The sequence below is a fragment of the Xenopus laevis genome, chromosome 9_10L (assembly GCF_017654675.1).
Source record: "Xenopus laevis strain J_2021 chromosome 9_10L, Xenopus_laevis_v10.1, whole genome shotgun sequence".
NCBI lineage: Eukaryota > Metazoa > Chordata > Amphibia > Anura > Pipidae > Xenopus > Xenopus laevis.
Genome location: NC_054387.1, coordinates 119,259,688 through 119,836,403, shown reverse-complemented (window position 1 = coordinate 119,836,403; position 576,716 = coordinate 119,259,688). Strand labels below are relative to the sequence as shown.

Sequence of the window (576,716 nt, the reverse complement as noted above, 5' to 3'; positions counted from 1 at the left end):
CAATACACAGCACACAAGTGATATTATCTATTGCTTATACACAGCTAGGGTTGCCAACCTTTTCTGGAATAAAACACCGGCCTTCCTATATATTTTTTTTTTTCCCTATTAATAACATTGGGATCAATCATTTTTACCGGCCGGGCCGGTAAAATACCGGCCAGGTGGCAACCCTACCTGGCCGATATTTTACTTGCCTGGCTGGTAAAAATGATGGTTGATCCCAATGTTATTAATAGGGAAAAAAGATTAAGATATAGGAAGGCCCGTATTTTTTTCCAGGAAAGGTGTCAACTCTAGTTACACCACATCATTCACAGTGCAGTAGCAAAAGGGCCCAAAAGCTGTAGGGAACCCCCACTCCTCCTTGTAACTTTATAAATAGTAAATTCTTAGCAGTGTCAGACTGGGGGTCCAGGGGCCCCCAACAGTCCCCTGCCCCAGCCGCTACTCCCCTCCACCAGCCCATCCCACCCCACATACTTATTTTTTCTTGAAGCAACATGATAGAGGCCAGTCAGGGAGTCTGGATTGGCGGGGCCCACAATGCCAGGGCCCACCATTGTTTTTTCCAGGTTTTACTCCAACCAACCCTAGAACTACTCACATCCATGTGGATGTAATTCTTATTCTGCATCAAACAAGGAGGCCAGGGCCAGACTGGGGCACCTGGGACCCACCAGAGAACTGGAACTCAAGGTGTCCCATGTATACCCATCATGCCCACTAGAAAGATCATAGGCATATTGTAGTGTACAGTAATAGTTGGGTAAACTAGAAGCAGACCTACCTCCTGCCAACTAGGCATGGGGCCCACAAGGATTTTCCCAGATATTCCAAAATGATGTTGGCAAATCAGGTATTTCAATATATTAAACTGCCAGGAGTGATGAAATACATTGTTTCAGGGTCAGACTGGCACCCAACATGACTGCAAAGTGAAGGGTCCTCCTGGCAGTCATGGGGGCCCCCTCCTGACCTCCAAACTCCCTCCCCCGATAAAACGCATAAGACGTGCCATGCGCATGTGCAAACATGCAGAAGACGCACCGAACGCATCCGCAAACATGCATAAGACGCCAGATCCACCCAGACGCCGATCGAGGAGCAGGTCTGTGCCGGCAGGGGCCCATGAGGGCTGGGGCCCACCGGGTTTTCTCCCGGTGTTCCACCTGCCCAGTCCAACCCTGCGTTGTTTCTATAGCTTTAAGGAGTCAAGTCATTTTTGCAGGACCAAGCAGAAGAGCAAAAGTATTTGGAACTGTATACACAATAAAGCACAGAGTTCTGATTGATGGACCGTATATAGAGTTTAGGCAATCCATCCCTAGCTCATTACACATTCTTCATCATTTAAACAAGAAGCTTCAGCATACAGTCTCATGTATACCCTCACTGAACGCCCCTCTGCCTACATTTATAAGTTGATTTATATTTGAGAACGCCCATACACTTGCAATTCCCTGCTGCGAGCCGGCACGCTCATATCAACTGCTCTTCGCTAAATTAAAATCTGATCATAAATCAGGGGAAGGAATACACCAATCACAGAGCTGCAAAATTGCCTGCCTATCCCTAAAATACTCTGCCGGCAAATTCAGTGTATATAAAGTAAGGGGTCAATAACATTTACTGAAACAGGAATACTTTGTATTATAAAGCAGACATATTTGGGGAAACTAAAGGATGTATTAATATGCATTAATTTACTTTGTGGCCTGAAATAAAGTTTTCAGTTCTTTTACAAGACTGTTTTGTGGGATCTGTGAGTCCCTGCTGTCTTCTGTTTGGTTGGATACCTTCACCTTGAGCTGTAGGTAGGTCTGAGGCATGTGCACCCAGACCCCATGTACTACTGGTGAGATTACAAATTTATTGTCTTTGGATTGGGAATTTCCTTCTTTGAAACTGGTGGATCCCCAGAATGAGGTTGGGGACCAACCATAGAATTCTAAATTACAAGTGGCTTGAAAGAATTGGGCTGCTGAGAATTCCAGGGCTATGAATAGTGTTTCATTGCTGCCTTTGGGTTTATGGAGAGTATAGGCATAAACAGAAAGTATTATGTAACAGTGAGAGAAGCCTGAAATTATCCTCCAGGACCTTTATTCCAAGCTGTGAGCAATGCTATTGCCACCTTCTGCTAACAAAGCTAACTGCAACTATGATTGGAAAACTGCACAAGCTTTGGGGCAGAGAAAGAATGGGACAGAGAAAGAGTAGGGCAAATCGGAGATCCCAGAAGCAGGGTTGCCAGGTTGGCTGTTTTCCAGCCAAATTGGGCTACTAATTTAAAGCCCAGGCGGGTTTACAAACTAGCCAAGGTACGGATATGGGCTACTTTTTTTGGGCCTTTGGCTGGTTGGTACTTTGGAAACCAGCCAAGATTTTTCTTGCCCTAATGTGCCAAGCCTGTGTTTTCCAATGCACTTTGGGTAATGTAGTTTTTGTTAAGCAATTTGCCAACTTCCAAGTTTAATAGACGACTACAATACCCAGCATGCAATGGGACTGACTTGTGTAGAAGTCGCGAGTTACCAGATCTGTACCCCAGTCTCCCATGCCTCTTAAGCATTCTCACGTTTTCCAGTGACTTTCCTCAATTTTAGACAATTTTGGGACAACAATCTGCTGTCCACCAAAATGTCTAGAGGTTGACATGTTATACCAATATTTATTGGAACTGTATATGTATTGGGGCCTCATGGGGCACTTACACCCCCTGGGCCCCCGTCTGTAGTTACACCCCTGGTGATGGGCTAATCTGTGTCATTTTGCTTCATGGGAAAATTTGTGAAACAGGGAAAAAAGGTGTATTTTAACATAAATTTTTTTTTCACTGCACAAATTGTTTTGAAGTGCCTCTTGGCTAGTTTTGGGCTGTTTTTGTAGCTGACTTTGGCTGGTTTTGAAAATTAGACCTGGCAACCCTGCCCAGAAGATTTCAGATCTCAGATACCCAGCCAGATAATGCTTAAAAAACAGCACCAAGAAAAACCCTCAACAGGGCTGTGCTGAATAAACCTACAACTGAATGCGGTATAGGGCTTCTAACCATGGCTCTGTATCAGAAATGCCTATATATAGCTAGAAGTTTACTTGGCCTTTATGAGCAATCAAAAGTTTGGTGGCTCACTTATGTACAGAGCACACGTCAAGGCTAAAAGTAAAAAAGCAAATGTCTCAGAGAGTGGAGTTTTATTTGCATGTAAATTATACAGCGCAGGAGAGATTTATGCAGATTCCTCTCCCCGTTCCCAGCACTGTAATTACAAAGTCAACACAGTAAATAGATGATACTTTAACGAGCCCAACACACAGATATGTATTTGCACTCATAAATATTAAGGTGTAGCCCGGGCACAATCAGGACTGCCCTAGAGCAAAAGGGCAACTGACAAAGGTCATCCGATTGCCGTCCTCCATTCCACACTTACCATTTTTAATTGCCGTGGCAAAGATCCACTTGCACTGGGCGATACAGCTTGCAAAAATAGACTCATTTGTCTAGATTTCACCTCTGTGTTAATAGAATGCTGGAATAAATTGAAATTTTACATTTCAAACATAGGGAGATTAAGGTGCCATTTTTGGCTTTAACTGTGCCACCAGATATAAGAAGGGCAAATGTAGTGTTGTTGATGCTTAAAAAAATGTATTTAATGTTTCCAGCTCAGATTACATGAACAAAGAACAAGGAGTCGGTTGTACAAAAAGCAATCAGGAGTCTTATTGGAGGTTTCTCTTGCATTGATTATGAGGCCAGAACTGGAGAGCTGGGAAAGAGTTTAGTACTGAATACTAGTGATGTGCGGGCCGGCCTGATACCCTCGGGACCCGCGGGTCGGTCGGGTTCGGGCTGACCCCGCAACCCCCTGCAACCCCACCTTCAACTGCTGGCTTCTGGCTTTATAGCTGCGTTCCTGCTCGCCCCGCCCCTTTTGTGACATCATCTGCGGGCGGTTTGGCGCGGGTCTATAAAGGGAATTCGGGCTCGGATGGAGGGAGGGAAGATGCGGTGTGGGTGGGGGTCGGGAAAAACCCAACCAACATCACTACTGAATATGATTGAAAGGGTAGTAAACCCTGCTGCTCTGCGCTGCTCAACCAAACTTTACTCAAAAATGAGAAAAAAATTCTCAAAACAGCAAAAAATTTGCAAAACGCATTGGTCAATAGGCATCAAAAAACATTTTATGTGCCACAATTTTTTTACGCGCACAATAATTTTTCTCACTTCAAATGCATTAAAAATTTTGTTGCTGCAAATTTTTGCTGCAGTTTCGCAAAAAAAATTCACAGATGGTGAAATGCCGAATCCATGGCTGACAAAAAAAATTGCATCACTACTGGACTTCAAATCCCAGAATAATGTAACATATAGTAAATGTTTAGGCATTCTGGGAGTTGTAGTCAGGGCCGGACTGGCAATCTGTGGGTTCTGGCAAATGCCAGAGGGGCTGCTATAAGGTGCCATAGAAAGTCAGTATTTAGTGGGCTGATGGGGGCTTTTTGGGCCTCTCTGTGGTCTGATTGGGCTTCTGAGTACCTGAAATACCAGGGCCTATTTTAATTCTCAGTCCGGACCTGGTTGTAGTCCAGTAATATCAGGGTTGTATTCTTAAAGCAATATTACACAATAAAATTTTTCAAAACTTTCCCCCAAATCTCCACAGCCAGCGACTGCTTTAAAATGCAAAAAAATCCTCCAATGAGAATCCCAGCTGATCTGTATCAATCTGGCTCCATGTTCTTTGTTCCTGCAACTGGAGTTGGAAGCTTAAAGCAGAGTTTCCCAGCACTGAACAAGTCTGTCCTTTATCCCCATGTTTGATTCCAGTATCATATACTGAAGAAATAAATGACATAATTATAAGTGAGGGGAGAATTTGCGCCATTTCACTTTGCCAAAAAATTAGCGAATTTTGCGCGAAATTCATGAAACGGCGAAAAATTCGCAAAACGGCACTGGCGCCTCATTTTTCGCAGGCGCTTCGCAAATTCGCCGCGAATTCGCGCCTGGCAATAAATTCGCCCATCACTAATAATTATCTCTATATGTAAGATAACAGCAAGATGCCTGACATGGTGCTGGGAATCAGCATTTTCATTGGTCACTTCTTTTGCATTTATAATGAAGTTTCTGATCAGTAGAATTCTCATTGGTGAATTTTCTTGCATCTATTATTATGATTTTGGCAACTTTTATAGAAAACTAGGGGACATTGTAGGGTGGCGTTACGGATGGGTTTACATCCCCTTTAAAGGGAAACTAAACCTAAGCACATTGCCGTCCCACTGCCCCCCCCCCAGTATTCAACAGAAGTTGTTAAAAAAATTTGAATGAAAACAATTCATCAATGAGAATTCTACTGATGAAAAACGTCATTATAAATGCAAAAGAAGTGACCAATGAGAATGCTGATTCCCAGCACCATGTCAGGCATCTTGCTGTTATCTTACATAAAGAGATAATGATTTTGATGTCATTATATGACACTGGAATCAGACAAAGGGATAAAGGACAGACTTGTTAAGCTCTGGGAAAGTTCCAATTCCTATCGCAGGAACAAAAAACACGAAGCCAGATTTACAAAGATCAGCTGGGATCTCATTGATTTTTTATGCCAGTTCCACTTCTGTCAAACAAAATCAATATTTAACATTGTCTGAGCCTTTCAGAGATTCCCTATCTCAGATCTCCTAAAGAATGACTGGTCTGAGATACTGATTTCCATAAAAAGCCTCTGGAGTTTCGGTGTGGTTCAATATCCGAATTGATTGATTTCTAGTGGAGACATGCTTTCCAAACTGATCATTCTGAAGTCAATTGATTCAGAACTAGAGATGTCGCGAACTGTTCGCCGGCGAACTTGTTCGCGCGAACATCGGGTGTTCGCGCTCGCCGGAAGTTCGCGAACGTCGCGCGACGTTCGCCATTTTGGGTTCGCCATTGTTGGCGCTTTTTTTTGCCCTCTCACCCCAGACCAGCAGGTACATGGCAGCCAATCAGGAAGCTCTCCCCTGGACCACTCCCCTTCCCTATAAAAACCGAAGCCCTGCAGCGTTTTTTCACTCTGCCTGTGTGTGCTGAAGAGATAGTGTAGGGAGAGAGCTGCTGCCTGTTAGTGATTTCAGGGACAGTTGAAAGTTTGCTGGCTAGTAATCGTTTTGATACTGCTCTGTTATTGGAGGGACAGAAGTCTGCAGGGGTTTGAGGGACATTTAAGCTTAGGTAGCTTTGCTGGCTAGTAATCTACCTTCTACTGCAGTGCTCTGTATGTAGCTGCAGTGGGCAGCTGTCCTGCTTCTGATCTCATCTGCTGACTGCTGCAATAACAGTAGTCCTTGTAAGGACTGCTTTTATTTATTTTTTTGTTGTTTTACTACTACTACTACTACTACTACTATAAGAGCCCAGTGCTATTAGTCTAGCAGTGTTGGGGAGTGGGACTGGTGTGCTAATCTGCTGCTCCTAGTAGTTCAGCAGCACCAACTTTAATTTTTTTTTTTTAATATTCATTTTTTTTTATTTTACTTTTTTTATTTTACTACCGCTGTAGTAGTGTATAAGTTGACCTTTTAGGCATTATTTGCCCTGTAGGCATTATTTGCACACTGTTTTCTTCAACCCGCCATCGAGCTGTGTGACCTTGTTCCCATTCTGTCTAAATATCCATAATATTACCGTCTCCAGAAAAAACACCGGAGTCACTTTTTTCAAGCAGCCATAATATATTTTACGTAATCCGTATCCACCGCTGTAGTAGTGTATACGTTGGCCTTGTAGGCATTATTTGCACACTGTTTTCTTCAACCCGCCATCGAGCTGTGTGACCTTGTTCCCATTCTGTCTAAATATCCATAATATTACCGTCTCCAGAAAAAACACCGGAGTCACTTTTTTCAAGCAGCATTCATATATTTTACGTAATCCGTATCCACCGCTGTAGTAGTGTATACGTTGACCTTGTAGGCATTGTTTGCCCAGTTTTTTTGGCCACAGCCACTGAAGCACAGAGGCCAGAAAAAATATGCCATATAAATGCTGAAAATAGTCATTTTTTGCCATACGTTGACTCAACGTATATGGCAAAAAATGACTATTTTCAGCATTTATGTGGCATATTTTTTCTGGCAACTGTGCTTCAGTGGCTGCAACCAAAAAAACTGGGCAAACAATGTCTACAAGGTCAACGTATGGCGAAAAATTACTATTTTCAGCATTTATATGGCATATTTTTTCTGGCAACTGTGCTTCAGTGGCTGCGTCCAAAAAAACTGGGCAAACAATGTCTACAAGGTCAACGTATGGCGAAAAATGACTATTTTCAGCATTTATATGGCATATTTTTTCTGGCAACTGTGCTTCAGTGGCTGCGTCCAAAAAAACTGGGCAAACAATGCCTACAAGGTCAACGTATGGCAGTTGTTTAAAGAGAACAGTAGATTACTAGCCAGCAAAGCTACCTAAGCTAAAATGTCCCTCAAATCCCTGCAGACTTCTGTCCCTCCAATACAGAGCAGTATCAAGCAGATTACTAGCCAGCAAACTTACTATCATCTGTCCCTGAAATCACTAACAGCTCTCCCCCTACACTATCTCTTCCAAGCACACACAGGCAGATTTTTCAGATACATTTTTGCCCTTGATCCCCCTCTGGCATGCCACTGTCCAGGTCGTTGCACCCTTTAAACAACTTTAAAATCATTTTTCTGGCCAGAAATGTCTTTTCTAGATGTTAAAGTTCGCCTTCCCATTGAAGTCTATGGGGTTCGCGAACCGTTCGCGAACCGCTCGCATTTTTGCGCAAGTTCGCGAATATGTTCGCGAACTTTTTTTCCGACGTTCGCTACATCCCTATTCAGAACATCCGTTATTGACAATAATAAATCCCCCAAATAGCTTTAAATTGTTCAACCTAGCCATCTAGCGTAGGGATACCAAATTAGTTAATGTTCTCATCTAATATACCGAGAGTACTGTTCAATATATGCTTGCAATTATTACACAGTATTTGTTTGAAAGCCCAAGTACGTGCTTTCTTCTTAAAGGAGAAGGAAAGGCTTTGTACACTTGGGGTTACCAAATTACGGAAAGGCCGTCTCCCATCGACTCCATTATAATAAAATAATCAAAAATTTTAAAAATGATTTCCTTTTTCTCTATAATAATAAAACAGTTGCTTGTACTTGATATAATTAATCCTTGTTAGAAACAGAACCAGCCTATTGGGTATATTTTTTTTAAAAGGTTTTTATTTATTGCTTTGTACAACAAGGTATTTTGCCGATGGGCACAATACAACATTCCTTCTTTATACTTGAGATTAAACCATCTTTTTTGCATTATTCCAACAAAGCAGAGTTTATGAATGAACAAACCTTTTTCTATTGTGTATAGTTAATGTTTACAAGATTTTCTAGTAGTCTCAAGATGTGAAGATCCAAATTACGGAAAGACCCATTATCCGGAGAGCCCCAGGTCCCAAGCATTCTGGATAATAGGTCCCATACCTGTATTAAGATAAAATGGAGTCTAGGGGAGACGGCCTTTCCGTAATTCGGAGCTTTCTGGATAACCGGTTTCCGGATAACGGATCCCATACCTGTAATGGAATGCATTATATAACAAAGTAATATTCAAACTGTGACAAGGACCAAAACAGTGGTGGAACTACCGGGGGAGCAGAGGGTGCAATTGGTCCAGGGCCCGCACCCCCTCAGGGCCCCCCCGCAGCTTGCGCGCTGCTGATTTCCGGCGGATCGGCCGATTTAGGATAAAAAAATCTGGTATGGAGGGGGCGGGGCCCGGCGGCACGTCCCACACCAGGGGCCGCCCCCCTCCAGTTACATTACTGGACCAAAATATGGAAATCTTCTATATTATAGGGTCTCTTAGTAGTACAATGGTTACTCACCACATCAAAGAAGTGGCCCAGGTGCACCGCCCTGGGCCCTCAGCCCAAGGGGCGGATAAACCGAAATCTCGAATGGAAGCAGGCACTCAAGGGCAAAAACTTCCACCAGGCAGATGTTCAAAAAGTGAAAACGTTTATTGTGTCAAAACAGCCTGACGCGTTTCGTGTTCCAAACACTTAATCATAGGCTAAAATCCTAGAGCCATGCCTCAAATATTTATACATCAGAGATCCAATCAAAACAACACCCCAATTACCAGTCCACCCAATCCCACGAAACTCTACCCAGGTGCATCAAATGAGACTCCAACACAGTCAAATTGAATAAAGGTCAGAACAGGGGTCAAAAGGAAAGGGTCATCAGTGGCCATATTTGTACACCCTTTAACATATGGAGTAATATCTTGGTGCACCCGAGAAAAGCTTCAATCTATAGTGTTTATAAATATACAGATTGGACTGTACTGTTAGCTTAGAGATATCTTTTATTCGTCTCCCGGGGTGTTCCAGTATTTATTTTAAATAAATGGAAATAATCTCTGTCCTTCTCTGTTTATTTCTGACACATCTTCTGGCTTTTTGTGTTTTTTCATTTTGGTGTTTCTGTTTGTTAATAATCCTTGAACATCAGCATTTTGTTTTTTGAAAATGAACGGGAAGATAAAAGGGAAAAAGCAATAGAATGACAGATAATGGCAGGAACGGCCTTGGTGCTGAACAGAGAACAAGTCCATCCATGTGCGGCTGGAAAGTAAAGAATCTCTTAGCTTGTTTGCTGTAACCCTGAGCTCACAATAATGACGGCTTTTACATTCCATAAAGAAGGGTTTACATGAACATCTAATTTCAAGAGTATATAAACGCTGTTTCCCAGACATATGTTGCACTAAGGTTGCTGAGCTAAAACTCCATCATCTTCTTGGTTTCAAGGAATCATAAATATATAATTGTTCTGCAGCCACAGCATGGAGGACCTGGAAATCTTTAATTGTATTGTTCCCTATGGTTGCCAAGGCAATACTACTTGACCCCATACCCTGCCTGCACGTTCCCACCCCCTTGGGCACATCCCTTATAAAGCGCTGCATGATGAACTTTTTCTGTCTTCCAGGGTCAACAGCTCAACTGATATAAGAGGATTCTCCAATAGAAATCCTCTGTTTTGCATTGTTTATACATTAAATATTTTTTCTGGTTCTGAACCCCAAAACAGCACTATATTCCCCTTTTTTAATATCTGATTACAGTGTAATATCAAAATTGCCAAGTAAACTCCCTTTATTAGTCAATGACAAGATGATTGATATAGGGCTGGTAGGGATGATTAATGCATATGAGTCCATCCTACAAGCAATGTGACAGCCATCTTGGTCTTATCTAACAATAAAATGGGCACTTGTGGGCCAAACGTAGTCCTCAAAGAGATTTTTATTGACCCAAAAATGTCCTCCTCCAACTCACACTTACATGCCCCAACATCTATAGCAGGGATCCCCAACCTTTTGAAACCGTGAGCAACATTCAGAAGTAAAAGGAGGTGGGGAGCAACACTAGCATGAAAATAGTTCATGGGGAGCCAAATAAGGACTGTGATTGGCTATTTGGTAGCCCCTATGAGGACTGACAGCCTATAGGAGACTCTGTTTGGCAGTACAACTGGTTTTTATACAACCAAAACTTGTCTCAAACCAGGAATTTAAAAAATAATCACCTGCTTTTAGGCCACTGGGAGCAACATCCAAGGGGTTGGAGAGCAACATGTTGCTCACGAGCTACTGGTTGGGGATCACTGATCTATAGTATAAAGGGAAATAAGTGTGTTTATAAGGCTAAGGGTTTTGTACAATTTAACCTGCAGCATCTGGCTGCTGTGTTCCTTTATAAGAGTCTTGTTTGCCCACCCGCTGGCTGTCAGCATTACATTCTGGCTTTAATAGGATTTCATGTCCAATAACAGCATTGTGTATGCTTGCATGTTAGTTGGAAAAAATGATAGAGACTGTTTCTAAGTAAGTACACAGATTAGATAACTGAAAAACTATGACTATGAAAAAATAAAACATATCACAAAATATGGTTAGCTCATAACAAGGTTACAGATATATAGAAACGTTGGGGTAACAGTCACCCTGCTATAGTTCCAGGGGTACCCAGGGCACAAATAAGCTCTCACCCCAAATCTCCCCCTAACTGACCTTCAGACTGTGCCCCCTTAGCTCATAACAAGGTTACAGAAACACTTCTTATTTGTCTATCCATTGCAGTGTCTTCAAGCTGACCAGTTACATCAAAGCCATTCTTACACTTAATCTCATCTCATTCATTAAGGATTTTATCATTCATTTTACGTAGGAGCTACGTTTCACCTGCAACATGTCTCTCTTTCTCTCTGACGTTCCTATGTCTCACAGCAACCTCTGGCAGACATATATTGCTTTCCGTTAGACAGGAACATCTAGCTGAGGTGAAAGTGATGTGCCCACTTTAACATAACATGCGACAATTCTCAGAAACCCCCTCCAGACACACTTCTGTTATCAGCTCTGCTCTCCTAAATCAGAAGGACCTTTCATGAGTTGACTTCTACTCTGTAGGATGCACTAAACAGATTACTGTTCTACTATAATTAGAGCTCAGTTAACTGCTGTCCATTGTTATCATAGTAATGGGCCTGTTGTTCACACTACCACAAGCTCGGGGGTCATACAAAGAAGTCAGGCGCGACTTTAGGCGCGGCTTTAGGTGGGGCGACTTTAGGTGGGTTCAAAGAAAACAGGGCCAGGTCTTGGGTGGAAAACAACATTTAATCATCAAGTAAGTTTCTTTACAGGAATCAAGTTCCTATAGCAATGTTGCACCACCCATATCTTCCTGCGAGTAAAAAACTGAGAGTTTTCTAGTATGATATCAAGGGTTAGAGTATAAAGAGCACTGTACGATGACTGCCATCCTGATAGGACACTGCTGAAGATGGCTTCTACCAACCCTCTTGTGCAGGTCTTCATGTAGAGAAAACGTACCAGGGACCATTAAGCTTTTTAAAGTGACAGCAATTTGGTTGGGTAGGGGTGCAATACAAGGGTGCCTACACTGGGCCCCATGCAGTAGATTTCTACTCTTGATCAGAGCCTGCCTCTTTAAAATTCTTGCAGCTTGACCAACATTTTTCCTTTCTGCCTGTGGCATTCCTGCTGAATCTAGTGGCAATTCTATATTTTTATAAAGCTATGCATCCAATGACCTGATAAATATAATATCCCCCTTTACTTGAAATGCCAGCTCCTCCTAGAAGCGACACAGACCCCCGGGATTTCATTTGGGTTCTATTCTCCCTTTCTTTTCTTTTTTTTTTTTTTTCAACTGCAAAAATATTTAAATGCGCCAAAGAAAATAGACTCCAACAGTTTGCAAATACCAGCAGCTCAATTATAGTAAAGTTCCCTTCCTCCTTGCAGACATTAACATTTTAAACACTCCCCCAGGAGACATAAGGAATCAGAGCTTTACGCTACGGAGTTTCTGTTTGCTGCTTATCATTTTCCCGCATTCATGTTTTCTCTCCCAAAATAGCCATTTTGCATCTCCCGTGTCATTTATACAGCTCTGTTATCTGCCACTCTTCAAATATCCTCTTGCCTGCGGCCTTGGATGCGTCTTTGTTAAAACCGCTTTTATTCAACAAAACCCTTTAAACTCATTCTCTGGCAATGGGTTATTCAAAGTAGAATCCTGGGAGAGGGAAGTAGACGCAAACTTCAACTTAGAATGGAAACAAACAAAAGAAGTGTGAGATTTCATGATTGGGAACAGATACTAGAGACCTTCCTGCAGTGGCGTAACTAGAAATTAATTGTCTCCACAGCAAATAATTTTTCAGTCCTCCAAAATGTCTGGATGTTGACCTATTTGAGCAATATTCATTGACATTGAATATTACATTGCAGTTTCTTCAAGATTGAAATAAGGGCTTCCGCAGGGTCTGCTTCCTCTGTAGTTACGCCCCTGCCTTCCTGGGTCTAGCTAGTTGGACCTGACCTGTGACCAGCTGCTGAACCCACAACCAAGGCCGCCATTAGAAATCATGGGGGGCCCATACAACAAACTTTGGCCCTTGCCCACACTGGTGCCCAAGCCCCACCCCAGATCCCGCCCACTCCACATGGCAAAAATCAGCGCTAAAAAAATAACCCCCCCTCACACACACAAGTTATAAAAAGCTATTGATGGTCAGGGCCCCCTTATAAGTGAAAAAAAAAATTGGCACCAGGGCTCCTTAATTAAGTTTTTTTTAAAAAAGCATTGGTGCCAGGACCCCCCTTACAAGTAAAAAATAATTGGGGCCCCAAAGAATATTTTTTAAAAAAAAATTGGCACTAGGGCCCCCCTTTACAAGTTAAAAAAAATTGGGGCCCCAAAGAATATTTAAAAAAAATATATGAATAAATAAAAAAATTGGTGTCAGGGGCCTATAGAGTATTAAAATAATACATTGGTGGCCAGGGGATTAAATAAAAAAAACACTTTGGGTCTTTTCACCGCCTCAGGACTTACATTTCGGCTGTTTTTGTGACTTCTGGTCTTTTTACCGCTTCAGGACTTAAATTTTGGCTGTTTTTGTGACTTTGGGTCTTTCGTGACTTCCACTTCGGCTATTTTCGTAGCTTCGGGTCTTTTCGCCGCTTCGGGAGTTCGGCTTCGGCTGTTATCGGGGCTGGCTTCGGGTCCTTCGGCTGTTTGGCCATCCGCATTTCGGCTGTTCAGGACTTCAAAAATCGCTGCACAGCTTTGGCGCTCTCAAGGGGGGCCCGGCTCTTTCAAAAGTGCTGCACTGCCAGGCCCCCCTTCATGCCCAGGCCCGGGACACTTGTCCCCCCTGTCCCCCCCGATGGTGGCTTTGCCCAGAACACATGTTTTTATTCACTTAGGGCCATATTTGACCCAGCAACTCAGCAAACTTATCTGCAACCTAACCTACTACTAGCAATTCACCCTAAATCACAAAAATAACATCTTCGTAAAAACAAAAGAGTCATATGAGGATGGGTATAAGGCCGGAAGAGAAGAAAAAAAGCTTGAGTGAAGCAGAATAAAACTCTTTTCCAGACCCCACCAACAACCCACAGGACCATTGACCCACCAAACCAGCAGCCTAACTCTCCAAAGTAGGTATTCCAGTCTTAATAAGAAGTGAATTCTTCAATGGGAATCATAACTACCAGAGCTATGTCAACTATGTTTTGGTTAATGCCCACAAAGATGTTTTCCTGAAAAAAGAACCAGCAGCTAGGACTATCTACAGATGGTTTCAACCTTCAGGATCTTCTTGCACTGGGCTTCAGGGTTTTTTTGAGTAATGTTCCTTAATGTTTCTTAACCACAGTGTGCTGGGATTGGTAGTATTTGGGCAGATTTTAGATTTAGCTGAGATTAAGAATACTATTTTCAGAAAGACATGGGCAAAGATGACAAATAAAGAAGGGGCAACGTTGCAGTCAAAAAGTTAGGAAGAGGATCTACAAGTCCTGCAGTACTTAATGTACCTACCTTGATTGCTACAAATGGTTGCAAAGTGCTTTGAGTCCTGCAAATTGCCATGGGTGAAAACACTATATTGGTACACCAACAGAGGATGGAAAACAGTATCTATGGTAACTGAAAGGTCAAGGGGAAGAAGCAAGCTTTGAGAAATGTCCTTTCCATATCGGCCATTAAAATGCCATCTCTGATTTGAATTAAAGTATTTTCCAGTGATTGAAAGTGACATATGCAGGTCTCATGGCGAGAAGACTAATGCAAGTAAATGGCTGGTACATAAATCAGTCATGGAGTATGAAGTTGATACACGGTAAGGAAACGAGGTGTTAACTTCCAGATTAAGAAGTGGGAAAAAACAATCAAACCTAGCATGTGGGAAATAAGAAAGCTTAAGCATAGATGAAATAGAATCCATAATCTTGCCAACAAAAAAAAAGCTTGTCTGCTCTCTCTCTGCTCCCATTTATGGAGTGAAACAAGCTGATAAAAATACCTTGATTCGGTTGGAGAGCGTTTGGAGATGCCTCCTAAGACGTTGTTTTCAGGAATGAATTAGTGTGGATAAGTACAGTATATTTTGTGACATTTCTGTAGGACTTAATCTTCCCATAAAGCTTCCCATACATGGCTTGACAACAAATTATTGGCCCATGTATAGGACCTTCTTCTCCCCATTCTGCATGGTATGATACCTGGCCATAAATTGTGTAGGTGGCTAAATGGAGCAAAGATCTGCTCGTCAGACGTGTATGCCCAGCTTCTGACATTATAAATAAATGCAATATGTGGTGGGTTCATGGATTTATCTGAGTTTAAGAAATACAGGCTTGGTCATAACTTTCAAGGCTCAAGCCTGGAAGCATACAGTATATGACTAATATGTTAATTGCAAGTCAATAAATACTATTGATTTTAATGGTAAAATATTCATGTATTAGATTGACCTTAATTGTAGTTTAAAATGGAAGTGGTTTGGCAAAGTGTTTCACTGTATTATAAACTGACAGGAATGGGAGCGAGTTATGGGTGAGAGAGGTGTGAGAGCATGGTCACTAGAGATATAATACAGCAATTTAACAAAGTGTAATTCTAAGTAATTTCCTGAATAAACACATTTGCAACTTGGTGGTTGCATTTTACGATCTTGCAGTCCCAAAGGATCTTCATTTTTATTGGTCAATAGACAGTATATGAGTCTATTATCACATATTAAAGATTGAGTTGTGCTTTATCATGAAAGGGCTGCCTGTACAACCATTTTGCTGTCCTTGATCAGTGGGATTTTTCCTCTGTCTCAATCAAAATCAAAAAAATGTTGCTAAGATAGCTGTCGGGCAGCCCATTATCTTTGCTTCATGCATGGACCAAAAAGTTTCCACCTTGGCCAGGAATGGATGTACTTAGTCAACAGCCAGTGTCAACCAATAGCAAAGTGAAGTATATAGAAAGACCTCCATGACCTGCTTCTCTGAATACATGATAAATATTTACCTTGGTCTATTAAGAGCAGAGCAAAATTTATCAGATGCTCCACCAAGTCCTTATACAGGGTCAGTATCAAGACCTCAATAGCTCAAACTCTTGTGTCAGAAGTCATTTGGAGGTCAGGGGGAGTTTGGGGCAATATATAGGTGGGTTGATGAAGCTAAATGCTTGGTTGAGCATGGATTCCATATTCTAATTGCAGTTGTAAACACAAGTAGGTGGCAGGGGCGTAACTATAGAGGAAGGAGACCCTGCAGCTGCAGGGGGCCCCATTATATATTGGTAATACACGTCAACCTCTGGATATATTGGGGGCCCTAAAATGAATTTGCTGTGAGGCACAGTATCATAGAACACTATAAATGAGGGCGTCATCCTGGGTCTGGAAGGATTTGGAAGGATGTAAAGGCATGATTAGGCACAGGGTTATTGTTGTTTATTTGATGGCCATAAGCACAATTCCTTCTTATATTGAACAGATAAAATTATTTATCTTTTACTCTGAGTACAGGAGTTCCAAACAAGAGAATGCGAGTCATGGAAGTAGTCAGAACGTCAATCACCTTCAATTCTATTGTTCCAAGGAACATACTCTGATACGGTTGATCTTTATCATCAAGGACTTGTTATCTTTCGAAAAGGAACTTGGTGACAACCTAGAAATGTGGCTGTCTGATCTACTGCCTTCTAGGAGATTACTTTATCCAAGATGCTCTTGAAGAATATACAATCCTTGTATTAACAATCCCTATGGTTTTCTTTCAACAACTTGTGAATGATGAGCGAACCTTGGTAAGAGGTTTAAGTTGACGTGACAATGCCTTTATACATTATAGGAATTTTAATGTTCCTCGCTTAAGGTATTCATGTAGCATCTTCGGTATTGTTTTGTCACAAATTCTCATGATCGATTTTGACATGTTTTGTCCAAAACCTGTGAGGGTTTCATCACACAAGGGTAACATGTATGAATATGGGTACCAGTAAGATGTGAAAGATGGATACTCTTGGTTTAATTTCCTATTTTTCCCATTAATGTAACGATCTTTCTCACTGTAATACACAGACCGAACTTTGGGGCCACCATCAGAAATCTTGGGAACTTATACAACTACATGGGTCCAGGTTCTTGAGTTCCTTTCCTTGATTGCCCAGGAGTTGAAGGGCCCCTTCTGAAAAATGTGTTGTTGTCATGGCACCATACAGCAGTTCTGGCTGTTCCCCATGGTAGTCATTTTAGTAAGTTTCCATGCACAACTCAACTCCCTCTATAGTTTGTGATTTATCCCAATCATTAGACTTTTTTCTCATCTAGCTCTGCTTACTTTGAGGGATTTTGGAGCTTTCACTACCATGGATGAACCACTACTTTATTAGTCAATTTCTGCACTTAATGTAGATGACAAACCAATATGGTCATGCCCACTTCTTGGGAACACACAAACCATAGTGGTGAGAAAATTACAAATGGAGCATTGAATTATATACAGCTTCTACAAGAAAGATGATAATGATAGCCATCACATATTATACATACATTTTTTATAACTATACATGTTATTTGGTATTATGGTTTTGTTATTTACTCTTGTTGGTTACTTCCTGTTCCATTTAGTACTAGTGAAGAGAATAAAGGGAGGCTCTAGAGTTGGCAGCATTGAGCTCTGGGGTGTATGGTGAGGCTTCCTCCACCAATAAGGTTTTCCTGTGGCACATTGTACTCTGATGCACCTTTGGCACTTCCAACCCTTTGGAAGTCTTACACCTCAACCCAAATGCATCAATGACATATTTGTGAAAGAGATTTAGTACACATGCACCACAGTTTAGTAAATTTATTTGTAGTTGCAACAGTTGCCCTTTAAGAACTGGAAAGGCAAGGCTCATAAAACCCTGACACTGTGCCATGTGTTACTGCTCTGCGTTTAACCTGAAGGAATGTTCATTCAGTCTGAGGAATTGCTTGAGCATAAACTGCTAATGCTTGTGTTTTCTTACTAAAGACAGTAATAACTGCCCTGAGTCTATTGAGAAGAGTTGAGAACTTTTCCTAAACTGGTAAAGAAGACAAATTCTTTACGGTTTGAGCTACACCAGATTTTTTTGTTGGACTTCCTCATATTGACAGATGAGATTGACATATCACTTCCTACAAGTCAGGTGTAGTTGCACATGTCAAAAAATAATGTAACTGGTATTAAAATGACAAGTAGCATTTGCTGTCACGCATGATATGACTCTTGGAAGGGAATGCTTCATGCCATATTTTCCTCCAACCACATAAAGTGTGTTTTCATGAAAAATACATCTGCTGTCCAATGTAGGCTCATAATTTCCATGATTTATAGAATCAGACTGTACATTTCAGCATAGAGGATCAACAGGGACTGGATGAGAACCTTGTTCCAGGTGGCTCTTTACTAGGGGTGGCAAATAAACTTCTCATTATAGCATAACTGGATGAAAGAAGATCTTATTGTTGCCCGACCATCCTGGTGTTCGGTGTTATTGCATCAATTTCTCTCCACTTCATTCATTCACTGGAATTTCTGTCATTATAAAAAGGGACATAAACCTTCCATAAAAATACATTGCCAGATGACAACTCCCTAATGACTCCAACATGATAAAGTGTTACCACACGCTAGAACCTGTGGTCAAGCAACATCATGGTTTAATAAAACTTTCCATAACTCCCCAAGGTCAGTGGAGGATCCATCAAGACAATATTGCCTGGGTGCCCAGGTCATTGTTCATTTCATTGTTATTGGAGGCATAAAAGCAGATGTTTCCTAGCACCAAACATCTAAGCAGCACAATACCTAACCATGAGTAGTTGGATTACAGTGTAATATGGGCAAGCCAAAGTTGCAAGGTTACCTTTTTTGTGTTAGATAAGACAGTCCTAACCTTTAAAATACTAACAAGATATCGATATAGGCTTACTTTCTCTTGGGTTCGGACATCTCTGTTTCATATTGCATTGCCAGTCATTCTCTTATGGGCCTTGAGGAGGCTCAGCCAGAAAGTTAATGACGGAATGATTTAAGAAAAATGCCTATTTGGTCACCAAGAACGCCCAGCTTAAAGGTCAGTGAGGGTTAGATTTTGGTTGAACACTTCTTCGCATCCTTGGAACTATGGTTGAATTACTGATACCCAAATGTTTTTGGTTGATTACCTTGTTACAACCTAATGGAGTCCCTTACCAAAGGTTGGACCTCTAAAGGGCTTGATCTGTAGCAGTTTTACAACAATTACTGCCCTTGCCACATACCAGGCACTATACATGACCAATGAATGCAGCCTACACCAGAGCCCTTGCCACTTGGCTACAATTCAAACTGTTACATTTTTTAAACTTGGCTAAAATATAAGATAATACACAATAACAGCATCCCTGTAAACTTTATCCAATTTCTAGAATGCACTTGGCTGGATAGGACAATACCCATTTCCCAAGCCAAGTTATAAATCTAACACTGTATCAGTGTGGTGCTGATATTATAAGGTTTGGCATGCAGTATAAAAATTTGCAAGATTATAATTCTTTGATGCAATGTGACACGCGATGCAATAATGATCCCGGCACCGTGGGTTTCCATCTATACTTATTTAATTTTCCGCAGTCTCCTTTTTCTTGCAAGCCTTGGCCATTCTAGGTGACTCGGATCCAGGTTTATTTATAGATTTAATAAGCTGGTAGTCAGCCCTTGATCTGACCTCCCACGAGCATCTTGTTTTCCATCCACCATCACGGAGAGGAGACGAAAGCAGAAAATGCTGAACTTGATAATAGCAAAAAATAGCAAAAGTGATAAAGAGCGAGTGAGAAATATGGCAGGAAAGAAGGAATGGAACAGCGGTAGGAAAGCGGGGGAGGTGAAGATTAGCTGGTGGCAGGGGATGGCTGGGGACAGAAAGATAGAGATAGTAAAGGCAGCCAGATATTGGCCCCATAACTGGGACAACTAACTTATAACCAACAATCTTCCTATTCTCCCAACCTCTCCAAATGTGTAGTGCCCCGTGTTGGTTGTAGGGGTCGGCACCTCTCCCAAAGTACTGCAATAAGGAATTACTGAACACTTCAGGCAGGTGTAATGTAATGGGGGAGATCCCCTGCTATTTTATTAAAGTCACGTGATGTAACATTTCTGGGGCCAGCCCCTTCGTCAGATGTGACTTTAATACAATTGCAAGGGATCTCCCCACTACACCTGCCTGAAGTGTTCGGTAATTCCTTATTGCACAACTTACAGCCAGTCATTTATGGAAACATCTAATACTGGGAAGGAAAGTATGGCTGCCAGATTTTAGCCTCAAACTGGGACAAATTACTTATAGTGACTTGTTTATGAGAACATCTAATATTGGGAAGGAAAGTATTGCTGCCAAATATTTGTCCCATAACTGGGACAGCTTACTTATAGCAACTCGTTTATGAAAACATCTAATATTGGGAAGGAAAGTATGGCTCCCAGAGATTGGGCCCATAACTAGGACAACTTACTTATAGCGACTTGTTTATGGCAACATCTAATACTGGGAAGGAAAGTATGGCTGCCAGATATTGGCCCCGAACTGGGACAACTTACTTATAGCAACTCGTTTTTGAAAACATCTAATATTGGGAAGGAAAGTATGGCTCCCAGATATTGGCCCCATACCTAGGACAACTCACTTATAGCGACTTGTTCGCTAATCTAATAATGGGAAAGAAAGTATAAGTTCAAGGAGATGTTTGATGGGATCTTTACTATCTCTCTCAGTTGGTGAGGTCCTCTCCTGAGGGGTCTACAGAGGTTTGAAGAGCTTTATACGGGTTTCAGTTGGGGCAACTTCCATGCATTCTATTATTCATAGGCACATAGGGACGCATAGGAAAAGAGACAACTGTTGCATATTTTAAGCCAAGATGAAAGATGAAGGTGCCATAACTTTCACATAGTGTTTATAGTTTGACCAGATGGTGTCAGTAACATTTGAGATCAGGGCTTTTCAACCTGTCCCCTCAAGAGAGAGTGGGTGCCATTTAACCCATCATTTATAACCCATAGCAACCAAGCAGCAATAACTCTGGTTGGTTGTGGTAAGACAAATAAAAGTAAAATTATGGTGAGTTGCTATTTCGGCAATATGTGTTGCCCCCTGCCATTTGATAAATCGACCTCTGTTTTGAATAGGAAATGTAAAATATTATTAGACACCTTAACAACATTCATAGCCTTGAACTATGTCCAGCAGTTGCACAGAACCAGCTAAACCGGACCTTCACATGGAAACAGGCCTTGCCTCCTATTCTCTCATCCCTCGGCCTTCTGGGAAATCAGGTCAGGTTCGCCAAACAGGCGATTCACTTTGGTTGCTAAGCAACTGTCTCTTTGGGTTTATCTCATTTTTTTTTCTATTACATCCTCAGGAATAAAGGAAATCCTTATGTTAACATGGCTTTTTTTTTTCCTGGTGGTCTATCAACCCTTATCTGCTGGTGAAACCGTCTGGGGTCAAAGTGTTGCCTCTAGAGGATCCAGCAGAGACAGGATATTTGTTAATGATTGTATGATGTTCTGTAGGACTATACAACAGATACATATACTGATAGTAACATAATGGTGGGATAATAACCATATTAATCAGAATATATTAATTCTTTATGCACAATTTTCTGTATCACAAGTGCAGATTTCACAGACGGTCTTGGATGAGTTTCATTTGCCAAGTGACACTTTAAATAATTGCACAGGGTCCAAAAATGTTTATCCCGCAGCCTCCTGGGAATGCCGTCAAAAGTGCCATAAATAATACTCTGAGCCGTCCAGGGCATTAACTAAATAATTATCAAATAGACAGGTTTTCATCATTGTTTTAACTTAATGATATCCTCGGTCAATTGGCGCAAATGTAACTTGCATTCCTCAAATAAAATCCATAAAATATATAAATAGGGTTAAAAGAGCTGACCAGAATATAACGTAGAGGGGGTAAGAGACAAAGGTGACATTTTGCTTTAAATAATGCATTTAAAAAAATGACACGGAGAGAAAAGAATAAATAAAATGTTTTTATTCCCGCTTATAATATCACAGGGGACGTGCATTATCGTATGAAAAAAATGATATAGCTCCCGAAAGTGCGCATAATCAATAAAATTACACAAAATGTCAATATTAAGTAGAGGGTAACATAAAATACCTTTATTTTCTTTCTGGCGAGGTCATGTTTAATAAATCTATGACACAAGGGTTATATATAAATATATAATAATAATAATAATGCTTTATTTTATTATATATTTTGATCATGTTTTATAATACAGTGTATATATTTTTTAAATTCTATTTTGTATTAGACGTGTATTATTTGGATGCAATGGAAACGACGGGAGATGGCCTTACCGTAATACGGAGCTTTTTGGATACCGGGTTTCTGGAGAACAGATCCCATACCTGTATACTTTTTATTACTTTTTTGTATCATTTTTTCACAGAATTTTAAATAAAGCTCACCCTAGGTAGGATTCTGCGGTGGGATGAAAACTTCAAGTCATCAGTAAGTTTTTTAATTTTTGTATACCAAGAATATTATTTTTTTTATACAGGTATTATTATTATTATTATCATATTTAATGTTAGTATTAACATGAATAGCTCAAACTTTGAGTGCAATAACCTCTAGTAGGCACTGAGCAAAGTTGCCACCTAACTCCTTTAACACAATATACATCCAGAATCCCCATGCTGCAGAACTAATAATCACTGCTTTCATTGCCAAACTGCCATGCAGCGTACCTAGTCTCATTATTTATTACGCTGCATTCAGCTAGGCTGATAACTGTGACAAGTGTGTAATACAGTAACATGTTAATGGTTTAAAGGGGAACTATTGTGAAAATGAAAATTTAATATAAACTTCATCACACTGAAATAAGAAACTTTTAAATTAAAAATTCTGCATTGTTTCTGAAATAATCAAGTTTATCTTCACTATTCCTCTCTCAGCATCTGTTTCTCTTCATTCTGTCTTCATGCAGCAGTTGGGTGTCAGATATTCATTGACAGTTAGATCCAATATATAGGGGGGCTCAGGGCACCCCTAGGCCCACTGCTGTTCATCGCCCCTGTCCTCTCCAGGGGGACAGGAGCAATGGGGATTGGTGCAGTGGAAATTTAAAAAATGATTGTATCCCCAGTGTTTTTGAACCAATGTGGGTGTGGTTGGACAGCATGCTGTCCCCCTAAAATCCTGACGCCTTAGGCCCGAGCCTAGGTGGCCTGGAGGGGCTCCATTTGCCTAGAAGATGCAAAAAAGTGGCCATAAGAAAAACGCTCATTGACTTTAATGCATGTGGACAAAAAAGTGGCAGAGACAAAAAAGGTTGGCACAAGAAAAACCCTCATTGACTGTAATGCATTTGGAGTGAAAAAAGTTGTCGCACATGGGAAAAAAACGTTTTTGGCGCCCATTGACTTCAATGAGTTTCACAAATTTTTTCGCAGTTTTGCACATTTTTCAGAGAAGGGACAGATTTGCTCATCACTTGATGAACAACTGTCATGCAAGAATATACAGCCATCTTTTACTGGCAGCGAGACCGAGCAAGGGGCGGGTCCTGACATCAGGGGCAGATTGTGTGTCTTTAGGGGCGGGCAGATGATGTCAGAAACCAAAAAATTTGTGAATTTCCCGCGAAATTCGTGAAACGGTGGAAAATTTGTGAAACTCTTATTTTGACGCCCCCATCAATTCTAATGCCGGCGTTAAAGTCAATGGGTGTTTGAATAATGTCGATGTACGACGGTTTTGACGCAAATGACTTTTCTGAAGCGCGTCCAAAATTTTTGGTGAATTTTCTCGGCAGTTTCACAAATTTATTCGACACCGGCGAAACGCAGAGATTCACAGCGAATTCCGACTGGCGAATTTATTAGATCATCACTACACGCCATTCATTTAAAGTGATGCTGACACTAAAGAAATTATTTTCGATCTTATATAATCTATCTACATGAAAAGTTAACTATACTATAGGTCATGTTGATTGTTTCTACCTGAATGTGCTGCTTTTGTAAGTAATTGTCACTTGAATTCCTAAACTTACAGGGACTGATGGGTGCAGGGACCACCAGGGCTGTTACCCCAGTGGCCACGCACCTCCAAGGGTCCCCCTATGTGCCCCAACACCCACAAGGGGTAACCGCCACCCCCCCCACCTTGAGCACGTTGGGGGAGATCAGCGGCCTGGGGGAGCACCGGCAGAGTTTGGTCCTGGGCCAGCCGGCCCACCAGGTTTTTTCCCGGTGTCCCGTCGGCCCAGTCCGACCCTGCTGACATAGCACTGGTAGGATTCTGATTGGATAACAGTAGTGATGGACGATTTTGTCCCGTTTCGCAAAACACAAATTTTGACAACGGCATCAATTTGCGGGCGTCAAAATAGACGCCGGCGACAATTCCACTGCCGGGTGACAATTTAAGGTGCATTAAAGTCAATGGGCGTCTGTTTAATTGTTGCAGGCGTCAACAAACGCAAATGTATTTGCCGTCGGTGAAACGTTTGCCGCAAATTTGCACCTGGCAAATAAATTTGCCCATTACTAGATAACTACAACATAAAGGTAGTAAATAATCCAAAGTTTTTTGCGAAATTGTGCCGGCGTCTAAAAAAACGGACGGATTTTCACTGGTGAATTTTCTCAGCGGTTTCGCAAATTTATTCGCCTGTGGCGAATCGCGGGAATTCGCAGGGAATTCTTGCCTGGCAAATAAATTTAAAAATTCAGAAATATATTCCCAGTAGGCATACAGACCAATTGATGCTCCGCCTTACGCGTTTCGCACCCACAGGCACTTATTCATAGGCATTACTATGCCTATGAATAAGTGCCTGTGGGTGCGAAACGCGTAAGGCGGAGCATCAAATGGTCTGTATGCCTACTTTTTAATATTTATGATGAATAAAAAGTGATTTTTTAACTTTGAGAATTGACTGGGAATATATTTCTGAATTTTTGATTTGAGTGCCCTTTGGAGTTGGGGGCTATATTCCAGCATTTTTGGCCCTTTTTGACAGGCCTGTATAGACTGCAGCAGTTGAGTAGTAAGTTTTTTTTTGGCAAATAAATTTGCCCATCACTACTCCCAAACTCTTTTTACATTTGAATGTGGCTCACGGGTTTTTGAGTTATTTAGTTATTTGTGGTTTTTGAGTTATTTAGCTTTTTATTCAGCAGCTCTCCAGTTTGCAATTTCAGCCATGTAGTTGCATATCTCCCAACATTTTGGAAATAAAAAGAGGGACGAAAAAATTTTCCACAGCAAATTTTTTTGACCATGACCATTTTTGTGGCCTCACACCCTAATTACCATGTTCATTTTACAAAATTTGGCAAGTTATGAAAGTTTGAACTAGGGATGCACCTAAACCACTATTGGATTTGGCCGAACCCCCGAATCCTTTGTGAAAGATTCGGCTGAATACCGACCTGAATCTGAATACTAATTTGCGTATGCAAATTAGCTGCTGGAAGGGACAAACATTTTTTACTTCCTTGTTTTTTGTCAATAAGTCATGCGATTTCCCTCCCCTCCCATAATTTGCATATACAAATTAGGCTTCCGATTCAGGTCGGCTGGGCAGAAGGATTCAGCCGCATCCAAATTCTGCTGAAAAAAGCCTAATCCTGGCCGAATCCCGAACCGAATACTGGATTCGGTGCATCCCTAGTTTGAACATATTTCTGTGTTTTTCTTCAATTATAACAGTTTTGCTAATGAAGGTGAATTGCCCTTTAAGCTGTGAGTCTAACTTTTCCTAAAGGACCTGTTATCTTATATTGTTACAATTACTTATTTGCTTATCTCAAAATTGTTACAAATTATCTAATCTGCACCTGGAGGCTGTTCTGGGCTCTCTGCCAAAAGCCAATTAAGTTAGAAACATTGTTTCTTTTTCTGGATGTTCAGTGCAGAGAAAGTCAGGAATTTTCAGTACAAACGCGGGACTGCTGGTAGAGCTGTCAATAGCGGGACTGTCCAGCTGAAAACGGGGCAGTTGGGAGGTATGTAGTTGCTAGCGGCTGAATTCCCCTAGCAACCATGCACTAATTAGAATAAGAGACTGAAATATGAATAGGAGAGGCCTGAATAGAAAGATGAGTAATAAAAAGTAGCAATAGCAATACATTTGTAGCCTTACAGAGCATTTGTTTTTAGATGGGGTCAGTGACCCCCATTTGAAAGTTGCAAAAAGTCAGTAGAAGAAGGGAAATGATCCAAAAACTATTAAAAAAGAAAAAAAAGAAAAAATGAAGGCCAATTAAAAAGTTGCTTACAATTAGCTATTCTATTACTTATTAAAAGTTAACTTAACCTCTTCCATGGCAAACTTTGTCCAAAAACTGTTTTTATGCACAGGGAAAGAAAAGACAACTTTCCAGTGAACATTCTGTAACGTTATTAGTACGTCATTGCTTTTGAATGCAGTTATTTGTTTCTGACTGGTTCTGACTCTGACGCAAATATAGAATATAATTAGGTAAAGAGACACATTAAGCCTGTTTTACTTTTCACATTAAATGTGTGTCATTCCTTTAGGATTCCAGAATTTTTTTTTAGTAATAATGCAGCCTGCGCAGGGAAGCCGCTTGTGAGTGCTTTAAAGTCCTGCTTAATAATTAAGAAAGAAGACAAATGCAATATATATTGTTTTTGCTGTAGGAAAGTTGCCCTAGTTTTTCACAGATATCTCCCCTAAATCCATTAATCCTGAGGGGATTGGAACAAGGTTTGTTGCTGCCACTTTTCTGCTGAACTCGGTTGTTCTATGGACTCAGGGCTGTCTTAAATGGTTAAAAGGGCCCGTAGCAAACTTTAGTATCCCCACTGTTACTATAGGCACCATCTCTCCCTACTATACCTGCTACCCCACAGTCACTTCCCAGAAACTATTATCCCCACTGCTACTATAGGCACCATCTCTCTGTACTATACCTGCTATCCTACAGTCACACTCCCTTCCCAGAGACTATTATCCCACTGTTACTATAGGCACCATCTCTCCCTACTATACCTGCTATCCCACAGCCACACTCCCTTCCCAGAGACTATTATCCACTGTTACTATAGACACCATCTCTCCCTACTATACCTGCTATCCCACAGCCACACTCCCTTCCCAGAGACTATTATCCACTGTTACTATAGACACCATCTCTCCCTACTATACCTGCTATCCCACAGCCACACTCCCTTCCCAGAGACTATTATCCACTGTTACTATAGACACCATCTCTCCCTACTATACCTGCTATCCCACAGTCACACTCCCTTCCCAGAGACTATTATCCCACTGTTACTATAGGCACCATCTCTCCCTACTATACCTGCTATCCCACAGTCACACTCCCTTCCCAGAGACTATTATCCCACTGTTACTATAGGCACCATCTCTCCCTACTATACCTGCTATCCCACAGTCACACTCCCTTCCCAGAGACTATTATCCCACTGTTACTATAGGTACCATCTCTCCCTACTATACCTGCTATCCCACAGTCACACTCCCTTCCCAGAGACTATTATCTACTGTTACTATAGGCATCATCTCTCCCTACTATACCTGCTATCCCACAGTCACACTCCCTTCCCAGAGACTATTATCCACTGTTACTATAGACACCATCTCTCCCTACTATACCTGCTATCCCACAGTCACACTCCCTTCCCAGAGACTATTATCCACTGTTACTATAGACACCATCTCTCCCTACTATACCTGCTATACCACAATCTCAGGTTCAATTGTGGTACATTACTGAACTTTCCCACAATGCCTTAACCCAGGGCGTCCAAACTTTTTGCAATGAGGGCCAGATTTGGTGAGGTGAAAATCTGTGGGGGCCGACCATTCAGCCTGACATTCTTTGAACTATTAACATCATTTTACCATTTAAACGAGGAATCACGTAGCCGTAGCAGTAATATTTGGGCACATTAGTGAAATGATCTGCCACTTGGTCTATACTGCTGCCTGTGTGCTGAAGGTGTTAGTAATAGACACGTACTGGTACATAATGACGCGCTGCTCTCACATACGTCTTCAGTTCACTGTACTGGCACGTCACTACGTCTATTGCACCTTCAGCCCTAAACAAGTATGTGAGAGCAGCGCGTCATTATGTACCAGTACGTGTCTATTACTAACACCTTCAGTACACAGGCAGCAGTATAGACTAAGTGGCAGATCATTTCACTAATGTGCCTAAATATTACTGCTACGGCTACGTGATTCCTGATCACACTGTGCTGGGAGGCCACATTAATATTAATTTCATGATGGAGGCTGAGGGCCGCTGAAAATTTGAAAACGGGCCGCAATTGGCCCCCGGGCCTGACTTTGGACATGCCTGCCTTAACCTTTCTATTAGTAGCTGCTGTTCTGTCTCATCCATTTATGTACTTCTACCAAGACACTCACTGCTGTATGAACTTTTATAAAGACCATATAGTTTAAAATGTCACAAATTGAAGAGGATAAATGAAATTCTGAAATCTGGCCGAAGGAAAAAAGTTCATTGCTATCACTCTCCTGGACATTATTAAATCTGGCATACTACCAAAGTCACATAATTAGATTTGACTTAAGGTTCGGGTTATATTATACACTGTAGAAATTAATTTCAGATTCTCTAAGCAGTGATCTCCAAAAGGAAATTAATTTCACCAAGTTGCCAGATTTGCCCAGAATATTATACTGTGTTATTGGGGGATGCCAAATATCCTCTGTGCCATAGAAAGGGTATGTTATAGCTGAGACTGAGACTTATTATAATAGAAAATTAGATCATATTATTATTATTATTTTATTGGGATTGTTTATGAATATTTTAAATATAATATTTATTATCATATGGGAGTGTTATGAATATTCTAAAGATAAATGACACCATTTACCCAGTATATGTCATCACTGGGTATCACATTTAAGCTAAATCGTTGGGAATTCACATGAATTAAGAAAGCATAAAACCTTAGAAAATGTTTTTAATCTATTCAAAATGTCATTTTATTTAAATTTACAATATACGTTAAAGGGATCCTGTCATCGGAAAACATGTTTTTTTTCCAAACACATCAGTTAATAGTGCTGCTCCAGCAGAATTCTGCACTGAAATCCATTTATCAAAAGACCAAACAGATTTTTTTTATATTCAATTTAGAAATCTGACATGGGGCTAGACATTTTGTCAATTTCCCAGCTGCCCCTGGTCATGTGACTTGTGCCTGCACTTAAGGAGAGAAATGCTTTCTGGCAGGCTGCTGTTTTTCCTTCTCAATGTAACTGAATGTGTCTCAGTGGGACATGGGTTTTTACTATTGAGTGTTGTTCTTAGATCTACCAGGCAGCTGTTATCTTGTGTTAGGGAGCTGTTGCAGAAAGCTGGTTTTGGGAAGAGTTCCCCTTTAATTTCATTGTTCTTTTTTACTCATTAGCTTAGAGCAGAGAAGCAAAGCTTTTTAATAATGTTCTACACTGTCTTAACATGAATTTGCATGACCCGCATCCCATATGTGAGCTACAGAATTAAGATAAGGGTTAGAATTTGCTAAAAGTATTTACTATTTGTTAATCAACAGAAGATGGGTAAGGGATGTCCCTACTGCTCTTGCTATTTTAAGACACAGTTTTACCACATTTTGCGGGTGTAGAATAAAGCATAGAACTGGCTAAACTGGAGCAGGACTGAGCTAGCCCATAACAACCAGACTGGATGTAGAACAGTTGTAGGATGGGGCATGGAACATTAGAGTAGGATCAAGTGGAAGTGGAACAGAACAGACTAGAGTAGGACCAAATGGATGTAGAACAGGACAGACTGAAGTAGGATATAATGGGCATAGAACAGGACAGATCGGAAAAGGACAGAGTGGGCATAGAACATTGGAGTAGGATCAATTAGACATAGAACAGGACAGACTGGATTAGGACACAGTGGGCATACAACAATTCAGGCTGGAGTAGGACCAAGTGGTCAAAGAACAGACTTGAGTCAGACCAAGTGAGCGTACAACAGAACAGACTGGAGTAGGACAATGTGGGCATAGAACAGGACAGGCTAGAGTAGGGCAAAGTGGACATGGAACAGGACAGATCAGAAAAGGACAGTGGGGGGATGGAACATTGGAGTAGGATCAAGTGGACGTGGATGTCAGGGAGCCGGGAGCTCCCTCCAGGGAGGTAGTCAGGATCAAGGAGGAAGCCCTCTTGAGGGAGCAAGGTTGCGGTATCCGAAGGGTTAAGCAGAATCAGTAGTAGTGGTCACAGGCAGGAGTTAACGAGGGCAGGCAGATCAGAATCAAATATCAAGAGTTCAGGCAGGGGGTCAGAACCAAGGCAGGAGCTAGAAACAGACTGGGAGCTGGAAACAGGCTGGAAACAGGCTGGGATCAAGCTGGAATCAGGAAACAAACAGGAACCCAGGATCAATGGCAGCAAATCCTATTCTTGGGCGCCGTCACAGTGTTTTGGGCGCGATTCCGGCACCAGTGATGACATCATCATGCAGCGACGCTGCAGCCATGTGTTCAGCATGGGCGCCGCCATCTTGGATCTTCACTGTGACCGCCGGGAATGTAAACAGCGCCGTCGAGTACTTCTGGGTCGGGTACTTCTGGCAGTCCTGACAGTGGAACAGGACAGGCTGGAGGCTGGAGAAGGACAGAGTGGTTTTAGAACAGGATCAACTGGAGCAGGAATTCACATAGAATAGACAGAAGCTTCACAGACAAAGCAAAGATTCTCTCAGTTGCAGTCCTGGCACAGTAGTTAGAAAAAAGGCAGTCAGAAGCTTGGAGGTCCCTGGTTAGATCCCTTCAGATCCTCAAATTGATTTCAGAGATTTTGCTAAGTCGTGTCTGTAGCCAAGTCTCACATTTCTGTACAATTGGCAAAGAAACCGAGCTAATCCTTACCCTTCTCAATCCAGTGAAAGCAGAATGTTCCTGTTTCTGACCTTTCTGTTGTTTCAATAGTTCTCATTTGTACGTATAAATATTATGCGTCCCCCTCTGAGTGCCCTTTGTTTTTATTATGCTCTATAATACCATCCTGTGGGTATGCCGTGTGACTTTCCCTGGAAACCGCACATCGTATTTGACATTATACAGCCGGCATCTAAACACAACTAAAATGATTGTGACATTGTTTATGTGAATGACTTGCTGAGTGCCTGAGAAAGGGAAAACATTGCCTCCCGTCTCCTATAAATGATTCAAACGCACATCAAAAATGAGATCTGCTGGGGAATTCGGGTGGCATTTTTTAAAAAGCAAAGTGTTACTAAGCAGAGTAGGAAGAATATATTAATGTGTGTGTAGTAACTTAGAGGACCCTGCAAGCTCTTGTGTCAAATGACCATCTCTGGGTGTGGATGTATATACGGAGGGTGATGGGTAGTGAAGGGCGAATAAATTCGACAGATGTGAGTCCGCCACGTCAAAAGAATTTGGGCACATGTCAGAATAGTCGTGCGCATAAGAATTGTCGCCGATTGACTTCACAACAAATTCGGCCATCACTAGTGGTGGGTCTAGGGTAGTGACACTCAAACTTTATCAGTTGAAGTCCTACTTGAAGGTCCAACCTGCCGTCTGGGACCCCCTTGGTTCATGCAATGAGTACAGTAGTTAAAGGATAATATTGGTGTACCAGTAATTTAGCCATAACTTCAAGAATATCGAGGACAGCAAATACATTATCACAAAAACTCAACCTTCAATTTGGACTTTGAAGAGTATCTAGAAGAACAAATGGCAATTTTCCCCAATTCTAACCATAACTACGCTTCAGGTCAAACCCCGCAGCCACTACTCCAAGATCCACCCTTAGAATGTCAGTCCCACGTTTTGGGAATAACCTGTCTAGGGGCCTCTCAATAACTGTGATGTCTGAATTTAAGGGTTGAGGCAGCAAGCAGATAGGGATCTAGTGCTTTCCTTCTTAGAATAATAGTATGGACTTGTAACCAGGGCATGGAGTAATGAGCCAATTCGTAAAGACCAAATTAGATAAGGGACCCCATAGGTTAGGCTTAGAATAGATGATGAGTTGCCATAACTATAGCCAAAATATGTAGAAATGGCTCAGACACTAAGCAGTTCTAGGTCCACCAAGAAGACTGGACCTACTAAAGCTCTTTCTTGTGTTTCTTGTTGCTTCCTTTTCCATTCTGTTAAGTATGCCACTTGCCCTTGAGTATTTGCCTGTTCTACATGTTTCCAGGCCTGGATTTGTGGGGAGGCCACAAAGGCCCGGGCCCCCTCTGATATGTTGTTGCACTCCCTTCTATGTTCACAGTTCCTTCTCTGTATATTTTCAAGGGAGAGTCCCCTTGACAGCACCCAGTAGGAGCATTTAAAGGGAGACAAAAGACTCCCATTCCAATTGATTTAAAAGAATCCTCCAATGAGAATCTTGCCAAACTTGCTTTCAAACCATTGCCAGAGGCACTCTGAACGCCATCTCTATATCCCCCTCTATATCTAAAGGCTGTGTATATGATGGAACAAATATTCCATGGTAAGCTCAGTATGTTAGAAAGCTATAAGAACACTGAAGTGGTGTGAATAGGAATACATTTCATTGGAGAATCTGTTTTGCATCTGTAATTACATTTGGGATGCCAACATTAGAAAGCTGGGTGGAGCAAAAGAGTCAAGTTTGTAGAATTTCTACGTTCCCATTCTGGATAACAGGTTTTCGGATATTAAAAGTTGAACTATTTTAGTCCATGCCCATAGCCACCTTAACCACACCCAGTTATGCCAAGATGTGTCCCTTATTTACCTAAACCCCCCATTCCCATTCTCCATATCCCCATCAATTTGGGGGTCTGTGATTCAGGACTTTCCCATCAAAGTTAGGGACACATGGAGTTATTAAAGGGGTTGTTCACATTTAAATTAACTTTTAGTATGATATTGAGACTAATATTCTGAGACAATTTGCAGTTGGGTTTAATTTTTCTATTATTTGTGGTTTTTGATTCATCTTTTTACTCAGTACCTCTACAGTTTGCAATTATAGCGAACTGGTTGCTAGGTCCAAATTACCCTAGCAACCATGCATTGATTTAAATAAGAGAGCGGAATATGAAAAGGAGAGGCCGGAATAGAAAGATAAGCAATAATAGCAAAACGATAGATTTGTAGCCTTACAGAGCATTTGTTTTTAGATGGGGTCAGTGACCCCCATTTAAAAGCTGGAAAGAGTCAGAAGAAGAAGGCAAATAGCTCCAAAACTATAAATAATGAAGACCAATTGAAAAGTTGCTTAGAACTGGCCATTCTCTAACATACTAAAGGTTAACTTAAAGGTGAACCATCCCTTTAAAATGCCTGATATATTGATTTCTTCTCTGTAATTCTGTGTTTATATGAATGACTAATTGCTGCCATGTTGCATTCTTCATACACAGATTATTGGCCCATAGATTATACAGATATAGACATTGCTTTGCCTGTATCAGCCTGGGCATTCTCCATAGCTGTCCACAAGAAGGGGTGATCTATTTATAATCATTGGAGGTTCTGCTTCATTTCTCATTGATAAAGAGGAAAAGACAAAGCAACAACATGCTAACAGTTTTATCTTTGACTTAATTCCATAACAGAACACTCTAAGCTCTGTGACACGGTGGAAAACCCATATTGATGTATCTGGGGCACAATGCCTCATTTTTCCTTTGAAACATCACAGCTTATTTGAATGAGTGAAAGTAAAACTATTGAGAAAAGCTGTTTTATCCCCAGCGCCCCCTTCCGAGCAAAGGTCAGTAGCTTATATTGGCTGACGACTGACTCTCAGCTCACTATCCCATATATAGAGGCCAAAATGATGGTCCCCAATTGATGGGGACACTGAGATATGAATCATGAGACTGAAAAGTCCTATTGGGTGAGGACCACAGCAGGTGTGGAAGATAGGTCCACTTATATAGGATCAGCACAGGCCCCATGATGGGAAATTAATGAGGATGATCTGGAAATAATGGGGCATAACAGAGCCATAGCCAAACTACCTTATGCACCATAATTCACAGATCATCCTCAGTTATACTACCATGCTCCAATTTGGTGTATAGGTTCAGGTGATTCCTCAAAAATCTGGGTGGGTTCACAGATATGCGAAAAAACAGATCTACTGGTTATAGGCTGGTTTTTTTGTAACAACGTTATTTATACTAATATATCATATTTTTGGCACTGAAACATAAGCCATCGTTTGTGCAATATCCCTTCCCCCAGGCATCGGCCAGGACTCTGATTAGAATGAAAATATGGAATCAGGTCACAGTGTCTGTATCTCCAAGCAGGGCAGCTGTTTTTAAGAACAAGGTTCAGACTTGTATTGATCAGGTTTAAAGGACAAACCATCTCAGACACGTGGAGAGACTTCACCATCCTCTTTCTTTCGTCACTGTGAGACTCATGAATTTCAAATTGAACTAAAATGGGAAAAATTAAACATTCAGCCGATCTGTGGCTAACCTCAACCGGGGCTCAGGCCAGAGGTTAAAAGGCAGATTAGAGTGTTGAAATGCTTGAATATTAAATTCATATGTACTGCTCGGAGACAATAGAGCAGCTGCTACTAATCTCCCAGTCTTTCATGGATTTGGTCATCTCAGTGATATTGAGTCTTTAGTAATAATATACAGTATGTTTTATGAACCCTGTTTGTAATATCCTTAGAATTGTCTTCTTGCTGGATAAAAACATTTTCTCAAGGAACATGGTAAACAGTCTTTACTATGTTTATTTTATTAACCACAATTAAATACATTTGAATGATCATAAATACTTAATTCAGTATCTGCATGTGATTATTTTATGCAATTTGGGTGCCTCTCAGTCACCTGTTGAACTAGAGCAGCTGCTCGGAAGAGTAGTGAAATGTCTTCACTGCGCTAGATTTACTTCTACTAGATATACCATGACCTGGACTAATGAAAACCTTCATAGACATGTTCTAAATATACGTAGTAGTATAATTCAGCTCTCATTGATAGCAGTCTGATTTCAGAAGAACAGTTGGTTTCAACCAAATGCCAGTAGTAGTTGCCATTGCACAAGGTTACATCAATGGTTGGCCTGGCTCAAAGTCATATCCAATGTGGCAATGTCCCATCCATGTCCCTGCTGAAGGCATCACAGTACCAGGATTTCTCTAAACCAACAGTAATCTGATACAGGACAGTCTCTCAAAAACTGCCACTCTATAATGCCATTGGACTATATTTTATAGAGCCACAGGTCCAGATAACATGACATAAAGGGCCCACACTCAACAACAATCAGATGTAGATTGTGCTACATTCAAAAGATGTTATATTGTCCTCTTCAGAATTGGAAAATGCTCATGGGAATTGTTATTAGTTGGGACCAACTAGGTCCTAGGACCACAGGGAGTCTAGTCATGGGTCCTTTGGCAGAAGTGGCAGAAGTGGCCCCAATAGATTTGAAGAACGATTTATGAGTCATGAAGGGGGCAAGGTTTGCAGGTGAGCAAGTTGAAATTGAACAGATAATGGGGTGTGGCTAGGCAGGCCAGAGCAGTACCCATTTTTTTGATATATGGGCCATGTACTACAACAAACCAGACAGTACAGGTAACCAATGGGCTAATAATTGCTGCCCATGGAAGGGGTAGAACGGCCCTACTAAATTAGCAGTATAAGGACCCCATGATGATTGATGGCAACCCTCTTACTTTATTCCCCCTGATAATATATTGCACTAAGATGGGATCCCTAGTCCTATGACTGTGTGTTTGCATTGCCAAGTGTTTTTAATTAACACCTTTTCAGCTTTATTGGATTCACGACGATCGTAGATGCAATGCCACTTTATTGCATATTAATGGAGTGACATATGTTTTTTCAGTATGTCGGAAATAACCCATGATATATTCTGCTGGGCCAAGATAACAGCATGTGTGTGTCTGTGGATATTGATATGTGCAGATTTTAATTTCTCCCTGCAGTATCGATCTGGTCCAAGAAATACTGCTGGAGGCCGCCCCGGACCCTCCACAAAACTGAAAATTTCAGTAGGGATAGTATTGAATAATATATTGGAATGGAGCATTGCATGCGTGACACCCCCCTCATCTGATACACGCTATGAAATCATCTCGCTTTCTGCTGGATTTTTTTCTTCTCCCGACTGCTAATTTTTACAGAAAGACATATGGAATGAATCCTGAATGTTGGCGTTTCAGGAAACTACACTGATGCCAAACACAGAAGAGTGGCGATGTAAGGGGGAAAAATAAAGTGAAAAACACTCCCACGCAGTTCCTTGTTGTCGACTTCATTGCTTTTTAAATCAATGTTTGGAGGGGCATTTTTGGGTAGGTTTCCACCATCGAGTCACAGTGTAGTTTAGAGAAGATGACAATCGAAAGGGAGAGGGGGGTAAAAAAAACAGCATATGGTTTGTGTGGGATCAAGATACTGAAAGAGGCGTTTGACTGAGAACAACAAAAATGTGTTAAAATAGGATTAGTACACTGTATATCTTTTAGGGATGCACCGAATCCAGGATTGGCCACTAAAGGTTCACACTAAGCTATTAGCACTGAGAGTCACCCTTGTTGCACCAAGCAAGCCAACAAAAATGGCACTGTTGACTCCATAAATCATGGGCATTTGTAGAAGACATCAGATAAGTCATAAACAAACTGGAAGACAGGGTGCAAAGCAGACCAAAACAGTGCCCTGTACTTACCACCTGCCTTATGGTAACCAGTAAGGATAGGCCTGTCCTTAACCCACCACCGGGGTCCACATGCCAGAGAGTGATTTTGTTAAGACTGATTTCTATAAAGGTCTTTTTTGATTCAACATTTGTTTAGGATCCCCATTAATCAAGGATACAAATATATGAAAACAATATCCTATGATAGGAGTGCCCATCCTTTACTCATGCGAGGTCTTCTTTTAGTGATGTTCTCCATTTATGATCTACATATAGCATTGTTAGAATTCTGTTCCATGGAAAATAATACTTAAATATTGATTTATGAAAACATTTATATTTTTATATTTAACAAAAAACTATTCCTTATGTTACCGTAATAATAATAATAATAATAATAGATATCTGAATGAAAAGTATGAAATAGGCTAATTTAGTAAAGCTGTTTGTTGACAGTGTCTTGAGATCTACTGATCACCAGCTAAAGGTCTACTGATTGATCCCAATCTACCTTTTGGGCACCCCTGTCCTATTGTAAGAAACTTACCTATGCGGCGGGGTCGCCCACCGCACCATCGGCGGGGACGCCCGCCGCATGGTTTTCGAGCCGGCGCTGGCGCCATCTTGGAATCTAGGGCGCGCCTCTTAAAGGCACAGGCACGCCGGCGCATTTGCGCCAGCACGTTTTTGACGCCCGTTTGGCGCGAAATTTGTACCTATTTAAGGCTCATTCTGTTTCCCAGCCGGTGCCCGTGATAGAACTTTGTTTCTAAGTGGTTTCTGAGCCTAGTGCATCTGTTCCGGTTATTCTGTATCCTGTTTATCCGTGTTTGACCCTGCCTGTATCCTGATTATTCTGAACTCTGTATCCTGACCCTTGCCTGCCTACGACAACTCTTCCTGCTTAACCCCTTGATTGACAACCCGGTTTGACCCTTGCCTGCCTGACGATTCTGATATCCGCCTGCCTCGACTCTGCCTGTCTGACGATTCTCTTGCCTGCTCCATTTGTACCGTGACCTTCGGCCCAAAAGACTCTGCTAACAGCCGTGCCCCTTTGCCAGCCAGAACACCTCGCCTTGCACCCCTCGTTAAGTCCAGGTGGCACCCAAGTAAGCTGAGGGCTCCTCCCGAAGCCCAACCGTGGTCACACTACTGGTGAAGCCGAGCCGAGACCAGGGTGCTTGGCATTTGTTCTGGTATCGGGTGCCGGTCGTGACACCTATGAGATCAGTTCAGCCATAGTTCTAATAAAAATGACAGTGAATAAGTCTTTACCCCTAAATGTCACCCTAATTAAACTTATGGCTGGGCTTCTATGGGTATCTAGCTGAGCAAATAGACATTGTCCCAAAATTTTACCGTAACTGACTCTCAGGTTAGCCACTGCTCCAGGTTTACCCAGGATGAGCCAGTCCCACAGTTTGGGAACCACTGGCCAAATGACTTGTGCATGGCAACAATGTGGCAGTTAGGTTAAGGAAGGGCAGTGTCATGAGTGAAGAGTAATGGTACCTCACTTTGCTTTGGGGAGTTTATTTCTTTATGTGCATGACCCATGTCTCCCTTTATTTCCATAACTGTGAGGTCCTCTTAAGAATCTTCTTGACTGGTACCTCACAAGGTTCTTCAGTGTCAAAAGTGGAGGTTAGAGGTACCTCACTTTCCTTTGGGGAGTTTATTTCCTTATATGCATGACCCATATCTCCATTTATTTCCTCTTAAGAATCTTCTTGACTGGTACCCAACAAGGTTCTTCTCTCACTCTCTAGTTAATGCTGCACACTGATGTAGTTATTACCATAAGGTATCGTTGGTTATGAGCAAAAACAACGTTTTTTTGGTTTGTTTTGGTTACCATGTTGCTCTACTGCTGCCATATTGCCTTGCAAAGGATGCTTCCTCACCATCTCCTCTGCATTACACTAGAATGTGCAAAGTCTACGGCAGTTGCTCCTATTCTCAGCTCCCTAGAGAGAGTGAGAAAGAGAAAAAAAGTAGCTTCCATATGTCAATTGCAATATCAATTGACTGTGCCTCCCAGTCAACTTAAAAGAGGAGGACAAAGAGCGCTCATCGGCAACAACAGACGGCAAAGCATTCAATCTTCATGAAGTGCCAGTTTCCCCCTACTATAGACAAGCAGTCAGCCAAAGACCTTGAGACAATGCACCACTATAATACCCATAAGAATTGCTAAAGGTAGTAGCCAATTAAGGTATAATTAATCATACTTCTCAACCTCCATTGTTTTGTAACGAGCCCGCCCCCGTTCATTATTAGCTCATCCACAAGCAACACTGTGATGACAAGTCCTCTGTGATGGCTTCATGCTTGTGAATGAAGCACCCGCTCAAGGATCGTCATTGACGGAGGAACCAAGTGAGGTAATGTCATTGGCTGACAGAATGTCAGGGAGAACAAACATCCCAAAGAGGCAGTTGTAACTTTACTATCAGTTCTCTATGTATGTTTGCTTTAGATTGTTAGTTCCCAACACTGTGATGACATGTCCTCTATGATGGCTTCATGCTTGTGAATGAAGCACCCGCTCAAGGGTCGTCATTTATGGAGGAACCAAGAGCGGTAATGTCATTGGCTGACAGAATGTCAGGGAGAACAAACATCCCAAAGAGGCAGTTGTAACTTTACTATCAGTTCTCTAGGTATGTTTGCTTTAGATTGCTATTTCCCATGAGGATTGGTCTTGGTGATCATTTGTGGCCAATAATTATGTGTCATCCAATAGAATTTATTATACAAATAAACATAGCTCAGAAGCACACATTTGAGAGCTTTATTATGATTAAGGGAATTCCCTATGCTGGCTGTGTTTTTTCTGCACGGGCAATGAACAAACATAGAGGTTGTTTCCCCAGTGGCTTAAGATGGTAAGCCCAAAATTAATACTTAAAACTTGCCCCATAGATGATGACCCCTTCTCACTGTGTAAGATCTTTATTACCCAGCTGATGAGTTGGTTCAGGAGACTCAGTAGGGAGATGCTATAGCACGACACTATAACAACTGCAGCCCCCCCCCCCATCCCAGAAGGCAGAAATAATAATGAATTGCACTATTATGCATAGTTCAGTTCTTATGCCTCCTGAGAGGTGAGCAGCATTCATACAATAGCCCGGCAGAGGGGGGTAGATAGATATTGCAGAAGTCGACCCTCTAATATTGACTCCACTCCATTCTGAGTTATCTTACCTATATAGAAGCTGTTGCCTTATAACTTGTAACAGTCAAACTTTTTCAGTAACTTCTAGGGCCACCAATGGGGGACTCAAGTGGACTAATGTTGGATGCTTGGCAAACTTTTGATCCTGGAGGACCAACAGCATCTTCAGAACTTCAGAGAACTGGGATGTTCTGTGAATCTCCAAGATTTGAATAGTGGGCTGGGGCTGAGCTGCTGACATGGGTCAGAATGGCAGAGGTACAGTATAATGGGCAAAAAAAATAAGGAATGTATTATTCTATTATATTTGGCATTGCACTAGGATACCTAGGGCACACCAGAGAACTTGATCCCTAGGGGCCACCACTACACACTACGAATGCTCCATACTCATTAAGGGAAAACGGCTCATTAAAGTGAATTGGCGGCTGGAAGCCTAAGGCACCATGGGCCCACCAAGGGCTGACCAGTCCTACCTTTACATTTATATTGAATCTCTTGTTGCAAAGATTTTCTCCATAACTCTTTGCTTGATTGTTCCGGGGGTTGATATAGAGTTAATACTGTAGGATGTGTGACTGCTACGGAAGCGTCCCTCCTGTTTCACCAACCAATGTAATTGCCTCTTCACTAGTATCTTCAATTTATTCTCGTTTCCTGCCTTTCACAATAAATGAGCCAGTAAATTTTATGTATTTATGTAAAATTATTTCAGCGGGGAGGCACTCCTGAGATGAGGTCTTATTTGAATTGTTCCACAGTAAATTTTACATTTGCATTGTAATCTGTGTGTAACACCAAACATCTCACTGCAGTGTCAGGCCAGGTTTCTCTTTAGAGGTGCTGGTGCCTGGGGCAATGTAGACTGTGCACTGCCCGTTAGTATTATTATTATCATTATTATTAAGTAGCACCTTCTAACCAATAGGCCCACTGAAATGCATATCTCAAAATCCAACAAAGGATCCCACAGCCTCACTCCGTTCCCAGAGACTATTATCCCTCTATTACTATAGGCACCATCTCTCCCTACTATACCTGCTATACCACAGTCACACTCCCTTCCCAGAGACTATTATCCACTGTTACTATAGGCACCATCTCTCCCTACTATACCTGCTATCCCACAGTCACACTCCCTTCCCAGAGACTATTATCCACTGTTACTATAGGCACCATCTCTCCCTACTATACCTGCTATCCCACAGTCACACTCCCTTCCCAGAGGACTATTATCCACTGTTACTATAGACACCATCTCTCCCTACTATACCTGCTATCCCACAGTCACACTCCCTTCCCAGAGACTATTATCCCACTGTTACTATAGGCACCATCTCTCCCTACTATACCTGTTATCCCACAGTCACACTCTCTTCCCAGAGACTATTATCCACTGTTACTATAGACACCATCTCTCCCTACTATACCTGCTATCCCACAGTCACACTCCCTTCCCAGAGACTATTATCCACTGTTACTATAGGCACCATCTCTCCCTACTATACCTGCTATCCCACTGTCACACTCCCTTCCCAGAGACTATTATCCCACTGTTACTATAGGCACCATCTCTCCCTACTATACCTGCTATCCCACAGTCACACTCTCTTCCCAGAGACTATTATCCACTTTTACTATAGGCACCATCTCTCCCTACTATACCTGCTATCCCACAGTCACACTCCCTTCCCAGAGGCTATTATCCACTGTTACTATAGGCTCCATCTCTCCCGACTATACCTGCTATCCCACAGTCACACTCCCTTCCCAGAGACTATTACCCACTGTTACTATAGGCACCATCTCTCCCTACTATACCTGCTATTACACAATCACACTCCCTTCCCAGAGACTATTATGCCACTGTTACTATAGGCACCATCTCTCCCTACTATACCTGCTATCCCACAGTCACACTCCCTTCCCAGAGACTATTATCCACTGTTACTATAGGCACCATCTCTCCCTACTATACCTGCTATCCCACAGTCACAATCCCTTCCCAGAGACTATTATCCCACTGTTACTATAGGCACCATCTCTCCCTACTATACCTGCTATCCCACAGTCACACTCCCTTCCCAGAGACTATTATCCACTGTTACTATAGGCACCATCTCTCCCTACTATACCTGCTATCCCACAGTCACACTCCCTTCCCAGAGACTATTATCCACTTTTACTATAGGCACCATCTCTCCCTACTATACCTGCTATCCCACAGTCACAATCCCTTCCCAGAGACTATTATCCCACTGTTACTATAGGCACCATCTCTCCCTACTATACCTGCTATCCCACAGTCACACTCCCTTCCCAGAGACTATTATCCACTTTTACTATAGGCACCATCTCTCCCTACTATACCTGCTATCCCACAGTCACACTCCCTTCCCAGAGACTATTATCCCACTGTTACTATAGGCACCATCTCTCCCTACTATACCTGCTATCCCACAATCACACTCCCTTCCCAAAGACTATTATCCCACTGTTACTATAGGCACCATCTCTCCCTACTATACCTGCTATCCCACTTTTATTTGATGACAGACTCCCTTCAAGCACAAATACCCTAATGAAGCCCAAATCTGACTGTCCCATTTGTTTCTAACTCTATCATGTTGAAGGGATCCAGTTCTACTACTTTCCCACATGTCTCAAGGATTTTTTTGATTAGTTGAGGTGAACAATCCACAGAGTTGAATTAGTTCCTTTTCTCAATCTACTAAAGGAAGAGGTGGGGGGTAACTGTATATAAAGTAGCTCTCCATCTGTGCTACTGTGTGAAATACTATTATAAAAACAAATACACATTTTTAATTAAACCTGCAGTTGAAGCAGCTTGTGAAGTATGGCCCAGTTGGTTAGTGCTGAACTAAATATATGTATATTGCCTCATTACTGTGACACAGTCAGGTATGTTGAAGGTTATAAACAACTCCCAGCATCCTTCTACTTGCCCTGGGAGTGGAACAGCCGCAACTGCAGAAGATTCTCTTAGTCTTAGTCAATTTTGGGTCTCCAGTGGGAGGCTGTTTAGTATAAATGGAGCAATCAGTACTGCAACAAGAGCTAATCAAGCCAAAAAGCTGCAGACAAAACCCTGTGTAAACTGATCTGGTTATATAAGGGAAAATTGGCCTATATTATGTAAGCACGGGAGCGCCATTAGTGCTCATACACGGGGATATGTTTCACTGCTAGCTGCAGCACTCACAGGGGACACATCTGGAGTAATGAAACTCAATAGAGGTTGGTAAGTAAGTTCCATTGGGGCAGGGACTGATCTGAATGATGGATAATCCCTGCATAGCTCTATGGAATATACATAATGTATATATAATCCTCAATATCACTCTGTTTTGATAGATCATTATCACACATGGATCACTGAATTTAATGCTGTTCTATGGTGAATCATGTCCTGATAAATGCAAGGTGGTTCCATTAGAAGCAGTAGTTCCCAAGCTGTTGGGCCGGGAGAGGCAATGGGAAGAAGGTTCTTCCATAAAGACCAGTCATGGTGAGATATAGGAATAAATGGTTATTTCATGTTTTGGATACAATACATGGCCAAAGTTTCCTGGCACCTACCTGTCCAACATCTCATGCCCGAACCAAGGGGCTTTATATGAAGTTCTTCTCTTCTCTTGGTTGCTAAAATGGCCTCTACTCTTCTGGAAGGCTTTCCACTATGGAACATTGTTTGTTTGAATTGCTACCATTCAGCCACAAGAGTATTAGTGAGGTTGGGCACTGATTTTAGGGATCAGGTTTGGCTCACAGATGGTGTTCCAGTTCTTTCATGGCCATTCAGTTGGGATCAGTCAGGGCTCTGTGCTCTATTATCAGCAAACTCATTCTATACAGACCTCAGGATTGTGGTGTGTAATCCCTACTGGGGCCACCACATCACCTCTGGGGACCCACCCGCTCATCCACCGCCCACCCACTCACCCACTGCCAATCCCTTACCCCATTCCTGCATGCATCTTAACTTACTTTTTTCTGCCATTGGGGGAAGGAGGGGAGTGGGGAGCTAGGCAAAGAGGAGAAAGGGATCAGATCTGGATCGACTGTTTTTTTTTCTGGTGTTTCACCAGCCCAGTCTGACCCTGATGGACCTGGCTTTGTGCAATGGGGCTATTATGCTTTTGAGACAGGACAGAACCTTCCTCAAACTATCACCACATAGTAGGAAGCGCAGAATCATCACTATACACTGTAGCCTTAAGATTTTTTTTACAAATGAACCAGGGGCCCTAGCCCAAATCATGAAAAACAGCCCCAAATCATTATATACATATTCGGCCTTAAAACACAACATGGAAACAACAAATGCTCACTAGAGCACTTTTGGCTAGAAAAGCATCATTCCTTATACTGTCTGGCATTTCACATTTAAAGGGGATGTAAACCCAGCCGTAACGCTGTGCCGCAGCTCCCCCTAGTTTTCTATAGAAGTTGCAGAAAACTGTAATTATGGATGCAAGAAAATTAACCAATGAGAATTCTGCAGATCAAAAACTTCATTATAAATGCAAAAGAAGTGACCAATGAGAATGCTGATTCCCAGCACCATGTCAGGCATCTTGCTGTTATCTTACATATAGAGATAATTATGTCATTTATTTCTTCATTATATGACACTGGAATCAAACATGGGGATAAAGGACAGACTTGTTCAGTGCTGGGAAACTCTGCTTTAAGCTTCCAACTCCAGTTGCAGGAACAAAGAACATGGAGCCAGATTGATACAGATCAGCTGGGATTCTCATTGGAGCATTTTTTGCATTTTAAGGTTCACACAGGGTACATTTTTAGCCGGCGGGAAGACAGGGGAGGATCAGGGAGATTAGTGCCCCGAAGACAAGGAGATTTGATTTAGCTCCCCGAATCTGCCTGTGTGCCCTGACCCTAAAGCAGTTGCTAGCTGTGGAGATTTGGGAGAAAGTTTTGGGAAAGTTTTATTGTGCAATATTGCTTTAATAATACCACTCTAATGTTGCTGGACTACAGCTCCCAGCATGCCTTAACCTTGATAATATCTTACATTATTCTGGGATGTGTAGTCCAGCAACAACTGGTTTGGTTCAAGGGCTGCAGGGCTGCTGGGTTTACTTCCCCTTTAAATCAGCGGGTTTCAGAGATGTCTGGAGGCTTTACAGCAATGCCATATTCAAAGGATTTTCACTATGTGCTCCACCTACTGGCAGAATCTATTTCTAGATTATAAAATCATTAAATGATAAAAGACCCTATAAGTATTATAAAGACAAATAATCAGTGAAAAAACAAAACAAATCAAAAGTGGGAAGTATATGCTAATAAATATAGATGTGAATTTGTCAGTGTCAGTATACCTGGCCCTATTCTTATTTTTTAAAGATAAATATCTTCATTTCAATTTTTCAGATAGAATATAAATTCTACAGAGGAGTGAACTTTGTGTCCTTTGATAGATCACAGTTGTGCCCATTAACCTGTATAAGGGGGAAGTAGCCAGTTATTGGGATTCTGAGTCCTCTGGGCTCCTTGGGGCAAATTCACTAAGCGCCGGAGCGCCGAACGCTAGCGTTACTTCGCTAGCGTTTGTCATTTTCGTTACTGCGCAAATTCACTAACGAACGCTGGCGTAGTTTCGCTAGTGTTACTTCGCACCCTTACGCCTGGCGAAGTTTCGCTAGCGACGTAACTACGCAAATCCACTAACGCGCGCAGTGTACTGAACGCTACCTTTTACGCTAGACTTCCTTCGCCACCTCAGACCTGGCGAAGCGCAATAGAGTAGATAGGGATTGTTTCAAAAAAAGTCAAAAATTTTTCTAAGTCCCAAAAAACGCTGGCGTGTTTTCTACATTATGGGTGATAGGCTGAAAAAGATCGAAATTTTTTTTGGGGCTCCCCTCCTTCCCCCCTACATTTCCTGACTCATGGCAACTTACCTAGACAGTGGGCACATGTGTAGGGCAAAATAAAATTTTTATTTGCTGATTTGAAGGTTTTCTAGGCATTTGTAGTGCTGATACGTATTCCTCCATTGAAATTTGAATTTGGCGCCGTATGCAAATTAGCCTTCGCTAGCGTAACTTCGCTTTACATAGCGAATCAACGCTAGCGCAACTTCGCAACCTTACGCTACCCCTGAGCGCAACTTCGGATTTTAGTGAATTTGCGAAGCGCTGGCGAAACTACGCCTGGCGAAGTGCGGCGAAGTGCGGCGAAGTTACACCTGGCGCAACTACGAATCTTAGTGAATTTGTCCCCTTGTGTTTAATAGTGGCCCATGTGGAAGCTCAGGAGATGTCATTAGGTAAAACTTGCTCCTCGCTAGTCTCGCTGATAAAGGGAATTGTTTCTTATACGGAATGTAATATTTCTCAGCGACTCCTGTGCATTGGGCCTGTCACCTATATACACATTATATTTCCATCAGCAAGAGTTCACTTGCAGTGCAGATTTGGGTAAAAAGCAAATATATCCCTATTTATTTATCACCGAAATTATCTCAGTTATCTAAAGGGCAGGTGCATACAATTCCATGTATTTGCCCTACTTTTGTGTCTTTAGATGGTCCCTGATAAGGTGGGACAGACCAGATAAGGCAAGTGTGTGAGTTGGGGATCAGAAATTGGTGTTCGAGTCTGGTTGCAGGCTGTGACTTTCCAATCAGAAATCATAGGAGCTTGCAATTCAATAAGAATCTTTAGGCATCAATCAAGCTGCTGGTTATGAAGAGCGGTGAAAAAGTTTGAAGGAGCAATATTGCTTTAAGAACCTGATGGCATTACAGCTCCCAGCATGCTTTAACAATTCATACTTTGCTGGAGAATGCTGGGAGTTGTAGTCTGTGAGACTTAGTTGAGCAACATCACTGGAATGAGAGGAATGCTCGGTACCCATTTACCGTTTCTGCAAATGATTTTATGATGACTGGGATACAACCTATTATACAATCTAATTGCAGATTTTGCAATTCATTATTTTGTCACTAAATTACAACGTCAGTACATGAGCCGCAAAATGGTCTTTTTTGTGACTAAATTATTCACCATATTAATCATTACTGACTGCAGCTTAGAACACTTTTTCATTTCACTTACTGAAAATTTGATGTAGGAGAGAACAGGGCTTTATTTTGGGGCAACTTCTGCTGTAATATTAGCCTCTGCTAAGGGAATGTGACTGTGGGACAGCAGGTATAGTAGGGAGAGATGGTGCCTATAGTAACAGTGGATAATAGTCTCTGGGAAGGGAGTGTGACTGTGGGATAGCAGGTATAGTAGGGAGAGATGGTGCCTATAGTAACAGTGGATAATAGTCTCTGGGAAGGGAGTGTGACTGTGGGACAGCAGTATAGTAGGGAGGAGATGGTGCCTATAGTAACAGTGGGATAATAGTCTCTGGGAAGGAGTGTGACTGTGGGATAGCAGGTATAGTTAGGGAGAGGGTGTCTATAGTAACAGTGGATAATAGTCTCTGGGAAGGAGTGTGACTGTGGGATAGCAGTATAGTAGGAAGAGATGGTGCCTATAGTAACAGTGGGATAATAGTCTCTGGGAAGGGGTGTGGATGTGGGATAGCAGGTATAGTGGGAAAGATGTGCCTATAGTAACAGTGGGATGCAAGACTATGGGAAGGGAGTTGTGACTGTGGGATAGCAGGTATAGTAGGAGAGATGGTGTCTATTAGTAACAGTGGCATTAATAGGTCTCTGGGAAGGGAAGTGTGATCGGTGGGATAGCAGGCTATAGTAGGGAGAGATTGGTGCCTATAGTAACAGTGGCGATAATAGTCTCTGGGGCAGGGAGGGAGTTGTGGAAAAACTTTGGTGAGATGGCAGGTATAGTAGGGAGAGGATGGTGTCTATAGTAGCAAGTGGGGATAATAGTCTCTGGAACAGGAAGTGTGACTGTGGGATAGCAGGTATAGTAGGGAGAGATGGGCTGCCTATAGCAACAGTGGGATAATGTCTTCTGGGAAGGGAGTGTGACTGTGGTAATAGCAGGTATAGTAGGGAGAGATGAGTGCCTATAACAGTGGATACTAGTCTCTGGGAAGGGAGTGTGGACTTGGGGATAGCAGGTATATTAAGGAGAGATGGTGCCTATAGTAACAGTGGATAATAGTCTCTGGGAAAGGGGAGTGTGACTGTGGGAATAGCAGTATAGTAGGGAGAAGATGGTGCCTATAGTAAACAGCTGGATACTAGTCTCTGGGAAGGGAGGTACTATGGGATAGCAGGTAAGTAGTAAACGGAGCACGATGGTTGCCTATCTAGTAACAGTGGGATGTCAGATGAAAGGAATGTTCGTGTGACTGTGGCTGACAGCAATGTATGTAGGGAGAGATGGTGCCATAGTAACAGTGGATTAAAGTTATGGGAAAGAGGTGTGAATGTGGATAGCAGGTAGTTAGGGAGAGATGGTGCCTATGTATAACAGTGATAATCAGTCTCTAGAAAGGGAGTGTGCTGTGGGATAGCAGGTATAGTAGGGGAGGATGGGCCTATAGTAACAGTGGATAATAGTCTCTGGGAAGGGAAGTGTGACTGTGGGATAGCAGGTATAGAGGAGGAGATGGTGCTATAGTAACAGTGGATAATAGTCTCTGGGAAGGGAGTGTTGACTGTGGGATAGCAGGTTATAGTAGGGAGAGATGGTGCCTATAGTAACAGTGGATAATTAGTCTCTGGGTAAGGGAGTGTGAACTGTGAAGATGCAGTTATTAGGGAATATGGTGACCTATTTAGTAACAGTGGGTACTAGTCTTTGGGGAAGGAGTGTGACTTGTGGGATAGCAGTATATAGGAGAGATGGTGCCTATTAGTAACTGGGATAATGTCTCTGGGAAGGAGTGTGGCGGTGGGATAGGCAAGTATAGTAAGGGAGAGTAGGTGGCCTATAGTAACAGTGGATGCAAGACTATGGAAGGGAGTGTGACCTGTTGGGATAGCAGGTATCAGTGGAGGAGATCGGCTGCCTATAGTACGTGGAGAAATTCTCTAGAAACAGGAGGTGGCTGTGGATAGCAGGTATAGTAGGGAGAGGATAGTGCCTATAGTAACAGTGAGATAATTAGTCCTGAAGGGAGTGGACTGTGGATACAGGTAAGTAGGAGAGATGGTTGCCTATAGTAACAGTGGATAATTTGTCTATGGGAAGGGAGTGTGACTGTGGGATAGCAGCTTAGTAGAGAGATGGTTGCCTATAGTAACAGTGATAATAGTCTTGGGAAGGGGAGTGTGACTGTGGATAGCAGTATAGTAGGGAGAGTGGTGGCCTATAGTAACGATGGGATAATAGTCTCTTGGAAGACTGTGACTGTGGATAGCAAGGTATAGTAGGGAGAAGATGGTGCCTATAGTAACAGTGATTAATAGTCTCTGGGAAGGAGTGTGATGTGGGATAGAGGTATAGTACGGGAGATGTATGGTTGCTTTATGACAGTGGATAATTAGTCTCTGGGAAGGAGTGTGACTGTGAGCAGGTATAGTAGGGAGAAGGGTGCCTATAGAACAGTGGGTATAGTCTCTGGGAAGGGGAGGTGACTTGGATAGCAGTTAGTAGGAGAGATGGTGCCTATAGAAACAGTGGATAATAGTCTCGGAAGGGGTGTTGACTGTGAGAGCAGGTATGTAGGAGAGATGGTGCTATAGTAACGTGGGTAATAGTCTCGGGAAGGAGAGTGTGACTGTGATAGCAGTATGTAGGAAAGATGGTGCCTATAGTAACAGTGACCAATAGTCTCTGGGAAGGGAGTGTGACTGTGGATTGGGATAGCAGGTATAGTAGGGAGAGATGGTGATAGTAACATTGGAATAATAGTCTCTGGGAAGGGAGTGTGATGTGGAAGCAGGTATAAGTGGAAGATGGTGTTCTATTATAACAGTGGCATAATGTTCTGGAAGGGGAGTGTGGACTGTGGGATAGCAGCTATTCAGTAGGGAGAGATGGTGCCTATAGTAACAGTGGGATAATAATCTCGGAAAGGGTAGGTGACTGTGATGATATGGAGTATAGTAGGGGAATGGTTGTCTATAGTAGCAGTGGGATAAATAGTCTCTGGAAAGGAGTTGACTGTGAATAGCAGGTATAGTAGGAGAGATGTGCCCTTATAGCAACAGTGGAAATAGTCTCTGGTAAGGGAGTGTGACTGTGGAGGTAGCAGATATAGGGAGAGATGTGCCTATGTAACAGTGGGATACTAGTCTCTGGGAGGGAGTGTGACTGGTGGGATAGCAAGGGCTATCAGTAAGGAAGAGATGTGCTATAGTAAACACAGTGGATAATAGTCTCTGGGAAGGGTGTGACTGTGGATAGCAGTATAGTAGGAGAGATGTGCTATAGTAACATGGATCGAGTCTCCTGCGAAGGAGTGTGACTGTGGGATAGCACTTTATCCCGCAGTAAGGCAAGAGATGGTCCATCAGCGTAAGCAGTGGCATATAGGTCTCGGGACGATGATGTGACCTGGTGGGATAGCTCAGGTATTAGTAGGGAGAAGATGCTGCCAGTAACTGTAACAGTGGGATGCAAGTCTTATTGGGAAAGGAGGTGGAACTGATGGCCGATAGCAGGCTATAGTAGGACACGAGAGATGATCCTATAGTAACAGGGATAATAGCTCTCTGGAAGGGGTGTGACTATGGATAGCAGTAATAGTAGGGAGAGATGAGTGCCTATAGAAACAGTGGGATACTAGTCTCTGGGAGAGTGATGGAATGCTGGTCGGATAGCACGGTTATAGTAAGGAGAGATGGTGCCCACATATCTAGTAACAGTGACAGGATAATAGGTCTCTGGTAAGAGGTGACTGCTGGGATAGCAGGCCTTATAGTAGGGAGATGCATGTGGCACATCCTTAGTAAACAAGTGGGATAATTAGTCTCTCTAGGTTAGAAGGGGGTGGGCTGTGGGATAGCAGGTATAGTAGGAGAGTATGGTATGGCCTTATTTAGTAACAGTGGGATACTAGTCTCTGGGAATGGAGATGTGACTCATGCTATTATTTTATGATAGCAGTTTAGGTAAGGAGTAGGATGTGCCTATTTAGCTAGATCAGTAGGGATTAATAGTCTTGGGAAGGAGGTGTGACTGTGGAGATAGCAGGTTTTATAGTAGAGAGTATGCTGCTTTATATTTAAATCTTACAGTGGATACTAGTCTCTGGGAATGGTGTGTGTGACTGTGTAGATAGACATGGTTAGTAAGGAGTGCGTGGTGCATTTATAGTAACAGTGAAATAGTCTCTGGGAAGGATGTGTGAATCTGTGGAAGCAGTTTGTAGTGAGAAGAGATGTGCCTTATTAGTAACAGTGGATTGCAAGCTATTGTGAATAAGTGAGTGGACTTGATACAGGTATAGTTAGGGGAATGATGCCTATTAGTAACAGTTGGATAATAGGTCTCTTAAGGGAAGGGAGTGTGGACTATGGGATAGCGTTATAGTATGGACGAGTGGGTCCATTAGTATACAGTGATACTAGTCTTCTGGAAGGGAGCTTTTGGATGTGGTGATAGCAGTATAGTTAAGGTAGAGATGGCCTATTACAGTCGATAATAGTCTCTGGGAAGGATGTGTGACTGTGGTTGATTAGGCCGTTTTATAAGGGAATGATGGTCCTATCAGTAACTGTGGCGATAATAGTCTCATAGAAAGGGAGTGTGGCTGTGGATAGCAGGTTATAGTAGGGATAGATGGTGCCTATTGTAACAGTGGATAATAGTCATCTGTGAAGGGAGTTTGACTGTGGTTGAATAAGCAGGTTTATTGTAGGGAGGATGTGCCTATGTAACATGTGGATAATGTCTCTGTGAAGGAGTGTGACTGTGGTTGATGCATATCTTAGTAGGAGATTGGTTGTTCTATAGTAACAGGGATAATAGTTCTCTGGGCAGTGAGTGTGACTGGTGATAGCAGTTATAGTAGGGAGAGATGGTGTCTTTATGAACTAAGTGGGGATATCTCTGGAGCGTAGTTGACTGTGGATATGCATGAATTATAGTGGGAGAGATTGTTGCCGTTATAGGTAACAGTGGATTAATAGTTCTCTTGGTATAGGAAGTGTGAGCTGTGTGATATGCAGTTATAGTAGGGAGGTAGAATTGTGTTTTTTGCATGTGTGTCCTTATTAGTAAATGTTATAATAGTTTCTGGAAGGGATTGACTGTGTTTAGCGTAATTGGGAGAGATTTTGTGCCTATTATAGGAACAGTGAATATAGTCTTGCGGAAGGGTGTGACTGTGGTGATAGCAGGTTTATAGTAGGGAAGAGATTGGTGGACTATAGGAACAGTGCATAATTAGTCTCTGGGAAGGGGTACTGTGGGATAGCAGTGTTTTATGTATGGGAGAGAGGTGCCTATAGTAACAGGGGATTATAGTCTGCTGGGTATGGAAGTGTGACTGTGGGATAGAGTATAGTAGGGAAAATGTTGTGCCTATTAGTAACAGTGGACAATAGTCTCTGGTAAAGGAGAGTATGACTTGTGGTGATAGCAGGTATTAGTAGGGAGAGTATTGGTGCCTAGGAGTACATGGATAATAGTCTCTGGAAGGGAGTTGTACTTGGAGATAGCAGGTTCTAGGTAGTATGGGAGAGATGGTTGTCTTATATTAACAGTAGCATAATAGTTCTTGGAAGGGAGTGTGACTGTTGAATAGATCAGACGTATAGTTAGGAGAGATGGTGCCTATGGTTAACAGTGGCTAGAAATAGTCTCTGGGAAGGAGTTGACTGGTGAGATGGCAGGGTTATATTAGGGAGATATGTTGGTGCCTATAGTTAACAGTGGATACTAGTCTCTGGAAGGAGTGTGACCTGTGTAGACTAGCAGGTATTTGTAGGCGAGATGATGGTGCCTATATAATAGATGGATAATAGTCTCTGGAAGGGGTGTGACTGTGGGATAGTCAAGTTTATAGTTAGGGAAAGATGGTGCATTAGTATACGTGGATGCACAGTCTATTGGAAGGGGTGTGAAGTACTGTGGGATAGCAGGATAGTGGAGAGATTTCGGGCTCTATTCAGTAACAGTTGGTGATTAATAGTCTCTAGGAAAGGGAGTATTTGGCTGTTTTGGATTATGCAGGTTATAGTTAGGGAGATGAGTGTCACTATTAGTAACAGCTGTTAATTGCTTGGAAGGGAGGTGTTGGACTTGGGGATAGAGTTTTTAGTGGTGAGAGATGGTGCCTATAGTAACAGTGGATAATAGTCTCTGGGAGGAGTGTGACTGTGGGATTAGCAGGTATAGTAGGAGAGATTATGCTTAGAGTAACAGTGTGATAATAGTTCGTCTGTGGTATAGAGAGTGTGACTGTGGAATTAGTCAGGTTTTCTAAGTAGGAGTAATTTCGTGCTCTATAGTAACAGTCTGGGATTAATAGTCTCTGGAAGGAGTAGTGACTGTGGATTAGTAGTCTATAGTAGGAGAGATGGTGCCTATTAACAGTGGTAATAGTCTCTGGAAGGAGTGTGACTGTGCATAGCAGGTTATAGTAGGGAGGATGGTGCCTTATTTGTAACTAAATGGATAATAGTCTCTGGGAAGGGTGTTGTGGATCTGTGTATAGCCATATAGTAGGGAGAGATGGTTGCTTAGTTAACAGTGGAAATAGTCTCTGGGAAGGGAGTGTGACTTGGATACAGGCTTTGAGGGAGAGATTGGTGCCTATAGAACAGTGGATAATATCTCTGGAAGGAGTGTGATTGGGATAGCATGGTTATAGTAGAGGAGAGATGGTGTCCATTAGTAACAGTTGGGATAATAGTCTCGGAAGGAGTGTGACTGTGGTTGTGTAGCAGGTTTTTAGTGGGAGAGATTGTCCTATTTGTAACATGCGACATTAGTCTTCTGGAAGTGGAGTGTGAACTGGGTAGCATGTATAGATAGGGAGAGGATGAGTGCCTATGTAACATTGGTCGATAATAGTCTCTGGAACGGAGTGTGACTGTGGGAAGCAGTATATAGTTAGAAGTGATGGTGTCTATAGTACCAATGTGAAATTAGTCTCTAGGAAAGGGAGTGTGACTGTGGTAGCAGGATTTTTATAGTAGGGAGATGTGTGCTCTATAGTAACAGTGTGGATATTAGTCTCTGGGCAAGGAGTGTGACTGTGAATGGACAGTCATATTAGGGAAGACATATCAAGGTGCCTTATAACAGTGGATACTAGTCTCTGGAAGGGTGTGGACTGTGAGATAGCAGTTATAGTAGGGGAATGGTGCCTATAGTAACAGTGGTGATAATAGTCTCCTGGAAGGGAGTGTGACTGTGGATTGCAGTATAGTAGGAAAGATGGCTATGCCTATTTAGTTAAACGTGGGATTTGCAAGACGATGGGAAGGAGTGTGACTTGGGATAGCCAGGTTTTAGTGGTGAGTGGGGTTATTAGAATCAGTCGACATAATAGCTCTGGGAAGGGATGTGTGACTGTTGGGTAGAGGATATTAATGTGGAGAAGATGTGCCTAATTCAGTTACAGTGGATATAGTCTCTGGGAAGGTAGTGTGATGTGGAGATAGCAGGTTTTAAGTTAGTGGAAGATGGTGGCCTATAGAACAGTGATAATAGTTCTGGGAAGGAGTAGTGACTGTGGATGCAGTTTTTATAGTGTGAGAGATGGTGCCTTATAGGAACATGATAATGGTACTTGCTGAAGGGAGTTGTGATCTGTTGGATAGCAGGGAATAGTAGAGGATGGTGGCTATAGGAACAGTGAATAATAGTCTCTGTGGGTAAGGAGTTAGACTGTGGTGATAGGCAGGTTATATAGGGAGATATGTTGTGCTTTTATAGTAACAGTGGGTAATAGCTCTGGAAAGGGATGTGACTGTGTGATTAGCGTATAGTGTAGAGGCTAAAAAGTGGTGCCTATGGAACATGGAAATAGTCATTCTGGGACAGGGAGTCTTGTGGACTCTGGGATAGCTAGGTATAGTAGGAGAATGGTTGCTCTATAGTAACATGATTATAGTCTCTGGGAAGGAGTGTGAGTGGTATGCCAGTTATAGTTAGGGAAGATGGTGTCTTTAGTAACCAGTGGCATTATAGTCTTAGAAGGTGAGTGTGCTGGGGAAGCAGCTAGTAGGAGAGATGTGGCCTTAGTACAGTGGATTAATAGTCTTGGGAAGGGAGTTGACTGTAGATGGTGCGGTATGTAAGGGAGAATGTGCCTATTAAGTAACAGTGGAACTAGTCTCTAGGAAGGTTGAACTGTGGGATAGCATGTAGTAGGTGAGAGATTGGTGCCTATGTAACAGTGGAATAATAGTCTCTGGGAAGGGGTGTGTATCTGTGGTGAGATAGCAGTATTAGTTAGGAAAGATGGTGCCATTTGTAACATAGTGGATGCAATGACATGGGAAGGATTGGGGACTGTGGGGATAGGCAGGTTATAGTAGGGAGAGATGGTGTTCTATAGTACAGGCATAATAGTCTCTGGGTAAGGATGTGTGACTGATGTAGCAGGGTTAAGTAGGGAAGATGGTGCCCCTTATAGCAACAGTGGTATATAGGTCTCTGGGGAAGGGAGTGTGGACGTGGATAGGCAGGTATAGTAGGTAGAGATGGTTGTCCTATAGTAACAGTGGTACTAGTCTTTGGAAGGGAGTGTGTGACTGTAAGGGTAGTAGCAGGTATGTAAGGAGAAGATGGTGCCTATAGTAACTGTGGATTACTAGTCTCTGGGAAAGGGAGTGTGACCTGTGGGATCGCAGGTTATAGTAAGGAGAGATGGAATGCCTATATAACAGTGTGTTCTGGGAAAGTTGTGTGACGTGGTGGATAGCAGAGTTAAGTAGGGAGAATGTGCCTATAAGTTAACAGTGGATTAATAGTCTCTGGGAGGTGTTGACTGTTGAGATAGCAGTATAGTAGGGAGAGATGGTGCCTATAGTAACAGTGATGAGTCTATGAGAAAGAAGTGTTGACTGTGTGATGCAGTTATAGTAGGGAGAATGGTGCTCTATAGTAACAGTGTGGATAATAGTCTCTGGCGAAGGATTGGTGACTTGTGATAGTCAGTATATTAGTAGGGAGAGATGGTGCCTATAGTTTAACAGTGGGATAATATCTCTAGAAGGAGTGTGGCTGTTGGATAGCAGTTATAGTAGAGAGATTGGTCCTATAGTAACAGGGATAATAGCCTCTGGGAAAAGGATGTATGTGAAGCAGGGTATAGTAGGGAGAGATTGGTGTCTATTTAGTAACAGTTGATAATAGTCTCTGGAAGGGGAGTGTGACTGTGGATAGCAGGTTTATAGTTTAGGGAAGACGATGGTGCCTATGAGTACAGTGGATAATAGGTTCTTGGAAGGAGATTTAATTTTGTGTACTGATAGCAGGTTAGTAGGGAGAGATCTGGTGTCTTCTATATACAGTGATAAGTCTCTGGGAAGGTAGTGTGACTTGGTGATAGCATGTTATAGATAGGAGTGAGAGATTGTGCCTATAGTAACTCAGTGGATAATAGTCTCTGGATGAGTGTGACTGTGGGTAGCAGGCTTTAGTAGGGAGAGATGTTGCCCTATAACAGTGGATACTAGTCTCTGGGGAAGGGATGCATTCTTGTTACTGTGGATAGCAGGTATTAGTAGGTGAGAGATGTGCCTTATAGTAACAGTGGATAATAGTCTCTTGGAAGGTAGAGTGTGACTGTGGGGATAGGAGACTCATTAGTAGGGAGAGATTGGTGCCTATGAGTAACGCGAAGAATGTGATAATAGCATCTGGAGAAGAGTAGTGACTGTGGATATGATGCAGTTTTTAGTAGGGGAAGATGGTGCCTAATAGTAACAGGGGAAATAGTCCTCATGGAAGGGAGTGTGACTTTGGATTAGTCAGTTATAGTATGGAGAGATGGTGACTATAGTACGTGTGATAATGTCTCTGGAAGAGGTACGTGGGATAGCAGGTTAGTAGGGAGAGATGGTGCCTATTAGTAACTAGTGTGATAATAGTCTTCTGGGGAAGGGAATGTGACTGTGGGATAGCAGGTGTATGTAGGAGAGATAGGTGTCTATAGTAAGAGTGGGATAATAGTCTCTGGGAAGGGAGTGTGACTGTGGGATAGCAGGTATAGTAGGGAGAGATGGTGTCCATAGTAACAGTGAGGATAATGGTATCCTGTACCTCTTTGGATGTGATTGAGTTAAAATTCAAGACCTTGCTGGAATACACAGTACAATAATATTTTAGCTATATAATGATAACCCCAGTATCTTTGGCAAAGGTCCTTACCTCTGTAAAGACAGCACAGACCATAAAGTATACGTAGCCCTACCATAATCACACCTGGAATATTGCATCACATGGAGTGAGAGGGGTGAGTGAATTTATTGAACAAGATCACAGAACAGAATTCCCATTATACCAGGTCACTGTTAGGAATATGCAAATGGTTCAGTCTCAATCTGAAATTGATGTGACCTTATGTTGACATTTCTCTAAAATCCCCTTCCAATTAATTTCAGATTTCATCAGATCCTTAATTGCTGTCAGATACTTAATAATAATGAACACAGACAAATCAATTGCACACACACATAACCCCCATATACAAACACAAGCTCTCTGGTTACTAATGTAGGGATGTGTAAAATAGCCACCCCTAGTATTATTGTCAGGCAGTCCCTCCATGTTATGGACACCTAACTGGGTCCTAAAATACAGTTGGGAGGGGTACTGTTTGCTCTTTCTGCTCTAAGCTTTCTGCTGCTTCTCACAGTGACCAGCAGATGGCACTGTGCTGGGATATAAAAGGCTCTGAAGCCATGCTTTCAGTGTCCATTTTGTGTTAGCTCTGACCTGAACAGGCAGGCAGAGCTCTGTAGAACCTAGACAGGTCAGGTCTAGTAAGAATAGGCTACTCACCATTATAGGTCACTCTAGGAGTGACAGACAGACAGGTTATTTAGCTGAGCAGCTCAAGGATCTGACGAGGAGAGTTAGAGGGATTAAGATCCCGGGTACTAATAGCCCAGAAGTAGGGACTAAGTGTATAGGAACAGGGTAGATAGATTCCCCTCAGGTTCCACTTAGGGAAAAGGCTGAAAGCTGGGTGTACCTTTATTGCTGCTGAGCACGTCCTCTTGCCTGTGGGGACTGATACTGACTATATGGTGCTGTGAGTATTGCCTATTCAATGTGATGCCAAATCCTGTCATGCTCTATTGTATACTCCACTGAGGATTGTGTATGTTCAATAAACCAGTTCATCTTTCAGTAATAAGAACCACTGGCGCCCAATTATTATACCCTGAATCCAGTTACAGTTGCACTACACCCTGCCTCCACATCGTTGCGAGGGCTCACTCCCTAAGATTACAGGTCTCATCTGGAGCACATTTATTGGGAGTGGAGCTCAATAATGGTGTACAATACACACAATTTACTATAGCGCTACACTTACAATCAATTCTGCATTGATCCCCATGGACACAATGTTCTATCTGAAGCCTGAAATTGAATAAGTGGAGCCAATGGGGAACTTTGCAGTTGGGAACTTCATGGACTTATTTGCCAGGTTTGGTAGGAAGTGTTATTTCCTGCTCTGCTTTTATTTCAACTGCAGAGATAAGGATTGGTATAATAAGATTATAAGCCTAATATACAGTGACACAGACAAGGGGATAGTGTTGGAAGGGTTACTAGTTGCTCTGCTTTTATTTTCCCTACTCATAGACGGGAGCCTAATATATAGGGACAGAGACAAGGGTAATATATTGGAATAGCTATTGCCTGCTCTGTTTTCATTTCCCCTGCAGACATAGTGATTGGTTGTACTAAATAGATGCTTAATATGTAGGGACAGATGCAACTGGTTACTGCCTGCTCTTAAAGGATAGCACTCATTATTTAACTGATATGATATTGAAGCTACCCAAAGTAATGTGTTCACTTGATATATTCCCAGTTCTGTTGAGCCTAGTAGCTATATAAAGGCGTATGCTGCCCATAAAAGACTCATTGTACAGGTATCACTGGGGAGAGATAGAGGAGAAGGTTCGGCTGTGGAACAATAATGGACTTGGAGATGTATTGTGACTGCAAAACAAAGTTGGTTCCAGCTGCATGAATTTCCTCTTGGGATACAAACCCTATGGAATATTTCGAATTCCCCTCCCTAAACGTGGTTATAAACCCATTCCGCTTATTGAACACGCAGTAAAGCTTCTAATTAGTGACGGGCGAATAAATTTGCAAATTTCCACATTTTGCTGCAGGCGAATAAATTAGAGAAACTCCCGCAACAATTTGCCAGCGTCAAAAAAAATTTGGACACGCATCAGAAAACCGCGGTGTGTCAACACTATTCGGATGCCCATTGACTTTAACGTCAGCGTAAAAATTGACGCAAATTGCCGCCAGAGTTTTGTAATTTTTAGCTTCTGATTAGTGATGGGCGAATAAATTTGCCAGGCATGAATTTGCGTAGAATTTACACATTTCGCCGCCGGCGAATAAATTAGAGAAACTCCCACGAAAATTTGGCGGCGTCAAAAAAATTTGGACATGCGTCAGAAAAGTCACTCGCGTCAAACCCGACACAAATTGACTTTAACGTCGGTGGAAAGATTTACGAGAATTGCCACAGGAGTTTCGCTATTTTTTCGCTGTTTCACGAATTCCATGGGAAATTCACAAATTTTTCAACGAAGCAAAACGGGAAAAATTCGCCCATCGCTACTACTGATTGATAACATATCTTTATATGTGTGAGCACATATACTGTATGTTGTTCCCAGGGTCGGACTGGGGGGCCCGGGGCCCACCGGGACTAATGTCCAGGGCCCCCTCCGACCCCCCCTGCCTCCCTACTATGACGCGCCGAGCACGATTGCACGAAGGCGCTGCTCGGCGCGCCTGCGTGTAGGCGCCGTTCCTCAGTAAAAGGTGCCGCGCGCATGCGCAAATGGCGCTGCGCGGCACGTAAAAAAAACTTCTTTTAAGGACGATCGGGACGGGGGACTGGCCCGGCGGGGGCCCATTAGGGGTCGGGGCCCACCGGGTTTTTTCCCGGTATCCCGCCGGGCCAGTCCGACACTGGTTGTTCCCCTTTAACTTAACTTTAAGGGGTTATTTACTAAATCTCAAATTTTTATGGTCAAGGTATTTTGGGCAAAAACTAAATTTTTAGTGGGAAAAAAATTGAACTTTTCAAGATTTATTATACCCCAACGCTGCAAAAAGCCTGAATCCAAAGATCCACCATGTCAGACCAGTCGAGGTCATGTATAAATCAGTGGGAGATGTCCCTATCTCAATTTGAAGATATCATGGTTTGAGTTGGATAATCCAACGAATTTGTTTGGTTTTCGAGCTGAAAATCAAGTGATTCGAGAGAAAAATCTGAAATTTTTTCGTTTAATTTTATCGGGTTTACCGATCCAAGTTATTTTATTAATAAATAAGGCAAAAATCGGGGATGGGAGTTTGTTCAAGCTTTTTTATTGACGTAAGATAAAATCGCATTTTAGTAAATAACCCCCTTAGTATGACGTAGAAAGATATATCTGAGATGGTTTTTGAGTTGTTTAGCTTTTTATTCAGCAGCTCTCCAGTTTGCAATATCAGCAATCTGGTTGCTAAGGTCCAAATTCTCCTAGCAACCATGCATTGATTTGAATAAGAGACTGGAATATAAATAGGAGAGGCATAGAAGGATGAGTAATAAAAAATAGCGATAACAATACATTTGTAGCCTTACAGAGCATTTGTTTTTAGATGGGGTCAGTGACCCCCATTTACAAGCTGCAAAGAGTCAGAAGAAGAAGGCAAATAATTCAAAATAGTGATGTGCGGGTCAGGCTTTTCCCGACACGCACCTGCTCGCAACCCAACCTCCCACTACCCGCGACTGCCCGGGTCTCTTACGGTCACTTTTATAGACCTGCACCGACCCGCCCATGTCACAAAAGGGGCAGGGCGAGAGGCATGCATCTATAAAAACTGAACCCGGAAGCCGGCATTTGGAAGGTGGCTGCCCGCGACCCCGAAAAGAGCAGCACAAACCCACCTGTCCCACGGGTATCAGGGCGGTCCGCACATCACTAAGTTAAAAGTGAGAAAAAATTGAGACCAAATGAAAAGTTGCTTAGAACTGACAATTATATAATATACTAAAAGTTAAGTAAAAAGTGAATCACCCCTGTAATAGATTTAGCATGTGGTATTTAGGATCAATTAAAGGAAAATAAAATGCTATAATGTTGGGGGCACCCATTATATAGGCAGCTCCCAATGAACCAATGAAAATTGGTATAGAAGTTCTAGACATCACATTCAGGAGGAACAAATGATACCAGGGAAACAGAAAAAAACATGGTGGTGTGGTCCCAGTAAAGTAGAGCATTGAGTTGGATGCCCATTGGTTACTACAGAATACTCACAAAGCAGCCAAATGACCATGGTGTCGGTCCCCTGGTACCCAGCAGAGGGAGCCGTGAAGGCTGTGGGCTTCTATAAAGTATTGTTGAAAAAATAAAAGATTGAGGTCCCTGGTGATGTCACTTTTAGTTTAGCGAGAGAGTCAGCTGTAGGAACTGTAGGAAGCTTCAGGGAAAATGTGGGTGTGCAGGTCTAGATTGGATTCTGAACATGCAGGTCCAGGGGGTGTTGCGAGGCTTCTAAAACAGACTTGCAGAGGACTCTTGGTCAAGGGTTGTACAAGAGATAATTATACTGTTATAAGAATGTATCTACTTGTTCTGAGCACCCTGACTGGCTCCAGAAATCAAAAACAAACCAAATTACCATTGGATAATACATTTGCTTTCAGTGCACCCAACGTATTGCTCAACCCTGCCCCACACCCATGAGCCAAACCCTGTTATATTGGAAAATATTCACCTTTGTGCACATTACTGGGCTATAATGGGGCAAGGTGAGCAGAGACGTCAACCAACCCCATGTCATGAGCGAGATAATGATCCAGTTTTGCCCATGTTTTTATTCAGGCTAAGAGAAACACACAGGACTGGATCATTATCTCCTTCATGACATGAAGCTGGTTGAAATCTTGGGGTGAGTGCACCAGGTCTAATTACCTATAGACATAAATTAGATGTTTCCTTTTCAACCGTTGATTAGTTAATACTACCCGCTGATTGGTTGCTATGAGCCGCTAACCTTGTGCATTACTTCATTTGTGTCCTTGGATCTGATCTAAAAGCAATACTGTGTCATAAAGCAGCAAATGCCCTTAAAGAAGAAGGGAAAGCTGATGAGGATGAGATGTTTGGAAGGCCAGTAGTGCTCCATCTGTAGGTGTAATAACAAGAATACCTTCTTGTCTATCACCAGTCTCATTTATACAGGTCATGATATACAGTACATAGTAGAATTAAAGGGGTTGGTCAATTTTGGATTAACTTTTAGTATAATGTAGAGCAGGGATCCCCAACCTTTTGAACCTGTGAGCAACATTCAGAAGTAAAAGGAGTTGGGGAGCAACACTAGCATGAAAAATTTTCTTGGGGTGCCACATAAGTGCTGTGATTGGCCATTTGGTAGCCCCTATGTGGGTTATTAACCTACATTGAGGCTCTGTTTGGCAATGTACCTGGTTTTTATACAACCAAAACTTACCTCCAAGTCAGGAATTCAAAAATAAGCTCCTGCTTTGAGGCCACTGAGAGCAACATCCAAGGGGTTGGAGAGCAACATGTTGCTCACGAGCTACTGGTTGGGGATCACTGATGTAGAGAGTGATATTCTGATACAATTTGCAGTTGGTTCTCATTGGTTATATTTTTTTTGCGTTGTTTAGCTTCTTATATATCAGCCCTCCAGTTTGCAATGTCAGCAATCTGGTTGCTAGGGTCCAGATTACCCTAGCAACCATGCATTGATTTGAATAAGAGACTGGTATATGAATAGGAGAGGCCTGGATATAGAGATGAGTAATAAAAAATAGCAATAACAGGCAGATTTTCTAAATTTCAAGTGAATTTTCGAAGTACAAAAAGTTCGATTTTGGAAGTAATTTTTTGGATACTTCGACCATCGAATAGGCTACTACGATTCGAATGATTCGAAGTAAAAATCGTTCGACTATTCGACCATTCGATAATCAAAATACTGTCTCTTTAAAAAAACTTCGCCAAATTAAACCTGCCGAATTGCTATGTTAGCCTATGGGGACCTTCTACAAACTTTTTCTATGTCTTTACACATCGAATAAAAATCTTTTGATCGTACGTTATTCAATCGTAGGATTGCCGAATTTGGTGAAAAAACTTCGAATTCGAATTTTTTCAATTCGATGGTCGAATTTCGAAGTTTTTGGTACTCGAAATTCGACCCTTGATAAATCTGCCCCTAAATGTGTAGCCTTAAAGAGCATTTGGTTTTTAGATGGGGTCACTGAAAACCCTTTGAAAGTTGGAAATAATCAGACGAAGTAGAAGGCAAATCATTCAACTATAAGAGAGAAAAAATGAAGGTGGATTCAAAAGTTGCTTAAAATTAGCTATTCTGAGAGTAACTTAAAGTTGAAAGACAACTGGACGTTTAGAATTTTCTTGAAAACGTTTCACCTCTCATCCGAGCAGCTTATTCAGCTTTGAAATGAAGAAGCCGTTTTGGATGAGCGGTGAAATGTTTTCAAGAAAGCTCTAAATGTCCAGTTGCCTTATGACTTAATTCTAAGATAAGGATACTTCTTGTCTCTTTTTAACAGCAAACGGACACTTTTTACCCTTTTCAAAAAAATTCTAATGAACCTGAAATTCCATTAAGGGCAGAGACACAGGGAGATTAGTTGTGTCATATGAATTCAGTGGTCCCCAGGAAAATAATTTCTGTATTTTGTTTTTTTTGGAATAATTGGCACTTCCAGTGCAGTAAATATTCCCTTGGGCACCATCACTACCAATTGGAAAGCCTAGAATGTATCTATAATTTCCCTAATTTTCCCAATCAATTTAATGATGATAGCACATGTCTTTCTCCCTCTCCTCCACCTTCTTGGAGAGTATTCATTACTTTGGTTACATCTAAACCACTAACAATCACGCCAGGCTGATGCTTAAGCGCGCCACTACGCAACCGTTTTCCAATATATTTGTGGTAACCTCATTATTTCTGTTTTTTAATGTATTTATGCAATAGAGCCTTGTTCCCTGTACGCTGTGGCTTTTAAATTATGAATACGAGTCATGCATACAACTCCTTCTACGTTATTAAGTGGATTTACAGAGTCTCTAGAGCATCCCGGAGAATCAAACGGTGCAGTATCAAAGATGGGGGAGACTTTCTGATCAGCAAGTGAAGGAACAGAAAACTCTAGTACAGGTATAGGATCCCTTATCCGGAAACCCGATATCCAGAAAGCTCCAAATTACGGACAGACTGTCTCCCATAGACTCCATTTTATCCAAATAATCAAAATTTTTAAAAATAATTTCCTTTCTCTGTGTAATAATAAAACAGTCGCTTGTACTTGATCCCAACTAAGATATAATTAATCCTTATTGGAAGCAAAACCAGCCTATTGGGGTTATCTAATGTTTAAATGGATTTCTAGTAGACTTAAGGCATGAAGACGCTATATAAATAAATGATGATGATGATGATGAAGACCCAAATTAAGGAAAGATCCATTATCCAGAAAACCCCAGGTCCCGAGCATTCTGGATAACAGGTCCCATACCTGTAATGTGAGAGGCATTAACCTGATAAACATACAGGAAGTCTTGGAAGTTGAAATGAAGTGATTATAATGTAATGGAACAGACCTTAGTGATGTGGTTGCACCAGCGCGGCCTGTAAAAACCTTAAAAGGGAGTAGAAACCCCCCAAAAAATGTTGCCAAGGAAAGAAAATATCATTCTAAGCGACTTTAATATACATTCATTACTAATTTTCCCTGGATTTATAGTTGTTTGTAATTATAGCTGTTATTAAAAGCAGTATTTGTCTTATGCATTCGTGATCTTGCAAATAGGGTACATTTTTGTATATCTGCACTAAAATTTTGCCATTTATTTTGTTTTGCTGGAAAAAAATGCCCATTGACTTGGCGGGAGAAAAAAAAAAAGAAAAACACCCATTGACTCTGATGCATTTGAGTGAGACAAAAAAAAACCCATTGATTCCAATGCATTTGGCATGAGAAACAAAAAAAACATCCATTGGCACCAATGCATTTGGTGTGAGAAACACCCATTGGATAAAAAAGTTAGCATATATTTAGTTCTTAAAAACAGAAATTAGGGATGCACCGAATCCAGGATTCGGTTCAGGATTCGGCCTTTTTCAGCAGAATTCGGATTCGGCTGAATCCTTCTGCCCGGCCGAACTGAATCCTAATTTGAATATGCAAATAAGGGGTGGGGAGGGAAATCATGTGACTTTTCGTCACAAAACAAGGAAGTAAAAAATGTTTCCCCTTCCCACCCCTAATTTGCATATGCAAATTAGGGTTCAGATTCGGTTTGGTATTCGGCGGAATCTTTCACAAAGGATTCGGGGGTTCGGCCAAATCCAAAATAGTGGATTCGGTGCATCCCTAACAGAAATATAATTGTATACATACATTTTTTGGATTTAAAAAACAAATTCTGATTATTAATTGGATAACAAAGAAATATATATCTAAACTGTACTTAAAACACCGAATGAATAAAATTCAGGTTCTTAAAATTAAATATTTGATTTGATGGTATACGTTTAGGGGCCGATTCACTAACTTCGAGTGAAGGATTCGAAGGAAAAAAACTTCGAATTTCGAAGTGTTTTTTGGGCTACTTCGACCATCGAATGGGCTACTACGACCTTCGACTACGACTTCGACTTTGAATCGAAGGATTCGAACTAAAAATCGTTCGACTATTCGACCATTCGATAGTCGAAGTACTGTCTCTTTAAGAAAAAACTTCGACCCCCTAGTTCGCCATCTAAAAGCTACCGAAGTCAATGTTAGCCTATGGGGAAGGTCCCCATAGGCTTGCCTAAGTTTTTTTGATCGAAGGATATTCCTTCGATCGTTGGATTAAAATCCTTCGAATCGTTTGATCGAAGGAATAATCCTTCGATCGTTCGATCGCACTATTTGTACTAAAATCCTTCGACTTCGATATTCGAAGTCGAAGGATTTTAATTCCCAGTTGAATATCGAGGGTTAATTAACCCTCGATATTCGACCCTTTGTGAATCGGCCCCTTACTTTTTAGGGGTTCTATTTCTATTCTATTAGTTCTGTTAATTTATTAGGCAAAGGAGTCACACACGCACACCTGGCCTCTCCCAATAATTACGTACGGTGCCTGGGGTATAGGAGGACGGCCCCTCCAACATTAATGAGCATAAAATAACTCCAGCACACGTAGCATGCTCAAGGGATTGCTCCCGTGTTTAATGTCAATCCAACAATACAACGTTTCGGGGGCGTGACGAAGGGGCACGCCCCCGAAACGTTGTATTGTTGGATTGACATTAAACACGGGAGCAATCCCTTGAGCATGCTACGTGTGCTGGAGTTATTTTATTCTGTTAATTTATTGCATAAAAAGGGAAAGTATTTATTTATAAAGAACTTAAAACACAACATGTGTTTATTTATTTAACAAATTTTTACAAAACAGATCAAGTGACAGAAATATAAATAGAAACATGATAAAAAGTAGATAAAAAGTAGATAGAAATATCACAAAGTAGATTAAGAATATTGAGAGTACATATACCAGCGCTATTTCATTACCGTACACTTCCAATGTTCACAAACTTGACCCGCGAACCATCTCTTTAACAATCAAGCTACAAACAACAGTTACACTTTTATTATTCCATCTGGATCACTTTGCCAAATCCCCAGATAAATCATGTTTATACACAGAAAGATCTTCCCTTTGCTCCTCTTTCGACCTACCCTACCGTTTTATACTTATTTGTTTAAAAACCTGACCCATGGTTCCCAAATTTCCCAATATTTATTACTCTTATTGTGGATGATATGTGTTATTTCTTCCATCTTCCTAGTATCCTCTACAACCTGTTGCCACTCCGTATAACTAGGAGGCGCTGACTCCTTCCAGTGTTTTGGGATTACTGACCTAGCAGCGTCAAGCAAATGCAAGGTAAGTGGGTCCCTTAATAAACCATTTTTAACCGTATCCAAGCTTAACAGTATCAAGGGAACATCTTCCACCCTCATATTAATATTCGTTACTTCTTTTATTGCTTTCAAAATATTACCCCAATAACCGTGCAAATCCTTGCACTTACACCAAATATGAGCATGTGTCCCCTTCTCCATACCACATCTCCAGCATAACTCTGTATGTTCAGGATACATCCTGTTCAACTCAGCTGGTGTAAGATGCCATCTAGTAACTATTTTGAAATTCATTTCCCTCACTCTAGCTGCCCTCGATGATTTGTGGGCTAGTAACTGGATCTTATTCCATATTACGGGGGAGATCTTGATGTTTAATTCCTTTTCCCATTCCCTACGTGCTGTGTCTTTCACCAGAGAAATATTTGATAATAAGAGTTTATATATATTGGAGATTACTTTGTTAAGGAACTCATTACTTTCCAGTAATTTTTCCCATTTCGTCAGTTCTCTATCCCATTCTTCCTCTTTAAATTTATGGATATAGTGTTGCAATTGACAGAAGTTGCATGCATCTCTAGCATGGTTTCCCCATTTCTTTTGAATTTCTTTTAATGGTATTATTTTATTATTGTTCAGAAAATCCTTAATCCTTGTAGGTCTCCCCTCTAGTTCTCGCCATTCCTTGAACGCTCCTTGCTCCAAACTAGGTACAAAAGCGCTGTTATGCACTAAAGGTTGTAGAATATAGGGAGTTCTAGTCAGGTTCATCTTTAATCTGTTGCTATACCATGTCTTAAGTGTAGGAGCTATTAGTGGGTGAGCCTTCACCCTTTCCGATAAACATTTAGGATCACCCCAAAGAAGATTTAATAATGGTGTATTTAGAATTTAAGTGAAACCTACTACCTGTAATGTACTATGATATAATATAATTACATCTTATAATTCATTCTTTTATTTTATGATTGTATACATTTTTTGGGTTCAATATACCAATTATGTTTATAAATTGTATAAAAAAATATATATATTTGTTATGTTCTTAAAACACAACAAATTCATGTTTTAAATGAATTTATTGGAATAAATAATGGTATATATTTATTTTTGGGGTTGAAGAAACAAATTGCAATTATTAATTTCATATACAAAGGGAAAGAATGTATTTATAATGTACTTTACAGACCATAAATAAAATTATATTTCTTGAACGAACGATTCTATTTTATAATTGCATACATTTAGGGGGTTATTTATCAAAGGTCAAGTTTGTGAGGTTTTTTCTTCCTCCAATAAACTCAAATGTTTGCTTATTTATGTAAAAACCCAAATTTAAAAAGTGCAATCGGGGTTAAAAAATGAAATACTTGAATTGCTCGAGTTGTCAACAAAAAAACCTTGAATACCTCAAATTGATCAAGTTTTTGAGTGCAAACCACAGGAAAAAAATAACAAAAATCGTGAAGGCTAAAAACATCTTCAAATGGTTCAAGGGGCCTCTGCCATCGACTTCAAGGTTTTAAAAGGTGTATTTTTAGATTCAGGCTTTTTGCAGCTTCGGGGTCTAATAAATCTCGAAAAAATCAAGTTTTTTTTTATCCCTAAAAAATGTAGTTTTTACTGAAACTACCCTCGAAAAACTTGAATTTTTTTGTGAAAAACGCAACTCGACCTTTAATAAATAGAATAGGTGGCACTCCAGATAAAAAAAAAGGGTGGTTTATTGCAACAGGTCACAGACCAACATCACCTGACGCGTTTCGGGAACAACCCCCTTAGGCTTACAGGTACAGGTACTCCAATTTCACTTCCTTAAATAATAAATAATAATAAATAATATATATATATATATATGTATATAAGGCCTATTTAAGGAAGTTGGAGTACCTGTAAGCCTATGATTAAGGGAGTTGCTCCTGAAACGCATCAGGTGATGTTAGTCTGTGACCTGTTGCAATAAACCACCCTTTTTTTATCCGGAGTGCCGCCTATTCTATCCTTTTGAGTACAGTGAATTCCCGGAAGCACCTGGGACATCAAGTGGAGCTTTTTGAGGAGCACAAATGTGAGGTGAGTTTAGATTGGTCTTATTTTTCTGACATTTAATAAATAATCCCCTTATTGTTGAGGGTGAAGAAACAGATTATTATTTTTAATTGGATAAAACTTGCAGCTCAGATATATATCTACCTATATATATAGTGTTGTGCCTCTTTAATAAATCAAGGTGGGCGATACCTTCAATGTGTCCCAGGACGTGGCAAGACCAGTGGGCAGAGTGGGCACATGTCCTAACTTTCAGCACACAGAAGATATGAAAACCCATATAACAAAGATTCAGCGGAGTCAGTGGAAGCTCCCACTCTGCTCAGGAGCCAGTGCAATGACCTTTAGATTCCATAAGTTACAAACCTAGGGGGAAATATGCCTGTCCTGAAATATTTTCCCAGCTTCCATTTCACAATATATTTTAATTATGTTTTGTAATATTAAAGGGGAGAAAAGGCCTGGAGCAATACAGTGAGAAGAAAAGGGCAGCACTGGGCAGAAAAGGTAAAGCTGAACAGTCTATGAGAAATATTTGACTTTGATATGTTTTCACCTCAAGTATATTTATGGCTTCACTGGGGCTCAGAATCATTCTGTCCCAGACTAAGGAAAATTTAAGATCATGATGTGCAAATAACTGGAGTATCTGCCTAGAAAACCGGCCTATTTTTTTTTTTGCATAGAAAATCTCAAAGGATTGAAGGCACTTCTCTGTCAGTTAAAGTCAACCATACACACTTTTAGCCTTCCATATGGTTTCTCATTGGTACAAGGTGGCTTAAAGGACAAAGAAACAATCACTGTGGGAGGCAATTAGTTAGTGTGTATAAATGCTCTAAGTCATTGTGCCACTTTAAAAAAAAAATGCAGAAGCCTGGGGTATTTAGCTGGGAAGTACAGAGCTGCCATCTTTCTTTAGCTAGTAGGTATGCCTTCCACAGGCTTGAGCACATGCATATCGGTGATGTGCAGGTTGAAAATCATGTGACGTATGCCTGACCCAACCTGTACCCCGACCAAACTGTCCCGTGACATATATTTTATATACCTGTCTTTGTCCCACCCCTTATCTGACATCATTGGAGGGGATGGGGAGGGGCAACAGCAAGTATGTAAACAAGCATTCCTTACAATAACAATTATAATACGTCCTAGCATTCTGCACATGCTCCCAGCTCAATCATGGTTTTAAAGTTGATGGGATTGCTTTGGTCTCATACAACTTTAGCATGATACATGGCTAGTAGCACCTATAGCCTATTATAGTACTAGCAAAAGGGTAGACAACATGTAGCCAATAAAAGCATTAGAACCTCCTCAGGATTAGACCAACTTGTATTGAATCAGAGCATTAGAACCTCTCAGAACATGTAGGCAATTAGAACAATTAACAGAATTAATACCTCATTAGCGTTAGACCAACATGTTGGCAGTCATATCATTAGAACCCTATCAAGGTTCGACCAACATGTAGATAACCAAAGCATTAGAATCCCCAAAGAAAGAGGGTTTGACCAACATGTAGGCAACAAAAGCATTATAACCTCCCTGGGGTTAGACCAAACGTAGACAACAGAGCATTAGATAACATGCATGTCTAGATCAACAAATCATCAGCCAGAGCATTAGAAACACTTTAGGGTAGACCAACATGAAGACAACAAGAGCATTAGAAACTCATCAACGTAGACAACCTGAGCATTAGAAAACATACATGTCCAGATCAAATAATCAGCCAGATCATAAGAACCTTCTTAGGGTTAAACCAACAAGAGCATTAGATCCTCCTCATAGTTAGACCAAACATAGACAACCAGAGCATTAGAAAACCTGCAGATCAAGATCAACAAATTGTCAGGAAGATCATTAGAACCACCTCAGGATTAGACCAACATGTAGGCAACAAGAGCGTTAGAAACTCCTCATTATTAGACCGAATGTAGACAGCTAGAGCATTAGAAAACATACATGTCTAGATCAACAATTTGTCAGACAGATCATTAGAATCTCCCCAGGGTTAGAGCTACGTGTATGAAAAAAGAACATTAGAAACTCCTCATGGTTAGACCAAATGTAGACAACCAGAGCATTAGAAAACACACAACAAATAGCCAGCCAACAAACAGCCAGCCAGATCATAAGATACTCCCTAGGGTTAGACCAACATGTAGCCAACAAGAACATAAGAACCTCCTCAGGGTTCGATCAAACGTAGACAACCAGAGGATTAGAAAACATTCATGTCTAGATCAACAAATTCTCAGCCAGATCACAAGAACCTCCTTAGGATTAGAGCAACATATAGGCAATAAGAACTTTAAAACTCTGCTTATGGTTAGACCAAACGTAGACAACCAGAGCATTAGTAAGCATGCATGTGTCAATTAACAAATAGCCAGCCGGAGCATTAGAACCTCCTTGGGGCAGACCAACATGTAGACAATCAGGGTATTATAACAATCTCAAGCTAAGATAGGCATTTAGCCAATAAGAGCGTTAGAATTCACTGCTATAGGGTCAGACCATTGCAAGTTATAAGTCTACATGAAAGTAAGTCCTTAAATCCAACTTGTTTCACCTGTTTTTCATGTGGAATGGATAAAGCCAACAGAAAGTCACAAAACCATGAATGGGAATAAATAACCCCCCCCCCCCTTCCAAATAAGGGAGTTCTTCTAACCCTCTGTTGGTTTATTGATCTGTACAACAGCAAAGGTCTAATGCATTTATCAAAATCTCCAATTTGAGCTTCAGCGCCCAATGTTTCCTCTTATAAAGATTTTATTGGAAGAATAATGAATAAACCATTACTTACTGCATCTGTTATGAAATTGCTTTTTTATTTTCTCCCCTTTGATACACTGCATGTCGTTTTTTCCCCCCTTCATTAATAACCCGAGAACGTTGCACAGGCAGATATGGAAATGTGTGTTATTAACATGTGTAGTGTCAGGTGTGACGACAGAGGGAAGCCGTGTCACCGGGAAATCTGCTGCTTTCAGATAAAAAAGGCTACAAAATCAAGGACTTCTGAATTGGACCATTCCAGCTTTTCAAAAAAACTACAACTCCCATCATCCCACCAACAGATGGAGGCTGCCATTGGGTCCTGGGAGTGGTAGATCTGCAAGAAACGTTATATATGACATTAAAACTGGAGATTGGGGCCTTGGCACTATTGTGCACCCCAAACATGCCCTTAAAAAAGGAGGAAAAAAACCCAGTCTGTTTTGGAATTTTGTGTAATTTTGGAATTCATCGTATAAGTTTTTCTTTCTTCCTCTAACATCTCAATGCGCTTCACTACGGCTCTGAATGTAATAAAATATTCAAGTCCAAGCTGCAGCTCTCTTTAACTATGCACGGCGTGCTGTCTGATTTGTTCTAATGCACATGCAAATTTTTTGGCAAATAAATTATTTGTGATGAGAGCCGTTAGGTTGCAGTGATTCATGCATGTGAAGGGGATGTAGTGCACCAGATGTAGCTGTAGCTGCCTTAGGGTGACGGAATGTCCTTGGTGCTGCCATACCCATAAGTCAAGGAAGTAACTCACGGGGAATTAAAAGTCAGGACAAGGGGTTGCCATGCAGAAGGTGGATCTGCCATCGTCTTGTAATTCTGCCTCACAGGGCTGCCTTTGGTCATGGCAAGGCCTGAAGGACCCCCATTTTTTATATAACACCCAATAGCACCATCTCTTACTACTGCTATCCCACAGTCACAGTCCCTTCCCAGAGACTATTATCCCACTGTTACTATAGAAACCATCTCTTCCTACTATACCTGCTATCCCACAGTCACACTCCCTTCCCATAGACTATTATCCCACTGTTACTATAGGCACCATCTCTCCCTACTATACCTGCTATCCCACAGTCACACGCCCTTCCCAGAGACTATTATCCACTGTTACTATAGGCACCATCTCTCCCTACTATACCTGCTATCCCACAGTCACACTCCCTTCCCAGAGACTATTATCCCACTGTTACTATAGGCACCATCTCTTCCTACTATACCTGCTATCCCACAGTCTCACTCCCTTCCCAGAGACTATTATCCCACTGTTACTATAGGCACCATCTCTTCCTACTATACCTGCTATCCCACAGTCTCACTCCCTTCCCAGAAACTATTATCCCACTGTTACTATAGGCACCATCTCTCCCTACTATACCTGCTATCCCACAGTCACACTCCCTTCCCAGAGACTATTATCCCACTGTTACTATAGACACCATCTCTCCCTACTATACCTGCTATCCCACAGTCACACTCCCTTCCCAGAGACTATTATCCCACTGTTACTATAGGCACCATCTCTCCCTACTATACCTGCTATCCCACAGTCACACTCCCTTCCCAGAGACTATTATCCACTGTTACTATAAGCACCATCTCTCTCTACTATATCTGCTATCCCACAGTCACACTCCCTTCTCAGAGACTATTATCCCACTGTTACTATAGGCACCATCTCTCCCTACTATACCTGCTATCCCACAGTCACACTCCCTTCCCAGAGACTATTATCCACTGTTACTATAGGCACCATCTCTACCTACTATACATGCTATCCCACAGTCACACTCCCTTCCCAGAGACTATTATCCCACTGTTACTATAGGCACCATCTCTCCCTACTATACCTGCTATCCCACAGTCACACTCCCTTCCGAGAGACTATTATCCACTGTTACTATAGGCACCATCTCTCCCTACTATACCTGCTATCCCACAGTCACACTCCCTTCCGAGAGACTATTATCCACTGTTACTATAGACACCATCTCTCCCTACTATACCTGCTATCCCACAGTCACACTACCTTCCCAGAGACTATTATCCCACTGTTACTATAGACACCATCTCTCCCTACTATACCTGCTATCCCACAGTCACACTACCTTCCCAGAGACTATTATCCCACTGTTACTATAGACACCATCTCTCCCTACTATACCTGCTATCCCACAGTCACACTCCCTTCCCAGAGACTATTATCCCACTGTTACTATAGGCACCATCTCTCCCTACTATACCTGCTATCCCACAGTCACACTCCCTTCCCAGAGACTATTATCCACTGTTACTATAGGCACCATCTCTCCCTACTATACATATTATCCCACAACCAAACACTCTCTAGTACATAGGAGTCCAATCGGGTGAAAAAGGAAAAGCTTCCTTCCAAAGGGATTTTTGGTATATTAGGGGAGGGTTAGGCATATCAGGTACATGGTCATGCAAGCAGATGGGGCCACACAATTACTGTGTGCAATTACTGAGATGAAGCTGCAGCAAGCCTTTACTCTTCAATTCTTACTTTGTGTGTAAAAGTCATAATGATTTGTGTCTGATAATTGCAGTTAGTCCAAGAAGACACTGGCACACAGAGGCTAGTAACAGCAGGGTTATACCCTTGCGTGTTAACCCTGCTGTTACTAGCCTCTGTGTGCCAGTGTCTTCTTGGACTATTTGCTGAGGGGGGTGCCGATCCCTCCGACACCGTGCACCAGGCGTCGAATTGCTGAAGGCCAGGGTTGTGCGAGCGGGCTACACTACATTGATAATTGCAGTTGTCACTGTGTTGTTAAATGAGCCCCATTCTGTATCACTTTGGGAAAGGACAGAAAGTGTATGGTTTTCGCTGGCATAACTTAGAACATAAGAGAGAAATTGCTCCAAGAGACTAAATGACAAGTGCTAGACCATAATGACACAATTCCTCTCTGACACGGGAAGGTGCCGGTGTATCATGAAGTGTTACTTGGGTTTGTTAGAGGAGTCATATACTGCCACGTGCCGCCACGAGGAGGTGAGAAGAGACACAGTGAAGATGTGACAGGTTTGTGACACTAGTGACTTGTTAGGTCGATGACACCCAAATATGAAGTCAGAGGAAAGTCTTATAAGCAGTGCAGTGGGGAGTTTACTAGAAATTATTACACCCCCTTAAAGGAACAGTAAAACCAAAAAAAGAAAAAGTTTTAAAGTGATGAAAATATAATTTACTGCTGTGCTGCACTGGTAAAACTGGTGTCTTTGCTACAGAAACACTACTATAGTTTATATAAATAAGCTGCTGTGTAGCAATGGTGGCAGCCATTCAAGCGCAGGATACACAGCAGAGATAAGAGATAAGCTCTGAAGTATACAATGGGGCTTATCTGTTATCTACTGTGTATCCTGTGCTTGGACGTCTGCCCCCATGGCTACACAATTATTGTCTCAGAATATCACTATCTACATCATACCAAAAGCTAATTTAAAGGTGACGGACCCCTTTAAAGTCTACATTGCAAACATGTGCCTGGCATCATCAGCAAAATGACTTAGTGCCCCACCTCTAAACTCCCCAAATTTTAAAATTTCAAAGCTCTACTTTATTAAACGAGCAAATACACAAAATCAAATATTCGTTTGTTCAGCCGTATGTTAGGTTTGGGAGCGCTACTTTGTATCATTGCTGCCTGTTTAGTAATAGCAATATACTGAAAATGGATCCATTGTTACACGCTCACTGATTGTGACATCGCCTTTAACTGCTTCATTGCACAACAGGACAGAGAAGGATTGATTGTGGTTCACACAGACTTCCCACTTGCTCCTTCCCACACCGATCAACCCCCCAATTGGGCTGTTAATACATTGGCTTCTGCTACATTGGTTCAGGAGTCAGAGTCAGCAGTGCAGAGACTATAAACAGACAGACAGATACAGCTTTCATTTGCAGATTGTTGTTAGATTATTCAGGTGGAAATGAACACAATACATCAAGCTGCTAAGTAATGATCTTATTCTAATTTAGTCTTTAAGGGGCAGTAAAGTTTAAAGGTCAGTGGGTTAAATGTGAAGGGCAACAGTGACACATGTGGGCTTCTACATTTATTACTGATTGGTTTTTGTTTGATCCTTTCATATTGTTCATTATGCTAATGTCACAGACTGATCCATTTACAGGATGGAAAGTGAGTCTGATGTGCATTATGGGAAAAACTCTGCGATACATCTCTATTATTCCTTCCTTCCTTTTTCTCTTTCTTCTTTCTTTCTTTCTTTCTTTCTTTCTTTCTTTCTTTCTTTCTTTCTTTCTTTCTTTCTTTCTTTCTTTCTTTCTTTCTTTCTTTCTTTCTTTCTTCCTTCCTTCCTTCCTGTGGGCTTCTACATTTATTACTGAATGGTTCTTGTTTGATTCTTTCATATTGTCCATTATCTAAGTCATGTCACAGACTGATCCATTTACAGGATGGAAAGTGAGCCTGCTGTGCATTATGGGAAAAACTCTGCAATACATCTCTATTCTTCTTTCTTTCCTTTCTTTCTTTCTTTCTTTCTTTCTTTCTTTCTTTCTTTCTTTCTTTCTTCCTTCCTTCCTTCCTTCCTTCCTTCCTTCCTCCCTCCCTCCCTCCCTCCCTCCCTCCCTCCCTCCCTCCTTTCTTTCTTTCTTTCTTTCTTTCTTTCTTTCTTTCTTTCTTTCTTTCTTTCTCTTTCTTTCTTTCTTTCTTCTTTCTTTCTTTCTTCTTTCTTTCTTTCTTTTTCTTTCTTTCTTCCTTCCTTCCTCCCTCCCTTCTTCCTTCCTTCCTTCCTTCCTTCCTTCCTTCTTTCTTTCTTTCTTTCTTTCTTTCTTTCTTTCTTTCTTTCTTTCTTTCTTTCTTTCTTTCTTTCTATTTTTAGATAGTGAACTTCCTATACCAGCCAGTTGTGCTCCCTGTCTTGGATTTTGTTATGCCATCATTTGTCAGTGGCACCGCACATGCTTAGTGTGCTCTGAGCTGCTGCTGAGAAGATAAGTTTAGAGTTTCTCAGAAATCATCAGAAACAGACAATAAATTTCATCTCACATAGAAGTTGATGCTAAAGGGCTGGTTGTTCCATTGCAGAATGCACTGGTTTCTATACTGACTTGTAATGTGAACCTAAATAAATTACTAATTAGCCTTGTCACTTACTGTGAATGTATATTGTGGGTCTCTAAGCTCAGGTAAGTGATAGCAGCCCAGAGCATGTGCTGGGAATCAGTAGAAAAGACGATGGTGAGCTACTGGGGCATCTTCAGAGGCACAAATCTTCCCTGCTAAAGGGCATTTAGCCCTTTCGATACTGGCACCAGCAACTGAACCTTTTTTAAATAAAATTGACTTTGCATGATTCTAATAATTTTGCCGTAAAGTATTTGCCCAATACATTTACATTACTTGTCTGATGCCCCATGTTCCTCTATGAGGGGGCTGCCATATTTGTGCAGCAGGAGTCCGTCAGCATTAGAAACTTTAACTGACAGGCTGAGATGGGACAGTCAGGTTTGCAAAACAGTCAGGTTTAGGAACTTCAACTAACAATTACTTACAAAAACAGACCTCTCAGCAAAAAAGCATGACTTATAGGTAACTTTTAATGTATATTCATATTTTAAAAAGTAGTTTTTTTTAGTGTCATTATCACTTTAATATCCTACTTCTATGTCAAATTTTTTTATTTTCTTTAACGACACGTTGTTGATACAGGGTGACATCACAAGAGAGTCTTTGACATAAGCCTTTTAGTAAACAGGCCCCATAGAGTTCTAGATTTCGCCAACAGGGGTTTTCTTTTTGGGGAGAGGTTTTAACTTGATGGATGTGTCTGTGTCTTTTTACAACTATGTTACTATGTATGGTGCGTTCTGGGACAAAACCGAGTTCTGGGATAGTTAGATCAGCGCCGGGTGCTTTATAGATTTCTCACGTACCACAGTAAGAACGGCATGGAGACTCGCCGCTGTGGAGGTCCTAATGAGGGAATGAAATATGTATTTATACGAGGTGTATTTATAGTAGTTATGCCAGCAGCTCCAGCAGGAGGAGTGTCTGAATCTGTCCTGGCAAGTGTATATAATACTGTGCTATGTCAATGCACAAGCCTATAAATGTAACTATAAAACACAGGTAGTAAATGTAGGCCAGGCCCTCCAGCGCTGTAACATACTGTACTGATACCCGGGTACCAATAAACTGGACTAGGAGTTGCATGTAAAAGTGATCATACACTAGAAGATCTGCTGGTTTGCCGATTTTGACTTGTGAACCCCCAGCCCGGCCCTCAGCCCCTTATCTCTGTTCCCAGCCTGGCCAGGTATTGGGGCCCAGGTGTGGGTTCAGGCAGTATAGGACTAGGGGGATCCGGAATCACATCGGTTGGCACATCAAGGGATGGCACACCTGCCCGAGCCCCGGAGCCCCTGATCCTCCCTTTGCCAACTCCACACCCTCTGCACCAAACACAACCCCCTCCACGTGCCCCCTGTACGTACCTGGTTTTCTTCGGTCAATCAGGGCAGGAGGAGGTCAGGAAGAATATCATTTTAGGCAGGCGGCGGTAGCAGTTCTGGGCCGGCGAGGCCCATAGGGTTTTTTCCCGGTGTCCCACCTGCCCAGTCTGACCCTGGATTCAGACAGCTTGTACCTGATTCTCATAAATGGGCATTTAATGAGTTATTATGTAGAGATGCAACAAATCCACTATTTTGGAATTCGGCGGAATAATTCGTGAAAGATTTGAATATCAAACCGTATCTTAATCCTAATTTGCATATGCAAATCAGGACTGGGAAGGGATAAAGTGAACCATATGTGTACTTTCTCGTTTTGTGATGAAAAGTCACATGATTTTTAGGATTCAGGGTTGCCACCTGTCCAATTTTTCAAATTAGGAAAACCTGGCAGGATTTCCTATGACTGACGTGGTGATTGGGCAATCGCTGATCGCCATGTCGGCATGATCAACTTTTTTCACTGCACATATTGTGCTGTTTTTGGGCTACTTTTCAAGTGCTTCTTGGCTAGTTTTGGGCTGGTTTTGTAGCTGAATTTGTCTGGTTTTGAAAATTAGACCTGGCAACCCTGGATGTGACGTCAGGGGCATCAATCTCAGGGAATCCTGCCCGGTTTTCCTAATTTGGAAAACTGGGCAGGGAGTTTTGACCTGGACAACCCTTCAAAGAACTGGGTCAAAACCGGACAGGTGACAACCCTACTGTGTGGGTTAATGACAGAGTGTATGTGTGATAGAGGTTTGTTTTTTAAACTCTACTGGGTCAGTAACTTCTGCAGCGGCCTAACTTCTGTCAGCCAGGCCCAGAATGTGCATCCAGGCCTCCATCCCCCTGGACTCGTGCCCCTTGCACTCTGCATAAGCTCAGGCACAATAACCAGGCCCTTCCACCCATGATATACCTTTTTTACTGCCCCAGCCATGCCCAAAGTGAGTTATGCCACTGGACTGCTGTGAACGACTTTGTACAGCTCTGGGGAATACGTCAGCACCAGGTAAATAAATAACACATAATAATAATAATGTATAGGTGATAGGACTGGACTCTTGAAATGTTATTATCTGTCCTTCACCCGAAACAATAAAGAGGAAAGCATTGGAGTGTGAAGCTGCGAGAATATCACTGACTGGGAATGGAACGGCCTTGGGCACAATAATCAGATATTAAGTGAAATCAATAGCCACTCGTGATGCTGGAGTAACTCACACCTGATTATTACAAATAAATCAAATTCTCCCCATTCTATGCAGGGCTCCCATAGGCTCAGAAGGTAAAATCAGCCTAAGCCCAGCCCTGTGCACTGCAGAAGGGCAGGGGTGCAGGCAGTTTAGGTGTGAGTGACGGCCATAATTATTCTCCTATATGGGATCTATTATCTGGAAACCTGATACCCAAGATGTTTTTTTTCTCCTATGGCTATAAGACCCCTTGTCCAGAAACCAACAGGCCAATGCATTCTAGATAATATATCCCTTACCTTGGTTAATAAATAAATGACTTTAGACTGTAAGCTCTAATGACCAGGGTCCCCTTTACCTCTTATATCAGTATTTGTATGTTTGATATATACATCTTTCTATTATACAGCGCTGCTGAGTAGTAATAATATCAATCATCATAATAATTCCCTATTGTAGCAACTACAAACGGACTTGTAGAGGGTCTTCTGTTCTGTTTATCCTCCCCGGCAAATCTGTCTTCCATCAACTGGACCAACGGCCCTCGCCTGTTACACTATAGCCAACTATACACACACACATAATGATATCCAGGCACTAAACGGAGCTCATTTGTGTACAAGCCAATAAATGTTTTCCAGCTGAAATAAGAGCGATGAGTGGAAAGGCGACGGTGCCTTATTAGCCTTCGGCAAAAATTTTACTGTGAGGCTTCCTATTGATCTCTGTCTCTCTGAGAACTGACTGGACAGTAAAAGTGTCTGCAATGTACATAACACATCTCCTGTGAGTAAGGCTATTAGGCACCATTTCTCCCTTCTATACCTATTATACCACAGCCACACTCCCTTCCCAGAGACTACTATCCCACTGTTACTATAGGCACCATCTCTCCCTACTATACCTGCTATCCCACAGTCACACTCCCTTCCCAGAGACTATTGTCCACTGTTACTATAGACACCATCTCTCCCTACTATACCTGCTATCCCACAGTCACACTCCCTTCCCAGAGACTATTATCCCACTGTTACTATAGGCACCATCTCTCCCTACTATACCTGCTATCCCACAGTCACACTCCCTTCCCAGAGACTATTATCCACTGTTACTATAGACACCATCTCTCCCTACTATACCTGCTATCCCACAGTCACACTCCCTTCCCAGAGACTATTATCCCCACTGTTACTATAGGCACCATCTCTCCCTACTATACCTGCTATCCCACAGTCACACTCCCTTCCCAGAGACTATTATCCCACTGTTACTATATGCACCATCTCTCCCTACTATACCTGCTATCCCACAGTCACACTCCCTTCCCAGAGACTATTATCCCACTGTTACTATAGGCACCATCTCTCCCTACTATACCTGCTATCCCACAGTCACACTCCCTTCCCAGAGACTATTATCCACTGTTACTATAGACACCATCTCTCCCTACTATACCTGCTATCCCACAGTCACACTCCCTTCCCAGAGACTATTATCCCCACTGTTACTATAGGAACCATCTCTCCCTACTATACCTGCTATCCCACAGTCACACTCCCTTCCCAGAGACTATTATCCCACTGTTACTATATGCACCATCTCTCCCTACTATACCTGCTATCCCACAGTCACACTCCCTTCCCAGAGACTATTATCCCACTGTTACTATAGGCACCATCTCTCCCTACTATACCTGTTATCCCACAGTCACACTCCCTTCCCAGAGACTATTATCCACTGTTACTATAGGCACCATCCCTCCCTACTATACCTGCTATCCCACAGTCACACTCCATTCCCAGAGACTATTATCCCACTGTTACTATAGGAACCATCTCTCCCTACTATACCTGCTATCCCACAGTTATACTCCCTTCCCAGAGACTATTATCCACTGTTACTATAGGCACCATCTCTCCCTACTATACCTGCTATCCCACAGTCACACTCCCTTCCCAGAGACTATTATCCACTGTTACTATAGACACCATCTCTCCCTACTATACCTGCTATCCCACAGTCACACTCCCTTCCCAGAGACTATTATCCCCACTGTTACTATAGGCACCATCTCTCCCTACTATACCTGCTATCCCACAGTCACACTCCCTTCCCAGAGACTATTATCCCACTGTTACTATATGCACCATCTCTCCCTACTATACCTGCTATCCCACAGTCACACTCCCTTCCCAGAGACTATTATCCCACTGTTACTATAGGCACCATCTCTCCCTACTATACCTGTTATCCCACAGTCACACTCCCTTCCCAGAGACTATTATCCACTGTTACTATAGGCACCATCCCTCCCTACTATACCTGCTATCCCACAGTCACACTCCATTCCCAGAGACTATTATCCCACTGTTACTATAGGAACCATCTCTCCCTACTATACCTGCTATCCCACAGTTATACTCCCTTCCCAGAGACTATTATCCACTGTTACTATAGGCACCATCTCTCCCTACTATACCTGCTATCCCACAGTCACACTCCCTTCCCAGAGACTATTATCCACTGTTACTATAGGCACCATCTCTCCCTACTATACCTACTATCCCACAGTCACACTCCCTTCCCAGAGACTATTATCCACTGTTACTATAGGCACCATCTCTTCCTACTATACCTGCTATCCCACAGTCACACTCCCTTCCCAGAGACTATTATCCACTGTTACTATAGGCACCATCTTTCCCTACTATACCTGCTATCCCACAGTCACACTCCCTTCCCAGAGACTATTATCCACTGTTACTATAGGCACCATCTCTCCCTACTATACCTGCTATCCCACAGTCACACTCCCTTCCCAGAGACTATTATCCACTGTTACTATAGGCACCATCTCTCCCTACTATACCTGCTATCCCACAGTCACACTCCCTTCCCAGAGACTATTATCCACTGTTACTATAGGCACCATCTCTTCCTACTATACCTGCTATCCCACAGTCACACTCCCTTCCCAGAGACTATTATCCCACTGTTACTATAGGCACCATCTCTCCCTACTATAGCTGCTATCCACAGTCACACTCCCTTCCCAGAGATTATTATTCCACTGTTACTATAGACACCATCTCTCCCTACTATACCTGCTATCCCACAGTCACACTCCCTTCCCAGAGGACTATTATCCACTGTTACTATAGGCACCATCTCTTCCTACTATACCTGCTATCCCACAGTCACACTCCCTTCCCAGAGACTATTATCCACTGTTACTATAGGCACCATCTCTCCCTACTATAGCTGCTATCCCACAGTCACACTCCCTTCCCAGAGATTATTATCCACTGTTACTATAGACACCATCTCTCCCTACTATACCTGCTATCCCACAGTCACACTCCCTTCCCAGAGACTATTATCCCACTGTTACTATAGGCACCATCTCTCCCTACTATACCTGCTATCCCACAGTCACACTCCCTTCCCAGAGACTATTATCCACTGTTACTATAGACACCATCTCTCCCTACTATACCTGCTATCCCACAGTCACACTCCCTTCCCAGAGACTATTATCCCACTGTTACTATAGACACCATCTCTCCCTACTATACCTGTTATCCCACAGTCACACTCCCTTCCCAGAGACTATTATCCACTGTTACTATAGACACCATCTCTCCCTACTATACCTGCTATCCCACAGTCACACTCCCTTCCCAGATGCTACTAAAACTGCTGACACCAAATCATGTGAAATGCCCCAATAGAAAGAAACGTGGTTCCACTGCTTATTTTTTATTTCAATGACCCCTTGTTTGTTCCTTCTAATTTATTGTTTTGCTGTACAGTGCTTTGCCCTCAAGGAGTGCTATACAAATAAAAACATACACACACACATACATACACACATACATACATACACTGCTACACTGCTACACTGCTTTCCTCCCCCCCCCCCATGGCAGCTTTGAGTGCTGTATATATAGTGTGTGTTTTACCTGCAGGTCACAGCGGCTCAGTGTGAAATAACAAGTTGGAAAGACAAAGAGCCACGTGGATCTCAGACAGATGCCAAGTGATTCACAGTGACTGTGTTGTATTACATTTTAGGTTCATCGTGGTTTACTGCCGCAGCTCTTTCCAGATTATTATACCATAATATTGTATTTATCTTGATTTAATGCAGCAGACTTTATGGCTCTTCATAAAGAGAATTCTTGGTGCTTCCTATCCCTTTCCCATGAATGTACAGTCAAATCTGCCATGTATTAAAAACAGATAAGATGCTTCTTTCTTGTGATATTTCTTAAACTGGCCAGTCTGAACTGCCATCATGGCTGAAAAGACTGGGTCAGTATCGTATTGGCCTATATATGGGACCTTTGCAACAGCCTCACTGATGATATCTGACCCATAATTGGCCAAATATTGATCATGCAGGTTAGAAAAATCCTGGTGGGTTTCCATTATGATCCAATCATTGGCCAATAGGACAACCCTTCTCAATGTCCTATCTGACCAACATTTGACCCAAAATTGGCCATATATCTGTCATACAGGTTAGAAAAATCTCGGTGGCTTTCCACTGGTTTCCATTATGATCTAATAATTGGCCCATAGTACAAAGATCAGCTTGATTTGGGCCAGCATATGTATGGTTTTGAACAGTCCTACCTCTGATCCAATTGGATGTCATTTGGTTTGACCTAAATAAAAATTTAATGTTCCTTCTTGGTGGGTCAATGGAATATTGAAAGGTTAATCACAGCTTGTCTTCTTTTCTTAGATTGGCTCGTTAAAGCTGTGTGGCTATTTGTTGAGGATGTGGTGTAGACTGTTAGAGCACCCTACAGGTTGCCATACAAGGGTCAATAAAACCTTCCGGGCTAAATCAGCAGCTTATTGGGGTTTTCTGAGGGCCTGTCCAATTTATATCTGGCCAAATATTGGGCTGATATTTATAGGGCAGGTTTAAAAATCCCATCAGGGCAGGGACCACATTTATTATCAATGTGGTCCTTACCCCGCCAATTGTTTGGCAAGATCAAGGTGAGTATAATGGGGGAATGATCTGCTCATTGGGTGACACCACCAAACAAGAGATCTTTAAATGTATGGACAGTTTACGGTTGGCTTGTGCATGACGGCATTTCGTCTGGGGAATCATCCCATTCAAATAACCTGCTGGTTTACTTTGCACAAAATGCCATTGTGGTGACATCATGAAGGCTACATGTGTGCAGTGATGTCACCAAGCAGCAATTTGTTTAATGACTTCAGCAATGGTTTATTTGGTCTGATTGGATACTCTCAGCTATAGACTTCTGTATTCCCCATACTGTACATATACAGCATATCCTGTTATCCCAGTCATCATCATTTAACATGCAGATTCCCAGGGGACATTAAATATTGGGAAGCTGTGATGCCATTAAGAATTGCCCACCAGCCCATGCTGGACCAAACCATCACCCAGCAAACAAGAACCAGTCCAAAAAAGATCTGCATCCATTGCCCAATCTGGCACAGCTCAGTGCAATATGGCAGATAGAATCCAGCTCCAGAGGAACCTTCCCTAATATCTCTTTTAATTAAAAAGCAAGACAAGCAGCTCATATATCATATGCACAATCTGGATCTTTCCTGTACATGATGAATTAACATGCACTCATCAGCCTATTAGAAATCTCCCAGATACCCTGTATGTTGGAGGAGGTGGAGAATTTGTCTTTGAGAATTCAACAGAGGTTGAGCCGTAGGCACAGGTCATTATTGCCCCCATGAAGGAATTGGTTTGACATTGGCTAGTATTTCTAGGGCTGTCACTTCTTAGTTATCAAGGACCTCCCCTCAGCTAATAGCCCACTGTCTGCCCATGTTTCCTGGGTCGTGGGCCCTACCAACTAATTTGTATTTGGCACCATGATTTTCAATGGCAGTCCTGAAAAGTCCACCCATGCAAAATAGATATTGCACTTCATTTGCCCTGATCTGTTCTGGCCAATCCCCATTGCTCCCAAACACAGCCACAACCACTTGTTCCAAACCCATTTTTTCAGTCCATGAACTGGACGATTTCTTAAAGGGGTGGTTCACCTTTAAGTTAACTTTCCATATATTATAAAATGACCAATTCTAAGTAACTTTTCAATTGGTCTTCAATATTTATTTTTCATCATTTTGACATTACTTGCCTTTTTTTTCTGACTCTTTCCGGCTTTCAAATGGGGGTCACTGACCCAATCTAAAAATCAAATGCTCTGTAAGGCTACACATTTAGTGTTATTGCTACTTATTACTCATCTTTATATTCAGGCCTCTCCTATTCATAGTCCAGTCTCTTATTCAAATCAGTCCATGGTTGCTAGGGTAATTTGAACCATGGCAACCAGGTTTTTGAAATTGCAAACTGCCGAAAAAAGCTAAATAACTCAAAACCATAAATACTAAAACATGAAATTCAATTGCAAATTGTTTCAGATTATCACTCTCTACATCATACTAAAAGTCAAAGTTAAGTTAAAAGGGGTAGTAAATCCCACTGCACTGCTCAACCAAACGTTACTCAGTTCATGCTGGACTACAAATCCCACAATAATGTAACATATAATGGATATAATGGAGGTTGTGGCATGTTGGGAGCTGTAGTTCAGCAACTCGGTTGTATTCTTAAAGCAATATTGCACAATAAAATGTTTCCCCAAATCTCCACAGCCAGCAACTGCTTTAAAATGCAAACAATCCTCCAATGAGAATCCCAGCTGATCTGTATCAATCTGGCTCCATGTTCTTTGTTCCTGCAACTGGAGTTGGAAGCTTAAAGCAGAGTTTCCCAGCACTGAACAAGTCTGTCCTTTATCCCCATGTTTGATTCCAGTGTCATATAATGAAGAAATAAATGACATAATTATCTCTATATGTAAGATAACAGCAAGATGCCTGACATGGTGCTGGGAATCAGCATTCTCATTGGTCACTTCTTTTGCATTTATAATGAGGCTTTTGATCAGCAGAATTCTCATTGGTGAATTTTCTTTCATCTATAATTTTGGTACCTTCTATAGAAAACTAGGGGGCGCTGTGGGACGGCATTATGGCTGGGATTTCATCCCATTTAAGGTGCAGTGTTGCTTAAAACAAACTGGCATGAAAGGATATGGATTTTTGTGCACATGGAACACTGTCTATATGTGAAACGTTATACTTAATACATAGGAGCTGACTGCAAGCTGCAAGGGCACAATTTATAAATTACATTGTACCCATCGTCATTTTCCCGATCAAAGCAATATGGCAGCTTCCACTACATCTGAGGAATGGGAGTGACTGGCTTCATTTACAGCAAATAACAGGCTCTGAGTGATCCCATGCGCAGTGCCGACCCCCTGGTGGCACATCACAAAGATGAGAAATTGGAGGGGCAAGAGACAAGTCGTCCATCACTAAATCTCATTGCACTGTTGAATAATGCTTCCCCTTGAACGAGAGAATTCTGGCACCCAATGGGTTATTGTGACTGCCGGTGCCGTGATAGGGAGTTTAATGATGTTCCCAGTGCTGTGGCCCCTATGCTGCTCCGCTCAGCCTCTTTGGCACGTGGGATTGTTTTAATGAGTCCTGCGGCACAGAATGTGAAGGAACCTGCTCCTGACAAAGCTCTTTCCCTGCACAAAGAGGCGTCTTGTCATTGCAAAGAAAGTCACTCTCCTCTCATTATCCATGGGGAGAAAGAAAGAAATTGTGGTCTCGTTCTGAAGTCCACGTCTGTATGACAACAAGCTGCTCCGAGCGGCTTCCAATGTTGCCCCTTTGGCCCACTGCTCACTTTATTACGGCTGAACGGTGACATTGTGTCCTTATTTATCAACCACTAAATTGGGGCGTCTACTCCTACAGTGCGTTTTGGCTGTCGCTGGTTTTTACAGGATTGACTGGGCCATTTGTGGTGCACTGGAACTGTGACTGAAGGGCCCTTTTTCCAGTGCCGTGCGTTCAGGGCTGCCATCAGAAATCATGGGGCCCCATACAACTACATTTTCTGGGGCCTTGGTCCCCGCCCCAGCCCAAGGCCCCATACCAGATCCCACACACCCCACGCCTTGGGTTGCCACCTGGCCGGAATTTTACCAGCCTGGCCGGTAAAAACATTGGTTGATCCCAATGTTAATAATAGGGAAAAAAGATAAATATATAGGAAGGCTGTTATTTTTTTCCAGAAAAGGTGGCAACCCTACCCACGCCACAGTAAAAAAGCCTCACATTCATCAGAGCTAAAACAGTAACCCTCCCCATAAGTTATAAATAGCCATCAGTGGTCAGGGCATTCCTACAAGTTAAAATAAAATTAATTAGTGGCCAGCCCCCCTTCCACAAGTTATAAAAAATCATTGGTGTCCTGGGCCCCCCCCACAAGTTAAATACTATTGGTGGCCAAACGCCCCCCCCCCACACACACAAGTTATAATAAGTCATTGGTGGCTAGGGCCCCCCTTAACTTAAAAAAAAACATTGCTGGCCAGGGTCCACCTTAAAAGTTAAATGAAAAACATTTGTGGTCAGGGGTTTAAACAAACAAAAAAAAACATTGCTGTTCAATGGAACTAACCATTAAAGGTCTTCTTCATTCTCCATTTCTTTGGCTCAATTCATCAGCTTTGGTTCCTTTCAGCTGCTTTCGGTGGTTTCGGGTCTTTTATGCGGCTTCAGTTTTTTCTAGGGATGCACCGAATCCAGGATTCGGTTCAGGATTCGGCCAGGATTTGTCCTTTTTCAGCAGGATTCGGATTCGAATTCTTCTGCCCGGCTGAACCGAATCCAAATCCTAATTTGCATATGCAAATTAGGGACGGGGAGGGAAATCTCATGACTTTTTGTCACAAAACAAGGAAGTAAAAAATGTTTTCCCCTTCCCATCCCTAATTTGCATATGCAAATTAGGATTCGGATCGGTATTCTGCCGAATCTTTTGTGGAGGATTCAGGGGTTTGGCCGAATCCAAGATCCTAGTTTTTTTGGCGTTTTTGGGCCCTTTCGCCGGCCTTCAGATCCTTTCCTCAGCTTCAGGTCCTTCGGGGGCGGATTGCTTCTTTGCGATCCATTCAAGCTTAAAAACCGGGCCCAGTACAGCTGTACCCGCTGTGCCCTGCCCTGCCTGTGTCCAACCTATTTTATGTCCTCCAAAATTTGCTGCCACTGGGTCCAGGGCCGGATTTATGTAGCAGCCACCCCAAGGCCATTTGCTGTTCCTCACCCCTGTCCCCTCCCCTTCATTCATGCACAAATTTTCATCATCAGTTCAGGAGCAGTGGAGATTGGCCCATGGGAAACTTAAAAAAACTATTTTTTGCCCTGAACCCATCATTTTTTTGATTTGGCCAAATACAGAAGCCCCTTTATGCTGTTATTCAGGCAGCACTTCCGTAACTTGCATTCACTTTTGGGTATGATTGAGTCTAATGCAACTCCGTCTGCAGCCAAAACCATGGGGGGGGGGGGGAACAGCATTGTGGGTAAAAAAAAAAAAAATCATGGCGATTTGCTTCAGAAATGGCACTTTTTGCACAATGTACTTGTGTTTGTAAATGGCCTCTACCAGGTGATTCATAAACAAAATGAGTTGGAACATGTCCAGAATGTGTTGACATCAAAAATGCAGTTTTTTAAAACACTTTAGACAAAGAGGGGGCAAGAAGTAGGGTTGCCATCTGGTTTTGACCTAGACACCCCGGTTTTTGAAGGGCTGTCTGGCTCAAAACTGTCTTCCCAGTTTTCCCAATTAGGAAAACCAGGCAGGATTCCCTATTATTAATGTGGTGATCGGCCAATCATCAGTCGCCATGTCATAGCCCCGCCCCTGATGTCATAACCCTGCCCTAATGTGTCACGGCCCCATCCCCTGCCCGGGGTTAGACGGGCCAAAAGGTGGCAACCCCAGTAAAAAGAATAGTGGTACCCTTAGTTCAGGGGCGTAACGCCAGAGGAAGCAGACCCTGCGGCTGCAGGTTGGCCCAGGAGATATTGCAGTAGGGTTGCCTCCTGTTTGGTTTGGACCTGGACAGCCGGATTTTGGAAGAGCTTCCTGGGTCAAAACTGCCTGGTTTTCCTAATTAGGAAAAACAGGCAGGATGACGTTACATTGGCGTGGCCATCGACCAATCGCCATGTCATAACCTCGCCCCTAGAATGGCAACACCCACCGTCTCCACAGACGCTACGCCACAGACCAGCCCTTCGATGACACAGGCCTACCCCCCGCCTGGAGTCAGCGATAGCTAAAGGTGGCAACCCTATATAGGGGCCCATGAGGAGCTAATTCATATACAATTTCAATAAATATTGGCAAAACAGACCAACCTCTAGACATTTTGGGGGCCTGAAAAACAATTAAATGTGTGGGGCCCAGTAATATCTAGTTACACCTACACCACTGCCTTAGTGATATGGGGGTGATTAGCTTTACCCACTTAAAACAACCCATATGACTCTGATATTTGCAGGTAAATCTCCTGGATGTGATTGACTGGGGGTTGGCAGGCAGTTATGAGCTGGAAAATAAATCCAGCAGGCGACGTCTGCAAATGCCTCTGTGTGTCACAAGCCACAGGCTACGGAATACAGGTATGGGACCTGTTATCCAGAATGCTCGGAACCCCATACCTGTAGTATGTTCTTGATGACCACTTTGGCCAACAGAGGCCACAAGTAGCAGACACTCCCCTCCCCCCACCACTGTGGAGGTTTTGCTTGTCATGTCACTGGATTATAAGTGCAGATCAAATGACTTCAGGTCAATGAGGAGATAAAAGGTCCAACCCTGGCATGTGCCGGTGTCTGTGAGAGCTCTTGAGTCCCAGATAAGGAATAGACACTGGCATTCCTGAGTCATTTGGTGAGCGTGCAACTTCACATTCACTTCATACTGAAGAAAGCCACCATCATAGAGGATTACATGGGGATTTGGGTTCTGCACAATAATGTTCCATATAGTTCTAAGCACAGTGTTGCACTTCAATCTGTATGTCACCCAACATGTAGAATGGAAGGTTATTGGGAGCATTAAGTTCTGTGAAGGCCCTGGATGCTGACCTGTCCCCCTAATGCACTTAAGTCTGTAACAGGTCTAAATATACAGTAATTGTATGCACAATATTTCCCCCAACATCATGTATGATACCCTCTGAATCCCATCAGCCTCATCTCCCAAACTCACATCTTCCATGGGTGAAAAATAATGTGTCACAATCAGAAAATTCTGGACATTTTTTAAAAAACATGTGAACTTTTCCAGCCAACTTCACTACACTGTGCCGTTGTGTGACAGGCTCGAGAAGCATCTCTGGGATTGATTTCAGCGGATCAATAATGAAGGTGAGACGATCAATGCTTCTGAATATTGATGCCTTAGGGATTGGTGGATTAGCGCTGTGAGAAGAGGCTTGGAGTTGATTTGCTGCCAATTTGCACTGCAAAATGTTCCTGGAATTGGTACAATGAGGTGTCCATGCAACCCACCCACTGTACTACTGTGCTATCGATTCCCACAGAGATATAAGGTGTCATCATCTTGCTGAGCGTTGGCTACCTTGTCCTACTGACGTCATGTTGTCCTAATGTTGACCATTTGGTCCTACAATTGCCACATAGTTGCCATCCAGCCCAACATCTGCCTTCTTGTCCTACTGCTCTCATCATCTTGCCATATTGTCCTATAGTCACCATTTTGCCCAACTATAACTTCTATCAGTGGTGCAATTTGACTTTCCTAGACCCCCTTTTTAGGTGGCCAACTCCAAACACATTTGGGCCCCCTTGTACGTGGAAATACAAGGAATGGATGGCACAGGAAATTTGGCTCTTCGAGCGCAGAGAGCGCAATTGCTAGTATCCTGGACTCCCTCCACCAGCATTGGATTGGGGCGCAACACAAGCATAACAAAATGAATGGGGTGCAATATAAGGGCTGTGATTGGCTATTTATTAGCCCCTATGTGGACTGGCAGCTACAGGAGACTCTGTTTGGCAGTACATTTGGTTTTTATACAACCAAAACTTGCCTCCAAGCCTTGAATTCAAAAATAAGCTCCTGCTTTGAGGCCACTGGGAGCAACATCCAAGGGGTTGGTGAGTAACATGTTACTCTTGAGCCACTAGTTGGCAATCACTGGTTTAAGCATTTTTATACTATCAGGGCCAGGGTTAAGCAGCTGGGTGCCCAACCCACTGGCTTTGTCACTCCCCCCTCCTCGGCACCCTGCTGCACGTGTGCTAATCAGTGCATTTGCCCACGGCTAGGGGTAGACTACAGAAGCCTGGCCCCCCCACTTTTACACTCAAGGCACGTGCCTTTTCTGCATACCCCTAGTTACAGCCCTGTACTGTATATACAGTATATATATTTTGCTGACTGGTTCTAAAGGAAATTGTTGGGGTGCACGCACACCCTACTAAAATAAATAGATAATAGTTGCACCCATTAAAAGCACAGGTTTTTTTCCTTGAAGCTCGAGCGTGCTTCAAATCACCCAGTGCAAGTGTCACACCCAATGTGCACACATAAGTGCAAGGGGTGCAAAGGTGTTAGCCTTAAAATAGACTAAAACCCCCCCCAATAAAAACTCTGGGTTATCCGGCCCAAAAGGTGCCAAGACAAATCGGGTTCTTCAGAACCACCGTTGCCTGAAGGCTAAGGTGGAACTCTTTATCCCCGGTCTTCAGTGGGGTCTTCAGGCCCCCTTCGCTGCAAGGCTAGGGGGACCCCCTTTCTCCGATCCCAGGGGGGAAAGGAACGATTGACCTTCGAAGAGGTCCATTTGTGCCTATCGTGGGCCAGGGTTCAGGGGGAGGAGGAACCACCAAATGGCCACACATCTCCCCCCTAGACAAGTGAACACCCGGAAGTATTGCACACAAGCCCGGACTGGCAACCTGTGGGTTCTGGCAAATGGCAGAGGGGCTGCTATAAGGTTGCATAGAAAGTCAGCATTTAGTGGGCTGGTGGGGCCTCTGTTTGGGCTGATTGGGCCTTTGTACCTTATTGACAGTGCCTATTTTTTTTCACAGTCTGAACCTGATTGCATCCATCCAAAAAAAAGTGCAAATAAATAGAGGTTAAAAGCACAGGTTAAAAGAGGTGCTTAGATTGCCACGTGGGGTAAGATTTGAAGACAACTGCTCCAAATCTCATAGACACCCTAGAAAGCCCAGCTATACCACTTATGGTGAGAATCAGGGGTGAAGCAGTTCTTGGAACTGTGAATGAACTGAACGTCTGACTCCCTGATATTCCCTTACAGTTCTGTTGTTATGAGTTTAGGGGTGTCTGACCAGTGGTTGGGTCTGAACTGATAAAATCGGACAGGCAGTGCAAATAATAAGGATAGGGAGATTATTACCTATCCAGAATCCTGTCTCCTCCCTTCTAGTCTGTACTCCTCCTCTCCGACCCCCTCCCTCCTCCTCCAATCCTCCCCCTCTCGCCTAGTTTTGCTCTCTCCTCCCTTCTGGTACAGGAGAAGTTTCCAGCTGGGCACAGTTATAGTCCCTGATCCAGTGCGCACCGTGCGCTCCCTTCTCCTCTGGTCTCTGCGCTTCTCTCTGCGCAATTCTCTCCGCTAATCTCTTTGCACATTCGCACTGGCACCGGCTGACTGTTCCAACTCGGATACCAGGAGGGGCACTAGAGTGACTGATAAAGCCGGGATTGTACAACAGACACACAAGGAGCATCTTACAACAAACTCATCCTCTTCACTTGGCACCTACACATCGCTGGACTTGGGGAGCAAGAGGGCTGGTGGGAGGGGGTCCCTCTGGATATATATATATTTATATCTATATTAACTTGCTCATTTGTCTGCAACCTGCTGCCACCCTCCCTATTATTACTGTGGAGTTTCATGTAAACTGGAGCTGAGCTATGCTTTTGGGAAGCCGGGAATCCGTTAAATTAAGGTAAGTGGGGGGCACAGGTCACCCCCCTAAACATTTTGTTTTCAGTGGGTCCTGTATTTGCAACCTGGGATTGTTGAGGGGGAGGGGGGTGGGTGGGTGCCTTCTTATTTTATCTTAGCTATATGTAATGAGCTCAAAATCCCCAAAATTTAAACTGAAAATCAAATTAGAAGCGTTTGGAAGATACTTTTGTACTTAAGGGTTAACTGACCTTTTCTATTCTACCATCTTATATTTACATATAAAAAAAAAGTTTACGTTTATTATAATAATCTGCAGTGTGACTTGCTCCATAGAGAAGAATGTGTTACATCAACGATGGAGGTTCGGCTGAGAAGTTCCCCCTGTCCCTTTATAATACAGTTAATTCTAATAGAAGAATGATGGGTTCACCCTCTCCCCGCTTTGTCATTTTATTTTATCAACGCGGTGTTAGAATATTTTTTTCGTGGCGGGGGGGATGTTTGTTACACAAATGCCTCGCTGTTTCCAAATTTGGGCACGAGGAATTATTTAAGTTAGAAGAAAAAAAAAGAGAGCCATGCCAAGGCTGAGGGTAGAATCCAGTGTATGCATAACATGTGTCTGCTGTATGTAAACTGTATATACTGGATGCTCAGCCAATGTGGATGGTGTGTGTTTTATACAATCCCTGCGGGACCTGCCGTGGGGTAAATTTGTCTGAGCTGTGTGTGTGTGTGTGCTGACCAGATGTTTGTATCATTGTGTGCTTTGTAGGCACTCCATTTGTATCAGACATGCATAGGAAACATGTGTGTAGCCGAGCACTTTATAAAGTAAAGAGTACAGAGTAGATTGCAAGCTTTGTGATACAGGGACCTTATTTGTCCTGTATCTTTATGTTTGTGACAGTGTATATGTATTGATCACTGTGTTTGCCTTTTGTCTGCACTACTTAAAGAGTTAACACCTATCCATCCAAGGAAGGAGTGAGCTACTTGCCCTGTAGAGTTTACAATCTAAATAAATCTCTCACGTCCTACATAGTTTAGAAAATTAGATCTTTGGTATTTACTGAACACCGGGATGTCAAACTCCAACTGCCAGTGTGAACTACAACTCCCAGCATTCCCCAACAGCCAGGGGGTAAGAGTTTTAGTTTTGCACAGCTGGAGGATCCTATGTTGTACCCTGCATGCTTTATACCCTGTGCGTGGATAGACAATTGTACGTATGTGCCTCTCTATATACTATACATACTGTATATGTGGTGCTCTGTGCTCATATGCACCACTGTCTGTGTATTGTATATGTATGTGCTGCTCTCTACATACTGTAAATGTGCAACCCCTTGCATGTGCTACTCCCTGCAAACAGTATGGACAATTGTTTGTATACTATACATGTATTACTCTATTACTCTCTGCAAACTGTACATGTATGTGCCATTCCCTTTATACTGTACATGTAAGTGCCATTCCCTTTATACTGTACATGTAAGTGCCATTCCCTTTATACTGTATATGTAAGTGCCATTCCCTTTATACTGTACATGTCAGTGCCATTCCTTTTATACTGTATATGTAAGTGCCATTACCTTTATACTGTACATGTAAGTGCCTTTCCCTTTATACTGTAGATGTAGATGCCATTCCCTTTATACTGTACATGTAGGTGCCATTCCCTTTATACTGTACATGTAGGTGTCATTCCCTTAATACTGTACATGTAGATGCCATTCCCTTTATACTGTACACATAGGTGTCATTCCCTTTATACTGTATATGTATGTGTGACTTTCTGCAAACTGTACATGTATGTGCCATTCCCTTTATACTGTACATGTAGGTGCCATTCCCTTTATACTGTACACATAGGTGTCATTCCCTTTATACTGTATATGTATGTGTGACTTTCTGCAAACTGTACATGTATGTGCCATTCCCTTTATACTGTACACATAGGTGCCAGTCCCTTTATACTGTACATGTAGGTGCCATTCCCTTTATACTGTACACGTAGGTGCCTTTCCCTTTATACTGTACATGTAAGTGCCATTCCCTTTATACTGTACATGAAGGTTCCATTCCCTTTATACTGTACATGAATGTGCCATTCCCTTTATACTGTACATGAATGTGCCATTCCCTTTATACTGTACATGTAGGTGCCTTTCCCCTCATACTGTACATGTAGGTGCCATTCCCTTTTTACTGTACACGTAGGTGCCTTTCCCTTTATACTGTACATGTAAATGCCTTTCCCTTTATACTGTACATGTAGGTGCCTTTCCCTTTATACTGTACATGTGGGTGCCATTCCCTTTATTCTGTACATGTAGGTGCCTTTCCCTTTAAACTGTACATGTAGGTTTCATTCCCTTTATACTGTACATGTAGGTTCCATTTTCTTTAAACTGCACAACAGTCTCTGCAAACTGCACATGTATGAGACACTAACTGTATGTGCTCTCTCCATGCTGTACATGCATGTGCCACTTACTGTGTGTGCATGTGCCATTCCCAGTGTTTGTGATATTTGCCATTCTCTGCATACTGTACATATATATGTGTGTGTGTATTATCTTTATACTGTACATGTATATGTCCCTCTGTGCATTCTGTCCCGGCACTCCATGTGTCTCCATGCACCGGGCACATATGTGTTTGTTCCACTTTCAGGTGGAGAAGCGTGAATCTACCTTTCCCATGTGGAACAGGGGGGCTTATTAATGCATGGGGATGTATATTAGGGAGTGCCGATCGCAGACAAAAGAGCCCAATTGACTTTTCTCTTTTATGAGAGAACACTGTCATCTTCTCGCAGAAAGGGGAAACACACTCTGTTCTGGGATTGCTGATAATTAATGGTGGAGGTGTTGCTCCAGTTACTAATACAATACCTTTATTACTACAGGCCCTTAGATACAGCATTGGATCCCATTCCTATTTATTCCATGCTGAGAATTTCCATGCTGTAATGTATTTCTCTCTCGATATGGGTTCCATTTTCTTTCCCGGCTGCTCAATCTTCTCATTGTGCCTTTATTACTTTAATTATAAGTCTCTTTCTGTCTCTGTCTACTTCTTTCCACCCCTCTCATTCCACCCATCTCACGCCTCTCATTATTGGGACTGGGTGCTCTTGCCTCCAAGGGTGATTGAAACAAAGTTAGGGCTGGGTTTTTATCTAAAGTTTTCCTACGGGGGCTGGTTTAGGATAGATGGAGTCTGGGCCCCTGACTGAGAGGGGTCCCTTGGCTTAAAATGTCACCTATAAAGGTAAAACACCCGCACAACTCCCAGCTGAAACCAGGGGCCCAATCTTCGCTTTCTAACACTGGGGACCAACCAGCGTAGGGATAATTGAAGTCCACATTTAGTACAATTAATACAATCTAGCCCACTTTTATGATGGATCTGTGACTATACAGTATTTCCACTACTTTGGCACTGTCATTGGTTTGTTGCTTCATGTTCCAAAATCACATGGTCTTCTCTGTTACTCCACAGGTGCCGTTTGCTATCATGACTGATGGCGAGAGGAAAGAGCCCTTCCAGCCACTGGCCGGAGATGAGATCCGGGTGCCCATACCCCCTACGTCCCAAGCAGGGGACCCTAGTGAAGAAGAGGATGGGGGAAATGCAGAGAAGTCAGCTCTGGGCAGCTTGGGCTCTGGAGGTTCTTCTGGAAGAGGTCGTGAACAAGGCATGGGCTCAGAGGAAGGAGAACAGGTTCCATACCCAGCCCTGGCGCCCACCGTCTTCTTCTGTCTCAGCCAAACCACGCGTCCACGGAGTTGGTGCCTCAGACTGGTCTGTAATCCATATCCTTTACATAGGTACAGAGTACCAATCAGTCATCTGGAAGGGTCCTTGTCCTCTCATGCAGGATAGGATCCTGGAAAGATGGAAAACATTCTTGGTGTACTGCTTCAAGGTTGATGCAGATGTTTAAGAGAAAGCTCTTGTGTTTTTGGTGGTCGTTGGAATTTGGTCTTTGCTGTGGTGGACATGTCCTGTTGCTCTTTCGGACATCTTCTTGCCTTGATATTAATGATGAATTGTACCTTGAGTGCACCAGTAGGACAGTGGTTTCTTCTTCTTGGTTTCTCTTTAATGGTGACTCTTTATCATCAAGGAGAGGTGGTATCTGTATCACCGTAGGTAAACAAGCATGCTTGACAAAGGGGATTTTTGTTCCCCGAAACGTTGCATTTGCAATCCCTAAATAAATAATTTTTGGAAGAATTCCTGTAGACCTGTGTGCCTTTGGATGTCGCTGACTTGTATCTGTATGACCGTGCCAGAGCCTTATCTTTAACCTGTCATACAGGCTGTGATTGTCCACCTGCCCAAAAATTCATAAAAAGCCAATTGATGGTAGAATCTCAAGCAGGTTCCCTTTTACGCTTGGCTTTATTTATTTATAATGCATGTCGTTTCTTGTTGTTTTTATTGCCTGTTTTAATGATTTTTCACAAGTACTGAATCTGATTTTCTATCGTTCTGTTCTAGAACGTGGTTGGCGTGTTCCATAGAATCTCTTAGCAGAGGCTGATTTATTGATGTAGTGATCGAGGCAGTTGCTCTGTAACCCTAGAAGGTTCTCCACGGTGCACAGGTAATTGTTACATACAGTTCACTGGTCACGTGGTCCAGTAAGAGCACTGAGCTTCCTAGGGCCCACCAGAGAACCTGACACCCAGGAAACAATTTAAGATGGAGGCATTTCCACATGGCATAAAGCTTATAGGCTTATAGGATAATTGGAATTTTGGGTCTTCTGGTTCCTTTGTAGGCAAGTCTGACCCAGCCCTGATGGGGTTCAATGTAGTGGACTCCTGGTCTAATCTATTTCTGCAATGGAAGCAGTGGATTGTTATTACCATATTTTCATTTATTTGTAATGTTTTTTGGCTTCGGGGGTGGACCTGACCCAGTGGGTTATTGAAACCAGAATGTCTGCAATGTGCTGCATTGTGCTTTTATGCTACATTTCCACTGAAAGGCTTTGATCAAGAAATTAGGCTCTGACCTTACTGCACAAATCCCCGGCTGAACTACCACTCCCAGCTTCCTCTGCCAGCGAGCAGGTGTAATAGTTCTGCAACTAGGCTGCTTTTAGGGAATCCAATCACTACCTGCACAGATATATATATATATATATATATATATATATATATATATACTGTATATCCTTTGTGTTCTGATTCAGCTATAAATATTAACATATATATATATATATATATATATATATATATATATATATATATATATATATATATATATATATATATATATATATATATATATATATTATATATATATATAAATGAGTTCAGAACTTGTTTATTGTGCTTATTATGCTTTGCTTTCTGGCACTGAAAGTGTTATCCAGTTCAGGGGTTTAGCCCAGTCGTCTTTATATGAGATCTGGATTTCTGAGCATTTTCTGAGAATTTTCTGAGCCTCCGCATGAGAAAAATCCTCCTTGGATCGCCAGCTTAACCCCATAACTGCTGGGGAGGAAGGTTTGCCCGGAGCCTGCGAGATGTGCCAGGCCTTACAGGCTGCTCGTTTTAATTGCTGATTATATAAAGAGTAGAAAGCCTTTTCCTGCTGGGAATATAAAAGCTGTTTAACCTACTCTGTTTATTTGAGCTGTGTCAGCCGTATATTTTATTTTCAGTAATGTAGACAAGGGCAGAGTTACTCCTGCAAATTATACCGGCAGCCAGGACTGTGACAGATTGTTTAGAACATGCGCCATGAGTTAACATCTTCCCTGCTGGTGGCGACGCAGCAGAGGTAGGGGATGATGGGGGGGGGTTGAATACAGACAAAACCAACTTTGCTTTTACCATGGCTGAAAGGGTTAAACTTTATTTTCATTTGACACTTTTTATTTTTTTGCTAACAAAAGAACTGGGTTGCAGAATGCTCAGCGCAGCCGACAGTAAGCGAAACGCGTCGTAAGCAGTAACTTTGATTTTTAGGTTGCTATTGCCCTGGTTACTGCTGGGAACAATGTCAGCTCCACGCCATTATGATATTAAGTAAGGATGTGTCTGTTATTACAACAAGGGGAGAGGGGGAAGGGGCCGTCATGTTTGGTAATAATGAAAAAAACAGAATGCTAAGGGCTTCATCACAGGGGCCCCTGGGGGGTTGGACATATTGTATAATCATTATTGGCCTCTCTGTGTGCTCCATGTATTACTGGTGCTGTGCTGCAAACATCCCAACCACTGATTGCTGAAATGGTTTGGATATTGTTTATGGAGGAACAATGGAAAGCAATGCAAAATGAACAAGGTCTACATTATGATTCATTTATACTCGGTAATGGTTTTTTTGAGCTACACGTTTGCACCCATATTTAAATTCAGCATCCAAGAGTTTTTATGCAGCTCCGTAGACATTATCATTATATCATATCATGGAAGTCCAATCCAAAATCGCACCCTTAAAGGAGAACAAAAGCCTACAAAATAATAATGGCTGGAAGCGTTCATTTTTATATTGTTATCTTATGTTACCAGTCCAGAGATTGAGCAGCCCTAAAACAGTGATGATGGTTGACTTTCAACGTTGTTCACAGGAGCTCCGCCATCTTGGTTCTAGTTAGGACATCTTTTAAGAGCCGGTGGCATTACCCATGCTCTGTTTGCTCTGAGAAGCTGTAGGGGTTGTCAGAATTCATCAAAATCATAGATGAAAGTGAATTCATGGAAGCTGATGCTACAGGGCTGATTATTGATGCTGATGCAGGCTACACTGATTTTTATGCTATTATTTTGTAGATATACTGAATAGTGTGAGTGGGTAAGTGACAGCAGCCCGGAACAGCAGAAAAAATTGTGACATCATTAGCTGTAAAGTTTTGAGGCAACCCCCCAGAGAAAAACAACATCAATTGTGAGTCCCTCCAAAAAATCAATCAAAGGTAGTAAAAAGTACAAAATATTTATTAGGACATAGTAGACAGCTGCCTAACGCGTTTTGTGCCAGATTGTAATGTATTGTGTCAGATGCAGAATGAGGAGTGATAAGGGGTAGAGAGTGATTTGCTGGCAGGAGTCAACGAGGGCGTTAGAAAATAAAGTCGCAAAATGTTGTCAGGAAGGTTGGGCGACAGGGCGGTGGTGGAAGTGTGTGGGGGGGGAGAGTGCGGCTTTTGATGGGTGAACAGCGCTCGCGGTGATTGTATATAAACCCTGTCTCTCTGAGAATCTTTTTTATACACACGGATAGACCGTCTGCTTGTCTGTTTCAAGAAGCCCAGGAAACATTCCTTGTGATTGATGGAGCATTGTGAGCCCAGCTTTGCATGCAAAGATCCCATTCTTCCCCGGGACATGTGAAATCCTGTTTCACCCCCCCACCCCAGTCCCTTGCTCTTCCTACACTACGTGTGAAAGCAAAAGTGTCAACCACAGCCTGGGGAATGGACACCGAAACTATTGCCCCAGGACAGTGAAGCCCAGTTGACCTATAGCCGGAAACTCACATGAATCTTGAAGTGAATCGAGTGATGTCACACATCTGTGAAGTTGCTTGGCCGGTCGTTTTAAGTGCTGACCTGCAGCGAAAATACACAGCGTATTGCACTTTCTTAGTAAACAACATGTTTTCTGGCAATTATGTTTTGTGTAGCCCCTTTCCGAACAACTCTGCTCTTGTGCAGTCATCAATAAGGCGGGCAGAAATGTAAAGGGCACGTTTTTCCAAAGCCAGGGGCTCACCCCAAATTGACTGAATCACCCACATTTGCGTAGCTACCCCGAGACTGGAGGTGTGACTGCTTATAGGCTTATATCCTCATGGGGCCCACTGGGATACGGCCATCTTTACATAAATGAGGTATCAGGACTCCTGGAAGACTTCTGACTATCATGACTACTGGGGTTGTTCAACTTTTAGTATGACGTAGAGACAGACATTCTGAGGCCATTTATATTGGTTTTCATTTTTTATTATTCAAGGCTTTTTAAGTTATTTCACTTTTTATTCAGCAGCTCTCCAGTTTGCAGTTTCACCAATCTGGTTGGTAGGGTCCAAATGACCCTAGCAACCCTGCATTGACTGGAATATGAATAGGAGAGGGGCTGAATAGAAAGAGGAGTAATAAAAAATAGCAACAACAATACATTTGTAGCCTTACAGAGCATTTGTTTTTTTAGATGGGGTCAGTCAACCCCATTGAAAAACTGGATGATGAAGAAGGCAAATAATTCAAAAACTATTAAAAAAATGGAGGCCAGTTGAAAAGTTGGCCATTCTATAACATACTAAAAGTTAACTAAAAGGTGAACCGCCCCTTTAACTACAGAGGAAGCAGACCCTGTGGCTGCAGAGGGGTCAAGTTAAGTAGAAGGCTCTGACTTATGAGCAATTTCAGTGTATCTTGGTAGAATAGGTCAATTTATCAATATTTTGGGGCCCTAAATTGAATTTGTTGTGGGGCCCAGTAACATCTAGTTACATCGCTAGTACAGAAGACTATTAGAGTTGACTCTCTGCACACAGTGTGCTATATCCGTGCATTCTCCACTCTGTATAAGGGGAATAAGGACTAAAGGTGGCCATAGACGTTACAATTACGATCTTTCCTGGAAAAGATGTTTAGTTTAGTTTCAACCAGTAAACCCCCGATTCTCTAAAGAATCGTTAATGAAAGAATGGTAACAACAGTGAGGCAGCAAAATGCGATGGCATTTTCACTCTGCATCCCCAGGCAGCAACTGGCGACGCTAATTTGTGGGGATGTAGAGTGAATCTGTGCCTATTGCTTGTTATTACCTATCTGCTATTAGAATTCTTAAATTTTGAGTTTATTGGTAGTAAAGTGTTACTGAAAAATTTCTTTATAAACAACATTTTTTGTGAAAATGTTCTCCTGTCCTTGAATGAGTTCTCCCTGGTGAGCTGTACTTAAAATCTTGACTTTAACATCAGATGAACGCTGCACTCTTGAAAATGCAACATAAAGTTGACCATGACCAAACACAGGCTCAGATAGGTAAATGCCGACTTTATCCAATGTTTGTCCTTGTGATTTGTTGATTGTCATGGCAAATGCAGCCTTAATGGGGAATTGTCGTCGTTTAAGTTTAAAAGGTAATTCCTGGTCAGAACTGGTAAGGTCAATTCTGGGAATCAAAACAGTATCACCGCTATGGGATCCTGTAAGCACTTCTGCCTTGATAACATTTTGTCTCATGCTCTTCACAACCAACCGTGTACCGTTACATAAACCTTGCTTAGTGTTAGGGTAGGGGCACACGGCGCGATTTCGCCGCGATTCTGCGCTGGGCGAGTTGTCGCTGCGTTTTTTAAGCCGAAATAGCTTTGCTAACTTTGGCGCTGGCGTCAATGCAAATCGCGGCGAAATCGCTGCGCTAATTCACACGCGGCGATTCTTTTTCTACTGTCGCCCGGAAACGCTCAGCGAGGCAACTTCGGACAACAATAGAAAACGAATCGCCGCGTGTGAATTAGTGCAGCGATTTCGCCACGATTTGCATTGACGCCAGCGCCAAAGTTAGCAAAGCTATTTCGGCTTAAAAAACGCAGCGACAACTCGCTTAGCGCAGAATCGCGGCGAAATCGCGCCGTGTGCCCCTACCCTTAAGGTTTCTTAACAGCATGACTATTGTTCCTACTTTGAGTATAAGATTGTGTTGTGGTAATCCAGCATTGTTGATAGTGTTTAAATATTCTAATGGGAAGTTAAGTTTCTCACTTTCGTCTTCAGAATCAATACAGTCAGTACTCAGAAAGACACAGCTTTGTCCAGGAAGTAATGCAATCACTTGGTTGTTTATCATGTCAACATCAATATTTTTTGGAGATAATATAGCCCGTTTTGCTAAAAATGGCCACCCACGCAGGTACGCAACCGGTTCCCCTCCTAGAGTGACGCTAGCGCCGCCATTAGACAAACTTGCAAAGGAGTAGCAAGATGGCCGACGCTTATACAGACTTTAGTGGGCGGATGACAAACTCGCAGAGGAGTAGCAAGATGGCCGACGCTTATACAGACTTTAGTGGGCGGATTTGGCAGTGGGCGGATGACAAAGTCGCAGAGGAGTAGCAAGATGGCCGACGCTTATACAGACTTTCGTGCAGGTACGCAACCGGTTCCCCTAGTGTGACGGTGAGCGCATCTGCCTCCCTAGATCCTAACCTTCCAGCGGTCGCCGCCTGAGTGAGCAGGAAAGAAGAGGCGGCGGGAGGCAGAAGGAGACGGTGAGCGCATCTGCCTCCCTAGATCCTAACCTTCCAGCGCATCTGCCTCCCCGATCCTAACCTGTTCTGATCCTAACCTTCCAGCACATCTGCTAATCGAAGGCCGCATCTATGTCTTTCGGCTGAAGTTGCGCGCGCATCTCATAGATCCTAACCGAAGTTGCGTGCGCATCTGCCTCCCCTCCACTCGGGACATAGATAGGCCTTCGGTTAGTATATAGGATACACACGTGTAGAGCTGAATCGTCAGATTTACAGGTAGAAACAATAGAACTGGACGATGGGTGATCAAAAATTTCTGGCCAGCCTGATCCATGAGATATCCAAGTCTTCTGCTGATATCCATCGGCTCCCACCGTACACCGAATATCGTATGAAAATTAGTTTAATGCTATATTATAGGTGCGTCTGTGGCCACCTTTAAGAGAATATTTCCCCTTTAATAGGTGCTGGGTTCAGTAACAAAATGAGGTCAGTCTGTTAATATGAGTGCTAGAAATTCCTTTTATTTTAATTGGGGGGGGGGTAGAATGGACTATAGGGGGGTGTGGAGAGGGATTCTTGGCACTTAAGGAAATGGGGAAGCATTTGGCTGATGGATCCCCTGTCAGCGACACAAAGGAAAATCTGACAGTTAATGGGATTGAATGGGAGGAATACAATGGTGAGGGGTAGGTCCCACGGCACTGTCCAAAGCACAAACCTTATGGTCAGGGATCATATCTGTGATTAAAAAGGTAGGAGGTATGTAGGGGTCAGATCCAGGGAAGAAAAAGGATTCTGGGATCACCATATCTATAAAGGGTAACTAAACCTAAACTGCATGTTTCATCTCACCTTTTGTGAATCGTGTCTTGCAGCGCATAAAACGACCAGTAACGTCAACATTTTTTTTTTAGAAAAAATTTGTTTGTATATAACGGAAAAAACACCAAGACATATTACTTTAAAAATTAACTTTAAAATCTCTTAAAAATCTTTATTAAAAAATAACTTTGCTTGCGCTCCTCTTCAGAAAAGGCGACAGGGCGACGATCCATCGTGCGGCGCTTGATTTCTCCTCCCTGGCAATCTCCTACAGAAGGCAGGGAGGAGAAATCAAGCGCCGCGCGATGGATCGTCGGCATGCCACCTTTTCAGTCCGAGTTTCGGTAAGTTATTTTTTTTAATAAAGATTTTAAAGTTAAATATGTCTTGGTGTTTTTTTTTTTTTCGTTATATACAAACAAATTTTTTTTTAAAAAAAATGTTGACGTGACTGGTCCTTTAAGTAGTCCTATGATACAAAGTCAGGGATGGCCTTCTGATTTGCTAAACAGACAGACAGATGGGTGGTCGTCCGTTTTGTTTGTCCTATGCAAACAATATTACATTTAACCATCGTGGAGCTCTTGATCTTGCTGCACCGCATTCTGCCAGTAAACTAGCTTTGGGCACAGATCTAAGACGGACCTGAAAAAGTTGAAACAGCCACGTTGGCAGTCAGATCCCTAACTGCCAGCACTGTTGAATTTACAGTGTGGGGGGGATGGTAAACTCTTAAAGGGTATGTGCGTTTTATATATATATATATATATACAGGAATTGGACCTGTTATCCAGAATGCTCGGGACATTGGGTTTTCCAGATAACGGATCTTTCCGTAATTTGGATCTTCATACCTTAAGTCTACTAGAAAATCATATAAACATTAAATAAACCCAATAGCCTGGTTTTGCTTCCAATAAGGATTTATTATATCTTAGTTGGGATCAAGTACAGGCTACTGACTGTTTTATTATTACAGAGAAAAAGGAAATCATTTTTAAAAAGTTGGATTATTTGATTATAATGGAATCTATGGGAGACTGCCTTCCCATAATTCGGAGCGTTTCTGGATAACGGATTTTCCAGATAACGGACCCCAAACCTATACAAGCAGTCCTCTGCACTCAACCCATAACCTTGTTTATCATATATATATATGTGTGTGTGTGTGTGTTTTTGTGGGCTCAGAGCTGCTGTCCCACTGAAGAGGACCCACTTGATACTGCACTGGCGGTTTTTATCCTGTAAGAGCATAAGAAGAATGTATTGGTCTAGCGAATATCCAGTTGGTTGCTATGGGCTACTAGACCCGGTTACTAGAAACTTTGCAACTCTTCTTACATTACCCCTAAGTCATCTGGCAGTCATGGAGGCTCTCTGGCTTTTATCATGCTAACGTTCCCAGCACCTGCCATCTGCTGTTGGCTTGCAGAGCATGCTGGGAGGGGGTTTTCAGCGGCAGCTGGACAGGCACATATACTGTTTAATCACTTGGGGCTCGTTAGTTTTGTATAAGAATTGGTGGTTGCTGTTCTCCTAACAGTTACTCTAGGGCTAGGCAGTGGAGTAAACTAGATTATATTGGGCCCCACAGCAAATTGATTTTAGGGCTCCCCAACATATCCAGAGATTGTCCTGTTTTACCAATATATGTTGATACTACTCATTAATTAGGGCCTCATGTGGCCCCTATACGTCCTGGGCCCCCTGCAGCTGAAGGGTCTGCTTCCTCTGTAGTTACACCCCTGACTCCAGACTAATGGTGCCATCTTGATTATCTACCCACAGGAACACAGTTGAATGGCGAGTGGGTGGGTCATTGAGACGGATCCACCTGGGCCGCTGACTGAGGCTTGGCAATGGGCCATAAGCACCGCTCCATCCCCCACATCAATTTCCAGAACTGGGGAGGAAAATTCTGGGGGGCAATGGGGCACATAGTACAACCTTACCGACCTTTTCATCTGCTCAGTTGCACAGCGGGATTGGTGGGCAGGATCTTTGCCCAGATCATGCCTAGTGTCTGCGTTAGTGATGTGCGGAGCGGCCTTTTCCCCCGACCCACACCCGTCCGAGCCAGACTTCCGGGTTCCTTTTATAGAAAGGAGTGTGCAAGGCCGGCCCGAACCCGCCCGATCCGCGGGTAAAACCGTGGGTATTGGGCTGTCCCGCACATCACTAGCAGTGATCATGCACACCGGCCTAACTGCTATACAGCAGACCCAGCGGCTGCGGGGGAGGGGGTCCTGGGGAACAGGGGAGCGGGGTCACTGTATGGAATTACTTTCTTCCAGCCCCTTCTGCTTCCTAATTTTCGCAAGCTCAGACAGCTGACGGGAGGGAGGCACTGACACAGAGTCCTGGGCCCTCCAAAGTTTTTTTTCTCACTGTGGGGCCCGGTTCTTGGTAGTTATTTACACCCAGTGGAAACTGGACTTAAGTGAGCATGCTGTAGTTAACTGATGGCGGCCAAGGAAACAAAGATGGCGGCCACCAACCCGCTGCTGCACAACTGCAGATACAAACCAGGAAACAGCAGCGCAACTGCTCCATTCAGACTGTATAGTGCAACTGCCATCTATCTATACAGTATTTCCCAGTACTTGTATTTGTCCCTCAGAGCCCAAATAAAGGCACATGGTGTCACCTGCTCCTTTCACACGTTCAGCCTGAGATGGTGACGCTCAGCTGGGCATACAAGAAACAGAGGCTGTAAAATCTCTCCCTGTGATACTTGTCTAATCCCAGTTTATGTACAAGTCCTCCTCCTGTGAGACGGAAATATCCAATTTCAAAGCCAGGAGACACAGCTGCCCGGGGGACTCTGGGAGTTTTAATGCCGTTTTAAAGGGACCACATTCGCTGCACACGGGTGTTTTGGATGCAGTTTATTCTGCAATTGAAAGCCACAAACAATGGGGGATAAAAGGGACCAACTGCAAACTGTCCTGAGGGTATCAGAGTCATAGTAAGAGTTAGTTCTCATACTGTATAATTAGATTCTTAGGAAATATATGCTATATTAGGCAGAAGGCCATATTATATTGTATTTCATTATGTACATAATGTCTCAACATTCTGCAAATTTTGGAATGGGACCTTCTCCACCCCCGCCTCTTTAAGTTACATTACACCCCTCCCATTTAAGGCAAGGGCAAACTGGAAGTCTCCTGTCTACGTAGCCTTAACTATCAAATATGAGACATCAGAGAGGTCCAAACTGTGGCCCTTTTGGCTGTTGTTAAACTATAACTCTCAGACTCAGAGATGCGGGAAGATATATTAACTTTCCCTTTAATATTATGACATATAGGCTGCTGTTAGGGTTACCCTGTTTTAAAGGGGGTGTCCAGTTTAAAACCTCCTGTTCAGTTTTAACCAGGAAATTTCTGCGTTGTACTTTACATTGTAGCCCTGGTGTTAGAGTTCTGCCCCTGAATATCACTAGCCTACCCCCTAACAGCACAGTTACACCCCCCAACATCACCAGCCACCTCCCACATCATTGTCCCACCCTCTTTTTCCAGCTTTGGATGGTTATGGCAACATTAGCCGCCATCAAAAATTCATACCTCCCAACATTTTGGAAATAGAAGGAGGGACAAATAGATTTGCTGCATGGAGTGCATTTTTGAGCACGTCCATTTTTTGACCACACCTTCTAATTACCATGTCCATTTTACAAAGTTTGGAAATTGTCTGAACACATTTTTTGTGGGTTTTATGTGTTATTACAGGTTTGCTAATAAACATGAATTGCCCTTTAAACTGTGAGTATAAGTTCTCCCAAGAGACCTGCTTATCTTAACTTGTAAAAGTATCTAAGTATCTATCCTGGGCTCCCTGCCAAAAGCCTATTAAGTTAGAAACTTTGTATCTTTTTCTGGCTGTTCAGTGCAGGAGATCAAAGAGAAACTCTGGACATTTCAGTAACAAACCCAGAACTGCGGGTTAAGCTTTCAAAACCCGGACTGTCCTGCGAAAACAGGAGATATAGACAGTTGGGAGATATAGAAATGAGATCCTGCAAATTAGGCTAAATAGTGTCAGCTAGGGATGTCCAACCTCTCATGGCCACACTCTCATCTCTGTAATTGTAAATATTCACCATTTTTTTTAAAGATTATTTATTGTTATTCCCTGCGGGCCCCATAGCCGTGCCTTTTAGCTGCTGTTGATTCAGTGCAGGGATTCGGTCCTAGCTTACATCATCATAATGAAAAGTAAGGTAACTTCCCCTTTAATTTCATGACACAGATGTCTTTTTGTGACCAGTTCAGCAGGAGATGGAGCAGGAGGGCCCCCATATTGTTACATACAGTGCCGATTTTCACCCCCTGCTGATACCAGCCCTGATCTGACACAGTAGTCGGCTGACTCCATTGGCCTCTTGGTGATATGGTGTGTATGTGCTGAATGTGGTGTCTCTCTCACCTCTGTATCTGGTTTCCTAGCACTGAACCTTTTGTTCGGCACTGATTGCCTGAGCCTTTGTTTGCCTGCTGCCATCTCTCTCTCTCTCGCTTCCCTCCCCGGCCGGGCAATTAGGGTGATTTATCGATGCAGATAAAGCCCTCTAAACAACTTGCAATAAGCATTTAAACTTTATATCAGTGATGGATGCTCCCGTCTGGGCAAACACACCACGAGGGCTGTAACCGGACTCCGAGACTGATGGCGACGGTAAAAGGTGCCGCAGGCGCTGAATGAAAGCAGAGGGAGATTCCTGCTCTGGGTGACGATGGAGCCAATAAATCCCTGGTACAAATGTTTTGAGTTGGTGCGTTTTATTGGCTATCATTTGAGATTGCTTACCCCTAGAAGGAGCCATGTAAAAGCCCGTCATTAGCCGGGCGCTGGGAGCAACATAAACTGATTTCTAACAAAGATTTTATGTGCAGATTGCAGGGGTACAGTCCCAATGGATTGGCCCAGCGGGGCTCCTGATACACCAATACACCAAAACAAGTCCGGACTGAGAATTAAAATAGGCACTGGCATTTCAGGTACATAGAGGCCCAATCAGCCCCCACCAGCCCACCAAATACTGACTTTCTATGGCAACTTATAGCAGCCCCTCTGGCATTTGCCAGAACTCGCAGATTGCCAGTCCGGGCCTGCACCAAAATACCAGTATTATAGTGAGACATATAGTAAGAGGAAGGTGAGTATTCATTTAAACAGGCTCTCTTAAAGGTTATATATACACCAGCTCCCAGCATTCTCCAGCATATTTGCTCCAATTATTATTTATTAATACAAAAGAATCAGAGTTTAAAAAAAAATCATTAGGGAATAAACAGTGCTAGTTGGGAGAAATGATGCCGATAGTACAGTGGGATAATAGTCTCTGAGAAGGGAGTGTGACTGTGGGATAGCAGGTATAGTAGGGAGAGATGGTGCCTATAGTAACAGTGGGATAATAGTCTCTGGGAAGGGAGTGTGACTATGGGATAGCAGGTATAGTAGGGAGAGATGGTGCCTATAGTAACAGTGGATAATAGTCTCTGGGAAGGGACTGTGACTGTGGGATAGCAGGTATAGTAGGGAGAGATGGTGTCTATAGTAACAGTGGGATAATAGTCTCTGGGAAGGGAGTGTGACTGTGGGATAGCAGGTATAGTAGGGAGAGATGGTGCCTATAGTAACAGTGGATAATAGTCTCTGAGAAGGGAGTGTGACTGTGGGATAGCAGGTATAGTAGGGAGAGATGGTGCCTATAGTAACAGTGGGATAATAGTCTCTGGGAAGGGAGTGTGACTGTGGGATAGCAGGTATAGTAGGGAGAGATGGTGCCTATAGTAACAGTGGGATAATAGTCTCTGGGAAGGGACTGTGACTGTGGGATAGCAGGTATAGTAGGGAGAGATGGTGTCTATAGTAACAGTGGGATAATAGTCTCTGGGAAGGGAGTGTGACTGTGGGATAGCAGGTATAGTAGGGAGAGATGGTGCCTATAGTAACAGTGGATAATAGTCTCTGAGAAGGGAGTGTGACTGTGGGATAGCAGGTATAGTAGGGAGAGATGGTGCCTATAGTAACAGTGGGATAATAGTCTCTGGGAAGGGAGTGTGACTGTGGGATAGCAGGTATAGTAGGGAGAGATGGTGCCTATAGTAACAGTGGGATAATAGTCTCTGGGAAGGGAGTGTGACTGTGGGATAGCAGGTATAGTAGGGAGAGATGGTGCCTATAGTAACAGTGGGATAATAGTCTCTGGGAAGGGAGTGTGACTGTGGGATAGCAGGTAAAGTAGGGAGAGATGGTGCCTATAGTAACAGTGGGATAATAGTCTCTGGGAAGGGAGTGTGACTGTGGGATAGCAGGTATAGTAGGGAGAGATGGTGCCTATAGTAACAGTGGGGATAATAGTCTCTGGGAAGGGAGTGTGACTGTGGGATAGCAGGTATAGTAGGGAGAGATGGTGCCTATAGTAACAGTGGATAATAGTCTCTGGGAAGGGAGTGTGGCTGTGGGATAGCAGGTATAGTAGGGAGAGATGGTGCCTATAGTAACAGTGGATAATAGTCTCTGGGAAGGGAGTGTGACTGTGGGATAGCAGGTATAGTAGGGAGAGATGGTGCCTATAGTAACAGTGGGATAATAGTCTCTGGGAAGGGAGTGTGACTGTGGGATAGCAGGTATAGTAGGGAGAGATGGTGCCTATAGTAACAGTGGGATAATGGTCTCTGGGAAGGGAGTGTGACTGTGGGATAGCAGGTATAGTAGGGAGAGATGATGCCTATAGTAACAGTGGATAATAGTCTCTGGGAAGGGAGTGTGACTGTGGGATAGCAGGTATAGTAGGGAGAGATGGTGTCTATAGTAACAGTGGATAATAGTCTCTGGGAAGAGAGTGTGACTGTGGGATAGCAGTAATAGTAGGGAGAGATGGTGTCTATAGTAACAGTGGGATAATAGTCTCTGGGAAGGGAGTGTGACTGTGGGATAGCAGTCATAGTAGGGAGAGATGGTGCCAGGGGAGTAACTATAGAGGAATTAGACCCTGCAAATGCAGGGGGGCCAAGTAGGTATAGGGCCCGCATGAGTCCCTAATTCATATATATTTTTGATTAATCTTGTTAAGTCAACCTCTATACATTTTTGGGTCAATAGTATCTCTTATGTTCAAATAAATGATAAAAGTCATGAAGTAGACATATTTTGTAGTGTTGAGGTTGAGCCAGTTTCTGTAGAGGGACAGAGTGTATGTGCCATTGTCTGGTAGTTGGAGTTTAGACACCTGGTTGTTTGTCTCTGTTTATAATTCACTATAGTCCTCTTCACTTGGAGAGCATTATTTTGGAGATGAGAGGGTTTAGATCGGCTTCATACATAAATAAGATGGAGAGAAAGTCCAGCTCTTCGTGTGGTGATTTAATCTGCTTCTCCTTGGACTTAAAACGAGTTAATCCTCCTTTAATTGCGGCGTAGGGAGACGGAGGATTCGCAGGATTTTTCATCAGGTGCGTGGAACTTTCCATGTCCTTATAAGATAATTAGCTCTCCGCATGGCGGCCCTTGCATTCATCAGTGCCAAATTATTGGAGATTTCTGCACATCATTAATAACCCCTGAATATACAGCAGTGTCAGCTTATTATGGCGCCCGCAGAAGTGGGGCTGACAACTGCATTCTGCTCATAAAGATACTTGCTACAAAACCCCCCGCTCTGCTTCCAAATAAAAAGGGTTCCCTTCCGTTTATTTCATGCACCTCTATTGACCAATATTGAGCACTTTTCTCTTTAAAGGGATACTGTCATGGAAAAAAAAATGTTTTTTTCAAAATGAATCGGTGAATAGTGCTGTTCCAGTAGAATTCTGCACTGAAATCCATTTCTCAAAAGAGCAAACAGATTTTTTTTATATTCAATTTTGAAATCTGACATGGGGCTAGACATATTGTCAATTTCCCAGCTGCCCCAAGTCATGTGACTTGTGCTGCCTGGTAGATCTAAGAACAACACTCAATAGTAAAAACCCATGTCCCACTGAGACACATTCAGTTACATTGAGAGGGAAAAACAGCAGCCTGCCAGAAAGCATTTCTCTCCTAAAGTGCAGGCACAAGTCACATGACCAGGGGCAGCTGGGAAATTGACAAAATGTCTAGCCCCATGTCAGATTTCAAAATTGAATATAAAAAAATCTGTTTGCTCTTTTGAGAATTGGATTTCAGTGCAGAATTCTGCTGGAGCAGCACTATTAACTGATTCATTTTGAAATTTTCCCCATGACAATATTCTTTTAAACAAAAACGTCACATCCTAGAAATCTGAGACAACCTTTTTTTTTAAGGTGTGAGTATCCCTTTAAACGAGCTTTATTATCTTACATTTTTTGATGTGCCTCAGCCAAGTGTTTTTCTGTCTCTCTCCCACGCTCACAATCAGCCACAGGCATCTATGGTGCAGTAAACAGAAATGACCCTTCAGATAAAGAATAATTGGCCCCCGACTCCTGTCTTGTGAGACATTTGCTCTCACCCTTCCCTGGATCTCTTGCCCTAAATCCACTCCGTCTTTTATTTATTTTTGCCAGAAAGGGATGGGACCCTTGGTTGTAGAAAGAAAAACACGAGCAATTGACCAAAACCAAGTGTCAGTTTTAGTAAAGCACAGCTCTTAAAGGGCAATGAAATGTAAAATCACTTTGGGGGGGCTTATTTGTACCCTCCAGTGACTCTGGCTAGTGATTGGCGAATTTGTCCCGTTTTGACGCCCGCGAATTGACGGTGGCATCAAAATTTGCGTTTTGCGAATCTTTCACCATTTTGTGAATTTCGCGGGAAATTCTCAAAACTCGATTTGTGATGCTGGCGTCAATACGTGGGCATCAAAATCACCACAGGTGACAATTCCGACGCCGGCGACAATTTGATTCGCGCATACTTTGTTTAATTTCATTCAAGTGAATGGGCTTGCTTCAAATTGTCGCCGGTGAATTTTCACAATAATTTCGCAAATTTATTCACCAGTAGCAATGTAAATTCGCCGTGAATTTGCGTCTGCCGAATAAATTCGCCCATCAATAACTGGCTAATCTTCTGTCCAAGGTTAGCAATCCTCCCTCTTATCCCTCTTATCCACCCCTCTGCCAAACCCAATTGCTTACATCATCACTACATACCTCCCAACTGTCCCGTTTTCTGAGGCACAGTCCCGATTTTGACATCTCAATCTGCAGTCCCGGGTTTCTTACTTAAATGTCATGACTTTCTCTTTGATCTCCTGCACTGGCCTGAAAAAGATACAAAGTTTCTGAAACTTAATTAAAATAAGAGACCTTTTTGGAAGAGAGCCCCAGAATACTCAGCAGCTGCACTTGGATACTTTTATAACAATTTAAGATAAGCAAATATACAATTGTAACTGTTTAAGATAAGCAGGTCTCTGTCTCTGTTATAACACATAAAACAATACACAGGCGTAAGCAGACCCTGCGGCTGCAGGGGGGCCAGGACGTATAGGGGCCCCATGAGGCCCTAAATCATATACAATTTTAATAAATATTGGTAAAACAGGTCAACCTCTAGACATTTTGGGGCCTGAAAAATTATTTGTTCTAGGGCCCTGTAATATCTAGTTAAAGGGCATGTAAAGTCTAAAATAGAATAAGGCTAGAAATGCTGAATTTTCTATACTAAATATAAACATGAACTTACTGCACCACAAGCCTAATCAAACAAATAATTTATGCTTTCAAAGTTGGCTACAGGGGGTCACCATCTTGTAACTTTGTTAAACATCTTTGCAAGACTAAGACTCTGCACATGCTCAGTGTGGTCTGGGCTGCTTAGGGATCGTCATAAACAAAGCTGCTTGAGTTCTGCATGGCTGGGAAGTAAGGCGGCGGCTCCCCCTGCTGTTCATAAGTATGATTGTTTCCCTGCTCAGCAGTTAGGGACTGTCTGACAATTCCTATCCACAGCAGTAAATGAAGGGAGAGTTTCACTGCATACAGTCAGGTTTCTTATAAAAACGGTACACATTTTTTAATCAAAGTATATTGGAGATAGGTTTCTTTTTCAAGTAAAAATGGGATTTTTTTTTTTTGCCTTTACATGCCCTTTAAACCACTGACATTGCACTAAAACTGCCAGACATGCAGTCAAACTTTCATAACCTGCCACATTTTGTAAAATGGACATGGTAATTAGGGGGTGTGGCCATAAAATGGAATGTGGTCAAAAATGTTCATAGTGCTGCCAGCGACACAACTTTTTGTTCCTCTTTCTAGTTTTTTGAATGTTGGGAGGTGTCACCATGCTCCCCCCCCTTATGTATAGGGAAAGAAATGTTGTTTTCAGGTGGTAAACCCCTAGTACAGAGATTTCAGCACTGTGTTCTTTCCCAGCTAGAATCAATACAAGGGGATACATGGAAGCCTGGAACAATATGGCGGCACACACTGCACAGAAGGACCTAAGGCCATTGTATGTTTTTAAAGAAGGGGTGAGTCGACCCAGGGTGGGAGTATAGTGATTAGAGTCAAATGGGGATGTCTAACAAATTGACAACCCCAGTAATTTTACTTTTCATTGCCCTTTAAGGCCTCGATTATATTAACATCATTAAACTCCCACAAAACTACAAATAAAGGCGGTTAAAGTTAACCTTTAGTGTGTTATAGAATGGACAATTCTAAGCAACTTTTCAACTGACCTTCATTTTTGTTTTTATTATTATTTTTGAATTATTTGCCTTCTTCATCTTACTCTTTCCAGTTTTAAAAATGGGGGTCACTGACCCCATCTAAAAAAACAAATTCTCTGTAAGGCTACACATATTATTGTTATTGCTACTTTTTTATTACTCATCTTTCTATTCAGGTCCTCTCCTATTCATATTCCAGTCTCTTATTCAAATCAATGCATGGTTGCTAGGGGAATTTGCACACTAGCAACAAGATTGCTGAAATTGCAAACACGAGAGCTGCTGAATAAAAAGCTAAATCCACAAATAATAGACAATGAAAAGCAATTGCAAATTGTCTCAGAATATTACTCTCTACATCATACTAAAAGTTAATTCAAAGGAGAACTAAACCCTACAAATGAATATGGCTAAAAATTTCATATTTTCTATACTGAACTTATTGCACCAGCCTAAAGTTTCAGCTTGTCAATAGCAGCAATGATCCAGGACTTCAAACTTGTCACAGGGGGTCACCATCTTGGAAAGTGTCTGTGACACTCACATGCTCAGTGGGCTCTGAGCAGCTGTTGAGAAGCTAAGCTTAGGGCTCGTCACTAATTATCCAGCAGAAAATGAGGTTGGTCTGTAATATAAGCTGATGCTACAGGTTTGCTGATTATTAAATTCTGATGCTAGTTGCACTGGTTTCTGTGCTGCCATGTAGTAATTATCTGTATTAATTACTAATCAGACTTATATTGTGACATTTCTATTCTATGTGTACTGTATATTGTGAGTGGGTCCCTAAGCTCAGTAAGTGACAGCAGCACAGAGCATGTGCAGTGAATCAGCAGAAAAGAAGATGGGGAGCTACTGGGGCATCTTATTAGTTGTTTTAGAAAGCTAGGGGTGCAGGGCCAAGAATACTGGGCTGTATGAGAGCCCTAAGCAATAGCTGGAGACAGGCATGAGTACAAGGAAATAAACCCATATAAAAAGTGACTTCAGTATGCAGTTTCCCCAAACTATGACTCTATTTGCACATCCTTTTCATGAATTAGTATACACGTTGTATTTAGATGACTCTGTTTCAAGGAAGTCAACATCCCACCTAGCGGCTCCTAATATTTTAGTGTAGTTTATATACGAGCATGACCAATATCTCTGGCTTCCAGGAAACGAAATCTCCTTGGCTTCTATATGAGACTCCTTTTGTTTAGACTGCATGTGTGTGTTTACTGCAGCCTCTGAGTAATCCGTTTCAGCCTGCAAAGTGATACAGTATTGTATGTACAGTATATGTGCGTGTGTTTCAAAGGGGACTCAGTGTTCATTAACACACATTAACACACCTCCCAACTGTCCCTATTTTGGTGGGACAGTCCCGATTTTGACACTCAACCTGCAGTCCCGGATTGTTACTGATATGTCCTGACTTTCTCTTTGATCTCCTGCACTGAACCCCCAGAAAAAGATACAAAGTTTCTAACGTAATTGGCTTTTTGCCCAGAATATGTGGTACTTAGATACTTTTGTAACAATTTAAGATAAGCAAAGAAACAATTGTAACCATTTAAGATAAACAAGTCTCTTGTGGAAACTGTGACTTGCAGCTTAAAGGGCAATTCACCTTTATTGGCAAAACTGTAATAACACATAAAAACCACAGAAATGTGTTCAAACTTTTATAACCTGACACATTTTGTAAAATGAATATGGTAATTAGGGGGTGTGGCCACAAATGTGGGCATGGCAAATCATTTTGTCCCTCTTTCTATTTCCAAAATATTGGGAGGTATGCAATAATAGTAAGGCACAGTGGTGTCAGGTTAAGGGTTGTAAGGGTGAAAAAATGTGTGAAATAAGGTAAGATGGGACCTTGTATCCAGAAACCTGGGGTTTTCTGGATAATGGATCTTTATGTAATTGTGATCTTCATATCTTAAGTCTACTAGAAAATCATGTAAACATTAAATAAACTCAATAGGGTTAATTATAATAAGGATTAATTATATCTTAGTTGGGATAAAGTACAAGGTACTGTTTTATTATTACTGAGAAAAAGGAAATAATTTTTAAAAATTTGGATTATTTGGATAAAATGGAGTCTTTGGGAGTCGGCCTTTCCGTAATTCGGAGCTGGATAAAAGGATCCCCTACCTGTATTAGTAATTCCTTATACCAGCCTGGGTCAAGTAGTATTACGATATTGCATTGATATTAAAGGGGAAGTAAACCCTGTCATAACACTATCCTACAGCGTTTTCTATAGATGTTCTGGAAAACAGTAATTATAGATGCAAGAACATTCACCAATGAGAATTCTACTGATCAGACACTTCATTATAAGAAGTGACCAATGAGAATGCTAATTCCCAGCACCATGTCAGGCATCTTGCTGTTATCTTACATATAGAGATAATGATGTCATTTATTTCTTCATTATATGACACTGGAATCAAACATGGGGATAAAGGACAGACTTGTTCAGTGCTGGGAAACTCTGCTTTAAGCTTCCAACTCCAGTTGCAGGAACAAAGAACATGGAGCCAGATTGATACAGATCAGCTGGGATTCACGTTGGAGGATTTTTTTGCATTTTAAAGCAATCGCTGGACTACAACTTCCAGCATGCTTCTGTTGCATTATTCTGGGATTTGTAGTCCAGCAAGAACTGAGTAAAGTTTGGTTGAGCTGTGCAATGCAGCAAGGTTTACTACCCCTTTGCTGAGTAGAATTCCCATAGGCGAATTGGTTTCCATGTGCAATTACATTTTTCTCAACTTTTTTAGAGAACAAGGGGGCACAGTGGGACACCTTTATGGTTGGGTTTAGTGTCCCTTTAATTTTCCTTGTAGAAGTGGGTGTTGTATAAAAGTAAATCCCTACAGGCCTACGTTTCCCTTTAATTAATCAGAGCTTGGGACCAAGCTTTTCTCCAACCTGTGACTTCCCTGCCTTCCCTTCCCTTGTCGCCAAAAGAAGGCAAAGAATCAAATTTATTACGCTCTTCTTATGCTAAACAGATGTATAAACCCAAATGTAAACTTCCTTTTTATTCTGTTCTCCGGGGCCGCTCCCCCCCGGCGCTCCATTAAGGCACAATTTTCACGGGGAATGAAGTCTAGTCTGTATTCAGATTCACTGTGGAAACAGGCAGAACAAGTGACATATTCAGGCTGCGCTGAGTAGATTTCCTCTACATTAGTCACCCCTTCAAAGCCGACTCGTGCCATTTCACAAAAGACCCTGTTGTTGTACATTATACAGGCGTTCCGTTCCTTTCTTCTAGATCTGCTCCAGGTCAATCAATGAGGCCTCCTGGCAGTCAGAGGTCAGGTCTTTGTCCATCCTTTTCACACCAATCTGCTGTGTCCTGGCAACATCCACTGTTCTTTCATATGGACTTTGCTGCTGGTGGGACCCAAGCAAATCAGGTGATTTATATACAATAGGATTAGCCAATAGCTGAAGGACCGCAAGTTGGTCATTGATATTCAAAGGTTGAGAGCTGAAGGTTGTTGAACTGTATAGGTTTTTATAAGGGCCACAGAGAAAATAAAGAGAGGCTTATGGGAATCATCCTATAGAGACTGAGCCCTCCAGGAGACCTTCTGATACTCTAGTAGGCCAGTTCAACCCTGCATGTGGTCTAAAACTGAGTATGTTGAGCAAGAAGTTGCATGGTGGGAACCATGGCTTTGTTTTTAAACCTATGGACTTGCAAAACCTTTTGCAGAGCAATTCGACATGACTACGTTGCAGAGCACAAATGACAATGACCCAGGAGTCATCAGTACTGATGTTTCATGGCCTCAGCTTCTGCTGCCTACAGCTCTGCTTAACTAAACTCCTTGTGTGAGTCTAGCCTAAGGAAATGCTGGGCCACCAACCCTGTTTGACTTTTTTTGGGCTCTGTACAAGTAGGGGTCATATGACACGAGGAAGAGCATTTAATATCAGAGCCCTAGTAGCCAATGACTAGCTGTGTGGCAAGTCTAGGAGGGGCAGCAAGGTCATGGGTCTATAGAACCCAGTGTTGTTATCAGTTACTCCATAAAGTAGAGGTTCCAGAACTTTAGAACTCTCGTAAGACTTGGAGCTGTGGCAGGGTGGTAAGAATCCTTATTTGCTCTCCTAGCTACACCTAGAAGGCAGTCTGAAGGTCAATTATAGTGAGGTTTGGCATGAAACCCTATTTGCTACCCTTGATAACCCTTGGAACTATGGCTGAATGACTGATTTACCAATGTCCCACATCTGTAACCTTGTTATCAGCTAAGAGGGGCCTTCACCAAAGGTTCAGTCTTCAAGAGGGCCTTGAATTGAAAGAGTCCAACCAGTCCATTGACACAGAGGCACCCCAGGTGAACCACCACAAAAGTGATATAAATGACTCTTCATCTGTCTCTAACCCTTTGGCATTCCTAGGGTACCAGATTTTAGCTTAGCAGCAGCTGTTCACAAGTTATGCCTTATTAAAAAAAAAAAGTCTTGAATTTGGGGTGCTAATCCTCCTTTAAACATGTTTAATATTGGAGGAAAATAATTGTTTCACAGAGTTAGAATTTAAAATAAAACAGCGACAGGTGGCACAATACCCAGAGTTCTGGGCAGCAACTGGTATCAGAACCGGACCTTTCATCTCCCCAGATATTCGCCTATTCCCGGCTCATAGATGTGCAAGATCCTTTGACAGGAACCATCAAAAGATTGACATCTTTCAGCCCTAAATCTCCGAACCCATGGCTACCGATGCAAAGTGGAGAATGAGTGAAAGACGTATCAAGCCTGGCTTTGAAGCCCGCTAAAAGACATTGAGGCAGGGGGAAAGCAGGGAGAGCTGGTTAAAGAGGAATTTATTAAATGTTCCTCCTGCTTCGTGGCACTTTGTAGCATGCGGCTTTCAGCAAATAGCTTGGCTCAATTAAACACACACAAAAAAAAAGGGTTTACAAAGGGAGAGCGGAATTCGAATAAATGCTTCCAACTGTTCTCCATCCTGCAGGAGTCCAAGATCGAGGTCGGAGGCAGAATAGAATGTTGTCGTGCTTTGGTTTTTGCCATTACAGTGGCCAGGATATTGTTGGATATTGTTGGGAGTCATGCGGCAGACAAGGCATGAGATGTTGTTTTGTTTTGCTTGCCATGTTGTAGAGCGCTCTGAAGGTTTATTTTTATGTTCAGCAGCTAAATGTGGGCGTGTTTTGAAAGAGGAGGCCAAATCTAGACATTCGAATATCTGGCCCTTGCTGACAGTTAGAATACTTGATGGGGGGGCTCATGTTAGACCTTCGGGTTTTATCAGTTCACCCAATTTTGTATTAAAGTGAGCCGCATTCATATAGTGATCAAGGTGGCAGTTGTTTGGTCCCAAAAACAGAACTGCAGGTTGGTTAACCCTGTTCTTGGTGTGTCTTCAGCTGTTTGGCCTCTACATCGCGCTTGTGCATGCGTGCTAAGGGGAGAGACACACACTCAGATTCGGGGAGATTAGTCGCCAAATCTCCTCTTCTTCAGGTGACTAATCTCCCTGAATTGCCTTCCCCCTGCCTTCCCACCGGCTAGAATTTAAATTGCAGACGGGATGGCACATGGAGCGGTTCGTTTTCCTCACTAAGGAAATTGTAATTTGGATCTTCAAACCATAAATCTACTAGAAAATCATATAAAAATTAAATAAACCCAAAAGACTGGTTTTGCCTCCAATAAGGATTAATTATATATTAGTTGGGATCAAGTACAAGCGACTGTTTTATTATTACTGAGAAAAAGGAAATCATTTTTAAAAATGAGGATTATTTGGATAAAATGGAGTCTATGGGAGACGGGCTTTCCATAATTCGGATCTTTCTGTATAACGTTTTTCCGGAGCAACGGATCAGTTTAAAGAATTGCCACAGGATCTGCGGCCACCCCCATAATTACAGTCTGTGTTTATTGAGGGGTGGTTGGAGGGAGGCAGGAAAAGGACCCCCCTTAATGTTGCCCTATCTGCCTAGCACCTCTTAGTGTTCTTGCACTTGATTCCTCAGTTGTTATAATAATCCCTTAATTTAAATTCCCCACCCTCCCATAGAGGTTGCCGGCACAGGAGATTTTCAGGGGATGCACTTGGTATCGCAAAAGAACGGCATAAAAAAAGACAGATTTTTGGTGTTTGAGGAGATTCCAAGAAACAGCCAGAGGAATACATTTAGTTGGCAGAAGTCCCCAAAGTGCTCGGCGTGGCACATCCGTAGCGCTGATTCACCTTGATGGAGGACACACAGCTCATTAGCCAGTGACAGGTTACAACTTCATTTTACTCTTAACAACTTCGCTTGCGGTTTTTTTGTCGTCGCTGCTCCTCTCGTGACCCGGCTCTGTCTCTTGTAGGTCTTTGCTGCCTTCATTGTCGGCTGCAGCCACAGCCCCTCGGTGGGGAGCAGAGAGCCGCATTAAGATTAGTTTGGAAGGGGCAAGAGCAGAGCAAAATGACAGCGTTCCCAGGCCTCCTGTTAGCAAAAGAACACAATTTACTTGCCAGGCAGATTTTGGACTTTAACATTTACATCTCAATATCTAAGTAGGCACCCCCAGAAGCCAGCCGACAGCTCCGAGCCCAAATAATCACATTGTCACTTGGCAACCGCTTCCATTACAAAAATAAATAGAAATATGCAAGCAAAATTGTGTTTCTATGGGAAGAGTAGACTTGTAGTTGCTTCCCTTATTACTGAAATGATTCTACTTGACATAATTAGAGGGTTGTGGGCCTCTGGTATTAGAAGCTGATACGTTTTAAGTGCCGCAATAGCTGGGCAGGCTCTATATTTCTCGCCCAGAATGCTCTATGACACAGAGCAAATTTCGAAAATAACAGGGACTGTGTTCACTGAAGCTGGAAAAGCCAGTATTGGGATTGATGAGTCATGACCTGTAGAAAAGGGACGGGGCTGTGAGTGAGGTCTTTGTCCAGAATATAGGAACCAGGAGCGAAGGAGAAAAGCACAAAAACATAACTTTTTGACAAGTAAATATAATTTCAAGCAACTACATATGCAGACTTTTCATGATTTTTAATGGTTTCTGACAGTTCCCTAAGCCTAGCCCCCTGCTCTCATGCTGATCTGTCTGACTACTTTGCTGAGCTGTCTGACTACTGTTACTTTGTATTAACAGCCATCTGTCCTCAGCCTGCATCCTCCAAACCTCACAATTCCCTGCACACGTGATTTCAATAAGGAACAGAACATCCCAGTGCAATGCATTGTGGGTTATGTAGTTCCTGCATGTTGTCTGTAAGCTGTGGAGAAGTTGTTACAATTTGTAACATCAGTGTTTAGTCCCTCCTTCCCTGAAAGGATTTCAAATGATGCAGAAAGAGAAGAACTGTTACACAGCTGGATTTCAGCACAGAAAATGGCATTTATTCATACTTTTTGAAGAAACAGGTAACTGTGATGGGTATATTAGGGGTTTCTGTGTTATGTGGCCTCTTTATCAAATTTTGATTTGGAAGCCGGAGTTCCCCTTTTACATATGTGAATGCTCTGTACTGTTCCTGGATTTATTTGTCGATGGGTAGGCAATATGCAACAGTAGCTTTACTATAAATATACAGACTGTTAGTGCTGCCAGTGGACCAGCCTATTCTGGTTTCTTTTTGTGAAATATGTGCCTTGTTTTGTTGGAAGACCCTGCTGTGAATCAAACACTGGCAACTACCTTCTTGAAGTTACACTGGATGTCACTGCTGGGATTTGACCTGTAGTTCCCCTTTAAACCAAACCCAGAGCAGTGAAAAGGTTTGGGTGGCATGGGCAGACACAGCAAATTTCCATGACATGGGAAATATGGAGAAGAGCTCTCCATTGTAAGTAGCCAGAGTCACGGAGCTAGGACTACCCGGGATGCTGTGTGTCTTGTTTAAATGGCATTCCTGTGACATTTCGGAATCTGAATAATGATAAAATGGCAGAAAAGGTCAGAATTCAGCATTCGTGAGGCTCTTAGATTGTTTTGCAACAAGGCAATTAGGTTTTGCTTCTCCCCCTCCCCGAATAGAAGGGGAATCCCAGAAGGCATGGGGGGGGGGGGAAGGGACTGATATTAAAATGTTGAAGTTTTAAAGGGTAAACAAACCTTCCTTAGTAGATTAGTTCTACCCATATACTTCTTGACTTCTACTCCCAGTATTTTCTAACATAGTGTCACAGCACATGGTGCATATTCCTCAATCCTAAATGGGATCAAGATAGAGTGCTACCACTTATTTGTGGCTTTTCCTCTGTAGTGAATCTTTTACTCTGGAGCCACTAGGGTTGCCACTTGTCCAGTTTTGACCAGGACAGCCTGGTCAAAACTGCCTCCCCGGTTTTCCAAATTCAGACTGCAGATGATTGACACGTCGATTTCCCGATCGCCAAGTCATAGCCCCACCCCTGATGTCACGGCTTTCCCCGCTGCTAGGCGCATCCTATTTTTAATTGTTAGGCAGGGACGATCACTAGCTGGGACTGGCGTATTGGTGGAAGGGTGGAAGGGATGGAGAGGGGTACTACGGCTCGCCGATATCCACTCAATGGCACTTTGCCGACCGGCTATTCATGTCCAAATACTGGACTAACCTCAAAGGAAGGGTGGTGTGGGAGGGAACGAGGTGTGCTCTCGATATCGGAAGTCCGCTTCCGCCTCACATTACCTCGCTACCTCTTCTTTGATACGAGGGGCGATGGTGATGTGAATGTACATTTACAATTAACTTTAGGCCTCTCAGGTGGAAGGTGCTGGTGACGGCATTTGGGCTTTACGGTGTTCGCATTGGGCTTGCTGTTTATGTGCCCACACAACTCCAAACGCCACCCATCCCTCACATGTACTGAGGCACGCCAGCATTACAGCAGTTGGGATTGATGCTGGGTAACAGTTGTTACTGTAGTGCAAAACCCACACCATAGTCTCAATCTTATGTATCGTTTACTAGCTGATGACCTTGTGTCTAAACAGCTACCCTACCTAACCTTGTTTTTAAGATATATTTTTCTTGCGTTAATTTTGGATTATTTAATAAAAGTTAAGTTTTACTTTATTTAGTTGGGATCTCGGATAAGATAATGGGATGGTGCAATGACATGGGACACACTTTTCTTCTCCTGCTTTAATTACATATATCATGTGACCCTGCACACCATTAATTTGCTATATTTTTATCAATGGATGGTGCTACCTACTACCTTCTTGATGTAACTTTCCCCGCTGCTGCATCTCTGTCCTGCCCCCATTGCATCCCACCCCCTGCACTTAAACTGGGCCAAAAGGGGGCAACTAGTGATGTGCGGGTCGGGTTTTTCACGAACCGCACCCGCCCGATATCTGTCCTCCCACCAACCGCACCTGCCCGAGCCCAACTTCCGGGTTCCTTTTATAAACCCCGAGTCCGCTGACGATGTCATTAAAGGGCCGGGGCGAGCAGGCACGCCACTATAAACCCGGAAGTCGGAAGCTGGCAGTGTAAGGTGGTGGGCGGGGAGAGCAGGAAGAAGAGCTCGACCCGGAGCAGCCCGCCACACTCAAATGGGGGTCCCGCGGGTATCAGACCGGCCCGCACATCACTAGTGGCAACCCTAGTTCCCACACAACCTGGTGTCGTGATGCTAAACCGTTTGGGGAGCTTTGCTGGGAGCGTATTCTTGTTACACACGGTATAAAAACACCTTTCCCAACATAGTAAGCGGTGCTTGTTTGTCCCTTTCTGTTCTCTGGTTCTGACTCTGGAAACAATATAGACAAAACCAGCTCATGTCCAAATGTATCTATTCAGTGACTTCTACAACATTGTTCAAGGAGTCAGAACCAGCAGTGCAGAGACGATAAACATAAAGGCACATTGCGTATTCTTTCATTAAACATTCAACAGTTTTTGGGTAAAATTCCCCTTTAATGGCAGGGAAAATAAAGAAAGAAAGCCAGTATATTCTGCATACAGTATATTTTAGTTGGCAGAGAATTCTGGGAGTTGTAGTCTGGGCCCAGGCTAAAATACACATAAATGACCAAGATTTTGCCTTAATTGGAAGTTGAATGGACTGTCAGACGTGACAAACGCCATAGCCCCAGCATTGCATGCCTGTGTGATTAGGGAACTTCTAGCATGTTGTTTTCCTTTATTTCAATATAAATCTCATGTTCTGATGGGGGGGTGGGGGCGACCCAGTTGTTTACATGGTGATCCATTAATGCAATTAAGCAGCTATAAGACTGCATTTATCAGGGAGGGATATGGCCGCCTTGGGCCCATGCACAGGGGGATTTAGGAACTCGGAAATCCAAGGAATTTGTTTTGTTTTAAACGTACAATTCTGTCCCAAAATATTAACCCTTTCAGTGATGTAGATTGTAGGGGGAGAAAAAAGACTTGAGTTCTCGAAAAGGCAAATTAAAGCCTAACAATGGCTTAATAGGATGTGTTTTATATACTGACTTCACAGGCAGAACCCCGAGGTTCAGCCGTCCTATAACAGTAATGATTTAAGCTTTTAAACTTGTGCACAGTATTTGCCCATCTTGGATCATGTTAGGCCATCTTTTGTGTGTCAGTGGCACTGCACATGCTCAGTGCGCTCTGGGCTGCTGCTGCTCAGCTTAGTAGTGTTGGGAAATCTTCAATCCTTAAAAAACCTGCTCATATAAGTATTTATATTATGGTAAATAAGAGCCAGAGTTCAAGCCCCGAGCTCTCTTACCTGCACATCCTTGTTTAAATATTCTGTCCCCGGCACTTCCATTCCCAGCTGGATTCTGTACAGCTTCGCGTTGAATTGAGGGAAAAAAAAGTTCCCTATTAATAGGTTTCCCTTCTAATCCCCGCTAAACCCCATATTGATGAATGATGAGAGTGTTTTTTCGCTTGACTCCTGCCCTTCCCTTCTTAAGTCCCACATTTCACATTCAAACCCCCCCTACTCCCCAATTAAGTGCATGAGATAAATCAACCCTAATATGGAGGCTAGAAGGGCTTCTTAGAACTGAGACTATGGGGGCTGTATTTACAGGAAAGGAAATGTGTCTTGTCATGGAGTCTAAAATAGAACTGCACACCAGTCACCATTCTATAGAAGTAAATCTAGTCCAGATCTCTCAGAGTGACCTTAACTGATGTAGCTGTTGTTGTAAGATCCTTCATGATATACTTGGCCTTAACTCTATGTGAAAATATTTTGTCTGATCTTAGTCCTTAGTAGCTGAAATAAGAAAGCTAGGCAAAGGCAGACTGAGTGCCCTGCAAGTAACCTACACTGTGTCCCCTGCAAAAAACTAACATTGAGTCCCCCGCAAATAACTCGGTGTCCCCTGCAGGTAACTAACACAGTGTCCCCTCCAAATTACTAACTCTGTGTCCCTTGCAAATAACTAATACTGAGTCTCTTGCAAATAACTAGCATGGTGTCCCCTGCAAATAACTACCACTGTGTCCTCTCACTGTGCCCCTGCAAGCAGCTACCACTGTGTCCCCTGCAAATAACTGTGTCCCCTGCAAATAACTCTGTGTCTCCTGCAAATAACTAAAAACGTGTCCCTTGCAAGTAACTAAAACAGTGTCCCCTGCAAATAATAAACACGGTGTCCCCTGCAAATACCTACCACTGTGTCCTCTCCAAATAACTAACACTGTGCCCTGCAAGCAACTACCACTGTGCCCCCTGCAAATAACTAATACTGTGTCCCCTGCAAATAACTAACATTGTGTCCCCTGTAAATAACTCTTTGTCCCCTGCAAGTAACTAACACTGTGTCCCCTGCAAGTAGGGTTGCCACTTTTCATGGAAAAAAATACTGGCCTTCCTATATTCTTGCCGTTTTTTTTCCTATTAATTACATTGGCAAAAGCATAATTTTTATCAGCCAGGCCAGTAAAATACCAGCCAGGTGGCAACCCTACCTGCAAGTAACTAACACTGTGTCCCCTGCAAGTAATTAACACAGTGTCCCCTGTAATTAACTGTGTCCCCTGCAAATAACTCTGTGTCCCCTGCAAATAACGAACACGGTGTCCTCTCCAAATAACTGACACTGTGCCCCTGCAAGCAACTACCATTGTGCCCCCTGCAAAAAACTAACACTGTGTCCCCTGCAAGCAACCACCACTATGTCCCTTGCAAATAACTAAAATTGTGTCCCCTGCAAATAACTCTGTGTCCCCTGCAAATAACTCTTTGTCCCCTGCAAATAACTAATACTGTGTCCCCTGCAAATCACTAAAATTGTGTCCCCTGCAAATAACTCTGTGTCCCCTGCAAATAACTCTTTGTCCCCTGCAAATAACTAATACTGTGTCCCCTGCAAATCACTAAAATTGTGTCCCCTGCAAATAACTCTGTCTCCAGAAAGTAACTACCTCTGCAAATATCTAACACTGTATCCCCGTGTCCTCTGCAAATACGAACAGATAAACCTGCAAGTTACTAACATTATGCCCCTTGCACATAACTCTGTGTTTCCTGCAAAAAACTAATACTGGTGGGTCCCCTGGTAATAACTACCACTATGTCCCCTGCAAATAGCTCTCTGTTTTCTGCAGAAAACGAACACTGGTGTCCCCTGCAAATAACTAACACTGTATCCCCTGCAAATAACTAACACCAAGTCCCCTGTGAATAACTAAAGGGGGGTAAAAGGGAGATTTTTACAGGTTAACTCTTTTGTTGCTGGAAGTAACATACTCCATCTGTATGCTATCAGTTATATTGTCTTGTATGACCTTACTTCCACGTGAGCCACTAACCGCTGCTTGCCCATATGTTGGAGTTGCCATATTGTTATATTGCTTTAAATTCGACAGTATTTTTTTCCCTTTTGCTGCAGTTGAAATGCAAATACCAGCATCAAAGGACTGAACTGAAACAGCAGTTAAAGGACTATGTGTTGGGCATCATGGATTTAAAGGGCAGATATCCCCATCTTGCCCTTCTGTGATCATTTTGCCCTGCAATAGTTTCTCCTGCAATCCAGTATTGGATTGCTGGCTTTGTCGCCACTAAGAGAACATGCATCCTTTGAGGATGATCATGCTTGATACATTGATGTGCTCCCGATGTTCCCATGCGCTTCTAATGAGTCATTTTTTTTTTATTTAAAGGGGATCTTTCCCCTCTGTCATCGCACAAAATGCAGTATATTGAGTTGTGAGTATTGACCGGTTACCAGGGGAACCTCTTAATGAATCTCTGGAGTTTCCCCTCATGCCTTGTCGGAGATCCAGAATCCGAGCAGGAGTTGATCAGAAACAGAGTTACCATGGCAACCCATCACTAATACCCTGGCGCTTCCCACGTACAGACGAGGGAAGGTTCCTGTTATACGGCTTTTTTGTTATTGCTGGGGGATACAAATGGGGGATTATCTTTTTAACCCTTCCTTTATTGTTTTTTTTTTTTTGTATTTGCAATGGGGAAGTGGCCTTAACCCCTCCCTAAAACGATGTACAGAAAAGTTGTGTAATGCCCTCCTAGTATCCATGGCTTTTCTATATGTTATGTTGCACAATAATAATTGGAAAATTTAGAACCGACCATAAAAGAAAAGTCAATCATAATATTGTGTTTAAGTTACTCTTATGATTTAAATCAGTGATGTCCAACTTCTGTGGTACGAGGGCTGTTGTTCTGGTCTCCTTGGTGAAGGGCCGATAATGGAAGTCAGTGTTGGGTCTTCTTTTTTAAACCACACACAGGGAAGGGAAGAGTAGGGAAGGTAGAGTATGTTACACAAAAGAAACATATAGTGGACAGAGTAAAGCACACATAGGGAGCATATGGCAGGCAGAGTATGGCACACATAGGGAACATAGGGAAGGCAGAGTATGGCACACAGGGAACATTTGTCAGGCAAAGTATGGCAAACACAAGGAGCATAGGGAAGGCAGAGTATGGCACACACATTGAGCATAGGGCAGACAGAGTATGGCACACACAGGGAGCATAGGGCAGGCAGAGTATGGCACACACAGGGAGCATAGGGAAGGCAGAGTATGGCACACACAGGGAGCATAGGGAAGGCAGAGTATGGCATACACATGGAGCATTGGGCAGGCAGAGTATGACACACACAAGGAGCATAGGGAAGGCAGAGTATGACACACACAGGGAGCATAGGGCAGGCAGAGTATGACACACACAGGGAGCATAGGGAAGGCAGAGTATGACACACACAGGGAGCATAGGGAAGGCAGAGTATGACACACACAGGGAGCATAGGGAAGGCAGAGTATGGCACACACAGGGAGCATAGGGAAGGCAGAGTATGACACACACACAGGGAGCATAGGGCAGGCAGAGTATGGCACACATGGAGCATAGGGCAGGCAGAGTATGGCAAACACAAGGAGCATAGGGAAGGCAGAGTATGACACACACACAGGGAGCATTGGGCAGGCAGAGTATGGCACACATGGAGCATAGGGCAGGCAGAGTATGGCACATGGAGGTTTTGCTCCTGTGTTTTAGCCCCCAGCAGACTGCGCTGTGTCTCTGCATGTTTTACTTTTATTATCAAATTACAGTCACCACATTATGATTTATAGCTACCAGGTACCCCCAGATTGCTTAGAAACACCATTTTTTCCTCCTTTAAACAGAAAGGAACCTGTTATGCCAAATCTCATTGACTGCTGAAATCACTTGTGTTGATACAAATGTATTGGTGTTATGAATGAGAGCTGCCATATAGCTTGTAGAAGAACACCGACAGAAGTAGCTACAGCTACACACTGTATATCTGACCACTAGAGGTGTTTATTTTGGCAGCAGTTTATTCCTAGAAAGTCTTAAGAAGACCCAGCCAAAATAAATGACCGGTTTAAATTCAGACTCCTGAGTCCTTAAAGGAACAGTAACACCAAAAATTGAAAGTGTAATAACTGGTAAAACTGATGCGTTTGCTTCACAAACACTGCTATAGTTCATATAAACAAGCTGCTGTGTAGCAATGATGGCAATTGAAAAAAGACTATGTGAGTCTTTTCTCCTTTGAATGTCTGCCCCCATTGCTACACAGCAGCTTATTTATATGAACTATAGTAGTGTTCCTGAAACAGACACATCAGTTTTACCAGTGCAGGGCAACACTGCTTTATATTTGTAATACTTTAAAACAATTTCATTTTTGATGTTAGTGTTCCTTTAAAGAGTTACAACTTAGTATCAGCTGGATGGTCTCTCCCTGCCTGGCACCCGCACACACATCAATAAACTGCTCACAACGGTCGCCCTTCTCATCTCATTGTTTCCTGAGGGCAATCAATAAAAATAATCCCATAGGAAACCTTTCATCCCGGCAGTGCCGCACTACAGGTAACATCAGTCGTATCACAGAACAGCTCTCGTGTTTTTCTCTTTATGGGGTGTCCTTATTAAAGAGGTGGTTCACCTTTAAGTTAACTTTTAGTATGTTATAGAATGGCTAATTCTAAGCAGCTTTTCAATTGGTCTTCATTATTTAGTTTTTATATATTTTTTTAAATTATTTGCTTTCTTCTTCTGACTTTCCAGCTCTCAAATGGGGGTCACTGACCCCATCTAAAAAATAAATACTCTGTAAGGCTAAAAATGTATTGTTATTGCTACTTTTTATTACTGATCTTTCTACTCAGGCTTCTCCTATTCAGATTCCAGTCTCTTATTCAAATCAGTGCATGTTGCTAGGGTAATTTGGGCCCTAGCAACCTGATTCCTGGAATTACAAACTGGAGAGCCGCTGAATAAAAAGCTAAATAACTCAAAAGCCACTACAAATTAAAAATAAAAACCAATTGCAAATGGTCTCAGAATATCACTCTCTACATCATACTAAAAATTAATTTAAAGATGACCAAGCCCTTTAATTTACCAGTAATGCAGCTCCCGGGTCCTTACAACTAGGGATGCACCGAATCCACTATTTTAGATTCAGCCGAACCCCGGAATCCTTTGCGAAAGATTCAGCCGAATGCTGAACCAAATCCGAATCCTAATTTGCATATGCAAATGAGGGGTGGGAAGGGGAAACATTTTTTATTTCCTTGTTTTGTGACAAAAAGTCATGCAATTTCTCTCCCTGCCACTAATTTGCATATGCAAATCAGGATTCGGATCGTCTGGGCAGAAGGATTCGGCCAAATCGGAATCCTGCTAAAAAAGAACGAATCCTGGCCGAACCCTGGATTCAGTGCATCCCTACTTACAACACTTACAATCTTATTTTCACCACTGCCCTCCATATCGACGGTGTTTTCAGTAACGTGATGCAGAATGCCATAAAGGGGATGCGAAGCCAAACTTTTAGGTTATTTATAAATGTAACTGCAATTGAAAGCAATATCTGTTCTGCCATTTTCTCACTGCTGGTTCTCTCTCCTGGAACAATGTTGCAGAAGTCATCCTTGCATGCTTCTTCCCAGCTGGCTTCTGCTACATAGTTACATATAAACAGAGTAGGACTGCTTAGCCTCCCATAGCAGCTCATGGAAGAATCCCCCAAAGAGCGAGGGCAGCGTGTTAGCGCAGGAAGCATTGAGTCTCACAATGAATCACTGGGCTCAGCCCCGGAGAGGAGGAAATGTTCCCTAAATCCAGGAAATCCCACTGTTTGATTGTGTGCAGGGTTATTGTGGGGGGATTCATTAGAGCTGTCAGATCTGGAGCAAGATACATGCACAGACCCAAATCCCCCGAGCCATAAAGTTGCAAATGCAGGGAAAGGAATTATTTGGGGGGAAAGTCTCTAATAGGGTCTTAAAGGAGAAGGAAAGGCTAAAATTAAGTAAGTTTTATCAGAAAGGTCTATATAAATACACAAGTAAACCCTCAAAGTAATGCTGCTCTGAGTCCTCATAGCATTTCTTTCCTTCTATTGTGTACTCATGGGCTTCTCTATCAGACTTCCTGTTTTCAGCTTAAACCTCCAGGGCTAGGGCTTGAGCATGCTCAGTTTGCTCCTCTCTCCCTCTCCCTTTCCCCCCACCCTTCTGTAATCTGAGCCCAGAGCTATGAGTGAGCAGGGAGAGACTCAGGCAGGAAGTGATATCTCTCCAAACTAATATGGCAGCTGCTATCCTAAGCAAACAGAGTGAGCTGTTTACTCGGGTATGGTAAAGCATTCTGTAGACTAAATATAGTGTTATAGCTTGCACTATTGTGGCTAATTTATTAGCAATAAAACTGCTTTGGAAGCTTTATTTCTTCTTTAAATCATAGAGGTAGCCTTGGCAGACAGTTCTGACTCGTGAAACAATGTAGCAGATACCAGCTGATTCCCAGGTTTGGAGATAAACTGTCCTTCATAGCAATGTTTCTGAAGCCGCTCAGAGAGCAACAGCAGGAGTAGGGGAGAATTGACATCTTCAACATCATTTCAAGAGTCAGAACCGACAGTGCAGAAAGCGGCAGACAGAGATACTTGCCATTTAAAACAGCAATAGTTGCCAGGCAAAAGGACAAAAGGAACACTGGCACTAGTCTCATTTAATAAATGCATTATTTTAATAACATATTCCCTCTGTCGTAAGGGATGTTGGCCAGTTTAGTGTCATACTGTAATATAACCTATTGGCACAGAGTTTTTCTCAGCCATGCCAACACTTTGCACAGCGCGTCTATCTGTGGACAAGCAGGGGTTAAAATAAAGCCTACAAATAAGGCAGAAAGCGCTGATGTCACAGAGGGGCCAGAATTTCCCAGCGCTCTCTGCAGGAATGTCATTGCATTGGTCTGGGAAGCTCTCCCAAGAAAAGGCGAGGGCACCCGTCGGCCATTCAGAAAAGCTTTGCTGGGACTTTGTGTCGTTGGGGAGTGTGGGAAAGTCGGCAGGAGGGGAGTCGGGCTGACGGCATCGGGCAGGGGAAGGCAGGCCAGGAAACTGCTGAAGGGATACGGCTTTAACCTTAATGTTGTAGGGAGCTGCGGGGATCCAGACCCTTTCATGGCCAAGATATCTGACTAAGGGGAGTCTCTCAGAAATTCACTTATTTATGTATCAATGCAGTGTGTGCCATACTGACTTCAATATGTGAAATCTCTATTACAATATAATATATCTGCCTCTGCATTCTTATCCCTGCCAATTATATCAGCCTCTATCTGCCTGTACCATACATTGGCCTCTGCCTCCCTATATTATACATCAACCTCTTTCCCCATATCATACATTGTCCTCTGCCACTCTCTGCCCGTGTCATACGTTGGCCTCTACCTCTATCCCCATATCATACATTGGCCTCTGCCTCCCTATATCATTCATTGGCCTTTGCTTCTCTCTCCCAATAACTTCCATTACCATTGGCCTTTACCCCTCTCCCCGTTTAATACATTGGCCTGTGCCTCTCTGTTTCACTCATTGACCTCAGCCTCTTTCTCCCCATATCATTCATGGTCCTCTGCCCCTCTCTCCCCGTAACATACGTTGGCCTCTGCCTCTCTCCGCAAGTAAAACAATGGCCTCTGCCACCCTATATAATACGTTGGCCTCTACCCCTCTCCTCATATAAAACATTGGCTTGTGCCTCTCTGTACCACTCATTGGCCTTTGCCTCTTTCTACCCATATCATTCATTGGCCTCCACCTCTTACTCCCCATATAATACATTGGCCGCTGCCTCCCTGTATCATACATTGCCTCTCTCTCCCCGCATCATAAATCAACTTCTGCTTCTCTCTTCCCATATCATATGTTGGCCTCTGCCTCTTTCTCCCCATATCATTCATTGGCCTCTGCCTCTCTCTACCAACCAGATACATTAGACTATACACTTGCACCACTCATGGTATCATTCACCATTGTTTGTCTGCGTGGGGTCTACTCCTGCATCCTGATGCCCATAAACACCCCACCTGTACATTTCCTTCCCCTCACAGGGTGCTACACAGAGTGCCAAATAGAGTGCTACACAGGGTGCTATGCAGAGTGCTATACAGGGTGCTACACAGGGTGCTACACAGAGTGCCAAATAGAGTGCTACACAGAGTTCCAAATAGAGTGCTACACAGGGTGCTACACATGGTGCTATACAGGGTGCTACACAGAGTGCCAAATAGAGTGCTTCACAGGGTGCTACAGGGTGCTACACAGAGTGCTACACAGGGTGCTACACATGGTGCTACACATGGTGCTATACAGGGTGCTATACAGGGTGCTACACAGAGTGCCACACAGGGTGCTAAACAGAGTGCCAAATATAGTGCTACACAGGGTGCTATACAGAGTGCTACACATGGTGCTATACAGGGTGCTACACAGAGTGCTACACAGGGTGCTACACAGGGTGCTACATGGTGCTACACAGAGTGCTACACAGGGTGCTACACATGGTGCTATACAGGGTGCTACACAGAGTGCCACACAGGATGCTACACAGAGTGCCAAATATAGTGCTACACAGGGTGCTACACAGAGTGCCAAATAGAGTGGTACACAGGGTGCTACACAGAGTGCCAAATAGAGTGGTACACAGGGTGCTACACAGAGTGCCAAATAGAGTGCTACACAGGGTGCTACACAGAGTGCCAAACAGAGTGGTACACAGGGTGCTACACAGGGTGCTACACAGGGCTGACAGTGATGCACTGAAGTTTACTTGGCTTCTTACGCACACAAGCTATAGTCAGAGCATTTGTGTTGGTGAACTTTTTCCTGGAGAATGAGATACTTTTCGGCACAGACTCCCCAACACATCTTTATCTCTGCAATACCGAGGTGCAGACAGCCTGATAAATAGTCCCTTGCTGGCCGCCAGTTGGAAACCAAAAACAAAGATGTTAAATAGAGGCAGGCAGGAAATTCACTTTGTTAGAATGTGAAGCAGCGTGATGTGGCCCCCAACTGTGCCGTGAGGCTGCTCCATAGAAACATGTTTGTTCCAGTGGGTAAGTGGAATATTTGTAGCAGAAGGGCCTGTCTAGGAATAAGCAATACCATGAGTGCCGGAGACAAACTTTCCCCGATATCATCTTGCCATACAAAGCACTGTGTGTTGTACAGCTAAAGCAGATAAAGAACAAATGAATGCCTTTACTTCCCCTTTGCATACAAACAACTGCTGCTTAGTGTCGCCCCCCACAGCTCTTCTTGGACCTCCTAAAGACTGTTGTTCCAGTTCAGGAAGTTGGAAAGGAGATGCATGGGATTCCCTGCATGTCTGTGTGGGGACAGATAGACCAGAACGGGGCCCGGGGGCCCTTTCCTGATGGAAGCCATATTTGTATTTGGGAAGGAACAATTTATACTTTCTATGTCAGTGGAACATTAGTACTCTGGGAATACAACCAATCACAGTCTGTTCCACCATGTTTGTATTTATACTGACATTATAGTCTAATAACGAGTTCCCTGCTAATGACTCGTGGGGATAGAATAGAGATAAATGCTGACTGGAGGGCTATTAGTTATTGGCTTATGTTTCCCATCACCCCCTGAATGTTCTCCATTAGGACTAAGTCTTTCCCCTAATACCTGCTGGCATCTCATAAGAACTCCAAACGGTCTTGCACTATGCAGGTGGTGTTACCATTACTGCAGAGCTGAGGGTCCCACTGGCTGGTTATACTGTAAGACCCTGCTGCAAGGGAAAGTGTATGGAATTCTTGGATTTATTCATTGGGCTTCTTCTTTTCTATCTTGGAGGAGGGGAGAGAGCCCCCGATCCAATGGGATTAGAGAAACATCATTATTGTACAAAGTAGTGGGAATGTTTTGTGCTTCTACTTCCTCCCTGACACAAAACAGCAGTCTTGCCTTGCTTTATGGCACAGATGATATACACTCAGGATCAGGGTTTCCCAGGCTCAAGGGAGTAGACCTTGGAGATGGTAAGTATAGAAAGGGCTATTGGGTCACCCCAGTTAACAGACGGCCAAACCAATGGAACAGTGCCAGGCAGACAGACAGTGCTGTTGCCTTTTCCATGAAATTACAGTACCGCCGGCCAATGGCTTCTCTCCTGTGATCCTGTGCGCTTCCTAGAAGATGTGTTTTTCAAGTGATTTAATGAAAAAAAAAGCCATTAAATCATACAAGCAGATGGCAGATTACATGCACCGCGCATCCATTCTCTCTAATTACAGCCAAGCTCCTTGCCCCTCTCTCTCTCGCTCTCTCTCTCGCTCTCTCTGCTTCCACTGCAAGATTTTATTCTGTTTGTCGCAATCCCAGGGCCCAGAGAATCTCAGGAAAAGATGCGACTTCTTCAAATTTTAATTCTAATCTGATAGAATCTATAGAATTTACCATATATAGGTATGGGATCCGTAATCCGGAAACTCGTTATCCAGAAAGCTCTGAATTATGGAAAGGCCATCTTCCATATTATCCAAATAGTCCACATTTTTTTTCTTTGTAATAATAAAACAGTATCTTGTACTTGATCCCGACTAAGATATAATTAATCCTTATTGGAAGCAAAACCAGCCTTTTGGGTTTAATTAATGTTTGCGTGACTTTATAGTAGGGATGCACCGAATCCACTATTTTGGATTTGGCCAACCCCTGAATCCTTTGCAAGGAAAGGGGAAAACTTTTTTTACTTCCTTGTTTTGTGACAAAAAGTCCAGCAATTTTCCTCCCTGTCCCTAATTTGCATATGCAAATTAGGATTCGGATTCGTTTCGGCCAAGCAGAAGGATTCGGCCAAATCCTGCTGAAAAAGGCAGAACCCTGGCTGAATCCCGAACCGAATCCTGGATTCGGTGCATCCCTATTTTCTAGTAGACTTAAGATATGAAGTTCCAAATTACAGAAAGATCCTTTATCCCAAAAACCCCAGGTCCCGAACACTTTTGATAACAGGTCCCATACCAGAACATATAACTCCTCATTTGCAAATGACAGGCACAAGAATAGCACAAGTTGCAACACCATGTATCACAATTTGTGCCAATGACAGTTGTGCCTGATTTACCCCCAGGGGTACAAGTTGCAGGACACTTTGGCACCAGGGGCCCCTGTAATTTACACCTGCCTTGAGCAGGGAGGGAGTAATTCCATGTTCCATCAATGCTGCTGCTGCACAGTTTTCTTTTTGACGAGTGCAATTATGCCAGAATGTTGGGTCAAATCACTGCATTGTGGGTAAAAAAAACATGGTGAGTTTTATTCAGCAGCTCTCCACTTTGCAGGTTCAGCAATCTGTTTGCTAGGGTCCAAATTACCCTAGCAACCATGCATTGATTTGAATAAGAGACTGGAAAGGTCCTGAATAGAAAGATGAGTAATAAAAAGTAGCAATAATAATAAATTTGTAACCTTACTGAGTATTTGGCAAATAATTAAAAAAAACTAAATAACGAAGATCATTTCAAAAAGTTACTAAGAATTCTATAACATACTAAAAGTTAACCAGGTGCACCACCCCTTTAACCAGCTGACTCCCAGCATGCCTTTGTCAACTTTGTCTGTCACAATGTGGCATAATCCAGTTGATTGACAGGCCTGGATGAGAACTGACCTCTGCTAAACTGTTTCAGTAGTCAAACCCCAAAATGGACAGTTGGGACCACCAATTATATTTACGTATAACTTTAAGGCAATTAAAAATCTATAATTTATTTATAATAGGCTAAATTTTATTTTTGGGTTTACTTCCCCTTTAAAACTTCCGTTGTCTGTAAAACACCCTATGATGTTCGTCAGTACATGGGCAAATGACGTAGAATTCAGCCTTTCCGTCTTGACTCGGATTGCAGTTTTTTGGAAACTTAATTAAACCCTCTAGTTCTGCTTAAACGCTTGTTAATTTTTGTTTTTTTGTTTTTTTTAACTTTTTTTTCTCCCCCGAACCGTATGGTTCCCGCAGCACATTTCCACTGCAGATTAAAGTCGTGACAGAGACAATTAAACTCAGTGGGGGCATCTTTAGATACGAGCGCGTTTATCGTACAAATAAGTGATTAATGCGGCTAATGTAGAAGAGCCCGAAATGCAACGCCGGAGATACAGAAAACTGATTTAATGCGTAATTCAAAAAAGAGGAGGATTTCCCCCGTTCTCTTACAAAAAAATCACATTTATAAAGTGTATAGGGGTTATAGGAGGTCTCTAAGGTGCCGCAATGCAGCTTGCACTTCTCTATAGGTCAGTAATGAGCTCCTTAGTTAATAGGATACTAACGTTTGAATATAAATTGCTCACTTATACATGAAAACAGCCCATTGTAATGTACTATGATAGTATAACGGTAGTATAGGTACATACTACTTAGTTAGAAGGGTCTTGCCCCAGGGCTGGGGTATTTGACTGCCATCTGTCCCTCCATTACTTGATTACATAATGTTATATAGGAAAGCTTTGTACTTGAATTGAGCTAGCGCATTTCTGAGTAGTCATGTGATCATGCTTCTTTCTGGCAAACAGCAGGTCAGTTTTGCTTTATGGCAGATATCTTATATAGATATAGTAAGGAATTTCAGTATATATATACAATATATATTTGAATTTTTCAATTCCAAAGTTCGGAATATAAAATACATTTGGTTACCTGGGTCTCTTACCTTAGCAACGAGTCTTTTTTTATTTTTTTATTATCAAATGCTGGAGCAGGAATAGCAAGGATCTGCCATACTGAGTAAGTCTGCTTCAAAGTGCTGTTATGATTCCTGTGAATCACTCATATCCATGTTCTAATATCTGCCCCTTTTCAGAAAGAAATGCATTGGAGACTTGAAGGGCCACAATACTTTTGCATTCCCCTGCAGAATTGTGCTAAATAAGGGTTAATTCCTATAAAGGCTTAGATTTTCAGCATTTTTCTGCGCAGTCTATAAGAAAAAGTAGGCATTTTCACCCTGAAATGGACAACTCCATTTATGTCTTAGCCATGCCCCTAAGTGATGTCAGACCACACCCTGTGGGCGTCGATCCTTTGCTTGATATGCCCCCTTCAGTTGCTTATATGGGATGTCTAACACAGTAGGAGTCTGTCTCTGGCTGTCCAAAATTAATCTTATAATTTTCTAAGACAATAACCACATGATTCACTCCAAGAAACACCCAGGTGTGTTTTTTTTTGTGAGTGAAGAATTGTGGCCCTTGATTTTGTTCCTGAATGGTAGACTGTCTGTAGGGATCCCTATAAGTGACTTCTGAAGAGCATTAATCCAATAGTTTACATAGTCATACAGATATTTCATTTGTAATAAGACGTATCCATTTCTTTTCCTCGGGGCATACGCAGCAATATTTCTTGGTTAAATCAAATAACCCAGAGCCCTGGGCATTTCATGGGCGAGTGAAGCATCAGGGGACGTGTCACTAATTTTCCATGAAATATTGCAGGGTGGGGGAGAGACTTATAGGAAAGTATGGAAATCAATGGGGAAAAGGTGGGGGTTAGTTAATGCAATGTTTGATTAAAGGGAAAATAATGCCTAAAGCCTGACAATAGGGCTAGGTAGAATTAAAGGGGAAGTTAATCTTAGTATATAGTAGTAATGTAGTATGATGAAAGTATTTAAGAATATTTTTAGAAAATATCACTTGAAATAAGTTTTTCTTCATTAATTTTTTTTTAAGTTAACCTCAGAAATTCAGAGCACTGTCTGGTTGCTAGACTTGATGACCCTAACTACCAGGCATTTGTTTTGAATGCCAGAATGAAGTGAGAATAGGGGAGGACCTAAATATATTCTGCAGGGGTTTCACAGAGATTATTCATCAATCCTGTCGAGTTTACAATCTATGGTCCCGGTAACATTCACACACATACTGAGGTTAATTTTATCAGGAGCCAATGAACCCACCTGTTTGATTTCTGATTTTGAGAGGAAACTGGAGCACAGGGCGAATATACAAACTCCTTGTAGATAGTGCCCTGGCTGGAATTGAACCATGGGCCCTCTCTTCTATAACTCCAGCCTCATCCAACTCTACAGGGGATTTAAGTTTGGACACCTACTTTAGAGATCTGGGGAGTGGGACAGTTTTTAAAGAAGGTTTAGATCCCATTTAAAAGAACAGAGTATATGGGTAATCATCTCACTAGTCTGGTGCCAGTTATAGTTCTCTGTTTTAGCCCAATGTCATGTAAGGCTTGTTTGTCAGCCTCAAATGTAGATCATGCCATTGATATCGTGTAAGTCGGGAGATACAATTAAGCTGTCGTGTTCTTTAGTTTATATTTCTTTCTCTCATGTCAGCGTTCCTTCATCAAGGTTCCTTCCTCTGCCGTCACTCAACAAGTAGAGTCAAGGTCATAATATCTGCTCATTAGGTCCCATCAACTTTCCTGCCATTAAGTAGAACATAGGGAAGGTGCACCATCCCAGAATCAATATTTACCTGCCAATGACCTCCAATGACTTATAAGGGAAGGTGATTCAATTATAGGGGTTATCAGCCTTTTCTTCTCTTTAGGGAACACGATCAATGGAGAATAGTATGAAAGCATTTTTCATTGTATGCCCAAAACATCCATTCCCTTTAGGGTGGTGGCAGACGAAGCCACTGGGGGAGATTAGTCGCCCAGCGACAAATCGCCTCTTCTTTGGGTAACTATTCTCCCCTAAATGCCTTCTCGCCGGCTAGAATATAAATCGCCGGTGGGATGGCGCTTTGTTTTCTGAAGTTGTCTCACAAGGAAACTTCGGGGCAACTTCGGAAAGCCAAATCAATCCAAGTGCCATCCTGCCGGCGATTTACATTCTAAGGCATTTAGGGGAGATTAGTCGCCCGAAGAAGAGGCGATTTGACGCTGGTCTGCCCCACCCTTAGAAAGTATTCAGTTATGGTAACATAGTTCTGGTGGTGTATCAGCCTTTTGAACTGACCCAGCCGATCTTATCCAGGGAAATAATGTTCTGATGAAGATCTTGGTGGAACTGAGAAAGCCATATTACGTCTCTCGTGGCCCATGCTGATTATTAGGTCTTGTGATAAAGAACCCGCACGGTACTAGCTATCATTGGAGATATGAATAATGTATGTTTGTCTACTCTCTGAGACGCTAATACACTGTTATTGCACAGTGGCACTCATCCCGAGATATAATGAATGAGGATGACAATAAATGATTGGTAATATTGTTATGTGTTTGATGATTTGGGAGATTTTTCCAGACCCTGGACACCATAAGTTGAGATGTACACACTGTTGTTTTGACATTGTTCTAAATCATACAGACTGAGTGTGGTGTGCTTTGTCTTTGCCATAGAGAGAGGGATGGGTTTAATATGCCCAATTCGCTGAACCAGAACATTGTATAATATTTCACTGTCATAGGAAAAACTCCGCAATAGATATATCCAACAGAAGAGGCTTTGAGAAGGAAACGTAATGTTTTTAATCGTTCTGATTCATCTGAAGGACTGTAGATCTTCCATCCATGGCTTGGTTAATCTTCTTTTTGCTGTGCTGCCTTTCTAAGCTGTATTTCTTTAGCGTTGGATGCTGGTTAGAGCGATTAGGTCGCAATCTAGGGCAGTGATCTCCAACCAATGGCTTTTGAGTAACATGTTGCTCACCAACCCCTTGGATGTTGTTTCAAGTGACCTCAAAGCAGGTGCTTATTTTTTAATTCCAGGCTTGGAGGCAAGTTTTAGTTGTATAAAAACCAGATCTACTGCCAAATAGAGCCTCCTGTCGACTGCCAGTCCAAATAGCCAATCGCATTCCTTATTTGGCATCCCCAGGAACTTTTTTCATGCTTGTGTTGCTCCCCAACTCTATTCATATTTGAATGTAGATTATGGGTAAAACAGGTTGGGGACACTTGATCTAAGGGATAACCTTGTGGTCTTTACTTGAACTAAATCAATAACCGTATTGACACCGTAGGGTCAAATTAGAAACTGAGAAACTTGTCTGCCATGTCTGGCAATAAGAATTTCTTTCCAGTGTCATTGGAATGTTGTTAGGAAAATATGGAGACTGCAGTCTGTGGGGCAGGCCATAAGCCATAGTAGAAGATTGACAGAGCTTTAGGAGGTTGACCAAGCCATCAATGACATGGACATTGCTAGGTCTTGAGGAGCTGCCACCACCTTGAAATACAATATTTAAAGGCTAAATATCCTATTTCCAGTTGCCCAACGTAGATCTATTTCTGTAGTCTCAAAATTTAAACTAAGACACGGGGGGGGGTCTACATTGCCGGTCCAGATAAGGCAGCTGAGTGTCAGGGACTTTTCTCAAGGCTCCATTAAATCACAATTAAATAATTGTCCCAATACTCATGATTCATAAAATTCAAAAATTCTTAGCATAATAATAAGGTGGATCATACGGGGTCAGTATGTACTAATTTTTATTATTATGCTGATTGAATACATTTTTGAATTTTATGAACATGAGTAATGGGAAAATTGTTTTATGGTGATTTCAATCTGTTCTTGACCTTGCCGGTCCCTGACCATACTAGTTTACTGTCTATCCTGACTCTTGCCTGTTTTTGACCATTGTCTCTGATCACGATTCTGTACTGCGCTACTGGTGTCTTTGATCCCGGCCTGTGACCTCGACTACGCTTCTGCTTCCGGGTTTTGTGGTTTTGTACTACTACGCTACCTGCTCCCCCATCCCTTCTGTACACGTTTGTTTCCCTTGCCTACCCAGAAATCTCTCCTTGGTCTTCTCATGTTAAGACCTGGCGGCATCCGAGTAGCAGAGGGCTCCTCCCGAAGCGAAAGGCAGCTGTTATAGGCAGAAGAGTGACCCTGACCTTGGTGTTAGTTATGTGTTTGGGATAATGTACATTACAAAAATATGGAGCCTTCCATGAAGCAGAAGATTGGCATGGACATTACTAGGTCTTGAGTAGCTGTCAGCTGCTTGAAGACCATGTAGCTTGCTTTTTTCAAGAGTGGATCAACCCATAGCAGTCTTCTAAAGGGGCTTCAAATAGGCATGGCTGACCTGGGCTCCACACATGGTAGAGCAAAAGAGACCAATAAGAGTAGGCAATAGGACGTCCAGGAGGGACTGGTGGAGCTGGTGGCACCTGATGACAGAGATAACACTTGTCCATCCTGAAACCTTTCAGTTGAGTCTTTGAGTGCATCTGTTACTGCGGTGTCTACCAGAATGTATGAAGTAGCCCCAACTGCACAGTAGACTTACTCTATGAGAAATCTCCTTTTATTTCAGAAGTGCAACAGATAGATTGATAAACAGATAGATCGTTTACAGTAGAGTGTAACTTATTTATTATGGAGAGACAGGGAAACCTACAGGTCCTGAGATATTTTTTATGCTTACTGATGCTTTACCATTCACAGCAATGAAAAGCTTTGCTTGATGTTACTTACAGGGGCAATTTAACCCCTACTGTCTTATGGCCCCTAGCCATTGTTTTTGCAGAGAAGCCTAATAGGAGGTAATAGGGCATTGCGATTTCCCTGGAAGATGACATTCTGTTCAGAGAAAACAGTTATATCCGTATACTTGACATCCGTTCCGAGAATGCAAAAGAGACTCTTCAGACCACGCTCATAAATAAAGATTTTTACTCTGTCCAAACTTAATTCAGTCCTAATTATAAATAGATGTGCATGTTCTTTTTTTCTGCGACCTTTAAAAGTTGATTTAAATCACAGATGGTTTCAGGAGGATATTCAGGTTGATATCAGAGATACGGCGAAATTCATAGCCTAAATAAGACTTGTATGGAGAGTCAGGGCCTTGAGGGACAAAGGGAGGGGATTGTGCAAATGCCTGGGAAGATGAGAATAGCAGGCATCATATGGAGACTTTGCAAGGGATATTGCCATCACACACACCATACACATAATAGACTGTGAAACTCTGGTAGAATAAACCTTCTATATATATATATATATATATATATATATATATATATATATATATATATATATATATATATATATATATAAATACGCTTAAGTCAAATGAATGATTAAAGCTAACATGCAGCTCTAAATAGTGATTATTTTGCCTTTAAGCTGCATCAAGGGCAGCTGGTGAATAAAGAAATGAACCCTGAAACATTCCATTAGGCTGTGCCAGGCCCATAAAGGTTAGTGGCACAGTGGATAAATTACGCAGCTTTTATCTGCCCCTATTAAATGAAAGAGAATCACATGAAAGCAGCTGGCCCTGGGTAACGTTATATGGAAACAGCTTTAGAAATGGCTTCATATGCTTCTCTTTCAGCACAAAATGGCTCATGATCCAAAGTCAGGAATCTCCAATGTATGGAACATGTATCACTGGTGCTACTTAATAAGAGTAATAATCACTGATAATGATTTTATGTTGTTATCGTTTTGCCCCAGGCTAGCCATTGTCTAGCCTGATGTTAATTCGTTAATATGAAACAGAGAATTTGTGCTTTGGTTCCAGTATATAGCGGCTGAGATTGGAATTGTAGAGACTAACTGTAGGCCACTAGCCTGTCCTTAGTGGAAGAGCCTTCTGTGTCCTTCAGGAGGAAAATTCATCCTTTAGTTCAGTGTTCCCCAACCATTGGCTCGCGAGCAACATGTTATTCACCAGCCCATTGGATGTTGCTCCAAGTGGCCTCAAAGCAGGTGATTATTTTTGAATTTCAGGCTTGGAGGAACATTGTAATCGCATAAAAACTAGGTTTACTGCCAAGTAGAGCCTCCTATAGGCTGTCAGTCTACATAGGTGCATCTCCAAGGACGTTTTTGTGCTTTTGTTGGGAACCCCTGATTTAATCCCTTGAAAGTCTTTGGGTAATTGCAGCAGTTTGTATGGTTGTATTGCAGGTTGGCAAGTGGCTAACAAACTCTGGGAACTGCCTCTTCATTGAACTTGAATTTAATTGTTGGACCTGTCGGAACATTATCCCTAAATTGTCTTTGAAGGTAATTGCCTGGACCCTGTTGGTGCCCTCTCAGGTCAGGCGATTATTGTTTGAAAGCGCAGCAGTGATCCTAGTGCACCAACAGTGTCTAGAAGATTACCGTTCTGGTCAGTTCTGGTCTGGTTCAGTCACAAACTAAAATATTGCTGCTTCACTGCCTGGTTGAAGTAATGTGAGTGGCAACATGTTGGCAATTGCCTTGTGTGCTATTGCTTTTAGAGGAAAAAAGACAGAAGGTCAACTAAAAAAACATCAGTTTCTCAATTTTGATTACCAGGAGTTACATTTCCCTTTATCATCTAATTGAGGGATCTGGGAGAATGCCTGTATTTAAAAAAATGAATTGCTATATAAAGCATTATGTGTCTGACTTTTGAATTTAGCAGAAGCCACCTGATTAACAGGCTTGTGAAGAAGTATGTGGAAATTGGTGTCTTGGCTAAAGGAGGGCTGGTTTCCTCTACTCTCGTTCAATAGATATAATAGTAATAATAATAATAACAGTAATAGTAATAATAGCAAGGGACAGACAGAAACAGTTTCAATAGCAATTACATTTACAAATAACCCAAGAGACAGACACGTTTCTGGGGTGATCTGGAAGTTGTCACACAACAGTTTACCAGATGATTGCAATATGAGCGTCCTGGGTCTAAAAATATACAGTAATTTTATGGGAAAAATCTTGGTTCGAAGGGGTGGGATTTCACTGATGCTGCGAATGAGCAAAATCTGCTTTCAATCCAACTTCCAATAAAAAGAACTGCCAAATATTGAGTGCAGCCCTATCCCAGTGATTGAGAAACACATTTTATGTAGCCGCGGCTGTCTGATAAAATGTAGATCAAAGGAGGAACCTTCCCAGTGACTTCCAGCAGGTCCCTAGGGATCTGGTTGGCTTGCAGATGTTTAGAGAGCCTTGCTCTTGGTGTAACGGCCTTCCAAAGACTCTAACGGAATTGAGATTTACTTAGCTAAACCAAGACTAAACTAAATGTTTTACATTGATGTAAAGATCAAGGTCTAACTAAGACTGTTTGTCCATAAGCCAAGGCTACAGTTAAAGCTGGCCATATATAATAAAGTCGATACATTTGTAGATGTTTCCAAATAAACGTATCCTTTCCTAATTTGGCCACGAACGGGGTGGATGACATCGGCTTGATCTTATTGTTGCCAATTCATCAATTCTAATTGTGGCCGAGTGAGACACATCAGAAGAGGACCTCATGAATGTCTCACTGAAACCCTAACCTAACGGGATTTTCAGACATATACAATCAATAGGATCCCATATACATACCAATACGCTCCTTCAACTAAACTCTGTCTATCATCCACAGTCTGGGGCAGATACTTTAGTTGGTTCACCTTTATTCCCATGGCAAAGTTGACTTCTAAGGATTGAAATTCCCATACAATTGTCAAGGCTGCTATGAGATAACCAAAGTAATCTTGTAATGATCAGGCAGCCATGAAAAAAACCGGTCAACCTAATGAAGGCCATTAGGATCTCACAAATAAGCACGGGTGGAAACCAAAGACCAAGGACAAGTTCTGTTAACAAAAACTATTCTATGATTGATCAAGGTGCCCATTCAGCAAAGGTTTCCTTTAAAAAGATTGACGTTACCCTTGAGCAACTATCAGGCGAACAAGGCAAACTTGTAATAAGTCCAAGCTTTCAATCAGTAGAACTTGATGATGACCAGAGCTTCTCACAAATGATCATAGCTGCATTGACCAAGGAGAAAAAGTATTCAGTTTATGATCAAGGCCCTTTTTAACTGCAAATTTTTTTTTTTACCCTTGATTCTAGAGTCAAGAATGCCTAATGCAAGTGAGGTTACATTTTCAGTGTACTTTTTGGTGAGGTAGTCAAAGATATTCATTAGAATTCTGGAGACCAGCAAAGGAAGCTAGACAGTTGGTTGCCACAAACGAATGACTTACTTTTTGTGAAAGCAATAACCAAGGAGGTTATACTAGTGTAGAGTCGCAAACTTGGTCAAAATCTCACTTTTTTTTCTTCTCTCATATTTTAAATCTCATTTTTCAGCAGAAATGTTCCATTTCCAATACATTCTTAACATTTTAATTTGATCAATTGTCCCCTTATTTCTCCTTAGTTATACAAAAACGTTTGATATCCCTTCAGACAAAAACATCTATAAAATAGGTTCTCTAGCTCAGACTTGGCCTATTTCCAGTAATTTCTAATAGGAGGATGAGTTTTAAGGCCAACATAATGGGAAACAAAAGCCTGAAAACGTTTGCCAATACTTTTGTTCAGAAATTGTGGGATTTCAGTCACATTTAACTACTTCGGTGACATTTCCAGGACCCCTTGGCCAGCAGTTTCTTTGTTTCTTCCAGTTCCTAATTTGATTGAAGAGCGGCAAAGTAATAAATATTACTACTTTTATGCTTAATAAATAAGGTCCATTGTAGGAATTCGCCACTAAGGAAAGTACCAGTATAACTGTCAATTTACTAAAGTTGCGCTTGTCGTACTTCTTGGAAATACATCGCCATGGTGCCAACTTATCAGTTTTGAGGGTTTTGTGTTTCTTTTTCTAAATTTCTGCCTAAATCTTTGATTCTTTTCTTCGAACACTAAACTCAGAGCTGTCTCAGTAATTTCCAAGCAAGCCGCCTTCACATTCCTGGCAGAGTTACCTGTCAAGATGAGGTTATGCTGCAGAATGATGCCCCGAGGCTTTGTAGGAACCTGTATCTGAGATGTCTAATCCCTTTAACATCTGGAAATGCTTGCAGAACACTATAGTGGCAGATTAGGGTGGGAAAAGAGAACTGTATATGTAATCTCACCGAGCTTTACCGGAACCAAAACCATCAACAATTAAAGGAGAACTGATGCCTACAATTTACAAGTAGTCCCAATGCATTTAATAGTGTGTAGACTCAGCCTGGAGCTGTAAGTAATCATTGAAGAAAACACTTTGATGCTGTTACTTTCCAACCTGGAATTAAGCACTGGATCATCTTTTATTTATTTGCTGTCTGTGGTGCACTTTGTTTATAAGCTCTTTATACAAATGTATCGTTGATTTAGGAATTAAAGCTTTTGTCTTCTGGAAGAATGTACCTCCACAGCAAATTGGTGTACTTTTGTGCAGTCTTGTGCACCCAATTGTTTTGTACCTTTCTTCAGGCACTTTCCTTTACAAGTTTTCCTTAGGGCCCAAGCCCTGCTATAATAATGATGTGCACACCCAATATGCCCAATGCCTTGCATGCAACTCTGTCACCTCTTTTTTCTTGCTTTACCCCCTCTTCTCTCCTATAGGGTGTATTCACACTACTCTGAGTATGCACACTTACACCTGCCCTCTCTGTGCTCGTGTTTAAGCCATATACCCAGAAAAAGGGAAAAATCTCAAGTTCGTATTCAAACATTCATTAGTTATTGGTTCTGTCGTTTTATCAATCAATACATCTCCTTAATTCGACACCTCTAATTCACTAAACTGTCAACTTGGTCTGGAGGGGCTAAGTTAGCAGTTAGTATTGGGCCAGCTTCAGCAAACATCTTTTTATGCAAAGTCGCAATCATAATAATTGGGCTGCACACAACCAAGTTGGTAGTTTTGAGTAATAATCTTTTCACGCACCCTTTGCAACCCATGACCACACTTTTATGACCCTTTTGCCTTGGGCCCCAGACTGAAGTATCCCCTCTGCCCCCCTGATTGTAATTGGCTTTTATACCTATGCCTTGCTGTGCCCCAACTAGGCTGTAAATACAAGTGAAACATGCAGGAGGGTTGACTGGTCTACTAAAGCTGGCCATAGATGTTGAGATTTTTAAAAGATCAGATCCTGATCGTGAGACCACGATCTTCTCAGAACGATCGTACGATCGTACGAATTTACCATCAACTTAAAAGACCAATTTACCAGGAAAACAAAGGGGAGCTGCCTGCTTGGCCCTGCAAACATACAGTAGATAGATTGCACTGGGACCGACAAAGATTTTTTGACCTGGCCGATCAACTTCCCGACAGATGTCGGCCGAAAAATCGTAAGATGTACGATCGTTTGAATACCACTAACCGCACGATAATTTCGAAGCATTGGTCGGGCTTACCTAAAATCGGTCGTTCGGCAAGAAGAATCGTCGCGTCTATGGGGAGCTTTATAAAGAGATAAAGTTCCTGCTTTTCTAAGATTAGTGCTAAGTTGCACCAGTGCAATCTCCCATAGCATACACTAACCCCTGTATGTAATATAAAGTCACTGGGGCTCATTTATCAACTCTGGGCAAATTTGCCCATGGGCAGTTACCTATAGCAACCAATCAGCGATTAGCTTTTAAAAGCCAGCTGCAAGTAGAACAATGAATGCAGCAATCTGATTGGTTGCCATGGGTTACTGCCCATGGGCAAATTTGCCCAGTGTTGATAAATGGCCCCCACTAAGTTTGCTCAAGGGCAGTAACCAATGACAACCAATAAGATTCTTGCATTTAAACAGGTGACTAGTAAATGGTACCAGCTGATGGGTTACTGCCCCTGGACAAACTTTTATTTATTACATAACCCCATAAGACTTACTTTCATTTTCCAATTGACAGTACACTTTAGAGGTGTGATCCATATTGAAGTTGGATTGAAAAAAGGCCGACGTTCATCAAGTTCAGCCCCTCCAAATGAAACCCAGCGCACATACCTACACCTTCCGTAATGGGTTTTGATATATGAGCTCTGATTATTTAACAATTACATTGATTCTATAATTATTAAAGTAGCTACAGTCACAGTCAAGCAGTTGGTTCTTCACTGTCATTTAGCTGAGTCAAGAATGCACTTTTCCCAGTTGGTATTTTGCCAGTCCACCTCTAGGAGTTATGAGCTCTGCATATATGTGACAAGTACACGCTAAGAGGGTCCGGATCCCGTCACCCGTCAGTCATGGAAGTCCTGGCTTATGAAAATAATGAGGACGGCTGCTAGAGAATTGGAAGCTGTTCTGTGCCGCAGCCGGTGTGTAAACTGCTTAGTCAGGGAGATGATGCTAGCAATTGACAGGTAATAGCCAACGGCCACTTTAAATTGTTTAAATCACAACGCCGAAAAACAAGGAGATTGCTGAAATAAGAGTTTAATGGGGTCATGGCAAAATACTTGGGGGCAGGCACCATTACCCGTCAACAGAGCAAAGTCATGAACTTTATATATGGTCCCTTTTCTCTCCTCTGGTAGGGAATAAATAGGAACCAAACAAAATACTGAGGAGAAGAAAGAGCTGGCAAATTGAACATTATTAAACATTTTCCACGTTTTTAGTGACTTGTGACTGCAAGTGTGAGTGCCTATTGCTGCTGCTTGCAGGTATCGGTGTCCTTAGTGATGTAAAGAAACCCAAATAGAAGTCAGAGCAGTTGTTAACTGCCCATGACGTTTGGACTAACTCAGGTTTGAGGGCATTTGAGCATGTGCAGTGCAGTTGTAATGATTATGCAAAGTATCTCTAGGGCTCTAGGCAAATTGTATTATGGTCCAACCCTTTAATCTCTCCAATAACTTCCTAGACCTCTATTTATGACATCATAATTTCCATAGTTTTCTATTGGTCACTAACACATACTGGGAAAGATTTAACAACATGGAAAAAGGCAGACAGTTTTACTTAGCAATGCGTCATTGGTATCTTGTTATGTAAAAATAGTGATGCAGATCTATCCAGCAGTGGAACCAGGTTCACCTTCAAGTTAACCGTTAGTAAGTAACGTAACTTGGTGGGGGCGGGCCCTGCTGCAGGCCGCGCAGCCTTGTCTGCGCGATTATTCTCTGCCGCTGCAGCCGACTCCAGCCAGCTGCAGCGCGCACAATCTTCCGGGGGGGGCCCTGCGGGGGTGTGGGCCCTGGCCCATTTGCACCCCCTGCTCCCCCGGTAGTTACGACCCTGCCGTTAGTATGTTATAAAATGGCCAATTCTAAGCAACTTTTCAATTGGTCTTCATTATTAAGTTTTTGTAGTTTTTGAATTATTTGCCTTTTTCTTCTGGCTCGTTCCAGTTTTCAAATGGGGGTCACGGACCCCATCTAAAAAACAAATGCTCTGTAAGTCTACAAATGTATTGTTATTGCTGATTTTTATTACTCATCTTTCTATTGAGACCCTCTCCTATTCATATTCCAGTATCTCATTCGAATCAGTACATGGCTGCTAGGTTAATTCGGACCCTAGCAACCAGACTGCTGAAATTGCAAACTGAAGAGCTGCTGAATAAAAAGCTAAATAACTAAAAAAATGAAAACCGATTGCCAATTGTCTCAGATTATAACTCTCTACATCATACTAAAAGTTCATTTAAAGGAGAACAACCCCTTTAAGTAGTGGTTCTCCATATTTTTTTATGACCTCTAGCTCCTTAGACTTCTATGTATGACATTGTAATGGGATCCTGGCTACTGAAACACCATAAGAAAGATAACTGATACTCCTTGTTGGACAGTGTTGTGTTTTGGTACCCCTGTAATGTACTGGTCTGGGAGCTATTGGATCAAGTGATTTATGCTTCACAACCCCCCAGGGGCCTCTAAGAACTGCATACCACTTTATGTATAATGCCATTTTTATTCCTGTGTTGCCTACTGCAGTTTCATCCCTCAGAAACCCACCATCAGCCATCATTGTACAAGAAAGTCATACTTCATCATGGTGTCATAGTTCTACTGTGGGGCTCAGTTGGCCCTGTTTTCAATCCCCTAGATCAGGAGTCCCCAACCTTTTTTTACCTGTGAGCCAAATTCAAATGTAAAAAGAGTTGGGGAGCAACACAAACATGAAAAAGTCCCCTGGTATGCCAAATAAGGGCTGTGATTGGCTATTTGGTAGCCCCTATGTGGACTGGCAGCCTACAGGAGGCTCTACTTGGCACTATACTTAGTTTTTATGTAAAACTTGCTTTCAAGCTTGGGATTCAATACTAAGCACCTGCTTTGAGGACCCTGAGAGCAACATCCAAGGGGTTGGAGAGCAACATGTTGCTCATGAGCTACTGGTTGATGTTTGAGAGCTGTATTAATGTACTGTATAAATATATATATATATATGCATACTCTAAATTGTTGCTGCCTTATCTGTAACTGTCTATGATAGTGTTCTACTTTATCTAGCAGCTTGGATCTCTGGTTTCTTGGGGTCTGACCTAAACTAACACACATGGGAATCTGCTTCTCAGCATGTCGGTACTCCGAGTGAGTCAACACAGGCTGTCTGGCCAGTCTAACGCTACACTGAACCGCTCTTTCTGTTGGCCCAGCATTCCATCTTTCTACGCCCGCCTGCTCCGATAACTGTTATCAAAGCCAGCAAGCATGTGAATTGCGACTCTCAAATAACAGTCTGGTTATAATGATAGCTTTGTATGAGTGACACAAGGTCGGAAAGGCCTTTAGGATTTCACTGTCAATTAAGTTTCATTGGATAGATCATTCCGTGCTGTTGTTTGCATCGTTTGCTCAGCGCGGTGACCCCAGCAACTTAAAAAAAAACCTGATGCTCTGTTCGACTGCATTTTTATTGTTATTGGTACTTTTTATGGCTTATCGTTCTGGAAGCCCTACTTTATTCATCTAGCCTTCTGATCATTACCTGGTTGCTAGGGTTAGTGGGACCCATAGAAATTCCAAACCAAAAGTTCAATAATCTACTTTGACCTTTTTAAAAACGAATTTGCTCTGGGGTTATGCCAATATATTTCACTGAAAATTCTATGTCCCATGAGCCTTATGGTAGATCTGGAAGTGCACTGTTAATACTGTATACAGTCACATACCTTGGCCTTGGAATTCATACTTTTCTTATGTTCCGAAGGACTCGGGACGCTATAACATTCCTGTCTAACGTTGATATATGGCGTGTTTATGTTTTTTGTAGACTGAGTGAATCGGTTTTCATTTCACGTCTGTGGGGTGGGGGTGGCTGGTTAAGGCAGGGGAAAGAGGGCCACCAACTTAGTCTCAAAATTATTAATAGGGTTTTTCTTAAAGGCCATATATTTTGTTTAGGCTTCTTAAAGGTTTCTTAAAGACCATATTAAAAAAAAACATACAGGTGGGGAGGTGGTTCCAGCACACTGATTAACCCCCGTCTGTATAATTAACCATAAACCAAGACTTTTACAACAAAGGGTTGAAGGGGTTGGTTTGTTTACACAGAGCTCATTATCTTTAGTTGAACTAACTATAATTACAGGGGAGTTAGTGAGTGCTAAATCAAAACAATTCTCTGTTACTTCTTTATAATAAGCAAAAAAAATGTATATATAGTGAATAAAGTACCTCCACTTGTAAATTATAAGGATATTATAAGCTACCGAGGAGTTTCATGACCATATAAAAACTTCTAATATCCTCATATTTTGCAACTGGGGGTACTTTATTTATTATAATACACAAATTTCAGTGAGTCATGTGACAGAAATGACATCAGAACTCACCGTTTATAACTGATGACATCAGAACTCACCTTTTATAACTAATGACATCAGAACTCATCGTTTATAAGGATATAATTTACAAGATATTCATGGCTTTTGTGTATTATAGGTGTATACTGACCATTCCTAGCGGGGTGTTCCACTTTATGTTATTATGACATCCAATAGATCCCAAACTCAATTAATGTGTCATTTCTTAGACTCACTCTTTGCATTTGGTTATGTTACGAGGATTGGGTTATTTGAGCAGCAGGTGTGGATAGAATTATAGAATTGAGATTTGGTTAGGGATTTGAATACGTCCGGTGTTACGGTTGTTTTAAACCTCTGAAATGTTCAGCGTAAGGCGACTCATTAGTAGTGGGTTTATGTTCTGTGCCTGGGGTCTCTAGGGTGGGGGTCGGTTTCATGAGCTCTCAGTCAAGGATTAGCTGCAGATACAGCTTTAGGGCTTGGTGCTGGTTACAAATCAGTGATCTGTGCATCATAGTAATGGAGACTCTATGGTCATATGTTCTTCAGCGTCTCGCTGGGGATCAGTGGGGGTTATAGTTCAACAACTGCCGAAGGGGTGCATGGGTGCTTGAACCTGTGCTGAGCACTGTGGAATTTTACAGAAGTAGAGGGAGGAAGTTTTCAAAAGGCACAAAAGTTCTAAAAACATAAGTAGGTTTCAGCAATACTAGGGATCAATCAAATATGTTGTAGAAGGCCAGCGAAAATGCAAACATCTAATCCAAGATTTAGGTGCAACTCTTCTCATACAAGCAGTGCTAAGCGGGTGCTATTCAAAATGATGCCTGTTGTTGGCCTATCTATTGCAGATATAACATTAACACAGATACGTTGCTCCTACCCATAAGGGACACCAAACTAAAGTTCTGAATCCTTCACAAAGCCGACGATGACCTTTGGTGGAACAAAATAATAGCCCTTCAGAAAAGATACAGCTTTCAAACCACACACTAGTGTTTTCCTTAAGTGCAGGGAAGCGGCCGGCCTCTTGCATTTCAGATGACATCAAGCCCCCCCCCTCCCCAGATGTCAGTAAAATGTTGGTTAATGTGGATTAAAGACAATATGTGAAGGTTGTAATCTTGAAATCGTGACATTTTATAGCAGCAGCCGAGCTCCCTGTGTCTTAACATTAGAATTTTGGGTTCTAACATAACATTAACTCTGCAATTGTCTGTCATTTCTATTCAATTCCTGTTATTTCTTTAAATTGCTCTTTCCACCCGTATCCTGCCTTTGCTTGGAATATCTCCATCTCCTATCTAATGCCGCATGAAGGCACTAATGTCCTAAATTATTTACTATGCAATATGGCACAGACAACTGGTCACCCTAAAGCAGTGGTTGATAGACTTTTTTTGGTTCAAGCCCCTCTTGAAGGTCAAACCTTCATACAAACCCCCCTTTAGCTCCTAAGGTTATAGATATATGAAAAAGCTGCAGTTTTGGATTCCGACATAGCTGCAACAATACATACCCTACGGTTGTCACCTTTCTTGGTTCCTTACTCCGGGCAGGGAGCATCACAGAGGTGGGCTGGAGCAGTGATGTCACAGGGGGGCATAAAGGGGGGCTGTTGCAGTCACTGAGGCAGGACTATTGCATGGTGATTGGCTGATTGCTGCATCAATCTCAGATTGTCCTGCTTCGTTTCCTAATTTGGAAAACTGGGCAGGCAGTTTTGACCAGGCCCAAATTTGTGGCAAGGCCTCAAATAGGGTTGCCACCCGGCCGGGGCTGGTGTTACAAATTTACCGGCAATGTAGCTGCCGGTAAATTTGTAATACCATGAAAAGGAGCCCTCGGCCTGCCCCCATATGCCCCCAATCCCCTGGAACTTACCTTATCTTTTACTTCTTCTAGCGACTGTGGTGTGGCTCCGCCCCTTTTGCCATCACGACCCACCCCTTTTGACGTCACGACCGCCCCTTTGTGACCCCGCCCCCCTGCAGCCGGTAATACATTTTAAAAAAGGTGGCAACCCTAGCCCCAAAGGCGGCACATTTTTAGGAGCAGCATGCTGCCCAGGTGCATTTACATTTCCGAGTTCCTACAGGACACTCGGAGCGGAATTACAAGGACAGCAGCAGAGCTGAGATATTAACATGTGTTGGGGTTATGGGGTGTGTTGGGGTGAGGGGGTACAGGAAGAGGCCTAGGGGCGCCTCATTTGCAAATCCAGCTCTGGTTTTGACATGGACAGCCCTTCCAAAACCGAGCTGTCTGGGACAGTTGGCAACCCTAACATGCCCCTAAATCCTGCTATATTTGACCTTCATACTAAGCTTCCAGAAGTATCCCACCGCAGCCACTGCTTCAGTCTGCAAAAGGGGACCCCCACAATTTAGGAACCAATACCCTAACAAATATAGGCATGATTGGCCAGTTTTCCATCAAGTTACCCAATTCATAGGAACAGGGCCCCCCAGTCACCCTAGTTGAAGCACATGGAGCAGAGATAGGTAGTCCTCTGTGCCAAAACAAAGATGTTGCTGCAGAGTTAGTTTGCTTAAACTGCTATTGTCTTTAAGGCAAGAAGGGGCGTGGCTTATAATCATAGGGGAGTGGAATAATGTTCTGGAGGGTGTGGAAAGCTGATCTGTGCAATAAATTAAACTTTGGATTAAAAAGACTCTTCTCTAGTTTTCCTTTACAGAGATAAACCATAACTGTATGGCAACTTAAATATTCTGCTGTGATAACTACAATTCAGCAGGAAGATTTTGAGATTTTAATCACCCTTTAATGACCCACATTCAATATTTGCAGCTAGTTGCACCCTCATATTCTGATGTCAAATACGAACATTGCTCCGTTTAATTTCTCCGGCGAGTTTGTGATATTCAGGTTGGAGCAGAAATGAATACGGACAGAACAAAAGGATCCCGTAACTTTCCAACAGCCGAGACCTTCTCTTTTCGACGGATGTACGGGGATCTCTGATAGGGCAGGGTCTGGTTGCTAGGAAACCATAGTGTTCATCCAGGGAATTTATGAGAAAATTGCGGAGTAGAGGATTTGCAGTCAGGCTGTTATTAACTGCCAGTAATATTTATCTAATATTCTTTGGCTGTCCCTTTAGTGACACGGTCATCCAATCGTGTGCGTATATATATATATATATATATATATATATAAATATTCTGAAATTAACCCTTCCCGTGATTGCAGACGTGGCATGCTGTAATAATGGCAGCAGCCTATGAGTTAATGAAGGGAGAGGTGAGATTCTAGTCATATTCACAGAAACAGAGCTGTAAAATATGAGCTCAGATTTGCATTATTGCGAGAAACATTCTGCATATATTTCCACTATCAGGGTCAGGGAGAGCCTCTCTCTGAGTATTTTGGCAGCTCTGTGTCTACCTGGTGTTAGAGATTGGAGCTTTGTTCTAACAATAGGAAGCAGATCCCGCAGTCGCAGGGGGGCCAGACCGTGGAGTCTGCTTCCTCTATAGCTAATAAGAAAACCCCTTCCTCCCTAGCCACTCTATTACCTGCGGCAAGGAAGGGCGGCTGAAGTCGGCACTGAGTGGGCGTAGTCAGGCAGGAGTGGGCAGAGTTGGGCAGGAGTGGGTGGAGTCGGAGCAGGGCAGAGGCAGGACAGGAAGTGGGCGGATTGGAGTGCGCCAGGCCCCTCTGAAGATTTTTTTGCAGGGGTTACGCCACTGCTAACAATTCATGTCTGGGGAGAACGGAAAACATTTATTTCTGCTTCAACAATGAACTTAAATTTCCCCCATTCTATGAATTTGAAGGTAGATTTTTATGTGCTTTGCACACCCAGCCAGGTTCCCTGAAAAGGGGTGGTTTACCTTTAAGTTAACTTTTAGTATGTTATAAAATGACTAATTCTAAGCAACTTCGGCCTTCATTTTTTAAATTTTCTTTTATAGTTTTTGAATTATTTGCCATCTTCTTGACCCCCTTTACGTAGACCACCAGCTCTAAGAAACGGAGGAAAGAGGTGCTCGTACCATATCAGGGATAGAAACAATAATAATAATAATAGAAACCAGTTTATTTATTTATTATTTAACAAAAGGACAGGCATGGTGCCCATTCAGATACACAATGTAGTAGGCTGCTGTGAGTTCTGTATATTGGTGCCGCGTTCTGGCCATTAAATTCGATTCAAATTCACAGACAAAAACCTTTCTTATGTTTTGTATTTGCTTGAAAAAAAACAAGATTTGCTCTTTGATACTGACCAGAACTGCTGCAATCCTATGATAACCACCCAGTTACTGTACCTACTCAAATACAGTGAAACCTATCAGTGAAACCTATCAACCTATTATATGTACCTACTCAAATACAGTGAAACCTCGCTTTTATATACTGTGATATTAAAATTTTCCTGCATTTTACAGTCTTTCTGTGGTCCCACCAATACATAACAAATAATACATTTCCCTGGATTTTACACTTTTTTTTTTTGGTTCACTGAAAAATCTAAGTCTGCGGTTCTACTGTACTAATTGCCAAATTTTCTGCATGTTTGGCCAGTAAACTATTGATCCTGCTTAAAGGGATTGTTCACCTTAATGACTTAATGTAGAAAGTGATATTCTGAGACAATGGTTTTCGAGTTATTTAGCTTTTTATTCAGCGGCTCGCCAGTTTGCAGTTTCAGCAATCTGGTTGCCAGGAGCCAAATTACCCTAGCAACCATGCACTGCTTTTAATAAGAGACTGGAATATGAATATAAGAGAGTCAGAAGAGAAATATGAGTAATAAAAAGTAACAATAGCAATAGGTAGCCTTACAAAGCATTTGCTTTTTAGATGGGGTCAGTGACCCTCTTTTGAAAGCTGAAAATAGTTCAAAAACTATAAAAAAGGAAAAAACCAATTGAAAAGTTGCTTAGAATTAGCCATTCTATAACATACTAAAAGTGAACTTAAAGGTGAACCACCCCTTTAATATATATTTTGACTGTTGTCGTAGGCAATCCGGGCTGCACCCATTGTGGACTCACTGAGAGTTATGCTGAGTGTCCAGTGCTCGGTTGGATCCCATATATCAGAGCCTGACCCAATATAATAGGCAGTTCCTGCATATTGTAATCCTTTCCCTAAGCAAACACAGCTTCGGATGCCCTCACAATACCTTAGAAGCTGTGATGCTGTTGCTAAGTAACCAGTGTGATGGGGAAAAAAATAAAGGCATCTTAAAGTTATGCACTAAATGTAAAAAACAATGGTGTTGTTCTTAACAAGGTGACAATTCTAGGCTTTCCCTATCATTTCTGCGGGCTTCATCTTTCTGCTTTTGCCATCGATCATTCGCATCAAAGGGAAGAAATAAAATGTACAAACTCTGCCCGCATCTAGCAACCCATAGCAACCAATCAGATGTTTGCTTTCAGAAATGCCACCTACTGGTCGGTTTACAGGTAGCCCTGGGAAAACTTTGCACCTTTTCACCTCCAAGATTTGGGGCCTTGACTTGGTTCCCCCCCTTTTCTCATATCCCAGGTCTTTGCAGGAGATGTCTGGCAGAGAATTTACCTTGAAAATGAGTCAGGCTGAAAGGCCGGAGCTGCCGAATGCTTGTCATACTTAATGGTTTTTAGTGTACAACAGCTGGCTGACATTATATAAAGCTGTGATGGCCAGCTGGTGCTTGGATGCATTAATGCCGGCTCCAGAAATAGAAGCAGATATTTTTCTACCTAAGGTTCATCCAGACTACAACAGCCCCAGCACACTACTTAGTGAACATATGAAATGCTGCACTTACAAACCAGTTATAAGTTAAATACAGAAAATACATGTGCAACCAGTAAAATGTATGTTTATAGATGGATTAAGTGATGTAGCCTTGTGTCCTGTAGCCTTGTGTCTTTATATGGTCACAGAACCCTTCAGTAACTTCTAATATCCTTATAATTTACAGTAGGGGGTACATTATCCCTTGTAAGACATGAGTGATACTCAGAGTTCCCTGTATAACTCAGTCTGCAGCCTTGTGCCTTTATATGATCACAGAACCTCTCAGTGATTTCTAATATCCTTATCATTTACAGTAGGGGGTACATTATCCCTTATAATACATGAGTGATACTCAGAGTTCCCTGTATAACTCAGTCTGCAGCCTTGTGCCTTTATATGGTCACAGAACCCCTCAGTGACTTCTAATATCCTTATCATTTACAGTAGGGGGTACATTATCCCTTATAATACATGAGTGATACTCAGAGTTCCCTGTATAACTCAGCCTGCAGCCTTGTGTCTTTATATGGTCACAGAACCCCTCAGTGACTTCTAATATCCTTATCATTTACAGTAGGGGGTACATTATCCCTTATAATACATGAGTGATACTCAGAGTTCCCTGTATAACTCAGCCTGCAGCCTTGTGTCTTTATATGGTCACAGAACAACCCCTCAGTGACTTCTAATATCCTTATCATTTACAGTAGGGGGTACATTATCCCTTATAATACATGAGTGATACTCAGAGTTCCCTGTATAACTCAGCCTGCAGCCTTGTGCCTTTATATGGTCACAGAACCCCTCAGTGACTTCTAATATCCTTATCATTTACAGTAGGGGGTACATTATCCCTTATAATACATGAGTGATACTCAGAGTTCCCTGTATAACTCAGCCTGCAGCCTTGTGCCTTTATATGGCCACAGAACCCCCTAATATCCTTATCATTTACAGTAGGGTACATTATGCATTATAATACATGAGTAATACTCAGTATTAATCATGGACATGAATTCTTAACTTCCATAACATAGATGATAGTTGCCCCATCCTGATCAATGAGAGCAATATATTGTAAGCCAGGCAAGAATAGTATTCCATTTATAATATTGTATATCTGTTGCACTGAATCAGCACCCAATTAATGTGAAATGTGTAATTTTCTGTCAAATCTAAGAGCCGAACTCCCCCCATTGTAACTTATTCATAAGATATCCTAGAGGGTGCCTTGTATTGATATTCAAAGAGAGATTATTGGGCATCACTATTGTGTAAGTGGAAATATTCAGAAGGCAATCTAAAATCCAATTACCCTGCCATCTGGATTGTCCTCTCGGAAGGAGGCGGCCATCTTTGATTGGCAGTCACAACCTGGGCCCAGATTTATTCAGCTGGGAAAGAGGAATAAGTCATCAATATAAGGCAGACAAAAGGCATTGACATTTTCATTTGTAGTTTTATCAAGACATAAATGGAATTTGATTAAAAGGGATAACATGTTGCTGAACTACAGCCCTGAATATACCTCTACATCACTGGTTCATTTCTATAGAACATAAAGGGGCACAATGGGCATATTATGGATTTAGGCTTTATGGAGGACTCCACGGAGGGGTTTGTGATTGGTTAAATGATATAATCAGGATTCTGTGTTCCAGCGGAGGCCAGGAAACCCCAATACCAGGACAGGTGTGAGAGGGAAACTGTATATTGAGACACCCACTCTCCGGATTAGAAGCCAATCCTATACCAAGGCTTCATGACAGCTGGAAGCTTCCTGTAACTAATGCATCAGTTATCTAAGGTCAGCTGTCTGAACTGCCCGGCACATTCTGTATAATCTCATATAATACAGTATGTGGGTGAATTTTGTAACATTAAACACGTTTTCTGTGGCTGCCCTCCTGATGTTTGATTTCGACTAAATTGCCCAACAGTCTCCCAATGTTAAATAATAGCAAGATGGCTGACGTAGGGCTGAAAGGCAGAATATTTGATGGGGCATCTTATGTGTTAAAGGAAAACTTTACCCTACCCCCCAAAATTAAAAGGTATGGAGTCCGTTATCCGGAATCCCGTTATCCAGAAAGCTCTGAATTAGGAATGGTCATCTCCCATGGACTCCATTTTATCCAAATAATCCAGATTTCCTTTTTTTCTGTAATAATAAAACAGTTGCTTGTACTTGATCCCAACTAAGATATAATTAATCCTTATTGGAAGCAAAACCAGCCCATTGGGTTTATTTAATGTTTACATGATTTTATAGTAGACTATAATGGAAATATTTACTGATGTCTATATTCCAGTTTGGTAATAAATATATTCTTTATGATATAAACTATCTGTTGATTTAGTACAGGCATGGGACCTGTTTTCCAGAATGCTCGGGAGCTGGGGTTTTCAGGATAACGGATCTTTCTCTAGTTTGGCTCTTCACACCTTGAAGGAGAACCTACCCCCCTACCCTACATAGACCCCCTCCCTCCTCCCCCCCAACCTAGCTGCTACCCCAGGCATATGCCCCTAACTTTTAAGTTACCCCTCAGTGCAGATTCATGGCATTGGAGTTCACAGACGCCATCTTCTTCTTCGGTCTTCATCGGGTTTTCTTTTGAATCTTTTAAAGATTATTACCAAACTGGAATATAGATATCAGTAAATATTGCCATTTTACATCTTTAACCTTGAGCCACCATTTTGTGATGGTCTGTGTGCTGCCTCAGAGATCACCTGACAGGAAATACTGCAGCTCTAACTGTAACATGAAAAAGTGTTTTGTGTGCACTGTGAATCATAGGATCCCAGGGGGCGGCCCTTAGTACTTAAAATGGAAATTTTCTATTTAGGATTACCCAATGGCACATACTACTAAAAAAAGAATATTATTATGAAAATGGTTTATTTACATGAAGCAGGGTTTTACATACGAGCTGTTTTATGTAATGTATCTATATAGAGACCTACACTGTTTGGGGGGTACAGTTTGCCTTTAAAAACCTTGATATTTTGATGGTCAGTGCTAAATCCTTAGGACTGTTGTGTCCTCTGAACTGTTTTTGTGGCTTCTGATGCCTTTAATGGTTTACATTCTGAGCAACATAGAGGAGAGGAAGTCCCTGCTCGAACACAGAGTCCATCAGATCTCTATAAACTCCTGAATGACCCTTCATTTATTCAGGCAGTGTTTAGACAGAGATTTATTAAAGTCTGGAGGTTTTATTGATGACTGTACTGCATCCATGTTGTCTCAGTTAGCATAGGGTCCACCAGTTTTGCTCCCTACTCACCCATAGGGTTGCCACCCGGCCTAGCCAGTAAAACACCGGCCAAGGCCGGGGCCGGTATTACAAATTTAGTTGTAGTTGCCAGTACATATGTAATACCCTTAAAAAAGCCTTTGGCCTGCCCCCAATTTGCTTAGAACTTACCTTTTTTTCAGCCTTCTGGCCATTGGGTGGCATCGCCCGCCCCCTTCTGCTTCACGGTATATGACTCAGCCCCTTTTTTACATCACGGGAACGCCCCTTTTGTTCCCGCCCCTACACCGGCCGGTAAAAACTTTGAGAAAAGGTGGCAACCCTACCCACCCAGTAGGGTTGCCATCTTTGCATCAAAGCCAGACAAATGAGGTACGGTTGATGAGCTTTGGGGACGGCAGTTAGCTTGGCATTCTGAGCATAGTGGTGAGCTCATCTACACTCTTCTAATATACAGAATCCTGCCTGCCCTGTGATGTCACACCGTGCCCCCTCCAGCACAGGACAATAACATTTACCAGTAAAGGTAGCTACCCTGTTAACGAGTGCACGCAAATGGGTATATCTAGAAGCATGATTGTGGGCGGGACCTGAGGACATAACAGGGCGTGCCCAAATGCTCCCATGGTTCCCTGTCCGTATCAGTCCATCTGGCCAGTCATTGCCTCTTGGATTATCACCTTGCACCTGATTTAATGTATATTTCAGCATTTTCTCCTTGGTGAAACATTCTCCGGTCCTGCCTGGTTAATCCCTTAAAACGTTCATTTTAGAATTATTTTCCTCTCTCGTTGTCCCTGCTGTACTTCAGACTCGGCATATTAATATTCATACCCCAGGTTCCTTTGTTTGCCGTGAAGTTCTTGTCAAACAGTTTAGACATTTGACAGAGAACCTTTTACATAGCGGGAGCTCGTCCAGATTAAATAGAATTTTAAGTGTTTGCCTTGAAACTCTATTGCCACCTTCTATTTTCTAATTACCTGAAACCAGTGGGTCAAGCAGAGAATTCCAGGCGATTACATGTGATTACTCCAAGGCCATTTGCTTACAGGCGTTGCTTTTTTCTATTAAAATCTTCCCAATGCAACTTTTAAAGGGAGAGTAAACCCTACTGCACTGCTCAACCCTGATGATGCTGGAGTACAGAGCCCACAATGTCTTAACCTTGATAATACTGTAGTCCAGCAACAACTGAGTAAAAGTTTGGTAGAGCAGTGCAGGGCTGCAGGGTTTACTTCCCCTTTAACAAGAGCAGTGGAGAAGATTAAAAAGCCACAGCATGCTAACACAATTATAAATACCAGTGTGTTAGGCTTCAAAGCCTGCTGGTCACGCTGTCAGCTACATACAGTAGATACAAAAGGCTGCCTTATTAAATGAGACATACTATATTTCCTTTAATCCTTATGCCTTTTATGCCTTATCTCTTTAATGCTTATGTCCCTATTGTTAGGCATTAAAGGGAAAGGCGAATTCTATTTTGTATTACTATGCAAGAAATAAGCGCAGGGAATACTACAGTTACATGTGTTCAAATCAAAGCCATCAAAGAATTGTTGGGTGTTCTGCACTAGATATTTATATTATATTGTATTTCCCCCTTGCTAAACCCCCCTGGACATGTATTAAAATGATGCTGATTTCTGCAGGTTGACATTGCTCCCTCCCACTGCTCGAGAGTAACATAGTTCTGTTTAAAGGACAAGGAAAGTTAAACTAAAGAAGTAGCTAGAAATGTTGTACATTATGTTTTAGGCTTCTGTAACAGCCCAAGGCAACCACAGTAAAGATCTGTGTCTCCAAAGATGCCCCAGTAGCTCCCCGTCTTCTTTTCTGCTGATTCACTGCACATGCTCTGTCCTGCTGTCACTTACTGAGCTTAGGGACCCACACACAATATACAGTACACATAGAATAGAAATGTCACAATATAAGGCTGATTAGTAATTAATACAGATAATTACTACATGACAGCCAGTGGCGTAACTAGATATTACTGGGCCCTTACAGCAAATTATTTTTCAGGCCCCCAAAATGTTTAGAGGTTGACTTGTTTCTCCAATATTTATTGAAATTGTATATGAATTAGGGCCTCATGGGGCCCCTATACCTCCTGGGCCCCCCTGCAGCCGCAGGGTCTACTTCCTCTATAGTTACGCCCCTGATGACAGCACAGAAACCAGTGCAATTAGCATCAGAATGTAATAATCAGCCCTGTAGCATCAGCTTATATTACAGGGGAAGCTCATTTTCTGCTGGATAATTAGTGACGAGCCCTAAGCTTAGCTTCTCAACAGCTGCTCAGAGCCCACTGAGCATGTGAGTGTCACAGACACTTTCCAAGATGGTGACCCCCCTGTGACAAGTTTGAAGTCCTGGATCATTGCTGCTACAAGTTCAGTATATAAAACATTGCAGTTTTAGCCATATTCATTTCTAGGGTTTAGTTCTCCTTTAAAGGGTATATAACTTTATACAGGGGCGATCCTGGCCCCTCCGCCGCCTGAGGCAGCAGTGTTGGAAATTCGCTCTTAAAGTACCAGGACGAGCATTTTTGCTGCCCATGGTACCTAGTGGGGTGCTGCCGCCTGAGGCAACAGCCTCAACTCGCCTCATTGGTGAAGCACCCCTGACTTTATATATATATATATATATATAACACTCTCTCCATTTGCAGACCCCTAGATCTCCACATTTAAAGGGTTGGTTCATCTTTAAGTTAACTTTTAGTATGTTATACAATGGCCAATACTAAGCAACCTTATTGGTCTTCATTATTTATTTTTTATAGTTTTTTAATTATTTGCCTTTTCTTCTGATTTTATCCAGCTTTTGAAATGGGATGGGGGGGGGGGGTCAGTGACCCCATCTAATAAACAAATGCTCTGTAAGACTACAAATGTATTATTATTGCTACTTTTTAGTACTCATTTTTCTAGGTCCTCAAATATTCATATTCCAGTCCCTTATTCAAATCAGTGCATGTTTGCTAGGGTAATTTGGACCCTAGCAACCAGATTGCTGAAATTGCAAACTGGAGAGCTGCTGAATAAAAAGCTAAATAATTAAAAAACCACAAATAATAAAAAATGAAAACCAATTGCAAATTGTGTCAGAATATCACTCTCTACATCATACTGAAAATTAATTTAAAGGTGAACAACCCCTTTGAAGATGATATAAATAGGGATGCACCGAATTCAGGATTCGGTTTGGGATTCGGCCAGGATTTGGCCTTTTTCAGCAGGATTCGGATTCGGCCGAATCCTTCTGCCTGGCCGAACCAAATCCGAATCCTAATTTGCATATGCAAATTAGGGGTGGGGAGGGAAATTATGTGACTTTTTGTCTCAAAACAAGGAAGTAAAATTTTTTCCCCTTCCCACCCCTAATTTGCATGTGCAAATTAGGGTTCGGATTTGGTTCGGTATTCGCCCAAAACTTTCGGGAAGGATTTGGGGGTTCGACCGAATCCTATCTAGTGGATTCGGTGCATCCCTAGATATAAACTTAAAATCTGGCCATATAGTTCTGATTAAACTCGTTTAACCTGTTGAATGATTTTAAAGGGGGGTGGTTCACCTTTCCTAAATCTGACTCATGATTGTTGCTTGAAACTAAGAAGAGACGAAGGTGAAGTGTAAACTGAGCAGATAGGATTCTTGCGTTGGAGGATCCTTTGGCGTTAGTTGGGTTGCTCGCCCTGGAAAGACTTTGGGGGTAATGTAATAAAAGGCACTACGTTTGCCCATGGGCAGTAACGCATAGCAACCAATCAGCAGGCAGCATTTACTGGTCACCTGTTTAAAAGCAACCATCTTATTGGTTGTTATGGGTTACTGCCCCATGGCAAACTTAGAGCCTTTTATTACATTAGGGGGCAAGTGTTGTATTGCTTTAAGGCCAAAACTAGGGTGGCAGACAGAAGAAGCACTAGGTTGCAATTGTGCTAGGGTGCTGGGTACATCCTTCTTCTGTTTGCCGACCCCTGGAGACCACCCTCAGCTCAGTCCAAGTTTGGAAGTAAGCATGGGGGGTGCTTGGTGCCCTCTATGTGCCTATAGATCTGTGTATTTCCGGAGTGACTGAGCGCCAAACACTAGGCCGATAGTGATTATTAATTGCACTTGACTTCCTGCTAATGCCGTATAATTCCAGAAAAATACACAGTGATATTGTAATTTTCTCCACTTTCACCGCCTTTCTGCGTTCTCAAAGCAAACGGAAATCAATATTCCTGGGGAGAGCGAGAGGGAGACGGAATCATTATTTGAACTCTGAGCTCAACAAACATTTGCCGGCTTGAAGTGGTCATACATCCAAGGAGACGGCCGAGGGTTGATGTGATGCTTTTACATAAAGAGGAATATTAGATATCAGATGTGTTGGCTCTTTAGAACATAAGCATTCCACGGGGAAGAAACAAGAGGGTTAAAGACTACACTTCCTGGTTTGAGTCTCTCAGACTGATTATTAATACAATGAGATGATCTCCAATAAGTACTCTGTCAACTTGCAGTACATCAGTCATAATGATTCCATAGGGAGACTAGAGCATCAATATTACGCCATAATCAGATGTCCAGAGGGCTAATATACTGGATTTAAAGGGGAAATATAAACCCAGCCGTAACGCCGTCCCACAACGCCCACTCTGAAAACCAAAATTTACCTATGAGTATTCTACTGATCATAAACTTCATTATAAATGCAAAAGAACTGACCAATGAGAAAGGCATCTTGCTGTTATCTTACATATAGAGATAATTATGTCATTTATTTCTTCATTATATGACACTGGAATCAAACATGGGGATAAAGGACAGACTTGTTCAGTGCTGGGAAACTCTGCTTTAAGCTTCCAACTCCAGTTGCAGGAACAAAGAACATGGAGCCAGATTGATACAGATCAGCTGGGATTCTCATTGGAGGATTTTTTGCATTTTAAAGCTGTCGTTGGTTGTGGAAGTTTGGGGGAAAAGCTTTATTTACTTCCTTGTTTTGTGACAAAAAGTCACACAATTTCCCTCCCTGCCCCTAATTTGCATATGCAAATTAGGATTTGGTTCAGCCGGGCAGAATGATTCGGCCAAATCTGAATCCTGCTGAAAAAGGCCGAATCCTGGCCTAATCCCGAACCGAATCCTGGATTCGGTGCATCCCTAGCCTTGACCTTTATTAAATGTTACATTATTCTGGGATTTGTAGTCCAGCAACAACTGAGTAAAGTTTAATGCCTCAAGCAATGATTGCATGAACAAGAAAAAGCCCACAGGTCTGGCATAAAGAGGAAAGGCAGGATTCTCATTGGAGGCTCCTTCTGCATTAATTAGGCACCAGCACCTAGATTGGGTGTGACGCATGTCAGAATGAAGAATGTACCAAACCAATGATTTCTAAATTTGGATTAATCCTGAATTGAGTTTGAACCCTAATTTACATATTCAAATTTGAAAAAAACTGTGAACCAAAAAAAAAAAAACCATTCACTTGTCCAGAGCTTTAAAATCACATGATTTAAAGTGTTTGGCCGACTCCAAATACTGCAAGAAGTGCCTTTATTTGACTGAATCCAAATCCAAATGCTGGATTAGTTTTTTTACAAAATCATCCCTTGAACTCTCCCATTGAAGTAGGCAAGCAAAACTTAATTTCATATGCAACAGACTCCACCAATGAGAATCCTGCCTTACCGAATGGAAAGACAAAAAGCTTCTATATAACATAGGGAGATTACTATGAAGTTCTGAGTTTAATGATTCGTTGCTAGGCAATCTGGTTTTCCCAAAGTGCCACTGACCCTGTCAAATTGCTGGAAGAAAAGGGTTAACGCCCCAGTAATGTACATGATAGAATAATGTAGGTATAACCCTTTCTGTGTTTCTTTTGATCTATGCCGGTATCCACACAGCAAAGTGATATTACGGGTCTTTAAGGGTTAAGGGAGCTTGCAGAGGAGAATAACAGACAGATGGAAACTGACAGTTGTCTTTAGAATCCCTTTGAAAGCAAATGATTTGGAGCAGCATCTCAGCGATGCACCCACCGCGCTGCTTACGATTCAGTCATAAACAAGCATCCGGGTGTTATTAAAACAAACATGGGCGGATGGTGGGCGAAATTCCCACGTCCCCGGGCTGAGCGTGCCGTTCTTTGTGCCTTAATTCAGGCTTTCATTCTGCTACTCTGCTCCGACAGTAATAGACTTACACGGAACTACCGACACCAACTCCATCTCTTGGTGCCAGTCCTGATCTATTACTTATTGCCAGTTCCACCATGCTTGGACCAGTGCTGCCCTTTAAGGACATATAAACCACCAATGACTGTTCAACCATGGGCTAGCTGATCCGTGCTAGACTACTACTCCGAGCAGCTAGGGTTAAAGCCTGCTGGGAGTTGTAGTCCAGCAACATCACCAACAAGTATTCTCTTGGGGTCAATGACCCAGTGAATACATTAGCTTCCTCCACTTCAATCTACACTTTTCCTCAGTACATCGGGCTCCATAGTTAGTAATAGGGCAGTTTTCCAGACAGACATGTAGGAAAATTGTAATTATTTGTCTGGAAGACTGCTCTTTGAGTGCCAGCTTAATAAACTTGTTTTTTATAGTTTAATTGAATATATGAAATAATACATCTATACAACATTGCTTGTCTCTTACCGGCCTATCTGGTGAAACACCTGGGGCCGGTATTACAAATTTAACCGCAATGTAGTTGCCGGTAATTTGTAATACCCTTAAAAAAAGCCCTCACCCGCCCCCAATTCACTCATTTCATTTCTTTTGCTTCATGGTGAGTGGCTCCACCCCCTTTTGCATCACAGACCGCCCCCTTTTGTTCCGGCACCCCACCGGCTGGCAAAATTTTTAAGAAAAGGTGGCAACCCTACATGTAATATCAGTGAAAGTAATAGGTCATGCTGCTTGAGGTTACTAATCTCATCGGAGGTGGACTCTTTAAGATGGGGTAGTAGCCATGCCCCTCAGTTCCCATATGGTCCAAATGTTTGTATATTGTTCTGTTTGTATATTGCACTTGCTCTATACCTGCTTCAAAAATTCTATTTGTGTTCACTTGGCCGCAGTGGGTGGTGTTGAGTTCTTCCATTTAGATGATGTGGCCAGTTGGGTGGCTGTCAGGACTTGGTTGACCAAGGTTTGGTCAATTTTGCGTATTTTTAGGTAGCGGTTTGCCAAGTAGGATGATGATGGGGTCCAATGGTATTGGTCGTGATAACATTTGGCTTAAAAGGTTCTCTACTTCTCTCCACAGTGGTTGAATTAATGGGCCGTTCCAAAAGATATACAGCAAAGTGCCTCGAGATCCGAAGTTCCTCCAGCACAGGGGGAAATGATGTGCAGTTTATCTGGGGTATAGTACCAGAAAGTCATTATTTTGTAGATATGTTCCCTTTGCCATAAACAAGTAACCATACGATTAGCATTATCCCAAATTAGGGACCAGTCTCCAGCAGACACAGGTTGTAGGAGAGCTTGGTCCCCCTTATCTATATACTTGTGTCTATGCTGGCGGGGATCTGAAGGGGAAGTGAGTAGGTTGTAGATCCTAGTGATGAGGCCCCTCTTTGGTAGTCCATTGGCTGCCAGGGCTTTGAATACCGTATCTTTGGCTTGTGATGAGTAGGGTTCCGGAAAATGATGAACCTGAAAGTATTCGAACAATTTTATGTTAACCGATGGTTGTTTGTCTTGATTTTTTGGAATGGTAAGATCGTGAGTTTGCGGATTTAATAAGTCTCTAAGATGAAGCTTAGACCATTTGGTGCTACCATACGGTTTTGATCTGCTCCCTTAGCTGAAGGTTCAGGGCGCAGCACCTGGACCTCTTCCATTACTTGGTGAGTCAGTACTTTGAGACCTCATTTTTTATGTCCATAGTTAGTAGGACTGAAGCTTGTTCAACCACTTTGGGTTTTTTGGGGGGCTGTTCAGTTCTGGAAGGAGGATATGGTAAACCCAAGTGTCCCATGGGCATCACTAGTTGTCACCTTTCCTCTATATGCTGTCTGGACAGGGGGCGGGGAGCGTGATATCATGGGACTGGATATGATGTGGCATCTGTGATTAATTCAATGAGAATCCTGCCCGGTTTTCCTAATTTGGAAAGCCAGTCAGGCAGTTTTGACCCTTGCAGCCCTACCGAAAACTGGGCTGTCAGGGTCAAAACCGGAGAGGTGGTAGCTAGGGTTGACACCTTTTCTGAAAAAAAATTCTGGCCTTCCTATCTATTTATCTTTTTTCCCTATTAATAACATTGGGATCAGTCATCATTTTTACAGGCCGGTAAAAAAACAGCCAGGTGGCAACCCTAGTGGTAGCCCTAGTCAAATGAGCATCACTAGTTGTCACCCTGTTGACTGCCAACTTGGGTGACAGTGGCTGGTGTTATTTTTGAGATGCGTTTTTTTGTGCCGCCAGCCTGGCATTTTCTATGGTGTTACTTCTACCGAGCCGACACTGCCATTCCCTTTCTCATCCCTCCCTAAGTAACAATGTAAGAAATTTCCTAGACTGAGAATCCCTCTCTCCATGGCGAGCCCTAAATCAGACGGGGGCACTTGTTTCAAGAGGATGCCCTTGAAAAGCTCCTGCCTTATATCAAGCGACTGGCAGCGCTCGCCAGGCTTAGCTTCCTGACAAAGTGATGCCCAACCTGGCAAAATAACGGCTTCCCATCTGGTTCCTATCACAGGTCTGTGAATAATGGATGTGAATATTTGTGTGTGCACAGGGGGGTGGAGGGGTTCTGAAGCCAATGGAGCTGCTTGGCAACATCCTTCACTTACATGGCACCTGCTTGGCACAGGCGCTGGGAGCCGGCTGATACTGGGCCCCAGGAACCGTCAATTCTACTGTCATCAGCAATAAACTTTTCGCAACTTCTGCTTCTTTCATTTAGACAGTTCTATATTTTTCCCAGGCGTTAAAGTGATGGTGTTTTGTCCTCTTATTTTTTATAAAAAAATTCTGCTGGGGAGACACAGGCGTCCCAAGACAGCAGTGCAGTAAAGTGTGATTCTTTTGGTGCCTGTTGACGCCAGCTGCCATGGAAACCCTGTACTTACTGCCATGTTCAAGGTGGTGTTATGTCTAAGGTCCCCCAGCCCCCTGCCTACCCCTAGTTCCAGCCCTGCTAGACTACAACTCCCAGCATGCCTTGTGTCTCCAAGACACTGGAACACCCTGGGTTAACTCTGCTATCAAGCTGTGTTGCTATTACATTTCATGCTCAATTTAAGGTTAATTGTGGTCAGGGTACAAAACATAATTAGTTTAATTGAAAATACAGCCGGAAGAGAGAGTTTCTGAGCGGAGCGTCAGGACTCCAGTGGCAGTGTCTGCTCAACCCCAGACTGCTGCCAAGTCTGTTCCATATGGATAACCATAGCCGGAGCTGACACTCTTTCATCTTAAAGGAAAACTTTACACCCAAAATGAATACATGAGCAACAGATAGTTTATATCAAATATTAAGTGGCACATTAAAGAATCTTACCAAACTGGTATATATATATATATATATATATATATATATATATATATATATATATATATATATATATATATATATATATTAAAGTAAATATTTACATCTCTTGCCTTGAACCGCCATTTTGTCATGGTCTGTGTGCTGCCTCAGAGATCACCTGACCAGAAATACTGCAGCTCTGACTGTAACAGGAAGAAGTGTGGAAGCAAAAGACACAACTCTGTCTGTTAATTGGCTCATGTAACCTAACAAGTATGGTTTGTTTGTGTGCACCATGAATCCTACGATCCCAGGGGGTTGTCCTTATTTTTTAAAATGACAGTTTTCTATTTATGATTACCTAGTGGCACATACTAATAAACAAGTATATTATTATGAAAATTGTTTATTTACATGAAGCAGAGTTTTACATATGAGTTGTGTTATGCAATATATTTTTATGGAGACCTACATTGTTTGAGGGGTATAGTTATAGTTTAATGTATATGCCTCTGTATTGCCCCCCATATCAGCATGAGAGATTCCATTTGTTGAAGCTCGTGCCCTCAGACAGACACCCCTTTTTTATTCTGCTGTCGATGAAATTATTAGGAGGTAGCAGCAGCGTCCGTGGGCTGTTGAGCTCTGGACGTTTTATTGCAATCTTTTATTTATGGGGGGGGGATCATTTATTCATGTATAATGCGACAGTACAATCAATAGGATGCGTTATGAAAAGAAGGAGATGTGTTCTGTATCGAAACGGCTCTGATTGATAAAGAACCATTGCTGCTTGGTCTGATGGTCTGAGTTAGAAAGTTTCTCTTTTTACCCTTCATAGAAATATATCCCTATACGAGTCATTTAAAATACATGAGCAGAGAGGGAGCCCGCAACAAGCCCTGGAGACACCAGGCAAGATGGCGTCACTGCGCATCTAAATAAAACCTGGTCCAGTGTGGTTTAAAGAAGAACTAAAGCGTAAATAAAGAAGTAGTTAGAAATGTTGTTCGTTATGTTTTGGGTTTCTGTACCAGCCCAAGGCAACCACAGCCCTTTAGCAATAAAGATCTGTGTCTCCAAAGATGCCCCAGTAGCTCCCCATCTTCTTTTCTGCTGATTCACTGCACATGCTCTGTGCTGCTGTCACTTACTGAGCTTAGGGACCCACTCACAATATACAGTACATATATAATAGAAATGTCACAATATAAGGCTGATTAGTAATTAATACAGATAATTACTACATGGCAGCACAGAAACCAGTGCAATTAGCACCAGAATTTAATAATCAGCAAACCTGTAGCATCAGCTTATATTACAGGGGAAGCTCATTTTCTGCTGGATAATTAGTGACGAGCCCTAAGCTTAGCTTCTCAACAGCTGCTCAGAGCCCACTGAGCATGTGAGTGTCACAGACACTTTCCAAGATGGTGACCCCCTGTGACAAGTTTGAAGTCCTGGATCATTGCTGCTATTGACAAGCTGAAACTTTAAGCTGGTGCAATAAGCTCAGTATATAAAATATGGCATTTTTAGCCATGTTCATTTTTAGGGTTTAGTTCTCCATTAAGGAATAAGGGCACCAGCCATCACTTAAATGTCAGAGTTGAGCCAAGTCATGGCAGGCAAGAAGTAATTTTTCCTCCTATTTGTGCCCACCCCAAAGCTTCACCCTAGGTAGCTGCCTACTCTGTCTACCACTACCTCTGGCCCAGGCCTCTCCACAAATCCTGGTGGATCACTAACCTTCTCTCCAGTGCCGATAAATTACCTTTTCTCTCTCTGCCCCTTCCTACCTGCGACCTTGGCACATACTTCTCCCTACCCCTAGTTCCAGCCCTGCTTACAATTAAGGCTTCAGCCTCAGTTCAAACAGCTGTCCAGAGAAATTACAGTCAGCTAGCCATACGCTTTAAAGGGAAATAAAGTCTAGAAAATAATCTGGGAAGGGATATTGAATTTTATAGAATGAACTTAAAGTACCAGCCCAGAGGTTCAGAAACTCTATAACAGTAATTATCCAGGCCTTCAAAGTTGTCCCCAGCAATTCCCCATCTTGGATCTTGTTAGACTATCTTCTGTGTGTCAGTGGCATTGCACATGCTCAGTGTGCTCTGGGCTGCTCCTAAAATAAGGGCTTGTTGGAGAACATCTTTCATAAAACTGATGCTTCAGGGCTGAACTGAACTTTAATTAAAAAGTCCAGTGATGCAGATGCAGAATGCACTGGATTATATGCTGCTGTTTTATGTCATCCTTAATTAATTACTAATCAGCCTTGTGTTTGGACTTTTATATTGTGTATATGTACTGTATATTGTGAGTGGGTATGACACCAGCCCAGAGTATGTGCAGTGAATCAAAGAAGATGGGGAGCTACTGGGGCATCTACACTGGCACAGATCTTTACTGCTAAAGAGCTGCGGTGGCTTTGGGCTGGTACAGAAAAGTGTTTGCCAAACAAGCAGATCTTTGCCCAGTGTGGCCAGCTGCATCCGTTTAAAAATCAGCAAGTTCCTATAGCAGAGAAAAAGAAACCTGTACTTTGATACCTGCCGCCCGCAGATTAGACGCTATCAGGCAAGGCTGTTACTCAAGGGGCTCTAGCAACGGAGATAAATTATATTTGCTGATATTAAATTATTTTTTGTGCCTTGTTGGCAATTTTATGCTGTGCCAGTCATGACAGACACGGTTGTTGCACAGTTGAGGTTCCGCCAATCTTCAGATTTCAAAGAGTGAAAGGGAAATGTTGGTCTTGCTGAGTTTTCCGCTTCATTGTGTTGTGAGATTTGGGGCAAGGGAAGGGGGTACAAACAGGGAGGCAGGGGGTGCAGAGATCAGCAACAGCTGGAGTTGTAGACTGGATTATAATATCTACACATAGAGGCACACAGGGTCGGACTGGACATGGGGGGGGGCCCACCGGTTAACTATACTCCGGGCCCCCCTGCGCGCATGTCTGAACACCAGCGCGCATGCGCGAACGTCTAGGCGCACGCCCCCGTGTGTGCACAAACGCCGGTGTGCATGCGCAAATGTCGACACGCATGCGATACCCGCGCACCGATTCATTTTTATTTGGGGCCCCGGACATCGGGCGGGGGGCCAGGACATTATGGGAGGGGGGCTGGGCCAGTCAGATGCTGGAGGCACATTTATCAAAGGTCAAATTTGGAATTCATGTGGGTTTTTAAAAACTCTGATAAACTCCCATGAACTCTAAATTCGACCGATCAAAATTTATTTAAAAAAAAAAAATCAAATTTCCTAACTCAGGTGAATAGGATCGGCCCGAAAACTCAAATCAAATTCAATTCAAGTTTTAAAAACTTGATTCGAGTTATTTCTCAAAAAAATACTCAATTCAAGTTATTTCTCCGAAAAAGCTCGAAATGTCAGGAAGGCTGCAAACAACTCAGAATTTATCCCAGGATGCCTCCCATTGACTAAAACAGCAATTCGGCAGGTTTTAGTTGGCAAATAGTCAAATTTGAGTTCTTAAAGGGCCAGTGTATAAAACTCGAAAATCAAATTAGAATTTTTAAAAAACTAGAATCGAATTTGAACAATTCTCTAGGTGAATTTGACAGTTTTGATCAAAAATTCGAACTTGAATTTTCAATTCGACCCTTGATAAATCTGCCCCGTAGGGATATAGTAGGGGAGGTTGAAGAAAGAATACAAATTAGGGTTGGCACTTCTTACGATAAATAGAAAGGGAAGGAGGCGGGATTGTGAGGGGGGCACTGATGTAAAAGGGGCAGGTGGTGATGCAAAAGGGGTAAATTGGGCAGGGTGTTTGGTGAGTAGAGTGGGTGATAGACCAGCAGAGGGGATTGAGTCTGAGCTGGGAACATGTTGATTGGGGGCAAATTGACTGAAAATTATCAGTGGGGCAACATGTCTCATCTGGGCATCCCAGCAAAAAGCATTTTCATTGACCCCCATGATCTGCTGGGACCTGAATCCTTAGTTACTGACCCCTTCCCGGAAGTGGAGCCATAGAGCAAACCACATGGTCCAGGCCCCTCTTCCATGCTGTATGGTAGTTGCACCCAGGATTGGACTGGGCCAACCAGGGCCCACCAGGACTTTGAATGAAGAGCCCTTTTCCCACTCACCCGTGTGCTTTAATTTGCCGTTACCAGTTCAGGGTAAGGTAGCAGGCTGGGCTGCCGGGTCCCACTAGAATTTTTCCTGATGTCCTGCTGGCCCAGTCCAACATTTGTTGCACCCTGGCTATAGTTACATCAAGACATAGTGACCTATCAGCAGTTACCATTTACTTGTGAGCTGTTTGAAAGCAAGCATCTGGTTGGTTGCTATGGGTTGGGGCAGACTCTACAACGGCAACACTCAGATTAGTTTAATTTCAAGAATAAATTATGATGATGGTGATGAAGAGCTTGAAGGTCAGAATAAGGAGGAAAAAGCTGAATGCTGCCGGTAAGGGAATAATAAAACTTGTTAAATGTGTGTCTGATGGATAGAGAATGTCCCTTGAAATCAACAGAAGGGGGTCAGTTTTATCATGACAGCCTATCCACGTAAAGTTATTCTTACTTGCCCTTTAACACCAGCGAATGCAGTTACTCCATAATGACAGGGAAATCAATGAGCTCTCACTGAGTAGCTACCTCGCTGCCATAGAGATTTGCTTGCCGGGTCTAAAGTTCTGATGGGAGAGAAATAAAATTGCCGGCTGAGGCGGCCGTTGACCTTGTGAATCAATGTGATTGATGCTACTTTGTTATGGTTGAATTAAAGGCCACGTGACGGCACGCGGATGAGCTATAATATTGCTCCGACAGATGCCGGGCTTCCTCACACGAGCAGTAGGAAAATATTAAGCCATGAAGCAGTTAGGGAGCTGGTACTTGGCACCGGGCGGCCTAGAGTCAATCTGTTTGTCGACTTAGCAAACATGATGTTTTCCTGGTGAGGGAGAAGAATTGAGAATCGGGGACGGGGCGGAACAGAAGAAGCAACAGATTGGTGAGCAGCAGCTCAGATGGGACTATGGAGCAAAGTGCCCAGAAGAGAAGGGAACTGGATGGGGTTCAGTTGAGAGAGGTTGGCATGGGAACGACTCATTTGCACTTCATTATTGGGATTCTTTAGTGGCGTGCCCAGAACATTAAAAGAGAAGGAACTCTTAGAAGCTAAAATTTATTGAGTAAATCTTTATCCTGGGATCAGAGACTTGTTCAGGTCCAATTGGATCAAACCCGCTAGTTGGCATGTACACCCTCAACCTGCTGCTTGATCCGACATGCAACAACTTTATCCACAACTTAGCTTGCTGGCCCGCCCACCATAAATCCAGAAGTGAACCCAGGAGGGGGCATCAGCCAAGGGTGAAAGGAAAGGAATGAGGCTAATCAATAGGTCTTGAATTAAAATTGTGTCTGCTCTTTACATCATATATATATCAAATCATAGTCTTTGTCCTTTGGTTGTTTTCCCACTCCTACATGCAGTCCTGCATCTGGTTGCCAATATGGAATAACCACCAAGCGGTTGGTTATTGCCTAACTGCCTAATCCGCAACCCGCCGACCACCATCAAACAGGAAGTGGTGTCATCAAAAGTGGGCGGAGACAGAAACACGTTTTGTAAGATAAGAAGTTTAGATGAGACCCGCGACCCACAGCTATAGCTGCACTTGAAAATCCTCCCCTCAGTCCGCAGGGTGACCACTTTTTTTGCAGGTAACCCACAGGTACCCGACCCACTGCAGGACTCTATATGGAGGGGCTGAACCAAACCTACCCAGCCTGCAGGTTTCAGGCCAACTCTCGCATCACTAATGCCATGTCCCACTCATATTAGGGTTAATTTACTCCGCAAGTGCACAATGCCCCAGTCCTTTGGAAATAACAATGTTTTTGTGATACAATGATGCAGAATAAATGTTGTAAAGCAATGGAATGAGCCCGTCGTGTTCCACTTCTGGGGTTTGATGCATTGGAACCTCTCAGGCTGAACCTCTGGAGATTCTCCTGCATCAGACCCAGAAAATAGGTCAATATGGCCGCCAGACTCTCATCCTTTAATTGTTCTGTGTTCTATTATGTACGTACACTTACATTGCCTTTGATAGGAATATCACTCCATTACAGCCCAGCATTGTGCATCAGGCAGCACTACACCTGCAGCAGAACTACAACTCCCAGCAGCCCCCTTGAAGTTGCGTTATTTCTGAATGGGTCCCGGAGAGAGTAGCTGCTTGTCAGCAGGAGGAGCGATCACACAGACTGTGTAGCCTGATGGAGTGGGACTATGGGGGTGCGAAATGCATAGGAGGAAATCCTAAAACACAACTGGGGTGGGGACATGTACATGATTTATAGCTCCATAATTCCAAGCGATAACACAGTTAAAGGAGCACTAAACTTAACAAAGAATTAGGACATGATAATTTTTGGGCTTCTGCATCAGCCCAAGGGCCACCTCAACCCTTTGGCAGTAGCTGCAGTTACATCAGCTGAGCTGGTAGATCATCTTGGAAATGGTCCACCCCCCCAGCCTTCTTCTCTTGGAAGGCGCCCAGCGAGGGGAATCCCTGTGATGTACCCTGTGTGCTAGTGGGAAACTCTCGGGCATGGAATGAAGCCTAAAATGTTGCTTCATGGAAAAGCAGATTGACAGGGATATTGGAATGCGAGAGTTAACTACTCGAGATAATCCCATTACATCTGCTGGAGGGGGCCACGTGACAGAGCGAGGGGAAACCCCTCTCTAGAGCCGAGATTTCCCCCCGGAACACAGCAAAGAGCAGCATCTTTTTAATCTTGTTCTAACGGCAGCTGGAAACTGTGGTAATATAAGAAGATCAAAAAAAAAGAGGGGGGGGGATAGAATGTGCAAGAGTTCAGCAGGGAAAATAGAACATGTACAGGTTTCACTGAAAAAGAATGAAATAAATAAATAATGGCGAACAGCAGAATTCTGAGACAATTTGCAATTGGTCTTCATTTCTTTTTTTTTGGTCTTCATTTTTTAAAATCATAGCCTCATCTGATCGCTGGTAGCAACAAGGGAGGGATCTGAAATTCAAAATGGAAGATAAATCGGAGAAAATAAGATATAAAAAATACGAATAACAGTAAAATTAAAGCCTAGCTGCAAGGTTTTTTTTTTATTTCTTGCCGGGGTCAATGACCCCACCTACAGCCAGATTGTATTTTTAGCTCACATATCAAGAGAGAGAGAGCACCTTCCTCCAATGCAAAGTTACAGGTAGAATGATGTGCAGGGTCAAAAGTATACATCAACACTCAAGAAAAGGAAAGTAACCCATGAAGATTGCACCACCAAGATTAATTGATAGTATTTTTAGCTGTGGGCTTGAAAGATCTTGAAACATGGTGGGGGCCAAACTGGTTAGGAGGGTGCAAAAACTCTATCCATGCAGTTTTTGAACCTGGGCCCATGTTCCCCTAGTTACTCCACTGGTTCTGTTGCGTGTGATGAAATTGCACTTCCATGGTGCAAATGCCGCTTAAAAGTGTCAGCAGGGATTGCGTCATAATAATGTCTGCACTTAATTGTTTAGGCACACATCTACCTCACTTGCAGTGTGATCCAGGCACTTGTACGTAATTCAGACCAGGAGGCAGGGCGGGGTGCAACTATTCCCAGGAATTCCTTCTGCTCTTTATTCGTGGTTCGGAATTAAAGGAGTAGGAGAAAACGCTTGATTACATAATACTGGAGGATGGGCGGCGTATGTTTTTACTCCAGTGTAAACCTCCAGGGGGGTCTATAAAATGCAGACACTCGGAGTTGGTGGAGGAGGATTAATTGACTCAAGATGATGCGCTTGGTTCTATTCTCAGCAGGAACTCAATAGGCCTTGAAATTTCCAATGATTTGCTCTGCAGATGGTTATTTTGGACAAAAGAGAATTGTTTATAGAATGTTGGGGTGGAGACAGCAAAACAAAATTAAGAATTAAGAGACAGTGATAGAGTTCCCAAGTAGAGACTTTTATGAAGTCATCAGTGGTCCTCTCATGTCCAGTTACAAGGCTTATCACTCTTGCTCAAGACTGAAGGTGGTCATACATTGATAGAATTTAGTTTTACCCATTGACTGGTCCACGAGCCAAAATTTCAAATATTGACTGATATGACCTTGTACATGGATAACCAAATAGCACTGATTTTGTTCTTCAAGCCAAGGGCCTGAATGACCAGATCTAATCCAAGGTAAGAGGGATCTGTTTTGGTCTATCTCAAGTAGATGTACTTTTCAGGGATAAGGACAATTTCCCTTGGCTGGGCCCCACTAGGATCTGATCCCACCATGAGATCATCTTGTACTCTTGCAGGCCAGTACTACTCTTGAGTGTTTTTACCCAAACTGACCACTATTTGCAAGTATTGTCTGAAATAGGTGAGAAAGGGCCTCCATCAGGGGGCTTGTATGCCAAAGTCCTGTCCCAGTAGGTGGCCCACCTGATGGTTTAGATTTGAATGGAGTTAAAGCCTATAGGTATTTGTTGCTCTTAATGGTGCATGCTCTAATTAGAAGACCACATTATATTTAGTCAGCAGGGCCTACCCTCAGAGCAGTAGAGTGGGCCCAGCACTCTGCTAACTAATTAGCATGGGTCCCCATGGTTATTTATGGCGGCAATAGGGTGTGACTTTAGCATTGCATATGAAAAATACGGTATGTGAGGACTTGGCAAGTGCTGAGAACACCCCAGGTCTAGAACCAGGTTCAATGGTGAATAATTTTATAAAATGATTTAATGTAGTTATTTTTAGGGACCTTGCCCTGAACAGTTTGAAACAAATCATTGTCCCTGGCATTAATATGGAGACGCATGTTAGGGGATTATTTGCCGCAGGAGTCAACTGGGCAATCAAGCTATTGACGTGACTCATCCTTACTGCGTATTTCAGTCCTTAGGGGTCCTACCTGTTCCAACAAAAATAGCCGATGAGCAGCACGCAAGGACGTTCTTCACATGGCATTTTTCTTTTCCATTGATCCCCAGGTGAATTCCCAGTAAAATGTGCTCCCAGTGGAATCTGTCATAAGTGTGCTGATCCGCTTTGTCATTGAAAACAGGGATATTTCCATTCGTGACTTCTTTCTCGGGCAACATCAGCTTCGAGCACTGTACATACGTAATCTTAAAGGGGTAGCTTATCTTAAATTGACTTTTAGGTTGTTGTTAGGGGCAGGGGGGGTAAGGGAAGTTGGGAATTGCAGTCTGCTAAGAATGTGGAAGACTGACAAATATGTCTCACCTTTCCTTGCCCTTTAAAACTCAAAAACTTGTTCGAAATTGAACATTCAAGCAAGAAGAACAACTGCTGTCCAAGTCTTCTCTGTGTCAGTTGCATCTTTCTAGCATTACCTGTACCAGTTTACTAAAGGGAGGAGGGACCAATAGGACTCGGGAACAGTGAATGAGGGGTAAATATTTTATCTAAGTGGGTCCAACATTTTTCTTTAACTCTGGTTCTGGGCTAGGTCACAATTAGGGATGCACCGAATCCAGGATTCGGTTCGGGATTCGGCCTTTTTTAGCAGGATTCGGATTCAGCCGAATGCTTCTGCCTGGCCGAACCGAATCGGAATCCTAATTTGCAAATGCAAATTAGGGGCGGGAGGGAAATCATGTGACTTTTTGTCAGAAAACAAGTAAAAAATGTTTCCCCCTTCCCATCCGTAATTTGTATATGCAAATTAGGGTTTGGATTCGGTTCGGTATTCGGCCGAATCTTTCACAAAGGATTCTGGGGTTCGGCCAAATCCAAAATAGTGGATTCGGTGCATCCCTAGTCACAATCATCTTGGTGGGACCTTGATATATCAAGAGGCCACCACACTCTTGCACAAAATCTGGGTTAAAGGACAAGGTAAGAGATGGATACATCATAGGGCCCTTACAGAAGCCCCCCCACAAACAAACTACAGCCCCCCAATATAACCCTCCACCCATGCATGACAATAAAAAGCACAATATTCTTGTCCCAAGTGGTGTTCCAACCAATTTTTTATTTTTTTTTTTAAGCCAATCCTGTCCTGTTTTGGCAAGTGCTAACAGAAAGACAAGGACAGGAACTCACATGTTGCTGTAATACAAAGGAAAAAGATCCAAATATTGTTATTTACTATCGTAACTGTTTTAAAATATATCTTATTATGGGCGATGATGGCAGGCATGGCACGATTAATCATCATCGTTCATTTATAGAAATTACACCAGCGCTTTCCAATAATATGGTGAACGGAAGACTTGCAATAAATTAACAAAGTAATTAAAATTATATTGCTCAGTAGCAAAGAAATGAGTTGCCCACTCAGATTACACCCCAGTGTGCCCAGACCCGTAGACTCAGGAAAGATGCCTGATTTTTTTAACATTAACTAAAGTCCAAGCGAAACCTCTAGTGTGAGCAGCTCCTGGAAATTATCCCTGCTTGACTACAGTGGAGTTAATTAGTGGCTCAGTCATTGTGTGCTTATAATTGAGGTTAACTTTAATATCTGGCCTGTAATGAACCTTAATGGTTGAAGAAGTGCACTCCTGGTGTAGGCAAGCAATTATAGCAGTGCCATTGTCTTGAAAGTCAAGAGTTAAAATATCTTCAGTTTTAGCCTCTGTTATGAAAAAAAAACCAATTCAAAACTTTAAACATTTGCAGTTGCCCTTATAATGGTGGGTCAGTTCATAGAAAAAGACCCATAAATGGGCAAGGGCCAAAAATGAAACAGGGGGGTGAAACATGGTATGGAATATCCTGATTTTTCAATTGGGGATGTTGGAAAGTATGCTCTATTAAACCTGGAGAAAGCGACCATGACTATTATAAGGCCACAGGGGACAGCCAATAAATGGATCAACACCTGGTTAAATCCCAGCTATAGATCATACAGTAGATAATGTCCCTCTGGTGTTAACAAAGCTTATGAAAAACATGAGGGAGAGAACAATCTGTCGCGTGGGCATGAAGAGACTTGTTCCAGGGAAGGTGTTGTTTTTCAATCAAAACATAGGACTTTGGGATCTGGGATTATCATGGTACAATTGTTTTATTAGACTCACCCAGAAGTTAATGAGGGTCATGGGAAATGCAAATGCTGTACCTATTTCAAGCTGATTAAAAAAATGACAAAATCTGTATTTTGATGTAACTGTCAGTAAAGCAAGCTTTAGCGGTGGATCCTTAGCAGACTTGGGTAGTGGAGCCTCGACAGGCTTAGGTGGTGGAGCCTTAGCAGACTTGGGTAGAGGCGCCTCGGCAGGCTTGGGCTGTGGAGCCTTAGCAGACTTGGTTAGTGGAGCCTCGACAGGCTCGGGTGGTGGAGCCTTAGCAGACTTGGGTAATGGAGCCTCAGCAGGCTTGGGCTGTGGAGCCTTAGCAGGCTTGGGTGGAGGAGCCTCATCAGGCTTGGGCGGTGGAGCCTTAGCAGACTTGGATAGTGGAGCCTTGATAGGCTTGGGTGGTGGAGCCGTAGCAGACTTGGATAGTGAAACTTTGACAGACTTGGGTAATGGAGCCTCAGCAGGCTTGGGCTGTGGAGCCTTAGCAGGCTTGGGTGGAGGAGCCTCATCAGGCTTGGGCGGTGGAGCCTTAGCAGACTTGGATAGTGGAGCCTTGACAGGCTTTGGTAGTAGAGCCTAGATAGATTTGGGTATTGAAGCCTCAACAGGCTTTGATGTTGGAGCCTAGACAGACTTGGGTAGTGGAATCTCAACAGGCTTGGGTGATGAAGCCTTAGCAGTCTCGTAGTGAAGCCTCGACAGATTTGGGAGGCAAAGCTCAGTCCTGCCCTTGGTGAAGTAGAGTTTCTTTAATTTCAAATGCAGAGAGCTTCTGCTATGTTGAGCCCAAAGGTATTATGCACCCTCTTATCTCTTTCACACCCTCTGCTAGATAATTGTAAGGTGCTAGAGGAGGTGATGAGAAGGTTGTATTGACATATTAAGCTGTCAATACACGTGGAGAGGTTGTTAGCCATGCACAGGGCTAGGTTGCAAAACAAGCAGCATTTTTATCCCAGTCCAGACCTTACTGATAACATACGAATGGCCATACAGTGGTATGGCTGACATTGCTAACATTTGGGCCAACAGCGCAAATGATTGGAGCTGTAGAGGTTGAAGAGGAGCTGTCACTTTCTCATATGTCTATGAATCATTTACTAGTCCAAATTTATCTTTGATCTAATAGGAACACAGGGTAATTAGTCAAGACGGGCTCTCGACCTGACATACATGTCCAGATGCTTTGACTATATGTTGAATCTGCTCAACCAATCTGGGCATACTGGATGTGGCCAGCTGTAACCTAACTTGATATGGTTGGACTGGCCTGTCAGAATACTAGAGCATCTCCTAGTTGACTCCAGCCAAGAAAACTTCCCTTCAACCCATTCTTATTTAAACCATAGGACCAACACTCTCTGCGTATAATTGCTGTGAGAACCATGAATGTCAAGCCCTCTGGTGGTCCGATACCATAGACTGAAACATAGAATAGTAAAAAAACAATGATGGCTTACTGGTCCTTTAAGAATTAATCTTAAATCATTGGTTCACTCTGTTCTCAGCCAATGTTATTAACTCTTTTGCAGCGTTGAAACTCCCTCCTCCAGTTAGGTTCTTTGAGTTCTCCGACTCCCCCATAGCTTACATAGCCTGACAATAACAAGAGGGTTATTACAATGTGCCCACCTAATATTTCTGCCGAGATAGAATAGCTCAGCTGGGATCAGCGTCTGTTGTGATTGGGTCTGCGACGGCGCCGCGCTGTTCTCCCGAGCAGCTGGGGAGAGTGATTTAATGGACTACATTTTTATTTGTTGAGAGCACAACAGACAAACAGGCTAAAGTGGGTGCCTACTGAGACCAGCTTGCTGCTTGTTATGGTTAGCTCAGTATAGACCTCCTGTCTCCAAGCAGATGTAAACAAACCCTCTCGTAGTTCTCAATTGTTGCTTAACCTCTGGTTTACAGATGTTACAAGACTACCGATCCCTCAAACATTATCAAGTTTCACAGCACGTGGAGAGTTGTAGTTTTATATTATATAGGGACCCAGAAGCTGGATATGAATACAATGTTTAACATATTAATCAAAGTACATTGGATTTGCAATTGAGCTTTTGACTTGGATTTACCTATGCAGGTGTTGGAGTTCGGTTATTCCCTTTCCTGGTCAAGAACTTACCTGCGTGTGCCCAGAAATTCAGTAACTGTTCAAATCCAGGGATAAAATTAAACTATCACCATTTTGTTATTCTGTAGTTATAATTCCAAGGATAACATGCTACAAGGTGAGGGCGACTCCAGTTCATCCATTGTTGTTAGCACAATTCATGAACCAACGTTGATTTAAATCTCCAGAGAAGCTGACGGTGAAAGTCACAAAAAGTCCTATATCTGCTGCTTGGTTGCAGAAATTTGTGACCATATGTTTCTGATTGCTCTAGGTCAGTGATTTCCAAACTCATGATTCCCAGGGGCATGGAGAGCACAGCTTAAAGGCCAATTAGGGTGATGTTTGGAGAGAATGCCTATTTACTCTTCTAGATACACCTGGAAGTTCAGTTTGAAGGTCACTTAGGTTGAAGTTTAGGGTTATCATTAGTTTCTGGAACTATGGATAAATGACGTATACACCAATATTTTCCTTTATCCATAAGCTTTTTATTAGGGGGACCTGACCAAACACGAACCTATAAAAGGGGGGCTTGAGCTGAAAGAGTCTAACAGCCACTGTTCCAGGTTGTCCTTGTTCTTCCATCATTAAGTGGGGCAGCGGATTTCTAGCCATAAAACACCTCATGTTGCACTTGGGTCTGATGAAGGAGGTGGCATCTCCCAGGCATGTTGACTAAATTGCTCAGCATGCTGGTAAATATTTAGAGATCCATTACAGGAGTAGCAAGTTTTATCTCCATTTGCCTGGTGTTCTTCCATTATTAAGTGGGTCAGCGGCCTTCTACTGAAGCCATAAAACATCTCTACTATGATTCATGTTGCACATGGGTCTGATGAAGGAGGTGGCATCTCCCAGGCATGTTGACTAAATTGCTTAGCATGCTGGGAAATATTTAGAGATCCATGTCAGGAATAGCAAATTCTATCTCCCTTTGCCTGGGGTCCTTCCAGCTGCAAAATAAGTGAGTGGTCTGTCAGAGGAACTGGTGAAAAGGCCAATAATATTTTTAAGGGAAAACAGAAATAATTGTGCCGGAATGGCGTTTCTGCACCTCTATAAAGTAAATTTTTCTAGCGTGCCGCCACTGTATGTCTTGGGTCCAGCGTGACCAATAAATCTTCTAGAGAGCTATAGCCTTCCTGTGGCCTAGACAGATGAACTCTAGAGGGACCCCATTTGTCATTCCAAATCTGCGGTGAGACAGAGATCAGTAAACTCAGCAGGAACAATGGCTAATACAGTTCAACGGCGTCCAGCAAAGTGCCATGGCACGGGGAAAGCTAAGAGATAATTTTCTACCTTTTCTGCATTTGTTTTGTTGTTATTCTCTGAATATTAAAGTCTTTAGGGGGTCCATATATTACCTTAACACAGTTCGTAAAGTGCAATTTGGAGCGCAGTGTCCATGGTTTTTCCCCCCACAATGCAGCATTTTTTCCCAGAATTCTAGAGACATAATGGGGCAATTCACTTATAGAAGCAATATAGACACGAAAGAGATGCAACTGCAGGCGACCTTTGTTGCAAATCAGATGCAACTGTGCCCAGTGGAGTAATTATAGAGGAAGCAGACCCCGCAGTCGCACGGGAGCCTGGGGAAAACGGGGGACCTGGGAACAGGGGACAGGACTGCTAGGTCTGCTTACTCTATAGCCAATAAGAACCACCCCTGCTTCCCCAGCTGCTCTCTTTTTTGCTGCTTTGGGGCATACTACGGTAAATCTCAAAAAATTTTCGTTTTTTTTTCTCTAATATTTCTAATTATTTTTGTGGGAAAAAAATAGAATTTTTAGAGAAAATAAAACTCGACCTTTAATAGATAGACCCCCTTATCCAGGATGCTCGAGACCTAGGGTTTTCTGGATAAGTGACCTCTCCGTAATTTTGATCACCATATATGGGAATGGGACCTGTTGTCCGGAATGCTCAGGATATGGGGTTTTCCAGATAAGGGATCTTTCTGTAACTTGGATCACCATATTCAGGTACAGGACCTGTTATCTCTAATGCTCGCGACCTGGAGTTTTCTGGATAAGGGATCTCTCTGTAACTTGGATCATCATATGCAGGTATGGGACCTGTTATCCAGAATGCTTGGGATCTGGGGTTTTCCAGATAACAGATCTTTCTGTAATTTGTATCTTTACTGTATATGTTAAGTCTACTAGAAAATCATATAAACATTAAATAAACCCAATAGGCTGGTTTTGCCTCCAATAAGGATTCATTATATCTTAGTTGGGATCAAGAACAAGCGACTCTTTGATCATTTTTAAAAATTTGGGTTATTTGGTCTATGGGAGATGGCCTTTCTGTAATTCGAAGCTTTCTGGATAACAGGTTTCCGGATAATGGATCCCATACCTCAGATGTATCCTCAAAAGTACAAGCTACTGTTTTATTTATTATTATTTTTTTCAATTATTTGGATGAAATGAAGTCTATGGGAGATGGCCTGTTTTATTATTATAGAGAAAAGGGAAAACATTTTAAAAAAAATTTGGATTATTTGGAATCTATGGGAGATGACCTTCTCGTAATTTGTAGCTTTCTGGATAACGGATTTCTGGATAACAGATCCCATATCTGTACAAGTATTCCTTGACCCCCTAGAGCTTTCAATCTCAGCAAAGTTAGAACTAATCATGGGTAGTAGCATGGCAGTGTTTAGCCTTTATTAACCATATTTAATCCTTTCCACCAATCAGAATACATTCACTGCTGAGTGGAAAGGGTTAAATCTCTCCTTTAATCAGCGTTTTGCTCAGATACAGAGCAGATTATGGGTTATTCAGGCTAAATAATGCCGCATCACCCCCCTGCCACTGATCCTAAAGGGTGAGTCGGCTCCGTGTCACAGGGATGGATTTAATTCGGCAAGCGATATGATGATCCTGTTGAAATATCTTCGTAGCCGGAAGGGGCGACAATTAATAGCCGTACAAAGCGCTGCTCTGCTCAATGGTCTGATGAATTTCTGTCATGTCCCATTTTAGTTACAGGGACATTAATAATACAAATGCGTGTTTCTCTTTAATAAAAGTGGATGTGATGGGATTAATCAGCATTGACTGACCCCGTCAGCTCAGCTGCCTGATTTAGCCATAAATGTCCAACAATGCACTGGGAGGGGGGATTTTTTTTTCTCCACGCATTTTTAAAAAACATATTTATATATAAAGAGGGGGTATTTGGAGGATACCAATGTAGAGCCCACTTCCCACCCGTCCTGTATACAGAGTGAGGTGAACCTTTTGCATTTCATTTGAGGAGGAAGGAATTTTAATGTGAGCAAAGCTTTGCACAGTTCTTGCACCTGTTTTGCACCCTTTTTGCATTAGCAAGACCTGCAGTGATCTTGTCTGTGTTTTAATTGCAAATAAACAAATAACTCCAGATATGTGTAATTATACACCCCCCCTATAGAAGTGACACAGGGTGGTAATTACCCCCAGCACGTGCGCCACGCAGACCGGTGTTTCCAAGGCTCTCATTTTTGTTCCCTCTGCTTGTTTTCTCTTCTCATTTTGTGCTTAGAGATTTCCTCTGAAATAATGATTCCGCTCTGGGAACGAGGGAGCAGGAACATCTGCCAATAGCAAAGACTTTATCCTGTCACTGGATAGATTGCCTACCTCACTGGCCACTAACTAAAGAGGACAATAAGCCTAATGCTCCCAGCCAGGCCTCGGTGCAGGGGAAATTAGTAGAACATCCACCGAGCTTTCCTATGTCTTCTTTGATTTCTCTATAAATTCCATGTCCTTGTATCATATTTAAAGGAGACAGGAAAAATCCTCAGTCCAGGAAACTACTATTTCTTATAAGAAGACAGGGACCAAAGAAGTACATGGAGAAGATTCAGGGATGTGGTCTTCTTCTGGAATCAGTCTCTTTCAATGCATAGTTAAAGAAATGAAGCATCACAATGGGCGTAGTCTGTGTTGGACATGCCTTGGCCAGATTCATCAGTATTTCCACGCAGTCCAGTCAAGTTTTATTTCTTATAAGAAGACAGGGGCCAACGTAGTATATGAAGAAGATTCAGGGATGTGGTCTTCTTCTGGAATCAGTCCCATTGAGTGCATGGTTAAAGGGATGAAGTCATCATGGTGGATGTAGTCTGTGTTGGACATGCCTTGGACAGGTTTTTCAATATTTCCAGGCAATTGTTTGTCACACATGGTATCTAAGAACCCAGAACTAAAGCCAAGGCTCCAGTCACAGCTCATGTGAGAGTTTTGTGCAGACAAGGGAAGCATAACATCTGACAGGTAGGACATGGAATAGGAAGCGTAGTCAAGGGACAGGCCGAGGTCAATACCAGTCAGACAGTGCCGTACAGTATCAGGAGCCATAGGAGTAGTCAAGGATGCAGGCCGAGGTCAAAACCAAATTAGTAACACAGTACAAAGACAGGATCTGAGATAATGGTCAGCAAAGGTCGTTACAGGCAGTGAACTAGCAGAAGTCAGGGACAGGCAAGGGTTAAAAAACAGATAATCAGCCTTGAAGCGTACCCAGGAACTACCAGAAAATAGACCTATGTTGAGCAATGAGTAATTGGCCGCCGGCCCCTTTAAATATTTTAATTTCGCGCCAAAGATGACGTCATCTGTGGCAAGCCGAAAATAATAGTCCATGCGGAAACGGTCCACAGAAGAGGAGGCGAGTGCTGTGGGTGTCCCTATAGGGAGCACGGCAGGCATCCCCGCCTCCCCACTAGAACACCAGGTAACGTTACAGTATTATTTCTTATAGGAAGACAGGGAACAACGTAGTACATGAAGAAGGTTCAGGGATGTGGCCTTCTTCTGGAATAAATCCCTCTCAATGCTTGGTTAAAGGAATGAAGCCATCATGGTGGGTGTAGTTTGTGTTGGACATGCCTTGACCAGGTTCATCAACATTTCCAGGCAGACAGGGACCAAAGTAGTATTTGTAGAAGATTCGCGATGTGGTCTTCTTCTGGAATCAATACCTTTCAATGTATGGTTAAAAGGATGACGCCATCATGGTGGGCATGGTCTGTGTTGGACATGCCCTAGCCAGCATCATCAGGTATGGATAGATTTCAAGGCCATCAAGCTGCATGCCAGGCAAGTATCTATCCAAACAAGACAAAAAAAATTGGCTTTGAGCTATCTATATGTCCATGGATCAGTTATGAGGTTAGGAGAGTCTACAGCAGTGGTTCTCAGCAGTGGCACTGGCCCTGCTGGGGTGGGCTGCAAAAGTGGCAGGGGTAATCAGTCTAAAGGCCACCTAGGATGAAGTTGGGGATTAATTTGATCTTATTCGTACATCTGAAAGCCTGAATTGAAGATTATTTAGATTGAAGTCCAGTGCCATGCAGAGCTTTTTAGAGCCCACGTGAGAACTTGATATCCAGTTCCCGCTTTCACAATAATTAGAAGGAGACAGTGCTAAATAGTATAGATGTTATATAGGATTATGATGGAAATAAGAAAGGGATACATTTCCCAAACTGAGGCCCACTAGGAGATCTTCTGGCACATATCAACCCTGGTGGGCTTTATGGTGTCATTTACATATTTTCTGCCCCAGATGTTGTTCGAATTAATGAATGGCAACAGGGTAGCTTAAACTTAAAAAGATTGACAACCGCTGGTCTATAGGGTAAATATTCTTCATTGTGTTATTCTAAGGCCTAGGTGTCTAAACACCCTTATCTAAATATTCCCTACAGATTTGGGCTTATTAGTACATGGCAAGACCTTTTCTATAATAGTGTAATGGTGTTTTCTTTGTACTGACTGTGAGAAAATGTTGGCACTGCAAACACTCTGGCTGGAAAACTTAGGATTCCCGTTTTCCCGTAGTAAAATACACGGTATGAGCTCAGAGCTGCTTACAGAGGTTCTTATACCATAGGGCTGGCATAGCAGGGTCTGGGAGGCGCCCAGCATGAATGCCATTTAGGGTTAAATTTACAACTAGGAACTCAGATTAAAGACCATTTAAGGTAAGATTTGGGGTGGGCACTTGTTCCCCTGGATGTTCCCCCAGCTGCTCAGCCTTTGAGTGGTGACTGATACTTACGTGGTTGTTTTTGACTTGAAACGGATGCATTATGGTTTCCCCTCTGATTGCTGTGCTGCTAATTAGGGGGTGTTAGATTTGAAGCGTAATTGCGCTCAACTCTTTGGAGAAATGCATTAGTGATTGATGGATTTGGATGGAAAGGGGGGCAAGGCCCCTCTGACAGGGATCACAAGTGCATGCCTTATGTGGGGGAAGAGTGACAGCAGCACAACTTTGGGACTAAATGAAGATACTGAGCATAGCCCAATACTTGAGTTAACTTTGCTAAGTGCCTATATCTCTAGCAGTTCTGGCCTTCTAAACCTCCTGTAAGAAATGGTCTACACTTGGCAGATCTTCTCTTACTTCTGATTTTAGATTTATCTATTCAGATTATAGAATATCGTATTTTGGCCTCACTACCCAACAGTATGGACATGCAGTTCAAGATAATTGCAGCTGGTCTGTCCAGAATATCTGCCTTCTTGACAGATTGATGGAGTGTCTACAGATGTGGAAAGTCTCACTTCTTCTTAGGTCTCTATTGAAGGCCCCACGTCAACTTTTTGATGCACAGTGCTTTACTAGAGTAGATCTACTCCTAGCAACCTAGTGTGTCCCTATAGGCAAAGGTTCTTGTTCCTCAAGCACCTGAGGGCCATCCCTCTAAATTTGCTGCCCTAAACACGGGCCCACAGCTTCATTTGTGGCCTCACTACCCAACAGTATGGACCTGGAGTTCCAGATAATAGCAGCTGGTCTGTCCAGAATATATGCCTTCTTGACAGATGGATGGAGTGTCTACAAATGTAGAACTCCTCACTTCTTCTGAGGTCCATATTGAAGGCCCCACATCAACCTTTTGATGCACAGTGCTTTACTATAGTAGATCCACTTCTAGCAACCTAGTGTGTCCCTATAGGCCAAAGTTATTGTTCCTCAAGCACCTGAGGGCCATGCCTCTGAAGCTGCTGTCCTAAACACGGGCCCTCAGCTGCATTTTTGGCCTCACTACCCAACAGTATGGACATGGAGTTCCAGATAATTGCAGCTGGTCTGTCCAGAATATCTGCCTTCTTGAGAGATGGATGGAGTGTCTACAGATGTAGAACTTCTCATTTCTTAGGTCCCTATTGAAGGACCCACCTAAATTTTTTGATGCACATAGTAGATCCACTCATATCAACCTAGTGTGTTCCTATAGGAGAAGGTTCTTGTTCCTCAAGCACCTGAAGGCCACCCCTCCAAAGCTGCTATCCTAAGCATGGGCCCTCATCTGCATTTGTAGACCCTATCTATACGGAAAAGATCCCAATATTATTGCCTTTTGTATCTGGTTAAAGCAGACAAACATTCCCCCATCCCTATAATTAGTGCTGGTAGCGACATGTTGCTATTATGTATATATATATGCGTATAGGAACATAAGATTATTTCAGATAATTAGTCGTATGTGCACATTGCCTTTCTGTGTGCTATAGAACTCCATATCCTGGTTAATCCCCGGCCTTTATGATAATCTGCTTTGCCTCATGCTATTCCCCAGCGTGGGGATTCTGAGAAGTTATATTTATTTATTTTAGCTCTTGCTCTTTTGTTTAATGAATGGAATTAAATAAATGCAATGGATTTACGGTATAATACCCTTGGGCACCCATGCCATTTTCCAAATAGACGGGTTTTAGGGCTCCCACAAATATTCCTCTTTTGCCTGTTAATTATCTCCCTTCTATAAGTGGCTGTTTGCAAATACCTACCCATAATGCATTGTGGCTGTAGTTTCATGGACTCTGGGGTCAGGTGTATGCTACCCCAAAACCAATGGAAGGAGTTGATTGATCACATGCATCATAAATAAAAGAGGCAACTATTATAATAGGGACCTGTTTATCAGTTGCCTCCCATGATGAATATTAAAGGGCCAGCATTCATATATTATTTCTGCGGGATGGAGGTTTAATGAAAAGCTTTGCATGATGTCACAGATGAGTTGATAGTAACATAGGGCAGAACTTTTATTATGAGACTTTATGTAAAAAAAATTGGCTCAGCGTTGGCCAGATGGCATGGGAACCGGGGCCCCTTCCAAAAGGAATAAAGAAATAGCCCAGAATGTGTTTATTCCCAAGGAGATTCTTGACGTTTAACTCAACCCATTCCAGAGAGAATCAGAGTTGTGTCGTACACGGAGGGGTAAAAATAACTCTTCCTTTTCTATAGACCGCCTGCAGTTTTATTTTTCCTATTAGCCTTTCTGTTCAGTGCGTTTAAAGGGACACTAGATCCCCTTTGTTAGTGCTGAAAAATGATAACGATCGAGAAATATCTGTGTTTGTGGCTAAGCAGTGACATTGAAAGTACTTTCATTTGCCAATGCCCTGGTTCTATAAAGCAATTTGGCCACTCCTCCTCCTTATCTTTAAAGCTGAGACACAGCCTGCAGCTGAGGGTCGAGAGGAGCTCATTATCTCTATTTAAACAAATTCTTCTAATTACAGAGGCAGGGCAGTGGAGGTATTAAGAAAATCTATCAATTATTTGTTAGTGATACATTTTGCTTTTGATTAGAAGAATATATTTTCAGTACAAAAAATGCTAACAACGCCCTCCAGACACAGAGATGAATCCTGTGCATCGGTGCTGGAGCAATGATCGCATGCCTGTCAATTAGAATGTCAGCTCTGCTTCCATCCCGAGTCGAATCCGGCTATTCAATATGCATCTTTCTGCCACAGTGACCGCAGTAAATTGCCTTGTGTTTTGGGCGCAGCGAGGCCTCTTCTTCTCATTCTCTGTAATTGGATAAGCAAATTTCCCCTGTACTTGCACGGCCCTTTCCCAGCCAGATCCGAAAGCCGCGGCAACTGACCCCGAGAGTGATACCGAATCACAGGCAGAAAGTGTTTTGTTTTTATATTGAAAGTACAAGTCTTGGCTGATTGCGGAGAGGCCGCATGTTGTCTTGATTGAAATTCTCTTTCTTCTTCCAATTTTCTTGCAACAGTGGAAAGGAAATTAAATCTGTTTTTCTTTCTGTTCTCTAGAAGACAAAGTTGTTATAAAGGGATATGAACTCGTTGGTAGGATTGTGTCATTGTCACTAGTCAAGAGGGGACACATTACCTGACCCCCACCCACCTCTCAGACCAGCAGTATAAACAGGTCCAACACTCTGACGTGACTTAAAGGGCATGTAAAGTTTAAAATAGAATAAGGCTAGAAATGCTGTATTTTGTATACTAAATATAAACATGAACTTACTGCACCACAAGCCTAATCAAACAAATAATTTATGCTTTCAAAGTTGGCTACAGGGGGTCATCATCTTGTAACTTTGTTAAACATCTTTGCAAGACTAAGACTGTGCACATGCTCAGTGTGGTCTGGGCTGCTTAGGGATCGTCATAAACAAAGCTGCTTGAGTTCTGCATGGCTGGGAAGTAAGGCAGGGGCTCCCCCTTCTGTTCATAAGTATGATTGTTTCCCTGCTCAGCAGTTAGGGACCGTCTGACAATTCCTATCCACAGCAGTAAATGAAGGGAGAGTTTCACTGCATACAGTCAGGTTTCTTATAAAAAATGGTACATATTTTTCAATTAAAGTATATTGGAGGTTTCTTTTCATTAAAGAAAGTAAAAATTGGATTTTATTTTTTTTGCCTTTACATGCCCTTTAATAGACCAGAGCATGGAGAGTATAGTTTTAGGCTGGGCTTGATCCTTGGACGAGCTGCCGTATAAACCCCCCCCAACACTATCTTGTCCTTTGTGTTGGATCTGGAGGTAGGGTGGGAACCCTAGTAGGGGGTTCTTAATGTAGAGAGCTTTATTGTGCTTTCCTACTCATAATGGTACCAGCAGCCAGAGCTGTACCAAGTAGTAATGGCCCCAAAAGCAATATTACTAGGCCTGGCTCCCTGACTGCTCACTTCATGCTCACTCAACTATGGCCACGCCAGTTTTGTGGCCACACCGCCTAATTACCATGTCCATTTTACAATATTTAGCAGATTATGAAAGTCTGAACACATTTCTGTGGTTTTGGTGTGTTAATATAATCTTGCTAATGAAGGTGAGTAGCCCTTTAAGCTGCAAGTCACAGTTTTCAAGAGACCTGATTATCTTAAATTGTTACAATTGTTTCTTTGCTTATCTTAAATTGTATCTAAGTGCACCTGCCTCGTATTCTGGGCTTTCTGTCAAACGGCAGTTACGTTTTATAAATGCTCTATCTTTTTCTGGCTGTTCGGTGCAGGAGATCAAAGAGAAAGTCGGGAAATTTCAGTAACAAAGCCGGGACTGCGGGCTGAGCTGTCAAAATCGCGATTGTCCTGGGAAAAAACGGTCTGCTTGGAGACAATTGGAGGACCTAGTAGCCCTTTCAGCCTTGGCATTTAATGAGTAGGTACAGAATATACAGGAGGGGCAATTAGATTGAACAATAGAATGAATGATGCATTTCAGTTGCTATGAAACTCCAATGGGGGAAGAAGAGCACATTTGACATTAGCTTAAGAACCGGTGCAATAGCCCAGTGAACTCTCCAGTAACACGGAGACGGGCTACTAACCAGTAGCCTCCCATTAGCCGAAGTCTGTATCCATTACACATTGATACTTAGGCCGCCGTATAACAGCTTTATGTAACTCAGGGAACAAATGACAAACCATAAAAAATCGAATTGATTTTGTATAGGGAGCGTTAGGGAAAGCGGATTAAAAACAAACAGGACGTGGCTCTTTAATGGCAGCTCCAGAAGTTTATTTACCTCTGAGAATAATTACATAGAGCAGGTTGGTGATATCCAGTCGTGGAAAGGCAAAGCTGCTGGGTTTGTGCATCGAAGGGAAACAATCGTCCCATCGTTGTATCCAAGTCGCTGGCCTGTCGCTCAGATACTGCCCTGTTATCCAGAATGCTCAGGACCTGGGGTTTTCTGGATAAGGGATCTCTCTGCAATTGGATCACCATATATGGGTATGGGACTTGTTATGCAGAATGCCCAGGATAGGGGGTTTTACGGATAAGGGATCTTACTGTAACTTGGATCCCCATAGACAGGTATAGGATCTGTTATCCAGAATGCTCGGGACCTGGGGGTTTTCCGGATAAGGGATCTCTCCATAATTTTAATCATCATATACAGAACTAGGACCTTTTATCCAGAATGCTTGGGACCTAGGGTTTTCCGGATAAGGGATCTTGATGTAACTTGGATCGCCATAGACAGGTATAGGACCTGTTATCCAGAATGCTCGGGACCTGGGGTTTTCCGGATAAGGGATCTTACTGTAACTTGGATCACCATAGACAGGTATATGAACTGTTATCCAGAAGGCTCAGGATAGGGAGTTTTCCGGATAGGGGATCTTACTGTAACTTGGATCACCATAGACAGGTATAGAACCTGTTATCCAGAATGCTCTGGACCTGGGGTTTTTCTGGATAAGGGATCTCTCCATAATTTTGATCATCATATACAGGTCTGGGACCTTTTATCCAGAATGCTCGGGATCTTGGGTTTTTCCGGGTAAAGGGATCTTACTGTAACTTGGATCACTATAGACAGGTATAGGACCTGTTATCCAGAATGCTTGGGATCTGGGGTTTTCCATACAGGTAATTTGGATCTTAACTGTGTATCTTAAGTCTACTATAAAATCATTTAAACATGAAATAAACCCAATAGGCTGGTTTTGCCTGTATATTCTGTATATGAGGAATATATATGTCTGTATATTCTGTATATGAGGAATATATATGTCTGTATATTCTGTATATGAGGAATATATATGTCTGTATAAATATATATGTCTGTATATTCTGTATATGAGGAATATATATGTCTGTATATTCTGTATATTAGGAATATATATGTCTGTATATTCTGTATATGAGGAATATGTATGTCTGTATATTCTGTATATGAGGAATATATATGTCTGTATATTCTGTATATGAGGAATATATATGTCTGTATATTCTGTATATGAGGAATATATATGTCTGTATATTCTGCATATGAGGAATATAAATGTCTGTATATTCTGTATATGAGGAATATATATGTCTGTATATTCTGTATATGAGGAAGAGGAGGAATGGAAAGAATGTAAAGAGAAGGGATTAACCCGACATGTTTAAAAAGGCACAACGCTTGCCCAGGTGCAGTAACCCATACCAACCAATGAGATGACTGCTTTTTAGACTAGTGACCATTAAATGCTGCCTGCCGATTGGTCGCTAAAAGTGACCAATCGGCAAACGTTGCACCTTTTATTACATAACCCAATCAGTAAAAGTACAGAGCAGGAGAAACACCAAGCAGGATACAAAAACCACCATGACTTTTGCACTTGCAGCAGGTGTCTGTCCTCTAAAATGAAATGCAGGGAACTACGTGTGCCCTTGTAAATACAGAGCTACGTGCCTGATACCATTTGTCACATCATAATTGAATTGCATTTGTGCGCCGGCATGAGCGCTAATCCCTCTCTATCCCTTTAAGACGGTATTAAGCTGAATTAACATGAAGCACGTATGCAGCGCAGCAGTGATGGAGCATGTCCCACGCAGATGCCGAGCAGCTTCATTGCTGGAATCCTTAGCAGCGCTGAGTTTATTATCCCAACAAGACAAATAGTCTCAATGGCGGATGATCATTAAAACAATGTGATGCTATTCCAGGTCTGATAATGACTGGAGCACAATAAAAACGCCTGGGACTCTATTTACTGCGGATAAACAATGAGTTTTACATAAAGGGGGAAACTTGTACTATTTATGTAGTGTTTATCTTCCGTTTGGGTTTTTTTCAGCAGCAATTACATTTACAAACAACACTAAAACCATTGACAACGTGCAGAGAATTTGTTTCATTCTCTCTTTCATTCGGTGTATATCCCCATTAAATACTGAGAATATCTCTGTCCAGATTCTTTCCCCATAACTGTTTATTTTGTAGAAGGTAATTGACCGTGTTGAGCCAGACACAAGTTTATTTTCTTAAAGGAGCCACCCGCTGGTAGAAACTCCGCTGCAAAGATAAAAAGGTTCACTGAAGAAGTCAGGGAGTCAAATCTGGGATCTACAGAACAGTTTCTCTTTCACTGGCTGGTTTATAGGAAACAGGACTATAAGCATTTCAGTAGCGAAGGGATAATAGTCTCTGGGAAGGGCGTGTGACTGTGGGATAGCAGGTATAGTAGGGAGAGATGGTGCCTATAGTAACAGAGGGATAATAGTCTCTGGGAAGGGAGTGTGACTGTGGGATAGCAGGTATAGTAGGGAGAGATGGTGCCTATAGTAACAGTGGATAATAGTCTCTGGGAAGGGAGTGTGACTGTGGGATAGCAGGTATAGTAGGGAGAGATGGTGTCTATAGTAACAGTGAGATAATAGTCTCTGGGAAGGGAGTGTGACTGTGGGATAGCAGGTATAGTAGGGAGAGATGGTGCCTATAGTAACAGTGGATAATAGTCTCTGGGAAGGGAGTGTGATTGTGGGATAGCAGGTATAGTATGGAGAGATGGTGCCTATAGTAAAAGTGGATAATAGTCTCTGGGAAGGGAGTGTGACTGTGGGATAGCAGGTATAGTAGGGAGAGATGGTGCCTATAGTAACAGTGGATAATAGTCTCTGGGAAGGGAGTGTGACTGTGGGATAGCAGATATAGTAGGGAGAGATGATGCCTATAGTAACAGTGGGATAATAGTCTCTGGGAAGGGAGTGTGACTGTGGGATAGCAGGTATAGTAGGGAGAGATGGTGCCTATAGTAAAAGTATGATAATAGTCTCTGGGAAGGGAGTGTGACTGTGGGATAGCAGGTATAGTAGGGAGAGATGGTGCCTATAGTAACAGTGGATAATAGTCTCTGGGAAGGGAGTGTGACTGTGGGATAGCAGGTATAGTAGGGAGAGATGGTGCCTATAGTAGCAGTGGGATAATAGTCTCTGGGAAGGGAGTGTGACTGTGGGATAGCAGGTATAGTAGGGAGAGATGGTGCCTATAGTAAAAGTATGATAATAGTCTCTGGGAAGGGAGTGTGACTGTGGGATAGCAGGTATAGTAGGGAGAGATGGTGCCTATAGTAACAGTGGATAATAGTCTCTGGGAAGGGAGTGTGACTGTGGGATAGCAGGTATAGTAGGGAGAGATGATGTCTATAGTAACAGTGGGATAATAGTCTCTGGGAAGGGAGTGTGACTGTGGGATAGCAGGTATAGTAGGGAGAGATGGTGCCTATAGTAACAGTGGATAATAGTCTCTGGGAAGGGAGTGTGACTGTGGGATAGCAGGTATAGTAGGGAGAGATGATGTCTATAGTAACAGTGGGATAATAGTCTCTGGGAAGGGAGTGTGACTGTGGGATAGCAGGTATAGTAGGGAGAGATGTGCCTATAGTAACAGTGGATAATAGTCTCTGGGAAGGGAGTGTGACTGTTGGATATCAGGTATAGTAGAGAGAGATGGTGCCTATAGTAACAGTGGGATAATAGTCTCTAGGGAGGGAGTGTGGCTGTGGGATAGCAGGTATAGTAGGGGGAGATGGTGCCTAAAGTAACAGTGGATAATAGTCTCTGGGAAGGGAGTGTGACTGTGGGATAGCAGGTATAAGGGAAGATTGTATCATACTTACCGTGATCTTCCTTTCCTGGACACTCCATGTCATACTTACCGGGATAGCCCCGCCCCAGTGCTCCCATCAGAAGGACCCTCCCCAAAGCTTTAAAAGCCCAACCCCACCCCCCAGTCCGGTGTCTCATAATAAGCTTCTAGAAACTACCGAAAAAGGGATGGGAAACCTGACATGGAGTGTCCAGGAAAGGAAGATCACGGTAAGTATGATACAATCTTCCCTTTTCCTGGACACTCCATGTCATACTTACCGGGACTTAGCAAGCTAATATCCCAATGGGAGGGAATTTGTTACACATTAGGAAGTGGCCGAGTATAATCTATACCAGATAAAACTCAGAAGAATGAAACCCCCAAAGGTGGACCAAAATCACCTTGTTGAAATCTGTGAACTCTGTATTTTCAGAGGAAATGGACTGGAAGAGAATAAAAGGAGTACTCCTTAAAGGAACCCACACCAAAGTAATGATACCGAGTGTGAAACCAGCATGACAATTACATTTAAAAAGAGAGAACTATCTCTAATTAAATAGAAGCGGATAGGAACCCAGAGTAGCACTTCTACATAGTCTTACTCCTACTACATACCAGCACGTTTATTCCAACCGCATAACATCCACAAGAGGACTCTTGGAAATGGCTCAAAAGCATGGTACCTGCAAAAGAGGATTTAGTAGGGGGAAGGAAAAATACCATCACTAGTATTCTACATGACCCCGCTCTGTATGACACTACCGGTACATGGCATCACCTAGTGTAGTTCCCCGTCTCTTTAATACTAAGGAACCTGTATTTATTCTAGACCATAACCAATACACCTCTCAATGAGAGGTCCGTAGAATGACTTATGGAGAAGGAGTGCTGCCAATGTGGGAATACCTTACCTGCCCTGTGAGGTATCTAGAAGCATTCTGCAGTCTGTACAGATTGAAATTGTTTTTATCTTTAGCTCATGATCCAACGCCAAACAAGACTGGATAGTATTAAAGATCAGCGTGCCCTGGAGTAGACCAGGTAAAAGAAATGCCTGCAGATATGCATAACCTTGCTATGATACAGTCCTCCAGCCTTCACCGATGTGACCTGTACATAGCTGGAGTTATTGTACCCCATCGATTGAGCCTATAAACAATCTGTATGGCCTGCTCCCATGAGTTTACCATATAGGAAGAAATTTGAATGACTCAAGGAAGTATTACAACCAACAATACTGCTAGAGATTGGTTATTCTCAAATCCCCGGACATGGACAGTTCCATGAGACCATCCTTAAGTGTTCAAGATTAAAATTAATCTAGGTATGGAGATATAATTATTTACCTATTCTGCAATGGAACTCCCCTACTAACCATACTAGCATGTCCAAGCCTGTTGGCAAGAGATGCAATAAGCGAATATAATTACCCAATTTCCCCAGAGTCTCTCCTGATAGTCGAAGCCCGGTGTTGGCTGGAGGGGTCGGCACCTCTCCCAATCGTATCTATGTAGAAAATTAGCCGAACAACACAAGCCAGCACAGCGGGGATCTCCCCCGCAAATCCACCAGGTGAAGCGATGCAACGCCCCGGGGGCGCGCCCCCCCACCAGACATGTCTGACGAAGGGGCACGCCCCCGAAACGCCACACCACCCGACCCTACAAACCTGCAGGGGAGATCCCCGCCACACCAGCCCGTGTCGTTCGGCCAATTTTCCACATACAAGAGATGCAATAACCAGGACCTTGCCTAAGGCCGATACTGCAGCCTTGGTCTAAAAGCATAAAGTGTACAAGACCCTTTTTATAGCTTGATGTTAAACCCTATGATACTTACCTCAACTAGCCAGGCCAGTCTATGGTGGTGTAAAAGGCTAAACCCAGAGTAACATAGACCTTTATAAAACCCAGCATGCCAAAATTGCATGCTTCCTGTCCACCATATAGATTAACATTACAGAATAGCCTGTTATAACGAACCTGTGGATTAAAACTTTTAGCTATAACTGAATTGATGGAGAATACCTAATTTTACAGCCAGCTTTATATGGTACCCATTAATATAATATGTCCCATGAATATATAGTCCGAGAGCTGACCCCTATTGTATTGGAGACAAACTAAATAGGTCTGTATTATAAAATACCTCATTGCAAAACTCTAAAACCCTGTGGCAGTAGTGAATACAGTATATGTGATTTAACCAAACATTTGCACTGACTGATGCACCCACTGTCTTCCAGACTGAGACCAGATAAGTTGCACCCCTGTAACCAAGAAAGAGATCCTGATGAATATCATACCAGTTTTATAAATAGACCTTGATTTATCATTGGAATATACAGAACATTTATCTTGCCTGATATCCAGCTGTTGCGATATTAGAATCCTTGTTAAATGTATATATGACTGTATACATGTCTACATCCATTTAGCCCCAGGCCAATCCTATCGCAGAAGCAGGATACGTATTTATCTTATTTTCTTAATCAGCAGGAATAAGTCCAGTCGTAGAACATAGATTCTAATCAGCGAGATCCTAAAGACTGATAACTATTCCAACAGCCTATATAGTTATGAATGTAAGCAAATATATGGACCACGTCGACTTCAAAAGTTGTGGTCTACAAGTCCATGTTATAATACAGCCATTGTATAATACCTACCTGCTGTTTGACTATTGCATAACACCCATATGCAATATAGTCGTATACCTTTAAACCAGAATTGGCCACTACTCTCACACCATCTTTGTAACGGTGCATAATCCTATATATTACATAGCATTTATATGAATCAGAATTGGCCTTAGCCAATCCGTTTAGACAAGATACATGTCTACATCAGTTACCACCTTTACTGTATCTGTAACCCATATACCGATTGTGGCATACTTACCGGGACACAGTCCCCTAAGCCATAATGGACTGCTGTAAATAAGGGTAGAATACTTATCTGCAACACAGCTGACGTACTTAATTTAGTTCATAATACCTATATCTGACATGGCTAGCGCCTTTAAGTCAGTCTTGGCTGCTGTTATCAGCAAGCATACGTTACCCTATTGGCTTATTTGCAAGAGTAATGCATGCTTATAACCTAAATCAAAGTTACTTGAAACAGACATGACCCAGGGATACTGAAGCCTAAACTTGTGTTACCATGCTTACATATAAACCTGAAGGTTATATAGGCACCCTCCGGAAATGCCTAGAACCTTACCACACCCATTACTCATCAGTTTAACATTTACCTTCAGTTTGGTTGTTCTATTGATTGGTGTCCAAACCAGAGAGATGTATAGCATGTACATTTACTTTAGTTATAACCTTAGTAAGCACCAAAGCCACTGAAATGTTTAAGCATATACATACAGTAAGGTTATAGTAGTGACCAGTGGCTGGCCCAATTAATGTATGACATGTGCATTAGTATGTGGTTATTATAGCCAGCTCCGAACCACTGATGTTACCCTATCTACATTCAGTTTGGTGTAATATTAAAAAGTGCCTATACCAAAAATGTCTAACATGTACATTCATATTTGGTTATTAAAACCAGCTCTGGAACCACTAAAAAGTTTCCACATATACAGTCAGTTTGGTTACCACATAATGCAGCAACAGGCCCAGAAATGTATAACATATGCATTTGTATTTGGTTATTCAAGCTAGCTCTAGAATCACTGAAATGTTTCACATATACAGTCAGTTTGGTTACTGCCTTATGCAGTGACAGACACAGAAATGTATAATATATGCATTTATATTTGGTTATTCAAGCCAGCTCTAGAATCACTGAAAATGTTTCCACGTATACAGTCAGTTTGGTTACTGCCTTATGCAGTGACCGGCCCATAAATGTATAACATATGCATTTGTATTTGGTTATTAAAGTCAGTTCTAAAATCACTGAAATGTTTCCACATATACAGACAGTTTGGTTACTGCCTTATGCAGCGACAGGCCCATAAATGTATAACATATGCATTTGTATTTGGTTATTAAAGCCAGCTCTAGAATCACTGAAATGTTTCCACATATACAGTCAGTTTGGTTGCAATATTCAGTAGTGCCAGGACTAGGAATTCCTACATCATGCAGACAGAGCACTCTGCCCACGAGTAAAGAGGCCCCTTTCTCTGGCTGCCCATCCCAGCTAGCCAGTATCCACATGCCCACACATATACACACAGATATATACACATATATATACTGGCTAAACAGTTTACTTCCTTCCATACAGCAATGTCTAAGCTTCTAAGCTGGCTAAATCAGAAGCAGAGTAGAAGAAGTACATGTTAATTTAGTTCACAAACCTATACTATAAAGGAAAGAGTTGTAACACAGAACCTTACCTGATGTTTCAGATAATCAATCTGAGCTGCTAAGGGAGGGGGTGGGAGGGGATCTACCTGTTCATTAACTGAACCTGAACACTGACCTCCAGACTAATTACCCAATTACCTGCAGCTGCTGTAAACCGAACCTGCAGATCAACATAGTATTCTCAGTGCTGAAATAAGAAGGCTAACATTGTATTTGCAACATTCACATAACATATAGACAAGTCTTGCCTTAATGCTGATTTCAGACCCTGCAGATCATCATTGCATAGAACTGCTCTCAGCACGTAGAAACAGTATTGCATTATCACTGCATTGCATTATCATTGCTCATAGAACGTATATATCAGCCTTGCACCTGCACAGTTCTTCCAATGGCCAACATGGTTCATACTTTTTAAGAGTTAGGAGACTCTGGAAACAAGGTGGCATTCTCAGCTTAAATTTAGCTTTAAATGCCAGTAGATTTAAGACCTCAGGGTTTTCTTTTATTTAACCCTGGAAGCTGCCAATTACCTCAACCTTGGGAAAGTCTTTTGAGGGAGGCAGCTGGCTCTGACACCTAAATTCCTCCAGAAGAAAAAAATAATACCCCCATGTGGGGGAAAAAAGAGAAGGAGGCCATAAGGTTCAGGCCGCTAACTAAATATTTGTTATCAGAATAACGTACCTAACTGCCACCTCCCTCTCCCATCCGTAAAAATCATAAAGGGTGTATGAGCCATATACCCCAATGCCGCTGGACGCTTTTTAGACATGCCCAGGTAGGCATACGGATGGGGGGACATAGCACTTGCCACAGACCTGGATGTAATCAGGCTGGAGGGCACATGGATCAAGGAAAGCAATGATATTAGCCACAGTAAAACTGTGCCTACCTGATCCAGATGATTAAACACTGAAGATTCCACCTGAGGTAATGTGCTTAGGGGTAAAAGATCACCAGGACCAACCCGAGTCCCTAGGACGCTAACAGCAGCCCTACTGCTTCCCCAAGGTTAAAAAGAAAACTTGCTTCTAACAGGAGCAAAAAAAAAAAACTGAAGCAGAAGGAAAAAAAAGACACCGGACTGGGGGGTGGGGTTGGGCTTTTAAAGCTTTGGGGAGGGTCCTTCTGATGGGAGCACTGGGGCGGGGCTATCCCGGTAAGTATGACATGGAGTGTCCAGGAAAGTAGAGAGAGAGATGGTGCCTATAGTAACAGTGGGATAATAGTCTCTGGGAAGGGAGTGTGGCTGTGGGATAGCAGGTATAGTAGGGAGAGATGGTGCCTATAGTAACAGTGGATAATAGTCTCTGGGAAGGGAGTGTGACTGTGGGATAGCAGGTATAGTAGGGAGAGATGGTGTCTATAGTAACAGTGGGATAATAGTCTCTGGGAAGGGAGTGTGACTGGGATAGCAGGTGTAGTAGGGAGAGATGTTGCCTATAGTAACAGTGGATAATAGTCTCTGTGAAGGGAGTGTGGCTGTGGGATAGCAGGTATAGTAGGGAGAGATGGTGCCTATAGTAACAGTGGATAATAGTCTCTGGGAAGGGAGTGTGACTGTGGGATAGCAGGTATAGTAGGGAGAGATGGTGCCTATAGTAACAGTGGATAATAGTCTCTGGGAAGGGAGTGTGACTGTGGGATAGCAGGTATAGTAGAGAGAGAGATGGTGCCTATAGTAACAGTGGGATAATAGTCTCTGGGAAGGGAGTGTGGCTGTGGGATAGCAGGTATAGTAGGGAGAGATGGTGCCTATAGTAACAGTGGATAATAGTCTCTGGGAAGGGAGTGTGACTGGGATAGCAGGTGTAGTAGGGAGAGATGTTGCCTATAGTAACAGTGGATAATAGTCTCTGGGAAGGGAGTGTGGCTGTGGGATAGCAGGTATAGTAGGGAGAGATGGTGCCTATAGTAACAGTGGATAATAGTCTCTGGGAAGGGAGTGTGACTGTGGGATAGCAGGTATAGTAGGGAGAGATGGTGCCTATAGTAACAGTGGGATAATAGTCTCTGGGAAGGGAGTGTGACTGTGGGATAGCAGGTATAGTAGAGAGAGAGATGGTGCCTATAGTAACAGTGGGATAATAGTCTCTGGGAAGGGAGTGTGGCTGTGGGATAGCAGGTATAGTAGGGAGAGATGGTGCCTATAGTAACAGTGGATAATAGTCTCTGGGAAGGGAGTGTGACTGGGATAGCAGGTGTAGTAGGGAGAGATGTTGCCTATAGTAACAGTGGATAATAGTCTCTGGGAAGGGAGTGTGGCTGTGGGATAGCAGGTATAGTAGGGAGAGATGGTGCCTATAGTAGCTGCACTTTACATCATTGATGTCAAATCTGTGGCCTTTGATTTCATGTGAATGGCTGTAATGGCATTGGTGTAAGTTGCAGTTTGAGCAGCAGAAAGGATATAGGACAGCCTCACCTAATAAAACTATTGAAGCCCTAGACATAGTAAAGATTATGACATATCTGGAAATGTTACAAGTTAAAGGGACAGAGGATCTGTTGCAAATAAGAGCATTTCAGTGCTGAGATTAGAAATAGGGTGTGAGATGATGAATGAAAATGGAGGAGCTGTATATTTATTTGACTATTTCCCAGGCAGTCAATGAGCAGATAAATAAGATAGCTGCAAACCATACAAAGTAAAGCTGTCTGCTTTCTAGCTGAAGGAAATTATGTGTAAATAAAGTCAGAGAGAGGAGATCTCACGCTACTGAAAAGCAGATACAGGCTTTGTGTTCAGCACCATGGACAGCAGCACATTGATATGGTTGCTACACTCCCTGCAAGGCTCACTTTCCAGCAAGGTCTTGATATTGGTTCCTGGGCAGCACAATACGAGCATACCCCCCCCCCCGCCCATTCAACAGCAGTGAAACATATGTGTAGTTAGAATTTACAATCCCTAGGTACACAATGACACTGTGAAGGGAAATTTTGAAATTCAAGAAAAACAGATGTGTATGCTTTCTTCCCCAATATCTTTACACCCAGTTCAGATTTTTAATGCAAATGGACCCAGTTAAAAATTTCTGCACCCACTGTAGCATTTTGAGCCCTTAAAAAAAGATAAAGATTAATTGACAAAAAAAAAAAAAGATGGTTTTAGCTGCTGACGTGGCCCCTCCAATTGGATTTATTGAGAGTTAAATCCATTCAGAAGAGGACCTCATCAACCAGTAGATGTGTTCCTCTCCCAGCAGGTCTACATAGACCCCTATTATGATCCAAATGCCGGCATGGGGACACAATGATGAAATCAGGCCGTATTTGTCCCAATACATGACCGGTCAAACTGAATTATTTTTGGATAGGGATGTGGTCATCTTCTGGCAGGTCTGCATTGGCCCTTTCTAGACAAAAGATCACAATAGCCCCAAATTGGTCCAAACACAAATCAGGAGAAGATCTGTATGTTTGGAAACCCAGCTCTAGGGTAAACCGTTTTTAGGTCAAGCCCCCCTTGGAGATCCAAACTTTCACCCATAGCCCATAACAAGGCTACAGATACAGGAAAACTATTCAACCATAACTCCAGGAATATCATGGGCAGTAAATATGTTTGTACAACAAATCTCACGCTAATTTACTTTCAAGCTGGGTTTTCAAGTGTCCCAAGTATGCCCAAATCTCACCTTAACTGGCATTTTGGCTGTGCTCCCACACCTTGGAAACTACCATCCTAGAGCATTTCATGGCTACAAAATACATTTTCCATTGTATGACATCATTCCCCTGAATGGGAGTATTCGAGCCTTTGTCTTTTTCAGTGCAGGTATGAGGGAATCCTAATAGCATTAATCAGAGCAGAATTAACTTGCACACAATAACTGCTACCAATAGAAAAGACTTCTCCTAGTGTTATGTAACCTTCCCAAAACAAAGCACTAAATCGGCACCAATTAAGTTCTTCATTAGAGCGTGCTCTGAAAAGGTCATCGTTAGGATGAGGAAGAGCAGAGTATAAGGGCATTATTACTAAAGCATTAAACCTTAATGTGCTGTGCAAACTTTATATTTTTGCCTTTCAGAAACAATGATGTGGTTATATTTCCTGTTGTGTTGAGCGTGGCCATTGGCCAAATAGGACTGTTAGCTCACACAAACTCTTTGGAGAAAATTTTTGGCCCCCAGCCACAAAGCCCATTTCGCCCCCCTGAAACCCCCACCCCCCACGCATACCTTTCACCTACTTGAGGCTGCGACTGGGGCCAAGGAGGGAGATCGGAGGCATCGGCAATAGCAGGCCTGGCCAGCGGGGCCCACTGGGTTTTTTCCCGTTAGCCCAGCCAACCCTGCTTCTGGATCAGCATAAGACCAGGCCAAAAGAAAGTTATCAACGTGGGACAAAGTTGCTCAAAGAACTGGCCAAAAGGAACTGCTACATTAAACAAGCGTGTGGTGAAACATTGGCTTTCCTTGTCCTTTAATAAGGACAATAATTAAGATAGAACAACTTATTTTCCCAGTCGTGCTCCATCCCCAGTAGAGTTGCCCGGTTGGGACATATTAATCCAGATTCCTATCATCAAGGGCTTTATCCAAACTAGCTTTGTGACTTCTTAAGGCTTAATTATTGGGATTAATTCCTACGTTTTTTTTTTCAAAGTTATCGCCTCAAACAGTTGGACATTAAGTTCACTGAGCTCTGTCTTCTAAGGAGCGCCTTCTCATTTTGGCCATGAGAAGTATAAAAATGAATAGCGGATTACCAGCCTAGTCTATGCAAAGAGAGAGAAAAGGGGGGACTCTGGCAATATTAGAAGAAAATAACCAAAATTAACGATTTTCAGAGTGGAGCTATTTTATGGCAAGATTTTACTAGCTGTATCATTTTGTATTTGTATTTTATCTTTTTAATAATCCTTAAAGGGGAGATAAACCCACAGTGCTCCCTAGTTTTCTATAGACATTGGCAAAACCATAATTATAGATGCAAGAAAATTTACCAATAAAATTTTTTTTTTAATTAGCTTTTTATTGATTTTTCAAATTACAATCATCCAACGTTGAAAACGATGTGATTTCCAACAATAAGAAAGAAAAATAAATCATAATAAGAAAAGACAAAAGAGGGTAAGAATACAGTATTAAAGGGGAGGAGATGATATCCTTGCCAGATGTTGGTTATTTGGAAAGTCTGGGCTACCTTTCCTACAGTCTCAGCTCGATCAACTGACTTTTATGCTTGAGAATGTTAATTCCCAGCACCATGTCAGGCATCTTGCTGTTATCTTACATATAGAGATAATTATGTCATTTATTTCTTCATTATATGACACTGGAATCAAACATGGGGATAAAGGACAGACTTGTTCAGTGCTGGGAAACTCTGCTTTAAGCTTCCAACTCCAGTTGCAGGAACAAAGAACATGGAGCCAGATTGATACAGATCAGCTGGGATTCTCATTGGAGGATTTTTCGCATCTTAAGGGTAAGGACACACGAGGAGATTCAGGGAGATTTTGTCGCCTGGCTACTAATCTCCTTGTCTTTTGAGCAACTATCTCCCTGAACTGCCTCAGCGTTTTTCCCCATAGGCTACAATGAAAAGTTGCTTGCCCTAATGCACACACGGTGATGCGTTTTCAATAGTTGCCCAAAGTTGCCTCAGTGAGGCAATTTCAGGCAACTATTGAAAACGCATCGCCGTGTGTGCATTAACGCAGGCAACTTTTCATTGGCCTATGGGGAAAAACGCTGAGGCAGTTCAGGGAGATAGTTGCTCAAAAGACAAGGAGATTAGTAGCCAGGCGACAAAATCTCCCTGAATCTCCTCGTGTGTCCTTACCCTAAAGAAGTCGCTGGCTGTGGAGATTTGGGGAAAAGTTTTGGAAACACTTAAGTGTCCAATACTGCTTTAAGAATACAACCCTAGTGTTGCTGGACTACAGCTCCCATCACCCTCAACCATTTAGCTTTCCGCTATCTAACATAGGGAGATAGGTGGATATTTTTTGCTAGCTGATTATAAACTATAAGTAAACATTAGCGGAGTGGATAATTTGTAGATTACACACCTGTCATCCTTCCTAGATTTTACTTCAGTAGGGCGGAGCAGTAGGGCAAGGTCTTGGTGGTTCATGGCTTAGTCTGACCTGAATGGACAGGGTCTGGGCATGATCTGGGCAGACTGGACATGTGTGATCTTGGTTGAGTCAGTTGAGTTGAGTCCTGGTGTCGCTAGACTTTATGTGTGTGTGTATATATATATATATATATATATATATATGTACAAAGGCTTAGGCACACACTGCTTGAACAATTACCTAGGTGCTGTACAGGAAAATTGTATATCCACTCCAAAAAGCTGACGCACACCAGGATTTTTCTTCAAAAAATGCTTAGTTTATTAGATCGACGTTTCGATCCCCAGAGGGATCTTTATCAAGATAACAACACTCTGATTTGTAAGAGATTATAAAGACTCACCATCACTGACCCAACACCAAACACCTCCCACAAATTCAATTAAGCAGGTTAACCCTTCGTGAACCTTAAGTGGCAAGTGGTGAGTTGTGCAGGACAATCTGGAAGAAAAAGTGCATGGTGCCATGAATAAATATCTTTTAAACCATAAAGTCGTGTTAAAAAATTTTTTTAAAAAACTTTTACGGGAAAAATCTCAAATCACATAAAAACACCATTTAAAACCAATATAACAAAAACTGAAACTAAATGTTTGCATATAGGTCCATACTTATGGACTATCCTACATTTATATATGTGTGTGTGTGTGTATATATTAATGATGTGCGGGCTGGTCCGATACCCGCGGGTCAGTGGGTTTGGGCCGACTTGCCACTCCTCTTCGCTGGTTAAGCACTTCTCCTGCTCTTCCCACCCACCACCTTGCACTGCCGGCTTCCGACTTCCAGCTTCTTCTTTTGTAGACGCTGCCCCTTTTGTGATGTCATCGGTGGGGCGGCGTGGGTCTATAAAATGAAGCCAGCAGACGGGGCGGGCTTCAGGCGGGTGCGCACATCAATAGTATATAAATATATATATTTATGCTAAAATAATACACAGACAACCTCAGTGGCCATGCCTAAGCATAGCCCAAGGGTGCACAAGTGTTTTAGTCCTGCTTGGGCATGTGCAACTGCATTACAAATTGCTTTTTCATTTTCTCTTAGTCCCTAGAATATGAAGCCAACCATTGCCAATAAATATCTTCTCTGTTTCGGAGGAAGAAGAAAAGATTGCCGGCATGTTATCTGATGCGATGCGAGCTGCGTTGTCAGTTGCGATTAAATAATGCTCCCCTCAGCATGCGAGCAAAGAGATGAAAGGAGATTGGGGAAAGAGAGAAGTTTTTGAGGGAAGGGCAGTGTGTGTATTATTATACCCCGTTGCCTTGTGGAGCAGCCTGAGCTAGATTCAGATCTTCAATGCCGTTTCATTCCAATGGACTGAGATCCAATACAAATTCTTTATGTTGGCATATAAAGAAATGCTTTGCTCTCCTAGAACGGTGAGCACAGAGTTTTACGTTATTCTTTAGCGGAAGGTAGCTGGCATGTGGGTGTTCCCTAATTTAATAGCCAATCAGCCACATAAACTAGGGAGCACTGGGAAGCCCTGAACAATCCACCACCTAACGAGGCATGAACCAATGATGTGGCCACAAGTTCTCCCCAAATGGGCCCTGAAGTGCATAGTTTCCATGTGTGTTTGCCTTTTATTTAGCAAAATGACCCAACATCGTGTATTTGCACTGGTGCAACTACCTGGGGGTCCCAATGGGGCCTTGCGGTGGTAGTGTCGGTTTCAGTCATGGCAGCTGCACATGGTTTGGTTGGTGGAGTAGGCATATAGTTCCGCAACTGTGTATGTAGGGAACATTCTTCACCTGAATGTTGATAGTGGCCAACAGGCCCCGACTGGCAATCTGTGGGTTCTGGCAAATGTCAGAGAGGCTGCTATAAGGTGCCATAGAAAGTCAGTATTTAGAGGGCTGGTGGGGCCTCTGTTGGGGCTGATTGGGCCTCTGTGTACCTTAAATGGACCTGGTGGCCAAGACTTCAATAAAATGGCACCATATGATGCTCAATATTGGCTGGGCATGGTTAACAAAGACTGGCTATGTTCCTGACTGGTGCCTAGTGTAAATATGTTTGTGAGAATGGTTTGATGAACTTGAACTGATTTCCTTGTACAGTCCATTTATTTCTAGTCCCTAGTCTTTTCCACTCTTCATATTATCTCCAAACTCTAGATGTCTCCAACCTCTGGACAAACTGAAGGAGGCACCCACCATGGTTGAATGCATATGACCCTAAAATCACCCCCTTTTCCTCTCCTCCCTGCTATTAACTGCATTGGGAGAAGGTAAAACACGACAACAGTACTCTGTAGCTATTGATGGGGGTGAATACACAAGGGCAATTGTAAAATATTGACTAGTTGGTGTGACGCCCCTCAAGGACTCTGCGATAGTAGATGTGGAGATAAATGGCAATTTAATGACTCGCCTTTCAATTCACACATAGTGGAGCGGGGTTGGGATATTGAGTTGTATGACTTTGAATCTCGATGCTGAAGATTCATTATAAGGTGTTTTACCTCCCCCCCCACCAAAATGACTAATTCCCTTGTGCCAGAAGTCAACTGTCTCCCCTGTTATTAGGGAATGGATATAAAAATGAATTAAGTAATGCTCAACTTGACAAGCAAGTCAAGGCTAGGGTCAAGATCGAGTCTTTGGGCTGGCCCTATGTTTTGCCAAAAAAGCTATATTTTTGGAGCCTGAGCAGTCTGAAGATACAGGTCTTCACTAAGCACTGGAAGGCAAAATAAAGACTTTTGATGCTAACTTAGGAGTCAAATATGTATTTTAGTTACTGTATCCAGGGCCAGAACAAGGCGTAGGCAGTGGGGGAGCTTGTGGTGGAGTTTGGTGTGGACTTAGTAGTGGGATGGATCAGTGAGTGAGCAAGTGGCGGTGATCGGGAAGGGTGCTGTGCTAAGTAGTATTGCCTTTGGTGCTAAACTTGGCTCCAAAAGTACACTGATTATGGTGAAACAAAGAACATAGGACCTAGGATATTGGTTCTTAGGGGATGTCACTTCTGCATCAGTTAGCTTTTCGGCAGCATCCTCATCATTTTCTGGCAGACTCCCCCTAAAAACAAGTCCCATGTTCTTTCCTTGCAGCCAAGAACAAAACGCTGCCTTAGCAACAATCCACCTCAGATCATGAAACATAGTCACATGGAATGCAAGAAGTGTTCTTGTCTATTTCACATGTCTGGCTCGTTCTGCAAGGTGTTGGCATCACACAGCAGTATAACTGTTAGAGACGGTGCCCAGACTGAGCTCCTTTGTTATCTGACTCATAGACTTGCTGCTGCTCATGGGGAGCCGTTACTTTGATGGACTTATAATGGACAATTCTAGGGACTGTAGCTGAGGATGAAATAATAGATTCATTAGGCCAGTGTTTCTTTTAGTCCACTGCTAAGAGTCAGTTTAAAGGTAGGGAAGAGAAGCCTGGGCCCCCAGCATTAGAGTTGCCTCTTGAGGGTATGTAGACAAAGTACAAAGAGCTTATTTTAGGATATTACACCACTTTCACTTTATATCTCAAGGCATATTCAGTCTGTTCTTCCAGGTGAATGTTGCCAGGCAGGTTGCTTCCATCACAGCAAGCTTTCACGGCAATCTGCTAGAACCACCCTTACCTGCCCGATCCCTACCCCTAATGGGACTTCATTAAAACTTCTGTAGGTTCTGCTCCTCTAAAAGACGAAACTATCAGCTTCCCACATATGGCACATGGCAACATGCAATTATGCCCATCATATCCAATGTCAAGCTGTCGGCATGATTCCCACCGAGGCTTAGAACCACTGCAAGGAAGATGGGCTGATAGTATTATTAGATTCACAATTTGGAAGCAAACAGAGAGAGTTGGCAAGGTACAGAGTGGTTGAAAGGAAGGTATAGACTTATAAAAGGCATTTATTGATTTAGCGGGAGGATTAAATGCCAATTAGCAACTAGCATCAAATGTCTGGGAGATGGTAGCAAATAAATCAATTCAATGGGGCAGGTAATTTACAGAGAGAGCTAATGAAATAGGATGGTTTGGAACTAAATTCCCATCATATTCTTCTTTTTCTAATGCATCATCTTAGCCAAAAGGCTTTTATAGCTGTTGCGTTGGTGAACTAGTATTGGAACAGAACCTTTTGAAGAGCAAGGTTGTGCCGGTTCTGGAGAAGATAAGGGGCCCTAGGTGGATCTGCCATTTCTGGTAGATTCTTCATTGGAACTGATTGTGGTTTCAAAAAGTATTGATAACTTGATCACTTGCTGTATCTCTTCTCACCACTTGTGCAGCTGTTTTCCATAGGGTTGCAACAATACTATGCAACAAGTTGCAGCTTTATACCAGAAAACAATTCTCATCACCCTTAAACCATTGAAGTGTTCTGGGCTGTTTTCGTTCCCTTGTAAATAGGGGGTGTTTTAACTTCAGTAACTCCTGGCTTGTTGCATCTGAACTTTTTCAGCATTCTGTTATGTCGAGTCCCAGTTAGATCAGACCCAGTAATTCATACAGTTCTAGAACCCTCCCTGCCTCCTTTTCATCATTTTCTTTTTGCTGAGTAAAAATGATTAAAAAGAAATTATACTGGAATTCGGAGAATGCATCAATAAAATATTTACAAACAGCAGGAGCTGGAAACAGAGGCAAAAGGAAAGCAGAATGAGAGGAAAGAGGAATATAATGGAAGGGTCACAAACAGACCTGCGGGGATGCGTCGATGAATACTGATGCGCTGGTGCATGGATGTTAAGTTTGCGTTGTGGCAGCCCCCGCTCCTATAGATATAAAGGGGAAATCTCTGCCTCCTCTGTTTAGAGAAGTATTTGTATGTTCTGGTTTTCTGCTTCATTCCCACATCGGAACCAAGAAATAACATGGTAGGACAATAGCAATAGTAGGACAAAAGCTGATACCAAGATATAACTCTGTAGGACTTTGTAGGACAATAGCTGAAGAGCAAGCACCCGTGACAACATCAACCATGCATGCACTCTGTCTTGGAGCGCATATAACTATGCAGGGAGCAACGGGCAAAAAATATGGTGGATTTCACCCATTTTTTGTTCTTTGCATCCTACTCTGAATATACTGTACTAAATTACCCTTTACTACTTTCACCATCTCCTGGCCAGCAGTGATGAAACAGATATTCCCCCCCCTCGCTATAGAACTGATATGGTACCCCCACTTTGTCCTTCACACTTTTTGGCTCTTTTATGGCAGTTGTTCTCGGTTTAAGTTGGGATGGAACCAATGTCAGGTGACCCAAGAGCATGTGATGGTATCTAAACTGAACCAAGTGGACAATACACTGTAGGCTCACCTTCCTGGTCCAACAGCTAGAAGGACTGAAACATTAGACTGTAGACTGTCAAGGTTGGGGTTGTTTTCTCTGGAAAAAAGGCGCTTGCGAGGGGACATGATTACACTTTACAAGTACATTAGAGGACATTATAGACAAATAGCAGGGGACCTTTTTACCCATAAAGTGGATCACCGTACCAGAGGCCTCCCCTTTAGACTAGAAGAAAAGAACTGTCATTTGAAGCAACGTAGGGGGTTCTTTACAGTCAGGACAGTGAGGTTGTGGAATGCACTGCCGGGTGATGTTGTGATGCTGATTCAGTTAATAACTATAAGAGGGACTTGGATGATTTCTTGGACAGACATAATATCAAAGGCTATTGTGATACTAAGCTCTATAGTTAGTATAGGTATGGGTATATAGAATTTAATTAAAAGTAGGGATGGGTGTATGGATGGATGCTGGGTTTTCATTTGGAGGGGTTGAACTTGATGGACTTTGTCTTTTTTCAACCCAATTTAGCTATGTACTATTAGGAAGTACAGAGAAGCTGCAGGTCTTCTTCACTGTCTCTTCTGCCAATGTACCTTGCAGCCATAAACGTGCTCAATCAGCAAACAACATTTTACAAATATAGATTAGCAGAAGTTTTAACTTGATTGGCTAACGGGGAGTCTTCAGTGACTCTTTGGACATTGCTGGTGATATAGTTCATTTCCAGCCCATTAACGGAAGTTTAAAGGCCTCCTGTGGTCCCTCCATCCATGATAAAGCCTGTGCTGCCCTCCCACCATGTTCTGTCATAGATAGGAAAGAGACAGGGGCGTAACTACCTACATATACAGCAGAACCCGCAAACTGTGGGGTTGGGTGCATCATAGTTCCCCCTACCAAGTACCTTTAAAATACCGGCACAGTGAAAGCTCTATTTATAGACCGCTCCCGCCCTGCACTGATGTCACAAAAGGGGCGGGGCAGACGTAAGTCTATAAATTTCGGTGCTGGAAGTGCTAGGTCGCGGGTGGGGAGAGCAGGAGAACAGCTCGACTCGGACCCGACCTGAAGATTTTGTACAGGAGTTGGCTTGAACCCGTCCCACGGGTTTCGGCCTGGCTCAAACATCACTACACGAATGCTCAGGACCTGGGGTTTTCCGCTTAAAGGGTCTTTCCATAAGTGTGCTAAAACCCAATAGGCTGGTTTAATTAATAAAGATCACTTATATCTTAGTTCGGATCAAGTACAAGCTACATAATGCTCTCTCTCAGATTTTTAAAAATGATTTCCTTTTTCTCTGTAATAAAAAAACAGTAGCTTGTACTTGATCCCAACTAAGATGTAATTACCGTATATACTCGAGTATAAGCCGACCCGAGTATAAGCCGAGGTACCTAATTTTACCTACAAAAACTGGGAAACCTTAGTGACTCGAGTATAAGCCTAGGGTGCATTCCAGTTTGTCCACAAAATGCCCTCAATAGAAAAAAAGTAGCAGTGTATTCAGTGATATTGATAATGCAAATACAGTATGTAAGAAATCAGCTGTTTAGTGGGGAACAAATGTGGCTAGTTAAGATAACTGTAAGTTGTATACCTTGTACCATGGGGTCTGTATGTATGCATTTTAATATGGTATGATTTTGAAATAATGTTAGTGACAGGACATTTTATAATGAAGATATCTATGTAAAGGCAGAGGGGAGAGAGAGAGAGCTGATTGCCTACAGGTGGGGCAAGCTGTAATGTTTTAATTTTTGCAGCAGTGTTAGGTAGCTGTGAAGTGAGAGTGGCTGCTGGGTGTTGTAGGAGAGAGAAAGCTGTGTTTTTGTGAAGCACACTGCTGCATATGTGTTGATTGTCATCTGCTGTGATTACAGATAAATACCTGATGGCCAAGTCATTTATTTCCCTGTGTGTCAGGGACCAAACATACAAAAGTTGTATGTTTTAAATGGCAAGGCAATGATAATAGTGTTGAAAATTGACTTGATAGCAGCAAGCTAATTAGCCCAGTGTGAGTCTATAACCGGCAACCAAGTACATTTCCCAAAGGACAGCATCGATACAATAAAGGAACAAACCATGAATTCTGACATCCGGAAGCAGTATCTATAGAAAAGACACACGCGGTACAGAATAGGAGGTAGTAAGAAGGAGAGACAGAATCGCTCACATGCGCTCATCATATATCTGGCGCTGACACATCCGCTATACTATCAGGATCGGCCCGAACTGACCTGTATCCAGCGATACAGCTCACATATTCGTTCCACCTCACATGCGCTCATCACGGCAGAGGCCCCAGCTGACAGATCCGTAGCAGCTCATATGCACTCATTATATATCCGGCGCTGCAGCTGACACATGCGCTGTACTATTGGCATCATCACAGCAAGGACAGGGAGTGCTAACCTATATCCGGCGCTGCAGCTGACACGCATCCGGTACTGTACTATTGGCATCATCACAGCATTTAGGGCCTTGACTCGAGTATAAGCCGAGTTGCACTTTTTCAGCACATTTCGGGTGCTGAAAAACTCGGCTTATACTCGAGTATATACGGTAATCCTTATTGGAAACAAAACAATCCTATTGGGTTTATTTAATGTTTATATGATTTCCTAGTAGACTTAAAGGGCATGTAAAGTCTAAAATAGAATAAGGCTAGAAATGCTGTATTTTGTATACTAAATATAAACATGAACTTACTGCACCACAAGCCTAATCAAACAAATAATTTATGCTTTCAAAGTTGGCCACAGGGGGTCACCATCTTGTAACTTTGTTAAACATCTTTGCAAGACTAAGACTCTGCACATGCTCAGTATGATCTGGGCTGCTTAGGGATTGTCATAAACAAAGCTGCTTGAGTTCTGCATGGCTGGGAAGTAAGGCGGGGGCTCCCCCTGCTGTTCATAAGTATAATTGTTTCCCTGCTCAGCAGTTAGGGACCTTCTGACAATTCCTATCCACAGCAGTAAATGAAGGGAGAATTTCACTGCATACAGTCAGGTTTCTTTATAAAAATGGTACACATTTTTTAATTAAAGTATATTGGAGATAGGTTTCTTTTCATTAAAGAAACAAAAAATGGAATTTTATTTTTTTGCCTTTACATGCCCTTTAAGGGTTGAAGATCCAAATTACAGAAAGATCTGTTATCTAGAAACCCCCAGCATTCTGGATAACATTTCAAATACCTGTGTAATACAAGTCTGTCCAAGCCCTGAATCTTTTTGTGGCTGGACAGTATTTCTCTTTCTTTCTCTGTGTAGAACCAAGAATGAAAATTCCCTAAAGGACATGGAGACTGAGTGCAGCTCACGTATCTCCTGCAGCTATCAGGATAATCAAAATCCAATTCTACATCTTCACTAGGAACAACTCAGCTCATTACGGGGAGTGACAAACACAGAAGTATATGGGGAGTTGGATGGGTTGTGGGCTCCACTCTGATCACTCTCCCGTGTTGGAATTAATCAGTACATATCAGTGAGAATAACAAGCAGGCACAGCTACTGGGGGAGCAGCTTCTCCCACTGAAATGTTAAAGTTCAACCAATTTACTTTGCCGCTGACATGTGATGGCTCCATGGCGACTTCACATTAATACGGTGTTAAAACTGAGAGCATGCTGATCATTGAGATGATAAAAACAGACCTTACTGGATTCATAAACAGAGACAAGGGCTTTTAGTATGTTGTAGAATGGCTAATTCGAAGCAACTTTTCAATTGGCCTTCATTTTTTCTTTTTTATAGATTTTTGATTATTTGCCTTCTGATTTTTCCAGCTTTCAAAAAACAAATGTTCTCTAAGGCTGCAAATGTATTGTTATTGATACTTTTGCAGAGGCCTCTCCTATTCATATTCCAGTCTCTTATTCAAATGCATGTATTGTTGCTAGGGTAATTTGGACCCTAGTAACCAGACTGCTGAGATTGCAAACTGGAGAGCTGCTAAATAAAAAGCTAAATAATGCAAAAACCACAAATAATATAAAAATGAAAACCAACGATACTGTATATCTCCTGCAGCCTTGTGCCTTTATATGGTCACAGAACCCCTCAGTGACTTCTAATATCCTTTTCATTTACAGTAGGGGGTACATTATCCCTTATAATACATGAGTGATACTCAGAGTTCCCTGTATAACTCAGCCTGCAGCCTCGTGCCTTTATATGGTCACAGAACCCCTCAGTGACTTCTAATATCCTTATCATTACAGTTGGGGGTACTACTCATGCTCCATCTGAAAGCTCTGCCCACCTTAGTCTTTCCCAAGCCCTTCATCAATCTCAATATGGTGAAATCGTCTCTCTCCAGTTTGCACTGCGGCTGTAAGTGGGGGGAAATGGAGCGCATCCATCTGACGAGCAGTAATGAAAAATCTGGAATCATTTCCTAAGCATAAACACAAACCGCTCAGCATTATTTAAATCGAAATGAAAGATAAACTGGATTATATGAAAATAATAATAATACTGATCACTTTTTTCCCTTATACTTTGAGATGGTGACAACCTACCGACCGTGAGAGTGAATAGATGCAAATTTAATTAGCTCGGTTACTGAATATATGAATGTTAATATCCCTGTCACTAGTTCTCAGGCTCACAGTACTAGCGGCCCCTTTACATGCAGAGGATTTCATGTTTATGTAGAAAACTGTATTCTCCCAGGGAGCGCTAATCAATCAACGCTGGGCAAAATGGTTGGCAGGAGTAGGGTTGCCAGCTTTCTCGCCAATAACTCGGACAGGAGGCGTGGCTCTGATGTTGCAGAGGCGGGGTGATGGTATCACAGGGAGGGGCTATGTCATGCCGATCGGTGATTGGCCGTTCGCCACGTCATTCTAGGGGAATCCTGCCCAGTTTTCCTAATTTTGAAAACCGGCCAGGCAGTTTATACCCAGCAGCCCTTCTGAAATCTGGGCTGTCCGGGTCAAAACCAGACAGTAGGGTTGCCGCCTTTTCCTGTCCCTTTTTTCGTGACGGGAAGCAGGAGCTGACTTTACAGGGGGGCGAAACCATGATATTGCAGGGCGATAAAGTGGCAATTGGCCATTCATCACGGCATTGTTAGCCTGGTTTTCCTAATTTGGAATTTCCTAATTTGGAATTTTGGCATTTTAGACCCAGGCAGCCTTTCTGAAATCCGGGCTGTCCAGGTCAAAACCGGAAAAATGGCAACCCTACCGGACAGGTACCAACCATAGGCTGGAGTCACAGCCTACCCGAAAGAGATTCTGTCTGAATTTCAATTAACCCCACCACTGAAATGCATTGGAAAGTCACCCAAATCCATACCTCCCAACATTTTAGAAATAAAAAGAGGGACAAAAAAGTTGTCGCAAGCAGCGTGGTGAATTTTTTGACCACTCCCATTTTTTTGTGGTCCCGTCCCCTAATTACCATGTTCATTTAACAAAATTTCGCAGGTTATAAAAATTTGAACATATTTCTGTGGTTTTTTTTTCAGTTATTACAGTTTTGCTAATGAAGGTGAATTGCCCTTTAAGCTGTGAGTCTAACTTTTCCTAAGGGACCTGTTATCTTATATTGTTACAATTACTTATTTGATTATCTTGAAATTGTTACAAAAGTATCTTATATCCTGCTGTGGCTGTTCTGGGCTCTCTGCCAAAAGCCAATTAAGTTAGAAACATTGTTTCTTTTTGTGGCTGTTCAGTGCAGAGAAAAACAGGACTTTCCAGTACAAATGATGGACTGCAGGTTGAGCTGTCAAAAGAGGGACTGTCCCTCTAAAAACGGGACAGATGGGAGGTTTGCTCAAATCCTCAGACGCCATCAGGCTGCTATTATTGGGGGAGTGACCTGGTGGATGGGGGCATGGGCAGGGTGGACCAGGGTGAGGCTGGGGGCGGAGCAGGCATGGCCAAGATTAGGGTTGCCACCAGGGTCGGAGTGGGCGGGCGGCTCACTGGGAAAAAAACAGGTAGGCCCCTGGCTATTGTGGGCCCCGCTGGCCCAGATCTGCACCCAGATGAGCACCCAGAAACTGTATTGTGCGCACATGCCTGCGCACAAGCGCACACGGCAGCAGCACAGCAGGGGTGGCCGGGTAGGTCTGGAGGGTGGCCCTGGACAGCAGCCCCGATGGGCCCTGGGCCCCCCAGTCCGACTCTGGTTGCCACCTGGCTGGTATTTTACCAGCCTGGCCGGTAAAAATGATGGTTGATCCCAATGTTATTAATAGGGAAAAAAGATAAATATATACAGTAGGAAGGCCAGTATTTTTTTTCCAGAAAATGTGGCAACCCTAGCCAAGACATATCTGTATATGAAGGGATTTGGGTTGGCATGTCGGGTTGAGTTGAAGTTGCTTCTTAAAAGATCCAGCATTTTCATATAATCTGGCAACCATTGTTCACAGGGTTGTCTGTATCAGTGAGTGAGTGCCTATATGGCAAATCTGATCCTGATTATTTGTCTGGCATCTATGCTTGATGCTCTCCTGTGACGATTATACTGTATATATACTCAGTATAGCATCCCCCAGTCATGCATCAATGAATTATCCAAACGCTGTAACTCTTTAATAACAAGTAGGAGTACAGTATAGTCTGGCACATTTAGATATCCCATTGCTGAGAAACTCTGTTTATATCCCTTTAAAAGTAGAAGTGGAGCACACGGAGCCAGACAGGTGTGGGAGTTGTGTTTGGACTTTCTTCCCCCCCCCCAGTATAATTACAGCTTAGTACATCTCCCCAAAAAATAAAAGCTGCCAGAATCTCCCCTGATCTCCATTCTTACCTGAGCTTAGACACACACCAGGTACATTTGTGCAAGCGGCTTGATTTCTGCTTCGGAGACAATTTGCCATTGTTACACGCCGGCGTCTTTGCTCGTCTCCCATTATCCCAAGTAGAAAAGTGATGAAAAGTCTGTTCTCCTCGTCTCACGCTGCAGGCAGATTCCCATTTGTTTTATCTCTCTCTATTAGTCATCCGGATCTTCTCCGCTCCGACAGTCCAACCACCGGAGCCTAATGGGTTGCGCTTTGCTGTGTTCCTGTTCAGCTATTTATTTGTTAGAACTAAACAAGCCTCTTCCTATTCCTTGGGCTGCTCATGTTATGGGGCACAGGCCTGGGGAATGGTTGCTTGGTAAAGTCACATGATTCCCCCACCTGAATGCACCAGCAGACATTGAGTGGGGTGGTAGTGGGGCCCCTGGTTGTACTGCAGGCATTGAACACGGACCTTTTTAGTTTAACGCTTGGCCGGTGCTGCACAATGGAATGAAACTGCTGTCAGGATGACACAGTCCTCTTATGATCCAAATCCGACACAGACACTGATCACCTTTATGATAGAGCAATAATGGAAAAAAGTATGGAACATTACAAAATAAAAAGGAGAAAAGCCGAAGAGGAACGGAGAAAGAAAATGTAGGGGGAATTTGGAAAGGTGAAAAGGAAACGTATAATAGGACTGATAAAAAAAGGGAGCAATAAATGAGAAAAGAAGAGAGCAAGATTGAGCTGCGGATAAAAGGGGAATCAGAAGAGGACATGGGAGAGAATTGGAGAGCTTAAAGGGGATGTAAACCCAACTGTAACGCCATCCTACAGTCCCCCTTAGTTGCAGAAAACCTTAATTATAGATGCAAGAAAATTCACCAGTGAGAATTCTACTGATCATAAACTTCATTATAAATGCAAAAGTTCCGACCAATGAAAATGCTGATTCCCAGCACCATGTCAGGCATCTTGCTGTTATCTTACATATACAGATAATTCTGTCATTTATTTCTTCATTATATGACACTGGAATCAAACATGGGGATAAAGGACAGACTTGTTCAGTGCTGGGAAACTCTGCTTTAAGCTTCCAACTCCAGTTGCAGGAACAAAGAACATGGAGCCAGATTGATACAGATCAGCTGGGATTCTCATTGGAGGATTTTCTTTTTGCATTTTAGGGCAGAGACACACGGGCAGATTCAGGGAGATTAGTCGCCGGCAACAAATCTCCTCTTCACCTGAAGTTCCTTGATGAGCTCTCTAGTTATGCATCAGCTGTAGGGCCCAGGCTGCCATTGTTGCACACAGCAGTGCTCTTCAGTCTGTTATAATTGTATGATGACAAGGCAGAAGCAGCATCCCTTTTAATCTGTACCATTGTTAATTGTCCTGATTAAGCCAATAAACAAAGTGAAGAGTTTCTCATGGGAGAGCTTTTTCCATTTATGTTCCTAACAGGATTCTCAGGCTGAGCACCATTAGCTGGGAGAGAGTCTGGCTAACTTCATTAATGCTCCAAACTTAGAAGTCTTGTTGTTTCATTACATGGAGTATCACCAGAGCTGCTGTTAGTGGAGTGAGACTTGGGTGCCCCCCCAGGAGAAAGTGGTAGAAGGTAAGAAGAAGGGGGATAAAAAGTATAATGGGACAGGATGGGACAGGATGGGTACATTAGGGTATAATGGCAACAGTAGGTAAATATAGCAGCAGTACAGAAAGGGACTAAAGGACAAGATGGAGTAGAATGATATTAGCACAAGATTGGGACAGTAAAACAAATAATGTTTAGTAAATATTGGACAAGATGACAACAGTAGGACAAGATGGTTATAGTAATGCAAGGTGGGAACTGCAAAGCAAGTAGTGGTTGTAGAACAAGATGGTGACAGCAGGGCAAGATGGGGACAGTAAAGCAAGAAGTTGACTATAGGACTTAGTAAGGCAAGATGGGAACAGTAAAGCATGATAGTGATTGTAGAACAAGATACCAACTGTAGGACAAAATGGTGATAGTAGGCAAGATGGGGACAGTTAAGCAAGAAATTGATTGTAGGACAAGTTTACATTAGGGCAAGATGGAGACAGTATGGTGATTGTTGGAAATTGTGGCAGCAGGACAAAGTTGTGACAGTAACCCTGTACACAAGTGTTGGCCAAGATGTGACCCATCAGCTGTTGTTGAATAACCCTCCATCTCATGGGGAAAATTAGGAATCGGATTTGCAACCTATAAAGTGCTGTTTGTCATATCAGGGCAAGTACTTACTTAGCAAGGGGACCTTAGATTTGTAAGGACCTCCATTCATGTCACACAAGCTTTCCCATCTGAACGTACCCAGCATTACTGAATCATGACAGCAGTTCTATATGCTAGAACGATTCCTTGCAGTGCTGCTAATAATGAGTATATAGTCACAACCCAGTGAGACTTCAGCTATGATGAGTTCCACATGCTCCCCGGCGGTCCCCACACTGCATACCTGGGAGAAGCTGGGTACTGCCTCAGAGAATCTCAGGATAAAACATAGGAGTTGAGTGGGCAGTTTGCTGCTCTGCTGCCACTTGTTTGCCTCACTTCTTTGGAAGAATCCCTGGATCATTACTGGAATGACAGAGAATCAAGAGCAGTATGGAGCTCGGCATTTGCTGACAGTTGAGAAAGGGCTTTGTTTCTAGTCGCACGTGGGAATCTTTGTGTATAGTCACAAGTGAAAAGCTAAAATACATAATATGCAATTGGTCCTAAGGGGCTCCTCCCAACAACCCAATATGTAAATATGTAGACCCTGTCTCTGATTTGCCCCAGTCTCAATGCACCCATATGATTGCTTCCATTCTGTAGAATTAGGAGCTACTGTATGTGCTATAACGTGTATTCATCCAAACACCATGTTCTAATGTTCTGCCATGGAAGCGCAGTTAATAATGTTACGGCATCACAATATACTGCCTGCCACCCGCTCACGCACCACAGCAAGCGCACCATGACAGACAGCTTTTGTTACATGGCATTAGTAACTGCACTGCCGATAATCCGCTAAGTGACACCTTAATCTCCCTCCTCCTCCTCCTCCTCGATGGAATGAGAAGTCTGTTTTGCTCTGGGGTCTTTAACATGCTTGGCAGGGAAGCGTTGACATTGATTGTGTAGCTGAGATTTGTTATGATCCATAGTGTAAAAACACGATTCCCCTTTATAAGGCATTTTATGGGCTCACTTTATTAAAGGCACTTGGTCTAGTAACCTATAGCAACCAATTAGATGTTTTTGTATGTCATGTTCAGTGTGGCCTCTACAGATAATAAACTACTTTAGACACAACTATTGTTATGCAATTTCAAAGTATATTTGGGGAATGGAAACTTCGACTATACCATTACTTTTAAGCAGTGCCTATAACTCCAACCAGTGGAATACCATAAGCACAATATCTCCTGCCTGCAGGCTTTTGTAGCCCTGTCCCAGGGTCCCAACTATAGAGGAAGCAGAGCCATAGACAACTGGAGGTCCAGGAGATATAGGATATAGGTAGGGTTACCATCTTTGAGGGGTCTTGTACCATTATGCATGGAGGAGAGTTGACATCACAGTATAGGGGCAGTATGATCACAAGGGTGGGGGAGTGACATTACAGCAGAGAATTAGCAGATCCAGGGACATATAGCTGTTGTAGGAGTAAGGAATGCCAGGTAGGGCTATCCGGGTGCAAACTACCTGTCCGGATTTCCAGATTTGGAAATCCGAACAGGATGGAGCTGATCGCCACATCATAACCCCATCCCCGATGTCATAGTCACACCCCTGAAACATCATCTGTCCTGCTCCTGACATCATCCACCCAGACTACCAAGTCATAAAAAGTGGCAACCCTAACCCCAGGGGGCCCAGTGGGCACTTACAAATGAGCAGTTTTAGTATATGTTTATGAAAATTGTCTTATTTTTAAAGTTTAGGGGTCTCTACAATGTTTTTGCTGTGAGACCCAGTAAATGTTATTAATGCGACTGCACCCCAGAAAAACCATTAATATGGAGTAGAACACGTGCCCCTAGAGCACATAGAATCTCCCCATCCTTCCAAGCTTAGACTGGGTAATGTTCTTCTGCATTTTGTTGCCTGGTATGTTCAATTTGCTTATGCAAAGGCCTCACGTGTCCTCCTCCAGAACATCACATTTCTCCTCTATGGAACTCCAACAAAAAAAAAAAAAACTTACAAAGGACTTTAAATATTTACACTAATCTATATCTCAGATATACAAAGAGACTCAACGAATGCCATTCTGCATGCTCATGTCATGACGAAAGCTTTTGCACATAAGGTCCGTCTGACTTGGGCACGTTAGTCACGTTCAAGGTATTTTATCCAGAAGGGTAATTACCGGGTGATAACCTTAACCAGCTGAGGCTGAAAATGAGAATATAAACGATTCTTCCAGCATTCAGCGAGAAAGAGAATCTATAAATAAGTCAAGGGACGCCATCAGGGATTTTCGGAACAAGAATAATCACAGCTTGTTACATCTCAACTTGTGCATTTGCGGAATGAAACGCGTTTTGCCGATCTCTGGGTAGTTCCAAAAGCACATTCTAAAGAAAGAAATTCCTGTAATTATTTTTGTGTGCATAATTAGTTACCTTGGCAAGCATAGGGAGAACATACAAACACATCAAATTGCAGATAATGCTCTGGCTGGAATTGAACCTAGTACTCGAGCTGAAGGTTGCACTGCTTACTATTGTACCACCAGGCTGCCCCTACTGGTTACTATCTGCCTGTTGTTCTGGAATACTAATTTAGCCTAGGAATACAATTTGGTTACACATTCTGATGTCAGGTGTTTGGATGTAAAAGCTTTTCTAACCCTGTCATTTGCTTTGGATAGCATTTAGCCAATGACTAATTAAGTGGGTGGACCTTGAAAGCTAAGATGGAAGCCTACATGGATCTTTAGATCTTGGTTTTGCAATTCTTCACTTGGCCTTAGAAGGGCTTCAAAGAAGAAAAAATGCCCAGGGAAAACGTATCTCATGTAATATTTCCATGTGGAAAACTTCTACAGTCCATCGAAATATTGTTTTTTGTAGATGCATGGGAAGAAATTTACTTCCTATCACTTAATTTTGCAAGTGTATCTCACCTTAAAACGCTGTAAATATAGTGGTTCTTTAAAATGTTGACAGGTGTATTTGTGGGGAAAAAATTCTAGAATTGTTATTTACTTTGGATAGCATTAAACCAATGATTCATTGAGTGGGCAGGCCTAGAAAACTAAGATGGATGCCTACAGGCATCCTTAGAGCTGGGTTCTAAAGTTCTTACTTTGCTTTAGATCGACTGCAATGATGTAAATATTTCTGAGGAGACATTAACTCATCTCTAATATGTCCATGTGGCAAACTGGTACAGTCCCTCTAAGTTGTTATGTAGACAAGCAGGAAGGAATTTATTACCTATGACCTCATTTTGCGTATTCAACATTATAAGCTTATTTTGCACATACATCTCACCTTAGATCCCTGTATATATAATAATTACGTATTATGATGAGAGGTGTAATTGTGGGAAAGCTTTTCTAGCATTGTGATTTACTTTGGATAGCATGTAGCCAATGATTCATTGAGTGGGTGGAACTAGAAAGCTAAGATGGAAGCCTACAGAGATCTTACGTTTCTGGTTCTACAGTTATTTTCTCCGGCTTAGAAGTACTACAAAGGAGAAATTATGTCTGGGAAAACATTATCTTAGATCTAATATTTCCACTTGGCAAACTGGTACAGTCCCTCTAAGTGCAACAGAAGTATCGTTTCTTGGAGGCGCAGGAAGGAATTTACTCTTTGAGACAGTAATGGTGACACATGCGTCTAGTCATTTCCTGCATTAGACTCAGATAGGATAGTTAATCGGGGACACGGTGTACATTCTGCTTGATAAATGTGCCTTTAATGGATAAATGTCAGGCAAGGTTAACATCTCGCCACATTACCGCTACCCGATTGCTTGTAGAAAGCTCAGTAATGAAGCACAAAGGTTAATATCATTTCCTGTGAAAAGACGGAACATGATAGAATTTTCTACTAAATATTTTGTAACCTGGCTCAACCCAGTTTTATTTTCCCGGAGCGCGGTGGAAATGAAATAGAGTGGGTTACATAATCCTGTCAACCTGATGAATTTATTTTCAAGCATGAATGTCTCGCCAGTCTTCCTAGATAATCTATCATTTTAATTGGTTTTCAAAAATCCCGAGTGATGACTTTCCCCTGGATACATAATAGCGCTCGGGATTTGGGGGCTCTATTGTTGTTGTTGTTGTTGGGATAGCCTTTGGCAGGGTAACAAAGCAATGTGCCGTCCAGCATTCGACCAAGAACCTTGGGTTTCACCAGAAAAGAGGATGAACTAAATCTTTGGTTCAAGGCTTGGCTGAATCCAAACACTTTTTACAGGATTTGGATTTTGGACAGATCCATATTTGATCTTGTAATTTATATGTAGAACTTACTGTACCAGCCCAGAGGTTCAGCTGCCCTATAAGAGCAATGAGCTTCAAAGTTTTCCCCAGTAGCTCCCCATCTTGGATCTTGTTAGGCCACCTTTTGTGTGTCGGTGGAACTGCACATGCTCAGTGTATTTTGAGCTGCTGTTGAGAAGCTAAGCTTGGAACCAACACCCTTTACTGATGGCCAAAATTTCTTGCCAAATCCCTTCCCATAATGTCAGAGTTGGGTGATATAATAGTCATCGAAGCTCATAATGTCAGGTCAGTTTGGGTTTCGTATTCTATGCCTAGAGGTGAAATTCATAAGGGGCTTTGTCTCCAGATGGTATGAAATGATAAAATAAGAAATGTAGAATAACCTGCAGCCCAATTTATCATCATATTCACACCGTAGTACATAAACTAACATACTAGGAAAACATATCCTTTGCTCCACGTGCCTTGGGTTTTCAGGTCTTCATGAGGAGCTTATTTCAGGAAAGGACCCGGAGCTGCAGCTCCAACCACCCATTGTTAATCCAGCCCGCCTATCAGGCCCGGATTTGTGGAGAGGCCACCTAGGCCCGGGCCTAGGGCGGCAGGATTTTAGGGGGCGGCATGCTGCCCAACCACACCCACATTAGTTCAGAAACACTGGTGATGTGCAGGAGATACGGTCATTTTTTAAATTTCTTGTGCATCAATCCCCATTGCTCCGGTTCCAATGATGAAAATTTGAGCAAATAAAAAAGAGGGGAAAGGGGCGACGAACGACATCGGGCCTTGGGGTGCCCATTATGTAAATCGGGCCCTGCCGCCTATAGCAACCACTTGAGTCTTTATTACATAATAGATCAGCCGGATCAATAGCAGCTTTAAAATGGTGCTTTCATAAAAAATGCAGATCAATAGAATGTAGCAAGTTAATAAAAATACACAATGACTGGTTCACATTGTGCAACCGCTGGGATGTGGGCTTTAATTTAATTCTAAACATGGAAGTGCCTCAGAAACCCGGACTGTTACTGCTCATTTGGTTTATAATTTACTTTTTTCAATTTAAATCATAAGACATCAGTTGGGGTGCACACAAAGTAGGGGGAGCTGTAATTTTCACATGGGACCCGGCTGACTATTAAACACCCAGTTGTGTTTAAGCAAATCCTTTTACTTAAGACACAACAGTATATTTGACAGCTCCAGAAAAGTTGGTGTTGGGGGTCATCTGCTGATTTGAAACTGCAGACTTGTCAGCTCACTCATATTTTTTAGGAGTTACCTTAATTTAATCCCCCTCACCGGTTGAAAGGTCCATCACCCACTGTCCTAATTTATTCTCTGCATTGAATTGCATAGAATTGCCACTTGAACTATACTTATATTGCCTGAAGAAGAGGCAAAGTGTGCATGGCACCGAACAGACGTGGCTAAGATGCATTTGGATCCGGGATGGCATGTCTGCTATTGCTTTGGGATCTTAGGGCATGGACACATCTTCAATGTGATCAAATATGGCCCTCTTTGGTTCAGTCAAAAATATTGATCCACCACAACAGATGCTATTCTTGCTCCACAGGAGAATGATAGGAGGCCTGTGGGGACCCAAGTGGCGTCCATAGACCTCACCCTCCAAATTATTAAATTGTTTGCACTGAGTTTGATTGATACAGGATGGCATCTGGAACTTGGGAACATAGGACATGAGCTAGTGGTTAGAATGCTTCCAACTATTAGGGCTGGAACTAGGGGTAGGCAAAAGAGGCATGTGCCTAGGGTGCAATGGTGGTGGTGGGGGGGGCAGGCACTTATCTCTTCTTTCTACCTACCCCTAAATCTGCTTAATTAATGTTAATATATTAATGCATTTTACATTTTCATTATGCTTCTTTGATGTAATATGCCCCCCTCTAGGTCAATCAAATTTTCCGATCTATAATTCTGGAGAAGCAAAGTAAGTCAGCAGTCGAGTCGGCAGCTTATTGGCCCGTGTGTGGGGCCATCTGACCAGCGTCCCCGATCGATATCCGGCCGAAAGTCATGCAGATGCCGATCGGGCAGGTTAAAAAATCCTGTGGAAGGGATGCGGTCCCGCGATACGACCGCCCATATGCCCTCCATTCTGATACCATCGTTTGGCCCTAGGGCCCATGATCGGATCAGCCTGATATCGCCCACCTCAATGTGTGAGCAGATCTCTCTATGTATGGCTCAACTTGCATTTTAACTGATTTATAAACTAGAAGCTCGACATACAGTAGACTCGAGGCTGTTCGGAACGTTTTTTCTAACATTCCGAGAACAAGGTACGAAGCAGCATCACAGTAGACCATTGGAAGCCCCCAATAGATTTGTTACTGGCATAAGTTCAGAGTAAAGAGCCCTGAACCTATGCCAAAGTCCCCATGCTGGGTGGGTGCTAACCTGAGATGGATAAAGCCAAATTAGCAGTGCCAAATCTTTGCGTGAAGTGGTGGCATTAAGCATAGTCACAGTGCTGTAAGTAACAGCTGTTTGTGTGCAAACAATGATCAGTAGGTTTGTTCTGCAGGTGCTCAGCTACTCTTAGTCTAGGGGGCTGATTGCTGTGTGTTTGTATACACGAGCTGTGATTGTCATGGTTCAGTTGCCCTTGTTTTTTTTAATCAGTTCTGTTGTTTTCCTCCTTTGTATAGGCAAATTTTTTTGGTTCTTCTCAAAATGTCTTATCGTACAGTGTGCATTGCAAGAACTAGCTCCTCTTGGGTTCCTAATGATTTGTTGTACAATTCAAAAACAGGACAAGAAATACTTGGAAATGGACATGATTCTGAAATCCAAGGGCCCTGGTGCAAATTATGGCCTGGGTTCCTCATATTTGTCTCCCTATGTCTCCCTCTATCACTACTGATGTTTATGCTTCAGCTCTCTGGATGTGCAGTCACCCCAATGTGACACATGGGCTTAGATGGGCTTTGACACCCCTGGTTATAGTAATATAGTAATAAGGAAACATGAGCTTTGCCATTACTTAAGAGGGACAGAACTGTGTACTTGGAAGCCATCAAGCACAAATTCAGAGGGTTTAGGCTGATGAAATGCATTGGTGTTGGCAAAGACGGTATTATGATTCCTTGTGAAGTAGCTAATCAATAGTCTGGGACTGAATGAGACCATACATGTGATTTCTAAACCTTATGATTAATAGAATACTTTGCCCTTGAGTTCTGTCTTAAGCATGAATATTGCAAAAAAGTATGTGAATATTGGGTCATAGAAAGAGGGGTTGTTACAGGCTTGATAGCAGGGATAAAATTCTCGGAACTGAGTCACCCACCATAATAGCTGCCTTAACTACTGGTTCATCTCATAGTCATGTCTACTCTGAACGACATAAATTGTGGTAATTTTGATATCTTTGATAGGCGTAGACATAAGACGATTTTGAACATTATGAATATCCTTGTTGTGTTCTTAGAACAGTAAGTAAGAAATAAAGTAGAGTGCAGCAAGGTCTTGTATGCCACACTGATGTAGTCTGTAGTCTGATCATCCAAGAAAAGATGCTTCTTATAGAAGGATGAGTAGGGTTAGGTATTGTAGGGCAAGATGACAGCAGTAGCAAGTTGTGTTACCCAATCTGTTTAGTCAAGTTATTGATTGAGTACATCTCCAGACCCAAGCAGGGATGCTTATAGTCCTGGTTCAAGTTTACCTATAGAGCAAGGTGAGTCCTCTATTGTAGGAAGCAATCGTTCTCACCTTGACTTACTGATGACGCATCACTAGATGTAGGGCCAAAGGTTGTGACTAAACTCAACAAGTCAAATATATGTATCATAAACATTTTTGTACCATTTTGTCAATCCTATGTAGGCTAGATATTTCCTGAAAAAGGCAGGCTGGAGGTCTTAGAAACATATCAGGCAGAGGTTGTCTTATTTGGAGATGCAGGACCAAGTGAGATTCAAGAGCATATGAGCATACACATATACTGATGATTCTGGATTTGAAATTTGACATCTTTAAGTCGCCAACTGTATCATTAAGCTTTTTGTCTTAATGCTATTGAAATGCTTCCTCTGAAGACGCAGAGGGAGGCCTGAAACGCACTTTTTTCCTGCCACCAATTTAATGATTTCCAAGGCAATCAAACTTCATTATCAGCACAGCTTGGGCTGCTGAAGCACAGGAGAATAAATGAAAGCTGCCAGTAAGCCATCGGTAAACACACAGATCTACGTCATTGTCAGAAGGTAATCCTCTTCGACCCTACTGTGTGTCCTATAGTCCCAGTCCCTGGAGGAATAAACTAAGAAGAGAGCTGATCATTTCAGTGTAGAGGATTAATTCCAGGGCTGTTTTATCAGCCTTAAGGCACGGCCCTCCAAATTATGGAAAGATCCTTTATCCCAGGTTTATGTATTCTAGATAATATCTTCTATACCTGGTCTTGATGACCTGAAAGTAGCTGAGGTTTCTTTGCAATATAATCTGCTGATAATTAGAAATTCCTTCCTACCTCTGATTTAATGACCCTGTCGGGTTTTAACTATTAACTGTTATTTTTTTTTGAGGAGTCAGAATAACAATGCACTCCGTTTCACTGATAGTACTTCAAAAGACACGAGGATTGGAGGCCTTGGAAAAATGTTGAAACCCACAGGGACTGGTGAGAGAGAGAAGTAATGGGCTCAGGGAAAGCACAAAAATACAAACAAGTCAGTGGCATTTAGACACTTGCCGTGAAGTCCTAGGCACACACCCACCTAGGTAGGGGCTCGGGTGGAGGGGGCAGGTCACAGCAGAGAATTAAGCAGTGTTCTACAGTATATTCTTGTATAAAATGCATTCGTTAGCATGGCACCTAGGGCACTCATTAGTTGTAATGGAGTTCTTTTGTTGAAACACATAATATGGTCTCCCCAACATATTATCAAGGGCTAAAGCATTCTGGGAGACGTATCGCAGCTTTGGTACCATGCTGAAAATATGGTGTCCAAAACACCCTGAAATAATTTCTATGTGCAATGGGCACAGACTTGTTTCATTCTAGTTCTTGGTGTTTATTTACAGTGCAATATCAGCAAGTCAAACTTGCACAGAAATCCCATATGTTATATTTCAGCAAGATCTCAAGCAGGGTAGGGTAGGTACCCCTACCCCTGCCCTAACCCCTACCCCTACCTTATATATATGTGTGTATATATATATATATATATATATATATATATATATATATATATATATATATATATAGATTCCAATGAAAGACGCACTCTAGGACTTCATTATGCAGTGAAATTGAGACAGAAATTTATTTATTTATTTATTTATATCGTCAACATTTCAGTCCTGTTTTGGACCTTTCTCAAGACATTGTAGACAATTGCTTAGACAATGTCTTGAGAAAGGTCCAAAACAGGACCAAAACATTGACAATAAATTTCTTTTTCAATTTCACTGCATTATGAAGTCATGGTGGCATATTTATCAAAGAGCGAAGTTAAAGATCACTAGAGGGAAATTCTGCCACTCTCCATTCATTTCTATGGGATTTTTAAAGGCGTATTTTTCACTTTCACCCATTGATAAAAATCCCATAGAAATGAATGGAGAGTGTCGGTATTTCACTCTAGTGGACTATGGTGATCTCTAACTTCACTCTTTGATAAATATGCCCCCCTGGAGGGGAGCACCCAGGCATATGATGATTATTGTTTGGAGTGCACCAAATATGGCAATATATATCTATATATATATATATATATATATATATATATATATATATATACACACACACACACACACACACACACACACAAAGAAAAAATAACAGCACAGGAGCCTGGAGACTGCACAAGGCCTGTGTTTTCATTACTTCCTTTGAAACTAAAGACATTTTCATTCAATAAAGACAAGTAAGAGCCAACATGGATAAAAGCTTCTTTTTAAGCACTGCAGGGAAGTGATGTGGTGTTTGCAGCTTATTGTTCCTGGTCTCAGACTCCCTCCTCAGGTATAGCCTGCTGCTTTTAGTACAGACTTAGAAGATGGAGGTGCCATAGTGCTTCCATGAATTTGGCATTGTATAGCAGATATGGAGAGGTTCACAAAAGGTTTGGTGGGTCGCATTGGGAATGGGCAGGGTTTGGTCAGTTCATGGGCATGATAGGGCACAATGGGTAATGGCCAGGGTAGATTGTGGCCATGGTTGAACATGATATTTAGGTAATTTTGGATCCACATCCTACTTATATGGCAGATTCCACCACTCAGAGGGGCAAAGTGGGCAGGGGGCTAATAACAGGGTCCCGTGGGGTGATCTATCTCCTAAGTCTGTGATATCCAACCAGTAGCTCGCGAGAAACATGTTGCTCCCCAACCCCTTGGATGTTGCTCCCAGTGGCCTCAAAGCAGGTGCTTATTTTTGAATTTCAGGCTTGGAGGATAGTTTTGTTGCATAAAACTCATTTTACATTTGAATGTTGCTCACGGGTTGGGGACCCCTGAAGTAGTGTGAGACCCAATGATTTCCAATGGTGGTCCTTGTTGCATGCCTTTGCTCTCATCATTATTGATAGAGTGAGCATTCCCTTTAAGCATTCAGTTCTATAAGGCAAAGTTCTCTTTGTATTTCCCCTGCCAATCGAGTTAACATCACTTGAAAAAAAGGGGGGGATTAACTCCCCCCCAGAAGTCCAAGTGGTCAATCAATCACAATAAGAAAGAGACAGGGCAATTTTTCTCTGTCACTGATAAATACATTTCCCTGCACAAATAGATTGCAAAGTTATTATTGCGACCGCAAACGGCCTCACCGGAGAGAGCTCTTTTATCAGCTTAGTAGGGAATTAGAGGAACTTCTCCAGGCCAGTCTGTTCAGAAGCAAAGGTTGCGGAGATCTATAGAATGAAATGGCAAAAAAATGTTTTTATTCACCCAAAAACGATATTTTTAAATAAGTAGAGAAAACGTAATTCCTATATAAATTCATTTTTACATTCTAATGTAATTGTTATTGGAAGAAGATTGTGTCCTAGGCTCGTAACTAAAAGCAACCAATCATATGCCTGGTTTCATTATTGTAGCTGGCTGAGACTGGTAAAAGCTGACTGCTGATTGGTCACTTGGTGTTCCTGGCTTGTTACATAGTTTTTGAAGCTCAGTTACCTTTTTAATTTGGCTTCATAGCTATATGACTTTGTAAAGTCCAAAGCCAGGCCAATAGGTATGGGTGTCCAAAACCAGTTCTGTCCCACTGCCCCCCATCTGCTTGTTTGAAGCCACCCACTTCCCAATACACCTTTCCCACACAACCAGCTGCAAGATCCAATCTCCTTCCCCCCCCACAAGCAGTCACCAGTCCCGATCAGCCTTCCCCACAAGCAGTCACCAGTCCCGATCCCTGTTCCCCATACAACCAGCAGTGCTAGACCTAATCCTACCTCCCAGCATCGGAGTGGGGGCCCTGGGGCCCACTGCCTAACTCTAGTTCCAGACCTTTACATTCCCCTTGGCTGTAATACCTTAAATACCATGGCTGCTCATTACCTGGAGAGTTATCTTGGCTGCTGGTCATTATGGAAACAAAGAAATCAATGCAATTAGAATAATTTATCCAATACATTGTGGTTTTTATGGTCCTATACCCTCAACATAACCAGAGGTCAACCTCAACGCTATATGTCTCCATTCCAGGATTGGGAGAAATAAATTATCATCTGTTTGAATACTATTTTATGGAGGACACATAAAACTAATGACCCTGTTTAGAAGGAGGGTCCATCTCTATGAACCCCTGACATTGTAGGGTAAGGAGAAAGCCATTAAATTCCTTTACGCATCTTGTTATACGAGTTGCTGATGTGCTCCCGAGTGTTGGTGATGTTATATTGATGATATATATTCATTCTGGACAGGAAAAATATAACCTGTGCATAAAGGCAATTGTATCTTCTGTTTGTTTTCCCTTAGGCTATGGTCTGATGGACACATTTCGTCAAAGTCATTAATAGCCGCAGACAGGTTGCTCTCATAGAACCTTTAGGGTCAGGTACACAAATCAATGTCAGCTGAAAGATTTCCTCATGCCCGTGGCTAGTGCCCCCTGGGAGACCACCAACTGCTAAACTAGGGGCCATCACTACAAATTGGTAGCTGAGTGATTTTAGTCCAGGCCAGTACAGCAATAATAGAGAGGTTATACAAGGAACGCTGTATCCCTCAGGGATAATGTACCCCTACTGTAAATGATAAGGATATAAGAAGTCACTGAGGGGTTGTTCTGTGACCATATAAAGGCACAAGGCTGCAGGCTGAGTTATACAGGGAACTCTGAGTATCACTCATGTATTATAAGGGATAATATACCCCTACTGTAAATTATAAGGATATTAGAAGTCACTGAGGGGTTCTGTGACCATATAAAGGCATAAGGCTACAGGCTGAGTTATACAGGGAACTCTGAGTATCACTCATGTATTATAAGGCATAATGTACCCCCTAGTGTAAATGATAAGGATATTAGAAGTCACTGAGGGGTTGTTCTGTGACCATATAAAGGCACAAGGCTGCAGGCTGAGTTATACAGGGAACTCTGAGTATCACTCATGTATTATAAGGGATAATATACCCCTACTGTAAATTATAAGGATATTAGAAGTCACTGAGGGGTTCTGTGACCATATAAAGGCATAAGGCTACAGGCTGAGTTATACAGGGAACTCTGAGTATCACTCATGTATTATAAGGGATAATGTACCCCCTACTGTAAATGATAAGGATATTAGAAGTCACTGAGGGGTTCTGTGACCATATAAAGGCACAAGGCTGCAGACTGAGTTATACAGGGAACTCTGAGTATCACTCATGTATTATAAGGGATAATGTACCCCCTACTGTAAATGATAAGGATATTAGAAGTCACTGAGGGGTTGTTCTGTGACCATATAAAGGCACAAGGCTGCAGGCTGAGTTATACAGGGGACTCTGAGTATCACTCATGTATTATAAGGGATAATATACCCCCTACTGTAAATGATAAGGATATTAGAAGTCACTGAGGGGTTCTGTGACCATAAAAAGGCACAAGGCTGCAGGCTGAGTTATACAGGGAACTCTGAGTATCATTTATGTAGTATAAGGTGCAATTTATAGCTTAGCTTTATACAACTCTAATATCTAATATATTTTCTATGAGGGGTGCTCTAATTGCTATGTATTGTATGTTTTGCTTTGCACTTTTTAAGATCTATCTTGCACAGGTCACACTAATGACAGTAGATGGAATTCTGAGTATGTGGCTGTTTTCTATGGTGTCTGTAAATGAACCATTATCTCAGTTGTGTGAATGTGTCAGGTCCGGCAGCAGAGAGGGAAATACAGTTAGTCCTTTGCGTCACGGCGCTCATTAGAGAGGGAATAAATGAGAGCTACAAGTCTACAAGTTACTGACCCAGAACAAGCAGCACAAGATGTTCCGATTTCGTTTCAGGTGGAGTGAAAAAAAACCAACAGAAAAAACGTATTTCTTTGTACATTTGACTTTCTGGGAAGCTGTTATCAGGGGAATAATCACAATATAAAATAGCTGGAAAGATATGTTCATTGGCAGGCAGCTTTCTTCTGATATAATACAGTACCTGGAGACATCTCTATAGCGTTTGAGATTTCCAGCTTTATCCAGTTAAAAGCTCAAAACCAGGGACATTTAAAGGACTGGTAACACACTCACACAAAATGACAAGACCATATATGCAGGACCATATCAAGGTAGTATTGCATGGGTCAACAAAAAGTCAGCCCATGTCTAACCCTAACTCATCACATTCCAACCCAAAAACCAACCCGAACCCATGTGCTGTCATTACTGACTTTACTGCAGGGGTCGGGAGGAGAAAACGGAGCTGACAGAGACACATGGTGGGGCTATGGACAGAGTTTGGTCCACCACCCACCCTTAACCCACCAGCCTCCCTTTCCTCGGGAACCAAGTGTTTCAAGCTGGGCCGCATTCATATGCATCCTGGGCCTCAAGTGGCCCTCGGCCGCAGTTTGGACACCCCTGCAATACACTATATTGGGTGATTAGTTTGAGGTTTGTGAGGTTGAGGAATACCCTACCAGGGAGATGTTGTGGTGGCAGATCTAATGCCTTTAAGAGCATTTTGGATGACCTCTTGGACACACGTAATATACAAGGCTACAGTGGTCTCAAGATCTACGAGTTTTGTATTTATATATATCTGTATTTGTGTGTGTAACAGGGACCATTTGCATACCTCCAAACTGTCCCGTTTTTAGAGGGACAGTCCCTCTTTTAACAGCTCAACCCCCCTAGTTTGTACTGGAAAGTCCAGTTTTTCTCTGCACTGATGGGCCAGAAAAAGAAACAATGTTTCTAACTTAATTGGCTTTTGGCAGAGAGCCCAGAACAGCCACAGCTGCAGATAAGATACTTTTGTAACAATTTGGAGATAAGCAAATAAGTAATTGTAACAATATAAGATAACAGGTCCCTTGGGAGAAGTTAGACTCACCGCTTAAAGGGCAATTCACCTTCATTAGCAAAACTGTAATAACGGAAAAAAACAACAGAAATGTGTTCAAACTTTAATAACCTGCCAAATTTTGTAAAATGAACATGGTAATTAGGGGGTGTGGCCACAAACGGGCGTGGTCAAAACATTTGACAACTTTTTTGTCCCTCTTTTTATTTCCAAATTGTTGAGAGTTATGGATTTGGAAGGGCTGATCTTGATGGAAGGTCAACTAACCATCTTCAGTGACATCAATATTGACATCCCGGGACCAAAAATGCCTAAAGCTGGCCATAGACGTTGAGATTTTTAAAAGATCAGATCCTGATCGTGAACGATCAGAATGATCGTATGACCGTACGAATTTACCATCAACTAAAAAGACCAATTTGCCAGGAAAACAAAGGGGAGTTGCCTGCTTGGCCCTGCAAACATAGATAGATTGCACTGGGACCGACAAAGATTTTTCGACCTGGCCGATCAATTTCCTGACAGATGTCGGTTGAAAAATGGTAAGATGCAAGATCGTTCGAATCCCACTAACCGCACGATAATTTCGAAGGATTGGTCAGACTTCCCTAAAATCGGTCGTTAGGCAAGAAGAATCGTCGCGTCTATGGGGAGCTTTAGAGTCCTCAAATCTGTATCTTCTAACAAGAAACTAGCAGAAGATCTGCTGGCAGGCCTCAATGGCCTAATGGGTACCAGCCTAAGGACAATTCTCATCAACCCACCTATATTTCAATCATAGTCCCATATTCAAAAATATATACCATTTCCCAGTACCTGAGAGTGGGGTCAAGGTGTTCAGTTCTCTGATGGTCCTTAGGAGACCCAGGTCAACGCTATGATCTACTGACACCACCTTGTTCAACTTCTGACATTTTGCCTTACTAACCTCCAATCCCTACTCTTTCTTTCCACCTACAACTGCTGCTTTGCCAACCCAATAAAGCTCCATCAGCTTCAGTGCAGTCTCTCTGTCCAACGACAGTCCTGACAGATTTACAGCATTTTACTCTTTTAACATCTTCATTATAATACGCAGCAATATACAGTAAAAAAAACTGCACCACTGGGGCATAAAGAGAAAAAACTCATTTATCTTTGCATTTTAAAGCAAATGTCAGTGTATGTGACAAAGGATGAGGTTATCCTGCCTGTGTTTTATGGCTCTTCACTTAATTCCTGGAAGGCTAAACGAGCCACTCGGTAATTACCATGAAAAATGGCACGCCGACTGGCACTGTATTTCAGATTTAGTAATATTTCCCTTAAAACCACCCCTGGCACACACTCAAATAGAGAATTATTATCAGAATACCCTTTTTGTCATTTATTATTTCCCCCCCTCTTTAAAAGGGTTTTCTCTCAATTTTTTATGGCGTTCGGTGAAAGCCAGGAACTATAATTCTGTGTAAATGAGTGTTCCTAGGTAGCGCTGAAAACCTAGAAGAATTAGCACTGAGTGAATTACTGGAAAGAATCCTCTTCGTTAGAATTAAATATAAATATTGCAGAGACCGGGATTTAAAGGAGAACTAAATTCTAAAAATGAATATGGCTAAAAATGACATGCTATATACTGAATTTATTGTTTCAGCTTGTCAATAGCAGCAATGATCCAGGACTTCAAACTTGTCACAGGGGGTCACCATCTTGGAAAGTGTCTGTGACACTCACATGCTCAGTGGGCTCTGAGCAGCTGTTGAGAAGCTAAGCTTAGGGCTCGTCACTAATTATCCAGCAGAAAATGAGCTTCCCTGTAATATAAGCTGATGCTACAGGTTTGCTGATTATTAAATTCTGATGCTAATTGCACTGGTTTCTGTGCTGCCATGTAGTAATTTTCTGTATTAATTACTAATCAGTCTTATATTGTGACATTTCTATTCTATGTGTACTGTATATTGTGAGTGGGTCCCTAAGCTCAGTAAGGGACAGCAGCACAGAGCATGTGCAGTGAATCAGCAGAAAAGAAGATGGGGAGCTACTGGGGCATCTTTGGAGACATAGATCTTTACTGCTAAAGGGCTGTGGTTGCCTTGGGCTGGTACAGAAGCACAAAACATAATGTACGACATTTCTAGCTTCCCTAGCAACCATGTCTTGATTTGAATAAGAGACTGGAATATGAATTGAAGAGAACGTGAATAGAAAGATGAGTAATGAAAAGTAGCAATAATATTTGTAGCCTTACAGAGCATGAATGTCTTTAGATGGGGTCAGTGACCCCCATTTGAAAGCTGGAAAGAGACAAAAGCAGAAGGCAAATAATTAAAAAACTATAAAAAAAAAAAAAAAAAAAGATGAATTGAAAAGTTGCTTAGAATTAGCCAATCTATAACATACTAAAAGTTAACTCCCCCTTTAAGCTTTGCCTATAGAGACCCTTCCTTTTCACGTTGCTATTTAATGTAAAGCTTCTCTGTGCTACGGTGTGTTCCGGACACTTTCAGATCCTGCAGAGATTCGTGTGTGTGTTCTGCTCTTATATAGATTGGGGATGGCGGCGTGTCTGTTTTATATCTTACAGGAAGGAAGTAGATAACATGATATATTATGAGGAAATAAGAATCTCCATGCAGGCAGAACAAAAAAAATATTTGTAAATGTTTGAGAATCAAAATGAATCACTCTCTTACAACAATTAAACAATTTCTTTTATTTAAAATGTTGATAATAATGTCTTTCTTAAAGGAAGAAAGACCCAATATAATTAGTGGTTACTGAGCTTTTATAGGTTATAATTAGGGTTTTAATGTCCGCTTTTGACCGGTATTTTGAGGGGCTGCCCGGGTCTATACTTCCTGCCCGGTTTCGAAATAAGGAAAACCGGGCGGGATTCCCTTGATTGACACGGCGATCGGCCAATCGCTGATCTCCGCGTCATAGCCCCGCCCACTGACATCATGGGTCCGCCAACTGATGTCACATACACACCCACTGACGTCACAGACACGCCCATTGACATCACGGGCCCCCCCCTGCCTGGTCTCAGCCCGTCATAAAGGTGGCAACCCTAGTTGTAATGCTTAGAAAAGCCTGTTTTTTTTATAGATTAGCCAATATAAAATTACTTTAATGAATGAGCGCCACCCACTGAAACCATATATATCATAATCAACTCCTTTATAAGGTTTTGGAAAATTGCCGTTGGCAGCTCACTTATTAGTTGCTATGGGTTACTGCCCATGTGCAAATGTGGCCAGTGGTTATAGATGAGTCCTAGTATGTGTTGGGATTTAGTCCTTGTGGCTTAGTTTGCCCTCTGTTGGGAAGTCATGTGACACCGCCAAGCAGTAGGTTATTGTAGAGAATTTTGGCCGAGTGCACTGGTACTCTTATCTAACAATACAAGCTAATCTCTCTCTAAGCAAGGGTTCCTCTCAAGTGACCAAATCTATTGGGAGCAGAGCCAGCACCCAGCTTGACTCTCAGCAGAGGGTCTCTTGTCTTTATCAGGACCAGCAGAGCCGGGTAATGTGCCTGAAATAATAGAACATGATAAGAATGATACTGTATCACATCCTATGGGCCCTTCAACAACTTATATATAGTACTTTACATGGGGGAAGGACGTTCCATCCCAACTCACAATTCTCTAATTCGATTTGTAACCCTTTTTTGGTTAAATCATCTAAGAATGGCAATGAAATTAGATAACTCCGATTTACTATTCTCACTGTAGAGAACTCAATCTGTTGTCTGCCGTTGACTAAAAACCCAATTCTATCGTCTTTTCCCTTGAAGTAAATGTTAATTCTCTACATTTTTTTCTATATGAAGAATTTATTTGGAGGGATTGGTGTGCAACCATGGAGGTCTGATCTTAGATAGGCTTCCAACCAAGAGGAGGTAGGCCTGTAGGTCCCAGAGTCATGCAACAAGGTGCCCCTAGCAGCATACTGGAGTGGGGGATCATGTAGCGCAACTCAGGAGGCTTTGAGAATCTGCTGTCAGATCAAGAAGAAGACTTAATTGTAACGACACTGAATCGGGTGCCTGTATGGTGGGGAAGCCGGGGTATACCTGTAAATAGCAGAACTGAGTCTTAGAATCATGGTGAAGTAATACAGGATTTAATGAGACAAAATCCATTGACAGAAGGAATCGGCATACATAAACAGAGTGCAGTGGTCAGGCCAAAGGTCAGATCAGGCAGCAGGTAAACAGATTCCAGTGGTCAGGCCAAAGGTCGGTTCAGCAAGCAGGTAAACAGAGTCCAGTGGTCAGGCCAAAGGTCAGGTCAGGAAGCAGGCAGAGTCTAAGCACAGGCCAGAGGTCACAACCAGGAAATCCAATAAGAGGGGACAAGATCACAGGAACAAGGAAGGGCCGCAGGAACAGGAATCCAGGAACAGGAATCTCAGAACAAGACTCAAACTGGCAAAATCAGGGCTAAGAAGCAAAATGACCACGCAAGGAGCAACGGTCAGGGACTGGTTTATAAAGAGTCCAGATTATGGGATGAAGAACACAGGGACTAATGAGGTGGATGGAGACAAGGAAGCAGACAGAAAATACAAAGAATACATAAGTAGGATGAGCGGCATAACTAGATGTTACTGGGCCCCACAGCAAATTATTTTTCAGGCCCTCAAAATGTCTAGAGGTTGACCTGTTTTATTGAAACAGCTGCAGGGTCTGCTTCCCCTGAGTTAGTTATGCCAATGAGTAGGACTGGTCAGGAGCGGTCATGAGAGACTCCAGTGGCTCAACTGGAAACTGCACAGTCCTAGGAACACACACCCCAGAGTTTGAATCCTGGTTGATCCTGACATCAATAACCATAAACATAAATGGACAGGATCCCATTGCCGGATTGAGTTCCAAACTACAGAACCCTTCCATGACCAAAATGATCAGGTTCATGTGCAGCTGGCCTTATGCATACAAATAACTAAATAGATTGTGGACTCCACTAAGGAAGGGATTGATGAAGAATCTCTTAAGTTGGAAAAAGATCAAGTCGAACCCCTCCAAATGATCCCCAGTGCACAAACACACTCATAGAAAAAGAAAGCATAATAATCTGCTGATCAGGTCACAAAATTTGTTTATTTTTGCTCCATTTGGTGACTGAAATAATAATGTTTGGATAATAACGGCTGGTTGAGGAAAATCAATTGGCTGATTGGATTGGGCTACAGTCCAAAGTGTTCCTCTTCTGATGAGTTTTTTTCTGGTCAGTATTGAACAATCATTTATCAATCAACAATTCCGTTTTTTGGGAGCCATACATGTTCCCATTGGGTGCCACCTTGGTCAAAACAGAGAGGCCGAAGCGGCAAATAATGTTTATGTCTGCGAGACTGAATACAGCTGAAGGCATGATCATCAGCCAATGACATTTCCAAGAGGCAAACTGACTCAAATATATGCAGATTTCAATTGGTCATCTAATTGGTTTCCTACTATCAGGCATGTCTTATTGGGAAACCTCTTAAAGTGACAGTAAAAGACCACAGTAAATTTAGCGATATTGACTTCTTAATAAGGTTATTTTTGTCTCTGATTTAGGACCTTTTCCTAAGTTTTCTAGTATCTAGTATATAGATTTAGCTGCTTGGTCAGCAACGTCCCAGTCTGGAATTAATGACACAACAGTCTGTAGTCTCATGGCATTGCTTTTATTTACTAACCTTGTTCTAGTAGAGCAACATCTCCCTCTCCATCTGGTGCCAACCTACACCATCCAGCAGTGGTTTTTGAACTTTTTTGTTTTTTGCCCCCCCCTTAAAGTACCAATCAGGGCTCCATTATTTAAGGTTAAAAAAAGTTACAGCTATATGAACACACAGTATTAATGTGTAAGCCATTCAGCAATGTTTCTTGTTCATGGTAGACAATAACTGATAACTGCTCTCAAGGTGTCCAGGACTATCTATCAGGGCACATTCATAAATGTCACCCTAACTGGACTTCAAATTGGGCACCAGCCAAGGCCCTCGGCCTCCGTAGGGGGGGGGGCAGCCAACCGTAAAGTATCCCTTGAAATCCAGAAGACTACTAATGATAATCCTCAAATCCTTGATAACTAGAGATTGGAGACCTCTGATCTAGAACATTGAAAAGTTTGTGTAGTTCCTTTAAATGCATTGGTCTCCTTCCATTGAGTAACAGCTACTGTCTTATTAAAATTTCCCACACGTTTGTTCTAAATGTAATAGATGTTATGGTGTCTACATTATTAGGACTTTTGAAGAGTTCCAGATGAGATGTTTTGCCCGGTAGTGACCTGTTCTTGAGTAGCAATGACTTGGTAGTTTGGTCCCTAGCAGAGTAGCATCAAGTCAAGCTCTTCATAGGTCATTCCATGCATAAATGGTTAACAGACCCAGCACGAGGCTGGACACAGCTTTGGATGTGAGACATGAACAGCATTCCTGTTGCCGTAAACGTGCTAATGAATAACGTGTCGGTGAGTAAACCATTGTGTTGTGTTCACGCTATACTGGTGGCTTCAAGGTGGGATCTTCTAATTACAGAGTGTTAATTGCTTTTTTTTCCCATTGTTTTTAGTAAAGAACTTGGTGGAATAATAAACTTTGTTGTTGGCTCATAGCCTGGTTCTGATTGGGGGGGGGGGGGTTATAGCAGCCAGAGCTGTTTTTGTTTAAAGGGCCAGTATACTGTACATTCAGTTTTAACCTTTACCGTGGATGTGGCCAGCTGGACAAAGCTTTAAATGATGTTTAAAGTTTGCCATAGATGTAACAATTATGATCTTTCTTGGAAAAGATGTTTCCAAGAAAGATCGTTCGTTTCAGTACACACGTGTAGAGCTGAATCGTCATATATACAGGTAGAAACAATGGAATTCTACCTGTATTCTACCTGTGATTCAGCACTAACAACAGCTGATGTTTGGGTGCTTTTAAAGGCACCTGATCTAAATTATACGTCCAGCTCAGTCGACGAGTGGACCAAGTCTTCTGCCGATATCGGTCGGCTCTTTTCCCACCATACACACACTGAATATCGTACGGAAATGAGTTTTGTACGATATTATCTGTGCCTCTATGGCCACCTTAAGTGATGGCAATTCTTTAAAGCTTTAAATGTTGTTTAAATGATGGCAATTCCCAAAATTTGATCATAATCTTTACTGAGAGATATTCAAATCCAGTGCCAGTGTTAGTATTAAGCACAATTCTGCTGAAAATTTTTAGGATCTGTAGTTTTCCTTTAACCCCTTAAATGCGAGTAATTAGTGGTACCTGTCATACTTGTACCCATCAGTTATGCACTATTTATTTTCATTTAAAGGCCAACTAAAGCCAGGTCACCCAGGTTACGACTGATGTATGATTGTAGTAGCTTCACATGTTTCTGGTCTTGGTCCCACCTCTTCCTGTTGTATCAGTATACAGTGGGCTGCTTTAAAGGGATTCTTAGATTGACAGCTGTAATCCTTATTCCCCCAGTAGTAGTGATGAGCGAATCTTTCCCGTTTTGTCGAAAAAACAATTTAGGCAAAAAAATTGTGAAACTTATTGAAGTCAATGGGCGTCAAAATTAAGTTTTGAATATAGTTTTGAATCAATTTTTACATGTGTGACTCTTTTGTCCAAATTAATAAAAGCCAATGGCAATCAAAATATTTTGAATGCACAACAATTTTTTATGCTCAGAAAAGGTTTGTGGCAGTTTTGCAAAAAATTCGCAGGTGGCGAAGTGAGGAAATTTGCTGCGAATCCATGCCTGGCGAATTAATTCGCCAATCATTAATGAGTGGCTGCTTTGAATTTATACGAGTAGACAGGGTGTGACTGGTGGATGTAGGGCCCCCGGGGCTGCAGCTCCAGGGGCCTCTGCTGCAATCCACACCCCCCTACAAGGGCCGTCACCAGTGTTTTTCAAAACGCATCAGTTAATAGTGCTACTCCAGCAGAATTCTGCACTGAAATCCATTTCTCAAAAGAGCAAACAGTTTTTTTTTATATTCAATTTTGAAATCTGACATGGGGCTAGACATTTTGTCCATTTTCCCAGCTGCCCCTGGTCATGTGACTTGTGCCTGCACTTTAGGAGAGAAATGCTTTCTGGCAGGCTGCTGTTTTTCCTTCTCAATGTAACTGAATGTGTCTCAGTGAGACATGGATTTTTACTATTGAGTGTTGTTCTTAGATTTACCAGGCAGCTGTTATCTTGTGTTAGGGAGCTGTTATCTGGTTACCTTCCCATTGTTCTTTTGTTCGGCTGCTGGGGGGGGGGAAAGGGAGGGGGGTGATATCACTCCAACTTGCAGTACAGCAGTAAAGAGTGATTGAAGTTTATCAGAGCACAAGTCACATGACTGGGGAGAGCTGGGAAATTGACAATATGTCTAGCCCCATGTCAGATTTCAAAATTGAGTATAAAAAAATCTGTTTGCTCTTTTGAGAAATGGATTTCAGTGCAGAATTGTGCTGGAGCAGCCCTATTAACTGATTCAATTTGAAAACAATTTTTTTCCCATGACAGTATCCCTTTAACATTTATACTGTTGCTTCCATTATAAACAAAAATAATCTGTTTCCATGCGGTGCTGTTTTGCTTGCGGACAGTGATTGATTGAAGGACATACATGTTCAGGGCTGAATCAGTGAATAGAATGTGCGGTTTAGGCCTTTGATAAAAAGGCAAATAGAAACAACGAGAGTAAAGCATTTGGACTCCAGGCTAATGATAATTGTCTCTCATTTCCTGCGACCACACAAAGCCGGCCATTCCGCCAACAGGCCGCTGATCCCTTTGACGGCGGCGCTAATGCAGTTTACACGTGTGTTTGTTACTGCGAATATCAATATTTATGCAAGATGTTTATAGAGGCAAAATCCCTACAGTTTGGTCAGGACGGCCACAGGCCAGCAGTTTTGTTATGTGTGTGTGTTTATAGGAATATAATATGCCTTATTGGAACTAGGGATGCACCCAATCCACTATTTTGGATTCGGCCGAATCCCCGAATCCTTTATATGTAAATTAGGGGTGGGAAGGGGAAAACATTTTTTACCTCCTTGTTTTGTGACAAAAAGTCACGTGATTTCCCTCCCCGCCCCTAATTTGCATATGTTAATTAGGATTAAGATTCAGTTCAGCCGGGCAGAAGGCATCGCCCAAATCCTGCTGAAAAAGGCAGAACCCTGGCCGAATCCGAACCGAATCCTGGATTTGGTGCATCCCTAATTAGAACAACAATGAAATGGGTAAAAACCAGCAGGAGGGTCTGAATTATTCATATTTACAGCAGGAAAAAAAATATTATTGTTTTTATGAGAAGCCACAAGGGGGAGGGTTTGTGACTTAAAGAGGTAGATCAGTGACTTTATAGCAGGCATTGCTGAGGCGCAAGTGGGTGGAGATTTGAAGAGTAGGCAGGGTTATAGTGATGTGGGAGGGACTATAAAAGGATTATGGCAGATTGGAGGCGGCAGGGGGTGGAACAACTAGGGATTACAAAAATTTTGGCAAGGATATTTTCATTAACGGGGATGTAAACCCAGTCGAAACACCATCCCACAGCGCCCCCTAGTTTTCTATAGAAGTTGCTGAAAACTGTAATTATAGATGCAAGAAAATTCACCAATGAGAATTCTACTGATCAAAAACGTCATTATAAATGCAAAAGAAGTGACCAATGAGAATGCTGATTCCCAGCACCAGGTCAGGCACCTTGCTGTTATCTTACATATAGAGATAATTATGTCATTTATTTCTTCATTATATGACACTGGAATCAAACATGGGGATAAAGGACAGACTTGTTCAGTGCTGGGAAACTCTGCTTTAAGCTTCCAACTCCAGTTGCAGGAACAAAGAACATGGAGCCAGATTGATACAGATCAGCTGGGATTCTCATTGGAGGATTTTTTTGCATTTTAAAGCAGTCGCTGGATGTGGAGATTTGGGGGAAAGTTTTATTGTGCAATATTGCTTTAAGAAAAAAAACCCTGATGTCGCTGGACTACAGCTCCCAGTATGCCTCAACCTTCATTATATGTTACATTATTCTGGGATTTGTAGTCTAGTAACTAGTAACAACTGAGTAACGTTTGGTTAAACAGTGCAGGAGGGTTTTGTAATAGTGGCTCTGGCTTTAACTGATATAGACCCTTGATTAAATGATGGACTTGAACAAAGAAGCTCGTGGGTTAAAGCATGCAGGGAGTTGTAATCCTTTTGCATGTGTAACTAAACTAGGAGAGGACTAATCTGCAACTCTAGATGGTGCATTTTACGAAACCTTTAGTTCCCCTTAAAGAGAAGTGAAAATGTAGTAATTAAAAAAAAAATTACAGAATCCGGCAAATATTATCCTGTAGATAATGAGGCCTTCTACTAATGACTCCCGGAAGAAAACGGTGAAAAGCAGAGCCCGATACTGCTCTTAATTGATATCGTACCATTGCCATAGAGACCGAAGCCTGTAAAGGATACGGCGCTACATCCAGATAAAACAGATGGAGGGGGAGATGCAAGAGACAATGGCTGCGCCAGCTGTTGGTTCACCTGCCAATGGGGTGGCACGGGGCACGCTGAGAGGCAGCATTACATGGAAAGCGTTCATTGTAGATCATTTATCTTGTGCCGCGGTGAAGTGGGCATCAGAGCTGAAATGTAGAAGAATGAAATGAAAGGATTCTGGTATAGCAAGGGCAGCACACATAGGCAATAGTGATGTGCACCGGCCCGAGGTTATTCCAGCGAGCACCACGAGTCTTCTTCGCTTTTCAAATTTTCTGAGGTAGACGCATACGCAGACGCCGGATTTTTTGTTAAAGTTCAGCTTTTTGCTCTACATGCCCATGCGCAGTGGTGAGAAGAAAGAAGAAGCCGGAAGAGAATCGCTCCGTGGTGCTCGTTGGTATAACCCCGGCCAGGTGCTGTTTTCTGCTGATAGGAGCACTGCCCCGGGTGTCAGGTCAAGTCAATACAATCACTTGGGTTTGCCTAACGTTTGGTACCCCCAAGAATAAAAGACCTTTACTTCTCTTTTAAAGTGGTTTTTCACCCTTGAGTTAACTTTTAGTATGATGTAGAACAGGGATCCCCAACCTTTTGAAGTCGTGAGCAATATTCAGAAGTAAAAGGAGTTGGGGAGCAACACTAGTATGAAAAATGTTCCTGGGGTGCCAAATAAGGGCTGTGATTGGCCATTAAGTAGCCCCTATGTGGATTGTCAACCTACATTGAGGCTCTGTTTGGCAGTACATCTGGTTTTTATACAACTAAAACTTGCCTACAAACCTGGAATTCAAAAATAATCACCTGCTTTAAGGCCACTGGGAGCAACATCCAAGGGGTTGGAGAGCAACGTGTTGCTCACAAGCTACTTGTTGGGGATCACTGATGTAGAGAGTGATATTCTGAGACAATTTGTAGTTGGTTTTCATTTTTTATTATTTGTGGTTTTTGAGTTATTTAGCTTTTCATTCAGCAGCTCTGCAGTTTGCAGTTTCAGCAGTCTGGTTGCTAGGATCCCAATTGCCCTAGCAACCATGCATTGATTTGAACGAGAATGTGGAATTTTAATAGGGAGGGTCTAAATAGAAAGATGATTAATAAAAAGAAGAAATAACAATATATTTGTAGCCTTACAGAGCATTTGTTTTCAGACGGGGTCAGGGACCCGCATTTGAAAGCTGGAAAGAAGAATCATTCAACCACTATTCAAAATAAATAATGAAGACCAATTGAAAAGTTGCTTAGAATTGGTCATGCTATAATATACTAAACGTTAACTTGAAGGTGAACCACCCCTTTAAGGGTGCACTGGCCATTGTTCCATCTGGGGCAATGACAGGGATGCACTGAATCCAGGATTCGGTTCGGGATTCGGCCAGGATTCTGCCTTTTTCAGCAGTATTCAAATTTGGCCAAATCCTTCTGCCTGGCCGAACAGAATCGAATCCTAATTTGCATATGCAAATTAGGGGAGGAAAATCACGTGACTTTTTGTCACAAAACAAGGAAGTAAAAAATGTTTTCCCTTTCCCACCCCTAATTTGCATAGGCAAATTAGCGTTCGGGTTCGGTATTCGGCTGAATCTTTTGCGAAGAATCCAAAATAGTGGATTCAGTGCATCCCTACCATATATACATAGATATGTAGCCTTACAGAGCATTTGTTTTTATATAGGGTCAGTGACCCCCATTTGAAAGCTGCAAACAGCCAGAAGAAGAAGGCAAATAATTCAAAAACTATAAAAATGAAGAAAAAATGAAGTTGAAAAGTTTCTTAGAATTGGCCATTCTATAACATACTAAAGGTTAACTTAATGTGAACCACCCCTTTAATTAGGTTATTCTTCAGCTTCTGTAGAGAACTAGGGGGCCCTGTGGGGCAGTTTTAAGGTTGGGTTTAGCTCCCCTTTAAAACATGCTGGAGCTTGTATTGCCGCAACATCAGAGATGGATTCTTTGTTCGTCCCCGGGCTGCAGGATGAGCTCATCTGTTTAATGATAACATATCGCATGAGCAACGGTGGTAGGAGATGCTTTTTGCCAGTTTTAATTAGTGCCGTCACTTTCTGTATAACGGATCTTAGAATAATTACAGCGCAGAGAAAGTGAGTAATATCTCAGCAAATCCCGTACTGATTAATTCTGCAAGTTGAGTTGAAAAACACCAATAATGCTTTGCTTCTACATGATATATTTATATATATATATAAATAAATATATATATGGGAGCAAGAACTTTGTACTTGATCCAAACCAGGATTTAATTCATCTTTATTGGAAGCAAAACAATCATATTGGGTTTAATTAATGTCTAAACTAGTAGACTTAAAGTGTGAATATCCAAATTACAGAAAGATCCCTTATCAGGAAAAGCACAGGTCCTGAGCATTCTGGATAACAGCTCCCATACTTCTAATTGCTGTTGTCTGTCCTTGTTCTCTGGTTCTGACTCATGAAACAAGGTAGCAGAAATCATTCTCCTCCAGCTGGCTTCTGCTACATTTCGTTGCGGGAGTCAGGACCAGCAGTGCTTAGAATATAATCAGACAGACACTGCTTTCCATAGCAATTACTTTTACAGATAAGGCAATGAAAATGTGAAATGAATGTATATCGGAAAGTTGCTTAGAATTACAAACGTTAAAAAAAAAAAGTTACGTTTGGGGTGGGGTTCCCCTTTAGCTCAGCACACACAGAAGCAGTGCAAAGCAGATAATACTGATATTCTTTGCTTTCTGGTGCAGCACACAATAAGAGACGGCTGCCAATAGTATTATCTCTTGCTTATACACAGCTGATAAATCTGACAGTTGATGGGAAATGTGGCTGCAGCCAGCTCTGACTTTATTGCATGGTATGGCGTCCGAAGATACAATTGACATTTTGGAGATCAGAATCGACCACACAAAGTCTTTTTTTGCCTCCCCTGGTGCAATGCTGCCTCAGGCAAGGTTCTCCCTTTGCACATCCAGTGACTTCAGCTAGTGGTTCCCTTAGGCTCACAGTGTCGTGCAACCCCTTCCTCACCTTGTTTCATTGTGGGATGCGATGGATGCGATGCATTCTAGGATGTGAAATCCCTTTGCTTTTCATAGTGGAAGGTGCTCAGATTTTCTGGAAAGCATAGACATTAGAATTCACAATGAATCAAGGTGAGGGAAGGACTGACTCTGTGAGCCTAAGGTGCGGTCAAATCTCACCAATGAACCATTAGCAGCCATGGTTTGCTGTTGGGAAAGTAAAAGGGGGTTTTGTTTTCTTGGTCTTATTAGTGGCAGTATGTGGATACGTGCCAGCCTGCATCTCCGCCCCCCGCCTAAGTGTCCGACCATGCTTAACAGACTACTTTGGTGTGTCCATAAGATGTAAACAAGCTGCGCTCTAAATGAGATATTAACTATGTTAACTACTGGCGAGTGAAGATAATTACGGAGAGATGGTGAGATCTGATAGCCCCGGGGGCTCTGCTCTGTCTCATCTGCTCTCTAACTGGTTACTGGCGTTTAATATGATAAGGGCAGAGACACACGAGGCGCTTCAGGGAGATTTTGCCTCTTCATCGGGCAAATTGCCTCTTCATCGGGCGACTAAGCTCCCCGAACTCCCTTCCCGATGGCTAGATGTCGCTTGGATCGCTTAGTTTTCGGCAACTTCGGAAAACAAAGAGCTCCGAGTGCCATCGATTCAGATTCTAGTCGTCGGAAAGGCAGTTCAGGTCGATTAGTCGCCTGAAGAAGAGGCAATTTGTCTTCGGGCGACTAAATCTCCCCAGATGTCCACATGTCTCTCTGCGCTAAACACCAGCTTCACGGGCAGCGTCCAGAGACTCACGGCGCCGGATTCCTCCTGTTGTTTTGTCTCGGTCAAGCAGTTCGGGTCCCCCTCTGAGAACTGAATGTTATGGGAGGGAGGGGGGCTCATCGCATGAGCTTCTGGCCTGTGCGTCTGGTTAATAAATACAGGGATATTCATGTTAATAACAGATGGAAACCCAGCCAAGGTGCTCGGGAAACAAAAATAGTCGTCCTTATATGATCCTCGCCATCCATTGCTCCAGTACAAAGGTTTACTTACACAAGTGCAGTGTGCCAAAAGTGCAGTTTCGGATGCAAATGGCCATGTTTTTACCTACAATGCACAATGGCCTACTAGGTAGCAGGAAAATCCTGATGGGCTTGTACCCTCTACCTGCCATGTGCCACAAGGTGTGGGGGGGGGGTGTTGGCCAGTGTGTGTGCTCTGGTGATTATAGGGCATTGGTCAGGTGGTTGGGGGATCTAGAGGTCAGGTTCTCCAGTGGGCCCCTAGGTACCCCAGTCCAACTCTGCCTGGTATAAAGGAATCTGTAATGGCTGGATATGCCACAGAGGTAATGCCAATACAAACACTCCCAGGTGGTTTCAATGATTTACTATTTCGCTTTGATAAATGAGTCCATTGTTTGTGGGACAGCAGTAAACAGTCTCTGGCTGAGACCTCTGCCGATGTGGTCTCGTTGCTTTGCCGTGCCAAGTTTATTTCCGGGAACATGTTCGCACTTTGATCTAGAAGATCCGCTCGCAGGTTTCCACATTGTGGGAACCACAGTCTTGACTGGTACAGAGCTGGATTCTGCTACATTGTTGCAAGAGTCAGGAGCAGCAGTGCAGAGAATAGAATAGGGCAGACAAATACTGTTTTTATTAATAGTTACACCTGCAAATAGCTTTGATCCACCAGAGGCTTAGAATTATATTTTTTTCCTTATAAGAAATTGTATTTTTTTTAAAAAAAGATCAACATTTAGGGCAGGGGCCAGTGTCGGACTGTGCCAGCAGGACTACGGGGAAAAACCTGGTGGGCTCCCGGCTCTTGTGGTCCCCACCTTCTTCCTGCAGTGACTGCCAGACGAAGGGCAAAAACAGTTCCGTACCTTCTTCCTGCTGCTGCTACTGCTGACAAAGTGCAGCGTGCCGGCTCAGAAAGGGAGGGCGTAGGGGGGCCCTAGGACAGCAGCCCCGGTGGGCCCCTCAGTCCGACCCTGGCAGGGGCACACACAGCTCCTGGGGGAGATTATCAAATCATTTCTTCTTCGGGCGACTAATCTCCCAGAACTGCCTCCCTGTCGGCTAGAATCTAAATCGCCGATGGGATGGCCTTCGGAGCTCTTCGTTTTCCGAAGTCGCCCGAAGTTGCCTCACGAGGACACTAATGCATTTGGATAAAATGGTTGCGCATATAAAAATTGTCGCTCGCATCAAAATTGTTGTGCATCAAAATAATTTTGATGCCCATTGACTTCAATTCGTTCATCACTACTTATTACAGTTTTGCTAATGAAGTTGAATTGCCCTTTAAGCTGCAAGTCCGTTTCCCCTAGAGACTTACTTATCTTAAATTTTACAATTGTTTTTTTTTTGCTTTTCTAAAACTGTTATAAAAGCATCCAAGTGCACCTGCCACGTATTCTGGGCTTTTTGCCAAAAGCCAATTAAGTTAGAAACGTTATATCTTTTTCTGGCTGTTTAGTGCAGGAAATCAAAGAGAAGAGAAGTTGGGACATTTCAGCAGCAATCTGTGACTGCAGGTTGAGCTGTCAAAATCTGGACTGTCCCCCGAAAAACTGGACAGTTGGGAGGTGTGCCCAATGTTTTCTCTGCTTATTAATGCAAATACCACTGGGCACCAAACACTGACAGCTTATTCAGGTATGGGACCTGTTATCCAGAATGCTCAGGACCTGGGGTTTACCGGATAATGGATCTTTCTGTAATTTGGATCTTCATACCTGAAGTCTAGTAGAAAATCATGTAAACATTAAATAAACCCGATAGGCTGGTTTTGCTTCCAATAAGGATTAATTATATCTTAGTTGGGATCAAGTACAAGATACTGTTTTATTATTACAGAGAAAAAGGAAATCATTTTTTAAAATGTGTCCGGATAATGGATCTTTCTGTAATTTGGATCTTCATGCCCGGGACCTTGGGTTTTCCAGATAACTAAGGATGCACCGAATCCACTATTTTGGCTGAATACTGAAACCGAATCCTAATTTGCAAATGCAAATGCAAATTAGGGGTGGGAAGGGGAAAACATTTTTTACTTCCTTGTTTTATGACAAAAAGTTATGCAATTTCCCTCCTGCCTCAGCCGGGCAGAAGGATTCGGCCGAATCCGAATCCTGCTGAAAACGATCAAATCCTGGCCGAATCCCAAACCGAATACTGGATTCGGTGCATCCCTACAAATAACGGATCTTTCCATAATTTGGATCTTCATGCCTTATGTCTACTAGAATATTAAATAAACCCAATAGGCTGACTTTTCTTCCAATAAGGATTAATTATATCTTAGTTGGGATCAAGTACAAGGTACTGTTTTATTATTACAGAGAAAAAGGAAATCATTTTTAAAAATGTGTCCGGATAATGGATCTTTCTGTAATTTGGATCTTCATACCTTAAGTCTACTAGAAAACCATGCAAACATGAAATAAACCCAATAGAGAAAAAGGAAATCAATTTTAAAGATTTGGATTATTTGGATAACACGGAGTCTGTGGGAGTTGGCTTTTCTGTAATTCGGAGCTTTCTGGTTTCCAGATAAAGGATCCCATACCCGCAGTAATAATAGTAGCCCTGCTCTGGGCACAAAACACTAGCTCCTTATAATTGCAATCCTTTGTGTGTTTTGTAACTGCCGATTGCTCTTGGGGCGCTCGGAGTCGGAAAGTAAAAGGTTCTGTGATTTCCAAGAAATTTCAGGCCTGACGCATTGTTTTCTGAATGTCTGTTTTTAACCCAGAATGGGGCTGCGGGTGCTCAGTAAACTGGCTGGGACGTGTGCCAAGCAGAGAGCTCTAGTCATTATTGACATTTTGCCTTAGTGCATCAGTTTGGTGCCAAGTGTCAGAGAAGGAGGAAACAGCATTTCTCTTTCAGCTTTCTGTGTATTATGTTCCTTTCTAGACGCAGCCCTTACGTTTATTTGGGGTCTTTACTTGCCTGTATTGGTCTCCTATTTGGAAGCATGGTTCATTTCCCACGATGCCTTGCATGCATCGTGTCCTTTATTAAGCTGGTTTCTGCTACATTGTTGTAGCAGTCAGAAGCAGCAGTGCAGAGAGTAGCAAATGGGGCAGACAGAAATTGCTTTCCACAGAAATTATATTTACAAATAACTTTTAAACCAGTGAAAATGTGTAATGATGGTATAGTGGGAAGTGGGGTTTTCCGGATGAAGAATCTTTCCATAATTTGGATCTTCATACCTTAAGTCTAGGAAACTGTGTAAACATGAAATAAACCCAATAGGCTGGCTTTGCTACCAATAAGGATTAATTATATCTTAGTTGGGATCAAGTACAAAGCTACTGTTTTATTGTTAAATAATAGCCAACAATATAGTTAAAAGTTCAAAACATTTATTAGGTAATACAGGTGAATGCCTGACGTGCCTATTGGAGCACTTACTCATAGTGAGTAAGTGAGCGAAGGGACCTGGGGTTTTCCACATAACTAAGGATGCACCGAATCCACTATTTTGGCTGAATACTGAACCCGAATCCTAATTTCCAAATGCAAATTACCGGTAGGGATGGGAAGGGGAAAACATTTTTTACTTCCTTTTTTTGTGACAAATGCGAAATGTGATTTCCCTCCTGCCTCAACTGGGCAGAAGGATTCGGCCGAATCCGAATCCTGCTTAAAAAGACCGAATCCTGTCCGAATCCCAAACCAATTACTGGATTCAGTGCATCCCTACAGATAACGGATCTTTCCATAATTTGGATCTTCATGCCTTATGTCTACTAGAATATTAAATAAACCCAATAGGCTGGTTTTGCTTCCAATAAGGATTAATTATATCTTAGTTGGGATCAAGTACAAGCGACTGTTTTATTATTACAGACAAAAAGGAAATAATTTTAAAAAATTAGGATTATTTGGATAAAATGGAGTCTATGGGAGATGGCCGTTCTGCAATTTGGAGCATGCTGGATAACAGATTTCTGGATGATGGATCCCACACCTGTAGTATATTTTTGGGTTTCAAACCCTTATGTGCCACTATAAAAAACAGAAAGTTGGGTTTAATACAGGCGTTAAGTAATTAGCAGTCTTATAGAGTGTAAAATATAAAGCATCACTTTTTTATACTCTATTTAAATTCCAAGCACAATTTGCCTTAACTTACCCTTTCCTACATGGTTCGAGCATGTCAGCATGCTGGTCATTTTGCTGAATTGCGTCACCCTGGGGATGTTCCAGCCCTGCGAGGATACAAACTGTATGTCAGAGAGATGCAACATTCTTGAGGTAAGAACTCTGCACTGCTTTTTTAGATTCAGAATTTGTACTTAATTTAGCTCTAAAAAAAATTAAGATGAATTAAGATGAAAGGGACACTATAACATCCACCCTGTCTCACTTTGATCGCTTTTGATGGTCTCCGTTACTCGTATCACTGCTGCCCTTCTTGTCTTCCATAGCCCTCCTGTTGGGTTATAATTCCCTTATGACATCATAGTTATTTCCCTGTACTTCCATTGTTTTGCAGGAACACTAAGTTCATAGTCTGTACAGAGAGATCCCATAAAACTATGACAGCATAGGAATTCCCCTGTACTAAGCACAATTCAGCAGCGGGAAAAAAAAAAAAAAAAAATATATATATATATATAGTGAATAAAGTACCCCCTATTGTAAAATATGAGGATATTATAAGTTACCGAGGAGTTTCATGACCATATAAAAACATGAGGCCAAAGGCCGAGTGCTTTTCATACAGGTCATGGAACTCCGAGGTAACTTCTAATATCCTCATATTTTACAATTGGGGGTACTTTATTTATTATAATACACAAATTTCCATGAGTCATGTGACAGAAATGACATCAGAACTCACTGTTTATAACTGATGACATCAGAACTCACCGTTTATAAGGATATAATTTACAAGATATTCATGGCTTTTGTGTATTATATATATATATATATATATATATATATATATATATATATATATATATATATATATATAACTGTAAATAAATACAACAGAGACTTGAAATGTTAAGAAGATTTTCACAAAAAGGTGGCAGAAAACATTAAATAATATTGTATTATTGAGTATTGTTCTAACAGCAGCACTGGGGAAACACTTTCCTACACAGGTATGTGCCTGAGAGTGTGACACGTCCATTGAAGTGCGATGGTTACAAGACGCTCTTGGATTTAAAGGGGACACAAACCTTCTCTTAAAATTTTCCATTTGCAGCACCCTAGTTCTCCAAGACAGATAGCAAACCATTCCCCCACTCATTAGAACGATCTTTGGCAGCACTATATCTATCATCTGTGCTCTTATCTAATATAGTGAGATTGAGATACAGTACTAGCCTGCAGCTATTAGGCAGTAATTAAACATTAATAGGCAGATTTGGTGCTGCTTTGAGAGCTAGAAGACGTATGTGCAATGCCTTCAGCTTATGATCACATGAACAAGGAACAGGGATCTGGGTGCCCACAGAGCAGCTAGGATTCTCATTAGTGGATGCCTCCCACATTAAAGGCAGAGACACGCTGCTATTTCGGAAGATTAGTCGCCCAGCGACAAATCGCTTCTTCTTCAGGCGACTAATCTCCCCGAACTGCCTTCCAACAGTCTATAATGTAAACCGCCGACTGGATGGAACTCGGACCGCTTCGTTGCCTCACGAGGAAACTTCGGAAAACGAAGCGATCCGAGTGCCATCCCGCCGGCGATTTACATTCTAGCCGGCGAAAAGGCAGTTTGGGGAGATTAGTCGCCCGAAGAAGAACTGATTTGTCGCTGGGCGACTAATATCCCGAAAATAGCAGTGTGTGTCTCTGCCCTAATTGGGCCACTGGTCCTATAGAGCTGGAGAAAGATTTAAAGGGGTGGTTCCGGGGTCGAACTGGTGGGTGAAGGGCCCCAGAGGCCCCCACCCCCCCAAGGGACCCAACGCCATGTCCCAACACCCCCCTACAGGGGCCGCCTCCAGCCACCCTCGATCAGTAGTCAGGGGGAGGGCCTGGTTCACCTTTAAGTTATTTTTGATGTAGAATGCCTAATTCTGAGCTACTTTTCAATTACCGTTTATTTTTTTCTAGTTTTTTTAATTATTTGTTTCTTCAATTATTTACTTCTTCTGACTTTTTTTCCAGCTTTCAAATGGGGGTCACTGACCCCCATCTAAGAAACAAATAATCTGTGATGCTACAAATGTTGCTGCTTTTTATTTCTCATTTTTCTATTCTGGTCCCCTGCCATTCATATGCCAGTCCCTTATCCAAATCAGTGCATGATCGCTTGGGTGATTCAGATCCTAGCAACCAGATTGCTGAAATTGCAAACCTGAGAGCTGCTGAATAAAAAGCAATAAAAACAGATAATAAAACCAATTGCCAATTGTCACTCTCTACATCATACTAAACATCATGCTAATTTAAAGGGAACTAAAACCAACTATAAAGCTGTCCGACTACGTCCCCTAGTTCTCTATAGAAAAGTGATGAAAAATGGAATTATTTATGGGTAAACAATTCACCAAGGAAACTTATACTGGAGAAAAAGTCAGATGTAAGAGAATTCACCAATGAGATTGCTGAATCCCAGCACTGAGTCAATCATCTTGCCCTTATATTACATACAGAGTGTCATTTTGGCATCCTTATACTACACTCATGTCTGGGGCTATACCATGGGGTGCACATTAGCTCCATAACTGAATGCACTTAGAGGAGGCTATGAACTAAAATAATATATATAAAAGCCAAGAACAAAATCAGTTGCCCCAAGGGGAAATTGTGCCTTTAACGTAGATTTGCAGTTCAATGTTGGATGGCACAGGTAGTTGCCATGGGTTCACTTTGTCGTCTCATTATCACAAGAACTCCTGGGAACATTCCACTGTGCCATCACAATTCTCGAGGGACCTCTATTTATATACAGTATGAGTCCCACACCAAAATAGAATGTAGCTCCTCTTAAATATCATGTACAGCGGCCAGTTGGGAGAAGAACTATATCCAGCAAGAGACAAGCCTGTACAAATGATAACAACAAAAACAACAATTTCCAGATATGAAAAAAAAGCAATACAGATATTTGCCACCACCGAGGTATTGTGACATGTAGATAGTAAAGGGTTTGTAAACCCAGCCGTAACTCCGTCCCACAGCTCCCCCTAGTTTTCTATATGAGTTGCCAAAAACCATAATTATAGATAAAAGAAAATTCACCAATGAGAATTCTGCTGATCATAAACTTCATTATAAATGCAAAAGAACTGACCAATGAGAATGCTGATTCCCAGCACCATGTCAGGCATCTTGCTGTTATCTTACATATAGAGATAATTATGTCATTTATTTCTTCATTATATGACACTGGAATCAAACATGGGGATAAAGGACAGACTTGTTCAGTGCTGGGAAACTCTGCTTTAAGCTTCCAACTCCAGTTGCAGGAACAAAGAACATGGAGCCAGAGTAATACAGATCAGCTGGGATTCTCATTGGAGGATTTTTTTGCATTTTAAAGCAGTCACTGGCTGTGGAGATTTGGGGAAAAGCTTTATTGTGCAATATTGCTGTACGAATACAGCTAGGGTTGCCACTTTTTAATAAAATTTTCACCGGCCGGTGGAGGGGGCGGGAACAAAAGGGTGGGCCGTGGCAACGGCGCACGATTGGATGGGGCAGATCGTAACGTCAAAGGGGGCATAGCCACGACACACGATTGGCCAGAAGCCGGCAAAAAGGTGAGTTTTGATCAGATTGGGGGCAGGCCACGGGCTTTTGTTAGGTGTATTACTGGCAGCTACATTTGTAATACCGGCCTTGGCAGATGTTTTACAAAATACCGGCCGGGTGGCAACCCTAAATACAGCCCTGATGTTGCTGGACTACAGCTCCCAGCATGCCTCAACCTTTGTTATATGTTACATTATTCTGGGATTTGTAGTCCAGTAATAACTGAGTAATGTTTGGTTGAGCAGTGCAGTGCAGCAGGATTTACTACCCCTTTAAGTGGCTACAGAGTTACAGAATTCATTATGGCTTGAGAAGAAGCACCATCCGTATATTCATGGCATTTATGTTTTGCTTGGTTCAGATAGTCTGTCTCATTTTATTTTGGCTGTTGTGAAGCCCCCCAGCCTGGCCTAAATATAACCAATGCTGAAATCCCACAAACAAGGCTTTCTGGCAACAGCCTGGCAGTCACTTCTAGAGAATTTGTTGGCTGTGGTTCCAACAGAGAATGAGATTGAGGGTCAAACAAGCAGCAATAATCATGACAGCCGTCATCTCTAAATCATGTTATCAGGAAACATATGGCCACTTCTCGCTGTATCCTTAGCTACCTTGGCAGGGCGCACCATGATGTTCTACTGTGTGTTTGTACACAAGCCATACAAACGTGGCCCAATCTATCGGGTGGCCTCTTAGCCAAGTAAATGAATGTATCAGGCTGAACATATTCACTGTGTAATATTTAACAACGCTTTTCTTTCCTGTGCCACAGGCATTTGACGGCTTCATCTTTGCATTCTTTGCGGTGGAGATGGTTATTAAGATGGTAGCACTTGGCATCTTTGGGCAGAAGTGTTACCTGGGAGATACGTGGAATTGGCTGGATTTCTTCATCGTTATGGCAGGGTGAGTTTCATAAATATGCAATATGGATGCTAATGCACTGTGCCAAAAGGATCCATGTATGGACTAGTCCCTGTAGTCAAGAGCAAGAGAACCTGCAACAACTTGCCTCCAAAATAGTGGAGCACCATGGTGAGCCCCATTACACATCCACTTCTTTTCAAACTTCACGCCTAGAAGGTCTTTTTAGGTGACTCATTACATTTATATTTGACTTTCTCGTGCAACGAAGGGGTTTCACATACTCACAGCTCCTTTTTATCAGTATATCTGGACTTCGTAAATGAGCCCTTATCTGTAAGGCTGGTCCTCCTAGGGGTGTCCAGATCTGTGACTGGGTGGGCAGTCTGAAGTTTGTTAGGGTAAAGTTTAATAAGCATGTCTGTTTGGCCTTCTAGAATCTAGATAATCCTGAAAGCTTAGTTCAAAGGTCAGTAAAGTTAGCATTTGGGACACACACTATATTCTGTAACCTATTAGGTTAAGGGGAACCCTGAACAAATGTTGGACCTCAAAGTGGGATTTGAGCTGAAAAAGTCAGAAGACCACTGGCTTAGAACAATAGATCTTGGGTGTTTAGCAAAACCTATAATTGCTGTCATTCTTTTATCCCCAATTGCTAATGGGAGAGAGGTAAGATCTCAAATACACAACCACCAACAGTAAAGTCAAAGACTTGTCAGTCAAACCTTAATAACCCTAACCATAACCCTAACCCGAGCATGCTCGGGGTTGACATTCTGAAACATGGTTGAAACTGTTAGAAGATCTTATATCATCATCATTGTGCTTTGTACTGATGTTGACTACACAAGAACCTATGAGACTGACATTCTATAATATATTTTGTCTGCCTGTGTTGTGTCGTGATGGAAGTCTAAAAGCGGAGTGGCCTGTTTGGCCCTGGTCACCTATAATTGTTTGCCAGGCCTGATGTCTCTCACCGCCGCTCTGCAAACTTTGTCTGTATTAGAAGTAATAAAAGCTTATAGAGAGCACTAATTTGTTCTGAAAGCATTAGTCATTTTTATTTTCAAACAACCTCCCAACTGCTTAGTCACAATTTTCCAAAAAGACAACCCCCCTCACAGCAGGAACATTGAGATTACCATAACAGGAGAGGGTGGATGTGCCAGGGCAGAAGCGAGTCTCCGGAGAAGAGAAGGAGAGAAATGTAGGAGTTGTTTGTTACCGAGACTTCTGGCTCAGCCGACTGAACAAAAAGATTCAGCATTGGATTAATCAACAGGAACAGCTCATAATAAGGGCTGGGTGGGTATATAATAAATTCCATTTAATACTGATTTTGAGTAAAGGCGCCTCTACATCCCCCTTTTTCTAATTGCTAAAAGATATGGGCAAAGGACTTGCAGTTGCTTTAGTGATGGACCATCTCCACCTCCAAATGTCCATGTTTACACAGTCTACCACCACCACATGTTGAAGTCAGAGTGAATAAGGGAATATAAAGGTCAAGGGAGGACTGAAAGTTTATGAATTGTGAAAACGGGGGGTTGAGGTGTTATGGAATTAAGAAAGTAGGGCTGGGGGTTATGTAGTGAGGAGATTAAAGCTGGTCATTGGCACTTGGACCCTCTCCACCTCCAAATGTCCATGTTTACACAGTCAACCATCACCCCACGCGAAAACCAGAGTAGTTAAGGGAATATAAAGGCCAAGGGAGGACTGAAAGGTTATGAATTGTGAAAAGGAAGGATGAGTTATGTGTGAGGAGGTTAAAGCTGGTCATCGGTTCTTGGGCTGATCAAGAAATGAAGATACATGGTTGGTCCATATATAAGTATTCAAAGAATTATTGAGACAAAGGTCTAAAAGAAATCAGCAAAGATCTTGGAGTTTGCTTTGGTGATGCTCCCTCTTCACCTCCAAATGTCCATGTTTACACAGTCTACTACCACCCTATGCGAAAGCCAGAGTAGTTAAGACAATATAAAGGCCAAGGGAGGACTGAAAGGTTATGAATTGTGAAAAGGAAGGATGAGGTGTTATAGGATTAAGAGAGTAGGGCTGGGGGTTATGTAGTGAGGTGGTTAAAGCTGGTCATAGGAGCGTGGGCTGATCAAGAAGTGAAGATACATGGTTGGTCCATAAATAGGTATTCAAAGGATTGTTGAGACAAAGGTCTAAAGCTGACCATAGATGCATAGATCTGATCGTACGAATCCTCAATTCATACAATCTCCGTGTGGAGAGTCCAGACATTTTTCGTCCCACGGAGATCAGTCGTTTTCGAGGATTCGAACGATCGGATCTTTGCATCTATGGCCAGCTTTAAAAGAAATGAGCAAAGATCTTGGAGTTTGCTTTGGTGTTGGACCTTCTAGACCTCCAAATGTCCATGTTTACACAATCTACCATCACCCCATATGGAAGCCAGAGTGAATACGTGACTGATATATGAGTACTTTTCATTCCATTTGCCCTATTCCCTTTGCTCAAGTGAGTTGATTACACTAATAGTGTTGGGCTGCAGGCAAGAACATGCTACAATATCAACATATCATGTTACTACCGGTGCTGGGCCAATCTCTATTTTTCTACTGATTGTCTATCCATTTATCTTTCTATCTATCTGTCATTATCTATCTATCTATCTATCTATCTATCTTTCTATTTATCTATCTATCTATTGTCTATCTATCTATTTATGGCTTGATCAATCTGATGATTGATCGGTCTTTCTCTCTCCCAATTAATCATCTTTCTACCTATCTGTCTATTTATATATCTATCAATATGTATATACTTAATATATAACGATTAAGATGATAGACATGATATGAATGTTGCACCCTCTACTGTATGGAAAGTGTAAGAATTAAGTAGGTGCCAGAGTTCACTCTCAGCCCCTTTAATGAGCCACTTTAAAGAGCATGGGAGGAAACAATGAATGATCTGCTTGACTTTAAGCAGGAGTGATCCTATAAATTGCCTTTGGTACCTCTGCAGCAAAAATAAGGGGGGGGGTTCTATTATTAACTGCTGATGCCGGGAAACAATGATTACAAGGGAATAACAAGAATTGCATTTTCTGCTCATTATTTCCAGCCCCGCAAACAGAAATAATGACAAACAGATCCCAAAAAGAGAAGGCACCAATCCTCACGTCTATAAAGAACCAGATAGGAGAAAGAAAATTAGTTTCATTCTTCTCAGTCAGAGAACTTCTGTGCACAGGGAACGTGCCAAGGCAGAAAATAACCATAATGGCTTAATTGCAACTATATATTGATATATTTATCATAAGGACATTTTGCATTTAAAGTTGTATCAGTAGTTTACTAAACCATGTAAAATGTGGGTGACTGAGGTGCAGCCTTACCTACATTCTGCTATAGGGCATTGCGTTCCTAATATGACAAGTTTACTCAATTGCGGGTTATCTATATGTTGCTGGATGATAATTTCTAGTGCACTCTATAACATAACATGATTGGAGCTGTAGACCAGCAACCACAGGGATTGGTTATTATGGCAACGTTATTCCACTAAGCTTTTCTATAGCTGTCCAGGGCCTGATACCCACTTAACGCTAAAGGATCCCCCAATAATAATCCTACACTAGGTCAAACCTACTGATATTTGATTGCAATGTAATGTCACCAGCAGAAAATGTCACTACACTCTCCCTCCCAGTCAGGATTTTAATTAGAGCTTCCTTTTGCATTCTTTTTGCATCTGTAATCTGTGCTGGCTAAGAAGACCCAAGGGTTTAATGCTAAAATTCTGAGGAAAGTAAATATGCCTAGGCCTGTCAATCCACCTGGAAATTATGTTTCATGAGTCACCCAGGAAGGGGTGGAGTCAAAAATAGCTGGGCATGGCTTAGAGACACACAAGAGCATAGCCAAAAGACTCTCATAAATCAACCCTAGGGTCCAGTAACTGGACTCTGACTTGTTTTCAAGTTCTAGACCATCCTTTCAACTCTTTATAGCCTCTGGTAGGTCCCTTATAATCTATGTGCTACAGACTTGAGCTTGTAAGAATTATCCTCTGCAGTGAAGAGGAGTAGTATCCGTCGGGCTTCACCACGGATAGGACTGCATCCAACTTTCAAGGTTGGAACAGGGCAGCACTATAGGATAGAAGCAGGAGTTTTAGGGAGATCCAGGCTAATGTCAAGTTAGGCTGTGAACCAGAAGAAACATTAGACAGGCCAAATGTAGAGTAATAGGTAAATAGGTTTAGGTCAGTAGGCAAGAAGAAAGCCCAAGCTAAGTCAAAAAATCTGTAAAACATTTACAATAAGTAGCTCAGGAAGAAATCCTGCTGCATGCATATACCCAGAGGAGGTAGAGGCTGACTTGTGAAGGCTCTTAATTACTAGTTTTAAAAAGGTTAAGTCTGGTACAGAGGCTACAACAGATGGTTATAGAAACTATTAACCAACTCAGACCACATGTGGGGAAAGAGAGCAGGACTTTGCACAGGAGAGCAGGACTTTGCACGGGAGAGCAGGACTTTGCACGGGAGAGCAGGACTTTGCACGGGAGAGCAGGACTTTGCACGGGAGAGCAGGACTTTGCACGGGAGAGCAGGACTTTGCACAGGAGAGCAGGACTTTACACAGGAGAGCAGGGCTTTGCACAGGAGAGCAAGACTTTACACAGGAGAGCAGGACTTTGCACAGGAGAGCAGGACTTTGCACAGGAGAGCAGGACTTTGCACAGGAGAGCAGGACTTTACACAGGAGAGCAGGGCTTTGCACAGGAGAGCAGGACTTTACACAGGAGAGCAGGACTTTGCACAGGAGAGCAGGACTTTGTACAGGAGAGCAGGACTTTACACAGGAGAGCAGGGCTTTGCACAGGAGAGTAGGACTTTATACAGGAGAGTAGGACTTTACACAGGAGAGCAGGGCTTTGCACAGGAGAGTAGGACTTTATACAGGAGAGTAGGACTTTACACAGGAGAGCAGGGCTTTGCACAGGAGAGCAGGACTTTACACAGGAGAGCAGGACTTTACACAGGAGAGCAGGGCTTTGCACAGGAGAGCAGGACTTTACAAAGGAGAGCAGGGCTTTGCACAGGAGAGCAGGACTTTATACAGGAGAGTAGGACTTTACACAGGAGAATAGGACTGTGCAGGGATGCCTTTTATCAAAGGAACAGTTCAGTGTAAAATTAAAAACTGGAAAAATAGATAGGCTGTGCAAAATAAAATATGTATCTAATATAGTTAGTTAGCCAAAAATGTAATGTATAAAGGCTGGGGTGACTGGATGTCTAAAAGAACAGAAGAGAACACTACTTCCTGCTTTGCAGCTCTCTAACTCTGAGTTAGTCAGCGACTTTAAGGGGGGCCACATGGGACATAAATGTTCCGTGAGTTTGCAATTGATCCTCAGCATTCAACTCAAATTCAAAAGCAACAGGTATGACCCATGCCCCCCCCCCCTCAAGTCAGTGATTGGTTACTGCCTGCAGAGGCGCTTCAGGGGCTGCTGCCGCCTCGATGCCGCCCTTCCCACTTCCTGCTCCGCGCTTTCAACTTTTAGCGTCAGAGCAGGTCCAGGAGGGGCCTCATCACTAGTGTAGCGAGTGCTATTGTGCAAAAGCCGAATTTCCGTGTTAAAAAACTAAAAAATAAATCAGCTTTTGTTGCCCCTGGTAACCGGCCGCTCCATATCGCTTGAGGCCTGTGGCCCTGACTGCTGGTAACCAATCAGTGGAAAGCAAGAGAGCTGAAAAGCAGGAAGTAGTGTTCTGGCTATTATGTTACACATCCAGTCACTCCAGCCTTTATACATTACATTTTTGTCTAACTAACTATATTAGAAAAATTTTTTATTTTACACATCCTACCTATCTATTTACCAAGTTTTTATTTTAACCATGAACAATTCCTTTAAGGGACAGTTATTGTATTAGAAGCACCACCAGGTTAATCGTAATGGCACAAGGGTGGCAGATATTTAGACCCTGCACCTGCTCTAATTTCAATTTACCTTAACTTTCTTCTTTTTCCCTTAGGATGTTGGAATATTCTCTCGATGGACACAATGTCAGCCTGTCCGCTATCCGCACTGTACGTGTTTTAAGGCCTTTAAGAGCCATTAACAGGGTTCCCAGTAAGTACCTCATTTTACTTCCAGTATTACCATTGTTTATAAGTCAGCCGCTACATCATAAAACAGCTTTCCACAGAACAAACCATTGCTTTCTACTCTCCCCCTACGATGGACCTTTTATTTGGCGTTAATCCACATTATACTATACCAAATCCGTGCTTTTTTTTACTGCAGTCGATTATTGAAATAACTGCGCGGCGCCATTACAATATTAGAGCGCGGCGTAATAAAACAGAAGAGAGATATGGTAATAAAGGAGCTTATACATTCAGCAACATCATTAGCAAGTTGTTCTGGGTGCAGATTTGCAAACGGATTGTACCTCAATGTGTTATAAGGGAAACAATTATTTTTTGAGCATCGCTTTAACCCTTTCAGGGTTAGGTGGATATTACAGAAGGTGCTTCTTAAGTTTTCTTAAATTGAATTTTACAGCACAAAACACAGCAGTTATATAGTATGTTATAGAATGGCCAATTCTAAGCAACATTTTAATTGTTCTTCATTATTTATTTTTATCGTGTTTTTTTAATTATTTGCCTTCTTCTGACTCGTTATGGCCTTCAAATGAGTGTCACTGACCCCATCTAAAAAACAAATGCTCTGTAAGGCTACAAATGTCTTGTTAGTGCTAATTTTTATTACTCATCGTTCTATTCAGGCCTCTCCTATTCATATTCCAATGTCTTATTCAAATAAATGAATGGTTGCTAGGGGAATTTGGACCCAAGTAACCAGATTGCTGAAATTGTAAACCGGAGAGCTGCTGAATAAAAAGCTAAATAAAAAAAAATGAAAACCAATTGCAAATGGTCTCAGAATATCACTGTCTACATCATACTAATAGTTTATTCAAATGTGAACAACCCCTTTAATAAAACTTCATTCAAGGATTTACACAGAAGGAAAGATCAAAATAAAGAAAAAATTGATATTTGTTGGTATTTGTAGACAGACAGACAGACAGATACAAGTTTTATATATGAGATGTTTCTGATATAAGGCTTTTTTTTTTTTTGCGGCAGCCTCAGGAATCTACAGCCAGAGGTCGTCTGATGCCCAATGTAATGGCAGTTATTAGAAATATAATTAAGTTGTACATTATGCTCTCTACACAGAGCTAAAGCCGCATCCCAGGTTAATACAGGAGAGGGACCAGCTGTACTTTCTCTCAAACCAATTAGGAAAGTAGATCAGAGGAGGTGGAAGGCTCAAGGCTGAGGCTGCTGTGTTATATGCTAATGCCATCATGGCTTGCCTTCAATCATCTTTGGAGGATATGACTTAATATCAGGCAGATGTTTGGGGGTTCTTCATTGTGTGTTTGGATAGGTCGGCTGGAGGAAAACGGTCCGTAATATCCCTAAAGAAGGGGAAAGAAATTGGTGCAATTTTCATTTCTGCTTGACCATGAGATATATCGATGACATGAGATATGAACGTACTGTAACAGTATTCTGCTTAAACGGGTTGTTCACCTTTAAGTTTACTTTTAGTATGATGTAGAGAGTTATATAACGAGACAATTTGCAATTGGTTTACGTTTTTTATTATTTGTGGTTTTTGAGCTATTTAGCTTTTTATTCAGCAGCTCTCCAGTCGGCATTTTCATCAGTCTGGTTGCTAGGGTCCAAATTACCCTAGCAACCATGCATTGATGTGAAAAAGAGACTGGAATGTGAATAAGAAAGGCCGGAATAGAAAGATGAGTAATATAAAATTGCAATAATAATACATTTGTAGCCTTACAGGACATTTGTTTTTTAGATGGGGTCAGTGACACCTATTTTTAAAGCTATAAAGAATCTAAGAAAAAGGCTTTTTATCTTTTTCTGGCTGTTCAGTGCAGGAGATGAAAGAGAAACTCAGGACAGATCAGTTCATATCTGGGACTGCAGAGGGGCGGCTGGCAATGATCAGTGGGGTGGCATTTGGGATGAGGAGGGGTAGGTGTACAATGTGTGAGCGAACAAGCAGGTGGGTGGTTAGTGCCTTGGATGCCAATACCAATACTTCTTGGCCTGGCTCTGATTCTCTCAGACTGCACTGGGTACAGGACAGTCTTTGTGCCCGTGGTTATACCTAGGGTTGTCACCTGTTTGATTTTCACCCGGGCAGCCCAGTTTTCAGTAGGAATGCACCGAATCCAGCATTCGGTTCGGGATTCAGCCAGGATTCTGACTATTCCAGCAGGCTTCGGATTTGGCCGAATCCTTCTGCCCGGCCGAACCAAATCCGAATCCTAATTGCATATGCCAATTAGGGGTGGGGAGGGAAATCACGTGACTTTTTGTTAGAAAACAAGGAAGTAAAAAATGTTTTCCCCTTCCCACCCCTAATTTGCATATGCAAATTAGGGTTCGGATTCTGTTCGGTATTCGGCCAGATCTTTCACAAAGGATTCGGGGGTTCGGTGCATCCCTAGTTTTCAGGAATGCTGTCCGGGTGAAAACCGCCTGTCCGGATTTCCAAATCCGAAATCTCTAATCGCCCAGCCCCCTTTATGGTCTGCCGCTCGGCAAAAGGTGGCAAACCTAAGCATACCTCAACCTGTATATTGGTATCAACATGATCTGTGTTCAGTTCTTTTATTTACATAGTTAACCTAAATTATTGATCTGTGTAATATGTGTCAAAAGCGGGACTGTCCCGCTCAAAACAGGACAGTTGGGAGGTATCCATTGCTGCTGGCAGGGCATTCTATTCTCCCAATGCTGCAAAAATCATTCGGCTTAAGACAGGTCAGGGTGCCCCGTGTAAAACAATCAGAAGTTGTGCTTGTTCAGAGCCAGGAGTGGCAGAGAAAAGTAAATATTTAGTGTTTTTTTTAATTAGTGCACCCTGACATGCTCCATCTGTAATTAAATGACACCGGTCCACTACAATATCTCACTGCTCCCACCCCCTCCCAGTATATGAAAATGGTTAGCGGACTGCCTTGCCCCTTGTTTTGATGTCCCTTGTTAGAGCTTGAACCTATTCAAGTGACACAGATCTCCATGGAAACATATGTTTCTTCAGTTTGTTTGGGTGCCGTTCTAATGGAGGCTGGCAGAGCGTGAGAGGGATGCTTTCCATTCCACTGATAGCAGTTTCACCCTTTCGCTGCCTCCGAGCTGACGCTGCTGAGCGAGAGAGATTTCTACTCTACCGAGAGTTACAAATTGGGCATATTCAGAGTGGTGTTGCCATTTTCTCTGCGTGGCATTAGCCTTAGGTCTATAAGACAAGCACATAAAAAACTGATCAATAATATAGGTTAACTATGTAAATAAAAGAACTGAACACAGATCATGTTGATACCAATATACAGGTTGAGGTATGCCTAGGTTTGCCACCTTTTGCCGAGCGGGGCATGGGCGGTTAGAGATTTCGGATTTGGAAATCCGGACAGGCGGTTTTCACCCAGACAGCATTCCTGAAAACTGGGCTGCCTGGGTGAAAATCAAACAGGTGACAACTCTAGGTATGCCAACCACGGGCACAAAGACTGTCCTGTACCCAATGCAGACTGAGAGAATCAGAGCCAGGCCAAGAAATATTGGTATTGGCATTGGCATCCAAACCACCCACCTGCTTGTTCGCTCACACATTGTACACCTACCCCTCCTCAACCCAAATGCCACCCCACTGATCGTTGTCAGCCGCCCCTCTCCACTCACTTTAAACCCCTGCCGATCCACTCCCCCACTACTTTAACACTCAATGCCCGTGACTCTTCTGCTGAACCCCAGTTCCAGGCCTCAATAGAACCATGCTTGAGGGATCTCAGAAGGATGATGAGCAAAACTGGCCAGGTCTACTTTTAGTGATGTTGTCTCATTAGGATCTCCATCCATAAAAGCTAGCACTCTGTACCAGGGAAAATATTAAAACATAAATACAAAACTTACATTTCGATTTATGAGAAAATGTTTATTGCTATATTTAACAAAAAACTATTTCTTATACATAAACTTAACGTAATACATATCTGAATGAAAAGCATGAAACAGGAGGGTGATTTAGACAAGCTGTTTGTTGACAGGGTCTTGAGATCTACTGATCACCACTAAAGGTCTACTGGTACATCCCCATCTACCTTTTGGTATTTGGTAGATTGCAATTGGTTTTAATTTTTTATTATTTGTGGTTTTTGAGTTATTTGGCTTTTTATTCATCAGCTCTCGGGTTTGCAATGCCGGCAAAATGGTTGCTAGGATCCAAATTACCCTAGCAACCATGCATTGATAGGAATAAAGCACTGTAATATGAATAGGAGAGGCCTGAATAGAAAGGCAAGTAATATAAAGTAGCAATAACTAATAATAAATCTGTAGCCTTATAGAGCATTTGTTTTTAGATGGGGTCAGTGACCCCTATTTGAAAGCTGGAAACAGTAGGAAGAAGAAAGGAAATAATTCAAAAACTATAAAAAAATTAAGGTCAATTGAAAAGTTGCTTGGGATTAGCCATTCTGTAACATACTTGGGGGAAAATGTACTTACCTTCGAAGTTGCGCCAGTGTTGGCTTCGCCAAACTTCGCCAGGCGAAGTTTCGCCAGGGCGCCGCTAATTAACTAAAATCTGAAGTTGCGCTCAGGAAGGCAAAAGGTAGCGAAGCTGCGCTAGCGTTAATTTGTCAAGCACAGTGAAGTTACGCCTAATTTGCATACAGCACCAAGTTAAAGTACAATGGACATATGTGTAGCAGCAAATACATTACACTACACAAGCCTGGGAAAGCTTCATAATATAAAATAGAGTTGTCATTTTGCCCTATACATGTGCCCACTGTATAGTTTAGGTGCCAAAAGCCAGCAGAGTAAGTTGGTGGGTGGGGAGAGTGGGAAAAAAAGGTCTCAAAAAGCCCGAACCCATTCGACTTGTTGGTCCTTCAGGTATCGGGCAGGCCCTCAATTATTTCCTGTATTTCTTCCAGCATAAAGAAAAACTCTTGACAAATCAAAACTGGAACTAGAAACACAGGATATATATTAAATATATAAACCAGAGAAAGTTCTTCCACATGTTTGTGGTTCTTGCCTTATAAATAGCTCCAGTTGGGTAATATTTATTCCATTATTTAATGGTGCTCCAGGAAATGTTCAAATTTGGAACATTCTTTTATAACCCTATCGTGATTAGACCTTCTCCAGAACATAATCCTACATTTGTTTTTATAGCTCCTTGGTCCGGTTGATGCTGTTTGTTTTGATAAGTTCTGCAACCAACTTTTGGACCTTCCAGAACCAGTTGTACAGTATTAATATGGAGATTATGTGACACATTGATACTACATTCAACTAATTATGTGACTTCTGAAGAAAGTTGGTTGCACCAGACCTTATGAAGGGGTCTCATAGTAAGGGGGTGTAAAACTGTATTTAATCTGGACCTTTTAGTTTTGATTTATTTGTAAATAATTATCACTGCTAACAGATCCCTCTCCTCTTTCATGTAGGTATGAGGATACTGGTGACCCTGCTGCTAGATACTCTGCCTATGTTAGGCAACGTCCTTCTCTTGTGTTTCTTTGTGTTTTTCATCTTTGGAATCGTCGGCGTTCAGCTTTGGGCTGGGCTACTGCGCAACAGGTGTTTTATGGATACAAATTTTGTAATGTGAGTATATTTCCATTGGAATGAAGGATATGAGTGTTGTTGTGTTGAGCATGAAGCTGAATTTGGGAAATCTTAGGATGGGATTTGTTTATATTTTAATAAAGAGTACAAATGTATATTTTTGTTAGGAAATACTAACTTTGCAACAGTTCAGCCTGGAAAGATAGGATTCTGGGAGTTTGTCCTTCATGACTCTTATAGATCTACTGAAGCAGAAGAGATATAGGGGGTTATTTATCAAGGTCCGAATTTATCTCAATATCAGCTGCTACAAACTACACCCTTATTTATTATTACATTTTCCTGAAAATTACCTTTGCAGGAAATCTCAGAATTTCACGATTTTTTCGTGAATTTTCCCCGAAAACTCCGAATTTTTCTGAGTTTTCTTCCGAAAGCTCCGAAAACATAGTAAAAATTGCCCGAAACCCCCGACACAACAATAAATCATTGGGACTGTTCCCATTGACTTTTATGCAACCTCAACAGGTTTGAGATGCTGTGGTTTTATATTCGGGCTTTTTAGCCCTCGTGGTTTAATAAATTCCGAAGAATTTTTTTTCAAGCCTATTGTGACACAAAAAATCACAAATTTTTCAGATTTCAGGGAATTTCAGGCATTCAGGGTTTAGTAAATAACCCCCATAGTATATACTACAGGAATACTATCATTCATTCACCGTATGTTGACCCAACCATTAAAAATACCCAATGGCAGCTGTTTTCACATTTTTCTTCTTCAAGTTCCCCCTTTGAGTTTCAACAATTGGTCTGGTCTCCCTTACGAGTTGGGGATTTCTGGAAATATTGCAGTTTATTCATAGTTCTATTAATATCTAGGACAGCACATCTCACCTTTACTGGCCTTCAGGCTGGACTTTCAGGAGCATCCTGGAGAGTCAGCAGTCATTGTCTATAGAAAAATAACAACAATAACAGTCCTTCAGGCGAGGTCCCCCCACCATTGCTCCAAGTCCCTTTCGTGGGGGCAGTCCAACCAGCCCCACTACCTTCTTCTGGCTGTTTTGCAGTTTGACTATACAAGAGACCCATTGCAGAAAATTAGGGGATTTCTCTTGTCATACCAGCAAGTAGTGGTAAGGTACTACTATAATGAGGTTTTTAAAGAGGTGGTTCACCTTTAAATTAACTTTCAATATATTATACAATGACCAATTCTAAGTAACTTTTCAATTGGTCTTCATTATTTGTTTTTTATCGTTTTAGCATTACTTGCCTTTTTCTTCTGACTCTTTCCAGCTTTCAAGTGGGGGTCACTGACCCCATCTAAACATCAAATGCTCTACAAGGCTACAAATGTATCGCTATTGCTACTTTTTATTTACTGATCCTTCTATTCAGGTCTCTCCTATTCATATTCCAGTGTCTTATTCAAATCAGTCCATGGTTGCTAGGGTCATTTGGACCATGGCAACCAGATCATTGAAACTGCAAACTGGAGAGCAGCTGCATAAAAATCTAAATAACTCAAAAACCACAAATAATAAAAAATGAAAACCAATTGCAAATTGCCTCAGAATATCACTCTCTACATCATACTAAAAGTTAACTCAAAGGCAAACAACCCCTTTAATGAAACATTGGCTAGAAATATAAAAACGGGTTAAATACTAAAATGACTAATCCCTCCATCCTTTCCCTGTATGATGTACAGGGCAGGGAAACTCTAGCTTGTGATCACAGAAATATCCATTTTAAAAACTCATTAAAATTTAAAAGCAGAATGAAAATTGCATGTGCCTCCTCCATCACTTACCCCTAGTCCTGACCCTCACTATGGTGCCCAGCCCTGTGAATGTGGCTCATGGTTAAAGTAAGTTGGGACCGGTACGTTTTACAGAACCACTAAAATAACCCATAACTATTTGCAGGTGGCCATTAATAAACTCCTGGGACATTTCCAGGGGCCAAACTTCCCCCGGACAGAGATGGACTATAATTTCTGGCATTGTTTAAGATATAATAAAAGCATAAAGCAAACTGGTCATAGTCATAGTCCATCAACTTCTATTGACTGTAGACTGAGAAATAGGCTCTTGCAGGTAATTACGGTATATTATGAAGGCATAAAGCCCATTGGAAGTCATAGTACATCATCATCTATTGACCTTAGGTTGAAAAACGGGCTAAAAGTTAACATTGTTTAATGCTCTATAATACACTTAGTATTTTGATGACTGCTACAAGTGACCTTTTCTGCAGCTACAACACAGCTTGCTAAAGCAAAGTGAGCCAAAGAACACATTGGCAATTTAAGCAAAATAGGGCCTGAGTACAAATTTGTACAAGGCACACAGGTGGATATCAGGAGACGTAATCCTTGATGAATACCCACAGATGAGTATTTTGGTGTTAATAGCAGTGGTAAATTATAAGCAGAAATTTAAAGGACCAGTAACATTAAAATATTTTAAAAAAACAGTTCTGTAGCCTACAAATAATAGTCATGCGCTGATACATTTAAATCACATATCTTGCATTTTTTTTATAAATTGGCAAAAAACCTTCTCTCCATTCACTTTTGGAAAAAGGCCAAAAGGCGAACCAGCTCTCCACTGCGTGCACCCCCCCCCCCCCGATGCTTTTCCTCCACACAGCACTTCCGACTTGGGGCACAGAGAAAAGAGGGGCCATGATGCATCCAAATTGGCTTTGTTTCCAGCTGTCCAGAATGACTGGAAAATTGTGGGTGAGCCTGCAGAATGTAACTGTAGGGCATGGGGAGCAATGAGACACTGAGGGTCTACACAATGAAAATTATATGGAGTTTGTACAATATAATATAACGTCACAAAGGGGATGTCTGTGTGGTATAATTTTATGGATGCTTTAGGCTATATATTGTAATTTTATGGACACTAGAGTAGGTTGTGCAGTGTAATTTAAGGGACACTGTTGAGGCAGCGCAATGTAATTTTAGGGACGCCAATGTGCAGTGTAATATAAGGTACATTGTTGTTACTATGCAGTGTAGTTTTAGTGTAGTGTAAATTTAGAGAAGCTGTGCAGTATAATTTTAAGGACACTGTTGAGGCTGGGCAGAGTGATTTTAGGGACACTATCAATTTTATACAGTGTAATTTTAGGGACACTGTTTTTGAACCAAAGCCGGTGTGGTTGGGCAGAATACCGCCCCCTAAAATCCTGCCGCCCTCTTGGCCTGGGCCTTGGTGGCCTTTCCATAGATCCAGGCCTGGTTGAGACTTCACAGTGTGATTGTAGGGACACTGTGCAATGGTCTAATGGGTAGGGTGGGTCATTGCAGTGCAGTGACTGGGTATTCTGTGCCTTATAATAAAAGTGAGCACCAGTGGCGTAACTAGATGTTACTGGGCCCCACAGCAAATTAATTTTAGTGCCCCCAACATATTGAGAGGTTGCCCTGTTTTACCAATATATATTGTAATGGTTTATTAATTAGGGCCTCATGGGGCCCCTTATACCTCCTGGGCCCCCCTGCAGGCGCACGGTCTGCTTCCTCTGTAGTTACGCCCCTGGTGAGCACCATGGAGTCCACTTCAGAAGTAACTTCAAATGAACATCTGGCCTCACCTCTTATAATGCTATAGTTACAGGAGTATAGGGGGGGACTGCACCCCACAGGTACAGACAGAAACAGAAAACCCCAGCACAAGAGTTAAAGGAAAACTATACCCCCAAACAATGTAGGTCTTTATAAAAAGATATTGCATAAAACAGCTCATATGTAAAATCCTGCTTCATGTAAATAAACCATTTTCATAATAATATACTTTTCTAGTAGTAAGTGCCATTGGGTAATCATAAATAGAAAATTGCCATTTTAAAAAATAAGGGCCTCCCCCTGGGATCGTAGGATTCACAGTGCACACAAACAAACCATACATGTTAGGTCACATGAGCCAATTAACAGACAGAGTTGTGTCTTTTGCTTCCACACTTCTTCCTGTTAGAGTTAGAGCTGCAGTATTTCTGGTCAGGTGATCTCTGAGGCAGCACAGAGACCATCACGAAATGGTGGCTCAAGGCAAGAGATGTAAAAGGGAAAGATTTCATTAAATATATAAACCAGTTTGGTAAGATTTTTTAATATGCTACTTAATATGATGTAAACTATCTGTTGCTTAAATGTTCATTTTGGGGTTATAGTTTTCCTTTACATTGCAGTAGGGGATAACCCCTGTGTTTACATGTGTCCAGCCAAACAATATACCGTTTTGGTTCTTCCGGTTTGTCACCTGACAACCCCGAAAAGTTGGCTGGACACAAGTTAACACAGGGATTATCCCCATGCTGCAATTTAACTCTTGTGCTGGAGTATTCTGTTCCACCATGGAGTCAGCTCAGTGTAACTATAGTACAAGTGGAGCATTTGCTTTGAGGTAATGGCAGAGGCTCCATGGGTTCAGGATTGTGTCCAGGTCTAGATCTGAAACCAACTGAAAGGTTTATAGCAATTTGTACTTATATGCATTAAAATTATGTAAAAACAATCCAGACTGATGGGTTGATATTGTTTCTTTAAATGTAAATGTAAGTGTACGCATTCCTTCTCCACTGCTGCTTTTTTTTTTTTTTCCTCCTGAACTGAAAGCCTTGAGATTGTCCAGTAGTTTTGACATTCGCTTCCTGCAAGTCTTCAGAATAAAGCAAGTCGTTTGGATTCTGCCTTTCTCATTGCACTCTCCAAAAACATTTTGGAAAGGTCACGACCGTGTGTTACAGGATCTTATTTAAATGCAGATATACTTCATTGGTCATCGACGGCTTGTGCTGCTTTGGGAAAAATGAGTTCACTGTCTCCTACGTGACACTTAGAGGTCTGCTTGAAGCGAGATGAATAGATACAGGATCCTGCACAAGGCTTTAAGGCTCATTTACAAAGTGCAAAAACAGACTGCTATGCAAACATGATTTGCCAAGTTGCTCTCCAGGCTTCCCTTGTAGTTACGGCACTGAAACCTGAGGTACACAGGCTTAAAGGAATTGTTCAGCTTAAAAATAAAAACTAGTTAAATAGACAGGCTGTGCAGAATAAAAAAATGTTTCTTATATAGTTAGTTAGCCAAAAATGCAAGGCTGGAGTGACTGGATGTCTAACATAATAGCCAGAACAGTACTTCCTGCTTTGCAGCTCTCTTGCTTTCCACTGATTGGTTACCAGGCAGTAACCAATCAGTGACTTGAGTTGGGGGGGGCACATGGGTCATATCTGTTGCTTTTGAATCTGAGCTGAATGCTGAGGATCAGTTGCAAACTCACTGAACAGTTATGTCCCATGTGGCCCCCCTTAAAATTGCTGACTAACTCAGAGTTAGAGAGCTGAAAAGCAGGAAGTAGTGTTCTGTTCTGTTAGACATCCAGTCACTCCAGCCTTTATACATTACATTTGATTAACAGTATTAGAAATATTCTTTATTTTGCACAGCCTGTCTATTTACCCAGTTTTTATTTTTACACTGTCATATATATCTGTCATATAGGCACCCATAGCCCCTTGTCTAAGATGGAGCCTTAGTAGGGTGGCCAATGGTTACCTAGATGGTCATTTTTCTTTGAATAACTAAATAAAAGTGCAAAAAAGGATGCACAGTTCAGCTGAATATTATAATAAATGTATATTATACACTCAGTTGGGGTAGTTACTGAACTAAAGTGTGGGATATATACTTTTTTTAAACTTTAATCTCTATTAATCTATTCCAGCTATCATAGCAGAACACTGCAGTCAGAATGGAGAACAGCCTAGCATGTCGATTTTTAGAACACTGCAGAATAATTTGTCTGTTTAACAAAAAAAGAAAAACCTGTATTCAAATAAACCGGACACTTCTTTTAGGCTATTGTAACAGCACAGTAGTAAATGACTGTTAAGAGATCATAAAATTACTAGTGCAAAAGTAGACTCAGCAAGTAAAGTGCCAACAAATGTGCTTTAAACACCTTTCCATCTGCAAAGTCATTAAAACTTTTAAAAATAAATATTTATTAATGTTACGCAATCCAATAGCCCACAGGAGCATAATGCTTTGGGGGACTATGAACAGTGCAATGCACTTTTAAAGGAGAACAAAACTCTAAAAATTAATATAATTTATAATTAATATATTTTATATATCATAAAGTTCCGAATATTGGGAGCAGAGCAAGATGGTCACAGTAGAACAAGATAAAGATACGCTAAGACTGTGACAGTAGGGCGGGATGGTGCAAGAAGGACACCATGAGGCAATTGGAAAAGACAGTAGGGCAAGATGGAGACATTAGGGCAAGCTACAGAGAGAGAGATAGAGGGGAACAATGTGGGGAAAGTTTATATCAGTGCTCCTCTCCCTGCAGCCCTTTCATTTGTTGCTAAATAATAAGCTCCCAGCACCCTCAGAGATCCAGAGACCAGTAGGCCAGACATTACCAGTTTATAACCTCACATGGATATGTATATATTTTAAAATTCTGCAGAGGGATAAAAAAAAAAAATTGACATAAATATTTATGAATGGTACCAAGCAGTTTTCAGCACTAAAGCATTGTGATTTTCCCTATACACTTTTTTTTTTAAGCTTGTCTCTTTATTTACCCTGAAAACTGCCTGCTTCAAAGATGAGTTTTTCCTAGGCGATATTAAAAAATCAAGTTATTATAGGTTACAGCCCGCCTAGCCTCAAATCAAAGCAGTCTTCTTCCTGGAGATAATTGAGAGAGTCAATAGCAGCGCAGTCCCCCTGGCAGCAAACACAAACAGCAGCCTGCCCAAATAAATCTTCTGCTCCCATTGTTATCCCTGCATTGATCCATTTGAGACTGCTGTTGTGCTCTGTTGTTTTACCACAACTTGTACTTAAAGAGGAACTAACCCCAAATATATTTTTAAACTTGATGCAGAACAGGGTCCAGGCACAGAGAAGACCCCTCCTTGTGTGATATTTAGAACCTCTGACTTGAATACAACGTGCCTAAACTCTTATTACTTTCTCCAGTGCTTTTGTCATTCTGTTTAACGTTTCCCCTACGGAGCTGTCAGAGCTCAGATGGAATCGCTCAAAAAGCCTTTTTTCACGGGAATGAAACTCAACAACTTTCCTTTAAGAAGGAGAAGAACAGAACGTGACCTTGAAAACTCATTGGTAACTGGAGAAAAGTATTTTAATCTGCTAAACTTAAGCCAGAAATATAGACTCATGACAGTTGATGAAATCCACTTGGCCAATCTCATTGACCCATTCAGATCCCAAAAACACAACATCCCGTTGCCTGTCTACATTGGTTGGCGGAACTAGGCTTCAGCTTTAAAGGGAACATAATCCTTCCCTAAAACTGATTCTTTTGCACCCCCTAGCTTCCAGCTACACACGTCAATGATAATATATATGTAACATTATTCTGAGATTTGTTGTCCAGCAGCTACTGAGGTTGAGCAGTTCAGTACTGTAGTGTTTACATTCCCTTTACATATGTTGTTCTAGTAGAGCACTAGTTGTGCTCTTATATATACATACTGTATCTATACTGGCCGGTACCCAAAAACAGAGGGCGCTAGCAGGTCAGTGGTAGCTTTATAATAATTGAGAAAGCCAGTTGGCTGCAGTGCATTGTGTTCATACTACTGATGAAAGGGTTATGTTGGGAGAATGTAGGGAAGCGTGGGTGGCCTGTGTCATTATCTACTGTCAGTTTCTGTGTAGTCTTCCCCAGCCTTCCCCGGGCACAGATCCATTAGGACTAAAGAGGACCAAAAAAATACATTTAGTTTTCCTTCCAAGGGCCAAACTTTGTGTACTTAAACTGCTTTTTCCAGGGAAATCTGAGAATGCTTTTCCCATATTAGGAGACGGTTACCTTGGAATGTAACGCTACCTCTGGCTGCCTAGTGTTAGATAATTGGGATATCATGTTTTATTAGAATGCCAGTGATGGATAAGGAAAGACAGGATCCTGTTTGGCAGGAGAGCTCACATCGGTGAATGATGTTGTCCATAATCCGTATTTATCTCTTTGGCGCCCTTAAGGGGAGTGAGTCATTGTTTGTGTTCTGTACGTGCAGTGTCACATTCGTTTTTTGGGAATGGATTCAGGGATTTTAAAAAATACATTTTGAGTTTGGAAAAACTGTTTCTGGTTTCCACCCCCTTTGCTACATCAAGGGAGTGCTTTTTGGGGGTGCTTTTTTCTCTTTTCCTAATATTATGGTATCAAGAAAAGGGGCTCTACCTATGGGAGGGTGTGTATAGAAAGGTAAGATGGTGCCATGGGTGACATCGTTTTCCAAACTGCAACAGAAGACTATAGGCTTTTGTGGGTGCCGGAGGGGCCACGCTTCCCCCCCAAACTTCTAGTTCTATAAGTTCTGGGGCAGGTGGGTGGGAAACAACTGCACAAGCACTCCCCCCCCCCAAGGTGTTTAATTCTCCCCTCTTCTAGTACTGTGTGACCTGCTACCCTTCCAATTCATGTTTGTGGAACATTCCACAGTGGGTCGCTCATTTCTCATTGGCCACTGCAAGTAGCAGTGATTACAGCTCGCTATGCACCATTGTGTTAAATGTGCTTCTTTTAGCGGTATTCTGACATTGGTTACCTGAGAAGTGTTTTATTTGAACCAAGTTACCAATATATATATATACTGTATATATATATATATATATATATATATATATATATATATATATATATATATATATATATATATATATAGTCAAACCATATCTGATAATGGGAGGGGCAAAGCTTTTATCTCTAAAACACTGCATATTCTAATGAGGTGCAAATCTTATATACTTTTTTTTATCCCTTTTTCTATCTATTGAATTCGTCCTTAGAGTCCTCCTGTCTCCCACTGTATCTCCAGTTACATCTACAATGTTCCTTTTCTACATGTCAAGCAAAATAACAGTTATCACTAAATCAGTAGTGAAACTGACAGACAAAGTCTCCCCTCTAATTTTGTTGCATTTTTTTCTCTGACAGCTTTTTATTTACTGCTCGATCACTTGGCCAGAATAAGAACTGTAAGAAAGGCACAATGGAAAGTCTTCTTCTTCATTAGTGGGCTCCTTGGCTTTCAAGTTAATGATCAGTAATTATCAATGGCTTGTGGCCCTATTTCTTCAGATACAGGACACACTTTCCTTAGTTCTCAGTTTGCTTTCCTTACTCAGATTTTTTGCCCAGTCCCCTTTCAGCAATCACCTAAAAAGCTGAATATTCGAACTGTAACAGGAAGATGTGTGGGAGCAAAAGACCCACCTGACTGACGCAAGATTCAGCTACGCCGTAGCCCCACTCCAGTATAACTAGCACTACAATAGGTCTGGTGGGTTTGTCAGGTTGCAGATGGGTTAAGGATGAGCTCTTCCTTCTCCGCATTTGTGATCTTACTGTGCCGGCTTTTGTTTCCAGTTGGCACTTGCGCCTTCATACCCTGCCCCTTCAGTGACATCAGAACGGTACCGCAGTGGACCTAGAAATACATTCTCTGGGTTAGGCTCGGGTGCATTTTTTTTTGTTGACCCACATATCACTACTACCCTAAACATCATCTTTTTGTCCCCAACGTCATCAACTTCACCCTCAATGTCTTCGCTACGCTGTTGGAAAGATCAAAGGTGGCAATTCTAGTGTGAGCACAGTGTTTCATGTGAGCCAGGAGGATAGACTTTATTACAGAAAAAAAAACTATACCTTCCAAATAAATACTTAAAAGAGAAGGAAAGTCGTTAACCACTTGGTGGTGCCAAATGTTAGGCACCCCCAAGTGAATGTATTTACTTACCTAAAACCCCGGGCCGGTGTTCCTATCAGCAGAAAACTCCACCGGCCAGTGGTTATACCAGTGAGCACCACGGAGCGATCCTCTTCCGGCTTCTTCTTTCTTCTCGCAGCTGTGCATGTACATTAGAGAGAGAAGCTGAACTTTAACTTAAAAGCAGACTATTTCATTCTACTGCGCATGCGTCTGCCCCGGGAAATTTGAAGAAAGAAGAAGCCGGAAGAGAAGTGCCCTGTGGTGCTCACTGGTATAACACTGAGCTGGTGCAGTTTTCTGCTGATAGGAGCACCGGCCCGGGCTTTCAGGTAAATCAATACAATCACTTAGGGGTGCCTAACTTTATTATTAACTTTTATTATTTGTGGTTTATGAGTTATTTAGCTTTCTATACAGTAGCTCTCCAGTTTGCAAAGGGTCCAAATTCCCCTAGCAACCATGCATTGATTTGAATAAGAGACTGGAATATGAACAGGGTCGGACTGGGGGGCCCGGGGCCCACCGGGACTGCTGTCCAGGGGCCCCCGTCCGGCCCCCGCCCCCCTACTAAGACACGTCGGCTCAGCAACAGCGCCGCTTTGCGATTCCAAATATCTGGAGAAGGGATCTGGCACGACGGGGGCCCACGAGGGTCGGGGCCCACCGGGTTTTTTCCCGGTATCCCGCTGGGCCAGTCCGACACTGAATATGAATAGGAGAGGCCTGAATAGAAAGATAAGTTATAAAAATAGCAATAACAATACATTTGTAGCCTTACAGAGCATTTGTTTTTAGATGGGGTCAGTGATCCCCATTTGAAAGCTGGAAAGAGTCAGCAGTAGAAGGCAAATAATTAAAAAACTAAAAAGTGAAATGTAATTGAAAAGAATCAGCCATTCTATAATGTACTAAAAGTTACCTTAAAAGTGAACCCCCCTATAATGGAAAGACTTTATGTATATGAAACAATGTTTTACATGTGGGTTTTTGTTCCTTGTTTGCAGGAGTTACAATTTCTCCTCTCTGAGGCCGTACTACCAGGTGGATGAGGCAGAGGACAACCCTTATATCTGCTCTTCTAACCGAGACAATGGGATGTTAAAATGCCAGGACATCCCTCCCAAAATGGACTGCTCCCATGTGTACTACTCAGATTTCGGCAGTAGGAATAGCTGTGTGAATATTAATCAATACTACAACGTATGCAGGCCGGGAGAGTTCAATCCACATAAAGGGGCCATTAATTTTGATAACATTGGCTACGCCTGGATAGCCATTTTTCAGGTTGGTGTAACTTATCCTTGTTCTCTTCTGTTTTCTTTGTGGTGTTTATCAGTCTTTTGCTCTTTCTTTCTCATCAGCAATGTCATTTCCATTCCATTGTTGCAATTTAATTAGATTTTGAATATGCCAAAGACTGCAGCCTTTCTTATAATATTGTATATGAGAAAGTTAATTAATTCACTCATATCCTTACTCCTTGTGCTGTTCTTGCTCCAGATTATTGGATGGTTTTGCAAACCAAACCATTCGATATTGGGATGAGTGTTTATTTTGCCCCTGGGTACCCCTGGAACTATAGCAGGGTGACTGTTACCCCAATGTTTCTATATATCTGTAACCTTGTTATGAGCTGAGGGGGCCCAGCCTGAAGGTCAGTTAGGGGGAGATTTGGGGTAAGTGCTTATTTGTACCCTGGGTACCCCTGGAACTATAGCAGGGTGACTGTTACCCCAATGTTTCTATATATCTGTAACCTTGTTATTAGCTAAGGGGGCTCAGCCTGAAGACCAGTTAGGGTAAGATTTGGGGTGAGTGCTTATTTGTGTCCCGAGTACCCCTGGAACTATAGCAGGGTGACTGTTACCCCAATGTTTCTATATATCTGTAACCTTGTTATGAACTAAGGGGACCAGCCTGAAGGCCAGTTAGGATTGAACTAAACATAAGGTACTAGGTGTCTGGTGCACTTCTGTGGAGGGGTGGGTTAATCATGTCTCACATTCTTACCAGCAGTTCTCTAGATCTTAATAGGTTATATTGTAGGACCCAAAATGAGAGTTTAGATTTATACATATAAATGTATATATACATATGCGAAGTGCTTAGTGTCGGCACAGTGTGAGTATATGGCTTGCTAAGGGCACAGAACCTTAATTCTTTGTATATATCTATTTATAATAGACACTTTATCTGCTGTTATGTATACTGTGCAAAGCTATATCTGGTGTCTGGTACAATATACAGAGCTGTATCTGGTGCCAGGTATAATATGCAGATTTCTGTCTGGTATAAAGTCTCTCTGGTGCTTCATCTCCTGTGCATTTTCTGCCGTGTGTTCAGGTCAGAATGATAATAGCTGCGTCCATTCCCTTAATCTGGAATTGAATGCATTTGCTGAAAAGCAAGATTTCTATCCCTATTTCCTAGGTTTTATCACATACTGACACCTCGTGCATACTCTTCTCATTGTCTTATTGCATTATTTAGCTTGGGGGGAAATTGTCTGGCCCCTTCTCTTTGTATCCTGCGTGTCCTCACTTTACACTGACTCTGCATGTCGTACTGGATCGCTGCAGCGTTTCGCTTGTGATTCTGAGGAACCTGGGTCATGCTTTAAAGCAAATTGATTTTGAGCGAAAGAGCATAATGTGCAGAGAAATAGTTGTCAGAATTCTTCCATCAGTTTGGAAAAGTCAATTAAACTGTGCTCACCTCCTGGCTCACCTTTACTAGCCACATGCCCGAAACATTACTGTGGGAAATAAAGCCACAGCTTTCCCTTAAAGGGGTAGTTCACCTTTATGTTAGGTTTTAGTATGTTATAGAATGGCTATATTCTAAGCAATGTATTGGTTTTCATTCTTTATAGTTTTTGAATTATTTGCCTTCTTCTGACTCTTTCCAGCTTTCAAATGAGGGTTTCTGACCCCATCAAACAACAGATGCTCTGTAAGTAGGGCTGCCACCTGGCTGGTATTTTACTGGCCTGGCCGGTAAAAATGATGGTTGGTCTCAATGTTATTAATAGGAAAAACACATAAATATATAGGAAGGCCAGTATTTTTTTCCAGAAAAGGTGGCAACCCTATCTGTAAGGCTACACATCTAGGGCGTCAGGGTCAGACTGGGGGGCCCACCGGGACTGCAGTCCACGGCCCCTCTACAGGCCCACGTCCCCCTACTATGACGCGCCATGTGGTGCCCCCTCAGCGCCATCCTCGCCACACATGAGCATCGGGAGAGGGGTTCTGGCCACAAGGTTCGGGGCCCACCGGGCCAGTCCGACACTGTAGGGCGTTATTTACTAAACTCCATATTTATCTCTTTCAATTATTTAAAAAAAACCACGACCAATTTACCATGCCCGATTTGACCTTGATTGTTAATTAAAAAACTCAAATTAATCGGATTGGGACAAATCCCGATTGAGCGAAAACCCAAATTGTCCGATTTCTTTTTGTCTTTTTTCCCGAAACAGATTTTCAGATTTGGGCTTTTTTCAGAATCGGGGTATAATAAATCTCAAACAATTAGAGTTTTTTTCCCATAAAAATTTTTAGTTTTTGCCCCTAAAAGCCCGACTAGATAAGTTTAGCAAATTACCCATCATTCTATTCAGAGCCTTTCCTATTCATATTCCAGTCTCTTATTCAAACCAGTTGATGGTTGCTAGGGTAATTTGGATCCTAGCAACTACATCTGGATTTGGATCCTAGCTGCTGAGTAAAAAGCTAAATAACTCAAAAACCACAAATAATAAAAATTGCAAATCATATTAAAAGTTAACGCAAAAGGTAAACAACCCATTTAAAGTGCTAAAGGCAGAGGAAGAGCCATCTCTAGAGGCTGGGCAAATTAGCTGTACTTTCTTTAATTTCCCATATTGTATTAATTGAAAAGGCCCCAATTAGTGGGAAACACAGGCTGATCTCTGCTTGAAAGTTACATTGATTTGTCGTTGTTTCCTTGTTTTTAAAAGGTATTGCCACTTGAGTGAATCCCACAATATTTACACACACATATTATTATTTAAATTCTACTCTTTAAGAAATGTTTTATATTGAAATAGGAAAATTGTCTTGTACAATCTGTGATTTGTTTTTTCTCTGCCTGTTTGTGCAGCAGTAATAGGAATGACAAGTAGGGTTGTGCCTGTGTATGAGATTAAACTCCTGATTCCCCGCAGCTTCTCATTCATCACACAAAACTGGGTGCTTCTTGCCAAAGACAAATGGTAGCAAATTAAATCTCCCGGTGCTCAATAAACAGCTTTCTGCAAATATTTTCCTGCTTGGGATGGGGCTGGGGTTCCGGTTCATGTCTAGAAAGCGACGAGCGATAGGAAGATGGTAATTACGCGGCTCTCCAATCAATATCAATTTAGATGTTTATTAGGAGGGCGATGATTTGTTTTGAAGGCCATAAAAGGAACGTATAACTGTATGACAGGCTTTATTGGGAAATTATTAACCTATTTATAGTCCAAATGTTAAAGCTACGAAGAAAATCCTAACTATGTATTCCACAACCAGGGATTTAGAAAGTGCAGAAGAGAGCAGTGAGAATGCTGAGCTTTGTAGTTCCGACTCCTCAAACAATGGAGCAGAATCCAGCGAATTAACAGGAGGAGAACTGACCTGCTGCATTTGTACATGTCAGAGCCATAGAAAAGAATGCGATAAACAAATAGCTATTACATTTACACATAACCAGGGCCGACATTAGAAATCATGTGGCCCCGTACAACAACATTTTCGGGACCCCCTGTGCCCCACCCTGGTGCCCAAGCCCCGGCCCAGATCCCGCCCACTCCACATCACAGTTAAAAGACCACACAGACATCAGCGCTAAAAAAGTAACAACCCCCCCCCCCACACACACAAGGTATAAAAAGCTATTGATGGTCAGGGCCCCCTTATAATTTAAAAAAAACAAAACATTGGTGCCAGGGCCGCCCATAAAAGTTTTTTTTTAAAAAAGCATTGGTGCTAGGGCCAACCCTTACAAGTAAAAAAAATTGGGGCCCCAAAAAACTATTTTTTTTAAAAAAACATTGGTGCCAGGGCCCCCCTTACAAGTTTAAAAAATTGGGGCCCCAAAAATTTCTTTTTGAAAAAACATTGGTGCCAGGGCCCCCCTTACACCTCCTTTCGTGACTTTGGATCTTTTCCCCGCTTCAGGACTTCAATTCCAGCCTGTTTGCGCGACTTCGGGTCTTTTCGCCGCTTCGGGAGTTCGGCTGTTCAGCTTTTCACCACTTCCGCATGTTCGGCTGGCCGCAAATCTTCGGCTCTAGCAAGGGGGCCCCGGCTCTTTCTAAACTGCAGCACTGCCGGGCCCCCCTTCATGCCCGGGCCGGGGACATTTGTCCCCCCTGCACACAACCATTGAAAATATATAATGAATATGTATTGGGAAATAGCTGAGAATAACATTTTCTTTCATTATGCAAAAAAAGTGTGTGGGTGGAGTTTCCCTTTTATACACTAAAAAGTTAATTTGCTGTACAGGTAGACAGCACCATGCATGTCAGCTCTCTAGTATTTTTAAAGAGTCTATCGTATTTATACACCCATACTGATTGTTTCTGAAATGTCTGTAACACTTTCTTGGCCTATCCTGCCAATTAGGGGTTAAGGGTGTCCAGCTAGTGTATGAGCATGGGTTACACTGTGAAACTAAACTCAGGGCGGAGCCTTCGCTAAATGGAAGCTTCCCCTTTAAGATGGTGTAAAACTACAACCCACAGGCTAATTAGTGTGAAAGATAGAATAATGGACGCCAGGAGGTTCTTTAGATAGTGAAAACAAGTGAGATGGTTTATTAGCACAACAATATGCAAAGGCAATTGACCACAGGTTTACTCACGCAGGAGTTGTAGTAGTAGTTAGCGTATCACAGAGGAGAAAGGATAGCATTGATGATGATGCAGCATGTACAGATGTCACTCCTCAAGTCAAATAGTAGGAAGAATATCTCACTCCCAAAGACAAGCGACCAATGTGAAACAGGATCGATCAAGTAGGGGTCAGGCAGTGCTCTGCTAAACTGAATTCCCTATCACTGAGTTCCCTACACTAAAGGCACCTTAAAAGCCTTTGGGAGGCTACTCCCTGCTATTCTCCTTGTTGGAGCACAGAACTGCTCATACTACCTTAATCTGGCTATCTCTCTCTCCTAGAGAGACTATTACAGATCTGCCCTAATGATAGCTAATCCTCGTTCACGGGATTGCCTGGTTCCCGACTTCAGCACCAAAGGTACAGGTCCCTTTGGGGTAAATGGCTTTACTGGGGCCTTGGTGATCCCAGGCTCAATGGGAAACACCTAGCAGCACAGACACCAGGAGCCAAAGAGGAAGAGGCCACTCCCTACACAGCACTATATAGCAGTGTGGCAGGGGAGTGTCATTACACTCTTTGTCCAATAGGTGTAGTTGTTACACTTTACCAGTAGGGCTAGGCCCAATAACAAGGGAAAAGAGAATTTAAGCAAAGGTAGGGGATTAACTCTATAGGAGCCTAATAGATCCTATAGGTCCCTACATGTCCTTTCTCTTTGATCTCCTGCACTTGCACAGCCAGAAAAATATACAAAGTTTCTAAAATACGTGCCAGGTGCACTTAGATGCATTTGTAACAAATTATGATAAGCAAAGTCTCTTGGGAGAACTGAGACTTAAACGGCCATTCGCCTTCATTAGCAAAACTGTAATAACGACTAAAACCTGACCCTTAAACCCCCAGAAATGTGTTCAAACATTCCATTACCTGCTAAATTTTGTAAAATGGACATGGTAATTAGGGGGTGTGGCCATAAAATGAACATGGTGATTAGGGGTGCGGTCATAAAATGGACATGGTAATTAGGGGTGTGGTCATAAAATGGACATGGTCAAAACATTTTCAAAATGTGGGGAGGCAGATATTTATCATACCTCCAAAAGATCCTGAATTATATATTTTGGATATTGTTGGCTGCACTTTATCTTTGTGGCCATTATTTCTGCCTTGCACAATTGTAGTCCTGAGTTCAAGTCCAGCTTGGGCACTGTCTGAAAGGAGCGTAGGAGGCAAGTGCCTAGGGAGCAGGTCCAGACTGGAAATCTGTTGGTTTCGGCAAATGCCAGACGGGCTGCTGTAAGATGCCACAGAAAGTCACTATTAGTGGGCTGGTGGGGGCTGTTTGGGCCTTGTTGTACTTGGAATGTCAGGACCTATTTTGACTCCCAGTCTGGACCTGCTAGAGAACTTGGGGGCTAGGCCCTACCTCTTCAGCCTGCCTACCCCTAGTTTGGCTTTCTGATTGACTGCTGAGGGAGAAGCACACAATAGTCATTGGTAGGGGTTGGTTGGTGGCTGGTGACATTACTCCTCCCACCCAATCACGTTTCGGGCTTTAACGCCGGCTGAGGTGGCATTTGCAATGCTGCCCCCTCCCTGCCCATTGCACTTACATTAAGATCGCTGACAGGGGTCTGGGGGGCTGCAACACTAGCGCAGATAGCAAAATTTCGCTCTCCGCGCTAGAAAAGCTGTATTTCCAGTTTAATAATTTGGCTCTTAAAGTTACCAGAAGTGGCTTTTTGCTGCCCCTGGTAACTCCTAGGGAGCTGCCATCTGAGGCAAGGTGCTTGCCTAATGGCAGAAACGCCCCGGCACCCACCCCACCACTGGGGAGCTCCGCCTCCAGTGCACGGGCTTGCCTTGGCAGCCTACCTACCAGGCAGTACACCTCACCTGACAAAGGGGCACATCCCTAAAACATTGTATTTGAACTCTGCATTACATGGTCTTGTTGTGGCGTTCAATTTTGTGACCCAGGTGCCCTAGGCAACCCGGCCGACCACCTTGCCCCCCCTCTCACATACATGAGCACACGCACAGTGACATCACATGCCAGAGAGTAGAGAGAAGGGCATGGAACAGGGGTAACTAAAACGGAAGTGGCACGTGCCCAGCACTCCCACCCAGGCCCAGACTGGCAATCTGTGGGTTCTGGCAAATGCCAGAGGAGCTGCTATGAGGTCCCATAGAAAGTCAGTATTTAGTGGGCTGGTGGGGGCTGTTTGGGCCTCTATATGGGCTGATTGGGCCTCTGTGTACCTGAAATGCCAGGGCTTATTTTAATTCTCAGTCCGAACCTGCCCACACCTTTGCTTCCTAGTCACGTGCCTCTTCTGCCTACCCATAGTTCCGGCCCTGACTACATTGTTGGCACTATGTAAATGAAAGCAACACCTTTATAGTTGTGAGTGGAAACACTTCAACAGGAAAGTGACTTTATTCACCTCTTATTATCCCCATTAAATAAATAATAATAAGGGAAGATATACAAATGTTTAGTTGCAAATTTGAAATTGCAGCTGTAACCTGTACAGGGCTGACTTCTGTTATATTGTTGGTTGTAGGATTTCTACATGTTAATTCATGGCAAGTGACAGTTTTACAGACTGCATTCAACAATAGTAATCAAATCCAAACACTTTTTTTAGACAACACCGTTGTGGGTGGATATGATGTTTTTATTGTTGTGTACATTCTCAAATCCACCGGATCGCTGCTCCTGCGCTGGCTTGTAATATTTCATTTCCCTTTTTATCAAGAAAAGAGGCCCTAAATAATAAAAAAAAGCAGTCGTGTAGCTCAGTGTAAAGTGCAGATAATACGACCTGCCAAGCGCGAGATTGAAAGAGGAGATGAAACAGTAAGAAAAAGATTGACCATTGAGGGTTGTGCGAAAGCTCCCGGGGGAAGCTGCTTGGAATTCATAGAGGAGGAAATTCTCAGGAACAGACCCAAAAGGTGAATGATCTCACATCAGCATCATGGTATATCAGTCTGGAAGGTGGTGGGTTTCACCGCTGGTAGAAAGATGGCAGCAGAGAAAATACCAATGTGCTCCATCTGCACACAGGCAGGTAGATGCCGTTGATGTCTGTACTTAAAGGCAGTGATCCCCAACCAGTAGTAATATGTTGCTCTCCAACCCCTTGGATGTTGCTCCCAGTGGCCTCAAAGCAGGAGCTTATTTTTGAATTCCAGGCTGCAGGCAAGTTTTGGTTATATAAAAACCAGATGTGCTGCCAAACAGAGTCTCAATGTAGGTTGACAGTCCACATAGAGACTACCAAATGGCCAATCACAGCCCTTATTTGGCACCCCAAGAACATTTTTCATGCTAGTGTTGCTCCCCAACTCCTTTTACTTCAGAATGTTGCTGACGGGTTCAAAAGATTGGGGATCCCTGACTTAAAGGGGTAGTAAAACCTACTGCAGTGTTAAACCAAACTTTACTTATTTGTTGCTGGTGTTACGACCTGTAGGTATAGGAGCCCAAGTACTGACAGAATACCCTTTAGGTGCAGTCGGGGAGCCTCACCATATTCCGGTTTTCAATGACGCCATTTTGGGGCCCCGGACTTTCTGCTGCGGAACAGGCAAAGATCCTAAACACGGCCAAGGTATTCGGAGTAAGGTACAAGGATCAGGCAGAGACGAGTCGTGAACAGGCAAAAAGATCAAAAGGCAGGCAGCAAGATGCGAAGGTCAAGAAACAGGCAAAAAGTTCAATATCAGAAGATCCAAAACAGAATAAAGGCTTGGCTGAGTCAGAAAAACTGAGAACCAGCTTGGGCAATCAGTTCAAGAAAAAGACTCCTTTTAATTTAAAATTTGACGCCCTGCATGACGTCAGTGCGTTCGCCAGCGTCACAGCGCATCGTTAATGTGCACAGACACGCATGCGCGTTTCCTAATTGCGGCCAGAGGAACCCGGGACCGGCGCGCCGGTCCACAATAGGTAGGAATGCGCGCCGGTCCACAATAATGTGACATATAACATACCTCCCGACATTTGAAAATCAGAAAGAGGGGCAAAAAGTTCTGCCACATGACGAATATTCTTTGGCCAGGCCCATTTTTGGCCACATCCCTAAATACCATGTTTATTTTAGAAAATTTGCCAGTTATGGAAAGTCTGAACACGTTTCTGTTGGCTTTAGGTTCATGTATTATGTGCTATTACAGTTTTACTAATGATGGGGAATTGCCCTTCCCAACAGCACCACCTACTGGTCATTCTCAAACCATTTTGATCACAGAGTAGTCAAGGAAATTGTCAGGAGAAAGAAAGGGCTGGTCTAATCTTCCTCTGCTGTGTAACAATGGCGGAAATTGAAAAAAGTCTATATGGCACAGGTTAAATAGTGGATAACAGATAACACCATTATGTTCTACAGAGCTTATCTGCTGTGTAACCTGAGCCTTTTCTCCTTTGAATGGCTGCCCCCATTGCTACACAGCAGCTTATTTATATAAACTATAGTAGTAGTGTTGCCACCTTTATGTCTGGCTGAGACCGGGCTGGGGGGTGGGTCCGTGACGTCAGTGGGCGTAATAATGATGTCAGTGGGCAGGGCTATGACATCGCGATCAGCGATTGGCCGATCGCCAATCAAGGGAATCCCCGTCCGGTTTTCCTTATTTGGAAAACCGGGAAGGAAGTATAGACCCGGGCAGCCCCTCAAAATACCGGGCTGTCCGGGTCAAAACCAGTGGCAACCCTATATAGTAGTGTTTCTGAAGCAAAGACATCAGTTTTACTAGTGCAGGGCAACACTGCATTATATTTTTTATTATTTTAACACTTTTTGATGTTACTGTTCCTTTAACCTTAGGGGTCAGTTGAGCCAAAAGACATGTATTAGCAGTCTAAAACTGAAAATATCTTAAAAATTAGTAAAATGCAGTAACAACAGCGAGCGGGCAGACTGACGATGCAGTGGCCTATCAGGGTAATTAGGTGGCGTTGCAACTTCGTACCATACCAGAGCCGACTAGTATCCTGGTGGGCCAGTCCCTATGTTAGATAACAGTATGGTTAATGATAGTGCCTGAAGGTAGGGTTTTTATTGTAATATCAGTTTGAATCTGTATTTAGGTTAGGTCACCTTTTTTGGCAATCTGAGAGGTGCGTTGGAGAGTGTAATGAAAAGTTTATATTGGTGTTTAGCTGCATAATCTAGTGGGTTATTGCACTGAAGGCAAGTTGCATCATTGTGACATCACTGAAATAAGGACAGGTACAAAGATTAGTGCAAATGCTTTAGGTCTGTGCGTGTCAGGGCACATCACACTTTCGCGCTGTTGCATTAATAAATCTTTTAATTTTCTGGCCATCTAGATGTAGTACAGTGAAGCAAAGGCATGACATTTAGCCCCCACCCTTTCTCTAGAGAGGCCCCCACACACCTTGCAACAGGGCATTGATGTGACAGATACAGGGAAATGAGAATGGGAGACCTTTCATTTATTCCTGTGACAGCAGAGCTAATAAGTAAGGACATGTCATTCATGGGGAGCATGACACACACTGCTCAGTCTAAACATTACAATCCAAACACAGCGGCTTCTGCCTCTAAATCCTTTTCATATACACGAAGAATAAATAAAGCAAAGTATTGGGTCGTTTGTTAGGATAGAGCAGAGAAGGCTATAACTATAGCTTAAAATACATAATATATAATTATATAGATATTCTTTCTGTGTATGTAACTTGCAACTCCCTGAAGCCAAAGGCTATATGGTAAGAGGCAAAAGAACAGAACTATTAAAATACATCAAAGGGGTGGTTCACCTTTACGTTAACTTTTATTATGTTATAGAATAGCCAAGTCTAAGCAACTAGTGATGGGCGAATCTACGGCAATTTACTGCAAAATTCGCAAAGCAGTGAAAAATTTGTGAAATGCATTGAAGTCAATAATTTTGTTGCGAGTGACAATTTTTTTACATGCAAAAATTGTCCAAATACATTAAAGTCAATGGGTGGCCAAATAATTTTGACACACGACAATTTTGACGCGCAGCAAATTTTTTATGGACGCTACGAATTTTTCACCACAGTTTTGCAAATTTATTCACTGCCAGTGAAACGCGGAAATTCGCCCCATATTAGTGCTTAACTTTATTCGCCCATCACTATAAGCAACTTTTTTTTAAAAAAAAAATGTAACATTTACCTCTGCCTCTTTTCAGCCTCCAAATGGGGGGTGATTGACCCCATCTAAAAACCAAATGCTCTATAAGACTACAAATGTTTTGTTATTGTTATCTTTTATTACTCACCCTTCTATTCAGACCCTCCCATATTGCAGTCCCTTATTCAAATCAATGCATGGCTGCTAGGGTAATTTGGACCCCAGCAACTAGGTTACCGGAATTGCAGACAGAAGAGCTGCTGAGTAAAAAGCTAAAAAATGAAAAACTAATAAAAAATGAAAAACAATTGCAAATTCAATGAATAAGCCAAATACTGAACCGAATCCTGGATTGGGTGCATCCATAAAGATAAGCAATAAACAGTAACAATAGCAACAAAATTGTAGCCTCACAGTTGTTACATATATACAGTACAGATATAGAAACATTGGGGTAACAGTCTCCCTGCTATAGTTCCAGGGGTACCCAGGGCACAAATAAGCACTCACCCCAAATCTCCCCCTAACTGGCCTTCAGGCAGGGACCCCTTAGCTCATAATAAGATGGATGTAACGCTGTACAGCAGAACAATAAATTAATAGAACACACGGGGAGGGGTCAACACAATCATAAATACAAATAAATATGATGTACATTAAAGATTAAGTGCTGGGTTAGGTTTTTTCCCCCCCAGTTCATGTCATGCTTCGTAAGACCAGACAGCAACAAGGACTTTTTCTGCTGTTATGAAGGAGTGCACTCCGTGAAAACCTATTAATTGTCAGCATTGGCATCTCCGAATATTTACCTACAGCTCTGACTAATCCTCATAATTCCTGAAAATGAATAGTGCATCCGGCGGCTTAGCCAAAGCTGTGCAGTAGGGCTGGGAGACCCATTGTGTTACATAAACAGATACAGTCGGTGATAACATAAAGCTCTGTATTCATGGGATGCCTTTCCCCAAATAAGCACGTCCTGAGGATGGTAATATAAACAGAAATTATAAGCAGGTTTTAATGCAGATCAGACACCTTAGTGAGTGGAGTATCTGGGGGAGAATGTTGGGAACTGAAGTGTACAATGGGGAGTTGGTTTATTACTAATGCTAATGTATTTTTTGTAAAAAAATGTTTACATGACATAATATGGGCTGGGTTGGACCAGGGCATAAGAAGTTGGGCTGGGGATGTAACAACAGAGTTGCCTGCATTTGAAGTATGTAGGAAAAAGTTAGGTAACTAGGGTCACAGGGAGGTACTAGTGTGCCCAGCACTAAGAACCCATTGGTGGGCCCCAGCAGTTTCCTCTGGCCCCTAACAAGTTTGTGTTTGTACAGATATTTATATGAATCCTGCCAGGGTCAGACTAGGCGCCGGGATACTGGGAAAAAAAGCAGCGAGCCCCGGCCCCCGTGGGTCCCACCGGTCCAGACTTGCTTCCTGCGTGAAGCCTTTTGCACTAGTGATGTGCGGGCCGAGTTTTCGAGGGTTGGGTGTGGGCGCAAGTCTATAAATTGACATGTTGGAATTCGACAGTGGGAGGTCCCGGGCGGGGAAAGAGGAGAATGGAGCGCTCAACCCAAACGCGTCCACGACCTGAAGATTTTGTGCGGTAGCCAGCCCAAACCCGCCCGACCCATGGGTAAACTCACAGGTCATGCTGGTTTCGGGCTGGCCCCCGCATCACTATTTTGTTTCCTACCTCCCTCCCTGGCCCCCCTGTGTGGCCGCAAGAGGAAGAAGGTAGGTGTGGGGGGCCGGAGGGGAGTTGGGGCAGGGGGGCTGGAGAGGGCTTTGCATCTGGGGCAGTAGTCCTGGTAGGCCACTGCCCCTCCAATCCGACGCTGTAATATATTGCAATGTCACCTTAAAGAAGAACCAATCCCTTGCTAATAAAAACCCCTACCCCCCTACCCTACATAGACCCCCAGCCTAGGTGGTACCTTTGGTAAATGCCCCTAACTCTTTACTTCCCCTCAGTGCAGATTCAGGGCTTCAGAGTTCACAGGCGCCATCTTCTTGACTTCGGTAGCCTGGGGCTACTATCTCAGGTCCCCCTATCCAACCATCACCCATACTACAAAGCCCCCTCTGGGCCCCTGATGCACACATACCCCCCCCCCGGCCCGGACTGGCAATCTGGGGGTTCTGGCAAATGCCAGAGGGGCTGCTATAAGTTCCCATAGACAGTCACTATTTAATGGGCTGGTGGGGGGCTGCTTGGGCCTCTGTGTACTTGGAATGCCAGGGCCTATTTTGATTCCCAGTCCGGACCTGCCCCCCCACGCACTCGCTTGTACCTGCCCCTCGCATGTGACCTAACAAAGTGTGACCAGGAGAGCAGGAGGAGTCATTTTGGGGCAGCAGTGACAGGGAGCTGGTCCCACGGTGGGGCCCACCAGCGCCGGGGCCCACCGGATTTTTTCCTGGTGTCAGCCCAGTCAGACCCTGAAGGGGTGATTCAACTTTAAATGAACTTTTACTATGTTACAAAATGCAAAAGCAACTTTTCATTATTTATCTTTCATATTTTTTTAATGATTTACCTTTTTCATCTGACTCTTTCTTTGACCACATGTAAAAAAACACATGCTCTGTAAGGCTACAAATGTATTGTTATTGCTACCTTTTATTATTCCTCTTTCTATTCAGACCCTCTCCTATTCCTATTCCAGTCTCTTCTTCAAACCAATGCATGGTTGCTAGGGTAATTTGGACCCTAGCAACCAGACTGAGGAAATTGCAAACTGGAGAGCTGCTGAATAAAAAGTAAAATAATTGAAAAAACACAAATAATATAAAATGAGTTAACTCAAAGGCGAACAACCCTTTTAATTTTGTCTAAAGTATGATGCGAATTGCAGTCCGGCAACCTCTTTTAATGATGTTGCTACCGTTGTTTTCTGGCATAAAAATGGTTAAAATAGTATGTAGTTTTCCAAGAACAGCAAAGGAGCGATGTTCCGAATCTAATAAGAAAAACCACATCCAGCCCCATCTCTACCTCACCACTTCCTATGCCGAGTTTGATGCGGAAGAATGATAATGGGAGAGTTAATTTTGTGGTGAAGGAAAACACCGGGATCTTTATCACAGTTTTATAGCCATGTCTTTTTTTCCCCTCTTTTCTGTATTTACTGCAGCTGTATCAGGCGTGGAAGAGGAATACATTACATCGAATACATCAGTGTCAGTTGATTGACTGAATACATGTAGAGATTCTGGACTCTTCATGGCTTAAAGGGGATGTAAACCCAGCTGTAACGCCGTCCCACAGCGCCCCTTAGTTTTCTATAGAAGTTGCTGAAAAACATAATTATAGATGCAAGAAAATTCACCAATGAGAATTCTGCTGATCAAAATCTTCATTATAAATGCAAAAGAACTGACCAGTGAGAATGCAGCACCATGTCAGGCATCTTGCTGTTATCTTACATATAGAGATAATTATGTCATTTATTTCTTCATTATATGACACTGGAATCAAACATGGGGATAAAGGACAGACTTGTTCAGTGCTGGGAAACTCTGCTTTAAAGGAGAAGGAAACCCCAGTCGGCGCAAAAACCCTCCCCCTCCCGTGTGTTGCCCACCCTCCCTCCTCCCCCCTGGCCTACCCGTCCCGCTGGGCAAATGCCCCTAACTTGTTACTTACCCTTCTGCGCAGGTCCAGTCCACGGAGTTCACAGGCACCATCTTCTTCCACGCTATCTTCTTCCTGCTTTGACCGGCGTTTTGGCGCATGCGCAGTAGGAGCATTTCGCCGGTACGGATTTACTGTGCATGCGACAAAAGTCACGAAGTTTTCGCGACTTCGTGACTTTTGGCGCTTGCGCAGTTAGTATAGGTATGGGTATATAGAATTTAATTAAAAGTAGGGAGGGGTGTGTGTGTGGATGCTGGGTTTTCATTTGGAGGGGTTGAACTTGATGGACTTTGTCTTTTTTCAACCCAATTTAACTATGTAACTATGTAACTATGTACCGGCGAAATGCTCCTACTGCGCATGCGCCGGTCAAAGCAGGAAGAAGATCGCTTGGAAGAAGATGGCGTCAGTGAACTCCGTAGACTGGACCTGCGCAGAAGGGTAAGTAAAAAGTTAGGGGCATTTGCCCAGCGGGACAGGTAGGCCAGGGGGGAGGAGGGAGGGGAAGCAACACACGGGGGGGAGGGTTTTTTCGCCAATTAGGTTTCCTTCTCCTTTAAGCTTCCAACTGCAGTTGCAGAAACAAAGAACATGGAGCCAGATTGATACAGATCAGCTGGGATTCTCATTGGAGGATTTTTTTTTTTGCCTTTTAAAGCAGTCGCTGGCTGTGGAGATTTGGGGAAAAGTTTTGGAAAAGCTTTATTGTGTAATATATTTTTTTAACAATACATCCCTGCTGTTGCTGGACTACAGCTCCCAGCATGCTTCAACCTTTATTATATGTTACATTATTCTGGGATTTGTAGTTAGGGTTGCCACCTGTCCTCAGGGTCGGACTGGGGGGCCCGGGGCCCACCGGGACTGCTGTCCAGGGGCCCCCCTCCGCCCCCCCGCCCCCCTACTAAAACGCGTCGGTCCAGCAACAGCGCCGCTCGGCGCGCAATGCGCAAGAACGGCGTTCGGCGCGCATGCGCACCAGCGCCACTCGGCGCGCATCGCCCGAAAAAAAAAATATTTTTGCCGATTGGAAATATCTATAAGGGTTCTGGCCCGGCGGGGGCCCACGAGGGTCGGGGCCCACCGGGTTTTTTCCCGGTATCCCGCCGGGCCAGTCCGACACTGCCTGTCCTGTTTTGACCCGGACAGCCCTGTATTTTGAAGGGCTGCCCAGGTCAAAACTTCCTGCCTGGTTTTCCAAAATAGGAAAACCTGTCAGGATTCCCTTGATTGACACGGTTCGCTTCATCATAGCCCCACCCCTGATGTCACAGACACTCCCACCTGCATTACAGCCCCACCCCCTGACATCACAGCCCCCGCCCCCCTGCCCGGTCTCCACCGTTGCAAAAGGTGGCAACCCTATTTGTAGTCAATGCAACATCAAGGTTGTATTCTTAAAGAAATATTGCACAATAAAACTTTTCCAAAACTGTTCCCCAAATCTCCCCCCCAAAAGTTTTTTTGAGCAGTGCAATGTATCAGTGTTTACTACCCTCTTTAAATGGAAACTAAAGCTAAAGCTGACACTGAAAATGTGCATCATTAGACTGCAACCAGATTTGTTCAGGAGACACCAGTGTTTATATCAATATTAGCAACAGAAAAGATGGCGTTGTTGGGACGTGTCATTGGTGTGGTCCCTGTAGGGTTGCCACCTTTGTGCGGCTCACGATCCAGGCAGGAGGCAGGGCCATGATGTCACAGTTGCAGGTCAGTGATGTTGCAGACAGGGCGTACTACATAACGTTGGCAGGGCTATGACGTGGCGATCAGCGATTGGCTGATCGCCATGTCAATCAGGAGATCCTGCCTGTTTTCCTTTTTTGGAAAAAAGGTAGACTGTCTTGACCCAGGCAGAACTTCTGAAAACCGGGCTGTCTGGGTCATATCCAGACAGGTGGCTACCATAGGTCCCTGGGGGTTGGTTCAGCTATTAAAGCAATAATTACCATTAAAATCAGAGGTTCTTGTGATGTCCCAGAAATCCTGCTAGGAGACTAAATCTATTTAATTTTTTTCATAATGACAAGTCAGTTGCACATTTTTATGTATAAAAGGAAGCACTTTCCCAGCCACTTTGTGCATTTACAGGTCGATAGGTATGTTGGGCACTGGACGTTATATAAGTCCCATTAGCAGACATCATTCCATTGCTCTTCTCAGCATCTCTATTTATACAATAGGTCTGGGAAAGGCCGAGTGATGTGAAAAAGATAAAACATTCAGTTCTCGGGAGTAGGAACATCTGCACATACAACGGCTGTTCAGGTTCCCACGGAACAGAAACGCACACATCGCATGTCACGTGTACAGCAGGTCTGATTGGCTCTTAGGTCTCTAGCATATCTAGTCATGGTCAAGTTTTCATCTTGATTCTAATTTCAATGAAAAGGGGGACATTCCCGGCACTCTGAGGGAGGAATTATGGGTGAAATTCAGGGGGCAGTGCAGAGGGTTTCACTCGAGGAGTGGGTCTAGGTCATGGAACTCCATGGGGAGTTCTAATATTCTCATATTTTAAAACACAAGTTTCAGTGAGTCATGTGACACAAATGACATCACTATGCACTGATTATAACCGATGACATCAATAAGCACCATTTATATAGTGAATAACGTACCCCTCTTGTAAAATATAAGGATATCCTTACTTACAGAGGAGTGTCATGACCATATAAAAGCACAAGGCTGAATGCTGATTGTTTTTATACAGGTCATGGAACTCCGAGGTGACTTCTAATATCCTCATATTTTCCAACTGGGGGTACTTTATTTATTATAATACACAAGTTTCAGTGAATCATGTGACAGAAATAGCCTCACTAAGTGCAGATTATAACTGATGACATCACTAAGCACCATTTATAAATATATAATTTACAAGATATTCATGGCTGTTGTGTATTATAAGAATCTAGTTTACAGAATGTTCCTGGCTGTTGTGTATTATAAGGATATTATTTACAGGATATTCATAGCTCTTGTGTATTATATAGTGAATAAAGTATAAGGATATTATAAGTTACCAAGGAGTTTCATGACCATATAAAAACACGAGGCTGAAGGCCGAGTGTTTTTATACAGGTCATGGAACTCCGAGGTAACTTCTAATATCCTCATATTCTGCAACTGGGGGTACTTCATTTATTATAATACACAAATATCAGTGAGTCATGTGACAGAAATGACATCAGAACTCACCGTTTATAACTGATGACATCAGAACTCACCGTTTATAAGGATATAATTTACAAGATATTCATGGCTTTTGTGTATTATATTCAGATAATTGTCTGTTGCTGTGTAACATCTGCACACTCTCTGGAAATCCCACTGGTTTAATTTACTCCTGATAATTTGTCTTTGTTTCTTGTGGTTACTCGAAAAGGGAGAAGCTATACATGTGTTATATGGGGAGAACCCTTGTTTGCCTGGTGGGAATGCAGCCCCATTTATGTTCAACAGGAGCGTTTATTGTGCCTCATCTCTCTCGCTGCTGTTCAAGCTGCTGTTTAACTAGCGTGGGGTCACAAATTGTGTTGGCCCGGTGTATCTTCAGGTTTGATAAATATGTTCATGTTTTTTCAGATTCTCTACTATTCTTCTGATGATCTATTATCTCGTGCATGCCGTTTAATTGCGATAGATGAATTGCAAAGATAGGAAGATGCATTTCTAACCAGGACACTGCTGGGGAAACCGGTGACATAACTCTGAACATAGCTGCAATTGGGTTATGGCGATGAATCATTCTTACCTTTTTTTATGCTATTACATTACTATAAAATACGTAAGAGCTTTCAACATACATTGAAGTATATCTTGATGTCCAAGAGTGAGGAATATATTGTAAATTAGGATATTGTTAGGATATTAGAAGTCACTAAGGGGTTATGTGACTATATAAAGGCACAAGGCTGCAGGCTGAGTTATACAGGGAACTCTGAGTATCACTCATGTATTATAAGGGATAATGTACCCCCTACTGTAAATGATAAGGATATTAGAAGTCACTGAGGGGTTCTGTGACCATATAAAGGCACAAGGCTGCAGGCTGAGTTATACAGGGAACTCTGAGTATCACTCATGTATTATAAGGGATAATGTACCCCCTACTGTAAATGATAAGGATATTATAAGTCACTGAGGGGTTCTGTGACCATATAAAGGCACAAGGCTGCAGGCTGAGTTATACAGGGAACTCTGAGTATCACTCATGTATTATAAGGGATAATGTACCCCCTACTGTAAATGATAAGGATATTAGAAGTCACTGAGGGGTTCTGTGTCCATATAAAGGCACAAGGCTGCAGACTGAGTTATACAGGGAACTCTGAGTATCACTCATGTATTATAAGGGATAATGTACCCCCTACTGTAAATGATAAGGATATTAGAAGTCACTGAGGGGTTCTGTGACCATATAAAGACACAAGGCTGCAGGCTGAGTTATACAGGGAACTCTGAGTATCACTCATGTATTATAAGGGATAATGTTCCCCTACTGTGAATTATAAGGATATTAGAAGTCACTGAGAGGTTCTGGGAACAAATAAAGGGTGCATATGCTCATATTTTACAACAGAGCATCTATTATTTTCTTTTATATATACATTTCAATGATGAGTCATGGCATGTGACATCTGTAATGACTGATTATAACTGATGACAGCACTAAGCAGCATTGATAAAGATATTACTATTTCATTAAATTACCGTATGCAGTTCACTTGTGTTCTAGAGTTAGAAGATTATATTGCACTTTTGCTCCTAAGATAAAACAAACAATTTGGAGTATTTTCAAATTTCATTGAAAAGGATGCATCAAACTAACAGAAAAAAGAACTTCAGTTGCTTTAGTCATGTTTTTCAGGGATAAATCTGTTTTTGCATAAGATTTGTAACTGAGAATCTGAAAAACTTTAGCCTTCTCATAGCCATCTGTTTGGAAATGTATATGTTGTGTCACCTATGATTTGCTGCTGTGTGAGGGCCAGGGAGGTATGTGCTGTGAGATGAAATAAGAACGTCACACAAGGGTTGGGGGGCTCATTTTGAAGTCCAGTTAAGGTGAGAATGGCCATTTGCTCTCCTCCATACACCTGAAAACTAGGAATGCACCGAATGATTAGTAATTGAATTTGCATATGCAAATTAGAGGCAGGAAAGGACAGCGTCGGACTGGCCCGGTGGGATACTGGGAAAAAAACCCGGTGGGCCCCCGCCAGGCCAGACCCCATAGCTCGATCTCCTGGTCCTAATAAAAACAATTTGCGGCGCATCGCTGTGCAGCTATGTGTGCGCATGCACACTGTGTGGCTTCTTGTGCGCATGTGCAGCTTCTTGCACGCTTGTGCAACGTCGCGTTTTGGGGGCCAGGGGGTCCGGAGGGAGGCCCGGGGCAGCAAGTCCCGTAGGGCCCAGAGCATCCCAGTCCGACCCTGGGAAAGGAAGTCACGTGACTTTTCGTCACAAAACAAGGAACTCAAATCTTTTTTCCCACTTTTTCCTTTCCTTCCCCTAGTTTGCATATGTAAATTAGGATTCGGTTCGGTATTCGTCAGAATATTTCTTGAAAGATTCGTGCATTTGGCCGAATTCCAAATAGTGGATCCCTACTGAAAACCCAGCTTGAGGGTCAGTTAGGGTGAATATGTATTTGCTCTGCTATAGGGATGTCGCGGACTGTTCGCCGGCGAACTTGTTCGCGCGAACATCGGCTGTTCGCGTCCGCCGCAAGTTCGCGAACGTCGCGCGACGTTCGCCAATAGGCATTCGCGTCAAAATCGCTCGACCATTCGACCATTCGATCGCTAAAATCGAAGGATTTTCGTTCGAATTGAACGATCGAAGCCATTGGATTGAATGAAATCATTCGATCGAATGGCTTCGATCGTTCGATTCGAACGAAAATCGTTCGATCGAACGATTAAAATCCTTCGATCGTTCGAATCGAACGATTTTCGGATGTTCGAAGTTCGCGAACTGTTCGCGAACTGTTCGCATTTTCTGCCGGTGTTCGCGAATGGCGTTCGCGAACACATTATCGGCGGTTCGCTACATCCCTACTCTGCTAGATATTCTTAAAAACTATAGCTGAATGACCTTCGAGTGTTACTATATCCTATACTCAAGCTCTGCTTGAGCTAAGGGCGAACCCTGAGCAAAAGGTTGAACATTCAACTGGACCTTGAACTGCAAAAGTTTGATATCTACGACTTTAAATCAAATGTTACGTTGCCTATGAATTGTTTTTATGGATTGTCCTGGTTTTAAAGAATTACAGAAGGTTCACAATGCCCCAACAATAAACTGATAATGATAATGCCCTATAAATATATTATTATATGTAAAAATATTCTTTAGTGTTTGTGACACATGTGGTTACCAGATCACAGAACGTTCAGAAGAAACCTATTAAGAACATGTGTTGCAAGGTTAAATTAGAACCATTGCTTTTAGACGCAATCGCTTGGCAATCATGGCAGCCTGGCTAATTGCATTTGGTATGCAACCTCCAATCACAACCCACTAACCCTTGGCTGTGTTTCATTCAATCAGAACGTTGCATATATATAATCTCAGTTGACTTGGAGTGACTCTGTGTTTCTTTTCTTTTCTAGGTTATAACCCTAGAAGGATGGGTTGATATCATGTACTATGTCATGGATGCACATTCTTTTTACAATTTTATATATTTTATACTACTTATAATAGTAAGTATTACATAATTGCAGTCTATGTAATGTCCTTCATACAACCAACTTGGCATGCAAAACTTTTACTCAAGGCCTATTGGCATAGCCTGGGTCCTGATACATTAACTAACTCTCCTTAAATGGTTCTTCCCCCATTCCAAATAAACTCCACACTATTCTAACCCACCAGTTTCCAGCCCAAGAAGACACACTCACATCATTCTCCACCCGTTAGGAACAGACTTGATTTAGAATTAAACTATCATCACCAGTGTTAAGGCACCCAAACTGGAATCAGATCATGAAAATTTCTAGCACATACATCATCAACCTAATAATTTTCCTATGGTACAACCAGTTGCTTCTGTTGATAAGAGTGAGTTGTTTGCAGCAGAACTATAATGGGTGATCTTCCTAATAAAACAATCTAATCTTTCTATAGTATACAGTAGATCTTTCCATAGTAAGTTAGGTTGAAAAAGACACATGTCCATCAAGTTCAAACTTTCAAACTACATACATAACCTGCCTAACTGCCAGTTGATCCAGAGGAAGGCAAAAAAACCCACTTGAAGCCTCTCCAATTTGCCTCAGAGGGGGAAAATTCCTTCCTGACTCCAAAATGGCAATCGGACTAGTCCCTGGATCAACTTGTACTATGAGCTATCTCCCATAACCCTGTATTCCCTCACTTGCTAAAAAGCCATCCAACCCCTTCTTAAAGCTATCTAATGTATCAGCCTGTACACATCTTCACAACTTCACAGCTCTCACTGTAAAAAAACCCTTCCAAATATTTAGACGGAACCTCCTTTCTTCTAATTGGAATGGGTGACCTTTTGTCAGCTGGAAAGACCTACTGGTAAATAAAGCATTAGAGAGATTATTGTACAATCCCTTTATATATTTATACATAGGTATCATATCTCCCCTTAAGTTCCTCTTCTCCAGCGTGAACAACCCCAATTTGGCCAGTATTTAATCATAGCTAAGATTTTCCATAGCTTATACCAGCTTAGTTGCCCTTCTCTGGACCCACTCTAATACAATAATGTCCCATTTGGGCACTGGAGACCAAAACTCCACTGCATAGTCTAGATAGGGCCTTACCAGTGCTCTGTACAGAGGAAGAATAACCCCCTCCTCAGCAAATCTATACCCCATGAGTAATAAGAGCCGGTGCAACTTCAAGGGGCATAGGTTGCTTAGAATGCAGTGATGGCCACAAGAATATTATGTTCCCATGGTCTGAATATATAATTTTCCCATAGAGAACTGGTGTCAGCATTGTATCGTGATGTCATCCAGTTGAAGCCAAACATGGAAAATTATGTCAATGGGCCCATCACTGGTGCCCCCTTGAGGTCACTTTTTCAATGAGATCAATATTTCTAACTCTTTTAACAATTGTTATTGTGCCTTTTGTTCTTTTATTTTGTGTTCCTTCTTAACAGGGTGTTTTTTTGTCTGGTTTGGTTCCCCTAGGTGGGTTCTTTCTTCATGATAAACTTGTGCCTGGTTGTGATAGCAACACAGTTTTCTGAAACAAAGCAGCGTGAGAACCAGCTAATGCAGGAGCAACGGGCTCGTTATCTCTCCAACGACAGCACAATCGCCAGCTTCTCTGAGCCAGGGAGCTGCTATGAGGAGCTGCTCAAATACATCTGCCACATCTTCAGGAAGGTTAAGCGAAGGACGTTAAGACTTTATAATAATTGGCAGAACAAGCGGAGGAAAAAAGTTCAACCAAACAGCAACATGAATGGCCAAGGGCGTCACCGCAAGTGCAAGCGACGTATCACTTCCATTCATCACTTGATACACCACCACCATCATCATCACCACCATCATTACCACATTACCAACGGGAGTCCACGGGGGCCCAGATCTAGTCCGGAGATCTGTGATGTAGAGATGAAAATCATGAAGCCAAAGAATCAACTTAGGCTTCCTCCAGCATCCCCCACCCAAAGCATTTCCCCCAACAATGCATCATTCCACAGTATCTACCATGCTGACTGTCATTTAGAGGCGCCTCAGCGGAAATCAAGCAAGTCTTCCAATGCCTCCTCAAACATAAGACTGAATGTTGGGTTAAACCACAGTAACATGAACTATCCCACCATCATGCCCTCCCAAGCCAACAAAACCAGCCCTTCTACACTACCCAAAGGAAAAAGGAATGGCAGCAATGCAGTTAGTTTGCTAAGCAGCCCAGTCAGTATGAAGGTGGATTCATTTGGGAAGACCAACCACCTAGTAGGAGAGCATGGTAAGTGATGATGTTATACATCATTTTGTATTACTGGAGTAGCTTTGTCACTAGGAGTGTATTAACAGGGAAACTTTGCACAGTATAAGTTGGGGTTCAATGGGACCCTGATTGGTGAGTAGTATTAGTATATTTCAGTTCATCTTCCTGTAGGTTTGGGGACCCAAAATGATTTGCTGTTGAGCCCAGCAGCTTCTGATGACACCATATTTTGTGAACGAGGAATGGGTGGGGGTTGCATGTAGACGTCCAAATCATGGATCTCCGGTGGGTGCAGTAGTCATGTACTTACTACTTGCCTTATGGCATTAATAGTAGGATCAGTTATGTGCACTTTTGTGCTCTTGCACTTCATGAATGACACCTTTAATATCCAAGAACATCTTAAGAAGGGTTCATTCCCTGAAAAGTTGTAAAAGATGGAAGCCCTGTGTTATAGACTTGACTGTTGTCTTTCTGGTTATCTTCCCTCTACCTTCCTTATTACATTCTATATCTATCTATTTGTCTATCTATCTATCTGTCTGTCTGTCTGTCTGTCTGTCTGTCTGTCTATCTATCATCTATCCTCTATCTATCATCTATCTATTTATCTATATATCATCTATCTATCTATCTATCCATCATCTATCCTCTATCTATCTATCTATCTATCATCTCTCTATCTATCTATCTATCTATCTATCTATCTATCTATCTATCTCTCTATCTATCTATCTATCTATCTATCTATCTATCTATCTATCTATCTATCTATCTATCTATCTATCATCTATCTGTCTGTCTGTCTGTCTATCTATCATCTATCCTCTATCTATCTATCATCTATCTATCTATCTATCTATCTATCTATCTATCTATCTATCTATCTCTCTATCTCTCTCTCTCTCTCTCTCTCTCTCTCTCTCTCTCTCTCTCTATCTATCTATCTATCTATCTATCTCTATCTATCTATCTATCTATCTATCTATCTCTATCTATCTATCTATCCAGTGCAGATTTCTTTAATTTCACTAAAATGAACCTCTCTTGGTTCCTTCCTATGCTGTCATTTCAGCAATAGCAATATTTCTAGATCCCAGTCCTCATTCATATTGATTTACACCTGTTTTCTTAGATTTTTGGCTAGTGGAGGAGAACATAATCCCCCATATGTGATGGTTTAATGCACACACTTTATTAAGCACGAGGGCCAAATTCTGTTTCCTGACTTGGCTGGGTATGATCTGGCTTACATAATAATAGCTAAAAGTAATAATCACAGCTCTGAATCACTCATTACTCTGCACCTTGGCAACGTGGAATCAAATCACGAGCAATGGGTTCATAGCATGGGAACATAAACACTTAAGTATAATTGCATACATTTGAGCTACATAAATAGCTGCGTGGTGATCTGAAGAGAAACGGCTCCATTAAAGAGAGCCCAATGTCTGATATTCAGCTTTGGAAAAATGCGGCCTCTCCGGTTTCACAGAGGCCTGAATGTACTGGATACATTCTGAGATTGCTAGCCATTGTATTTTCTTTTTCAATATATACATGAGGTGTCATTATGGTAGAACAAATCCTCTAAATTGTACTCAATATGTAATGGATCCGTTGCACAAATAGTCTTTCTATTTCTTTTTCATACCATTATTTTAGATATTTATCTTTTATAGTTGACATTTTTCCCCACACTTTATTATTTTTCTTACCTTTCCAGCATCATTACCTTTTAGGGAGGATTTACTTGGAGCTATGGTAGAACTTGATGGAAATGTTTATTTTTCTTTGAAATGCTAAGAAATGATGAAATGCAACGAACAGCCAGAGACATTAGGTTACCAATCTGACTCCGCATATTGGCACCACCAGTGCTTTAACCTTGTCACCCTTATTTACCCTCAAAATAGGCTTTTAAGGTGTCTCTAAAACTCTGATCCCCAACCAGGTGTTCATAAGCAATATGCTTCTCATCAAGCGCTTTGATGTTGCTCCCGGTGGCCTCAAAGTGCTGATTTTTGGATTTCTGACTTGGAGGCATAAATACCAGGTTTACTGCCAAACAGACTGACCTGTAGCTTGGCAATCCAACAGGGGCTACCAAATAATCAATTACAGCCCTTAGGAACTTTTTCTTGTTTCTCCCAAGCTGTTTTATATATTTAAATGTGGCTCATGGGTTGGGAACCCCTGATCTAGAAGAATAAATAGGTTTTCCACCCAGGGAGGTCCAATACTACTACTTAAAAGGTATACATTCTCTAAAACTGACTCTTGTGTGTCCCCTAGCTCTCCAAAGTTAGCAGCCCTGGTTAAGCATGTACTGTATGCATAAGGATCAGGGTCAGACTGGCCTGCTAGAGTGCCAAAGGATCTCCAATATCCAGGAGGTTCCAGTCATGGAAGATTACCATTAGCCCTTTCTAATTTCCACCGTAAGCCTAGATAACCTCCATACTATTTGGTACTGTCTCCATAAAAAGCCCAATCCCATACTAAGGAGTATTTTTCAATCCTCCATTCTTTAGTCATACCTTCAAGCACACAGGGGTACTCCAACTAGGGGGCAGCACCCCACAGGTGACCAGGGCTAGCAACTGCTCCTGGAAACTTTAAGAGGAAATCTGGCTTTTAAAGCTGAATTTCAGCTTCTCTAGTGCATAGAGCTTTCATCACTAGCGATTAGCAATGCTTCTCCTCCTCTCCCATGTAGGAGTACAAAAGAGTAAGCACAGCGAGTGTGGCATTACGTAGCCCCCTCATGGTGGCAATGAGGGCAGAATCACCCCTGCAAGTGCTATAAAAGTCATATCATTGGTATCCATACATTATTATGACATGGCTGCTTGCTAATATTACACTATATATATGTAAATATCAGTGGTTCGAACCAAGCATATAAAACCAAGAAGGGAGAGTCAAGTGTAAACAGAGCAGATATGATTCATTCTGGCAGTGTCGGACTGGGATACCAGGGGCCCACCAGAAAACCTTAGGTTGAGGGCCCACTTTCCAAACTTTTATACCTCCTCTCCTCACTCAACCTCTTTATTCTCCTAGTCTCTTTTCTCTACATACTATACTCTACAGTATTCTTCCATTATCAAGCCTCTTTATTCCCATAAAGAAATAGAGAATGACCATGAAACAGGCCAAAGGTTAGAAGCAGGAGGGCCCACTGACATCTTGGCCCACCGTTAGTTTTCCTGGTATCCCAGTTGGCCAGTCCGACACTGCATTCTGGAGTTTTCTCCAGCATCAGTTGGGCCCCTGGCCCAGGTAAAAGTGAATTACAGAAGAAATATCAACTGTATTTCTTTCTTTATAAATTGCATTTGCAAAGCTTGTACTTTACGTGAGTGAAATAAAACGAACCTCTTCCCTTATATAAAGGGTAAAAAGTTGGGAAGTGGCAAAATTTGAGATGTTACTGTGCATTCAGCAATCCCCTGCTTCCCAGTATTTATGTTGGGAACTGGCCTCGGGGGATAACACCTTTAAACAGTTCCTTTTGACAGCAGATACTGTACGTTCAGATGAAAGCAGCTACTGACGCTCTAATTGGCACTTGTATGTATAGAATTGAGAGTTTGCAGGGTGCCGGAGCTGTGTCAGCAACAAAAGCGGCTGTGTCTTCTTGATTGATTAAAATGACATTTTCTTTCATTATGCAGCAAGAGTTCCTCTTTAAAGGAATGTTAAAGAGATACGATTACCAGTCAAAGGCTTTATGCATTAATGGTACAGTTTCTTTACCGGCTGTTTGTATTAGTTGAAACATTTCCAATATTACCCAGCAAGTCCAGTTGCTTTGGACTTATCACCACTACATACTAAATATCGGATGAATGAAAATGTTCCTAGACACATACCTTCACTTTATTCTCTCTTTACAGGCCTGTGCAGGAGTTCCAGTAAGCTTTCCGGATTGAGTGTTCCATGTTCCTTGCCGAGCCCTCAGCCAAGCCCTCTACTGTGTGAAATCCAAAGCTGCCCGTACTGTGCAAACCTCTTGGAGAATCCTGATTTGGAGATAAGCGACTCTGAGAGTTGTGAGTCGGATTCTAATGGGGTCTATGAATTTACCCAGGACTTGAGGCATGGAGACCAAAGAGACCAGGTGCCGAAAGGTAGAAAGCTCAAGAAGAAACCAAAAGAGGCCAACAAAGTGTATAAGCTCTGGGAAGAGTTCACTGTCCGACTGAAAAGGATTGTGGACAGCAAATATTTCAACCGCGGGATTATGATTGCCATCTTGATCAACACGCTGAGTATGGGGATTGAGTATCATGAACAGGTAGGTTATCTGACTCTCAAAGTCCCATGTGGCTTATGTATTCTTCTAGGGTGATATAATGTTTTACTGTCTGGGGCAAAAGCCTTGTATAAAATTGTATAGAGTATTTTCAGCGTTGGTCCTGCTTAAAGGTTTGCTATGGCCTTCTTTTTAATGTATTTGTACAATGTAGGGTAGGCCAAACACACACCATGCAGTCTGGTCAACGTTCTTCTAAAAGAAGAAGTCAGAGGAGAGTTGAGTAGATAAATATCAGGGCAACTGCTTTGTTGAGAGCACTTCAGTCTCAGTTAACAGGTTTTCCCTTGCAACACCCTTACACCATACCTACTGTGCCTACCCTACTTGATTAATTAATACAATATGTTAAGGAGGTATGTTAATGAGCTGGCCAGACCCAGGTGGAAGATGGGAAACTCACTGACTTTTGAGTGGGCTGGGGCAGGCCTGGACTGGCAATTTGTGAATTCTGGCAAATGCCAGAGGCGCTGCTGTAAGATGCCATAGAATGTCACTATATAGTGGGCTAGTGGGGGGCTTTTTTGACCTCCGTGTATTTGGAATGCCAGGGCCTATATTTTGACTCCCAGTCCAGATCTGGCTGCGGGAGGGGTAACAGTATAGTATACTCCCAGCAGTGTGTGTGCAAAAAGATCATGTTCCTCGAGGTTTGGAAAATTGATGTGTGTGAAAATGGACGATAGAAATTTTGCAGAGTCCCCAGAAACAGTGGAATAACTATAAAGGAAGCAGACCCAGCGGCCACATGGGGGTCTGGACCACGGGGTCTGCATCCTCTATAATTCTAATAATCCCCCCTCCCCACTCGTGCTCTTACCAACTCTGGCATAAGTGGCCAGGAAGCGGCAGTTGTAAATCGGTGGGGGGAGGGCCAGTTAGGGGCTGCTGTATGTTTGGGACCCTCAGGCAGGACCGCCATCAGAAATCGCAGGGCCCCATACGACAAAATTTCCTGGGCTGCACCCACCTCACCTACAGGTCCGCCCTCCCCACAGGTCCGCCCCCCACCACACAGTAAAAAAACAAAAAAAATATTGGTGGCTAGGCTTCCTACATGTTAATAAAAAATAAAAAGATATTGGTGGTCAGGGCCCCCCATAAAAAACATTTGTGGCCAGGGCCCCCATTAAAAAATATTAGTGGCTAGGACCCCACATGAGAAAAGAAAAATTGGTGGCCAGGCCCCCCCCCCACATTATGAGAAAATTGGTGGCCAGGGCCCCTGAAACGTCCATTCCTTCCCGAAGTCAGCAGCTCTCAGAAAGATGGGGGGCCTGGCTAATCAAGTAAGTGTGGCAGGGCCCCCCTTACCCTCAGGGCCCCCTATAACTCTCCCCCCTATCCCCCCCTGATGGCTGCCCTGCCCTCAGGAGAGGCACAGTTGTTATTCCGCTGCCCAGAAATGTCTAGTTGCCCCACTGGCCCCATGTGAAATTTCAAATATTGCCAGTGGGCCAGCTAGACGTTTGATAGTGAAATTGTGGCTTATTCCCAAACACAAGTGCAACTGCAAAGAGCTGACACAAAGTTGGATGCTATACTATAACGTGTCCATAGGTACCTCTTTGCTTAAGTGCCCCTTTGCAACGTACCCACCCTGCTCTGTTGCAGGCAATTGTGTGCATTGATACAGGGGAACCCTATAATTACCAGCAACTGGGATCTGACTTGGCCTTCAAGGGTTCCCTCACTGCATTTTGGATTTTCCAAACTTTAGAAGTTGTACATTCTGCCCTGTTATATTTCATTCTATGTATCAGTTTTGTAGAAAAGGCAATGGTGGGAAGATGTGTCATGCTACAGTGTTCAGCTTCATGGCCAGATATATATTGCTTCCACTTGGATCAGGCAGTTGCCAAACGGTTTCACATTTGTCGCACTATGGGTTTCTAGAGCTCTAAAAGGTCAGGACATGCCTCTTAGCCTTTGAAAACCTCTCAACAGAGAAACAGGGAGACAATTAATTGATGCTGAAATTTTGCCTTCGATTATATTGTCCGGACATCTCTGCGTCTGTAGCCATGACCCACCCTGGGGTCCTGGGCAAATGTGATTCACCCTGTGTATGTATTCCTGCAAGGATGCTAATTAGAAGATTGCAGGGCACCGTTCATTAGCAGAATTGCTGATATTTGAAAGGTTAATTGGCTGTTTCTTTCGTTGTGTGCCAAAACTTGAGAATGAAAGAGCTTTGCTAGGGAACGCAAAGGCTAATTTGTCCTTGTTTTGGTTACTGACTGTTGGAATAAACATATGGTTTCTTTTTTGTTTTACTTCTGTCATGAGAAATGTGTGATTAATATCAGGGCACTTTGTTACAAGGGAGCAGTTGGGCCACTAGTCATTTTTACAGTTCTCTTTGCAGACAAAGAAAGAGTGCTTAGTACAGGGAATACCTACTGTATGCTGGCAATGTTTTAGGGGGAATCTCTCTGTACAGGCTATGAGCAAACGCAGGGGGCTGTTCCTGCAGAATTGTGCTTAGTACAGGGGAATACCTATACTGCTATAGTTTTATGGGATCTCTATGAGCAAACTTAGGGGGCTGTTCCTGCAGAATTGTACTTAGTACAGGGTAGGGTTGCCACCTTTTATAAACATTTTTACTGGCTGCTGGGGGCGGGGCCTCAAAGGGGCGGGATGTGACGTCAAAAGGGGCGGGACGTGATGTCAAAAGGGGCGGGGCCACGCCATGGACGCTAGAAGAGGCAAAAGAAAAGGTAAGTTGCAGGGGATTGGGGGCGATTAGGGGCAGGCCGAGGGCTCCTTTTGATCGTATTACAAATTTACCGGCAGCTATATTGCCGGTAAATTTGTAATACCGGCCCCGGCCTTGGCAGGTATTTTACCGGCTAGGCCGGTAAAATACCGGCCGGGTGGCAACCCTAGTATAGGGGAATACCTTTGCTGCCATAGTTTTATGGGCTCTCTCTCTATACAGACTTTGAGCAAACTTAGGGGACTGTTCCTGTAGAACTGTGCCTAGTACAGGGGAATACCTATGCTGGTATAGTTATAGGGGTATCACTCTCTACAGACTATGAGCAAACTTAGGGACTGTTCCTGCAGACTTGTGCTTAGTACATAGGAATCTACCTATACCTATGCTGTCATAGTTTTAGGGGGTATTTTTCGGTACTATGGGCAAACTTGCCTCTATGGTAAAAAAAACCTACTTCACCTGTTGCCTACTGCTGTACAATCCGGCAACAGAGACAAGGGGTCCATCGATTAGTACAAGACAGAATTGACGTCACATGCAGGCATGTTGTGCAGAAATGTCACATCCACTGACATCACACACGGCGCTCACAGGTCCAGTGCCTAGGGCAGCACTGGACCTGAATATGCTACTGACTACAGGGATCTCTGTAGAGACTATGAACATATGTAATGGCAGAATTGTGCTTAGTACAGTAATATTTTGTTATCCCCCTTGCTGCCATCTTGCACAACAGAGAGTATTCTGACTCCAATTGCTGTGATAATGGCTGAGTTCCCCCATGAGACCCCCCTGCTGAGCCTGTATGGAGCTGGTAACAACCACAGGGGGCAATCTTTGCCAGATAACTGAACTCACCAGACACTTGGAATCCACAAAGCGCTTTATTTGGGTTGGATGGACAAATGTAGGAGTGGATGCACAAGTGTTGCAGGTCAAAAAGAATATTTCTTTTCCAAACCTCAGAGTAGCTCCTCAATCATGGAAGGCAGGAACACAAAAGTATGATGGGAGGAACTGACGTCACACATGAGGAAAGGGAATAGTAGGGTTTTACAAAAAAGGCATATAGCCTGCTGTATTGCTTTGGTCACTAGGTGGCAGTGAAATAATGGGTAAGCATAAGCAAATAAAACAGAGGCTTTGGGAGGACAAGAGAAAGGCTGTGGCCAGATAGCTTGAGACAATGGCGGCAAAGTCAAAACTAAAATGCAAGCCAAACCAATAAAAATGGAATGGAATGTTTGGGAGACACAGAAAAACATAATCATATACTACCATAAAAAAATGAAGCTATAATTGCCCTCGAAACTGAAAATCAGTCCTGTGGGCTTCTCTGCATGAAGCCATAAAATGGTGGCATACTGGCATTCCACAGCGCGCGGTTTTGATGGTATCAGCAGAGTCTATGATTCCCACAGGGATCCTGGCTGACACGGTGACAGATGGGGGAATGGGACTTGGTGACACATAAAGCTTCAGATTAAAATGTCAGATTTAGAAAAGCAATAAACAAAGAAATTGTAATGGTATGAGTTACACTGTGGAAAAGGAACGAGCCGGGAAACTCCCACTCTTACTGTCGCTTCAGCATCTTTATCCACCCACTGCTGTATCTGAGCACCCAAGGGGAATTGCATGGCACTCTCAGGCTTAGCTCAGGCTCATACACAGCCAAGATACCGTTTTATATGAAAAATAGATATGGAATTTTTATAAGGGAGGAATCAAACTAAACCCCCTGCAACAGCGATCTTTTACATAAAAATATAGGGGTAGCAACTACATCTGTAACCCTAAGTGGGCACCAAGGCATACTACATAACATTTGATTCCCAAAAACAGGGCACACATATACTCCCCCCTCAATCGCACAACCCCGGAAAAGTATGAAATTCCACCCCCTTTCTAATAAGACCAGCCTTTGGGGTGTCCTTTATTCAAGATAGTCTTAGTTTTTTTTTACCATGGGCTTTTAGCCTTTATCTATGGTTAAATAAAAAATTATAATGATGTAGAAGATTCAAGATTTTGGTTGGGGATAACTAAAATCTGGGTGACTTGAAGAGGTCCATCATAATCCCTTCTAAGGGCTAAGAACCTTCTACATTTTAAAGTGGGAAGGAGTAGAACAAACCTATAAGCACTTAGACAACCAAAACAATCATATGTCTTAAAAATGCTGCCCCAAGTTCCCAAGTTCTTCAAAGAGCCGAATGGGTTACTCACAAAACGATGTATCTCAAAAGAAAAATCTATCCTGTCAAAGAAAGATTTCGGACTGTGATGCGGAAACATTGCTCAGAGCTGCTCTGCAGGTTTTGAGGAAATTTCCATTCCACTTGAAAGAAGCCGTGAGGTCTATCATCTGCAAAAAGATAGGCAAGGATCCTCACAAACAATACTCTCATTTAGATGTTCCTGCCTGTATTTCTTCAGAGGGAGAGCACAAGGCCATCAAAAGATTTTACTTGCATCAAAATCTAAATGAATCTGACTGGATGGGAGCCTGAATAAACATTCCGTTTTATTTCCACTTAAAAGCTAAAACTTTCATTAGCATTTTAATAAAATATCTGTGTTTTTTTGCACCAGAAGCCAAGCTGCGTGTGAAAGGAACTTGGTGAACAATAGATGTCTTTAGAAGCCTGCAAGCCCATTAATAATGTTCACTTCCCATTCCTCCCTTATCTGGTTCTTGGAAGCAAGAGGTGTTTGCTGCATTTTTTATTAACCAATTCTGAAACAAAATGAGGCCAACTCAATAGCACGTGGCACATTCATGGAACAGCTGTTGAGTAAGGTGCACAAACTAGTTAATAAATAAACTTTATTCAATGTTGAATAGTTAAGTGATATTGAACCATACAGGGTAATGTCCACAATGTATTGTTATTTAATAATTAGTTATGAATTTATTAGTTTCTATAGAAAAAATACAAGTTATATAACCTGATGCTACAAACAGGAATCACATGGTGAATCACTAGATCAGGAAGTCTAGAGGAGCAGGTCAATGCATGGCGTGTCACTAGATGAGGAAGTCTAGAATTCTGCATCACTAGATAAGGAAATCTAGAGGTGCAGGCCAATGCATGGTGCATCACTAGATGAGGAAGTCTACAGGAGCTGGCCAATGAATGGTGCATCACTAGATGAGGAAGTCTAGAGGAGCAGGCCAAGGCACGGTGAATCACTAGATGAGGAGGTCTAGAGGAGAAGGTCAGGGCACGGTGAATCACTAGATGAAGAAGCCTAAAGGAGCAGGCCAAGGCATGGTGCATATCTAGATGAGGAAGTCTAGAGGAGCAGGCCAAGGCACAGTGAATCACTAGATGATGAAGTCTAAAGGAGCAGGCCAAGGCATGGTGCATTTCTAGATGAGGAAGTCTAGAGGAGCAGGCCAAGGCACAGTGAATCACTAGATGATGAAATCTAGAGGAGCTGACCAATGCATGGTGCATCAATAGATGAGGAAGTCTAGAAGAGCAGAAGGTGTAGGAAGTTTAGAGGAACTGTAAAAAGCATGGTGCATTACTAGATCATGAGGAATCGGGCAGTCAGTGCATTGTGCATCATTAGATGTTGAATAGAACAATTGCTGTCCAGTGCACAGTGTGTTCTAGATGACAGGGTAAAGGGGAGTCGGCCAGTACATGGTGCACCACTAAATGAAAAGATAAAGAGGAGCTGGGCAATGCATTGTACATCACTAGATGATGAGGTGAAGAATAGCCAGCCAGTGCATGGTGCCATACTAGATGAAGTGGAGAGGAGCTGGCTGGTGCATCTCTAGATGATGAAGTGAAGCTTACCTGCTGTAGCGCCTCTATACTTGCTACACTTTCCGATTGTTCTGGCTGTTGCCCAAAAAGAACAGAACAATATTACAGTGGCCTAACATGTATGCCTAGTCATATGGTATCTGTATGTTTGGCCCACAGGCCAAGCAGTCATTTACTGAAGAGTATTGCCCAGTTTATTGCCATCCTCAGTCAGCATCCAACAGCACCCGCTGTTTTTGTGTGACTTTGCAAGATATGTTGTGGCACTATAGTCTATCACCCACTAGAGGGCTGGTAGTTTCAAAGCACTAGATAATTGGCACTGTTCCAGTGTTAGAAAGGCTGCATGAGTCGTCTCAGATTTATTGCAGCTTGTCTTCAGCAGAACAATTGGCTTTACCTTGTAGGTGCCAGAAAGCTTGCGGGGCAGATAGATAAAAGGATTAAGTTGATCTAATAAAGGCAGGCAGCTTTTAGTGAAAACTAGCTGCCTGGCTTGGGAACTGTCCGAGAACCTCCATGTGTTATGGACCTATACATAATAAACAAACCAAACCCAAAGGTACATTTAGTAGACCATACCATATTACACCCTTGATCTACCCAAAACACCACTTGTCATAGGGTAACCTTGCCGCTTTTGGTTCTGCTTGCTGAAACTATCTTAGCACGTTCATGACAGTTGTCAAGTTTGGGTACAATGATCCCACAGTGATTATGTGGAAGGCTTAAGGTCGCCATTTATGGGCCCCTTAGGTAGCCCCTTCAGACTGAGTTGGCAGCTTATCCACCTGCTTTTCTGATCATTGGACCTAGGGCTGAACCTCTGCCCATGTATGACCACCTTTAGAGTGCTTCTGGCACTGGGGTAGAGAAGTGCGAGGAAAGAGCACCGGTAATTGTAGTTCATGAACAGCTGCAAAGTCCCTAGTCAAGTGGACCTTCTTATCTCTTGACAGACAAAGCATTACAAGAGGAAACAGATCCCTATCTAGAGTGCCAAAGGTTCCCAGCCTGGAGCCATAATAGGGCTCATGATGTTTGTTTACTGTTTATCAGACATGATTCACCATCACTGCTGTGATCATTTATTTCACTTGGAGCAGCCGAGAGGAGGTGGAACAGGCTTATGTTGTTTCCTTAATACAGAACAAAATAACAACAGATGTTTGGAAACCATTAAAGTGAAATGAGCTGAAAATGAAGGTTTCCTGTTTTATTTTTATTTTATTCTCCTACTTTTTAAGTAAAAAAAAAAAACATGATGACACTTGTAAAAATGTAAGAACAGCGGAGACTTACGTGGCAAACAGTTGAAAGAAAGAACAGCTGCGGACAGCTCAATTCTACAGCTTGAGGGACTCACAAACATCCCTAATTAATTCTTCTTCTGCTTGTGATAAGCTTCTGAAGCTTTGTACCCCCCCTACCTCCCGTATATGTTATCTGATACACATTGGAATGATTAATGTCTCTGTTTATCATTCATGATGATGTTCCGCTGATTTTCCGTAATTATAAAGTATGAGGAGATGTTTTATTGTGTTCCAGTAAGGGACTGCTGTATTGTATTGTGTCATCATGAAAAGGTTGCACAGGTTGGGGATAGGAGCCTTTGCAAAGGACAAGGCATTTTTTGGGAGATTTGTCACCCATGGTAGCAAAATTTTAGCTGGGGCAACAAATCTCTCCATGTGTCATTGCCCTTTAGCTTCACTAGCCAGTAGCAGCCCAGAACACACTGAGCATGTGCAGTGCCACTGCCACACAAAAGATGGCCTTCAAGATCCAAGTTGTGAGCTGCTGGGGACAACTTTGAAGGCAAGGATCATTACTGTTATAGGGTTGTTGAACCTCTGGGCTCGTACAGTAAGTTCAGTAAATAAAATCCACATGTAGGGAAACACACATGGTTTGTTAAACCTAAACTGGCATGATTTTTTATTTTTGGAAATATGTACACTTACGGCATCCCTGGTGGGCTCTATCTCATTTAAAGGCATACTGTCATGGGAAAAAAACATTTTTTTCAAAATGAATCAGTTAATAGTGCTGCTCCAGCAGAAATCTGCACTGAAATCCATTTCTCAAAAGAGCAAACAGATTTTTTTATATAAAATTTTGAAATCTGACATGGGGCTAGACATTTTGTCCATTTCCCAGTTGCCCCAAGTCATGTGACTTGTGCCTGCACTTTAGGAGAGAAATGCTTTCTGGCATTGAAATGGATTTCAGTGCAGAATTCTGCTGGAGCAGCACTATTAACTGATTCATTTTGAATTTTTTTTTTCCCATGACAGTATGCCTTTAAATGAGATAGAGCCCACCAGGGATGCCGTAAGTGTACATATTTCCAAAAATAAAAAATCATGCCAGTATCCCTTTAACCATTATATGATTTCCATATCTACCAAGGAAGAGGAGATCAGACAATAATCCCACTGTTTTTCTCTGCTATGCAGCTCCCATGAGAGGAGACGGTTCACTAATAAATCAGTTGATTTTAGGAGGAAGGGTTGACCTAAGGAATATTGGGTCCCCAGATGCCTACATGACCACAATCTGCCCTGAACCCAATTTTGGCAGGAAAACCCACCACCTCCATAGTTGTCTTGGTCCTTCTCTTTGGTTTGGTGTGTGACAAGAGTCCTGTCTGTCCTTCCTGATGGCAACCATGCTGGGAGGTGTACTGTACAACAAGAACAGCTGAAATTGGAAGAAAATAAAAAGAAAAAAACACTACTGTTTCAGGTTTTGTCGTTTTACCCTATTATACCTGCGGCCACCCACTTTTCCAACCTACACAATTACCTACACAATTGCTTTTTGGAACCATTGTATATAGACCCTTGAAAAATTGATATATGTTTATATACTTTTATATATGACAGTTCCCAAAGAAGGACCTACCATAAAGTAGGTGGAGCTTAAGGAGGATTAAGGCCTTTTCAATGCATAACCGGTCATGGTTTGTGTTGATTGAGGTAGAGCCTAAAGGGTTTTTTTATCATCACTTATTTATTATAAGGCCAAACTTTAGAATAATGTGCATTTTTTTTAAACTCAAATAAATTTGTTTAATTCACAATTTGAATAGTATATCATTTTTGAAAAAAATGTGAATGTATAGAATTTGGTCGAATTGTGCAGACCCGAAAATTCGAATCGAATTCGAACTCTGGGAAAAAAACCATAATATTGTGCTTCAAATTTTTTTTGACGCGCATCAATTTTGTTCTCCCATTGGTGTCTATGGGCGTCATTTTCACGGTGAACCATGGCAAAAATGTGCTTATCACTACTATTAACATCTTGAAATAGTTCAAAGGACCTCTGCCATTGACGTTTTTATTAACATGTATTTATATAGCGCCAACATATTGCGTAGCACTGGGTTTTAGGTGGAGAACATTCTAATTTTTGAAGGGTCTAACTATAATAAACCTCACATTTAAATTCAAATTCGAATTGGTGGTTTTAAATTCGAATTTGAGTTTTGACCAAAAAAATTTGAAAATTTGAAATCTAATTTACCATTAACCTTAGTAAATCTGTCCCTAGGTGTCCATATTTCTCAATCATTAAAAGAAAGTGGTAATTAGCCTTTACATTTTTATCACGATTCAGGACTACTTTAATTTTATAGGAGGGTTTGGTATTTAATTGTCATTTTCTGTTTTTAATTTAATGTAATAGAGTATTTGCATAATCCAAACAAGGAAGATAAAACAATAGAAAACGCAATCAACAGAGGACTGAGATTTCAAAGTAACGGATTCACAATAAAGAATGGATTCTACATGTGTTTCATATTAATTTCCCTGCTAATTACCAATAGGTTTCTATTATGACCGACATCTGAAAGGGAGTTTTCAAAAGCAATGTGTCAGATCTAACAGATTTGGAAAGCGGTGAATGGCTACATCAGTCACTGACACAGTTAAATGATTTAGAGTGTCAAAAGGAATGATGTAGAAAATCATGTTGGCATATGCCAGAGAAAGAAATTGGGCATCAGGAAGATGGAACGCAAAACCCAATGTAAAGATCACAAAAGCTGCAGTGGTATTAGCAGGGTTCATCTGCTATTACTCATTTCATATGAGCTTATTACCTTGCCATCTCTCTGTGCAGGGTGCATCTATGGTTACTCAATCTTTATGTACCACTCACATTGACCTTTGTTTGGCAGGGTACATGTGTTGTTCATCATTCTAGATGTACCACTCACCTCTTCCTTTGTTTGGGCAGGGCACATCTGTTGTTATTCATTCTATGTGTACCACTTGCCTCGTCCTTTGTTTGGGTAGGGTACATCTGTTGTATTCATTCTATATGTCACTAACCTCGTCCTTTTTTTGGGCAGGGTACATCTGTTTTTACTCAATCTATACATACCATTCACCTCATCCCTTGGGCAGGGTATATCTGTTGTTACTCAATCTATATGTACGACTAGCCTTGTCCTTTGTTTGGGCAGTGGTTATCCATATGTACCACTCACCTCGTCCTTTGTTTGGGCAGGGTACATCTGTGATTATCGATACATACCACTCACCACTTCCTTTGTTTGGGAAGGGTACAATTGTTGTTGTTCTATATGTACACCTCACCTCGTCCTTTGTTTGGGCAGGGTTCATCTGTTGTTACTCAATCTAAATGTACCACTCTCCTCTTCCTTTGTTTAGGCAGGGCACATCTGTTGTTATCCATTCTATATGTACCACTCACCTCGTCATTTGGGCAAGGTAAATCTGTTTTTACAAAATCTATATGTGCCACAGGGTACATCTGTTCTTACTCAATCTATACATACCACTCACCTTGTCCTTTGGGCAGGGTACATCTGTTGTTACTCAATCTATATGTACCACTAGCCTCATCCTTTGTTTGGGCAGGGTACATCTGTGGTTATCTATACATACCACTCAGCTCGTCCTTTGTTTGGGCAGGGTACATCTGTGGTTAACCACTGGTTATCTATACATTCCACTCACCTTGTCCTTTGTGTGGGCAGGGTACATCTGTTGTTACTCAATCTATGCGTACCACTCACCTCGTCCTTTGTTTGTCCAGGATCCATTTGTTGTTACTCAATTTATACATGCCACTCACCTCGTCCTTTGTTTGGGTAGGGTATAGTTGTGGTTGCTAACTTGTATGTATGTTGTACCTCTGACCTTGTCCTCTATTTTGGTAGGGTAAATCTGTGGTTACTTATTCTATATGTAATACTCAACTTGGGCAGATTACACCTGTGGTCAGAGACAGGCTGAAAGATACGGACTCCCACGGCCACCCAAAGCCGACCTCCACTACAGCTCCCATTCCCCTGTCCCTTAGGCTGCCCACCCTCTGCCCTATACAATAAATAGTTTATACAGAATAAACAGTGTCATGATCTCATATTTATAAAATGTCTATTTTTTTACCATTTCTTTTCTTTACTATTATTTTTGCCCGTTCTTTATGCCTTAAGATATGATTCCTCCTTCCCTGGTCACATTGCCTTGCTGCCTGGGCACTGGGTTTTATCTTTTTCTCCACTAAGCTTTTATGTCTTGGTACATGAAAATGCGGAGTGATTAACATGGATTGGGAAAAAGCGGGGAGCGTGTGGGGGAGCGGGAAGGTTATCTAGACTTCCAAATGACAGTCTTATCGCTTTAATTGAAGAGATGCCTTTAATTAAAAGGAAGGCGACATGCAGCGGCAGAAATCCTGCAGATGCCATTACTAAAGTGCCGGCACACTTTTTGTATATATTTCCCTTTTATTGCCTGCTTTTTCTTCACTAAGTGATGCCGAGCTAGATTTGCATATCTGAGTGAGACTGTAGGGATCAATGCTGGGGATATTCTCCTAAATAGGAACATATTGGCGTTCAGATGTAAAACAAGGTTGTTTTTTAAATTCAACTAATGTTTTATGGTGCCGAGAAACCACTGAATACTTTTTTGGTTTTCTAAGTTCAACCAAACTTTAAGTTATTTTGCTCTTCTCTGAAGAGAAGTCAGAACCACCCTTACTTTTAAATCAGTTTGTTATTTTCAAGGGTGAAGGAACAAACTGATATCTGGAAATAGGAGTAGGCAGGAGAGGCACGTGCCTAGGACACAATGAAGGGGGGGGACTTGGACCCAGCAACCCCTTTGAATGAAACCATCCATTGTAAAAGGGCATATATATAAACAGGCCAATCTGCAGATAGTGTTGTGTAGCAACTTTGACTCTTGTGTCCACTCTTAAGCAGGTCAAACAAGTTATATTTCTAGGGCAATGTTCCCAAACAACTGGTCTGGAGAGGACTTCATCAATACACAAATACACAATCCTCCTCTGATCGGATCCAGCCCGATAGTTATGTGTGCAGCCAGATAGCAGTTGGGCAGGTCATTGGGAAGACCTTATACATGGGCCATCTTACAGACTTTAGTAGAATTAAGATTGGGTCTCAAAACCAAATTTTGATGATGTTGTTCTCAGTGTATGTTAAACATCTTGTTGCTTCCACCTCACACCATATGAACTTGAAGCCTATCTTCTGAGACCAGTAATTGCAACAAGTTTTTAGCTACCAGTATTATTGTTTACATTGTTGTCTTGGTCTCCAGCCTTGGTCTTCACCCTTCTACCTATGTCTCAGTCTTCACTTGGAATCAAACTAGCTGGTCTTGAATGCAGCACTCGTAAAATGTATGAATTTATTTAGGCGATATATTGGCCTATGGAAGAAATAAATACCCCATAACAAGTGAAAGTGGAAATTGTCCTTCAAGAACCTGAAGAAACATGAGTTGGGCAATACTTTACTGTCTATAGGCTTTCTACTTGACTTTACATACTGGAATTCACTGCCGACCCTTTTTTTTTTTAAAGAGTCCTAGGCCAAACACTTATTTCATATTTAAGATAAAAGGAATCTTTTAATTATGGCGCTTTCCATAATATGTTAAGGCCTTGTCAATTATCAATGCATGGGCTTTATCTCAGCTAGAAATTCCCAATTATAGATAGCTAGCCGAATAAAACTTGCATGTTGCAGAATATTTCCCCGGAGATGCAGATATATTTTATGCCATTCTTGGATTCTGTGCACGGTCTGAGAAATGTGCTTAATGACTTCAGTTCAAACGAAACCATGTCATATAGACCTACAAAGCCAATTCAGCCATAGTTAGGCAAACTGTAAAATCAAATTTAGTATATTTTTGAGCTGGTTTATGAATATAGGTGCCAAACTGCACAAGTGCATGTGCCAAAAGCAACCAATCAGTAGTTTGTTTTGGACAGTCTACTACAAGAACAGTCTGCCATTGGAAACTGTTTGCACCTAAATTGGTCAATGAGCTTTTCTGGTGCATAAAGGGGGCCCTAATTCTCTGGTGGGCTAAGGATGCCTGGCCTGAAACTGAAATCCCATCTATGTTTTTTCAGATGTATGTGCTGAAATGCTACTTTTTGGGGCACATTTACCTAGGGTCGAATATCGAGGGTTAATTAACCCTCGATATTCGACCGTCAAAGTAAAATCCTTCGACTTCGAATATCGAAGTCGAAGGATTTACCGCTATTCCTACGATCGAACGATTGGAAGGATTTTAATCCATCAATCGAAGGATATTCCTTTGATCAGAAAATTGTTACCTTCCCCATAGGCTAACATTGGCCTCGGTAGGTTTTAGGTGGCGAACTAGGGGGTCGAAGAATTTTTTAAACAGACAGTACTTCGACTATCGAATGGTCGAATAGTCGAATGATTTTTAGTTTGAATTGTTCGATTCGAAGGTCGTAGTCGAAGTAACCCATTTGATGGTCGAAGTAGCCATATTCGACCATTCGAAATTCAAACTATTTTTCCTCTATTCCTTCACTCGAACGAAGTAAATGGGCCCCTTTGTGTTGTTTGAGCCCCGGTAGTGCGGAGTTAGAAGGCTACAGAGTTAGCATGATTTCTATTTCCCTGTTTCCACCATGTACATTCCCTGTGATAATCAGAGCGGTACTAATTCATCAAACAGATTCGTTCAGTGATCTGTTAATAATAAATTTACTAAATGTGTTCCATATGCTGAATAAGTAAACAGTGAGTTCTGCAGTATAAATAATGGATTAATACCAGGCCAGATATGGCGAGTCCATGGCTTAGTCATAAGACTAAAGCACTTTGATCGGTTACACTATTTAAATATGAATTTGCTGTTTAGTTTAGCATTGATCACAGAGAGTTTACATGCGGCCAGAAAGTTCTGCAGTCAAATGATGGAAATGTACTATTTATCAATGTTAAAGGTCTACTCTCATCCCACAGTTTATTTGTTTAAAGTATATATTTCTCATACTCCTCGGGCACTTTGATGGTGGGAGCAGAATTTTCAAGGGGAGGGTCACTGCGATATGCATGACCCCCATCTAGTATATTGGGTTAGCTATCCACTCTCCAACCCAGTAATCAGTTACTCGGCCAATCAAATTGTTGATTATGTGAAGCTCATCAGATCTGTGGAATGTATCAGCCTGGAGAACAATTAGGGGTACATTCTAATTGGTTGTACTAGTATGGGACCTGTTATCCAGAATGCTCAGGACATGGGTTTTTACGGACAATGTATCTTTCCTGTAATTTGGGCCTTCATAACTTAAAGGAGAAGGAAAGGTTTCGTACACTTGGGGGTGTCAAATGTTAGGCACCCCCAAGTGATTGTATTGACATACCTGAAATGCCGGGCCAGTGCTCCTATCAGCAGAAAACTGCACCGGCCCGGGGTTATACCAGTGAGCACCTCGGAGCGATCCTCTTCCATCTTCTTCTTTCTTCAAATTGGTGCAGTTTTCTGCTGAAAGGAGCACCGGCCCGGGGTTTCAGGAAAGTCAATACAATCACTTGGGGGTGCCTAACATTTGGCACCCCCAAGTGTATGAAGCCTTTCTTTCTCCTTTAAGCCTACTAGAAAGTTGTGTAAACATCAAATAAACCCAATAAACTGGTTTTGCTTCCAATAAGGATTAAGTATTTCTTAATTTTGATCAAGTACAAGCTACTGTTTTATTTTTACAGAGAAAAAGGAAATTATTTTTAAAAATTAAGATTTGGATAAAATGGAGTCTATGTGAGATGGCCATTCCGTAATGTATTAGCTTTCTGCATAACGGGTTTCTGTACCAGATAGTTAAGGTTCAACAGCAAGGTAAAACAGCAAGATTTACATAGTTGGCACCCCTAGACGTTCATTGTCGTTTTCATCACCGGGACTGGAGAAATGGGGATTGGCACATGGGAAATGTAAAAAACTATTTTATCTCTTTCGCATTCCTAGTGTTTCTGAACCAATGTGGGTGTGGTTGGTGGTTACCCCTTAAAATCTGGATAGCATATCCCATACCTGTACCAGATAGTTAAGGTTCAATAGCAAGGTGGCCGTAAAAACAACATTTTATACATGTAGTATATGAATATTAGGAGCTGATGGGAGCCTGGCCAAATTGTGGCCTTTAAAAAGGGACCCAAACCCTTGAATTCTGAAAACCACTGCATTAGACAGAGGTAGGGTCTACGGAGTAGAACACTTCTGACAAAAAGTAAATTTAGCAGCATACGCTGACGACTTATTAATGTTTATTACGAACCCTCTCTCCACGATCCCTCACCTCAATATACTTTTTGAAAAATATAGCCAAATCAGCAATTTCAAGATCAATTTTTCCAAATCATTAGCTATGAACATCTCTTTACCTCTCCCAACAATACAGGACCTATCGCTGAACTTTCCGTATAGCTGGGCAAACAGACACTTTACTTATCTTGGAATAACAATCACTAAGGACTACAAAGATTGGGTAGATGTGAATTGCAAAACTCTGTATAACAAAGTTCTTAAAGACTTAAGACACTGGACAGCACAACCTATATCCTGGATTGGAAGAATTAATGTCATTAAGATGAACATTATGCCACGCCTCCTGTATATGTTTCCATGCATTCCCTTATCATATCCTACGACCTGGCTGAAAGCATTGCAATCCCTTATAACCAAATTCGTATGGAACAACCATCCCCCCAGACTGAGATCTGCACTTTTATATAAGACAAAGACAGGAGGAGGGCTGGCTCTCCCAGACTGTGCCAGATACCTAAGGGCGGTAATCCTTGCTAGGGTGATAGACTGGTCTTTCCATCTAGATAACAAGGGCTGGATCGAAATAGAACAGCAATCTACAGCCACATATCTGCTTCATTTGCCATGGATAGACAAATGACATCGTAGGATAATACATAACTCTTATCCTCTACTTAACAGCACATTAACAGTATGGGATAGGGCCTACAAAAGTTCAAATATCTCAACTTGGCCTTCACCATTAACCCCAATTACAAACAACCCTGCATTTCCTGCTGCAATTCACTCCACTGAATTCAAGGAGTGGCTTGTGGATGGACATCTACAATTTTTCCACCTACTAGACAATGGGCGATTGGCTGATTTACCTCTTCTCCGGAAGGCTAGACCTACGGCAATTTTACAGGACTATCAATATTACCAAATACGACATTTCTACGGGTATTTAGGCGGAACTAATAAGTTAGGTAGGCCTCTCACTTCGTTTGAAAGGATATGTAGCAGTACAACACCACCAAAACATGTTATATCTGCCCTATATAATATGCTTGACAGTGATAATAAGAAAGATCAATTAACCTTTCTATTAGCCTGGGAACATGACTTAAATATAGAAATACCAGAAAACTCATACAAAGATTTGATTACAAACATGATATATAGCTCACGATGTTGCAAGATCCAGGAGCTTAATTATAAAATCTTGAGCAGATGGTATTACACCCCAGCCCGACTACACAAGATATATCCAGCTACAAGCAATATATGCTGGAGATGCAAAAGTGAGGTAGGAACACTAATGCACACTTTTTGGAGCTGCCCTGACCTCTCAAGCTTTTGGTCAGCAATCATACATACTTGCTCCCAGATCCTAGGCAGAGATGTACCAGCCTCTCTGGCACGCACGTTGCTTTTCTGGGATGAGGAAACCAAAGAAGGGGTCCTGGACTTCATACTAGAAAGACAGTTACTTAACGCGGCCAAAATTCTTATAACTAAGATGTGGAAATCTTCCACTCCTTCAACTCCTAAGAATTGGATAGATAAAGTTAACGAAATCGCTAAGTTTGAGGAACTTTCTACAGTCTCAGGCAATCAATACTCAAAGTTTAGGGACACCTGGCTCCGATGGTTCCTGTATAAAGATTCACTAAACAATTAGTAAGCCCGTAACACACTCACTTAAATTCCGAAATAACAAAATACATTTGCAAGAGACCCCTCTCCTAGACTAGGCATCCCTAGTCCCTTCCCTTTTGACACGATTATCCACTCTTATATCTCTTGTATAGAATTGCTGTGCCTACAAAGATTATTAATTCTAACTATTTGCTGTTGTTAGTGGTTCAAGGCTAATACATTGTAATGATGGCATGTACTGCTTTCTACTGTTCCCCCCCCCCCTTTTCTTTTCTGTATCCCTGGATTTATTTTACAAACTTAATAAAAATAATTTACGGGAAAAAAAAAGTAAATTTAAAAAGTTACAATGTCCTTCCTTTTCACCTTTTGGATTCTAAACATAATATATGTGTATACCTGTATAGGCATTCTACTATATGCTCAGACAGTTTTACAGAGAGCTCCTAGAAGACATGCCTGAGGTCGATATCATCAGTGCATTATTAATGGAAAGTGCTATGGCCCCCAGCCATAAGGTGCTCTCATCACATGTTCTGTACCAGGCCATCCGTAATGAGAGAAGCTCTCGCTGACTCTCTGCCAAATGACTGATCTTCTAATTAGCTCCTTCACACGCCAACAGATTTCACTCCTTGATGGAAGCCCTGTTTCACACTGAAAAGAGTTGAATAATCAGATCATAAAGAAATGTCGCAGTGTGCCAAAAGGGTGGATGAGTTCCACTAAATGTGCACTTTATTACTGCCTCGGGGGTGTAGGAATGAAAGTTACTTCTTCAACTGCTCATTATAGCACCAACTTATACATACTTTTTCTTCTCTCTAATAATGAGACAGTTATTTCTGCTTGATTGCAACTAACCCTATTGGGTTTTGTCAATATTTAAAATATTTCAGTAGCATTAAGGTCTTTCCCAAACTGTGGGGCAGAACCAGCTACAGGGACTTTGACTGAGTGAGCCAGCTAGGGACATTTATATATGGATAGAATCACTTTTTACTGCCATAGATTCTCTTTGAAACCCACATTGAACAGGTTTTATGTTTGCAACCTTGTTATGAGCTAAGGGGGTCCAACCTGAAGGCCAGTTAGGGGGAGATTTGGGGTGAGTGCTTATTTGTATCCTGGGTACCCCTGGAACTATAGCAGGGTGACTGTTACCCCAACATTTCTATATATCTGTAACCTTGTTATGAGCTAAGGGGGCCCAGCCCGAAAGCCAGTTTGGGTGAGATATGGGGTGAGTGCTTATTTGTGCCCTGGGTACCCCTGGAACTATAGCAGGGTGACTGTTACCCCAATGTTTCTATATATCTGTAATCTTGTTATGAGCTAAGGGGGCTCAGCCTGAAGGCCAGTTAGGGGGGGATTTGTGGTGAGTGCTTATTTGTGCACTGGGTACCCCTGGAACTATAGCAGGGTGACTATTACCCCAATGTTTCTATATATCTGTAACCTTGTTTGAGCTAAGGGGGGCCAGCCTGAAGACCAGTTACTGGAACTTCAGCATGGTGACTGCAGTATTTTTATATTCTACACTAATGAAGCCACTTCTAATTACATACATGTGTCAAACATAGTGTCAGACATAATGGTTAGGTTACAGATGGCCCATGTTGATTGTAACCATTGATGTACATGGTGGGGAGGCTAACACTAATCAATGTCATGTGTTTTCCAGCCAGAAGAACTGACTAACGCCTTGGAAATCAGCAATATTGTGTTCACCAGCATGTTTGCGCTGGAGATGCTGCTGAAGCTGTTGGCCTTTGGGATCTTTCAATACATCAAGAATCCGTACAACATCTTTGATGGGATCATTGTTGTCATCAGGTGACTGATTATTCATAATTATAGTTTGCTCTTCCCAGATTGTTTAATTCCTGTTAATTATTCCTTAGTTGCCTGACATGTAAGAGAAAACATATTCTGTCTGTAACTAACTTGATAACCAAGCTGTGTTTTGGACTGCAACAGCTTGACGGTTTCAGAATAAGCATGTTTTTTTTCTTGGTCTTCAGTTGGGAACCCCAGCTGGGTATTGAGACTTTTTAAAAAACAAGGATGTGCAGAAAGTAGTCTCCATTGACTCCCACTTCTCCTACATAGCTTGCCTAATTGGATTTGACAATTTATTCTGCATATATATGTATATGGACACCTATCCTGATAAATGAAATTTTTGTGAAAAATTGCTAAGCGACCAAGCCCCATAGAGTCCCACCTGTTATGCATTTCAGTGTAGAGGAACTGTTTGAAGGAAAAAGCCTCACACTAACTGTATTAACTGAATTAACTGAAACACATAATTTTTGGGTTTGAAAAGATAGAGTTAGTATTTCAAATTTAGCCCACCACAGAAGCCTTTTGAATATATGTCAACCTTCTAGAGGTGATTTCTGGGGAGGTTTGTGGCCACACCTGACCACATCCAACTACAAATGATCATGGCCTACAACGGCCAGAAACTCCAGGTTGGTTGACAGCTCTGCTTTTGTGGCACTAATTCAGCAGAAGGCAGAAAACTACCTTAAAATCTGTCCTTATTGCATAAATTCTTCAATTGCTACAATATGTAATGTCATTAAACCACAGGCTAAGTTACACCAGCAGTTTCTTATTAGCAATTATAACACAGGTGTCCCTAACTTTTTTTTACCTGTGAGCCACATTCAAATGTAAACAGAGCTTGGATGCAACACAAGCATGAAATGTGTGCCTGGGGGGTACTTAATAAGGCTGTAATTGCCTATTTGGCAGGACATCTGTTTTTATACAACCAAAACTTGGCTCCAAACCTGGACTTCAAAAATAAGCTCCTGCTTTGAGGCCACTGGGAGCAACATCCAAGGGGTTGGTGAGCAACATGTTGCTTCCTAGCCACTGGTTGAGGATCACTGTTATAACACAAAAGGAGGATCATGGGAGCTTGACAGACAATGACAGATTCTACAAGGATAAAACTGTATGTTGAACCAGTAAAAAACATTCCTAGAAGCTATATATAAGACCGAAATAATGCCCTCTAAACTCTTACTACCTTCATTAGACGGATACAAAGGAAAGGCTTTAATGAGAAATTAAATTAAACTGTCCCTTTAAGTAATTTCACTATCATAGTCTACCATGGATAAGAGTTTCATAATCCTTCTCATCCTTTGAAGTGCTCTTCATAATGCTGCCTTTTTGATATCTTTATCTGGTGAGTTAGCTGGACTTGAAGCTCTGGGAATGTCACATTGAGAGCAAGTGAACCTAAGTGGTCTAATTTAATGCCATTACATCTGACACGAGGGAGAATAAGTTGAGTCACCACAATTGGACGTTTTCCTAACCTTTCCATCTTCTAGGTCCGGCCACAGCTCCCTTTCCCACTCTTAATAAGATTGGCTCTTACGGAAACAGAGCGGAAAGTCAATACTCATTTTTCCATGGCTACACCAGATGACTATTCAAAGTTTATTTAATTAAGTGGAACTTTGAAAGAAATTGGCTTTTTAAAATTGATTTGCTTGATGCAGGTGAAAGCAAAATCTCAGGGAGCTCTACAGAGTGGAAATTGTCTGTTGCATCTTCATGTAATCAATGTGTCATTGTTAGGAGCTCTGTCGTGTGGCAACTCGGGCATGACCAAGCCTCAGGGATGTCCTCTTCGTAGCTTGATGTAATCTACTCTCAGCAGCTTAGGGCAAGGCAGGCTCAGCATTTCTCTCTAATACGACGTGTTTATTTTACTCTCTGAGCCTGGATAGACGGCTGACTTTAATAGGTGCAATCACAATGGTAAGCCCTTTGGGGATCCAAAAGCCTGAACACATTGCACCATTTCAAGTTTCTAGGCGACTTCATTAGCAATAATTCACTTGAAGCATATTACATGTCCTGTAGACGTTCAGTGCGGATTGAAAACAGAACTCCTACAGCTTTTAAACACCACAAAATGTAGAATCCAGTAAAAAGACCATAATGCCGGCTCAGAAGATTCAAGTTTTTCGGTCAGCATGAAAGGGACGTTGGTATGTCATTAGTAGCTAAAATTGTCAGCAGGTCTGATGGCAACATTGAAAAGTATAGACAAAAGCTGGAGTAGAGTTTCAATATGCTGCTCAAATACAGATGGCGAGAGCGGAATTCGTTTTGACATCACACAGCTGACACTGCGCCCCACAACACACCATACAATATGTAGAGATACACCGAATCCATGATTCGGCTTGGGATTCGGCCTTTTTAACCAGGACTCAGATTCAGTCAAATCCATTTGCCTGGCCGAACCAAAGCCAAATCATAATTTGCATATGCAAATTAGGGGTGGCAAGGGACTTTTCATCAAAAAACAAGGAAGTAAAAACATTTCTTACAATCTTTCCTTTCCAGACCCTAAAGGTCCCCATAGATTTTTCTTTGGTGAATGAGCGATTTTAGTGAAATGCGACCAGTCCGTCAAATTATCGTGAAGTCAGAAAATTGATTGGCCAGGTTAAAATTTTATCGGTCCCAGTTCAATCTATCTATGTTTGCAGGGCCAAGCAGGAAGCTCCCCTCAGTTTTGTTGGCAATATTGCCTGAAATGGTATTTTTAGTTGATGGACAAATCGTACATTTAAACGATCGTTTGAGATAATCGTGGTCTCCCGATAACGAAAAGATCTTTACATCTATGGCCAGCATAATTTGCATATGTAAATTACAATTTGGTTCGGTATTTGGCCGAATCTTTCGCAAAGGATTCGTAAATTAGTGGATTCAGCCGAATCTGAAATAGTAGATTCGGTGTATCGCTAACCATATGTCTATAACGTACTCGTCAATCAGGAACCTTGAAGGCACTTGGTACTCTAAGACACACAAGGGAAACCCTGCAGATTCCGGTGTTCACTGACGTCCTTTTCGGGCCCTGGGCTTTCTGCTGTGGAAACAACAAGGAATTGGTGCGTTTGATAGTAATAAGTCCGTAAAGAGGTACTGGCAAGGATTAGGCAAGGTATAGTCATAAAACAGGCAAAAGGGTTGAGGCAGGCAGCAAGGATCAAAGTCAAAACAGGCAGAAGTCAAAAACAGGAGATTCCAAAAGTAAATAACAGAAGCCAGCTTGGGCACTGTTAAAATGGAAGAAGGTCTTTTTAGGAGAATTGGCGCCAAAAATTCGTATCTCGTGCCGAAAAATTATGTAATGAGGTTCAGCATGAAAACACGAGCTTCACAACACTCGTGGGAACGAGAACAAACCAGCGTCACTTGCGCACAACCGGGACGCGTGACGTTGCCTGCGCCCCAGAAGCCGGGGAAAGGCGCGCCGGGAGGTAAGAGAACGGAGAAATCTCCCGGCGTGTCTTATAATGTCACAGCATTTATGTCAGGGGAGAAAGGTAAGACCATGCTGTTTGAGTGACATTGTTGGACATGGTGAGTCATTCCAAGCGAAAGGTCTAGATAAAGTTTGTTCCATCTGTATATGTAGAAACCGCTGAGAACACTGAAGTTCTTTCTCTCTGACCTACTGTTTGTGACATTGTTCTGTCCCATTCATTCAGTGTCTTTATCCAGTCAATGTGATACAAAGAACTGTATTGATCTCTATATTGCAGTGTGTGGGAAATCATCGGCCAGTCGGATGGGGGTCTGTCTGTGCTTAGAACGTTCCGGCTACTTCGTGTGCTGAAGCTGGTGCGATTTATGCCTGCCCTGCGTCGTCAGCTGGTGGTACTGGTGAAGACTATGGACAATGTTGCCACCTTCTGCATGCTTCTTATGCTCTTTATCTTTATCTTCAGGTACTACAGCTTTTTTTTTTTTAGACACAATAGAGATGTCAAGACCTCTAAAGTCCTGTTCTGCTTTCAGAATTTTTATATATAGAAATGTCTTCCTTAAATTTAAATTTTGTACAGTGATAAAACAGAAAAATAATTCTCTCAAGAAGTAGGAAGTACACATGCCTATTCAGTCGTTAAACAAGGAGTTTAACATATGCATTATCATCTGGGTTTTGTTGCTCTTTTCACTGTGAACTTTTCAAAAGCAAATGTCAGTTCTGTTGTAACTAAGGGCTAACCAACGTGTCCTTCTTTCTTGTGCAACTGGCATATGCAGCATCCTTGGCATGCATCTGTTTGGGTGTAAGTTTACTTGGACTGCAGACACCGGAGAAACAGTCAAAGACAGAAAGAACTTTGATTCCTTGCTTTGGGCAATTGTCACCGTCTTCCAGGTAAGGACGTGGCATTCTTTTACCTACTGAATATACAGTATATATTTATATACACACCAATTGGACCAAGGTCTGAGTGGATGGAGAGCTTAGAAGGAGACTCACACAGTATTGTCGCCTTCCTGTTGCAAAGAGCATGAACAATTCAAACAGCAGGAAGTTAAGAGAAGCTGTCATCTTTCGATGCACCATGAACTGGAAAACATTGTCCATTGGCTGATGAAATTTTCAAACCTGCCCTATTCCCAAACCAACTGATAGCCGTAGTACTTGGATATCATTTGGGATCAATTTATTTAGATAATTTCATATGGTATTATTGGTAAGTGTATGGCCAGCTTTAGTGTGAGAGCTTGCCTGATGCAAGATGCTAGGCATGGGGCAAACAGGGAGAATGGTTTTATGCATGACTCAACTCTTCTGGTGAATTGGATGGTCAATAGATTGTCCCAAGTTGAGCATAGGGGCCGGGTGGGTGTGTATGAGGAGATGAGGGCAGGTCTGTAGAGAGAAACCCAACAATGTGAGACTACCTTAAAGGAGTGTAACCTCAACAGCAGTATCATTCTGTGAGAGCTCAGTTGCTCCTAGGACAAAACATACCATGGATTAGAGTAAAAGATTGAGGGGCCCATTCACTAAGCTCGAGTGAAGGAATAGAGGAAAATAGAGGAAAAAAATTTGACTTTTGAATGTTTTTTTTGGCTACTTCGACCATCGAATTGGCTACTTCGACCTTCGACTTAGAATCGAACAATTCGAACTAAAAATCGTTCGAATATTCGACCATTCGATAATCGAAGTACTGTCTCTTTAAAAATTTCTTCGACCCCCTAGTTCGCCACCTTAAACCTACCGAGGCCAATGTTAGGTCCCCATAGGCTTTCTAAAGTTTTTCTGATCAAAGGATAATCCTTCGATCGATGGATTAAAATCCTTCAAATCGTTTGATTCGAAGGATTTAATTACGCAGAATCCTTCGGCTTCGATATTCGAAGGATTTTAATTCGGCAGTCGAATATCGAGGGTTAATTAACCCTCGGTATTCGACCCTTGATACATCTGCCCCTGAGTGTAACTAGGCAATTAAATATGTGGCAGTGACCAGGATCTGGAGGAAATACCCCATATAAAAACAAGAGAGACAGATATAGAGAGAGAGAATTTGTGGCTGTGGTATATCTTCCCAATTATTGAACCAGTGTTTGTTTTGAGGTTGATACTGCCACAGATTCTGAGTGAAATCCCTTTAAAGATACTATCCTTTACGCTGTATTCTGTCACAAATAAAAAAAAGTCTTTTCATTTGCGTGGAATAACTGGGGTAGATATAATGGCGGAGGGCTGAACTGGTTCAGGCACTTAAGGTTGGCAGGAAGATGGTCCAGACTATTTCTCATATGCCAACAAATGACATTACTCTTCGGCTTCAGGAATTACAGACATTTCCCTTCGCATTAGCATCGTATCATTATCTTTTTCAACCACAACTGGGGAGTAGGAATATTAGGATAATTGAGTTCAGGGTTCAGATTTGAAAGACAAAGATTGGTTTTAGGAATAAAGAGTTAAAAAGAAAAGTCCTACAGTCATGTTTTTATTTTTTTCTTAGACTGGTATATTTCATTGGGAACATCATTTTCAATCACTAATCTGAATCTATTTAAACTCACTTTTAACTAAACTCCCGTCAGAAATGTGGCCTCATTTCTGGCCTGACCTCTGTAAGTCTAATTAACTTTTTAGAAGAAAAAAAAAAAAAGATTTCTGACGTATTCCTAATGCATTACTGTTCTCTAATGCCGTCGTCCAGACCTAAAATGTGAAAAGTTAAAAAAAATCCTTTAAAAAATATTTGATGTTTTTTTTAAAAAAAAAAGCTTTTAGATCGTTAAGGAACACAGAGCAAACAGAGGCCCTTTCCTTTGAGATGCAACAGAAATTATGTAAAAATCTTTTGATTGGAGAAAGAGAATAGCTTTTCTTCATTATTGTGATTTGTTTAAAAAGCCTTATTCAACGTGTAATCCTGTATAATGAATGGAAGTGTATTATCTACTAATTATTTACCTCGCAAGGACCAAACATGGAGTAGTTTCAATCTCCTTATTTGCCCTTTTTTGCTCAAGAAACTCCATAGGTTTCATGTTATTAAAACAATAGGCCAAAAGTAATTTCAAGCCAAGCCCTATTTATTGCACTCATGTTGAATCTGAGGGTTTACTGCCCTTTTAAAAGCCTGATATATTCAAAAGATTGGGCAGTTTCTATTTGTTGACACCTGAAGAGAAAAGTCTACCTGAGGGACCATTACTATAAAAAGAATCCATTCAGCTGTAGAGAATGGTTAAATCTGGTTTGCAACAGTTCTTCAGATATTTTCTAAATATTTCATGGTTTATTTATGAATTGCTTAACCTAGTATGTTGTGAGTTACCGACAGATTTCCTGTTGTATTATTGGCTGATTCCAGCATGAGTTGCACTGCACTACTGACAAACAGCATGGCTCGGTTACTTACAGTAGGACAGTAATGTTAGGTTGAAAAAGCACACTTATAGAGTACTTATATCTCAAATATGATCAGAATTATTAGTCATCTACCACAATTTTGGGGCATGTTACATATTTCTTCACGGAAGATTCGGCCGAATACGGAACCGAATCCTAATTTGCCGGGCAGAAGGATTCGGCCGAATCCTGCTGAAAAAGGCCGAATCCCGAACCGAATCCTGGATTCGGTGCATCCCTAATTCAAAGCTAATAGACCAGTGAGGACATTTGACATATGTTCCCTTAACACAATGAACCATTAATGTTGATAAATGTTAAAAATACATATATTAACCAATATTTTTTTTAGGATGTATATTAGTTGATCTCTAACTGATATTGGACTTCATTTTCCCCCAAGATTCTCACCCAAGAAGACTGGAATATGGTCCTGTACAACGGCATGGCTTCCACCTCCTCCTGGGCAGCGCTCTACTTTGTGGCCCTGATGACATTTGGAAATTACGTGCTTTTCAACTTGTTAGTAGCCATCTTAGTTGAAGGCTTCCAAGCAGAGGTAAGAAGTGATGAAAGTGCTGGACTCTACAGCCTTGAACTTATTGTACTTTGACTGAAATGAGCATCTAATGGGGGACTTTCTGTTTTTTTTATCATATATATATATATATATATATATATATATATATATATATATATATATATATATATATATATATATATATATATATATATTTGAAGTTATTATGGGATATACTTTCTTTTGTTGCGTTTAAAAGGGACATAGACTTTCAATAAAACTATTGGCAACCATGAGCATGCACACTGAAAACAAAGACCAGGTGTTTGTGCTCTTGCTTGGCGATCAACATCATGGAGCCTCATGCGATTGAGGAGGGGGCTGGGGTGCCTGTAATTAAAAACCCTTTGGGAGGTGTTTTATTCCCCTGGAGGGGGGCTCAAACAGTCTTAAATGTAGGGAACAGGGGTAGGTGTGTTCAACATTCTTGCTTTAAGAATTCATCCATGATGTTGATGGACTACAGAAAGCATTTTTAAAATATGTTGAAGACTCTGGGAGTTGTAACATTTGGACGCCCCATTAATGGGGAACACATCGAACAATATTCATATGCCTCTCCATAAGGGTTTGTAAACCTCAGATCTATTAAAAGTTGGCATGAGACTGAAGTATTGATAAAATTGTTTTGTGTACTATCTGATTGATTGTCATGGCAGATATTCAGCTAGTCATTACACACAGAAATGGCCAGCTTGAACTGATCTGATTGTACTGCACTGATTTCACAAGTGAGTAGCTCCAGTGTCGGACTGGCCTACCGGGATACCAGGAAAACTCCCGGGCTATGGCCTATTTCATGGTCATTCCCTATTTCTTTTAGGGAAGAAATGCTTAAAAATGGAAGAATATAGTAAGTATATAAAAAAGATTAGGAGAATAAAAAGGTTAAGTGAGGAGAGGAGGAATAATAGTTTGGAAAGTGGGCCTTTCATCCCAAACCACAACTGAGTAGCTCTTATTACTCCCATTTAGCTGATCACTTTCCAAACACACACCAATGAAAGTCATCAACTGACCAGATTTTTAGTCCACAGCATATTAAATTCGATGCATTAGGACAGCTTATTGGTTAAGTCTCAGGATCTTCATATCAGCCAACATGGTCGTCTTATACTTTGTGTACGGCCATCTTTATCCTTGGAAAATGTGTAAGAGTGAGAGGGGTTTTATTATAGTAGTTTCTTGAATACTAATCTGGTTCAATGGCAGATGTCCAACTCTGACTTTTCAAGAGCAGGATAAAAAGGGAAAAAAAAAGGAAATATAAGTGTTTGATATATCCATGTCATTTTAACTCAGCCATCTACATTCACATGAGATGAGACGCTGAGTAGTTGGCACAGTAATATCTGTCTGTTCGTTGAATTATGACTCTGAAATGAAGCTAGAAAATGGGTAATAAAAAATTATAGTGCTTCCTGGAAATCAATTCCCCGCCCAACCCCTTCCCCATCTTTCCCATAATGCTGAGCATCCCCATTTTATTCTGCTCACAGGGATTTTCTTTTTGCCAAATGTTGAGATCAGCTTCCCAGTAACCTTCATGCTTTGGAGAAGGGTGGGCTGTTATTTTATAGCCTACTTGATCTCATTACCTTCATCCAAGTCTTCATTTAATACTAGGGAAAAAAAGGGGAAAAATCATTTATCATTAATTTTTTGATGATAAAGGTCATTAGTACATACAGATTATAATGTGAAAAAAAATCTGCACTTCTAGCAATTTTAGCCTTCCAATTAGTGTTAAAAATTGAGGTGATAACTTGTCTTATCACTGACGGTTGTAAATCTTTCTAAACATAAAAAGAAACGGGTCTCCGTCTGAGCCAGACCCACCCTTCGCAGTGGGATTGTGGGTAATATAAGATAATGCTCTCACAGACAATGGAAGATTATACTGATATAATATGTTGCTCACAATCCCTTGGATGTTGCCCCCTGTGGCCTCAAAGCAGGTGTGTATTTTTAAATTACTATCTTAGAAACAAGTTTTAGTTGGGAAAAAAACAGGTTTACTGCTAAGCAGAGCCTCCAAATAGCCAATCAGTCTTTTATGTCACCCACCTTAGATACTTTTTTCATACTTGTGTTGCTCCCCAACTGTTTTTACATTTGAATGTGGCTCATAGATACTTTTTTCATACTTGTGTTGCTCCCCAACTCTTTTTACATTTGAATGTGGCTCATAGATACTTTTTTCATACTTGTGTTGCTCCCCAACTCTTTTTACATTTGAATGTGGCTCATAGATACTTTTTTTCATACTTGTGTTGCTCCCCAACTCTTTTTACATTTGAATGTGGCTCATAGATACTTTTTTCATACTTGTGTTGCTCCCCAACTCTTTATACATTTGAATGCGGCTCATGGGCAAAAAAAGGTTGGGGACCCCTGATCTAAGGTCTCTTTCACATTCAAACACACTATGGTCATCAGGCGCCAATTATCTTTCCTATATATTTCTAGAATGTCAGAGGCATCCACAGTACATAGATTAACTCTTTCTGGCACAGAGAGAACATACAAGCAAACTTACAGTATGTGCCATTGACCTTGTCCTACTGACATTACATTAGTGGCTGTAAGGATAACTCCTGCCATGTATGTATTTGTAGCTCTGGAGCTCAGAGGGTTCCTTAACTCAGAATGTAGGATGAATACAGTGGAAGGTCACTGAAGGAGATAAAAATCCAGGAACCCAAATCACTTCATTCCTTCCAGTATTGCCAAACTAGGATTTTTAGCAGCACCTCAACAGCCATCAGTGAGTTGCATTGGAGAAATTTGGGGCTCAGCAATACTTTCAGCATATCATGAACACCCCTTATGTAAATACTAAAAATAAAGCCAGCAAAGGGGCCCCATATGAGGCCTCACACAGTCACCTTGCTAATATTAGTGAAATCCATAAATTCTGTCCATCTTCTGCTGCTTGTTAAAAAATTTTTGAAACACTGATATTAAGGGGCCGATTCACAAAGGGTCGAATATCGAGGGTTAATTAACCCTCGATATTCGACTGGGAATTAAAATCCTTCGACTTCGAATATCGAAGTCGAAGGATTTCAGCGCAAATAGTGCGATCGAACGATCGAAGGATTATTCCTTCGATCGAACGATAAAATCCTTCGAATCGAACGATTCGAAGGATTTTAATCCAACGATCGAAGGATTATCCTTCGACCAAAAAAACTTAGGAAAGCCTATGGGGACCTTCCCCAATGGCTAACATTGACTTCGGTAGCTTTTAGATGGCGAACTAGGGGGTCGAACTTTTTTCTTAAAGAGACAGTACTTCGACTATCAAATGGGCGAATAGTCGAACGATTTGTAGTTCGATTAGTTCGATTCGTAGTCGTAGGTCGAAGTAGCCCATTCGATGGTTGAAGTAGCCCAAAAAACACTTCGAAATTCAAAGTTTTTTTACTTCGAATCCTTCACTCGAAGTTAGTGAATCAGCCCCTAAGTGAATTGTATGTCAACTGGTTTGTGGTTTGGATCATATCCCTTTGGCTCTTGGGGTGGGGGGACTTATACAGTAGATCACAACACCTGGAGGGCCACCAGTTTGACATTACTGACTGACCCAAACATATGTCTTTTCCTAGAAACAATCGACCATATGCTTTTTTTTTTGGTTTACTACAATAAAGTATCATACTACTGAACTTTCTTCAAATACTTTTTTGAAGAACTGCTCTTGCATACCGAGATTTAGCATGTTGTGAGAACTTTATTTTCTGTTTCTCCTGGTCAGTCTTGTTGGTAGGAGCTGGTGTGGGAATGTGTAAATGTGGAGCATAGCGTTTAGTGTCACTACGGACACCCGTATTTGGCAAAAAGAGGAGCATTTGACCTTGGGGATTTACATTGGAATGTATTGCCTAGTCAGAAATAACCATTGTTACGTTAGGGCTATTGTGACATTAGACATTATAACATTATAATTATACAACATTATATAGCATTATAGCAGTATAAGCTGTATCTGTGACTGTGTGTCCGATACTAAGATTGAAATTATCAGTTGTGTATTTAACAGTTCACTCCCCAGTTTGAGACTGTTATGCCAGTGATTGAGACATCACTTTTTTATACTGAGCTCTTCCGGAACATTACATTTTGCCTCTGTTGCTGTAATGAGGTATTTACTAGATAATATAGAAAAATCAATGATTTATGGAGGAGACAGGTTCTTTTTTATCTCAGGCAGACATACCCAAACAATCTAGGTACAGGCATTGTACTATGAAATGGATTAGTGATGCTTTATCCTGCAAACACAGATAGCCAAGCAAAGGCAACATGCTGCAAAATGGGAAAAAATATATTTCTTGGCATCTAAGCGAGACTCACCAGAACAACTTTGATATTTGTCTTTAATCCCTTTTTATTCAACTCCAGGGGGATGCAACAAGGTCAGATACAGAGGAGGACAAGGCATCAGGCAACTTTGATGAAGAGCTGGAGAAACTAAAGGAGCTCCGTGCTGCAGGTGCTGAGAAGAATCCTTGGTTCCTTATTACTCTGTACTGTTGTGTGTTTGAATAAAGTATACCCTATTGTAAGATATAAGGATATTATAAGTTACTGATGTGTTCTATGACCATATAAATGTACAAGGCTGAAGGCTGAGTTTTTACATACATATTTATTGCTTAGTAGATAGACAGACAATAGATAGATAGATAGATAGATAGATAGATAGATAGATGATAGATAGATAGATAGAGAATAGATAGATAGATAGATGATTGATAGATAGATAGATAGATAGATTATAACTGGCGAGATAGATAGCAGAGCCAGGCCAAGCGCCTGCCCGGCAGCTGCGCCGGCTAGTTGCGCGCTTCTGCGCATGCGCGAAAAGACACTTCAGCGCAGAGACGCTTCTGCGCATGCGCGAATTGACGCATGCGTTCGGGTATGCGCACAGATAGGCGGTCAGGAGAGAAGGGACCGGACTAGGGGTAGGAGTAAGTACGTGCCTGGCGCCCCTCCACCTTTGCGCCCTAGGCACGTGCCTACTCTGCCTACCCCTAGTTCCGGCCCTGATAGATAGATAGATTATAACTGGCGAGATACATAAATAGATGGATAGATAGATAGATAGATAGATAGAGAGATAGATGATAGATAGATAGATAGATAGATAGATAGATAGATAGATAGATAGATAGATAGAGAGATAGATAGATAGATAGATAGATAGATAGATAGATAGATAAATAGATAGATAGATAAATTGATAGATAGGCTTGTACATAGATATAGCCCATTATGTGGGTGGAACTAATTCCATGTGTGTTTCTTATCCCAGAACTAAAGTTGTATTCACTCGCAGTGACGCCTAACGGGCATCTCGACCCTCGAAGTTCCATGCCCCCTCCTATAATCATGCGCACTGCTGCCACCCCAATGCCTACACCAAAGAGCTCCCCATGCATGGATTCATCTCATCCATTTGGTGATTCAAGAAGGGAAAGTAACGTCTCGATGGACCCGTCCATCTGCGATCAGAAGTCTTTGGTGAGTTTGGGAATTACAGAGTGTTCAGTACGTTTGCTATATTCCAATGTCTATTATTGGGTCAGGTAATTTAAATGGCTGAAGGCTGTTGCAATATAGCATTACTTTCTGTCTGTATGTTTATAACAATATAGAAGTATATTTTCCATATGAATACATAGTAGATGATGCTGTCTAGTTATCTGCCATTACATAACAATCTCATTTCTACCCACCCATTCCATCTGCTTAGTCATATATGCCACCAGCCTATTTGCCTAAGGTTAGGAGTGCATATAAATGCTGTCTAAGTACTAACACTTTGCATACAAATGTTACCTCTCAATTACATGGATTATTATTAATTAAGAGGCAACATTTTATTTCTCCTGCCACTTCCTTAGCAAATAACTCTTGCTTCCATTCGCTATGGTGATTACCAAGATGGATTACACATTAGTCGGCACTGCAAGGCTTGACATGAATTGACACTGTTGTTGAAAAAACACATTTAATTCAATCACTTAGTTCTTACTTTGCATCTGAATAGAAAACAAGCATCTATGTAGTTTTCTTGACCTTTAAAAGACAAATTGCAGTCTTGGAAGGACGATATTTTGTGTTGAAATTAACGGGGAAGAGAAATTGTGCCCCAAGGAGCATTATATAACCTGACTTAGTGCAACCTTTAAGGAAGGTGATTCATTTCATAGTTTTATTGTACTTTACAGTGCTACGCAATATGTTGGCGCTATATAAATACATGTTAATAATAATAATAATAATAATAATTGTAAAGCCTGGTACACCCAGGTAGTTTTATTGTACACCCTGGTACACACTTGGACAAATCAGGCTGATCTGATTGTTTGACCGGATCTTAATATGGGCCTATGAAGACCTGTAGAAGACCACATCAACACGCCAATGCAATCGTTGTCTTGTGGTTTTAATAAACATTGGCTGTTCACTAACCCCACTATCTAACGCAGTCCTTGATCTCAACCTGAGACATCTAAAAAGTCCTGATGACTAGTGGTGACCACAGGCCCAGTCAATATTAACCATAAGGGAATTCAGCCCTCTTTATTTATCATTGCATGTTAGATTTTGCAGTGGGCCCTTTATGCTTCAATTTCTTTTTTTTGTTCTATAGCCAATAATTCAATTAATTTTCCTTTTGGGTCTCTCTTGGTTAGTCAGTGCTCTCCTGAGAAGGGCCTTTTTAATGTAGCTTACTTTGGCAAAAAGCAAAGATAGAATTCTTACAGCTGGGTATTGACACGGGGCATGTCATCTTGACAAAATTAACAACAAGACAGATGGAAGTGCTCCTCAAGGCTTCTGAAAAACTAGTGATTGACAGAGTGCGGTTTGGGAAAGATAGGACAGATCAGATGATTAACAAGCTGAGGTGACTAAAACGCTTGCCTGTGACCTGCAGGCATAAGGGTCCAGTCTAATGTAAGTAAACTGCCGTGCTGCCTCTTGACCCTTGCCTGTCAGCATCCCCTGCTTCTTAATTCCTCTTCCTCTATATATTTAGTCTTGAATTATTATAGCTTGTGTGCTAAATCAGTACTTTATTCTCTCTTTCTGCAGGCCAGTCTACGCAGCACCCCTTGTACCCCTTGGGGCACTTACAGCAACTGGGGGAGCCGTCGCTCAAGCTGGAACAGTCTGGGTAGAGCGCCGAGCATCAAAAAGAAGAGCCAGTCAGGGGAGAGGGAGTCCTTACTCTCTGGTGAAGGAAAGGGGAGCACAGATGATGACTCTGATGACTGCAAGTCAAGCCCAGTGACAAGGGTAGCTCTCCATCGCAGGGCAGGTTCTCTTGACACACGAGGTTCTTTGGATATCCCTGATTTCCTACAGGTTCCTATGTTACGTCATTCCCTAAGTGTCAGCCCTTTGGCTATGGTTCCCTCAGATTATCAAGACTGCAATGGGAAAATGATGCATGTGCCCAGTGATCTGTTTGTGCGGGTGGAGAAACACAGGGAGGATCCGTTGGATTATGAAGACGACATAGAAGACGTGAGTCTGCTTTCCACTGAGTCTATGTTTCTGTTTAAAAAGAAACCTATTCTTGCTTGAGTTTTGATCTGATTAAGACACTCCCCCACTTAACCATTTCTGGAAAGCTCAACCCACTTGCTCTATCACAAAAATCTGGTGACCATCCATCAAACCATGCATTGATCCTCTCAATGACCTAAATCCACTGACTTTTTACCATAAAACAGACCAATATCCAAGGTCAGACTGTCCTGCTAGACCACCAGAAGATATTATGGTGAACCCTGGCTCTAGTGGGCCAGAGGCAAGAACACCATAGACACGCCACCTATGCCATTTAGCACTGTCTACATCAGTATTATGCTCTCCATGTCAGGTTCTCTGGTGGTCCCTAGGTGGCCCACCCTGAATTGCATGGTAACTTTAATACAAGTTAAGTTAGTATTTTAAGAACATCTGGCCGTTTCATCAGCTGATGAGAGCTGATGGGTTTTGGGTTTACAAAGGGAAGACTTTGTTGTTTCGGAAAGGGGTTTTAATGAGCAGGAAGACAAATGAACTCACCCTCTCTTAATAAGCCTTAGTGAAAGAGACATGACTATAGCATGAACAGATTATAAAAGAGCTTATCTGATATAATCCTTCCCACAGTGCACTGTGTTTTTAATTAACATGGTGTAACTGCCGTGCTAACGATCCCTGTGGGAAGCTGAATACATAAAGCTGTATACAGGCCTTTTCTTCCTGCTATACTATCCGCATCTTTGCATCTCATTAACACTAACGGATTTTCCTATTGCACAAAATATTTTGCAATTACATTTTATATGCAGAAACAGTTAACGTTCAATTTGTTTATCATGATCTCACAGTGATAAGAGTTATGGTAATTTACATGGGATTTTAATACTAGATATTGTGGCTGATTAGCTCTTTTAAAGGCAAACTTATCCTTTTTTAATTATCTCTTTGGGCCATGTCTAATGGAAATATACTGATATTTCAGTTGAAGAGCATTTCCTTGATCCATAAATACAATATACATATATTAAACTCACCAATGGCACTGATAATCTCTGTAGAATGACCCAATCTCTGTAGGTGACCCAAACTTAATTATGGGTATGTGGGATCAACCAACTCCTGGTTTGAAAATTACCATATAAAGCAGAAGGAATCATTGGAAGGAAACTTGGTTTTACTCCTAAATTTTCCATCACCATGGAATACCCCATAAGATAAAGGATAAAGAGTTTTCTGGTCAATATATGTAGAGTCAGGGATCTGGATTCTATGAAAAGCAAGCCGTGCTTCAGTCTTCAAAGGCACAAGCTTGATATCTCAACCATTAATTGTGATTTCAGAGTTACTGTTTCCGAATCCGAAAGATGTTGGAGCCATACAAACCTACATGGTGTAAGACACATGAAGACTGGTCCCTCTACATGTTCTCACCTCAAAACCAGTAAGGCACATACGTATAAAACCATCATCAGCTTCCAGTTGAATTATTATGCCAAATGCTACTAAAGTTTCTTTGGTGTACACAATGATGTATGATTATCTTTTTAACAATCTTCTTTCTTGGAAAAGGTTCCGAGTGATATGCCAAAAAGTCATTGCCCACAAGATGTTTGACCACGTGGTTCTTGTCTTTATCTTCTTAAACTGCATCACCATTGCGCTTGAACGGCCCGACATTGACTCCAATAGCCTGGTAGGCTTGCTCAGATTTAATTTCTTCCTAACTTAAACCTGTCTTATGCAGTTGGATGAGATGTGGGTCTTCCTGGATAAGTAGGGGGCAGACATTAAAGCTAGACAATAGCTCCTTTTATTAAAAGAAAAGATTACTAGTGCTGCTTCTCCACATATTTCATAATTGTTTCTAACAATGCTAAATATGACTTCAAATGGCATTCTCCTTTCTCTTATTTGTTCCAGGAACGGATATTCTTAAGTGTCTCCAACTACATTTTTACTGCAATCTTTGTGGTAGAAATGATGATCAAGGTAATCGTTTTGTCTCATAGTTTGGATTTTTGTTGCTAAGCGATTGGGGATTATTTTATCCTCTAATGCACGTTTTTTTCAGATTTTTGGGTGGTTCAACCATTATTGATGAAAAGTTTATCAGGTATATCCTGATATATATAGGCTAGAATATCTGGGATATCAAATAGGTGTTGACCTATTCACTGCTATGGGTTCTTCTAGGTGAGGTCAAATGTCTAGCTATCTATTATATATCTATCTTTCTGTCTATCTCTATCATCTATCTATCATCTATCTATTATCTATCCATGTATCTATTTGTTGGAAAGAATGTGTATATTATTTATATATATATATATATATATATATATATATATATATATATATATATATATATATATAATTATTTATATATATATATAATTATTTATATATATATATATATATATATATATATATATATATATATATATATATCTTTCCATCCCTGCTCATACCTGAGATTGATTGATAGATTGATTGAAAGCATTTGTTGCCTTGTATTAAACATAGAGCACATAGGGATAATGTAATAACATGTACAAAGTTTGTTCCAAGTCTAATAATCCACAGGAACCAATCAAATGTTTGCTTTCAAACAGCGCATCAGCAGATGTTAAACTTTGCCCTTGTTATAAGAAATCAATGTCCTTTTCAAGGTTTTTCATGAACATTGGTATCTTCTGCATCCTTCCTGGCTCAAGCTGGAGCTTGTAGAAATGAAGGAAATGGTGGGAACCAGTTTTTATGTAAGGCCTGAAATGAAACCTAAGTTCCGACTCTGCTATTCACCGTAGGTGGTGGCCCTGGGCTTCGTCTCCGGGGAGAACACTTACCTGCAGAGCAGCTGGAACGTGCTCGATGGGATTCTCGTCTTCGTTTCCATAATTGATATCATCGTGTCCCTTGCATCTGCCGGGGGAGCAAAAATTCTGGGAGTCTTGCGGGTATTGAGGCTGCTGCGGACTCTGCGCCCACTTAGGTAATTTACCTTGAAATAAACTTAATTTGCAAAAATGAACAGAACACTACAGTGAAAGCGATGAATATACTGTATGTAGACTACTCTGTGTATGAATTAATGGTATTATTGAATCTAAAAATACTTTGGTTTGTGCTACTGCTACATAACAAAAAATGTCTATGGTACCACTCAGCATATAAATGTTAAATAAGTAAAGATACAAAAATACATAATAGAAGAAATAATAAGGAGAAAACACTCACAGTTCACCTCAGTCCCAAGGTGCAAAAACCAAAAACACTGTATCCAAAGGATGTGAGGATCTCCAAAAATAAAGAGACAAATATAAAAAGTAGAAAAATTTATTAGGACATGAAGACCTAACGCGTTTCGTGCCTATAGGGGCACTTACTCATAGGCCTATGAGTAAGTGCCCCTATAGGCACGAAACGCGTTAGGTCTTCATGTCCTAATAAATGTTTCTACTTTTTATATTTGTCTCTTTATTTTTGGAGATCCTCACATCCTTTGGATACAGTGTTTTTTATTATTGAATCTAACCTAAAACAGATGGGATAAAAAGTGCCTGCCCATCACATAAATAGGCTTTCCAGGTTTTGTCTCCTTCTATATGTGCCTGATGTTTGATCTGCTTTTGGGGACATTTATATCCCATGTATTTTATTAATAAGAACCAATGAATTGAAGTAGAACATTATCTGTACAGTTATGGCCAAGAAAGATGTCATTAAAGGTGGCCATAAACAACCAACTTGCACAGTACTCTGAATGGTTTGCATTTGGGGTGAGAAAACGTCAATACTGCCTGATACCACCCTATTTCTGTAGGCAGTGACTTTTGGCATCATATTCTGGGGTGACTGTCCCCACCAGAGAGGTGTATCTAGCAGTTACTGGAGCCCACAGCAAAATCCATTAAGGGCCCCTTAGATTTTGGAGAAAAGGCATTTGTATGAGGCTGTTTATCATTATCAGTTATTTTCCCACTGGGCCCTTAAAACTTCTGGAACCTTTTCAGTTGACCCGGGAGATAGACAGCACTTGTATCACTGCGGCATGGGCGCACTCCTGGGTTCCACTACCTAATAACATGTTGTAAGCATTTTTCTAGCACCAGCGCTCCTCCTCCTCTAATGGGATTCTTCATCCCTGCATTGTATAGTGACATAACGCCTGTAATTTTATTGTCAGGGGCGAGACATGCCTCTCAGCCAGACCTCTCCGCACTGCACTAATGTCAATTTGCAAGCATCAAGCTTCCTATACACTTAAGTGAGTAGCAGGGGCTGCCATGTCGGAAGAAATATGCTTTTAATGTTTCCAGGCCAAATATGTCATGTGGAACATGAAAAGTAATTGAATTAGTAATGTGATCGGGGTATGGAGCATATTTAAAGGGCCAGGCATGAATAAGGAAGAATAGTTCTCATATACCCAATGCTAAAATATATATATAAAGAGTGGAAAAATCACTCCAATGGCAAAACCGTTATCATTGCAAGAAACAGAGACACCCAGTGTAACTGCAAGCAGGTATTTGCCTGTTTATTTTATTCACAGCAGTTTTTTCTATTTTGTTGATGCTCATGGAGGATGCCTCTGCTAAGCCGAACAATATGGCAGCTTTCAGACATACCGGTATGTAGAAGATAGATCAGAGAAGAAAGGGTTGGATTAATGGGCTCCTGATAAAGGTACTCATAGGGGATGATTTATCATGGGTCAAATTGAAATTTCAAATTTGAATTTTTGAGTTTTTTTATGGCCAAAACTATCAAATTCGACTAGGGAATTTTTTAAAAAAGTCAAATTTGATTTTCGAGATCTATCATACTCTGGCCCTTTTCATATTCGACTATTTGCCACCTAAAACCTGCCGAATTGCTGTTTTGATCAAAAGGAGACGTCCTGGGATCAATTAAGATTTGTTTGCAGCCTTCCTGACGTGCGAGTTTTTTTTTTTTTCTGAGAAAAAAACTCAAATTGAGTTTTCAAAGTTTTCGGCCGATCCTATTCACCCGAGTTTAGAAAATTCTATCTTTTTAATACATTTCGATTGGTTGAATTGAGAGTTCATGGGAGTTTTAAAAAAAACTTCCATGAGTTTGAAATTCGACCCTTGATAAATCTGCCCCACAGTGTGTGTAAATGTGATTGGGACTTTAGATTGTAAGCTCCACAGGGGCAGGAACTGACGGGAAAGATAATTGCTTTAAAGTGCTACAGTGTATGTTGGTGGTAATAATAGGGTCTCATTGCGTTTGGGGCATTGCTCAGTGGCACATTAATCCTCACCCCATCTCTCCCCCACTGGGCACTGGTTACTCCCAACATGTATTTTCCTTGCCTTGTCTGGGGTTTAATTTCATATAGAAACGCTGAGCATATAAATCAGCACTGGAATCTCAGGGAGTTGTTATATTGTTTGTTTCCAAACCCACGGAGAGCAGCAACGGTTCAAGGGAGAAACAGGGAGATCACACGCGCAATGTGACTAATGTGCCTGAGCAACTGCCATCATGAATGGCACAGACTGAATACTTTCATTACTCGGGGGACAGTTGGACCATTATCTGTAAAACCCAGATGTGAAAGAGCAGTTGTGTCTGAGCATTCCTGTCCCTCTGAGATGTTAGAGGCTGCACTTCGTTGCTAATGATTGTGACTTGGGCTTGTCCGGGCCGATCACATTTGAGGAGCCTGGGAGTTGGACGGTGGAAGGATCATTAGGTGACAATGTTATATTCAAAAATGAGGGCAGATCTACAGCGTGCAGTGTCCTCTGATGGCTGAAGCATGCTGGGAGTTGTAGGGTAACAAGCAGACAGCAGAGGCAGAAATAAGCACCCATGGGACTGAGGGCAAAATTTGCCACTGGGCCCACCCCTTAAAGAAGAAGGAAAGCTACCAAGTTTGAAGCCAATAGATTAGCCACAATGGTGCAAGTAGAACACTATATTTATTCTGCAGAATACTTCACCATTCCTGAGTAAACAGCTCTAGAAGCTCTCTCTCTCTCTTTGTTTAGGATAGCAGCTGCCATATTAGCTTGGTGTGACATCAAGTGCCCGGGCCTAGGGTGGCAAGGCGGTAGCGGCGGCAAGCCACTAGGCCACATTTTAAGAGGTGCTAATCGGCAGCATTTCAGCCCATGTGCGCACACTCTTCTGCAGGGGGTTGCGTGTGAAATTGCCGGGTGCTAGGACCTTGCGACACAACAGGCCTCGGGGTGGTGAAGACAGGAATCTGGCCCTGTTCCTGCTTGAGTCTATAGCTCTGGGCTCAGATTACAGCAGGGAGGGGGGGAGGAGCAAACTGAGCATGCTCAAGCCCTAGCCCTGGAGGTTTAAGCTGAAAACAGGAAGTCTGATACAGAAGCCCATGAGTACACAATAGAAGGAAAGAAATGCAGTGTTCTTTTGACAGAGGACTCAGAGCAGCATTACTTTTAGGGTTTACTGGTGTATTTATATAGATATTTCTGATAAAGCTCACTTCGTTTTAACCTTTCTTTCTCTTTTAACTTGCTCTTGATTTTTCCCCTCCCAGGGTTATCAGTCGAGCCCCAGGCCTGAAGCTGGTTGTAGAGACTCTCATCTCCTCCCTGAGGCCCATTGGCAACATCGTCCTTATCTGCTGCGCTTTCTTCATTATTTTCGGTATTCTGGGAGTACAGGTAAAACTGGGGATGAAGTAATAAAGTTGGAGGGGGGTTATTTGGAGAGGTGCAAGATCAATAGGGAAAGTCTATGTTTATGTGTAAAATGTGAGCTTTGTAGCAATGAAGGCAAGGGATACCTGCACTGGGTTAGACAAGACCATCTCAGCAAATAGGAGATAGGAGGTTGGGTCTTTACTAATGCATTATTCTGTGTCAATGTATAAGCAGGGTCGGACTCCCTCTTCTGCATAAAAAATTTGCAAGCATGCACATGCAGTGGGGGTACGCGAGGTATTGTGGCACTTGATCGTTTGCAGCTGGGGCCCCCTGGACCTGCTGTTGCACTTCCTTGTATATGTGCGCGTGCAAAGGGGGTATAGGAGGTATCGGCTGGGGGCCCCGGACCTGCTCCTGCACTTTCTCCGTCTTGTGCTTACCAGCACATGTGCGCGCGCATGCAGAGAGGGTGGAGGACGTATCGGTGGCATAGAGTAGTTTGTGGCTGGGGGGGGGACAGTGTGGGGGGCCCCTGAGGCTGCAGGCCTGGTGGGCCCCGGCCCCCCAGTCCGACACTGTGTATAAGGAATGTAATCCATCCCCAAAACTGACTCACTTGCGCCACCCTAACTTTACAAAGAGTATCAAGTAGGGATGCACCGAATCCCTGAATCCTTGGTGAAAGATTTGGGCAAATACCGAACCGAATCCGAATCCTAATCTGCATATGCAAATTAGGGGCAGGAAAGGAAAAAGTGGAAAAAAATCTTCTTTTGTAATGAAAATTCACGTGATTTCCCTACCTGCCCCTAATTTACATATGCAAATTAGGATTCGGATTCGTTCAGCCAGGCACAAGGATTTGGCTGAATCCAAATCCTGCTGAAAAGGGCTGAATTCTGACAAATCCCGAACCGAATTCTGGATTCAGTGCATCCCTAATCCCAATCTTTATTAGAGATGCATAAGGATTCACTAATGAATGCCTTGCAGTTTGCAGTGCAGAGAAGCAAGACTGAGAGTAAAGGTGCTCAGCCATCAACAGCAGCGTGTATGTATGTTATCTTCTGTATCATGTATATATGGGCTTTATTAGATTTTTTGTTGCAGCTTTTCAAGGGCAAGTTCTACTACTGTGAAGGACTTGATACACGGAACATCACCAACAGGTCAGAGTGCACCCGGGCGCGTTACAAGTGGGTGCGGCGCAAGTACAACTTTGATAACCTGGGCCAGGTACGTGGCAACACTGCTCTAGAACTGAAATGAGAGCTACCTAATAGGGCAGATTTAGGCAGCCTTAGGTCTGGGGCATCAACTAGGGAACCCCCTTCCCTGCTCGCACACCACCATTGCTCCTCACCTGCCTGCGACATCCCTAATATGGAGTTGTGGTGGCTCCTCCTGTATGAACATTGGTGAAATTGAGTGCTGTGCCTCCTAAAATTATAGGTTCAGGTTGATCATAGAGTTTTTTTTGTATATTCTTTATTTTCATTTTTGAAATAAACAAGGAACAAGGGAGATACAGAAAACAAAGGGAAGCTGTCATCATTAATCATGGGTCCCCATATAAGTTAGCAGGGCACTTCTCCCAAGGACCCAAATTAACTCCCCTGACGATGGGCCCTGATAACAAATGAATGCCCCTAGTGCACACAGTCCCACTCCTGATCTACCCCAGCCACTCCCCAATAATGCCAAACACTTTGCCTATGAGCCACTCAAATCCAACTCACTACAGTACATGCCCTGCCCATTTTGTGATCCTCAAAACACACTTTTACATTTCATGCCCCCCTGTTGGGGAACCACGTAATAATTAGCTTTACTTGTCCTTTAAATTAACGCATTTGACAGGTTTGATGTGTTGCAGAACGTCTTTTCGCTGCTTTTGCCTCCAAACTGGAATTTAATTCTTATTATTGTGATTTATAGTTTTTATCTGGGGGAATGAGATTCTAATTTGCCTGTACCTGTCTCTCCACAAGGCTCTCATGTCGCTCTTTGTCCTGTCCTCCAAAGATGGCTGGGTGAATATCATGTACGATGGCCTGGACGCTGTTGCCACAGATGTTCAGGTAAGAAATGACGTTAGCAGCGATCAAGGCTCCCCCCTTAACCCATTCCTGCCCGCTGCTTTATGGCGGCACGTGTACAGTCGCTGCACGAGTCACGGAACCAGCCGCATTCTTCTGACCTCCCAGGGTAGCAATCTCTATTGTGAGTTATTCACATCCATTTGTTGGTTGCGGTTGGACAAACGCGTGTGTGTATCAGTGTGACACTGCTTCAGAGATGAGGAACAATGGAGTGTTGGGGGCTTTATCACTGCAGTTATTAGGTTTTCCATATAAATGGTACCAACAGCCTCATTTATTCTCAAAATCTATTTGCCTTGTGTTACTACAACCAGTGAGTCATGCAGAACACAGCGGATGTGATCTGGAAAGGACACACTATTAAGGGAATAATACAATGTATGGGTAAACAGACTACGTTATATGCTCCTTGGAGTCTGCTTTGGGGGAGCAAAGACAAGGCTGCCGGGGGGCCCGAGTCAGATGGTACTTAGTCTCATAGTCCTACCACCCAACTGCACCCACAATCCCTCACCACACACAAACCTCATGCTCCTGAATCCTGTGTATGGTGTATCCCTACTATCTGCTGCTTCTCAATGTCAATCATATAGTCTGTATATATCCACAATGGATCCTTTTATTGATATATATATGTATATATCCTTCACAATGGACCAGCACTCCAGTAAAATTTTAAAATAAAAGCATTTATTTAAACATCACTTTCGTGTCCAACGTTTCAGCCCACATTGGGGCCTTTATCAAGGATGAAACCTTGGACACGAAAGTGATGTTTAAATAAATGCTTTTGATTTAAAATTTCACGGAGTGCTGGTCCATTGTGAAGGATACATACTACTATTGACCATAGCACCCACTCCAAATTGTGGAAGGAAGAGTGCAGTTACTTAAAGAACAGACTATATATATAAATATATATATATATATAGATATATATATATATATATATATATATATATATATATATATATATATATATATATATATATATATAGATATAGATATAGATATAGATATAGATATAATAGATATATAAATATATATATATATATATATATATATATATATATATCTATCTATCAATAAAAGGGACACTAATATGTGTATCTAAATAAAAGCTAAAGATTTTACAAAGGGAAGTGCTGGCCCTGGGATGGTTCATTCTGAACTTGAAGTATGTGTCTAAGAATTGACCGCGCACCCCAAAGGTAATTCAGATAGAGTGCGGACACTTAACAAGACAATTTTGTGTGTGTGTATATATATATATATATATGGACCCTTCCCTCTTTCCCACTTACCTTTCCATCCCAGTGGTTCACTCTTTCACCTATGCCACACAGTATTTGGCATTATTTATTTTATTTTAATACCAAGGTATTAAAGGATACATGTACTGGACCATGAAGTAGTCAAGGAAGTTGTCAGGAGAAAGAAAGAGGCTGCTCTGATGTTCTTCTACTAAGGAAAAAACCTTTATAAAATCTTTCCTAAGCAGAAGAACATCAGAGCAGCCTCTTTCTTTCTCCTGACAACTTCCTTGACTACTTGGTGGTCAGACTGGTTGGAAAATGACCAGCAGGTGGCGCTGTTGTAACAAAACTCATTCATATTAACAGCACATGTATCCTTTAATATCTAGGTATTAAAACAAAATAAATAATGAAGGTATATTGCAAAAGTGATTAGAATAGCACCCTCATTCATTTTACATTCACCTATTTTTAAGGTATACTTATCCTTTAAAAGGGTCAAAGCAATTAACAAGGTCCCTCCTACTTAGTTGTACTGGATGAAGATATATATCCTTTAATGATCTGCAGGTCTTATATATACAGGGCATGTACATGGGGGGGGGGGTATAACTTTATTTGCTGGGCATTCAATGCTCTGTGGGAAATGGGCAGGTCCTGTGCAAGAAGAGTGCATTGTGGCCCCAGCACAATCAGGTGTTGCTGTCACACTTTCTGCAGACTAAAAAGAAAATGTAACATGGGGTGAGGTTTGCCATAGATTGTGGGTGTTTTCCCTTTTTTATGTACAGATCCTGCTTCACCACTTCGATCCTCCTGTTTCTCAAATTTCTCCAATTTGTCCCTATTGTCATCACCACAGCCAGTCAAAAACCACAACCCGTGGATGCTTCTGTTCTTCATCTCCTTCCTCCTCATCGTCAGCTTCTTCGTGCTCAACATGTTCGTAGGGGTGGTGGTAGAGAACTTCCACAAGTGCCGGCAACACCAAGAGGCGGAAGAGGCCCGGCGCAGGGAGGAGAAACGCCTCCGCCGCCTGGAGAAAAAGCGCAGGAGTAAGGCGTTGTATATGTCTGGTCGGTAGAATGTTTTCAAAGGAATCTTTCTCTGCTCTGCCTGCTGCCAAGATAGAACCATCTCCAGTAGCACCGGCATAGGCTCCATTGGATAAGAATTTTGAGATGGAAAAGGGGGCGCAGCGGTAGAGTTGCTTACCGAGGGCCAAAATATAGAAATGAAAGACCCTTTATATTTGTCAGCCCCTATAAAATGGCTTAATAGAACGCATGTAGTGTGCCACTTTGTTCCTAAATTTTCCACTGCTGTAATTATATATACATATACTGTATATATATATATATATATATATATATATAACCATACACATGCACTTAATTCACTACTCCCACTAAATGTACCCATGGATTATGGGTAATGTAATTGTCACTGCATTCAGGTTAGTAATATTTGTGGCTGATTGCAGGAAAAACCAAATTGAAGGAAAACCAAATTATAACATTTTGGCAGCCACCACCCACGTCATTCCTGGCCTTTGCTGATCCATACCCTTCTCTGCTGCCTTTCCCTCTCAAACATCATGTAGTGCTAGTAGTATTTAGAAGTCGGCGCATGTGTTTGCACGCAAGGTTGCATGAGCAATGTAGGCTGAGAAGAAAGTGATACTGACAGGGATGGAAGGCTAATAACTTGACCTATAATTCTACATACTGTACCAAGGACTGGCAGAGCAGAGGGGATGGAAATAGGGGTGACTGCTCTGGGCTCTGCAATAATGTACGGCAAGTGTGGGATAGCAGGTATGATTGGGCAATATGGTGGCAATAGGTGTAGCTGGAAACTATAGGGCAAGATTCAAGAGTAAATCTATCCATACGTGTGCCAATAAAAGCTGCTGAATCAGCCCCTGTATATTGGCATGTCTGACGGCCTACCTGACTAGTATCTGGCTAAATATCAGATGTCTATTGGGCAGGTTAGAAAGTACCATTGGACAAGGAGCATTGGCGTGCTGATGGAATCCTCTCCCGACAGCTCGGCATATTTATCATTGACACGGGGGTCCAAGTGATGGGAACCGTGTGATTTAGCCAAATGTGTGAAGGGGTCAAAATGGCCGAACTGTTACTTTAATACTCTCTAGGGTTATTTACAATACCTGGGGTGCAAGTGCTGGAGCACAAGGGGCTCAGATGCCCCCAGACAGGGCCCAGATGTGGGCTTTTCCTCCTGACACTCCCTATCTTCTCCTTCCTGGTCCTATTGGATGCTGCCTAACACAGGAAACCCTCTAAATAAGGGGCATGCTGCAGGTCTCTGCACTCCCAAAATGAGCTCAGAGGCTTAAGTTTGAGTGCTCTGAGACAGTTGCTTTCAGGAACGCTCACCCCTGGTCAGATTTAACCTTGGAGTATCCGGCGACCATGGAGAGATTTTTTTTCTGCACTTTTAATGTACCATATAGGCACCCAAAAGGATGCCAGTCTAAAACTGTTGCTTGGGGCATGGGTACTCTAGTGCCTATGTATTTGGTAAAGACAGCCCTGCCATCTTCATTGTTGAAGGCTGAGGAGTGTGTAGGTCATTCTTTATATATTTTAACCTTGGTTGTTGTCATAGCTAAGGACCTTTTGCCTGAAGGCACTGCCCTCTGCTCTGCACCTTGTGCCAGGATTCAGACATGCAGCATGTGATGGGAAGTGCATGAGCCCCTAGAGGATTAGTGTTGCACCCCTTATTAATCTTGCCCTTGAATGGTAGATGTCCCAATATTCTTCAGTTTTTTTCTAAATATATGTTTAAATAATATAAGCTGAGGGATCAGTGCAAGGACACCCTTCAGTGGAACAGACTACAGACAAGGATGCAGACTGAGTGATTGTATCTCAGCTCACAAGTGGCTCCAGCTCATTTAAGAGAAGAAGCTGGAGATTTAATGGGTTGGGACTTCTGCTGTCGCAAAAAAAAAAAACAGCCCAAGGGCATCATAAAAAGAAGCGCATTTATTTCATGCCGTGCACCAGGATGCAGCTAGTGGGTGATGGTATTCCAAATAACTTGCTGGACTCACATGAATAAAAGCAAAATTTAATATTATATAAGATCCTGCCCCAAGCATGGGAGAGGACCCAGTGTGTAAGTGAGAGAGAACTGGAGAATATATTCATGTTTGGTTTAAAACACCATGGTTATATGCCTTCTCCATGTAAATGGTGCCAATATAGTGGCCCCAGCAGTCCTCCATCCAGAGTCAGACCAAGAAGAATTGAAACCCAAGGTGCACATTGCCACCACACTGACGCCAGCCCCTGGGCGCTTCATATAGGCAAGATGTAAATATGAGTTTGGTAGAGAATTAATTAATGCAACCTAGGAGGTATACGGGTACCCAGTGGGGCACTGACCAATCAGAAACCTCTTGGAAACAACTTTGTTGGGTCCTCTGAAAGTGCGTATAAGCCCCTTGCTGTTAGAGTCGGCTTTAGAACGTGTTATTACCCCCAGCCATATCACGGGTGGACTTTCTTACTTGCTCAACACAGCAGAGAGTTAATCCAGACCAGAAGTGTTGGACTTGTGAAATAAGAAAGCAACTCTGGCGATTCTGTCGCACCGCATCAACCTGTAGATTTAATGTTTCTCTTTATTAGGGGTTTCCTGTATATGTCAGTATATTTTCAACCAGCTGAGCAATTCTTATAAACTTGTGCCCAGTGGAGTAACTAGTAGTGATGGGTGAATTTCTCCCGATTCGCTGGGAAATTTGCAAAACTCAAATTTTGATGCCCGTAGCAATTTGCGTCAATTTTGACACCCGCGTAAAAGTCAACAAGCGTATGAATAGTGTTGACGCGAGACAGTTTTGACGCAAGCATTTTCCAACGCGCGTTTCTGACGCCATCGAATTTTTGTGGGAGTTTCGCAAATGTATTCGTCGGTTGCGAAACGCGGATATTTGCCACAAATTCGCGCCTGCCGAATGTATTCATCCATCACTAGTAACTAGATGTTACTGGGCCCCACAGCAAATCAATTTTATGGCCCCCAACATATCCAGAGGTTGCCCTATTTTACCAATATATGTTGAACTTGCCCATTATATGGGGCCCCTATACCTTCTGGGCCCCCCTGCAGCCGCAGGTCTGCTTCCTCTGTAGTTACTCCCCTGCCTGTGCCCTTTCAGGCTTGGCTTTCCCCAAATCTCAGCAACAACAATTTACATTACATACAACCAATTTCATATAAGGGCTTCTCAGCAGGGACATTGACCTACAGCTTGTGTTGGGCTTCCCAGTTCCCAGCATGCATTGGTGAGTTCAGGATTCTCGCTGGTGCTTTTTTGGCCAAATCAAATTATCTGATAGTGAGAACAATTTATTATTTATTATGCCAGACAGTAACTTTTAACCCTCAGAATCCCTTGCAGAATTATGTTAAGCATCAGGGTGTAATTTTTGGGTATGTTTCAATGCAGGCAGTAATATAGAGAGGGTATAGATCATTGTTTGGTTGACCATTCCCCCCCCATTTACATCATGGCCACCCCTGGACTGCTCGGTTTTTGGTGGAGAATGCGGGTAGGCTTGAGAGTGACACATTGCTACATTGAAGACACAGGAGGACGGACACAAATGTTTCTGTGAACTGGAAATATCAGGGCAAATTTACTAAAGGGCGAAGTGACTAACGCGGGCAAAAATTTGCAGGGAAGGAGATAGACTCTAGCGGTACTTCGCTCCCTAACGCCTGGCGAATTAGCGCTCTGGCGAATGGACGTAACGTAGTGTAATGTATTTGCTGCAACATATAGGTCCATTGAACTTCCCACCGTATACAAATTAGCCAAAGCTAGCGCAACTTGGCCATCGTTCGGCGCCCTGGACACAATTTTGGATTTTAGTGAATTAGCATTGTCCTGGCGAATCTACGCCTGTCGAAGTGTTGCGCTTTGAGCAAAGCCGTCGCTGGCATTTTTTCGGAGGTTAGTAAATTTGCCCTAATCTTTAGCTGATGAGCACTCATTTAATAAAAGCCTAATGTATATTTTAGCAACCATATGAAAGATGATTTCCAAATGCGAAGAAGAGAAATAGACCCATATACAGTACATTACAGGCGCAGAAAGGAAATAATGAATGTGTGTGACTCTTAATGAGAAGAGCAGATGGATGGATACAGATTGTATTGTGCAGAGGGGGGAACAATGCTCTGCATCTGCAAGGCCACAGAGACATTTACCTCCAACCCATTCTCTGCAAAATGATATTTACTGAGCAGGAAAGAATCTAATTCAATGAAATGTGGGGTTTTTTTTCATTATAAGTGAAGAAGGAAGGGAAGTGCAAGGCTGAATATGATGTACAACAGATAAAGAGAAGCTTGCTGGGAGTTGTTAAAGCCATACACCTAATCAAAAATTCTTTGTGCCAGATACCCCCCCCTTCCCAGAGGATCCAACTGGATAATGATGCAAAATCCAAACCCTAACTTTCATAGGGGTTGTCGTAATTGTACAGTAGTTTATAGTTACGCACCCCTACTGGTCTGTGGCCAGTGTCAGACTGGCCAACCAGGAGAGTATGGGGTGCGGTTTGTCCCAAATACATTCTGTATACAAAACTATCCCTAATACACAGAATGAATGTCTCTCATGGTATATATAAGTATTTGTGACCATACACAGAGAAAAAAAATATCCAAAAGACTTATTTCTATTAAAGAATAAAAAACTGCACCCCATAGGAAAGATGGTGCCTATAGTAACAGTGTGATGCTACAGGGCTGATTATTAAATTCTGTTGCTAATTGCACTGGTTTCTGTGCTGCCATGTAGTAATTATCTGTATTAATTACTAATCAGCCTTATATTGTGACATTTCTATTCTATGTGTACTGTATATTGTGAATGGGTCCCTAAGCTCAGTAAGTGACAGCAGCACAGAGCATGTGCAGTGAATCAGCAGAAAAGAAGATCGGGAGCTACTGGGGCATCTTTGGAGACACAGATCTTTACTGCTAAAGGGCTGTGGTTGCCTTGAGCTGGTAGAGAAGCCCAAAACATAATGTACAATATTTCCAGCTACTTCTTTAGTTTGGCTTTAGTTCTCCTTTAAGCTCCACTGTGTCAGGGACAGCAGAACATGTTGGCGCTATATAAATAGAGGATAATAATAATAATATACTCGGCTGCTGCCTTTAAAGAGCGTGCTGCCTGTGATTTGCTTTGCATGGTGCACTTAATAGCCTGCATGAGTGTATAATAGAGCAGGATGGCCATCTGACCTTGGTATCCAAGAGCAAGCCAGACAATGAAGCCTATTACTGGGAGCCTTCATCAGTGGTTTTAATATTTCATAACATGGAGCCTGTTGGTACAGTAACTGCTTTTCATTGGGGAGCTGTTGGCAAGGGCCTGCCATGTTTTTTTGCCCAGATCAGATGACCATTCCAACCATGTCTGCTGTTGCTTATATGATTAACCGATTATTTCCAGCCTCGCTATAGAGTTACAGAACTACCGTTGCAGTTAAGGGGCCGAAACATATTTTGCTTGTATTAGCGTGAAGCTTTTTAGGCTACTCAGAGTCAATCAAAACCAAAATCTCTTCGGTTAAGGTTGTTCACGGTAGGCACAATTCATTCCGGAACCCAAAATCCACTGGACAAGTTATGAATATCGGAAGCTGACAGAGTATTCTTTGTTCTTGGTACTTGGCATTGAATACTTTAAAGGGGGTCATTCACCTTTAAACTAACTTTTAGTAGGATGTAGAGAGGGATATTCTGAGACAATTTGCAGTTGGTTTGAATTTTTTATTATTTGTGGTTTCTGAGTTATTAAGCTTTTTTATTCAGCAGCTCTGCAGTTTGCAATTTCAGCAATCTGGTTGTTAGGGTCCAAATGACCCTAGCAACCATGCATTGATATGAATAAGAGACTGGAATATGAATAAGAGAGGGGCTGAATAGAAAGATAAGTAATAAAAAAGTAGCAATAACAATATATTTGTAGTTTTACAGAGCGCTTGTATTTTAGATGGGGTCAGTGACTCCCATTTGAAAGCTGGAAAGAGTCAGAAGAAGAAGGCAAATAATTAAAAAAAACTATAAAAAATAAATAATGAAGACCAATTGAAATCAGGTAAGGTTGCTTAAAATACTAAAAGTTAACTTAAAGGTGAACCAGCCCTTTAAGGGTGATTTAATAGCAGGTGCCAAGTTTGTCCCAGTTCTATTAACAATTTCTAAGCAGCATTGCCAGGTCTCCTTGGTTGCTATGGGTTACTAGATCCGGGGGTATTGTTTTCCCGTTGGGAAGTACCGCAAAGGGTCAGGGCTATAATAACTACTCAAGCGGTGTTCAGTTTCTTTTCAGGGACAGCTTGGGTTCAACTGAGTGATTTAGTCGTCAAGTGAGCTGACAGTTTATAGGACCACAGTAAATTCTCTATAAAGCTGTGAAATCTTAAAAACCATACTTTGTAAAGCTGTGAAGCTTTAAAAACTGTACCTTGTATACATTTGTCTGTGTTTCACTGAGTTTGGTCTGTATGGTGCATCATGGAACAATGTTGTGTTGTATTTCTGGTGGGTAACGTCCGCTCTCTTGTGACTGTCACATTTTCACGCAGAGGCCCAGCGGAGACCGTATTATGCAGAGTACTCGCCAGCACGACTCTACATCCACACTATGTGCACCAGCCACTACCTGGATCTCTTCATCACCTGCATTATTTGCATCAACGTCATCACAATGTCCATGGAACACTACAACCAGCCAAAGGTAGGCCAGCAATGCCCATTGAGTGACCTCTAGTAGGGGAAAGCACGAAAACCAACAAGTGCCATCCATAACACCCAGCAGCCCTTGTCTGCTTAGCATGCATAAGTATCATGGGAGTAGTAACTTTACACCAGCTAGGATGATAGGGCTGCCTACTTTACCTTATTTCTCAACCTTGGCATCAAGAATCTTTACACTGGCTGGGCAGATAAAATGCCAGCTAGGTGGGTGCCATATACAACCCAATGTATAGCCTTCCATCAAAAGCCGCATCCCATAGGGTATGTTCATCCACCATATAAGCCTAATACATCATGGGATTTGGGGTAGAGTCTTATGGAGGAACATGTTTAAAGGCTGTGCTTTGTCAGACTGGGCCTCATTATTAGAGCAGTGATATCACAATGGTGAATGCTTTTTAAGGCGGTTTAACACCAATAAAATAAAAGCAACTTTCCAATATACCTTCATTACAAATGTAAACTTTATTTGTGCATGTCACTGCACTGAAAGCAGCATTTCTCCGCCTCTTTCTGTTCTCTGCACTGGCGGTTGTAACTTTTAAATAATGTAGCAAAATGCAGCAGATTAACAGACCCATGTAGAAGCCTACAAGGCTTCTGTCTGATCCAAGTGCCTGGCAGATCCAGGCTTCACCCCTTTTAGCCCCTCCCTTAAATATATGGGAAATTTACTCCTGCAACAAATGACACAATTTTGGGTGGGGCTTGGTGTGTAGTAAAAATAACCGGTAGTAATAGTAATAGTAATATACCGGTATTCCAAATTAGAGATTATGGGAAAATAACTTTAGCAGCCAGAAAGAAGTCAGAATGGAAGACCAATAGGAGAGGAATTCTACAGCTGATCTGTTTATTTGGTTGCAGAGGGTCAGCGACCCCAATGACCAAGGAGCATTTTTAGGCAAAAAAAGGAAAGCAAATAATTTGTAACCATACAACGTAATTGATGAAGAGTTACTTAAGAGTTGCTTAGACTTGGTCCCTCTATCACATGCTAAAATTGAATATAAAAGTGAACATTCCATTTAAGGCAGGAGAAACATAATGTAGCCACTGGACAGAACACCAGCCCAAGTCTATCAGGATTAATTCATAATACTCAAGGCACTCACCAATGATTTAAATTGTTTTTTGTCACCAGCCGCTGGCAGTTCCCGGGTGTTTCGCACTCAGTCGCCCATGTTGCTGCCTCTCAAGTTAATTTTCTGCCGTTCTTTTCAGCCAGATGACATAATAACAGCGGCTTCTCATCCCCATCTGCTTCTCTTAATTGATTGGCCTAATTTACTGTTTTTAAAGGATTTGGCCGCACCAGAAAAAAAGGGGAACAGGATATTGAGTTTATTAAAGACAGTTTCAGGACTGTGGCTCAAGGCATGTATTCTCCACCTGCTGAGAAAGAAGCACCTTAATCTGCTGCTGTCACATCCCATTCACTTCAGTGTTAAATGCATGCTTGACAGATAGGGGCAAATTTACTTATGGTCGAATATCGAGGGTTAATTAACCCTCGATATTCGACTGCCGAATTGAAATCCTTCGACTTCGAATAGCGAAGTCGAAGGATTTACCGCAAACAGTTCGATCAAACGAAAAATTGTTCAATCGAAACGAAACGAATCGAAGGATTTTAATCCATCGATCGAACGATTTTTCTTCTACCTAAAAATTGTTAGGAAGCCTATGGGGACCTTCCCCATAGGCTAACATTGATGTTCGGTAGGTTTTAGGTGGCGAAGTACTTGGTCGAAGTTTTTTTTAAAGAGACAGTAATTTGACTATCGAATCAAAGTCGTAGTCGAAGGTCGAAGTAGTCAATTCGATGGTCGAAGTAGCCAAAAACAAACATTCGAAATTCGACTTTTTTTTTTATTCTATTCCTTCACTCGAACTAAGTAAATGGGCCCCATATAGTACTGGTGCTTTGCAACCTAAAAATACTCAGTGCCAACCTTGTGTGCCATCTGGGTATGAAAGGGCTTATTGGGATCTGGGAATTAACGCCGGACGCTTCTTTTCTTGCAGTCCCTGGAAGAAGTTTTAAAATACTGCAACTACGTGTTCACCATCGTCTTCGTGTTTGAGGCCCTGTTCAAGCTTGTGGCATTTGGGTTCCGGAGGTTTTTTAAAGACAGGTAAGGTGCCCGTGATGAGATGCTTAAAGACGTTTCTGCCCCCTCCCTACCATAGTTCCAAGAATACCTTGGGCAGCATTGATGTGTGCACCATAAATCTCACTTATGATTTATTAAGAACAGCATATAAATGCTCACCCCAAATCTCAGCCTCCATGATGGGCCCCCCAATCAATTCTATTACGGGTCATTGGAATGGAATTTTTGCCACTTTGCCCTGTTTATCAGCATGTCTTTCTTATCATTTGGATGCAGGTCCATTTTAGCCATGGGTTAAGGTGAGAGTTTCCAGGGGTAGAAAATAGAGGTGCATGGGTACCTTTAAGAACTTTTTTAAATCAGAAAATCAGCTCATTGAGTGCGGGGTGAAAGTGGTGGATCAAATTATTGCCCCTGTGTCAATTCCCAAATTGCACTGACCCCATTGAGCCACATTGCTACAGAGCAAGTAGGAGGGTGGTGCAGTTATTGTGGCTTCATGTCAGGCATTACCAAAAACTTTTGCTAACTGGGCCACAACCAATGATCACAACCTCTGCTGACTGGATAACAACTAATGACCACAACCTGTACTACCAGTGTAATACACAGTTGACTACAGCAGTTCAAGGTGTACTAGGCACCCACTTAAGACCCACTTGATGCAAGGAGTCCCTTGTATGGGGTCACACGTAGTGGCTGAAAACTTCCGCAATTAAAAGCCCTGACATTATCTGATACAATTATGCTCTCAATATACTCAGCAATAAACGTCTGTTGGCCTATTACTGCTTTTGACTTGGACAGGAGGTCCAACTTTTAGCTTCTGTATTCTGTGCAATCGGAGAGCAGTGCAGAAAAAGTTTATTGTCAAGCACTGTGAAAAGGTGGAGTAAGAAGAAGTTGGGGGTTCCAATGCACTATCCTGCCTAAGACACAATTTAGTCTTAATCTCAGTCTGCAGATGATTTTGAAGTACAAATGTCCAGGGGCCCCTTGCTCACCTCCTGCCCTTGGTACTAGTAAATTCCAACCTTTTCCGTATTTTTCCTGCTTCAATGCCAGCGCTAAGGATTTAAGTTATTCCTGATGGCTGTCAAAACTGTCCGCTATGTTATTTGTGTTGCACCTGAGCCTCAATATTCTTTTAACATAAAATGTCAGGTTTGGGTTTCCTCTTGCTGAGCAGTTGAATTCACCGAGGGTTGAGAAGGTTATTAGCCTTTTGTAATGCCAGGACCCTATTGTTATCTGTGCCGAATCTGAATGTTGCCGTCCAGCTCCTGGTTAACGTGCCAAGTAATCCTGAATGGAAACACAATGATCACATAATCCTTCCTAATTAACAGGTACTGTAGCTACTGTAAGAATAGAAATGGGCACATTATCAAAGTCCAATGGCCCGTTCTTGAGTCACGTCTCACAATGGATAAATGATGTGCCAGTTGCACTGCATGCTACTTAGTAGGCACCAGCTATGGAACTATGCTGAAGATTATAGATGGAGATGTTCAATTTTCAAGGGCTTCCCCATATTTATACGTGTTACAGGTAGAGAAGTGGTAGGGTTGGCACTTTTTCTGGGAAAAAGTGGCTTTCTGTAGTGATGGGCGCATTTGTCCCATTCTGCTTCGCCACGAATTTTTCAAATTTGCAGCGAAATTCGCAAAACTGGTGAAAAATTCTCGGAACGTCGATTCTGACACCGGCGACAATTCGCCAGGGTTAAAATGGACACCAGCTTCAAAGTTGATGCCAGCGCCCATATAAGTCAATGGCGTCCATTTATTGTCCGTTAATTTTTGGGCCTTGGTTGGATGCTGTGAGTTTTAGTATAACAACCTTAGTTCTTGGCGTGTGGGGAGTAGTAGTTTATCAACAAATGTGTGCTGAAACTACAGCTCTCGGTACCCCATAAAACCATAGGCTAACGCTGGGAAATTGAATGCAGCAATAGTTGCAGATTATCATTTTTATTTCAATTAGAAGCTCAAAGCCTTGTCGTTAAGGATCCTGCAAGTCCGATGTTTCTTTAACCAACTGATTAAAAATAAACAGTAACTTTTATTTTTGCCGTTTTGTTAATCTTCTGCATTTGTGCGGCTTTGTCTGCAGTGCGGGTAGAGTGGCAGCAGTGAGGGCAGGCTTTGTACATCCCACAGTTATGCCAACTAGATTACAATGAAGAAGCTGGCTATGTGCCAACCACCTCTAGGTCTGCCAAGTTTAGACAGGTTTGGCACAGCTGGTAGTGATATTATGGAGGTGCTGATGGGGTTTCACATCTACTTTCCCCCCAGGGTCCCTGCTTATGCTGCTGTGTGCGTCCTAATTAGACTTCCTCCCAGCACGTGTGCGAGAGCCGGTAATACTTATTTACATCAGCATCTCATAATCTGACAGTGGGGACAGGAAGGGGTAACTGAACACAAGTGTCCGCCCTAAACCTGTGATATGAAGGACTAGTGTCCACTTTTGGCCGGCTCAGTACATTTCTGGTTTTGAACTATTATAGGGGCTCTTCACCCAATTTTTTTTATGCATAATGCATATTTCCTCTATATACATTCATTAAAAAAGTGTGTTGGTTCTAGAGTTATTTGTAAATGTAACTGCTACTGAAGATTTTCGCAAAATCTCCAAACAGGTGTCGGGAACAACCTCAGGTATGGGATTGGAAGGAGGCAGCCTGTGTACTGAGTAAACCCAGGTTATGCATGTTGCAAGATAGATTGAATGCAGAAGAAAACTGAAGCCCTGTGATTTAATGAAATAAATAGTAAATTTAAGGAGAAGGAAAGCTACCAAAGAAGTTTATTGCCAATAGATTAGCCACAATAGTGCAAGCTATAACACTATATTTATTCTCTAGAATGCTTTACCTGAGTTAACAGCTCTAGAAGCTCTCTCTGTTTGTTTAGGATACAGCTGCCATATTAGCTTGGTATGACATCACTTCCTGCCTGAGCCTCTCCCTGCTCACGTATAGCTCTGGGCTCAGATTACAGCAGAGAGTGGAGGAGGGAGGGGGAAAAGGGAGGGAGAGAGGAGCAAACTGAGCATGCTCAAGCCCTAGCCCTGGAGGTTTAAGCTGAAAACAGGAGTCTGATACAGAAGACCATGTGTACACAATAGAAGGAAAGAAAGAAGGAACAGGAGCAAGGATACGGGGTGTAGGTACCAGACAGAAACAGGAACAAGGCTGGAGTCGGAACAAGATCACCAAACAAACTTGATCCAGCACCATGAGGCAGGAAGAAGCCTGTCTGTCCTGGCCTCTGGACCTGTGGATGAAACTACTTTGGTCAGACCTACTTCTCTGCTGCTCTTCCGTTCTGGTTTCTCACACCAGGCTTTGAAAGAGATCTAGAGTCAATATTATTACTGCCCCCCTCCCCAAAAGTCAAACTCAAAACGAGTTTCACAGAGGGTTCACAGTCTTCTACTCTCTGGTGGTGATCAACAATGTGCAGCTGAAGACAGTAAACTATGCTCCTGGTCAGTGATCACTGCCATAAGTAGAGGATGGGCGGCTATGCATCTCTGCATTTTCAAGATTAGTACAGGAGGCAGGTCTATACTGGGGGTGTTTATTTGCTGTGGGGGGGGGGCTAATATTTGACTTTAAATTTCCTTGAAGGTGGCCATACACATACACTGTATCCAACCTACAGGCTTCATTTCTGTGTCTCCATTCATTGGGCCACAGGCCAGATGCTGATCATGAAAACTCAATTCATTGTTTATATCCTTAAATTTCAATATGAGGATATTAGATACTTACTACATGGATACACAGGCTTACAGCAAGCCTCTAAATGATCTGCTAATTAGAGAAGACATGGCAACCCTGCAATCCTTCATTAGATTTTGGTTGGCTACACTCTTATTATGCACAACTGGTTCATAATTTAAACTTTGGTTCATGTTGTCTTGTAGGTGGAACCAACTGGACTTGGCCATAGTTTTGCTCTCCATCATGGGAATCACATTAGAGGAGATTGAGATTAACGCCTCACTTCCCATCAATCCAACTATTATACGTATCATGAGGGTGCTGAGGATTGCTCGAGGTAAGCAAGTGTCAGACCTATAATTTTTATCATTGATACAAGCTGAGCTTGAAGCAGCTACAGAAAATTAAAGGCCTACTGTTCAATCAAGCATTCATGCAGTGCTGTTTTCATATGACAGCAATTTAGGGGGCTGTTCTTGCTGAATAACAGAATCCCTATGTAAGTATAGTATTGGGGATTTCTTTGTGTAGATGTTTAGAAAACCTAGGGAGTTTCGTGTTCTATGAAGAGTGCCTTTCAGGTCCCTGTTGGGGTTGGCTGGTTGGCCATGCCCCAATGACTTTGGCTCATTTACAGCTTTGGTGGGATGCTGGGAGTTGGCAGGTTGAATAAGCTTGTTTTATATATGTATACCCCTTGGGGTGAGGGTTCAAGCACTAATTGGACTTGAATTAAATTCTGATTGCTTGCTATGGATCACTGCTTTGATTTCTGTTGTGTGTAGAGTGTGTGATCTTTTGGGTAACAGATCTTTATTTTCCTTTACAGTGTTAAAGCTCCTGAAAATGGCCACCGGGATGAGAGCTTTGTTGGATACTGTTGTGCAAGCCTTACCTCAGGTAATTTGAAGAATTCCTCTTAGATCTCAAATGAAGGTAGCATCAAAGAGATACTCAACATTTGTACTCAGTACTAACTCATTTTTGGCATTCCCCCCGTTTGACTTTTAAAAAAAAACCTTGAGGTTTCTCCAGTGGAAACAGTAGAGCCAAGAAAGCTGTACGTGAGACTTTACTTTGGAGGTGTTGGAGGTGGGCCGCAAAGGCTTGGTTCTCTACCTGAGAACCGAGTACTAAAGAGATTATCCCTTCACAGTCATCATCATACAGAGGGTGGCTGTCAGTGCTGCTGCTGGAGAAATTTCTTAGTGGGTGCCTCAAGCTACTATATTGGGTCCAGTTGTATTTAATTTGTTCATTAATGACTTTGTAGGCACAATGTAGCTGTAGATGTTGGATGAGGCATTTGGATGCCAGCCTAGGAATTAGCTTCTTCCTATATCAGCCACCGTTGATCTTGAATATGACTCTGAACTATTCAAGGGTTAAGTGTGCCACATGCTGTAGTTATAGCAGTGTAGACAACTCCATTTTAACCAATTTCCAGGAGACATAATATATTCAAGGCTACATGGTAAACCTTGAACCCAGAATCATTTTAAGGATGTCCAATAAAAGTCAAAAATAACAGATCTAATTCATGGACTCCAAAAATTGCTATATATATGGAGCATTCCTAGATTCCTGAATTTTGAGGGATTTATATCTTGGTGTCTGTTTCTTGTTTAAGGCCATCTAAAGACATTCTGTAGTTTTATTACTTTAAAGCTGTTTTGTAGATATGATTTATGTCATCCAAGTGGTTAGTCAGTACAAAATCACCTGCACTCCATTTATCTCCATTTTCATTGGTGCTCTAGCTCCCCAGCTCGGCATCGCCATGTAACACTTTCTTGAGTAACAGCAGGAATGACACTCAAATACATTTAAAATGTTTAGCCAATTTCATTGAGCCACAGACAAGCTTGTGATGAAATTCAACATTTGGAGGGAGGCAGATAACCCTCCCTTCCTCTGACTTCTTATTTTTAGATCCTCTAAAGACGTAATTCCATTAAGTTAAGACTGTTTTGTATAAACTCCCATTTAGGGTCTCGGTTCTTTGCAAGAACAAAACACTGGCCAGATTACATCTATATGGAGTAAACACGTCCTACCAGCACTCGCTTCTTGGACGTCACACATAACCCTTTGTGTTTCCTATGGATATATTCTCCCGTTACCAGAACCTTCTTTATACAGGGGTTGATTTTAATATAGGTGATTTTTGCAGCCACCTAGGACCCAAAGCCACAAGGCTAAACAAGCTTAAATATCGGGAGGCTCTGGTGAGTAATAGCTGAGATCTCCAGAAATCTCCTATTAGTTAACCTCCTGTCTGACCAGTGCACTTCCGCTCTAGCACAGGGGATCTCATTTAGAGACATTTGATAATGTGGCACCAATATGCCGGGATGCTTGTGTCGTAATGACTGTTCAAGAGAGAGTGGGATACTGTTCTATCCAGTGACGGAACTAGGTGGGGGCGGGCCCTGGTGCGGGCCGTGCAGCCGGGCCCCACCCTCGTCCGTGTGGCTGCAGCCGACTCCAGTGGTTGCGTGACTGCCGGGGGGCCCTATGGGGGTGTGGGCCCTGGCCCAATTGCACCCCCTGCACCCCCAGTAGTTATGCCACTGGTTCTATCCATTTTTCAAAAGAGCTAACATATTTTTTTAGATTTAATTTTGAAATCTGACATGGGGCTAGACAGTTTCTAGTTTTCAGTTTCCCAGGTGTTCTCAGTCATGTGACTTGTGCTCTGATAAACTTCAGTCACTCTTTTGTGCTAAACTGCAAGTAAAGCTGGCCGTAGACGCAAAGATTTGATTGTACAATTTTTGGGCCGTGTGTAGTGTGTCCCGACATCTTTCGTGCCATGGCGATCGGTCGTTCAGACAATTTCTGTTGGCTACCGATAATATCTCTGCATGTATTGCCAATCTGACAATATCAGTAGGAGACTGTCACCAGCTTTTGTCGGACCTATCTTTCGTAAGATTGCTGTCAGGGGCAGAACATCATCTGATCTGTTCTTTTACTACTTTATTTGATCTGCATGGTTAGTGGCAGGTCGGGAGATGGCACCAAATGATCGTTTGTCCGATTTAGAGGCAAATCTGCACGTCTATGGCCACATTTAGAGTAATGTTATCCCCTTCCTTTCCCCACAGCAGTCTATCAACACAACAGTGGGAATGTAACAAGATAACAGCTCCCTGACACAAGATAACAGCTCCCTGTTACATATAAGAACAGCTCTCAGTAGTAAAAATCCAAGTCCCACTGCAACTCCTTCAGTTACATTGAGTAGGAGAAACAATAAACTGTCTGAAAGCAGTTCCATCATGAAGTGCCTGCTCATTCTGAAAGCAGAGGATCAGGCAAAATGACCTGCCTGCACAAACTAATATTATGGCTAAAAAAATGCCCTTGTTGGTTCAGGAATTATATTTTATATGGTAGAGTGACAAATTTGCAGTGTAAACAATGTAATTCAGACACCCTAAAAATCATCTTTTTGGGGGACGGGGCACCATGTCATAAGAACATTCCAGAACCCAAGATGCTCTTAATGCGCTTCTGTCTTTATTTAGAAGGCACAGCTCTGTAGTAAACTTTAGACTCTTTGCAGAAGAGCTGGCCAGCTGGTTCTGGTCAACTAAACTGTGAAATAAGCAAAGTTTGGTGTTTATGACCTTTACTAAGGGGCAGATTTATCAAAATGTGAGATTAGAACTCACCACAGAAAAAACTCTTGGCATAGGCTCAATAAAAACATTAGTTTGTGGAATCATTGGTGGGTGCATTATTAGCGGGATTAATGAGTATACGGGGACTTCGTTTCCAAACTCCTAAATGGGCATGAGGTGTCCTGAAGCGGATACAAATTAAAGTGCTTGAAATTCTAGTTCAATGAGTAGTGCAGCCTACATGGGCCAAGCAGCTCTTATCTGACGACAAATTCTGCATTTCTACGTCTCATTGGAATTCCATTATTCCTATCAGAAATGCACACAAGGAACTTGTCAGCACTTGGGTTTGAGCCAAATTCCTTTTGGTAACAAAAATGTTCCTAAAACTTCACCCATTCCATCGGCAAAGGCACTTCTCCCCCCTGTATCTATCACCACAGAAGGAAATGTTGAATATGTAAGTGCACATGAAAGCCATTAATATTCCTCGAATGACACATTCCAAGTGCATATTTTTTATTCAGCCGCAGACTAAAAGCAGAGTGCGTTGATTAACAAGATGGAGCTGGTCTGAATTATAGATGTGGTGGTTCGGCCATGTCATCTAAGCCTTTAATACTCTCCATTTATGCAGTTTTAATCATGTTCATGGTCCTCTCTGATGATGATGATAATGAGGATCGTTCTCTTTTATACAAATGTCTAATGACTATTTGTATATTTTTCTATTTGTACATTTTCTCTTTATGCGGTCGAAACATGTTTTCTGCATTTGACATTTGTGTACAGAATAGCAGTGACTGCATAATTCATCCCGGGTTTATTCCAGTTGAGTGTGAAATGTTATGAAGAGCTTTGAACCGTGTGTCCTCTATCGATCCATTGGCTAATGTAGTTCAGGATTTGCTATGGAATTCCAGATTCCCTAGAGTCTGCTCTGGGGACAGAGACAAGGTTACTGAGTTATCCTTTTGCTGTTTTACAAAGCAAAGCCAATTCTCTTGAGTGGCAAGGAAGGAAGAGCAAGCCCTGTCTTCTTCTACAGCAGTTCTCCTTACAATGGGTAGTTGTGTTGGAGGTATTATGAAGTACATGTATGGGGTTATGTAATAAAAGGCAATAAGTATGCCCAGGTGCAGTAACCCATAGCAACCAATAAGCAGGTAGCATTTACTGGTCAACATTTTAAAAGCAAACATCTTATTGGTTGCTATGGGTTACTGCTCCTGGGCAAACTTAGTGCCCTTTAGTACATACGGGGGAACGTTTCTTAACTGACTAAAATGAAGCCAAAAACTTTGAGAATGTATCAAGATTATTAATAGAATAAACATGTATTCACCTTTACTAGTACCATTATTATTGGTCATTATTGATCCAGGAACTGTATGCCACCCATATTTCCTTAACTGAATTTTGAAGTCTCCATTGCTACTGGAACTGAGGAAGCCATCATTTCCTATTGGGGTCTGTTAGGACAGAGACACACACACGAAGATTCGGGGAGATTAGTCGCCCAACGACAAATCTTCTCTTCTTCGGGACGACTAATCTCCCCAAACTGCCTTCCCGCACTTGGAGTGCTTAATTTTTCCTCACGAGGAAACTTCGGACGACTTCGGAAAACAAAGCACTCCGAGTGCCATCCAGGCGACAATTTACATTCTAGCCGGCGGGAAGGCAGTTCGGGGAGATTAGTCGCCCAAAGAAGCAGAGATTTGTCGCTAGACAATTAATCTCCCCGAATCTTCACTTGTGTCCTTAGGCTGTATAAATACAAAAAGCTATCATCAGATGGTCCTCTTAGTCAAAGACTACAATTGGATCCTACTAGTTGGGTAAAAAGGGACAAAATAAAGAATTGTTTCCTGTGAGAATCTTGAGCAGTCATTCTTACAGCACTTTGGTCCAATTCTGTTGATGTCTGCAACATTGAACATTAAATTAATTGATGGCACAGTGATACATAGTAGCATAGTAACATTGTAAGTAAGGTTGAAAAAAAGCACACGTCCATCAAGTTCAACCTTTTAGTTTTTTGTTTTCTTTAATCTGCCTAACTGCCAGTTGATCCAGAGGAAGGCAAAAAAAAAAAAAACCCATCTGAAGCCTCTCCAATTTGGGTCAGAGGGGGAAAAGATTCCTTCCTGACTCCAAAATGGCAATGGGACCAGTCGCTGGATCAGCTTGTACTATGAGCTATCTCCCATAACCCTGTATTCCCTCACTTGCTAAACACCATCCAACCCCTTCTTAAAGCTATCTAATGTATCAGCCTGTACCACTGATTCAGGGAGACAATTCCACATCTTCACAGCTCTCACTGTAACAAAACCCCTTCCGAATATTAACATAGTTATCATATCACCCCTTAAGCGCCTCTTCTCCAATTGGCCAGTCTTTCCTCATAGCTAAGATTTTCCATATCTTTCACCAGCTTAGTTGCCCTTCTCTGTACCCTCTCTAATACAATAATGTCCTGTTTGAGTGACGGAGACCAAAACTGTACGGCATATTCTAGATGGGGCCTTACAAGTGCTCTATAAAGTCGAAGAATGACCCCCTCCCCTCCGTTAGTGATGAGTGAATCTGTCCCATTCCAGTTTGTGGAAAAATTCCTGAAATAGTGGAAACATAATAAAAATAGCAAAAATTTGTGAAAGGCTTTGAAATCAATGGGATATTTTTGTGCAAAATACATTGGTCAATAGTTTTTTTTTTTTCATTCAAATAGATAGAATTCAATAGTCTTTTTTACTTTTTTTTTTCACATAAAATGTATTGGTCAAAGGGCAGGGTTTTTTGCCCTTTTTTAATTTTTCCAGGAAATTTGCTGTAGTTTCACGGAAAATAAATGCTGCTGACAAAACATGGAATTTAACTGCAAATCCATGCCAGGCGAAATTTTGTTTGCATCCAGTTACTCCACACTGTCCTTAACCTTACTGATCTCAAAATGTACTGCATCTCTTTGCAAACAACGAAATAGAAGAAATAGAGGAGGTAAACAATATATCACAATATTTAAATTTAGAAAGAAAAACAAGTTTGATTTCAATGGTATTCGAAGGGTATCAAGAAGGTGAGAGGAAATTCTAAGCAGGTGCATATATACATAAGGAACCTGTACATGTCAAGTCTGGTTAATTCAAGGACTTGTTGTGTATCTTTGAGTTCTGTCAGCTGAACTGGAGGCAACGGGAGAGAAACACTGGGCTTAGGTTCTCCTACCCTCAGAACAGACTGTTTCTTTTGCGGCTTCTGAAAAATGATTCCTAACAAGCCTCCCTGGGAGCCACTGGTATTGTGTGCTCAACTGACTCAAATGCTGTGGTGTGGACCACTGATGCAGAAATAATTCTGAGATGGGAGAAACAAAATGTTCTGAAACATGCTCCCATGATACCAGTTTCCACCTCTAGCATTAACCACTAGGAGTGCAGAAACCATTGACTGTGTTCCATGGGATCTACTGAAAGGAATGTGGTGATGACATGCTCACAACTGGGTGGGAAGGACATTGGATGGGATGGAAGCCTGTCGTTTATTTGGTTTATCTCTTAAAACATGGCCTTCAGGTGACAACTGACATGCTTCTTTTTGGGGGAACAGGGCTGGTAGTGGCTTATTTGGCATTCCAGAATTTTGGGTGGTAGAATAATACTTTTATTCTACCACCCAAAATTCTAGAATTCCAGTTAAGGCTTTACCAACCTTATTCAAGTTTTGGTATGGCGAATAAAGAACACAAAGAACACCATTGTCTTTCCAGTGCTTTCTGGAGAAACATTTTCCATGCAACTCAGAAATTAATAATAGATAGACAGAAGTTGAGCAAGATATTAGATAACTGGCTGTGGAAGGCAGAAGGTGAGGCGTTGACGCTTATTTTAATACCTGGATATGGCCTATTAGCCCAGGCACCCAACTTGAGACAATGCCATTTGACTATAAAATGTCACAGGTGAAGGCTGGGTAGCTTTTAGGCACTTAAAGTAATAGCCTGGTAATGCCTTGGATGTCCCCCTATTACAGCTGTTCTGTACTACAACTTAAGGAGGACGCCTGCAATTTAACAGAAGATCACAGGTGGGACAAGTTGTATCTTTAATCTTCTCTCATTGAACCATGGGCTTTGTTCTTCAGATGTAGTCCTGATACCCAAACTAACAGAAAATGGTTTCAGGTTATTAAAATATACATCCAGCCCAACTATTCAAGCCCAGACAAATGTATCTGAGCAGCTACACGTATCTCCCAGCTGTGTAAAGCTCCCCATAGACGCGACGATTCTTCTTGCCGAACGACCGATTTTAGGGAAGTCCGACCAATCCTTCGAAATTATCGTGCGGTTAGTGGGATTCGAACGATCGTACATCTTACGATTTTTCGGCCGACATCTCTCAGGAAATTGATCGGTCAGGTCGGTCCCAGTGCAATCTATCTATGTTTACAGGGTCAAGCAGGCAGCTCCCCTTTGTTTTCCTGGCAAATTGGTCTTTTCAGTTGATGGTAAATTCGTACGATCGTTCCGAGAAGATCGTGGTCTCACGATCAGGATCTGATCTTTTAAAAATCTCAACATCTATGGCCAGCTTTAGACCGGACTGATACAAAGTACTTTGGAGGAGGATTCTAGGTCGCCCGTTGCACTGACAGAGAGCTACTTTGTGGCTTCCGGTTCTGATGCCTTTTCTCTGAGTCCTTGAGATGTCCTGGAACTGGGCAGCAGTACAGCGGTAAAGCTCATCTCAGTGGCATCTCTCAGTGCATATGAAATGACTTGAAATTAATAAATGGCTGCCTCCCTCACACTCTTCTCATTAAGAAAAGATCTGACAGCAGCAGCTGCCCTTCACTCTCAAGGGTTTAATAGAGAGAGTCATTGGGACTCAGAAACTTGACTTTAAGGACATGGAATTGGCTGTCACTTGGCAACCGTTCATCTTTCTTGGCTCCCTTCTTCCAATTGTTACATTTTAATTATAGTCCCCACTTCATTTTTGCTTCCTGGGATGATGGCCAAAAACTTAGCCTAGTGAACGTCACCCAAAAAATATGTGTAATATAAAGCCTGACCCCGGTAATCATGCTCTATGTCACTGCCTAGTAGACATGTCGCAAGTTCACAATGAAGACTATTTTGTCTCACATAATTATAAACACTTGTGTACAGGAATACATGCCTTAATGTGGTGCTCCAGCTGAAGCAACCAATCAGCAGTTATCTCCTATTAGAAAGCAAACATCTGAACTGCATAACTTGTTGGTACTCAATAAATGATGACTGTGAAAGTTCCCCAAAAAAGGGAAAATGCATCCCCTTTTGTAAAATAGGTCACAGACCAAGCTATGCAACTCACTTACTGTATGGGGTAAATTATTTCTTACAATAACGAGTGTCGATGAGTCATATCATATAAGTGAGATCACTATTTACCAGTTGTAACTGATAACATCGTTCATCAGCATCTGAATTCCTTAAAGACCGGCATAAGGGATTTTGTCTTATGAGGGTTAAACCAGGACTATGTTAAGTGGTGGTGGAGATTGAGGCAAAAAAGTACACTTTACATCTGTAATATGTCTGATTTTAGCCCTGTTGTACTTCAACAAAAACTTCAAGGCCTGAGCCTCCTCCGAGTCAGACTAGCCAACCAGAGTGCCATAGGATCTCCAGGTGGGCCACAGCCCTTGTGTGCCTAAAGGTGGCCATACACAGGGAGATCCATTTGTTTGGCGATTTCGCCAAATGAACGAATCTCTACCAAATATGCCCACATTCAGGTGGGCGATATTGGGCTGATCCGATTGTGAGCCCTAGGGCCCAATGTTTGGATCAGAATGGAGGTAGTACGGGAGGTCGGATTGCGGGACCGAATAGACGAGCAGATTTTTAACCCTACACGATCTTTCAGCCAGATATCGATCTGGGAAGCCCGTCGGAGGGCCCCACACACGGGCCAATATGCTGCCCACTCGGTCTGTCGGCAGCTTTTATTGGCCCGTGTATGGGAGCCTTTAGCCATCAGATCTATATGATGCTTTATTTAGCACACTCTACATGTAAGTGTTGTGAGACTAAGACCCCAACAGCAGGCTCCTGGCCTGAGGAAGCCCGACATTGAGCCTCCCACCCTTCCCCAGTGGTTAATAAGGTTCTACCACTCCTTAATTACTGACCAACCGCTGCAGTCTATAAGGGCCTGTTAAAAAGGGCCAAAAACATTGGAATATAGCCCCCAGCTCAAAAGGGCACAAATATCAAGTCCAAAAATATATTCCAAAACATTCTTTCAAAGTTTAAAAAATGATTCTTTATTTAGCCTTAAGGTGGCCATACACAGAGAGATCCGCTCGTTTGGCGATGTCACCAAACGAGCGGATCTCTCCCCGATATGCCCACCTTAAGGTGGGAAATATCGGGCTGATCCGATCGTGGGCCCTAGGGCCCAATGATCAGATCCTAACAAATTGTAACGGGCGGTCGGATCGCGGGACCATATCAATGAACAGATCCGACGGGATTCTCGATCGGGGAAGCCCGTCGGGGGGCCCCATACACGGGCCAATAAGCTGCCGACTCAGTCTGTCGGCAGCTTTTATCGGCCCGTGTATGGCCACCTTTACGCGTTTCGTTCCCACCGGCACTTATTCATAGGCATGCCTATGAATAAGTGCTGGTGCGCACGAAACGCGTAAGGCGGAACATCATTTGGTCTGTATGCCTACTTTTTAATATTTATGCTAAATAAAGAATAATTTTCTACCACTCCTTAAACTAAGAAGCAAAAGTTGTGCTCTTAAATTCTAGATTTGGTGGGGTTGAATTTCAAGCTCAGTAAATCCAGACTAAAGATGTATCATGCATTCTCTGTAATTTATAATATATTTTAAAATGAAACCTTTCAAGAAAAAAGCTCTATTGAGGCTTTGCCCAGAATATTGTCTGTGTGGCCTGCTTCAGTAAAGTAGTGCACGGCCCTGATGTTCCTCTCGTTTTGTCTGTTGGCAGGTCGGCAACCTCGGCCTGCTCTTCATGCTCCTGTTCTTCATCTACGCGGCCCTGGGAGTGGAACTGTTCGGAAAGCTCGGTAAGTTCAGTGTTGATGGGATCTTGGATGCCTTCTTGCTGTGGCAACTTTAAAAGAGGAAAGTAAAGGAATAAAAATAGTCTTACAAAGCTTTACCAGATAGCCTGGCTGGGGTTCAACTCTGTCAGGAAACATTCGGCAACATTCCTGGGTTCTTAAAGGATTGGAAAGCACATCTGCTCATTTTCAGTTTTATTGCATGCGACTTCTAACCTGTCAGATCCCTTTCAGCTGCTGACTCACAGCAAGTGTCGTGAAAATGTATAAATCCATTTGGGCCAAATGCCTGCATCTTTAATCCCCAAGAGTCACTAACAGGCCAGGAATTAAGCACGTGACATTCTCAAAGTGGCGGAACAATCAGAACTTAATTAACCCTTGAGTTCTTTTTGGAACCACTTGCACGCTAGTGACGTCACCGTACATTGTGATTGTCACCCCTGCAGTTCTTTACAGTCTTCGCCCTAGTCTCAGCCGGTCACAGAGCTTGAAAATCAGGAACGGGATATGTTTAAAACAACAGTTGTAATTTTAAAACAGTTTGTTCTTTGAGCAGAGGCCAATGGCAAGATTTGCAAGCACACCTTTAAAATGTTTGTATAAGTGTACAGAACTTAAAGGAGAAGGAAAGCTATGGAGGCATTTTATTGCCAATAGATTAGCTGTAATAGTGCAAGCTAGAATGCTATATTTATTCTCTAGAATGTTTTACCATACCTGAGTAAAAAGCTCTAGAAGCTCTCTGTTTAGGATAGCAGCTGCAGTATTAGCTTGGTGTGACATCACTTCCTGCCTGAGTTTCTCCCTGCTCACTTATAGCTCTGGGCTCAGATTACAGCAGAGAAGGGAGGGAAGGGGAGAGGAGCAAACTGAGCATGCTCAAGCCCTAGCCCTGGAGGTCGAAGCTGAAAACAGGAAGTGTGATACAGAAGCCCATGAGTACACAATAGAAGGAAAGAAATGCTGTGTTTCTTTTGACAGAGCAGTACTACTTTGAGGGGTTACTGGTGGACATTTCTGATAAGGCTTACTTAGTTTGAACCTTTCCTTCTCCTTTAAAAGGACATTATAACATTTGTTTTTATCACTGATTATATTTCTTCATGCTATTTAGAATGACTTTTATTCTTTCATACTATATAAAATTATAAAAAAATTCTAAGTGTATTCTGTGTTCTGCCACTAGGTGGAGTACAATGGCATTGCGGCAAAGGTTTCAAACATCAGTGGAACCAGGCCCCTTAGTCATATTGAGTAATGTAGATAAGGTACAAGAGTGCTTCCATAGGCTTATGCCAAGGCTGTTACGCCACCTGCATTTATACGCAGACAGACTCTTGTGGCATTAGCCTTAAATAAAAATAATTGACGAGGGGACTATTCTAAGCACTTTTGCAATGTACATTCATTATTTATTTTGTTTTAATTCCAAGATATTATTGGATACATGTACTGTTAATATGAATGAACTTTGTTACAACAGCGCCACCTGCTGGTCATTTTCAAACCAGTCTGACCATCAAGGAAGAGAGAGGCTTCTCTGATGTTCTTCTGCTTAGGAAAAAAAAATAGAAACCTTTCTCAAATCGTTTCTAAACAGAAAAACATCAGAGCAGCCTCTTTCTTTCTCCTGACAACTTCCTTGACTACTTGGTGGTCAGAATGGGTTGAAAGTGACCAGCAGGTGGCGCTGTTGTAACAGAATTCATTCATGTTAACAGTACTTGTATCCCTTAATATCTTGGAATTAAAACAAAATAAATAATGAATGTAAATTGCAAAGGTGATTAGAATAGCACCCTCATTAATTTTACATTAACTAATTTTAAGGATTACTTATCATTTAAGGTCAGTATCCGACCTGAAGGAGTTTTCAGGAGTTCCAGGGTCACTGTCTAACAGCAGTTGGCACATCTGGACTACTGATATTTCAAGTACAGATGTCCAAACAGCCCCCTTGCCATCTCCTAGAAGCCCCTCTTGACTCTACAAATTGTCAGTCTGGGCCTGGAATTTGGACCTTGAATCCCCCCCCCCCAATGCAGTGCAATGTAGATTTGTAGATTTGTCAGTGGAAACCTGAAACAGATCCAGTTTTGGAGATCCTTCAGTGGCACAGAACTGCACTAGGTTAGTTAAAGGAGAAGGAAACCTAGTCGGCGCAAAAACCCTCCCCCCCTTCCGTGTGTTGCCCACCCTCCCTCCTCCCCCCTGGCCTACCCGTCCCGCTGGGCAAATGCCCCTAACTTGTTACTTACCCTTCTGCGCAGGTCCAGTCTACAGAGTTCACCGACACCATCTTCTTCCACGCGATCTTCTTCCTGCTTTGACCGGCGCATGCGCAGTAGGAGCATTTCGCCGGTACAATCTACTGCGCATGCGCCAAAAGTCACGAAGGTCGGAAAACTTCGTGACTTTTGGCGCATACGCAGTATGCTATAAGAGCAATACTGGTAATGTCTTGCCCAACTGGACCTGCAGCTGCTTCTCTGTCGGCCCAGGGCCTCTTTGCACTCCTATTAAATATAACTCCCAAGTCTTTCCACGAGCTAAACTATTCCAACTGCAAATTCCCATATAAACTGGGCACATTGCCTCAACCACTTAAGGTTCGGGCCCTGAAATGTTCATTTCACTTGCAGGTAATATTAGGAGTATTTTCTTGAGATTGCAACTAACAACGCATGGTTCTGTCTCTCTTTCTGGCAGTGTGCAATGAGGAGAATCCCTGTGAGGGACTCAGCCGGCACGCAACGTTTGAGAACTTTGGGATGGCTTTTCTGACCCTCTTTCGCGTCTCCACAGGAGATAACTGGAATGGCATTATGAAGGTAAGTTACTACGTACCTGTCTCAGTGTATTTCCTTGTGCAGCAGTGGTTACTATCCACCCCAAGTGCCATTCTTCTGCCATGTTTAACGTATGGGTGTACACAATCTGATCCCATATTCCATGAAAGCTGTTGCCATTGAATATGAATGATTATTTCTATTCTGCTTTACTCTAATCTAAAATTTAAGAAGCCTAATATGAATGGCTGTGGGTCAGTAGCCTATCATTTAAAACATTTCTGGAGATAATTCTGAGCCATGCCCACAATCTTAAATGCGAAACCAAAAGGGAACAAAGGAACCCTCCACTCCATGCATCTGCAAAAACGTGAAAAGCTTCTTTTATTCAGGTGAGATCTCAGCAAACGTTTCGGGGCAAGGCCCCTTCATCAAGTGCTGAGACTTGATGAAGGGGCCTTGCCCTGAAACGTTTTCTGAAATCTCGCCTAAATAAAAGAAGCTTTTCACGTTTTTGCAGATGCATGGAGTGGAGTGTTCCTTTTTGGTTTCTCATTTAAGAAGGCCTTTTGTTTGCAGCAGGGCCCACATTGAGCACCTCCCATCATTACAAAAAAAAAAATTTTGTTCCAGTGACCAGATAGCAAGGAAGCAGTTAAAAGGTTTTGATGCCCACAATCTTCCCTGGTCACTCCCCATTGCACCAAATTAACACAGTTCTGCCCCTGATTCAGCCCAAAACCAGATGTCAGAATTTGGAAAACTCACCAACAATGCAATGGAGTTGATAGAGCTGTATTTGATTGAAGTTGATCTTAGAATAATAATGTCAATATCATATCACAAGTTCATTTTAAAAAGAAGATCCTCTTTAAATAAGCCTATACCTTATACATAGCTGATAAGGCTCGAAAGGCCTAAAAGTACACAATTCCAATAGCCAGCAAGGGAACTGTCTGTGGCCTTGGAGCAGGGGGTGTTCAGCCTTAAAGGAGAAGGATAGGCTAAAATTAAGCAAGCTTTATCAGAAAGGTCTATATAAATACACCAGTAAACCCTTAAAGTAATGCCGCTCTGAGTCCTCTGTCAAAAGAAACACAGCATTTCTTTCCTTCTATTGTGTACTCATGGGCTTCTGTATCAGACTTCCTGTTTTCATCTTAAACCTCCAGGGCTAGGGCTTGAGCATGCTCAGCCCTCCCTCCCCCCCCTGCTGTAATCTGAGCCCAGAGCTATGAGTGAGCAGGGAGAGACTCAGGCAGGAAGTGATGTCACATCAAGCTAATATGGCAGCTGCTATCCTAAACAAACAGACAGCTTCTAGAGCTGTTTACTCAGGTATGGTAAAGCATTCTGTAGAATAAATATAGTGTTATAGCTTGGACCATTGTGGCTAATCTATTGGCAATAAACTGATTTGGTAGCTTTTCTTCTCCTTTAAGACTGGTTAGGGAGAGAGTGTTTTGGAACAGTGCTTATTTGCTCTCCTAGATACACCTGCACACCCAGCATGAAGATTAAATAAGGTACGGTGATTGGAGACAGGGTGATCGAGGGTCAGACTGGGCCCTTGTGGGCCATGCCTGACCTCCACTGTCACTCCCCGCTCCCATCTGTCGACACTCCCTAGCTGCCCTCCCTGCCTCATCATGGAAAAAGTAAGTTTAAGGTGCACGAGTGGGGGGGAAGGGCTGGTGGTGAACAAGCGGATGAGTGGCGGAGGCCCCATAGGTGGTCCCTTTGGTAGCAGCCCTAGTGAGCCACACACACTCCAGTCAGACTCATGGGGGACATATCTCCCGTAAATGCTTTCCTACCAGCAATGAAGAAAGTCACTGGTGGTAAAACATACACTTTGCTCCACTTTCCCAAGTCTCCTAAAGTTTATTTGTGAGGCAGCTTCAGGAGACTTCAGAAAATGAAGTGTTATGTGTGGAAAGAGGAAGGGTTTTTTTTTACAGTGAGAGCTGTGAAGATGTGGAATTGTCTCCCTGAATCAGTGGTACAGGCTGATACATTAGATAGGTATAAGAAGGGGTTGGATGGTGTTTAGCAAGTGAGGGAATACAGGGTTATGGGAGATAGCTCATAGTACAAGTTGATCCAGGGACTGGTCTGATTGCCATTTTGGAGTCAGGAAGGAATTTTTCCCCCTCTGAGGCAATTTGGAGAGGCTTCAATTGGGTTTTTTTGCCTTCCTCTGGATCAACTGGCAGTTAGGCAGGTTAAAATGTAAAATCAGCAACAAATATTCCTGTCTGCCACCACCCTTAAATTTGGGGTGAGAACCTTTTTGCTGTTCTAAATATTCTGCAAACTTTGTCTTATCATCTGATATACCAATATTTTCCAATAGGTGTAACCTTGTATTGAACCAAGTGGGCCCTGGCCAAAGATTGTAATTCCGAGTGGGGCTTGAACTAAAAAAGACAGATAACCACTACCTTAGGCATTGGAAAGAATAATCCACTTCCCTATAGACATACATTAAATGTAGAGAAGGGACTTTCTGGGCCCTTTGCATTCAATGTTCTTATATACTTTATCTGTTTTATGAGAGAATAAATTTGAAATAAACTCTCTTTTGCTACAGTTTGTATATTTGCATAGGTCAAATGAAAGCATAAACCTTAGGGCTCCACGCATTATTCTTCATTTACAGTTATCGATATTCCCGTGGCATAGATGTATTACGGAGACCCAATTAATTAGTCATGTGAGGTTTTGCTGATGTGCAGCGGGCCAAAGACACATGATTATAAGGACTTGTGCATTTCTGTATATTGAACTTGTGCCTGCTAGGTATCTGAGTCATTTACATCCAGTTTAATCATTTAAACCACATAAATCCCCTGAAGGGTGTTGTGGGACTTGTTAGTTGTGATTTGGCAACAATTTGAGGGAAATGGTTTAGAAATCCTACTGTTTATGTTTCAGTGACTGTGGAACCCGCAGCTTTCTAAACCCAAATAAAGGAGATACACTGGGTGCCACAAAGCAGCAGTTCTTGGGTTGGTGAAAATATGGAAATGAGGACATCAAGTGGTGGATCAGGGCAGTTAAAAAGTGCCAAGCAAAATATCTGTGGCACTAACTATCCATGTATCCATTGCAAGTGCTCAATCTAAGCCTTATTGTTTTAGCATGAGACACAGAAAGAAATCGTCAGTTCCAACTCACGCTGTGGCGTTGACCAGCTGCCGTAGACACCATTGTCCCAGCGCTCGGTCTAACCCACATTCTGGAGTTCACCAGAAAACGACAAAAAGAGAATATTTGTACACAAAAAGAAAGAAAAAATTTGCCAGCGCTTAGTTTGCCTTTGAAAAATAATTACAAAATATGAGGTGTTAGTACCACACTTTGGCCAAGATATGTAAGCGCACCTGCAACGTCAAGGCCCCTCATTGTACGTGAGTCCTACACTGTTTGTGAGCATTATAAGTTTGTGGTGCATTTAAAATCAAGTCGAAGTACTGTCTCTTTGAAAAAACTTCGTCCAAGTACTTCGCCACCTAAAACCTACCGAACATCAATGTTAGCCTATGGCGAAGGTCCCCATAGGCTTCCTAACAATTTTCTGATCGAAGGAAAGTCGTTCAATCGATGGATTAAAATCCTTTGAATCATTCGATTCGAAGGATTTAATCGTTCGAACGAACGATTTTTCCTTCGATTGTTTGATCGAAGCAATTGCGGTAAATCCTTTGATATTCAAGTGGAAGGATTTTACTTCGACAGTTGAATATCGTGGGTTAATTAAACCTCGATATTCGACCCTAAGTAAATGTGCCCCTATCTATTAGCATTTTAAATGTGTAGTGCATTTAAAATCAAGTCCCCCAGTAAACATGTGACTGAGTAATAAGACCATGGTGTACTTCAGGGGCTATAGTGAAATAGCAAAGAGCTTTTTAGCCCAAGCCAACTAACATACCTCTATAAGTAATTCCCTGTTTTAAAGGCTATATGGCAGCCAGGCAATATTTGGCTAGAATTTGTACACAAAACACAGAAAGAAATAGTCAGCGATCGGTCTAACTCACGCTGTGGCGTTGACCAGATGCCATAGACACCATTGTCCCAGCGCTCGGTCGAACCCATATTCTGGAGTTGACCAGCTGCCGAAAACTATAAAAAGCCAATAAAAAGACTTATTGTTTCTGTTTGGGTTGGGATATAAAACACATGGATGCCACTGTAATAGTAAAATATATACACCAGGAGAAAGAAAAGCCAAATATCTGAAGAGCTCACAGTGGAGCCCTGAAAATAAGGTGGCATTCTCAGGGGCATATGACAGACTGGTACTGGGTGCCTTTTCCATCACCCCTGTTGACTCAGGAACTTTTTGACCTTTAAGTGATGGCATCACTGACCAACAACTGACCTGAGCTTAGTCAGACAGTTATCAGGAAGCGAGTAAATCCTATTGGGCAATCCACTGCATCAGGCTGCTTATAGATTCCACTCCTAAAATGTTTATGTTATCTAGTCATGATCAGATCAGCTTTATTTCACCCACTATCCATGTATTAGGAGCTTTAGGACACATTTGTAATCTGTTTACTACTCAAGTAAAACCCAACCTTTTCTCTGGAGAAGAAGCGCAGAAGGTCCCACTCCATCTGCCGATCTGAAGGCCTTTTATTACTATAGCTGCACACTTTTTTGTCCTCTTGCTTTGCCTTTTGTCCCATTAATATCTTTGCCGTTCATCTAGTACCTTTCATTGCCTTAACCATTTGTGAACAAATAACCCATTTCAGCATTTCCCCTTAAACTGTATTGGCTCGACTTCCAAAAAAAATTTCATTTTTGCATTGGTTTGGACTTTGTTGTTCTGCTTTTTTTCCCAGTAGTTAAAGCCTTGTTGCCATTTCAGCATTTAAAGGTTTCTGGATTAGACAAAGAAAACGTTCTCACCGCCCACTTGGCATTCCAGTCATGCTCCGCTTCTGGCTTTGCTCTTGTGCATCCTTATGGGTCTTTTCTACCTTAATGCTTATTTCGTTTTTCGCACTTACTGGAAAGACAAACAATTTTTGATGAATGTGATTTTTGCCCGGACACAGCCAATTATTTTTGCTGTGCATGGATGGGAATCAAAGAAGGGAGATGCAAATACTGTGGTTATAAAAGACAAAGAATGAAATGAAGTTTAGAAAGTGTATGGACTGCAGGAAAGTGTAAGACTGGGATGGGCAATATGATGCTGATCTTCTGCACCCAATGTGTGCAATGTAAGTGCAAAGTGCCGAGCATAAATTGCTTTGTTTTTTACCCTCAATGCTGCATTTTCCCCCAGAATTCATCCATGCGTCCGTGCACCCTGTACTTTGCACATTTGCTAAAAGAAAACAGTTGTACAGGAGCAAGTGCCCATGTCAATTATAACAGTGTCATTAACTTTTGTCCCCACTCAGGACACTCTACGGGAGTGCAACAGCGATGACAAGCACTGTCTCAGCTACCTGCCCCTCATCTCTCCTGTCTATTTCGTAACCTTCGTGCTCATTGCCCAGTTTGTCTTGGTCAATGTGGTTGTGGCTGTGCTCATGAAACATCTGGAGGAGAGCAATAAAGAGGCCAAAGAAGATGCTGAGATGGATGCAGAGATTGAGATGGAGATGTCCAGGGCACTGACGCCTGCGAGTGGTGGTTGTACTCCAGCCTCAAGTGGAAAGGGAATGGAGGGAGGACAAGATCCATTAAAGTCAGAGCTACCTGTGCTGCTGAAACAAACCACGGTAAATTGTGGACCATATATCGCTCTGTTCAGGTTCACTTACATGAAATAGAAGGCAATAAACCCCCAAAGTATTCCAGTAGCTCTAAATAGATTTGCATTGTTATATTATTATATTATTTTCTCTCAAACTATATTTTTTAAGCAGATGAGTCATGCTGATTGTCTGCAGCAGCCTAATAAGTCAATTGATTGGCTTAAGGTGCATCTACTTCTGTAATCTTTAAACCTACTGACCCAAACCCAGTCCAAGAATTGAATAAAGCAGGCCCAATTATGAACTAGGCCTGACGTTAGCTTGCATTGAAACAATGTCCAACCACCAAACTCTGTAGAATTCTTGGGCTGTCTGGGGACCAAAAAACAGATCCCTTCTATAGATAATGATCTGTGAGCACAGTCCATAGGGGCATAAAATAATACAGATGAGCAATCAATGGATTGTCTCCCACCAAGTTATGTCAATTAAGTTTTTGTGCTCTGAAAGGAATAAGAATTGTATTACAAAGCCATAATCTTCACTTATTAGGTGGCTGTGGGGGTGGTTACATGCAATAAAAGAATGATCACCCACCACGACACAATGAAAATATACTAGGCACCAAAGCAGCTGTCTTGTTAAAAAAATTAGTGCTTTCCCTAAAAGTTCTAAGTGTCAGCAAGCAATTTTTATCTCTGGCCCTTCTGTCTACTTCTTTGAGAAAAGATAACACATAGACATGAAGCATTTCTGGATACTTAGAAACACATATTCTATATAGATGTGAAAGACTACAGATCAAGAAGACAGACTAAGACATAGAAGGCTTCAGCTTTTCGATTGATGATTGTTTCCTTAACTTTATACCCAAGGGGGCAGTGTGCCAAGAGAATGTGACCTTAGTGATCCCAGAGTCAATGGAGGGTACAACCCTGATGAACAACACAGTCCCTGCTTCCTCCATATACCAACAGCAGGCCCTGCCACTTCCCATCCAGCCTTGCGTCCTTGGGCATGAGGTGAATCCACGCAATCTGCTCTGTCTCTGTAGTGCTCTGTGTAGCGAAGTCTTTCCAAAGCCTTTCCCTTTGTATTTTAGCTTCTGTCTGTCTTGAATGCTTCATGGGTACTAACATATACCTTGATCCTGACAACAATATAAATCCATTCTAAAGATCTACCAACAGTTTATGGTTCCATAATCATACCAGTCGCAGGTTACCCATTAAAGAAAATAGCTTCTGCTAATGACTCAACAGTTGATCACCTAACTTCTCCCCCTTGTGCAACCTTCTGCCCACCACTTAAAGAAGTCAGAGACCCATGCAACTGAAAATATCTGGTTAAAAACATCATGAAAAATGTATCTATTGGTAGATCTTGAGAAGATATTGAGATCCATGAGTAATCGAGTGTGGTCCTTGGTTTTCTGTGTAGCAACTAGGTGGTTGGTTGTGTAGGACCTTGTGTACCAACTATGGGCTTGGGATGGAATGCAGGAGTTCAGAGATAAGGGAAGCTTTATGTCTCCACCTTTTTGTGTCTACAGGATGGAGATTTCCACAAGAGAGATGGATTAGGTTCTGAAAACCTACTGGCTGTCAAAAAGATCTCAGTATCCAGGATGCTCTCCTTACCTAACGACAGTTACATGTTTCGGCCAGTTCTACCAGCAAAGTCATCTTATCCTTTGCAAGTAGTGGAGACCACTGAAGATAGTTCACCACATGGTAAATATCCAACAGCACTATTAATAAAACAATATGACTATGCTTTTTGTGTCAAGAACAAGGATACGGCATTTCATTAAACATCAAAATCTTTATGTGTCCCTTTTTAGCATAATGCAAATTCATTTGGGCCACAGGTTTATCAGGTGAACTGGGAAATCCTTTTTTTTTTTTAATTCATTCCTGGTCCCCCCTACTCTTTATTATTATTATTATACCCTGAATGCACATTTTATTTGTGGTTATTCTTTTGACTTTGATTAAATAGTATTATAAGTTTGTGCAGGTCTTGTAGCCATTGGCAACCAATCAGATGTGTTGGGCATACCTGCTGTAAGTCTATGCCAGCAAAATATATCACCTATATTGAATACAATGTACAATTCTGCTGGACAATTTGAAAGTATAGTGGCCTTTTAAAGATCAAGTCCAAATTTTCCTCTACTTGTTTTTTAGGGTCGATTGCCTCTCTCCACTCCCAGGCTGGGGAAAACAACTCCTTGCTGAAAGTACCAGTGGATTGCCAGCCACAGCCCTCTGTTAGCAACCACCAGGACCCTGCCGACATGCCTAAAATTCCACCACCACGTGCATGTTCAAGATCTCCAAGTCTAAACAGATCTCTGAGAAGACAGGTGAGACTTTAATATTTTATTTATAGAAGCCCATCATGATAGCCTAATTAATTATAAAGATTGGGTTTTTTTTGGTTGCAATTACATTATGTTTTCTGTCTTCAATTTCAGGAGGCTATACATATGGACTCAGTTGATCAGGGCGGTGATAAGGACAAGGACCTTGATGTGGAATCTACAGAGAGTTTGCAGATGGGGACTCCATCAGTTACTACTTTAGTTCCAAATTTGCTGTGCTCCTTAAATGTGTCTCTGCAGGGAATCCCTCAGCCCTCACCCAGGCTATCTCCCCAGCCCAGACATTCCAGCGTCCTCACACACAACCATGTGTACAGCCAACACAGTATTCCAAGTCGGCCTTCGAGTGTCAGTAGTGGAAACAGCAACCCAGAGGAATCTATGTTTGAGTCCTCAGACCTGGCTGATGAAGAAGTCAGCCACATAAACAGTTCAGCAAAGGGGTGGAGAGGATCATCTAATAATAGAAGTCACTCTGTATCTCCGTTCATCTCCCAATCTTCATCTCCTCCTCCTCTTCCTCCATCACTAAAGAACTGCAATAGCACAGTCAGCCTGGCAGGGTCCAGCGGCAAAGACTTAAAGAAGTTTTATAGTGTTGATACTCAAGGATTCTTAGCTAAGCCCTGCTGGGGGGAAGACCAAAGGAGGCACTCAATTGAAATCTGCCCTTCCATTGATGATGGAGATTCCTGCTTTGACCTATCCATGGAGGACAAACATTGCTCTTCTGTTCTCATTCGGTCTGACCCTGAATACATCAATGGAGTTCGTCGAAAGAAGAAGATGAGTCCCCCTTGCATTTCTATAGAACCTCCTATGGAGGATGAAGGTGGAACAGCTTCACGTACCAAAGCATCAGAAAACAGCATGATGTTACGAAGAAGGACCCCATCCTGTGAATCTACTGCATACAGGGACTCGTTAGATCTAAGTGACAACCAGCTTGGGGACCAAATATCTAAAACTGATAGGCGAACCCAGGTGCCCTGTCGCAATGAACACTTAATCATACACAGCTACTCATATGACCAGATGGATGGAAATGGCTTCTCAGACCTTCTGTCTAACAGTGGAGGTTCTACTCCGTCATCTGTTTTCAATGAACCTGTCTGTTTCGAGATGAAACAAAAAGATCATAACGATTTAAGTGGTGTTTCTAAAGGTTCTTTGAAAACTGCACTAGAACACGTATCCAACCCAACAGAGGACATAATCGATAACCCATTATAGCTTTTAATGATTTAAGGGCTTGTGACATTTTAACTGGTTGATGAACCACTGGATAGACGGGTCTTAAAATTACTTTGGGGGGGGGGGGTTGTTCATGTTCTCAATGGGCTGTACGTTTCAGGAGAACTCAATAAAGCAGGGGATATGCAGATGGTCTGAATTAAAAGTGCTTGTTTTGTTTGGTTTTATAAACGAAATGCAGAGTCAACTATCCATATAGCCTCAATCACATTGATTCGAGTTCTTCTTTTAATTTTTTTTTTCTTCCTATTTTTTAAGGTGGCACTTTTTTATTGTGCAATGACACAGTATGCAGAAGTGCTATAATATGAAGAGCTGTACATTATCTGTATATCGGCAGTATAAATAAAATAGAAATAATGTATTTGTGAAAAAAAGAAAGAGACATCTTGTGTCTTTGATGCACACTTATTACAGGCATTGTATGGGATGCTGATGACACGTGTCCTTATGTGGCTCTAGGTCAACAGGCTTTTCTTTATTTACATTTGCCTGTTGCCCCATGGCTAGCCAATCTCTGGACTCTCTCAGATCCCGGCATTTACATGTGTATTTTATTAAAATCCCACACTGGTTTCCAAAGGGAACTAACCACAGGAAGTTACAGCATTATGAGATTTGTTAGTGAAGGCATTTGATAAGAAAACCTAGACGTTTCATCTTTAGAAGGAGTAGCCTTGTCAGCTCCTCTGTCTTCTCTAATAATTGAAGTCATATGGTCACGTGAGCCTAGGGTTTGCCTCTCTCAAATCGATATTTTTAGCCGCATCCAGGCTTCCAGTTGTTGAATGACAGACCCGCAAAATGTCATACAAAACCTCTAGATATTATTTGGTTTTTGGTTATGTTTTTTTTTTCTTACAATGTTCTTAGCCACATCCCTGTTATGCTGAATATTGCCTGTGGCCTGTGTCGTTTTGGGAAGATTTAAAGAATTTAAATTTTAAAAAGTTTAAAAATACTGTTTCTGTTTATTTCCTGTTTCTTCTCCTCCCATTGGATTTTCAGAGGAGTTACCTTTTCCGCTGCTCTGTCTTCACTCGTAATTGAACTCGCGGCTGTCAGTGGTCATGTGACCTAGGAACTGCCTCTACCAATTAATATATTTAGCACCTTCTAGTTGTTTTTGAACGAAAATATCACACAATCCATTTTGGGGATGGGTTTTTGGAGATCTTTATCTACACCCCTGTTTGGCCAAATGCTGCCTGTATCTGATGCAGTTTCAGGAGGGATTTAAGCACCAAAGCATCACACAAAACCTCTAAAATTCCTTTTGGAAAATGTATCCCGGTGGGAGTGATGTCTTGGTCACAAGGGAAATCACAAACCTTTACAACCTATTAACATTAAGATCTGGAGGTTGTCTGCAGGGAGACTATAAGAAAGCAAAATTCTAATTGGTTGCTACAAGTTCCTGTTCCGGAATAAAGTGTATGCAAAAATGTATTCTGTAACTATTTGCTACACATCATTAGAAGCAGCAGATAATAGAAATCACTTTCGATTTCCCTCAGTCCATTGGCTGGTGCCTTTATATGGAAGAGGAACTAGTTTCAAATCATGAGATAGATATTTATATATAGACAAGTACAAGAGGTCATCTGCACTCAACCCTTTATCAACATATTAAGAACATGTTGTGCCTTAAGCTACTATAAATGTCTTACCCTTTAAACAAACAGGCATTGTTTGTCCATATATATATATATATATATATATATATATATATATATACACGTATATATACATTAGTGCCATTGCTAAGGAAGTTATTATATTGGCCAATAATCGATGTAGAAGATATTGCAGGGGAAATCTATCAGTGCCCCTGATTCAAGTGCTACAGCATCAATGGGTGCAAAGTCTCTCGGTGCTCATTTACTGAACCCTTGAGCATGGGGCATAGCTGCAGTCTGAGGTGCCAGGTTAAAAATTTAGCATAAGTTGCATAGAGAAGCATCGGTGGGTGCAAAGCAGTATTTGTAAATGACCTCTAGCATGGGTATATGTTCTTCAGTAAAACTATGGTGCTACCAGGGGTGTAGCTAGAGGACCACATTTCTAGTACAAAAACGAATGCAAGGCCTTTTCATTACTAATAGTTACCTAATCCCGCCCCTTCTATCCACCCATATCCCCACAAAACCTGCATGGGGGCTGCAACAATCCCCTTTGCTGCTATTTCAGGAGATTAGTCACCCAGCGACAAACCGCTTCTTCTTCGGGCGACTAATCTCCCTGAACTACCGTCCAGCCGGCTAGAATGTAAATCGCCGGCGGAATGGCACTCGGAATGCTTCTTTTTCCAGAGTCATCTGAAGTTGCCTCACGAGGAAACTTCGGGCGACTTCGGATAGCCATAGCGATACAAATGCCATCCCGCTTGTGATTTACATTCTATCCGGCGGGACGGCAGTTCCGGGAAATTAGCTGCCCGAAGAAGAAGAAGTGATTTCTCGCTGGGCGACTAATCCCCCGAAATAGCAGCGTGTGTCTCTGCTCTTATAATGTAGACTTCAGTCAGAAGGAACCATGATTTTCCCACTTTACCTCCCATTTCATTCAATGATATAAACCATATAGATTAATAAGACTTGCTGTGTAGAAGAACCAACACCAATATGTGATTATAATGACTGCTTTTAAAGTATAGTTTCCCTTTATGTCGTGGGATTTACGTGGTGTACTCCCTTTATTTACCATGAGCCAATCACTGAAAATACCACTGAAAACCTGGATAAGGAATGGTTGTGTTTCCTAGTCTCTAAAGAAAGAATCGGCTTGCTTTCTTGATGTTTTCAAATCATCCGTTTTTATGATTATTGATGAATCCATATATATGCGTTGCCTTTATCTAAATAGAAATAAAGAAAGACCTTTGTATCAAAACTGCAAATCCATATTTAATGGGTACTTCTAAACTATTGTCAACATTCGATTCGGTTCATAAACCTGAAAGCTTTTTTTTTTAAACGGCTTATTTCGTTTTTACAGCTTTCTATGCCTCTGGTCTTTGATCTTTGCTGAGTCTCACCACGACAGAGTAGAAAAAAGCTCTCCCAGTGGAGTAGTATTAGATTTACAAGGAGTTTAAATAGCAATTTGGTAGCAATTCTATAAAGTAGCGTTAGAGTGGAGAAGACAATCCATAGGCCAATGCTATTGAGGAAGTGGATTTCCATCGGTTGGGTCCGGGAGCAAAGTATCTGGGCAGGGGGCCCTCCTTTATCATTTTTTTGGGGGAGCCCTATTTATAAAGACATATTCAAAAAGAACTTACATTTCCGTATCACAAATTCTCCCCTGAACCAGGCGTACTCTTGTTTTGGCAGGCACCTCCACAACTGGTCTCCAATCCAGTCAATTCAAATTCCAGAATTAAGGAAAGTGTCCTGCAAATAGCAAGTAAAATTCAAAAAGCTTTAAAACAACGAACAGGTATCATTGTGAAACATACTTGCCAAGCTATGACATATGCAGTCACCTGACGCGTTTCATGCCTCGTTCTATGTCTTATATAGTAACATCAATTAAAAACATTGATTAGTTTAAAACACATTTTTACATGCTACAAATCATGTCATTTCAACAAAGTATTGTAATAATATTCAACAATATTAGGAGATGGGGGAGTACCATATATATATATATATATATATATATATATATATATATATATATATATACATATATAGATATATAGATATAGATATATATATTTGCAAGAAGCAAGATACTTCCCAATCACAATTTAACCCCTGAGGGAAACGTCTTTTCAAGGTAAATATCCAATAAAATAATTCATATTACTCTATAAGACATAGAGTCGCTACTGACCTCACCTCTGATGAAGTGCGAGGCATGAAATGCATCAGGTGAATGCACATGTCATAGATTGGGAAGATTGTTTAACAATGGTACCTGTTAGTTGTTTTAAAGATATAAAGCTTTTTGAATTTTACTTGCTGTTTGTGGGACACTTTCCTTAACCCTCTTAAGCCTTATTTATATAGTCAGGGTGGAGCAACATGTAGTGGGGCACAATGGAGCATGGCCAAAACCATCCCTTTTAGTAACAAGTATTGTATTTGTCTTTCAAAGAATCCTTCAGTACTTGAGGCAGTGGTTGCCAAATTGTGGGGCTAAAGCTGGAGCATTGAGGTGGGGGAGCTAAAGGTTGGCATACACAGGGAGATCCGCTTGTTTGGCCCTAGGGCCCAACAATCGGATCAAAATGGAGGCAATACGGGCGGTCGGATCACGGGACCGCATCAACGGACAGATGCGGCCACAATCAAACGGGATTTTTTACCCTGCACGATCGACATCTAGACAACTTTTGAACAGATATAGATCGGGGACGCCCGTCGGATTACCCCACACACGGGCCAATAAGCTGCCGACTCGGTCTGTCAGCAGCTTTTATCGCCCCCTGTATGGGGCCGAAAGATTATTAGGGTGAGATTTGTGAAGATTTCCTAGATAGGCCTGAAATCCTGTGTTAAGTTCAATAGGGTAAGATTTGGGGTGTACACTTTTTTGCTGCCGTTGATATTCTTGGAACTATGGCTCAACAGCCGATGGACCGATTTTATCCTCTATCTTGTTATGAAGTAAGGGGGTTGCTGATCAAAGGCTGGACCAGGTCTGCACTAGACCTGAAGAAGTCTATAACAGGGAATGGCAATAAGTACTGCTGGAATTCTAGCCTAGGCAAGTCCACTCCCTGCTTTCAAACTTGGAGTCCATTGACCTGATTGCTGGAGTCCTTGACCTGAGTCATTTCAGTAGCTGACAAGGAAGCCTCATCTTCTAATGAAAAATGTTCTTCAGTGCCAAATCATTGCCTAAATCCCGGTGGCACGCCTGCTTAGAATCTCCAAGCAACAACTTCTGTACGGCGCCTTTTACCTTTGCTGCACTTCTCCAAGTTAATTTTGAGTAGCAGGCAGCTTTCAACATGATCGGAACATGAGCACTGGAGGGGAAAATTGTTTCCTGCTGAAACAGGAGAAACTTATGTAATTTTCATATTGATTTTTTGGAGAAAGTTCTTTTTTTTTTTACCTTTTACCATGCTAAACGCTTCCCCGCTTCAATGTTATTGTGGAATAAAATACATTTTTTTAAATAAAAATCCTCTTAAAAGGAACCTGAAGCCCAAACATGAGAATCCCATTTATTTCAACATTTCATGGAATCCTATGTCTGTAACTCACAATAGTGTTTGCCGATGCAGAGACAGTGATAGTTACCCTATATATATATATATATATATATTGACAGCAGTGTATTTTAGTGTATCCTCTGCTCCCAAACTACGCACAATTAACAGCATTCAACATTCTTAGAAATGGTTGTCACACTGCTGAAAGTTTTAAGAGGAACTCCCAGCAGGGATAAATTCCAAAATCAGAGTAAATGTGCTTAACCCCTCCCCCCATGTATAAAAAAATTGCAAAAGGTAAGAGTGGAGTGGTAAATAATTGCATAGACTTTGGTGGGTGGCTCTGTTATTGAAACAAAAATCAAAAAAGAAAAAAAATAGAATAATAATGATGATATAGTTTATAAGGTGGTCTCTTACCCGGATGAACCTCCAGTTCAAGGGTTTTCCAATCAATTTTGTAGTATGTAGGAAATATGGGGAGAGACCATCCAATAGTAAAGGAGTAGCCAAAGTATTAACAAAATTAAAAAGACTTTATTAGGACATGCATAAGCCTAACGCGTTTCGTGCCTATAGTGGGCACTTACTAAGGTGTGGTAACTCTATAGGGATCAGTACCACTCCTTGAACAAGCAGTATTAAAGCTGGACATATACAGGCAGATTCTCTCTTCAGTTTGTATCTTATATTCCCATGTATACACCCTCTCCAATGGCCTATGTTATAGACATCTAGAAAATTGGCCATATATCTATTTGACATATTTCAAAAGAACCACATTAGAAATGTGATCCTTATCCTCATCAAAGGAGCAGTTCTACAGGTATATGGCCAGCTTAACTCAGAAGTATTTGACTATCCTAGTATAGCCTGATTCCATACACAATCAATACTGAAATTAGTCTCTTAGACTTGGGGGCAGCTGAGCTATGGATCGGCCTTTATCTTGCCATAGAGATAGAACAAATAATAATGTGTTGCACCGAATGCAACATTTTAGAATTCATTTGAATTTACATGACTTTGTGTGTTTTCTCCAATTTCCTCCAAAAACATGCAGGTTCCCTCCTGATGTGTGTATGTGCATGCCCATGGTGTGAACAAGTGGTGGCTCCAATGGGGCAGGGGCTGATGTGAATGTGATGGGCGAATCTGTCCCGTTTTGCGAAAAAATTCGCTATTTTTCAATGGCCATCAAAATTATTTTGAGCGACAATTTTTATACGCGCGACTCTTTTGTACAAATGCATTTAAGTGAATAGGCGTCAAATAAATTTTGATGTGAGACAATTTTGAGGAGCAACACTTTTTTTATTGCATCAAATTTTCACATGGCAAATCCATGCCTGCTGAATAAAGTTGCCCATCACTGATCATCTCTGTAAGCCTCTAATAGAATATACAGGTATTGGATCCATTATCCGGAAACCTGTTATCCAGAAAGCTCCAAATTACAGGATGACCGTCTCCCATAGATTGCATTTTAATCAAATTATTAAAACTTGCAAAAGTAACTCAGTTTTCTCGGTAATAATAAAAGAGTACTTTGTACTTCATCCCAACTAAGATTAATCTTTATAGGAGGTAGAACAATCCTTTGGGTTTATTTTATGTTCAAATGATTTTTTAGTAGACTTGAGGTATAGAGATCCAAATTACGGAGAGATCCGTTACCTGGAAAACCCCAAGCATTTTTGATAACAGGACCCATACCTACATTGACTAGTTACATTCTCATTGGAGCATCCCATAACTCAAGCCTATCTACTTTGGATAATTGGGGATGCTATGGGAGCGTGTATGTCCCCTCCAAAAAAACACATATCTTTCATTTATTAGGAACTTTTGTATTAGTTGAATCTTCCTCTAGGTGGAGAGAAAATGCAGATAAATGGCTATATATATCTGAGTGCCACTAATCTATATGACAGTTAGTGAGGCTTTATAAAGGTGGCCTTTTCTCAGCAAAGTAACGTTTGTGCACGGTCCATGAATCTCACTTATTGGCACCCTGACATCTCAGCCCGAGTGTTTAGTATTTCAGCTTTGTCAGTTACTTTCAGACAAACATATCGTGTCTGTGCTCAGGACGCATCCTCCTGACAGGTATTCATTAGGGAACGCTCAGGCCCTTTATGAAATATCTGTGTTAGCAGAAAATTGATTCATTGGATCTTGTTTTTTTTTTGTGCTTCGTTGTGTTCTGTACTTTGGTGCTTTCTGTTGGAAGAAGCCCTGAATTCCTTGGCCTTGAATTACTCAAGTCTACGAGGCGTCTCTTTTGTTCAGCTGTCATAACGTGTTTATATTGGCAACCCTTAGGCTCCAGGCCTTTATATATAATTTATACCCAATCTACAGAATCAGTTCAGCCTATCAAAATATATGAGAGTTTGGATGAAAACAAGACTACTTCAGCACAAACACATTGTATTGAGCAGATCAGTCTGTGATTGGGGAGGATGAGGCACCCAATGGGTTAGGTGGAGTAGCAGTAGCGTAACTAGATATTACTGGGCCCCACAGCAAATTATTTTTCAGGTCCCAAAAATTTCTAGAGGTTGACTTGTTTTACCAGTATTTATTCAAAATGTATATGAATTAGGGACTCTATACCTCCTGCCCCCCCCCCCTGAAGCCACAGGGTCTGCTTCCTCTATAGTTACGCCCCTATGGAGTACTCAGTAGTCTGTTTGGGGGTCAATGCTCCCAGCATGCAATGCAGTCTTTATGGCTGGAAAGGATTACTTTACAATAGGGACTGTCATGTCATGGAATTTCTTAGTTGTGGCATATCCACTAGTCAAGAATAATGGTCTGGTGTTCTAGGCCCAAGAGTTGACTCAATGTCTTTGCGTCAACACTGGTGTAACCAGGGCAAGCAGAAGCGTCTACCCATGAGTAGGGGGGTGGTGGGAAATTGTTGGGGGCAGATACATAGGGGTAGGGGTGCCCTGTTGCAAGTTTTGCCTTTGGCCCATGGGGGATTGTCATTGTCACTTATCCATTTTAGTTATGCCTCTACTATCTGTCCACCCATTCAGCCTCGAGGTGAATATACAATGGCTGGTTCTTCGCCCACAGCCTGATTCGATGGATACCATATAAACAGCACCTTTCTATTGTCACTTGTGTTGGGGCCACGACAAATAATCAGAGATACAGGAAGTAAAGATGAACTAGTTCTCCTCTTCATTTCCTCATTTGCAGATGTGGTGAATGAAGATGCTTTAGGGAGGCTTGGACTCTCCAAAACTGGACTAACTTCCATATATAGATGTTATATATATATATATATCATAAAACAAACATATATATATATATACGATATATAGATATTTGTGTTTGTGTTTCTGGCTCTTTTCAGTCTCGGATTCCTTGCCCGTGTGCTTCTTATGCTTCTTGTTGTAATAAAACCTACCTGCCCTGGTGGTCTAGTGGGGCGGCGGGGACACCCGCCGCGTGGTCCTCTTCCTGCGCCATCTTGCCTTCCTTAGGGCGAGCAGGCGCGCCTGCGTGTTGTTTATAGGCGCAAACACGCTGGCGTATTTGCGCCACAGCGTTTTGGCACAAATGTGCACGTTTTTGGCGCGAATTCTTTCCCCTATAAAAGGCCCATTCTGACTGCAGACAGATGCCCGTGATAGAACTTGTTTTCTAGTGGTTTCCTGAGCCTTGTGCATCTGATCTGTATCCTGTCTGTTTGATTACCCTTGTTTGACCCAGCCTGTTCTTCACTATTCTGCATTCTGTATCCTGACCCTTGCCTGCCTACGACAACTCTTCCTGCTTAACCCCTTGATTGACAACCCGTTTTGACCCTTGCCTACCTGACGATTCTGATATCCGCCTGCCTCGACCCAGCCTGTCTTACCATCCTTCTGCCTAATCCTTTTGTACCGTGACCTTCGGCCCAAAAGACTTTGCTACCAGCCGTGCCCCTTTGCCAGCCAGAACATCTCGCCTTGTACCCCTCGTTAAGTCCAGGTGGCACCCAAGTAAGCTGAGGGCTCCTCCCGAAGCCCAACGGTGGTCACACTACTGGTGAAGCCGAGCCGAGAACAGGGTGCTTGGCACTTGTTCTGGTATTGGGTGCCGGTCATGACACTATTCCTATATTACCATACCCTATTTCCTGCTACCCCAACTCTATCTCTTCCCACTTGTCCTCTCCCTGTACTCTTTCCTTCTCTCCCTATTCCCTCCCTCCTTTCCTTCCTTCCTTCTTTTCCTTCCTTCCTTCTTTTCCTTCCTCCCTCCGTCCTGGATCTGCTCAACAATTTGCCAGCAAAGACATCTCTGTAAATCTCTGTCCTCTTCAATGGCCTCCACCTTCCTAGCAGATCCCAGCTGTCTCCCCCCAATGTGCTGCTCCCACATGTATTTATCCCTGTGCCTCGCCTCCCCTAACATCTGTGATATCCAAGCTACAGATGCAGGAAAAGCAGGGACACACACTTAGAAAGCAAATAATCACATAGATGAAAGACTTTCAGTCCATAGCCCTCACTTGCTGTGAATGGCTGCAAATGGCTACATTGATTTTTACAATATTTCAAAGAGCGGCCCATTAATTTTTGAACCAGTCGGCTGTCAGAACTTACAGAAGCCTGGGTGGTGAAATCAATAAGACACAAATATATTGATCAGGTATCCTAGTTTATATCTCCCTGGGCAGCCTGACGGGCAACACTATTCTATGTGTGTGATGTTTAAGCCTCACTCAGATGTCACACAGATACTAATGAACTGCCATCCATGTCTTCTGTCTTCCAGATTCATCACTTCAGTATGTCAGGCTTTATTTAATAAAAGAGGCAAATAAATGTACAGGGATTTTGTTTTATTTTTAACAATTCAGTTTGATAGCTCCCCTGTATCTGGGACCATCTTCATTCCTACAGGTCTTCTTCTGTATCTCACAGCAGTATGTCCTCCACATCTGACCACAAGGCAATAAAGTTTCAAAAAAGGTGCTTTTCTTTAGTCCATCCTTTCCAAATAAATACAACCACTAAGCTCAGCTTCTCAACCACAGCCAAGAACATGTGCAGTGCCACTGATACTGAAAAAATGCCTCACATTATTCAACATGGCAGCAGACAACTTTCAAAGCCTAGATCATTGCTTTGAAAGTATTTCTTGCCAGACTGCTTTTCAGTATTTAGTTCTCCTTTAAAAGGACATTGCACCTCTATACACCTTGAGCACAATAAATGAGACTTATGTTGATAATGTATTTTGCCCTCTATCTACAATATCCTAATTATAAAGCACAAATGGAAAATTGTTTGCGCCTGAACTCCAGGACTAAGAGATAATGAGCTCTTTATAAACAATCGCTTCCCTATGCTACAGCCTTTGCATTCAGGAGCAGCTCGTTATACACAGGGATTATCTGTGGACTGGTCATTTCTTTTACTGCTTACTCCTCTGCAAACAGTGACTCAGCCGAACCAGGAAGTTCCATAGGAAGTTAGAAAGTGAAAGCAGTTTCCTTATCTTGTTCAATGCAAGAAATAACAATAAACATAGATATATCTTAATTAAAGAAACAGGCAAAAAGTTTGTTAAACATAAGCCCTATTCATGCTGATAAATGGGGTATACTGACCCTTTAATTTAGTCGGTACAGATCAGCAGATTGATTTCTTTTCATTTTCTTCCCTCGCAGTGTGAAGTCGTTCTGGCTCTGCATGAATTAGTGATGAGACTGCTTATCCTTTCACTCCATTCTCTGTTAACAGGTGATATCAGGCATGTTAGTGGAGTCCCCTTGGAGTACCAGTTAGTGCTGGGGGTGTAAAGACATCACACAAACACTTTTCCTGCTGAAATCCACTGTAACGTTGGAGGACACTGCAAATGTCTGATTTTTTGAGTCCTCTGATGAAAATGTGGGCCTGGTTCAAGGCAAGTATTTTGGTGAACTTGCAGTAGGCACTATAAAGGTCTTCTTGTGTCTTCTTATTTTTAAAGGGCCGCCTCATTCTGCAGAGCCAGGACAATAATTGGCAGCCAAAGCAAATACAACTTGGCCTGGACCCTGCCACCCCCTGATGCTCACTCACAACCCAGCTATTTGGTCTGCCCAACAAACCCCATGGGCCCTGGCACCAATTGGCCCCTCTCAGCTCAACGCTTGCACTTCCCGCTCCCACTATATTTCTCCCTGCGACCAACTGCACCAAAGGCATGTCACATGTTCCTCATCTGCATACCCCTAGTTCCAGCCTTGATACTTAGCATTTGAATTTTGACTTAAATATTCAGGGAACTTTAGGTTGGGTCTAATGGGACACCATCACATGGTGCTTAAAAGTAGTGGCCAATATCTTGTATTGTCAATAAACTCTTCCCTCCCATAACTTCCCAAATTGCTCCTATCAGTTGTACAGCTAATAATAGCCATTTTCTTGTTCCTATAGTCAACGTGTTCACCATCTTGATTATGGAACGACCAGCTTACTCACTTAGTAGGCCCAGCAAAGACTTAGATCTTACATAAGTCATCACCATCTGTACCATCATCAAGCTTTTTGGGGTCACATATCTCCATGCTGAAGGTGGCAGAGAGAAATGCACACCAGGCCAGGGCTCAGGTATGGGGCTATTTATCCAACTATCTGCAAGGAAGGAAGGAAGGATAATAAAGAGGCCACACATTTATTTAAGCTTTCCTTGTGTTTTAAGAGTCTATGGTTCTTCTATGGATTCCACTAAGATAAAGCCTGATGGATGCGTGTGTCACCAGAGAACTAGGGGAGGATCCTTGGGGAACCTTGAGAAGAACAAATCAATGATAACAACAACCTGCTGGTCCTCATAATGCCCAGCCACGTAGACAGAGTGATGCTTAGAAATGTCTTGCCAAAGACCTGGATTACCATTAGTGATTCCATCTGGCCCTCCATGTGTTTCCTAAACTAGGCTCCTCCTACTTCCCCTCATTCTTGATGGAAGGGTCACATGGTATAAGCGAATCAGTGAAGGTGAAACAAACCTACGTGTACATAAGCAACAGCTTATATAATAGCCATCCCGTGTCATTATTTCTTATTTATCCAAACACACTGTAGGGGTTATTTAAGGGGAAGCCTGCCAAGCTAGTACTCTTTATTTATGGGTCTTATTAAATAAAACACCCAAGAAGGGGTACAGTGTGCTCAAAGGCGCTTGGGAACCCTAAGCTCAAGGGCCCTTGGGAAGCCACCTATTTGGTCAATTGGCTGCACTACAGGAGCTCTAAGCTGTGTATTATCACCAATGACAAAACTAATAACAGAAACCACGTTTTTATAGAGAACAGGGGGCACCGTGGCACAACGTGCCACTGCATTAATTTCAGTGGAATAAAAGTATGACAATGATCTAGTTGAATAGACTGTCATGGTGGGACGTGTTGAGACAACTGTCTGGACGAAATTTGCTCCATCTCAGTCTCTATAAATATGTCTTTCTATGTTGCTTTGCATTTCTCTCTAACGAAGAGGTAAATAGGTGGGGCTGTTGCAATGCTGTAACATGGGTAGTGTTTAATGAAGTGAAATAATTCAGTAATGCTTTCGAGTTTCTTCCTCCAGTAAAGACGTCCTTAGACTGCAGGAATACAGCACTGGTGCATTCATCTTATTCACAAACTGTGGGAAATAGCGAGTGACCTCTGCAGAGATGATCCGGCTCTGTCCTACTAAACAGGTCCAAGTGTTTTCCCAGGAGGCTGCTAGGGATACGCAGGGATTATGGGAAAGATTCCTGCAGTGACTTATAACCTTCTGCCTTCAGAAACCCTGGTGGGTACAAATAACCTCCTCTTCTATCAGTCTCCAGTATGTGCTGTTTATTTTTCAAAGCAATACAGTTCAGAGCAGCTGAAATATTATAGAGTGCACAGCTCTTATATAACCCAGTCAGATGTTTGCTTTCTACTCCTGTTTTATCCCACACTTATACTATCCCTTCACAGAGACTATTTTCCCACTGTTACTATAGGCACCATCTCTCCCTACTATACCTGCTATCCCACAGTCACACTCCCTTCCCAGAGACTATTATCCACTATTACTATAGGCACCATCTCTCCCTACTATACCTGCTATCCCACAGTCACACTCCCTTCCCAGAGATTATTATCCACTGTTACTATAGGCACCATCTCTCCCTACTATACCTGCTATCCCACATTCACACTCCCTTCCCAGAGACTATTATCCCACTGTTACTATAGGCACCATCTCTCCCTACTATACCTGCTATCCCACAGTCACACTCCCTTCCCAGAGACTATTATCCCACTGTTACTATAGGCACCATCTCTCCCTACTATACCTGCTATCCCACAGTCACACTCCCTTCCCAGAGATTATTATCCACTGTTACTATAGGCACCATCTCTCCCTACTATACCTGCTATCCCACATTCACACTCCCTTCCCAGAGACTATTATCCCACTGTTACTATAGGCACCATCTCTCCCTACTATACCTGCTATCCCACATTCACACTCCCTTCCCAGAGACTATTATCCACTGTTACTATAGGCACCATCCCTCCCTACTATACCTGCTATCCCACAGTCACACTCCCTTCCCAGAGACTATTATCCACTGTTACTATAGGCACCATCTCTCCCTACTATACCTGCTATCCCACAGTCACACTCCCTTCCCAGAGACTATTATCCACTGTTACTATAGACACCATCTCTCCCTACTATACCTGCTATCCCACAGTCACACTCCCTTCCCAGAGACTATTATCCCACTGTTACTATAGGCACCATCTCTCCCTACTATACCTGCTATCCCACAGTCACACTCCCTTCCCAGAGACTATTATCCCACTGTTACTATAGGCACCATCTCTCCCTACTATACCTGCTATCCCACAGTCACACTCCCTTCCCAGAGACTATTATCCCACTGTTACTATAGGCACCATCTCTCCCTACTATACCTGCTATCCCACAGTCACAGTCCCTTCCCAGAGACTATTATCCACTGTTACTATAGGCACCATCTCTCCCTACTATACCTGCTATCCCACAGTCACACTCCCTTCCCAGAGACTATTATCCCACTGTTACTATAGGCACCATCTCTCCCTACTATACCTGCTATCCCACAGTCACACTCCCCTCCCAGAGACTAGTATCCACTGTTACTATAGGCACCATCTCTCCCTACTATACCTGCTATCCCACAGTCACACTCCCTTCCCAGAGACTATTGTCCCACTACTACAGGTCTCCATTTTGTGTATGGCCCAAAGCAGGTGTCATAGCCCTTATGTACTGTTAGTGTAGAACTTATGTGTCTTTTTAATAAATAAATAAAATTACTTTATCATCTTATTGTACACGCTTCACAGTTAAATATTAATGGCAATTGCAAGTAGAGCAGCTTATTCTTCTCACCTCCCATATCCAAGTTGTCATACTAAGCTGAATCCTCTGGAAGGTCATTCCTTCTACTCTGGGAAGAAATTAACCAGTTTACTGCTGAGTATTCTCAGATCACAATCAGCATTCATTAACATGATCGTTTAATTAAATACTTAATCATCTCTGCACCTTTATCAGTTTCCTCTGTTTCACACCTATTGCCCTCACATCCAATTAGCCAGGCTGTCATCTCATCCAACATGTTATTATTATATGGAGTGAGTGTCATTCTGTTCTCTCTGCTTGAACCTGCCGCCTCCTTCATTATATCCTCAGAATAAGCCAAAATAATGAACCCCACCTGCCCCAGGGGGCTCAGAGGATGGCCCAATGCAGCTACAGGAGGGGAGATAAATAAATAATATTTTATCATTAAAGGGGAAGTATCATGTGCTGATTGTGTAATAGCATGTGTTTGTCATCAATATTAATTACTAATTAAATGTATTTGAGATGAGTTTAGTTTACACATGTTTATATAGCTTCTTCCATGTATCCTGCAAAATGGGCAGGCTAAATGAGTCGGCTCTGACTAATAACAGGCCGTCTTCAGCATAAGAATTGAATTAGCAGTGTAGTTTTCAGAAAGCAGAAATGGCGAATCAGTGGCATTGCAAACCTCCCAACTGTCCTGTTTTTCGTGGGACAGTCCAGATTTTCACAGCTCAATGCGCAGTCCCGGATTGTTACTGAAATGTCCTGGCTTTCCCTTTGATCCCATGCACTGAACAGCCAGAAAAAGATACAAGATTTCTAAAACTGAGGCTTTTGGCAGAGAGCCCAGAATACGTGGCAGCTGCACTTAGATACATTTGCAACTATTCAATATAGCAAAGAAACAATTGCAACAATTTAAGATAAGCAGGTCTCTTGGGGAAACTGTGACCTTCATAAGCAAAAATGTAATAACACATAAAACCTGAACCCTAAAATCCCAAGAAATGTGTTCAAACTTTCCAAAATCTGCCAACTTTTGTAAAAGGGACATGGTAATTAGGGGGTGTGGCCATAAAAAGGGCTTGGTCCAAAAACTTTTCGTAGATTTATGAAGGTTGGTATTTTTTCCAGATAATCAGCATCAAATTGGGTGGTCTGGGGTTAACCTTGGCTGCTGTCCCCCACCACCTCCCCATGCAGATCAGATCAGGTCAGACGTACCTCTCAACAGTCCCGATTTTGACAGCTCAGCCCTTAGTCCCGAGTTGTTTCATCTACAGGACGGTAAGAGTAGTCAATGGTGCAGCTAAAGTCATTATAGTGTCTCACACGATCAGAGAGATGTGAAATTCCCTGTTGCAGTGTAAAAGCCCCTCTGTGATCTTGTTTCCATTACGTCTCAAATTTACAGTGAATGTTAATGTCTCAGCCACATTCTCCTTCTCAATTATTGAACTGTAACTCACCCAAAGCACTTAACCCATTCCCACCTGTTTGTGTGTGCCTGGAGCCACCCGTGCCACATTGATGGATTAGTCAGCACATACCAAATTCTGGGGTGCCCCCTGGGGGGAGCAATGCATGGGGTGAGTGCTTATTTGTGCCCTGGGTACCCCTGGAACTATAGCAGGGTGACTGTTACCCCAATGTTTCTATATATCTGTAACCTTGTTATGAGCTAAGGGGGCCCAGTCTGAAGGCCCGTTAGGAGGAGATTTGGGGTGAGTGCTTATTTGTACCCTGGGTACCCCTGGAACTATAGCTGGGTGACTGTTACCCCAATGTTTCTATATATCTGTAACCTTGTTATGAGCTAAGGGGGCCCAGTCTGAAGGCCCGTTAGGAGGAGATTTGGGGTGAGTGCTTATTTGTACCCTGGGTACCCCTGGAACTATAGCTGGGTGACTGTTACCCCAATGTTTCTATATATCTGTAACCTTGTTATGAGCTAAGGGGACCCATTTTAAAGGTAAATAAATACTTGTGAATGGAGTTTTCCCCTTGGTGAAGGGTGTTGCAAGGAACAAAAGACTTATTGCTGACATGATGCCCAGTGCCAGCTTCCAGCTATTTATCTTAAGGGCAATACAAGAGTGAGAGCAGCATCCATCACAACTGTCACCCAGGACGTAATTCAGCCCCCCACTCCTGCCCTGTCCTCAGACAACTGCATTTCTGATTTCTCTGCATTATGTATCCAGACTCACTTTGGAGCCAACAGAAACCCATGTGCAGGGGACAATAAAAGGGAAACTGTATAAAACTGTATAAAAGAGTATTTTTGTATTCCGCTGTGCTACTTTGCATTATCAGGCTAAGTACTGGTCACATTAGCAACCCGGGAGGGGAGGGAGAAGGGGGCCCTTTGTGGGTTCTTTGGGGTTTCATTCACCTTTCATGTTATTTGTAAATGTAACGGATATTGAAATCTGCACTGCTGGTTCTGATTGTTGAAACAATGTAGCAGAAGCCAGTCTTGCTTGCTTCTTCATAGGCCTGCTAATCCGTGGGCTTCTGCTACTTTGCTTCAAAAGTGGGAACCAGCAGTGCAGAAAATAAACACTTGAACATTTGTCACAAATGTCTATTGGGAAGTTGCTTTGAAAGATATTTTTCTTTCATTAGCCAAAATTATTCTTTTCAGGGGGGGGGGATTGTTTACCTCCCCTTTAACCATTGCGCCGATGGAAGAGATGATTTAGCGAATTCCGGATTTAATAAACCTGCCAATGTGCATGTGCTTATTTAAAAGAGACGCGCAGATCTCATAAAGCATTTTGTCAGCAAAACTTTGTTTTTAATGAGTTTTTGGGAAGTCGCCTGATTAATCCAGTGCGGAGAATCCGCCGTGAACTTAATTTATTCTCCCCTTCGCTTTTTTTCCCCTTCTTCACCTGACTGTATCAGCTTGATACGCTTTGTATTTATTGCTATCTCCCGGATTTAGCTAATCTCTGGCAACGGGAAGGGCCTCTTACGTGCGGCCAAAATTAAAGACATTTTAAATGAGAAGATTATTTATTATCTGTGAATTCAACCTTAGGCCTCAGGCCCCTTATTAAAGAGGTGGTTCACCTTTAAGTTAACTTATAACTTATAACAGGGATACTGTCATGGGAAAACATGTTTTTTTTTTTTTTTAAAACGCATCAGTTAATAGTGCTACTCCAGCAGAATTCTGCACTGAAATCCATTTCTGAAAAGAGCAAACAGTTTTTTTTATATTCAATATTGAAATCTGACATGGGGTTAGACATATTGTCAGTTTCCCAGCTGCCCCCAACCAACTGTCCCCGCTGTGACCCATGATGGCGGCCCTGTTCAGGCCTCTCCCATTCATATTCCAGTCTCTTATTCAAATCAGGGCATGGTTGCTAGGGTCATTTGCACCCTAGCAACCACATTGCTGAAAATGCAAACTGGAGAGCTGCTGAATAAAAAGTGAAATAACTCAAAAACCACAAATAATAAAAAATGAAAACCAATTGCAAATTGTCTCAGAATATCCCTCTCTACATCATACTAAAAGTTAACTCAAAAGTGAACAACCCCTTTAATACAGAGTGAGTTGGTTGCTATTGGTTACTGCACTCTAGTGCCTTTTATAACATAGGGGGCCTGTTTGGGCAACTCACTTGCAATTCACTCTCACAGTTTGGCTGGAGTCACAAGAATAGGATTCAATTGGGCAGAGGACGGCTCTAGAGCTGAGTTACAATAAGTGTTTTCTACAAGGGAACAGCGACTCCTACTGGCTGTTCTTATTCATTGCTCCATCGTCCTGAATAATTTCTATTAGGATTTGATTTTTGTGTTTTTTTTTTTCTCATCTGTGGTGTCTGTCAGCCCCTATTGTGGCTTCACTTGCAGGTCCATATGTATTAAAGAAGAGTATGATACTATTCAGGAATAGAGCAGGCAAACCTGACACCCACATATCATATTCCATTATAGGATTTGTAACTGAAATCGCTATTAAAAGCAGTTTATTTCACTCCATTATTGTTCCCTGCAATTTTTTTTTTGTTTAATCACAATTGGCACAAGTGGGTGGTGCTCTGCCCCTTTAAATGAATATACTATACAATACTAGAACCACAAAGAAAAAGAGGGGAAATTCAATGCATATCAAAAATTCTGAATAACAAATAACATTTAAATAAAGCAACACTTTTATATGTTTTGTGTTACGTTGGGGATTTAAACCAAATGTGCAGTCACATAATAAAGGATATTCAGAATTTCTGAGTGCCTGAATTTCCCTCATTCTCTTTGTGGTTCTAGTCGTTCCCTGCACTGCTGGCAGGGCCGCCATTAGAAATGGCCCCGTACAACAACATTTTCTGGGCTCCCTCGGCCCCTCCCACACTGGCGCCCAAGCCCCACCCCAGATCCCTCCCACACTGGCGCCCAAGCCCCACCCCAGATCCCTCCCACACTGGCGCCCAAGCCCCACCCCAGATCCCTCCCACACTGGTGCCCGAGCCCCACCCCAGATCCCTCCCACACTGGCGCCCAAGCCCCACCCCAGATCCCTCCCACACTGGTGCCCGAGCCCCACCCCAGATCCCTCCCACACTGGTGCCCAAGCCCCACCCCACATCCACATCACAGTTAAAAGACCACACAGACATCAGTGCTAAAAAAGTAACCCCCCCCCACACAAGTTATAAAAAGCTATTGATGGTTAGGGCCCCCCTTAAAAGTTTTTTTCAAAAAGCGTTGGTGCCAGGGCCCCCCTTACAAGTTAAAAAAATTGGGCCCCCAAAGAATATTTTTTTTAAAAAAACCTCGGTGCTAGGGCCCCCCTTACAAGTTAAAAAATGGGGCCCCCAAAAAAATTTTTTAAAAAAAACATTGGTGCCAGGGCCCCCCTTAGAAGCTAAAAAAATTGGGGCCCCAAATTTTTTTTTTTTTTTTAAAAACGTTGGCACCGGGGCTCCCCTTTCAAGTTAAAAAAAATTGGGGCCCCAAAAAATATTTTTTAAAAAAACATTGGTGGCAGGGGCCTATAGAGTATTACAATAATACAATTCGCCTCCTTTCATGATCTTGGATCTTTTTGCCACTTCAGGAGTTCGGCTTCGGCTGTTGTCGTGGCTTCAGGTCCTTTGGCCTTTCGGCACTTCCGCATTTCGGCTTCAAAAATGGCTGCACGGCTTAGGCGCTCTCAAGGGGGGGGGGCTCATTCAAAAGTGCAGCACTGCCGGGTCCCCCCTTCATGCCCAGGCCAATTGTCCCCCCGTCCCCACCTGATGGCCGCCCTGACTGCTGGTTCCTATTACAAAAACCACTGAAACAGCCTTGCAGTACTCAGCTCTCCTCCAGCCGTCCTGACTTTATTTCCCATAATGCCTTGTGGTTTCTGTGCCCCTCCGATAAAGAATGGGGCATGACAGAAGTGTGCAAGGTGTGGTGTTTGTGCAAATAGCCTGTAGATGTCACTGTGCTCAGACTTATGCTGTGTATACTTCCTGGTAGCTTAAAAGTGAAAGTTACTGTTGTGTAATGGTTGCATGAATCTGCTAATAAAGCACTGTTATACTTTCCTCATCCTGGACTACCCAAAACATAACACAAGGCATTGTGGGAACCTCTGCTGGAAGTGAGTTAAAGTGATACTGACACAAAAAATAATTATTTTTAAAATATCAATCTACATCAAGAGTTACCTATAGCTCATGTAGATCGTTTTTCCTGATAGTTCTGCTTTTGTAAGTAATTGTCACTTGAAGTTCCTAAACTTGACTGTTTTGCCAACCTAACTGTCCCTTCTTAAAGGAGAAGGAAACCTACGGAGGCATTTTATTGCCAATAGATTAGCTGCAATAGTGCAAGCTAGAATTCTATATTTATTCTGTAGAATACCTGAGTAAACAGCTCTAGAAGCTCTCTGTTTGTTTAGAATAGCAGCTGCAGTATTAGCTTGGTGTGACATCACTTCCTGCCTGAGTCTCTCCCTGCTCACTCATAGCTCTGGGCTCAGATTACAGCAGAGAAGGGAGAGAGAGGAGCAAACTGAGCATGCTCAAGCCCTAGCCCTGGAGGTTTAAGCTGAAAACAGGAAGTCTGATACAGAAGCCCATGAGTACACAATAGAAGGAAAGAAATGCTGTTTTTCTTTTGACAGAGGACTCAGAGCAGCATTACTTTGAGGGTTTACTGGTGTATTTATATAGACCTTTCTGATAAAGCTTACTTCATTTTAGTCTTTCCTTCTCCTTTAACCTCCCAGTCAGAGTTTCTAATACTAACAGACTCCTGCTGTACAAATATGGCAGCCCTGTCATAGAGGAACAGGGTAGTAAGAAAGTTCATGTAAAACCATCAGGCAAATTCTTTTATGGCAAAATTTTATATATCATTCAAAGACAATGTTATGATGGATATAAAAAAGGTTATTTTCTGATGTCAGTATCTCTTTAACTTCCCTAAATATGTTTCAGTGGTACCAGTAGTCAGGACAAGCAGTTCAGAGAAAAGTAATAGCAATGACATATACAAATAACTCTTGAAACGTTGAATATATGTCATTAATGTGTTCTGAATAGTGATGGGCGAATAAATTCGCCTGGCACGAATTTGCGGCCAATTTCCGCGTTTCGCCGCCAGCGAATAAATTCACAAATCTCCCGTGAAAATTCACCGGCATCAATTTCCAATTTTCCTTCAAATTTTCAGATTTTTGAGTGAAATCCTTCAAATGTCATGTTTTTTTGTGAAAACCTTCAAATTTAACGATTTTTGAGTGAAATCCTTCTAATTTCATGATTTTTGTGTGAAAACGTCCGATTTGCACAATTTTTGTGTGAAAACGTTCGAATTGCACCATTTTTGTTGGGAACTTTCCGATTTCACGATTTTTCCGATTTCAGGAGAAATTCCCCCATCACTAATTCTGAAACGTTTTTTCATTTTGCAAAAATGTTTCCATTTGAATTTAAAAGGGTTGTTCACCTTTAAATTAACTGTTAGTATGATGTAGAGAGAGATATTCTAATTGGTTTTCATTTTTTATTATTTGTAGTTTTTGAGTTATTTAGTTTTTTATTCAGCAGCTCTCCAGTTTGTAATTTCACCACTCGGGTTGCTAGGCTCCAAATTCCCCTAGCAACCATGCATTGATCTGAATAAGAGACTGGAATATAAAAAGGAGAGGGCTCAATAGAAAGATGAGTAATACAAAGTAGCAATAACAATACATTTGTAGCCTTACAGAGCATTTGTTTTTTTTAGATGGGGTCAGTGACCCCCGTTTGAAATCTGTAAAGAGTCAAAAGAAGAAGAGAACAGAAGCTGCTTAGAACTGGCCATTGGTAAAACACTACTTAGAGATGAACCACCTCTTTAATATATTTAATACGGAAGTTTGCTATATAATTACATAAAGGAACCACTAGAGGTCACTGCAATGTTGCTCAATGCAATTTTCTCCAAGGGGCGGAGCGCCTAGATCCTGAAACGTTCCATGACACGTTCACTGCAAGGATCGCGCTTTGTGAGCAAGATAGACACGCGTCGCTTCCCGTAGCTTGTTGCCAAGGCCGGCAGCGTCTCTTAGCAACAGTTCATTTCGCCCTCCTTTCGTTCTTCTCTGCTTTACTCCGTGTCTCGTTCTTTTTATTTGCGCTGGATCGGCTGCGTTATGGCCTCAGGGCCCAGCGTTTTCCTCCTCAACGTGAGCGGCCAGATAGAGAGCGCCGAGGTGAGGCCTGAGCCGACCCCAGGGATGGGAGAGCGGGATGATGTAGGCCTCACGTTATAGTATGGTCAGGCTTTTGGGAAGGGCGTTTTTCTGGGGACCTGGAATATATGGGGCCTGCCTGGAATATATGGGGTGTCCCTGGAATAAATGGGGCCTGCCTGGAATATATGGGGCCTGCCTGGAATATATGGGGCCTGCCTGGAATATATGGGGTCTCCCTGGAATATATGGGGCCCTGTAAAGTATGGGGCCTCCCTGGAATATATGGGGCCCTGGAATATATGGGGTATACCCTGGAATATATGGGGCCTCCCTGGAATATATGGGGCCATATAATATATGGGGTCTCCCTGGAATATATGGGGCCCTGTAAAGTATGGGGTCTCCCTGGAATATATGGGGCCCTGTAATATATGGGGTATACCCTGGAATATATGGGGCCTCCCTGGAATATATGGGGCCCTGTAATATATGGGGTCTCCCTGAAATATATGGGGTCCTGTAAAGTATGGGGCCTCCCTGGAATATATGGGGCCCTGTAATATATGGGGTATACCCTGGAATATATGGGGCCTCCCTGGAATATATGGGGCCATATAATATATGGGGTCTCCCTGGAATATATGGGGCCTCCCTGGAATATATGGGGCCTCCCTGGAATATATGGGGTCTCTCTGGAATATATGGGGCCCTGTAATATATGGGGTATACCCTGGAATATATGGGGCCTCCCTGGAATATATGGGGCCATATAATATATGGGGTCTCCCTGGAATATATGGGGCCTCTCTGGAATATATGGGGCCCTGGAATATATGGGGTCTCTCTGGAATATATGGGGTCTCCCAGGAATATATGGTAGATATGATCTCCTCTTCTTCGGGGTGACTAATCGCCCCGAACTACCTCCCGCCGGCTGGAATGTCAATCCCCGGTGGGATGGCACTCTGAGTGGTTTGTTTTTCGGAGTCGCCCAAAGTTTCCACATGAGGCAATTAAGGACGACTTCGAAATAGAAAGCTCCATCCCACCTGCGATTTACTAATCCTGAGGGCCTCAAACCCCCCCCCTCCATGGAAGTTAATGGAACAGTTTTTTTGGGGAATGGTGCTGGGTCATATTTTTGGGGTTACGTGGACCAATATTTGCTGTCTCTGGGTGTCGTAACTTAGGATCTTAATTTTGTTTTTTTTATTCTTCCAGTTTCCAGAATTTGATGATCTCTACTGCAAGTACAGCTTTGTGTATGGTCACGACTGGGCACCCACCTCTGTAAGTCTTGTGAGCTGCTGAGTACTTGTTACGTGTTTATCTGTGATTGTGAGTCGTGTAAACGCAGCGCACGTTTCTGTAGTCACATGCAGACAGTGCTCTCGTGTATACGGCTCCTGGTACTGATACAAACTGTCTGTCCAAGCAACAAGTATCACCCTATTATTGATAGAGAAAAAGGACTGATGTCAGGGCCGTATCTATGGTCTGTGCTGGACCCAGATAGGGTTGCCACCTGGCCGGTATTTCACCGGCCTAGCCTGTAAAATACCAGACAAGTCCGGGGCTGGTATTACAAATTTACTGTAAATGTATTAGCCATAAATTTGTAATCCCTATTGTTCCACCCCTGGCCTGCCTCAGATCCACCCCGTTCCCATACTCACCTAATCCAAGGGCTGCAGTCCTTCCTGGGAAAATTCTGTGACTCCGCCCCGAAAATGTCAAAACGTTGTGACCCTGCCTCGGACCAGCACAACCCCACAACCACAATTAAATCATGTCACTTCCACCTAAGGAACATATCCAAAATACGATCATTTATCACCCAAGACGCTGCCAAAATTCTTATTCACTCTCTCATCATATCGCGTCTAGACTACTGTAACTCTCTTTTAATTGGCCTCCCCCTCCAGAGACTGTCACCTCTCCAGTCCATAATGAACACTGCTGCGAGGCTCATACACCTCAGCAACCGCTCATCCTCTGCCTCGCCATTCTGTCAATCCCTGCACTGGCTTCCGTTACCTTTCAGAATCAAATTCAAATTAATGACACTGACTTTCAAAGCACTTCACAACTCTGCTCCACCCTACATCTCTGAACTCATCTCTATATACTCACCCACTCGCTTACTTCGCTCCTCTACTGACCTGCTACTCAACTCTTCTCTCATTACCTCCTTACATGCTCGCATTCAAGACTTTGGAAGGGCTGCACCCCTCCTCTGGAACGCTCTCCCACGATCTGTCCGACTTTCTCCCAACCTTTCTGCTTTCAAAAAATCTCTGAAAACGCACTTCTTTCGAGAAGCCTACCCTCACTCTGCTTAACTACCAAACGCAACACCACATACAACACCACATTTCTCACCCACTTACTTCGATCTTGCCCACTCCCACACCTTGTGTATTACTCGCTTCCCTTTAGACTGTATGCCTATGCATAGGGCCTTCCTCACCTCTTTGTACCTGTATTGATTGTGATGTTTGTTACTCCATATATTCTATGTATGTAATTCATGTGATGTAGTTGTATAATCACAGTTACTTTACAGTGCTACGCAATATGTTGGCGCTATATAAATACATGTTAATAATAATAATAATAATAACCCCGCCCCTCTCTGTCCCGCCCCCACCGTCTACGTTAGTGATGTGCGGGTCAGGGTTTCCCTGACCCGCACCCGACCCTAACCCGCCCTGCTACAACCCACACCCGCGCTTCCGGGGTCCCTTTAAAGACCCGCGCACCCCGCCCCGCTGATGACGTCACAATGACAATGAGTAGACGCAAGACTATAAAATGGAAGTCGGATGCCGGCATTTGAAGATGGCTCAACCCGCACCCGCCCACCACCCGCGAGGAACACTTCAAGGTCGACCCGAACCTGCCCGACCCGCGGGTATAGGGTCGGCCCGCACATCAATAGTCTACGTCACCGGCCAGTAGGACCAGATTGAAAAGGTGGCAACCCTAGACCCAGAAGGTCCCTCATTTTGCACTCAACACATGCACCAGTAGCCCAAGGACTAGGTAAAACCCACCACAGCTCCGCCATCAGATGTGACCGCAGTCTAGCTGGAAAATGGGAATTGTATTTTTTTGTTTTTGTTTAAAAGGGTTGTTCACCTTTATATTACCATTTAGTATGATGAAGAGAGGGATATTCTGGGACAATTTGCAGTTGGTTTTCATTTTTTATTACTTGTGGTTTTTGAGTTATTTAGCTTTTTATTAAACGGCTCTCCAGTTTGTAATTTCAGCACTCTGGTTGCTAGGATCCAAATTACCCTAGCAACCATGCATTGATTTGAATAAGAGACGGAATATGAATAGGAGAGGTCTGAATAGAAAGATGAGCAATAAAAAGCAGCAATAACAATAAATATGTAGCCTTAAAGAGCATTTTTTTTTTAGATGGGGGTCAGTGACCCCCATTTGAAAAGAGGAAAATTATCAGACGTAAAAGGCAAATAATGATAAAACTATAAAAAATAAATAATGATGACCAGTTGAAAAGTTGCTTAGAATTGGCCATTCTATAACATACTAAAAGTAAACCTTTTTAAACCTTATTAAAGTTTTCTTCAAACAAATGCACCTTTTTTTCAAAATTATACTGGTACAGTACGGGATTTTGTCAGTACATTGGGAAGTTTGATTTATGTAGCTTTCTTGGTCTACAGCATTAGCACATAGGCTTCTTGGACTGCAGGGGTAGTAGGCACAGGTCCTGGTTTGCAGGAGTAGTAGGCAGGGGTCCTGGTTTGCTGGAGTAGTAGGCAGGGGTCCTGGTTTTCTGGAGTAGTAGGCAGGGGTCCTGGTTTGCTGGAGTAGTAGGCAGGGGTCCTGGTTTGCAGGAGTAGAAGTCAGGGGTCCTGGTTTGCAGGAGTAGTAGGCAGGGGTCCTGGTTTGCAGGAGTAGAAGTCAGGGGTCCTGGTTTGCAGGAGTAGTAGGCAGTGGTCCTGGTTTGCAGGAGTAGTAGGCAGTGGTCCTGTTCTGCAGGGGTTGTAGGAAGGGGTAGTAGGCAGAGGTCCTGGTTTGCAGGGGTCCTGGTTTGCAGGATTAGAAGTCAGAGGTCCTGGTTTGCAGGAGTAGTAGGCAGTGGTCCTGTTCTGCAGGGGTTGTAGGAAGGGGTAGTAGGTAGAGGTCCTGGTTTGCAGGGATAGTAGGCAGGGGTCCTGTTCTGCAGGGGTAGTAGGCAGGGGTCCTGTTCTGCAGGGGTAGTAGGTAGAGGTCCTGGTTTGCAGGGATAGTAGGCAGGGGTCCTGTTCTGCAGGGTTTAGTAGGCAGGGGCCCTGTTCTGTAGGGGTAGTAGGCAGGGGTCCTGTTCTGTAGGGGTAGTAGGCAGCGGTCCTGTTCTGCAGGAGTAGTAGGCAGGGGTCCTACTCTGTAGGGGTAGTAGGCAAGGGTCCTGTTCTGCAGGGGTAGTAGGCAGGGGTCCTGTTCTGCAGGGGTAGTAGGCAGGGGTCCTGTTCTGCAGGGGTAGTAGGTAGAGGTCCTGGTTTGCAGGGATAGTAGGCAGGGGTCCTGTTCTGCAGGGGTAGTAGGCAGGAGTCCTGTTCTGCGGGGGTAGTAGGCAGGGGTCCTGTTCTGCAGGGTTAGTAGGCAGGGGTCCTGTTCTGCAGGAGTAGAAGGCAGGGGTCCTGTTCTGTAGGGGTAGTAGGCAGGGGTCCTGGTCTGTAGGGGTAGTAGGCAGGGGTCCTGTTCTGTAGGGGTAGTAGACAGGGGTCCTGTCCTGTAGGGGTAGTAGGCAGAGGTCCTGTCCTGTAGGGGTAGTAGGCAGGGGTCCTGTTCTGTAGGGGTAGTAGACAGGGGTCCTGTTCTGTAGGGGTAGTAGACAGGGGTCCTGTCCTGTAGGGGTAGTAGGCAGGGGTCCTGTTCTGCAGGGGTAGTAGGCAGAGGTCATTGCAGTCAGAACATGGCAGTTCTTTGTACATGTACTGAAATTACACACAGTTTTACAAGGGCAAAACAAAAGCAAGCTGTGCACTGCAGTTCCAAGCAAGATACAGGCAGGCAGGGGATATTCAGCTAATTGGCTACTTGTCTGGCATGTTTAACCAGCAGCTAAAGAGTCAATAGCTTAGTTGTAGCCAAATTCCTTTCCTGTTTTCATTCTAACGCATTCAAATCATTTAGTACATGCCAACTGTGTACTTGGCCTTTATTTTCTTCGCATATGACCATGTTCTCAAATCCATCACTAAGTGTCGCACTACTATCACATTGCTCTGCCATACACGGCTTCCCTGATTGATATCCCGATCGGGCAGGGTTAAATATCCAGTCGAATGGAGGACCACACCAGTTCATTGATGCTGTCCTCGATCTGATCACCGGTATTCTCCTCATTGTGATCCAGGCTACATATTTATTACTTTTCTTAAAGTGGTGATTCACCATAACTTTCAGTATGTTGTAGAATGTCTATTTCTTATAAATAGTTTTTGGGTGATTTGCCTTCTTCTTCTGATTCTTTCCAGCTTTCAAATGGGTAGTAACTGACCCCATCTAAAAAAAACAAATGCGCTGCAAGGCTACACATTTATTGTAATTGCTACTTACCTTTCTATTCAGGCCCTCTCCTGATATATTCCAGTCTCTGATCCAAATCAGTGCATGGTTGCTAGGGTAATTTGGACCCTAGCAACCAGATTGCTGAAACTGGAGAGCTGCTGAATAAAAAGCTAAATAACTCGAAAACCACAAATAAAGAAAAATGAAAACTAATTGCAAATTGTCTCAGAATATCACTCTACATAATACTAAAAGTTAACTAAATGAATAACTCCTTTTAATTTAATTTAATTTGAGAAATAAATAAACAATTCAGATGGCGTCTATGATCAGTATTCATTTCTCTACTTTTACTCTGGTGGGTCCGGTGACTGTTGAAATTCATGTCTGAACTTTTAGTGGCCAATTTGGCCCAACTGATATCTGAGATCTACCCCTAAAAGGTGTGGTAAACCCCACTGCACTGCTCAAACTACTCGGTTGTTGCTGGACTACAAATCCCAGAATAATGTAACATATATAAAGGTTGAGGCATGCTGGGAGCTGTAGTCCACTAACACCAAGGTTGTATTCTTAAAGCAATATTACACAATAAAACTTTTTCCCAAATCTCCACAACCAGCGACTACTTTAAAATGCAAAGAAAATCCTCCAATGAGAATCCCAGCTGATCTGTATTACTCTGGCTCCATGTTCTTTGTTCCTGCAACTGGAGTTGGAAGCTTAAAGCAGAGTTTCCCAGCACTGAACAAGTCTGTCCTTTATCCCCATGTTTGATTCCAGTGTCATATAATGAAGAAATAAATGACATAATTATCTCTATATGTAAGATAACAGCAAGATGCCTGACATGGAGCTGGGAATCAGCGTTCTCATTGGTCACTTCTTTTGCATTTATTATGAAACAGAATTCTCATTGGTGAATTTTCTTGCATCTACAATTACGTTTTCCAACAACTACTACAGAAAACTAGGGGGCGCTGTCGGACAGTGTAGAATGTGGGTTAACATCCCCTTTAAAGTGATTCCGTTAATAGTGCTGCTCCAGCAGAATTCTGCACTTAAATCCATTTCTCAAAAGAGCAAACAGATTTTTTTATATTCAATTTTGAAAGCTGACATGGGGCTAGACATATTGTCAATTTCCCAGCTGCCCCAATTCATGTGACTTGTGCTCTGATAAACTTCAATCACTCTTTACTGCTGTACTGCAAGTTGGAGTGATATCACCCCCCTCCCTTTCCCCCCCCCCCAGCAGCCAAACCAAAGAACAATGGGAAGGTAACCAGATAGCAGCTCCCTAACACAAGATAACAGCTGCCTGGTAGATCTAAGAACAACACTCAATAGGAAAAACCCATGTCTCACTGAGACTCCTTCAGTTGCATTGAGAAGGAAAAACAGCAGCCTGCCAGAAAGCATTTCTCTCCTAAAGTGCAGGCACAAGTCACATGACCAGGGGCAGCTGGGAAATTGACAAAATGTCTAGCCCCATGTCAGATTTCAAAATTGAATATAAAAAAATCTGTTTGCTCTTTTGAAAAATTAATTTCAGTGCAGAAGTCTGCTGGAGTAGCAGTATTAACTGATATGTCTGGAAAAAACATGTTTTCCGATGACAGGATCCCTTTAAAGGGGATGTAAACCCAACCGTAACCATGTCCTACAGCGCCCCCTAGTTTTCTTTAGAAATTGCCAGAAACGTAATTATAGATGCAAGAAAAAAACAAATTCACCAATGAACTTTCTACCTCTTTAGCAGATTCTGCCTTGCACAGGTATAATCCAAAGTAACAAGAGTTTGTGATTTTTTTTTCTCCCTAACCAGTAGATATTTTTTATACATTCCAGGGGATAGAAGAAGGGATTTCTCAGATCACATCGAAGAGCCAAGGTGGAAAACAGACATTGGTGTGGAATTTCCCTGTTGAAATAACATTCAAAAGTACCAACCCGTATGGCTGTAAGTAAGCCATATTTATTCTATTTATTAACTATATTTATTCTATACTGAGCAGGCGAGACTGCTTCTGTGGTCATTAACCCCAGTATCACTTTAAAGGGAAAACATCATAGAAAAAGACAAAGACATTGAAATGTTTTTATATTAAATGGGTTGTTCAACTTTAAATCAATTTTTAGTATGATGTAGAGAGTGATATTCTGAGACAATTTTCTATTGGATTTAATTTTTTTTTTTTAACTTTTAGCATGCTATAGAAAGGTCAATTCAAAACAGCTTTTCAATTGGTCTTCATTATTTCTTTTTTATAGTGTTTTTTTAAAAATTATTTGCCTTTTTTTCTGACTCTTTCCAGTTTTCAAATGGGGGTCACTGACCCCATATAGAAAACAAATGCTCTGTAAGGCTACAAATCTATTGTTATTGCTACTTTTATTACTCATCTTTCTATCCAGCCCCGCTCCTATTCATAATCCAGTCTCTTATTCAAATCAGTGCATGGTTGCTAGGGTAATTTGGACCCTAGCAACCAGATTGCTGAAGTTACAAACTGGAGAGCCGCTGAATAAAAAGCTAATGGGTAATGTCAGACTATTTAGGGCTCTCTAGGGAACAAACTACCCAGGCCCACTTACACAACGTTTACATGGAGACGGTTGCAATGGTATAGAGAACTATATATAGGCTAATGATGGAAATAATAAAGGGACATCTCCCACAGTTCATAGGTACAGGTATGGGATCCGGAAAGCTCTGAAGTACAAAAGGCCATATCCCATAGAGTTGATTTTTTAATATTGATCTCCTTTTTTTTGTAATAATAAAACTGTATCCTGATCATAACTAAGCTGCATGAATCCCCATGGAAGGCAGAACAATTGGGTTTATTTAATGTTTTAATGATTTAAAGCAGACTTAAGCCCCCCGTACACGGGCAGATGTAAGCCGCCAACAGATTAAAGGAGAACTAAACCCTAAAAATGAATATGGCTAAAACATGCCATATTTTATATAGTGAACTTATTGCTCCAGCCTAAAGTTTCAGCTTGTCAATAGCAGCAATGATCCAGGACTTCAAACTTGTCACAGGGGGTCACCATCTTGGAAAGTGTCTGTGACACTCACATGCTCAGTGGGCTCTGAGAAGCTGTTTGAGAAGCTAAACTTAGGGCTCGTCACTAATTATCCAGCAGAAAATGAGCTTCCCCTGTAATATAAGCTGATGCTACAGGTTTGCTGATTATTAAATTCTGATAATAATTGCACTGGTTTCTGTGCTGCCATGTAGTAATTATCTGTATTAATTACTAATCAGCCTTATATTGTGACATTTCTATTCTATATGTACTGTATATTGTAGTTCCCTAAGCTCAGTAAGTGACAGCAGCACAGAGCATGTGCAGTGAATCAGCAGAAAAGAAGATGGGGAGCTACCGGGGCATCTTTGGAGACACAGATCTTTACTGCTAAAGGGCTGTGGTTGCCTTGGGCTGGTACAGAAGCACAAAACATAATGTACAACATTTTTAGCTACTTCTTTAGTTTAACTTTCCTTGTGCTTTAAGTAGTGTATGGGGCCTTATCTGGCTGAAAGGCAGCCAGATGTCGATTGGTCGCTCTTAAAAATCCTGTTGGATCGAGGGCCGCATCTGTACGTTGATGTGGTCCTTGATCCTCGTTATGATCCGATCGTTGGTCCCTAGGGCCCACAATCAGATCAGTATTTCGGGCGAGTTGCACTCATTTGGCGAACTCTCCAAACGAGTGGATCTCCATATATATGGCCAGCTGTAACGTATTGAGATCATAATTACGGAAAGATCCCATATTTAACAGGCCCGAGGTCCCAAGCATTCCGTATAATGCATGGGACCTGGGTTATAAACCGGTTTCCATTTGTCTGCTATTCTCCTGAGCCTCTCCGGAACCACGCACCTGGGTCCCCACATTGCTCCTTAAAGGGTTTGTTCACCTTTAAATAAGGATGCACCGAATCTAGGACTCCTTCTGCCTGGCCCGAAGCAAAGCTGAGCCCTAATTTTCATATGTAAATTAGGGGCGGGGAGTGAAATCACGTGACTTTGTCACAAAACAAGGAAGTAAAAAATGTTTTCCCCTTCCCACCCCTAATTTGCATATGCAAATTAGGATTCGGTTTGGTAGTCAAATCTTTCACGAGGAATTCGGGGGTTTAGGCCGAATCCAAACTTGGTACATCCCTACCTTTAAATTAACATTTAGTGTGATGTAGAGAGTGATATTCTGAGACAATTTGCAATTTGTTTTCATTTGTGGTTTTTGAGTTAAATAACTTTTTATTCGGCAGCTCTCCAGTTTTGCAATTTCAGCAATCTGGATGCTAGGGTCCAAATTTCCCTAGCAACCAGGCGTTGGTCTGAATAAGAGACTGGAATATGTATAGGAGAGGCCTTATAGAAAGATAAGTAATACAAAGTAGCAATAACAATAAATGTGCAGCCTTACAAAGCATGTTTGTTTTACATGGGGTCAGTGACCCCCATTTGAAAGCTGGAAAGTGTCAGAAGAAGAAGGCACGTAACCCAAAAACTATATATATAAGGAAAACATGAAGACCAATTGAAAAGCTGCTTAGAATTAGCCATTCTATAACATACTAAAATTTAACTTAAAGGTCAACCACCCCTTTCAAGTTATTTCATCCTCTGCAGCAGTTAAAGGGATATAGTACTAGTTGGAAAATATCTTGCTCACATATTATCCAGGCTGTTCCCTCCGTTACAAATTTGCACATTTAAGGTTCATATTTGATTTAGAATCTCAGAATTGAATTCATCTCTAATGGTTTTGCCCAAGAGAATTTAGTTTTTTTTTATGTTTGTTTGTGTCTTATTTACACATATACGCACCTTCCTTTGTAGGGCCTCAGATCGTAATCAGTGTGTATGGCCCTGACGTCTTCGGGAATGATGTAGTGAGGGGCTACGGAGCAGTTCATCTCCCATTCACGCCAGGGAGGTAAGTACCTATAAGTGACTTTGCAAATGTACCTAAACAATATATTCCATAGTCTCCGGGGACATTGGCACAGAAAAGAATTGTGAGGGGTCATTTACAATGGTTCACGCAGTCTGCAAAATGCAAACAAATAAAGGCAGAAGGCAAGGGCTGGGCATCATCAACTGACACTGTTTTCTACACAGAGCACTGGATTCTCAAACTGGAGCATCATGCAGAGAGCAAGAACCACATGGGGGCACAAGCCCTGTAAAATGAGTAGTTTGCCTTTAAATTAACTTTTAGTATATTATAAAATAGCCAGGCAGCTTTTCATTTGGTCTTGATTATTTATTTTTTTATAGTTTTTGAATGATTTGTCTTCTCCTTCTGACTCTTTCCAGCTTTCAAAACGGGGTGACTGACCCCATCTAAAAAAAACAACCACTCTGTAAGGCTACAAATGTATTGATATTGCTACTTGTTTTTTTTTTTTTTTTTTTTTTTTTACTGGTCTTTTTATTCAGACCCCTCTCTTTTATTCATACTCCGGTCTCTTATTTGAATCAGTGCATGGTTGTTAGGGAAATTTGAACCCTAGCAACCAGATTGCTGAAACTGCAAACTGGATATCTGCTGAATAAAATAGATGGCCTGGCCACCAATTTTTTTTTCTCTTGTGGGGTCCTAGCCACCAATATTTTTTAATGGGGGGGCTCTGGAAACAAATGTTTTTTTTTTATGGGGGCCCTGACCACCAATATCTTTTTATTTTTTATTAACATGTGGGAACCCTAGCCACCAATATTTTTTCTGTTTTTTTACTGTGTGGTGGGGGGCGGACCTGTGGGGAGGGCGGACCTGTAGGTGGGGCTTGCGGTGGGCGCAGCCCAGGGGGCCCAGGAAATGTCGTATGGGGCCCTGCGATTTCTGATGGCGGTCCTGCTTGCATATTTACTAAATTACTTAGACAGGGGCCCAGGGAATGTGCACTGATTAATTTGGCCAAGTCAGTAGCACTTCCCTTATACTTCAATATATTTTTACTTTACTTTACTTTACATAAGGAGTGCTCTCACAACCCCCATTTTTTAAAGGTGAACAACTCCTTTAAATTAGGACAGAGACACACTCTGCTATTTCAGGAGATTAGTCGCCCGGCTAGAATGTAAATCGCCAGCGGGATGGCACTCGAATCGTTTCAGCTTTCCAAAATCGCCCTGAAGTTTACTCATGAGAAAACTTTGAGCGACTTCGGAAAACGAAGCATTTTGGGCAATTTACATTCTAGCTGGCGGGAAGGCAGTTCGGGGAGATTAGTCGCCCGAAGAAGAAGCAATTTGTCTCTTCTGTAAGAGATGTGCACTGGGGGGGGTTGTAAATGGGCCCTCTGAATTTTAGACTAGAGTTATTTATACATAATATAAAAAAAAAAATATATATATATATATATATATATATATATATATATATATATATATATATATATATATATATATATATATATATATATATATATATATATATATATATATATATATATATATATATATATATATAATCCTCTCCGGAAGAAGCTGTACTCACAGGATTTCGGCTGCAACATCAGCCTTTGTCAAAGTTTGACAAAGGCTGATGTTGCAGTCGAAACGTTAGTTTCTAAACTTGGAGTCAGGGATGGAAGGCGGCCGGTGTGGAATTTAGAACCACTGTCACCATTGATTTAGGGATTACCGCAGCCTCAACCCCTCACTGAATGAGCTCACGGGTACCAAGAGCTTGCCTACTGTGGTTGCCCACCTTGGCTCCAAGACCACATGCAGGGCAGGATTCTGATCAATTTGTTAAAGCCGTTTAGTCCTTACTGGGAATCCAGCGCTGCACCACTAGGTCATCGAACGTGGGTACTCTCTAAGGGTAGCCCGGGGGCTAATTTAAAGGGATACTGTCATAGGAAAACATTTTTTTTCCAAAATGCAAAAGTTAATAGTGCTGCTCCAGCAGAATTCTGCACACATCAATTTCTCAAAAGAGCAAACAGATTTTTGTATATTTAATCTTGAAATCTGACATGGGGCTAGACATATTGTCCGTTTCCCAGTTGCCCCCAGTCAAGTGACTTCTGCTCTGATAAACTTCAGTCACTCTTTGCTGCTGTACTGCAAGTTGGAGTGATATCACGCCCTCCCTTCCCCCCCCCCAGCAGCCTAACAACAGAACAATGGGAAGGTAACCAGATAGCAGCTCTCTAACACAAGATAACTGTTCCCTGGTAGATATAAGAACAGCACTCAATGTTACTGAATCAGTCTCAGTGGAACTTGGCTTTTACTATTAAGTAGGATAAGTAACAGCCTGCCAGAAAGTAGCTCCATCCATCCTGCAGGCACAAGTCACATGACTGGGGGCAGCTGGGAAACTGACAATATGTGTAGCCCCATGTCAGATTTCAAAAATTAATATTAAAAAAAATCTGTTTGCTCTTTTGAGAATTGGGTTTCAGTGCAGAATTCTGCTGGAGCAGCGCTATTTTTTTGAAAAAAACATGTTTTCCCATGAGAGTATCCCTTTAACTTGCCTAAAGAGTCCAGCAGCTAGGGGCAAAGAGCAGTCAGTCTTTGTTCTGCTACGAAACAAGGCTCATTTTCGTTACAGCAGTGAAATTACCCCTGGCATTTTCTACATGTAGTAACGCCACGTGTAGTTAGTGAGATTAGGAAGGTCGGGATTATTGAACTCTGCCGGTTTTGTATTGAAACCTACTTGCACATCTCTGAAAAGCCAGGAAAGGTGACATTTCATTTGAATAAGTCAATCTGCTGTTTCTGAAATCGCCATAGCAACTAGCATAAACTAAAAGTCTTATATATGTTTTATTTCTGTGTCTCCGCTGTCTGTTTAATAACATTAACCCTTACCTGTGCAGCTGATTGTAGCCCCCCCCCCCGAGCTCTTGCGTATATACCTTTTCGATTTGCCTGAAAAGGTTAAAGGGCCAGCCATTGCAAAAGTGACAATATGCTTTATCCATTCACACCAAGGGGCAGATTTATTATGGTTCAAGTTGTTTTTTTCCATATATTTTCCAAAAAAATTGGGGGGGGGGTAAAAACTCCCATTTTAGTGTTAAAAAAAACTTGAATATTCAAAATTTATTATACCCGGACCCTGGAAATACCTTGAACCAGAGGTTAACAACCTGCTTTATGTTCGTGTTTTTTCGGAGGGTTCAGGCCGAAAACTTGAATCGGATTCAAGTTTTTTTCCCGTGTCAATTCGGGTTGCGGGACTCAAACCTGCACAATCAGGTTTTTGCTAGGGATGCACCGATTTCAGGATTCGGTTTGGGATTCTGCCATGATTCGACATTTTTCAGCAGGATTCGGATTCGCCTCACAAGGAAACTTCGGAAAACTAAGCGCCGCATGTGCATTGCCGCAGGCGATTTTCATTTTAGCCAGTGGAGGGCAGGGGAAGGCAGTTCGGGGATATTGTCGCCCCGAAGAAGAGGCGATTTGACGCTGGGGCGACTAATCTCCCAGAATCTGCTCGTGTGGACTGACCCTTGTGCATTAGGACAAAAAAGTCGCTATAAGAAATAAACTCCCATTGACTTTAATGCATTAGGACAAAAAAGTCGCCATAAAAAAAAGCCCATTGATTTCAATAAATTAGGACAAAAAAAAGTCGACCTAAGAAAAAATGCCCATTGACTTTAATGCATTTGGATCGAGAAGATTTGTCGCCCGTAAAGACGCCCATTAACTTCAATGTGTTTCGTGACAGATTCGCTCATTACTATTCACAATTCAAATCTGAGAGCTTTGACCAAAATAAAAAAAATTGAATTCGAAATTTTCACTTAGAAGGTGAACAACCCCTTTAATGCTTAAGTGAGAGGCAAAGACTCTATAAATCCTCACATGGTAGAGTGCTGGCTGCAGGCTATTGGTAGCAAAACCTCTCACACTAACATGTCATGATTCAGAACCCACGAATCCTTCGTGAAAGATTCGGGCGAATCCTTCTGGAAAGATTTGGCCGAACCCCCGAATCCTTTGCGAAAGATTAGGCTGAACCCCTGAATACTTCGCAAAATATTAGGCCGAACCCCCGAATACTTCACAAAAGATTCGGCGAACCCACAAATCCTTCGTGAAAGATTTGGCCAAATCCTTCGGGAAAGATTTGGCCAAACCCACGAATCCTTTGGGAAAGATTTGGCAGAACCCCGAATCCTTCGGGAAAGATTCGGACGAACCCCCGAATCCTTCGTAAAAGATTTGGCCAAACCCCCGAATCCTTCGCAAAAGATTTGTCCGAACCCCCGAATCCTTTGCGAAAGATTCGGCTAAACCACCGAATCCTTCGGGAAAGATTTGGCCAAACCCCTGAATCCTTCGGGAAAGATTTGGCCAAATCCCTGAATCCTTCGGGAAAGATTTTTCCGAACCCCCGAATCCTTTGGGAAAGATTTGGCCGAACCCCAAATCCTTCGTGAAAGATTTGTCAGAACCCCCAAATTCTTTGCGAAAGATTCGGCCGAATCCTTCATGATTTTTTTGCAAAATATTCGGCCGAATCCTTCACGAAAGATTTGGCCAAACCCACGAATCCTTCGTGATAGATTAGGGCGAATCCTTCCGGAAAGATTTGGCCAAATCCCTGAATCCTTTGGGAAAGATTTTTCCGAACCCCCGAATCCTTCGGGAAAGATTTGGCCGAACCCCGAATCCTTCGCGAAAGATTCGGACGAACCCCCGAGATCCTTCACAAAAGATTTGGCCGAATCCTTTGCTAAAGATTTGTCCGAACTCCCGAATCCTTCGTGTAAGATTCGGCAAAACCGAATACAAATTTGCATATGCAAATTAGGGGTGGGAAGGGGAAAACATTTTTTACTTCCTTGTTTTGTGACAAAAAGTCACACGATTTCCCTCCCCTCTTCTAAATTAGGATTTGGATTCAGTTCGGCCGGGCAAAAGGATTCGGCCGAATCCTGCTGAAAAAGGCCGAATCCCGAACCAAATCCTGGATTCCTAATATTTAAATGGTTGTTCACCTTTAAGTTAACTTTTAGTATGATGTGGTCTTCTGAGACAATTTGCAATTGGTTTTCATTTTTTATTATTTGTGGTTTTTGGGTTATTTAGCTTTTTATTCAGCAGCTGCAATTTCAGCAAGATGGTTGCTGGGGTTAGCTTAGCAACCATGCATTGATATGAATAAGAGACTGGAACACGAATAGGAGAGGTCTGAATAGAAAGATTAGTAATAAAAAGTAGCAATAACAATACATTTGTAGCCTTACAGAGCATTTGTTTTTTAGATGGGGTCGATGACCCCATTTGAAAGCTGGAAAGAGTCAGAAGATTTCAATTCAGAACTATAAAAAAAAAGAGAAAAAAGCTGCTTAGAATTAGCTATTCTATAACATACTAAAAGTTACCTTGAAGGTGAACCACATCTTTAAGAGTTTAAATTTGTTTGTTCAAGTCATTTTACTTTGTACTAGGGATGCACCGAATCCAGGATTCGGTTCGGGATTCGGCCAGGATTCGGCTTTTTTCAGCAGGATTCGGATTCGACCAAATCCTTCTGCCCGGCCGAACCGCATATGCAAATTAGGGCCACGGAGGGAAATAGCATGCCTTTTTGTCACAAAACAAGGAAGTAAAAAATTATTTTCCCTTCAATCCCTAATTTGCATATGCAAATTAGGATTTGGTTCGGTATTCGGCCAAATCTTTCACAAAGGATTCGGGGGTTTGGTCGAATCCAAAATAGTGGATTCGTTGCATCCCTACTTTGTACAATAAATAGCACCCGTCTGCCCATTGGATCTTCATACCTTAAGTCTACTAGAAAATCATGTAAACATGAAATAAACCCAATAGGCTGGTTTTGCTTCCAATAAGGATTAATAATATCTTAGTTGGGATCAAGTACAAACTACTGTTTTATTATTACAGAGAAAAAGGAAATCATTTCTAAACATTTGAATTATTTGATTATAATGAAGTCTTTGGGAGACGGCTTTTCAGTAATTCAGAGCTTTCTGAATAATGGGTTTCCGGATAACAGATCCTATACTTGTAGCTGCTTTCCATAGACTTCCAGGGCCTGTTTCACCTTGGACCTAAGCGGTTCTCGCTTTTGCTTATGTGGTTTTGCATTTTATATTCTTTCAGACATACAAGAACCATCCCAATGTTTGTCCCAGAGTCATCATCCCGGCTGCAGAGATTCACCAGGTACAGTATCAGTATGGGAACATGGGCCCCCCCGTATTCACCATTATACTCTGTCTCCCGGGGATCGGCGCTAATGTCTCTAACATAAAGCACTTGAAGTGAAGGAGCTGCTTGCATGAGTGCTGAAGGTTTTTTACAGATTACTCAGCAAGGCCAGTTGCTTTCATGTATAAAGCCCTACAGTTCTAAACAGAATACAGAGCAGCTATTATACATGTCTGGAAATTGGTGTCTTTGTATTGTTGCTCCATCCGTGTCATCTGTGGGCTATTACATAAGTGATTGTAATGGCGGATAGATGCTTTAAAGGAGAAAGAAAGGCTAAGCTTTATCAGAAAAGTCTATAGAAATACACCAGTAATTTTTTAAAAGAAACACAGCATTTCTTTCCTTCTGTTGTGTACACATGGACTTCTGTATCAGACGAACAGATACGGTCTGTGATCCGACTGCATTTTTAGTCCTGTCCGATCGACATCTGCCCGACTTTCAGCCAGATATCGATCAGGGAAGCCCGTCGAAGGGCCCCATACTCGGGCCAATAGGCTGCTGACTCTGTCTGTCTGTTGAAGGCTTTTATTGAGCAGTGTATGGCCACCTTAAAGGGATACTGTCATACGAAAAAACTTTTTTTCCAAAATGAATCCGTTAATAGTGCTGCTCCGGCAGAATACTGCACTGAAATCCATTTCTCAAAAGAGCAAACAGATTTTTTTTATATTCAATTTTGAAATCTGACATGGGGCTAGACATATTGTCAATTTCCCAGCTGCCCCAAGTCATGTGACTTGTGCTCTGATAAACTTCAATCACTCTTTACTGCTGTACTGCAAGTTGGAGTGATATCAGCCCTCCCTCCCCCGCCCCAGCAGCCAAACAAAAGAACAATGGGAAGGTAACCAGATAGCAGCTCCCTAAAGGTGGCCATACACGGGCCGATAAAAGCTGCCGACAGACCGTGTCGGCAGCTTATTGGCCCGTGTATGGGGCCCCCCGACGGGCTTCACCAATCGAGATCTGGCCGAAAGTCGGCCAGATCTCGATCGGATGGGACAGAAAATCCCGTCGGATCGCGGCCGCATCTATTCGTTGATGCGGTCCCGCGATCCGACCGCCCGTTAAGGCATCGTTAGGATCCGATCGCTGGGCCCTAGGGCCCACGATCGGATCAGCCGATATTGCCCACCTCAAGGTGGGCATATCGGAGGGAGATCCGCTCGTTTGGCGACATTGCCAAACGAGCGGATCTTTCAGTGTATGGGCACCTTTACACAGGATAACAACTGCCTATTAGCATCCGATCGTTGGGCCCTAGGGCCCACGATCGGATCAGCCCGATATTGCCCACCTCAAGGTGGGCATATCAGAGGGAGATCCGCTTGTTTGGCGACATTGCCAAATGAGCGGATCTCTCAGTGTATGGGCACCTTTACACAAGATAACAACTGCCTGTTAGATCTAAAGGTGGCCATACACGGAGAGATCCGCTCGTTTGGCGATGTCGCCAAACGAGCGGATCTCCCTCCGATATGCCCACCTTGAGGTGGGCAATATCGGGCTGATCCGATCGTGGGCCCTAGGGCCCAACGATCAGATCCTAATGATGCCTAACGGGCGGTCGGATCACGGGACTGCATCAACGAACAGATGCGGCCGCGATCTGATGGGATTTTTAGTTCCTTTCCGATCGAGATCTGGCCGACTTTCGCCCAGATCTCGATCGGGGAAGTCCGGCGGGGGGCCCCATACACGGGCCAATAAGTTGCCGACTCGGTCTGTCAGCAGCTTTTATCGGCCCGTGTATGGCCACCTTAAGAACAACACTCAATAGTAAAAACCCATGTCCCACTGAGACACATTCACTTACATTGAGAAGGAAAAACAGCAGCCTGCCAGAAAGCATTTCTCTCCTAAAGTGCAGTCACATGACCAGGGGCAGCTGGGAAATTGACAAAATGTCTAGCCCCATGTCAGATTTCAAAATTGAATATAAAAAAAATCTGTTTGCTCTTTTGAGAAATGGAGTTCAGTGCAGAAGTCTCCTGGAGTAGCACTATTAACTGATGCGTTTTGAAAAAACACGTTTTCGGATGACAGGATCCCTTTAAGGATCCCATTTCCAGCAGGCACATACACTTGCATTTTTTGATTTTAATGTATCCGACCTACTGGGGGGTAGAAAGGTGAGAGGAGCTGGGTAACTCTCTTGATTTGATTGGAGAGCAGATGTAGCAGTGTGTCCAAAGCACAATTGGGGTTATGTAATAAGAGGAACTAAGTTTGCCCAGGGGCAGTAACCCATAGCATTTTCTGGACACCTGTTTAAAAGCAAACACTGTGCAACCCCTCAACTTCTTCATAATGTTGATTTTGTTGCATCCCATTACAAATGCTATCACTATGGCAAGTATCCGTGCCTCAGAAACCAAAGATAATAACCAGAATCTTCTTAAAATACCCAGCACAGTACTAATGGGAAAATCTGTAAATGTGAAAGCCCACACACCCCCTGCAGGGGCGAAAGCAATACATAAGGGCCTCCATATATCTTCTACAGCTTTACTGCGTATTATTACTAATCACTCATTCCTAATAAGCCACCGTCCCACTATTGTCATGGAGCGATGCTTAAAAAGCAAAGGTATAAGAGCCTCATTATTTCCCATTGTGTATTAGTACTAATCACTCATTCCTAATAAGCCACTTTCCCACTACTGTAATAAAGAGATCCTTTATATCTGGCTTTGTAGAGCACCGAACAGTACTGCAAATTTGACAGTACAGAAGAATAAAGGAGAATGCTTTTCTATATACCCCCTTCATCAGCCTGGCAGGAGCCTGTCATGGGAAATAACAAAATCCCTAAATTTGAATCCGTTAAAGGAGCAACAGAGTTTGTCTGAAAATTAATTTTCTAGTTTGAAAGCCATTACACAAAAAAAAGATATGTTTTATAAAAATTTCTGGGGAAAGTTTAGGTAGCCCCTTGTTGTCCATCTACATCAGCGATTCCCAACCAGTGGCTCGTGAGTAACATGTTGCTCCCCAACCCCTTGGATGTTGCTCTCAGTGGTCTCAAAGCAGGGGATTATTTTTTAAATTCCTGGCTTGGAGACAACTTTTGGTTGCATAAAAATAGGGATGCACTGAATCCACTATTTTGGATTTGGCCGAACCCCCGAATCCTTCACGAAAGATTCGTCCGAATACCGAATCCTAATTTGCATGTGCAAATTAGGGGAGGTAAGGGGAAAACATTTTTTACTTCCTTGTTTTGTGACAAAAAGTCAAACGATTTCCCTCCCCATCCCTAATTTGCATATGCAAATTATGATTTGGTTCGGCTGGGCAGAAGGATTCGGCCGAATCCCAATCCTGCTGAAAAAGGCTGAATCCTGGCCGAACCGAATCCTGAGTTCGGTGCATCCCTACATAAAAACCAGGTGTGCTGGCAAACAGGGTCTCCTATAGGCTGTCAGTCCACATAGGGGCTACCAAATAGCCAATCACAGCCCTTATTTGGCATCTCCACAAACTTTTGTCATGCTTGTGTTGCTCCCCAACTATTTTTACATTTGAATGTGGCTCACGGATTTAAAAAAAAAAAAAAAAGGTTGGGGACCCCTGATCAACATAATGAAGAATCAACAAACGTTTGTCTTAGAGCAATAGTACGAACTTGAGCCCCAGCCACATTCTTCATGTTCCGTCTGACTTAAAAACGTCCAGGTTTTACAAAGTAATAAGCAGTATGTGCCAGTTCTTCCTAAGCACTTTGATCTAAGTGAGGAGTTAGGCCTGGTTTGAGTGTGGCATTCTATAAAATGGCACCGGTTTACTATGTTGAATATTCTGACCCAGGAAAATTTTAAGAAAGAAGAAGCTGGAAGAGTGATGCTCGCTGTAATAACCCCGGGCCGGTGCAGTTTTCTGCTTATAGGAGCACCGGCCTTTACAAAAAACTCCAATGACAAAAACCGATTTGAGTGCCACAACCCGAAAACTTGAGTTTTCAGCAGAAAAAAACTCTAACCAAGTTCTCAATTCGAGTTTTCGTCCGAAACCCTCAAAAAAAAAAAATAACTCAAACATCAAGCAGGCTATTAACATCTTCAGATGGATCCAGTGACCTCTGCAATTGACTTCTACAGAACCTCGACAGGTTTTAGGTGGTGTATTTTCAGATTCAAGCTATTTCCAGGGTCGAGGTATAATAAGTCTCAAATATTCAAGTTTTTTCCTACCCAAAAATGTTTTCCTGGGGAAAAAAAACAACTCAGACCTTAATAAATCTGTCCCTAATTGTTAACTACTTTAAAATGCTTTAATTTTTTGGTGCTACTGTTCCTTTAGCTTAAAGTTAACCTAGATGGCGCATAGAGTGAAAACTGAAATGAGACAAATCCTTGGCAAATGGCATTGCTGCAAAGACTCTATATATCATTGAAATGAGCCATATCAGCATTCTTTTCCATCTCCTCTAAATTAAATACAGCTATTTAAAGGAGTTTGCCTTTATAGATCTCATAAGCTGGCCATATACATTGAGAGATGCTCCTTTGGTGATTTCGCCAAATCGGCTGAACCGGTTATTTTCCTAGGAGCCAATTTCCAGAGAGCTATACGATGAGGACTGCATCAATGTGCCTCCTCCATAGACACCTTTCCTGTTTTCTGTCAGATATCCGTTTGGTGGACCCTCCCAAGAGCCCCATATGTGGGTCAATAAGCTCCTGATTTGGTCTGGAGAGACTGGGAATCTGTCCATGAGATTAATTTTAATGAGAGGACTGATAATATAAAGATATTAGAAATTCCTTTAAAACATCAACCACAAGATGAAGCACAGAGTGTGCATGTGTAATATATGGATATATTTAGGGTCAGAGAGATGACCGTATCCTCGGAGAAATAAATACATATATTTGTCATTGAGATGAGAGTGAAACACACAGCAGGCTCAGATGGGTATTCTAAAAATGGTTTATGTACATGAAGCAGAGTTTTACATAGGAGTTGTGTTATGCAATATATTTTTATAGAGGCCTACATTGTTTGAGGGCGGGGTATAGTGTTCCTTTAATAGAAACTTTGCTTAGTTAGCTGGGTTACTGGACAAAGATGCTCATAATGTCTCAGCAGCTGATGGGGGTGGTGGGAAGTTGCAGAAGGCTTGGAATCCACATTTGACAAACTGGAGACCAATACCTGCAAATGTTCAGCAAATGGTGTGATCCCAACTTCATTGCATGGTGCTCACAACATAATACACAAGATCAAACTTTTCGGGACCCAAGTGGCCCTTCCTTAGTGATGGTGTACCAGTGAGACTGTAAGCAATTTATAAGAATCAACACAGCGCCCCCTACTGGGGTGGAATCAGAAAGAGAGCGAATTCCCATCTCCTAAGCTCCTATAGCAGTTTCCTAAATAATTTACCATCTCACTGGTACACCATCAATCTAAATTGTCACGAGTATATATTGCTAGTGTGTGGCTAGGCCAGTACCAGTACCTGCACCGTTGCACCATCAATCTAAATTGTCACGAGTATATATTGCTAGTGTGTGGCTAGGCCAGTACCAGTACCTGCACCGTTGCATTTCTTATTCTGCAATCAGGTTTGTAATCCAGCATCATCATGTCTGGTTGGACTCAATTGACTTTTCCTTGAAAGATTTAATGGTTTCCTGTCTGACTGTAACTGGTAATAGCCCAGGGCTTAAATATATCTCCAGATTTTGCATTTGCTCCAAAATCCACTGTGTCTGCCTGCACCCAAGCCAGCAGCAATTTTTTCGTGTGCAGGCATACGGAGTAGCAGCAGAAGAACAGATTTTCAGCTTGTGTTTCTTCACAGGCCGAGCTCTGCATTGTCTGGCACTAGCCTTAGTCCCCAACCAAGAATATGCAGTCTGAAAAACTCCTTAAAAAATGAGGCCATTGTGATACCCACAGTGACCTCAGGCTGAATTCTGGTGATAAAAACTCCCTTCTCCACTAGCCTCTCTGGTTCTGGTGAATGGAAGACATGATGCTCTATTTATCATTGGAAAGGTGACGCTTTACCATAGACAATGAAAGTTTGCCTTAGCTCCGCACCCTTCCATACCCCAGAATAAAAAGCCACTGTCAGAAGCAGAGGACCATTCAATATATCTTCTTGAGAAGACTGCAGTGTTCCAAAATGTTTGTGTGCTCATGGAGTAAGGTGGTCCTCACACCAGTCCAAATGCCCAGACCAGCACAACTTGGCCTCCTGGACAATCCTACAGATCAGCCCAATGCAGCCATCTCATTGTCTCGCCAATAAGTCTTTGTGTGGCCACCAATAGAGCTGGAGAGGTCCACTACATGTCTAACAAATCACAGCTTAGGCCTGCTCTCTCCAGAGTCATCACTAATACAGGTATATACCTAACTATTTACTATTTGGGGTGGTTGGCAAATAGTATATATATATATATATATATATATATATATATATATATTATATATATATATATATATAATATATATATATATATATATATACTGTGTATAAATAGATAGATATCAGGTGTTCTTTATCGTAACTTTTAATGGGGTGGTTCACCTTTATGTAAACATTTAGGGGCACATTTACTTAGCTCGAGTGAAGGATTAGAATGAAAAATACTTGAATTTTCTAAATATTTTTTTAGCTACTACGACCTTCGAATCGAACAATTTGAACTCGTTCGGCTATTCGACCATTCGATAGTCGAAGTACTGTCTCTTAAAAAAAATTTTTCGACCACCTACTTCGCCACCTAAAACCTACCGAGCACCAATGTTAGCCTATGGGGAAGATTTATGATAGAAGTAAAATCATTCGATTTTTCCTTCGATCGTTCAATTGAACGCATTGCAGTAAATCCTTCGACTTCAATATTCGAAGTCGAAGGATTTAACTTCGATGGTCGAATATTGAGGGTTAATTAACCCTCGAAATCCGACCCATAGTAAATGTTTCCCTTAGTATGGAATAGAATGGCCAATTCTAAGCAACTTCTCCATTGGTTTTCATTATTTATTTTTTATGGTTTTATAATTATTTGTCTTTTTGTTTTGACTCTTTCCAGCTTTAAGATGGGCGTCACCGACCCCATCTAAAAAGCAAATGCTCTGTAAAGCTGGCCATAGACGCAAAGATCCGATCGTACGAATTGAGGATTCGTACGATATTCGGACCATGCGGGGAGAGTCCTGACATTTTTCGTCCCTTGGAGATCGGACAGGTTAGAAAATTTGTGCCGGCTGCGGATAATATCTCTGCGTGTATTGCCTATCGTACGATTTTCAGAGGGAGACTGTCACTAGCTTTGTTGGACATAACTATCGTACGATTGCTGTCAGGGGCAGAACATCGGCTCATCTGTTCTTACTACTTCTGAATGGTAAGACTTTGATCTTTATGGTTAGTGGCATGTTGGGAGATCGTACGTTGATTCGTATGATCGGAATTTGCGTCTGTGGCCAGTTTAAGGCTACACGTTTATTATTACTGCTACTCTTTATTGCTATTTTGCTATCTGGCCCTCTCCTATTTATATTCCAGCCTCTTATTCAAATCAATGCATGGTTGCTAGGGTAATTTGGATCCTAGCTACCATATTGTTTATAATGCAAAATGAAGAGCTGCTGAATAAAAAGCAAAATTACTCAAAAACCTTGAATAAAAAAAAAAAATGAAAACCGAATGCAAATTGCCTCAGAATATCTATATGAGAAAGGTGAAGAACCGCGCTTTTCTCGGTAATTGTACAGCAGCACCTAAAACATGTGGGTCCACTAGTCCACGTGTAAAATCCAGAAAGTCAAAGGAAGGTGCGCTAAAACGGTGATCAAGTAACTAAAAAGAAAAAGCAGTAGCCTTTTAACACGAAAGGTAATTAAAACATTAGAACTACTGACAAAAGATACCGTATGTGATCAGCATGCCTTTCTATAAGCGATGGTTCTGTCCCGATCTCGTAGTGTGTGAGGCTGTACCCCTCAGTTGGAATTGAAGCCATAGAATTAGTGTCTTGGCGGTGACCTCTGCATCGGACCACCAAGACACTAATTCTATGCGCTTCCATTCCAACTGAGGGGTACCGCCTCACACATTACAAGATCGGGACAGAACCATTGCTTATAGAAAAGCACGCTGATCAGGATTGCTTTTTCTTTTTAGGTTTAGGTACTTGATCACCGTCTTAGCGCATCTTCCTTTGACTTTCCGTCTCAGAATATCACTCTCTACATCATACTAAAAGTTAACTGAAAGGTGAACAACCCCTTTAAGTTAGTGTTGGAAGCATCTGTAGAATAACACAGATAATTGTTCTGGATCATTTTCCATAACCGTTTCAATCCCTTGAGTGTAGCAATTACGGACAGAATATATCCCCCCCCCATGTTTTAATTTTCATTCTCAATGAAATTATTCCCGTACCTTCCGACAAATGCAGGTGATTCCATTTAGATACCATAAAGCCGCAGGGAGCTGTTGTATTGGTAAGGTCAGCTTTTCATAGCATAGTCCTTTTGTTCTGTTTTTTAGCTGGAATGCTTAATGTGGCCAGGTTTCCTCTTTAACAAAGTTCCTCTATGCTGTGTGTGTATGGAGAGCACGAAACAGCCTTCCATGACAACCCAACAAGAACATATTTCATACAAACTGTATTTTGCAAAGGCTGGAGATCAAAGGAGTTAGGAAGAAAGCAAAGGTAATTATCTTCTAAAGCATGCAAGAAAACATAGGGGACAGCCAACATATAAGCACCAACACATAATTACTTTATATATTATTTCATTATTTTATATAAATAAGGATAACAATAATGAATTTGGCTCACAGAGTTTAAAAGGTTTATATCCAAGAATACTAATCAAGCTTGAATAAGTACTAGCAAAACCGCTTAGATGGTGTAAAGGTATGAGAGCAGGGACATTTCTGACAGTGGATGGAAAATACTCCAAATTTTAACTTTTAAGCTTTAGTAAATATGCAACTAAATAATCTTAAGGGTGTGGCCACACAGGCAGATTCAGGGAGATTAGTCGCCAGGCGACAAATCTCCTCTTCTTCGTGGCGACTTATCTCCTCGATCTGCCTTCCGCTGGCTAAAATTGAAATTGCCTGGGGGCAGGCACTCGGAGCACTTCGTTTTCCGAAGTGAAAATGAAGCACTCCGAGTGCATGCCCCCAGGTGATTTTCATTTTACCCGGCGGAAGGCAGATCGGGGAGATTAGTCGCCGCGAAGAAGAGGAGATTTGTCGCCTGGCGACTAATCTCCCCAAATCTGCCCGTGTGGCCAGACCCTAAAGCAAACAGGAATTGTCTCCAATTATCACCCAAACTGCTGTGATGTACCTATTGTAAAATGCTGGTGTACACTCCAGGAATTGTATATGGAGTTAAAGGGGTTGTTCACCTTTGAATTAACTTTTAGTATGATGTAGAGAGTGATATTCTGAGACGATTTGCAATTGATTTTCATTTTTTATTATTTGTGTTTTTTGAGTTATTTAGATTTTTATTCAGCAGCTCTCCAGTGTGCAATTTCAGCAATCTGGTTGCTAGGCTCCAAATTACCCTAACAACCATTTACTGATTTGAATAAGAGACTGGAATATGAATAGGAGAGGCCTGAATAGAAAGATGAGCAATAAAAAGTAGCAATAACAATACATTTGTAGCCTTTTAGAGCATTTGTTTTTTAAATGGGGTCAGTGACCCACATTTGAAAGCATGGAAAGAGTCAGAAGAAGAAATAATTTAAAAAAAAACTATTAAAAAGAAAAAATGAAGACCAATTGAAAAGCTGCTTAGAATTAGCCATTCTATAACATACTAAAAACCAATTTCATCACGGAATGATTCTGCAGTGTATAAGGCAACTAGGGTTGCCACATTTGCCAGTGGCTAAACCCAAACAAAGGGTGCAGGGCAGATAGCATTGGGGGTGGAGCAGTGATGTTCAGGTGGGCATGATGACATCAGAGATGATGTCGTGGAGCTATGACGCCGGGTCAGGGTTATTGCATCACTTATATGCAACTGGCTGGATTTCTGTCCATTTTTTGCAATGTTTTAAATGGGACAGAAAGTTTTGAATGGACAGCTTTTTAACAAATTGAGATGTCCAGTGGAAACCCACACGGCTGGAAACCCTAACTCTATCTATTCTGCCCGATAAATAAGACCAATCCTTTAATTACAGGTATAGGATCTATTATACAGAAATCCGTTATCCAGAAAGCTTTGAAATACAACAATGCTCATTTAAAAACTATTTCTTATTTTTGATTGATTTGCTAATTTCTGTTTCTGTAATAACAAGAAATGAACTGCACCTGATAATAACTAAGCCATGTCAAGGTGAAGATCTTTGTATTTAATTGGTTTTCATATATTGGCCAGATTATTGTTCCGGTTTCACAAGGCTGAAAACAGAATGTTGAGACCCGAACAGGCCTTAGAAAAACGGAACTGATCGGGTCAAAACTAAACAGGTGGCAACCCTAAAGGCAACCCATCCAAGCACAGGGAGAACGGGTACATAAGTCCACAACTGCATCGGGCAAGGGGCAATCTCCATGTTTTATTCCCATAACCTTGAAGGTAAAGTAGCTCCAGCATCAAGCACACAACTTATTTCTCAGTATAGAATTGGCAGATATAGAAAGGGTAACTTGCAGTCATGTTATTAACTGAACCAAATTGGTTTCCGTGCTGTGTTACTATTGACTTTTCTGAATTCTCGTCAGCCTTCCGGGTGTAATAAGTCGTATTATCTATTCTACTTTCATTTACATTGAGCAGCCCCAAAAGCCTCAGTAATATCATCCATAACATCACTCTCTAGTTTGCCTTCCCAGCACAATTGTATCTAGTGGAATACATCAGATTTCACCCAGATTTCACTTAGCCACTTCTAAGTAATAGCCAAGCGGTATGAGGAAAATTAGAAGGTAGCTATTCTTGCACTTGCATTACAAGTCAGAGATCCAGTGGTTTGGACAGAGCATGACAAAATATTAGTAGAAAAAAATTAAGAGACACCAAAGCTCTACAATTCGTTTATTTATATAAGAGAATTTTCTAATAGTGAATTTTTGTGTTTGTGTAGACTTGCACTGCTTTCGCATGCCCCAACCCATGGAACTGCATTTCATATTCTGCTGACATTCCAAATACACAGATGCCCAAAAAGTCCTCCACCAGCCCACTAAATAGTAACTGTTTTTGGGAACTTACAGCAGCCTATCTTGCATTTGCCTGAACCCACAGATTGCCAGTCCGGGCAATGTTCATTTAACTAGATCTCTCTATTGATGAATTCTGCTACAAGGCCATCTCACCCAGTTTGGTCACACACACACACCTAAAAGATATCTGCCTGGTTTTCAGCCACACAGGACCTCCTGAGAACCCTAGAAGCTGCCAATTCAGTCTGAGGGGATTGATGGCAGCTTTTATTTTTTATTGGCCCTTGTATTGCATCCTGGGACACCATGTTACCCTCCATTACTAGCACTAATTACTTTACATTATTCTAATAATCACATCTAACAACAGCACTCCAATAATCTAATAATATTACAGATACAAATGTTGATGTACAGTCACACTGCTGTAGTTCCAGGGTTACCCAGGGTATAATTATGCACTCACCCCTACTGGCCTTCAGGCTGTGCCCCCTTAGCTCATAACAAAGTTACATATATATATATATATATATATATATATATATATATATATATATATATATATATATATATATATATACCAATGCTTCACAGACCAGCACTCCCTTTGATATGATACAAACAATCTTTTTATTGTCTTTATCCAACGTTTCGGTCCCTTTGGGGACCTTTTTCATCCTTGAAAAAGGTCCCAAAAGGAACCGAAACGTTGGATAAAGATGCAATAAAAGATTGTTTGTATCATATCAAAGGGAGTGCTGGGTCTGTGAAGCATTGGTGTATACAAAATTTACCGTGCACCCCTGCCTTTATCAAGATTGATTTTGGAGTGCGGATACTCATTTGGAAGATATATATATATATATATATATATATATATATATATATATATATATATATATATAGAAACATTGAGGTAACAGTCACCCTGCTATAGTTCCAGGGGTACCCAGGGTACAAATAAACACTCACCCCAAATCTCCCCCTAACTGGCCTTCAGACTGGGCCCCCTTAGCTCATAACAAGGTTACAGATATAAAGAAACATTGGGGTAACAATCACCCTGCTATAGTTCCAGGGGTACCCAGGACACAAATAAGCACTCACCCCAAATCTCACCCTAACTGGCCTTCAGACTGGGCCCCCTTAGCTCATTACAAGGTTACAGATATATAGAAACATTGGGGTAACAATCACCCTGCTATAGTTCCAGGGGTACCCAGGACACAAATAAGCACTCACCCCAAATCTCACCCCTACGGCCTTCAGACTGGGCCCCCTTAGCTCATAACAAGGTTACAGATATATAGAAACATTGGGGTAACAGTCACCCTGCTATAGTTCCAGGGGTACCCAGGGTACAAATAAGCACTCACCCCAAATCTCCCCCTAACTGGTCTCAGTTAGGTGGGTCCATATCACTGGGGGGGGGGCTAGCACTTTCAGAAACACACTAGATCAGGGATCCCCAACCTTTATAACCCGTGAGCAACATTCAGAAGTAAAAGGAGTTGGGGAGCAACACTAGCATGAAAGATTGTTCCTGGGGTGCCAAATAAGGGCTGTGATTGGCCATTTGGTAGCCCCTATGTGGATTGTCAATCTACATTGAGGCTTGGTTTGGCTGTATACCTGATTTTTATCCAACCAAAACTTTCCTCCAAGCCTGGAATTCAAAAATAATCACCTGCTTTGAGGCCACTGGGAGCAACATCCAAGGGTTTGGAGAGCAACATGTTGCTCGCGAGCTACTGATTGGGGATCACTGCACTAGATGAACAATAAGTATAAAATATGGCCCTGTTTTAAGTGTACACTGAGGAAATTTTAATTTTAATGGCCTTTCTTGTTTTGGTCCATATAGCATTTTACTTTTATGTGCCAAGCCCTTACTATAAACAGGGCTCACCCAATAAAGAGTGTTGGGGAGCTTCAGTGCAGTATTTTCCTGTCAATGCTTTTTTTTTTGAAACAAGCGCGTTTAACAAGCAAATAGAGTAGTCGTATATTGGTGCATTTCACTTTAACCAGCTGATAGAATGTGAGGCAAATGGTAACATTTCAGGTTATTATTGTACATTATCTATGTAAAGTCTGACCTAAAGTTGGCTTTTTTTTTTTTTTGCCTGGTTTGTTCAGCTGTGCCCCCATTTTTCTGTTGATGGGGAAGAGTTTGTTTACCCTGAGTCATCTAAATAAATGATTGTGTGATTCATCCGTGCCTGTGCAATCAGCAGAATCAGTACCACCGGCTCCGTTTAGACTTCATTATGCACATTTCTGCTCTGCATCTTTAGTCTGGTTGTGCTCTTTGCCTTTTTTAACATCTTCTTTTCATTTCTTTCAGTCACATTTCAGATGAAGTAAATTTCCCTTTGATAGAAAACTGAGACGAGAGCAGGTTTTCATTGTGAGAAAGACTTCCAGTTTATTGGATAATTTGGACTGGCTGATGTGGGCAGAACCGCAGGTGTAACAACTAAGGAACTGCTATGGGGGCGTAATGTTAATCCTTTGTTTGCAAACACCTAGGGCACGAGCCATTAAAGCAGTCGTCCGTCACATTCCAAATGCTTTATTTCAATTCCATTGGTTTCATATAATAGTCCAGAGATAATAGGGCTAATTTACCAATCCAAGTGCAGTACACAAAGTGCCGTCTGGACGCAATTTCTGCGTTTTTGAACTTGCATGTATTCGTGAGTCACTCGCAATCAGTGGCGTAACTACATTTTACTGGGCCTCACAACAAATTAATTTTAGGGCCCCCAACATATCCATAGGATGTCCTGTTTTAGGAATATATGTTGAAAATGCTTTTATTTAGGCTTATGCTCTTTATTTTTTAGTTTTTAGTTCATCTTGAATATTACGTAACTGTTGAAATCTTTATAGTATGTGAGAAGCAGGTTAATTATCTTGCAAATACAGGTATGGGATCCATTATCCAGAAATCCGTTATCCAGAATGCTCTGAAGTAGCGAATGGCTGTCTCCCTTCATGGGACATTCACTAAGATTCGTAGTTGCGCCAGGCGTAGTTTCACCAGCGCTCTGCAAATTCACTAAAATCCGAAGTTGCGCTCAGGGGTAGCGTAAGGTTGCGAAGTTGCGCTAGTGTTGATTCGCGAAGCGAAGTTACGCTAGCGATGGTTAATTTGCATACGGCGCCAAATTCAAATTTCAATGGAGGAATATGTAGCAGCACTAAAATTTTTAATTTGCCCTACACATGTGCCCACTGTATAGTTAAGTTGCCATGAGTTAGGAAATGTAGGGGGGAAGGAGGGGAGCCCCAAAAAATTTTCGATCTTTTTCAGCCTATCACCCATAATATAGAAAAAACGCCAGCTTTTTTTCGGGACTTAGAAAAAATTTTAACTTTTTTTGAAGAAATCCCTATCTACTCTATTGCGCTTCGCCTGGTCTGAGGTGGCGAAGGAAGTCTAGCGTAAAAGGTAGCGCTCAGTACAATGCACGCGTTGGTGAATTTGCGTAGTTACGTCCGTTGCCCAAATTTGCCAGGCGTAAGGGTGCGAAGTTACACTAGCGAAGTTACGCCAGCGTCCGTTAGTGAATTTGCGAAGTAACGAAAATGCCCAACGCTAGCGAATTGACGCATAGTGGCGCATAGTGAATTTGCCCTATAGACTCCATTTTATCCTAATAATCCTAATTTTTGAAAAATTACTCCCTTTTTCTGTGTAATAATAAAACAGTCGCTTGTACTTGATCCAACTAAGATATAATTAATCCTTATTGGAAGCAAAACCAGCCTATTGGGTTTATTTAATGTTTACATGATTTTCTAGTAGACTTAAGGTATGAAGATCCAAATTATAGAAAGATCCGTTATCTGGAAAATCCCAGGTCCCGAGCATTCTGGATAACAGGTCCCTTACCTGTAGTAATAATAAATGTATGTATTGGGTGTTGCTATATAGAGAGAAATAATTATTCAGCAGTCTTATTTAGAAAACAAAGACTGGAGCTCTTTGAGACTGGTATTCACTTTAGTAGTCAAACCTGTCCATGGCTGTAGGTAACAGATTAAAAAAAAAGTATAAATGACTCCTGGTACATTATTTATCCTCTGCTTAGGGCTGTAATGCATTTAGACACAACAAAGGATTCCCGGGGGCAGCAGAAATAACGCGGATTAGGGAAAGGCTGGCTGGAGACTTAACCGTTAATCATATTTAGATTGCGTGGGACAGGCAAGACATTGTGTAGAAAGCTTAGCTAAGTACTTGTGGCAGATATAAGGGATGTTTATAGGCATGTATATCTTAATAGAAGGTAGCTATACATGGGCATATTAAGGTTGCAGTTTATTTGTCCATCTATGAGCTGAAAGCCAGTCAGCCAAGTTGCAGCTTATATACCCATATATGCAGGTCCGGACTGAGAATTAAAATAGGCCCTGGCATTTCAGGTACACATAGGCCCAATCAGCCCACATAGAGGCCCAAACAGCCCCCACCAGCCCACTAAATACTGACTTTCTATGGGACCTTATAGCAGCCCCTCTGGCATTTGCCAGAACCCATAGATTGCCAGTCCGGGCCTGCATATATGGGCCCTCTCCAATGTCCTTGCCGATACATATCGGGGCAGATATCTTTTCGGACAGGTTTGAATTTCCAGAAGGCTTGCATAGGGACCTACTTCATTTGCTCCTTGCCCGGTATCAGCCATCTCTAGGTGGACACTTTAGACCAAGATCAGCTTGTTCAGTTCCTTGCCAAACAAGTGGATCTTTATGTGTATGGCCATCTTAAAGTTCACAAGAACCACCTTCCCTTAACCCTGCCTGTCCTAAATTTGCTAACCCCAGTTAATCCTCGCTCATCTCCTGTTTCTGCTATGCTCAATTTATGCACCACAGTCAAGAAGTGGTTGTGCAGAAGATGGGACAATCACAAGTTCTATCGATTCTTTGACCATGGATTGGCCATAAACAAGCCTTTTCCATGCTTTCTTGCATTTGTCTTCTCCTTTCCACCCAAAGTCTATATCTCTGCCGCCCCTACAAGTGTTTTGCTCCACCTTCCCTCCCTTTTCTCTTTGGTCTGATTCTCCCTCTGTAGGTCTTTCTGCCCTACCTTAAGGGCACACGCTAAGATTCGGGGAGTTTTAGTCGCCTGGCGACAAATCACCTCTTCTTCGTTGGCTAATCTCCCCGAAAAGCCTTCCAGCCAGGCAGAATCTAAATTGCCGGCGGGATGGCACTCGGATCGCTTTATTTTCCGAAATCGACCAAGTCTATTTTTGTTTAAAGGAGGCCATGTGTGTGCAATAAAAGCAACCGACAGACCGAGCCAGTGTATAGGCCTAGCTGATGGGCCTAGCCAACCAATATCTGGACGAAAAATGTCCAAGGTTTGAAAATCTTATTAGGAGGATCTTTAAATGTATGGCAACCTTTAGGACAAGATTGTGAAACAAATTACCAGTCCACAGATAAGCCCTCTGTATAATGGACTGCTTCTTATCTCAAATTCCAACAAAGGTTTAGGGATGGGAGGGGTTTATTTATACAAAGCGCCTTAGGGCCCTGACACACTTGGAGATTAGTCCGTTGCCGGTGGGAGGCGAGGCAATTTAGAGCGACTTTGAAAAGCCAAAGCGACTCCTATGACTCATTTCCCACCGGCGATTTACATTTTTATTAATTGAGGGGCAACTTATCTCCATGTGTGTCAGTCACCTCAGCTCATTATGGAAATTATGAGTGTGAGGGTGTACAGTGAAAAATAAAACCCTTTTCCATTCCTGCACTATGATAGCAAAAAGTCAGGGGTTTTTTTTTCATAGAAATAGTTTAAGTGCTGACATTTCCTGAAGTTATAAGCCATTTAAAATAGAAATAACCAATGAAAACAAATATGGCTTAAAATTCTGTTATTTACTTAACTTACTGTACCAGCCCAGAGTTTCAGCAGCCCTATATCAGTAATGATCCAAGCCTTCAAAGCAGGAGGTTGCCATCTTGGATCTTGTGAGGATATCTTTTGAGTGTCGGTGGCACTGCACATGCTCAGTGTGCTCTGAGCTGCTTCTGAGAAGTTTAAGCCTAGGGGTTGTGGGACGTTATCAAGCAGAAAGTGAGGTTTGCCCAAGGTATACTGTAATGTGCATCATTTCTTACCTAATTCTTTGTTAATCTTTAGTTCTTTCAGATTCTTCCGCCCAGGTACATGTTCTCGTCTTCCTCCAATATCCATTCCTCATTCATTCCTCTTCCATATCTCTTTCTTTCTCCCTTTGTCTAGTTTCATTTTTTTTTTTTAACAATGATTTTTTGTTTGGTTTTCCAAGTGTACAATATACCGTACAATCAGGTATTTTCTGATTTTTTAACAAGATTTCTCCCTACCCATAGTCACCTCTTATCTGCCACTCTACATATTTACTCCTTGATACATTTTTCCCCATTTGCCTTTCCTTCTCTGGGTGTATTCTCCTCTTGCATTTCACTTCGTCCATCCATCTATCCCTATTTTTCCTAACCTCCTTTCTTCCATAAATGTGTGATTATAATCGGTGATGGGCAAATCTGACCTGTTCTGACAAAATCCCGAAATGCATTGAAGTTTATGGGTGTCGCACATTTTGTTCACCCATTGGAGTCTATGGGTGTCATTGTTGTGTGGTGAAACTTGGCAAAAAAATGTCACTCATCACTAATTATAATCCTTTATTAAAACAGTGCCAACATATTCTCCCCAGGTTTACATAGATGTTATGAGTCCCTGACCCAATGGGGCTTACACTCCAATTTTCCCTATCACATCCTCAATATTTCCTCACTCTTCTGTTCTTTCTCACTTCTCCTCTCTTCCCCCCCTTATTGTAGTTCTCTCCTTTCTCTTTCTTTTCCTCTTCCATCATCAATTCATGTTATTTTCCTCTCTCCCCCCTTACCCTCAGTTATCCTAATACCACAACACACAACCCTACAGCTCTCATTGAGACAAGGAATATACAAATACTGTTTGTCTTTATATTTGTTCAGAGAAATCACTGGCCACTTCAGGTTCATTGTGCTTCCGGCGCTATTATCTATCAATCAAGGGCCTCTTACAGGTGTCTCATTCAGTGCTTGTTTACACTTTAGCCTATCTGCAATCATGCCATTGTGATTGTGTTCCTGGCCATCTATATAGAGTAGCCAAACAACACAGGCTGGTGTAGCGGGGATCTCCCCTGCACGTTTATTTCATCACTTGACGAAATAAACGTGCAGGGGAGATCCCCGCTACACCAGCCTGTGTTGTTTGGCTAATCTTCTTTCCCCTGATATTTCTGGGAGAGGCGCCGACCCCTCCAGCCAGCACCGGGCAACTATCATCAGGAGAGACCTAGGGGAAATTAGGTAATTTGTTTTGCCATCTATATAGAGTAGCAGGATCGTGCCATTGGCTGTACATCATGCAGATCTATTGTTCAGCGCTGTGTTAGTGCTTTAGAAATATTTGTTAATCACAATACTGTTAAACCAATAGAAATAAGTGATAATAATACAGAGAAATGAAGTCCTGTAGTATAAATCATATAGTCTTTATGTAACCCTGTGTATTCTTCTTTAGTCGGGTGTTTAATGGTGAATGTATTCATGTGCAGAGCATTTCTACTATTTTGGGCCCCTTTAGAGCCTTTTTTTAATTGACTCAGGCTCCATCATTGAGCCTGACCCCAGTGTGATGAAGAAGCCTCTTATCTGCCCTTATCACCTTCACATTTCCAACATAACCATCAAGTTTAGATGGATCAAGAAGCTCTTTAGCACTTGTTTATCAAATATTTATGAAATGGAAAAGGTTCCCCAGAAAAATCACCCTCCATCATATAATAATTTGCAGCCTTTATAATTAACTTTGTCATGGTTAAGGTGGCCATAGATGCAAAGATCCGCTCGTTTGGCAACAAAGCCAAACGAGCGGATCTTTCCCTGATATGCCATTAAAAAACATGGCTATATCGGGTGTAATCTGATTTTTCGGCTGTATGGCCGAACGATCCGATTACGATGTGCCGTGGGTTCCGGCGGGATCGGTCGGGTCAAAAATCAAACCTGACCAAACGACCGATCTCCGCCAGACGAAAGATGTCGGCACACGCCACACACGATCCGAAAATCGTACGAATCCTCGATTCGTACGATAGGATCTGTGTGTCTATGGCCACCTTTAGTCTCGGCAGCCATTGCCTAGTGGAAGCCATGTTTCCTATAGTGCACTTGATGCAGCCGTTGGTGTCTGTTTTCTTCTCTTTTAGCAGGAATAGGTTTCTTATGTTGATCATCAAAAAACATTTATATGCAGCTGTAGAAGTGTCAGACAGCCTCAGTGGAGCTCCCTTTTATAACTTGTTTGTCTGTTAATATCGGGGTTCTCCATCCCCCATTCTATTGAAGTTTCACAGTGTTAATCCCATCAGGTCTTCTGCTGGTTGGCTGGGATGTTGTTATTAAAGAGATGGAGATACACTATTTTGCTGAAAGTATTATGGGCACCCCTTTTAGTTTTCAGAATTGGCTGTTGAAACCACAGCTTTCATTGCCCACACAGGTGCCACTATATCATACAGAAATCTTGACAATTCCGTGCTTCCTTCTCTTTCGGCAAGAACTTCGGGAAAGCTCCTACTTCAGCACCCCCCATGCACAATGTGAGGTCCATACAAAATGGGTTTTGTAGAGATGGTAGAAGAAGAACTTGGCTGGCCTGCCCGTAGCCCTGACCTCAACCCAACTAAACACTTTTGGGATGAACGAGAATGCCAGTGCCAGGCTCATCACACAACCTCTTATGTATGAATGGAAGCAAATCCCACAACAATGTGCCAACATCTAGTGGAAAGCCTTCTTCTCAGAAGAGTAGCAAAGGTAGAAACTTCATGTTAATCCCCTTGGTTTGATGATAGCATGCTGAATAAGCAGGTGTCCACATACTTTTTGGCCATATAGTGTTGCTTTGTGTCTATATGGGTGGGAAAGTGTTTTTGTTTGTAAGCATACTGTATTTAGAAGGGGGTGTTCTGTGCACAAAATATTCCCCCATACTGTACTGCCTACTGAATAAAAGACACTCTGGTCTTCTAGATACGGTGCGTTGTTCCTATATATCAGTTGGGATAAAATAGCCCAGGGGTCCCCAAACTTTTTCACCCATAAGCCACATTCAAATGTAAAAGAGTTGGGGAGCAACACAAGCATGAAAAAGTCCCTGTTGGTGCAAAATAAGGGCTGTGATTGGTTGTTTTATAGCTGTGAATGTTGCCCAGCTACTAAAAATAAAGGCTTTTTAACTATGTAGTTAGTGCTGGCCACTTTGGGTTTCTGGCTATTTTATAGCCCCTATGTGGACTGGCAGCCAACAGGAGGGTCTATTTGGCAGTACGCCTGTTTTTTATGCAACAAAACCTTGCCCCCAAGCCAGGAATTCAAAAATAAGCACCTGCTTCGAGGCCACTGGGAGCAACATCCAAGGGATTGGTGAGTGGATTCAGTGGAATGGCTTCTGCGTGTAATAACATGAATTGAGAATAAAAACACCTGTCCGTGCAAGGTTCCTTTATTGGGAAGCGAGTATCAAGCAAATATTGTGGTGCTTTCTAAATAACTAGGATATAAAGCAAGAGAAGGGCAAACAAATGTTTGCTGCCTGTTCCCTGGAGCTCAGCAGTGTTAATTAGTTGGAGTTGTTGTCAGTTACCCAGTCACCCCCTCAGATCGTTTCTGTATGGTCGAAATGGCAAGAACCAATTATAGGGGAAAACCATCACAAATTCCTTTGAAGTTCTGCAGCAATTAAACTAAAGGGACCTTTAATACATGTGCCATGGAATTAAGAAGGAAATCTACCAACTATTTATGGAATTTAAAAAATAAACAATATAGTGACTGTTCTTAAACTGGCTTGACAATTGCTTGGCCGTTCCAGACCAAGTCGGCAGCATATTGGCCTGTGCATGGGGTTAAACCAACAGTCTTCCCTACTGATAAATGCCTGATTATATGATAGATCAGGAACATAAAAATGGGGCGGCAATTCAGGTGTTTTTCCAACAGATCTACAATAGTGTGACTATGTTACAATACAGAAAGATGCAGGAAGGTTTACTCTACTTTTATATACTGTTTTTTTGCCCCTGCAATCATGTTCCTATACATTCTATAATCTTCCTTAAATAAATAACTTGTGTTTTTCCATCAGCTGGTTTATGGGACGGCGCCCAGAATTTACAGATCCCAAAGTCGTTGCCCAAGGCGAAGGAAGAGAAGGTAATTGGGTTCAGTTTGGAGTAGGCTGGTTGGTATTGTATCAGTAATTAACCCTTTCACCTACCTGTAATGAGATCACACACAAATGTATTTTTTTACACAAACTTACCTAATTCCATATATCGAAAGGAAGTCATGTTACGCCTACAAACCGTTTCTCAACATCCCCAAAGGTGGCCATAGACGCACAGATAATTTTGTTCTAAATGAATTTTCGTACAATATTTGGTGCGTGTATGGTGGGAGACAAGCCGACCGATATCAGCAGAAGACTTGGATATCGGTTGGCTCGTCGATCCTGGCTGGCTGGAAAATTTTGATTGGGCGCCTTTAAAGGGGAAGGAAACCTAGTCGGCGCAAACCCCCCACCCCCCCTCCCGTTTGTTGCCCACCCTCCCTCCTCCCCCCAGGAAGAAGATCGCGTGGAAGAAGATGTCGTCTGTGAACTCCCTGGACTGGACCTGCGCAGAAGGGTAAGTAACAAGTTAGGGGCATTTGCCCAGTGGGACGGGTAGGCCAGGAGGGAGGGTGGGCAACAAACGGGAGGGGGGGTGGGGGTTTGCGCCGACTAGGTTTCCTTCCCCTTTAAAGGCACCTGAACATCAGCCATTGTTAGTGCTGAATTGTAGATACAGGTAGAATTCTATTGTTTCTTCCTATGTATGACGATTAAGCTCTACATGTGTGTATTGAAACGAACGATCTTTCGTAATTGTAACGTCTATGGCCACTTTTAAGCTGGCCATAGACGTGCAGATTTACCTTCATATTGGACGAACGATCGTTTGGTACCATCTCCCGACCTGCCACTAACCATTCCGATCAAATAAAGTAGTAAAAGAACAGATCATACGATGTTCTGCCCTGACAGCAATCGTATGAAAGTTATGTCTGACAAAAGCTGTTGACAGTCTCCCAATGATATCGTCAGATCGATAATTCATGCAGAGATATTATCGGTAGCCGACAGAAATGTTCTTACCTGGCCGATCGTCTGAACGGCCGATCGCCATCTCATGAAAAATGTCGGGACACTCCACACACGGCCCGAAAATCGTACGGAACTGAGATTCGCACAATCAAATCTTTGCGTCTATGGCCAGCTTAAGTCTCTTAGTGTAATGCAACCCCTCCCAATCCTTGTTCTATTTGTGAAGTGATGGATTCTGGGATGTGAAGTCTCCTTTCATAGCGATCTTTCTTGGAAAGATCTTTTCCAAGAAAGATTGTAATTGTTACGTCAATGGCCACCTTTAAGGGATGTTGGGAAAATGATTCCTTGGAATACAGCTCCTCTCCAGCCAACAAGAACCAACTCAAAAACATTTAAAGGAGACATATGGCATAAATGAACGCCTCTTAATCTTGTAGACAATTATATATGGTGCTGGTTTCACTTTGAGCTATAAATTAATATTATCTTAAAAATGGCTCCTTTATTGGAGCTTCCTATAGATCTGCTGTAGTCCCTATAGGTGTTTCAAATGAGGGGTGGGCATGTAGAAGCCAGAAACACAGCCCTGCAGTCACACAAGCAAAGCCAGGCTTCAATTCCCTATCCGGTCAGCCCATCATACAGTTCAGTGTGCTGATTGCCGCCGGCTCTCCTGCACAGCCAGACAAAAAAGTCCTGCTATTTAACTACCTTCTATGAATATGAGCTTCATATCTTTGCCCCCATCCTCTCCAACCCAATTTCCAGTGGGCAGGATATTGTAATACTTCCACCATATGAACAGTAGGAGAGAAACGTTACCATTTGGGTAGGAAATTACCCAATCTTTCTAGTGAATTCAGAGTGACGGCAAGTGGCAGTAATCTGTGGGTGCCATGTGTTAAGACCCTGTGATGGGGATGGTTATAAACATTTTCCTTTCTCCCTACTTCTTACCTCACTATTGAATGACCCCAAGGCTAGGGTAAAAAGAGTTAGGGCACTTCTGTTTTGTGCACTTGAAATGAGGTGGTAAATAAAGTACAAATATGTTTATAGTAGAGATGTGACTGCTTGTAACTTGCCATGGTCATAATCAATTGGGGCATGGCCTAGAAGGTCTACGCTAATTAGTAGAGACACTGAATCCTTATTTTCTGGATTTGGACAAATACAGAATCCTCCACCAAACGATTCTTCACAATAAAATAATTCTGCATTAGTGCCTTGTCTGCCATAACACATCAATGACGTGTCTCCTGGCCTGCCAATAGAAAGCATGCCAACCTTCTATTTGTCTCCTCCATTTGAGCGCAGCTTGAGAGCCCTGTTATTATTGTCACGAGTGAAGATATAAGTTGGCCATAGATGCAAAGATCCGATCGTACGAATCATCGTACGATCGGACTTTCCCATCTCCCGACCCGCCACTAACCATTCAGATCAAAGTCTTATAGTCAGATTAGTTAAAGAACAGATCAGCAATGTTCTGCCCCTGACAGCAATCGTACGATATCTATGTCCAACCAAAGCTAGTGACAGTCTCCCACTGAAAATCGTACGATCGGCAATACACGCAGAGATATTACCCGCAGCCGACAGAAATTTTCTAACCTGTCCGATCGACCAAACGACCGATCTCTGCCGGACGAAAAATGTCGGGACTCTCCACACACGGTTCGAAAATCGTACGAATCCTCGATTCGTACGATCAGATCTTTGCGTCTATGGCCAGCTTTAATCACGAGTTTCATTGCAAAAACAAAAGCCATTTTCTTTATATTCCATCAGTGGCTGGTGAGTAATTAAGAACATGGCTTTCTCTGCAGGTTGGAAAAGGGAGGAGTGGATCTTCTCCACTCACCTTCTGGACCTTCTGGACAAAGGGAAGGAAATGTATGGAAGGTTATTTATAACAAGGCAACACACTGCAGCCACAGAGCTTTCACTTGCCAATAAACGTCATGCTGTCATTATAGCTGCTTATTTAACTCATCATTTTCATTCTGCTTATTATGCACAAATAATTGTGCCTGCTTGTTTTCTCAAGATTACTGTCCAGTGTTTATAATCTCCTAGAGAGAAATGATGCAGAGAGGTTAGAACAGGGGGTTTTGGTCCAATACATTGGGAGTTACAGACATTTTGCAGTTCCAAGTGGGATGTGTATAAAAAAATATTACACCACAGATATGCTTCCTGACTGGGAAAAGCAGCACAACCAGTTTTTATAGAGGTTGTTGATTGTGTCTATAGTAGTAGTGGGATAATACTCTGTGGGAAGGGACTGTGACTGTGGGATAGTAGGGAGAGATGGTGCCTATAGTAACAGTGGATAATAGTCTCTGGGAAGGGAGTGTGACTGTGGGATAGCAGGTATAGTAGGGAGAGATGGTGCCTATAGTAACAGTGGATAATAGTCTCTGGGAAGGGAGTGTGACTGTGGGATAGCCGGTATAGTAGGGAGAGATGGTGTCTATAGTAACAGTGGGATAATAGTCTCTGGGAAGGGAGTGTGACTGTGGGATAGCCGGTATAGTAGGGAGAGATGGTGCCTATAGTAACAGTGGGATAATAGTCTCTGGGAAGGGAGTGTGACTGTGGGATAGCAGGTATAGTAGGGAGAGATGGTGTCTATAGTAACAGTGGATAATAGTCTCTGGGAAGGGAGTGTGACTGTGGGATAGCAGGTATAGTAGGGAGAGATGGTGCCTATAGTAACAGTGGATAATAGTCTCTGGGAAGGGAGTGTGACTGTGGGATAGCAGGTATAGTAGGGAGAGATGGTGTCTATAGTAACAGTGGGATAATAGTCTCTGGGAAGGGAGTGTGACTGTGGGATAGCCGGTATAGTAGGGAGAGATGGTGCCTATAGTAACAGTGGGATAATAGTCTCTGGGAAGGGAGTGTGACTGTGGGATAGCAGGTATAGTAGGGAGAGATGGTGTCTATAGTAACAGTGGATAATAGTCTCTGGGAAGGGAGTGTGACTGTGGGATAGCAGGTATAGTAGGGAGAGATGGTGCCTATAGTAACAGTGGATAATAGTCTCTGGGAAGGGAGTGTGACTGTGGGATAGCAGGTATAGTAGGGAGAGATGGTGTCTATAGTAACAGTGGGATAATAGTCTCTGGGAAGGGAGTGTGACTGTGGGATAGCCGGTATAGTAGGGAGAGATGGTGCCTATAGTAACAGTGGGATAATAGTCTCTGGGAAGGGAGTGTGACTGTGGGATAGCAGGTATAGTAGGGAGAGATGGTGCCTATAGTAACAGTGGATAATAGTCTCTGGGAAGGGAGTGTGACTGTGGGATAGCAGGTATAGTAGGGAGAGATGGTGCCTATAGTAACAGTGGATAATAGTCTATGGGAAGGGAGTGTGACTGTGGGATAGCAGGAATAGTAGGGAGAGATGGTGTCTATAGTAACAGTGGGATAATAGTCTATGGGAAGGGAGTGTGACTGTGGGATAGCAGGAATAGTAGGGAGAGATGGTGTCTATAGTAACAGTGGGATAATAGTCTCTGGGAAGGGAGTGTGACTGTGGGATAGCAGGTATAGTAGGGAGAGATGGTGTCTATAGTAACAGTGGATAATAGTCTCTGGGAAGGGAGTGTGACTGTGGGATAGCAGGTATAGTAGGGAGAGATGGTGCCTATAGTAACAGTGGGATAATAGTCTCTGGGAAGGGACTGTGACTGTGGGATAGCAGGTATAGTAGGGAGAGATGGTGTCTATAGTAACAGTGGATAATAGTCTCTGGGAAGGGAGTGTGACTGTGGGATAGCAGGTATAGTAGGGAGAGATGGTGCCTATAGTAACAGTGGGATAATAGTCTCTGGGAAGGGAGTGTGACTGTGGGATAGCAGGTATAGTAGGGAGAGATGGTGTCTATAGTAACAGTGGATAATAGCCTCTGGGAAGGGAGTGTGACTGTGGGATAGCAGGTATAGTAGGGAGAGATGGTGCCTATAGTAACAGTGGATAATAGTCTCTGGGAAGGGAGTGTGACTGTGGGATAGCAGGTATAGTAGGGAGAGATGGTGCCTATAGCTGTGCTAGAGTCCTGCAGCGGGTCGGTACCTGCGGGTTTCCATCAAAAAATCAGGTACCCTGCAGAATGAGGGTAGGCTTTTCAGGTGTGGGTATAGATGCGGATGTGGGTATAGGTGGGTATAGGTTTGCGGGACGCGGGTCGGGTGGCGGGACTCTTCCTGCTGCAGCTCTCTCCCTGCAGCTTTCCCTCCACTCATCTCCCCTTCCCATCTGACTTCCAGCACAGCTCTCTTACATCACACGGCAACTTCTGTCCCTCTCGACTATCAACCACGTTTGATGTCACTTCCAGGTTTGCAGCAACATCACTTCCGGTTTGATGGTGGTCGGCAGTTTGCGGGTCGGGTTGCGGTTAAGGCAGTTAGTTGTGGGTCCGGGTTGGGTAGCAGTTCAAAGTGGGTTTGGGTCGGGTCCGGGTCTTGGAAATTGGTTCAGCGCAGGACTCTAAAGATGCCTCTAAAGATGCCTCTAAAGATGCCCGAGCGTTGATATGCAGCACCCAAGTGGTTACCCATGGGTCGGGCAGGTTTGCACTGACTTCCACACAAATTTCGCTGGCACCCGCAATCTTACTATGTCCAATTTTTATAGATTCCACCTGCGTGCTCCACCCCTTCCCTGATGTCAAAGACACGCAGGCACGGGTCTAATAAATACCGAGGCTCACCAGGTTAAGGCAGGTTAGAGTTTGGTGTGGGTAACACTAGAGCAGGTTAGGGTCGACTTTTTGTACCTATGTACCTTACGGTGATATTTCCAATTTCTCTTCCAGTTACCAGAGTCAGATCCCAGGGATGTGTGACTGTCTCCTTCAATGTGGTCACCAAAGACCTGAAGAAACTGGGCTACAACACCGGCTCCAGCGACTTCCCCAGTGCTCAGCTAATGCCCCAGCCTTAAAGGACCAGTGACATCAATTTTTTTATTAAAAAAAAAAAAGACATATTAAACTTTTTAAATCGCTAAGTCTTTATTAAGAAATAACTCCACTTGTGCTCCTCTTCAGAAAAGGCGAACGGCACTCGATTTCTCCTCTGTGCTTTCCTTATAGGAGATAGCCTGGGAGGAGAAATCGAGCGCCCCATGATGGATCGTTGCTGTGTCGCCTTTTCTGAAGAGGAACACAAGCGGCGTTTCGGTAAGTTATTTCTTAATAAAGACTTAGCGAATTAAAAGTTTAATATGTCTTTGTGTGTTTTTTTTGTTCTACACTAACAAATTTTTTAATAAAATTAATTGATGTCACTGATCCTTTAAAGATCCTGCGGGTTGCCATACTGCTCGAGACTGACCCCTTCAGGCAGTAGGTCTCTCTATAGCTCCTGCAGGTTTCTATTGAAACTAACAACACTGTGTTTTTTTATGCTGTTAATCAATTTTTAAAACTATTTTATACCTTTTACACTTTTTTAATAATATATGAAAGTTGGATAATGTGCTGGTTTTGTCAGGGGCAGTTTGGATTGCTATGCTGCAGACTGTGATGGAAGCCTGGTGTACTTCAGCAGCGGTTGGCTGCTGGGAGTGAGGGGTCCGCACATATCCCACTAGTGTCCTGGTTATTCTATTGCAATAGGAAAGCCGGAACACTAGTGGGATATGCACACACATACAGGCCAGTATTGTTTACTCCACCTGGTGGTGTCAAGCTGTAACTGTGTTCTCCTGTAGGGGGAGCTGTAGTTCAATATCAATATGTGTCGGTTCACACGAAACACTTTTATAATCTGTATTTATCATTTGTTAAATGTTAATGATTAAAAAGTCTTCTTGCATTTTTTTTTAATTTATTGTACCACATGTGCCATCCTTTCCATTTAAAGGGGAACTAAAATCAGCTTCCACGTGTTACATAATGAAAGCAAATGTAGGGCTGATAAACTTACCGTGCACATTTCATTAAACGTGTTCAATGATTTCAATGTTGTAAATGTCATTGCTATCGACAGCGCTTACTCTCTCTTGCCCCTTCCATTCACTGCACTGCTGGTCCTGACTACACGTGCCCTTGGAAAAGTGTAGCAGTCGCTGGCTCTCTTCCAGATGATACTCTGGTTCCCAAAATGCCCTCAATGTGACTCTTTATATTAGGATTTCCTACCGGCCTGGATCCATACAGTAAGCAATAAATTTGAAATTTAACGGCACAGCCTTTTTTTCCCCTAAAACTCCTTATTATGTATGAATACATAGGGAAATTGTGCAGCTTCCTTTATACATTATCAGAAATCAGTGTTGCACTGGGACTTTTAGGGCCCACCAGAGAACCTGACATCCAGGGCTCACTCTTGCAAGAACTGCATGGAGACTGTGCCAAATGGTATATAGGTTATATAGTGAATAATGTTCCCCCTCTTGTGAAATGTGTGTATATATATATATATATATATATATATATATATATATATATATATATATATATATATATATATATATATATATATACATATATATATATATATATATATATATATATACATATATATATATACATATATATACATATATATATATACATATATAATACACAAAAGCCATGAATATCTTGTAAATTATATCCTTATGTATCCTATGTCATCGGTTATAAATGGTGAGTTCTGATGTCATCAGTTATAAACGGTGAGTTCTGATGTCATTTCTGTCACATGACTCACTGAAACTTGTGTATTATAATAAATAAAGTACCCCCTGTTGCAAAATATGAGGATATTAGAAGTTAGCTCGGAGTTCCATGACCTGTATGAAAGCACTCTGCTTTCGGCCTCGTGTTTTTTATATGGTCATGAAACGCCTCGGTAACTTATAATATCCTTATATTTTACAAGAGGGGGTACTTTATTCACTATATTATAAGGCATTCCAAGACTATATAAAAGCACAAGGCGAAGGCTGCGTGTATTTACACAGGTCATTGAACTCCGAGGTCTAGGGTTACCACCTTTCCCCCCGACTAACTCCGGGGGAGGCGCGACAGTGATGTAGCGGGGGTGGGCCATGACGTGAAGGGCTGGACTGTGCAGTATGTGGGCTGGGCTGTGCTATCCGTGGCGGGTCTATCTCGGGAAATTCTGCCTGGTTTTCCTAACTCGGAAAACCCGGCAGCCAGTTTTGACACGAACAGCCCTTCAAAAAAACGGGCTATCAAAATCAACCCTACAGAGGTGACTTCTAATATCCTCATATTTTACAACAGGGGGTACCTTATTTATTATAATATACAAGTTTCAGTGAATCATGTGACAGAAATGACATCACTACTCACCGTTTATAACTGATGACATCAGTGCTCACCATTTATGAGGATATATAATTTACAAGATTTTCATGGCTTTTGTGTCTTCTATAGGTTTATGATGGGAATAAAGGGCGGATGTAGATGTAGTATGATGTAGAGAGGGATATTCTTTAGTTATTTAGCTTTTTATTCAGCAGCTCTCCAGTTTGCAATTTCACTAGTTGGTTGCTAGGGTCCAAATTACCCTAGAAACCATGCATTAGAATGAGAGACCGGAATATAAATAGGAGAGGCCTGAATAGAAAGATGAGTAATAAAAAGTAGCCTTACAGAGTATTTGTTTTTAGAAGAGGTCAGTGCCCCCCCCCCCATTTGAAAGCTGGAAAGAGTCAGAAGAAGGAGGCAAATAATTCAAAAACTCTTAAAAAGAAATAATGAAGACCAATTAAAACGTTGATTAGAATTGGTCATTCTATAACATACTACAAGTTAAAGGTGAACCACCTCTTTAACTTTGATAAGATGATAAAGTATGGTGGGATTTGTAGAACAGCAACCAAGTGTGGTTGAGCAGCACCGTACAGCAGTTTAGTTTCCCTTTAACAACTTCCACGCAGCACCATCTTTGTTTGGGGCAAGGGCAAAACAGCCTTCACAGGAACCCCATTATTTCTGTAATGTAGGGCTAACAAGCTTGTTTTTAAAACATAACTGCTTCCTCCTCCCACTGACAAAGTTCCTGCAAAACTGCCAGTGGTTCCCTTGTGTTTTCAGAGGGATGCTGGGAGTTGTACTTCAGCGCTAGCTGGAGGGTAGTTGCTTTTATACTTACTTTAATATATATATATATATATATATATATATATATATATATATATATATATATATATATAGTCTGTGTATATGAAAGCTGCTTTATCTCATGTACAGTCAGGGCCGTCTTCAGAAATCACTGGGCCCCGTACAGCAACATTTTCTGGCACCCACTCACAATATACAGTACACATAGTGATTAGTAATTAATACAGATAATTACTACATGGCAGCACAGAAACCAGTGCAATTAGCATCAGAATTTAATAATCAGCAAACCTGTAGCATCAGCTTATATTACAGGGGAAGCTCATTTTCTGCTGGATAATTAGTGACGAGCCCTAAGCTTAGCTTCTCAACAGCCAATCAGAGCCCACTGAGCATGTGAGTGTCACAGACACTTTCCAAGATGGTGACCCCCTGTGACAAGTTTGAAGTCCTGGATCATTGCTGCTATTGACAAGCTGAAACTTTAGCCTCGTGCAATAAGTTCAGTATATAAAATATGGCATTTTTAGCCTTATTCATTTCTAGGGTTTAGTTCTCCTTTAAGCAGTTTTAATGTTATTTGTAAACATACGTATTTGCTTTTCTGTCTATCCCTTGCTGCACTGCTGGTTGTGCCTTTTGAAACAATGTAGTGAGTTCACAGGACTGTTATTCAGAGGCTTCTGCCATGTTGTGTCCAAAGTCAGAACAACAGCACTGCCAGGCCCGGGGGCATGAAAACACTGTGGGCTCATTTTGGCAAATGCGATGGAATCCGGCCTGCTGACGACCAGAGGGGGGACGCGCGGCTGTGGGGTGTAAATACGCGTGGGAGCAAGAAAAACTGCCGAAACACTTGGCATTTGCCAATAATTCCCTTGTATAAAAGGAACACAGATCAAAGTGGTGCTGCTCCAGCATCAAATAATCATCAGCTTGACTACAAGAAACATTAAAGTGTCTCGCTGAGTGTGCCGGGTTATCTGTCCTTACACACACAGCAATGGGGAGACACCGCTCAGACTGCAGCACAACCCTTCTGACATTTTGTCTAGTCCGAGAGATAAAGATGCTATGGAACCTGTATTCTTTTATACTTGTGCTTTATTTCCCCTTCAAAAGTTCAATATAGCCTGCTTTATCAACTTTTATGTGCATAAACTGCCCTGTGTATACATTTATTAACTAGTTAATAATGTACCCCCTGCTGTAGATTATAAGGATATTAGAAGTCACTGGGGAAGGGGTTCTGTGACCATATAAAGGCACAAGGCTACAGGCTGAGTTATACAGGGAACTCTGAGTATCACTCATGTATTATAAGGGATAATGTACCCCCTACTGTAAATGATAAGGATATTAGAAGTCACTGAGGGGTTCTGTGACCATATAAAGGCACAAGGCTACAGGCTGAGTTATACAGGGAACTCTGAGTATCACTCATGTATTATAAGGGATAATGTACCCCCTACTGTAAATGATAAGGATATTAGAAGTCACTGAGTGGTTCTGTGACCATATAAAGACACAAGGCTGCAGACTGAGTTATACAGGGAACTCTGAGTATCACTCATGTATTATAAGGGATAATGTACCCCCTACTGTAAATGATAAGGATATTAGAAGTCACTGAGGGGTTCTGTGACCATATAAAGGCACAAGGCTGCAGGCTGAGTTATACAGGGAACTCTGAGTATCACTCGTATTATAAGGGATAATGTACCCCCTACTGTAAATGATAAGGATATTAGAAGTCACTGAGGGGTTGTTCTGTGACCATATAAAGGCACAAGGCTGCAGGCTGAGTTAAACAGGGAACTCTGAGTATCACTCATGTATTATAAGTGATAATGTACCCCCTACTGTAAATGATAAGGATATTAGAAGTCACTGAGGGGTTCTGTGACCATATAAAGGCACAAGGCTGCAGGCTGAGTTATACAGGGAACCCTGAGTATCACTCGTGTATTATAAGGGATAATGTACCCCCTACTGTAAATGATAAGGATATTAGATGTCACTGAGAGGTTTTGTGGCCATATATAGGCACAAGGCTGAAAGATATTCATGAATTTTGTGTATTATGTAACCTTCTGTGGAAGCATTTAGAGGCTGAGGAGTTTGCATTTGTCATTATTGCAAAACACTGAAATTAAACAAACTATTGATAATGAAGATATCCATTATATGAAAGGAGATCTAATGAGAGGAAACCTTGTCCTTTGCAATAAAGCTCAGCACAATAGCTGTTCCCTTGAGCAGGTCACCCCACGAGCATGCTGGGAGGAAATGATTAAAGAGGCAGTTAATGGAGCCATCTTTCCTATTGTCTTCCCTGAGCAAAACATTTTACTCTGATTGTTCCCGTGTGAATTCAGAATCATTCAGTTTTGTGCAGGACAATGAGTAACCGAGCGGCGCATTCAAGCCTTGGGAACAAGTAGGAAATGTGTGACGTTTAGTTTGGCGTTTCTGAAGCTTTAATACTGTACAATAATATCAGAAAAATGCTTTTAAAGTTCCAAGAAGTTGAAACTTGTTTTTTGAGTATAACATTTTATAGATGTTGTTGACAGTTATGAGCAATCATTTCTGCACCATCCATTTCCCCTCTGTACCAATTCGACAGCTCAACAAAATGTCCTTTTGTGTTAATTTTGGCCAGGGGTCCCCAAACTTTTTTTTATCCGTGAGCCTCATACCAATTGTAAAAAGAGTTGGGGAGCAACACAAGCATGAAAACGTCCCTGTGGACCGGGATTGGCTATTTGGTAGCCCTATGTGGACTGGCAGCCTACAGGAGACTGTTTGGCAGTACATCTGGTTTTTAGACAACTAAAATTTTGCCTGGAATTCAAAAATAAGCACCTGCTTTGAGGCCACTGGGAGCAACATCCAAGGGGTTGGAGAGCAACGTGCTACTCATGAGCCACTGGTTGGGGGTCACTGATCTTGGCCATGCCCTATAGCAGGGGTGCCCATAGATCTCAGTCTACAAGTAGATCCCGGTAATGTTCCTGGTAGACCGCGACCTGCCTGGACCAGAGAGGAGGGGACGTGGAAGAGTCTTGAAGAGCCCCACCGTTGCAATATCTCTGCACCAACTCCCTGCTCATTAGAAATATCACTAAAACTCCCTGCTCAATAGCAATATCACTGCAACAACTCCCTGCTCATTAGCAATATCACTGCAACAACTCCCTGCTCATTAGCAATATCACTGCAACAACTCCCTGCTCAATAGCAATATCACTACAACTCCCTGCTCATTAGCAATATCACTGCAACAACTCCCTGCTCATTAGAAATATCACTAAAACTCCCTGCTCAATAGCAATATCACTGCAACAACTCCCTGCTCATTAGCAATATCACTACAACAACTCCCTGCTCATTAGAAATATCACTACAACTCCCTGCTCATTAGCAATATCACTGCAACAACTCCCTGCTCATTAGAAATATCACTAAAACTCCCTGCTCAATAGCAATATCACTGCAACAACTCCCTGCTCATTAGCAATATCACTACAACAACTCCCTGCTCATTAGAAATATCACTGCAACTCCCTGCTCAATAGCAATATCACTGCAACAACTCCCTGCTCATTAGCAATATCAATACAACTCCCTGCTCATTAGAAATATCACTGCAACAACTCCCTGCTCAATAGCAATGTCACTGCAACAACTCCCTGCTCAATAGCAATATCACTGCAACAACTCCCTGCTCATTAGCAATATCACTACAACAACTCCCTGCTCATTAGCAATATCACTGCAACAACTCCCTGCTCATTAGAAATATCACTAAAACTCCCTGCTCATTAGCAATATCACTGCAACAACTCCCTGCTCATTAGAAATATCACTAAAACTCCCTGCTCATTAGCAATATCACTGCAACAACTCCCTGCTCATTAGAAATATCACTACAACTCCCTGCTCATTAGCAATATCACTGCAACAACTCCCTGCTCATTAGAAATATCACTAAAACTCCCTGCTCAATAGCAATATCACTGCAACAACTCCCTGCTCATTAGCAATATCACTACAACAACTCCCTGCTCATTAGAAATATCACTGCAACTCCCTGCTCAATAGCAATATCACTGCAACAACTCCCTGCTCATTAGCAATATCAATACAACTCCCTGCTCATTAGAAATATCACTGCAACAACTCCCTGCTCAATAGCAATGTCACTGCAACAACTCCCTGCTCAATAGCAATATCACTGCAACAACTCCCTGCTCATTAGCAATATCACTACAACAACTCCCTGCTCATTAGCAATATCACTGCAACAACTCCCTGCTCATTAGAAATATCACTGCAACTCCCTGCTCAAAAGCAATATCACTGCAACAACTCCCTGCTCATTAGCAATATCACTACAACTCCCTGCTCATTAGAAATATCACTGCAACAACTCCCTGCTCAATAGCAATGACACTGCAACAACTCCCTGCTCAATAGCAATATCACTGCAACAACTCCCTGCTCATTAGCAATATCACTACAACTCCCTGCTCATTAGAAATATCACTGCAACAACTCCCTGCTCAATAGCAATGTCACTGCAACAACTCCCTGCTCAATAGCAATATCACTGCAACAACTCCTTGCTCAATTGCAAAATCACTGCAATGACTCCCTGCTCAATAGCAATATCACTGCAACTCCCTGCTCATTAGCAGTATCACTGCAACAACTCCCTGCTCATTAGCAGTATCACTGCAACAACTCCCTGCTCATTTTCAATATCACTGCAGCAACTCCCTGTTCTTGTGCCGTACGGTAGACACTCACTATTTTGTATCAAGGTAGATCTCATGACAGAGGCCAGGTGTCGAGAGTAGATTCCAGGGTAACAAAGTCTGGGCACCCCTGTCCTATAGCTCCCATGGTCACGCCCCACACCCACACACCAAATTCAAGAGAGCACAAAGGGTTCTCAAAGGCAGTTCCAAAGTGATAACTGGTGCAAGAAACAAGAATAAGATCTTAGTGCAAATAAGGTGCAAATGCCCCAGATCATAGGGGAAAAGTCACCTGACCTCATAGAAAAAAAGGTTGCCATAAAATGCTGCTTAAAAAGGTTTTTTATTAACACATTTTTACATTACAAATAAAAGCCTAACGCCTTTCATGCAACACCTGGGCACTTAATCCTAGACTAAGGAGACAATCCGTGGCACACAATATTTAAAAAGAAAACTCTGGCCAATTACAGCGTTTTAGCAGCGCTTATAATCACATCTCATGTAACACTATGTAGGAACACTTGAAAAAGGGCTCTGCCCGAAACATGTAATGCGCAAACACTGCTAATAAATATTTTAAATACTACTGCTTGGAGCTGTGATTGATTCACCTTTATGCTTTATCGTTTACACTATGTAGGAACTAACAACTTGTTTCCAAGTATAAAAATAATTACTAAAGATGTACACCCAAAATGACAGATGTAAGTTCTAGTACAGATATGGGATCCATTATCCAGAAACCTGTTATCCAGAATTATGGAAAGGCCATCTCAGATAGACTGCGTTTTATCCAAATAATCGAAATTTTCTCTCTGATAATAAAACAGTAGCTTGTACTTGATGCCAACTAAGATATAATTAATCCTTATTGGAAGCAAAACCAGCCTATTGGGTTTATTTAATGTTTATATGATTTTCTAGTAGAATTAAGGTATGAAGAACCAAATTATGGATCCCGAAAACCCCAGGTCCCACGCATTCTGGATAACAGGTCCCATACCTTTATAAAATTTGTATAATAGCTTTAATAAAAGAACCATCTATATTTAATTCTAGTTACCACTAAAGTCTGGTTTGTGCCACCCTTTTTTTTCCTACAAGGTCATGAAAAGAGAGGGATGTGCAAATAGTTGAGACCACCTTGGACTATAGAATAACAGTTTTAGGTAGGTGGAGTGGATGATATTATTATAACAGGGCAAGATGGAGACAGTGAGGAGCAACAGGCAATAGGGGAGGATGACATTTTTGCTTGGGGTGTCTACTGATAAAAGGCTTCATTGTAGAATTCAACATTTTAATTAAAGATACTGCAGTTGCTTTCTATTTGGGGAAGTCAACCGACTGTATGGTAACAGTGGTAACTAACCTGTTATCCACAATGCTTGGGACCTGGGGCTTACCAGATAACGGATCTTTCAGTAATTTGGATCTTCATACCTTAAGTCTACTAGAAAATCGTGTAACCATTAACGGGTCGAATTTCGTAGTAATGGGAGTTTTTTTGAACTCCCATAACTTCGAAATTCGAATAAAAAAGGACCAATCGAAAGTTTATTAAAAAAAATCTAAGATTTTAACTTCACTTCGGGTGAATAGGCTGTATTTGAATCGAAGGTTTAGCGCATTTGGTCGAATTCGAATTGAAGGATTTGCCCCACATAAACTTTGATTTTTCAAGTCCACCAAATAACTCCAAATAGGTTCTAGGAGGTCCCCCATAGGCTAAAATCGCAATTCGGCAGGTTTTAGATGGCGAATGGTCGAAGGTTTAAAGAGATAAGTTTTGATATTCGAATAGACAAATTTTTTTCAAATTCGAATCGAATTTTGGTCTATTTGATAATCGAAGTACACAAAAATAGCTCGAAATTCGAATCTTTTTTACTTCAAATTTTCACTTTGACCCTTGATAAATCTGCCCCTAAGGGGTTTTTTTTATCAAAATCCGAATTTCTCTGATATTTTAAATAAAACAAGTCCAATCCAAACTAGAATCCAAGATTTACCCTTATTTATCACTTTTTCAGATTTGATGCCCGAAAAGTCCGAATTTTTTGTGAAATCTGTGCCAGAAATGTTCAAATTATCATATGAAACTCAGCACAGACCATAATATCTTCAAATTTCCAATTGGACCTCTACCATTGACTTCTACAGGACCTCGACAGGTTGAAGATGGAGTATTTTTGGGTTCTGACTTTTTGCATCCTCAGGGTATAATAAATCTCAAAAAATTCGAGAGTTTTTTTCCCACTAATAATTCAGATTTTATAGTAAACAAAGCTTAATTTTTTTGGAGTTTTTGGCATTCGTCTTTAATAAATTAGCCCCTAAATACGCCTAAAAGTCTGGTTTTGCTTCCAATAAGGATTAATTATATCTTAGTTTGGATCATGTACAAAGTACTATTTTATTACTACAGGAAAAAAGGAAATCATTTAAAAAATGTTGGATTATTTGGATAAAATTGAGTCTATGGGAGACGGCATTTCCATAATTCGGAGCTTTCTTGATAACGGGTTTCCAGATAACGGATCCTATACCTGTACTGCATAACAATTTCAATTCAAGCCCCTTTTGAAGGTCTGACCTTTGGCTAGGGTCCACCATGAAGGTCCAGCATTTTGTCAGGGTTCCCCCTCAGCTCATGAAACGTCTACAGATCATGAAAAATATCAGTCATTCAGGCACACTTCCAAGAACATCTCAGGCAGCAAATGCATATTTACTCCACCTACCTGTCCTCCAAGATGGGCTTCTAAGAAGTATCTAGAAGAGCAGATGTCCTACAGGCCACTTTTTCAAATCCATTTTTATTCTCAGGCCCAGAAAAACAGACTTTTGTTTATATTCAAAATGATTTCCTTGTTTTTAATTTTGATAAACATACAGTGCTTGATCATGTTGTGTTAAGACAAACATTCTCGGTCATGGAAACCATTACAAGACTCGTGCTGCAAACTATTCTACAACATTGACCAGAGCAGATCACAACCCGTTGTGGAACATTAAGGCTGCTTATAACGAGGTGAGTAATTAGCACTTATTGTGACTGTGCACGCACATACAATACTTTATGGAAAGTAATTATTCGTTGTCCATACTTGTTAATTGCAATAGAACTGCAAACAAATATAGAGTAACATATTGACACAATATATATATACTGTATAGAGAGAGAGAGAGAGAGAGAGAGAGAGAGAGAGAGAGAGAGAGAGAGAGAGAGAGAGAGAGAGCAAATGCAGTAATTGTACATTGTCATGTCAGTAGATTTATTCTTCATGATTGCTTTGTGTTAATCCACAGTGTTTATCTGGCGTAATGATTGTGGCCTTTACAGGCTCAAGGTTTTGAATGAGATCTGTCCTAATATGAATTAGAATCTTCATGGGAAGAAGCCCTGCTTGTTAACGTGCTAAATAACGTATTTAACAATATTATTAGGTAACAAGCTTAGATTGGCGCAAAATATATAGTTTTCCTTCCATGGGGCTCATGTGACCCCTTTGCTTCCTGATCTTTTACACCAGCGATTTTGTCTCAATTTATGGCAGGGTTTAAGATGTCACATAGGACACAAAGATTCACTTTTTCTAAAAGGCTTATTTACATTTACTACCTTGGTCTAGGGTTGCCACCTGTCCAGTTTTGAAGTGGGCAACCTGATTTTTCTAGGGGATGTCCAGTTCAAAACTGCTTGCCCAGGTTTCAGTGGAAAAAAAGTCTGGCCAGTCTCAATCCCTCCTGACGTCATTGCTCTGGGTTCTCTTGAAAATGTATAACCACTCGTTGGAGAAACTGAAGAAGTTCTTCTGCCGCCGGGAATTGAAGAATCCACTCGAATGGTAGTGAAATGTTTGGAACAGAAGAAGCAGCTTAGATGAGTGGTGAAATGTTTTCAAGAAAATTCTAGTTGCTTTAGATTTAATTTTAGTACATATAGTAGCTACCCATTTCAAACAATCAGATCCTTTCTATCTTTTAGTAGACCGATCTGAACCAATTGGTGACTGGTGGCTTTAGGTAACCGCAGTGAAGCAATTTAGCCCTGACCATCAATCTTTAATAATCCACCTCTTTGTCATCTCTTTACCCTTACGGCCCATGTCACATAAATTTGTCTCCCTACCCTTCCCATTTACTCTCATTTCTATCCACCCTCCAGCTCGTACAATGTTACTGAGTACCAACTGATTGGAGGAGACTGTCATCCAATGAGAAGGTTTCCATTGTAGCATAATTGTTTTCCCACCTCTTCTCACCAACAGTTTCTTTTCCTCATGGAACAGATACAGACAAAGAAATATAATTGTCAATGTTGTGAGAATACATCAAACTTAAGGAAGTCTCTTGGGTTGGCCCCGAACAGATTCTCACCGATGGGCTGACCTCGCTGGCAGCATGCCTCTCACTTCTTCTGACCTTCTGTGCTGGGCAAACTGCCTTAATCAGGTGTCTTTTAAAGGTGTCGCTCAGCACAATGTATATAAAAGGGTTGATGCAACTATTGGCATAGCCAAGGCTAATGGCCACTTTGTATGCATAGAAGAACACCACTGTTGGATTGGCCACTTTTAGGTGGACCAGCTGTAATATATAGTATGGCGCCCAACAAATGAAGAAGGCAGAGCAAATTGTTACAGATGTTCTAGTTATCTTCTTGGACCTGGCTCTGAAGTTCCTCTGTGGCAGTGGGACCACCACACAGGAAATATGCTTCTGGATCTTGATATAAACAACACAGATTATAAGAAGAGGTATGACAAAGGCCAAGAAAAACTGGTAGAGAGTGTACCAGTAGATATCAATGTAGAAATTGGGTAGGATAATTCCACAACCAGCATTGCCATCGGGATGCTCAATCAACTGAGTGTACATGAAGACCGGAATTATTGTAATTAGGGAGCACAAACACAACAACAAAATCACCAGAGCTGCGGCACATGTGGTCCTCATATAGGAAGAGCGGATGGGGTGTACTGTTGCAAGGTAACGGTCCACTGACATGGCCGTGAGGATGTAGGTACTGGCAAACTGACTGTTGGCATCCAGAGCTGTGATGATAGTGCACATGGTGGCACCAAAATGCCATACGCCATTCCCTAGTAACTGATGAATGAGAAAGGGCATTCCAAGCAAGAAGAGCAGGTCGGTCACAGAGAGGCTCACTATGAAGATATCAGCAATGTTGTGGTTGCCCTTGGGTTTTTTGTTAATGGTGTAGATTACAATGCAGTTTCCAATGATTCCCACCAAACATATGATCCCAAAGATGACAGGAAGGACAACGCTGCTATGGTCTTGCCGCCCACTGAAAACTGCAAAGGGAGAAATATGAAACATTAGTATTTACCTTGTGTTGCAAGCTTATAAAGCTGATTGGCTACAGATTGTACAAATAGCATTTAGAGTAGGTACTCGTAAGGACGGTGGGCTGCGCAATTAAAGCCTGTCAGTTGCATTCAGTTCAGTTGGCACAGCATCGAGCACCTGTGGGCACAACATGCAAAGTGATTCCCTGTACTTGCCATCTGATCACAGCAGGTGGTAGGTAAAGGGTTAATTTGTGCTCGAGCTTGCAGCTCTTTGTGCAATCTTCAGAGGCCTGCAAAATGGGCATTCCTAATTTGCACAATATCTGCCACTGGAACTCATAAACATTTAATTCAGCTGTAAGGGCTGCCCTGCAGAGCATAGATTTGGGCATTATGTTTTCTGCTAAAAACACAGACCAGCAATGGTTGTCATTTAAAATTATATTAAGTTGTTACTGTCATTTTATTCCCTTAAAGTAAATGTAGAAACACCAATCACCACCCTATGTGGCTTAATATAGAAGTAAAGAAGATAATAGGAAAGAAGAGAAAGACATTTAAAAAGTACAAGTCTGTGGGCACAAGCTGCATTTAACGAATATAAGCACTATAATAAATGTTGTTAAATAGCAATCTGGAAGGCAAGAATAGAAATGGGGAGAGCATTGCGGCAGAGGCTAAGACTAACCCCAGAAAGTTTTTTTAGTATATTAATAGTATATTAATAGTAAAAAGATGCGGTTTGAGAGTGTGGCTCCTTTAAATAATGGTACCAGTAAGGTTGTTTACTGCAAGCCAAAAATAATAAAATAATTTTTTGTATGACCAAAGTTTCTGAAATATCCCCTTGTTTTTTGACCCAACAGTCCTCGTTTCTCCTCGAGCGAGCAGGAATCCAAAGTTCAAATAGGTCAGCACTAATAAAAGCTCAGGCGAAATTTTGCAGCGAATTTTCGTGGGCGTTTCGCAAATTTATTCGCTGGCGGCGAATCGCGCAAATTCGCTGCGAATTCGCGCCTGGCGAATAAATTTGCCCATCACTACTTTTCAACTTCCTCTAGCAAGAGAGACCAACCTAAAGCTTTATACTCTACAAATTCTGATATGCACAAATGAATCTGAACGTCTGTAAGTACCCACCTTAATCAAACACACGTGGTGAAGTGGAAAAGGCTAGCTGCACTAAAGGTCAATTGAGACCATACGAGGTTGTGGAACTACAACTCTCTAAGTAAATACTACACTATATTATCTATTTTTCCTTTTTCATTCTATTTTTTTCCCCTGAGCTTTTATTAGCGGTGACCAGTATGGTTGTAACAGATACAGAAAAGGCAAATGTGCTAAAAAGTTATTTTCTTCAGTGTATACAATGCAGGAGTCAGAGTTTCCAAACGCACTTCACAGCTGCACTGTTGGCTCAACCTCAGCTAGTCAGTGGCTGACTCAGGATATGGTTCATAAAGCTTTAATTAAAATTAAAGTGAACAAGGCGCTAGTGCCAGATGGAATACACCCTCGGGTTCTAAGAGAGCTTAGTTCAGTTTTAGTCGGCTTCTATTTCTGATTTTCTCAGACTCGCTTATATCTGGTATGGTACCTAGGGATTGGAAAAAAGTTGATTCCTATATTTAAAAAGGGATGACGATCCCAGCCTGATTATTATAGGCCAGTAAGGTTGACATCTGTGGTGGGCAAATTATTTGGAGGCTTGTTAAGGGATCACATTCAAAATTTTATCCTAGTAAATGGCGTTATGAACAGCAATCAGCATTGCTTTATAAAGTGTAGTTCATGTCAGACAAATTTGCTTTTTTATGATGATGTAAGTAAGATGCTGGACAGCGGGGGAGGAGTAGATGTAATTTATTTGGATTTTGCCAAAGCAGATGAGATTCACTGTTGATAAATGTAAAGTTGTGCACCTGGGATGTAAAAATATGCAGCCATACCCTTAATGGGACTGCACTAGTCAAATCCATTATGGAAAAGTAGTCCAGGGGTGTAACTAGATACTTGAACTTTATGACGAGTGTCTTTTTTTTTCACCCAAACTTACAATGTTACTATGAAGCACAGACTGTAGTTAGGTTGATATCTGTTAGAGACCATTGTGTTTAGGGTATGGCAAGATGGAGACAGTAGGACATTATGGAACCAATGTCAGCCATTAAGCTGAAGTACAACTTAAACAACAGCTAAAGCATGGCCTGCAGCCTTTCTTTATTCTGCCCTATGTTTATATGCTATCTATTGCATTTAGCACTGTCTCCATTTAATTCTTGTGAGAATTGGCCTTCAAGGTCAGGTTCTCTGGAGGACCCTAGGAGGCCCAGTCTGACACTGAGCGGAAGGGCCATAGCTTAAATAATCCTACTTATCTGGGCTGTTGTGAAGTCTCTGAAACCAGGCCAACTACAGATGACCTTGACTGCAGAAGACTCTCTACCCTTCAGGTTTTTGTTGCATGGTTTGTACCAAGAAGACTCAAAGCCAAGTAGCCTTCTCTAGCAGCAGATCATCCCAGAGTGGCTTATCTGCACCCTGCGTTGTTAATTGAAAAAATGCTACATGCACTGGCATCTAAATGGCAAATTATCCCTAAGGAACGTTCGTCTTGCCTGCAAGATGGTGAATCGATAAGACCAATCCAAGGTCACATCTCATCATCTGCCTTAGGTATTATACAGCTTGTATTTTTATATCACGGTTTCTTTAATCTTCATGGGAAAAAAATCAATGAACAAAAATAGCTCCCTGTGTGTCGCTGTATAAAACAAGATTAAGAGATGTATGAAAGACACCTTTCATTAAAATCCTCAGTTCTCCCTAGGGACACGGCTCTTGCATGTACGTGCAGATTGGGGTGGTCCTTAAGGTTGGCTTCAAGATCTCTGCCTCAGCAAGACCTTGGGTTGTTTGCAAGCTATGTCCTTTTTATTTGTTGAAAAAGCAATTCACTATTGACGACTTTATCAAAGACTGAATGCAAAAGTTTTTTAATGGCAATGGCAAATGGTGTATTTTTAGGCCCTGGGTCCTCCTCCACGTATTGGCGCACAATCTGGTATGAGTCCTTATTAGGCCCCTCAGTCATGAAGCCTGTCCCTCCAATTGTTTTAGGCCAATGGTCATGACACATGATCATAATGCTTGTGCTCCATAAAGTAACCCTGATCTCATGATCCTCTTTTGGATTCTGTAAAATCAATGGAGTAACTGGAGTGCACGACAATGGTGACCTTCTGTTGCATTTAAGAACTGTTGGAAGATTGAGTCTGAACCTAATACAGAGGGTTCAGAGGATTTGTGAACTTGATTGACAGTCCAGAAACTCCTCCAAAAACGAGCCCAACACAGGATGATTATAAATAAACCTTCTAAAGTAAGACGCTGCATATCGGCACTATAGGAACCACCGAGGAGCTCATTATGGACCAAATTTGAAATACCTTAGCTCATTTACCAATGGAAGCACCCTCAAATAAAATGCATATTTGTAAAATTCACTAACCTTGGACATAGAGTAACAAATTAATACTAATCAATGAATGTAAAAAAATATATATATAACAGAGGAAATAAATTGGTTGTGACATCACAGCTGGTTGATTCCTGGATGGTGCAAAACAAGTTCTGTGATTAGCTATTTGGTAGCCCCTATGTGGACTGGCAGCCTACAGGAGACTCTGTTTGGCAGTACACCTCGTTTTTATGCAACCAAAACTTGCCTCCAAGCCAGGAATTCAAAAATAAGCATCTGCTTTGAGGCCACTGGAACAAACATCCAAGGTGCTGGTGAGCAACATGTTGCTCATGAGCCACTGGTTGGTGATCACTGCTTTATTTGGTGCAGTCTTTCCTCGATATGCCCACCTAAGGTGGAAAATATCAGGCTTTTATCCAATTATTGGCCCTAGGGCCAAACAATTAGATGTGAGGGCCACATCAACCAGCTGATATGGTCCCAAAATCAAACCTGCTGGATATCGGTTGAGTGGGCCCATCGGACGTCCTCAAACATGGGCAGATAAACTGGTGGATCAGCCTAAGAGCACAATCCGCAGATCAAATCTGCCCATGTAGGGCCACCTTAACTCCCACCCTGCTCCCATGCTTTCAGCTACTTTCTTTCTTCATGCTTTAAACCAGGTTTAGGCTAATGGCACATCCAGAGGGAAAATGCAACTGTCAATTACCCCTTCTGTCTCCTACCGCTCATGTTAGAAAATGGAATGGCGCATATAGAGAGGTGGCAGTCATACATATAACACTTCCTTGAGCCTTTTTGTGCATGGGTGGATTGTAACATTGTTATGGAAGGATGTGGCCAGACAGCAAGTTAACAATGGAAATTTACCCAGGCATAAACCTGCAGTCAGGGCATATAAATCCATAGAAGCTAATCAGTAAGGAAATAATGATATAGTCAAAGGGAAGAAGGCACTTCAAAGTCTGTCATAGACTTTCTTTAATAAATGCAGCAATTTACATGTTCTCTTTCATATAATACGTTAATTATAGATGGATTTTATTGCTTCTCTTCTTGCCATAAGGGATATTTCTCTACATTTAAAGGTCAGCCTGGCTACAGGGTATTAATCTTGTTATTGCCAGTCTGTTCTTTACATAGTTTTCTAAAGGCTCCATATAGTCTTTTCTTTCTAGGATTCTGGCCTATAACACGGATAGATTGCTCCGGTTCTGTTTATTTCTTTAAGCGCCAGCCTTGCTGCCGAGGATATCCGGCCCTGTATTCCCTCAGAGGAGAAGTCTTTTAACACACAAAAAAAACATATTATTTACCCTTAGTAAATAAAGGATGATTTTTCCACTTATTGGACTATAAAAAATAACTAGACAGATTAAAAAGGAAAGGTTTTGCTGTTGTCAAGGTAACTACTCTTACCACAGACTGAGAAAACTACTGTTTTTTTTAAAATAAAACACAATACAACGGCATAATAAAAAATAAGTTCACAAGGTCTATATATTGATATTCTGCAATACAAAGAGGTAATATTATGCACTGAAGGCATTTTCATATTTAGTGATTCTTGAAGTCAAATATACAGTAGTGTCTTCAGCTAACCTGGATTCTTCTAAGCTGGTGACCCACCATTAGGAAGACAGGTATAATAGGGAGAGATGGTGCCTATAGTAACAGTGGGATAATAGTCTCTGGGAAAGGAGTGTGACTGTGGGATAGCAGGTATAGTAGGGAGAGATGGTGTCTATAGTAACAGTGGATAATAGTCTCTGGGAAGGGAGTGTGACTGTGGGATAGCAGGTATAGTAGGGAGAGATGGTGTCTATAGTAACAGTGGGATAATAGTCTCTGGGAAGGGAGTGTGGCTGTGAGATAGCAGGTATAGTAGGGAGAGATGGTGCCTATAGTAACAGTGGATAATAGTCTCTGGGAAGGTAGGGTGACTGTGGGATAGCAGGTATAGTAGGGAGAGATGGTGCCTATAGTAACAGTGGATAATAGTCTCTGGGAAGGTAGGGTGACTGTGGGATAGCAGGTATAGTAGGGAGAGATGGTGCCTATAGTAACAGTGGGATAATAGTCTCTGGGAAGGGAGTGTGACTGTGGGATAGCAGGTATAGTAGGGAGAGATGGTGCCTATAGTAACAGTGGGATAATAGTCTCTGTGAAGGGAGTGTGGCTGTGGGATAGCAGGTATAGTAGGGAGAGATGGTGTCTATAGTAACAGTGGGATAATAGTCTCTGGGAAGGGAGTGTGGCTGTGAGATAGCAGGTGTAGTAGGGAGAGATGGTGCCTATAGTAACAGTGGATAATAGTCTCTGGGAAGGTAGGGTGACTGTGGGATAGCAGGTATAGTAGGGAGAGATGGTGCCTATAGTAACAGTGGATAATAGTCTCTGGGAAGGTAGGGTGACTGTGGGATAGCAGGTATAGTAGGGAGAGATGGTGCCTATAGTAACAGTGGGATAATAGTCTCTGGGAAGGGAGTGTGACTGTGGGATAGCAGGTATAGTAGGGAGAGATGGTGCCTATAGTAACAGTGGGATAATAGTCTCTGTGAAGGGAGTGTGGCTGTGGGATAGCAGGTATAGTAGGGAGAGATGGTGTCTATAGTAACAGTGGGATAATAGTCTCTGGGAAGGGAGTGTGGCTGTGAGATAGCAGGTGTAGTAGGGAGAGATGGTGCCTATAGTAACAGTGGATAATAGTCTCTGGGAAGGTAGGGTGACTGTGGGATAGCAGGTATAGTAGGGAGAGATGGTGCCTATAGTAACAGTGGATAATAGTCTCTGGGAAGGTAGGGTGACTGTGGGATAGCAGGTATAGTAGGGAGAGATGGTGCCTATAGTAACAGTGGGATAATAGTCTCTGGGAAGGGAGTGTGACTGTGGGATAGCAGGTATAGTAGGGAGAGATGGTGCCTATAGTAACAGTGGGATAATAGACTCTGTGAAGGGAGTGTGGCTGTGGGATAGCAGGTATAGTAGGGAGAGATGGTGTCTATAGTAACAGTGGGATAATAGTCTCTGGGAAGGGAGTGTGGCTGTGAGATAGCAGGTGTAGTAGGGAGAGATGGTGCCTATAGTAACAGTGGATAATAGTCTCTGGGAAGGTAGGGTGACTGTGGGATAGCAGGTATAGTAGGGAGAGATGGTGCCTATAGTAACAGTGGGATAATAGTCTCTGGGAAGGGAGTGTGACTGTGGGATAGCAGGTATAGTAGGGAGAGATGGTGCCTATAGTAACAGTGGATAATAGTCTCTGGGAAGGGAGTGTGACTGTGGGATAGCAGGTATAGTAGGGAGAGATGGTGCCTATAGTAACAGTGGATAATAGTCTCTGGGAAGGTAGGGTGACTGTGGGATAGCAGATATAGTAGGGAGAGATGGTGCCTATAGTAACAGTGGATAATAGTCTCTGGGAAGGTAGGGTGACTGTGGGATAGCAGGTATAGTAGGGAGAGATGGTGCCTATAGTAACAGTGGGATAATAGTCTCTGGGAAGGGAGTGTGACTGTGGGATAGCAGGTATAGTAGGGAGAGATGGTGCCTATAGTAACAGTGGGATAATAGTCTCTGTGAAGGGAGTGTGGCTGTGGGATAGCAGGTATAGTAGGGAGAGATGGTGTCTATAGTAACAGTGGGATAATAGTCTCTGGGAAGGGAGTGTGGCTGTGAGATAGCAGGTGTAGTAGGGGGAGATGGTGCCTATAGTAACAGTGGATAATAGTCTCTGGGAAGGTAGGGTGACTGTGGGATAGCAGGTATAGTAGGGAGAGATGGTGCCTATAGTAACAGTGGGATAATAGTCTCTGGGAAGGGAGTGTGACTGTGGGATAGCAGGTATAGTAGGGAGAGATGGTGCCTATAGTAACAGTGGCATAATAGTCTCTGTGAAGGGAGTGTGGCTGTGGGATAGCAGGTATAGTAGGGAGAGATGGTGTCTATAGTAACAGTGGGATAATAGTCTCTGGGAAGGGAGTGTGGCTGTGAGATAACAGGTGTAGTAGGGAGAGATGGTGCCTATAGTAACAGTGGGATAATAGTCTCTGGGAAGGGAGTGTGACTGTGGGATAGCAGGTATAGTAGGGAGAGATGGTGCCTATAGTAACAGTGGATAATAGTCTCTGGGAAGGTAGGGTGACTGTGGGATAGCAGGTATAGTAGGGAGAGATGGTGCCTATAGTAACAGTGGGATAATAGTCTCTGGGAAGGGAGTGTGACTGTGGGATAGCAGGTATAGTAGGGAGAGATGGTGCCTATAGTAACAGTGGATAATAGTCTCTGGGAAGGTAGGGTGACTGTGGGATAGCAGATATAGTAGGGAGAGATGGTGCCTATAGTAACAGTGGGATAATAGTCTCTGGGAAGGGAGTGTGACTGTGGGATAGCAGGTATAGTAGGGAGAGATGGTGCCTATAGTAACAGTGGGATAATAGTCTCTGTGAAGGGAGTGTGGCTGTGGGATAGCAGGTATAGTAGAGAGAGATGGTGTCTATAGTAACAGTGGGATAATAGTCTCTGGGAAGGGAATGTGGCTGTGAGATAACAGGTGTAGTAGGGAGAGATGGTGCCTATAGTAACAGTGGATAATAGTCTCTGGGAAGGTAGGGTGACTGTGGGATAGCAGGTATAGTAGGGAGAGATGGTGCCTATAGTAACAGTGGATAATAGTCTCTGGGAAGGTAGGGTGACTGTGGGATAGCAGGTATAGTAGGGAGAGATGGTGCCTATAGTAACAGTGGGATAATAGTCTCTGGGAAGGGAGTGTGACTGTGGGATAGCAGGTATAGTAGGGAGAGATGGTGCCTATAGTAACAGTGGGATAATAGTCTCTGTGAAGGGAGTGTGGCTGTGGGATAGCAGGTATAGTAGGGAGAGATGGTGTCTATAGTAACAGTGGGATAATAGTCCTCTGGGAAGGGAGTGTGGCTGTGAGATAGCAGGTGTAGTAGGGAGAGATGGTGCCTATAGTAACAGTGGGATAATAGTCTCTGGAAGGGAGTGTGACTGTGGGATAGCAGGTGTAGTAGGGAGAGATGGTGCCTATAGTAACAGTGGATAATATCTCTGGGAAGGTAGGGTGACTGTGGGATAGCAGATATAGTAGGGAGAGATGGTGCCTATAGTAACAGTGGGATAATAGTCTCTGGGAAGGGAGTGTGACTGTGGGATAGCAGGTATAGTAGGGAGAGATGGTGCCTATAGTAACAGTGGATAATAGTCTCTGGGAAGGGAGTGTGACTGTGCGGATAGCAGGTATAGTAGGGAGAGATGGTGCCTATAGTAACAGTGGATAATAGTCCTCTGGGAAGGTAGGGTGACTGTGGATAGCAGATATAGTAGGGAGAGATGGTGCCTATAGTAACAGTGGATAATAGTCTCTGGAAGGTAGGGTGACTGTGGGATAGCAGGTATAGTAGGGAGAGATGGTGCCTATAGTAACAGTGGGATAATAGTCTCTGGGAAGGGAGTGTGACTGTGGGATAGCAGGTATAGTAGGGAGAGATGGTGCCTATAGTAACAGTGGGATAATAGTCTCTGTGAAGGGAGTGTGGCTGTGGGATAGCAGGTATAGTAGGGAGAGATGGTGTCTATAGTAACAGTGGGATAATAGTCTCTGGGAAGGGAGTGTGGCTGTGAGATAGCAGGTGTAGTAGGGAGAGATGGTGCCTATAGTAACAGAGGGATAATAGTCTCTGGGAAGGGAGTGTGACTGTGGGATAGCAGGTATAGTAGGGAGAGATGGTGCCTATAGTAACAGTGGATAATAGTCTCTGGGAAGGGAGTGTGACTGTGGGATAGCAGGTATAGTAGGGAGAGATGGTGCCTATAGTAACAGTGGGATAATAGTCTCTGGGAAGGGAGTGTGACTGTGGGATAACAGGTATAGTAGGGAGAGATGGTGCCTATAGTAACAGTGGGATAATAGTCTCTGGGAAGGGAGTGTGACTGTGGGATAGCAGGTATAGTAGGGAAGAGATGGGTGCCTATAGTAACAGTGGGATAATAGTCTCCTGGGAAGGAGTGTGACTGTGGGATAGGCAGGTATAGTAGGGAGAGATGGTGTCTATAGTAACAGTGGGATAATAGTCCTCTGGGAAGGGAGTGTGACTGTGGGATAGCAGGTATAGTAGGGAGAGATGGTGTCTATAGTAACAGTGGGATAATAGTCTCTGGGAAGGGAGTGTGACTGTGGGATAGCAGGTATAGTAGGGAGAGATGGTGCCTATAGTAACAGAGGGATAATAGTCTCTGGGAAGGGAGTATGGATGATAGATAACATGTACAATGGGTTGATATGAGCTGAATGTGTGTGATGAACAATACTAAACACGCAGCTGGCAATCACTTTCCATTCCTCCTCTCTCTGCTCTATTGTATGAAGCAGCAGTAGATGATGATAATTCTGCAGTTGATCGACTGGTTATAATCATTCTGCCCACTGACTTACAGATAATTGCATTTATTTTTCTGAAGCCAAGACCTATATACATTTTGCTCACATAAAGCTCATGTCATGGACACAAAAGTGCAAGATAGATTAAAAGAATACTGTCAGCCCTTTCTTAAAGAGACAGTAATACCAAGACACAGGATCCTGTAGAACAGCTGTCACATCGGGCCCAGGGGTCCACCTTGTGCCGCTTCTGCTGTGAATAATTTTTTTTTTACATGCTCTGACTCTTGAAACAATGTAGCAGGTCAGTACTACTTCAGGTCTTTTAATCAGCTGGCTTATGCTACATTATTTATGAAGTCAGAATCAGTAGTGCCAGTGAAAATAAACAGCCAGAAAGACACTACCCACGCTATGCTCCATGGAACACATGCTACTATCTCATCTGCTTGCCCTGTCCGTTGCAAGTGAAAAAGCCAAGATCCCAAGAAGTCAGGGCAGAATTCATAGGTTGCCATGGAAACTGGGATAACAACCACAACGGTATTTGAAACAAGAGAAGTTATCCATTACTCCCAGTTCAATTAAGCAGTAGCGATCCTGTCCCCCTGCAAAGTGACGGGTATGAAAATAACCTTTTTTGCTATTTATGAACCATAAGAATGAAATTGGTTTCTTCTTTGGCTCAGAGAAGACACAGAAAATAATAAAATACTAAAATAAATGCTGAATTGGGTTTGCAGGATGAAGCTATCCAAGGAAGTTGCAGCAAGTACCAGTGCACCTTATTTTTTGAAAATGGACTCATCATGGGAACCTTGGATCCACGGACGGAACTTGGGGTAAGTAGGGTCGGACTGACACTAGGAAAAAACCCAGTGGGCCCCAGGCTTCATGCTGTATGGAGGAGCTGCATCTTGCAACTGGTGTGGGGGCCAGGGGCACCCCAGTCTGACGATGAGCAGAACAGGCAGTTGCCTAGGACACAATGGTGAGGGGCGTGGGCACATACTTCGTTGGATGCCAACCACCCACTCCTTCCACTGCTCACCAGTAAACTCCACACTCGCTAGACAACATGTGCATGACCTTTGGCACAGGCATGTGGAGGGACAGGCAGGAGACCTGGTGGCCAGCTGGGTTGCATGAGAAACACGACTGGCTTGGCCCAAGCCTTGTGGATCTACCGCCAGTTTGGATTTGCTGGTAATCCCAGGGTTCCCTTAGCGGACTGCGTCAATAGCTCACTTGAGCCAAGTAAAATGGTTGCTGATGCTGCTATTGACCCCATATTCACTGGCGCACTGAATGTGACGCCGCCCTGGTCTGCAAACTTGCCATGGGAGGAGTTTGGGCAGCTCATGGCTCTGTTATAGGCACTACAGGGCATGAAGGATCTAGGAGAGCTGATTTTTGGTCCTTCTGTTCTTTCCTTTAAAATTGGATTCCCCATTCTACTTTGTTGGCATGGCCTATGGCTAAGGGTTTACGGATTGGCAGTGGACTAGTAGCCAAGGCCAATGGCCAATGGAGCCCTATTATTTCTTATGGCGTCTGAACTCTGCCTAGACCAATGGCAGGCTTTTCTTTAGGATGTTACCCCATCGAGGTAAAGCACCGCAGCAGCCTGGTCAGTAGTGGTGTAACTATAGAGGAAGCAGATCCGGAGAATGGGGGACCACAGCTTCTACTTCCTCCATATCTGTAAAAAACTCCCTCCTCCCCAGTCACTCTCATACCTGTGAGCAGGTAGGGAGGATGCAGGTGGGCAGCAGCAGTGGGTAGGGAGTGGGCAGTTGAGGCAAGGTAAGGATCACTGTGCACTGGGCATCTTTTTTGATGCGGTTGAAGGTGGTCGACAAACACTAGTTACTCCACTGATTTTCAGGCTTTTTTTCAGTTCCATTAATAATGTAATAATCATATTCATTCATAATTATTCATATTCTTTTATAAGGTATTTGAATCTTTTCACCAGGTACCAACTTCATTATTTCATGAGCTTTGTGCCGGTATGGACACCATTAATGATGTAGTGTTTATTTCATTGGCCTGACATGGTATCATTACTATTCCTGCTGGTACAGAAGTAAATTTCCCTCACTTGCAATGATTAGATATAGATAAAAAGATGCCCCTCTATAAATACAATTAGCCTATTTATTCATGTTTTTCATCCAAAGCCAGAGAAGCTCACGTATTGAAATGTAATGCAAATCCCTTTCTTTGTGCTTCTAAACTCAGATTCCACCTTCCAACGTGCCTGCAGCAAATTACTCATAATGGAACTAAAAATGGTTTCTCCTATTATCCCGTTTCTGTAACAAGCCGAGACAAATGAATTAATGTATCATTTGGCCACTATTTGTCTTCAGTGCTCCGCCGCTCCTTGAAATAACTGTATGGACATTCTGAACCACGTCTAGTGGCTTAATTGACCATTATCCAAGAAGGGGGAGCCTTCTAGAGGGAGACTCTGTACTATGCACTCCAGAGCTTCTCGTAAAGCAGTGACAAGCAAACCCAAAGAAGGGCATGGAGCAGTGACTTTGGACAGGCTAGTTTGGGGGAGAAACGGGAGAATGCATACAGTATATGCACTTTTATATACCCTTTATCTTGAAGGTCAATTATGGTGAGCTTTGGAGCAAATATTTATTTACTGTTCTAGATAATCTTTTAACTATGGCTGATTGGTCAATTGGTTTATCTGTAACCTTGTTATGAGCTAAAGGGGTCCCTGACCAAAGGTTGGACCTTCAACAGGGCCTTGAACTTAAATCAGAAATGATCCATGATGGTTTGACCATGCGAGTGAGATGTTCATGCAGTAAGAACTGGGGGCCATGATCCTCTTGGAACATATAAACACCTTTGGGAGGCAATGTGTGAATATGGTTTAATGATTATTGCCCAGGACCACCCCCATGAGCACCAAAACAAGATCTGTTTCTCTATTTAGCAGCACTATGAATTACTGCACAAACCCTCTCATTTGAACCAGAAAGTAGCCCACTATCAGGTGTAAAGTTATGGAGGAAGCAGACCCTGAGGCTTTTGGGAAGACTGCTGGTTGAGTGTTTGGTTCCCACGAAGATGTTCGTAGGGGGGGGCTCAGACCCTTCTAGTTACACCACTGGGTGAATTATCTAAGCCTAATGTCTTGATACGGTTTGCTTCATCATTATCAAAGGAACTAGAGGCTTCTAGAGCATTAAATATGCAGAAAGTGATCCCCAGAGGTTTTAGGAAATAACCAATTTCTTAAACGTATCTGGTTTTTGGTATAAATATACAGTAGGTAGTGCAGAGGGATACAGTGCCACTATGGTGGGGGAGGCAGCAGCTATTAGACCACTGTACTGGACTCTGGGCTCCTCTGCCTAATTCTAAACCCCACACTAATGCCATTGTGGGTCGGTAGGCAACAGGTTACAGTCACAGAATTTTAAGTCCTGGTCAAGCCTCATCGCATGGGGATTGGATGAGTTGGAGGGGAAGTTCCAACCTCAGCTATCCAATCCCTGAGCAGCTCAACTGGGACTAAACTTTTGTGACTATTAATGGAAGAGAAAGGACAGAAGATGCAGTCATCTGTGCTCCCGCCCTCCCATCCGAAGTCATCAGTTCTGTGACAGCAGGGGAGACCCGGCTAATCAAGTATGTGCAGCACTGCTGGGCCCCCCTTAAGCCCTAAAACCCTCTGGGCCCGGGACAACACTCCCCCTGTCCCCCCCCCTGATGGCGGCCTTGGCCGCAGGGTCTTCTTCTTCTACCACTACACCACTGGTTCCTAGAGTTTCCACCTGGTCAGTATTTTACAGGTAGGGTTGCCAACTGCCTGGTATTTTAACGACCTGGCCGATAAAAATCATGGTTGATCCCAATGTTACTAATAGGGGGAAAAATATATAATAAGGCCGGTATTGTCTTACAGAAAAGGTGGTAACCCTTCTGGAACCCCCAATTGTTTCTCCCTTACGTTACTACAGACGGATCCCATTTTATAACTGGCTGCACAGAAGCTAGCAGCACCCCAACTCCCTTGTCTGGATTACACACATATGAATCTTTAGGGGAGAAGCACACCAAATTTTCTGGCAGAGCCTTTATCTAATTTTATTTGCAGAAATTTGAAGCACAAGCTTGCGGGGACCAACCCCCCTTCCTCAGGTCCCTGCAAGCTTGTGCTTCAAATTTCTGCAATTAAAATGAGATAAAGGCTCTGCCAGAAAATGTTTTGTGCTTCTTCCCTACACAGTCTGGATGACACAATTGGCTTGGAAGCAGCTTGGGATATGATTGCAGTGATAAGTTGTGGCTGAAACTTTAGGGGGTCAGTGAACCTGGTGGTACTTTGGAGCGAAACCTCCATTTTTGTTGTCCTTCCAGCTGAATTTTTAGTGCTCCCATTTCCCTCCACTCTCCTGTGTTTATTGAATGCCAAAGGACATGTCTGCCGTGTAGAGATTCGGTACCTGCAGAGACAGGACTTGTTTGAAAGCAGCGGTGCTTCTAGTTCACAGAAAGGCAGAAAAATCTCCTTGTGCTTTGAAGGTCTGAGCTTGTGAAGCTCCCGGCCCCTGCGGCAGGTCTTATTAAGCTCGCTTTGCCATGGTGTAAGTGCATTAGGAAAGCAGGAAAGTGCCAATGAACATAGATAAACTTTTTATCTCTCCGCGAAATTGAATTATTCTAGAGTCACCACTTTAGCCATTAGCCATGTGCTGATTGATCCAATAAATGGGACACCACTGATTCATTAGTATTTAGTCACCCTGTGTCATTTTAATCAGCCAACGAACAGATGAAAGTCAGTCCTGATTCATAAGAGAACATGTCTTTCATTAATGTCTAACAATGAGCGCAGGAAGGTTCCTTCATAACACATGTTCATCTGAAATCTATAGGTTCAAAGGGGCAGCCTACAGATACACAGTCGTTAGCGAGCCCATTAGTGACTTTGAGTAATGACTGCATGAAATATGGAAGGGAAGATGGCCTGGGATTATCCACTGACTCATCTCCGCTACAGGGAAGTGCTGAAAATCAGGACCATTAGTGGTGGCTGCAGAACAAGGCGAGGCTACCAGTGCATAAAATATTAAGAGATAATTGGGAAACTATTTCTTTTTCATTTTTACCCTTTTATGAAGGTGTTCCTAATGCAGCCTACAGTCTAAACTTTCATCAGCTTGAGGTTGGCTGGCCATAAGCTTCATCATCACCTGAAGTAGACAGTAGGAAATTCATATGTGTTGGTTTGGGGCAAATTTAGCCTCCCGTGCCTACATTAAATTCTACCAATGCAAGAAGGACAAGAGTTTGGACTAGTGGCTAAAGCAGTGTCTGATGTTAGTAGTAATGATCTGCAGGGCAACCTGAAATCCATGAGTTGGGCAGGTTTGGGCCGTCACACACAGTTTGTGGATCGCACCCATAACCTTCCTGTGCCGGCTTTTTCTTCTAGCAGCGTCCATTTATAGATGTGCACCGCCATGCCATTTTGTGACATCAGAGATGGGCGGGTCAAGCACGGGTCTATAAATAGAAGAGCTGGGTGGGTTTGGGTCAGATGCGGGTGAATTTTTGGATTGGCATTTATAGGTTTAGAAAGTATTTCCTCTATTGAAGAAAAAGTCTACTTGCACCTCTGACTTGTCCACCCCGATGAAGTAGCTATTAGATATAGAGAGTCCCAAAAGGTAGATGTTTTTATATAGGCCTACAATGGAATTAAAGATTGGCTGATGGAAACTGTTGTTGGCTGGGGCCTACTAGGTCCTAGGCTGGGGTTGCCACCTTTTAATTTCATGGAAAACAGGCAGGAGGGCAGGGCGGATGATATCAGGGGTGGGCCAGTTACATTGGGGGCAGGGCTAATGATGTCAGGGAAGGGGCCCGATGACATCAGGGGGCGGGACTGATGACATAACGATCAGCGATTCGCTGTCCTGTCCAGAATTCATAATTTGGAACTCCAGACATCCCTTCCAAAAACCGGGCTGCCCAGGTGAAATCCCGAAAGGTGGTAACCCTGTCCTAGACCCACTAGGAGACTACCTCTGGTATTCCGGTAGGCCAGTCCCTGGCCATGATGCCCCATGGTATATGCAAGCAGGGCCAGATTTCATCCTTTCGTGCCCCTAGGCTGCCTGGGTCCTAGCGCCTGCACGCAAACGCACACACCTCTCTACAAGCACATGCTCTGGCCCTCAGCTGCCAGGTACTAACACACAAACATCCCCCCACAAACACACGCTCCCCAGAGTTCTTCCAGATGCAGCTTGGGTGGCATGCTCCTCCTCAAATTGTGGCCTCACCACAAATCCGGGCCTGTGTGCAAAGTCTGATCATCATAATCTGGGTGGGTTGCTTAAATTGCCATGTGCTCATTTGATGACCTGGTCAAACTTCAGGATCTCTGCATGAGTGTGCTTCTGCCGAATACACCAATATAGGTATATGCCAGATACTCCACCTGTAGACATATGACACTATGCTGTAGTCAACTGATATTCTGCAAATTATGAGTTATATGCATCTTTATGGTGCATGTGCTCCAACATGAGGTGTCACAAGGTTGTCCATGAAGGTTTCCATTTATCCAGATCATGATATATACATTATCTAGTCTTGGAAATGCTTCACAGCTCATCTGAGCAATTTCTTCTGAAGACACTCCCATGAGCAGGGCCGAACTGGGCCAGCGGGACACTGGGAAAAAACCCAGTGGGCCCCACCAAAGGAGACAAGCTCCCCACACCTGGCACATACTGGCCCTGATGCTTTGCATCTAGAAGAAAAAAAGATATGTGCAGTATAGGGGGTTGGCAGAGGCAGTTGTGGCTGTGGCTGGGGGCCAGGGGATTGTGTCTGGGGTGACAGGTGGGCTGGTTGTGGTGGTCCCCAGACCTCCAGTCCGAAGCTGCCCATGAGTGGTGAAACATAAGTTCAATAAGTTCAATTACTTTAGACGTCTCACTACTAGATAGTGCTACAAAGTTCCAACAGAGGAACGTATAATGTAAACACACGTCTGACTAGTGACCTTCTACGAAATGCAGCCTGATCAAAACACTCCAGATTCTTAGTTGTACAAAGATGCTATCACAAGGATATATGTCTATTGAGGATGATAGACGTTGTTTTAGATTTTGAAATATTCTTGTTGGATGTGTACCACATTTGAGACACTTTTCCTTGGATAAAGCATTGCCTTTTATTTGTACAAAGGTAACCCTTGCAAGAAATAAAAAACAAAGCAAGGGCGGGACAGGCACTGCATGATCCCGTAAGAAACAAAGCTTCTAGTAGGTTTGTTAAAAGTGGGTCACTCTTGCATTCCATGAGTCTCTGATAATTAGCCTAAGGGCTTGCTGATGCCTGTTCCACTCTTACATCTATTATTGTGAGTTCACATCTCTCAACATCCTCAACTCTTCGTTCTGGCCTAGGGTACTGCTCCTTTTTACCCTTTCAAACAAGGAGCTCCTCTCTGTTCACATGTTCCCCTTGTTCCTGACTATCCTGAGATACATCCATTTCTTCATTTCTCTGAGGGGTCATGGCTTCCCTTAGATCATCTAAGGGAAATCGTCTAGGGAAAATATCAATGTATCAATCATTCAACTACTGTATATCTATGAGCAATTGGCCCAAAATCTCTTAAATGGACTTCAGACTGAACCCCCCGGGCCACTGTTCCAGCACCCTCCTGCGAGAGCAGCCTCAAAGTTTGGGAAGCACTGCTTTTTGGATATGGGAGCATCTTAACGAGTATCCATATGTTTTTCAGCCGTGTTTTTATGTCATTTGAGCTCTCGGGAACCAATCAAACACTGAATTACAACACTAATGACTTACTAAAACATATTTTGGCTGTGGGAGCAAACTCAACACAATACTGCCCAGGGAGGACACCTCAGATCCTTAATATAACTATACATTGACTTGACTATAGGATATTGGATTATAGCATCCAACTACTACTTCTTCAGACACAATGGGGTATATTTATCAAAGAGTGAAGTTAATAGTGAAGTTCCGCCACTAGAGTGAAATTCCGCCACTTTCCATTCATTTCTATGGGATTTTTATAGGCGTATTTATCAAAGAGTGAACTTTCACTTTCACCCATTGATAAATACGCCTTTCAAAATCCCATAGAAATGAATTGAGAGCTGCGGAATTTCACTCTAGTGGCGGAACTTCACTCTTTGATAAATTTACCCCAATGTTACATGGATACTATCAGATTGACAGATATTTATTCAAGGATTCTAACAAGAAGGGGCTGATTCACTAAGGGTCGAATATCGAGGGTTAATTAACCCTCGATATTCGACTGGGAATTAAAATCCTTCAACTTCGAATATCGAAGTCAAAGGATTAAGCGCAGATAGTACGATCGAACGATTATTCCTTCGATCGAACGATTAAATCCTTCGAATCGAACGATTCGAAGGATTTAAATCCAACGATCGAAGGAATATCCTTCGATCAAAAAAAGTTAGCCAAGCCTATGGGAACCTTCCCCATAGGCTAACATTGACTTCGGTAGCTTTTAGATGGCGAACTAGGGGGTCGAAGTTTTTTTTAAAGAGACAGTACATCGACTATCGAATGGTCGAATAGTCGAACGATTTTTACTTCGAATCCTTCGATTCGAAGTCGTAGTCGAAGGTCGAAGTAGCCCATTCGATGGTCGGAGTAGCCCAAAAAAAACTTCGAAATTCTAAGTTTTTTTTACTTCGAATCCTTCACTCGAAGTTAGTGAATCGGCCCCGAAGTCAGGAATTACATATTATTGAGATTCCTAAAAATACTATCAAATTCAGCTGATTCTGCCAAAAGTGGTTTTTCCAGCATGTGTAGTAAGCAATAGGTCAAGTTAATGGGCGCATGAAAAATCACTTATCTCCTCACAAAGAGACAAGGGCTCATTTTTGAACACATGGTGCAAAATGCAATTTTTGGAAGCAAGTTGGCCTATTTTTTTTTTTTTTTTGCCAGAAATCCAGTGTAAAGCATCTGGCGCAATTGTGCCCGATGCACATTGGGCCACATTCAGGCTGGTGGTAATTGAAGGGTTCCCTAGTTTCAATGTCTGAACTTGCGCACTGTTCATCGGAGGAGTCTGGACAGGGCATTGGAACTCTTTCGAAGTACTCGAAAAATGCAAGGAGTGTGTATGGACGCAATTGTGTTCATTTGATACATTGGTCACATTGCAGCAAAGGTGACGACAGCAGGAAAAAAAAAAACATTGTAGTACATTCCAAACTGCTTTATCAATTTATTAAATAAGAGACAACCCACAATTAACCCAAACACACTTTTCCAAATATATATATCTCCTGGTTTCATCTACCGACCCCTAATCAGTCTGGCACTCTCAGAATGCCTGAAATATTTGCAGCAGGAGAAAGTTAAACAGAGGGTGCTTAGTGATAAAAAATTTACCTCAATATATATATATATACATATATACTAGGGATGCACCAAATCCAGGATTCAGTTTGGGATTCAGACAGGATTTGGCCTTTTTTTAACCAAATCCTAATTTGCATAAGCAAATTAGGGGGTGGGAAGGGAAATCATGTAACTTTTTGTCACAAAAAAAGGAAGTAAAAAATATTTGTTTCCATTTTTTTCCCCTTCCTGTCCCTAATTTGTATATGCAATTTAGGATTCGGTTTGGTATTTGGCCGAATCTTTCATGAAAGATTTGGGGATTCGTGCGAATCCCAAATAGTGGATTCGGTGCATCCCTAGTATATACTATTTTAAAAGTCATTTATTGAACACCTTCATCAGTTCTTCCTTAAGTAAATTTTCCTTTAAAAGGGACAAACTATACCCCTATACCCCCTTCTTCAACTTGAGTTCAATGGTCCTGTGCTGATCAGTAAGCAAATAAAGGATGTAAAGGGAGGGGGTAGCTCATAATAATATTTTTTTAAGCAAACTCAGCTATTTACAGGGGACATATCTAAATCTGTCTGTACATACAGTAGCTAGGTCTGCGCTCTGTGTATCAGACATGGGCAATGGGAAGTTGAACCTGTTAGGACATAATGAATAAATGTATGGAAATCCATATTTATATTGCTCTGGCATCACACAGAGCACTTCTAGCATTGTATTCATGCATTCACGGCACGGACAGGGGGAAAGGGCAAGTGAATACGATAATAATAATAATATATGTAATGAAATCAAAGATTAAGAGGAGCAGGAGAATGGAGGTCCCTGACCCAAAGACCATTTAATCTAGATATATAAATATATTAAAAGACAAAGATATATAGCTAAACTAAATCTCCAATGAATATCACACGGGCCAGAATTTATTAACCAGAAAACAAGAGGACATTTACCTGCTGCTGGAGACCCGGTGCCACTCACATTGGAACCATTGAAATCGAATAGGCCCCGAGGGTTATCCATGTCCAACTCGGCCATTTCATTAAAGTCCTGAAACAAGTCAGTCATTTAAGGTGGAATGTAATATGCTTCGCTAGCGCAAAAAACAATCGCAAAGACGTTTGCAAACGTTACCGACCATGTTTGACTGATTAAGACTTCATCGACTTCCTTGCAGTGTATGTAATACAATTTCACAATCACAAACCATATTTTGCGACAAAATATTTACAAAACTCTAGAGCAGGTGCTAAAGGTTCGCAGTGCACCATTAAGATTCACAATGCAATTAAAGCCTAACGAAGAATATTACATTACGACAGGTGAAGTTTGGCTCTTTCCTATTGTATTACATTTCCCCCTTAGTGTTATAGAGACTTCATCAACAAACAGTTCTACAGGCCCTCCATTAATGAGCTAGCAGACAATTCTACGGGTGTTCTTTGGTTGAGCTAGCAAAAGATTCTATAAATATTTGGTCAAGGAGCTAACAATATTCTATATTATGTTAATGAGCCAGGAGAAGCTTCTATAGGATTTTCTATAAATAACTATTTCAGTGTTGAACAAAACATTTTACAGGTGTTCTGTTGATAAAGTAGAACAATACTATAGGTGTTCTATTAATGAGCTAGGAAAAGTGTCTATAGATATCCTGTTAAAGAGCTAGCAGAAGATTTTATAGATGCTCCGTTAATGAGCTAGCATGATTCTTAGGGGATCCATTAGTGAGCTGACAGGACACTCTGGGGGATTCCTTCAGTGTATAAACAGTGTATAAACAGTACAGTCTAGATTAGTCAACTAACAAACAGTTCTACAGGTTTTTCATCAGTAAGCTACCAATAACTCCTATAGGTGTTCTATCAATGAGCTACTGAAAGTCTCTATTGGTGTTCCATGAATGTGGTATCTGAAAAAATTCTATAGGCATGTCATCAATAAGCTACTAGATAACGCTATAGGCGTTCCCCTTAATAAGCCACATAAAGACTCTATAGGTGTTCTACCAAACAACTCCATAGTTTTTCCATCAATGAGCTACTAAACAACTTTATAGGTGTTCCATCGATGCACTACCAAAAAAAATATATAGGTATTCTATCAATGAGGTACTAAACAACTCTTTAGGTGTTCGATAAATGAGCTACAGAAAGACTTTATGGGTGTTCCATCAATGATCTCCAAAAGCATCTATAGGTGTTCTACAAAGCAACTCTATAGTTGTTATATCAATGAGCTACTTAACAACTCTATAGGTGTTCCACCAAAGCATTGGTGTTCCATCAATGAAGTATCTAAAGATTCTATAGGCGTGCCATTAATGCACTACGAAATAACTCTATAGGTGTTCTACCAAGAAACTTAGTTGTTCCATCAATGAACTAATTAACAACTCAGTGAGTGTTCCATTCTATTGGTGTTCAATAAATGAGCTACATAAAGACTCTATGGGTGTTCCCAATGGATGTGTTGCATCAATAATCTACCAAAAGACTCTGTAGTTGTTCCATCAATGAGCTACCAAGATGAGTGAACCCATCCTTTGGTGTAGCTCTCCCAGGAAGACTTTAGTCTTACTCACTCATGACACGACATTCTGGTTTTTCCTCACTGCTGCACGGGTCACTTTCTGACTCACAAAAGTCAGGAAACTTAGAGATGGCAAAATATATGCCTCACAAGTTCCTGAGCTTTGCTTTCACATGAACAACTCTGACTGTACTGGCTAGCAAGTAATGATGGGATCCAATAGTAAGGATGCCATATGTTGACTACCCCCTTTAAGTTATGTAACTGCCTCCCACGCAAAATTCTCTTAGGTCAGACCAGATGATATTTACTTATCATATTTTGCTTTGACGAGTATAATCCCTTTCTAATTGTTCTTCTGCTCTCAGAGATCTCAATGCATAATGAGCGGCGACGTTCTGCTAGTTTCTCTCATTTATCCCCTCTGTCAGTCATTGCAGGGACTCATTTCATTTGACTGGTGTAACCAATACATCACATCTCTGTATCCATGAACTGATTAATAGTAGTTCTCCAAAGTGCTGGTTCCTTCTCTCTTCTTCTTGCAATACTTGCCACAAAAGTTCAACCATTCGGCACTAGTTCTAAGTGTATTGCCAAGGGGTTGAATTAAGCACTAAAGGGGCACCAGGAATTTGGGCACCCAAGGCTAGATTGGCACTAGATCCAACTACACTGCTGCTCTAACTATGCCCTTATACCCTGCCTGGAAGAGCAAGCAGTCGAACCAGACCAGCTATCATTGGAAGAGTGAGGAGAGACAAAACATTGGTCTATTGAGGAGCTGCTCACATAGCATATTTTTATGCATACAGCCATAATATTTATCTAGAATTGTTTCCCCCTTGCCCCAAAATAACTGCGCCATTGGCAAGTGTTTCTGCGCCTACTCTTAGTTCAGAGGCTGGTGGTACCCCTACAAGGTTGCAAATAACCACCCTTAGAACATTTGTCTCTACACATGCAGGAAAACATAACCAAGTCGTTCTCTTCTTCAGAGCAGAAAACTCTACCCTTGCCCTGGACATGGACCATCCAGATCTTCTGTAGTGGTAAGAGGAAGATGGTCTATAAAATTAATGAATGGTTTGGAATGGAATCTGCTGGATTGCCCCTGTCCTAACTATGATACTTTCCAGTAATTGCCACCTGCAGTTGCTAATTCTCTGCTTCTTATGTTACACCTGCTTAAAATGCTTTCCGGATCACCCTTTTCAATTTTTTTTTAGTTTTCATGATATAAACAGTTTAACACAGCTAATATGAGATATTTGTATCTGAGAGCACCTCACACCTGTCTAACCAGTGCAGAGAGGGTGGGTTTCTGATCAGTTCTATCGCTCAATGGGACAGAAGAACAGAACAGGAGGACTTTATCAAACCTTATCCATGTTTCTCCACCACCTGCCCGGGAACAATCAGCAATGGAACCTTCAGTCCTCATTATCAGGACTTTATCTCAATGTTGCAAAGGTATTTTAATTTCTGTACTACAACGAGTGACTTGTTTGCTTTATATGTGAAAGATCCTATCCACAGTGCATATCCAATACTCAGAGTAGATCCAGGGTTAAAGCTGGCCACAGACGCAAAGATCCGATCGTACGAATCAATGTACGATCGGACTTTCCCATCTCCCGACCTGCCACTAACCATTCAGATCAAAGTCTTACCATTCTGACCAAATTAGTAGTTAAAGAACAGATCAGCCGATGTTCTGCCCCTGACCGCAATCGTACGATAGACAAAGCTAGTGACAGTCTCCCACTGAAAATCGTACGATCGGCAGCAGCCGACAGAAATTTTCTAACCTGTCCGATCGACCAAACGACCGATCTCCACCGGACGAAAAATGTTGGGACTCTCCACACACATTCCGAAAATTGTACGAATCCTTGAACGATGAGATCTTTGCATCTATGACCAGCTTTATACAAATGCTTTATCCAATTATTCCATGCTCATTTTATTTACATAGCCAGTAATTATGCCTGGATTACGCTGGGATTATGGAAACACTGCATTATGAGCAAAGCATATGATGTCTCATGTACATCAGATATTGCAGTTGCATTTGTACAAATTTCCCTGCAGTCAGTTGTGTGTAAAAACCCCTCTTAGAACCACCGGGAATCTAGTGCTGAGCTGCTCTTGAAGTGTTTGCTCTTTTAAGTGAGTGCTCTGTAAAGGTGGCCATACATGGGCAGATAAAGCTGCCGATATCGGTCGTTTGGACCAATTTGACAGTTTATCTGCCCGTGTATGGGGGCTTCCGACGGGTCTTCCCGATCCATATCTGGCCACGATATCAATTGGGAAGGCCGAACGTTCGAATAACCCCCGATATAGCCATGCTGTTAGTGGCATATCGGGGAAAGATCCACTCGTTTGCCGATGTCGCCAAATGAGCGGATCTTTGAGTCTATGGCCACCTTTAGTGGAGTTACAAACACAGGAGTATCAAACTAAAGATAAAAAGTTTGATATATTTGCTAACTCTCTATTTTTTGTCCCTGTTTGTTGATCTGTAAATGGGAATAAGAGTGCTAGCAAGATTGAAGGTCTGACCCAGTGCACAGTCTGCTATATGTATGCTGATGAGGAGCAAGAGTTCCTTGCCTCTGTGGCAGTTGTGAGCAAATTACCACTTTAGATGCTCATGTTAGAGCCCTTGAACAACAAATTGCAACACTGCAATCGATTGACAATCTTGAGAGGAGTCTCTTGCTCACTTAGCAGGACCTAGTGGAGTCTGATAGTTTGGGGGGGGGGGAGAACAGCAGCAGGATGATGAGGCAGTAAGAAAATCTAATGTGGGTAGTGTGGGCAAAAGGAAAAGGGAGGCTGCTCCAGGGGTTTATACATCCCAACAGATTCGCTAGACTGTGTGAAGAAGATGGGAGCGTGAACTCTGGATTGGAAGTTCTAGATGGGGCTGATCTCTCTCACACCCAGGAGACCAGTTTCTCTAGTAGTGGTGGGGAGGTGAAAAGAGCCAGGCCAAAACAGATTGTTGTTGTAAGGGATTCAATTATTAGGAAACTATTAGGAAAGTGGATAAAGTAATCTGTCGTCCGGAACGCTACAACCGAACAGTTTGCTGGTACCAGGTTTCCAAGTACCAGGGTTCAACATGTGGTTGGTCGGGTAGACAAATTATTGGGCAGGACTGGGCATGACCCAGCTGACTTAGTGGATATTGGTACTAATGACAAAATAAATTGTAAATGGTGAATCTTAAAGAGTGAGTTCAGGGACCTAGGCACTAAGATTAAGGGAAGGTCTTCCAATGTCATCTTTTCTGAAATTTTGCCTGTGCCCTGTGCAAGTTTAGGAAGACAGCGGGAGATTAGGGAGCTAAATGCGTGGCTCAAGTCTTGATGTAGGAATGAAGAGCTTGGGTTCATAGAGTACTGGGCTGATCTTTCCTTTGGGTACAACCTATATAGTCGCGACGGATTGCACCTCAATGGAAGGGGGGATAGATAGATAGATAGATAGATAGATAGATAGATAGATAGATAGATGGATAGATAGATAGATAGATAGATAGATAGATGACAGATAAATTATACTAAAAATAAATTATGATTATGATACTACTAATAATAATAAATTGTATGTTGATAGATCAATAATTGATAGATTGATGATGATAGTAATAATAATAAATTAGATGATAAAAATAGATGATAATGATAGATTGTTAGATAAATAATTGATAGATTGATTGATAGATGATGATGATGATGATGATACTAATAATGATAAATTATATGATAGATGGACAGATAGATAGTTAACAGACTGTAGATAGATGATAACAGATGACAACAATAATAATAATAACAATAATAAATTATATGATAGATGATAGATTTCCTAGCAGTAGGTACAATGGAGCAGCTCTGAGCTGGTAGGAGATACAGACTGGCAGGGCATTTCCATATGACGTATGAGTTTGATAATGTTCCATCCTAATTCTGCATTCTGCGTCTCTCTGCTGGGCAGATAAACGATACCCAGACCGACGCTTAGGTGCCCTTTCTCCAAAATGACTCTAATAAATAACGCTCAGGAATACAGACATTTCTCTTGTCAAGTTCTCTGTTCTTCAGGCAAGTGTTTTGTATTGTTCCTGCACTCCCCAAGGTTACAGGAAATTATCAACTGTTTGTTTTGCCCCCAAAGGAAATGTGATTCTAAGCAACTTCACAATATACATTCACATCTCATCTGTCTATCTATTATCTATCTATCTATCTATCTATCATCTATCTATCTATCCATTATCTATCTATCATCTATCCATTATCTATCTATCTATATATTATCTATCTATCTATCTATCTATCTATCTATCATCTATTTATCTATCTAACCTCTCTATCTCTCTATTTGACCCCCCTCTCTTTCTATCTACCCCCTCTCTCTCTATCTATCATCTATCTATCTATCTATCTCTCTCTATCTATCATCTATCTATCTATCTATCTATCTATCTATCTATCTATCTATCTATCTATCTATCTATGTCTATCTATTTAACCTGTTTCTCTCTCTCTATCTATCTACCCTCTCTCTCCCTCTCACTATATCTATCTATCTATATATCTCTCTATATCTATCTATCTATCTATCTATCTATCTATCTATCTATCTATCTATCTATCTATCTATCTCTCTATCTATCCATCTAACCTCTCTCTCTCTCTCTCTCTCTCTCTCTCTCTCTCTCTCTCTCTCTCTCTCTCTCTCTCTCTCTCTCTATCTATCAAGTTATTTGTAACAGCAGTATGTTGTTTATCCCAGTTCTGTCCTCTGGGTTCTGACTCCTGAAATAGTGTATCAGTGATCGGTTCTGCTTAATGGTTTCCGAAGTGAGAACCAGCAGTTCGGAGACTATCAACAGCCAGACGGACACTGCTTCAAGAGCAATCACATTGGCGAATTACTTGAATGGATACACTGGAAAGCTGTGTTTTTGTTTGATGAAGCAAAATGCAGTTTTTTGGGTTGAGATCCCCTTAGAAGTAAAGAGTACTGGTACGCGAGACTCCGCAGACATTAGATGTAAACATAAACAGCGTCCCAGCCATGCAGACTTTCCCATTAATCTGCTCTACGCTCCACATTCAATTGCAAAGCCCAGACCCAATGTGATTTCTCTCCTGCCCCGGCAATAGCAGAACCTGCCTATACAATTATCACTTTTGTCCCCTTCTTAGTGAATCCAAGCCCTGTGCCAGTTTGGCAGCAATAAAGAGATATTCTGCCCATCAAGTTCATTCATGGACTCGTCTCCCCTCTCTCTGGCTGAGCCACTATTGCAGAGGGGGGATTATGAAGGCTCCAGTAATCTCTACGCTGGTGAATGCCCCCCAGATTTGCATCTCATTCCTCCCAAGTAAAGCTGCGCAGTAAATACCTTTGAAGCTGCTGCTGGTTCCCGTGTGTTGTGTGAATGGATCTCCCAGCACTTCCAATCACTGCACAATTCAGCTCACATTCACTGGTTTGTCTGATCTCGGGCAATGTGAGGAGTAGACAACCAATGGAAAGGGGGACACGGCCGCCGAGCACTCAAACACCAGAAGGAGAATCTCATCACACTCTTCACTCTATGGTGCCAGCTGCAAGGTGACGTCGGTGCTGTGGATGATGACGCAGAGACTACTGCAGTAGTGGTTGCAGGGATCCGTCTCCCAGCATTGTCGAGATGCAGAAAATAAAGGGAATTGTGCAGTATTTTTTCTGTAAATCACTCTCATCATTTAGGCAATGATACATAATAGATGGTGCTCCATTTGAACTAAAAAAAAAAAGTTTATTTCATTTAAAAGTGACCCCTTTATTGGAGCTCCTTTCTGATCCCTGTCTGTGTAAAGCTGGCCTTAGATGTAAAGATTTTTAAAAGCTCTTTTCGTTATCGTGAGACCAAGCTTATCTTGAAACGTTCGTTTAAATGTACGATTTGTCCTTCAACTAAAAAGACCATTTCAAGGGATATTGTTGGGTTGAAGATAGGAAAAATGAGGGGAGCTGCCTGCTTGGCCCTGCAAACGATTGGACAATTTTCTGACTGATGTTGGATGAAAAATCGTTAGATACATGATCGTTCGATTCCCACTAACCTCACGATAATTTGATTTCACTAAAATCGGTCGTTCATCAAAGAAAATGTTTGCGTCTATGGGGACCTTTAGAAATGAGTGCTGCCCAGAAGTAAGTAGGATGGGTAGTAGGATAGTAGGTTACATTATCATTATACAGTTACATTATCCTTTATATTATACAGTTATGGGACCTGTTATCCAGAATGCTTGGGACCTGGGGTTTTCCAGATAAGGGACCTTTCTGTAATTTGGATCTCCATACCTTAAACCTACTAAAAAAAATAATTAATACATTAAATAAACCCAATAGGCTGGCTTTGCCTCGAATAAGGATTAATTATATCTTAGTTGGGATCAAGTACAAGCAACTGTTTTATTATTACACAGAATTACTTGGTTAAAATGGAGTCTATTGGAGAAGGATTTCCTGTAATTGCCTCCCGTCTGGATAATGGGTTTCCGGATAACGGATCCTAAACCTGCATATAATATATATTCCTAGGAATAATGTTCCCCCAGCACAAAGTATCTTTATATAAAGAGCACTTTGCAAGAGCCAAAGGGACAGTTGTGACAGCACCAGCGTCAGACTGGGAGAAATCTTGACAGGCTCCAGTCCTAGTGGGTCTCTGGGACTCGCGATCCATTCAGCAGCAGCAACAGGAATGTTAATGGCAGGCAGGGGTTGTGGCATTGGGTCAGGAGGTGCTGAGGGGGCAGATGAAAACTTTGCTTCAGGCATCAGTGTGTGCCAGGGTATTAGGGGTGGCAAAAAGCCAACTCTGGTAAATTTAAGTGCTGATTTTCCATATTTCGAAACAGAAATCCAGCTCTCCTAGTGCAGAATGCACAACTGTATTCTCTGCACTTGCAATACAGCCCCCCTTCCTCCAATCTGCAAAACAGGTAAGCATGGGCTGGGGGCAGCACCGTGGCTCCAAGGCCCTGGAGGTCAGCTCCTCTGGTGGGCCCTTGGGTCCCACCGAAATGATTAAAAGACACATATTATGTAAAAAAACAAGAATGTGCCAGTGCATGAAACTCTTTTAGATATAGAAGGAATGTGCTTTAAAAATCCCTACTAGTCCCGCCCATCTGTTCCACTTCCTGCTGCCTCCTTTCCCAGGCTGTGCAGGGGAGCCGGCGGCACTCAGCTCACTGCACTGTAGGACAGGAACCAATCAGCAGCTAGCAGGACCTGATAGGGAACTGAAGTCTGTCTTTGCTTGTGTGACTGCAGGGCCATGAAAGGATATAGGTATGGGTCTAAATTCTGTATCCTCCATAGGGTTGCCACCTTTTCTGGTGAAAAAAATGTAATAGGCGCCCAACCCCTCCATACAGGCCCCGTGTATGCAGTAGACGGGTGCGGATCTGGGTCAGAGGGGCCCACTGGGTTTTTATCCAGTGTCCTGCCAGCCCAGTCCAACCCTGAATTCATGTACTCTATAGAGCTAAGGCATTTTAAAGGTTTGGTTCTTGATTAGAAGATTCCAGGGGATAGTGGAAGTCCCTTTGGTAGTGGTGGATTGGCATGTGGATGGAGCAGCAGGGGATGGGATGGTGACATGCAGTATACGCATTAGGCCAAATTGTTGGGTCAAGCTTTGGGCATCAGTGCTACTTAGCACATTATCTGCACATAGACTTTCTTTAAGAACACCAGACAGAGCAGATTTAAGGTGCCGTAGGCTTGGGGTAAAGATCATATTGTTGGGTCCCTGTGGCCACCCCAATACATTTATGACATTCCTACTCCAGCAGATAATCTAGAATATTATAAACTAGGCACTTAAGGAATGGGAGAAGTGGGGTCTAGGTGCACCGTCCTGGACCACCAGCCATGGGAGCAGATAAATCACAATTACAAAATGTGAGAATAAAAAAAAAGTGAACAATTTAGAAAGAAATATTGTGTTGTAGAACTTTAAGTAAACTAAAGGGCCAAAAGCAGAAAAGTCTGATGTTGGACCCTGGGCAAATGTCCATTTCTTAGAGCAATGTTGGGACATGCTGGGAATCACACAAGTAGGGCACAACCATATCCTTTATAATAATATGATAAATTAGAGCACTAGTGCAATGAGCAAAGAGAGCCCAATTCCATTTATCTTCTCCATAGGTGGGGAATAATGAAGGTTAAGGGTGGCCAAAAAGAAGGCAGCTCCTCTATATTGCTATTTAATTATAAGTCCTCCAACATAAAGTCTACCACCCCCCACACACACACACTGCACTGTGCTCTTTGCACATGGACCAGTAGTCTATATGTTTGGTCCATATATTCGGGGCATTCTTTTGGGACCTTTACTTGCTTTTGGGGGGGGGGCCCGGGGGGGGGGTTTCTCCTTGTGTCTTTGTAAACAGGCCCCTGAGCCACGCTCCATGTTTATCTCATCGTCACACTTTGCTTTGCTGGCCAGTGTGTCTGCGCGGTGTAAATACTTAGAAATAAGAATTAAAGCTAATATTGTGTGTTCAGAAAGCTATTTATAATCCTTCTATCACTGCGTGCTCCTGCACTAGAACTGAAAAGCCCCAAAACAAAGCAAAATGACTGTGATTTGATTCTGTGCTGTGGGTAATTAACCGTTCCGCCAAGCAGCGAGGGGCTGGCAACACACACGGCTGGCAATGTCGGGCTCACCTCAGCCCTGGTGCTGCTTTCTGCTCACGTTTAGCCTCTGCAGTGACTCATTCTCTGCCCAATTCTAACGTGACTCATCGTGAGATCAAACACACAAGAGCATCTGACTCGGGGAAGGGTGACAAACGTGCCAAATTGCTTCCTTCAGGGGCTTGAAAGTTAGATTCTCCAACCAAACATTTCTCCTTAGTAATGGGAAAGAACAAAGCTCTGCAATGGCAGGAAATCCACCAAACCCACAAGGTGGCACCAAGTTTATCCCTTGTTCTTCCATATACAGAAGGAATTTCATACTGTACGATGGATTTACATTGGTTGCAAGCTCCATGCAGGGCTGAAAAGGCATAAAATAAATATAATAAATATAATAAAAAGATCCTAGCCTGAACCTACCCAACCGCTGAAGCCTGAAGACAGATATGGATTTCCATCATCAAAAGTGATCCTTTACCTCTGAGCTGGGAGAGTTCTCCCTTCCTTTTTATCGTATTATTAATAGGCTAATGCTTTATCAGGTTTTAGTTGGCTTTTGAGCCAGAACCAGAGATAGCTGAATATACTGCAATAGAAGAAACCTGTCACGACCGGCACCCGATACCACAACAAGTGCCAAGCACCCTGGTCTCGGCTTCACCAGTAGTGTGACCACCGTTGGGCTTCGGGAGGAGCCCTCAGATTACTTGGGTGCCACCTGGACTTAACGAGGGGTACAAGGCGAGATGTTCTGTCTGGTGAAGGGGCACGGCTGTTAGCAGAGTCTTTTGGGTACAAATGTATCAGACAAGAAAATCGTCAGACAGGCTGGGTCGAGGCAGGCAGATATCAAGAATCGTCAGGCAGGCAAGGGTCAAAACCGGGTTGTCAATCAAGGGGTTAAGCAGGAAGAGTTGTTGTAGGCAGGCAGGGTCAGGATACAGAATGCAGAATAGTCAGGAACAGACTGGGTCAAACATGGGTAATCAAACAGACAGGATACAGAACAGATCGGATGCACAAGGCTCAGGAAACCACTAGAAACAAGTTCTATCACGGGCAAACTCTGAAAGTCCTTTCCCCCTATTTGTACAGTTTGAATCTGGCGCCATTGCGCGCTGGCGTCATCACGCCATCGCACCTGCCCCTTTAAGAACCACAGAGGCGCGCGCACCCTTTAGAAAAATCAAGATGGCGCTGGCACCGAACCATGTTTTATTACAAAACCCCAACTAACCTCCAACCACTTTAGGGCAATTCTAAGAGCTTCATGGATACTGTACATTCTTGTGAGTTTGGATTTTATCTCATTGGGCTGGGGAACATTGATGCTGGTTGGATCCATGGGGCAGGGGGCTACCGAGGAAGTAGCCTGAGTGCAGTAGAAGAACTAAATAGTATTCTGGAATTTTGGATTTATCAGGCCAGATTAAAGGCTGCGCTACCTGTTAAGTCACATGGCTGGGTTCCTTCTTTCATACACTGTATCCATATTTCCAAATACTAAGTATGTTTGGGCACAGAGCATTTCACAATATGGTGTCCACATGGAGCCTTGCCTTCCCACTTCCTAAAGTAATTCTGACACATTTCAGATATATCAGTATTAAAGTGGGCAGACCCAGAAGAGGGCACTCAGCTCTCCCCATCTAATGCTCCTTAAGTCAACAAAATGGGCAGCCTGGGGCCAGGGGCAATCCTGGCCCCTCCGCCACCTGAGGCAGCAGCAGTTGCTGCTGCCCCCCCTCCCCTGGAAATTCGCTCTTAAAGTACCAGGAGCAGCATTTTTGCTGCCCCTGGTACCTAGTGGGGCGCTGCCGCCTGAGGCCACAGCCTCAACTCGCCTCATTGGCGGAGCACCCCTGCCTGTGGCCCTTCTCAACCAGGATCTCTTTCACCACCAGGAGTCACCACTCAGTCACCACTTAGAGTGCCTTCACCACAGAGCTCCCTGTAAATTTCCTAAATCAGTCTCTGAAAATGCCCCAGTGAGCAAGCCTCCATTGTGAGGATACTACCTGTATTAAAAGAGAGTGGCCCCTGTGTAAGAACCAATGACAAGTAATTTAGGAAGAGCTATTGTTGTGACTTTTACTTTAAAAAGACACTGAGCACACCATTGGGTTTCTGGGCTCTGGAAAGATGTAATATATTGCACACACTAGGCTTCATTTGCAGTTAATGTGTTATTGTGACTGAGATACAAGATTGAGGTCCAGATGCACTTGCCCCAGAGCTTACAGCTTAGGGAGTGGATATGTACCGAAATGTCAGGTAGGCATGTTGGAACGTGGTTAAGTAAATGCAGAAAAATTTATTTTGACATTATATCTCATAAGAAAAAATAGCCTTACGCGTTTCATGCCTAGATATGTGCATTAATCATATAACATAGGATTAACTGCCCATTCATAGGCATGAAATGCAGGAGGCTGTTATTTCATATGAGATGTAATTTCGTGTCCCTGTTTTGTCATGAAATGTGTAAAGCTATTCTTCCAATAGAGATGTGATTTGGCACCCATGCTGTATCACGAAATGCATGAGGCTATTCTTTCATATGAAATATAATGTCTATACCTATATTCTTTCATAGGTGGTGTAATTTAGTGGTCATACTTTGACATGAAACGCATAAGGATGTTCTTTCATAGAAGATGTGATTTGCCTTGGCACGAAACGCATCAGGATATTTTTTGACAGAAGAATTTACTGTTCATACCTTTGCACCAAATGTGTAAGGACATTCTTTAATATGAGATGTAATCTAATGCTCATACCTATGTGCAAAACGCGTAAAGCTATTCTTATATATGAGATGTCATTTAGTGGCCCCACACCTAGGTGCTAAATGTGAAAGGCTATTTAGTGCTGCTGCCATGGCATGAAATGTGTAAAGATATTCTTCTGAAAGGGCACCTTTACCTTTGCATGAAATGCATGAGGCTATCCTTTCTTAGTGTCTATACCAGTATTCTTAGGGGGATGTAATTTAGTGCTCATACCTTGACACAAAACTCATAAGGTTATTTTTTTTTTATAGGAGATTAATTTAGTGCCTGTAACCTTGGCACAAAATGCTTAAGGTTATTCTTAATTGAGAGATATAATCTAGTGCTCCTACTTAGGTGTGAAACATGTATGGCTGTTCTTTCGTATGAGATGTAAATGAGTGCCCATACCTTGGCATGAAATGCGTAAGTAAATGCTTTATTATGAGATGTAATCTAGTGCTCATACCTAGGCGCAAAAGCGTCAGGCTATTCTTTCATATGAGATGTCATTTACTGCCCATACCCAGGCACCAAATGTGTCAGGATATTTTTTCTTATGAAATGTCATTTCTAACTAACATTTTCTGCATTCATTTTTTTCCAGTTGCCTGTTTCACTGAAATTTTTGCGGATTCAAAAGGATCCCTAGTGTAACATAGAATGTATCAATATTAATTTAAAGTAGGAAACTCGCTTCTCCTGGCGGTGGGAGTGGGCTGAGAAATATTCATCTCCCTGAGCCACCAAACTAATGGCTCGTTCTGCACTTCATTTATAAATTAGCCCCTGGGATGCCTATTAAGTTTTCCAGGCAGAGGGCTATAATAAAGCCGACAGGTGCTTATGAATAATTTATCATTCCAGCCTTGATTCCTTTGCTGCCCCCCAATGCAGAATTGCTGTCAATGCTCCGGAGCCCAGGAGCAAAGCTGATACCAAGTCTCACCTGTCGGCAGGTTGACGGCTAATTAATAAAATGCCCATCGCCTGGGGGATGTCACGTAAACCGAAACATCTGATGTTCCTATTCAAGAACTAATGGAATGTGTAGGTTATAAATAAGAGCACAGCTAAATAGTAAACAAGTCCTACATGGACACAGCCCCTAGCAAATCTCACTTCGAGAGTAAAATAGGATAGGCATTAAAATCCAAGGATTAAAGGGTAAATGATTACACTGACCCAGAGCGAGCCCAAAAAGATCATTTGATAGGATATAAATTATCTCTTAGTTACGTGTGTTTTTACATATAGTTCTCCTTTAAATAAAAAAATGATAGTACAGGTATGGGACCTGTTATACAGAATGCTCGGGACCTGGGTATTTACGGATAAGGGGTCTTTCTGTCATTTGAATCTATGTACCTTTAAGGAGTTGTTCACCTTTAAATTAACTTTTAGTATGATGTAGAAAGTGATATTCTGAGACAAGGTGCAGTTGGTTTTCCTTTTTTATTATTTATGGTTTTTGAGTTATTTCGTTTTTCTCCAGTTTGCAATTTCAGTAGTCTGGTTGCCAAGGTCCAAATTACCCCAGCAACCATGCACTGATTTGAATAAGAGACTGGGATATGAATAGGAGAGGCCTGAATAGAAAGATGAGTAATAAAAATTAGCAATAACAATAAATGTGTAGCCTTACAGAGCATTTGTTTTTTTTATATGGGGTCAGTGACCCCCATGCGTTCACTGCAAAAAAAAAAAAATCATTTTAATATTAAATAAACCCAATAGGATTGTTTCCCACTAATAAGGATCAAGTACAAGCTACTGATTTTTAATTGAAGAGAAAAATGTTTTCATTTTTTTTAAATAATTTCATTAAAATAGGATCTATGCCGGATTACCTTCCTGTAATTTGGAGTTTTCTGGGTAATGGGTTTCAAGATAACAGATCCAATACCTGTATCACTATTATAAAGCTTATTATTATTATTATTGTGCAGAATAAGAATAATTGCTACGTTATTTTTCTACCTTCTTCTTTTGAAGCTGTCACTGGTCCTTTGAATGCATTATTTTTGTTCAGCGTGCCATGACAGTGACCCCAGTAGCCGGCCGTGCCTTCAGGGACATATTTAGCCGAATAAATCGTGAAAGCAATAAACAGCCATTGGAGCCTTGATATCCTCTAGACATAAAGAAGGCAAGCACGATCGAATCTTTTCATAAACTCCGTCAGGTAAAGGAAAACAAAGGAACGTGATGCATCAAAGGGCAAGCAAGACACTGAGCAATCTCTGCCCTATGGCTTTGCACTTTATTATCTTTTTTTTAATGGATGAGGTTTGGAGTAACCTTTCTGTGATGCACCTGCTGGAGCTGAGTAAGAATCTCAGCTGTAGATTGAGGATGTGCTGTAACAGTCTCATACAAGAGCTTCAATCATATGGAGAAGGACCTTTAAAGAAGGGGAGAAGTTCTAAATCCAAGTGCTGCAGGTTTTTGTGCACATTCAATGTTGAGCTGGACCTTGTAGGGCCCACCAGAGCACCTGACATCCACGGCTCACATTAAAGTTCGTTAGCTGTAGGCATTGATAAATAGTATAGGTGTTAATGAATAGTAGTGATGAGCGAATTTATTTGGCAGTTATGGATTTGCGGAGAAATTCCAAAAGCACGCATTGACTCTAATGCATTTGGAGAAAAAAAAGTCGCCATAAGAAAATACGCCCATTGACTTTAACGCATTAGGACAAAAAAGTAGCCATAAGAAATAACGCCCATTGACTTTATCATTTACATTCTAGCCGGCGAGAAGGCAGTTCAGAGAGATAGTCGCAGAGAGATATGCGGAGATTCGGGGAGATCTACTCGCCCGGCAATAAAAAGCCTCTTCTTCGAGGCGACTTATCTCCCCAAACTGCCTCCCGCTGGCTATAATCTAAATCGCCAGCAGGATGGCACTCGGAGCGATTCGTTTTCCAAAGTCGCCCAAAGTTTCCTCGTGAGGCAACTTTGGGCGGCTCGGGAAAACAAATCGATTTGATTGCCGTCCCGCCACCGATTTACATTCTTGCAGGCGGGAGGCAGTTTGTGGGAAATGAGTTGCGCCAAAGAAGAGGAGATTTGTCGCTGGGCGACTAAGCTCCCGAATCTGAGTCTCTGCCCTTATGCACTAGAACAAAAAAGAAAAAACGCCCATTGACTATAATGCATTAGGACAAAAAATTTGCCATAAAAAATAAGCCCATTGACTTTATGATTTACATTGTAGCCAGCAGGGAAGGCAGTTCGGGGGGAGATTAATCGCACGAAGAAGAGGCGATTAATCACCGAGTGACTAGATCTCCCTGAATCTGAGCGTGTGTTTCTGCCCTAAGCACTCAGAGCGATTTGTTTTCCAAAGTCACCCGAAGTTTCCTTGTGAGGCAACTCCGGGCGACTTCGGAAAACGAAGCGATCCGATTGCCATCCCGCCGGTGATTTACATTCTAGCTGGCGAGAGGCAGTTTGGGGAAATTAGTTGCCCCGAAGAAGAGGAGATTTGTCGCTGGCCGACTAAGCTCCCGAATATGACTTTAATACATTAGGACAAAAACATTGCCATAAGAAAAAACAGGCATTGACTAATGCATTTGGAGCGAGAAAAATTTGTCACGTGCGTAAAAAATGCGTTTCACGAAATTTCGTCTATGGGGGAAAGAGGAAAAGGCTGACCCAAGGGAGATCCTCAACTGTCCAGTTGGGCCCTTGCTAAATATGATATCAATTGACATGTTAAGGATTAGATTTGAACTGTGAACTATGAATCCCGTAACTCTTTCTTTTCTTCTTTCTCATTGGATTTCATTTATTGCAATATAGAGAGAGCCCATAAGCCCATACAAGGTCAACCAGAGACCTGCATTGGTTTAATCCAGTGAACTTGGCCCAACTTGGACCCCAGACGCCACAGCCAGTGGTTTACCCACTCAAAATGTTACCCGACCCAACCCACAATGGTTTTACCCTCCACCTGGAAATGTTAAAGAATTATTATTTATTAAGTTATTTTAAACACAAAAAAAGACATTATTCAAAGGTGGGTGGGAAGTATAGAAGGAATAAAATAAACTTAGTTTGAGAGGTAAAATGCTCTACTAGACCCAACCCTCAATCAACCAATACTCACATTTTGAGAGGTTATAATTTGTCATTGCCTGACTCCAAGGCTGAGCACCAAAGTAAGTTCTGAGACTCCGGGTAGGCAGTAGAGACATGGTTGGGGGGCTCAACTGCAGGGGAGTGGGGAATGGAGGAATACTAGATGGCTTTCAAACCATCATACTTGGCTTAGCTCTTACCTACAGTAAATTGACTGTTAACCAAACTGGTCCAGGGTTTCTTAGATTTGTTTGGTTCACCCTTAGCAAATAAGACCAAAGATATAAGAAAACCACTACTTTATGTGCCCTTTGACCTTAGTTCAAAAAAAGTACCTAGGGCAGCAAATAAATGTTCACCCTACATTTATTTGCAGTGATATTATTTAGTCGCCCGGCGAAAATCGCCTCTTCTTCGGGGCGACTAATCTCCCCGAACTGCCTCCCGCCAGCTAGAATGTAAATCGCCGGTGGGATGACATCCGTTTTCCAAAGTCGCCCGAAGTTTCCACGTCAGTCTCTGTAGCTTTCCTTCTCCTGTAAACCCAATGGTGACTGCTCAATGTTGAGATTTCTTCTTCCCCGCTGAGTGTATTTTTGCTCTGAAAGAGATCAGCTTCTCTGTACAGATGGCACGTGCCATCCTGCGCTCACTGTAGCCCACGTCATAGGAAAGGTTGCATTCCAGAACCACAAGCTGCTCTCACAGGGTGCCAGGGCTCCCTCTTCTGCTTATTACATTGGTGCTTCAAGGGGAAGAAAGAAATATTGACATTACTCATGGGGTTTTTTTTGTATGTCTGGTTCAATTTAGATGCGGGCAGTGATATTATAATATAATTTGCAGCTCTAGTGTTTGGAATTAAAATGATTAACCAGATGCTAGGGTCCCACATATCGATAATAATAATAATATATATAAGATACTGTAATAATGATCTTGCTCACTGGTAGAGGGGTAGTAAACTCTGCTGCACTGCTCAACCAAATATTACTCAGTTGTTGCTGGACTACAATTCCCAGAATAATGTGACATATAATAAAGGTTGAGGCATGCTGGGAGTTGTAGTCCAGCAACATCAGGGTTGTATTATTAAAGCAATATCGCACAATAAAACTTTTTCCCAAATCTCCACAGCCAGCGACTGCTTTAAAATGCAGAAAAATCCTCCAATGAGAATCCCAGCTGATCTGTATCAATCTGGCTCCATGTTCTTTGTTCCTGCAACTGGAGTTGGAAGCTTAAAGCAGAGTTTCCCAGCACTGAACAAGTCTGTCCTTTATCCCCATGTTTGATTCCAGTGTCATATAATGAAGAAATAAATGACATAATTATCTCTATATGTAAGATAACAGCAAGATGCCTGACATGGTGCTGGGAATCAGCATTCTCATTGGTCACTTCTTTTGCATTTATAATGACGTTTTTGATCAGTAGAATTCTCATTGGTGAATTTTCTTTCATCTATAATTATGTTTTTTCATCAACTTTTATAGAAAACTAGGGAGGAGCTGTGGGACGGCGTTACCCCTGGATTCAATATATTCCATATGCTCCCAAATACCTCCATAAAGTGCTCACATATACCCCCATACATCCCTCAGAGTATCCACTTCTTCCCACTGTGCCCATAATTCAACGCCCTTAGCCGACTCTGCCCCAATATGCTGAATCCACAGCCCACGATTCCTTGAATACAATCATTATGGAGATATGAGCTGGGAAGTTGGAGGGGGTACAACTGGTTTAGTTCTAGGCATTCCGATACTGGGGGCTTCAAGTGTTGCAAAATCTCTGTCCCTGAGGTCTTTACATCCCTCCTTAGGTTATTGCCCCACCAGGCAGCAGATGGCAGTATTGGCCGTACCTCAGATTCCGTGTATATGAGAGGGTGAGGCTGCAGGGAGTTGTCAATGGTGGAGCAAGAGTAGGGGGAGAAAGGGGGGCAAATGCTAGAGTGGAGAGCATGATTCACCTCCAACTGTGATGTAATGTTGGTTCAACAGTCCACGTTGAGAACATACAAATGAATATATTCTATATAAATGTATCTTTAAAACTTGCCATATTCCATCTTGGCCTTGGAATTCCATCTCTGAATTGCTCCACCAGGAATTTACCCTCATCCTCACCAGCAGGTATCTCATATCCCACCTCCTGGAACACCAGCATAGGATCTGAACAATGGTGAGACTTATGGCCCAATGCCCCAACCATTATGAACAGCAGCAACAATTTATTACCCTCTTTTACGTCTTATGTAAATGACCCACCCCACTGACATTGCCGCCTGTATGGGGCAGAGACCTTCCTTTTCATGAATCTCTCAGCAGGTGGCACTTGACCTGAGAAGATCTGGGCTGACAAGGTTCTCCTCAATACCGACTAGGTGTTTGTTCCTTATAGGTATGTTACAAGAATTTGGCACTTCACAACAGATTAACTGCTAAATAGTGCTTTTATTGCCACACAACATGTTTCGAGCTTGTGAGGCTCTTGTGACAATCAACTCTTTCACTTACGTTCCAGATTTTGATTTCTTGCCCTAGTCAGAATACAGCTAATGGTAACATATGGGCAAGTTTTAATGATCAATTCAGTATAACTTTGTGTTCCCTTTGTCAGTGTTATTGTTTTAATACATAGGTACTCTGTGTGGGCTGGTAGGCTTAAATTTTTCTCCAGAGGAACAAAAAAACATCTTAAAAAGAAGAAAAAAAGACTTAAAAATTACTGAATGGATTTTGAGCTACTTTGACTGTATTGTCACTTCCTGTATAGTACTTGAAATGTGCATTTTCTATTGGCTGTATCACACTTGAGCCTCACAATCTCGAAACATGTTGTGTGGCAATAAAATCACTATTTAGCAGTTAATCAGTTGTGAAGTGCCACATTCTTATAACATACTTATATTGAATCCTGATTTTTTTGCACCCAAGGCGGAGGTGCACATAAGAAAGAGGCACAATAATAATGTCAAAAATTCCGGATTAACAATCTATCCTATAATTATAGGTGTTTGTTCCCAGTGTCGGACTGGCCCACAGGGATACCAGGAAAACTCCCGGTGGGTCCAGGTGTCAGTGGTTCCTCATGCTGCTAAACTTTTGGCCTATTTCATGGCCATTCCCTATTACTATGAGAACAAAGAGGCTAAATAGATGGAATAATAGATTATAGTATGTAAAGAAAAGAGACTATGAGAATAGAGGTTGAGTGAGGACAAGAAGAATAATAGTACTCAGAGTGGGCCCCTGATTTATGTTTTTTTGGTGGGCCCCTGGTCTAAGCGTTTTGGGTGGGCCCCTGGTCTAAGCGTTTTGGGTGGGCCCCTGGTGTCCCAGTCCGACATTGTTTGTTCCTTCAGCCCAGTGTCTGTCTGTAGATCTATGTTTTTTGCCCCTCTGCCTCCCAGACCTGTGGTTTGGATCCAATTCAGATGATGGGTGAAAGCATTTTGTAGAATAACAAGAAAGAGCCCAGGTCTGCCTTCTCCAATATCTGTTTCCCAAGTCTTCTGTCTCACCCACAAGCTGCTCTATTAATTCTCACTACTCCTGGGTCACAGGGTGTAAGGAGTCTTGTACCGCTCCTCTTCCATTATCAGCCTGTTCCTCCAAGCTATTAACCTGCTGGCCCAACTCATGAATCTTCTTAGTGAATAATGCATCAACAGCCATAGGTGTGCACTGGAAAAGCCTCGTAAAGCTTGTGGATACGCTAAGTCTTTCTGTCTAGGGGGGAAGCTGCTCCCTTATCTTCTTTTCTCTTTTTTTTTGCTTCTAGAGCCTTTGTGAGTCTACAGATATGGCTGCTGGGCCTGCAGTTAGATTTGGGCTTAACAACTGGTGGGTTACTGGGAATCCTTTGTCACCAGGGTGCAGTTTGTGTATATGTGGTACTAGAGGTTGCTCTGGCTATAATTCTCACCTATATTATTACATCCAACACTGGAGAATTGATGATTTTCCAAGGTCATTTTCAAGAGGTCCTAACTTAAAGGGGTGGTTCACCTTTAAAGAACATGTAAAGTCTACATTTTCCTACCATGTATATAAGTTGGGCATATCTTCCCCACCAAAGTCACATCATTTGTTCTTCATATACCCCCTCCATTTGCCAGCGTCATCACATTTTCCTAAAACAAACAGCTTTCACCCAGCGGCCATTTTCCCTCTGACATCATCAGTAACATTGAGACATTTATGCTGTAAAGCTCATGCAATGCAGAATGCAGGTTACACAGGTACAACATACTTTGATAAAAGGTTCTGCTGGGGTTGAGCAGTGTAATGGTTAAGCTGTACTCAGGAGAGGTGGTTAGGAGGAAAAAAAAATAGGATCAGACCGTTTCTGGAACCAGTAATGCTATCTCTTCCTTGGTTGTTAGACTGGAGGGTGTGTTTAGTAATCTGAGCGGAGAATAACTGAGCATGCTCATGAGCCAATAGCCAAAGTAAATTCCTGAAGGAGGGGGCTGAGGGGGTTAGAGGAGGAGAAAGATTTCTAAGTGATTAAGGGGATGCTGCAGCCTTACTGTTTACCCTTTAACAACCAGAGTGGCAGTTATCTAAAGATTTCAGAGGCTGTTCACTAATTAAATTTTTGTGGAGGGGGTTTATATATCCTTTAAGTTAACTTTGAGTATGTTATAGAAAGTCTAATTCTAAGCAACATTTCAACTGGTCTTATTATTTTTTATAGTTTTTGGATTATTTGACTTTTTCCATCTTGCATGGGGGGGTCACTGACCCCATCTAAAAAGCAAATGCTCTGTACGGCTGCACATTTATTGTTATTGCTATTTTTTATTCCTCATCTTTCTATTCAGGCCTTTCCTATTCATATTCCAGTCTCTTATTCAAATCGGTGCATGGTTGCCAGGGTAATATGGACCCAGCAACAAGATTGCTGAAATTGCAAACTGGGAAATTGCTGAATAAAAAGCTAAATAACTCAAAAACCACAAATAATAAAAAATTAAAACCAATTGCAAATATCACTCTCTACATCATACTAAAAGTTAACTCAAAGTTGAAAACCCCATTTATAGTTTATTGCATTAGGCATTTATCAGCGCCTAAAAACAAGGTACCCAGACACCCTATATCACCCCCTGCTGCCAGTGATTCCCACTGAAAACAACTGGAGGCAGAAGAAGGCCAATTTTTTACTTTTTTTGCTGTGTTATAGGTGCCAAAAGTCCAAAGCAATAGCTGTGTTAAAATGCCCAAAAACCACCCCACTGATATCCAGGGGGTCCCATATATTAGCCCATCGGTCATCTGGGGTGCCCCAAGTTCTATTTTAGATGGAGGGGGGCAATTAGAAGCTGGAAGTGGAAGTGTCTTTGATGTAAATTATGGATGCACCGAATCCAAGATTCGGTTCGGGATTTGGCCTTTTTCAGCAGGATTTGGATTCGGCCGAATCCTTCTGCCTGGCCGAACTGAATCCGAATCCTAGTTTGCATATGCAAATTAGCTGTGGGGTGGGAAATCGCATAATTTTTTGTCACAAAACAAGGAAGTAAATAATGTTTTCTGTTTCCCACTCCTAATTTGCATATGAAAATTGGGATTCGGTTCGGTATTCTGCCAAGTCTTTCGCGAAGGATTCGGGGGTTCAGCCGAATCCAAAACAGTGGATTCGGTGAATCCCTAATGTAAAAACTTCCAATTTGCTTTGTGGTGCCCTGTCTGTGCCCGCGAGTTTACTTGTGGGAGTTACAGGTTATATCATTCAGGGGAACATTGCTTGAACGCTGATAATGAGCCGTATAGAACTAATTGCTCAATTTCTCCTGTATCAGATGAATGGGCGCTTTGTTGTGCAGTAATTAGGATCTCTCGGGGGCTGCGTTAGATGCTTTTAGTGTCTCTGAGACGCCAGTACAAAGCTCCACATTAACAAGAGCCTCTAGAGCTCAGACTTAGAGGAATCTATCGCATATATACTGACTTTCCCTGGTGAGGAGGAGCAGTAAAAGTTTTGGACTGGGAAACCATAACAAGGTGGCCAATTGTGATGGCTGTGAAGTGGCGGGCGACAGAGACGGAACTAGCACCCTCTTCCGTGCGGCTCTGCAGCCGCTGCAGTGGGCATGTGGGGCGTGTGACTGCCGGGGGGGGGGCCCTGGCCCAAATGCACCCCCTGCTCCCCCGGTAGTTATGCCACTGGCAGGCGAGTAAATGGGTGAACACAGGCACCAGCTAGTAGTGTAGTTGGCAGAGTGCTGAGCCAAGTATTATTTTCATGGGCACTAAGAGTACTTGGACCAGTTCTGTTGGGGTTAAATGGCACATCATCAATGTGGAGATCCTTGAAGGACACAGAGATATATTGACCCATATTAAACCATTAAAAAGAGAAGAGGCAAAGGATATAGGATATAGAGTCTGTTGATCACTCACCACGTACAACAGGTGGTCCAGGTGCACCAGCCCCAGACCCTCAGCTTAGGGAGTGGATAAACCAGCAAACAAACAAGTCTTGGTGCAAGGCACTCTGGTAGACCACGTATAGATCAGACCAAAAATTGGTAGATAAAAATAGATACCTTTCTTTATACAAACATCTCTCGCCTAACGCATTTCGTGTCTCTAGGACACATGGTCATAGCCTATGACTAAGTGTCCTAGAAACACGAAACGCGTTAGGCGAGAGATGTTTGTATAAAGGTAATGTTTATTGTAGATTCATTAAAAAAGGAACAATATCTCCACTGGCCCTACGTGTTTCGTGTGCCCATTAGCCCATGATTGCCCTGGGAGCAAAATGCGTAAGTGGTACAAGAAAAGAACACACTGGCACACAAGGCTTGTATCTGCAGGGCGAACCCTTGCAAAAGTTTTTACTGCGGTGGTGCAACGTTTCAGGGCTCCACCCCTTTGTCAAGCATGCTTGACAAAGGGGCGGAGCCCTGAAACGTTGCACCACCGCAGTAAAAACTTTTGCAAGGGTTCGCCCTGCAGATACAAGCCTTGTGTGCCAGTGTGTTCTTTTCTTGTACCAGTTACCGGGAGGCTACCGTATCCTCCATCCATTGAGCACCGAGCTAATCTTTATACCTGCACAACGGGTGTGCGAGAGTCTACTTCAATTGAAGCAAAATGCGTAAGGCCAGTGGAGATAATGTTCCTGGTTTTTGATGAATCTACAATAAACATTATATTTTTAACTTCACCTTTTTGGCCCTTGTGGAATTTACACCCCCTTTTTCCATATATTGACCCACCACTGCCAAAAACCCCAGACTCTCAATTCTAATTTAAGTTCTCAGGGTTGAATTGCAGTTGCTTGTTACAAAATATTTTTTTATTCTAAATTATTAAAAATCACTGAGTAATTTATTCATGTTCTGTAAATGATGATGATGATGATGCTCTGGGGGTGCAAGGGCACTAAGAGGTGCAAGACATGAAAAAATCCAGGGCCCAGTAAAAAGCACCCAAAATGTGTTTCTTGCTGCTCCTACCTTGCACCCACCTCTCACAATAAGTAAGTAAAGTTTGGTTGAACAGTGCAGCGCAGCAGGGTTTACTACCCCTTTAAAGGAAAACTATACCCCTCAAACAATGTAGGTCCCTATGAAAAGATATTGCATAAAACAGCTCATATGTAAAATCCTGCTTCGTGTAAATAAACAATTTTCATACTAATATACTTTTTTAGTAGTAAGTGCCATTGGGTAATCATAAATACAAAACTGCCATTTTAAAAAAATAAGGTGCACACAAATAAACCATACTTGTTAGGTCACATGACCTATTAACAGATAGAGTTGTGTCTTTTTCTTCCACACTTCTTCCTGTTACAGTTGGAGCTGCAGTATTTCTGGTCAGGTGATCTCTGAGACAGCACACAGACCATCACAAAATGGTGGCTCTAGGCAAGAGATGTAAAAGGGCAATATTTACTTAAATATATATTCCAGTTTGGTAAGATTCTTTAATATGCCACATTTGATATAAACTGTTGCTCAAGTATTCATTTTTGTGGGTATAGTTTTCCTTTAATGGTTGTTAGCACAAATGGTTCTATTGGGGATGTTTATATACAGCTATGGGATCCGTTTTCCGGAAACCCGGTATCCAGAAAAATCCGAATTACGGAAAGGCCATTTCCCATAGACTCCATTTTATCCAAATAACTGAAATGTTTACAAATGATTTCCTTTTTTTCGCTGTAATAATAAAACAGTACCATGTATTTGATCCCAACTAAGTTATAATTAATCCTTATTGGAAGCAAAACCAGCCTATTAGTTTTATTTAATGTTTATATGATTTTCTACTAGACTAGGTGTGAAGATCCAAATTAGGGAAAGATCTGTTATCCGGGAAACCCCGGGTCCCGAACATTCTGGATAACAGGTCCCATACCTGTATATGTTAATTTATGTTAAGTATAAAGAGCACTCGTTATAGCACTAAATGTGCACCCTGTTGTACATCCCGTGCAAAAGATTTTCTGGGGGCCGTTGCTGGGATGTTTTTTTCAGTTCAGTGAGTTTCTACAGCTTCACTCTCACCAGTGGAGGAATCCCCCCTGAGCTGAGCATCATTCTGATTGAATATGCCGTCATAAATCCCATCTATCTCCCAGCGTATCACTGTCTCATGCAGCATCACAGATTGTTTTTGGACGCAAATAAAAACCTTTTTTGGCTCTGATGATATCGCTGTGCCCTTTAATTGCATTCCTCAGGTTTCCCCCCTTTTATCTACATCTCAGTGCCTTCCTATTCTTATTAACTCCTCTATTTACATGTCTGCCTTTCTCAGGCTGGAGATGGAATAAAAGAGGAATAAAAGGGATAACGCGCCCCTGAGCGCCATTGTAAATGTTAAATTATGCAGAAGTCTAACGACGGCTGTTATCTCTCTGTGCACATTATAGTCGCTGTAATTGCCTGCACGCTTGCCATTCACTGCTTACCATGTACCTGCAGAAGCCGCCTGTTGTACAAAGACTCCGTTGTGCCCGAATAGATGCCATGTGTAAGCTGGTACCTCCTGACACCCTAGTGTGCAATAGATTGCATTCTATTCAATCACACGCACAGACTGCAAACGGACTTCTGATGAAAACGGAACGGCAATGGGTTGACAAGGTTATATATGCAGATCCCTGTTTTATTGTTGCCCCTCTGAAAGGGTCTGAAGTCAGGTGGCAGCTTTTAAAGGGGACACTATCATTATGCATAAAAGAGTCTACAAGACACATGGGTCAGTGTTGGGAAAATCTGCTTCAATTTAAAGGGGAACTCTACCCACATTTGTATAATTTAAAGAAAATGGCACTCTAAGCAACTTTCCAGTATACATTTGTTCCACATATTTACTGGTTATTGATCCATGCAACCGCCAGATAACACACAACTAAACTTCCCAGCACCCAATTGACAAAGGAAGGGGTCTGGCAGTAGATGGCATCTGGCCAGATACCCATCACTGACTTATAAAGTATATAGTGAATTAAGTACCCCCTATTGTAAAATATAGGGATATTATAAGTCACCGAGGAGTTCATTGATCATATAAAAGTCGAAGGCCGAGTGCTTTTATACAGGTCATGGAACTCCGAGGTTACTTCTAATATCCTCATATTTTTCAACAAGGGGGACTTTATTTATTATGATACACAAGTTTCAGTGAGTCATGTGACAAAAATGACATTGCTACTCGTTTATAAGGAATAATTTATTTATATTATTATAATACACAAAAGCTATGAATATCTTGTAAATGATATCCTTATAAACGGTGAGTTCTGATGTCATCAGTTATAAACGGTGAGTTCTGATGTCATTTCTGTCACATGACTCACTGAAATTTGTGTATTATAACAAATAAAGTACCCCCAGTTGTAAAATATGAGGATATTAGAAGTTACCTCGGAGTTCCATGACCTGTATAAAAGCACTCGGCTTTCGGCCTCGTGTTTTTTATAAGGTCATGAAACTCCTTGGTAACTTATAATATCCTTATAATTTACAAGAGGGGGTACTTTATTCACTATATTGTTAACATGTATTTTTAGAGTGCCAACATATTGCACAGCAATGTAAAATAAATGTGTTTATACAAGGAAATCACACAAATGACATATATAAAACATACATAGCGACCAGTACTGGTACAAATGGTGAGGAAGGCCCTGAAAATGTTCTTCTCTCCTGGGGCACACCACCACCATCATGGGATCTGCTCCTGCCGTGAGCTTCCCTGGAGTGATCCTTCAAGCTAAAAACAGAAGAGTCGCTAGTAGAATGTATTATTGACAACAGCAATACAGATGGTGGTGCAAATATAAAGCACCACTGCTCCTCACCCACTGAGCCCAGCAGGGCTGCTCCAGCCATGAGACAAGGTGAGAATAAAAAGGCAAATTTCCGGTCCATGCCCCCCTGTTCACCAGGCTCCCTGCAACCCAGGGTCTGCTTCCCCTTTAGTTACATCACTGGATACAGACTGCTGCTGCTGCATCTCCAGTACCAACCAATGACCTGTGGCTTCCTACTGCCATCTAGTGGTAAATACTGAAATAACCAGTTTACAGCAGAATTATCTTGCTCCTACTGTTGATTTGAATATTTATGAATATTTATATAAAGACATACGGGCTGTTTGTTATATAACTGGTTGGTTTGGAATCAGTATTTGATTTACATTATGTTTCATTCATCTGTTAAATAATATCAATGTATGATCTTAAAGGGATTCTGTCATGATTTTTATGATGTAGTTTTAATTTCTAAATGACACTGTTTGCACTGCAAATAATTCACTCTACAATATAAAATGTAATTACTAATCCAGTAAGTGTATTTATTTTAGTTGTAATATTGGTGTGTAGATGCATCTCAGGTCATTTTGCCTGGTCATGTGCTTTCAGAAAGAGCCAACACTTGGAACTGCTTTCTGGCAGGATGTTGTTTTTCCTACTCAATGTAACTGAATGTGTCTCAGTGGAACCTGGATTTTACTATTGAGTGTTGTTCTTAGATCTACCAGGCAGCTGTTATCTTGTGTTAGAGAGCTGCTATCTGGTTCAATAATCACTGCCCGGAATCCACTGCAGTCTCTCACAGAGTTAGTTAAAACGTCTTTCTTTATTTCATCATATTAAAAGCTCACAGCGATATGCTACATGATCATTACAAAACAGCCAACGTGTTTCGTAACCCCATGGGTCACTTCCTCAGGGCATAAGTGTCATACAAAGAGACATAGCTTTATAGACAATTGTATATACATCCTCTACATTTCTTAAAGCTATACACTCTTTATTAAAAAAGATTTCTCTTACATAAAAACAACAAATTCATTTAATATTTATTTCTTACCAATCTTAACAGGACGACTAAAAATCTATATTTCAATCAATGTCACTATTCTCAAATAAATTTTATTATATTATACATGTGTGACTTCTCTCATTCACCATAATGCAACCTATTTTCCTTTATCCATATATGTTGCAATAATTCGGCCTAAATCAATTTTTTATTCATCAAATTAATTATCCACAAAGTATTTAATCTCCCATTCTTTATTTAAACCTGCTGGTTGTTCCGTCTTTAATAAAAAACATCCACCAGGATTCTCTATGTCTCCCCTTCTTTTTCCTAATTTCACTTGTTCTAAGCCCAGAAAGCAAATACACTTCTCGTTGCCAATATGTTCACTCAATATGTGTTCTGCCCCTCTGGAAGCATCCCAAGTGGAACAGATCCTCCTCAATCTGAGGAACTGACCAATCGGGATAACCTCCAGAAGAAGCCCAGGATGGCAGCTATTTCTTGATAGTAGCGAGTTCCCACTGATAGGTTTTCTATAGACATCAGTTAATACCTTCCCATTTTCATGCGAAAACTTTATGTCCAGGAATTCTATACCATATATACTCTAGTATAAGCCGACCGAGAATAAGCCGAGGTACCTAATTTTACCTGAGAAAACTGGGAACATTTTTTGACTCGAGTATAAGCCTAGGGGAAGAACTGGCACTTAAGCAAAATAAGTTTAGTGAAGATCAGGTGTCTTTGGTGTTGCCCAGCATCTTCATTGACAATAATATGGTAATCCCATAATGTTTTATTTTTAATTGGAAAGCATTCTTTTTTTATCGTTTTGCTGCTATAATATCTGTTATGTTGCCTGTCCGTGTATTCCCCCAGATTCAGCTCAGCACTCTTGTAAAGAAATCCTCACGACCCGTCTCATCTGCCAACCCGCCCACCCACCTATGAAGCCGTGAGGATTTCTTTACAGCTCAGCTGAATCTGGGGGAATACACGGACAGGCAACCTAATGGATATTATAGCAGCAAAACGGTAAAAAAAAATAATGCTTTCCTAAAATGCTGACTCAAGTATAAGCCGAGGTAGACTTTTCCAGCACATTTTGAGTGCTGAAAAACTCGGCTTATACTCGAGTATATACGGTACTTCTTTTTCCAATATTATGTGTAAAGCTAATACCACATCTATTCTCATTGCAAAATCTCACAAAGGCACTTATTTCATCACTTCCTCTCCAGATCATTATTAGATCATCAATAAAACAATGGTATTTCACTATATTTACTTTCCAGGTTGATCCATCTCCAAAGATGTGGAGCATTTCTATCCACCCCATGAATAGGTTTGCATAAGAAGGCACAAACCGCGCCCCCTTCGCAGTTCCACAACTTTGGAGATAGAAACAACCATTGTGTACAAAATAACTATGGTTCAAAAGATATTCCACTGATTCCAAGATAAATTCATTCTGTATTGTATAGCATTACATGTTCCAACCAAAACTTCAGTGCTTTTAAACCCAGTTGATGTTCAATGGACGAATATAGTGCAGTCACATCTAGAGTGACCCATAAAAAATCATCTTCCTACTCCACTTCTTGTAATTTATTGATAGCATCACCACTATCCTTTATATATGAAGATAAATTCTAAACTATCGGTTGTAATAATTTGTCAACATACTCTTACGTACTTTGAGTAACGTATGGAATATAGGAATTCTTGGTTTCTCACACCCTATATATTCAAATTCTTGCAAATTCAGTACCCCAATAGCTTTACCATATTCTAGGATTTTACATAGTTTTGTTTGAAATGCTTTAGTAAGATCACTCCTTAAACGATATTGCTTCTCATCACTTAATTGTGAAGTGATATCATTTTCATAATATTCTCAATCCAAGATGACTATGGATCCTCCTTTATCAGATTTTCTTATCACTATACTATCATTTTCACTAAGTGTATGAATTGCCTGAAATTCCTCCTTCGTTAAATTATTCTCCCCTTGTTTATTCTTCTCCCTTTTCTCTGATAGTATTTTTAGATCTTCACATACCAATGCATAAAACCTATCTAGAAAAGGTCTACTTTGTCCAGCCGGATAGAAGACTGACTTAGATTTCAAGTCAATATGAAGCACTTCTCTTTTGCCTTCATTATCCAACTGATCTTCTATCAATTCCTCATTCTCTCCACCGCCATTGCTCAATCACCTGTAAAACATCCCGTGTGGCAAAATTCTCATATTCATCAGTACTATCATTAGTCTCTTCAATTACCACCTCCGGAGCATATATCTCATTAATTACATTCTTTTTCATAAAATCTATTCAAAGTATTAGTATTAATATTAGTAGTATTAAATAAAGAAAAATGATGGGCAGAAATGGAATCCCTTATTCAATACACTTTTTTCTACTGCTGATAAACTGTAAGAGGAAATATTTATGACTAAGTCATTTTCATTTAGTCCAGGATAGCTTATTTCTTTCTTCGTTGTATCTGTGTATTTTTCCTTTTCACATCTCCTTTCTCCTGTTTCTTAACTTCCCCTTCGTTTTCTACTTCTCTTCCCCTTTCTTGGTGTTTTATACTCTTTAAATTCTTCATTCTTCTCCCTTGTATTTCTCCGTTGTTGTTCCTCCTCTTCTTCTTCTTGATCTACATCCACTTCGCTGTCTGTGGTCTCTAAAAAAGTTACTCCATGAGCTGTATCTATAGCTTTTGTAGGGGTCGAACTTCTTTTTGAGGACTTTTTCAATTTTCTCTGTTTTAAGATGGGTTTAATTCTTTCCCATCTACCTCTCTCAGTATTAAAGGGATCCTGTCATTGGAAAACATGTTTTTTTCATAACGCATCAGTTAATAGTGCTGCTCCAGCAGAATTCTGCACTGAAATCCATTTCTCAAAAGAGCAAACAGATTTTTTTATATTCAATTTTGAAATCTGACATGGGGCTAGACATTTTGTCAATTTCCCAGCTGCCCCTGGTCATGTGACTTGTGCCTGCACTTTAGGAGAGAAATGCTTTCTGGCAGGCTGCTGTTTTTCCTTCTCAATGTAACTAAATGTGTCTCAGTGGGACATGGGTTTTTACTATTGAGTGTTGTTCTTAGATCTACCAGGCAGCTGTTATCTTGTGTTAGGGAGCTGCTATCTGGTTACCTTCCCATTGTTCTTTTGTTTGGCTGCTGGGGGGGAAAAGGGAGGAGGGTGATATCACTCCAACTTGCAGTACAGCAGTAAACAGTGATTGAAGTTTATCAGAGCACAAGTCACATGACTGGGGGCAGCTGGGAAATTGACAATATGTCTAGCCCCATGTCAGATTTCAAAATTGAATATAAAAAAAATGTTTGCTCTTTTGAGAAATGGATTTCAGTGCAGAATTCTGCTGGAGCAGCACTATTAACTGATTCATTTTGAAAACATTTTTTTTCCCATGACAGCATCCCTTTAACTTTTAGTATGATGTAGAGAGTGATATTCTGAGTCAATTTGCAGTTGGTTTTCATTTTTTATTATTTGAGGTTTTTGAGTTATTTAGCCTTTTAGCTCTCCAGTTTGCAAGTTCAGCAGTCTGGTTGCTTTGGTCCAAATTACCCTAGCAACCATGCATGGATTTGAATAAGAGACTGGAATATGAATAGGAGAGGCCTAAATAGAAGATACAGTGGTCTAGAGATTATGCTATTATTTCAGCAGCCTGCCACACAGCAAGCAGACACATTCATCGGGTTCCTTTCTATTCATGGCTAATTGGTACTAATTGAAGTAAATTATCCCCAACTTCCTCCCCCCCCCCACAGGGCTCTGCACAAATCACAGTCAATTATGCTGTAGTGATCGTTAAGTGCTGCCGGTCTGACAATTAATCAATAGGCGCCTGGTAATGACACAGTCAAAATTGTGGCTAATTGCAAACACAAGAGAGCCCTGCACGGACATTTATTATTATTATGCACTTGCGGCGGCACGATTGGAAGTTCACAGTGTAGGGCAGCCTAGAACACGGAACACAGCTAATGGTTCTAGAACACTTGCTCACTATTGAAGGAATGAGCCGCTGCTCTTCCCATAGATTCTAAAGTGTGTGTATGTACAGTCAATCAGTCATATGAAAAAGTTTGGTGATTCTTTAGAGATTTGTTTTTCATTGGCTGAGCTTTTAAAGTAGCAACTTCCTTTTAAAGGAAAACTATACCCCCAAAATGAACCCTTAACCAACAGATAGTTCATATCATATTAAGTGGGACATATTAAAGAATCTTACCAAACTGGAATATATATTTAAGTAAATATTGCCCTTTTACATCTCTTGCCTTGAGCCACCATTTTGTGATGGTCTCTGTGCTGCCTCAGAGATCACCTGACCAGAAATACTGCAGCTCTAACTGTAACAGGAAGAAGTGTGGAAGCAAAAGAAACAACTCTCTGTTAATTGGCTCATGTGACCTAACTTGTATGGTTTGATTGGTATGTTTGAGAGTACAGTGAATCCTACGATCCCAGGGGGCGGCCCTTATTTTTTAAAATGGCAATTTTCTATTTATGATTACCCAATGGCATATACTACTAGAAAAGTATATTATTATGAAAATGGTTTATTTACATGAAGCAGGATTTTACATATGAGCTGTTTTATGCAATATCTTTTTATAGAGACCTACATTGTTTGGGGGTATAGTTTTCCTTTAATATATAACATGCCTTATGGAAACAGTAGTATTTCAGCAGTGACATAACGTTTATTGGATTAACAAAAAATATGCACCATAAGAAAATTATACAGGTGCATAAATTTGGGCACCCCAACAGAGATAAAACATCAATATTTAGTTGATCTCCTTTTGCAGATGTAACAGCCTCAAGACGCCTCCTATAGCCTGTGATGAGGGTCTGGATGTGGCTATTTTTGACCATTCGTCCATATAAAATCTCTCCAGTTCAGATAAAGTTGACGGCTGCCGAGCATGGACAGTCTGCTTCTATTCATCCCATAGATTTTCCATGATATTCAAGTCAGGGGACTGTGACCAAATGTGACAGTAGGTAGCAGGTGTTTTTCTTGGAATGGGCTGTTCTTCTTCCGCCATGTAAAGCACTTTTTGTTATGACCAAATAACTACATTTTTGTCTCGTCAGTCCAAAGCACTTTGTCCCAGAATAACTGGAAAGGATCTCACAATCCACATCCTCCTTGTATTTTTCTGCCAGACCTGGGTTTTACAGCAACTCTGCCTGTGACCTTCCATCGCCTGATTACTTTCCTTACAGTTGACAGTTTACACCTCTGAGAGAGCTTTTTGTAGCTTTCCCCTAAACCATGATACTGAACAATCTTTGTTTTCAGATCTTTTGAGAGTTGCTTTGAGGATCCCATGCTGTCACTCTTCTGATGAGAGTCAAACAGAAGCACAACTTGCAATTGGTCACCTTAAATACCTTTTCTCAATATTGGACATGAAGTTCAAGACTGATCCAACCAATTTGGTGTTGTCAGTAATCAGTACTGAGCAATTACGTGCATTCAAATTAGCAAAATTACATGGGTACCCAATTTTTTTGCTCAGCCAGTTTTTCCCATTTGATTTAATTTCATACAACTGAATACTGCTTCACTAAAAATCTTTGTTCAGAAAACACCCCAGTACTCAGATGTTTCTGGGAAATGAAAGACATACCACTGTTATCTTTTTTTGTTGAAAGTGGAGTAAATTATTGTGCAGGCTGAGAGGGGTTCCCAAACTTTTTCATATGACTGTTTATAAATAGGATCTGTTATCCGGAAACCCGTAATCCAGAAAGCTCAGAATTACGGAAAGGCCGTCTCCCATAGACTCTATTATATCCAAATAATCTAAATTTTAAAAATGATTTCCTTTTTCTCTGTAATAATAAAACAGTATCTCGTACTTGATCCCAACAAAGATACAATTAATTCTTATTGGAGGCAAAACCAGCCTATTGGGTTTATTTAATATTTATGTGATTTTATGGTAGACTTAAGGTATGAAGATTCAAATTACGGAAAGATCCGTTATCCAGGTCCCAAGCATTCTGGATAACAGGTCCCATACCTGTATATATATATACGAGGATATTAGAAGTTACCTCGGAGTTCCATGACCTGTATAAAAGAACTCGGCCTTCGGCCTCGTGTTTTTATATGGTCATGAAACTCATCGGTAACTTATTATATAGTGAATAAAGTACCCCCTCTTGTAAAATATAAGGATATTGTTACTGAGGAGTTTCATGACCATATAAAAACACGAGGCCGAAGGCCATATTTTGCAACTGGGGGTACTTTATTTATTATAATACACAAATTTCAGTGAGTCATGTGACAGAAATGACATCAGAACTCACCGTTTATAACTGATGACATCAGAACTCACCGTTTATAAGGATGTAATTTACAAGATATTCATGGCTTTTGTGTATTATATCCTTATAATTTACAAGAGGGGGTACTTTATTCACTATATGTATAAAATAACACTACCTTCAGTATTAATTCAAGAGTCTATTAAAGGCAAGGCAGTAACTATAAGACACTTGTAAGTCATAAGTCATGTTGTGAAGGAGAAATTAAATAAAGTCAAATATTTTGGGGGTGCCAATGATTGATGAAATGCTGGGGCCACTGTTTCATATACTGCTAAGACCGCTGTGGTATACATTACTCAGCCCACTAAGTCGTAAAATCCTGGGACCACCATATCATATATTACTAGGGTCAACTGTGTCAAACTTCTTACATTGCTGGGGCCACTGTGTCATTTAGTGGCAGAGTCAATTTTATTCACTGTGTCATTTAAAGGCAGAGTCAATTTTAGTAAATGCTGGGGTTACGGTGACAAGACTTGAGCCACTGCGTTATGAGAAGGATGGTGTCAGTATGTTTTGCTGGGGCCACTTTGTCAAGCAATTCTGGGGCCACTGTGCTCTGAAATGCTGTTTGGAAACTGAAATTGTGTTATTTTAAAGGGGTCATTCATTTTTCGTATGTTATAGAATGGCTAATTCTAAGCAACTTTTGCATTTTGCATTGGACTTAATTTTTTTTATAGTTTTTCATTTATTTGCCTTTTTCTTCTGACTCTTTCCAGCTTTCAAGTGGGGGCCACAAATGCTCTGTAAGGCTACAAATGTATTGTTCTTTTACTCATTATCATCTTTTTATTCAGGCCTCTCCTATTCACATTCTTATTCAAATCAATGCATGGTTGCTAGGGTCATTTGCTGGAACTGCAAACTGGAGAGCTGCTGAATAAAAAGCTAAATCACTCAAAAACCACAAGTAATAAAAACCAATTGCAAATTGTCTCAGAAAATCATCCTCTACATTATACTAAAAGTTGTATGGGTGGTCTTACAAGTAAAAGTAGTTAAACTTGGTGGGTGGTAGCTCCAGTTTTTTCATCCACTTCAGCTACTGTGGGTTGCCGGCCTATGCCTTAGTAATCCAAGGAGGGAGATTATGCCAAAAAACATTAAAGGGATACTGTCATGGGAAAACATGTTTTTCCAAAACACATCAGTTAATAGTGCTGCTACAGCAGAATTCTGCACTGAAATCCATTTCTCAAACAGATTTTTTTCCATATATCATTTTGAAATATGACATGGAGCTAGACATATAGTCAGTTTCCCAGCTGCCTCCAGTCATGTGACTTGTGCCTGCACTTTAGGATCGAATTACTTTCTGGCAGGCTATTATTTCTCAGTCTCAGTGGGACCTGGATTTTTACTATTAGATCTTCTAGGCAGCTGTTATCTTGTGTCAAGGAGCTGCTATCTGGTTACCTTCCCATTGTTCTGTTGTTAGGCTGCTGGGGGGGGGGGAAGGGAGGGGGTGATATCACTCCAACTTGCAATAAGGAGGCACAGGACAACATTCTAATTTTAAACTGTTGGGTAATCCCCCACCGTTAACCACTTGCCTCCTGTAGATTATAACATCTATGGAAACGACTGGCAAATAGCTGACTGTCAGCTCATCTCTGGGATCCATAGTTTCCTTTGCGGAGTGTAATCCCACTAGTTAAATAGCACAACAGTCCATTAAAGGTTTGGCCCGGCATCCACATCTCACATTTCACCCTTTTTCTGGGGTGCTGTAGTAAGCTTTGAGGTTCCCCTTGTATCTGTTACAAAGTCACTGTTATGAATAAAATATATGACAAAACACAGCAGGTATAATTTACAAGGGCAGGTACCAGGTATTAAAAGGCTAAATAAAACCTAATATCATTCCAATTTGGAATTTTTTTTCTGGCCTATTCTCTCTTGTTGCCTAGAAATCCAAAAGCTCTTGCCAACAGAACTGACACTCAAGTACATCCTACAAAACAGAGGCTGACTCCAGTGTAGGCCGTGAGCACACAAACTGGTGAGAGCCGAATAGGAGACAAACATGACTTTGGTGCTGAGTCCATTTAGGATTCTATTTCTTGCTACAGAGTCCAACCATCACTCTCCTTCCCTGCAGGTTGGTTCTACTAATCCATAAAGATAAAGACAGCTTAGAAATGTATTCTCTCACTAAGTACGCCTGGTCTTTAGCCCTGCAGTGGGCAAGTTGTCCTTGCAATGTCCAAACATTGTGACTTTCATAGCAGAAAAGGGTTAGTGGCGTTCACCGATTGGGTGGAAGATGGCGCCATGGCAGTGCTATGATGAGGCAAGGTTGCCGCCATGTTTATATTAACCCCCAGTCCCGCTGGATGTGCTGCTGGTAGTGTTGACATCCCAAGACCCGGAGGAGGAACAGAGGCCAAGGGTTCAGCACCAACTCCTGGCATCGTGTTGAAGGCCGGACTGACTCCCATCATCGGACTGACTCGCAGCTGGTTCAAGGTGAGGGCTTGGGGTTGGTTCACTTGGAAAGGATTGACAGGGGGTAACGATGCTGTAGCTGTAACTCCTAAAAAATAAAAAAAAAATTGAGTTCATGAAGCTAACATAGCTTTGCCTTGATCTAGTAACCCCTGGTAACCCATCTGAAGTTACAGTAGCTTCTGAACTACTTATAAACGGGTCATGGAACCACCAATAAGCCTTTGATATCCTTTCATTCAACAATATTTAATAATATTTAAGGATTATAACACTGTGTAAAGGTGCAGAGGGAGAGGGCACAGAGAGGATATATGTGTGTGTGTTATATAGGGAATAATGTACCCCTTACTGTACATGATATGACCATATAAAGGCACAAGGCTGCAGGCTGAGTTATACAGGGAACTCTGAGTATCACTCGTGTATTATAAGGGATAATGTACCCCCTACTGTAAGTGATAAGGATATTAGAAGTCACTGAGGAGTTGACCATATAAAGGCACAAGACTGCAGGCTGAGTTATCCAGGGAACCCACTCATGTATTATAAAGGGTAATGTACCCCCTACTATAAATTATAAGGATATTAGAAGTCACTGAGGAAATATGTGACCATATAAAGGCACAAGGCTGCAGGCTGAATTATACAGGGAACTCTGAGTATCACTCATGTATTATAAGGGATAATGTACCCCCTACTGTAAATGATAAGGATATTAGAAGTCACTGAGGGGTTCTGTGACCATATAAAGGCACAAGGCTGCAGGCTGAGTTATACAGGGAACTCTGAGTATCACTCATGTATTATAAGGGATAATGTACCCCCTACTGTAAATGATAAGGATATTAGAAGTCACTGAGGGGTTGTTCTGTGACCATATAAAGACACAAGGCTGCAGGCTGAATTATACAGGGAACTCTGAGTATCACTCATGTATTATAAGGGATAATGTACCCCCTAAAGTAAATGATAAGGATATTAGAAGTCACTGAGGAGTTCTGTGACCATATAAAGGAACAAGGCTGCAGGAGTCCAGGGAACTTCAATGAAAAATACAAATCCTACAAAAGCTGCTGGAGATTGGAGTTACCTAAATCAGTTAAATAAGCACTAGTTGCACCTTTCTGGACACATTTTAATGAATCAATGAGATTATCTGGGAGGCAGGAGGAGTTTCCTGGCTGAATTTACTAACAATAATGCACAAAAACCCTGAAAGCAAAGCAGATGAAGAAAAGAAAAGGCTGACGGAAGTCCCTCAGCTGGGTAATGTGAGAGGCCTCATTATGCTGCTACAAGGGGCCCGGTATGGGGAGGGGAGGTCTCCCAAGTATTTCAGGAATCTTGAATGTAAACAGGTCATTTCCGATTTTCAGACAGACAGGAAAGACACAGGAAAGAAACTTTCTCAGAGCCTCTGGCCCCGTGCCAGGGTTAATTAGAAATTCCTTGTGAAACTGGAAACCAGAGGGGCCTCTCGGTGTAAAGGAAGAGTTGGATTGGATACACACAGACATACACACACACTTTACAACTGTTTATGCACAAAACCCTTTTACTCTTTCATTGCACCTACTACACTGACATCCAAAATAGACAGACTGCTGACACTGGATTTTATGTTTGTGTTTTTTTTAGCTTTTTATTCAGTTTGCAATTTCAGCAAGTTGGTTGCTTAGGGCCCAAATTCCCCTAGCAACCATGTACTGATTTGAATAAGAGACTGGAATATGAATAGGAGAGGGACTGAATAGAAAGATAAGTCATAAAAAGCAGCAATATAAACACATCTGTAGCCTTAGGGCCAGGCCACACGAGCAGATTCGGGGAGATTAGTCGCCCCAGCTACAAATCGCCTCTTCTTCGGGGTGACAATCTCCCCAAACTGCCTTCCCCCTGCCCTCCGCTGGCTAAAATTAAAAAAAGCTGGAAAGAGTCAGAAGAAGAAGGCAGAGAATTTACAAATAAATAACGAAGACCAATTGAAAAGGTGCTTAGAATTGTCTGAACGGTGAATCATTCATGCCATACCAGTGCACCCAAAAATACTGATTGTTCTTGTGCACTTTTTGTATTAACACTGGGCAATTTAGTCCTTGATAGCAAGTTTGTAATACAGGTATAGGATCCCTTATCCGGAAACCCAATATCCAGAAAGCTCAGAATGGCTGTCTCCCATAGACTCCATTTTATCCAAATAATCCAAATTTTTAAAAATGATTTCCTTTTTCTCTGTAATAATAAAACAGTAACTTGTACTTGATCCCAACTAAGATATAATTAATCATTATTGGAAGCAAAACCAGCCTATTGGGTTTATTTAATGTTTAAATGAATTTCTAGTAGACTTAAGGCATGAAGATCCAAATTACGGAAAGATCCGTTATCCGGAAAACCCCAGGTCCCGAGCATTCCGGATAACAGGTCCCATACCTTTACTTTGTACTTGATCCTGCTTTGACTTTTGCTTAGAGCAAAGTTGCACATGGGGAGATTCCCAGCAGTAAGTGTAATTGGGGGTGGGGCGCTGGAGGGCGCTGCCCCTGAGCTAAAAGCTTAAATGTGAGAAACACAAGAAGAACGCAGCAGCTGTGGAAAATGGAGGGATGCTAGAATGCATAATGTATAGTAAGATCAGATGGGGTGTTAGAGCTCAGCAGGAGTACTGGGCTCTAACACCCCTCTGAACTGTTAATCCCAGTTTGGTACAGGTATGGGATCTGTTATCTGAAAACCCGTTATCCAGAAATTTCCAATTACAGAAAGGCTGTCTTCCATAAGCTCCATAAGCTCCATTGTTTCCAAATAAGCTATAATAATTTTTAAAAATGATTTCCTTTTGCCCTGTAATAATAAAACAGTGCCTTGTACTTGATCCCAACTAAGATATAATTAATCCTTATTGGGAAAAAAACAGCCTATTGGGTTTATTTAATGTTTACATGATTTTCTAGTAGACTTAAAGGAGAAGTAAACTCCTTATTAAAAAAAAACCCTACCCGCCTACCCCACATAGACCCCCCTCCCTCCTCCCCCCAGCCTAGCTGCTACCCCGGGCAAATGCCCCTAACTTTTTACTTACCCCCCGGTGCAGATTCACGGCATCAGAGTTCACGGCAGCCATCTTCTTCTCTTCTCTTCGGTTTTCATCGGCAAGTAAGCTCCTTATCAGCGCATGTGCAGTTGGAGCAGTCTTCAGGTTTTCTCAACTGCGCATGCGCTGGAAGTCATGAAAATAGCCGAAGCGCCAGAAGAAGACCCGAAGAAGAAGAAGATGACACCCATGAACTCCGATGCTGGGAATCTGCACCAGGGGGGAAGTAAAAAGTTAGGGGCATTTGCCTGGGTAGCAGCTAGGCTGGAGGGGGAGGAGGGAGGGTTTTTTTTTTTAATAAGGGGTTTGCTTCTCCTTTAAGGTATGAAAATCTACATTACAGAAAGATCTGTTAGCCGGAAAACGCCAGGTCCCGGGCATTCTGGATAACAGGTCCCATACCTGTACTATCATTATCGGGCACACTATATCTGCCCCTAAATATCTTAATAACATATCTATTAAGTAGTATAATGTGAGTGTATTACGGAGCTTTGATATGATAAGCTAACTATAAAGTGCTCTCTGTTTGTACGCTTCTCCCACACTTGCTGAATCAGTTTGGCTTGAGCCGAGCAAAGAAAGCGCACGAGTATGAGGGACATACCTGATGCCAAGAAAGGGTTTAGGATAGGGGCCGTGGGAGGAGGCATGGAGACAATGGTGTCCAGGTTCACTAAGGCTGCGCTGGATCCCAGGAATGATTCCGGCGTTTTCCGAATCGATGTCTGCTTGCTGCTCGTCACGTTGGCAGGTTTGGGATCGAAGGGGTCAGGGCTGGTGGTGCCGCTGCGCAGGGAAGGTAATGTGGAAATGGAATCTGCTGTGTGAATAAAGAAAAGTTACACATTTAAATACTGATAGGAAGAAGCATTGTGCAAACCAGCATCAGTCCAACACCCAAGAGCCTCTACGGGAATTCCAAATATTCTCCCTACAGATAAAGTGGAGTAATCACTGTGACCTGCTCACCAGATTTTAACTGTGCCAGAAGCAACTATCTGTCCTGTTCAGGGTTGCCAGGTTGGCGTTTTTTTTTTCTTGCCCTAATGTGCCAGGCCTGTGTCTCCCAATGCATGTTGGGTAATGTAGTTTTTGTTTAACAATTTGCCGAGATGAATGTAAGACTACATTACCCAGCATGCAATGGGACTGACTTCTGTAGAAGTCGGGAGTTACCAGATTTTAGGCTCTGTACCCCAGTCTCCCGTCTCACTCTTAAGCATTCTCACGTTTTCTGGTGACTTTTTGGGGGCAAAAATCTGCTGGCCACAAAAACGTCTAGAGGTTGACCTGTTTTACAAATGTTTATTGAGATTGTATATGTATTAGGGTCTTATGGGACCCCTATACCTCCTGGGCCCCCCTCTGTAGTAACGCCCCTGGTGATGGGTGAATCTCTCCTATTTTACTTCATGGAAAAACTTGCAAATCAGTGAAAATTTGAAAAGGGCATATATTTAATATATTTAATCTTTTTTAGATTTTTTTTTTTTTACTGCACATATTGTGCTAGTTTTGCGGTACTTTTGAAGTGACTCTTGGCTAGTTTTGGGCTGGTTTTGTAGTTGATTTTGGCTGGTTTTTAATATTAGACCTGGCAACCCTGCTCCTGTTGCACGGCTAATGTAAACAGTCCAGCTATAACTTACTATGTATGCTCCCCCTCCCCCATGTGCTTAAGCCTTTCCCTGGATTTGAATAGCTGGGCCTTACTAAGTCTGGCCTTTAGAACTAAAACCCCATTTCCTCTCTGCATGTGTGACCCCCTTTCCTGCTGACTTGACTCTGAAGGGGCAGCTGAATCCAGATGTTTCACAGAGGCTGACCTGACCTCCCAGGCACCTGGGACCCATCATAATTCAGCACTTGTCTTTTAAGCAGAACAAATCCAGAATGGACACAACACGCACATTGTTAGAGGAATGCGAGCAATGCCCCAGGAACACGCAGGCTGCAATGTGATCGGCTCTTACACACAAGCTGCTAAAATCATTTCTAGCTCCTCTGTAATATAGAGAAAACAACCCTTGGTTTCATCTTAAAGGGGATCTATCATGTGCTGTATGGGGGGAGGGATATTTTTTGTTACTATAAATTACAATGGGAGAAACCAAATCAGAATTGGCTTTTTGCATTCTTTTTTGTACAATGCACCATGTCCCAGGGCTAAGTCTGCACATACTTCTACAGGATTCACCTGGGCTTATATTCAGATGTATCTTACCTGCTACAACTCACAGGTCTCTTAATGAAAGGTCCATCATTTAACCTCACCTGACAATTTAGTAGAGGTTCGAAGGCTGTCAAATTCTGAGAAGTCATCTCTTGCAGTGCCATTTAAATTACTGAAAGGGTCAAAGGCCAAGCCTGCATACGGAAGGAACCAGAATGAATATCCCTCTAGAAGCTAGTAGGGCATGTAGAATAAACCAAGTGATTTCCATATACAGTACTCGGGTCAAACTAAAGGGCCCCTGCAAATATGGAGGTAGGCTCAAAATTGCAGTTGCAGTTAGCAATGGTGTGGTAAAGTTAGAGATGGTGTCTATAGTAGCAGTGGGATAATAGTCTCTGGGAAGGGAGTATGACTGTGAGATAGCAGGTATAGTAGGGAGAGATGGTGCCTATAGTAACAGTGGGATAATAGTCTCTGGGAAGGGAGTGTGACTGTGGGATAGCAGGTATAGTAGGGAGAGATGGTGTCTATAGTAACAGTGGGATAATAGTCTCTGGGAAGGGAGTGTGACTGTGGGATAGCAGGTATAGTAGGGAGAGATGGTGTCTATAGTAACAGTGGGATAATAGTCTCTGGGAAGGGAGTGTGACTGTGGGATAGCAGGTATAGTAGGGAGAGATGGTGCCTATAGTAACAGTGGATAATAGTCTCTGGGAAGGGAGTGTGACTGTGGGATAGCAGGTATAGTAGGGAGAGATGGTGTCTATAGTAGCAGTGGGATAATAGTCTCTGGGAAGGGAGTGTGACTGTGGGATAGCAGGTATAGTAGGGAGAGATGGTGCCTATAGTAACAGTGGGATAATAGTCTCTGGGAAGGGAGTGTGACTGTGGGATAGCAGGTATAGTAGGGAGAGATGGTGTCTATAGTAACAGTGGGATAATAGTCTCTGGGAAGGGAGTGTGACTGTGGGATAGCAGGTATAGTAGGGAGAGATGGTGCCTATAGTAACAGTGGGATAATAGTCTCTGGGAAGGGAGTGTGACTGTGGGATAGCAGGTATAGTAGGGAGAGATGGTGCCTATAGTAACAGTGGGATAATAGTCTCTGGGAAGGGAGTGTGACTGTGGGATAGCAGGTATAGTAGGGAGAGATGGTGCCTATAGTAACAGTGGGATAATAGTCTCTGGGAAGGGAGTGTGACTGTGGGATAGCAGGTATAGTAGGGAGAGATGGTGCCTATAGTAACAGTGGATAATAGTCTCTGGGAAGGGAGTGTGACTGTGGGATAGCAGGTATAGTAGGGAGAGATGGTGCCTATAGTAACAGTGGGATAATAGTCTCTGGGAAGGGAGTGTGACTGTGGGATAGCAGGTATAGTAGGGAGAGATGGTGCCTATAGTAACAGTGGGATAATAGTCTCTGGGAAGGGAGTGTGACTGTGGGATAGCAGGTATAGTAGTGAGAGATGGTGCCTATAGTAACAGTGGGGTTAATAGTATAGCGGTAACAGGTCAGTAGTTACAGTGCTCCTTACCTGTGTTTGACACACTTGTTTTAACTGGTGGTGTGGCCCCCCAGGAGTCCGTTGCAGAATTCGCTATTCCAGATGCCTTCGGCGTAGTCCAGGGGTCTGAGTTCTTTGAAAAAGACAGCGTAGGGGAACCAGTGTTCCCACCCCAGGGATCTTGGGGAGCCGCTGGTTTAGTACCTGCTAACAAAACAGGGGTAAAGACACGGTGAAACACACAGCATGGCTATTTATACCTATAGTTACTGTTAGATAAAACTGTAGTCACATCCAGTCTATGATGATGTCACTGGTGGCCAGTGGATAAAGGATCAGCTTGTGGATAAAGTTGGATGTGGGTCGGAAGAAATAGTGGGAAAATATAGTGATTGCAGGTGAAATATACACAATTAGACCCATGCAGGTCTATAACACACTGCACATCCCCAAGTACAAAAGTTAGATTTACTAAGGGTGGGCGAGAAGGGCTCTATGATGCACACATCACTGTTAAGTAAATCTCCTCTCCCGGTTTTCTTACCACTGCCGAAGGATTGCCACGGATCCGAGGACAATGGTGAAACAGTAGCCACATTCCATGGGTCAGACTGGCTTTTTGTTGCCACTGCTGTTGCCCTGGTGTCGGATTTCTGCAATGCAGGGGCCCCCGGGGGCAGAGCATCTAATAGGTTCAACAAAGTGGTTTGCTGCTGCTATTGAGAAAAGGAACACACAAAGAACATGTGTCACTGGTGCTATTATAACACTTTAAAAGTCGAGTCAGTGTATAAGAGGCTAGTGACTCAGTGGAGGCCAACCAGAATACTAAATATTAGTGGCTCAGTGTAGAAAGACCAGGATATTATATATTAGTGGCTCAGTGTAGAACGACCAGGATATTATATATTAGTGGCTCAGTGTAGAACGACCAGGATATTATATATTAGTGGCTCAGTGTAGAATGAGCAGGATACTAGGTATTAGAGGCTTAGTGTAGGCCAATCCGTAAACTTGATATTAGAGGCTCAGTGTAGCCAACCAGAAGCCCAGTGTAGACCAACCAGGATACTAGATATTAGAGTCTCAGTGTAGCCAACCAGAGGCCCAGTGTAGACCAACCAGGATACTAGATATTAGAGTCTTAGTGTAGCCAACCAGAGGCCCAGTGTAGGCCAACCAGTATACTACATATCAGAGGCTCAGTGTAGAGCAACCAGGATACTACATATTAGAGGCTCAGTGTAGGCCAACCAGGATACTAGATATTGGAGGCTCAGTGCAGCCTATCCAAATACTAGATATTAGTTGTTTAGTGTAGAATGACCAGGCTCAGTGTAGGACATGAGAATACTAGATATTAGTTGCATAGAGTAGGACATGAGGATACTACATATTAGTGGCTCAGTGTAGAACGATCAGGATACCAGAATTTAGTGGGACACTGTAGGCTGATCATGATAAAAATACTACTATTAGTGGATATGTTTATGTTGATATTAGAAGCTCAGTGTAGGCTGACCTGAATAATAGTTATTAGTGGCTCAGAGTAGGCAGACAAGGATAGTAGATATCAGTGGCTCAGAGTAGGAATAATCAGGATACGTGTACTAGATATAAGTGGCTCACTGTAGGCCGGCAAGGATATTAGAATCTAAGTGGAGAACGACCAGGATACTAGATATTAGTAACTCTGTAGGATGGTCATGATACTAGATATTAGTAGCTCTCTGTGAGCCGACCAGGATATAAGAGGCTCAGTGTATAACGACCAGGAAACTAGATATTAGTTGGTGAAGGACAACCAGGATAGAAGATATTAGTGGCTTAGTGTAGGCTGGATATTAAATGACTAGTGTTGGCCTACAAGCATGCTAGTGATTTAATGCTCATTGTAGGGCTATAAAGATGCTGGATAGTGAATGCTTTGTTTAGGCCAACTAGAAAGCAAGGCATTAAATGCTCTTTATAAACCCACCAGAATGATGAATATTAAAAGGGGTTGTACACCGTTAAATTCAAAGTATGAGGTAGATAGTAATATTCTGAGCCAATTTGCAATTGGTTTTTATTTATTATTATTGGTGTTTTTTGAGTTATTTAGCTTTTTATTCAGCAGCTCTCCAGTTTGCAATTTCAGCAATCTGGTTGCTTGGGTCCAAATTACCATAGCAACCATGCATTTATTTAAAAAGGAGACAGAGAGGGGTCTAAATAGAAACAACAATGACAATGCATGTGTAGTCTAGCAGAGCCGTTGTTTTTTTTAGGTGGAAAGATGGAAAGAGTCAGAAGAAGAAGGCAAATAATTAAAAAAACTATATATAAAAAAAAAAGAAATAATGAAGGCCAATTAAAAAGTTGCTTTGAATTCGCCATTCTATAACATACTAAAAGTTAACTTCAGGGTGAACCACCCCTTTGACCACAGTGAAAGCCTAATAGATATGCCTGTTGTACTTACTGCCTTCTTTCTGGGTGCTTTAATGGTATCTTTCCGACTCTGCTCCAGGGCCATTTGTAAACGTAAGTCATCTCCTCTCCTGATACGTTCCTCCTGCATGACAAATGGAAGGCTCTTAAAGTGAGATTGGCAGCAGCAGGCTCCTTCTGTTCTGTCCATCTGGCACCAGAAACTTGCGTTACTGATGCAGGAAGCATCTACTGGCGCTTCTCTGCTCAGCTGTATCGCTGATTACAAATTCATTATATCAGCAGCATAAAACCACTAATATCATCAAAGCTATATGAAAGAAGTAATGTAAATTGCAAATATTACTTAAAAGAGCAACACTACATAAAGTATAATGCAGGCTAGGCAAAACCAGAGCTGTGGAGTCAGAGTCGCCAAAAATGTCCCAACTCCTAATAACTTTAAATACAAGCACTGAAAATAATCAATTCAGATTTAAGAGCTTTCATGAAGGAAGATATGGTAGAAGCAATTCTGTTTATAAGAATAATCCTTTAGTTAATTTCTAGATTGCATTTAACAGCTATTCTACAGCTATATGCCAGGTTCAGTTCATATATAAGTTATTTTATTTTTCCAGTTGTTTTCGGCTCATGTAGTTTAACTTTGATTTTGGTTTAGAATTACCAAAAGGATGTGGTTTATATTTTTGAGCTTTGTCAGCAATATGTATGTATCACTGATGTTATATACTTTAAAGGGCACCTGTTGGGTAAAATTTTTTATCCCCAACCAAATGTATGGGCTAATAGAGCCTGCATTCCGTTTGGGGATAACAGTCGTTTTTTTAAAAAAAAATTGCCCTCCGCCAGCGCTAGGCTACCCTCACCAGGAGGGAGCTGACAGTTCAAGTCGCCATTTGTAAAAGTTTGTATACTCTCAGCAACTTATTACCTTAAAAAAGACACAGCGGGGTGTAATCACCAATTCACTGAATTTTATTAATTCAAAAGAAAGAAAGAAAAATAAAACCCTGTATGTCTTTATATTCCAAAATCACTAAAAACTGTTTATACTACTGCCAATAATTACTTAGGAACTTATAAAGTGCTTGCGCTTGTCTATATAAAGACAAGCACTAAATTATATTATGAAATCAAATTCATAAAACTACAGTTCATTAAAGGTTCTAATACATCAATTATAATTTCTTTTAAAAATAAATAAATAAATAAACAGCCAATGATTTCGATTAATCAAATCAGTTTCTTAATTAATTCTCTGTATAATTAAATTAATTCTCATATGACTTATTATGACTTATGTTATAATAAGTCATATGAGAATTAATTTAATTATACAGAGAATTAATTAAGAAACTGATTTGATTAATCATTGGGTGTTTTTTTTTTTGTTTTTTTTTTAAAAAGTATCACAATCAAAGAAATTATAATTGATGTATTAGAACCTTTAAAGAACCGTCGTTTTATGAATTTGATTTCATAATATAATTTAGCACGCAAGCACTTTGGTGATCTTTATATAGACAAGCACAAGCATTTTATAAGTTCCTAAGTAATTATTGGCAGTAGTATAAACTGTTTTTAGTGATTTTGGAATATAAAGACATACAGGGTTTTATTTTTCTTTCTTTCTTTTGAATTAATAAAGTTCAAGTAGCCATGTCCTATCACTCGTATGCCCATAACACGCAATATGATGGATATTTTTGCTTATGCTGGCACAGGTACAGGGGGCAATATGAATGGTAAGATGAGATATAGGAACCAGGACCAGGTGGGGGCCACTGCTTGAAGCCCTTGCCTAGGGTGCCCAAATACCTTGGCCCTGCCCTGGGCTCAGGTGCAGCGCCCCAAACCCGTAGCTTGGAGTGAAGGTGCAGACAACTGTAGAAAAGAGCACGCACTCCTGAGGCACACCGATGAGGTAAAATTCGATCTTATTCCATGAATTAAAACAACCTTGTCCTAGCGCGTTTCGTATGTAGAGATACATAATCATAGGCACATTTGATTACCTATCTCTAGATACGAAACGCGACGAGGTTTACCACATCCGAGTGCTCACACACTGCTTTTACCAGAGCAAAAAGCTCATTATCTTTATGAAGGTTTTCATTCATCCAGGTCATGGTATATCTAGTAGAAGCAAATCTAGAGCAACTGCACTTGCTGAGTAATCCTTGAAGACGTTTCACTACTCATCCGAGCAGCTCCTTCAGCACAGCACATTATATTTTCATTATGTTGATACACTTTCAGTTTTTGGTGTTCCTTTAAAAACAGAGGCGTCGGAGGTACCATAAACTGATGAATCGGGGTCAAACGATTTATGTACCTACTCCACAGCCCTGTGCAAAACATTAAGCTCTACAGACCTCTTGGCTATGTTGACTACAGCAGTAAGTGAAACGGCCACACCTGGTGGATATTACTTATGGGGCGCTGCTTCCACACTTCACTCACCTGCTCGGCAACCTCTCTGCTCATAGCGAGCGCCAGCTGCAGCTGTAACTCTTCCTCTCCACTGGTCTGAGGCCGGGCCTGTTCCAGCTCCGATGAGGCCCTGGGTGAAGTTGCTGCGGAAAGACAAACAACACAGATCATTCCAGGACCAATGTACTCTTGTACAGGGACAATGTTTTATCCAGGGGGCGTCAGAGAGCCACAAGCCCTTTAAAGTGTGGCTAGCACTTTAAAGGGATACGGTCATGGGAAAAAATGTTTGTTTTTTTTTCAAAACACATTAATAATTAATTATTAGTGCTGCTAATAGTGCTGCTCCAGCACAATTCTGCACTAAAATCCGTTTTTAAAAAGAGCAAATAGATTTTTTTATATTTAATTTTAAAGTATGACATGGTCTAGACATATTGTCTGTTTCCCAGCTGCCCCCAGTCATGTGATTTGTGCTCTGATAAACTCTTTACTGTTGTACTGCAAGTTGGAGTGATATCACCCCCTCCCTTTCCTTCCCAGCAGCCTAACAACAGAACAATGGGAAGGTAACCAGATAACAGCTCCCTAAAGCTGGCCATAGACGCAAAGATCTGATCGTACGAATTAAGGATTCGTACGATTTTTGTGCCTTGTGTGGAGAGTCCCAACATTTTTCGTCCGGCGGAGATCGGTTGTTTTATGGATCAGGCAGGTTAAAAGATTTCTGTCGGCTGCGGGTAATATCTCTGCATGCATTGCCGATCGTACGATTTTCAGAGGGAGACTGTCACCAGCTTTTGTCGGACATAACTTTCGTACGATTGCTGTCAGGGGCAGAACATCGGCTGATCTGTTCTTTTCTACTTTATTTGATCTGTTAGTGGCAGGTCGGGAGAACGGTTAGTGGCAGGTCGGGAGATGGAGAAGTCCGATCGTACGATGATTCATACGATCGGATCTTTGTGTCTATGGCCAGCTTAACACAAGATAACAGCTACCTGGTAGATGTAAGAACAGCACTCAATAGTAAAAATCCAGGTCCCACTACGACACATTCAGTTACATTGAGTAGGAGAAACAACAGCCTGCAAGAAAACAGTTCCATCCTAAAGTGCTGGCTCTTTCTGAAAGCACAAGACCAGACAAAATGACCTGAGATGCACCTATATATCAATATTTAATTGGGAGTCCACACCTGATTTCTATATATCCCAAGCCAAAGGGACTTGCCCCAGTTCATATGCAATCAGCATAAACACAGTTATATCCAAAGATATGTGTCCCCAGGCTTTTTCACTGGTAAAAAATATAATTTTATTTAAAGTTGCATAAAAAATTTAGATACATACTGACCCCACACGGTCCACCTTACGCGTTTCGTACCCACCGGCACCTAGTCATAGGTGTCTCCGGAGACACCTCTAGAGACACCTATGACTAAGTGCCGGTGGGTACGAAACGCGTAAGGTGGACCGTGTGGGGTCAGTATGTATCTAAATTTTTTATGCAACTTTAAATAAAATTATATTTTTTACCAGTGAAAAAGCCTTTGGATATAACTGTGTTTATGCTGAGATGCACCTACACACCAATATTATAACTAAAAAAATACACTTACTGGATTAGGAAATACATTTTATATTGTAGAGTGAATTATTTGTAGTGTAAAGAGTGTAATTTAGAAATAAAAACGACACCATAAATATCATGACAGAACCCCTTTAAGGTCTGAGACTAATAAGCACTCAGTTTTTCATAGGCTTTCATTGCCTATAGGCACATATTTGTCCAAAAAAAGCATATACAGGGGTCATTCTAATTGGTAGGTATTTCCCTGTACCCGCTGTACCCAACTGATTTCAGCAATGCATAAACCCAGTATTAACTGCCCTGACAAACAGTTAGGCCCAGCACATGACAGATTGTCGGGACATCCTCGCATGAACCCGACTGTTATTCAGCAGAGGGATCATTTCACTGCAGACGCTGTTCTTGCTAATGAAATTCACTGAAGGCCGTGTGACCGGGCAAACAAGCCACGCGGCGGACTGGGACATCTATTTATAAAATATATTGCAATACATGATAATATAATGTCACACCAATGACATCACTATGCAACGATTATAACTAAGATCCATTTCTAAGCATGTATTTTACAGGTTATTCATACGGTACCATGGCTATCCAACTCCACTGATTGTGACCCTATAATAAACATTTATGGTTCCCAGACTGCTCAAAACCTCCATTGACATATTTTTTTTATAATATTAAGACTTATAATGAACTGGAAGGTGGCAATCGTAGCATATTAGGGCAATGGAACAAGGGTCGCACCATGGGCGGGGGAACAAAACATTATAAATCGCACCTCCGCTTACTTTAATGGCAATCACTTTCTAGCATTTTGTCCCATGCCCCCTATGCTATTGCCCTAAAATACTCCAGCCAGCCAATATGCCAATGTACCCTTTATCATGTTTTTAATGGAAAAGCTCTTTTAAAGGGGCAGTTTACCTTTAAGTTACATTTTAGTATGTTATAGAATGGCTCATTCTAAGGAACTTTTCAATTGGCCTTCATTTTTTTAAATTATTTGCCTTCTACCTTCTTTAATTGGGGTTCATGAATCTAAAAAAAAAAACCAAATGCTCTGTAAGGCTACACATGTATTGTTATTGCTACTTGTTTAATACTGGTCTTTCTATTTAGGCCTCTCCTATTCATATTCCAGTCTCTTAGTCAAATCAAAGTATGGTTGCTAGGGTAATTTGGACCCTAGCAACCAGACTGCTGAAATGACAAAACAGAGAGCTGCGGAATAAAAAGCTAAATAAGTCAAAAACCACAAATAATAAAAAATGAAAACCAATTATTATTATTATTGACATCCTACATTTTCTGCCATCAAAGACCCAAAACAAATCTGTAGGGCACAGGGGAACAAAGTGGTGACGTTCCGAGACTGGAGGATGTGGATCTCTTATATGACCTGCTTCCCTCTTGTCTGGCAAAGAGCTTGAGCCATTCCTAAAATAGGAGCCCGCACTCCCCACAGACAGGAAATAGGGAGAGTGTGATGGGATGCTGAAGAGTTCATCAGCGCTCATTCCCGGAATTCCTGCAAGTCAAAATATTCATTGCTGGGCTGGAGTGGAAAAAGCCATGGAAGTTATTCCTATAGCTTGTCTACAGCTCCATAGCCAGCCAACTTGCAACGGGGATCTGTTTGCTCTGACAAGTTTACTATATGGTAGGGCTGCCATACTGCTTGCCTGTGCTGTATTTCCATCTGAAACTTTCCCAGGCACTGGGCCTTTAAAGGAGAATTCAACCCTAATGTTAAAAAAACCCTACCCTACATAGATCCCCTCCCTCCTTCTCCCCCAGCCTAAGTGTTACCCTGGGCAAATGCCCCTAACGTTTTACTTACCACTTGGTGCAGATTCAGGCATCGGAGTTCACGGGCACCATCTTCAGCCACTTCGGTAATCTTCGGAATGAGACCGGCGCTTTGCCAATTTTCGTGAGTTTTGGCGCATGCGCAGTTGTTGCGAGACAACTGCGCATGTGAGCCACGCCGGTCTCATTCCGAAGATTTCGAAAGAGAAGAAGATGGCACTCCGATGCCTGAATCTGCACAGAGGGGTAAGTAAGACGTTAAGGCATTTGCCCGGGGTAACACTTAGGCTGGGGGAGAAGGAGGGAGGGGATCTATGTAGGGTAGGGTTTTTTTAACGTTAGGGTTGAATTCTCCTTTAACTGCCCCTCCCCTCTCCAATCAACATGTGAACAGTAAAGTCACTGTGGAGGGGGGAATCATTTTTTAAAAGGTTTTTTTATAAATAGGCACTCATGGGCTTCCCCCTAAAATTGCCACTCTAGGCCTGGGCCCTATGGTGCCACTGGTGCTGCCACCTTTTGTCGACGAAAAATTCTGGCAGCAGCGATAGTTGAGGAGAGCAGGACAGTGAGGGGCTAAGTGGTCACAGCAACAAATCAGAAGCCTGCTTTCAGACAAAGAACCACTAGATTCTACTTTCTAATTGGTTGCTATGGGTTACTAGAACTGGGGCAGATTCCAAACTGCCGAGCCCACTAAGAGCCTGGGGATTCTTGCTTGGAATTGCCTTTAAAGGGGTAGTAAACCCTGCTGCATTGCTCAACCAAAATTTACTCTGTTGATGCTGGACTACAAAACCTTTTCCCCAAATCTCTGATTTGTATCAATCTGGCTCCATGTTCTTTGTTCCTGCAACTGGAGTTGGAAGTTTAAAGCAGAGTTTCCCAGCACTGAACAAGTCTGTCCTTTATCCCCATGTTTGATTCCAGTGTCATATAATGAAGAAATAAATGACATAATTATCTCTATATGTAAGATAACAGCAAGATGCCTGACATGGTGCTGGGAATCAGCATTCTCATTGGTCACTTCTTTTTGCATTTATAATGACGTTTTTGATCATTAGTGAATTTTCTTGCATTTATAATTGTGTTTTTCAGGCAATTTCTATAGAAAACTAGGGGGCGCTGTGGGATGGCGTTTTACATTTACATCCCAATGGCTGTATAACAAATCTGTTATGAAAAATTGTGTTTGGTATATGTTTCTTTCTTTTAAAGGGAATGTAAGCCCAAAAATAAAGTTGTTTGGGAAATTTGCTCAGAATGGTGTTACTTTGGGGTTTACGTTTCCTTTAATGCTAAGGTTCAGTTTTTAGCATTCACGTGGAACCTGTGCTGCAGTTATTGGCACAAACAAGAGCACTACGGCAGAATACACTTATTTTGGAGACTGTACAATGAATTCCTGACAGCTTTCTTATTGGGGTGAGTAGACCCGACTGGCTTTTCCCCAGCACCAACCAGCACAGATTAAATGCCTTCCAAATTCAGCGTATGACAGGCAGGATTCCCTAAATGCCATCTGTCTCTCTACCGGCAGCTCAGTAGGGATCTCTCCTGGCCTCGTCAATGCACTGTACTTAATTAATCATCTTACTGAAAAAGCCATCAGAGGAACGAGGCCACCTTTGAGCAGTAATTAAAAATGCAATTATTTCACAGTGCAATCATATTTGGACAATATTACACCGGAAAACACAATCTTTAAAAGGTTCTTATTTCTGTGAATTTTTATTTCATATATGCAGGGACGGCTCATGAGCAAGAAAGAGGGGACGCTGCCTTAAGGTGGCCATACACGGGCAGATAAAGCTGCCGATATCGGTCGTTTGGACCGATTTGACAGCTTATCTGCCCGTGTATGGGGGCTTCCGACGATATCTGGCCACGATATCGATCGGGAAGGTTTGATTTTTAACCGACCGACCCGTCGGAGCCCCTTGGCGCATCGTATTTCGATCGTTCGGCCATACGGCCGAACGTTCGAATTACCGCCGATATAGCCATGCAGTTAGTGGCATATCGGGGAAAGAGCCGCTCGTTTGGCAATGTCGAGCGGCAACGAGCGGATCTTTGAGCGGATCTTTGAGTCTATGGCCACCTTAAAGCCCCAGGTTTTAGAGGGCCCAAGGCCATTGCCTGTAAATTTATTTTTGCTGTGGTACATCTCCAAAAAGCACTTTTCAAGGCCTTGTAAATAAGGGCCTCACAGAATACCTTGTGGCCCCTGTGTCTGGAGTGGGCTTTTCAGATCAGCCAAATCGCCAACTGCACTGTCAACATTGTACTATGCTGAATGCATAATAATATATATGTAACTATATAATAACTATATATGTGTAACTAATAATTGCAAACATGTATTTCATGTCATGTATTCTGGAGGGACCCGAAGGTCCTCAGCAGGTGGGCCCCCAAATTCTAGGTTTCCCACTGTGCATGGGCATAGTTAATTTATTTTGCTTCCACTGAGGGAAGAGTCTGGGAAAGAAGACTTTGTGCCACTCTGTCGCAGTGTGGGTGAGGCAATGAGACGGAATACATTTTCTGCCATTATCTTACCGGTATGTCTGGGGATTATGCAATGCTCATGATACATTTTCTGCAGTGATTTTACTGGTATGTCTGGGGATTATGCAACGCTCATTAACCATTTTCAGCAGTTATCTTACTGGCATGTATGGGGTTAATGCAATGATTATTATCAATTGTCTGCACTTATCTTATTGCATGTCTCAGGTAAATGTGTTCATTATCTATTTACTGTAGTAATTTTATTGGCAAGTCTGGGGTTTATGCAATGCTCTGAATCCATTTTCTTTAATACTCTTACTGGAATGTCTGGGGTGTGGGTGAGGCAATCATCTGAATTACATATATTATGTGTAAAGGCATGTCTGGATTTAATACAATACATGTCTGCAATTAATGCAATGGTCAATATCTATTGTCTGCAGTGATCTTGTTGTGTGTCTGGGGTTAATGCAGTGCTCATTATCCATTTTCTGATTTTATCTTACTGGCATGTCTGCAATTAATGCAATGTTCATTATCTGTTGTCTGCACTGATCTTGGTCCTTGTGTCTTTGGTTAATGCAGTGCTTATTATCCATTTTCTGCATTGATTTTACTGGCATGTCTAGGGTTAATGCAATACTCTGAATCCATTTTCTTACTTGAATGTCTGGGGTGTGGGTGAGGCAATGATCTGAATAAAATTACTGTTGTGTTTTAGTGGCATGTCTGGGGTTAATGCAATGCTCATTATTCGTTTGCTGCTGTGATTTTTACTGGCATGTCTAGGGTTAATGCAATGCTCTGAATGCATTTTCTTCAATGCTCTTACTGGAATGTCTGGGGAGTGTTGCAATTATCTGAATTCATGCTTGAGGTTTATGCTGTGCTCGATATCCAATTTCTGCAGCGATCTTATTGGAATATCAGGGTTAAGGCAGTGTTCTTACTGTCATGTCTGCAATTAATCCAATGCTCTGAATCCATTTTGTGCATCAAATTTACTGGCATGTCTGGGTCATAATGAAAAAGCCAAAGAAGGGGGCCATGGTAAAGTGTATGAGGCACAAACATTTTTAGTGCCTTGCTACAGGGAATACATTTTTGGGGGCCCTAAACCTGACATTCACCTCATGCCCCATATTTCATTAAGTCGGCCTTGTGTTAACATCATTTATTACAGCTTTGCAGCCTGCACTGTGCTCCTTTTAAATGTGATTGGGCTATGCAGGTGAAACCGTCGCCTGTTTCAATCACAATCTGGCACTTTCCTGATGTAACTGGAAAGTTCTACTGTGCATTCAAGGGTGGGCCCAAACAAGTGAATCTTTATGTCTCGGCTAATTCTATAGACTGTAGTCTTCCATAGTTGGCTTCCACTTCTTTAGCAGGGGAGCAGGGTTATGCTTACTGCACCGTTGGTACTCGCTCTAGGAAATTCACTTGCTTTACTATTCCTCACAGGTGCTATAATTCCTCACTAACAAGTGTTACATCCGTCCCCTCTGCCCTGTGGAATGCAGAATTCCATGGAATGTTAGGTTCTCGGATTATCCTGCCATCGGCTTTCTGAGTTCCAAGCGATCTATATGATCCTCACACCAAGTGAAAGACAAGCTGTTCCAGTGTAACTCTCTCTGACGTGTGGAGAAAGATTTCCACAAGTTACTGGGTTTTTTAACAGCCTGAGGAATTCAGTTTTTTGCTCCTTCCCAGCTGTGGCCGGGTAAACACAGCCAAGTACAGTCTGCAAAATGGCCGCCACCAGCTGTCTGAAAATCCACAAATACCATTGTGTTTTAGTATCTGTATCAACAGAGGGTTAAATTTGGGGGGTAAGAATGGAGTGGAATTTTTAGCCAGGTCCATAAAACTCAAAGAAACCTTTCTTTCTAATTTCACTGGAACTTGGTCAGAACAACAGACAGAAAATGTCCGGGAGTGGAATTCTCCACAGGACCATGAACAACCCCAGAGGTTTTCTCCCAGCCTGTACAGAGAGATACGATATAGCCAAGCCGAAATAGTATCCAGGAACAGACCCCCAGATTTATTTAATAGCCTGTACCAAGAGATGTCCCACAATCTATGGCAGCTAATTTAGGATTGCCACCTTTCATTATGTACCTTACTCGGAGGGGCGGTGGCTAGTGATGGGCGAATTTATTAGCCAGGTGTGAATTCATGGTGAATTTCCGTGTTTCGACACCTTGCAAATTTAAAGATTTTTCTTACACCGGCGACAATTAAATGCACGACAAATTGTCACCAGAATTGTTGCAGGCGTCAAAATCGTTGCAGGCATCAAAATTTGCGTTACGCCCATCACTAGCGGTGGCATCGAGAGGGCGAATCAGTAATGTCACGAAATTGGAAATGGGTGGATTAGGGGGCAGGAATGGATGAACCTAGGGGGTTAGGGAGATCGAAGTGGTGGGACCCGCGGGTCAGTCAGGTTCGGGCCGAGCACGCACTCTCATTTGCAGGTGGCAGAAAGGTCTGGATCAAACTCTTCTTCCTGCTCTCCCCGCCGCGACCTTACACCGCTGGCTTCCATTTTTAAAGCCATGCGCCTGCTCGTCCCGCCCTTTTCGTGACATCATCTGCAGGGCTATAAAAGGAACACGGAAGTCGGGCTCAGGTGGGCGCGGGTGGAGGGAGGGCAGATATTGGGGAAAACCCAACCCTCACATCACTAGTGTAGAGGGCTTAAAAGCCTGGGTCAAGTGGTGTAAGTTCAGGGAGGGGAGGAAATGAAGGACAATTACAAAAATGTAATGTTCTACAACTGGCCTGGGCTGGTGATTTACTGGCTAGGCTAGTGAAATTCCAGACTGGTGGCAACCCTATGGTAAGGGAATTAGGCAGACAGATTATAGTATATACTACCCTTTTAAACTGACCACACACAATACTAGTTTTACTCCCACTTAACTATACTTTAATCTATAGTGCATGGACGACAGAAGGAATTAACATTCTTAATGCACCAAACCCAAGATCCAGATTCCGCCAAATCCCAAGTCATGTGGCTTTAAAGGGATTGTTCACCTTTATATTACATTTTAATTTTTTTTTATTTGTGGTTTTTGAGTTATTAAGCTTTTTATTTAACAGCTCTCCAGTTTTCAAATTCAGCAATCCGGTTGCTAGGGTCCAAATTACCATAGCAACCATGCACTGATTTGAATAAGAGACTGGAATATGAATAGGAGAGGCCTGAATAGAAATAAAAAGTAGCAAAAACAATAAATGGGTAGCCTTACGGAGCATTTGTTTTTATATGGGGTCAGTGACCCCGATTTGAAAGCTGAAAAGAGTCAGAAGAAGGCAAATAATCCAAAAGCTATATAAAAGAAAAAATGGAGGCCAATTGCTTAAAATGTTCCATTCTATAACATACTAAGGATGAAGACACACAAAGCTACTAGTAGCAGCTAGTTTTCCGTTATCTGGAAAGCCCCAGGTCCCGTGCATTCTGGATAACCGGTCCCAGTACCAGTACAGTAACCGGTACCTGTACAGTAAATAATTGTCCTGCTCTATGCAAGCAGTTGGACAGGTGGGTAAATAGGACATATACTGTATACTAGTAATCAGGCACTTATTCCCCCGCCCTGGTGTAATTACAATAGCAGCAAGCTCAGCCGTCCCTGAGAAAGACGTGTAATGGTACAATCAGCTGTTTATCCAAAATTCCATTTCCAGACTCCACATCATCTGCCATAAAGAGAGTCTCTGTTTATTGTAAGGCTGCGTGGGAGGGGCGGGGGGAGGATGTACCAATCATGCATCTCATAAGCTAAACAACAGCCCTAGGGATAAGTTACCCAGGACGTGACAAGGCACATTACAAGCTCATTAATAGCACTTCATATTTACTATTATCTCATCCATAAACTACAAAAACTGAAAAGATTTTTTTTTTCTGTCAATGGGTAACTTGCCCAACGGGACACAATGCAATGTTTTGTTATTGATTTATACTGTGACATAAGCATGCAGATCTGCCATGCACGACACGATGCAGCGGTGACGTTACCTGTGAGTACATTGCACATAACTGAACAGCAGAACAAGACAACAAATACAAAGGGGATTATTTTACACCAGTAAATGTATGTGCTGAATGGTGCAACTACAGACAGAACCTGAAATGTATTCTTCAGAGTAGTTGGCCATCAAGGATTAAGGTGGCCATACATGGATATATAAAACCTGCTGACTTGGGCCTTCCAGACTGTGTTGGCGCATTACTGGCCTGTGTATGGGGCCTAAAGACTAGCCAGCCTGACTGATATCTGGCCCAAAATTGTCCAGCTATTTCAGTCCAGTCAAATAAAGTCAAGTCTATCGAGCAAGTTTTTTTTTTTGCCCCTCCATATGATCACTGGATCAGCCTCATTTTGCCTAGCATGTAGGTGGCCAAAAAATGCCCAGATTCGTTTGTTTGGCACCTTGTCAAACTAGCATATCTTGCAGTATACAGACAGCTTCAAGGTGGCCATACACAGGGAGATCTGCTCATTTGGCTCTTCCCGATTTTCCCACATTGAGGTGGGCCCAACATTGAGGTGGGCCCTAGAGAATGGAGGCTATACGGGCGGTCTGATCAAGAGACCACATCAACGAACAGATGTGGCCGCAATCCAACTGGATTTTTTACCCTGCCCAATCAGCATCTGGCCGACTTTCGGCCAGATATCAATCGGGGACGCCCGTCGGATGGCCCCACACTCGGTCTGTCAGCAGCTGTTATAGGCCCGTGTATTGGGGCCTTAACTCAAGAAACCACAGCCATATGGTATGGCTTCTAGCAATCTTAATAACCATAGTGGTGTGAGATCCTATCTGAAACCCATTGCTTATATCACTGCAAAAGCATTAATTAACTGACTAGTTCCAAGAATGTCCGGGACAGCAAATAAGCCTTCTTCTCAAAACTCACCATAACGGTTGGGTTATCTAAGAGTAAATAGGCATTCTACCCAAATCTCACCCCAATAATCCATCAGGCTGAGTGCCCCACCACCACTGTTTCCATAGAATGTATAGCCTTTGGTAATACTCACAACCATGGTAGGAAGCAGGAGATCCCCCAGACTTCCCATAATCTTGTTCTGAGTAGCTGGTGGATAGGTTGGGTTGGCTTGATCCTCGACCAAAACTGATCTGGTTGTTGCTGCTAACGCCCGTAGCAACCTGAGCCATCCTCTCTTTGGTTTTGAGGGCCTGTGCCCTCTCTCCTTTTAACCTCTCATCATCTTTCAACAGGCACACCAACTGCTTGGACTTTTCCCGAACATTAATCCCCTGATCCTTTCCATCCCGATCGATATACTGGAAATCTTTGAGAGTCTGTATTGCGAAGATGTTCTCTTTACACTGGTGGGACACTCTCTCCGAGCCGGTCTTGATGAGGTAATCCGAGAGAGTCAGCGCTTTGTAAACATGTCTCCAGTTCTTTCCATGATCATTGAGTCTCTTCCATATCATGCTCATTATTTCCGAAAATGCCACCACGTTGTAAGTCAGATCTGCTATCTCCGTCATGAGGGAGCTGGAAGGACCCCATGGGTCATTGGAGGTGGCTTCCCGGACTTTAATCTCCGCCTCGGAAAAATTATTAACAATGTTTTTCATTTGCCTGCGTATGGATGAGGTCGTCATTTTAAAAAAGAAAACAAGATTAAAAACTACAAATCCTCTTTTCTACCAAAAAAAAAAAAATTAAAAATAATCCGATATCATCCAGGACCGGTATGTCCACACATTAAAACAAAGCGAGGAAAATCCCTTGTGCAATCCAATTGGGTTTTCTATGCGTGAGAATAAGCAAAGACTCCTTGGGATATTTCTGGGTAAAAGCATCTCTTCAAGGCAGGTGCATTATGGGTTTGCATAAACTAAAAGGAAAAACATACATGTTAATTGGATATCTTGGTCAGCCAAACAAAACATAAGAATTATTTTTTTTTTTTTTAAATGGTGGATGAGGGGCAACAAAGAGGGGATGGCATTAAAGGACCAGTAACATCAAAATAATTTTTAAAAAATTTGTTAGTATACCACGAAAAAACACCAAGACAAATGTAACTTTAAAATAGCACAGCCTTTATTAAGAAATAACTTACCGAAACTCCGCTTGCCTTCAGAAAAGGCAACACAGCGACGATCCATCATGCATCGCTCGATTTCTCCTCCCTGGCTATCATGAGGAAAGCAGGGAAGAGAAATGGAGTGCCGCACGATGGATCGCAGATCGCCTTTTCTGAATGCGGAGCGCAAGTGGAGTTTCGGTAAGTTATTTATTAATAAAGGCTGTGCGATTTTAGGGTTAGAGTGGTTTTTTTTCCGCGGTATACTAAGGAGTTTAGAATTTATATTAAAAAATGTTTGATGTTACTGGTCCTTTAAGAAATTGACGGTGGCAGGGAACAGAGGGGTTTTGGGTCAATAAGTAGGGTGTCCTGCTACATCCCTGCACTTAGTAAACATGAAGGGGGTTATTTATCAAAGTCTCAATATTTTCTGCTACAAACTCTGATCAAATCCGCTCTGGTTTTTTACGCTTATTTATTATTACATTTTCCTGAAAATTTGCCGATTTTCATGAATTTTTTGGACTTTTTCATCCAATTTTTTCGTAATTTTCACCCAAAAACTTCGGGGTATTGCCCGAAACCCAGCGCACATCAAAAAAAATCATTGGGACTTCTCCCATTGACTAATGGTGTCCATACACGGGCCGGTAAAAGCTGTCGACAGACCGTGTCGGCAGCTTATTGGCCCGTGTATGGGGCCCCCCGACGGGCTTCACCGATCGAGATCTGGCCGAAAGTCGGCCAGATCTCGAACGGATGGGACAAAAAATCCTGTCGGATCGCGACCGCATCTATTAGTTGATGCGGTCCGGCGATCCGACGGCCCATTAGGCATCGTTATGATCCGATCGATGGGCCCTAGGGCCCACGATCGGATCAGCCCGATATTGCCCACCTCAAGGTGGGCATATCTGAGGGAGATCCGCTCGTTTGGCGACATCGCCAAACGAGCGGATCTCTCCATGTATGGCCACCTTTATATGCAACCTCGACAGGTCTGAGATGCTGGATTTTCAGATTCTGACTTTTCCATCCTCGGGGTTTAATAAATTCTGAAAATTTTGTGAGTTTAGTAAATAACCCCCGTAGTGTATGTATTTATAAAAAAACAAGAACCATGAATAACCAATTAAGTATATATGGAATAATGTACCCCCAACTGTCAAATATAAGGATATTAGAACTCACAAAGTTCACAGAGTTCTATGATCTTATAAAGGGAATGGCGAGATTGGCAGGTCACCCAGGGGTTTGAGGAGTTTGGTGGATCTTGGAGGTGGGCTTTGGAATAATGGGTATGACCAGGGCAGTTTAGGGGTGTAGTCATATGTATATGGGGCCCTGTTCTACTAACCCAGAGGGGTTCAGGCAGCCAGTGGGGCCTCCGGGAGGTGTATCAATCGCTTTGCTCTTTTAAAAGAATATTTATACTAGAGTTGGTGTGTGTGTGCCAGTGCTATCCACCCAAACTCCTACTGACCTCAAAGACCCCCAGTCATGTCACTTATAAGCCTAAGTCACTGATGTCAGACATATCATTTAGACGTCTGTCAATGAATTCTGTTTCTCTTGGAATAGTGGAGAGGCTTTTAGATAATTCTATCGTTCAGTGAAATGTATGGGGTTTTTTTTTCGGATGAGGGACGGTGCATGTGGGCTCCTTGGGTTACATTTGCATGAGCAAGATAGCAGCCGACACTGAAGTATTTTTAGCCCTGAGAAAATGGTGCAACAAGCAGATGACAGATGTGGTGCGGGAATTCAAGGAAAGGGCAGGGTGACCGCAGAAAGGCACAGCTAATAACTAGACCAGCACCAGCCTCACATTTATGACTGGCAATTTAAAACAAGAAGTCACTGACTGTGTAAAGATTTATAACTACCCAATCTAGGAGAACTAAAACTTAAAAAATTAGCTTAGACATGCAACAGCTTCTGTTTTGGGTTTCTGTAACAACCCACAACCACCACAGCCCTTTAACAGGGAAGATCTGCCTGGAAAGATGCCCCAGTAGCTCCACATCTTAGTTTCTGCTGATTCACTGCACATGCTCTGGGCTGCTGTCACTTACTGAGCTTAGGGATCCACTCACCCCAGTATGACACTACTGGGGTTATAATCTCTGACGACTTCAAAGTTTAGCTGCCCAACAGCAGCCCAGAGCACACTGAGCATGTGCAGTGCCACTGACACACAAAAGATGGTCTAACAAGATGGGGAGCTATTGGGGACAACTATGAAGGCCTGGGTCTGAACCTCTGTGATGGTACAGTAAGTTTAGCACAGGTATGGGATCTGTTATTTGAAAACTCATTATCCAGACTGCTCCAAATTACAGGAAGGCCATCTCCCCTTGACTCCATTTTGGCAAAATACTTCAGGTTTTTTTTTTTTTTTTTAAATCATTTCCTATTTCTCTGAAATAATAAACCAGTACTTTGAAAGTGATCCCACCTAAAATATAATTAATCCTTATTGGCGGCAAACCTATCCTATTGATAGAATTCATTTCTAAATACCGGTAGTTTTTTTTTAGTAGAAGTAACGTATGGTGATCCAATTTATGGAAAGATCCCTTATCCAGAAAGCCCCAGGACCCCAGCATTCAGGATAACAGGTCTTATACCTTTATAAAATACATTTCTAGACATATTCTTTTCCAGGTTTTTGATCTCTACAACATAACATAATTTTCGACTGCAAGTGCGATGGGTAACTTGTGATTTCCCCCCGCAGTGAGTTGCACCTAAAACCACTTTAATTAAAGGTACTTTCCTGCCTTCTGCTCCAAATTTAGCATTATTGCACCTATTGACCTAGAGGAACCCTGGAGCTACTGCCACCTCCTAAAAAGGGTCCTACTGGGCTGGAGGGATACTGGGAAAAAGCCCAGTGGGCCCGCAGACCTACACCCTGCTAGTAAACCTAGCTGCAAGAAGAAGAAACCATGCGTGGGAGACTTGCAGGGGGATTTAAACTGGGGAGGGGGCCATGCAGGGGGGATGCGGCTGGGGAGGGGGTTCAGTGTATGAGGGATGAGACTGGGCCCCTGAGACGGAAATCCCCGTGGGCCGAGACCCCCAGTACGATGCAAACCCCTAAAGAATTGGGCACAGACATCACTCGCATGGCAAACACCATAAATGACACCTAGCAGACTTGGTGCAACTGCGCCAAGAGAGTCATCCATTTGTGTCTGCAATACAGCTGGAATTCTGGGAACAACCGGTGCAGTGTGGTAAAAAAAACATTGCTAATTGCACTTTTTTTCCTGCACTTGGGTAAGTGAATGCACCCAATTGTGTTATTTTATGGGGCTAAAATAATAGCTCGGGCTAAGCAAGCCTGCGATTGGTTTCTGTGGGTCACCAGATGTGGAACAAACACTGAGGACACATTCAAATAAAAAGGTGGGAATGCGTGGCAGGACTGTAACAAAGAGTTTATACGAGTTAATTGTCATATTTAAACTTTTGGGATTGCCAAATGCCCACGTTAAAGCCCAGTTGTGGTGGCGTCATTTGGTATTTGTTCAACGTTTCACACAAGCAACAGTTTTATACGTTCAGACTCGATCAATAAAGAGCAGAGTGATTCACAGTGAGATCCTGTCACACAGGATATCGGCTCCTCGCTGATTAAATAATTACAGATAATCGCCCGCTGTGTGATAAATAGCTCGAATAATAATCACTGTCTCAAGGACCCAGACTGATGTAACTTTCCCTTGAGGATCAAGGAACAGTGGAGGCAGGATAAAAACACTTCTAAGAACCAATCAGACAAATATACTAGACATGAGGTCGGTTTGGGTTCAGTTCCAGACTGGATATAGCTGGGTGTGACCTGACTGAACTAAAGGGCCATGGCCGAACGATCGGATTACAATGCTGAGAATGGGCGCAGATTGGTTGTATGACCGCATCAACTAGCCAAAGTGGTCCTGGATTGCAGAAAAAAATCAAACTTGCCCTGATATCGATCAGAAGGACCAGTCGGGAGTCCCCACACACTGTCAGATAAGCTGCCAAATCTGTCTGAAGGACCAATGTTGGAGTTTTAATCTGCCCGTGTATGGCCACCTTAAAGGGATCAGTTAATAGTGCTGCTCCAGAAGAATTCTGCACTGAAATCCATTTCTCAAAAGAGCAAACAGATTTTTTTATATTCAATTTTGAAATCTGACATGGGGCTAGACATTTTGTCAATTTCCCAGCTGCCCCATGTCATGTGACTTGTGCCTGCACTTTAGGAGAGAAATGCTTTCTGGCAGGCTGCTGTTTTCCCTTCTCAATGTAACTGAATGTGTCTCAGTGAGACATGGGTTTTTACTATTGAGTGTTGTTCTTAGACAGTGATCCCCAACCAGTAGCTCGTGAGCAACATGTTGCTCTCCAAATCCTTGGATGCTGCTCTCAGGGTCCTCAAAGCAGGTGCTTATTTTTTAATTGAAGGCTTGAAAGCAAGTTTTAATCGCATAAAAGCTAAGTATAGTGGCAAGTAGAGCCTATTGTAGGCTGCCAGTTCACATAGAGGCTACCAAATAGCCAATCACAGCCCTTATCTGGCACCCCAAGGGACTTTTTCATGTTTGTGTTGCTCCCCAACTCTTTTTACATTTGAATGTGGCTCACAGGTAAAACAAAGTTGGGGAACCTTGTTCTTAGATCTACCAGGCAGCTGTTATCTTGTGTTAGGGAGCTAACACAAGATAACAGGGGCAGCTGGGAAATTGACAATATGTCTAGCCCCATGTCAGATTTCAAAATTGAATATAAAAAAATCTGTTTGCTCTTTTGAGAAATGGATTTCAGTGCAGAATTCTGCTGGAGCAGCACTATTAACTGATTCATTTTGAAAAAATTTTTTTTTCCCATGACAGTATCCCTTTAATGGAACCAAAGTCAATCCATTTGGAAGCCCAATATATAATTCCTTAGTGATACCTTTACTGAATACAGATTCCACATTAACATGTCAAACATCAGGGATGAGCAGAATGGGTAATCTGAACAACGAGGTTAAGCGAGGAGACAATGCCCCCGATTAATGCCTTTGTGTTGCCTTTGATTCATTCTTTAGCTGCTGATTGTGCCAACTGCTCTGCACAATAATGGCACCTTTATTCTACTACAGTAATGCTGCCCTGTATGCCAAATCCCTCCCACACACTGGGTCATGTCATCTCATTTATATTCCTAGACAAGCAGGATGATAATGTGATAAGGTCTGACACAGGAATCAAACCTGAAACTAGTCTTGCCCAAATCTTCCATACCCTTGCTCCTGATTGGTTGGTCAAACCCTTCTATTTAAGGTGGCCATACACAGGCAGATTAAAAATGCCGATATCGGTCCTTTAGACCGATTTGGCATCTTATCTGCCCATGTGTGGGGGCTCCCGATGGGTCCTCCCAATCGATATCAGGCCAAAAATCGGTAAGGTCGGTTAAGTTTGACTTTTCGTATGATCCAGGACCGCATCTGCTAGTTGATGCAGTCGGAGCCCATTCGTAGAACTGTAATCCGATTGTTCGGCCCCAGGGCCGAACATTCGGATTCATCCAATATTGCCCAGCCGTTAGTGGGCATATCGGGTTGGATCTTACAGTGTATGGCCACCTTTACTCGTAAGGCATGCACCCTGCAAAATGAGTCTGTCCTGCCTAAATAGGGGCAGTTGGGAGATTTATAGCATCAGTGCGTTGAAATAACACCAGAGTAGCGCAGAAGGCTAAGCAGTCGCCATGTCTGGCAGTTTCACTTCCTGCCCCTGGCGGCAATTGCCAACCAGGTGTATGCCCAGTATGGACTAGGGTTAATAATGATAATTATGGTGGGTGCCCTGATTTTTTGCACTTTATGCTGATATAAAAATAAGTGAGACGAGTGTACTGCAAAAAAAAACCTGCTATTACATCTTATCAACGGGCGACAGTTTCTTACTGACAATTGCTGGAGCCGAAGCTGCCATAAGATACATATACATGTTCCCATACAGGGAAGCCTTTGTGTTCTTTTCAGATTATTGTTACAGATGAAAGATAAGTCCCATATCTTTGTTCTCCTATTTACTGTCAGGATGCTGAGCTCAGTCTATTTATTATGATCTATATTGTCTTGGGTATCTGGTGACAAGGAGGGTCCGCACTCACGCTGCTTAGATCAAAAGCAGGAAGGTCCCTCGTGGGGCTCAAAGACAATCGCTCTCGCAAAGGAAACCCAAGCTGCTGTTATCTTGTATATGGGAGCTGCTATCTGGTTACCTTCTCATTGTTCTTTTGTTAGGGTGGGAGGGGGAAAGGGAGGGGGTGATATCACTCCAACTTGCAGTACAGCAGTAAAGAGTGACTGAAGTTTATCAGAGCACATGACTGGGTGCAACTGGGAAACTGACGATAAGTCTAGCCCTATGTCATATTTCAAAATTAATTATAAAAAAATCTGTTTGCTCTTTTGAGAAATGGATTTCAGTGCAGAATTCTGTAGCAGAATTTTGCTACATGGCTACTCCTGAGATACTATTTCAGTCCTTTCCATTACACCAGTCCTTGTGTTACCAGACAGGAAAGGAATCAAGTGCGTCTTGTAGGATGTGGAGAGAATCAACCTTTCTATTCCACGACCGACACAAGGAGGGCTTCATACCAGGCGCCTGTATAATAATAATACGGACATTCACTAGCTGTTCTGAATCATGAAAAAGCACCTTTAATCTCAAGTACTTCTGAGCTCCTCTTCCATTAGGAACTGCCACCCCAGGGAGTTGAATCTGACTGGACGTCATATCCTGTGCATTCAGGGAAATGGGAATGGAATCTGCTGCCTGGATCCAAATGAATGTAAACTGGAATAGCGACTGGCAGGTCCCCTCTACAATGGAACCCACTGTGCCAGGCTCTCTAGTCTGTATAAACAAAGGCAATGTTGTTGACAACAAAATCCAGTATATAGTCAGTTTAAAAACAAATCAAAACCATACATTAACCCTAAGGCCTGTGCACAGGACCCCCTCCTGTCCCAGGAACCTTGGCCCATACCTCCCAACTGTCCCGTTTTAAGAGGGACAGTCCCTCTTTTGACAGCTCAACCCCCAATCCCTCGTTTGTACTGGAAAGTCCAGTTTTTCTCTGCACTGAACAGGCAGAAAAAGAAACAAAGTTTCTAACTTAATTGGCTTTTGGCAGAGAGCCCAGAACAGCCACAGCAGAAGATAAGATACTTTTGTAACAATTTCGAGATAAGCAATTGAGTAATTGTAACAATATCAGATAGCAGGTCCCTTGGGAAAAGTTAGACTCACAGCTTAAGGGTAAGGGCACACAGGCAGTTTCGGAGAGATTAGTCACCCAAGCGACAAATCTCCTCTTCCCCAGCGGGATGGCACGCGTGGCGCTTCGTTTTCCAAAGTTTCCTCGTGATGCAAATTCGGAAAATGAAGCAACGAGAGTGCCATACCGCTGGCGGTCGGGAAGGTAGGGGAAGGCAGTTCGGGGAGATTGTTGCCCCAAAGAAGAGGCAATTTGTTGCCGAGGCAACTAACCTCCCCGAATTTGCCCATGTGCCCTTACCCTTAAGGACCAGGAACATCAATTTTTTTTCTTTTTAAATTAGTTTTACTTACTACCGAAACTCTGCTTGCGCTCCTCTTCAGAAAAGGCGATCTGGCGGTCCATCGTGCGGCGCTCGATTTTTCCTCCCTGCCTTCCTCATAGGAGATAGCCAGGGAGGAGAAATCGAGCGCCACATGATGGTTCGTCGCTGTGTCGCCGGAAACTTTTTTGTCCCTCTTTTTATTTCCAAAATGTTGGGAGGTATGCTCAGCCCATGCACCACCGACCCACCCCCCACGAATGACCCTGCTCCCCCATACCTGCATTAAAAAAGCTGAGCTCTGAAGCATGTTTGGCCCCGCCCATTTCAAGTGGAAAGGCTTCTGGTTGGCCAGCTAGGGACAGGAAGTTGTGTAACCAGACATGGAGGACCTGCTGCACAGTTCTGCCTTTTCAATACACATATTTGTGGGCAGAGCAGTTACAGGGGGGTCGGAGGACTACATGCAATAAGGCACGGGTATTTATTGGAGGGCGCAGTTTTATTTTTTTGGATAAAAAAAATTAATGTTACTGTTCCTTTAACTTACCCTGTGCAAGAACAAAAATTATACCAGGAATAGAATTACACTAGGAGAATACACTGCCCTGTGCAAGAATAGAATTTTACCAAGAAAATAAATCCCCAAATGCAAAAACAAAGTCGTACCAGAAGAATACACAATCACAATGACTCAACACTTTACATAATATTACACCAAGTACAAGTGATAACTATTTATTCTGAGGACAGTATTCCTATAACAAGCATTAATGTTGTTGAAAGATCGTATCCCAGGCCTCGCAATTGGCAGGGGCATCTCTCCCCCCCCCAGTAAATCTGTGTCTGCTGAGTGTTCCTTCTCATGGACACGCTGGATCTCTCTCTGTGTCTTTATAAGGACATAATCCCACAGGTCTGTATCCTATTAGCTCACACAGCAAGTCGGAGCAGGTTCCCCGTGCACGCTCACAATAACTACATTTCTTGGGCTGTGGCCAGGCTGATGGGATTCATTTTACTGACTGGGAAATATCTCCCACGGAAGAGCAGCTAAAAGATGTTACCCCTGAGAGGGCAACAACATGCCCTAAACATACACTGAATATCCCCCTCCACAGGCTTCTCCGCCTTATCACTGACCTTGGGTATAATCAGCTTTGCATTCCTCCTAATTATGTTTCCTGGAAAGTATCACAATTACCTGTATATCTCAATAAAAAAAAGTTCCCGTAGCCTTCTAGAAATAAAAACATTTCATTCTTGTACATCTCTCGGGGAGCCTATGGGCAATGGCACGCAGGTGGGGTGACAACAATGTGCTCTGAACTCCCCGCCATTCATTTCTATGGCAATCACCTGCACCGATGAGTGCCCTTAAAGGAAAACGATACCCCCCCCAAACAATCTCTATACAAAGATATTGCATAAAACAGCTCATATGTAAAACCCTGCTTAGTGTAAATAAACCATTTTCATAATAATATACTTTTCTAGTAGTATGTGCCATTGGGTAATCATAAATAGAAAACTGCCATTTTAAAAAATAAGGGCCGCCCCTGGGATCGTACGATTCACTGTGCACACAAACAAACCAACAAACCATACATGTTAGGTCACATGAGCCAATTAACAGACAGAGTTATGTCTTTTGCTTCCACACTTCTTCATGTTACAGTTAGAGCTGCAGTATTTCTGGTCAGGTGATCTCTGAGGCAGCACACAGACCATCACGAAATGGTGGTTCAAGGCAAGAGATGTAAAAGGACAATATTTACTTAAATATATATACCAGTTTGGTAAGATTCTTTAATATGCCATATTAATTTGATATAAACTATCTGTTACTTAAGTGCTCGTTTTGGGGGTATAGTTTTCCTTTAAGGGTTAGACGAATATTGCTAAAGTGCACCCATTGGCATAGGCAGGCAATGTTTACCAAGCTAGAAAGGGGAAGTAAAGCCTCTGAAAAGTTTTGCAAATTCCTTAGCTGTGGAAACCCCAAAAAAAAATCCCCTCTCCCAAGGGAGATAAAGCACCCCAAAATATTCACTAGAATTTCTGCATGCAAAACACTTTATATATGTGAGGTTATAACTGGGAATCAAAGTAGAGTACAAAGTAGAAACAAAACCTTTACCAAAAGGTAATGTATAAAGGCTGTAGGGAGTGGATGTCTAACATAATAGCCAGAACACTACTTCCTGCTTTTCAGCTCGCTTGGTTTCCAGTGATTGGTATCCAGGCAGTAACCATTCAGTGATTTGAGTGGAGGGGCACATGGATCATAACTGTTTGTGTTTGAATCTAAGCTTAATGCTGAGGATCAATTGCAAACTCACTGAACAATTATGTCCCATGTGGCCCCCCTTAAAGTCACTGACTAAGAGAGCTGCAAAGCAGGAAGTAGTGTTCTGGCTATTATGTTACACATCCAGTCACTCCAGCCTTTATACTTTACATTTTTGGCTAACTAACTATATTAGAAACATTTTTTATTTTGCACAGCCTATGTATTTAGCCAGTTTTTATTTTTACACTGAACTGTTCCTTTAAAATGCCTTGAGATTTTACATCAGAAATATACTTACTTAGTCCAACAGAATGTGCATACAGCTACTTGTTTGATACTTATCTGTTTGGACCACAATACCCATGAGTATGGTACCTACGAATCAACATGTGTAATACCAACAGCAAAAAGAGCACCCCATCTTCTTTAGAGAATGTGGTCTAAAGGTGGCCATCTAGGACTTGATCCATACAGTAAATCAACTATTCAGCCACCCTCCACATGGACAAACACCATACAAGTGACACGTGTATGACTTTTCTCACTGTATCATATGGACAATTGACCATGCAATGATGGTCAGGCAATTGGCCAAACTGTCCAACCAAATCTGGGCAATATAGCTTGGCTTAGATGTCGACTGCATGGACCTCCAGCTTATTTGCCTGAGTTGAGCCGATTGACATAGTTTATATCTGAGAGCTCTTCTATGGATGTACACATTCAAATTAAAATAAATGTTGGAGAACAACACAAGCATGCAAAAAATTCCTGGCAGCCTACAGGAGACTCTGTTTAGCGATACACCTGGTTTTTGTGCAACTGAAACTTGTCTCCAAGCCAGGAATTCAAAAATAAGCATCTGCTTTGAGGCCACTGCGAGCAACATCCAAGGGGTTGGTGATAGTGATGTGGGGGTCGTGTTTTTCCCAAAACCCGCCCTCCCTCCACCGGAGCCCGACTTTCGGGTTCCTTTTATAGACCCGCTCCAACCTGCCCTGCTGATGACGTCACAAAAGAGGCGGGGCAATAAGGCACGCATCTATAAGAGTTCAACCCGGAAGTCGGCATTTGAAAGGTCGCAGGCGGGGAGAGCGGTCAAAAGAACTCAACGAGTATTGGGCCGACATGCACATCACTAGTTGGTGACCAATATGTTGCTAGTTGTGAGCCACTGATTGGGGACCACTGCCTTGAGTAAATGGGAACATGCAGATCCAGAATATTCTCTGCAAAAAAGGACTGTGTTATCTATATAAGCAGCGATTATAATGAAGACTGTACTACAAGGTGACGCTGTTCCATTGCTGGCCATGGAATAATCCAGCAGATATAGGGAAGTTGTTGGGTAACTACAATCTATTGAAACTAGAAATGCATTTAATCTGGGATTCTGCCTTTTTTTTAGCAGGTCCCAACCGAATCCAAGTGCTTAACTGAATCCTTAAAATCATGCAACGTTTCATCACATAAACATAGAAATTTCAACTTTTTTTTTTTTTGCATACTCAAATTAGGGTTTGGATTCAGTATCTTTGCATCCCTAATTGAAACGCCCCATTCACTTATATCAGCTCCAATATTCATGCTCCGGGGGGAAAACAACAACTTATTTTCATCACAGTTGACACAAGCTACTCCCACACATTTCAATATTTCCGCAAAACGAAACACATATTATAAATAGCACATATTCACTAAGCACAGACTGATAAGGGGTTAAAGACACTTCTTAAGTTAAAATCTGGGTCACACGCTTCCACAGTACTTCCAGTTCCAGCCGCCAGAAATGATTTCTTTCTAGAGAATTAAAGGGGATGTAAACCCAAAAATATAATTTTGCCCAATGGAAGAAAATGTAATTCTAAGCAGCTTTTCAATATACACTATGAGAGCTTTTTACGTCTCACTACTGAACCAATGTAGCAGAAGCCAGTAAGAATCCACTTCCTGCAATTTGTCTGGCTTCTGCCACACAGCTTCAGTAGTCTTTACCAGCAGTGCAGACCCTAGTATTGGTTTAGAATGATACATTTTAGTATTTGTTGCAGATAGTAGTTGCGGTACAGTTCAGCACCAGTGTATAAAGCAGATAAAGATCTTCCTATTCAAAAAGTATTTTTAGCAACACCCTTCTCCTTCCAGAAAATGCACTTACTTGCCCTTTAAAACCCATGTGCCTAGCTGTTCTGGAAACCGTGTTTGGATTAATGCGTCCCTGTGTTCGCTGTCCCAAAGGGATAAGAGATGAGCCAGAGACGGCCGGGTATGTGGGCCACAAAGATTTGCCAGTTATAAATAAAGCGGCTACAGGAATGGGAGAAAATCATTGCACAATTCAGCAAAACTACAACTCCCAGCATGCTCGGCCAGCAGGTTAAAACCATTCCCTTCTACCATGTTTTTTCCTTATATCAAAAACATTTCACAAGTGGGTTGTTTTTACCTTTAAATTAATATTTAGTATGATGTAGAGAGTGATATTCTGAGACAATTTGTAATTGGTTTTTATTCTTTATTACTTGAGGTTTTTGAGTTATTTAGCTTTTTAGTTAGCAGTTCTGCAGGTCAGAATTTCAGCAATCTAGATGCTAGGGTTCAAATTCCCCTAGCAACCATGCATTGATTAAGAATAAGAGACTGGAATATGAACAGGAGAGGCCTGAATAGAAAAGTGAGTAATAAAAAGCAACAATAACAATACATTTGTAGCCTTAAAGAGCATTTGTTTTTTAGATGGGGTCAGTGACCCCACTTGAAAACTGGAAAGAGTCAGAAGAAGGCAAATAATTAAAAAACTATACAAAATAAAAAATGAAGGTTAATTGATAAGTTGCTTTGAATTAGTCATTGTATAATTTACTAAAAGTTAATGCAAAGGTGAACCCCCCCCCCCTTAAGATCTGCATGGTGTCTGAAAACCAGTACAGGCTGCAGCAAGGAATGCCCCCCCCCCAATAAAAATAATAATAACTCCTACCTAGTGCCCTCTCATGCCTATTTATATGGACCGAGGTGCTGTGGAGTTGGCCTACATTGGCATTTTTTGAATAATCTATCTTCCCCTTTAATTCATTGTGTATTTATAACAGGCCAGTGCAGACTGTGTGGGGTTTGGAGGGTGCAGGCTGAGGACAGATGGCTGTTGATACAAAGTAACAGTAGTCAGACAGCTCAGCAAAGTAGTCAGACATCAGCAGGAGAGCAGGAGACTAGGCTTAGGCAACTGTCAGAAACCATTAAAAATCATGAAAAGTCTGCATATTTTTTAACTGATGTATATTGCAAAGTTGCTTGAAATTATGTTTACTTTTCAAAAAGCTTAAGTTATGTAGGGGCCCCACAACATGGGGAACGGGACCCCTGATCTTGAGGTCACCACTAAACTAAACAGACAGGCCCTGGTTCTGACAACTGGAGTGCTCTGGCCACAATAGACTCTATGGTACACGGACAGTCCTACACAGGTCCAGACAGGGCCCGACACTACTAAAACTCTAGTTACGCTACTGTATTAGCCACAGATACTATCCAACTGGTCGCATTCTACATTGTAGAAGAATGGGACAAGCTGATCTAGGTCGATGGTGTATTATCTTTTCCATATAATGGGCCAAATATTCACTAAACTTTGTTTTGTTTCTGATTATCATCACCCTCATCATATATTTATATGGTCATCCAAATGGGCTAATAAATAGTCTGGGGGGGTCATAAAAAATCTCATTTGGCCTCCAGTTGGACAGCCCGGATCTAGGTCTTCTAAGTTTGGTCCATGATCTTATATACTTTATCTCTTGGCGCCTGTCTCAAGGTGGCCATAGACGTAGGGATCCACTAGTTTGGCGATGTCAACAAACGAGTGGATCTTTCCCCGATATGCCCACATTGAAGTGGGCGATATCGGGCTGATCCAATCGTGGGCCCTAGGACCCAAAGATCGGATCATAATGGATCATGGTCAGATCGTCGGACCGCATAGACACAGAGATACGGCCGCAATCCAAAGTGATTTTTTAACCTGCCCGATCAAGATCTGGCCGACTTTTGGCCATATATCAATCGCGGAAGCCCGTCGGTTGGCCCCACACACAGGCCAATAAGCTGCTGACTCAGTCTGTCGGCAGCTTTTATCAGCAAGTGTATGGGGGGCCTTAACTCTATCAGTGTTCCGTTACTTAGCACCCTAAATCATTTTCACCTCCCCAGAATCCCACCGGGAGGTCCACTCCGACTCACTGTAGAGCCTCTAACTGCCTTGAGACTTCTTCTGGATTACAATGGGAAAATATCACCTCACCTGAATATCCTCAGCCTCTGCAAGAAAGAACAGAACCTCCACCCATTTTGACATATGCTTCAGTTTTGGTTCCATTTGGGGGTCCAACATCTGGTCAGGACCCCCTTTAGCTTACAACAAGCTTTCAGGTATGGGACAGGATTGGAGTATCAAATCATTAAGTCATAGTCATGAGTTTCAAGAATATGTAGGGCAAAATTTCCCCACAAATCTGGCCTTGGTTGACCCTCAAGCTTGATTTTCAGGGGTATTAAAGAGAACAAATACATTCTCCCCAAATCTCACCCTAAAGGGCTGAGCCCCCTCTGCTCAGGTTGGGCAGCTCACTGCATTAGCAGCTCTCCCATATCACAATACCTTTCTATTTTGGTCATGAAAGAGGCAGGTCCTTCATGGTTACACCTCCGCCCCACCACTGAAGAAGAGCTAAATAGGGGTTGGACACTTCCCAAGGCCACAAGCCAGTAGTTGAGGCAACATCAGTTCTCAATCTAAATAACCACTTCTCAGCATCATGGTCTTATTTCCTAACTAGACCAATATTATAAGGGCACACCACTGTTATACATAATCTAAGGCTGGGCAAATCCCAGGAGACACATGCATGCCATTACACATGTGCATCCCTTTTACTCTTCTCTCTAATACCCCTAGTAGAGCCAGAGTAAATAATCTCCGTGCTTCCTAAAAAGCTGCATATGTTATTCATCTGCCTCTGATCAAGGCTCTCCCTACTCCTCCTCCCAGCGTTACATCATCGGAATGTCGTAAAAAGTTGTCAATGGAAAAAATATGCACCGCAGGAATAATTTCCCCTTTAATGTGCAAATTAGCCTTTGCCATTATAAATAGAATTTTTGGGAAGGAGGGGGTGTATTCTTAGCTTGTCAGACATAGAGACGGCCCAAAGTGGGGCGATAGGGAATAAGTCCCGTGTGAAAAAACATAATGAGCAATATTATACCTAAAATGGAATTTTTTCCCCCGAACCGTTTTCACTTGGTCGAAGAATAAATGCAAAGTCTTTACCTTAATTCGGCGCCACTCCCAAAAATAGAGTTGTTATTCAGCAGGTTTTTCCAGGCTGGCTTAGTATTTTTTTTTACCGTGGAGCACGAGAATAAACAGCGAGTGGATAGTTTGGAGGCACAAGAGCTGCACATGTAAAGCAATGCACCAGAGGAGCTTCCAATGGGACGGAGAGTCCTGTTACAATCCCATGTGGTTCTACTCACAACAGAAGTGAATTTAAAAGGCCAAATTACTAAGAGGGGAAAAGGGGTGGGTGTCAGGGGGGGGGGTTGGAGCCTGGGAGTTTGTTCCTTTGCAGGAGACAAGATAAAAGCCCTGACAATAGGTTATTCATAATATCCACTACTTTTCTGCTGCACCCCCCACCTCTGGATAATACCCCTGGCAAGATTTCTCTACTTCTCTGCCCCTGGCATTGCTCCACCAGTCCCATGTAGTGTTGCAGAGGAACAGAACACTGCCAGAGGGAAAGGGTGCCCACAGGGAATAGAACTGGCACGGTAGCCGGAGGTTGATGGGTGCCAAGGTGCCACAGGAGGGAGCAGAAGCAGCTCATTGGCACAGCACAGAAGGGATTCCAGGAATGAATTTGGGGCACAGAGGAGGGATCCATCCCACACCCATAGCAGGAGGCCTCTTGTTTTAGTCATCTCATGCAACAGGCCCCTGTACAGAAGCAGCTGCACTGCTAGGAAGAGAATTAACAACCCCAATACAAAGCCCACCCCAGCCAGACCCATAAAAGAACAAGCACTTACCCCAGACTGAGCTTTCTCCCTACTAGGGTGCTGGGGTGGGCTCCTCCAAGCAGGGGACTGGGGGGTCTTCTTCCCTCTCCTCACCCCTACAAGGTGAGAGCAGAGCAGAGCAGAGCAGAGGTGCGGCTTTGGGGCCACAGTTACGCACTGGAGTGGAGGGGCCACAGTTACGCACTGGATCAGAAGGGCCACTGGTGCGCGATGGATCGGGTGTCTGTACTGCCCCAGCCCGGCGGCTGCAGGGAGATGAGAGGCGGCCGGGGAGGGAGGGTGAGGGGAGGAGAGAAGGGAGGGGAAGAAACAAGAGCCTGGAAGAGAGGGAGGGGAGCTGAGAGAGGGAAGGAGCTGCTCCCGTGTGTATCATATTGCCTGTCCCTTCTCACCCTGCCAGGATCACAGGCGCCCCCTGGGGTGGTGTATTTATAATCTACTTATAGATCCATTTTAGGGCCCCAAGTTTGACAGGGTCCCTTTCTTCTATAACCCAGTCTCCTCCTTTGTGCCAGGAGCTTACAATTCACAGCAGCCTTAAAGACTAGAATGCTCAGCGGTGAGATCTGGGGGGACCTCAGGAGATAGCTGAGAATTGCTCCACTGGAGGGACTACTGAGTGTAACTGAGAAGCTACAGGTTTGAAGGGTTTGAACTTTTAATATGATGTAGAGTGGCCACCTGGGACAATTTGCAATTGGTCTTCCATTTTTTATTATTTGTGGTTTCTTAGTAATTCAGCAGCTTTCCAGTTTGCAATTTCTGCCATCTGGTTGCTATGGCCCAAATTACCCTAGCAACCCTGCATTGATTGTAATATGAATTGAATTGTAATATGTAATATGAATTGGAGAGGCCTGAATAGAAGGATGAATATTAAAAAGTAACAATACATTTGTAGCCTTACAGAGCATTTGTTTTTTAGGGATGCACCAAATCCAGGATTCTGTTTTTTTTAGCAGGATTCCGAATTCATTTGAATCCTTGTGCTGAAACAAATCCTAATTTGCATATGCAAATTAGAGCCGGGAAGGGAAATCATTTAACTTTTTGTCACAAAAAGTGGAAGTAAAAATAGTTTTTTTCCCACTTTCTCCCTTCCTGTCCCTATTTTGCATATGCAGATTCAGTTTGGTGGTGATTCTGTGCGTCCCTATTGTTTTTAGATGGGGGGATTGACCCTTATTTGAAAGCTGGAAAGAGTCAAAAGAAGAAGACTAATTATTAAAAATCTATAAAAAAAAAATAAAGTTTTAAAGTCGCTTAGAATTGGCCATTTTATAACATACTAAAAGTACCTGTTACATTTTATCTGTGGTCTGTGCTGCCCTTGCGCTGGACCCAGAAGGTCCCTCCTTTGGGACTAGGTAGCAGATGGGAATTTTATTTCTTTGTTTTTTTTTAAAGGGGTTGTTCAACTTTAAATTAACTTTTAGTATGATGTAGAGAGTGATATTCTGAGACAATTTGTAATTGGTTTTCATTTTTTATTATTTGTGGACCTCCATTTGAAAACTGGAAAAAGTCAGAAGGCAAATAATTCAAAAACTATTAAAAAAAAGTAATGAAGATCAATTAAAAAGTTACTTAGATTTGGCCATTCTATAACATACTAAAAGTTAACTTAAAGGCGAAATACCCCTTTAATGGAATAGAGCAGGCGGGAGCTGAATATGAGATGGAGGGAGCAGAATACTATTGTAGGAGAGAGTTGAGTATCACATGAAGTGAGCAGGAGGCAACTGAGTATGTGATGGAGTAAGTAAGCGGCAGCTTGAGTACAGGTAAGGGACCTGTTATCCAGAACGCTCGGGACCTGGGATTTTCCAGATAATGGATCTTTCTGTAATTTGGATCTTCATACCTTAAGTCTACTATAAAATCATGTAAACATTAAATAAATCCAATAGGCTGGCTTTGCCTCCAATAAGGATTAATTATATCTTAGTTGGTATCAAGTACAAGCTACCGTTTTATTATTACAGAGAAAAAGGAAATCATTTTTAAAAATTTTGATTAATTTATTATAATGGAGTCTATGGGGGAACTTTCTGGATAATGGGTCGCCGGATAACGGATCTCATTCATTTATAGGAGAGAGCTGAGTATGAGGAGGAGGGAGCTGAATGTGAGTTGGTATAAGCAGGGTTGAGCTTTTATACACACACTGGCATAAAGAATAAAGAAAGTGCCAGCCACAGGTGTGCCAAATCATTGATGTGCCCTAACCACAATCTCTTCTACAAAAAGGCAGGTTTTACCCCAAGAAGAGGCTAGAATTTTGCAATTGGTCCTCATTTATTGGTTTGCTTAGTGGCTCTGAAAGGTTTCTCTCTCCAGGGGTGCCTGACCGGTAGCCCCATGTTCAAGGCAAGTGCTCCCCGGTGTTTCCCAAGCTCACCAGAGGCACCACTTGCTCCATTAGAACATAGAAATGAATTTCATTTATTCAACACATCTGGGGAGGGGGGGTTAAACAATACAGTTTTCAAAGGGGTTGTTCACCTTTGAGATAACTTTTAGTATGATGTAGAGAGTGATATTCTGAGACAATTTGTAATTTGTTTTAATTTTTTATTATTTGTGGTTTTTCAGTTATTTAGCTTTTTATTAAACGGCTCTCCAGTTTGCTATTTCAGCAATCTGGTAACTAGGGTCCAAATTCCCACAGTAACCATGCATTGATTTGAACGAGAGACTGGAATATGAATAGGAGAGGCTTGAATAGAAGGATCAGTAATAAAAAGTAACAATAGCAATACATTGGAAGCCTTACAGAGCATTTGTTTTTTAGAAGGGAGTCAGTGACCCCCATTTGAAAGCTGCAAAGAGTCAGAAGAAAAAGGCAAATAATTATAAAGCTATATAAAAATAAATAAATAATGAAAACCAATTGAAAAGTTGCTTAGAATTGGCCATTCTATAACAAAATAAAAGTTACCTTAAAGGTGAACCACCCCTTTAATAAGAAACAAAATATTATGAGGCAGAACTGAATGACGGTTTTTATAGTGACGCACATATGTGCCCCTCAAACAGATGGCATTGCAGGAGACCTCCATAGAGTTCTATGTATGCACTTTGTTTGTACGGGAAGTCTTTAGGCTGTCGTAGCTGCAGGCCATATGTCTATGTGTATTTAGCACTCCTCACAATTTACACTCTCCATGAGCAACCTGATCCCCCCCTGAGTAGCTCCGCACACTTTGCTCTGCTGAACCGTGCAAGAGACAAATGGGGCAGCCAAATGGAACCCTGCCGTTATAGGACATTATTACAAACGCATCTAAACAAATCAGACAGGATATTACAGCTCTCTGGGTGGGCTCCTGGCGATGGAGAAAGAGTAGAGACCATATACAGTGGGGTAGAAATGTGCCCAAACTGTGGGTACCTGTGAATTACCTGAAAAGTGGTTAGGTTTTAGGCAAAAAATCTTGGTGGGTGGTTCATGGGTACCATTCTGGGTACACAGGGAACCCCCTGCACATGTCGGTAGTGGGCCTGGGATTCAAAATCTGGTGATACTATGAGATGAGGTTGGGGGGCAAATAATGACAAATAAAGAAACTACTCGAAACCAACAGGGACAAAAATAATTCAAATATTTGTGCATTTTTTGCACCATTGAGAGCTAATCAGCGAGCTTTACAAATAAACCCACTGGCACAATCAGGCTTAATGGCTGGGGGCACTATTTATTAGTGAGCCAATGACATACCTCCCAACATTTTGGAAATAGAAAGAGGGACAAAAAGATTAGCCAATTAGGTGGATTTTTTTGGCCGCACACCCTAATTAACATGTTCATTTTACAAAATTTGTGTTTTTTATGTGTCATTACAGTTTTGTTAATGAAGGTAAATTGCCCTTTAGGGCAGAGACATCTGCTCAGATTCGGGGAGATTAGTCGTCCATCGACAAATCTCCTCTTCTTCGGGCCGACTAATCTCCCCGATCTGCCTCCCCTGCCTTCCCACTGGCAAAATCGCCCACAGGATGGCACTCGTGAGGCAACATCGGGCGACTTCGGAATACGAATCGTGCTAAGTGCCATCCCGCCGGCAATTTATATTTTAGCCGGCGGAAAGGCAGGGGAGGCAGTTCGGGGAGATTAGTCACCCTGAAGAAGTGATTTGTCACTTGGCGAGTAATCTCCCCGAATCTGCCTGTGTTCACTGACCCTTAAGCTGGCCATAGATACAAAGATCCGATTGTTCGAATCCTCGAACGATTGGATTTCCCCATCTCCCGACCTGCCACTAACCATTCAGGTCAAATAAAGTAGAAAAAGAACAGATCAGCAGATGTTCTGCCCCTGACAGCCAGGGCCGCCATTAGAAATCACGGGGCCCCGTACAACAAAATTTTTGGGGCCCCCTGGGCCCCGCCCACACTGACGACCAAGCTCCGCCCCATATCCCGCCCACATCGCAGTTAAAAGACCACACAGACATCAGCGCTAAAAAAGTAACCCCCCCCCCCACACAAGTTGTAAAAAGCTATTGATGGTCAGGGCCCCCTTATAAAAAAAATTGGGGCCCCAAAAAAAAAAAATTAAAATTTTTTTTTTTTTAAAAACATTGGTGGCAGGGGCCCCCTGTTAAAAAAAACTTGGGGCCCCAACAAAAAAAAATGTAAAAAAACCTAAAAAATAAACAAACATTGGTGGCAGGGGCCCCCTTCTAAGTTAAAAACAAATTGGGGCCCCAAAAAAAAATTTGAAAAAAAATTAATTTTTTTTTGAAAAAAAAAAAAAACATTGGCGGCAGGGGCCCCCTTATAAGTTAAAAACAAATTGGGGCCCCAAAAAAAAATTTGAAAAAAAATTAATTTTTTTTTGAAAAAAAAAAAAAACATTGGCGGCAGGGGCCCCCTTATAAGTTAAAAACAAATTGGGGCCCCAAAAAAAAAATTTGGAGAAAAAAAAATTTTTTTGAAAAAAAAAAAATGGTGGCAGGGGCCCCCTTACAAGTTAAAAACAAATTGGGGCCCCAAAAAAAATTTAAAAAAAAATAATTTTTTTTTGAAAAAAAAAAAAACTGGTGGCAGGGGCCCCCTTACAAGTTAAAAAAATTTGGGGCCACCAAAAAGAAAATTAATTTTTTTTTTAAAAAAAAACCCAAAAAAAACAATGGTGGCAAGGGGCCCCTTACGAGTTAAAAAAAAAATTGGGGCCCCAAAAACAAAAGTTTTAAAAAAAAGATTGGTGGCAGGGGCCTATAGAATATTAAAATAATACATTGGTGGCCAAAAAAAAAAAAAACACAAACTGGTGTTCAGTAGAATTGAACTCATGGCTTCAGTACTTCAACTTCGCCTCCTTTCGTGACTTCGGGTCTTTTCACCGCTTCAGGACTTCGGCTTCGGCTCTTTTCGTGACTTCGGGTCTTTGCGCTGCTTCAGGACTTCGGCTTCGGCTGTTTTTGTGACTTCGGGTCTTTTCGGCGCTTCGTGACTTCGGGACTTCGGCTTTTTCCGTGACTTCGGGTCTTTTCGTCGCATCGGCTTCGGCTTTTCGGCACTTCCGCATTCGGCACTGAAGAGGCAAGACGTACGGCTCGGGCGCTCGTAAGGGGGGCCCGGATCTTCAAAAAAATGCAGCGCTGCCGGGCCCCCCTTCATGCCCGGGCCCGGTACGCTTGTCCCCCCTGTCCCCCCCTGATGGCGGCCCTGCTGACAGCAATGGTACGAAAGTTATGTCCGACAAAAACTAGTGACAGTCTCCCTCTGAAAATCGTCCGATCAGCAATACATGCAGAGAAATTATCATCAGCTGACAGAAATCGTTTAGCCTGGCCAGTCGTCCAAATGACCGATCTCAGTGGGACGAAAAAAGTCGGGACTCCCGACTCAGGGTCCGACGGTCGAAGATTCGTACGATCAGATCTTTGCATCTATGACCAGCTTAAAGCTGCAAGTCACAGTTTCCCCAAGAGGCCTGCTTATCTTAAATTGTTACAATTGTTTCATTGCTTATCTTAAATTGTAACAAATGTATCTAAGTGCTCCTGTTGGTATTCTGGGCTTTCTGCCAAAAGCCAATTAAGTTAGAAACATTGTATATTTT

General features: G+C 42.1%; 4 protein-coding genes and 1 long non-coding RNA gene across 8 annotated transcripts; 2 read left to right on the top strand and 3 right to left on the bottom strand.

Moving 5' to 3' along the window:
- The first annotated feature begins 92,948 nt into the window (after nucleotides 1-92,948).
- Nucleotides 92,949-394,183, top strand: cacna1h.L (calcium channel, voltage-dependent, T type, alpha 1H subunit L homeolog). Of its 3 annotated transcripts, none has more exons than XM_018236589.2 (36): nucleotides 92,950-93,414; nucleotides 96,888-97,201; nucleotides 257,789-257,900; nucleotides 262,135-262,268; nucleotides 268,263-268,360; nucleotides 273,804-273,963; nucleotides 284,710-284,989; nucleotides 305,964-306,056; nucleotides 307,524-308,310; nucleotides 312,195-312,595; nucleotides 332,066-332,217; nucleotides 335,973-336,158; nucleotides 336,478-336,595; nucleotides 339,510-339,665; nucleotides 344,094-344,184; nucleotides 345,010-345,218; nucleotides 346,800-347,234; nucleotides 348,581-348,681; nucleotides 348,810-348,933; nucleotides 349,161-349,229; nucleotides 350,048-350,232; nucleotides 353,785-353,911; nucleotides 355,004-355,129; nucleotides 355,885-355,974; nucleotides 358,114-358,306; nucleotides 364,901-365,052; nucleotides 367,101-367,210; nucleotides 371,129-371,262; nucleotides 371,755-371,825; nucleotides 381,573-381,651; nucleotides 384,361-384,482; nucleotides 389,867-390,190; nucleotides 391,042-391,188; nucleotides 391,719-391,899; nucleotides 392,356-392,534; nucleotides 392,646-394,183. In XM_018236589.2, exons 2-36 carry the CDS (start codon nucleotides 96,903-96,905, stop codon nucleotides 393,783-393,785), a joined length of 7,365 nt encoding a protein of 2,454 aa, XP_018092078.2. In that variant the 5' UTR covers nucleotides 92,950-93,414; nucleotides 96,888-96,902; the 3' UTR covers nucleotides 393,786-394,183. The 3 variants fall into 3 exon arrangements, with proteins under 3 accessions (XP_041432330.1, XP_018092078.2, XP_041432329.1); XM_041576395.1 differs by having other exon boundaries at nucleotides 358,114-358,327; XM_041576396.1 differs by lacking the exon at nucleotides 391,042-391,188 and having other exon boundaries at nucleotides 92,949-93,414; nucleotides 358,114-358,327.
- Nucleotides 394,184-415,785: 21,602 nt separating this feature from the next.
- On the top strand, nucleotides 415,786-461,183 carry b9d1.L (B9 protein domain 1 L homeolog). 2 transcript variants are annotated; one of them, NM_001093088.1, is given in 7 exon segments: nucleotides 415,786-416,064; nucleotides 417,268-417,336; nucleotides 423,430-423,541; nucleotides 426,442-426,538; nucleotides 432,709-432,771; nucleotides 454,209-454,276; nucleotides 460,038-461,181. In NM_001093088.1, coding segments are annotated over 7 exon segments (597 nt in total). In that variant the 5' UTR covers nucleotides 415,786-416,004; the 3' UTR covers nucleotides 460,166-461,181.
- Nucleotides 461,184-471,545: 10,362 nt separating this feature from the next.
- Nucleotides 471,546-493,815, bottom strand: LOC108701660 (melanin-concentrating hormone receptor 1). Its single transcript, XM_018236588.2, has 2 exons — nucleotides 493,664-493,815; nucleotides 471,546-473,394 (listed from the first exon to the last, which is right to left on the bottom strand). The coding sequence occupies exons 1-2, from the start codon at nucleotides 493,776-493,778 to the stop codon at nucleotides 472,355-472,357; spliced, it is 1,155 nt and encodes a 384-aa protein (XP_018092077.1). The 5' UTR covers nucleotides 493,779-493,815; the 3' UTR covers nucleotides 471,546-472,354.
- A 17,494-nt stretch (nucleotides 493,816-511,309) lies between these two features.
- Nucleotides 511,310-521,583, bottom strand: LOC121398209. The gene is made up of 3 exons (XR_005964186.1): nucleotides 521,179-521,583; nucleotides 520,968-521,090; nucleotides 511,310-511,585 (listed from the first exon to the last, which is right to left on the bottom strand). It is a non-coding gene; the product is annotated as an uncharacterized LOC121398209 (long non-coding RNA).
- Nucleotides 521,584-530,257: 8,674 nt separating this feature from the next.
- Nucleotides 530,258-570,863, bottom strand: epn2.L (epsin2 L homeolog; the record flags this gene model as incomplete). Its single annotated transcript, NM_001091184.1, is given in 9 exon segments — nucleotides 530,258-531,087; nucleotides 534,704-534,919; nucleotides 536,374-536,466; nucleotides 537,811-537,987; nucleotides 538,325-538,496; nucleotides 540,245-540,337; nucleotides 542,680-542,792; nucleotides 553,647-554,480; nucleotides 570,656-570,863. Coding segments are annotated over 8 exon segments (1,776 nt in total). The 5' UTR covers nucleotides 554,245-554,480; nucleotides 570,656-570,863.
- Nucleotides 570,864-576,716: the final 5,853 nt, after the last annotated feature.

What these genes read in the sequence shown, in the direction of transcription:
- b9d1.L (XM_018234428.2), top strand. Translation starts at nt 416,005, where the DNA reads ATGGCCTCAGGGCCCAGCGTTTTCCTCCTCAACGTGAGCGGCCAGATA. An exon ending in GCCAGATAGAGAGCGCCGAG is followed by an intron (nt 416,065 to 417,267) that starts GTGAGGCCTGAG and finishes TTATTCTTCCAG; the next exon opens with TTTCCAGAATTTGATGATCT. An exon ending in AAGTACCAACCCGTATGGCT is followed by an intron (nt 423,542 to 426,441) that starts GTAAGTAAGCCA and finishes CTTCCTTTGTAG; the next exon opens with GGCCTCAGATCGTAATCAGT.
- cacna1h.L (XM_041576395.1), top strand. Translation starts at nt 96,903, where the DNA reads ATGACTGATGGCGAGAGGAAAGAGCCCTTCCAGCCACTGGCCGGAGAT. An exon ending in TGGTAGAAATGATGATCAAG is followed by an intron (nt 349,230 to 350,047) that starts GTAATCGTTTTG and finishes TATTCACCGTAG; the next exon opens with GTGGTGGCCCTGGGCTTCGT. An exon ending in ACTTTGATAACCTGGGCCAG is followed by an intron (nt 355,130 to 355,884) that starts GTACGTGGCAAC and finishes TCTCTCCACAAG; the next exon opens with GCTCTCATGTCGCTCTTTGT.
- LOC108701660 (XM_018236588.2), bottom strand. Translation starts at nt 493,778, where the DNA reads ATGACTGACTTGTTTCAGGACTTTAATGAAATGGCCGAGTTGGACATG. An exon ending in CACCGGGTCTCCAGCAGCAG is followed by an intron (nt 473,395 to 493,663) that starts GTAAATGTCCTC and finishes CTCCCTTTGCAG; the next exon opens with TTTTCAGTGGGCGGCAAGAC.